The 576,716-nt window shown below is 41.9% G+C and overlaps 4 protein-coding genes across 11 annotated transcripts; 1 reads left to right on the top strand and 3 right to left on the bottom strand.

Annotated features, from left to right (window-relative positions):
* Nucleotides 1–665: 665 nt before the first annotated feature.
* Nucleotides 666–84,945, bottom strand: CUL3 (cullin 3). The gene is made up of 16 exons (XM_060242202.1): nucleotides 84,401–84,945; nucleotides 40,200–40,397; nucleotides 34,994–35,107; nucleotides 29,054–29,214; nucleotides 23,408–23,522; nucleotides 22,665–22,893; nucleotides 21,165–21,310; nucleotides 20,584–20,760; nucleotides 17,028–17,198; nucleotides 15,558–15,665; nucleotides 10,139–10,263; nucleotides 9,471–9,567; nucleotides 8,461–8,595; nucleotides 5,525–5,711; nucleotides 4,467–4,612; nucleotides 666–1,894 (listed from the first exon to the last, which is right to left on the bottom strand). The coding sequence occupies exons 1-16, from the start codon at nucleotides 84,464–84,466 to the stop codon at nucleotides 1,763–1,765; spliced, it is 2,307 nt and encodes a 768-aa protein (XP_060098185.1). The 5' UTR covers nucleotides 84,467–84,945; the 3' UTR covers nucleotides 666–1,762.
* A 31,830-nt stretch (nucleotides 84,946–116,775) lies between these two features.
* Nucleotides 116,776–154,882, top strand: LOC132574081 (guanylate cyclase soluble subunit beta-2-like). Its single transcript, XM_060242203.1, has 16 exons — nucleotides 116,776–117,172; nucleotides 122,173–122,246; nucleotides 124,660–124,754; nucleotides 125,804–125,964; nucleotides 128,481–128,580; nucleotides 131,382–131,602; nucleotides 135,821–135,932; nucleotides 139,026–139,129; nucleotides 140,132–140,348; nucleotides 142,000–142,320; nucleotides 143,677–143,825; nucleotides 145,278–145,424; nucleotides 149,187–149,341; nucleotides 150,873–151,087; nucleotides 151,168–151,290; nucleotides 154,558–154,882. Exons 1-16 carry the CDS (start codon nucleotides 117,170–117,172, stop codon nucleotides 154,707–154,709), a joined length of 2,349 nt encoding a protein of 782 aa, XP_060098186.1. The 5' UTR covers nucleotides 116,776–117,169; the 3' UTR covers nucleotides 154,710–154,882.
* A 6,431-nt stretch (nucleotides 154,883–161,313) lies between these two features.
* Nucleotides 161,314–164,123, bottom strand: CCDC195 (coiled-coil domain containing 195). The gene is made up of 3 exons (XM_060242696.1): nucleotides 163,868–164,123; nucleotides 162,749–163,010; nucleotides 161,314–161,446 (listed from the first exon to the last, which is right to left on the bottom strand). The coding sequence occupies exons 1-3, from the start codon at nucleotides 164,121–164,123 to the stop codon at nucleotides 161,314–161,316; spliced, it is 651 nt and encodes a 216-aa protein (XP_060098679.1).
* Nucleotides 164,124–194,503: 30,380 nt separating this feature from the next.
* Nucleotides 194,504–466,926, bottom strand: DOCK10 (dedicator of cytokinesis 10). Of its 8 annotated transcripts, none has more exons than XM_060242208.1 (57): nucleotides 466,810–466,926; nucleotides 333,925–334,044; nucleotides 322,691–322,780; nucleotides 320,001–320,083; nucleotides 316,506–316,578; nucleotides 316,141–316,260; nucleotides 315,698–315,832; nucleotides 297,286–297,469; nucleotides 296,142–296,227; nucleotides 294,637–294,720; nucleotides 294,196–294,351; nucleotides 288,604–288,822; nucleotides 287,472–287,594; nucleotides 286,665–286,747; nucleotides 283,360–283,482; nucleotides 282,253–282,332; nucleotides 280,287–280,474; nucleotides 279,255–279,320; nucleotides 277,041–277,133; nucleotides 269,343–269,466; nucleotides 269,060–269,181; nucleotides 267,845–267,931; nucleotides 267,375–267,467; nucleotides 264,090–264,208; nucleotides 263,302–263,371; nucleotides 257,386–257,499; nucleotides 256,803–256,874; nucleotides 254,136–254,282; nucleotides 251,684–251,767; nucleotides 248,125–248,221; nucleotides 247,070–247,114; nucleotides 246,455–246,630; nucleotides 246,229–246,345; nucleotides 244,704–244,815; nucleotides 243,868–243,989; nucleotides 243,664–243,778; nucleotides 243,446–243,512; nucleotides 240,236–240,283; nucleotides 239,493–239,594; nucleotides 235,135–235,259; nucleotides 233,652–233,764; nucleotides 228,763–228,900; nucleotides 225,148–225,330; nucleotides 224,246–224,356; nucleotides 223,316–223,531; nucleotides 222,012–222,069; nucleotides 221,568–221,666; nucleotides 218,248–218,354; nucleotides 217,271–217,393; nucleotides 215,555–215,668; nucleotides 201,737–201,883; nucleotides 201,201–201,411; nucleotides 200,339–200,529; nucleotides 199,610–199,710; nucleotides 199,125–199,263; nucleotides 197,365–197,440; nucleotides 194,504–195,121 (listed from the first exon to the last, which is right to left on the bottom strand). In XM_060242208.1, exons 1-57 carry the CDS (start codon nucleotides 466,924–466,926, stop codon nucleotides 195,054–195,056), a joined length of 6,576 nt encoding a protein of 2,191 aa, XP_060098191.1. In that variant the 3' UTR covers nucleotides 194,504–195,053. The 8 variants fall into 8 exon arrangements, with proteins under 8 accessions (XP_060098191.1, XP_060098188.1, XP_060098187.1 ...); XM_060242205.1 differs by lacking the exon at nucleotides 466,810–466,926 and adding an exon at nucleotides 396,938–397,526 and having other exon boundaries at nucleotides 243,868–243,962; XM_060242204.1 differs by lacking the exon at nucleotides 466,810–466,926 and adding an exon at nucleotides 396,938–397,526.
* Between the last annotated feature and the right edge of the window lie 109,790 nt (nucleotides 466,927–576,716).

Consider the following 576,716-nt stretch of genomic DNA (forward strand, 5'->3'; position numbering starts at 1 on the left):
CATTGTGGATGGCTAGATGTACTCAAAGAGAGTTTCAAAGTAGCAGGTTTTTTACAGTGGTCCAACAAATATAAGGCATAGGAGGATTTACATCCCCATTCCCCACAAAAATCAGAAATTTAAACTTCAAACCAATTCAAAATGACAAATTTAAAGACAGGAGTTTTTAAGCTGTGTGCCACAAAGGAAGCAATTAGATACACCCTGCTATATAAAGAATATCTAAGGTGACCCTTTATCAAATTACATGGAAGTTATTCTAGTACCAGCACTATTGTTTATTTACAATAATATCTATAGTCCAGGGGTGGCCAACGGTAACTCTCCAGATGTTTTTTGCTTACAACTCCCATCAGTCCCAGCCAGCATGGCCAATGGCTGGGGCTAATGGGAGTTGTAGGGGGAAAACATCTGGAGAGCTACCACTGGCCACCCCTGCCATAGTCAAATCATAATTACTATTGCATGAATCTGATGAAAAACAAAAATCTACCCTGAATTCCCTGGTTTTATAGCACACAGACTAAAAAAATGCCGGTTTATTTTGGCATATACAGTATAAGAAACCTAGTGCAATGCATAGCTCCTCTAGGGAATAATTTTGCAGCTTCCTGATGAACCACCCTGAGGGAAAAACACATTTGCTGTAAGAACTGGAGATGTCATTAAGATCAAAGTAACAATATTTATTGCATTTTTAGATTGCATTTTAAAACAGTAAATTAATAATAGTGCACAATGGCTTCACTTGAACCTTCTCAAAAGTGGGAAATCAAATAAAAGCCACAAACCCCCACTACCTCAGGAATAGAGTGTAGGCTGATGCACTTCTCCAAGGGACAGAATCTGTTTTAATGAACTGCCATCCCTGTGTTCTGATACATTTGAATTAATGCTCTGTGTACACTAAATCCATTTATTTTAAATTTGTTGTCTACATTGAGTGAAAAATGTCGCTCTGTACAATCCACTATGAGCAGTGAGTACAACAGCAAAAAGTATCATACAGTTTATACACAACTGATTTCCATTTCTCCTATGAAGGAACCAGAGTAAACCTAATCTGTATATAAATTTTGAAAACTCGAGTTACAGAGGGAAGGCCAAATACTACAGCCCATAACTGTGCCCCAAAAATATTCCTGATTGTATTATTAGCTGGAAAATGGGGTGAGAGTGCAGGTGAAGAAGTAAAGCATGCTAAAACCATGTTCTCAGGTCTTCATAAATTTGCCAAATATTTAAATTAAATATGCCTCTAAAGAAATGTCCAAAGCAGAGCAGTAGTACTGAGAATTCGGTCTTACCAGCTCAGCTGTGTTGTTGTTTGTTTTTTGTAACCCAACGTATACAATGCGCAAAGTGCTAAGCAACACTACAGAAAACACATTTACATCAACACTGAAGATCTGGGGAAATGAAATTCCAACAATTTTGTTTTTAATGAGCTGTATTTTCTAAATTTGTTTTTATTTTTTTTCCTGTTTTCATACAGTATTGAAAACAAAAACGCGGCACATTCACATTTTCCCGAGGAACTGTAAGGATGATCTCTACAGGGATAAACGCTGAGAAGCTTGAAGCTCAATCAATCTGATGTTGAAAACTCTCCGAAGGAGCAAAGGCTTGATCTGAATGGTCTAGAACATGTATTGTAATTTAATAGAAGAGATGGTCGTCTTAATATTTAATGATTTAAAAGAACTTCCCAGTTCATGCGAAGAGTATAGTCCAAGAATAAATCATATTTGTGGAACACACTTTATGCTACATAAGTGTATACTTTGCGGTCCTCAGGTGTTCGTGCCAAATATTCTCGCTCAATAAGTCCTTCAATACGCTTTTTAATAACAACTGGACTTGGTAGGAATCGTGCCTTCAGTTGCTGAGTTACCTAGAACATAAGAATGATGATAAAACTGTCAGTAGTTTTAGTGCTGCAAAAATACACAACAGACTGAACACTGAGGCTTTTCTACTCAAGCCAAATGAAGGGGGATATAGTATGCCTCCCCACTTTTTAAATAAAAGCCAAAGATGCCTCAAAACCAAGAAAAGCTCCAAACATTAAAGTACAAGTGACACCCTCCCAAGTTTAGCGATAGTCAATTTACTTCCATGACACATCTGAAATTTTGTTTTCTGGCACTTTTAGATCAAGAGTGTCAAATGTCCAGCCCATGGGCCAGAAGTGGCTCACCCAGGGCTTTAATCAGTCCCATTGGGTTCTTTTCTCCCCCTTCCTGTCCTCACTATTTGAAGCTCCGAGGCTGCCAAATTTCCTTGCTCTTTCTGCCTTGGCTTTGTTGGTTGCAGCAGGAAGAAAAGCTGCAAGGAAAATGTGGAATGGATTTTCCATTAAGGTCTCTGTGCCCAGAGAGACAGGGCTAAAGGACCTTAATGGAAAATCCATTCCATGCTTTCCTTGAAACTTTGTCTGTGCTGCAATGTGTTTCAATGAAGTGGAAATCAGTTTCACTTTCAGTGTTCCTATAGCCAGCTTGAAGCTCATGCTTCCTGGAGTTGTGTCCTTGCAAATAAAGGGTTGATGTTTTGAGCCAGCTTGTCTCTGCTCAGTAGACCTGACCTAGCGAATACTCTATCTGGGAACCCACAGTCAAAGGGGAATATTACAATGGAGAGCCATTGCCAATTTGAGTAGACCTGGGGGGCAGGGAACAGAAGCTTGCAATGCCATTTCATTGTTTCCTCAGGCTCAGAGCATTTTATATTGTTTAGTTTTTGCTATGATCTTTGTGCTTTTTCTTGATGTTTTATTTTAAAAACTGTATTGCCAAATCCCACTATTCCCCCACCTTTCATGTTTTCCCAGACTCAGAGCATTTTATATTTTAGTTTCTGCTGTGATCCTTGTACTACTTTTTTTTATGTTTTGTTTTAAAAAATGCATTGCTAAATTCCACTATTCCCCCACTTTTCCATTTTACAGAAAATATTGCAAGAGTTTTAGAAATGTTTGTATTTTAAGTTGAAAAATAATATCTTTAGTTATGTTTGTGTCCTCTGCTTCCTCACATTACATTTTATGTCACACATGGCCCGACTCCACAAAGTCCCATTTGTGTCGGATCCAGTCCTCCTAATGAGATTGACACCTGTTTCAGATTATTCAGGTGATTAGCATTTAACCAAGTGACATTACCATGGACCAAATACTTTCTAATGACAAATCTAGCTCAGAAATGCCTTCCCAAATTTTATTAATGTAAGAACTAGGATTGTCATGTTCTGACAAAATGTGATCTATTCTCAAGATCACATAAGGAAGACTCAAAAAATGCTCAGCAATGAGTGTAACAGGATGGGCTTGGCAGGCCATTATCTCCATTCTGCTAGATCAGGGGTGGCCAAACTTGCTTAATGTAAGGGCCACAAAGAATAAACATCAGATATTTGAGAGCCACAAGACATGAATGTAAGATGTTAGAGCCGCAAGACGGAAGGAAGATGGGGAGAGGTGGAAAGAAATCACCTTTAACTTTAAATGCATTTTCCAAGCTGCCAGTTGGCTTGGCAAAATGATTTAAAGAGACAAATGCCTTCTCTAAGCCAGCCAACAGGGTGGTGGGGGCTTTGAGAGCCACACAAAACATGTGAAAGAGCCACATGTTGCTTCCGAGGTGCAGCTTGGCCACTCCTGTGCTAGATGGTCACCTGGTGAATTAACACTTAAAGTAGGTGCTACTGAACTGAAAAACCAATTACATTCTATGAGCAGTATGAGACAGGCCAAGGCCCAGAAGTTACTACTGGGAACTAAATGAGCCATTTGGTTACTGATAAGATTTGAAAGTTTCACACACAACTGCAGATTATATTTAGTATGGATCATAAATTCAGCTGACTTTAGTGCTATGCCCATCAGAATTATATGTATTATGAATACTAGGAAATATAGAGGCTTTATCACATTCGTCTTTGTATATGAAGAGGTTTCTGGAGACAGGGAGGGAACTGTTGTTGGGAAACATCTTGTCAGCTGCATACTATCTCAGCTGGAAGGGCTGGATCATGGCAAATTCTTATTCAATGGCTAGTAGCTTTTGCCTTCAAATGAGCCACAATGTCCAGGACTGGCCTAAGACTAGAATATAATCTGTTTGTTAAATGGTTTATTTATCTGGGTGTTTTCTGTTGTAAGCCACTTTGGGTCCCCTTTGAGGAGACAAGCAGGATATACATTTTAAAATAAAAATGTAAATTGTATTTTGCAGAGATTTTAATCTATCATTAAATTCTGAAAAATGTAGACTATAAGCACGTGACAAAAATATATATATTGATATCGGTTAAATTCTCAAGTCCCACAAAGAATCTGCTAAATATGTAAAGAATTGTGTTCCAGACCTCTCCCCTCACATGATTCCAGAAGAAATGATTATACAGGAATGCCAAGCAATCCCAAGCAAACACCATACTCTGCTTCCCCCAGAGAGCCAGTTTACCTCTGCTACTAGAACATTATGCTGCATCTTCTTCCTAGATTTCATTATCCGCACTATAGCAGCCTCTATCTCATGTTTTCTGTCGTCATCTACTTTCTGTCTTGTTTCTTTTCTTTCTGGGTCTGATTCTCCTTGTTTGGCAGCAACTGAAAGAACAGGAGAAAGATCTCCAAAGTTATAAATACCTTTAGAATTATTTTCTTTTTGTTACTTGAAAGTAAGCTAAAGACCTCTTTCTTTAAATTAAATTATCAGAGACTTTTAGATGGGACTATAGCAAAATACAGATAAAGTAAATAAATAAATCTGGAATATTTATTAATATAGTAATCTTAATTTAGAATTTTTAAAGACGGCAAATGTTTCTTGTAGGGCTTGTTGCTTTGGCATACAGTGAAGCAGATTTAGAGGCTGTTTCTTTATCAAACCACAGCTTTGCTTCATATAGGACAGCTCTATTCACTCAACATTATGATATGATAAAGTAAAGGGAAGGATTAACTCAAGGATTATATATACAGGCAACTCAAAAAACCATCCCCATGGAAGTCTAAAATCATAGTATTTTTTTCGTCACTAACTGTTCCTTGCAGTTGCATGTATCTGTTCTATAACTACCTCTTTTGCTAATTTCCATCAATTTAACTCAGTCTTTTTCACTCTCAATCCATCTAATCCACTACAACTCTTTTCACTTTGTAAAAACCCCTCTGTATATCAACAATATCAATATTACTGTTATCAAAGCTTAAATTAATCATCGCTTTTCATAGGGACTAAGGTAAAATCTTTGCATGGATAATGGTTATAAGTGAACACAACATACTCCTGCTGTAGGATGCTATAGATGGAATCCATTCAATGGTTACAAAAGAATAGTGAAACCTCATGTTGCCAGCTGACTTATAGGGAGGCACAATCATCTGGAAACACTTTTTCCATGCAAACAATCCTAAGAATGGGTAGTGGCCAGATAAGACATCAACTACTGTACAAACTCAGCAATTTAGAAGGTAAAATACCTAACCTAGCTGTAATGGCTGCAGATGAAAACAAACCTGTTTGAATCTTGACTCTGTGCAGTTTGGATGTGAACTGGTCATTCACTGTAAATATATGTCCATTTTCTATTTCTTTTGATTTGGGTTCTTTTGTGAGAACCCGCTGTGTTGGTTTTCCACACGCAAGGGATTGTAATGCTCGTACAAGCTCTCTTTCAGGAATATCTGTCTCCTGTTGTATTTCCTACATTACAAATAAGACACTTGTTTATGTGACATAAGAGGTTTAAAAGCAATCTGAACAGCTTTAGCAATTTCTACCCAAACTGGTATATTCTTTGATATTTGAGAAAATTCAGGAAACATTTGGAAGATGAATCAGACTTGTGATGCATGTTTAGAAATGTTATGTATGAAAGTGCTTTATTTCAAATCAGCTTGGTTTCCAGGTTAGATACAAAACAAGGGAAAAGTAGGAAAACATGGCACATTTCTAGAGTTTTGAAAGCAGAATCATGTTTACTTAAAATGCTAAACAGTGACAAAACACCCAAAGGAAATTAAAAAGAAGTTTTATCTCGATATTACAGTTAGTCAGTATCAGGTAATTCATAAATAGTACACAACCCATAAATCAGAATGTTCTTTTAGCATGAATGAATGAATATGTGTGTGTACATGTGTTTGTGTATATTATTTTATCATATTTATATCCCACCTACCCCTGATGGGCTCAGGGCAGCAAACATATTAAAAACAACATATAATTTTAAAACAAAATATACAGTAAAAGGCCATAATATACAAAATTTTCAGTCAATAGAAAATCCAAGATATATATATGCTTTCAGTAGGCCTTGTACTAAAAGCCCTGTAAGCTCTTGAAGGATTGGCAACAAGATGGGTGTGACCTAATATGCGAAGAAGTTCCTATTACAAAATTTGTTGACAGAGAAAGCAACAGAACAAAGCTGCTGGAGTTCTCCTTAATAATATTCTTATCAGCAATATATTCTCATACCCATGGCCCAGCATTATACAACAACTAAGGTTTGATGGAACTACCACCTTTGGTTCCAGTATTAGTATGAACAGAAATAAATGAGAAGCAGATATACAAATGTACAAAAATTCCACATCATCTTGAATTCCATCATATAATTCTACAATTTATGAGTGGACGCACTTATTTAAATGTTAGTATTAGCTGTTGGCAGAATATTAAGAAATTAATTATGCCATTCTAATGCCTCTACAATGAGGATCTCCTAAGCATATTTTGAAAACATAACTCACATAAAGAGGAGTTGTAAAATTCACTTCTCAGACTCAAAGATTGTTTATTTTGCTTAAATACGGGAAATTAGTTGGAAAATAACCAGCTTGGTACCCTTGATACTTCACAATACTTAATTCCATACTGGTCTTAAAATATAAATAATCTCTAAGCAAACCCTAAAGTGATTATGATTAGACTGAAAACAAAGATGCTTGACTAGAGAGACTGGCTATGGCATGTTTCATCATTTAATGGACCGGAAATGAAACATTGCTGTGCTGTTGTATAGAGCCGTGGTGTGGCCTCATTTGGACTACTGTGTGCAGCTCTGGTTGCTGCATCTCAAAAAGGAAATTTTGAAAATATATATTCCATTAAGAGAATATGAATACCAGTGTTATGTATGTTGTATATATGAATACCAGCTGCCTTAGAGGAAAACCGTGGCCTGTATGTCCTATTCGTTGGCCCTCCAGTCAACTTGTTGCCCACTGCTAGACTAGATGGACCACTGGTCTTATCCATCAGGACTCTTCTGATCTTAATGATTACTTAACACAATAAGATGTTCTGATTTTTTCAACTATACACATCACTATGTCCATGACATCTAACAAGTATATACAGCAGGAAGATCTACACTACAGTTATAGCAAAGATTTCTTTCCAGGATATACCACTTTAGCTCATGAGGTAGGGGAACCTCAAACTGACTATAAAGAACAACAACACACCACTAACAGAAGGCTAGAATTAGAATATCTATAAGGACCCCCTCATTTCTTTAAATACAGGGAAGGGTTTTTTTTAACCAGGGAAGCATTAAAATGCAGTCCCCTACCTACAGCATACAAAGAACAGAGTACAGCCCTCAGAATCGGAATAAAATTTGTTCTTATACAAAACAAAGAATTGTTATGATTGCTTTAGTATAGTTATGTGATGGAACTGGAATATCCTTTATTTTAAATTAAGTATGGTAACTGGAAATAACAAATGGATTACATATCCATATAAAGGGGTTCTGGCTCAGCAACAGAGCATCTGCTTGGAACACAAAAGGCCCCAGGTTCAATCCGCAGCATCTCCAGTTAAAAGAACCACGCAGGAGGTGACGTGAAAGATCTCAACCCTAGAGAGCTGCTGCCAGTCAAGGTAGACAATACCGGCCTTGCTAGATGAATGGTCTGATTACATATAAAGCAACTTTATACGTATAAGCCTCCCTTTATCAGTATGGCATCTCTCTGAAAAATAAGCATCTATTTTTCCTTCCATTCCTTTAAATGGCAAATGCAAAATTAGAGAAATGTACACACACAACACAAGCGATGTTACTAATAATATCAAGCAATACAAAGAAAAACACTAATCTCAGTTTTTGGCATATTCAACAGGACAGAAATGATCTCTTGCCTTTAAAAAAGAATTGGAATACACAAAATATTCTTGGGACAAAAATCCAGGTTTACATTTAAGCATTTAGTAAATTCTGGATGCTCAAGCCTTGCAAAAGCAAAGACTGGTGGTCCTGAATGAAGGGCCATAAGAGTCATGGAAGTTCAAGGCATTAACAGCTAAATTCAGGAATGTCCCATTCAATTGCTGAAAAGAATGAATAATTTCCTTCTCCATTAGATGGAGGAAGAGATGAGAGCATATTCAGGAGATAAGACACATTTTTACAGTTACCACAGAAAGCCACAACTCATACCTCAAAAGTGTATTTTTCTCTGTTGTTAAAGAGCATTAGTATTGTCATTTGGAAAGTGGAGACTTGCAATATGTGCTTCCGTGTGTTGGAGCCAGTTACTTGGGCACCTCCTACACCAACTTCTGAGCCATCTTCCTGTTTTAAAAAGTCAAATATCATTCAGGGAACATTATGTTTTGCTCTTAGATTAAGCTTGCCTATGTACTTATAAGCTATAAATTGTTGCCTGACTAATCTACTGTGGTGAGGCTGCACACAATCATTTTCATTTTAAATTATTAATCTCCATTTTCTTCTCCCAAAATTTAATATTTGTTGTCTTTAAAGGCAAATTTGTTCCTATTTGTTTTCAGTGACCCTTTATTACAGTGGTTATTGTACCTATCAAAACATGAATTAGATTTCTGAATAAGGTTATATCAAACCAATTGATTTCAGCATACAAAAAATGAAACTATCAAATCTCAAGCGTGTGATAATAAAATCTTCTGTTATAATAAGGGTTCCCAAAATGAAACTATGGCTAAAGGTACAAATGATATTAACATAGATGTGGAAAGCAAAGGTCCAAAAGAACTCCCAATATTTAGACAGAATGCTATAGGTTACAGCTGCCATCCTCAATGGCAGGAGGGAGGGGGAGATGGTTTGACAACTGTCTTGAACTACAAAAGGGAGATGTCTCGCATAGAACCTCCGGTAGGCTGATACAGGATATACATTTGTATTTATTTTTACTTAATTTATTTCATTTGTACCTTCATCCCCACACCCAGTAGGGATCCAAAATGGCTTACAACATTTCTCCTTCTTTATGCTACAACCCTGTGAAGTAGCTTAGGCTGAGAGTATGCAAAGATAATAAATCTCCCAAAATACAACTCTAATTTAGTAAATAAATGACAAGTATTACTGCAACTAGCTTGTACCAAAAAGATGGTATTCACAATCAAGCCGTTTTTGCATTCAAACAGCCAAAGACACAAAATCTCTGTAGACACACTATTTACCTTTTTAACAGGACCATAGAAGGTGGCATTGAGGTCTGCTGATCCCATGTGATGCTGGAGTGTCAGTTGTCGTCCACTGTGTTTGGCTAAATAAAATCTATAAACAATTCAAGATACAGAAAGACCATTTGATCATTTGTATTTTAAAATATGGATATAATAGCTTTTTACATATCCACATAAAATTTTCATCAGTTTGTCATAGTTAACATTACAAACAAGCAGAACATATATTCAGGTGGGTAACCATGTTGGTCTGAAGCAAAAGAACAAAGTCTTCCAGTGGCACCTTTAAGATCAGCAAAGGCTTCTGAGTATAAGCTTTCAAATGCAGAACAGTTATTCTAGCAGCAACGTATGGGTTAGTGTAAAGCTCAACTCAGTTCTGGTGCCAAAATAATTTTCCCATCAATGTTATAACAATGTCTTAAAAATTCAGAGCTAAGTACAGAATACAGGAACACTTCTTGGGAGGAGTTTCTGCACCAGGACTTTAGAAGTCCTCCTGGAGGCCCCTATGGAAAGGCAAGCTGCTCTTTTGAGGGGAACTGACAATGTCCTGGTCCACCTAAGTACAGTATGGTGACAATCTTTGGACTGTGAGCATATGTTGTATATTTTAAAGCACCCCACCAACCATTCATAGAAACATCGTTGTCCTTCCTTACCTCCTAAATATTTCAAAAGCATGTCTGGGTGCTGGGGGAATGTTGCACTTTGGTGTGGCCGACTGAGTAGGCCAGTAGCCTGTTGTGAGAACCCGCACTGTCAGATCAACACCACCTAATGAGACCTACAGAAAGAAAAGAAAAAGGCATTGAATCTTCTTGTAATTGACTACGAGTTTGTTTTTCTGTTTTTATATACAGGACAGACATGGAAGCCTTATTTTCACTGAAAAGAACAAAGTTCAGTATATGCAGCAGCCCGGGGGGGGGCATCTTCGAGAGGGAATGGGGAGCTGGAAGTTCCATGAATCCACAAAAAAAACCCTCAAAAACACCCCCACCCCCACCCCGCAGAACTGGGTGATGCTGGGAAAGAAAACTGAAGATGTAATATGGATTAAATTATGCAGCATCACAGTGTTGTACCCAACCTCTGTCTTCAAGCCACAGGGGCCCCTCACACCCCCAGGATCAGCAGGATGCAGCAGGAAAGGAAAGTCCTATTTCACAAGCTTCAGTTTGCTTACAGATCATTAGCTACAACCCAGGGTTTCCCAAACTCCCCATGGCCCAGTTATTTTTACACTTCTCCTTCGTGGCCCACTAAAATTTGGGGGTGGAGCCAGGAAATGATGTACAAACATGCTTTAAACTCTTGCAATATTTTGTTTAGGAAAGGTAAAATAGTGGGATTTTGCAATGCAATTTTAAAAATAAAACAAAGAAAAAGCACAAGGATCACACAGCAGAAAACTAATAATATAAAATGCTCTAATCCTGGGAAAACATGAAAAGGAAGGAAGGAAGGAAGGAAGGAAGGAAGGAAGGAAGGAAGGAAGGAAGGAAGGAAGGAAGGAAGGAAGGAAGGAAGGAAGGAAGGAAGGAAGGAAGGAAGGAAGGAAGGAGAGAGGAGAAAGAATGACAGGGAGAGAGACAGCCAGAAAGAAAGGAAGAGAGGGAGACAGCCAGAAAGAAAGAAAGGACTGACAGAAAGAGAGAAAGAGAAAAAAAAGAGGTAGAGAGAGAGAGGAGAAAAGATAGACTGACAGAAAGGGGGGGTGGAAAATAAAGGAAATAGGGTTGCCTTCCGGACATTGAAATTGACCTGGGGGGGGGGAAGGGAGGGAGGAGGCGGGAAGGGGGCAAACTAGGCATTTGGCTTTCCCCCTCCCCCCATGTCGTTCCTAGTTTGTCCCCCCTCCCTTCCCCATCCCAGGTCAATTACAATGTTCGGAAGGGAGCTGCTCAGGGCTGTGTAAAGGGCCCCCCCCATCACCTGATTGTCAAATGAAGCTCACTCAGCCTGGGCAGGCCAGCGGCAGCAGGAACCAACCCCGTCCTGAAAGGGCTCCGTCGCTGTAGCATGTAGAGCCAAGCCTCATTGCCAGCCCGTCCCCCACACAGGATCAGAGGGACACCACGAGGAGGCTCCGGATGCTTCGTCAGGGCCGGGCTAATTCCAAGTGATTTAAATCGCGCGCTGAAGGAAGTGAATGAGGCCAGGCCCTGTCGAAGCAGGTAGGGCATCTGAGCCTCCTCTGATTGCGCAGGTGGAGGAGGGGGGACGGAGCATGGCAGCGCTGGGGAAAGGAAGGGAGGGGACGGACCCTGGCGGTGACAGCGAGCTGAGCCTTGGCGTGTGTGTGTGTGGGGGGGTGACAGAGCAGCTCTTGCGGCTGCTGGGGGCGGCTGCAGCGGGGTTGTCAGAGGGCAGGAAGTGGTGGCCTGGTTGCAACCAGGCCCCAGACCTGGACCGGTCTGCAACCTGGGGTTTGGGAACCCCTGCTACAACCCATAATGCCTTTACGTAAGTCTACAATGCATATGGAAATGTGATGATCTAGAGATTTGGATTTTTTTAAATGCACATGTTACAAGCATATAAACCCTGAAAGAGAGAAACAGCTCTTTTAAACACCAGATCATCTAAGATGCAGCCAAACTCTCAATTAGACTGCCTCACACACACACACACACACAAAAAGCAGGGGTGTGCCACCTGGTGGTGAAAAATTCACCTAGAACATTTAGTTAGAAGTATTCCAGGTCTTACCAAACCAATACTACTACAAATAGTAGAACTGGACCCAATGGCCACAAATCTAATCTATCTTGAATGCAAAATGAGGCAATTTTAAATGACTTACCCCATAAAATACTGAAGTAAACCTGGATGTAATGCATCTGGGGCTATTTCCTCACTTTTTGCTCTAGCTGTAAATGTCTACCCTCCCACTCATTCCCATTGCAGCATTCCCCCCAGGAGCCCAGAAACAAGAGAGGAGAAGAGATTGGATTTATATCCCGCCCTTTACTACCCAAGGAGTCTTAGAGTGGCTTACCATCTCCTTTCCCTTCCCCACCCCACAACAGACACCCTGTGAGGTAGGTGGAACTGAGAGAGCTCTAACAGAAACTGCTAGAGAAGAAGAGCTCTGTGGGAACTTGTGACTGACCCAAGGTCACATCAGCAGGTACATATGGAGGAGTGGGGAATCAAACCTAGTTCTCCCAGATAAGAGTCCACACACTTAATCATACATCAAACTGGCTCTCGAGCTTTGAGAGGGACAGCTACCATTAGCACTATCTAATGAGCTTGACTCATTTTCTCCTTCAGAGATCAAGGCTTCAAATTCTGGGTGTGAGATAACAAGAAAGTCCTCTTTGATTAAGACCTACTAGCTCTACAAAGCAAAAGGAAAAACAGCACAATGATCAAAGCACAATGACTGCAAAATCTATATTGATATATTTTCCTGACTTAACTGCCTCTATTCCCTAATCACTTTGTTGACTAAAGTTGTTTTTTAAGTTTTTCAGGAAAAAGTGGGATACAGAAGGGGAAATGGCGTAGGGAAAATACAAGTTCATCAAAAATTATCAAGTATTATGACTAGTTACCAACAAGTAAAAATCAACTATTAGTAAAATATATGTTTCAAATATAGAAGAATCCTTGTTTTCTTCATATGCTCTCTGTATACACCAATAATGTGGAATACCGTCCTGTTAGAACAGAGCACACTGGCTTTGACTTCTCCTTTCCCTCCCCTTTCATATTTACAACATATAATAATAATAAACTTTTATTTATATCCCGCCCTTCCCGCCGGAGCAGGCTCAGGGCGGCTAACATGACATGGTATACCATGATTTATAAAACAATTTTAAAATACAATTAATACATACAGTTAAAACAGTTACATTAAATTACAGCTAAAATTAAGTTAAGGTGCTATATTCAGTTGACGTATTTCGATGGCGAGATATCGCTTTCAGGGTTCCTCATATGCTTGCAGAAAGAGAGTGGTTTTGCAAGCCCTGCAGAATTGATTAAAGTCCCGCAGGGCTCGCACTTCCTCCGGCAATTGGTTCCACCAGTGGGGGGCCATTACAGAAAAGGCCTGCTCTCTTGTTACTCTTAGTTTGGCCTCTTTTGGTCCAGGGATCCTTAGAAGGCTTTGAGAACTAGATCTTAGTGCTCTCTGGGGAACGTGTGGGGAGAGGCGGTCCCTAAGGTAGGCAGGGCCTCGGCCATATAGGGCTTTAAAGGTGATAACCAGCACCTTATAGCGAACTCGGAATATAATTGGAAGCCAGTGCAGTTCCTTCAGCCCAGGCCGCACATGTTCCCACCGAGGTAGTCCCAGTAGCAGCCTGGCCGCAGCATTCTGCACTAGCTGCAACTTCCGAGTTTGGCACAAGGGCAGCCCCACGTAGAGGGCATTACAGTAGTCTAGTCTCGAGGTGACTATCAAGCAAATATGGAATATCAAGCAAATATGGTATTTCTTCTTTGTTGCCTTAACAGTACTGGTTCACATTCTGACCTCTCACCTTGACCCACTACAGCAGGGGTGGCCAAACTGTGGCTCAGGAGCCACATGTGGCTCTTTCACACATATTGTGTGGCTCTCGAAGCCGCCCGCCCGGTCAGCCAACTTGGAGAAGGAATTGCTCTCTTTTGAATCACTTTTCTAAGCCAAGCAAGCCAGCAACTTGAAGAATGCATTTAAAGTTGCTTTCTTTCCCTCCCCCATATATTTGTTTTGCGTCCTTCCTTCCTGCTTTCAAACATCTGACATTCATGTCTTATAGCTCTCAAACATCTGACGCTTACTCTATGTGGCTCTAACATTAAGCAAGTTTGGCCACCCCGAACTACAGTATTTTCTTCTTTGCCCTTCACAGCTAGTCCTCAGCCTTCCTATCTCTATCCATAACTCTGCCATTAAAACCATTTTTCTCATTGTACATATGCAAAACCCTTCATAATCCCTATAGTGGTTTCATATATGCACTCAGACCTACAACAAATGTCTTGCTCTTACCTTCAAAGTCCTCCATGACTATCCCTTAATCTCTTTTCCAGTGCTGTCAGATGTAGCTGTGCCGATAACCACTGTTCCTCCACCCTGGCTATCCAAAAATGTTCTTAATGAACTTTGCATTTTCCTTCTCCTCCCAATAACTCCTTGCCCAGATTTATGTGTGATGCTGCCCCTTTACTGCCAAAAACACACTTTTCCCCATTTAGATTCTATACCCAGTCCTTCAGTCACCATTCTCCTACTGAAATATAATATCAACTGCACGGAACTAGGGAAGGCTGTCATCTTCTTGTGGGTTCTCCATGAACAACTGATGGACCAATGTGTGAAGCAGGATATTGGGACACCAGGGAGGAAGAAAACCTTCCTCTTCCGACTGGCTTTCGCTGACGAAGAAAGAAATTGCTAATGATTACGTCCATTATAAAAGCACAATTAGCATTAGCACTTTTATCAATTTAATTAAGTGATTTTAAACTTATCAGAATTTTTTAATGTTTAATGTTAATGTAACCTTGTCTTTTGTATAAGGGAAATTGAATGATGTTGTTAGCCGCCCTGAGCCTGCTCCGGCGGGGAGGGCGGGATATAAATAAAATTATCTATCTATCTATCTATCTATCTATCTATCTATCTATCTATCTATCTATCTATCTATCTATCTATCTATCTATCTATCTATCTATCTATCTATCTGATCCAGTAGGATTCATCTTATGTTTTAACTACACATACAGATGGAGGCAGCATTTTAATAGCTACATGTACAACTTGAATTTGCCACTGTTACTTCCTAGAGTAGCAAATGGTAACTCACTCTAGGCAGTTGAGAAATAGTCTACTGCTCATTTAAGTATTGATTACAGCCCTGAGTATTACACACTTTTCCAATATGATAGAACAGTGGCTTAGATTGAGGTAATTACTATAGCAGAAGTTGAAATACTGCTTCATTTAATATTTGGAAGAACCATTTGGAATAAACATTAGAATGATTGAGTAAAATGTAGAAGAGTCATAAGATTCTGCCTTCAGGGGCGGTATGTCTTGTACAGCTAAAATAAAAAAGTATATTCATTTCTTACCCCTGTAGCCTGTAGATGTTGCCTAAATTCATCCATTGTTGTGTTTGAGATGCTCATATCTCTGAACATTCCTTCCAGTTTAGATGTGAATTGACATCCACATTCAGTCTGCAAAAAGATATTTATAATTTTAACTCCATAATTATATACAAATTATGCTAGCCAGGTATCTAAAAATCAAACCATCATGAAGTATAGAGGACTTTAAAAAATTTTCTTCCAGAAGATACTGGTTAAAAAAAAAAGTAATCACAGCCTACCCTAAAGAAATGCTTTGTTTTAGAGATCAACAGGAATCCCAAAATACATGATTCATAATGCAAAGGTATGTCATAATTTTTACCTACCAATTAATTACATCATCAACTTCTCTCTCAGTCAAATTAATTCTCATGCTGCATTGAAGCAAAGATATGAATACATTTTTATACTGACTTTCCTCCATGGAGGAAAAGACAGTACACAAAGTTCTTCCTGTTCTTTTTTTACCCCAAGCCATCTACAAAACAGGCTAGGCCGAGGATGTATGACTGTCCCCATATCAACCAATGAGCTTCATGGTTAAATGGTGATTTAAACCTTGGTCAGTCCGAATCCACTATTCTACTTTGTATACCACACTGGCTCTGTAAAAGAGTAAGAGCTATATTGGAAACCTTACCCCAAACCTGAGTGCCGGCAGGGGATGGTTCTATGACACATAGAGTTTTTACTTGAATGCTAGAGTGTTCCCCACATGACAGGCCTAGTGTGATGACATCACTTCCGGATGATGTCATCACATTGGGCATGTTGGGCACCAATGCAGCTCTTTCGGGGCAGAGATCCCCCCCTCAATAGTTTTAGAGCATTTGTTTGGAGTATTTGCATCCTTGAAATTCCATTTCATATCCAGTTGTACCATCTAAACAATCATATCTATGAAGCTGAGGAAAGAGGAAGAGAAGACAGCTTTGGAGACAAGGTGCTTCTCTCTCCACAGGATGACTTTTTGAGGACCCATAAGGTCATGGACATGCACACCTCATCCACTTCTGGAAACAGGCAACGGAGGTATCTCTTCCCCTCCACCAGTAGGATTCCTCCTTGGAATCCTCTGAATATTGAAGTATGACATTGCCTATATCACTACCTTCTATCCCTTTTCCATTTTTTCCTAGAACAGCTCACAAGATTGGTGGGAAAGTGAATTGCTACTCCAAAACACTGTAGCATTAAGGTTTTCAAAATGGTATGTGAAGATTATCACATTATTCTCAGCTGCAGTGAACAAATATTTAGTATTGAACCTTAAGAGTTTAGAAAAATGGCTATCATTTCTCCAACTTTAAGAAGACTTCATGCTCACTGAGAAATAATAAATTCAACTGCAGTATCATATTGCTGCTGTAACTGCTAGTTGTATGGTCTGAAAAAAACAAACCAATTCCAAGAACAATGGAAAGGACAAGAGTGAAGACCAGACATTACCTTCAACTTAGATATCATATTTTTCTCAGAATCATCTGAAACACTTTTGTTTGTCAGAAGCCTCCTTGCCAAGTGCTGCTTGTAGTATCGTTCAAATACATCTTTTTCTTGCATGAACCGAAACAGAACCATTGCCTTATCCAATATAGTCTCTACTTCTTGTTCTGTTAACTGTAAACAAAAACAAAAGAAGCAACTATATTTCAAACCAGTAATGTCAAGCTGATTACTAGTGTCATGACGAAGAACTAATGCTGACAGCAGCTCTCTATTCTATGTGACAATCACTGCTTACAGTGATTATACCAATTTGTGCTCTGATAAATCCACTGTCTATCAATTTTATTGGATGCTCCAAAATTCTAGAACTTGTGAGGAAGTAAAAGTTCTATTTCCCCCCATTTTTCTGTATGGTTCAAGGCATACAGAAACGTAAGATAGAAAACTTTTTCTCCCAATAAAGTTGATGGGCACAAGATTCAGGATGGACAAAGGAAAGCACTTTTTCACACCCAAAATTAGCTTGTGGAACTTACTGTTATGGGTGGTTTTAAAAAGATTAGACAAATTCATGGAAACAAATGTACAGCTAAATGAAACTTCATCTTCAAAAGCAGCATACTTCTTAATACCAGTTTCTGGAGGACAACAGAGGAGAGGCTTTCACCTCCAGGTCTGCATACTGGTCTTCCAAGATTCTTGGTCAGCCAGTTTAGAGGGGGGGGGGGGGGAGATACTGAAGTAGACAGACCATTGGTTTGATCCACCAGGGCTCTTCCTATGTTCTTAAATGTATGAAGTATAGAAGAGAGACATACATCTTCAAACATGCCCCTAGAGGACATATGCCAGGGACCTGCAACCAACTGCAGCTCCTTAGTTCTCATCTTTTGGGTCTTCTCAAGTATTTGGAGGGGAGTCATCTATACTTCACATGTACTATGGAACATCAAGAAGACCAATGGACATGTAGTGACTCTTAAATGTGAAGCAGCAAAACTAAAGGATGACAAATGATAACCAAGTCAGAGGTACTTAGGTGCTCCACGTGAAAGGCTTTCGAAGAGTCCTGTATTATACAGTAGACTATTCATTCTCTTAATTAAGTATGGTGCAGATTAGATCAACAGACATTAAATGTCTTTCCTGCAAAGGGCTAATTGACATAAACAAGCATCTTGCAGCACCTGAAATACAACTAAGTTTTTATTCTAGCACTTATGACTGTGTGCCAGTTGTGTTTGTGAACACACATGCACATATGGAAGCCTAGTGACAATTCCACTACATGCATCTGATTAAGTGGACTCTAGTTCACAACAGTTTAAATTAGAACAAACATTTGTTATTCTTTATGATTCCGCAAGAGCCTTGGACCATTTTCACACTAGACCTTTAATCCTGGTTTAGCCCTATCCCCAAGCTGACATTCTACACTAGAAGCATAGAATCATAGAGCCACAGAGTTGGTTTCTCTGATTCTAGTGTAGAATATCAGTTTGGGAACAGGGCTAAACCAGGATTAAAAGTCTAGTGTGAAATTGGTCTTGCGATTTTTGCTGCAGGAACTTAACCCTGCTACCTCTTTGGAATTAATTCTCAATCTGGAAGCAACCAAGATGTATTCATTCACTGTGGTTTCTCAGCTTGAGCTTAACTTTGTGTGATGCCAGGAAAGTACTTTCATAGCCTATCATAGGACAGAAAACTGGAACAAACAATGGGCAAACCCAGATGTTTTTAATTTATGTATACCCCACCTTTCTCCCCAGTGAGTATCCAAAGCAGCTTACATTATTATTGTTCTCCTTGCCTCCATTTTATCCTCACAACAACCATGTGAGGTAGGTGAGGCTGAGAGTATGTGACTGGCCCAGGGTCACCCAGCAATCTTCCATGGCAGAATTGGGGATTTGAACAGGTGAAGTTGCAGCTTCATGAATTCATCTAAAGGAACTTCAACTTCTTTAAATGCCTTCTGTTCCCTTATAGCCTATGGCGACAATTATAGTTAATGATCTCTGTAGGCTATATTGGGGAATCTATGTGGGGCTATGCAGGGGTCTGTTTTTTTAGGTAAAGGCACTAAATTTTCAGTGTTGCTTCTAGTGTCTCTACTTAAAAGACCCCCAAATTTCAAAAAGATCGGACCAGATGGTCCAATTCAATAGGTTCCCAAGGAAGGTGTCCCCATCCTCTATTTCCAGTGAAGGGAAAAAAACAGCAAAAAAGCAGGGATTGCCCTGACCTGGATAGCCCAGGCAAGCCCAATTTCATCAGATCTCAGAAACTAAGTAGGGTCAACTCTGGCAAGTACTTGGATTGGAGACCTCCTTGAAGTTCCAGAGCCAGGAGGCAGGGCCAGGCTTTATTAAGCCACCTATCTAAATATCCTCCATGCCCCCAATAGGGTCAATCACCAAAGGCCGCTATGACTTCCACGTGCGCGCACAAACACATAATTTTTAAAGAAGAGCAGGGACTGATGTCAAACCAGAGAATCTCTGCAGCAGAAACTGAAGGGGGTGCATTTCTGCAGGATCAGTGCTACTGTGGTAATGCCAGCTCAACATATCCAAAAAGGAGGGGGTTGCAGGCCTAGCACAGCCAATGCATGTACAGAGTGCTCATCAAAACCAATGCCACTGTGGTAATGCCAGCTCAACAAATCCAAGCACTGGGGGAGTGGGTGTTCCAAGCCCAGCATAACAGTGCATCTACAGAGTGCCAACAAGTACCAGTGCAATGTGCTAGTGCCCAGCAAAACCAAGAGCCTTCCCTTAAATGCTTTCTTTTTTTCCTCCATTGTACATAATAGAGAATAAGGGCATCTTCTTTGGGCACTCTGTACATGCAATGGTACAGCTGCACACTTTGTATAGGCACTGGTTCTACTGGGCACTCTGTACACATGCTGGCTGTGTTGGACTTGCATCTGCCGCATCTTGGATCTGCTGAACTGGCACTGCCACAGTGGAATTGGTTCTGCTGCATACTCTGTACATGCACTGGTTCTGCTGAGCTTTGAAAAATCCCCCCTTCAGTTTCTACTGCAGGGACTCTGACACTGGCCCCTGTTTTTTAGCTTCCCCTCTTCCAACCACTGGAAACAACAAAAGATGGGTGCACCTTCTTTAGGGGCCCACAGAATTGGACTCCTTAGTCCAATCTTCTTGAAACTTGGGAGAATGTGTCAAAGTAGGTCTTTTGAGGAGAGGCACCAGAATCTATGATGAAATTTCGGTGCCTCTAAAAATTTCGGTGCCTAAAAAACACAAGTTCCCCCCCCCAACCCTTAGATACTCCCAGATAGATTTCCCATTGACTATAATGGTCCAAGCAGGGTATAATGGAGCAGGAAAAAGTACGGGATTTCTGAAAAAAAATCTGAATGCCATACCAGTATTAGAATGTATGTATTTTCAGGCATTCCAAATATTTTGATGTCCAATATATCCAAATCCAAAAGATCCTGATGTTTTTGTGCACACCCCTAGTTTAAAGCACCTCACATACATACAGAGATTAATACAGTTTGAGCTGAAATTATACTTACTCCTTTGACACCTTTTTTCAATTTGTCATCTATAAATAATGAGAGATATTCTGGAGATCTAGAGTTGAGGTTGAGGAAATACTCAAAATCTCCTGCAATAGTTTGTTTGAAAAGCCTATCATTGTTGAAAGATTCTTGGAGAAAACGGTCAAACCGACTCTTCAAATCCAGTAAACCCTTGAGCAAAAACAAATAAAACATCTTGTTTTTTTCCCATGGCATGTACAAAGATTATAACATTAACTGACTTTTGCTACATGATCCAGAATCAAAAACTGCTGCATTAGAATAATTCATTTGGCACTAGATAGTTTTTACTTACTAAACAAGAAATGAATAATTATTTTACTGAAAAATCAGTTTGTTTTGAATATTTCCATTAATATAACTCACTGGTCAGTGATCAAACTGTTTGAAACCTTGATCATTTTTAAACACTGCAGGAACACATTACACCCAAATTTTTCTCCTTGTTTGTCTCTGCTGTGAAAAGCTACTAGAACAGCACTGGAAATTCTCTTAATTGTTTTTGGAATACCAAGGGAGGGGTGAAATGAACAGTGTAAGAAGATATTAGCTACCTGAATGTAGTCAACTGGGTTCTTTCCTTCACCCTCTTCAGATACAAGCGCTTTACCTTGTTCCCTAAGGTAGGAGCTCATACACTCGCACATAGTCTTTAAACCATTCGGCACTCTACTGAACAACTTGTACATACAAGCAAGATCTGTAACAGAGAAAGAAATCTACTACTAACACATATTGTCATAAAACTTTGCAGATAAGCAGAATACCAGATTTGTCACATTCCTAATCCCCACTGCAATGTGAAACACATCATGAGATTATACACCCTTCTACTTCTGAGCATAAACTTCTGTACTTTCTTCTGTAACTTCTTTTTAAACAAAAGTATATGATGTTTTAATATATTAGAATATAGTTCTATCAATATATACAGCTCTGCTGCTTATACTGAGAAAGGGATAGAGTATATGCTGAACTCTCTTATTGAAGATCAAATACATTAAATTCATGATAAGAGCTAAATGGAGTATAACTCCAGTGATCACCTTATTCTAGGTAAATGTATATAAGATTAGTACAGTTTGAATCTTCAGCTAAAATCTGACTGCTGTTAAGTAAACTTGATGCTAATAGCCTTCCCCTGGCTAAAATTTCCACAGAAAGGGAGGCAATTATTGCAAATTCTACCACTCCCAGCAGTCCTCTGACCATTCTCCCAGCTGTACCTGGAGGTCCATGTCCCCCGGCAGCTACATTTCATGAGGCATTTGTGTGTGTGTGGCTGCAGCAGGAGGACAGAGGCAAGTAATTCATGATCTGTGGATAAAAATCCTTTCATCTGTGAAATTTTTAGCCAGGGTCCAAGGAAACTTTTTATTATTTAAGTTTGGGGGATGTGCAACTTTTTTGAGTGGAATAGATGGAATGAGATGCAACTGAGTTCAACTAACCTATCAGGCAGGTTATATCTTTAATAACACTACCACCTAGTATTTCTACGCTCAACAGGCTTCACATACTCTGTCTTCAGAATATTTCCCATGGCCTGGAAAGTAGGTTGCAATTTTCTTGTACAGTACAGCCTCTATATTTGAATTGAGTCAGGTTCCATGAAGCCAAATTAGTCACAAAATTGTACTGAAGAACATGCCTTTTACGAAATATGCAGGAAATCTACAGTATGGCATCTCATAGAATCAGGATAAAGCATGCTGAAAGATGATTTCCATATTTTTTTGAGCTGTAATGCATTTCACATGTCAAAATACAGAACTTCTGTAAATCTTCACCAACTGATGAAAAACTCTACTAGAAGTTCTTATTTGAGAAGAGCCAATACAACTGGAATGTCTTACCATGTAATGAACCTGCAGGAGATATCAGAAGCCCAATGAGTCACCAATAATTAGACTCTTGACAGTTTTGGACAGAATGTAGATGGTGAGGGGAGAGGAAAAGCCAAGTGCCATATGCTTTCTATCTCTGCCCATCCTTCAAAACCAAGCTGCACAATGATGCATTACTAAGACTGCAGAGGCATCACCCAAACTTACCTTCAGTTTTCCCATTTTTCAGCATATGAACCAGTCCTGAGTTTTCCATTTCCACTATTGTTTTCATATGCTTGGAAATAAGCTCCCTCTCAACAACTTTTACAATTGGCTCTTCAGTTGATTTATCAAGGCAGTGCATCACACGTTCTATTTCTTCATTAATTCTAGCTTCTACTTTTTTAATATAAACTGAAGCACTATTTTCTGCTAAAAATTTCTGGCTTTCCATCTGTAATAAAATATATACACACAAGATAGTTTTTGTTCATTTATTATATTTATTACTCCTGTTCGTATGATTCATGTAGTTACATGTTAGATAACATAGCTTCTTTTTCAAATCCTGGATTGATGACTGTGAAACTTTAACAAAAAGTCAATCTCTGGATATACAAGAAATTTTTCTTTGAGCAAGAACACAGTTCCTGCTGACTTTGAAACAGGGAGTGTGGCTTAATATGCAAATGAGTTTCTGCTGGGCTTTTCCTTCAAAAAAGCCCAGTGTGAAACAATGGTGATGTCTGGGGGTAAGGCCTAATATGCAAATGAGTTCCTGCTGAGCTTTTTCTATTAAAAAAGCCCTAGGAGGTACTAATATTGTTGTAATCCTTACTGAGCTCGTTGTGTGAAGGTAGGATGCAATTACTTCAGATAAATGAATCTAAGTAAATTATCCTAGCAAAACAATAACAGACTGCAAAGATGTTTGAAACATACAGACATATTTGCAAGCTATAATGTACCTGAAAAAATTCTGCTGACATCTCTAAGAAAGGAGCTTCAAAATCTTCTTCATAGACTGATCTTCCTTCAAGACCTAAAATCATTAACATCTGGCAAGCATTTCTGATGGCTCCCCTGTCAAAATATTAAAACAGATTTAAAGATTAAATTTCTCTTAGAAGAAACAGAATTCCCAAAGACATTCACTAAGAAGTATGATTTGGGGAGGGACGGTGGCTCAGTGGTAGAGCATCTGCTTGGTAAGCAGAAGGTCCCAGGTTCAATCCCTGGCGTCTCCAAAAAATGGTCCAGGCAAATGGGTGTGAAAAACCTCATCTTGAGACCCTGGAGAGCCGCTGCCAGTCTGAGTAGACAATACTGACTTTGATGGACCGAGGGTCTGAGTCAGTAGAAGGCAACTTCATATGTACACTCCCTTCTGTTTACGGGCTCACTTAGTTAAAAAAAATGTGACCAATGTTTTTGTTATATTAATGAACACCTCCATATCTAAGACCTACTTCAAAAGGTTGTTGGGTTTTTTGACTAGTAAAACTACGACTACTAGTTAGTTGGAATTGCCAACTGCTTTGAAAAGTTTCCTTCCATTTTACTTAAATCTAAATAATAAATTAAAAATAGAGTGGTCTCATTAATGACAAGTATCAAAAAAGAACAAAACCAAGATGACTGAGAACACAACATTCTTCATTATTTCCTCAAGACTGAAGAATATACTTCTGTCATTGAATTTAATGCAAATCATGCATGATAAGTAAAATGTATGTATTCTGATATTCATTCATTAGTATGCTAGCCTGAATCAGTAACAGCTCACTGAATCTTCTTATGACTTTCTGCAACAAAAACACCAAAGAAGAATATTTCATTTCTGTTGTTCTGATGCATGGTTAGCATCCTGAATAAGTTTATTTAGCTAGTATCAACCAGTTCTGATAACATGGAAAGTAATTTCTTATGAATATATCTGCCCACACAAATCCAAGGAATCAGAAGCCTAACACTGAAATTAGCAACCCATACTACAATTTGGAAAATAATTACCTATATGGTCAGAAGAACACCATGAAATAAACAAGCAGAAACTTGTTTTTCCACAGATACTCTATGTAAACTCCCAGAACTATGTGCCATATGAACTTCTTAGGTCTCGATTCATTGAGAAGACCTTTTCTACATATACTTTTGGTAAATTAATTAGAGCCGATTCATTAGATTTAATTTTGGTAGAATAGGACTGTCATGCCCTGACCTGGATAGCCCAGGCTATCCCAATCTTGGAAGCTAAGCAGAGCAGGCTCTAATCAGTATTTGGATGGGGAACCACAAAGGAAGGCCAGGGTTGTGACAGAGGCAGACAATGGCAAACCACCCATGAAAGTCTCTTGCCTTGAAAACCCAATGGGGTAACCATAACTCAGTTGTAACTTGAAGCACTTTCCACCACCACCAGAAATGTCATGTATACTTATTTATTTTTAATAGCTCTAAAATATGCCAGTGTAATTTGTGTATGAATCGTATTCCTGTACTTTACATTCTTGCATTTAGTTAGATTAGTTTTAGCTAAAATATGTAGATTATTGGCTGGGAAAATTCCCCTCTGGACCTAGAATATATAAACAACCTTCTGATTTCCCTTTAGAGTTGGAAAAGAATACACTTCTCATTTTTCTTAAAGTCAAAAGGTTGAACCCAGTAAATGCTGAATGATCAAGGAAGCATTTACACCACACAGCATTGTGACTTAGTGGTTTTTGTGCTGTTAAAATTCAGCTGAAGAGACTGCACTGGCTTGCAGGCTCTGAGTATCAGGTGCCAGAAGTCAGGCAAGGCATTCTCTTGGCTGATTTTTATAGCCCTGTACCTAAGGGTCATGTTTGCAGCCAGCATCTCAGAAGCACTCCTGCAACTACTCATCTTTGTTATCAGCAAGCAGCTGGCATCGGGCCAGGAGGCCTGCACTTTGCCATCTTGTCTGCAGCTCTGTTCTCAGCCTCTATCTGTGGCACTCTTAAGGTGTAGGTGATACTGGTGGGCTGGGAATGGCTTACTGAGGTTCACCTGCTGAATGAGACCTGGAAGGTGTCAATGGCTCTATACCAGCTGCTGGCTGTGAATCCTGACAAGTATGCAATTCATTTTCCTGCTGGTCATCTTCTGTTAACTCAAGCCTGGCAACACAGGGCTCCTCTTCTCCTAAGGAATCCTTGCTATCGCTGAGCCCTGGCTGACCCACTACAGAGACATCCTAAGTATCCACTTGTTTGTTATCTGGTAATACCCATTCACAAGGGGGTCACTTAAACAGGCACACTTTAATGTAGATACAGAAATGTATACCACCACTAGTTTTCAAGAGGCAATCTTTTGACAGGGCATTTGCAGAGTGTAATAAATGACTCTGTATACTGACAGGATTCTGCCTGCCAATCTGAATTTGACAACTGTTGTGATTTTCAACAATTAAGAGAACCAATGTAATAACAGGAGCTTGAGTGCTATTAGTTTGATTCAACTCCCTCATCTCCTAAGATTGCTCTAGGGAACTTTCAGCAAGCTATTCTCATTTAGCTTCACCCTCCAACATGTAGATAATATTGACTGACTTTACAACAATCAATCACTGTGAGACAATATGACACCTGGAATGCCCAGAAATGTGCTGATATTATGGCTGAGGTGCAGCTTTCCATATACACAATAAAAAAGGATACAGGTCTGCAGCTAGACATGTTCATACAACCATATCACAATGACCCTCTGGACCGCAACAAATAAACTGAAGTGGATGTTTTGGGGCAGATGGAATTATATATACATCTCTATTCAGGACAGTTAGTCTTCAAATGCATTGATAGGTTACACTCAACAAGCTGAAGTACTGATGGAAGGGGAAAAAAGCCTTAGGAAACTTGGCACAGAGAGTCATCTGTTTGGGATCCAGTTCCAGCTGCAGACTTATGTACTGAGCCCATGAGTGATAGCATACTCCTATATTACATTCTTCAGCAATTTTAGCTCTGCAATATGGCCAATTATGAATTTTTATCACCCAGTCACACTCAGCATCACAGGGCTGCTTAGAAGATACAACAGGCAGACAGAACCATATACACAACTGAGAACACTGGAGGAAGAACAGGATAAAAATGTGACCAACTGCCATTGCACATTTAATTTTTATTACATGAAAAGCAGCAATTTGCCCAACAACAACTAAACCTATTGCCCTTTCACCACACCCCCTCCAGCCTAGAAATAGCAGCTCTCCAGCAGCCCTGGCCACACTTAATGCACAGCAGCCAAGAAGGTCAGAGCGCCTGCTCCGGCTGCAACGCCACTGAGGATGTTCTCCGCAGCTGAGAACGAAACGTCTGGAAGAAAAACTTTCTCCAGTAGAACACGGCACTTGAGCCCGAAAGATTCTACAAACCCTAACAACTAAACTACGCTTCTGGTAAGTCTGAGGCACTTAATCCACACAAACAGTCTTGCTCAGTGTCTTCAGTACAGATATGCAGTCACACCAACAAAAATCCAGTACTTTCTACAACTAACTTCCTCTGTATCTAACCAGACAGAATGAAAAAGTACAATACCTGTCTGGTTATAAATCAGTATGCTTAGTCAATAGCAATCAAATAAGCGCAGTAAAAAGCTTTGTTACCTGGCATTCGTGGGAAATGGGGGCTGCTGGTTCATCCAATATGCTAGATACTCAAGCTTCCTGCTCTGTTCTGCTCCTTACTCAAAGGAATCTGCAATGACTAATCCAACCCCATTGGGAATACCTTGGTGACAAGCCCCCATGACTTTTGGAATCCTTCCCCTTCCCCCAAGCTATGGAGCCATCCCATGTAATGAGCAGAGAAGCAAGCCTGCGGCTCAAGAGTCCTCTGGCAGAGCTGACTCTCAACACCCTGAGATAGGCCAAGGGAAAAAGAAACACCAAAGGATAACACCAGCTGACAACTTCAACTGACAGAAGTCCACCAAGAGACAGCAGAATTTATTATTCTATTTACGAAATTTATATCCCACCATTCTGGCCAATTAGGGCCAGATAATAATTGGCTAATAATTAACAGTGACTAATAATTAACAACAAAGCATTATAAAAGTATAACACAAAACCAATTAAAACATAAACTAAAATACATATATAAAACATAAGACAAATTAAAATGTAGGGTGAGAAGCAGTGGCTTCCACAATGAAGCACTTCCATAGTGGGTTTCCAGCCATCTGATCACCCCGAGTGCCATAGAAATACATGAGTGGTGTGATTGTTCCACTCTGTTTCTGGCACATCCTTCCCCCCCCCCCCCAACCCCACTCTGATGTGAGCTTCAGTGCCCCCATAGAACTAGACAGGAGTGTGTGTGTACTTGTCTGCTTCTGTGCATGCACAGCAGGAATTTTGGAGAGAAAAAAACCCAGCCATGGGTAAATGGTTGCAGTGTGTTAGCAATGTGGATGACCAATCATGGGCCTGCATCGCTATGATGCCAGCACAAAATCAAGCAGCTTTTTAAAAGCTTAGAGCTTACCGCAGCAACCTGCTCATCTGATTGCACCAAAAATGTCTTCACCCTCTGACAGAAGAGGGTCATAGAATGGGGCAGGAGTTCCATGACCAAGGCAGCCTACTCTTGGGAATCAAACTGTTCACCTGGAGATGCAGGAATGCATCATGCATACTTCTACAGATGTGGGATTTGGTGGCTGAGGGGGGTGAGATTGTCTGCTATGTGATGTTTGGTTAACTGAGCATTCAACATAATCAAGTGGCAGGTAACAAAGTTTTGACTGCCTTGGCTGGATCCAACTTTTCTGCTGGCGCAAGAGTTAAGAGAGGCAGTCATGCTTCATTTCCTCTTCATGATTCAGGCTTGCTGGATTCATGTGGCTTTTTGACCATATGGGATCCTTGACATAGCCAGTTCTTTCCCAGAGTTGTGCAAGCAGAAATGCTGATAGGATCTAATCCTATTACATTTTGTCTATGAAATATCTGTTATAATAAAATAGGAAACCTAAATAGGAACTACACAATCTGGGGATATCAAATGTGTGTTCATTTTTTATGCTACTACTACCACTTCCTGAAGGTACACAAATAATAGTTTCTATCACTGGTTCTGCCAGGGAGTTGATTACATTTATTTGGCTTTTTAAGTGACAGTTATTTTTGAATTACTGTACTTTTGCCATGTTGTATTATGTTACTGTTTGATATGTTTTATATCTTATTATTCTTGGAAGACACTTTACATGAAGCAGAAAATAATCATTTTTGAATTAACTGAATAGCAATGCTCTGAAAATTTAGCAATATGGATAAACTGTTCACAACCAAAGGATTGTTGAAACTGGAGAAAAATCTAGTGTCCCAGGATGGGGAGAACAGCACACAGCAGATGCATGCAGTCTTAACTTCATAATCTTTAAAATGGGCAAACTGTAGGCCAGAAAAAAATAAAGTTTTACTTTGACCTGAAAATAGCCAACAAGGAAAACTACCCATATAAAAATCTGTAATGGCAAAAGATATAGATTAAGCACTACAAAATCAATAAGCACAAAGCAGCAACAGGAATTAAAAAAATACAGCAGAGACCGTAACCATTTTGTTGTCTTACCTGTCTACAACCTCTCCTTTTCGCTCCCTTGCAATCATATCCAACAATGTCTGCCGTAGATGATCCCTAATACACCCATAACGTACAACTTGATCTCGAAAGATTATTAATCCCAGATTGTAGACATTCTCCACATTATTTTGCTGAACATATACACGGTCCTAACATTAAAGAGAAAATATAAACAAATTTATATTTCACACAACCACATAGTTTCAAAGATACTCTGAATTAGTGATGGTTGGTGGTTTGGACAGTGGTCCTTTGACATGCCATCTGTGGCTCTTCTGAGCACTGGTCCTCCATTGTGGCACACACTCTCAGACACAGTCAGCAATCCCATCACTTGGTAGGTTTTCTGCATGAAAAGTACTTCCTACTTTGAAACAGCTGCTGCTACAGTGATTTGAGAAGTGATCTGTGGGCCTCATAACAAAAACGGAGGTAAAGGGCTCATCCTCTCCAACAGCTCTTCATTCTTCTCTGCAAACTCTGAACACAGCACCCAGGAAGAGAACATGCAGCCACTACAATGGCAGTCATCTAGAAAAAAAGCGAGCTGGCTACAGGAAAGCGGCAATGATTTTAGTCCCATTTATCCATGGCCAGCTTACTGTCCTCCAGGAGCCTTGTCCCACATTCTGAGAAGTGAAAGAAAGCCCTTCTTCTCACTCCAGATACAAAAGGGCTGGCTAAGGTTCAGTAACGGTGGAGAGAGGAAACTGTACAGCTCCTAATTAAGATGATTATAGTCATATTTTTAATATTAAGTTATATTGTATATTACTATACTGTGTTCAGTGGTGTGGCAGACAGGAAATAAAGTATTAACATGGCTTTTTTGATTGATGGTGTTATGCTAAAAGAACGCAGGATACCTTGATTAATGTACAAGAAGCAATGGCCTCCATAGGTTACCATCTTTCTTGGGTATGAAGCCATAAGCAACTTGGATTGAAGGCTGAGGGGAGATGATTTCTCTTTATGGAGACAAATGGGTAGGATGGAGATGACTATCTGCCCACTTGATAGGAAAAAGCAAGACAGATTGCTATTTGGATATCCTAAGTTAAGGCAATAAAAGTTGAGGACATGCACCCTGGTATGATTGGGGAAAGGTGTGGGGCAGCACAAATGGGAACTCATCCAATTCCAGGACAGGTCACAAAAAAACAGCTCCTGTTTCAAAGTTCCAGTAGCAATTGTGTCTATTCCTCTGAAAGGACAGTCAAGGTAATACCAGAAACTTGTACAACATAGTCTCAGTTTTTTCCCCTTTTCTTAGTTCTATAACACCTCGGTTATGTTCAGATAGTAAATAAAGATCTTTTCCCCTTCTAAATATCTCAGTCTGTGTTCAACAAACTCACTCAGGGCACCAGGCTGCTTGTCCATACAGAGACCCAAAACTCTTGACTGGCTTAAGGTTAGGGAAAAGAGGATGTATGTAGCAGCTCACATGCATACATACAACCTGTATCCATAGCTCAAATTGTGGATAGCAAAAAAAAGGGCAAAGTTTGAGTGGTAAAGTCTACTAGAATAAGACCAGAAGAGAAGGCAAGGAGGAGAAGGGTCTACCTGAATAGGAGCAGAAGGGAGGGCAAGGAGAAAACCCAAACTCTCACTCACACTCAGATTCTTCACTGTACTGTTGGGCAATAAGAGTGCGGAGGAGGATGGCCCATAAGAGATGGAAGTAACAAATTTGGCTCTCCACAAGTCAGAGAGAGAACCACCGGTCTAAAGAGTCTGATGCTTTGACCTGCGTAAACATACTTGGTCTTTTCAGAGATTTTGCTTGGGGGAGGGATCCCCACTCTCCTCCCCAACAAACCTGGCTGAACTATAAATTTAGTAGTTATGTTAAGAGAAATAAAACATAGCAGGAATCACAGTAATTAATCAAGGATAGGAGGGTTTTTTAAAAAGTGAATATATATTTTGTGCAGTGATATAAAACTGAAACTCGATAAACTTATTTTGTGGCAAGTAAAATAAATGTTTTATGAATTATGACTACTGAGGACTACTCTGATTTTTTTGCCTTGATTGTTATGTGTAAGGGAAACACATTCAAGCTTTGACATCTATGCAGCCACTGCCTTATCATTTGAAAGACAGATTCAGGTGAGCAGTTACATTGGCCTCAAGCAGCAGAACTAAGTTTGAGTCCAGCAGCACTCTTCAGATGAACAAACTTTTATTCAAGGTATATGCTTTCATGTGCAAGCACACTTCTTCAGATACAATGAAATGGAAGTTACCAATCCACATATATAAGTAGAGGGTGAGCAGTAAATTAGCATAGAATGTAATGAAGATGTTTAATAGATTCAAGCACCAAACAGGAATAACAGACTTAGTTTACATGGTTACCATTTGTTTGATTTTAATTCCAGGGGGGAAACTGTGAAGGGAATAAATATGTTAAAATTGGAGATTGATGGGTAGATGTATCCTTAATAGTGGAATGCTGAGAGTAATTAACAGTGAAGCTGAAGCTCAGCTACAGACAGGCAACCAATTGTCTCCTGAGATTCGTTGCTCATCTGCAGGGGGGCAGGAGGGTGATTCATGCAATAACCTTAAATGATATCCTGCATCTGAGTGAAATTAGCCAGGTAACAGAAATGTGATCAACATCATGCACGCATTTCTCAATCAAAACTCTCAGAATGTCATTATGCTGCAAATGGTAGGCCCTCTGTTTCTAGGAAAATCTCATGGAGTCTGCCAGGCCACTACAGTTATGCCTAACATTCTTCCCATGTCCTATAACATCAAGACTACAACAGCAGATGAAATATGTCAATGTAAACCAAAACATTACAAATTTCCTAAATGAAAAAAAAATCTGTTCATAGCCACAACATCTGTTCATAGTATTCAAATACTTAAGCAACAGGATTTACTGCATGTTCTTTACATGTAATCTGTTCCCTACATTATGAGCTAGAGTCATGTAGTGGAGTGATATACTTTTGCTAGGCAGAGCTAGGTATATCAACTCACAAAACTCACTGGGTAATCTCGGCCAATGTGTTTTAATACCAAAACACGTTCTAGTGTCCTGACCCCACTGATGACCTCCTGATGGCGTTTGGGTTTTTGGTCACTGTGCAACACAGAGTGTTGGACTGGATGGGCCACTGGCCTGATCCAACATGGCTTCTCTTACGTTCTTATACCAGATGATACACTGAGAATCCCAAGCATTTTTTCTAAAAAGCAGACACTGAGTACCCTAATTTGGACTGTGACTGTAGCACAGAGGAAGGAGGTTTTTTTCCCTCCACACTGTTTTCCTGACCTGGAATGGTCATGCAGGGCTGCCAATTGGTCTTATTAGGTAAATATACATAACCTGACACAGGCAGGTCCAAAGGGCCATTTCAGGTTGGAAAAATAATGTGTGAGGTAAAGACTTAAATACACCTTCCTCTCACAGTCCCAGGTTGAACTGGAATTCCATGCACTGTTGCTTGTGAAGGTAAAATACACAACTGGAAACTCATGCATGGAGCTCTGAGTGCCTCATCCGGTTTAGTCCTTAGTCTTGCCTACCGCACAGGGCTGTTGTAAAGGACAAATGAAGAAATGTGTTGTCTTGAGTTCTTTGGTAGAAAGGAAAGATAAAGATGTAAAATAAATATTAGGTACCACCTGTATTGAGCAGAGAACTCCTTTAAAAAAAACCCCACAAGGTAATGCTAGAACGTTAAATTTGTTTTCCTACATTTAACAATCCGGTTTCTTGGATGACATGTCAAAATACTTGCATAACCTAGCATACCTTCAAAAGAATTGAATAATTCATCAAGGTGGAATATATTTACCCTTTAATCAGAAGAACAGACACACAAATACACATGTTCAGTGACCTCAACTACTGAATGATTCAGCAACACAACTGGGATCTCATCTACAATGTTCCTTACCCCAGTGACAGGAATATATATACAAACCCACTTGAATGTATGGGTAGCAGATTCTGTGGGTATGCCCACAGAGTATTTGGCAGAAAGGCAAGATAAAAATATAATGGATAACAGTTGATAACACGGAACAAGAGATGATATTGTACCCCTAAGGATTCTGAATGGGAGAACAGATAACCCCATCAATCAAATGTAGGGCCTCTTATCAATCACGGAAAGCTCAATGAGATCAGAGATCTAACAGCACTGTAGTTATGAGCATCTGTCACTGACTGACAGTCTTAAAGACAGAGAAGGGGTTGGTCACATCACACACACCCCAATCTCAGTATGTCTTTATTCATCACTGCTCCAAGGAACAGCCATCCTTTTCATCTGCCTCAGTGAAGAAAAACTTCATCCCCTTTAGAGACAAGAACACGTGCTACTTGGCCTTGGTTGCTAGGCAGCACACTTTAGGGACAGAGCTATTTCCCTCCTGGCCAGCACAGAATTTTTTTTTTTTTAGAGCAGCAGTTGGAACAAGAATGCTAGACTTCTACCATCACTATACCATCCCGTCACAGTGCCTTCCTAAAAAATCTTACTGAAATAAGCAAGATTTTTAGGAAGGCACTGGGAAAGGGACGGCACAGTGATAGAGAAATCTCCCCAGTGCTTTGTTCCAACTGCTGCTCAATGTTCTCTTATAAAAACCTGGCAGGGACACAGGTGGCGTATAAATATTTAAATAAATTAAATTTAGAGGACTTTGTTCCTGCTGGTTTTTATGGGACATGTTCCAAGGAAATATCAACATCAAGTGTTACAATGTATTCCTCACTCTAATTATGACAGCCACTTCTGGATGTAGCTCCTGGAAAGCTTAACTGTTTGCAAAAATACTTTGCAAAGCCTGATCAAGGCAAGTCAAGAACACTGTCCACTCCAAGCCAACCACCTGAAATGCCAGTATGAGATGTTTACTCCAAAACAAGATGCACTTCCAAGTACATATACATCAGTCCGCCGTGACACAGCAAGCTAGGATCCCGTCTCCCAAACAGGAAGTCTTACAGACTAACCATTATCCAACATACATCCTTGCTTTTTGCCTCCTGAAAAATTTAACAAAGAAGTTGGTCAATAATTTGGGGAAAGCCTTTTCAAGCAATTTGAATTATAATTATTTGGATAGTCAGAGCTGATGCCTCCCTGACTGGAAAGAAATTTATTCTTAACTATGATTGCTATGCCTCAATTAGTGCACTGTGGTTTACAGAGCTGCTTCCAATACTTAAGAAACAACTGGGGGAAGGCAGAGCTTTTAATCACCCCCCCCCCCTTGAATTTTGCTTTGCAAAATCCCTTTTAGCTTTTGCAGGTTTGTTAATGTTTCAATGTTGTTCTTTTCATTTATGAATGCTAATGGAACTTGAATCTCTACAGTATAGCAGAACGAAACACAAAATGAACTGGAAAGGCAAAATAGAAGGCTCCAATAAGGCAGGATATCATCAGGAGATCTTAAAAATGGTAGATAAAGAGAAGAAATACAAAAGAACATATTCCAGTGATGTAGGGGTAGAAACAAGGACTGCTACTACTGCAACAAAAGAAGTTTCTTCAGTAGATTAACCCTTGGTACATATATTTGGCCTACATCAGTTTTCCAAACACCTTCACCACATGCCTAATGCAATATATTATGCAGCAATGCCACAAAGTGGTTGATATGCACAATTGTTTTCCACTTCTAAGAAGGTAAGAAGCCACTGCCAAAACATAGGTTATTAATTTCTCTCCCACCTTAACTTTCCAATGGCACTTCTTTCACTTGTACCAGTTGAATAAAGAATGGCAGATGCTGACAGAGATACAGACATGAAACACAGTGTATAAAGTTCAAAAATGTCAACACCTCACATTTAATATACTGTCAACATGAAGGAGCCTGAGCTTTTTGTTGACACGGATAATTCTAGCTTTAGAATAAGTTACAATACCAGACATTACCCACCATATACATCAGAATGTCTCTAATCATCACCATAGCTGTCTGATGATCATTCCATGCCTGGTTTAATGTTTGGAGGAAGTTGTTATTTAATGAGTTTAACACATCTTCTCGCACCTGCAACAGAACAAGAAGGCTTCAAGTTAACTTTCTCAATATAGATTTTTAAAAGGTCAGAGTGCTCTGAAGATTCTACTTCAATCATATTGCTATGCTATAGTTTCAACTATGGTTAGAGATTGTTTGCAGAGGTTATCAATAATCTCACATACATATCCCCATAAATTAGATGTCAGGATGCATACCCTGCATCTCACATCCTGACAAAGGTATAGGGTATGCCAAAACCAATTTCCTCAAGTGCCGCCCACCCCCCAGGAAGCAGTGCTTGGGAAAGGGAGGGCCTAAGTGCTTGCCAGAGCGGTGCAGTGGTTAAAGTGTCTGTCCAGGATATGGGAGCCTCAGGTTCAAATCCCCACACTGATGTTTGCCAGGTCATCTTGAGCCAAACACATTCATCCTAGTGAACCTCACAGAGTTGTTCTGAGGATAAATGGAGGCAAGAATGTTGTAAGCCAACTGAGGTTCCCACTGGGGAGAAAAGTAGGGCATAGAAATTGTAAATAAAATAAACACACTGCCAACATTGGCAATGAAGGTGGTTTTTGTAGCATGTGAAAACTTTCACAAGCAATGCCTACAGTTCTGATCAACTCTAGTGTGGAGATGTTTAACAACAGACTGGGCAACTACTTTCCTAACTTGTCAAATAACTCTACCAGGCTATGTTCCTGTACCTATATGCTCCCAGTGGTGAAACAAAAAATGTTTATTTTGCATTTTAACAAGTATACCATTTAAATAAGATATGAAGCATTTTTGGTGTAATTTCAGGCCCTATGGAATTACCTTTGAGCTCAGGTGATACTGCACAGCAACCTTTGCCTGTCCAGTGTAACACTCACAGGAATATGTCAGCACTGCATGTCAGGAAATCCATGTGCACATATAAGAGGCACTACAATGATTTTCCCTGCCTTGAATCCATGGTTTAAACAACTTATACACAATTAATGCAGAGGGAAAGCAGCCCATAAGTAGATCTTTCATTTCTGATGCAGGGGAAGCTTCTCTACTATGAACTGAATGGTTCTGTTCACCCTGACATCCACAAAATGAAATTGAAGAAAACAGTCACTAAATTGGCTGTTTCCCATTCACACTGCTGTCCTTCTCTTTCATTTGAGCATGCCTGCACCCGCCCCCCCATGGGGGTCAGAGTGAGGCTGCGCCGCCTCTTTCGTCTGCCCAGGTCCCGGGTCCTTGGAGTGAGGCTGCTCTCCTCCGAGCCTGGCTAGGAAGTCGGGCTTGGAGGAGATCACACACTGGCATGCAGTCCCACCACTCTCAGCTTCCTGGGTCTGTGATCCAGGAAGCCAAGAGTGGCAAAGTGGTAGGAGGGGGTGCTTGAAAGCACCCTGTAGGCGAGGTGGTGCCTGAGGTGGCCACCTATCTTGCCTATTCCCACGCGCCGGCCATTTGTGCATTATATTTTATATGGCATAGAGCAAAAAGCCTGAGTGTAATCTCTATACAAGGGTCAGCTCTCTACTACTTTACATGCATAGAGGCAGACTAACAAACAGGATAGCTGTTAAACTGTTTCTTGAAATCTAACTTTCGCCCAGTTTTCATGCCTATCTATTATTCACTTAAAAAAAAAACTCTATTGGATATTTCTGCTCCCACTGAGGACCTTGCCTTCTCTCTTGTGTTAGACAGAACCTGTCTGCATTTGCACTGGCAACATACTCTGCCCACTGGGAATTGCACATTTGAGTTGCAATATGGAACTAGAAAGTGGAAGAGAGATTGTTGTTTAAACAGACTGCTGCTTTGTTTGATTTTGCAGAGAGGAAGTGTTTTCCATTTCCTTTCTCATGTTTGAACTCTATGCCTGGATCACCTAAATACAAAAGCACTTCACAACGATCATGGGCCAACATATTAGTCACTAAGTAGCTCCAACTAGGCCTCCGGCTTATTTATGCAATATTTACATAAAGAGAAGGTAGGGGAAGGCAATTTTTTAAAAAATAACTGAAGTCTCACCAACATCAAAATTCAGAAGCTGTCACAGCTTTGAATTTGTGCTCATATCAAATGGAACACTTCTGCACTATTTCCAGTAAGCATCAAATGGTGATAGTCCAGAATACTTGTATTTTTTACTGTTCAGGTAGCCATAGTCACTGTGGTAAACACAGGGATCTTGGGAAGGAGAACAGCAGGTGTCTCTCCTGTGATTCTCACATGAACCAACAATTCAAGATATTACTCCTATTTACCCTTGGATGAATAGGCTGCCCAGAAGAGTCAGTCAAGAGATTTTTTTTTGGGGGGGGGGGGGGATTGGTTGTTTTGTTATTGATGACCAGAGTTCATACCAACAGCATTTTTGGTACAAAAGTTAATAGAAGAAGTCAGACAGGTATCCATAACGTAAAGTCTCTGTTTCTTTACTTTTACGTATGTGGTGATGATTTGCTTTTGCCAAGCACAACTGGCAACTGATGTAGCTACTGCTGAATGTGTCCCATCTCACAGGCCAGCCTCTTATCACAGACATATGAAGATGTTAGCTGTTCTATGCAAGGGAAAAATATTTATTTTTATTTATTTATTTATTTATTTAGTAGGCTTATATTCTGCCCTTTCCCATAACATGCTCAGGCCTTTGGTAGGTAGGATATATAGGTAGGATATATGCAACATGGCATTTTATACAAAGCTCCTCCATATATACTACATGCCACATTCTACCTACTCTTTCTATGGCAAGAACAATTCACAGAACAAACAGTTTAGCAGAATGTACTCTACATTGTATAATAAAGCATATAAAAAAGGAAGGCTACCCTGTTCTTAACACACACCAGATATCAGTCACTCAGTTCCTCAGTCTAAATCAGACTGCAAATAAGAATAATAAAATGCACTTTAGCATGTTAATTTTGCACACACATTTCAAGTTACTCCCTTTGTTTTTGTGGCATTGATAAGCTGGCAGATACAATTATGAACTGAATTACAACTAATCAGCTTGAAAAAGAACAGCTTGTTGCCAAGTGTGCTCACTTTTTAATATATTGACTAAATTTCTTATTTCTTTTTTATTTCAGCAAATAAAAAAAAGATTACTGAAAACCAATACCTGTGCTACAGCATTACAAAAAACCCCAAAACAATACCAACCATATTCTAAGTAGATAGATCCCAGTAAGCAGCCATGTTGGTCTGAAGCAATAGAACAAAGCAGTAGACAAGTGCACCTTTAAGACCAACTAAGTTTTATTCAGAATGTAAGCTTTCGTATGCTCTTAAGCAGACTTCATCAGACGAAGTCTGATTAAGAGCATACGAAAGCTTACATTCTGAATAAAACTTAGTTGGACTTAAAGGTGAACTTTCTTACTGCTTTGTAACCATATTCTAAAAAATGGTTTCTACTACTTAAAATCATACACAGATTATTGTGCAGCATCTGTAAACTGAACCTATGCATTACTATGTATATTGTTACTGCCTTTTTGGACGATTGAGAAGTAAGCCAACATCTTTATACACATATTTTTAATAACTTCCTGTGCATAATATGTATGAATGACCAGTTGACAGAGAAACACTAAGGTAGCACGCCACAGTCAGCATGCCCATTCCAATAAAAAGGTTAAGCAGCAAATACTAAGCACAGAATTCCCAGTCTATTCTAGACTCTCAAATTCCACATTTGATAAATTCTCTATCAATATCATGACAAATTCTGTACAACATAGCTTTTCTGTTGACTTTTTATTTTTTGCACTACCTGAAATTTATTTCCAATGATATTTGTCACATTGGTTATCTCTGGTACTGAAATTTATCTCCAGTACCAGGGATAACCAGTGGGGCAAATACCAAGTTTGTCTCTTTATGCCTAATTCAGTTTTTAATCTACTGAGTTACTCCCTAATATAGCTACAGTCAGCCATAGGACCACTGAGTATGTGCTCTTTATCTAACGTACAGTAACGTTCTTCAGAAAAGTGGAATGAATAGTCACTGTATCTCATCTCAAAAACAAAATGGTGTCAAACCAGACAAACGTCCCATCCAGTCACAAACTGACCATGATAATTTGGAGACAGCAGCAGTGTTGTGTCAACTGAACTTTTGTTCTTCATTTCACTCTCAATTATATCAATACAACATCCTTGTTCAGGTTCCTCGCATGATCAAAAACTTACTGGCAACGAGACTCTATGATCTGACTGTAAGTCGTATTGTTTTATTTATTCATCCTATGCTCCTACTAACACTACAAAATTAGAATGAAAAGGGCAAGTAATTTCAGGATACAGGCTGACATGAAATCTGTACATTAATTTTTAAATATGAATTTGGCCAAAATGTGTCAGCTTACTATGTTGTCATTATTAGCAACAGGGCTTTTTTTTGCAGCAGGAACTTATTTGCATATTAGGCCACATACACCCCAACGTAGCCAATCCTCCAAGAGTTTACAGGGTCTACTACAAGCTCCAGGAGGAATGGCTGCATCAGTGGAGTGTGGCCTAATATGCAAAGGAGTTCCTGCTATAAAAAAGCGCTGATTAGCAACTTTCAATTCCACAAAGACAGCAATGATGTTTCTGTGAACTTAGGCAGATCATGAGAGGGACGGAGGAAGGGCTACATCAGTGCTCAGTTCTTATGGTCCCTTTCCTACAAGCCTAGGGAAATGCTGATTGGCACTTTGGGGTCAGGAAGTATTTTTTTCTCCAGGCCAGTTTGGCCAGGGATCTTGGAGGTTTTTTGCCATCTTCTGGACATGGAACAAGGGCCACTGGACGTGTGTGGGGGAGTATCTATGAATTTTCTGCCTTGTGGTCTAGATGGCCCTGGAGGTTCCTTCCAACTCTATGATTCTATGATTATTAAAGACTCTGTTACAAGCACCTTATAAAATATGTATAATACAGTTTACCCATATATAAAGGAAAGAGTCATGAGAATAGCAATTTAGAATTTTTGCTAACAATGAAAGCACTAGAATTCACACTAACCAAGATTGGGCATATAAATCTATATGAGCAACCACATTACTCAAGTAGGCATCTATTCTTCTGAAGTATTAGCTATGTGCTTTCAACTTTTCTTCAAATACCTTGTTTATGAGATGCTCAGTAACCACTTCTCGTAGTCCAGTGTAGAGTTTCTCTCCATGCTTGTGTAATACCATGGTATATGCATTCCTATACAGTTCCTCAAAACTGAGACCACTGTTGTTCTTACGTTGAATCTCTTGGATAGCATTTTTCAGGAGATCCCAAATGCTGTTTACATATTTTTCATCCATGGTCATCTGGAAAAGCAAAATAATAACAAAACCATAGTTCAGGCGTTATTGATAGTATGGCAGTTATCCAAATTTTCTATCCTTCCGTTTCATCATCTACAATTTGCCAAATTATCAGTAGTTGCTCCTGACAGGTTAAATAGGCCTGACATGTTACTAAGGGAGCAATCTTAAGCAGGTCCACTCAATTGTAAACCCAGCTTAATTCAATAGGCTTATTCTCAAAAAAGTCACATTCATATTGTAAAAATAAATGAATAAATAAATAAAAGCAGAAAAGTGCTAGCCCTTCCCTCCCCCCAAATAACATTGACTGCAACTTCAAGTGGCAATCTGCACATCTGATTGAGCTATCAAAAGTCTATCAATGAGAGGAGTTTAGTACTACTTTTAAAGCATCACTTTCCAAGCCACTCTATAAATTCAGCTGTAATTTACAAATCAGTTAATAAAGACCAAGTTAGATGAGATGCAAAGGATCTGATCATGGGCATCCTGATAACTTGCTTTGTTCGGTTCTAACTGTGAAACAAAAAAGCAAATAATAAACATGAGCAAACTGGCTCAGTTGTACTTGATATAAGTCCATATATTAGATCAGGGGCGTCAAACTCATTTGTTAAGAGGGCTGGATCTGACATACATGAGAACTTTTCGGGCCAAGCCATGTTGGGCCAGGCCATACGTGTACCTATTTCAGATTAGATAGCAGAGATATAAACTTTATAAAGGACACAAATACAATTAAAGGTTTTTTAAAACGTAAAACATGCTTAAAACATTAGCACTCATTGGTCTTAAAGGTGCTTTCTTTGTGTTTCTGCCAAGGGATCCAGCGAACTGGGCAAAGGAAACTCTGGCTCTTTCCTGCCTTCCCCAGGGAACCAGGATGAGGAGGAGCCTCAGCCAATAGAAGGCTTGGCTCAGTAGCTCTGCTATGCAATTGTGATAGTCTGACAAAGCAAGCTCTTCCTCCCCCCTTCCTCACCAAGGGAGAAGCCACAGCCAATGGAGAAAATAGAGGATTGCTCTGTAGCTCCTGTGTGACTGAGGAAGACTTGCAGAACAAGCTGTTACACAGAAGGAAGGGAGAGAGAGGGAGAAGGAAGCAGATGACAGCCAGTTGCTTGGGGGCCTGATCTGGCCCCTGGGCCAGACGTTTGACACCCCTGTGTTAGATCTTGCTCTAATTCTCTGAAACATTTATGTACCACCACAATGCCCTCCTCAACCACAACCACCAGCGCTCCCACATATAGACTATCATAGCAGCTTACTGGTAGCATTAGGTGTTCACTATACATACATTTATATAACTGTATAACAAAAAGGTATAAAACTGAGTCATAAGAGAATCGTTTGTTTTCAGCTTTCTGAAATATGCATATGACCACAGTAATGTCTCAAATATACTTAAAAGAATAATAAAAGCTCTTGCAATTTCACATACTACTGAGAGAGGAAGCCTCTATTTTCAGCTGTTCGGAATATAATAGAAAATTTTGCATTAATAGCAAGCCTTCCATTTAAAAAATTATTTTACAAAATTAACTGCAATAAACAAAAGTATTTCAATACAACCACATTTGGATACTGAAAAAGAATCTGAGATTATTTATATAGAATATAAAATCAAGTTTGTTTTTAAAGGATTTATAATATATAATATTATATGAAGTTAGGCAATACTTAACACATAGATCAGTTAAAAACATAGCTGGAATTTTTATCTAGCTAACTCATATATATATATCCCAATTTCTAGCTGATACCCATATTGACAATCTCCATCTAGCCAGTTATTAGTCCTATCATTCTCTTCCTGTAATATTTGTTCTATACAGTCACAAGTTTCAAAGTTCAGGTTCTGTGTCTTGTTTTGTGTCACAAGCACATCTGCAATAGATGGCTGTCAATTAGTTTCCAGGTTCAATTCAAAGATCTGGTACTGACCTTCAAAGTTCTGAACAATTTAGGGTCAGAATACTTGGAGGATCACTTCCACAAATATAAACCAGATGTTTTGAGATCAGCTTTTAATGCCTCACCTCACATGCTTGCATTAGATGAAGTCAGGTTGGCAAATTATTCAGTTTTTCCTGCTGTGGACCTCAGACTACAGAACTTTCTGCCCCAAAAGGCCTCTTCAATCCTGACCTTCTGAACTCTGGGTTAATAATTTATTCTGGAAGGCTGCTGTTGCTTCTCTTGATGTTTTAGTCTGTACTAGTAGCTTTACCTTGCTGTTGATAGTTGTATTCATCACTGATTCTATCACTGCTAATTACAGTATGTTTCCTGGCTCTAGACACATTTATAAAGCTTAATTTTTTTCTATCTAGCATTACTGCTGTTTTGTAATATTTTACTGGGTGTGTTAAAATATATGGGTATAAGTTAGGGACCTGCAGGGACTTGTGGGGGGCACATGCCCCCCACAATTTCCTCTTTCCTTCCTGTGAAAGCCTCTACACCTTCTCTCCTTCCTACTTCTATCTCACTTTCCTACCCATCATCAGTTCATCTATCTTTATTCCCCCCATTTTCAAGTTTCCTTCCCTCCCTGTTACTGCCAGCCTCTACATGAGAAAACTATGGCCCAGGTGTGTGATGTTAGCCTCTGGGCTGGGCTCAATAATTGGTGGGGTTTCAGGGGGCACTTCATTTCCCTGTAATCCCTTTCCCCTCCTCCTGACAAACCATATAAACTCACATTTCCCTGCTTCCTCTTCTTCCTAGACACCAAACTACATTTTTGCCTCCAATTTTCAGCTATTTACTTCATTTATATCCTGTTTTCTCCACAATGGGGAGTCAAAGCAGCACACATCATTCTCCTCTCCTATGTTTTATCCTCACAGTAAACCCTGGGAGGTAAGTTAGGCTAAAAGTATGTGTTTGCCCTAAGTGACTCTGTGAGCTACCATGGCAGAGTGGGAGTTCAAACCTGATTCCCCCAGATCCTAGTCAAGAATGCTAACCACCACTACACCACTTGGGGAGGTGCTGCTGAAGAGCAACAAGCAGCCAGTCTCGACAAGTCATGCATGCTGCATAGTATCAAGGCACTGTGAGATTACTACTGAGTCTCGCCCCAGCAAGTCCTCTCTCAAAAACCAAAAAAAGCCTGTAAAGGACCCACCCAGTGTTCCCTCTAAACTGAGTTAGTGTGAGCTAGCTCAGTTTTTCAGCCTCCAGCTCACACATTTTTGTCTTAGCTCAGGAAAAATGGCCCCAGAGCAAACTAATTTATGCAGTAGTTCACAACATTAATGCCAATAGCTCAAAAAAGTAGAAATTTTGCTCACAAGACTCCACAACTTAGAGAGAGCATTGGACCCACCCCTCCCCTTGCCTTTTACTAACAGAAACCAAGGTGTGAAGGCTGGTAATATTGTTGTAGATCCCAAGCTATGGCCACTGAGGGAATTCATTTCTTAAAGCTACAGGGGCTGCTGGAGGGGAGGGGGTTGCGCCTCAATGTATATATAATTTTTTCTGCAAACCTGGGGTGTTTTTCAGGTATGTAAAAATGAGCTATCTTGTCTATGTTTCCAATCTCCACATTGAAGTATTCACAGATTTGGCATGTTGAGAACAAGATAAATCGATGTTGTGGAGTATATTAAACAGATTAGTGTTTTACTATTTACTGTTGTAGTTTTTGGCCTAGACAAGCTGCTTTGAAACTTATTTATAACAGAAAGTATTTATAAATAAATACAGAGGTGAATGGTACACTCATGGCTGAACAACAAGGTTCCCAACCTTAAGTACACTTTTAAGTCCATTTCTGCCAGCATTTGTTTTTGCCAGCTCAGTTCCTCTGTGCCAAATAAAGGCACACTATGGTTGTATCATAGTCGTGAATTCTGTAGAAATGTTGGAAAGTCATTATGTATTTATAAGTTATGGTTATTAAAAATATTTTCGGGAGAAGAGTTACGCCCCTCCAAAATTTATTCTACGTCTATAACATGTACTTGTTGCAGTAATTAAGCTCTCATTTAGAAGCTCAAAATCTCTTTCAAGTATGTAGAATGTGGTGTGTCAAAAAAACCAAATACAGCAGTAATTGATGGTCAAGAATTCATAAGAAAATTTTGAAAATTTTGATTTTAAAGATATATCATTTAACAGAAACATACAAATCAATCAATGAGGACAAAAATTATATGTATCACATGGAGAAAGGGAAGGGAATTTATTAAAAACCTCTGGGTGAGCAAGTCAAGGCAGAACTATGCTGTAAACAATGGTAACTCAGTAAACAGAAGAAACACTACAAAAGAAACATGTAAAGTTAATGAATGCGTACCAGCTGCTAGGTCTTTATGCTAGACAGGAGTGTCAAACACCTGGCCTGGGGGCTGAATCAGGCCCCCAGAGAGCTGCTATCAGGCCCCTGAGCAACTGGCTGTCATTTACTTCTTTCTCCCTCTCTCTTGCTTCCTTTTGTGTAACAGTTTGTTTTGCAAGGCTTCCTCAATCACACAGGAGCTACAAAGCAAAACCTCTATTTTCTCCATTGGCTGAGGTTTCTTCCTTGGTGGGGGGGGAGACAGAGCTTGCTTTGCCAGGCTATCATAACTGCACAGCAGAACTACTGAGCCAAGCCTTCTATTGGTTGAGGCTCCTCCTCATCCTGGTCCCCTGGGGAAGGCAGGAAAGAGCCAGAGTTTCCTTTGCGCAGTTCCCTGGATCCCATGGCCTTTGGCAGGGGAGGGTGGGATATAAAAATAAATTTATTAGTAATTATTATTATTATAAATACAAAGAAAGCACCTTTAAGACCAATGAGTGCTAATGTTTTAAGCTTGTTTTAAGTTTTAAAAAATCTTTAATTGTGTTTGTGTCCTTTATAAAGTTTATATCTCTGCTATCTAATCTTAAATAGGTACACATATGGCCCGGCCCAACAAGTTATCATTTATGTCAGATCTGGCCCTCATAACAAATGAGTTTGATACTGCTGTGCTAGACAAAGCATATTTTATTAATATGGAAATAAGCTTCTGAAACCACAGATCTGGCCACTGATTAGCAAGAGGCCACACATAATAAAGCAGAGAAAATACTAGCATGTTGACTGGACATACTAATCTATAAAGAAGGAAAGTATTGAAAATTTAGCATCAGATTGCCTATATCTTTATTAAATGCTGATCTAAACTGAATGAATAATTAAAGTATATATTGGAAGGGCAGGGTTTTTGAGAGGATGGTGGCTTTTAGGAAACATTAGAAAAACGGTAAATGTTACTGGATTAACTAAGAAACAAAAACTTCCAGCAGTTTCTACACTGAGGAAGATGCATTTGATTGTGACAGGACTTTGTGAATTTTTGAAGGAAAACATTACTACCATTTGGCTTCTGTGATCATATTTGTTGCATGCTTTATTTTTTAAGAAGAGGAGGATTCCGGCTAGAATGAAGAGACCAAGACCAGCTTCCCAAATGTGGTTTGAAATGCTTTTTCAGACACTTTCCTTTATGGTTTGGTGTGCATATGTGAAAAACATAAAAGCAGTTTTAAATGCATTTGTACCAACATTTTTAATCTATTGCTGACTATGCTGGAAAGCTGATTTGTATCTGCATTCCAACATTTTTGCCCTTCCTGTTTGTTCAGTTTTTATGTACTACATTTACATTTTGAGTAGCCATCAAGAAATTTTGGTGATATCACTTCCTTTAATTTTCCATATCTGCAAAACAGAAATGATCTATTCAAGTCTTATGTGTGATAACACTAATATCCATGAATGCCCTCAGCTGCAGTAGGAGAAGGTGCCTGGATCTAGAACAGAGCTGCTGGTAAGGTGAGTGAGACTTGATTTGCTTTTCTAAAACTGCTGGGGAGCATTACCTAGGGTTGCTGAGGGAGGTAACTGTGTGTATGCTTGGCGCCTGCTGGAGAGGGGTTTCTGATTGCTTTTGTGTGTCTTTTGTGTAGCTGTTGCTGAGTGAGGAGAGCTTGTTTGCCTGGGGGCAATTGCTGACCTCACCCTCTGCTGTTGCTCTGGCTGTTGAGTCAGAGGTGGGTGGGGGCTTGAGCCTTTAATTTGCAAGGCTCATCCTTGCCAGAGGCGTGAGCCGAAGGGCTCTTGGCCTGTGGCTCTTAGCCTGGGGGTTCTGTAGATAGGTGGGTAGTTACCCACAAGTAGTTCCAAGTGGCAGTTGGCAGTGGGATTTAAAGATAAGTGAAGATAAAGAAAATTTTGAAATGGATTGCAGCAGTATGGCTGGTGAGGGAGCAGAGGCAGTGACTTGTAAACACTGTGGGATGTTTGTATTTCTACCTGAGAGTAGCACAAATTACACTTGCAGTAAGTGTAAATTAGTGGCCCTGCTGGAGGAGAAGATACAGGGACTGGAGGCATGATTGTCCACACTGCAGTGTATAAAGAAAGGTGAGGATTTTCTTGACAAAACGCATGAGGCGCTCTTGAAAGGACAAGAGGAGGGAGAGGAAATGGTATCTCAGCAATTAGAAGAGAACCCAACACAGCAGGAGGGTTCCTGGAAAAATGTAACCCAAAGGAGAAAGACAATCAGATGTTCTGAGCCCCTGCTGCCAGTTTGGTGTAGTGGTTAAGTGTGCGGACTCTTATCTGGGAGAACCAGGTTTGATTCCCCACTCCTCCACTTGCACCTGCTGGCATGGCCTTGGGTCAGCCATAGCTCTGGCAGAGGTTGTCCTTGAAAGGGCAGCTGCTGTGAGAGTCCTCTCAGCCCCACCCACCTCACAGGGTGTCTGTTGTGGGGGAGGGAGATAAAGGAGATTGTGAGCTGCTCTGAGACTCTTGAGTGGAGGGCGGAATATAAATCCAATGTCTTTTTCTCAGCAATAGATTCCAGGATCTCCCCACAGTAACTGATTTTGAACCACTGGAACAAGGCCTACTTCCCCAGCCTCCACGAAGCTTCTCAGGATCCTGTGGATAAGAAGCCTGGAGCTTCTGCTCCCCAATATAGGAAGAGGAAGGTGGTGGTGATTGGAGACTCCTTGCTCAGATGGGTGGAGCCCAAAGTGTGCCGACCGGACTTGTCATCCTGAGAGTTCTGCTATCTGCCAGGAGCACGTATTCAGCATGTGACAGAAAGGACTGGAAGACTTATCAAGCCCATGGATTACTATCCTTTCTTGCTGATCAACGTGGGAACGAATGATACTGCTCATCATAGCCCTGAACGTATTAGAAAAGACTATGTGGCTCTGGGTCAGATGGTGAAGGAGCTGGACATACAGGTTGTGTTTTCGTCAGTGCTTCCTGTTGAAGGCCGTGGCTTAGGACGAGAAAGAAGAATACTTCAAATAAATAACTGGCTATGTCGATGGTGTCATCAGGAAAGATTTGGATTTCTGGACCATGGCTTACGCTTTTGAGATGATGGTCTTCTATTGGGAGAAGGTTTGCACCTTACGGCGGTAGGGAAAAGGGTGCTTGGTATCAACCTTGCTAACCTAATAAGGAGGGCTTTAAACTAAATTGTATGGGGGAGCGAGACAATAATTCAAAGCCTCATATGATGCCAGAAACTGGGGATAAGAACATTAAAGATTTGCAGAGAGTGGCGCATACGCTAGGTAATGTTAACTTGCAGGCTTGTACAGAAACCAAACCCTCAGGATGCATAAAACGTGGATTCCGATGTCTCTACATTAATGCACAGAATATGGGAAACAAACAGGAGGAACTGGAAGTCCTAATAAAGGAAGGAGACTATGACGTAATAGGCCTTACTGAAACGTGGTGGGATGACACTCACAACTGGAATACTAGGATTCAAGGGTACAAAATATTTAAAAGGGACAGGCAAATGAGAAAGGACGGAGGTGTCGCAGTATATGTGAAGGAGGTATATACTTGTGAGGAAATATGTGAATCTGAGCATGGCAGCTCAGTTGAGAGTCTCTGGGTAAAAATAAAAGGAGTAAGAAACAACAGTGATATTATTGTGGGGGTCTGCTACAGACCACCAAGTCAGGCAGAGGACTTGGATGAGAAACTTCTACAGCAGACTGCAAAGTTCACCGAGAGAAGGGATACAGTAATCATGGGAGATTTCAATTACCTGGACATCTGTTGGAAGTCCAACTCTGATAAAAATGAAAAGTCAAATAGATTTGTCTTGCTGACAACTTCCTTTTCCAGAAAGTGAAGAAAGAAACATGGGGATCTGCTATCTTGGATTTGATTCTCATCAACAAGGAATTGGTTGAAGAAGTGCAAACAGTGGGCACCCTGGGCAGTAGTGACCATGTGATTTTGGAATTTACAGTCTTAGGGAAGGGAAAAGCTATATGTAGTCATAGGTTGGACTTCAGAAAGGCAAACTTTGATAAACTTAAAACTATGCTGGGTAAAATCCCATGGTCAGAAATACATAGGAGGAAGGGGGTTCAGGAGGGGTGGGAGTTTCTTAAAAGCGAAATACTGAAAGTGCAATCACAGACGATTCCTATGAGAAGAAAAAATGGAAAAAGCCTAAAGAAGCCGAAGTGGCTCCATAAACAGCTCTCTAAAGACTTGAGAAATAAAAAAGACTCCTTTAGGAATGGGAAAGAGGGCCTTATAACCAAGGATGAATATAAACAAATCACCAGTGCTTGTAGAGAAAAAGTTAGGAAAGCTAAAGCTCAGTATGAGCTTAGGCTGGCCAAAGATGCTAAAAACAACAAAAAAGGGTTCTTTTATGTTCAGAGTAAGAAAAAGAGCAAGGACATGGTAGGTCCATTGCGAGGGCAAGAAAGTGAAATTGTAACAGGTAATGAAGAGAGGGCGGAACTGCTCAATTCCTACTTTTACTCAGTCTTCTCTTCTGAGGGAAACGGTGCTCAACATGGCAAAAACAGAACATATAAGGAGGGTATGAAGTTCCAACTTAGGATCAGTGTTGGGGTAGTACATAAACACCTAGTTTCTTTAAATAAAACTAAGTCTTCAGGGCCAGATGAATTGCATCCGAGGGTTTTAAAAGAGCTTGCAGATGTAATTTCTGAGCCTCTGGCTATTATTCTTGAAAATTCTTGGCGAACAGAAGAGGTGCCGGAAGATTGGAGGTGGGCGAGTGTTGTCTCCATCTTCAAGAAGGGGAAAAAAGAGGATCCGGGTAACTACCGACCCGTCAGCTTGATGTCTATACCTGGAAAAGTTTTAGAACAAATCATCAAACAGTCGGTCCTGGAACATTTAGAAAGAATGGATGTGATTACTAAGAGCCAGATGTTTCTCAAGAACAAGTCATGTCAGACTAACCTGATCTCTTTTTTTGAGAAAGTGACTACCTTGCTGGATCAGAGGAAAGCTGTAGACATCGTTTATCTTGATTTCAGTAAGACTTTTGATAAAGTTCCACATACTATCCTTGTTGACAAGTTGGTAAAATGTGGTTTCGATCCTGTTACCACAGTAACGTTGACAGATTGCACCCAAAGAGTGCTTGTGAATGGTTCCTCATCCTCTTGGAGAGGAGTGACGAGTGGAGTGCCTCAGGGATCTGTCCTGGGACCTGTTTTGTTCAACATCTTTATCAATTATTTGGATGAAGGAATAGAGAGAATGTTTATTAAATCTGCAGATAATACCAAATTGGGAGGGGTTGCAAACACAGAAGACAAAAATAGGATGAACTTGACAGGCTAGAAAACTGGGCTAAAACCAATAAAATGAATTTTAATAGGGATAAATGTAAAGTTCTGCATTTAGGTAGGAAAAATCCAATGCATGGTTATAGAATGGGGGAGACTTGACTTAGCAGTAGTATGTGCGAAAAGGATCTAGGGGTCTTAGTGGATCATATGCTGAACATGAGTCAACAATGTGATGTGGTGGCTAAAAAGGCAAATGCAATTTTGGGCTGTATCAACAGAAGTATAGAGTCCAGATCACATGATGTGATGATATCGCTTTACTCTGCTCTGGTAAGACCTCATATGGAATACTGTGTTCAGTTTTGGGTACCACATTTTAAGAAGGATATAGACAGGCTGGAACGGGTCCAGAGGAGGGCGACGAAGATGGTGAGGGGTCTGGAGACCAAGTCCTATGAGAAAAGGTTGAAGGAGCTGGGGATGTTTAGCCTGGAAAGGAGGTGGCTGAGAGGTGATATGATCACCAACTTCAAGTACTTGAAGGGCTGTCATATAGAGGATGGTGTGGAATTGTTTTCTGTGGCCCCGGAAGGTAGGACCAGAACCAATGGGTTGAAATTAAATCAAAAGAGTTCCCGGCTCAATGTTAGGAAGAACTTCCTGACTGTTAGAGCGATTCCTCAGTGGAACAGGCTTTCTTGGGAGGTGGTGGGCTCTCTTTCCTTGGAGGTTTTTAAACAGAGGCTAGATGGCCATCTGACAGCAAAGAAGATCCTGTGATTTTAGGGGGAGGTGTTTGTGAGTTTCCTGCATGGTGCAGGGGGTTGGACTAGATGACCCTAGAGGTCCCTTCCAATTCTATGATTTTATTATTCTAATGCCAACTTCTATTAAATTTTCTCAGGTGCATTCCAATCATTAATAAAACACTGGCCAGATGTGTACTACTAGATGATCCATAAATTTCAGAAACTGGGCAGGGATTTGGAGTCAGCAAAACAAATATGTGCTGATGAAAAGAAAAAAGAAGTCCACATATTTTGTCTTGGTTCCTGTGATCATATTATGAAACTTATTAATCTAATATATAGTTTCTCAACAGGTAAAGTATTAGGTAATATTAGTTATTAGGTATATTTGTACAAAAAATATCTTCTCTAGAAGTGTAAGTTAAGGATGCCTATTGCCTCCTTTGTTGTTCAGTCTCTAAAAGTTCTTGAACTCAGGGCATTAACGAAAGAAAACCAATGATCAAATATTTTCTGTATGCCAATGATTTGTGCCAATATGGCATGACTATTTACAGCATTCAGCACTAAATCAGATTATAAAATAAAGTTAGGGAAATTCGCACAGTTCAATATGGGTTTGGTGGTAACATGACAAATTCTCAATGAAGTTTCAAGTGAGCAAATTATGTGGGAGTTGTGCTTCAAAAATATAGACAGGCTAGTGATGATAACTGCATCAGTGAAGTAAGTCAACACAATTTTGACACTTTGAGAAATATTAAAACTTAGGGGTGGAAAGAATGGTGACGATAAACATTAAGACCTCTCCAAAATTTCCCCTCCCCAACAACTTATCCTGAATCCTCATGGTTTTGTTGCACTGAACTTAATCTGATAAATGAATTTATATGAATTATAAATACCCTCACATGCATGCTAAAATCATGCACCAAAGGAAGGATCAAATTGGCCCTACAGTTCCAAGCACTGTATTCTGAAGTATATTATTACAATGGTTTACATATGATGGTACTTGCCCCTCCAAGGGTCAGAAAAGCTTACTGGACACACACAGTATTCTGAGTTTAGGATTAATACAGAATGAATCTGGCACCTAGCGTTTCACTTCTGTCATTCTTTGAAGATTCTTTGAAGCTAGACTGTTTGGAAGCTTCCTAATGCGAAGATAAGTAACATGCCCTGCAGTTTTAACTTAGACAAACATATGTTGTTATCTGTGGAGGTAAAGTAGAAAACTCTCTTAGAACAATTTTCTTATATATAAATATGAAGCTATATCAAAAGAATCTCAAGGGACTGCAATGCTTAAATGAAATTGACGGAATTTGAGAAATTGGCAATACTAGAATCTACTCAACAAAGTCTTTAAAAAAAAATGATATGAGAAGAAATGGGACAGAGATCAGAGGTACACAATCTCCAATTCACAACAGAATTAGTTAAGAGAACTAACTAAACACTTACCGAAGAAAGGTAAAGAGGAAATTGCTTAAAATCTGTATGGATGTTATTACAACCCCAACAGAATTCAGAGACTATATGAAAATTTTAACATTGTTTGCACAGTATTCTGTGAGGCTCCCCAATTTGTAGTTGTAACTGCAAAAATGTGAACTATGGAAAGTTATGTCAGTATGTAGCTTTACAAGGGCCAGGAACATAATGAGAAGATTCAGGAACAAAAGTTCCCATTTATGCAACACTAGAACAGCTGGCTATCAACTGAAAGTATGTATCAGTCAGTTTTCATTGAGTTATTCCTGCCAAAGGCTTAGGAAGGGAAAGAAGAATATCACAAATAAGAACATAAGAGAAGCCATGTTGGATCAGGCCAATGGCTCACCCAGTCCAACACTCTGAGTCACAATATATGTCTATGTGTGTGCATGTGTATACATATATATATATATATATATATATACACACACACACACACACACACACACACATATATATATATATATATATATACATACACACACTGTGGCTAATAGCCACTGATGGACCTCTGCTCCATATTTTAATCCAATCCCCTCTTGAAGCTGGCTATGCTTGTAGCCGCCACCACCTCCTGTGGCAGTGAATTCAACATGTTAATCACCCTTTGGGTGAAGAAGTAGTTCCTTTTATCCATTCTAACCTGACTGCTCAGCAATTTCATCGAATGCCCACAAGTTCTTATATTGTGTGAAAGGAAGAAAAGGACTTCTTTCTCTACTTTCTCCATCCCATGCATAGTCTTGTAAACCTCAATCGTGTCACCCCGCAGTCGACGTTTCTCCAAGCTAAAGAGCCTCAAGAGATTTAACCTTTCTTCCTAGGGGAAGTGTTCCAAACCCTTAATCATTCTAGTTGCCCTTTTCTGCACTTCTTCCAATGCTATAATATCTTTTTTGAGGTGCAGTGACCAGAATTGTACACAGTATTCCAAATGAGACCGCACCATCGATTTATACAGGGGCATTATGATACTGGCTGATTTGTTTTCGATTCCCTTCCTAATAATTCCCAGCATGGCGTTGGCCTTTTTATTGCAATCGCACACTGTCTTGACATTTTCAGTGAGTTATCTACCACGACCCCAAGATCTCACTCTTGGTCAGTCTCTGCCAGTTCACACCCCATCAACTTGTATTTGTAGCTGGGATTTTTGGCCCCAATGTGCATTACTTTGCACTTGGCCACACTGAACCTCATCTGCCACATTGACACCGACTCATCCAGCCTCAACAGATCCCTTTGGAGTGCCTCACAATCCTCTCTGGTTCTTACCACCCTGAACAATTTAGTGTCATCTGCAAACTTAGCCACTTCACTGCTTACTCCCAACTCCAAATCATTTATTAACAAGTTAAAGAGCATGGGACCCAGTACTGAGCCCTGCGGCACCCCACTGCTTACTGTCCTCCACTGCAAAGACTGCCCATTTATACTCACTCTCTGCTTCCTATTAATTAGCCAGTTTTTAATCCACAAGAGGACCTGTCCTTTTACTCCATGACTCTCAAGCTTTCTAAGGAGCCTTTGATGAGGAACTTTGATGAGGAACTTTGATGAGGAACTTTGATGAGGAAATCAAAAGCTTTCTGGAAGTCAAGGTAAACAACATCTATTGGGTCTCCTTTGTCCACATGTTTGTTCACCGCCTCAAAGAAATGTAACAGGTTAGTGAGGCAAGATCTTCCCTTACAGAACCCATGCTGAGTCTTCCTCAATAACCCGTGTTCATCAATGTGCCTACTCATTCTGTCCTTGATAATGGTTTCTACCAACTTTCCCGGTATTGAAGTCAGACTGACTGGCCTGTAATTTCCCGGATCTCCTCTGGAACCCTTTTTAAAGATGGGGTGACATTTGCTACCTTCCAGTCCTCAGGAACGGAGGTAGAATTCAATGAAAGATTATATATTTTTGTCAGGAGATCCACAAGTTCAACTTTGAGTTCTTTCAGAACTCTTGGATGTATGCCATCCCAACCTGGTGACTTACTAGTTTTTAATTCATCTATCAGTTGTAGGACTTCCTCTCGTCACCTCAATCTGACTCAGGTCTTTCAACACCCCTTCCAAAATTAGTGGTTCTGGAGTGGGCAAACACTTCCCATCTTCCACAGTGAAGATGGAGGCAAAAAATGCATTCAGCTTCTCAGTCATTTCCCTATCCTACTTCAGTAATCCTTTGACCCCTTGGTCATCCAAGGGCCCCACTGCCTTCCTGGCTGGTTTCCTGCTTCTAATATATTTGAAGAAAATTTTATTGTTGGTCTTTATGTTTTTTGCAATATGCTCTTCATAGTCCCTTTTTGCCTGCCTGATCACAGTCTTGCATTTGATTTGCCACAGCCTGCGTTCCCTTTTATTAATCACACTTGGACTAGCTTTCCACTGCTTAAAGGAGTCCTTCTTACCTTTTACAGCTTCCATGACTTTGTTTGTTAACCATGCAGGCCTTTTCTTATACTTGTTTGTGCCTTTCCTAACTTGTGGTATATATTTTATCTGAGCTTCTAGGATTGTAGTTTTAAATAGCCTCCAAGCTTCCCCAAGGATTTTGACTATATTTACCTTTCCTATCAGTTTCCTCTTCACATGCCTCCTCATCTCAGAGAATTTACCCCTTTTAAAGTTAAATGTGGTTGTGCTGGTCTTTTGGGGCAACTCTCTATTTATACAAACGGTGAAATCAATAATGTTATGGTCACTGCTCCCAAGCGGCGCGATCACTTTTACATCTCTCACCACGTCTTGGGCATTACTTAGGACCAAATCCAGGACTGCCCCACCCATGGTAGGTTCTGAGACCATCTCCTCCATAGCACAGTCATTGAGAGCATCTAGAAACTCAATCTCTTTCTCTCAACCAGAACACATATTGACCCAATCAATCTGCGGGTAGTTAAAATCACCTATTACGAAACAGTTTTTACGTTTAGCTGTTATCTTTAATCCTTCCATCATAATATAATCGTCCTCTATCTTTTGATTTGGTGGGCGATAAACTCCCATAGTTAAATTTCCTTTTGGGCCCTCTATTTCGACCCAAAGCATTTCTAGAAGGGACTCTAATTCTCTGACCTCGGTCTTACTGGACTGTATACCCTCTCTGACATAAAGAGTCACCCCACCTCCAACCCTTCCCTCCCTATCCTTCCGATATAAGTTATATCCAGGAATCACCGCGTCCCACTTATTCTCCTCATTCCACCAAGCTTCTGAAATTCCTACAACGTCTATGTTTTCTCCCAACATTAAACATTCCAACTCACCAATTTTACTTCGAACACTTCTAGCATTTGTATACAAACATATATAATTTCCCAGGCAAGTTAGGCCCACAACTTTCCTCCTGCTGCCTCGAGACTTTGGCAGACAGTCCATACTGTTTGTCACCATCTCAGTGGACAACTCTACGGTAGAAAAGTAACAGCAGACCTTTCATCTCTTTGAGATGAGTCCTCCCGAACCAGAGACGTTTCATCTCCTGTGGTTTCCCCCCAAGATTTAGTTTAAAAACTGCTCTGCCACCTTTTTGTTTTTAAGCACCAGCAGCCTGGTTCCATCTGGGGATGAGTGGAGACAGTCTCTTTTGTACAGCTCCCTCTTGTTCCAGAAAGCATCCCAGTGCCTAAAAACTTAAACCCTTCCTCCCTACACCATCGTCTCATCCACACATTGAGACTTCTAATTTGTGCCTGTCTTTCCATCCCTGCACATGGAACAGGTAGCACATCTGAGAAGGCTACCTTGGAGGTCCTGGCCTTAAGTCTCCCGCCTAGCAGCCTAAATTTTTCCTCCAGGACCTCACGACTGCATTTCCCCACATTGTTGGTGCCAACATGCACCACGACCACTGGCTCCTCCCCAGCACTGTCTATCACCTATCTACTACATGCGTAATGTCCGCTACCTTCGCACCAGGCAGGCAAGTCACCATACGGTCAGTATGTGGTTTTGCCACCCACCTGTCTACTCGCCTAAGGATCGAATCACCAACTACCAAGACCACCCCCCTCTCTTCCTACCTAGGGATGGTTCCTTGGCGCGAAAGGACACCCGCTCACCAACTGCAGAAGAAGTCCCTACTGAGGGCACATTCCCCTTTTCCTCAGCACGGTGCCCTGTTCCCTTTCGACCCTCATGCTCCCTGGCAGCAATGGGGCTGCCATGTTCAGAGTAGGGCTCATGTAATACGTCCCCAAGAGTCTTCTCCGAGTGCTTAACTGACTATCTCTGCTTCTCCAGGTCAATCACCTCGGCCTCAAGTTCATTTTTCATAAAGTCCAAAGGGAAACAAAGGGATCTGCTATCTTGGACTTGATTCTGACCAACAGGGAAGAACTGGTTGACGAGGTGAAAGTAGTGGGCACCCTGGGTAGTGGTGACCATGTAATTTTGGAATTTACAGTCTTGGGGAAGGGAAAAGATGGGACTTCAGGAAAGCAAATTTTGACAAACTTATGCTGGGTAAATTCCATAGCCAGAAATACTTAATTAGAAGGAAGAGTTCAAGAGGGGTGGGATTTCCATAGAAGGAGGGCCTTATAACCAAGGATGAATATAAACAAATAACCAGTGCTTGTAGAGAGAAAGTTAGTAAAGCTAAAGTACAGTATGAACTTAAGCTAGAGAGCGAGCTGCTAAAAACAAAAAAAGGGGTTATTTTCTATGTTCAAAGTAAGAAAAAGAGCAAGGACATGGTAGGCCTATTGAAGGGACGGGAAACTGAAATTGTAACAAGTGATGAAGAGAGGGTAGAACTGCTCAATCCCTTCTTTTCCTCAGTCTTCTCTTGTGAGGGAAATGGCACGCAACATGGCAAAAACAGAACATATGATGAGGGAAGGGATTTGTAGTCTAGAATTGTCATAGGAGTAGTAAATAAACATCTAGTTTATTTAAATGAAATGAAGTTCTCAGGGCCAGATGAATTGCATCCAAGGATACTAAAAGAACTTGCAGACATAGTTTCTGAGCCTCTGTCCATTAGTTTTGAGAATTCCTGGAGAAAAGGTGAGATGCTAGAAGATTGGAGGCAGGCAAATGTTGTCCCCTCTTCTTCAAGAAGGGGAAAAAGGAAAATCCGGGTAACTACTGACCTGTCAGCTTGACATCTATGCCTGGAAAAGTTTTAGAACAAATTATCAGTCAGTCAGTCCTTGAGCATTTAGGAAGGACTGCTGTGATTACTAAAAGCCAATATGGGTTTTTCAAGGACAAGTCATGTCTGACTAACCTTATCTCATTTATTTTTTTTTTTTTGAGAAATGTACTACCCTTGCTGGATCACAGGGAATGCTGTAGACACAGTTTATTTGGATTTCAGTAAGGGTTTTTTTGAGAAGGTTCCACATAATATTCTTGTTGACAAACAATTAAAATGTGGTTTTAATCCTATTACTGGTAGGTGGATCTGTAACTGGCTGACAGATCGCACCCAATGAGTGCTTGGAGAGGAGAGTCAAGTGGAGTGCCTCAAGAATCTGTCCTGGGGCCTGTTTTGCTCAACATCCTTATAAATGATTTGGATGAAGAAATAGAGGGGATTCTTATAAAATTTGCAGATGATACTAAAATAGGAAGGGGTAGCAAATATGGTAGAAGACAGAGTGAGGATATAGGATAATCTTGACAGGCTCGAAAAGTGTGTTAAAAGAAATAAAATGAATTTTAACAGGGATAAATGTACAGTTCTGCATTTAGGTAAGAAAAATCAAGTGCTTAATTATAGGGTGGGGGAGACTTGTCTTGGCAGTAGTATGTGTGAAAAGGATCTAGGAGTCTTAGTGGACCATACACTGAACATGAGTCAGCAGTGTGAGGCGGTAGCTAAAAAGGGAAATGTGATTTTGGGCTGTATCAACAGTATAGTGTTAAGATCGTCCAAAGTGATGGCACCACTTTGCTCTTATTAAACCTCACCTAGAGCAATGCGTTCAGTTTTGGGCACCACAATTTAAGAAGAATATGGACAAGTTGGAACATGTTCAGAGAAAGGCAACAAAGATGGTGAGGGACCTGGAGACCAAGTCCTATGAGAAAAGCTTGAAGGAGCTGGATATGTTTAGCCTGGAGAGGAGATGACTGAGAGGTGATATAATTACCATCTTCAAATACTTGAAAGGACTGTCATGTAGAGGATACTGTGGAGTTGGAGTTGTTTTCAATTGCCCCAGAAAGTTGAACCAGAACCAACAGGTTGAAATTAAATTAAAAGAGTTTTTGACTAAACATTAGGAAGAACTTCTTGACAGAGTGGTTTCTCAGTGGAACAGGCTTCTTTAGGAGATGGTGGGCTCTCCTTCGGAGGTTTTTGAACAAAGGCTAGAGGGCCATCTGACAGCAATGCTGATTCTGTGAATTTAGGCAGTTCATGAGAGGGAAGGCAGGAAGTGTTACATCAGTGCTTCATTCTCATGGCCCTTTACATGCCCAGGGAAATGCTGATTGCCATTTTGGGGCCAAGAAGCAATTTTTTGTCATCTTCTGGTCACTGGGGATAGGGTCAGAGGTATTTGTGAATTTCCTGCATTGTAAAGGGGATTGGATTAGATTACCCTGTAGGTCCCTTCCAACTCTATGATTCTAGGATCAAAAAGTTCTAAGGAATGTATAAGCAGGAAGTATAGAAGGAAACTATAGAAGAAAAACTGGAGACAAGCAAGAATATGCAGATGTCATATGATATGTATTTGTGAAACACTGAAATATGTAATAGGCACAACTTATATTGTTTTTGATGAGCAATTGTTTATGAATAAACAATAAACATCTTAGTTTGTAAAAACTGGTGATTTTTTAAAGAAGTTGATATACATTACTTAATCAACAGATTATTATAATATCACACTTCCTTGCACTGAACATTTATAGTCATTTGTATTGTACATCATGCCTTGGATGTTTGTTTACATTGTTTTTCCAGTTCTGTAAACCCAGTCCTACTGAATTCTTTATTTGCTGTCTGAATTCGTTTACATATTTTGTAATTCATACGGAGTTTCAGTAAGAAAACTGGGCTACAAATGAAGTTAATAAATAAAATATGGTGGGCCTACAGACAGAGCACATGTAATGCTCATGCATATAACACATTGGGATTTTCTGAATTGCTGAACACATCCAACCTACCAGTCAAATGCATTTTGAACATTACAGTTCCTTGCAGACAGGCTAATTTGGGAAAGGGGGAACAAAAGTGGGAAAAATTTTATATTTTTCAAACATTCAGCGGCTGAATGTAATATGTATGCATGAAAATATAACAAGTAAATATTCTGGATGAATTGATCTCTAGTAAGTTAATCAACACAATAAAACTCATAGATCTACTTCCACAAAGGTAATAAAGGGAAAGAAGGTTCCTGAAAACTGCGGAACTTCCTACAACTTTTTGGCCATCAATTAGAGTTGCATTATGCAAATTCTGGAACACCACATTAAATCTCTGAAGAAGCTTCTGAGCTTCACAATGATATTTTAATAACACTGTATAGTAACAAAAATTAGTACATTTTGTGGGATATAAAACTTGAAACACACTTTCGAAGCAGTATGGCCTTGCCCCCTGTGATACAATGTAGTACAACTCTGGAAAGCTTTAACAAAAATGCATGACTGCAAAACAATGTCAGTTGGTTTGACATGAATACTCCACTTGACACCATACAAAAAGCATATGAAGTGGTCTTATACTAAGGCAGACTATTTGTTCACCTTCTCAGTACTATCTACTTCGACTGGCAAGAACTTACCAGCATCACAGAGTAACTGTCTTTCCCACTACTTGCTTCTGAAGTCCCTTTAGCTCGAGGCACCAGGGACTGGATCTCTTGCATGCAAAACATGTGCTCCATCAATGAGCTGTGACTCCTCCCTCAAACAGAAGAACATTCTAGTACCACTACCATTTACAGAGATATAAGACACTTGGTAAAAAAAAAATACCACCACAGCAACTAATATCAGCAAGTTTAAGTGCTATAAGCAGTAGAAAGCTCAGGCTGTATAATGCATCATACCAGTGAACTTCACTGGTAACTTGGGTTAAATTTATTTAGTTTTGTAGGCAGCACATTATTTCCTTTTAAAGTCTAAGATCTGCAAAAAACTGTTACCTCTAATTGTTTTCTTTATAAAGATTTTCTTTAAATTCTTTGAGAGGAATTATTACAAGGCTTTTGGATCATTTTACCAAAACTGCTTCATTAAACATGTATTCACCACTCATATACAAGTTCAAGATTCTAAGATGGTAACCAAGGACCTCCAATAATAGTCTGTGATGTCATTAGAATGTTGACACATCTCTCAACTCAAAGTTGACAAATGGCTGCTTGTGTAAACAGCCTCCATCACAAGGCTTCATCTAATCTCCAGTATTTCAGTGTATGCAAGTGGCTACCATTTTACGTTCCAAGCTTATTATGACCACTCAACCATGAAGCTCATCAAATAGCCTGGTCTATGGAGAAGCTCCAGAACCTTTGTCCAAGCTATGTCACAGGACCATAGAGAAACTAAGAAAGGAAAAGTTATTTTTTGCAAAAGCCTGTATGTGACTCCTGTGACTTAACAAAATCCTAAATTTTCGTAGCCATGGGAAGTGATTAGTTAGCATATAATACTGGAAGGAAGCAAAATGCTTCTTGTGTAAGTGTTCCTTGTATCCAGTCTTTTAATTAAGGGTTGATCTTTTACCACAGTTTTATAGTCTACTTCTAGTTCTGAACTGTTTTAAGCCTCATATTAAGCTGTTCAATGTGTTATGCTCTGGTTAGGGTTTTTAAGTGTTTTTACTGTTTAACGGTATGTGCTATTTTTACTGCCTTTTATTTTGTTAGCTGTCCTGAGCAATTTCACTGGACAATACTTATATTATACATGAATAGATAGAAAATAAATTAGTGACTCAATGAGAAGCATCAAATAAATGGAAACAGTTTAAAAATGTAAAAACAACCAAACATTGCCACTATTTCCCACCACTACACTGTACTAGTTTACTGGCAGAATATCTGCTTTTCATATATGAAATGACTTTAGTTCAGTTCCAGGCAGTTCCAGTTAAAGATGGTCCACTTGTCTCTCTTATAATGCTGCTCCTTAAGGCACCCTCCCCCATTTGATCATTATGCTGAAAATTTTACTTAGCAAACCCATAATTACTTCTATTTTACACACATTCTTCACTAGCAACTTTGCCACACTCAACACATAATTTTCACAACATGAATATACAATATGAATTTAGTGGGATAGAAACGGCCCCAGAATATTAAACTGGCAGAAAAATAAGCATGATTGTTTTAAAAATGAAACAGATGATAAAACTTTTTTTGTGCATCTGCCTCCAATCTAAACTGTGAAAGCACTAAAATATTCTGTATATTTCAATTTAAAGAGCTACTCCACTTCTTGAACTGCCCCTTCTCAATGACAATGCATACCATCAGGCTGTCAGATGTCAATATATTTGACTGTACCAGCAGCCCTATCAGTGACAGTTCAGTGTCATATGCTTCCAACCAGGCTGACCCTTGTCAAACTCCTATCATTATGCATTGTATAAATCCCATAAAGAAGAAACAAGAATTATTAAGGGCTCCAAAGAGTGAGGGCATAATGTACAACTGTTCAGAACAGCCTAAGATAGCAAAACATACCTTTGGACATTAACATTGAGTGTGTAAGTAATTTTTCCTGGAGTCTATGGGCTGGATCTAGACTAAGTTTTCCAATGGAAGAATGGAACTCTCCTGTCTACCCCTCCCACCACAAGTTGTTGATCTCCATGGAATGCTGCTCCTCAGGAGAATAGACACAGAAGAATTAACAGGAAACAGAAAGTGAGTATAAATTGGTAGTTTTGACAGTGGAGGTCAGCTCAGTACTGGTTCCAGTGCTTTTTAACTTGTTAATTAATGATCTGAAGTTGGGAATAAGCAGTAAAGTGGGTAAATTTGTGGATGACACTAAGTTGTTCCAGGTGGTGAGAACCAGGGAGCAGCCTATAGTGGGTATGTGAGTAGTATCAATATGTTAAATGAGGTTCAACCTGGGTAAATGCGAAATAATGCACACTGAAGCCAAAAATCTTAACTATAAATTTACTCTGATGGGATCCGAACTAGCAGAGACTGATCAGGACAGATCTTGGAGTTGTGGTACACAACTCACTGAAAATGTCAATGCGGTGTGTGACAGCAATTAAAAAAGCAAATGCTATGTTGAGAATTATTAGGAAGGGAACTGAAAACAAAACAGCAAGTATTGTAATACCCCTGTATAAATCTGGTGTGACTTCATCTGGAAAACTTTTGTACAGTTCTGGTCACCACACCTCAAAAAAAAGGATATAGTATTGGAAAAAGCGCATAAAAGGGCATCTAAAATGATTAAGAGGATTGAACACTTTCCCGATGAAGAAAAAGAGGTTAGGACTCTTTAGCTTGGAGAAATGATGACTGAGGGGGGACATGATAATGGTTTACAAAATTATGCATGGGATAAAGTAGAGAGACAAGTACTTTTCTCCTTTTCTCACAATAAAAGAACTTGACATTAACCACCAGTAGGTTTAGGACAGATAAAATGAAGTACTTCTTCACCCAAAGAGGTAATTAATTGTGGAATTTACTGCCACAGGAAGTGGGAGCAGCTACAAGCATAGACAGTTTCAAGAGGAGATTAGATAGACATACGGAGCAGAAGTCCATCAGTGGCTATTAACTGTAATATACAGATGGAACACTATGTCTGGGACAGTGATGCACTATATTCTTGGTGTTTGGGAGGCAACAGTGGGAGGGCTTTTGGAGTCTGGTCCCACTGGTGGACCTCCTGATGGCACCTGGATTTTGGCCACTGCATGTCAAAGACTGCTGGACTGGATGGGCCATGGGTCTGATCCAACATAGCTTCTCTTATGCTCTAATGATAAGATCAGCAGGAGAAATGAGAAATGGGTGGAAACAGCCAATTTAGTCTGAATCCAAGCAACTGCCTATTTCAAAATCTGCTTGCATGAATACAATTTGGGTTTCTTTTCTTTCAAATTATTTCAAGCTGTTATGTCAAAGGCTATCCTTTAAGTTTTAAAGGATATTGTAGCCATCACCAAGCTGTTGTTATTTCTCATTAAAAACTGTACTGCCAAATTTTGAAATGAAAAATGATACAAGTACATAATCTCTCCTTAGGCCAGGGGTGGGGAACCTCCATCCCGAGGGCTGTATGTGGCCCTCGGGGATTGCTGGGCCAAACTGTGCCAGGTGGCAACCTCTCTGGGGTCTGGTTGGCCAGCGAGGATTGTGGGACCCAGCCGTGCTGTGCAGCAGCCTCCCCAGGGCCAGGCAGAGATCATACGGCCCAGATGTACTGTGCGGCAGCCTCCCTGGGGCCTGGCTGGCCAGCCAGAATTGCTGCAGGGCCTGGAAAAGTTACTGTCACGGTTATCCCAGATGGTGTGGCCTAATATGCTAAAGAGTGTGTGACCTAATATGCTAATATTAGGGGATGTGGTCTAATATACTACTGAGTTCCTGCTGGACTTTTTCTACAAAAAAGCCCTGGACCTATGCATTTGCCAAGGGTGGCGGGCTGGGTGCGTGTGTGCGCGCCAGATTAGGCTCTCCCCACAAGACTTCAAATAGAAAAAAATTATTTGCATTAATTTTGCTGGACTGAATCATTCTCCCTTGGCCGAGCACTGTTTTTTAAGTTGATAATTTTTATAGCCCGCGAATGATGTTATAAATACCCATATGGCCCTTGGCAGAAAAAAGGTTCCCGACCCCTGCTTAAGGCATTACAGTCACTATGTCTGTATGCTACCACTGGAATGTTTAGTTATATTTCTAAGTGTGTATGCTTAGGACTGTAGGCATCACATTTCTGTTAACAGCAACAGCCAAGTTTAGAAAACCCATGGCAAGGTAAATAAAATGGCTTTTGTTTAAATTTACACTGGCTAGAAACTTTAATGAATTACGATTTTTTAAAAAGAACACATTAAAAATACTCAAAGATTGTCATACTCCAAGTTGTTAATGTCATCTATAGTTCTTTATGTCATCTATAGTTCTTTAATATGCCACTGTTCTAATGTTTAGTTATAGAAGTTTGAGCCACTTGTAATAGAACAGCTGATTCAAGTTTACTTAGGTAAATTATGAAGCAAAGCAGTTAGTGTAACCTGCCATGTGACTAGGATGCATTCTTTCCCACTTTTGCATATTGCTTTGTCAGAACCAAAATAAATGTGGAAAACCTTTTATACAGACTCTATACAGGAGTCAAGTAGATACCTAAAAACAAACTAAAACAGCATGCACAAGCTCCACAGACTTTGGGTTACCTCTTAACTTCCACAAATGGAAGAAGGTCCTGTGAAAAGGTCTTCCCCAGATTAGCATTTCTTTAGCATTTCCTGTATGCCCTGAAAATCCACTGCTGAGAGCTGGGAGATCCTGTTGAGCAAAATGTGGGGGGGGGGGGGGGCAGGAAGAGAGATGTAAAGGACTCCCTCCCCCCATTTTTCATTGGAAAAATTAGGAAATTTTAGAGGTGCTGAAAAAAATTGTAGGTTTTTTTGTTGTATAATACTAAGATGAGTGAAATTTTCTAAAATAGCATAAAGTCCAGCAGTTTTGCAGCTCTCTCATTTTAATAGTGGTGCGTGCAGAATTTTCCTTGTAAAAACCAGGTATTAATATATTTAAATGCCGTAATTATGCTAATGAAACAGTCTTATATTCTAAGTTACAAATGTGTTTTAGTAAAATTAATTTAGGTTTCATAGGAAAGAAAGTCCTGCATTTTAGATTTTCCAAAAATGTTGTTTCCCCCCTTCCTAAAATCTCCCATGATTTCAAAATTTCTGTACATCTCTAATCAGAAACAAGACAGACATACACACACAAACCACATGCATTTCAAGGAATGCATAGCTTAACCCAATTCTTTCTCCTTCCTGCCAACAGCTCCCCCATGACATTTTTTTATGACTGTCCCTCAGTCCTTAGCATTTGAAAGTGTACATTAGGGATGGGCAAAGCTTGTCACAAACCTAAATTTGTCATGAAAATCACCCAGTTCACAGTTCGTGAGCCAAGGGTAGTATGATTGAATCTGCGATGAGCCTTTCACGAACCTCCATTGTTTTCATGGAGGTTCATGTGGTGTCAGCAGTTCATGCAGTTCATGCTGGCACTAATCTGTTAATTGTCAAAGCAAAAGGAGGATGCCCTGAAAACACTAACAGTGACCTCCAATGCTTGATAGATAGTGCTGGCTGCCAACAAGAGAGCTCCCATTCTGCTCCCAGCTCACAAGAGCAGTTTTAACTTTGTAGCAGGCAGTTTAGAAGAAAGAGTTAGAGGCAGAGAGGAAAGAAAACTGGAATTCATTCCTCAGTGTGAAAATAATGGAATTCAGGGTAATTGGTGTTTACTCAGGATTTTTCTTCTGCTCAAGAAGGGCTCAGCCAGTGGGTTCCTCAGCTGAGGATCCACACTCCCCCCACAGTGGGATTTTGGTACTCTCAATTTCTGCCCCCTTTTGCCCTTTGGACACCCAGATCCTCGATTTCCATCCCTCTGGGCACCCCCCTTGGCTTAGCATCATCCGCTGCCCCTGTTGTGCCAGCCCCTCATTTGGTTTTCCAACTCTCCACACACACCCTCCTGTGCAAGACCACCTGTTAGATTTCCCCCCTTCTGCACTTTGGACTCTAGGATCCTTGACTTCCACATCTATGTGCACTCCCCCCCCAAAAAAAAATCGTGTTTAATATCATTAGCTGCCTTTGCTGTGCTTGCCTCTCATCTTGATTTTCCAGCTTTTCAAAAAACAACAACGAAAAGACTCCTAAAGGGTCTCCCTTTTGCACTTTAGACCCTAGGATCCTTGACTTCTATGCCTCTGGGCAACCTCTCCCCCCCCCCCCACACACACGCACACTAGGATTAACATCAACTGTAACCTAAACTGAATATTAATTCTGAGCTATCTTTTATTTCTGAAAAGTAGCAATGCTGGTCTAGTGCAGCAAAACAAGTACTCTTATAGCACTTAAAAAATATCAACATATTATGAAATAAACTTTTGTGGACTATAATCTACAAGTATAACCCTTTTGTACTTATATAATCTGTAAATATAAAAGGATATGTCATAATAAATCCATAAAGACTTACAATGCTCTGTTTTAACTTACAGCTGCCATTTTAACAACCTCCCACTTTCCCAATTTGGCTTCTGAGAAAAATTCCTAGACCTGTTTACTCTTGATTACTACATACATTTACTTGCAAAATATTAGTCTGCTATAAATAACAATGTATTATGACTGCTCAGAATTCCAATGTTTCACAAGTTAACTTTTGAAGATAAACTAATGTTCAAATTAATGCTTTAAATAATTGACATTTGCTTTAGCAATATTTAGCTGGCTAAGTAACTAACCCACAATTGGTTTTTATTAGTCAGAATTAATGTTTATAAATCATTGCACTTGGGATGATTCAAAAGAATTTCAATTTAGTCTGTACATATAAAAAGATTTCTCCATCTCCCTACTGCAAGTATGTCCAAAGAAGATAAAATTTCAGCATAAATTTTAATGCTTTGAGACTAATACAAAATTAAATTAAATGACCTAATACAGTGTAAAACTCTATATGACTGAGCAACTTGTGCCTCAACTATGAACAAAACAGAATGTATATAACAGCCCTCTCACAGCCAATTTTGTCAAGACAAGTAATGTTTCTGCCCGATCAAGTCACTGTCACATCTCAATGCTGAAGCCATCCTGTAACATGAATATTTTTTTTACTTCTCTGCAAGATTCCACTAAAGAAACAAAAACTACTACCAAATCAATAGGTAGAAACCTACACATTTATGCAAATTAGAAGATGACCAGGGAACTATGCATTCGTTCTCTCCTACAGATTCCAATGCTTCTATGAAATTTTACTAATCTCAATCAAAAGTTCTCCAACCTACTGCCTAACTGCCAGAAATACCATCGTAATGGCCACATAAGACTACATATCCTACAACAGAGCAAGGGGAAAAAAGGTTTCAGCTCTATTGACTGCTCCACAAATAAAGATTGTTGTTAAAACTATCACGTTTTAGAAATGTCATGAGCTAGTGTGGGGCACCTAATAATAAAGTACGATATCAACAAAACAAACATTGTATATATATTGATACAGTATTGGAATCTATCACAAGAAACAGAGATGTGGAACAAATTTTTGCATGGAAAATTCTAATTTTCAATCCTCCCCATGAATCTTACTCCCAATCACAGCTGCCCTTTCTGCCCCCCAAAAGGTTTTAACTCATTAATATTAATGCTTATATGGCATTAATGCTTGAAAGCCAAACAAGGCTAGGAAAAGGGCTTCCCTTCTCCCATTCTGCCCCCTACATAGGCTGTGTTGCGATCAGAACTTGCTGGTTGCAATCACTCTGTTTTGCTCTTGGAGAAGCAAAGGCCCAAATGCTTCAAATAACAGTAAAGACTCTCTCATGTGTTATGTATGGGATATATAGGGTGTTTGGTTTTAAAGACAAGTTGTTGTTGTTGTTCAGTCACACAGTCGAGTTCGACTCTTTGCGACCCCATGGACAAAGTCATTCCAGGCCCTCTAAAATCTTATCATTTAAAGATAAGACTGCCTACCAGATAGATTTCTGATCTCATACAACACAGCAGTGTGTTCCCATCAACTCACTGCAGTTCTGTAATACAAAATCATTTAGAACAAAATTGTTAGCTAAGTACTGATTTATACCTAGGGATGAGCATGAACTGGTCAATGAACTAAAGGTTGTCATGGATTTTGGCCTGCTAGAGGTTTGTGAATTGATTTTCATGAACTGAAGAGCAGAAAACATGAGTTTAAATGTTCAGCCATGAATGACAAACCATTCTGCAAAAATGTCCATCCCTATTTACACTTGATTAAACCACACTATGAAATACTATTGTTGCCAACTGGTATAACACCAATTTAGGTACCAGGATAAACAAACTCCTCACCCACAACAATACAACATCTCATCTGAGCATGGACACTGGTACCAGAGATGCAGTAAACCCAAGAGCCAACTTTGCTGCCACTTACACCCAGACAACACACTCACTGGACCTAACAGCATTAACTACACTGTCTCAGGCTCATTCACTTGCTCATCTTCCAACATTATATATTCCATTAAATGCCAACAATGCCCTTCAGTTCTCTACATAGGGCGAACAGGACAAACCCTCCGCCAAAGGATAAATGGACACAAATCTAACATCAGGAATTACAGAACTTAGAAACTGTGGTGGAACACTTTAACCTTCCAAAGCATTCAATGGGTGACCTCAAAGTAGCTGTTTTACTGCAAAGGAACTTCAAGAACAGAATGGAGAGAGAAATTGCTGAATTACAAATTATTATGAAACTTGGAACAAACACCTCCCCAGGACTGAACAGGGATATTGGTTTTTTATCTCATTACGGATGCTAAACCCACTCTCAGAACTTCAAGAACAGAATGGAGAGATCAGAGATCAGAGAATTAGATTCACTTTTAGAAATGCTTTGGGTTGAAATAGAGGGCCCAAAAGGAAATTTAACTATGGGAGTTTGTTATCGCCCACCAAATCAAAAGAGAGAGGACGATTATAATATGATGGAAGGCTTAAAGATAGCGGCTAAACGTAAAAACTGTGTTGTAATAGGTGATTTTAACTACCCGCAGATTGATTGGGTCAATATGTGTTCTGGTCGAGAGAAAGAGATTGAGTTTCTTGATGCTCTCAATGACTGTGCTATGGAGCAGATGGTCTCAGAACCTACCAGGGGTGGGGCGATCCTGGATTTGGTCCTAAGTAATGCCCAAGACTTGGTGAGAGATGTAAAAGTGATTGCGCCGCTTGGGAGCAGTGACCATAATGTTATTGGTTTCACCGTTTGTATAAATAGGGAGTTGTCCAAAAAGACCACCACAACCACGTTTAACTTTAAAAGGGGTAAATACACTGAGATGAGGAGGCATGTGAGGAAGAAACTGAAAGGAAAGGTACATACGGTCGAAACCCTTGGGGAAGCTTGGACGCTATTTAAAACTATAATCCTAGAAGCTCAGATAAAATACATACATACCACAAGTTAGGAAAGGCACAAACAGGCATAAGAAAAGGCCTGCGTGGTTAACAAACAAAGTAATGGAAGCTGTAAAAGGTAAGAAGGACTCCTTTAAGCGGTGGAAAACCAGTCCAAGTGAGATTAGTAAAAGGGAACACAGGCTGTGGCAAATCAAATGCAAGACTGTGATCAGGCAGGCAAAAAGGGACTATGAGGAGCATATTGCAAAAAACATAAAGACCAACAATAAAACTTTCTTCAAATATATTAGAAGTAGGAAACCAGCCAGGGAGGCAGTGGGGCCCTTGGATGACCATGGGGTAAAAGGATTACTGAAGGAGGATAGGGAAATGGCTGAAAAGCTAAATGAATTTTTTGCCTCCGTCTTCACTGTAGAAGACGAGAACTTTTTGCCCGCCCCAGAACCACTAATTTTGGAAGGGGTGTTGAAAGACCTGAGTCAGATTGAGGTGACAAATGAGGAGGTCCTACAACTGATAGACAAATTAAAAACTAATAAGTCACCGGGTCCGGATGGCATACATCCGAGAGTTCTGAAGGAACTCAAAGTTGAACTTGTGGATCTTCTAACAAAAATCTGTAATCTTTCATTGAAATCTGCCTCCATTCCTGAGGACTGGAAGGTAGCAAATGTCACCCCCATCTTTAAAAAAGGTTCCAGAGGAGATCCGGGAAATTACAGGCCAGTCAGTCTGACTTCAATACCGGGAAAGTTGGTAGAAACCATTATCAAGGACAGAATGAGTAGGCACATTGATGAACACGGGTTATTGAGGAAGACTCAGCATGGGTTCTGCAAGGGAAGATCTTGCCTCACTAACCTGTTGCATTTCTTTGAGGGGGTGAACAAACATGTGGACAAAGGAGACCCGATAGATGTTGTTCCAGAAAGCTTTTGATAAAGTTCCTCATCAAAGGCTCCTTAGAAAGCTTGAGAATCATGGAGTAAAAGGACAGGTCCTCTTGTGGATCAAAAACTGGCTGAGTAATAGGAAGCAGAGAGTGAGTATAAATGGGCAGTCTTCGCAGTGGAGGACGGTAAGCAGTGGGGTGCCGCAGGGCTCGGTACTGGGTCCCATGCTCTTTAACTTGTTCATAAATGATTTAGAGTTGGGAGTGAGCAGTGAAGTGGCCAAGTTTGCGGATGACACTAAATTGTTCAGGGTGCTGAGAACCAGAGAGGATTGTGAGGAACTCCGAAGGGATCTGTTGAGGCTGGGTGAGTGGGCGTCAACGTGGCAGATGCGGTTCAATGTGGCCAAGTGCAAAGTAATGCACATTGGGGCCAAGAATCCCAGCTACAAATACAAGTTGATGGGGTGTGAACTGGCAGAGACTGATCAAGAGAGAGATCTTGGGGTCATGATAGATAACTCACTGAAAGTGTCAAGACAGTGTGCGTTTGCAATAAAAAAGGCCAATGCCATGCTGGGAATTATTAGGAAGGGAATTGAAAACAAATCAGCCAGTATCATAATGCCCCTGTATAAATCGATGGTGCGGTCTCATTTGGAGTACTGTGTGCAGTTCTGGTCGCCGCACCTCAAAAAGGATATTATAGCTTTAGAGAAGGTGCAGAGAAGGGCAACTAGAATGATTAAAGGGCTGGAGCACTTTCCCTATGAAGAAAGGTTGAAACGCTTGGGACTCTTTAGCTTGGAGAAACGTCGACTGCGGGGTGACATGATAGAGGTTTACAAGATAATGCATGGAATGGAGAAAGTAGAGAAAGAAGTACTTTTCTCCCTTTCTCACAATACAAGAACTCGTGGGCATTCGATGAAATTGCTGAGCAGACAGGTTAAGACGGATAAAAGGAAGTACTTCTTCACCCAAAGGGTGATTAACATGTGGAATTCACTGCCACAGGAGGTGGTGGCGGCCACAAGTATAGCCACCTTCAAGAGGGGTTTAGATAAAAATATGGAGCACAGGTCCATCAGTGGCTATTAGCCACAGTGTATGTGTGTATATAACATTTTTTGCCACTGTGTGACACAGAGTGTTGGACTTGATGGGCCGTTGGCCTGATCCAACATGGCTTCTCTTATGTTCTTATGAGAGGGGAATTGCTGAATTACAAACTATTATGAACCTTGGAACAAACACCTCCCCAGGACTGAACAGAGATGTTGTTTTGGTTTTTTTTAATCTCATTACATATGCTAAAACCACTTTCACCAAGTAAGGCAATATACCCACAGTATTCCAATGTATTTCTCTTTCAGGATAGTGTATCAGAATAATGCTTTTGTATTGACATATTCAAACAAGGGATATTGGCTGCTTATCACATTACATATATTAAACCCATCTTCTACTATATTTTAATGTATTTTTTTCTTAATGGCAAACTAGAATGATGTATATATTTATGTTACATGTTAAAAGGTAAATTAGTCAGACAGGGAATCTTCTGGGAAAGAAATGCCTTCTTTTTGACCCAGGTTTATTAGCAATAGAATAATTAACAGGCATTCTCACATTCTGACATGTTACTGTTTTATGGTTTCCCACTCTAATTCAACCCAGATCAAAGGTTTTCTGAATTTGTTAATTTTACTATTCTGCTATTGGTTTTTTTAACTTTGTACTACTTGGCATTCCAAACCCCACCAGCTATATGTGGCTCTGCTTACTGCACCTCATTCCTCATCTGAAGAAGTGTGCATGCACACAAAAACTTATGTTCTGAATAAAACTAAGTTTGTCTTAAAGGTGCAATTGACTCCTATTTTGTTCTACTACTTCTGACCAACACGGCTGCCTATTTGGATCTATCTACAGGATAAATATAGTTAGGTTTTCTTGAAACACTTGATCCATTATTTTGATTCCAGTGAGATTCTCTGCTTCTACAACTATTCTATTCATTAACACAGAATACACTCATTCCCAGCAGATACATTCTCATAATTTCCCTGAAAACTGCAACAGACTTCTTAAATTAGTTTGATGCACTGCTGACAGCTCATAAACTGCTCTTATGGTTAGGATATTTACTACTGTTTAACCCCCATATTTATAGTTTTAACAAATTCCTTATTCTGCTATCCTGATGGATAGCAAGAACGGTCCCTCCGGTAGTTATGAGTAAAAATTGGGAAATCGATAATCCCAAATCCTTTCCATAGACTAAATTGACACAACAGCTTTTCCTTTAACCAATTTTAATAACTTTATCATCATTTTAGCTCTATTCTTTCCAAACATTCTTCATGAATGATGGGACATACAGATGATACTATGGTCTTAGGTATTCTTGTTAGCACCAAGCATTAAGTATTCAAAGAATTATTGATCCTGTATAAAACACTATAGCAATCACTACTTACAATGAAATTTTATTAACCACTATTAGCCCACACCTCCTCTCAAATACCCAGTCTCAAGTTAGATTATTAGTTTTTCATTCTTCAGAATACTACTTCATTTTTCCTCAATAAACTTCATTGCTATCTCACTTTTGCTTTTAATTCATCTATATTCTGATGTATCTGTGCTATTGCTTTCAGACTGGTATCATCCACAACATCTGGTATTACAAGTAAATTCTTTCTTAATCAGCATTCAAAAGAAACTGGCATTGCGCATTAACAAAGCTCTGACAACCTAGCAGCACTAAGTAGGCAGCAGCCATGGACGGACCCAGCCAGGACACACAGTTCTGCTGCAGCACTCAGGACCTGGACCAGACAGGAACACACTGCCTACTCTACCACTGCTGAAACTCAATGAAAGTGGACAGTGGAGGAATAGGCAATGCTGGCTTCACAGAAGCACAGGCAGGCAGCACCCATGGCCACACGAAGTAGCACTCTCTGCTTCTCCACCCTCGTGTTTTCATGTGAAAGCAAGCACCAGAACAGCAGGGATTGTTTGTCGGCTAGCTCTCAACTATGGGTGCCACCCATTCATGCAGCTGTTGAGTAGGCAGTGCCTATGGCTGAGAAACATTCCTTGCTGTACCTTCACCTGCTCTCATGCAAGAGAAAGCAGTGGAGCAGCAGGGAGTGTTTCTCATCTGGTTTCTGGCCATCAACACTGCTGACTTGCCAGCAGACCAAGTCAATGGTGCCCATGGACTGGATCTGGAGTCCACTCTTCCACTGCCCGTTCTCACTTGGCAGGGCACAACAGGCTGCAGCCCAGCATGCTTGTTAACCAGGTGCTAGATAACACAGCTTTTACTATATTTACTACTACATGAAGGACATTATTCAAAACTTGGAACAACACAGAAGGCAGAATAACCAACCTTTCCAATTAATTAGCACTTTATGAATAAATTGTGTATTTGTTCTTTAGTACAGGAACACTATGAATGTGTCGTATAGAACCCAAACCTTGAGGGAATCTAGATATCAGCTGAATTTATCTTGTCTTTTAAGTCATTTGCTTTATTAACAATGGAAATCAGGCTAAGGCACACAATTTCCCATAAAGCTACACTGACTGCTGGTATATATTCTATTTTCTGGTGCTTATGTTAGTTGCTCTAATGCAGGGGTGGCCAACGGTAGCTCTCCAGATGGTTTTTTGCCTACAACTCCCATCAGCCCCAGCCAGCATGGCCAATGGCTAGGGCTGATGGGAGTTGTAGGCAAAAAACATCTGGAGAGCTACCGCTGGTCACCCCTGCTCTAATGTAATTATTTGTCAAAAAAAAAAAAAAGGAAATCACTCTAGAGTTCCTAAGCTTCTCTCCTGCCTTTAAAAAATACTGGCACCATTTACTCTTCAGGCTGCAATCCTATGCCTCCTTTGAATCTTTGCCACTCTTAGAAGAGCTGTTTCTTTACCCTGACCTACAGCTTTTGCTTTCCTTTCTCTTGAGGTGAACTATCAGACTCAATCTACTCCAAGTTACCTTTAACATATGTTTAAAATCTAATTGAAGCTTATTACTCATAAGTTACTTCCGGGGGGGGGGGGGTCTAGGTTTTACTTCTTTCACAAAAGGAAGTTTGAAATAGCCTCTACTTGACAGCTTTTCTATGCTACTACAGCAACATGAAGTATGACTGATTAAGTAGTTCTTCCACCTGGTGTCAAGTGGCTCCACAACAGCTACCATAGTAAGGAAAAACTGGAGCTAGCATGGAAATTCTTCAGCAAATGGGAAAGAATTATAAAATAATCACTACTAAATACAGGGGGAAAGGGGAAGCTATGTAGACTGTAGTCTTGTACATTTTCTTTTCCGTTTATGTCTCAACATATCCATGCTAAATCTACAAACTTAGACTTAATAATCAACCTTTCACCACTTCTCTGATGGGTTAAAATTATATTTTTCAGCCATTTTATTAAATATTTATGAGATTTCTCTGCTGCCTCTTTAGAATTTTCCTTTAAGCACTTTACAATTAAAATAATAAATAAGCAAAATAAAACTAAAAGCCATTCTGCTACTCTGTGTTATTTCCCATTCTTCTTACATAAATGCAGTTTGTAAAGGGGAAAGGTATCTATTACTCCCAGTGAAAGTCTGTTGGGTGGCCACGTAATGAATGGGGCATTTCAACACATGCAGAACTCCCTCCACAGAGAAACTCATATTTTGCTTTCCCTGATGATATGTTGGTATCAGGCCAAACAGTCCTCTAGAAGGAAAGGCTGAGCTCCTCATTTAAAGATGTCTGATTTATTTATTTTTTAAAAAAACCTGGTTACTGCTTTTGCTCTTTGTGGTTATTTTACTGATTTTTCTTTCTAAATGCCTTGCTGGTGTTTTGTTTGTGTGTGCACGTGCGCACATTTAGTTATTTAACCCCTGCTGTACAATTATTGCTTTTAACTGGTGACTTGTTTAAGAAGCAATGAGGGCTTTCTATCTGAAAGATGAAATACTAATATTTTCAATAAATTAAAGGGGCTGGAGCCAAGGAATTGAAAGGAACAGATTTTCCTGCCTCTGTTTTCTGCAGACTTCCTCACAACCCCAAAAAGTTAATAATAATAATAATAATAATAATACTTTTTATTTGTATCCCGCCCTCCCCGCCAGGGCAGGCTCAGGGCGGCTCACAACATATGAATATAATAAAATAAAACCATACATAATAAATACAATTACAATTATAAAATCAGCATTAAAACATTAGCAACTTACATTAAAATTAACATTGTGGCGCTATAACTTAGGTCTTTAGTAAAATTCAGTGACCAAAATATGTCCAGCGAGACTTTCTTGACTCGGCATTAGGTGAAGGCTATTTTGAAGAGGTAGGTCTTACAGCCCCTGCGGAATTGGTCTAAACATCGCAGGGCCCATACCTCCTCCGGGAGTTGATTCCACAGCAGTGGGGCTGCAATGGAGTTACAGGATCTTTACAAACAGCATCGTGTGCAGCTGTGGGGGCAACAGCTCAAGTGGAAAACTCTGGAAATCACAGATCCTCCTACTTGTGTGAATGCAACTACCTTCCACTTGAACAAGGGTGGCTTTGAATTCAATCCTCTGCATTCCCATTTTTTTTAAAATGAATATATTTTATAGGGTTTGGGGGGGAAGTAAATCAGTACAGCATATTAACAGTGCAGTTTCAACGGGCTTAAGAGTAACTCTACATAGGACTGTATTATAAGCTTGGCAGAAGTGGTCTGAGTGCATTTTCACTACAGTCAAAACACATTTGTTTTCAGGAGAGAAAATGTGCATTTAATCCACTTCTATAACACTTAAAGCACTACATTTGCCTTCCTAGTCAGAATTGATAAAACATTTAAATATGACATGCTCACTTTGTCGTTCCAACTCTTGCAAGTTGATTGAGAATACATTTTTTCACTAATCTTTGCTCAGCTTTTCTCAGCCACACCTCTTCCCTTCACCACACTCCATAGTAGGAAAACAAAATCCCTAGAATGATTAAACCCACAGAGAGCAAACACAAAGCTGACAATAGTTTCAGGTGGGTGGCCGTGTTGGTCTGAAGCAGCAGAACAAAGTTTGAGTCCAGTGGCACCTTTAAGACAAAAATAGTTGCATTCTGCATATAAGCTTTTCTGTGTACACCTTTTCAAATATCTGAAGAAGTGTATATGCACATGAAAGGTCTTAAAGATGCCAATGGTCACAAAGCTAACAAGTTATTTAGGACTTTTCTATAATCCTGATAAAAGGGGAAAAATCAAGAGAAGCAACAGAATTCAAAGCAAGCTCTTAAAAACAGACTTTAGAGTCAACACCTTTGAATTAAGTAAATAAATAAACCTGGACTTTTCTTTCCCCAGCTAGAATGTACCCCACCACACACAAATAATAATAATACTTTTTACACCAAGAGCAGTATGTAGGTGACAGCAAGACTTCCTCCCTTCCTGTGCCTCGCCTTCCAGGCTCTTTCCTTCAAACCTGACTCTGCTACCAGAAATGAGGTGAGCTGCTGGAAGCCACAGAGCACAGAGGAAAGAGAGTTAAGCTCCTTTCACCTGTTTGTTCCTTTTGGTTCAAAAAGTAGTACACATATTCTTCACTCCACATGTGAATTATTCATACAACAAATCATGTTTAGTTTGGTCCCCCATCAGATCCTCTTTATGCCCTGAACAATCTGATCATATACTTAACGAACAAAAGGCAGTGAAGATGTTAAACACAAGAGCAGAATTTTTTTAAACTGATGGTTTCTTACACATCTAAGCAACAAAATAAGCCTGAAATCTTAACTGTGCTTGCAGTTAGAATTCTTTCGTAAAGTAGCTCGTCAAACTTTGTTTGGGATATATTATTATTAGTGTCATCAATGAACACATTCAAGTGGAGGAAGAGGAGCCTTGTTGGGGGTCTAGCAACTGGGGTTGATTTGAGATCCTTACAGTACAAAAACAGGCTCCAGCAAGCGGTCTCATCTCATTTCAAAAAGGCAGGGTATAAATGAAGTAAATAAATAAACCCGGTATTTTTGTGAGAATAATACAAAAAAAAAGACAAGCTCCTGTTCTAATAGGTCATAATATGAAATCAAAGGGGATGAGGTGAACAGAGAAAGGCGGAAGAACAAACTAAAGATGAATACAAGCAATGCAGAAACAAACACTTCACTTCAGCAAGGGCTAAATGATAATGTATACATCTAAGAAGACACAAACATACATATACAGTTCCTGAGGCTCTAACTACAGTTTGTATCTAATACAACTGGGAGTCTGGCAGCTTGATATGAACTGCAAGTTCTCTGTGAGAACTCAATTTTAAAGCATCACTCACAGATTTAGCTCAAGACTCCAGCCTTGTATCATTTTCTTGAACCACAAATGGTCCCAGTAGTTATTTGCCCCTTGGTGGATGCACATGCAAACAATCAGTGCACAATAGAGCTGTTTTGGGTCAGGAAAATATTGCAGGGGGAAGGCTGCAGTCCACCTACTGACATGTTGTGGCCCCAATCTGAACTGGAACCCTATATAGCTTAGAAATGCATTTCCATATGGAACTTGCAGCTGATTTATTACCAAAAGTGCCCATGGAAATCACCTGTTAAATATAGCATGCAGCTTGGCCTGAGAAACTAGACTTTGACATGGTAATAATAATAATAATAATAAAAATTATTTGTATCCTGCCCTCCCCACCTCAGCAGGCTCAGGGCGGCTAACAACATTTCATAAAAACATACAATAATAGATAAAACCTTTAAATTTAACAATATAAAAACATTAAATTTAACAGCATTAAAAACCAGTCAATACAGTTAAATAACTTGGTCTGACAGTGCTGATGGTACTACATTTTTATCAATATCATATTTTCTTCAAGAAATTTTTTACATGATAAAACAAGGCTGGATTACTCCAGAAATGTCCAAATGATAAAGTGAGTACAGACATGGGGACAAATTACCAAGTTATTAAAAATGAAGTCAAAGATGCCAGCTTACCCTAAAACTATTAAATCTTAGTAAGGCAAATAGGCAGGTCATGCTCTAAAAACACAATTGCAGTGCTTGTTGCTTGTGTGATATATGAACATATGAAGCCGCCTTATACTGAATCAGACCCTTGGTGCGTCAAAGTCAGCACTGTCTACTCAGACTGGCAGCGGCTCTCCGGGGTCTCAACTTTAGGTTTGCCTGGACCCTTTTTTAGTTGGATATGCCAGGGATTGAACCTGGGACCTTCTGCTTACCAAGCAGATACTCTACCACTGAGCCACCGTCCTTCCCCAAATATAGCCACAAAACACCCCAGAGTACTTGTTACCTTCTGCTACATACTGAGATCCTACCCTACTCACCAGAGATAACAGACAAATCTTGAGATTTGTCTGAGTGCAGTCCTATGCAAACTACCTTGCCGGACATTTTCTAAGTAAACATGCACAGTCTCTGTCTGCATGATTTATGAGAAGGCCCATTCTGAATCTCTACAAGTATGCAATGGAATTTTATTCAGGCATTAGCCAGATTAAGCACTAGCTTTTGCTCCCTTCAAATGAGGAAGTATAGAATTATTGGAACTGAAAATGCTAAAAACAGTTAAAAATACTTCAGAATTTTTGTCGTTGGATGCTGACAACCAATTAAAATAAGAGCCTAGAGGGTGTTCTGAATGTGGTACTACACTGATGTTCACAAAGACAAGAGTTGTCACCTATGAGTAGGCCTCTTACATAAAATATTTCCAGACTATTATAAGGCCAATAAGATTGTACTTGTGGACTCCCCTCCCCTCTCCCTTTAATAAACTTTACTGGTTAATAAAGCAGTGATAGAATGTTTTACTAATTGACATATGTTCACAAATATAACATGCAGCACACTTATGTACAAATATCAATTAAAATTTGTTTTAAAAGATATCCAGTGAATTCCATGTCCAATGGAAGACCTAGCTGGGAAAGCCAGATGCTACAATACTGTTCCAGGGGTGGCCAGCGGTAGCTCTGCAGATGTTTTTTGCCTACAACTCCCATCAGCCCCAGCCAGCATGGCCAATGGCTGGGGCTGATGGGAGTTGTAGGTTAAAAAAACATCTGGAGAGCTACCATTGGCCACCCCTGTGTTATACAGTTATCATCCATCCTGCAGACCACTGTGAACATATTGTTTAATACTTAGAAAATGGATTTTGTGCTTCCCCATCCTCTCACTTGGTCAAGTTTCCAAGTATTTTAAGGGAAAAGCTATTTAAATGTATAAACCATTTCAAATATTTTTGCCTTTTGACTTATAGGAACCCCACACAATATATAACTAGATTCCAAGTCCCAACATATGAAATCTGACTACAGCTCTGAGGAATGGACATGGAGACTGTATATTTATTTACAGAATTTATATCCCACCTTTCTGTTCTTGCAAGGGCCACCTAAACAGCTAACAATTTTAAACATACATGATAAAAATCACATTTTAAAAGTATTAAAACAACTTCCAATATACAATACTAAAACTAAAACAGAGTTAAAATAAGTACAAAAACCAAAGCCCCTCCCCAGCACTTAAAAATTTGATTGGAAAGGAGGGATCACTGAGGGAACACCAAGCAAAACAAAAAAGCCTTACCTGATTGCAGAAAACGACACCAAAAGGGGACCGACAAATCTCCCTGGGGTGGGAGTTCCAAGGCTTTGGTGCCTAATGTCAGAAAGTGGAGGCACCCAAAGCAGGGCCTCCAAAGATGACTGCAGTGGTCAGCTGGGTTCATAAGGAGGCACTCAAGCCTTCAGGTATGTTGGTTCCAAACCATATATGGTTTTGAGGTCAGCACCAGTACCTTGAATTGCACCCAGAAACAAACTGAAAGCCAGTGTAGATTGGCCAAGACTGGAATGATATGGTCCCTACGACCCACTTCAGTCATCATTCTGGTTCCAGCATTCTGTAACTGCGATTTCTGAATGCTTTTCAAGGTTAGCCCCACACAGAGCATTCTATAATAAACTAATCTAGATGTAACCAGGGCATGCACCACAACGACTAGAGGCCACAACTGGCTAACCAGTTTTAGCTTGTAAAAGGCACTCCTGGCCACGGCTGCCACCTGCTTATCCAGCAGTAGGCCTTGGTCCAACAACACTCCCAGATTACAAGCCTGTTTCTTCAAGGGGAGTACAACACCATCCAGAAGGGGTGACACTTTAAATCCAGCATCACCCTTCTGTCCACAATAGCACGTCCATCGTGTCAGGATTAAGTTTCAGTTTATAAGCCTGCACCCATTTCAAGATTGCCTGTAGGCACTGGCCCAGAGTTTCCATAGCCTCCCCAGGATCAGCTGAAAGTGTGAAATGGAGCTGTTATGCATGCATTACTGACAACCTAGCCCAAATCTCCAGATGACCTCACCTAGCAGTTTCATGCAGATATTAAAGAGCACACAGAACCCCATAGGCCAAAGACCTGAATAGCTACATATTCTCCAACACCACCTGAAACCTACCTTGCAGGCAGAACCAAAGCTACCATGAAATGGTGTCTCCCAATCCCAGCCCAAAAAGGTGGTCCATAATAATACAATAACTGATGGTATTGAAAGCCAATGAAAAGTCCAGGAAAATCAACAGAGTCTCCTCAGTTCATCTCCCAGCACAAGTCATCCATCAGGACAACGAAGATCGTTTTGGCCTCATAACCAGCCCTAAACCCAGGTTAGAAGGGTTGATAAAGGGTTCTGTCTTATCCAGGAATGTTCTCTGTTCTTATATAATAAATGGCCATATGGCTCTTCCACATTTTGTCTACCTTAAACTACTAGAATCTGCAATGATGCTGGCTAACTTACTGTACTTCCTCTTATGAAGGCCCCTTTTTCAATGGGAGAAAGCAATCCAAGAGAATCTGATCCTTGGGATCAGCAGGAAAGGTGAATGAATCACAGTTTAACAGTTCACTATATAACACTGATATTAATGCACTCTCTTCCTATCTGCACCTAATCCAATGCAGAGGCAATAAATAAGAGGCAGCATAGGTAGGAATCACTGCTGGTGGGAGCTACTATAGAGATATAGCATTCCTCTTCACAGGAACAAAACTAGATTTTTTTAAGTCCCTCCCAACTAGTTAACTTTTCTGAAACTGTGGCATCACCATCATAAAAGACAGTCATACTGCATTTTAACAGACTGAAAACAGACAAAACCAATGGTCTCAGCCTAATTCTTGTCAAACTTCAGAATTCCACAGTAGGCCATCATGCCCATGACTTCTTTCAATGACAGGCATTAAGCTCTTCTGATAGGCACTAACTTTGTAAGCAGATATTGGCTTACAAGTTAACCCTATGCAGAGCTATGCTCAGTTAACTCTGCAAAGGATTTGACTATGTTTTCCAGATATTTACATTCAGCATACTAACTGTGTATTCAAATTGTAAACTCAAAATTGTGCAATCTAAAATTTTAATAGCTACACACATACAGCAGTTTCATTTAACATGAATTTTTTTTTCAAATTATCTCTACCCAGCACTATTACCATATTAAACTAGATCAAACTAGGTGAGGATGCTAAGTTAATCCAGGGCCACATATGTAGAAATGCTGTTTCAACCAGTGAGCTGTTGTTCCTTCTGATGAAGCCAGTTAGAAATCACCTGAGAAATCAGCAAGTTTTAAAAAGCCAAACTTCAGCATGAACCATGTACTAGTTTATAGTCTACTACATAACATATACAGATTTGTTAAGCAGCAAGTGTAGATCACTAGTTAATTACCCTTGTGAAATATGTACTGCATCTATATGTCACTTCAACATTTGACTTGATTTTTCAATGTTATTCTTGATGTACACAGTTCAAACGAACACATGCAAGATGATCAATGATTTAGCATACAGACCCACTACTGGCAATTTCTTCAACCCCAAGTATGGAACTTCTACAACTAAACTGCTTGGGGCTAAAGTGCACCACCATTATATTCTCTCAGAAGCTGTATCAGCCACCAAGAATGAAGGTGTGTCAAAGCATTTCAAAGAGGACTATAAAAGGACTCTCTGAAGAGTGTCATTTGCCAGGTCAGCAACCATATCTGCATGTGGCTTTTGGCCTTGGCAGTCTTGTTTCCACATTCTGCTTCTTTGAAACTGGTGGAGTGAATTGTACCAAGGTCAGATGTGGCCTGAGAATAACCAACCTTAACAGATGGTGAAATAATTTTCAACAGCATGCACAACTATAAGCAAAAGTGTAGCTTCAATTCATCAGCAGTGTAAGGAGTGACAGCTTTACACAGAAGACAGCCCATAGTTTACAATGACTATTTTGGTGAGCCTCACACTACACTGTGCATATATTCTATCTCTAAGAAGGTATATCTGAAAAATCTAATCAACTATTTACTTATTTCTTAAACAATATAAAAAAGGAAATCATTATGACAACTGCTAACAAGAACCAGTTTCACAGGGGAAAAACAATAATACTCTGTTCTGTGAAAGCTGCATGAACATTCTTCACCCACTAACATTTTACATGCCAAAGTGCAAGAAAAAAATGCAGAATGAAAAATGTTTATCCCAACTACCAAGTTTATTTATCTCACAGTATACTTCTCACATGTATTAAAGAATCTGATGCAAGTATCTCATTAACCACATGTTTTAAAAAGCTTTCTGGAGAAATTTTGCTTGCAACAGAATTATTAACCAAATTTTTAAAAACTTTCACTGTAGGTGTTGTTTCCAATGAAATCATTTTCAATACAGTAAGCAATATTGTCATTGTTGATTGTCATCATAATTCAGGAAGCTAATACTGCTTTTAGGTATTTCAAATTTAACCAAACAGTCATATTTAAATATCTACAATGACTCCTAGCACTTGTTTAGAAAGTGTCTGTCTTGAAAGTACACATTCAACTGCTACAGTGCAACTGTGTTTTTGAAGCTGAGTTTCATGAATTTAGATTATGGAAAACTTCCAGCTGACCTGCTGAATCTCAACAATGTTTACTTAGAAATAAACATTACTTCTTTTAATGGGGCTAATTCTGATTAAACAAGACTGAGTGACAAGAATCGTCCAAGTTTGAAAGATGTAGGTTGATCAAATGCTGACAGTGATAGTTCATTCATGTAAACAGGTATAGCGAGTTTCTTTGTGAAGGCAATAATTACTTACCACTAGTTTCCTTAATCAAACATAACAAAATACTTCTGCTGAAGCCTAAAAACGAACAGTGCAACTAAGCATCTCCTTTTAGATATGTATACTGAGGTATGTATAGTCAAGTATTGTGGTTATCAATGACAGATTCAAATACCTATAAAAGAACTTTACATATTGTAAGTCACACTGCTGAGAACTGTCTTTATACTCATTTGCTTTTAACCTCCAGCTGAAATCAACTGTCAGAATCTGGACAGATATAAGGCAATTTGAAATATAAATAATCAGGAAAATTCCTCCCAAATGACAACTTACCCCACAGTGACTATTAAACCCATGGCCTGATGGGAAAAAGGAAGTATCAGTTGCCACTAGAAGGGGTTTGGTCTTGGATGATAAAGTCCCTACAATATTCACTTTTTTTTTACACTAGAGATCCAAAACAAAACCCACAAGTTCAGAAAGGTGAGCCAGCATGTTCAACAACACCATCCCCAGTTTTCAAAGGAAACCCTCTCTAGAATTTAAAGGGTTTTCAAACGCAGTTGAAGTCCTTTCACAAGCAAAACAAACACTGAAGCAGCAGTAGACAGGCCATTGTCAAGGCCTGAGAGAAGCCTAGCTCTCCCCAGATCCCCCCCCCTTGCTGGGGGGGGGAGTAGATGGCGGGTCCTCCAACCTCCCTCTTCCCTTCCTAGGACGAGAGCCCGAGTGCCCCCCTCCTCTTCGCCAGCGGTGACAGTCTCCCTTCCCTCGATGGCGGCCCAACGTCGGTGTGCCAGCCGCCTCCTGAGAGAAAGCCAGTGACAGGCCAGGTCGGGAGAAAGAGAAAAGCAGTTTGCCAGGCCAGGCCGAGGCTCGCCTCATCTCCTCTAGGCCGGGCCGGGCCGGGCCCTGCGACGTAGCCTCTCCTCCCTCACACTCACCGGGAAGGCTCGGATCCGCATCTTGGTGTCCTTCCGGCTACCCGTTCCCTTGCTCAGGTTCGACATCTTCGGGCCCGGCGGGAGCGGAGCCCCCTTCCTGAGGGGCAGGGGAAGGGAGAGGGTAAGGGGTCGGGGAGAAGCCCCCTCTAGGCGGCGTCGACCTTCACTCTCGGCGGCGAGCGAAGAGCCCAGGCGAGGCAGGCCCAGGAGGCGGCACTCTCGCTTCTCAGTCTCGGTGGCGGCAGCAGCAGTGGCTCCCTCAGCCTCCTTCGCCTCCTCCTCCGCCGCCGCGATGGCGGCCAAACATCGCTCAGTGCGCAGGGCCGAGCAAGCCCCCCCTCCCCTCGCACAGAGACACAGACAGATCCGGCGGGGGCGGCAGCGAGAAAGCGAGAGGGGGAGGGAAGAGGAAAGGGAGGAGCGCAGCCGGCAGGGAGGAGGGGTGAGGGGGAGTGGAGTGGAGTGGAAGCGCGGGAGGGGAGGGGGCGCCTCGGGAAACCTCGCGAGAGCGCCGCTGCCTTTTTGCGAGACTAGGAGGCGAAGGAGGGTTTTCTTTCTTTCAGTTGCGTCTCCCGAGGGAGGGGCCGAGCGGGCGAGTTTGTAGTTTAAGGGAAAGGAGGCGAGAGAGAGAGAGAGAGAGCGAGAGCGCTTTGTGGACACGTGATAGCGATGCGGGGGAGGAGGGACTTCGTGCTGTTTGCGTCTTGTGCAGCGTTCCTTTTTAAATTAAATTCGCGTTGGATCCACGTGGGTCTGGGTATGCACGTATTTATAAATAGGCAGTGATTAGGCGAATTGAAAAGTGCTAGTTTATTAAATAAACTAAAAACTTAGATTTAGGCTTTTGAAGTCGCAGTAGCGCTTGGTGTGATCCTCTGATAATGACAAAGTTGATTCGGTAGCGTTCTGGTCAGAGGTTAGGAGTAGGAGGAAGACCCGGAAGTTTGCTTGGTGACCTTGAGTCGGTTAAAGACTCTAAACCTAAACTATATCACAGAGTCTAAAGGGTAAATGGAGGAAACGAGATTAATGTAAGGTACTTTGAGTCCCCATTGGGTATGTATACATGGATTAAATAAACATAGACCTCGCTGCTCATGGCAAACTTCAGAGGTGTTGGCCCGGACTGAAAATGTACTTAGGCTGTAAATGGAAGTTGAGAACATTTATTTTTAGCATCTTGAGTTAAAGATGCCAGCCTCCAGGTGGGACCTGGGGATCCCTGGAATTACAGTTTATCTTCAGATTTCAGATCGATGCCCTCTGAAAAAAATGAATGTTTTGGAAGATGGACTCTGGTATTGTACCCCACTGAGGTCCTTGTCCCCCCCCCCCCCAGGCCCAACCCCAAATCTCCAAGAGGTTCCCATCCTGGATCTGGTAATCCTAATCTCCCATCCCCTGCTGGTAGCAGGGGGACCCAGCAACCTTACCTGAAATAGCTTGCAAACTGATAATATCAACTGATAATGAAGCTCAAGGCTGGACTTTTGAGGCCTAGGTTTCATAGAATCGTAGAGTTGAAAGGGATCTCCAGGGTCATCTAGTCCAACTCCCTGTACGATGCAGGAAACTCAAATACTTCCCCCTAAATTCACATGATCCTCATTGCTGTCAGATGGCCATCTAGCCTCTGTTTAAAAACCTCCAAGGAAGGAGAGCCCACCACCACCTGAGGAAGCCTGTTCCAATGAGGAACCACTCTAACAGGAAGTTCTAGCTAATGTTCAGCCGGAAACTCTTTTGATATAATTTCAACCTGTTGGTTCTGGTCCTACCTTCTGGCGTGTCAGAAAACAATTCCACACCATTCTCTATATGACAGCCCTTCAAGTACTTGAAGATGATGATCATATCACCTCTCAGCTGCCTCCTCTCCAGGCTAAACATGCCCAGTTCCTTCAGCCTTTCTTCATAGGACTTGGTCTCCAGACCCCTCACCATCTTCATCGCCCTCCTCTAGACCCTTTCCAGTTTGTCTATATCCTTCTAAAAACGTGGTGGCCAAAACTGAACACAATGCTCCAGGTGAAGTTTTTCCTGTCTCATCACCAGTGATTTTTCCGTGCCTATCACACCTAATCCAGTTGTGCCTGCCATTGTCATTCACCTGTTACTGCCATTTACCTTATGGTGCCTTTTAGCATTCCACTTTCCAATAATTAGGACAGGTGGATTCACATTCTAGCAGTACCTGAAGAAGTGAGCAGTGACTCATGAAAGCTCTTGCCCTGCAACAAATGTTAGTCTTTAAAGTGTTACTGAACTCTTGCTCTTTTCTACTGCTGCAGACGGACTAACATGGGTCTTGATCTGTCTCCAAGACTGCAGTGTAAATCATGTACCAATTGAAGGTGTGCATTTTGAGAGAATCACGTTACAAGGATTAATAGATTTTTAAACTTGTTTTCAAACTGCCAGTCTTGATGCATGCTTAAGAAATGAGAATACAGCTTGAGGCAATCCCTTCACTGTAAGAGGCTATGTTCAGGTCACGCAAATGGGAGTGAAACTGTAATAAGGAAGGACACTTCGTAAATAACATAATTTGCAAGCTGATGTGAGCATGACTTTCTAAAAGCTCTGAACTCCTGTCAAGAATGTAAACATATGGGAGGCAGAAAGTTTTTAGCCTTCATCAAAGAAGAGCCACTACTTTGTGTCTTCACAGCGTGATCGTTACCTGTAAGAGAAACATACTTAGGACAAAACTACTTGTTTAGGCTTTTAAAGAGCTGGGCTGAGGTTCCCCACAGCCACCCTGCAGATGCAGGGAATAGCTTTTAAAAAATAAAAGGTAACCTAAATGGGCTTTGAAACACCGTTAGACATTTTCCCACACTGAAACAGTGTATGCGGAGGGAGTAATTTCCCCCCTTTGCTGTATCAGGTGGAGTATTCTGTGCACAAGGAGCAAGAGTAATAGGGAAATAATTATCCCCAGTGCTGTTTCCACACAAGACATGTTGGGGTGGGGGGGGGGGAGGCAGGAGCTCTTCCTCCACCTTTGATGGTATTTGGAGCCCATTTGGATTCTCCTTGATTTTTAAAAAGCCATTCCCTCCAGACCCAGCTTTTTGAAAATGCAAATGTGTAGAGGCTCTACTCTGTCCTGAGTAGTGATATTGTAGGTCAAAGCAGATAGTGAAGATCAGAGATCTTTGTCCATCTGGAAAAGGCAAATCATACACACACAGAGCTCCAGTTCAGATAAGAGCTATTATCTCTCAGCTTCTGTAATTGAAAGTGGGCTCCCCAAATGGTTATTAGGATATTAAAAAACAGGAAATGTGAAAAGAAATTGTTTGGATTTGTTACCATTATCTGATCTAGACAATCAAGAGAGGTGTTTTTGTGCAACCCATTTATAATTTAAAGATTAATTAGGAAAGGAAAGGTCCCCTGTGCAAGTACCAGTTGTTTCCGACTCTGGGTTGCTCTCACGTTTTCACGGCAGACTTTTTATGGGGTGGTTTCCCATTGCCTTCTCCAGTCATCTACACTTTCCCCCCAGCAAGCTGGGTACTCATTTTACCGACCTCGGAAGGATGGAAGGCTAAGTCAACCTTGAGCCGGCTACCTGAAAACCAGCTTCCGCCGGGGATCGAACTCAGGTCGTGAGCAGAGCTTAGGACTGCAGTACTGCAGTTTTAATACTCTGCGCCATGGGGCTCTTATTAATTAACCAGCTAATTAACTCAGCACCATCAATAGTATGATACAGACCAGTGATCAAATACAGTTCTTAGTTTGAAGATACTAAATGGCTCGGGGCTAAGATACTTGAGGGACTACTGCCTCCTTGTCCAGACCACCAGCTACTATTTTCCTTGAAAACTCTGTTCTCAGTACTCCTGCCTTGCAAGGTGAAGCAGGTGGCACCCAGAGACAGGGCTTTTTCAGTGGTTGAACTTCACTGATGGAATTCACTTGCCCTCAAGGCTTGTCTGGCACCTATGCTACACTCTTTTAGGTGCAGACCAAAACATTTCTGTTTATCCAGGATTTAATTAAGGGATGATCTTTTAAAATTGCTTTTACAGTCCGCTTGAAGCCTGAGAACTGTTTTATGAGACTTTTTAAATGTTTTGTTGGATTTTTAATGTTGGGTTTTTAACTGTTAATTATAATTATGATTTATGCTTCTTTTATATTTTACTGCATAAGCCATCCTGAGCAGATTCTCTGATCCTGAGCAGATGCTCTGGAGAGATGGCGTAGAAACTTTCTAAATAAATAAATATGTGAGCAAACCAAACTAAAAACCTGCAGTATCAGTTTGCCATATCTTTTTTGACAATAAGAAAGACAGCCCAAGGAAGGAGGGGGACAAGCTTGATTTTTTTAAAAAAAAAAGTTTAGTAGTTTTCTTTTGTAGCTGCAAACACAGTTTTGAAAGTCTAACACTGAAATTCTAAGCAGTGTTATACCCTTTAGCTCATTAACTCCAGTGAACTTAGAAGGGTGTAACTCTGCTCAAGATGGTACTCTTAGACAGCTCAGTAATTATTCGAACAACAAACATTTCATTTGCAGATTTTTCTACATCTGCATTTCTATTCATTGATGTTATGGAGATGTTTTATATACAGAGACTACTTTAAAAGAGGTGAATCTATTATCATGAACACTTGGTATTCACAGCATTTGGAGCTTAGTCATATAGATGGGCTAGAAGACTGAACTTGTTTGCCATCATAAAAAAGTCAGCTTGCAATGCATTTGTATTGCAAGTTATTCAGGCTTGTAAATGTGATCATGCACACTTAATTATAGATGAGATCTTGAATACTGATCAATATAAATCCACTTTAGTTCAAAATACCTTGCTTCCTAATGAGGGCCTAAACCTATATCTAATTCTGAATTAGGCCATGGATTATATGATCATTAGATATACACAATGGAGCTAGGGACAGACAAATTTTCAGAATTTGCTGAAAGATCTGAGATATTTAAAAACTTTCTAAAATGATAGGAATAACATCTATAGCTTTAAGGAGGGTTCCTAGGCAACCACAACAACATTGTGGAGCCTTCCAAGCCTTGGTTTCTGTAAAGCAAAGCTGTGGGGGACAACAGAAGTGGACTGAGTAGGCAAAACAATCCTGGAGAAGGTTGTGCCCTTCTCCCCTGCCATGTCCCTTGGTACAGGTGGACTCACCAGACTCAACATCCATAGTACAACTTTTGCAACTCTGTCAGACTACTGGGGAGAGGCTGCCAAAGGGATACAAGGAAGGAAAGCTGAAAGGGGTGCAGGTGAAGCTAGATTGGCTTCTGTGGGTAGAAAGAAAAGAAGAAATCTGGATAAGGAAAGAGACTGTGCAGGGAAATATCATAGGAGAAGGCATATAAGGGAAAAAGGGATGCCTCTTGTGGGTTCCCCATGAGTCTTCATTTATGCCCCGCCCCCACCTTTCTTTGCCATGAAGGCCCAAAATGCACTGTTGTTCTGTCCTCTATACAACAATTAGGGTCACCAGCTCTGGGTTGGGAATTACCTGTAGATTTTAAGGATAGAGCCTGAGGAAGTCAGGGTTTGGGAAGGAAAGGGACTTCAATGGGCTATAATGCTATAGAGTCCACCTTCCAAAGTGGCCATTTTCTTCTGGTGAACTTATCTCTGTCTCCTGGAGATCAGTTGTAATCCCAGGAGATCTCAAGCCACCACCTGGAGGTTGGCAGCCCTAACAGAACCCTGTGAAGAATGATAGGCTGAAAATGTGATGCTAACCCAAGGTCACCCAGGAAGTTGTTTTGCACTCTGGAGGTTGAACCTGAATATCCCAGCTCATAGTCTGAAAAATGACTACTGCACCACATTGAATGTCCATTAAATCTGATTTTATTTAAATTAATTAGTTTAAACATGCATCATTGGACACAGGGTTGAAGCCTATATTTTTTGGTATGAGTTTATTGAGTTAAACTGTTGTAAAAAACTGAGGAACAGCAAGAAGACTGAAACAAGACTAGCATCCTTGTATTCTACAAGCTAAGATTCCAAGAGCTTCTCTTCTCCTATTCAAAAAGCAATTCAATTCTTCTATTCAAAAAGCAGCACCTGTAGCTTTAAGAAACAAATGACCCCAGTGTCCACAACAGCCTTTGAGCCTTGGTTTCCATCAGTAAAAGGAGAGGGAAGGGGCATGGTCCTTACCAGGGCTGCTTTAGCCTTTGAGGCCTCATTTGGGACAAGCCTGGCTAAGGTGGGGCCTGGAGATCTCCCACTTTTACAACTGATCTCCAGCTGGCAGATATCAGCTCCCCTGGAGAAAATGGCTGCTTTGAAGGGTAGACTCTATAATATGCTGAGGCCCCTCCCCTTCTGTCCAGGGAAAGGCTTAGGAGCCCAAGGTCCACTTTAACTCTCCCTCAATAAAGCTGAGCAACCAAAAAAATAGTTTCTTCACAGTCCATAAAGGGGTACTGCAGTATAGGAAAGAAAAGTGGAGTGTATACTAACAAATCAGGATCCAGTCAGGGCTCAACATGACAGTCACTGACCTGAATCAAAACAAAAGTCTCATGGCACCTCACCAACTAACAACTACAACAGACCAAATCAGCTACTACTCTGCAACTGACCTGTATCTCCTGTCTTCGTGATGGGGCTGTCAACTGATTAAGGGAGAAAGAGTGTTCCTTTGATCAAGGTTTAATAGTAGAAACAGGCAGTCAAAGGTTTTCATGGAAAACAGCTAAATAAGATCCCCTGAAAGTGACTGCAGATCCAACAGTGATATTAAAGGGAAATCCAGAGGGGCCAGTTTAAAATTTGACAACCTTATTTCCTGATAAGATGTCATTAAAAAATGTATGAAGTGACTGGGAAAGGGGAATTACTTACACAGTGATGCCATATAACACATTTCTTTGATGGTACCAGAGGGAGACTGTGGCAGCCATGTCCTTATTTGGGCTCTGTTTTTAGTTAGGCCTTCTATCTAAGGAACAAACTATATGAGATGTTGGGGGATCCATTATTAGCTTCCTCAATTGTAACTTAGTTGCAAAAAAGCCATGAGGCAACCTGATATGGATCAGAGCTTCAGAACTGGGGAAGTAGGAGTTAAAACTCTTCCCTTAGCCTGCTTTACTGCTTGGAAATAGTGCCTTTGTGCCACTTCAAGCCCTGGTTGGAGAAGAGGCATAATTTAGGTAGCTGTCTCTCCCCCCCACCTCAACTGGGGGGCATTTTAGTTAGGGACCTGGCACAGGTGAAATAATTAACCCCTTTTTTATCCAGCACTTGTTCCTGTTGTGGCCCACCACATATTTTTGCAGACAGGTTACACACTGGGGGAACAGATAACTGACCCTTAACATCAAATGTAATTTGGCCCTATTGTGATCTTTTTATTCTGCTAGTCAAAGCTAGTAATAGGATAGACTCAACTTCAGATTCCAAGGCACCTTGGACTTTGAACCAGTCACTGTCTTCAGTCTATTCTACCTCACAGGTCAGGTTGCCAATAGCTGGGACAAAAAATGTTCTGTCCCTTTAATGGAGTCCTAATGGGATGTTATTTGTCAGGTGTCATTATTTACTTCCATGCCCTGAAAAAGGCTGAACTGCCCTTTCTCACATATTAAAGGACAAGCATAGGATGCTTCTGAAGATAAAATGAGAACACAGAAGGAACATTCTGCTTTCCTGAAGTTATTGGCAGAAGAATAGGGAAAAGGCGATGAAAAAAATATAAGAAATAAAGAAAAAGAAATAAACACCCTTCATTTCTGTCAAAATCTTCTGTTTCTTTCCTGAGTTATGACACCCATAGAATGTCCTCTTCTTCACAGGTGTCCAGCTTATTTATTAATTCATATTATATAGCACCAAGTACATACAAAAACCACATATATGTCTCAAGCTGCCTGAACTTCTGTTTTCTTGCTTGCCTAAAAATATTCATGCTGAGATTGTAAAGACAAGGCAATAATTTGTTTCTGTGTACCAAAACAGAGGAAGGTGGTATGAGTGTAAAACAAATGAGGTGTTAATAGATTGTCAGGTTTAAATTGGTGACAGAGTACTTCATGGGGAGAGCTAACCCTCCGAATGAAATTTACATAGAAAGAGGCTTCAACTTGTGAAAGGGTTTCCTAGTGTGAAAATGTATTCGAGTCAACTGTGTTATTCCTTCAGATATTGGCAAATGTGATTGCAGGGCTTTGGAAATACTGAGAGAAAACTGTGGCAAATGTGTTTAGAGGGAACAAGACAAAGAAAGTTAAATTTTATTCAATGGGGCTTGCTCCCAGGTGATGTAGTTGATGTAACTGTTGCCATTCTGTCAGTAAGGAGTTGGGGACTTTGTGTTTGAGTGTAATATTAAGAAATAGCAGAAGAACTTCCTGCAATGCATATTATCTGCCAGAATATCAGATGTTTTGGGCCAGTATCAAGTTTGAAGCATGTGCAACAATGAACCATGACTTAAGGAAACCTTAGTTGGTTGTGATGTCAGAAGACAGACAGGAAACAAACCAGGATTCGTTGAGTGGCTCCTAACTGGGATTTCACACTAAGTTTTTAGGCAGTTTAAGAACAGGTTATAGAGCAGTGCCACCCCTCACAGCTGCCTGACCACAGGGACTACAGTATGGCCTCTTTTTTGGGAGGCAGGTAAAATTGCCTGTAATGGGGGAGGGAATGGCCTGTCCCTTTAAGAGAAACTTAATTTGTGAAAATGGGCAGTTGAAGCTTTCTTGGCAAGGAGATAAATGATATCACCTGGTTCATAATATCCTCTAAGACTCTGTTAAAGATACAGAATCCCCACCACCACCAATTGGCAACTCTAGAGCTGCCGGAAGAGGTGAGGGCCCTGCGGGACCTTGCTCAGTTCCGCAGGGCCTGTAAGACAACCCTCTTCCGGCTGGCCTACAACTAGTCTGGCATAGGAAACTAAGTGTAGCTCTATTAGATTTCTGCTTTGTTTTAATGCTTTGCTTTGCCTTGTTTTAATGTTTTTATATTTTAAATGTCTTAATTGTGTAAATGCCTAAACTTAATTTTGTTATGTTGGATTCCATGCGTTGTGAGCCGCCCTGAGCCACCTTGGTGGGAAGGGCGGGATATAAATCATAAATAAATAAATAAATAAATAAATAAATAAATAGAGGCATGAGAGAGGCAGTAAGCAAATATACTGGGGGCCAGACTTCGCATTTTTGTTATTAATTATGATCAGGGCTTTTTTGGTAGAAAAAAACCAGCAGGAACTCATTTGCATATTAGGCCATACTCCCCTGATGCCAAGCCAGCTGGAACTTCGTTCCTGTGCATTCTGCTAAAAAAAGAGCCCTGTTTATAATAATTACAAAAATGAGGTGTTTGATAATTATGATAATAATGAATAAATTCCCTATCTAAACAGCATATAACAAAAAACCTCCAACATTATTATCTTTTTTGTTCTTGTTTATCTTATTGTTGCAGTCTTTGTTTCTATTGTTCTAACTTTTACAAGGCAGCCATCATTTTCCTAATGGGGGGGGGGCTCTCTGCTTCTTGATTGGTGATAGATTGCACACTGTAGCTACTGGGGTTACATAGATATAAGAGGCATTCCTATCCTGAAGGATGTAGGGCTGGATTTTGGCTTCCTCTCTCTTCTTAATGCTGTCCCTAAATTCCTCTGGTGGTCTACACTTACCTGCTTGCCTGATGCAGCAAATCTACCTCAGGAGCCTCCTGTCTTACCCTCCTTGTGCCACCAAATGTCTTTCCCTTGTCAAGTCTGCTTCTTCCTCATTCTACTGTTCTTTAAGTGGCTGGAATGCTATACTGTTTGGAATCTTTCCTATTAATTGTCCTACAGATTTTAATGCTAACATTGGCTTTTTGCCTAAATTGGGGGGGGGGGGCTTTATTCGGGCTCTCTGAAATATGGCAGTGTGTGTGTCAGTGAATACAGAGAGCCAGTTTGGTGTAGTGGTTAAGTGGGCAGACTCTTATCTCGGAGAACGTTTGATTCCCCACTCCTCCACTTGCAGCTGCTGAAATGGCCTTGGGTCAGCCATAGCTCTGGCAGAGGTTGTCCTTGAAAGGGCAGCTGCTGTGAGAGCCCTCTCCAGCCCCACCCACCTCACAGGGTGTCTGTTGTGGGGGAGGAAGGTAAAAAAGATTGTGAGCCACTCTGAGACTCTTTGGAGTGGAGGGCGGGATATAAATCCAATATCCCATCTGAATTTTCTCCAATTTGGTTGAAAATTCATGAAAGCAAGAACTCAGGAAAAGAGTGATGGTGGTTTTCCATTGAAATCAATGGAAAATAACAACAAAACAGAAGTATGAAAACAAAAGAGCAGTGATGAAACAAAACCCTATGAAACAAACCAATTTGGAATGCTAAGAATCCATGTTTTAAAAATTCAGTTTTGTTAATGAAAAGAGACATGGAATTGTAGGCATGGTTTAACAGCTAGAACTGCATACTTCCTGTAGGGAAAAAATCCTGTTCCTTTATTGGGCTGCTGAAACTTTTCATGACATGGATATAAATAACATCAGGCAGTAAATAAAATCCTATAAATTCTCTGCTCAAGGGACAGGATATTCCCCGTCCTCTGGTCAGTTGGCAATCCTGTTAACTACTTATATAAGCTCTGATTTTCAGTTTGTTATATTGCAATTTTTCTCTGAATTAAAATTGAATTATAAGTCTTATAATAAAGGTCTTTAGTGAGTTATACATATTTAAGGTGTTTGTATGTTGTTAATGGAGACAGAAACAAATAAAAAGCTAAGAAATACATTAAATCAACAAAAATACATTTTTCTAATGGTAATTTCTGAACAGCACATGCTCATCACCTACAGTCAAGGCCAATATAGCTAATTGCCTAGAGGCTGGTCCTTTTATGAGAAGTGTTGCCTTAGGGTAGCAAAGGCAGATAGAATTTAAATATAATGAGTTGTTTGATGAATTCATCTAAATTGAAAACGCCTGGAGTTTGTTTTCTCTTACCTCCAACTTGGCTTGCAACATAATTCTTTTATAGTCCATTTTATCCTCACAGTGACCCTGTTCAGTTGATCAGGTTGAGAAAGGGAGATTGGCCCAAGGTCACTTAACAGGCTTCTGTGGCGAGGCTTCAAACATGGAACACCCAGATCCTAGACCAATACTTTAACCACTATACTATATGACTTTGCATGAAAAAGTGGACTTCAAGCTTGCAAAACTGGATGTTTGTACTATTCAGAGGAGTGCTACTGACCAATGAAAACATTCATTTGGCTCAAAGTGCATACTTAATTGTTTGTAAATCAAGCCTGGTCATTAGACATATAATGTTCAAAGTCTGACTTCCGTCTACTACTTTGAGTCTGAGGGTGCATATGAACTACTTGTATTCAGCACCCCTACATTGTTATGCATATTGTTTTATACTGAGAATTTTTTATCTTTTATATTCTTATCTTTTAATGATATATTATATCTTACTCTGTTTGTTACCCACCCTGAGCCTGCTTTAGTGGGATGAGCAGGATAGAAATACCACAAACAAACAAATAAATAAATGGTCTGTGGTGGAGAAAGAAAAGGTTGGATTCCTGTAGGTTCTCTGAAAACTCTCAGTAGTTTTAAATACTGTTGATCACAATATCTGTGGGACAACTTGGCCAGTGGGGACTTGGGGAGCACAGTTTTGCAGTAGCTCTGGTCATTCCTAGATGGTAGAATGTAAAACATGGTGTTGGGGGACTGCTACTCAATGATTCTGCTTCCACAGGGCTTTGCGCTCTTTCCCTGTGCTATTTAACACCTGCATTAAACCTGTAGGAAAAGTCCTTTGGAATTTTGGAACATACTACCATCCTTATTTAGCTGTTTCTCTCCCCCAACAGATTCCAAAGAAGTAGTGCAAATCATAAACTGTTTCTGGAATCAATGAAGAGTCAGATTTAGTTGAAACTTAATCCAGGCTAGACAGAGATACAGCACTAATGCTTGTTTTGATATATGCCATATTTTGGATTAGAATACATTTTCTGTAAGGAATCAGATTTGTGGGCTGGGATGGTCCTGAGCCTAGGGTTGCTAACAGTTGGCCAAAGGCTAGAAGTTTCTGTTACTAGGAAAGCAGAGCTTGCCTGCTGAATTCTTTCCTATGGCAGATGGCCGTGGCCACAATTAAACATATCCTAGGGGGCAATCATATTCCATGTTATTCAATGGTGCTTACTCTGAGGAGATAGTTCATATTATTGTAGCTATAGCGGCATCCAGGAAAGGATGCTTGGAGAGCAATCCTAAGCAGGACTACTCTGGATCCAGTTTTATTTGATACAGGACAGTGTTCTTAGGGTGGCATGGTTCATGTACTGTACATGGAGTGGCCTCTGAAGAGTGTCCTAAAAACTACTATTGGTACAGAGTACACTGATGAAAATTCTGAAAGAGAGCTATTGCTAAGAATTTATAATTCCAGTGCTGTACCATCTCCACTGGCTTCCAAACTTGTTTGCATTCCTGATGCAAAATGCTAATTAAAGAAATCCCTACATAGCTAGAGGCTATAATATCTGAAGGGCTTCCTCCCCCAATGCAAAACTGAACTTTAATTTTAGATGTTCATCAAGAGTCCTGCTCTTTGTGCCTTCGCTGACAGAAATAAAGCAGGTAGCCATATAAGACAATGACTGATTCCTCACTAGCAGTTGCTCTACCCCTGGGCTTTTGCTTTCACCAGCTCAAGCAATCAATTCCCCACCAGGTGCTGTTTTGATCCGTGGCTCCCTCCAAGTTCCCTCATGGCTTTCAGAACTCTAAAAAAACAAGAGCAGGGAGCCATGAGGGAAAATGGAGGGAGCCACAGGTCAAAATGCGTCTGCGCAGCAACTGGTGGGGAAATTGATCACTTGAGTCATGGAAAGCATAAGAGAACATAAGAGAAGTCACGTTGGATCAGGCCAATGGCTCATCCATTCCAACATTCCATGTCACACAGTGGCCAAAAAACCAGGTGCCATCTGGAGGTCCATCAGGGGCTAGGACACTAGAAGCCCTCCCACTGTTGCCCCCCCCCCAAGAACACAGGAAATTGAAAAAGCACTAGGCTCACAGCCAATTACTGCAAAAAATAAAAAATGAATTTATACACAATAAGCATGAATGAACAACATCAACAATTCATGTGCACAAAATGTTGCAACTTGACAATATTGAATCGAATCAAATCATGCTGCTCCACTGCCCACAGTGAATTCCGTATTTAAAGAGCAATCACTCTATTCCTTCATTCTCTTCGCTTGCGTGGAGAACATGGCGACTGGGTGCACAGTTCCTTGCAACAGATGATAATTTCCAATTGTTGTCCCCAAGGTGAAAACTAGCGCAACGGTGAACCGATTATCAGTCTCTTTCCCACAAATGCTTCATCTGGCACATACACACTGAATGGGACTAAATTTCCAGCGATACAATTGCATTGATTTACTCGAGTCGAATCTACAAAGCTGGCATCTCTGATCACTCAGGAACATAGAGCATCACTGCCCCAGAGAATTCCATCAATACCCTGTGGCTAATAGCCACTGATAGACCTCTGCTCCATATGTTTATTCAATCCCCTCTTGAAGCTGTCTATGCTTGTAGCTGCCACCACTTTCTGTGGCAGTGAATTCCAGAAGCTCAAGAGCAGAGTAACTACTAGTGAGGAATCCTCCAAGGTCTTTTCACCTGTGGCACCTTGACAGTGGAATTCTCCCTGAGAAATTTACCTTGTGCTTTTATGGTTTTATTTTTATGAAATTAAAACATAGTTTTATATTACATTAATTGCCTTGCATGCATTACTGCAGAGAGCTAAAATATGTTAAATATATTATTGCTGTTTATAGGTATTCAGAATTGTAGTGTTCCCTAGGAAAGAATCTATATAACAAATCTTCCCTATTTATTGTCCTGATACATGTAGTGGTAAAAACACTGTAAATGTCAAGTGTGCGAATAAAGGTACTATTCCATCTATAAAAATTCAGAATACTTAAACCGATGGGTACTTGGATTATTGAATTCACTGATGAAGCTTAGTTCTGAATGCACAGGTATAAAATGATGGCACAAGCTTCCTAATTATGTGCTGGACTGTGCCCATCATTTTTATTGGTACATCTTGTCCTGGTTTCATTGACTCACTCTGTCAGAATGAACCAAGCCAGGATGGAGAAAAACAACTTCCATCTTGTTCTGCTAGATCTTGTTCTACCAGGTGTCCAACATACTGTGAACAATTCTGGTGGCCTGCTGCCATTCTTGAAAGGAAGCACTTGAGATCACAAGGTTGCTATAATTATTGCATTATACCATGACACATTTTTGAAACAAGTCTAGCCGGAGAAACTGTGTAACATTGAAACACATGGGTGGAGCTGGGTGTTAGCATGCTAATCACCATGATTACCTATCACAGATGTTTCTGTTTTCATACCATCTATGTCACTGCACAAACACTCAGCTCAGTTACAGCATCCTTGTATACCATTCTCGGGCCAAATTGGAATGTAACTATCAGTCTGTTCTGCCTTGAAGTGCCACCATGTTCCTGGGGAAATGTATAGGGCTGGAACTGAGGAACAGACTCAAATATTGCGCATATTGTGTGGCAGAATGCCAATGATGAATAGAACCAAGAGAAAGAAGGTAGCATAGAGAGGGCAGAAGAGGCACTTCCTGGCTTCAAGCAGGAGGGAGCAGTCAAGAACTTAATTTCTAAGCACAAGTCCTGTTCAAATATGAAAACAGTGACCAAGTATCTCTCTAAACTCTTGTAAATTATCTTGGGAAATATATATACAACCTAGAACAGGTAAATGTAGTCCAGTCTATTCAACTACTTCTATTGCAAAATCCACTATGGCATTTGCCAGCATATTGCAAAGTCCCTAATGGTAGGTTTGTCTATGGCACCATGTCTCATTTGCTCAGAATGCATGCAGAAGAGATCAGTTTGCCAAGACAGGGTGGTGCATATAAACAATCAGACTATCCTAACGTGTCACAGCATAATGTTCCCCTGAAGGACTCATTCATTATTTAATTCCCACCACAATGTTTGGGTTAAAGGATGTTTTTGTGGGGAAATACCCATACAGGAAAACATGTTAGAGCTACAGTCTAATCACTTATTGGGCTATTAGAAGTCTGGATGAACAGGAAGGCTACTTGCAGGAAGAGCAATTCAATAGGGCTACATGAAGTGCAAATCAATTTTAAATAACAGCAATGCTAAACACAGCTAAGCCCTTTGCCAGTTTATGCCAGCACAAGGACTGAGAATTCCAATATGTCAGCACTAAGCTGGGGAATTCCTGGAGATTTGGGAGTCGGTCTGGGGAGAGTGGGGTTTGGGGAGGGGAAGGATCTCAGTGGGGTATAATGCCACACAATTCTCCCCTCCCAAGCAGCCATTTTCTCCAGGGGAACTGACCTCTGTTGTAAGGAGAACTGAGATCAGTTATAACTCTGGGGGATTTCCAGGTCCCAACTGGAGGCTGACAAGCCTAGTAGCATCAGATCATTTTAAATCTGACACTGGCATAGAACTGGGCTGTATTATGCCAAGGGAGGAATAGGGTGCAGTCAGTTTCCTAAGCTACTGCAGCCTAAGTCCCACCCCTAGTACCAGTGTAATGTTAAGCCAGCAACAACACTAATGTAACTGGAAAAATTCCTTAGAGCTTTCAGAATGCCTCTAAACCATGCTCCAACTTAGGATGCCAACTATGCCTGCAGCTCCCCCAAGCAATATATAAACCTCAGCAAGAACACCCACAGGCCAAACAAAAGAATGCATGGCCCAGTGCCCTCTCTGGCCTCCTGTCAAGCACACTTGACACCACTTAGAACCCTTAAAGGTAAGAACATCTCTGGGGGGACACAGGCACAAAAAGGAACCTCCACTCCTTTCTCTAGAGATGCAAGGGCAAGGCATCCCAGACTGGTAAGAAAGGGGAGATCTCCTGTTTCAGGCTGTTAATGTTGAGACTGCTTCTCCATGTCCACTAGGGTGTTACAGACTAACCTGGAGAAAAATGTCCTGTCTCTTGAATAGATGCTTAATACATGGAAATGAGCTGTTGAAGTTTTTCATGACATGAAAGTGAATTATATTCTATTAAGTCTCTATTAAAGAGGGGATATTTTTCTCCAAATCAAATGGCGATCCTGCTTCTTGGTAGGCTTAGAACTCTTGTTCCTGTTAACAACCTAAGTGCTTTTATTGTAGTGATATGGGAGCCAAGAGAAATGCTTTCAGTAAACATACAGTTGTATGTTGGCTTGTTGTTGGACTAGTGTCTGCATCTCTTTGCCCTCACAAAAAGCTGGTTCTTCATTTCCCCTACCCCATGCCAAAGACCTGAAGGGCTGTGGCTCAGTGGTAGAACATCTGCTTGCCATGAAGAAGGTCCCAAGTTCAATCCCCAATTCTCCAGTGGAAAAAAAGGACCAGGCAGTAAGTAATGTGAATGACCTCAGTATGAGACCCTGGAAAGCTTCTGTCAGTCCAAAGAGACAATACTGACTTTGATGGACCCAGGGGTCTGATTCAGTATAAGGCAGCTTCATGTGTGTTCAGGTGTGCAGAAGACTCTGGCACAACAGGTGTTTAAAGAGGCACAAACATACAAGGATATACATGCTGTAAATTACTTTATACCACTAACATTTGAAGGAGGTGGAAATAAAACAGTGTAAATGCTATGAATCTTAAATTCCTTCTAAAATGACACAAGTGAACAAAGCTTGCATGTTCAAAAATCTGTGAAACGGGGGCTGAGGAAAGGAATGGCCCAACTGAGGGAGGGTAACCAAAGCAACTTCAGTCCCTCAGCTGGGAAAACATGACTGGATGATACAAGAAAGAAGGAATGTTTCTGACCATCCATTTCCTGTGGTGGAATGACATTTTTGTTTGCAGAAGATGGTATGGTGATTTTCAGTGATTCGCTTCTCCCCACATTGCCCCTATGCTGTTTCTAAGGGTCCTCTAATCCCAAATCCAAAATTCAGGGGAGGGATTCAGTGGATTGAAGCAGAAAGGGGATGTGTATAAGACAATTCCGACACCACAGACTCCATGGATGGTTAGATACACACCTGTTTGACCTGCAGAATCTCCTTACCTAGTGATTGTGAAACAGGTTGGTGACTTAGTTTCCCTTGTGATAGCACTTTTGTGCTAATTTAATTTAGAATACTATGTTAATTAGGGATATTTCATGGCTCCTGCTAATACTTTCATGTTGCTCTTTGAGCTGCCAGACTCCTATCAAGGTTTAATTTTTCACATTATGCAGAGGAGGTGAGGGAGGCCTTTTATCAATTGCTCTATGAAATCCCGATGGCATACTGCAAGACAGAAAAGAAGCCATGGTTCACTTTACATTCCAGAGATGTGATGATTTTTTTCAACCATTGCAACCCTTTGAACTCCTTTACCTTCTGTCTGGCAATGCCTTGCTTACTTACAGTGTCTGTTTTATTTATGCTCAACTGAATCTGTTTATCAGAAGACCAAGCTGAATTTATTTACTTGTTAAACTTATCAACCACCTTTCCTGGGGAAACCAGGCTCAGGGTGGTATACAACATAGTCATATAAAACATCAATGAAACAATAAAATTTAAATAAAACAATCAAAACATCATAATATGATTCACTACTTATCTTCTTTGACTTCAGATGGCGCTAAAATACTAACAGTGCCACTCTCTCATGGGGAAGGGGGGAATAGGAGTGCCAAGGTGGAACCATAGCTGTCCTCAACCAAATGCCTTGAGGAGAGGGGTTAGGTTATCCTTTCTTAGTCTTCAGTGGAGGAATGTGTAAAAATGCCTCAGAAGACATCAGAACAGAAGGAACAGAGAAGCCATTGAAATCCATAAACATAAACACAATTTCAACAGGAAAGAAGAAAATTTAAAAATGAATAGGGCATGGCTTCCAGTTCTGAAAAACACAAAATGCCCAACAATTTACAACAGCACTACAGCTAAGATTAGAATTTCAATAGCCAATCCATATACAAAAGAACCCCCTCACGTAAGCTCCTCTGTTAGCATGTCACAGCCCAGGAAGGTCGCACAGAATAATGACTCAGCCCTACCCAACCTGCCAGAGTGGATATAAATTACCTGCCTACCAACTTCTTCTCAATTTGACCCAGAGAGAACTCCAGTTTTCTGGGTTACACCTCTGAGGATGCCAATCACAGTTACTGGCGAAACGTCAGGTCTCTCCATGCCAATACCACGGCCACACAGCCCAGAAAATCTACAACAACCAAAAGAAGGAACTGGTTTTCCATGAAGCCCCTCAAGTGTTCTATCTATCATTGTATATGTAGTAAAACTAGCATGTACAAAAGTGTTCAATATTAGAGGAATGCATACATGATGTTGAGGACCATACAAAACTAAAGAAAATGAATTGATCACACTAAAGATTTATATTTAAAAAATGAGTTGACAGGCCAAGGAAACAAAATAAAACGAGTATCTCAATTTTGCCACATATTTATTTAATTCTGAACATGACCTCAGAACGTGGCTCAAATAATCTGCAAAATGGGGCTAGGTCCTGTAACAGAAATTGTTTTGGCAAACCTGAGGGAATAACCAGGTTTACAGAAAAACCTTGAATTAAGAAAAAGAGGAGGATAAAATTTTAAAACTTTAAAAATTGTAAGATCTCACAAAATTATTTCACAAGATCCTAGCAGCCATTTTAGACTGCCTAGACTACTGTGGTCACCTAGATAATCCAAAATAGCTGGTGCAGTTTTCTTTTGAAAGACAAATTGGGAGGGACTGGAAAGCAGGAAAAGCAAGAAGGAAGATTTGGAGTTTGGGGGGGGGGGAGAAAGGGTGGGATGATCGAGCAAAAAGAAGAGAATGAGTTCTGGAGAGTGAGGAAAGGAGAAAGAGCAAAGGCTCAGGGAAGGAAGGAATGAATGAAGTGAACACAGCAGATGGGGAGAACTTGGGAAGGTAGAAGAGAGACAGAAGGACAAAGAGAAAGGAAAAGCTGTGGGAGCTGTGAGGGAAAAGGACCACCTGGGAGGTAAAATTCCTCTCCTGCAAAGTTATATTTAATAGCAATACAAAATAACCAAATATCATAAGAACCAGTTTAAAGAGAAACTAGTTGTAAGTTAAACAAAAATGGCCTTCAAATACCAAGCCAACCATTAAGCATCCTTGAATTGCAAGGACCCTTTGGGGCTTCAAGAGAAATTTGTGAAGCACACAGGAAACCTCTCCAGAATTATGTATTGCATCAGAAGAAATGAGAAGAGTCTCTGCAGTTTTGTAACATCATAACTCCAGTTTAAAAATAAATTAGCTGAGGAAGGAGTGTCTTGGTAGAAGAACAAAGGCTCTGATTTGATTATTGACAGATGAGAAGTGTAATATTTCTGTCACCTGACACTGAAAATGATAAAATATTGTGACTACCATGTTTAAATTGACAGTGAGAAATGATTACTTCATTTTTAAACAAATAGTTATTTCCCTTGGTCTTCTCTGTGTGTGTATGTAGGCGGGTTGGATGCAAAGAACCAAGAGTTTTGTTTTGTTCATGGAACATGTTTTTCCTGCCTTCCCCTATCTTCTGCCATCCCCATGGATTAAGACACAAAGAGGTTCTAAGCTATGTCAAAGTTCAGAAGTTCCACAACCTTACCAGAGAAGTACGGTAATTTGTAATTAAATTACTTAATTAAATTTTTAAAAGTTCAGTGATTTTTAATATCTTTTTAAATTTAGAGGCCTGTCATAATTTGAGAACAGCCCAGTTAAAACAGTTTGGCCCAAGCTCATGAGAGCCTGGGAGCTATGCAGGGTCAACCATGGTCAGTACTTGGATGGAAGACCACCAAGGAATAGTGGGATTGCTACATGAAGGAAGGCAATGGCAAACAACCTATGCTCATACCTTGCCTAGAACACCCATAGAAGGAGCTACCAACAGTTGGCTATGACTCAATGTCAAACTTTTCTTCATGATTTAAAGCCGTTAGCTGTAGTAGTTTGTTTAATTTGTGCATAAACCTCACCCTGTCCCCATGCCACCCATGCAGTAAGGGGGTTTGCTGCAATTGAATCCACAGATATCAGTGACACCCCCCCCACACACACACACATAATCAGAAGTGTCTTTCAAGAGTGTGTGTGTGTGTGATTCACATGGAGAACTTTTAGGTAACTCTCTCAATCACTTCCTGTCCCTCTTCATTCTGGTTAATCTCACTTTTAAGTGCTGACTCAAGTTTTCACTTAAACACCCTTGTGTCTGCAGAAACACATCTGGTGCCCAAAGACAAGCTGTTTTTGCAGCTTTATGTTACAATGACTGGACTTGAAAATCCTCCAGTCATTTCACCCAGAATAATCTCATTAATTTAACTGCCATGAATCCACAGTGAGAGATTTTAGGATAGTAACCATAGCCTGACAAATGACTTTTATTACCATAGCTAAGGGGGGGAAATACTTAAAACAATAATATGAAACCTAAACCTAGCAACAGTGAGCCCGCTTGCAGGGAAGGGTGGGTTAGAAATACAATAAAATAAATAATACTATAGTTGAAAGAATGGTGAGAGAATTGAACAGCTGTTGCAGGTAGCCCTAAAGAAAAGTAACATGAGAAACAACAATCCTGTATCAATTCTGTTTCTGGAGTCTTGCCTGTGAAATTTTTTTTGGGGGGGGGATTTGTAGTGGTGAATCAGCTTTCAGTTCGTGTGATTCTTCTGTAGACTTAACCCAGAGTAGAGAATATATCCCAAAGAGTACTGAAAGAACCAAGTGCACAACTTTAAAATGGGGGGAAAGGCAGCTTTTGAAATTAAAATCAGCAGACCTTATTAAAGCTGCTTTCATGTATCTGGTGTAGTGTGGTGTGATGGTTGGTATGTTGAACTAAGATCTGGAAGACCTGGGTTCAGATCCCCACTCTGCTATGAAGCATAGTTGCACTTTCTCAGTCTAACTTAACTCACAGAGCTGTTGTGAAAATAAAATGGAGGAAAGAAGAACTATATGAGCTACTGTGGGTTCCGACTGGGAAGAAGGAAAAAAACAGGAAAGGTCCCCTGTGCAAGCACCAGTCATTTCTGACTCTGGGGTGACATTGCTTTCACAAAGTTTTCATGGCAGACTTTTTATGGGGTGGATTGCCATTGCCTTCCCCAGTCATCTACACTTTCCCCCCAGCAAGCTGGGTACTCATTTTACCGACCTCAGAAGGATGGAAGGCTGAGTCTACCTCAAGCCGGCTACCTGAAAACCCAGCTTCTGCTGGGGATCGAACTCAGGTCGTGAGCAGAGTTTAGGACTGCAGTACTGCAGCTTTAACACCACGGAGCTCTTCACTGGGAAGAAAGGCACATATAAATGGATTCAATGTGGTTCTGCTTACTGTACCTCATTCCTCGTCTGAAGAAGTGTGCATGCACACGAAAGCTTACGTTCTGAATAAAACTAAGTTGGTCTTAGAGGTGCAATTGGCTCCTATTTTGTCCCTCTAAACTGAGTTAGTGTGACCTAGCTCACAGATTTTTAGCCTCCAGATTTTTGTCTTAGCTCAGGAAGGATGGTCCCAGAGCAAACTAATTTATGCAGTAGCTCACAACTTTAATGCCAGTAGCTCATAAAGTAGAATTTTTGCTCACATGACTGTGCAGCTTAGAGGGAACATTGGTGTGGACAGGCATACTGAGTTGCAATTAGCAGGTCTTTGTGATAAACTGGAAAACCTGTTTTCTCCTGAGTAGAAGAAGAATAAGAATAAGATATTGGATTTATATCCCGCCCTCCACTCCGAAGAGTCTCAGAGCGGCTCACAATCTCCTTTACCTTCCTCCCGCACAACAGACACCCTGTGAGGTGGGTGGGGCTGGAGAGGGCTCTCACAGCAGCTGCCCTTTCAAGGACAACCTCTGCCAGAGCTATGGCGGACCCAAGGTCATGCCAGCAGGTGCAAGTGGAGGAGTGGGGAATCAAACCTGGTTCTCCCAGATAAGAGTCCGCGCACTTAACCACTACACCAAACTGGCTCTCCGAAAGGAAGAGAAAGGGCTGTTTATGTGAACAACTGTCTCCAGATATCTAAAAAGAAAAACATTTATTTCTGTGGTCTTAATAATTGTGATGAGATCTACCTATTTATGCAGCTATTCTGTTTTTGGTGATTTGCAGATAAGGCAGGAGGGTCATTGTCCCAGTGACATATATCTGTTCCTTTGGGTCACTTTGGAGGAGGGCTGCCAACTGCAGATTGGAAATTCCTGGGGATTTGAAGTGGAGCCTTGGGAAGGTGGGATTTGGAGAGGGGAGAGACCTTAGCAGGGTTATAATGCCACACAACAGCCATTTTCTAAAGAGGAACTGATTCCTGTCATCAAGAGATCAGTCATAATTCTTGAAAATCTTCAGGATCCACTTGGAGGATAGCAACAAACCACATAAAGGTATCATAACCAGAATCACTAATAAGATTTCAATGTATTCAAACACCAATAGAATTAAACTTTATCAAAATATTTCAATCATCCATTTCAAGAATAATTTAAAGAAGTCCACTCAACAAATAACCTGTTCAGAAAAGTCCATTCAAAATAGTCCTCACAAATGCCTACAGATGAAAATTGTAGACATAGATTTTGTAATGGGATCCTGTATTCTCATCATTTCAACAGTAGTATCTTTTTATTCCATGTAGCACTCACATTTCACGTTGCACTTGAGATTTCCAGTTGATCAATATTTTGAAGACAGATGGAAAAGTCTGCTGGTCCCAGCTGTCCTGGGAACAAGCAGCCAACTTGAAACACTTGTTACAATGGACTTTCATCAAGGTGGGAACAAACCGCTATACAATGTTCAAAGGATTCCACAAAGCCTCATAACTAACACATTGGCAATCACACTCAAAGTGCATTCATACCCAAATGGGCATTCATACCTGTTTGAAAATTTATGTTTACAGTTTTGGTATGTTGCCATTCATGCTCAAAATCTAATTTCAAGTCAGCTAATTTACAGTGACTTTGTCTATAATGTAAGCAATTGCATGGACCTATGTACTGAGTCTTGCTGTACTATCTATTCATTCATTATATTTTCCCCTGCCTTCCAGAAGTTCAGAGTGGCAGATGTGGTTCCTCATCTGTTCTATCCTCACAACAACCCTGTGAGTAGGTTAAGCTAAGAGTGAGACTGGCTAAAGGTCACTGACTGAGCTTCATCATTGAGAGGGGATTTAAGTGCAAGTCTCCTTCCTACGGTTGCTAACCTCCAGGTGGGGCCTGGAGATCTCTCAGAATTTCAACTCATCTCTCCTGGAGAAAATTGCTGCTTTGGTGGGAGGATTGTGTGCTGTTATATCACACTGAGGTTCTTCCCCTCCTCATATCCCTTTTTTAAAAATAAATAAATTGTGTTTTAAGTAGTCCAGAAGAGTTTATCTTCTATGTTAATTTACTTATGTATGTGTTTGTTTATGCAGCTGAATGAGTTGCTTCCTGTAAGGACATTGGAACAACTTGAAGAATCAGAAAGAAATCTCCAGTGTGATTTTTTTTTTAACTGCTGCAGCTTTAAAGGGTAGTTAGATGAATGTGTTTATCTCTCTGTATGTCAACAATGAGTAATATGGAGGTGAATTTAAGATGTCACACTGGCCAGCTTGAAATTGTCCTGGGAGTTAAATGTGTCCAATAAAGGCCGAGTGGCTGTCAGTACTCCATCTGAACATTTTGCTGGAACTCATTTGGAGGAAATATTGTCTTCCCACTCTGATATTGGGGGCTGCAGATTGAAATATTTAAACTATGCATTACTTGGACAGTTAGGACATTGGGAGCAACTATTACAACGTCACAAAGAGTACTTCCCAGCAACTTGTTTTATTACAGTCACATAAATGCAGGAACAGAAGGTAGGTGTGTGGAAAGAGAAAAACAGGATCTATTTATTTACATCAGGATATGTGAATGCCAGCCTCCAGGTGGGACCTGGAGATCCCTGGAATTATGGCTTATCTCCAGAGTAGAGAGATCACTTCCCTGCAGAAAATGGATACTTCAGAGGGTTGACTCTGTGGCATTGTACCCCATTGATATCTTTATCCACCTCAGATTCCATCCCACTCTAGCAGTTTCCCAACCTGGATCTGACAACTGTAGTTCCCACCCCCTGGTGGCTGGGGGTGGATCTGGCAATGTTGCATGACCAGGACACTTTACAAAGGTCAAGAAGACAAGACCCTGGCTCATGGAACTTTCAATATAAACTTTAACATAAGGTAGACAGCAAAGAATGGGAAAGGGAAGAGAGGAATGATTATCTAATCATTCCAGTGTCACTTGCTTAGCCAGGAAGGAGCAGTTTTGTCAAAGAAAGGCTACGAGAGCTGTAGAAATGACAGCAGACTCACAGCTGCATCTTTGTCCTGTACTTCTCACAGCTATTTGCCCAAGAGCCAATTTGTTGTCCAGTTTTCATTGTTCGAATGTCATTGATTCACAAGGAGAATGAAAGAAAAAGAACAGTCAAACAATACATATTCAACTATTAAAACATTTGATTATGACAGCAGACAATAGTTAATCATGTTAAAAAGAAAATGAATCAGCATCAAATCCTAAAACTGTTTTGCACCACAAGGTAAAAGAAATGTAATAGAAAAAGTAGTATTTTAAAAAAGTTTACAGCACATGACAAAAACAGCAGGGGCCAACTGAAACAGGGCAAGTATTTCAGGCAGCCTCAGTCACTGTGCCATCAATAGGCTTGCAAAAGTTAAGGCGTCAGCCTCTGTCCTTTCCTATTTTCACATCTCTTAAGGCTTCTGGGCTCAGATTGGGGCCTCAATGGATCATCATGACTCTTTATGAAGAAGCAGGGGTTTTGTCCTTAAATGTGAGCAGGGAATCTGAAATGTGAATTATGCGACAGATCTTGCAAAATGTATTTTGTTTACATTAACAAGGGGGCAACCTTGGAACTCAAATGAGGCAAATAATGCATGCTTAGCTGCAGCAGATGAAACTCTAAAGCACACTCATGTGGCTCCACAGTAACGAAATTTGCCAGTTCTGAGTAGGGAAGCTCTTTGCAATCTGGGGGTGGGAGAGTGAGTGGAGGGAAGCATAATTCTATAGAGTTCACCACCCTCCAAAGCAGCCAGTTTCTTCAGGAGAACTGATCACTGCAGTCTGGAGATCATTCTAATTCTGGAAGATCTCTAGGCCTCACCTGTAGGCTGGCAACCTACCTCTGTTAGTTTGGAAAAGGCTGTATCTGTGATGGAAATTTCAAGTACTGAATGCCAGTACCATCCCCCCTCCCCCCCAGGCCTCTTCCAAGTCCTGAGGGAGGAATTGGTGGTAATTAATGCAACCTTATAAATGAGTACTGACATGCTTTTTAAAAAATCAAATAAAGCACAAAAATCAAATACAGTGCTGAGCATTATTTGTTTTGTTAGTGTGACTAGGCAATCAATCAATCTTGCAGTCAAGTTGGGTGCTTGGTTCATAAGGAATACCTTAATGACTGTGTCTTCCTGTTTACAATGCAGATTGGGGTAAAAACAAGACTTAATCCTAGCAGAATGAAATGAAATGAGATACATGCTTATGCAAGAAAAACCATTCGTTGTGCCATGAATAGCTCTCATGATACTGTCTGCCTCTATAAAATGATGATCATGTGACAGTGCAGTGTTCCTCCCATGTGCATTGGCGCCTCTGGAGTAGCATAAATGTAGGGTGTGCTTATTGCATAGTCTGGTTGAAGCAGTGTGGCTGGAGCAACACTGTTTCTAAAAAAACTGTAACAGTTTAAAAATGGTGGCGATGATTTTCTGTCTCTCACATTTCCCCCCCACTCTTCCTCCAAGGAGATCAAGGAGCGCATCTGGTATTCTCTTCACCTGAGCACATGAAGCTGCCTTATTCTGAGCGAGACCTTTGGTCCATCAGGTATTGTCTTAGACTTGCGGTGGCTCTGCAGAGCCTCACGCTGCAATCTTTCACATCACCTGCTGTCTGGTCCTTTCTGCACTTTATATCCACAACAATCCTGTGAAGGATGCTGAGTTGATGGAGCAAGTAGTCCACGATCACCTGGAGCACTTCCTGGCTGAAAAAGAATTTGGTCCTAGTCTTTTCTGGATTTAAACAGACATCCCAGGCATTTCTGCACACCAACTTTCTAATTTTTGCCAAGGCATGTGCAGTTGTGTTTCAATTGTGCTGAAACTTTGGGCTGCATCTGAAGAGCAAAAGGTTAGTTTACTCATGCACTGGTATCTAAGCTTGCCTCCCTTCTGAAAGCAGCCCCTCATTTGACAAAGTGAAAAGCTCCCCTCCCCCCCTGGTTTTGGAGAAATTTCTAACACAGGTCAATGAGTCATGACCTGGGGAAAGAACAGAGGGAAATCCTGGTGCATCCATGGAAGTATTTGCTAAAACACAGAGGACATGCATTCCTCAGGAGCACTTCAAATCAACATGTTTAACTAAGGAAAGAAGGTATTGGGGATCCACGCAAAGATCTGCACAGAACAAAGTTATCATACAATGTCTTCATCATGCACTCAGCTCTCAGTTCAAGCTACATCTGTGTGTGCATTAATCATTATCGTTGCTTCTGATTATGGTAACCCTATGAGTTAATGACCTCCAAGACTTTCTATCATTATCAGTTGCAACTTCTTAAGAATCTTCTTGGCAATAAGAACCCTGAGGTTACATACAAATTAGCAAAATTTGGCTGGCTTGCCATAAGAATAACGAAAACTTTAACAATTCAGTCAGGAAACGGCTAAACAACTTTGCCAATCTGTTTGCTGTAGCTGCCATGTTCCGTTATATTTGTAGTTTTACAACAGTATTTTATGCCTTTTTATGTATGATTTTATGGTCAATCAATTTTAATTTTGTATGATTTTACTGTTTTAAATGCTGGCTTAGGCTGTGAATAAACAAACTATCATTATCAGCCTTGCTCAGGTCTTGCAAACTGAGGGCCATGACTTACTTGACTGAGTCAATCCATCTCATGCGGGATCTTCTTTTTTCCCTGCTGCCTTCAGCCTCTCCTAGCATCATTGTCTTTTTCAGTCTTCTCATAATGTGACTAAAGAATGCCAGTCTAAGTTTCAGCTTCCAAGAGGAAAGGAAAGGTCCCCTGTGCAAGCACCAGTCATTTCCGACTCTGGGGTGACGTTGCTTTCACAACGTTTTCATGGCAGACTTTTTACAGGGTGGTTTGCCATTGCCTTCCCCAGTCATCTACACTTTTCCCCCAGCAAGCTGATCTCGGAAGGATGGAAGGCTGAGTCAACCTCGAGCCGGCTACCTGAAAACCCAGCTACCGCCGGGGATCGAACTCAGGTCGTGAGCAGAGCTTAGGACTGCAGTACTGCAGCTTTAACACTCTGCGCCATGGGGCTGTTAATTCAGGGGGAGTTCAGGCTTAATTTGACCAAGACTTCTTTGTCTTTTTGGTGGTCCACAGTATCTATAGAACTCTCCTCTAACACCACATTTCAAATTAATCAACTTTCTTCATTGTCCAACTTTCACACCCATACATAGTAATCTTTTCTAGCTCCTTCATGGCTGCCCTTCCCAGTCTCAATCTCCTTCTGATTTACTGAATGACATTTAAGTACTGTCTGTTTGGTATCACATAAAGTCTGAGCTGTTGTGAGCAGGATATCCAGTGACCCAATATGGAGCAGTTTCCTTTTAGAGTATCTTACATACCACTAAGGTAGTTAAAGAACAGTGGAGAAAAATATTTGTCCCCATTTTTTGTGGCGAGGAGTTGGGAACCTATGCTAGAGACCTCTGAATGATTGGCATATATTCTGAATTAATTGATCTGGAGTAAAAGTTATCACCTGTTGTCTGTGGTCCAATGCAATCCTAAACAGAGTTGCACTCTCCTAACTCCATTGAAGTCTTAGAAGGATGTATATCCATTTAGGATGGCGCTGCTAACCAATCAAAGCCATAGATTTAATTAATTATAGAATAAAATTAACTGAAATTAGTATAGCATCCAACTAAAATTTGCAAATTAGTATGGTTTGAATTATTACAATAGTACCTTAAATCTTTACAAATTTTTAAATCAAAATCTTTATCTAGTTATTGAAGTATAATAGCCTACCAGTAAAGGTGACAAGTTTAAATGTGTTACAATCTGAGACCAGAAAACTTAAATTATTTATTTATTTATTCCGTAACTTATATCCCGCCCTTCCCACAAGTGGCTCAGGGCGGCTTACAACAAACAATAAAACAATAAAATCGGAACAAAGTTATTACATTTAAAATCAAGCATTTAAAAACCTAAAAACCTTAAAATTTTACATTGAAGCTATACAGTATAATCACAAAAATCTAGAAAGCTACATTAAAATTAAAATTCTTCTATGATCTGATGGGCAGAATTTAAACTAAAACCGAAAAATGGCATCTTCCATTGTAATACACACACAAACACATGGAATATAATTATTTTGCTGAAAATTTGCTGCATCTAACATTTGAAAAGAATGCCCTCTGGTGGTAAAACTGCAGACATTCTTAATCTCCAAACTGCAGACATTATTGCATCAATGTACGGTACCTTATTAATATTCTCTCCTAAAAAAGATCTATTTATTTAAAAAAATATTGAAGATAGCCTAAAATTATTCCAAATTTATTTTTAAGAAACTTCTGATCATGTAGGTTTTGATCCTGTGACAATGCAAATGGCAGTGAAGCAAAACATTTAACACTGTGCTTGTATCCTAACTTCTCAGATGGTCTCAGAATGTATCCCTGCAAACCTGAGATACATGCAGTCTATGCCTCCTTCAGTCATGAATGATATCATATGGCAGATCCTGGGACTGATATTTCTGTGACACTGCAGGCATCAGTACTGCACTCATGGCCGTATCTGTGTGTGTTTGCATTGCACATTATGTGTTTTGGTTGGCCTGTATCTGAAGAACAGCTCCTTTGCAATGCATGCATACCCAGAGTTAACTGTGCATCAGTGCCTGCCCAATGTACACTTGACTTGTGGACTGGCAATCACAAACATACAGCCTCCTGAAAACATGGCAAAAATGTATCAGTGATCTAGTAGACAGTGGACTAATATAATTAAAATGAAATACTAGGAAAGATTCTGAGCCACTACAATGAATGGATGCTTTGCCCATAGCATGTGCATCTCTAACTATCAGCTGTTTTGCTATTATTTTTGCTGTTTGGCCCTCTCTTATACAATGAAATTAATCACTTTAGTTTTTGTCTGATGCAGTAACTAAAAATTGTGTGTAAATGCTTTCCATGCAGAGACCTGGTAATTACAGAGTGCACCCCCAGTTTGGAGAACCTTTTACAGACATAAAAGATGCAAGACATGGCATTAATCTCAACTGCCATACTATATGTACTGTGATATTAATTTTTCCTATTGCAAATGCCATTTACATCAAAGACAGATAGTCTAGCTTTAATCGCAATTAGCCAATTTTTGCTCCTGCCTCATGTTTACATATTTGTGTAACAAAATAATTAAGATTGTCAGCAACAGAATGTAAACAAATCATTTCTGTGAAAAAGAACTTTGATGCCTAATGAATCCTTCAAAGTATGATTAGAAGGATCTATAGAATGTGAGATTAATGTCTTAATTTTTTAAACTTTGAATTGGGAATATGAGGATGTAAGACAAGGACATATTTTGGATGAAAGGAAAATATCTGTAGACAAATTAGGGTAGTTTTTTTTTTTTTTAATTAAGGTTTGTAAGAATCTTGTTTGGTATTTTTTATATAAAGAGTAATCTTCTCCGCCAGATTATTACTGAAATGAAAAGGAGTCTTAAGAAAAATCCATCCCAGTGGGGTGTTAGTTTTGCAGCTTTCTGGTTTGGGCTTTTTTTCTGTTTTTAAGCAAGGCACATTTTATATCATCTGTCAATGAGAAAAAGGAAGACAAAATATAAACTGCACAGTAAAATATGAATTCACAGGAGCCTAAAACCCAAGTTGTGGGTTGATTTGCATATTAATTTGTGCAGTGATTTCTAATCACAAGGATCCCTATCATTCTTCTGCTTATATAAATGTAACTTTCAGTTACTAAAATCTGCGCTTGCCAGCACAGAAAATTAGTAATTTTTAATTTTAAAATTAGCAATTTTTAATTTTTAATGCAATCGGAAGACTATAAGAAACTGGCCTGAATACCAAGATCCCATTGAGCCCTAACCCAGATCAAGATTGTTTAAAAAGATAGTCTAGAGCATTCTCACCCATGGTCAGATCCTGGCCCACTGTTCCTTCCTTTCCCCATAACCTGAGTCCAGTTTTAAAGCACTGAGAAAGAACCATTTTTGTCTTTCAAATCTGGTACCTATGGCCAGTTGTTGAACTCATTGCAATGACTGATAGCCAAGGCTGATTAGATTCCAGTATGCCATGCTTTTTTAACAACTGGGGCTAAGATTCAGGAATAGAGGGATAAACATCAAACAGTGGGTTATGTGGGAAGACTGGGTTTCACTCCACACATGAATGGGAGTTTTGTTCCCACTGTCCTTATTATTACATCCTTGATAACCAATCCTGCAAGTAAGAATCTGACAGACGATAACTGGCAGACATCAGTGTTAAATACATGACAACATGGCACCCACTAATTTGTTTCTTGGGTCCCACTCACTTTTCATGAAGGTAAAATCTAAAGTGTTCCCAATAGAACAGGGAGAAAGGGGGAGCTTCAAGTTACACTCTACCATCTCCCAGATTAATTGATCTCATCCCAGAAAGGTTGCACACTCTTGGTTTGACCCTAGATACTGACTTGCTTTGGGCTCTGGCCTTGCACACATTTTCTGTGGCTGCCTAAGAAGCAAATCCTGTCTTTTCTTTGGAAACTGAAAGCAGAAATCCTCTTCTCCCCAAAGCCAAGAGCCAGTTCCCCACAGTAGCCATTTTATGACTGGTGTCATCACCACAGCAGCTATTTTTGTGATGCTACCAACAACCCTTTCTCCTGATTCTTAAAAGACTTACTGACTTAACAGGGTTTGGGACTCTGACCAAATGAGAACATAATCGAAAACAAGTCAGTTGTAGTGGTTAGAGTGTTGAACTGGGTGAATCAGGTTCAAATCCCCACTGATTTCCTTCATCTTAGCATCCTTCAGAGGATGTAAAGCAGTACATTTATGTCAGTCTCAATGCAACTGGAAGTTGTAGAAATAACTTTATTGGGCGTTTCTGAAGACTGCAATGGGATATGTATCTTACGGGGAGAGGAGCAGAATCTTTATCAGAATACATCCAAAAGTCCCTAGTTCAAATATCACCCCCCCCCCCAAGGGAATGAACAATGGGTCCTTCCAGGGAGGAAACAAGGAATGCCAGGGATTGTGAAGGCCATGTGTACAAAACTCACACAGGACAGGGGTTACAATGAGGAGGGGGACTGGGTGAAATCAAGAGGAACAGCTGGTAGGAGTCAATCTGTTATGTAGTCTTCTGTAACCTACTGTCTCTTTTCTATCCGCGCTTGCACAATAGGGCATATAAGCCTTGCTCTGTTGCCAAGATAGCTGAAATATTTTATGTAGCACCTCTTGAACACTCCAGAAGTACTAAACATATTCTTGTGATTCAGCTTTTATTTTGTTCATGTATCCTGCCTGCTTGGAGATATTCACGGGGTTATATATTACAGAACTGGATGACAAGCTTTGCCTCACTTTTGCAGTCCATCCAAACAATGATTCCACATGGAGATGAAAAGGTGAAACGGATGAATGAATTATTTTGATAAGTTGTAGGTATTTTACTTGCTGGAGAAAACTATTGTGCATTTGACTCACTTGTTGGAGTCGGTCCTACATGGATGCAATTGCTTAGCGACTACTGAATATCAGTGACAGAAATGTGATCCTCTGAGTCAGTTTGCAAACCAATTGCTTAGGCATCTGGCATTCTTCCAAACCTTTCAGGATCTTCAGCAGGAAGTCTTTGGGCAAGTGCACCCAATTTAAGGAGAAATGATCCTCCCATTCCACTGAAAGCGCTGGGAGGTGAGCAAAGAAGTACTGAGGTGTGCTGAGGTTCGTCTGGACTGGACTGCTGCTGAGGAAATGCCATACTTTTTCTTTGGCTAGCGCACAGCTTTCCCTGCAGCGGGGAGCTAACTACCCATTGCGGACTGGCACTTCAGCACCAAAGACCCTCGGACAGCGACCTCTGCTTTCTCGGCGCCTTTCTACCGCTTGCTCGCAGCGGTGCACTCATGCTGGCGCAGAGAGAGGCGCTGTTCCCGCGCCGGCGTAACCAGACTCTTTGGGTCAGATTCTAGGCAGTGAAATGCGATTCCGTGGCAGGCCGATGTCACCTTGCAGCAAACAAGAGCGCCCAGCCATGTAACCGCAGCGGGGTTCTAAGGGCCAGGGAGAATGTGGGCTGTAAACACACCGGCCGGATTGCCAACTCCCCGGGAAGCTGCCGATTCCTTCATGGTTTCAAAGCCCTCCGCCGTCTGCAGGAGGGAGCAGGTCCTCGGATTCCTGTAGCTAGCTTGGTGCCTCCAGCAGGGACAGGATATCAGCAGAGATGGACATGTAGGCACTTTAAGCGAGGCTCCTCCTGACCAAAGGGAAGAAAACGATGCTGCACGATCGCGTTCTTTGATGCGCCAGAATGGTGAGTAAGGATCTCTCCCTCCACACACCCCACCCCCTCTAGCTTCAGGCTTGAAGGGCTTTAAAGCACCGGAGGCTGAAAGGCAAATCGAGTGGTAGGGGGCCCCGGAGTGCCAGCCGATTTTATAAATGCAGGGAGGGGGGAGGAGGTGTACGAGGACAGATCTGCTGCTCTTCCATGAGAGAAAGAAAGGGAAAGAATGACACCTGGCTTCTCAGGCGTTCCCTGTTGTTGTTCCAGAGTGTTCCTCCACAAGAGTCCTGTGAGCACGTCGAAGACTAGCGTGATTCATTTCCAGCACGAACTTTCGAGGACTGGAGCCCGTTTTGTCAGATGCGACGGCGGAGCAGTCCCTCCTAACTGTGGTCACGGGACAGTTTTCTGAGGAACAGCTCCAAACATCGTAGTGCTCTACAAAGGCTACCAAACGATAGCTTATTCAGTTTCGTTGGCTTCTGTAGCAGTCCCACCTTGCTTCCGTGGCCAAGTTAGCCTCCTATCAGATCAGGTCAACAACTCTTGCTGTCGACAGGCAGCCGTGGGTTCCTCCTCCTAATGTAGGAGACTCAGTACTGCAGGGAGCAATAACATCTGCTCACCAGTAAAAGCCAGGGAAAAATGTTTTCTGCTCACCTGAACAGGCAATGACCCAAGGTCTTCATAGCTTCAAACAAAGCAAGAACTATTAGGAAAGGGAAAGACAGAATTTGGCAAGGATAGCATTTTCCATGCCAATCCCAGCTTTATTTTGGTGACTCAGATGAAGCATAGTTCTGTGGAGGGGTCAGAGTAACTAAACCTCCCCACATAGCATTTGCAGTGCAATCCTAAACAGAGACAGTCACAGCCTTCTAAGCATAAGAGAAGCCATGTTGGATCAGGCCAATGGCCCATCCAGTCCAAAACACACAGTGGCCAAAAAACCCAAGTGCCATCAGGAGGTCCACCAATGTCATCAACAGATTTAGGAAGATGCAGCCCTGCTTAGCATTGGTTAATTAGGTTAATGACTGGTGGATGAATCAGGGAGAGAGACCAAAACTGGGCAAGAAACAAATGCTATTTGTTCATTTGCCAAGCTTGCTGATTACTTCAACTCCCTCCCTCTCTCTCAGAGCAGATTTGAAAAAAGGGGCAAGAATTTTTGGACAAATGTGCTGGGCCAAATTGATCTGATAAAGTAGGTGCTTACCTTGGAGAGTTCATGTCAAAATTAACGTGCTGACTTTTGATTATATTAAGCATTTGTGGCGGGGGAGGTACTGAAGTCTGAGAAAATGTGGGTACTGAATATAAAATTAAAAGGAGCCTTGTGAGATCATTTAACAGGATTATTGAAGCATAAGTTTCCCTGGGCTAAAGCCTATTTCATTCGATACACGAATGGAAGCCTTCAACAGCAGAATTATATATACACAACAGAGGAGACAGTTATTAACAATGGTTAAACAGTGAACTGAAAGAGATATCAGTTGTGACATTTTAATGGAAAATATTAATTTTCCATACGGGTGGGCCAGATATTAAGGCCACAGGGGAAAATCCTATTGGGCCAGTGGCCTGCGGGGCACTCCATCCACTAAGGCCACTCCATCCTGGGAGCCACCCCCCATGCTGCGGCCACCCTGTTCCAATGAGATGGACAGACGTGAACCCTCATTGCCATGAGCTGCACAAAAGGAGGCACTTGGCTTAGACTTGTCATGCCCAGCACAGCAAAGGATAAACCACCCTTCAACATGCTGCCAGCCCTACCCTCTCCATGGCTCATCCTTGCAGTATTGAGGGATGCACCTGTCCAGCCTGGCAAGGGAAAGGCTGGGCGTGACCTCACCTCACCCCACCCAGCCCTGTGGTTTGGCCAGGCACATGACACTCAGGCCTGGCCTGGCATGCCTTCCCTCACTCTTGGGGGGTGGAGCAGGGCAAGCTTTCAGGCGCAGCCCCTTTCTAGAACCATTTCTTCCCTTCACAATCCACTCATTTCCCATGAATAGTGTCTAAAGTATGCTATTTCATGAAATACCATAACAGGGTCAAGTAGCCCTGCAGCACTCTGTAAATGGCACCCAGAAGGAATATTTATTTATTTACTTCATTTATATCCTGCCTTTCTCTCAAGGTGGCTTGCATTGCTTTCCACTCCTCCATCTTATTCTCACAACAACCCTGTGAGGCAGGTCAGGCTAAGAGTGTGTGACTGGCCCAAGATCACCAAGCAAGGTTCCATGGCACAAACTGGAATTTGAACTGGGGTCTTTCAGATTCTAATCTGATACTTTAATCACTACACCATGCTGGGGAATATGCTCCTACAGTCCTTAAAATGGCAAATTCCCTCCTTCTGTCTTTAGCGGAATTATTGAGTCTCTTGTTTGTTCAGACTGCTGGATGAACTCTTTACTTTGTATGTCCTGGACCAAAAACATTGGAAACAAATAACAATGCCCATATCCAGAATATATCCTTTTTGAAGGTGCTACTGCATCTGTTGCTAGGTAAACAGATTGTGAAGGAATCATGGAGTCAAGCAGATTGTGGAGGAGTCTTTGCCAGTTCCTTGTTCCCGAGCTGTGGCTATTGATGAAGCGAGCAGACCTGTTCCCAGTTACTCATCTAGATCTGATTACTGATGCTAAAAGCCTTAAGGCTGAATATGCCAGGAAAAGCTGGCAACAATGCACTGCAAGCAAAAGGAATGCTGAGCTTCAGCAACTGTGTGACCGTTGTCATGCCACCCACCTCCCATAATTATTCTTCCTTATCTCCATTCTGGGCCTCTTTCAAGGCTTTGAGCCACCACAGACATGGGGACACAAACACACACATATGGGGTGGGGGTGGGGAAGCCAGTGTATGTTTCAGCTGTGGGGTAAGTGAGAAGACAGCAAGGGTGGGGGGATGAGTAAATGCCAAGGGTTGGGGGTGAGTGGGAAGGCAGCAAGGTTGGGGAGGCTGAGTGAATGTCATGGGTGGTGGGAGTAGTGGAGTGCCAAGGGTGCAGGGGTAGTTGAGAGGAAGAGGTGGGTGGTAAGACACCAAGGGATAAGGAGGAGTGAATGCCTTTACTTGAGTGGGTGCAGGTTTAAAAGCGTACAGAATAAGATCTCCCTGCCCCGCTGAAAGCTACACACACTAAACACACAGGGAACTTTACCCTGCCCACTTCTCTACAATATCTCCAAGTTGGGGGTGGGTTATGGTTACAGATCCCAAAAAATGGCCTCACCAGTGCTGTCTCTAAAAAAGACAGCTATGGAACAGCCCAGGGACAAGCCAGTGACACCAAACTCACAGGGAAACTTCACCTGGCAGGCCCTTCCCCCCAGCCAAGCACTGAGAGTAAGGCAGTCATCTTCCCTATGCTTGCAGCTCCCCACCCAAGCTTCCAAAGTAATGATCTCCTTCCCTGGAGGTTTTTAAACAGAGGGTAGATGGCTAACTGATAGCAATGCAGATCCTGTGAATTTAGGGGGAGGTATTTGTGAATTTCCTGCATTGGACAGAGGGTTGGACTAGATGACCCTGGGGGCCTTTCCAACTCTATGATTCTATGAATCTATATTCTGAATGACAGAAAGACATCTCCAGAAGTCCAACAGGAGCTCCATGACAGCTTGGCAGGCACCCTAGCCACACCACATGAGCAAGGGAAGCATGCCCACGACTCTCACAGTGCTTTCCCCCCACCTAGGCTGAAACACTCAGGTCTGTAGCACACCCATCAACCATGAGGGTCTGAGTTATGCCACTGAAGCCTGGCTCTAGCAGGTCATCACCAGGGGTCTCAGAGCCTCCTTCCCCTGATCTGTTCCTGGGGCTCTCCAAAAGAAGTGGCCAGAGGGAGCAGTGGGTAGAAGAGGCTGTGAAGGAAGAGGAGGAGCCACAGCCCAGCTCTTCTGCCTCAAAGAGCCCAATCAGGGAGAAGCCCCACTATTGATTGTCAATAGTGAACTGGGAGGTCAGCTGTGGTGGGGATGCCAGGTATACAATGGCAGAAGATTTGGCAGAGGTGATGGTGGAGGATTTGGCAGGGTCTCCTGAGCCCACTGACACCAATTCCCTGGAGTACTGGTGACACAAAGCTGTCATCTGGCCCAATCTCTCTTGCATGGCTATGAGCCCATGTAACACCTAAACCCCAGCAGGGAAGAGGTATTCACAGTCTGGAAGAAATAAATGTCCTCTGCTTTTAACAAGTTCCTTGCCTCTCTAACTACCAATGGCCAACAAAGAAGAGGCTATGAGGCTGAGCTGATATATAACCTTCTGATCCCATAGACCAGAATGGGAACTTTGTTATTGGCACCCAGCAGTGCCTGATAAGCTTTGTAGGGCTAGAGAATTCTATCCTCCATTACTTTGAAGTTTTGTAAAAGATTTAATTCAGTGGAAACTGTCCGGAAATGTATCCATTCATGAACCACTACAAACTGCACAAAAGTTCATGAAATGTTCGTGCTGGTTGCCCTTCCATGTAACCATTTTGAAACCATGAACTGTCCAACACTTGTGATGAACTTTAGTTCATGAACTGATTTGTGCCCACCCCTAGTAGGATCCTTTTAATGGTTTTTTGTTGTTGTTGCTTTTGCACTGCTTATTATGCCATGTAAATGCTTATGTTGTGCTTCAGTTCTTTCTGATTGGTTCCAGACTTCTAAACCCTAATACATTGCTTATTGAATCTTTCATTTTGTTGATTGTACTGAATGATGAGGTAATTGTGAGAAAGGTGGGCTGTAAAGAACACAAATAAATAACACTTCATATTTTCAAGTTGATTTACATTTAAATATTTACAATATTACAAATTACAGGAAAATGAGAATTATCACTAGATATCAAAATAATCTGGCAAACATTTGTAGTTATATAGTAAATTGTTTTAACACTCAGTCTTTATTTCATGCAATAAACAGAAATACAAATATGATCCTATGTCCTATAATGAAGTTATATAATCTTTTTTGTTCTTTTTCATACATTTGTTCTTGCAGTATGGCTTCATAAATACCTGCCTGAAGTCTTTGGTGGTTGAAAAATATGGTGAAGAAATATGGGAAAAATTAAGGTAATGGATCTGTAGAAAATTTTATCATAGATTTCTTAGCTGGAAGGCCCTCAAAGGCTTTCTAGCAAAACTTCATACTTCAAGAGAATACAGTGACCAGCATGTAAATCAGCCCTCTTCTGGATCCAATGATGAGACTTAAAAAATCCCATGGTAGTCTGAGAGAAGCCATGGCTCACTGGCAAAGTATTAAAGTGGCCCCTCTCTGTCACATTTAGTCACAACTCAACACTCAGATGAAGCTTCATGGGCCCCTGGGGTGGTCAGGAGCCCTGGAGTTTTGTCCCCCTGGCCCCCGCCCCATGGTCATTAGAGCACTGTTGCATAGTGGTTAGTGTGTCGAACTAAAATATGGGAAACTCGTGTGAATTTACTCTCTGTCATGGACGCTTGCTGGGTGATCTTAGCCAGTCATTCTCTTGACTGTTGCTGTGAGGATAAAATGGAAGATGAGAGAATGATGAGCATAACTTTGGGTCCCCATAGGGTGGGAAATTGGGCTATAAATATCTATTAGCAACCATGGTGACCTTTGTTAGGGCAAAAAGGTGGGATAGACATTTTGTAAATTAAAACAAATAGAAACTAGTTTTGCTTCAAAATTGTGCTAGGAAGAAGAAGAGCTATTGGCCAGGAAGGGAATGGGTGTATAAATACACCTGCAGTGCCCAGGGCTACTAACTGTTGCTAATAGACACCAGTAAAAAGCACTAGGAAAGTGTTCTTGGGTGAAGCAGCACTTTGCAAATATATAGTGTAGCACTGGCTGTAAGGGAAAAAATGGCCATTACAGTGGAATAGTTGACAGAAAGAAGGCATAGACAACAAATCAGATTAGAATCAGAGAATCACAGCCTTTCTAGGTCTACTCCCCCATCATGAGCATCTGGGAACACCCAGTTCTCATTATGACTGAGCCTGATGCAAGTGCCTTTAGGCAAGGAATGCTTCAGCAAAACAGTCTAGAGAGACAGAAGGAATATGATATGCAGAGGAATGAGTTGCCATCACTGGAAATGATCCTAACACAATATGGAGACACACACACAAAGGAGAGAGACTGCCTTGTCAAAAAATGGGATGCAGCTCTGCTCCAATTGCCTTGTTTGCTATGCAGAACAATTTAGAATGGCATCTTGTTGGTTGAAGGCATCTGTGACAGACATGTTACTTTCTGGTGTCATGCCTAAAAAAGGCGTAGAGGAATGAAGCCTTATCACCTTTGGAAATCCAAAGAGAAATCATTAACTGGAACAAGAGCATTATTCTTTTTTCCTCTTGGTCTGTTTTGTTTGCTTCAGAGAAACTGAACAGAGGCATTCCCTAGTCTGTAATGAACTTTAAATAAAGTCCCCATTTTCCAAAAGATGCACCATGCCTACATACTACATTAACCATCAGAAGTTACTTGCATCCTTTATGCAATGAAGGGGCAGACTGCCAGTAGGTGTATGACAGTCAGGCCCATTTAGTGCCCTCTTTCTGAATTCTCTATGTATGACCGCATAATACCAGTTTAATATAATATATGCCCATCTCTAGGGATGGGCATGAACTACATTTTTGCAATTCAGTTCATGGTTCATGGCTAAACCACAAACTGAACCATGAACCCATATGAACTGGGAGGTTGGGTCATGAACTGACCATATGGTTTGTGAGATGTTTGAAATGTAGCCCCCTGCTTTCTGCTGTTTGTGGCTTTTTGTTGGGAGTAGAAAACAGGGGTTTCCAAACAGTTGAGCATCAGGGATCACAGCTCAGCTGTTTCGTTTAAATGTCTCTGAGACATTTAAGCCAAACAGCCAAGCCATTTAAATTGAATAGCTGCTTTTTGTGAAGAGCTAAATGTGTGTGTTGGGGGGGGGGGGGATAAACAGCAGATACTTTCTGCTGTTCACGAACCACCACAAACTGTACCAAAATCTGTGGAAGTTCATGGTGGTTCTTCATTTTGTGAACATTGCTTCTTGAATCACGAATCAGCCAGAATCAGAGGAGGAAAATTCATCTTGTGATTCCTTGCCCCTTTCAAAAACAGGTATCTAAATCAGCCCTTAGCTCAATGGATCCATTGTAAAAGTAGGAATTTCAAGGTGTTGCCCTACCAGCCCCATTTATTCAAGGTCATCATCTATTTTATGAGAGTCATGATAATCTATATTCTCCTACTGAGAGGAAAAAAATCCCTACACTTCTATTTATGATTAGGTATGAAACAATTATTCTTTGAAATATATCTCGCAAAATACTGATTTTAATCACCCAAAAGGGATAGAAATTACTGTGTTGGGTAAAAGCACAGAAGAAGTCCTATCTCAGACAACCACCTACCTAAAGTGAAAAACAGAAGATTGAACCATAGAAATGTGGTGTGTATGACAATGTTGAGAAACATTTATTTCTGTTACAGAGTCCAAACTGGAGTGCAGGATACATTTTTGACGTTTGAAGTTTATAGTGATGAGATCACAATGCAACTAATTGACAAGGCATGCAAAATGTTGGGTATGTATTGTTTGAAATAAATACAATATCTGGACTTTGTGGAACTTTTTGCTGGCCTGGAGGAAAATACAACAAATGCTGCAGTAGAAATCAGCTGGAATTTTACAGCTGACTACAGTGAAACCAAGTCTTATTTTTGGCACCTACATTTAGCTCTTGCATTTAACACCTGTCTTGAAGGATAACATTTCATTTATTTAGTTAGAAGATGTACATCCTACATAAGAGAACATAAGAACATAAGAGAAGCCATGTTGGATCAGGCCAATGGCCCATCCAGTCCAACACTCTGTCACACAGTGGCCAAAAAACCAGGTGCTATTAGGAGGTCCACCAGTGGGGCCAGGATACTAGAAGCCCTCCCACTGTTGCCCCCCAAGCACTAAGAATATAGAGCATCACTTGCCTCAGACAGAGAGTTTCATCTATACCTTGTGGCGAATAAGATATTTTATCCTGGAGTCTGTGACTACTTGTCTCCCCTCCATGATTTGTGATTCTTTTCAGAGAATCAGTTTGGGCTGCAGATTGGTTTAAATCCAAATACTCCCACCTTAAACTTATGTGTCACTTATTTGGATGCTCTTATCGATTTAAATGTTAGAATCCCCTTCTCATTGCAATTAAGTTTGGTGAGCCAGTTTGGTGTAGTGGTTAAGAGTGTGGACTCTTATCTGGGAGAACCGGGTTTGATTCCCCACTCCTCCACTTGCACCTGCTGGCATGGCCTTGGGTCAGCCATAGCTCTGGCAGAGGTTGTCCTTGAAAGGGCAGCTGCTGTGAGAGCCCTCTCCAGCCCCACCCACCTCACAGGGTGTCTGTTGTGGGGGAGGAAGGTAAAGGAGATTGTGAGCCGCTCTGAGACTCTTTGGAGTGGAGGGCGGGATATAAATCCAATATCTTCTTCTTCTTCTTCTAATAGCAAAAGGGCTGGTAGATCAAAATTGCACCTTAAATCAGATTGAATCCAAGATTTGTGGGTAAAACTGAGCTTGTATCACCAAAGCCTGTTAGATCTGTGGTGTTTATATATATTTTCATTTTACCAGATATTCCTCCAGATATGGTTCTGAAACAATTTGGGGAATACTTCTTTGAATTCTGCAAGCGGTCAGGTTATGATCATATGCTGCGAACACTGGGAGGAAATCTCTATGAATTCATAGAAAACCTGGATGCCCTGCACAGCTATCTGAGTCTTTCTTACCAGGCAAGCGAATATAAGCTCTCTTAAACCAGCAGAAATGTTTGTATATTGGATCTGAACAAGTAACACATGCTATAATACTAATTTCTTCAGACTACTATGTTGCTTTCTGTATGGGTTTGAAATAATTGGCCATTGAATTTTTTTACTTTCTGTTGGATTTGAAGCCAGCTGTGATCGGTTCCATATGGAGGTTTTACTCCATGCTCAACCCCAACTGCAGTGGATTGGGAGGGGGCTTCCATACAACATTGTTGTATAGTTCTAGTTGTTGGAAGGACTGTATAATGTCTCTTTGTACCAAGCACACCAGTACTCCAGAGGGGACATCAGACCAAGTAAGGTGAATAGCTCAGTTTGCTCTGTACCCTATCTGTCCTGCTCTTGTCTTTACCCAGTTGCTGCTCTCAGGGACTTCCTTCCTTCTGGTTCTCCTTATCTTCCTGCTTCTTTGTCTAATCTCCATGAGGGAAAGGTGTGCTTTCAGCGTCTCTCTCCACCCTAGCTTAGATAGCTAGAATGCCTGTCACTTTTCCTTATCACAGTATGGAGTTCCTTAACAATAAAGGATGTCTACTTTTTTCTAAAGTAACACACCTTGTGTGAACTTTATTCCTTACAGTAGCATCCTGCTTCTGCTGTGCAGACCAGCTCTAAAGCTGTCACAGCTGCCATTTTATCTTTCATTTCCCCTCTGTGGCAGCATCACACTACAGTGATAGATCTGCTACTGTTGTTATTGGGGTTTTTTTTAATATAAAGAAGCCCACAAAAATCACTTTTTTGAGGCGGGGGGAGAAAGCTAGATGTGAGGGAAAATGAAAGAAAGAAGAGCATTCAGTAGGGCTGTCAACTGTGGGTTGAGGAATTCCTGGAGATTTGGGGGAAGAGCCTGGGGACAGTAGAGTTTGAGAAGTAGAGGGAACTCAGCAGGGGTGTGATGCCATGGCTCCAAAACATCCATTTGTTGCAGGAAACTGATTTTGTAGTCTGGAGATCAATTGTGATTCTGAGATAACTCCAGGCCACACCTAGAGGCTTGCAACCCTAGAGTGGAAGATCTGTGGCCACTGCAAGTGCCTGTACATTCAAGGTGGAAGGAATCGATGGCTTCTTGCCAAAACAAATTGGCCTCCTTAAAAACCTGTCAAAATACATAGAACACAAATTAATTTAATAAAAATTAAGCTAATTAGCAATTTGTCTTTTGTAAAATAACTGATCAGATGATCCCTTCAATTATGACAAAGGGAGTATTTTTGTTCAAACTGGAGCCTAGACTATCCTGCTTTCAGTAAAGTTCTGATTGTCTTGCTCTGAACATCTGTGAGCCCCATCTTCTCAGGCTAGTAGTGCACACATGTGCTTGGTCTTTCAACTGATGACTCTTCGCTATACCTGGATACATTATGAGGTGCAGAAAGACTCTCTTGAGAACTGCCACATTAAGGAAAATTGCTGCTGAGTATATCTATGTAATATTTATGTACCATTCATTCTCTGATTGGCAGACAATCATGACACAAGCACAATCAGGAATGATTGTGTGGAAGAACAAAGCCACATAAGCACATATGTGAACTGACCCCCAAATAGCTTATATTGGTAAGAGTATCTGAGTCTTTCTGTTAAATAAGCCTGCTGTTTAGAGTAATATCAAGACCAAACAAGACTCAGGAGTTGCTGTGTCTATATCCAGAGTGGGGTCTCCAGGTCAGGGCCCTTAAGGTCTACAGTGGAAGCTTGAACCTGAAGAAACACACTGTGCTATTGACCGGGTGGAATTATAATTCTGGCCAGTCTAAATGCTGCCCTTCTATCAGTGGGACTGGTGTTGCACATTGCTGTTGCCTTTTGTGCCTATAAAGGGGTGTAAGATCTCAGCATGTATAGTCTGCAGTAATTCATTCACATAGATCTCAGCCTCTTAAGGGTTTTGGCTTAAGCACTGGAAGACAGAATAGCTATGATGGTCTCAGGTTTTCATATTACTGTCAGGGAGAAGCTCATAGAGACCCTTGTGTATGGTCAGCAGTTCACATTTGTGTCCTGAAGAAATGATGCTCTCTGCATCAATCTGTATTTTGAAGGGATTTTGCAGGGATGAGGCTCAGAGATCACATGGGAAAAATATCTCTGGCCTGTGGGCTGGAAATGCATTTTGCCATATTGTCTGAGTCACTCATAGATACGTTCCTGTAATGAGCACCACCTATTATTTATATGCACATGTACTTGAACACAACTGTGCCTTCCATACAAAGTCAACAACTGTGCCTTCCATACAAAGTAACATGATAGTATGGAATAGCTCTTGCTTGCACAACTTTGGGAGATACATTATTTTCATTTTAAAAAAACAGTGAATATAATATTTAGTACACTTATGTGAATTCTGTAGAGCCCCACAGCCCAGTTTAAATTGAGTTTAATTAAACTTGCAGTTGGCTCTGCTTGCTATTGAGCAATGAACTTTAAAATATGGGGTGTTTGATATTAATATATTCTGTGTTTTTCAGGAAATGAATGCACCATCATTTAGGGTAGAAAAGAATGAAGATGGGTCAATGCATTTGCATTATTACTCAGACAGAAGAGGACTCTGCCATATTGTTCCAGGTATGGTGTTTACTTAAGAGCAATGTTTGAAAGGTACAAATTTTAGTTATCAGATCAGTGAAGGCCCAGAGTTTAACATATTTTCCTCTTACCAGAATTCTTCATTTACTTACTGAATACTTCATTTAAGATAGTCATCATGGGCTCAGCAGGATTTTGCAATTAATCTAACAATCAAACTACATGTTACATTTTTCTGTGCACATTTTTAAGACTCCCTCCCTTTCCCCTACTGTGTGCGATTACTTTTCCAAGGGGAAGAATGGTGTGGGAAGGAAAGACCTCTTTAAGCATGTTCTCCCTTCCCATATTTCCTCCGAAAAATGTCACCCTGAACTGCTTTTACCCCATCTGGGGAAAACTTAAGGTGACCCATATTATTTTCCTGCAGAGATACAAGCAACTCAGAGGTATTTTTTTTTGGGGGGGGAGAGTGGGGAGAGTGGGGGGGAAGGCAGGGAATGAAAGGATTAACACCCCCCCCCAATAATTCTCTTCCTTGAAAAAAATGAAGCCCAGTTACTGCACTTGGTAAAGAATTTTTTTTAAAAAATTAACGTAGAAGAAAGCATATGTAGATTGAATGATTTTTGGCTGAAGCATGTGTCGTCATTGGAAGCTACTCACACTAGTAATGTGGAAAAGAAGCATGAAGACTTACAGTGTAACAGTTTGCAATCTACTTGCACAGCAATGCTGCATCTTGGTAAAGAAGGTGAGCCCAGCTCACAGGGTGGCTATGTTTGCTAATACCCCTGTGACAAATGTAACATCAGACAGGTGAGATGGAACTAAGTGGTGACTGTGTCAGTGCTTTGACACCTCACAGCCTAGTGATGAGATTGCTCATTAGCTCCTGGTATGCCTTTGAAATATGGGTTCCATTGAGCTGCAAACTCACAATTTGGCCACAGTATATAATCTTGTTCACATTAATCATCTCCATTTCAGTCAATCTTAGAGCCACTTAACATGTTTCACTTGTAATAAATAACCTGTTTTAAGTCCTGCTTGGAATCCTGTATGTCTTCATACAGTCATGGTGGCTAAAAGGAACCTCCACATTCAGGGGCAGTTAGCTTTTGAATCCCAGTGTCTGGAGGCAACATCAGGGGAAGGCCTCAGCCCCATGTCATGTTGTTGGCCCTCCAGGGGAATTGATGGGTCACTGTGTGAGACAGAATGTTGGACTGGATGGACCACTGGTTTGGTCCTGCAGGGCTCTTCTTATGTTCTTACGTATAGTCAAGGTATACGAGAGAGGCATGAAGTAAAGTGCCCAACAGCCTGGAGAGCTGTTGCCAGTCAGAGTAGACTTGAAAGATGAATGGTCTGATTCTGTATAAGGCGTCTCTATGTGCAAAGCATAGGTGGCTACAGCAGACCTCTCCAATGTTGTCCAAACCATGAGGGCAGCCATTGGGGCAGAATCTTTAGGATTCTAAATAGCCAGACGAGTACTACCCCATATGTGGTCACATGGTCCCAATGGCTTATCCAGTATCTAATTTAGCCTTAAAAACAACAGCAACAGGGTGGGACTGATGTAGATCAAGGCTGCAGCATTGGGGGAGGGTTTTAAAGAATTTCCTTGAACTATTTCCCTGATCACAACTTTCCTCCCCCCAGAAGAGTTGATCCCTTTCTCAGGGACATGCCCTGGTTCATATAGGCCCCTTCCCCAACAACTGCTTTTTAGTCTCATTTAAACATTTTTTGAGGGGGGTCTGTTGTGGATCCCAGACATCATGTGTAGACTGAACACAGGAACTAACTCCACATTCATTATATTGTAAAGCTCTTCTTGTCATCTTTATGTTGATGGAAGCCTTTCATGAATTTTCATGCCTCGTCAGACCTAGTTGATGCTCTGCACCTGCAGAGATGAGATGTCATTCCCTGCTGTTGGTTCAAGTGAAAGGCTGCCCAGGCAGCAGCAGACATGACTTGGGGGGGGGGGGAGGGGAAACCCTCTTTAATTCTAGCTTCTGCCAGTTTACTTGCTTTGAAATTGTTCTCTTAGTCCTGGGAAATAACAGCCTAAACTGTGTATTTCCAGTTAAACTCTCAGAAGAAGAGAACCAACAGTCCTTCTGATCAAAATCCATTGCTTTGTTTTCACTGGTAGGTCACAAGTAAATATCACAAATTCACTTGGTCTTCAAAAATTCAGAGGTTTTTCTTTTTTGCTTTATTATAACATTGTACTGAGAGAAATAAACATTCCTTTAAGGGAGAAATGACTACAGCATGCAAAAGTCTACGACAGTGAGTTGTTTCCTGATTTGTAATTTGTTGGGAGTTTTTATGACTACATGATCGCAGTTGTGGTACAGCCTTTTCTGTCACAATTTCATTTTGCTGTTATGTGCAGACCAGGTTTTACATAGATAAACTCACCCTGTTAAAATACTATTCTAAAGAGAAATTCATTAAAATACATGGACACTGGGATGTCACAGGGTAAAGACAACGGCTTGGATCCAGTGGAGCATTTTCACCAGCAGAATGTAGCTCTCTTAGCTCCCACTCCCACTGAAGCCTAAAATGTTCTTCCTGGGGGTTCAGTTCTTCCATCGGTGTAAACGCTTCTTTGAATTCAAGCCAATGGCAAAAGGTCTTCACCAAAGATGGCTTACTCAGACATACTTCTGAAGGGACCGTTGCTTCTGTGTTTGTGGCTCAGAGGACCAAAGCATTATGTATGGATTCTGCCATTTAATAGATGTGCATTTTTTTTTATTTTTTTAGGGATGACAATTTAGGGATTGTACAATGTTTGGATTCTTCGTTTGTTTCAGGAATCATCGGTGCAGCTGCCTTGGATTTTTTCAACATTGAGATTTCCATGGAAATAGTAAATCAAACAGAAGAAGAAGAAAGAACAGGGAAAAAAGAACATATTGTATTCCTTGTAACACAAAAGCCTGTATTTTCATACAAGAGGAGAAATAAATTTGCTTCCTCTTCACATTGCCTTTCAAGTTTTGGAAAGCAGACTGAAAAGCAGCTTGATAGAGAGGTACTATGTTAAATTTTTTTAAATGAAAACTTCGGTATGGAAAGCATATTATGTAAAACCAAAACATTTCTGTCTGGCCCAGAGCAGGAGAGCCTGCTAAAATTTCTCCGCTTGCTTATCTTGTCAATTAACAGAAGGTGCTTATTCATTTGCCTGTTTATTTATAGCCCACATTTCTTCTCAGTGGGAATCCAAAGCCACATTGTTCTCCTCTCCTCCATTTTATCCTCGCAACAACCCTTTGAGGTAGGATAGGCTGAGTATGTGTGACTGGCCCTAGGTCACGCAGTGAGTTTCCATGGCAGTGTGGTGCTTCTGCACAGTACTGTGGTGCATTTGTGTATGATCCAGTTTTCCCCTGGCTTTTCTGTAATTTTTGCTAAATCTGCTTTACTATGACATTTTTGGAAAGATTGCAGCAAAGCCAGGGTGGATACTATGTGGAAGGGGAAATCCAGATCCTTTCCAGTCTTGTCCACATTGGTAGCATTTTTTCTGCTTCAGTCCCCCATGGCAGCCGTTCCCTCCCCCATGACATCACAGAGTTTCCCCTATTTCTTTTAAATCAGCTAGATTCAAATCCAGTAGTATTTCAGAAGCCAAGAAGATTTTGGGGGGTAAGAGCATTCATGAGTCAGAGCTCCCTTTCTCAGATACCTGATGAAGGAGTTTGATTCATGAAAGTGTATACCCCAAAAAACTTGTTGGCCTCTAGGTAGAACAGCTAGATTTGGACTCAAATCTAGCTGTTCTACTTCACACCAACACAGCTACCCTCTGAAACTATATTTTAAAAAATCAATTAACATACCACTACAGAAGACTGGAACAGGGAAAGTGTGGGGAACCCCACCATATGGAATCTCTGTTGCCACTGCGCTTTGTTGGCAGCTGCAGTGGCCACAAGGAAACCAGAGAACAGTCATTGCATTTTGTGGCAGAATTCGGAGTCCTATGTCAAGAGTTTTAATAGAGGCAGCTAAAAAGAATTCCTGACTGAGTAGCTGAACTCAGCAACCTGGATGACTTGGCAGAATTTCTCAGGTGCCCAGCTGTGTGGAGATAATCAACTGGATTATGGCAATACTAGGAATAAGGCCTGTTGAGAAAATAAATAGAATGGGCTCTAGAAAGAGGCTGTGGGTAACTGCCCTGACCTTGGGCACTCAGCATCAATTTGCTATGGTGTCACAACATGACAACAATCATGCAGACACTGAAGCTCAGCATTCCTTTTGTCTGCAGTGCACTGTTGTCACCTTCTGCCGTATTTGGCCTTGCAGTGTTTAGCACCAGTGTGTGCTTGTGTTGTGATCTTTATTTTTTTGACCTGGCATGGTTGTCTTATGCAGGAACTCATTTGCATATTAGGACAAACCCCCTGATACCAAGTCAGCTGGAACTGCATTCTTGTGCATTCCTGCTAAAAAAGAAAAGCCCTGAATCTAGGGATGGGACCTCAGACACATACAGTGCCATATCCTCCACTTTCCAAACCAGCCATTTCCTCCTGGGGAACCATAGAGTATGCACCTCAAGGTAGTCATTTTCTGTAGGGGAATTGGTCTGACTACAGCTTTCCATCTCTTCCTCCCTCCCTGCAGCCTCTACCTAGGAAAAGTACAGTCTTTCTCCACAGTGTAAACCAAAGCAGGAGGGAGGCAACCTCAGCAAGTATAATGACACAGAGTCCACACTGCAAAGCAGCCATTTTCTCCAGTGATCTCCGCCATCTAGAGAGCAGTTGTAATTCTGAGTGATCTCCAGCCCTCATCTGGAGATTGACAACAATGGTTCCCCAGGAGGAAATGGCTGGTTTGGAAAGTGGAGGCTATGGCACTGTATGTGTCTGAGGTCCCATCCCTGAGGTCCCATCCCACCCCACTTTCTGCAGGCTCCAACCGTCAAATCTCCAGAAAATTTCCAACCTATCTCCTTCCCAGACAACCATCAACCTACCTTTATCTTTCCGTCTGACTTCAGCTTTCCATCTCCTCCCTCCTCCCTGCAGCCTTACTTGGAAAAGGACAGTCTTTCTCCACAGTGGGGACCAAACTCCAGACAACAGAGCTCTCTCCCCCTAGAGAAAATAACTGCTTTGGAAGGTGGATTCTATGGCATTATATTCAGCTGAGGCCTCTCCCCTCCCCAAACTCTGACTTCCTTTGACTCCCCACAAAACATTGAGGAATTTCTCACCAACCTGGAGCTGGAAACCTTAGTCAGGACTGGCCCCAGTGAGTTCTCCCTCAAAGGCCAAAATAGGCCTGGAAAGGGCCTTCTCCCGCCTTTTACTCTCAGAACCACACTTGGTTGCTTAGCAACTGCCACTGCCTAGCAGCTTCCCCAGTGGCCCAATCCTCATCCAATCTTCATCTATCCTGGAGCTGGAGTGTGGGGTTGCTCTTTGAGCAACAAGCAGATTAGTCAAGGGGAGGGTAAGTGAGTCATCCTCAATATGGCTAGGCAGATAGATAGACAGACAGAAAGGATTAAGGAAAGGCAGAGTGTGCTCTCCTTCTTTGGTAGTGGCTCCTCCCACGAGACTCCAGAGCTTTAGCAACTGTGCTATCCTGGTTAGTGAAACAGGCTTCAGCTTTTCAAGACTCTGAGTTTTCCAAATAGACAAGTTCCTAGGTTTTGACAGGATCTGGCACCATTCGTCTCCCAGATGAATGATTCCTCAAGGCTTTGTTTCTGTTGTCCAGCAGAATGAGGGTAGGAAATACCCATGCTTTGCATCCAATGATCCACTAAACTGTGGCCTAATGTAATACAATACAACTGTGGCCTAATGTAATGTAATAGTAACTTATGCTTTGCATTCCCATTTGTGCTATTTATTTATTCATTTAGAGAGTGTATATGCCCTCCCTCCAGACCTGCTCAGGGGGGCTCACAAGTCAAAACAATAACATGGAATCATAAAAACAAGATCAATATTAAAAACAAGCCATTGAAACCAAGATGGAACAGCACAACTTAAACTCCAATGTGCTAACTGTGTCCCATCAGCCTTGATGGGTTTCAGTCTGAGTAGTGCACTAGGAGGCATTCTTAAAAAACAATAACAAACCTCAGTCTGTTACACATAAATAAATCATGGCAGTTTTAAAGCAATAGCAACAAGAACCAGCCCAAGATTGTAGTGCCCTAGCCCAACTATGATACTGACACCCTCAATCAACAGAAAGAAAACAGAGCTATCTCGAATTAACTTTTAAAATTAAAAATAAAGAACGTAACAAAAAATGCACAAGGTTTTCAAAAGCCCTTCATGTTCCACCATGACATCTACAGAAGGCCACTGTCAACAGTTATGGAGATTCTGGAACCAAGTTAATGCCACACTTCCCTTCAGGCCAGTTGAGGAGCTCCATTAGCCCCTTGGAGAAACTGCATGAGTACACCAACAATTTCAAGTTAAGAGTCCCTGACTTGCAAAATTATTTTTAGAAATCCAAATATATGCATACACTAGGACAGGGATCCCCAGCCTTTTTAAGCTTGTGGGTATCTTTGGAATTCTGAAACACTGTGGTGGGCACAACTACAAAATGGCTGTCACACTTTACCTTCAGCCACATAGTAAAGATCCTTGTGGTGTTGTGGCAGCTGCTGACAAAACAATGTTTTTTTTTAAATTTGCATAGCCAATCAACTCTCTAATGGCCAGTCTGATGCCTTGCTGGGCAAAAGACCCACCTGGCTCTTCCCACTTTCGAAAAACACTTTGTGGGCACCCGAAGAGGAGTTGGTGGGCACCATAGTGCTGGGGGACCCTTCATGGGGAATTGGAGCCCATGAAAAATCTCCATTGATAGAAAGGATATTAAGTGAAGCACAATGTCCTTACCCCACTCCCACTAGCACTCCTTGAAATACTGCTCCTGGAACAGCTTAAGGTGGGAGTTGGTAAATATCACTGCCATGTCAGTGAATCCAAACCATGGGTTACCAAAGTGTCTGAATAAATGTTCATTGTATTCCTAAGCATGAACACTTGGGAAGTAAGATCACTGAGCTCAATGGAGCTTGCCTTTGAGTAACTGCAATTAGAATAATAGTTTTGAAGTGTATTGTAAAGAATTGAAAATACATGTGTCTTTCATTATTATTATTATTATATTCATTTCTTTGGGCAGCTCCTGTGCTTAGCATATTTCTCACTTTTAAAATATTAAACATTTTAGTGACTGTGTTGGGTTTATTCTACAGGATCTTGAAAGAACCATGAATAAGATCAGAGACAAAACCAGTATAGCTTCTACTTGCCCTGTCAAGAAAAGTCACTGGGAAACAATCAGAGGACTTGTGACAATAGGGAAAGGTAAAAAGCAATTTAATTCAAAAAGTATGTGGCATTTAAAATCCTTCCCTTTTCTAGAAAAAGCTACCATTTCACACTGTAGTTAAAGTACAAGGTATAGTATTATTTTGTGGCTAAACACTAAATGTTTATGCTGCATAATTAATAATCTCAAGCTGTTACCTTCAGAATGGTCTGTTGAATCCCAGATGGTTCATTGCCACCAACTACAGAAGGTTCTGTGGACCCTTGTGCTGGTCTAATCCAAGTCTTGGAGATGGCAGACAGGTTCTTTTAGACTATTTTAAGTCAGGAAAGGTCATGTGGCCTGTAGGCCCTCATCGCCTTGGAGACCCATTTTATTGGGCAAATCATTTAATTTACTCCCATGTTATATTGGGTTGTGTCTAGATAGTGTAAAATCACCCATGGGAACCTTTATTTGAGATTTGTGGTGCCTCTTGGTAACTGTACTTTAAGCCAGCCCAGAATTTCACAGAAGTGCCTGCCCAGAGGCCATCTTAGTAACTGGGAAACAAGGGAACTTTCTTTCCTATGAGAGGGGAATAATTCTTATACACAAGCCACACCAGTATTCTGAACAGTCCAGTGTTGGAAAGGCTTCAGTGCTTGACTGATACTTTATATAACCAGGTTCCAATTGTTGTTCTTTGACAGAATAATTTAGCACTTTGAAGAACCAAGTATGCTCCAATATCTGCATAATTTAGGCAGAAGAAAGTTATATTGAGTCCACACTGGAGAGAGTATATAGTCCCTTATTGCTATAATGTCTGTAATGTTCACAGAGCTGTTGAAAAGTCTTCTAATGATCTAATTTCATATGTTGCAAGAACTTTACCCATTCAGCTCCTCAACTAAAATTCCAGCGTAGGCTATAGTCATCTCCCTCCCCTTGTTTGTCTATTACAACCTTCTTCCCAACTTTCCTCTTTCATTCTCATTCTTATAAAAAACTCCCTAACCAATGTGCTGTACTTATACTTAACTTTTACTTTACTTTATTTGATTTATATCCCGCCCTCCTCGCCGAAGCAGGCTCAGGGCGGCTCACAACGTAAAATCAAACAAACAATTAAAATTCCTCAAGGATTACAAAAAATTAAAATTCCATAATTAAACAATCAAAAGCAGTCTGGTGCTATTATCCTTCAAGATAGTTCCAATGGTATTCAGTATTTCTTAAGTTTTCCCTACGGTAGCAATGGCTCAGTGTCAGTTAAATGCCAACTGAAAGAGTGTGGTCTAACAGGCCTTACGTAATTGGGTGAGATCCTGCAAGGCCCTCACTTCCTCCAGCAGTTGATTCCACCAGTAGGGGACTGCTATCGAGAAGACTCTCTCTGGTGGACTTTAATTTGGCCTCCCTCATCCCAGGGATTGCTAATAGATTTTGGAATCCGGATCTAAGTAACCTCTGGGGAACGTGTGGGGAGAGACGGTCCCTAAGGTAGGCAGGTCCTTGGCCATATAGAGCTTTAAAGGTAATAACCATTACCTTGTAGTGAATCCAGTATACCATTGGCAGCCAGTGCAGTTCCCGCAGCCCCAGCTGTTTGTGCTCCCGCTTGGGAAGCCCCAGTAGCAGCCTGGCCACCACGTTTTGCACTAGCTGAAGTTTCTGGGTTTGAGACAGGGGCAGCCCCAAGTAGAGGGCATTACAGTAGTCCAATCTCGAGGTGACCATTGCATGGATCACAGTTGCCAGGTCACTGCGGTCCAGGAAGGGGACCAACTGCCTCACCCACCTGAGATGGAAAAATGCAGATTTAGCAGGGGCTGCTATCTGGACCTCCATTGTCAAGGCACCCCCAAGTTTCTGACCGTATGCGCCATTATTAGAGGGTTCGACTAGTATCTGGGAGACCAGGCTCAGGTCCCCCACTCTGCCATGGAAGATCACTGGGTGACCTTGGGCCAGTCTCTCTCATTCTAATCTACTCACAGTGAAGGGTAAAATGTGGGAGGAGAGTTTTGACATATACCACCCTGAGCTCCTTAGACAGAGAGTGGGATGAAAATGGTTTGACCTTGCTTAACGTTCAAGATCTGACAAGATCAGGTTAGACTGAACTATCCAGGTCAGGGCAAGAAGCTGAGTTTTGCATTGGCCAAGTTTACAGAATAATATAAGAACAAAGTTTTAGTCCAGTGGCACCTTTAAGACCAACAAAGCTTTGTTCGTGCTATAAGCTTTCATGTGCAAGGACACTTTGTCAGCTTATACCGTGAATAAAACGTTGTTGGTCTTAAAGGTGCTACTGGACACAAATTTGGTTCTGCTGCTTCAGACCAATATGGCTACTCTGCCTGAATCTAAAAAAATTAAGATATAATTCTCTCCCATTGATCAGTCAATGTGTCATCCATTCAGTGGCCTCCATTTCCTTCTGCATCAGTCACAAACTCCTTGACATTGCCTTGAAATCTCTTCAAGATCCTTTATCATCCTGTCCTTTAAATCCTTTGATATCCCTTCCCTATCTTCACTCCTCAAATTCTTCCTCTCACACAACATTCTCTTGTTCTCCAATGTGACCCTTCCCATTCTTCCTTGCTGCCCTCTATGCATGGAACTCCTTCTTAAACATACAGCGATCCTCCAATGTTTCATACCTGAAAACAGGGATGTGGTTGTAGCACCTGTATTCTCATGCCAAGCCATCCACCATTACCAATGTTGCATGTTGCTCCAGCTGCTGAAGGTTCTACCTGTTGAATGCTGTGTTCATTGTCTCTACAGTGGTCTCTTCACCACTGTTTAAAAGCCAAGAGAAAGATAGTTATTTGGCTGAAGATATATGTTATCAGTCATTCAAAATATACAAGAATAGCTGTACATTTTTAGTGTCCATGCACATTTACAAGAAAGGGCTTTAGAGACTAGCTGAATCCATTTCTTACTCAGATATTTAACTTCCAGGGATCCCGGAGAGGGAAGTCGAACCCTGGAGAATGCCAATGCTAGGAATTCACACATTCCCTACAAATTAACAGTCAAACTAGGGGCAAATTAAGGACCGTGATGAGTGCTGCTGTTTCCAAGAGTGAATCTTGATGAGATTGTTATTACCAACTTTGTTCATATTGCAGGAAGACTTCTGAAAGGATTTCATCCTGTGTATCCTAAGAAACTTTGGATAGACCAAAAGACATTCTGCAATGGGCTTCCTTTCCATATTGTTTTTGATGAAGAGGTAAGGCAAAATAGTAACAAGTAGATACCCTTTGCATGAGCCAGACTTCAGTTACCTAATGCACCAAGCTGTGTCATGGTTGGCTTGATCCTAGGATAACAAACTTCTTAACTCACTGCTGCCTCTGATTTCTTCAACTACTGAATCAGAAGACTGAAGTAGATTGAAAGGAAAAAGCTGTGATAAAATAAAGGGTTGTTCTAGAGCATACTGAAATGCCGTTGGTTGACAAATATAGCCAATTACATCAGGTTGTTCTCCTTCCAAAAGGGCTGCTATTGGATGTTTAGCTCTCATCTGTTGAACACAGCACCTTCAACCAAATTTGGTAGGTTTTCTAGTGCTACACCTGGAAAAATGAGATCAGTCATTGTTAAGTATGCTTTGATTCCATCTAGATTAGATTACTACAGCGTTTTAGATGGGGATGCTTTTGATGATGGTTGCAACTTGACTTAGTCCAGAAAGTAGTCTTGAGGTTGGTGAACCAAGTGTATTCCTAGAAACATACATATCTTACCAGTCTTGATAGAATATCGCTAGTCTTTAGTTTTTTCCAATGTACAATTTAAAACCCTGGCTCACTTTTTCTGCTAACTATTTTGGACTAAATAGGGACTCCTATCATATTCTGATCTCACTAATCCCTAGCTAGTGTTTTCTTTATGGTTATTGCCTTTTATAAGTAAACAGTGCCTTCTTATTTTCAGTATTTAATATTCAAGACTTATGCAAAAATAGTAGTGGTAATGTTGGATGGCTCAGGCAGTGATTCTTGGCATGGAGATAGGGGTGCTGCAAAGATATTCTTATTGTCACCTGTGAAGTACTGGAGGATCTGCTAAATATTCAGAGAAGGAGTTTCATGCATGGAAGGCAGCAGAGGGCTGAGTTGAGGGATACATTCAGAGTTAAGGTTGTAGCCAATCTATATTCAAAAAGTGTTTATACATCTGAAGTTCTCCTGGTGACTGAGAAAAATGCTCCCATTTTCTTTTTAAGCTCCGAGTGAAGCAAGCTGGAGTCAGCATCCAAAAGATTGTGCCTGGCCTTCAAACTCTGGGCATCCATCTGGATCATTACTTCAGCATCATCCGCCCAGAAGTGAAATTTACCATCTCTAGTGTTCAGAAATTCATCAACAGCCAGTTTGTTTTCCGGACCAAGAGAGAGATGATGCCAGAGTCCTGGAGGCAGCGCCCCATGTTAGAGCTGAGAGGTAGTTTGTTTTCTGAAGAAGTGTTAGGAATTAGAAATGGAACTAACTGAAGACCCATCTGGGTAAATGTGTGTGTGTGTGGCGGGGGAGAGCAAAGGCCTGGTTTCCAAGGTCTATGACCACTTCAGGCTGCAACTTGGGGCTCACCCATCTGAGCACTCCTGTATACAAAACAAACAAACAAAAATCCCTGAACACTGAAAATCCTAAGACTATGCTAAAAAGCTTTCTCCTTGTCATGTAAATATTCTGTGTTCAGGGATTTTTGTTTCCAGGTGGAGCCTGGAGATCTCCTGGAATCACAACCAATCCCCAGACTACAGAGATCTGCTCTCTGATCCCCCCAAGAAAATAGTTATAGCCTTTATGGCATTATATCGTGCTGAGGTCCCTTCTGCCCCAGAACTCCATCCTCCCCACGTTCCAGGAATTTACAACTCAGAGCTGGCAACCCTACTTCCCCCAGTTTACAAAAAAAATTGTGGAGTTTTAATTGATATGGTATAAATAGATTAGAAATTAGTCAAAGAAAGGATTGTGCAAACAATTCACTGCATATAAATAGCTCATAAATGCTTGTACACAGAACAAAACATCAGTCTTTCTGCACCAGAAAACAAGTGCTTCTAGAATATAAATAGGACTTGGGGAAAATCCCAAAACTTGTATATGTTAGTCAAAAGTCATCTTCTTTCTGACAGGCAGGCTAGCTTCAAAGTAAATCTAAAAATCTTCAGGGGGACATAAAAGTCTTCCACTTTCCAAAGGATTGATAGTGTGCAGATTTATGTCATAGAACAATTGAATGCTGTGAATTTGTGGAAATCAGCTCTTTGATAAAGCCATCAGCAAAATGTGGCTGACTTTGTAGCTGCCATTCAGAAAGAAGAAGACTTTGTGGACCAATATATACAAGCACTGGGATTTTCCCCAAGTCCTGTTTATGTTCTAGAAGCACTTGTTTTTGATGCAGAAACACTGATACTTTGTTCTGTGTACATCCATATGTGAGCAATCCGGATACAGCAATTTGTTTGCACAATCCTTTCTTTGACGGATTTCTAATCTATTTATACCGTATGAATTAAAACTCCACAGATTTGTGTAAATGTCATCATATTGCATTGATAAATTATTGTTTGATTTGTGTGTACACAGTGCTATCTTGGTTATTGCTACACACAATGACAATTTTGTCCAAAACAATGAAAATAGATGTATTTTGTGGGCATCTTCCCCAGAGGCAGAAATTATTTTGTATTAAAGAAAAGCACTGTGGGTGGGTGCATCAGATGTGTATCTTTACTTTTACTGTAGATATTCTGAAGATGAACAGTAGCTACAACTACTATTTTAACAGCTGAATTTTCAATAAAGTCCTTGCTGAATGTTTCCCTGCCCCCCCAAAAAAAATCCTCTCCCCCATAAAATCTGAAATGTCACCTTCCATATAACAAGTGATTCATTTGCAGTGTTCATGTTCATGAAGTCAATAGGCTCAGCATGGTGGAATTCTGTTTAGGATGACATGGTTGGTTAAGTGTTCCAGATGGTTCTGAAGTCAATGGACAGTAGGCAGTTTAACACAGATGCATACAAATTACATAAATGTCACAAATGGAGTACATGATGCTGCATTTGTTTGAACCAGGACAGATGATCTGGATGGAGAGTGTTCAATGCATGCTCTACCTTTGCTCCCCTCTCCTGCGCACACTGCATGAGCTGGAGGAGAGGCACATGCACATTGCAGACATTGCGCCCCATGATGTCACCAGGGACTTGATCCTTCTCAATCAGCAGCGGCTGGCAGAGATGGAGCTGTCCAATCAGCTCGAAAGGAAGAAAGAAGAGCTGCGGATCTTGTCCAAGCATTTGGAAGAGGAGAAGAAAAAGACGGAGGCTCTGCTGTATGCCATGCTTCCTAAGCACGTGGCCAACCAACTCAAAGAAGGGAAACGAGTTGAGGCAGGTGAATAACTACAATCTTGGCAATAGGTGGAGAAATGTTCAAGGCTTGATAGGGAGTTAGAGAGTTTGAAGGCCAGAAGTTTGTGAAAAACCAGCTTGAAATTGCTCACTTAAGGATGGGACTTTGGGCCATTGAAGAGTTTTGAGGAGCTAGACTGCCATCCTTTTGCTAACTGACAGCTGGGTGTCGTTTCAGTGTTGTCATTTCATTCAAACTATAGATTTGGGGCACTATACCTCCAAAGTTATGTACTTGGAAATTATGGGTTGGATCCTGAAGGAAAATTACATTAATGGACAGAAGGATTTTTACTGATAACCTCTGAGTTATCTGAGTTATTTCACACTCACCCTTACGCCGCTCTCACGTCCATCTTCTCAGTGCGGCATCCTCCCAATTTCCTACTATTTGCGCTGGGGCTGCAGCAAACATTGCTGTTTTTGTGCAGCAAACAGAAACCACTTAAAACCAGTTTCTGTTTGCTGTGCGAAAACTGCAATGTTTGCTGCAGCACCGACGCAAATAGTGGGAAATCGGGAGGATGCCGCACTGAGAAGACAGATGTGAGAGTGGCATAAGATGAGTGCGAAATTGGCCTGACTCTCCTCTCAAACTGTTCCTGGGAGGTGGTTCCCTGTCCCACAGAAGCAGTATTGTGGAGGCATTTGTGGTTGCAGTATGAGGAGGAGGAGAGAAACTTGGAAAGGGAGGAGGAGGAGAGAGGAGAGAAACTCCTGCTCCTTTGACAGAAATATGTCAGCAGAGATTTACTGTGGGATAAAGGCCCATGTGTGAGAAGTACAACTTTTTTGTGATGAGGAAAGAGATTAGGGGACAGAGAGAGAGATGGAGTGCAGGGTCAATCTCTCTCTCTCTCTCTCTCTCCCCAGGAATATGGTGCAGAATAGCATTGCTTTGCAAGAATGGTTCTTTGTCTCCACTTATACCTTACTTGCATATTTATAAATAAAATAAGTATTACAAAGAGCTTTCTTTCATCCAAGGGAAACAGAACCATGTAGCTTTACCCCTGGAAATTCTCAGCATTCTGAGAAGAGGGGAATTGTGATCAACTGAAGCTCTTCTTTCATTCTTATGTATAGAGTTCAGCATGTTCTTTGGCTTGTCTAACAAAATTGATGGGACTTAAATGTGCTTCACTTTGGAGAAATAAAATAAAGCAAGTCTTGTGATTTAAGAAATAGTGGAAAGGCACCCCAAAAAACATCCTTTATAAATAAAATAGATGTTAGAATATTGAATTAATGCCTTAAGAGCAGAACAGGTTCAAATGTTGGGCGAGCTTTATCTCCTAAAACTAAGACAGGCTTTTAATTTCATCCTTTCTGCTTGCAGGAGAGTTTAAGGAATGTACCATATTATTCAGTGATGTTGTCACCTTCACCAACATTTGTGCCCACTGCGAACCTATTCAGATAGTCCTCATGTTAAACGCCATGTACCTGAGATTTGACAGGCTGACCACAGTACATGATGTCTATAAGGTATGCACTGTGTAACAACAGCAGCCCTTTGTGCAGTGAATGGGGAGGGGAACAGGAATCCTTCTTCAGTACCAGGCCTTGGAATGGAAGTTCATTTGAGGGCTACTTTTGGGGCAGCTCCCCAGAAACGTCTATAAAAGGAAGCAGGAAGAGATTACTGACAGGCTGGTAAACTAACCTTAGCCTGTCCCTCCAACTTGCCTGCAGAGTCTTCTGTTTGTTTGTTTTTTTGCTGATTTCTGGTTTTCTCTAACTCCTGTTAGTTGTACCTTCCCTACCTCCTTGCCTTCTTTTTGTATCTCTCTGTGTTCCTTACACTCTGGCATAGAACCTGACAGCTCTGTGACCAGGGGAGGTACCAATGTTGCAAGAAAATGAAGCAGAAGTGCAAAATGTTATCAAAACTTTTATTTTCTTGTTAAGGATAAAGGTGAGCCCAGTCAAATAATTTAAACATTCTAGTGATTTACAAATTCCAGTCTAGTAACAGTTCAGGCTAAGAAATGAATAGTTCATTCCTAAGTGGAGTTGCACTAGGCCATTTAACTGTAAGAGGGCAAATCAAGGGCTTTGCTTCCTATGTATACCTTTAGCTACAATCAAGGAAAATACAGATCTTTTCAACTGTCATATCAATCAATTTCTGTCTTTTGCTTTGGTCTGTCTATATTATGGGTCCTCTGGGCACTATTGGAATTCTGAGAATATTGACTAGGTGACACCACAAAATGGCTGCCAGGGAAAGAACAAAGGCAGCCACAAAATGGCTGCTGACATGGGGTCTGGGGCAAATCACAAAATATTGGGGAGTTCCAAGAATACTACTATGATAGAGGGAACTGTTTTCGAATGGGTGCTCCTGTGAACACAAAGATGTTGCCACTTGAGAACTTCTGAAGCATCTCCTGCTCCAATGAAGCAGAGGAAACATAGCACTGAGCTGAGCATTACGGGGTCACTTACTTATATAGCTGCCAATAGTGCATTGTGGATTCACGGAAAGGGAAGGCTTTGAATGATGGGAGTGCATAGTCAGATGCATTTAAGTGAGGAATGTTTAGTCTTAAGTATGTGTGTTTTCCCTTTCCTTCTTGCTCATTAGGTTTCATTATTATAAAAATTCTGTTTATTTATTGCTGGTTTTCCATTGTTTTAAGGCTACTCAAAAATTTACAATTTTAACTCTGTTCTATGCTTTTCTGCCATTTTATGTCTTCAGATTAGATTTGCGTCGTATAGTGATTTTCATTATTTTACTATGTTGTTAGCCACTCCATGAACCAGTTTTCTGGTTGCGAGGCAGAATCAAAATGTGCAAAAAAAAGTGAACATATGGATGTTATCGTTATGAACATTAACATGAGCAAGCAAATCTTTAATACTGACACATTTTAATTTCAATGAAGCTCAGAGTTAAAATTCAATCTAGGGTATGTCTGCTTATTCGTGAAGGTGGAAACCATCGGGGATGCCTATATGGTGGTCGGAGGTGTTCCTGTACCTGTATCAACACATGCCGAACGAGTTGCCAACTTTGCTCTGGGAATGATCATTGCAGCAAAAGACATAAAGAATCCAGTTTCAGGAAATCCTATTCAAGTAAGTAGTTGTAAAACACACATTTGCGTTCTGTTTACTGTTTGGGGAAGAAGATATTATAGCCCAAGGTAGAAAATGAAAATGAACATCAGCACTGATTGATTTGTGATTTATATGAGGTGGATTGTAGCTTCTAGTGACATCTTCCAAAATGAACATCTGAAAAAGACCTCATTGGTTATCCTAGTCCAGAATTCATGATAGTCCCATATGCTTGAATGTGTTCACAAAACTCCTTGCCAAGGTATCTTGTTCATTTCAGTGGAAGGGAAAGCTGTGTGCATGGAGTGGAGCTGAACCTCCCATCCAAGTAAATAGTGAGTCCTCCTGATCACACAGAAGCCCTGTCTATGTGTCAAAGTGGGAACAAGGATTTGGTTTGGGAGCAAATTTTGTATTATTGTTCTGTTGATATTTAAGGTATTCTACTGGTCCAGAAGGTACTTATAATACTGCAGTAAACTATTTATTTATTTATTACATTAGTTTTATATCCCGCCCATTCTATGACGACTCAAGGCAGCTTTCTTGTGCTTCCACCAAATTTGAGGCAGAGAGAGAGTGCATGTTTATTTTGTCCAACTAGCCATCTTTGATTTAGTGGGATTTGCAGGTTTTAATAGAAATCACTGCAAAAACCTGTTTAGGAAAGGCAAAAGTGGAATGACTGTAAAGACAGCATTCATCCTATGGTGGTCGAAAAACCACAATCTATCTCTAATCTTCGATGATATATAAAATAATAAATGAATTGTCTGGAATTTACTCAAGAGCAGGGTTTTGTTTGTTTTTTTAGCAGGAACACACAGGAATGCAGTTCCGGATGGCTTAGTGTCAAGAGGTGTGGCTTAGTATGTAACTAAGTTCCTGATGGGCTTTTTCTACAGAAATGCCCTGTGTGAAGCAATGATGATGTCAGGGGGTGTGGTCTAATATGCAAATAAGTTCCTGGTGGGCTTTTTCTACCAAAAAAGCCCTGCTCAAAAGTCTTTCAGTTCAGTAAACCCCATTGTTTTCAGAAGGGATAATTCCCAGAAAATGACTAAATTGTTCAGGGTGGTGAGAACCAGAGAGGATTGTGAGGCACTCCAAAGGGATCTGTTGAGGTTGGGTGAGTGGGCGTCAACGTGGCAGATGAGGTTCAGTGTGACCAAGTGCAAAGTAATGCACATTGGGGCCAAGAATCCCAGCTACAAATCCAAATTGATAGGGTATGAACTGGCAGAGACTGACTGAGAGAGAGATCTTGGGGTCATGGTAGATAACTCACTGAAAATGTCAAGACATTGTGGGATTGCAATAAAAAAGGCCAATGCCATGCTGGGAATTATTAGGAAGGGAATTGAAAACAAATCAGCCAGTATCATAATGCCCCTGCATAAATCGATGGTGCGGTCTCATTTGGAATACTGTGTACAATTCTGGTCACTGCACCTCAAAAAGGATATTATAGCATTGGAAAAAGTGCAGAAAAGGGCAACTAGAATGATTAAAGGTTTGGAACACTTTCCCTATGAAGAAAGGTTAAAACGCTTGGGGCTCTTTAGCTTGGAGAAACGTCAACTGTAGGGTGACAAGATAGAGGTTTAAAAGATTATGCATGGGATGGAGAGGGTAGAGAGAGAAATACTTTTCTCCCTTTCTCACAATACAAGAACTCGTGGGCATTCAATGAAATTGCTGAGCAGTCAGGTTAAAACGGATAAAAGGAAGTATCTCTTCGCCCAAAGGGTGATTAACATGTGGAATTCACTGCCACAGGAGGTGGTGGCGGCTACAAGCATAGCCAGCTTCAATAGGGGATTGGATAAAAATATGGAGCAGAGGTCCATCAGTGGCTATTAGCCACAGTGTGTGTGTGTGTGTGTATGTGTATATATATATATATATATATATATATATATATATATATATATATATATATATATATATATATATATATATATATATATATATATATATATTTGGCCACTGTGTGACACAGAGTGTTGGACTGGATGGGCCATTGGCCTGATCCAACATGGCTTCTCTTATGTTCTTATGTTTGTGGGGCCGAGCCATGAGTATCATAAAATATAATAACAGGTAATGAAGATATAAACTTTATAATGGACACAGACAAACCCAATTAAAGATATTTTTTTTAGACTTAAAATACAAACATGCTTAAAACTCTTCCGATAGTTTAAGTTGGAAAGGTAGGATAGTGGAATTTTGCAAAAGAAATTTTTAAAATAAAATATCAAGAAAAAGCACAAGGTTCTGACTGTGGAAACAATGAAATGCCATTGTAAGCTTCTTCCCCGCCCCCCCAATCTACTCAGATTGGCAAAACCTTTCCAGTATTATATCCCCCTTTGGCTGTGGGTTCCCACATTAGAGTGCTCACTAGATTAGGTCTAGTCAGGAGAGATAAACTGGCTGAAGGCATCAACCCTTGTTTGCAAGGACACAACTCTAGGAAGAATGCCTTTCAGCTAGCTATAGGAAAGCTGAAAATGTAACCATCTCTACTCCATTTGAAACCACTGCAGAATACAGACAAAGCTGCAAGGAAAATGTAGAATGGATCTTAAAATCCATGTTTTCCTTGCAGCAGTCAGCAAAGAAAAGCAGGAAGAGGGACTCAGCCTGCAAGCTTCAAAGGGTGCTTCAAAGAGCCTTTGAAGCTCCCAGGCTGAAACTGAAAGAGACTCAGCCTGGGAGCTTCAAAGAGCCTGGAAACTGTAAGAGCCTGGGAGCTTCAAAGGGTAAGGACAGGAGGGGGAGGAGGAGGGAGAAAAGAGCCCTGCAGGCCTGATCAAAGGCTTGGGTGGGCTGGATCTGGCCCGTGGGCCAGGTGTTTGACACCCCTGCTCTAAATAGATTACATTCTTGCAGGCCTCTTTTGGATAGCATGACAAGTTACCTGTATCAAGTTAGCCTATTGGTCAAACTATATGGTCCACTTAGATGGGTGATGGCTCTCCTGGGTCTGCTACAGAGCCTGTTTTTTTCTATCACCTGCTACCTGACATCTGTTAAGTGAAGATGATAGAAACTGACCCTGGGACCTTTTGCATGTGAAGCATGTACAGTCTAAAGCTTTCTTCTACCAAAAGAACAATGTGAGAAAACAGCCTCTCTGGGCCAAGAAACATGCTGGATGAAACAGACATCATGAGCTTTCATGAGAAATCACAGTGGACCCAAGCCAAGTGCTCCCACAATATTTAAGATGTTACTTAAAAAGGTAAAAGGTAGTCCCCTGTGCAAGCACCAGTTGTTTCTGACTCTGGGGTGACGTTGCTTTCACAACATTTTCACGGCAGACTTTTTAAGGGGGAGTGGTTTGCCATTGTCTTCCCCAGTCATCTAGGCTTTCCCCCCAGCAAGCTGGGTACTCATTTTACTGATCTCAGCAGAATGGAAGGCTAAGTCAACCTTGAGCTGGCTACCTGAACCCAGCTTCCTCTGGGATTGAACTCAGGTTGTGAGCAGAGCTTAGGACTCTGCTTTACCACTCTGCACCATGGGGCTCCTAAGATGTTGCTTAGCAAAGTATTATTTAACAGAATTCACAACACAGAAAATAAACAGAACTCTTGCAGCACTTCAAAGATGAACACATTTTTATTCTAGTAGAAACTTTCATGAACCAGAGCTCATTTATGTCAGATGGAATTATTACTACAGGGATGCTAGTTTAGTTTGTGTTTTAGAAATTATGAAGAGGTTGCACATTAAAAGAAGATTTGGTGTTTGTCTTTGACCCTTGTTCAGATTAGAGTTGGGATTCACACAGGACCTGTCCTTGCTGGGGTTGTTGGTGAAAAAATGCCACGTTACTGTTTATTTGGAGACAGCGTGAATATCGCATCCCGTATGGAGAGCCACGGGGTCCCAAGCAAAATTCACCTCAGTGCCAGTGCACACCAGTGAGTGATTCCACCAACATCTTTTTAAAAAAGCTCTCTAAATACTTGAATTTCTTCCCAAAAACAAAGTTGCTTCCAAGTTAATTAGAAAACAAGTCCTACTGAAACATTTCAGCAGATTAACTTGCATGCATGCAGGGATGATGATCTTGTGTACTTGTATGAAAGAAAGAAACTTTGAAAAGACCAGACGAAGAATAGTACAATCTGATATAAAACATCACTGATACTATCTATAACACTTGTACCCCTTCATTCCACCAAAGATCTCATGGTTGTGTGTATAGTTCTTTTGTCCTTTATTTTATCCTCACAACAGCCCCATAAGGGTGGTTAGGTGGAGAAAAAGTTATTGGCTGAAAGTCACTTTGAAGTTTCATAAGCAGGGATGGGCAGAAACCTAATTTTTGCAGTTTGATTCAGTTCGTGCTTTTGGGCTGAACCATGAACTGAAGCACAAACCTATATGACCTGGTAGGTTGGTTTGTGAACTGACCCGGTTTGTATTGGTTTGTGAGTCATTTAAAGTTGAAACCCCTGCTTTCTGCTCCCTGTGGCTTTTTGCAGGGAGCAGAAAGCAGCTGTTTTTCATGAAGAGCAGAGAGCATTCTGCTTTTTACACACCACCACAAACTGCACCAAAATCCATAGAAGTTCTTGGCAGTTCTTCTGTTCATGAACATTGCTTCGTGAACCACGAACCAACCAAAATTCATGATGAAGTTTAGTTCATAAGCCAATCCATCTCTATTCATAATTATAGGAATTTGATTGAAGAGACACCCCAGCAATAGCCTGACAATCTAATTGTTACATCACAACTCTTACGTAAAATGAAGCACATTAATTGCTCTACTACAGGTAGTAAAGACCTGGTCAGCTTTTCCTGGTTTGTCTTAATACTGGATTCTGGACAGACAGAAGACAGTGTTTCTTCTCAAGCAAATAATTATTTCGTAGAACTTGCTGACACAAGACATGGTAGTAGCCATTAGTATAGACAGCCCTAAAAGCATTCTTGACAAATTAAGGGAAGTTAAGTTATTATTGGTCTTAGCAATCATGTTGAAATGGAACCTCCATTTTAAAGCAGGCTATATGCTTGAATGCCATTTGCCTAGGGAGCAAATGTTAGGTGAGGGCTGCTGCTTTCCAGTTTATCAGTTTCCTGGGATCATTTGACCACTGTGGGAAATGGAATTCTGGACAAAGGAGTGATCCAGCAGTATGCATCTTCTTAATGCTGGTTTGGATACAATCAGGTTTTCAGCTGGTGAGCAAGGAAGGGGGGATCCCTTCCTTGCCTTTTGGCAATCAAAAGGCTCTGATGGAGATGATCAGCAATTACAAAAGTCATGGGGGCTGTAGTAAGGAGAGTAACTGAACAAGATTGAATGAAAACTGATTGGCTCTAACTCACTGTCTCCATTATAGGATTTCCTGTTTGCATTCACAAGAGAACGTTGACATGATAGTTTTCTGCAGAAGCATTTTCATATCCCACTGCTGATACCCTTTTTTCATTTTTCAGTTGCCTAAAGAATAAGAATTTTGAGATGTTGGAAAGAGGAGAAATAGATGTGAAAGGCAAAGGAAAAATGCACACTTACTTTCTGATTCGAAACATGGTTGCGACTGAGAATGAGATCATGGGAAGGCCAACAAAAGCATCTGATCCAAGCCATGAAGCTGCTCAGTCCTTTCAGGAGTGCAAAACTGAGGCATCTCCAAACCCATGCTCACAAGGTAGACTTAGGCAAACAAGCAAATTCTCCCTTTGATAAAGATAGACTTTAAATTACACATAATTTCTTTTCCTTTCCAAGACATTCAGCCAAATCCTGATGAGGAAACGCTTCCTATGATTGCAATGAAGTATGCCGACAGTCCCATAGAAGCACACACCAACCTCAAAGGAAGGAATCAGACAAGACGGAAGGACTTGGCAGGTATTAGGAAGACGGATGATTGTTGGGTGTGGGACCAAGATACACCAATGTCTCCTTGTAAAGAGGGACCTGGCTGATTAGTAAATGAAGGACTTGGCAATGGAAGATAACAACTCTATTATATGCTGCAGCAGCCTGTTTACATCCATGTTATTGGCTCTTGGGTCTCTGTGCATTCAAGATAATGGCTGTGCAGGAAAGAGATAGAAAGAATGGATATTCAGTTTTGAATGAAAAGAATTACTCATTTTGCCTAGCTGGTTCAATCCTTACTGCATTGTAACATATGGCTTTTTTGTTGTTGTTACCATGGATACATAGATTGGAAAGCTGGTACATAGCTTGGAGAGAGATGCTAATTCAAGGATTGTGTAATCAGGTGGATCCTAGACCTTGTGTGGCCTCTGAAATGCAGCATCTGCTTCTTAAACAGGAAAGCAGAAATTTTATTTTCAAAACTGGCTTAATATATTTTGAGAGGGTTTACGTAATGCTGTTGTGCAGTTACGACACAAGCCAATCACTGAAAGCAACCAAGATTTTACTCCCCAGAGAGAAGAGGTGAAGGAGAGAAAGGCCCGCATCATTTTAAGCTGAAAGCAGAGTTCTTAATGCTCTTTGTCTCCAGATCTTCAGCCACAGGCTATCTAAACTCTTAGTCACTTGTGCCATGATCTGCAGATTGCTAAATCTGCAAATCAGGGCCACACAGAAGCAAGAGATTTTTCTGCTCATTTGAGGAATTCCCTAGGTCTGCAGAAAATCTGAAATTAGCCCTCCGGGCTAATTAAGTCTTGCCCGAGGGAGCTCAGATGTCCTTTACGGGACATCATAAATAGATCCCTCTTGGAGGGGCGTTTTCCAACGCCTCTAAAAGAGGCTTTGGTCCGTCCCCTCCTGAAAAAAAGTACAGCAGACCCGGCCGAATTGGCAAATTACCGACCGGTCTCTAATTTACCGTTCTTAGGTAAAATTATAGAGAGGGCAGTGGCGTTGCAGTTGCAGGGCTTTCTGGATGATGCTTCCATTCTAGACCCTTGCCAGTCTGGCTTCCGCCCGGGTCACAGGACGGAGACAGTACTGGTCGCCCTGGTGGATGATCTCCAACGGCATCTGGATTGGGGTGGTGTGGTGGTGCTGATGCTGTTAGACCTGTCGACTGCATTCGATACGGTCGACCATCGGCTACTGACCCGCCGCCTCGCTGATGTGGGGGTTAGGGGGTCAGCCCTACAATGGCTTTCCTCCTTCCTTGAAGATCGGGGACAAAGGGTGGCAATCAGAGGCGAGCTGTCCCAGAGACACACACTGGATTGTGGAGTGCCTCAGGGAGCAGTTCTCTCACCGATGTTATTTAATATCTAAATGCGCGCCCTTGCCCAGATTGCCAGGAGATATGGGCTTGGGTGCCACCAATATGCGGATGACACCCAGCTCTATCTACTAATGGACGGCCGGCCTGACTGCGTCCCAGAGAACTTAGACCGGGCTCTGCAGGCTATGGCAACCTGGTTAAGGCAGAGTGGGCTGAAACTGAATCCAGCGAAGACAGAAGTCCTTTGCCTAGATCAGGGTGCCCGGGGAGGAGAAATACCTCTCCTGGTCTTCGACGGAGCGCCGCTGAAAGCGGCGTGCCGGGTCAGGAGCCTGGAGTTTTACTGGAGCCTTCACTATCAATGGAGGCCCAGATTGCAGCCACTGCCAAGTCAACCTTTTTCCATCTTAGGCGGGCAAAGCAGCTGGCTCCCTTCCTAGAGCGCCAAGATCTGGCAACGGTGATTCATGCAACGGTCACCTCGAGACTAGATTACTGTAATGCCCTCTACATGGGGCTGCCTCTGTACCGAATCCGGAACATATGAACATATGAACATATGAAGCTGCCTTATACTGAATCAGACCTTTGGTCCATCAAAGTCAGTATTGTCTTCTCAGACTGGCAGCGGCTCTCCAGGGTCTCAAGGGAAGCTGCAGCTAGTGCAGAACACGGCGGCTAGATTGCTGTTGGGGCTCCCAATGTGGGGGCACATACAGCCTGGGCTGCGCGAACTGCACTGGCTGCCACTTGTATACCGGATTCGTTACAAAGTGCTGGTTATTACCTTTTAAGACCTATATGGCCGAGGACCTGCCTACCTTAGGGACCGTCTCTCCCCATATGAACCCCAGAGAGCACTGAGGTCAGCCGGGAAAAACCTGCTGAACATTCCCGGGCCGAGAGAGGTGAAGCTGCAAAGCACCCGCAACCGAGATTTCTCTACTATGGCTCCACGCCTATGGAACCAACTTCCAGAGGAAACGCGGGCCCTGCGGGACCTTGAACAGTTCCGCAGGGCCTGCAAGACTACCCTCTTCCGATTGGCCTTCACTGATTAAGAGGGAAACTGCTAAAGAACTCGCCATCGTACACGTAATCATAGCACTAGCATATTTTATTAATTTTATCAATTTTAGAATTTTAATCAGAATTTTAATTAAACTGTCAATGTAGTTTTATTTAATATTTGTATGACCAATGTATGAAATTATGCTGTTAGCCGCCCTGAGCCTGCTCCGGCGGGGAGGGCGGGATATAAATAAAAATTGTTGTTGAAATCTATTAGAAATTATATGAGGGGGGAGCAATTCTCCAAAAAGTGAAGTAGTGTTCTCTGTGCAAGTATAGAGAATGCACTTAACTCCAACGTTCATTCCAGGGGATCCACAGTGGATTGAGTAGCAGCAGTACAACCAGGAAGCCTTGCTGGGCCTGGTGGCAGTGGCTGTGTAGCCTTGGAACCCCACTGGGCTTGGTGGTGACCATGCAGCCCAGGGGCCCCACAGGGCCCAGCAGCAGTGGCTCCACAGCCTGGCGAAGTGGTGAGGAGGAAACCCCCCTGGAAAGTATGAGCCCAAACAACACTGTGGGGTGGGAGGGAAGAAAGCTCTCCTGGAGCAGCTCCAGGTTAACTGCTAAGAGCAGGGAGGGAAGGGAAGAAAGCCTTAGCAAGCCCACCTGGAGCAGCTCTGGGTGAGCTGCTAAGAGCAGAGAGTAGGTGGGGAAGGCAGTGAGCCTGGTGGCTTCAGGGGATCCCCAGGGGTGCACCGAGCCCAGTGAGAAAGTGGGAGGGGAGATGGGGTTCCCCCTCCATGACTATAATGGGCTCCTACTTGTAAATATATATTTTAATTTAATTTGCAGAATTAAAATGGTTTCCCCATATTACAGCTTTTAATGCAAAGCCCGTGGTGTTGAAGAGCACTCACAGAAAGAACTTGTCTTTGCAGGCAAGATTCCTGATGCAGAGACCTATGAAAATCTCCATGGTGACCAGGAGTCAAGTAAAGATCCCTATCATCTTATGCAAGGAAGAAGCAAACCAGCAGCAGAGGAACCCCGGATCAGGAATGTCAGATCCAATTTCTGCAGTTTACTTTAAGTACCTGAATGTTCAAGTTGAATGGTACCAGTATGTCATGTGACGTAATATTTTGCCACTGCCCTTGAAGTTCTGACTTTGCATACACTTTTAAAAACTATGTGATCTAAACTGGATGTTCCTTCAATTTCTTGTGGCAATAATGAAACTGCCTCTGGCGTTTCTTGATCACAGTATTGAATTGTCTTATGTATGTAATGTGACACCTTTCGTTTTGTGAGGCAGAAGGTATTGTACTCTAGGTGTGCCATAATAATTGAAAGTGTTCATTTATTGTATCATGAAGTGTTTCCAAAAAGCAAAAGTGGATACAGGCAGTATAGCAGTGCTCAAGGGGACATTTCATCAGTGCAACATGATGTCTGTGCTGACTGTAGCCACTGGTCTCTTGCACAGCAGTGCTATGGAAAGAGGCAGGCAGGTTCAAAATGGATAAAATGAAATACTTCTTCACAAAACACAAAATCATCTTCATTATGACTCGCTGAGATGGTGGCTATTATGGAACACTTTTATGGGATCTCCTGAAATTACAACTGCTCTTCAGATAACAGAGATTAGTTCCTCTGGAGAAAATGTCTGCTTTGGAGGGTGGACTCTATGGCATTATATCTTGCTGAGCTCCCTTCTCTCCCCAAACCCCATCCTCCATAGGTTCTGTTGGAAATATGTATCTGTTTTGTATGTCCTTTGCAATGTTCTAAAGTTCCAGTCATTATAGGGTTAACACTGTGCCTGATTCCCTGTTGTCTGCATGACCTGGGAAGAAGATACTGACTGCTGTCAATCAAGGTCTAGAAGCGGGAAAACCTGTTTTGTTTGTTTGGTCAGTTAGTCAGGTGACATCCTTTGTTAAGGCAGAGAGTTCAAGAAGAAGGAGGAAGTGGTCTTCCATTAAGCACATGATCTTCTAGTGTAAGCATGTAGTTCTATAGCGTTTGTTATTTTCACCTCCCAGTACCCTTTCCCTGTAGAAATAGATATGTTTTTGCTTTTTCATGTTAAATGCCTCTCAATGATTATTTGATCCAGTGATCCATCACACTGTTTGAGATAAAGAAATAGAATTTCAAACAGAAATCCCTAACAGGTTCCACCCCCGAAATTTCCCTCTCTGGAGTTATCAACCCTACCTATCAATGGCATGATAGCTAAATAGAGACTCAATGCATGGAGGTGAAATATCAGATAATGAAGACAAAAACTCATACCTTCTTTGTGAGCATTCTGAAGCATCTGATGGGCTGATGTTGGAAGCAGACTACTCGACTAGGTGGATGGCCTAGTCTGATCTAGCAAGGCAGTTCTTATGAGCCTCCACCATGGCATTTGTGCGATGCTACAATTACTATGGCTTAGCAACTTTCTAATTCTAGATAGGGTCACTTTTTAGGATTATTTCTTCCCAGCCCCCAGTCTGATAGCAGTACACCTATGTGCACACCCATCCCTACATTAGAGGGGACAGTCCCCAGTGTATGCACATTTAAGGAACTCACAGTGGGAGAAGCAGCTCAGGTCTGAAAGCCACTGTAATCAGGACTGGTTCTCCAGCTTATCTGCCTAAACGATTGCTTGGAGTGGGACAGTTAGGAGGGTGCCAACACATTGCAAGGGTTCAGCTCACTCCTGACTATTGGCATGGCAGCACGGGGCCAGGAGGAGAAGGCTGAACTGTGTTTGGGGGTGGGGCAATAACAAAACACCTTGAACTGGCCCTGGCTGCAATAAACCAGGCTTGCTTCCAGAAAAATACGTTGTTTTCACATTGGCTTAGACCTGTGCATATCAATGTGCCCCAGACTCAAGCTGACACATGTGAAAGTGTCCCATTAAGGGCAAATTAGTTTGGGGTAGATTGCCTCAATTAATTGTTCAAAGCAAGTCTTATTAAGCGAGATCCAAAGTGTTTCTTTGCCCTCTGGTCGGTTATGAATTGCTCTTTGGCAGAACGCCAAGTACAAGTGAAGGGAAGGTGTAGCAGAAAGTAACTCCATCAGCCTCACCAACCTCTCCAGCTAAAAACAAAGCAATTTAAAATTCATTGATTAAATGAGAAGACAGAGTTGCAAGCAGAAGCAAGTTTAATTTTTACAGTAGGCAAGTCTATGCATAAATAAAACTACCCGAACTTACAATTCTCACCAGGTTTCCAATATAATCATCAGTGTAAGAGCAAAGTATGGGTTTGAAAATTTATAAAGCAGCCGGGATCAATGTCCAGGGTGCTATTTGAGCAGGGTGTTCTGCCCCTTGCAGAAAACAGGATCGTGGAGTTTAACCCTGCTGGCTAAAGCCTTTATCTGTATCAGCATCTTCTTTTGGACACTGCTCTAGTAGCAAACCAGCCAAACATGAAGGCAACAATCTTCTGCCAGTGTTTGCCTCCCAGAACTGTGAGGGAGACAATTCTGAGCAGGCTGTTTAGCTGTCATGGCTATTACACTTACTTTCCATGCATTTGTCTGATTTTCCAAATCGCTTTCCCCCAGAATGTCCACCCCCAGGTAGGAAGCTTCCTTCCTTCCTTCCTTCCTTCCTTCCTTCCTTCCTTCCTTCCTTCCTTCCTTCCTTCCTTCCTTCCTTCCTTCCTTCCTTCCTTCCTTCCTTCCTTCCTTCCTTCCTTCCTTCCTTCCCTCCTTCCCTCCTTCCCTCCTTCCCTCCCTCCTTCCCTCCTTCCTTCCCTCCTTCCTTCCCTCCTTCCTTCCCTCCTTCCTTCCTTCCCTCCTTCCCTCCTTCCTTCCTTCCTTCCTTCCTTCCTTCCTTCCCTCCTTCCTTCCTTCCTTCCCTCCTTCCCTCCTCTCCTGCAGATAAGCAAAGGGGCTTACAACATCATGCTTCCCTCCTCCAATCACTCTGTGAGGAAGGTGATGCTCAGAGAGAAGATGACTGGCCCAAAGTCACCCAGTGAACTTCTGTGGCAAAGTGGGGATTCAGACCTGGATGTCCTAGATCCTTGTCTGACAATCTGACATTTTGGAAAGAAAAGCAACTTGCCAATAGTGGTGGTGGGATTTTTTCAAGAGCTGGGAAAGGGTCTGCCAGTCTTTCTGCTGTCTGTCCTCCCTTTAACCTGGAGCCACATGCAGATGCTTTAGTTTTTAAAAGGCCCTGAGGAAGATGGCAAAGAAATCAGGGACACATTTAGTTCTGCCTTGAAAGGGCATTGAATATACTGGTTTCATTCACAGCCATTCAATAGTTTAACTCACCTTCAGTGAAAGTCACTGACTGTAGTGGTTTTCCTCAGTCAGATTTCATACATGCAGGTAAAGAGTTCTTATCTTTATGAATGTCACTGTGAAGGCATTTCATGGTGTATTCTTGGACAATAAATGTTTTATTTGAGCCATCAAATGTACACTTGTATTTTTTTTTTGTGTGTGTAACAACCTACACTCCCCTCTGGCTCAAGGCAGAGCAAGGTGTTTTCTTTACAGTGACAGACAAGGCAGCACAACTCAAAGATAAGCAAAAATATTACTTTATTGAGCTGGCAGGCGGTTTTAAAACAGACTGCTGCAAAGAAAACAACAATGTTATAAAATATAACTAACTAATAAGACTTACATCACACCATAATCACCAGCCAGTAAGCAGGGCGGCTTTTTGCCAAGAAAACAGTAGTAAAAAAAACAGTTTGGGGAACAGTATAAATCCCCCTCAGCTGGCTAATGACAAACCAAAAATGGGCATCCCGGAAGAACCAATCAACCCAATGCAGCTGAGGGTAACAATTTATTAGAAGGAGATTAGAACAGCTCCTTCCAACGTCACACATAACCAAAACACTGCTGCAAGAATAAAAATTACAAGCAAGCAGCCCAGAAATCAAAACCACCATATATAAATCAAAACCACCATATATATATATAATTAGATTTTTAAAATCCACAATACCCTTTAAGAGAGATCTTCATTACAGTGTGGCCTAAAAATGTTGCCATGCTAAACACCAAAGAACCATAAAATATTAACTAACTGCCCTGACTCTGGTATCTGAGGCTAGCCCATCTCATCAGATCTCAAAAGCTAAACTGGGTCAGCCTTGGCTCATATTTGGATGAGAGACCTCCAAAGAATACCACGGGCATGATGCAGTGACAGGCAATGGCAAACCATCTGTGAAACATCTCTTGCCTTGAAAACCCTATATAGTCACCATCACTCAGCTGAGATGTGATGACCCCCCAGAAAAAGTAATAGCTAATTTTTTAGTTCCCCAAGCAGAAATGTTTCCGTAACTTTCAGACATACTGTTATGTCTCCAGTTTATAATAACTGAGCACGTTTTATTCTAAAAGGGATTGGTATCAGGACCTAACACAAAAGATTATTCTTGTATTACCTCAAAGGAGGCCAACTGGGAGGAGATGGTTCCCAGTACTCTGTTCAAAGATGTATCAGAGATCAAAGAAAGTGATCCTTCTCAGACAATGGAAAGGCAAAGGGGCACATCTGTGTGTGAAGAAACCATGGGTTTGCAGTGGGAAAACAAAGTGGGGGAGACATATAGATGTGGGTCGGCAGAACTACCTGGAGGAACTACCTCTTGCTCGACAGATATGGGGTGGCAGACCTGCTGTCCTGGAGAGAGTGCCTCTTTGGCTGTACCTGTATATTTGTATTTAATGCTACAAAGACACCACCAGTCTTTTGTCTCATCCAAAGAAAACCAGCCCAGATAGCACCACTTTCCCTGGAACATCTCACCATTTGGGGAAGTGGCAAAGATGTAGGCCTGCCAGCTCACCTCTTATGGCAGACAACCCCCTGCTGCCACCACCCAGCCCCCCACCATGGCAGAAGGGGGAATGGGGTGGGAGATGTTGTCTATGTGTCAATGTAATTTCTAGCAGAGATTTCACTGACAACCTAGGATTTCACTGATCAACAATAAATTGGCAAAATCCTATAATAGTGATATTATTTTCAGGTTTTACCTGGAATAGATGTCAAAACACATGCAATGTCTTTCCCCCTGCCCGTGCTCTGCTTCCAAAGTCTTGGGGGTGGTGGAGGTTTGCAGGCATGTGTCAGGCAATCCTAGCAACATGTAAATGCTATGAGATAACAACAGCTTACCAATCACCAGCATATTCTTTTATGTGAATTGGGAACTTGCTAGCAGTGTTGGAAAGGGGAGGGAGAAAAGAGCAGGAGACTCTCCTCCTAAAATGTGCTAGAAAGCTGACCTCTTGTTGTAGACATGTAGCTTCCTGGTCACCTAGCCTTGAAACCAGGATGATCTAAGCAGAAATATACTGGCCTTCCCTCTGTACATTCCCTGTTGTGATAGCAGGCATTTTGCTATTGCTCCAATAATCTTTTCCTGCCTCTGCCTTTCAGTCCATTCACAGGATGCAGGAGGCTTGCCAAACATCTCTGATGCCCATCCCATCACCTCTTAGGTTCTCAATAGTATTTTCCCAGAAGCTCTTAGCAGCATCCAGCAGCACTACCCCATTCCTGTCTGCCTCATGATACAAGGCATACACATATATTCACAATATGTGATTAATTGAGTGTGCCTCCCAAACATGCATTGTTCTTATGCAGCATCACATCAGAGGACACAATTTCCATGGGTGCTGGAAATGAAAATCCTCATTCACAGATTGCTGGTTTGTCACTTTTTGTGAGTCTCCTCTTGTGACATTGTTCTGCAGTGAAACAGGCATTTTAGCCAACACAGATATTGCATGAAGTGAGTCAGTCTTGCAAATAACAAGAATAGAATAAAGGGAGATGACAAGTAAATATAAGAAGCCTTTATAAGGTTTACTTTTTGTGTGGAGTTCTCAAGTGACCTAAAGGCTTTGTCTTCTTGTTGCAGTCGTTACAACAGCCTTGCATCGTAGGTCTCTAATGTTGCTATGTTGCAAGTCAAAGGCTGAGTCTAAGAGAGAGCAGCTTACTTAAAGACCTAGTGAATTCATGACAGAGGTGAGACTCTCCAATTTATTTCTCAACCTCTATGGTACATCACCACTATTGTTATATTGAGCACTATTGCTATAGTGAACATAGTGAAAATGAAGCTCTTAAAATCTGTTCTTTTTTGAGAAAGTTATTTGCCAGAGTGTTATTGGATACTGAACAGAAATGGATGCAAACAATCTTTAACTTTTTAAAAGAAGGATGGACAGATTTGATTCAGTATTTTGTTCACGCACATTGCAGCTCCTTAAGCAGACATTCTCTTGTGTTCTTTACAAGCTTCTCTGTTTCTGGCAATGAACAATAAATAAAGATAGAAAAGCTCTCTGGAAAAAACCACAGTGACAACTGTTCTATTAAATGCTGTTTAATGCAGTCCTTGAACTAAGCTGTGGATTTTACAAAAAAAAAAAAAAAAAGTACAGTGAAGAGGCATCTGTTACCACTGAGTTTCAACACTGGCTACACAAGCCTTTGATAGTGTCTGTCACAGGTTTTATTATTTCCTGGCTGAACAGTCAGCCAATGAGTTGACAGGCTGTTTTGCTGATTCTTGGAGGGCGTCCTGCCAAAGCGCTTTTCAGAAATATAATCCTTCAGAGGGCCCTGGCTTAAGGCTAGTTTATCTTCAGAGTCAAGGATGGCCCTTTAAAAATTCACCAGCTCACATGTCCTTTTCAATAATGGGACTTAACTGTTTTGTGTTCTGATTTTGCTGGCATGTGAAAGAACCTTGATTTTCAGAATAGGGGGACATGTCCATCGGTAACAGGAAACTGACGGCCTTTACTTTACCCCTAGAAAAGAAATATGCACAAATAAGTGATAGATTAATTGATTCATTGACTTCAAGGCTGTATTGGCAGCCTTAAGACTGTGGAGGCAGCATACATGATCATTCAACGGTGAAAATAACAGTGTTTTAATGTTGTGACATGAAAACAACAATTTAAAAAGTAGCATCAGCAATAGAACATAAGAATGCAGAAACAAAACAAACAAACAAACAAACAAAAAACCTGTGGGACCTACACAGAATTATTGCTACATTTCATAACAAATTCAGTCTTGCAAAGGTAAATTTCAGCACCATGAACAGCAAATGTCCCTTATTCACACGCAAGGCTCTGAATTTTAGAGAATATTGATCTTGCTCAAGTTTGCAAGATTCTAAGGTTGCCAACCTTCAGATGGGTGAAGACAAACACAAGCCATGACAAAATAACAAGGAATATAAATATAATAATATATAACCTCAATAACCCTTGTGTACAAAATACAAATCCTCAAATTGAAAATTGAAAATTATATATCACAAAGTCCATACGGAAGTCCATTAGTTTTCCATAATACTATACTCAGACCAAAGCCTGAAGAAAAAGGTTTGTTCCATGTGCTCTCCAGTTTTTGCAATACTTATCCTGTAAAGTGCTGAGCCCGTATGGGAAAGGGCAGAATATAAATCAGCCAAATAAATAAATACAGTCCAAATTATCAATAAAGACCAATTGAGATCTTGAGATGTTGTGAACTTCCTGTTTCCTTGCTACCCACAGTAAAGCATGGACCTGGAGAACTGAGCTCCTGACAGTATTCAAGAGCTTTCTTCAATAAAGTACTTGAAATGTGACTGTCCTTTTGGAATGGACCTTTGGTAATGACTCTTCGACAAAGACTTGGGAAACATTTAGTTGACAATACTGTCAGGGGCTCAGTTCTTCAGGTCTATGCTTTTCAGCTAGTATATTAACCCAGGAAACTGTTCTCACTGCTGAGCCAGTGAAAGCATTCCACATGATTATACCCAACTGAGTGCCACAGCTGTGAATCTGGACATTTCAAATGTAATGTGACATCCCTCTCATATTGCACTGGATGTACACATTTTAATATTGCTCAATTGACAGGTGTGGTCAAGAAAATCAGCATGTTTATAGGTATTTTCAGTTCATTCACATGACTGTAGCCAGCAGTTCAAATCAACAGACCTCTGATGCCTGGAACCACCAGCTAGATACACAATGGCAGCCTGAAATATAGATACTCAGGATAAGATTTTTCAAGCTGTATTTATAATTTCAGCATTGAAAGGACCCTACCTGCACTTGTAAACATGATCTTGGAAAGATCTCCTTTTATTTGATGCGCTGCTGGAGAGGCAATCAGATGGGATTTTTGCAAAACCCTTTTCTTCTTTATTGGTTAGTTGCATATCAGTAGGAAACGCTGGCTGTTTGATTATGCCCTTAACTTCAAGGGCTCCCTTGAATGGATTCCTCTTGTCACTTTTATGGTGCTTGTTGCCGGCAAGTGAATGAACAGAGGAGGAGATGGAATAACGCCTGACCGTCATCATGTTACCTGTTCAAAGAACATGACCACATAGATTTTAGATATAAAACATTCTTAAACCTGCTGAAGGCCCCTCCCAACCTCCCTGTGTGCCTCCCCCAGTGCAAGAGTTCATTCAGGGTAAAGCCAAGCACAAGCTTTGCCTGGTTCAATCCCTGATCTTGCTGGTTAAAGGATAGCTGGAGTTGGGAAAGACCTGTCTGAGACCTGCTGACAGAGTGACAGTCTTTCTCTGAATAGCCAGGCCTTCAAGAACCACGCTCTTCACTTCTCCGGCACTACCATGAATGTGATGAAAGGGTTAGGATAATATAGCTAGCTTAATGCTCCCAAACCCTTTTTTCTCTAGGCAAACCCAGCTAGCCATTAAATTTTATTCTAGTCTCAATAAGTCAACAAAGAAGGAATCTCTCTTCCTTAAAAGTGAACCCACTGAGGTTACTGCATGCCTTAACAAGCATTAGCAATACAATACAATCCTTCATTTTTGTTTCTGAGAGAGACAGAGAAGGAGAGAGAGACCTAGACTGTCTTGGAATGAAAGGATATAGAAAACTATATCCATGCTCTTCTATCTCAGAGCTCTCAATACTGGAGCCAATTTGCTGTAGTTAAAACAACACATCAATCAGGGTATCCCAATTATTAGGAACCACATTCTCTAATCCTTTATAATTTATACATCTTTAGCTTGTGGGTTCCCATCACATGCTCTGTTTTTGTCAGACTGAGAATTTGGACTAAGAAATGAGCCACTGTCCAGGCCTAACTAGAGAGTTTGTGGCTTTTGCCTTCAAAGCTCAGCAATGCTCTCCAGACAAAAAGTATACCTGAGCCCCACATCAAACCTCATGGCTGTTCAATACCTTTTTGTTCCTGTAGCAGCAAAGCAGATCCAGCAGAGACATTTCTGCGTAAAGACACAGTAGCCTCTTCACTGGAGTCAGTGAGGCTCCAGGCTTCCTCCTTTCCGGATTCTCCTCTCATCCCTTCTGCTTGCTTTGCTCCCCTTGGCCCATCAAACTGAAGTTCTCCCCGAAGAGCTCTGTTTTCTCTCTCTAGCTTGATGATCTCGGAGCGCATTTCCTGGATGACCTGCATGAGCTGCTTGGTTCCCTCCATCTCCCACCACCTTTCCAGGCTGCCAGCTCTGGCACCGCTTGCTTTAAAGAGAAACCATAAATCCAAGGTGAGGGGCTCATGTGGCACATAAACACATCTGAACAATGGCAGTCCCTCCCCGTACTCAGCATTGTGCTGTCTTTCACCACCAGAAGAGCTTGGATAAACTGTCAAGGCTTTAAGAGCACCTCCATGATTTATTCATTCCAGGTTTCATTTTTCCAAACCGTGCTTTGGTGGTATTTACTTTTGCGCAAAACCATCAGCCCTTGTTGTAAGGCAAAGTGGCACCAAGTGCTATAGCCATGCCAGTCCACTCTGAACTGTGTTCATTCCTGCACTTGTCTCAGGCTTGGGTCCTGGTAGCTAATGCTAGAAACTTGTGTTCTACTTTGAACCTTCTTGTCCAGTTAAGGGCTGATGAGTATTGCAGACTCAGAATTGTTCACAGATGAAGCCAAGGTCTTCTAAAACGAGTCTTTCATCCTTGTTTGCTTCTCTCCTCTGTGTTTTTTTCCTTTAAAAGGTAGCTGACAAAAACTATACCTTAGCAGAACAGAAGGCACTCCCAGAGTGCTACCCAACCATTTCAGCTAAACCACAGGTCATCTAGAGTTATGCCTGAAGGGTAATTCAGGATATATTTCCATCCAGCTCCCACTCTGTTTTGTTTCCAACATTCACCTAAACAAAGTGTGTGCAGTAATATTCTGGGAAGGTAAGGAGAGACAGATCAAGCATGAATCTTGCATTAGAAATGAAAGACAATATCTTGGGCTGCTCCTGTTACCTGGCCCTTAGGAGTGTTTCTGTGCTGCAAAGAAAACATCCTTAAAGAAAACCATTTGCTTTCTTTTCCTGATGTGGTACTAATATTCAAACTCAAATAAACTCTCCCATCGGCATAAAAACTATTCAAAATACTAGGGAGAACTCCTTAGGAACCTGGTTTACTGAGACCTTCAAAAGTTCAGCTTCCTGTTATCACCATCATCTGAGATAAAGTGGGTGGCTTTCTTGGTGGCGGCACCTCTTGTGGCATACCCTCCTCCCCCCAGGGATGTGGCTATTGCTTTGGTGTCACTTGGACTTCTAGTTGCTGTGGTTGAGTTTGGCCACCATTTTAACATCACTCTGAATATTGCTGTTTTGACCAACCACCTGGAGAGAGTTGTACCTGAGAGCACAGCCTAGAAATAATGTATATAATGCTGGTTTGCAAAGCAGCAAATGATACCAAAAATTGTGTTTGTATATTTATGACAAATTTGATTTTCAAACATGACTAATGCATATTTTAGCTGGGATATATTCTAGAAAATGAAATAATGCGGGCAACCTTGCATAACAGCCCTGGAACTGCTGTTGAGCAAACTAATTACTTCAGCTGAGCAAAGGAAAATGATTCTTCTTCTAGGTATTTTTGTTTCTCCATGTGTGGATACAAAACTGTGGGTTTTATCAAAATGAGCTGATTATCAGGGTTAAACAATGGAAATATATTAGATAAATCACCTGTTTTATATTTAAAAATGCTAGTACTGTTGAATTTTAAATAATCATAATAGAGCAGAATATATGTGAACATATTTAGGCCTTTTTAGCTTATAGAAAAAGAAAAGTGGTGTAACTACAAGGACTTGCACAGGGGCATAAGAACATAAGAGAAGCCATGTTGGATCAGGCCAATGGCCCATCCAGTCCAACACTCTGTGTCACACAGTGGCAAAAATTTTTATATATACACACACACTGTGGCTAATAGCCACTGATGGACCTCTGCTCCATATTTTTATCTAAACCCCTCTTGAAGGTGGCTATGCTTGTGGCCGCCACCACCTCCTGTGGCAGTGAATTCCACATGTTAATCACCCTTTGGGTGAAGAAATACTTTCTTTTATCCGTTTTAACCTGTCTGCTCAGCAATTTCATCGAATGCCCACGAGTTCTTGTATTGTGAGAAAGGGAGAAAAGTACTTCTTTCTCTACTTTCTCCATCCCATGAATTATCTTGTAAACCTCTATCATGTCACCCTGCAGTCGACGTTTCTCCAAGCTAAAGAGTCCCAAGCATTTCAACCTTTCTTCATAGGGAAAGTGTTCTTTCCCTTCCCTGAAAGCTCCCACAGTGTCTTTTCTTCTTTCCACCTACCAGCTAACTTACCTTTATCTTCTTCCCCATCCTTCTCCCTTGAAAGGATCTGACTGAAGGGAGAAATGCTATTGTCCAGGAAATCAGAGTTATTAAAGAAAAAGATTAACTCATGCTGTATTTATAGTAAGCACCCAAATTCAGAGGGGGAAAACACACATTGTTTGGGGGAATAAAGTTTTGGTATACCAACAACTCCAATTTGTATTAATGTTCTGGAAGATCACTGTACTGACTCAAATCAGCAATTTCCATATATATCTTTGGCTTGGGAATCTTGTTATACACACGCCTAACAATAGCAGGCAGACAGGTCTGGGTGCATTATGCAGGTCGTAGAAAGTCACTCAGTGATTGCTGCTGGGCCTGATTCCAACAAGTCCACCCTCTGCCTGGTGAGCCAGCTGTGGTGTAGTGGTTAAAAGCAGCAGGCTCTAACCTGGAGAACCAAGCTTGATTCCCCACTCCTCCATATGCAGTCAGCTGGGTGACTTTGGGTCAGTCACAGAGCTCTCTCAGGCCCACCTGCCTCATAGGGTGTCTGTTGTAGGGCCCTGCTTTTGGGGCCTCCGATCCAGTGCCATGGAACTGGCTGGTGGAGGAGCCCTGCCCCAGAAGAGCTCCAGTGCACCCAGAGATGATGTCATCAAGCTAGGCATATCATACAGGGGATGCACTAGCATTTGGGTAAAAACTCTGTGGTGACCATCCCCTGCATGACATTGCCCAACACAGAGATGTCATTTCTGGGGAAAGGAATGGGGTCCCCCATCAGCAATCAGGTAAGATCTGGCACCCCTACTAGCAGTGGCCATAGAGAGGTTATTTTCTTAAAGCTACAGGTAGTGACTTTATTAAGATGGGGTTTATTTTTCAGGTTTTTCTGCAAATCTGTCCCCCCCAGGTCTGTAGAAAGATCTATTTTGTTTGTTCGTGGTTTCAGTGTCTGCATTTAAGTATCCACAGATGAGGCCATGTTCACATATCACATATATCAATGATGGAGTTTTTTTAAATGCTGCTTTTTATGTTCTGCAGTCATTATGCTGTTCCTCTTTAATGACATTTTGTTGTGCTTTTTCATATGGATTATGCTACATTTGAATGCTGCTTTACATAGGCTTCTGTCAAGTTGTTAGTTGATTCACTCTGGTTTTGCATGGAGTTTTTATATCCTTTTTCAGAATGAGCTTGGAGAGGCAGTATGCAAATATTTTCAATAAACAACAGCATAATGAAAACCAGTGTCACAATTCAGGACAGGAAATTCTGTAAGAATGCTCACAGAATCATTGCCACAAGATGGTTAGTATTGTAGAGCGTTTGTCTACATGTCAAAGGGGGAAATCTCACTTTCTCATCAAGTATACACTCATGGAGGAGCTAATAACAGTCTGGGCTCCCTGCTAAGTTACAGATGCAGCATGTTATAGTGCTTAAGGTGTGTCCCAGGTTCAAATCCCTGTTCTGCCCTGCAAACTCACTGAGTGACCCCAGACCAGTTGATCTCTTTCAGCCTACCCTCCCTCCACAGTGAGGATAAAACTGAGGAACAAAGGATGTTGTAGACTATGTTTATTGCAGAATATTGCCTATTTTAGATTTATACTTGAAGTAATGTATGGCCAGGTCTTTAAGAGGTCTTATGTGCCCCCCCCCCTCCCCAGATCTCCGACTGTAGAGATTTTTCTGCAGCACCCAGTTTTGGATGTAATCCTGTCCAGCTTTCTTTTGCAGGAATGAGAGAAGATAGTTAAAGTTTTAAAATTAAGTGTGTAAAGATGTAAGTACATGAAAGAAGTAAAGAAGTTTTGGAAACAAAAAGAAATAATATAATTAGGATTAGAACAAGAATAAGGAAAAGTGGTATGGGGATCGGGTGAAATCAGGTAAAGAAAGGAAATAAGATAAAGAGGAAGGAGTTTAATTATTTGTTGTTAGTATTCAGTTTGATTTGTAGAAGATAATAAGCAAAAATCGAAATGTATTTATATGAGATGTATAATCATGTTGATATATGTACACTTAATAAAATATTAATGAAAAATAAGAGGTCTTATGAAAGGATTACAGACCCACAAAAGATGTGAATGGCTTTTATTCCTGACAGTGTAACTGTTTGACTATCAGCTTTCCCCCCCTTTTAGAGCGTCCAAAAGTCCCTGACTTGCAAACAGAATGGATCTCAAGTGTCATTCTTGCATTTTCATGCTCTCCTCCAAGTTACCTGATGCAGTTTGGGAGTTGCCTGCTGCTTACCCTTCTTGCAGTTGACAGCCTTCCTGCAAACTGAGAGCCAGTTCTCCCGACAACAACATGTCAGGCACATGTGAGGGTCAAGCAAGAGCTGATTCAAAGTCTATGAATCCCTGGGAAAATATCTTATAACACAGACCATGCACCAAGCTTGCAATGCCTGGCCTCAACCAAGCACTGTGTTTCCATTCTTCATGCTATTCTTTAGCTGGCAGCTGGGTACAGCAGCTGGGTACAACAGCACAGGAATGCAGAAGGGGCCAAGTTGTAATTCATAAGCATGTCACACGTTGTCTTGTGTAGGCTATGAAACTGTGGTGATCTGCAAGCAAGCAAACCAAAAGACTGTCTCAAGATAAAATAATATAGTATATAATATAATATAATATAGTTTAGTATAATATTAACACAGGTTTTATTTATTTATTTATGTTAATTTGTAGTCCACCCTTTCCCATGGTGGGCTCAGGGCGGATTCCAACATAGTAAACCGTTAAAACTAACAATAAGCAATCTAACAGATTAAAAAAAAAACACAATTAAACAGTTAAAACAGATTAAAAGGTTAAAATAAACAGTTAAGCCACAGCTCAGAATTAGTTCAAGGCAGCATGGATGGCAGTTCAGTCATGGAAGGTGTGGACATATCACTTAAGGCATACTTTGTCCAAAAGTATCAGCCCGATTTTAGGCAATCAGTGCAGAGAGGCCAATGTAGATGGAATAATAGGATAAGGACGTCCACCCACCTCAGTCATAGGCCTGGTGGAACAGCTCCATCTTACAGGGCCTCCGGAATGGTAACAAATCTGATAGGGCCCGCACCGCCACAGGGAGCTGATTCCACCAGGTTGGGGCCAGGGCCAATAAAGCCCTGGCCCTGGTCAAGGCAAGGTTTACACATAGGGGGAAATACTGAATGGAAAGTTTCTAGTTGATTTGATTATAAATTCATGCTGGATTGATTACTAGGAGAGAGCAGGAAAATATGCTGCATAGGACAGCATCTTCAGGAAATTGGAAACAGGGTCCAAGCACAGCACATGGATTTTATGTGTAGCATGGATAAATTTTACCGCAGCCTATTGTGCTAGAGGCGGCCACAAGCACACTACTATGACATAGTGTGCTCATGACATTTCAGAAATAAAACAGCCTTCCCCCCCTCGCCCCCACGACTCATTGGATGATGCAAGTTGGATGAAGGGTCCTGATATGACAATTGTACCATCTCCAGATAAAAGATTTGGGTTCTGGCAGAAAATATATAATGAATTTCAGAGCTGTGATTTATTTGTATAATAATTAATACATTTTACTCACAGACAATCAATTCCAGTACCTCCAGCAGGTACTAAAGAAGGAATGATATTTAAACCAAAATCACAAGTACCATTTTAAAATGTTACCTACAAAGCCATTCAATGCAGAGTTATATCCGCCTAACACTACGGAATTTAGAAGGCATAGAAAAGTATAACTCTGTTTAGGATGACACTGTAAGTTTCTTATACTTAGTTGGGGGCATGTACTTGATTTTTCTTTGAAATATTTCCAGTCTTTATGAGGAACTTAATTTTTGAAAAGAACACAAGGGTCAAACCCAGAATTGGATTGACCGGAATGAGTCAGAGCCCATGGGCATCTGACAGGCAGGATGTTATTGCCCTCTCAAAGGTAAATTAATCCAATGCAAGTGAAAATGTTATCCAGCGATGGTGACAATTCCATTAAGAGGCTTGGGCCAGATACAATCACCTCACTGATACTGGAGTCTGCAAAGTGAAAAGTCGTGGTGTGTCAGAGACTGGGCCAACAGAACTCTATCCTCAGGTTTCTCATTGGTTTCCCCCCCCCCCCCCAGCAAGAGATCATGTGCTGCTTAAGTGACAACCAGAGAGCTCCCAATTATAGTATCATTTCTGACCTTCTAGGTCACTCTTTCAGCAGCCAGCTTCCATTAGCAGCAGCTGAGCATCCTTGCACTTTGATCTTGGACAAGCCAATGTTGTTTTGTTTTATTCTTTCCCTTCAAGAAGTAATGCCCCCATCTAAAGATACACAGGACAACGCCCAAAGGAATAACATCTGGAACACTAGAAACAGTAATAACTCTAAACAGAAATTAAGCAGACATCAACAATGCGAACAGTTAAAAGACAGTATTACTTTAACAAGGAAGCACCATCTTAATTCCTGGGGAAACAAAGAAATCTCAAGGGATCTCCTGAAACTAAGCAATGAACAATCTTGCAGATCTTCCTAAGGAAGCTACTCTGTAAGAGCCACATGCTGTGCCCAGGACATACTAAACTGGTTCTCTCAAAAAATAACATGGGATCCCCACATCCCTTTGCCCCCTATTGTTGCTAGGAAAGACTGTGGCACGGAAGCAGAGGATGTCTCATGAATGTAGAGCGCGCTATCTAAATGCTTGCTTTCAGCGGCAAGTGACAGCTATGTAGCTTCTGGAATTGCTAAACAGCTGCTTATAGCAATTTGCTATGCCAAGCCAGTTCTGCTTTTCTGAAATTTAGACAGGACAATGCTTTGCTGTTTCAATAACATAGACATTCTTTTGCATACGATCACTCTGCCCCTGGGAATGTATTTACAAATGCTAGGATTTTATTATAGATGTTTGAGCTACACATACAGGTGATAAGGTCAGTGGTGTGAATATATTCAAGGTTTTATTCAAAATACAAACTGAACGAATGATGATAAGCAGCAGTAATTCAGTCACAGGGGTTGATCTGTTATCAAACACCCTTAAATAATATGTTATTTGGCAACTGCACCCCACTCCCATGAGTGGTGAGAACTTACAGGGACTATCACTTTCCCCAGTTGGAGCCCACATTTTTGTAGCATTTGCCTTATTGACAGATATAAATCACAGCTGAAGTTTGAGCCACAGCTGACATCAGATCCCCAGACACAGAACCTTCATCCCCAGAGGGTTCCTCAGCCGTAGTTATCCCTGTCTCTTTGCTGCTTTCCCAATGGGAACAGGCTTGTATAGTTCCCATTGCTGCTGCTGGTAGGTTTCACTGGCCCAGTCCTTTAGCAGTGGCCATCCACTTCCATGCCACCAGTTTTTATTTTTATTGGCAATTAAGTACAGTTGTAATGATATGATAATATGTGTATCAGGTTCTCTGAATTCCCAGCTTTCATTTTTTTTAAAGTAAATCTCTAACCCTTTCCTTGCTATGATATACCTTTTCCCTTATAACTCCACAACAAAAGGAGTTAAAGGCTTACTTTAAAAAAAATAAAGCTGGGATAATACACAGATTGTTATGCCATTATAACAATATTTAATTGCTGATCAACCAAAAGCGTTTCTGGATGCAGGAATGAGGAAATGACCATTTCAGGGACAGGTAATATGGCTGCCATGGGGGCAGGATAAAAAAAAATCTGAATTTTCTGACCCACACTGTAGCCATTCAGGTGTTGTTGTGATCTTTCCCAAAACTTCATAGCAAAGCAGGCTTGGGAAGGACTGTAGAAAAGCTGGAGAAATCCCAGGAGATGAATAAATGCACCATATGAACATATGAAACTGCCTTATACTGAATCAGACCCTCAGTCCATCAAAGTCAGTATTGTCTACTAAGACTGGCAGCGGCTCTCCAGGGTCTCAAGCTGAGGTTCCCCCCCCCCCATTTGCCTGGACCCTTTTTAGTTGCAGAAGCCAGGGATTGAACCTGGGACCTTCTGCTTACCAAGCAGATGCTCTACCACTGAGCCACTGTCCGTCCCATTGATATTGCTATGATGATATGATGCTGTGGGGAAATGGGGGGGGGGGGGGAGCCTTACTTCCCAACAACATCAAATCTGGAGCAAATAACTCATGTGGAAACGGCCTCTCTATTCCTTACCACATCAAAACTGGGCTTTTTAACACAGACACCAGGAGCTTTTAAAATCATATACTTGCCCCCACCAAGCATGTAGAACAAAATGAGTTTCCCTCTTCATTCCAAAAAGTAAAGTGAACTCTACCTCCACAAAAGAGACAGGGAGAACTGTGCATATTGCAACATAACCCTAGTATAAGGTTGCCAGCTTCAGGTTGGTAAACATCTGGAGATTTTGGAAGTGAAGCCTGAGGAGGGCAGGGTTTGGGAGGGGAGGGACTTCAATGGGGTACAATGCCATGGAGCCCACGTTCCAAAGTGGCCATTTTCTCCAGGTGAACTATTTTTTTGTTACCTGGAGTTCAGTTGTAATAGTGGGAAATCTCCAGCCAGCACCCAGAGGTGTCAGAACTTGTAACTTTCCTGTATGCTAAATGTGGGACTGTTAGCCTAACCGACTCCATGTTGGAAAGATGTACTAACCAAGTGCTTTTATCTTTATGCCTACTAACAAAATGCCTTTGCATTTCAAACAAACCCAAGCCACGGAGGGGTGACCGCTAGGCTCTGGGAAGCATCTGCAGGTGTCCTTTGAAGCCGGCTTGCCAGAGCAAAGCAGCAGGGTTCCTTCCTCCGCCTTGGAGATAAGAGGCCTGGGAACAGACAACTGTCTCCCTAAGGTTTTATTGTTTCTGTTACCCCCGTATAAAGAATGCCCCGATAGCCATACTGGTTATCAGAGTCAATTTGCTTCCTCACTGAATGTAGTTCTCAATAAACGCTTCAACTTTTGAAACAAAGGAACGCGTCTTGTCTGAAGTTCTCCAGTTCTGACAAGAGGTTGGCAACTCTACCCTAGTAGCATGAAAGTGCATAAGGGAGAGCAAACCAATAACCTCATGTGGGAAAGGAACTGCTGCATGTGTCTGGGGTTAGGGCAAAGGAGGGAATAGGCTTTTTAATTAGTGGGTGCTATAATTATTTAGCAGCTTTGGTTTAATTGTTCTTATTTTTAAGGAAAATGTTTCATCTAGGGTTGCCATTATAGATGATCTCCAAGCCACAATGATCAGCTCCCCTGGAGGACAGACTCTATGGTATCACATCTCCATTGAGCTTCCTCCTCCCCAAACTCTACCCATCTCTGCTGCAGCCCTCAAGTCTTCAGGAAGCTCCCAAACTGGGGTTGGCAATTCTAATTTAATCTGCTCTAAGCTTAATGGGAAAGCAGTCTGTAAATGCTCAACCATAAACAGAGCTTTGGAAATTTCTGTGTTGGGAACTTGGGAACTACCTGGAGATTTTGGGGGTAGAACCTGAGGAGGCAGGGTTGGAGAAAGGGAGAGACATCTGTGAAGTGTAATACCCTAGACTTGAGTTTCCTAATACTTGCAATGCTTCCTTTCACATTGCCACATTGAAGTGTTGCAAGTATTAGGAGACTGTTTGTCGTTCCTGCCCTGTATCTGAAAATGATTATGTGAAGCTTGAAGAAGCAAATGTGAAACAAGGGCATAAATACAACCTTGTTGCATTTATTGGACTGCTGGCTGCATCCCATAGGAGAATTTTGGACTGGATTGACATCATCTATCCTTTGTGCTTTCGTCTACTCCACCACCGGACTTCCTGGCAAGAAACGGCATTGAATGAATTGCATTAAGAATCATTAGGACTTGTTTTTCTGGTGGTCTTCAAGACTTTCTGTTTGTTCTGTATGAGAGGCTTATTAGGTTCAATATTTGTAATTGTATTCTATATTATATGTATTCTTTAGATTTTTGCTTGTTTGCTTATTTTTGCAAGGCTGGTAATCATGGAAGCTTTGTGCTTTTTTTCTCCTGCTACCCTCTGGAGGTTGGCAACCTGTTCAGAAACAAATTGCTTTGAAATCTTCTTAGCCAATCTCTTCCATGCTTTCTTTCCCTCCCAATTTACCAGACATTTCTATACCTTCTGTCCATCCCCGTTTGCTGTCTAGTATCTTTTTCCAAAGTTTTTTTTAATTAAAAACCCCCTCTTCCTCTTTTCTATCAACCAGCATCCACCTTTCTTTGACAGGGCTATCTGTCACTGCCCAACTGAGTGAAACTGTCTTGACTCTGCAACAGTTTATGGAGGAGGTAAGTTTGGAATAAATAAGAATAAACAATCTCTTCTCTGTTGACTCTTTCCAAATGTGCTATCATTTTTTTAAAATAATGGTGTCTTGGCTGTTGGAAGAATTCAACCAGCTGTTGAAGTCTGTGGTAGGTAATGTAGGAATTTAAGACTGCTAGTAGCACTTAGGCCTGGTGTGTATAGGAAGGGGGGTACTAACTGAACTCTGTCTACCTAGTAAAAATGTTTAGCAGCTGCCTTGGCTCTTCCTGGGGTTACCAACCTCCAGATGTCACCTGGAGTTCTCCTGGAATTATGACTATCTCCAGTCCCCCTGGAAAAAACGACAACTTCTTAGGGTGGACTGTTTGACATTGCATCCCTGCCAAGCACCTCCCTCTCCTCAAACTCTGTCTTCCCAAGGCACTGCCACCAAGTCTCCAGGAATTTCCAAAGCTGGAGCTGGCAAGCATAACTCTCCAAATCTTCCAGCAGGCCAGCAGCTAAATTAGGATTGCCAAATCCAATTCAAGAAATATCTGGGGACTTTGGGGGTGGAGCCACGAGACTTTGGGAATGGAGCTAGAAGCAAGGTTGTGACAAGCATAATTGAACTCCAAAGGGAGTGCTGGCCATCATGCTTCAAGGAACTGCACACCTTTTAAATGCCTTCCTTCCACTATAATGAAGAATAGGGGCACCTTCTTTGGGGGCTTAGAATTGGACCCCCTGGTCCAATCTTTTTGAAACTTGGAGAGCTTTTGAAGAGAGGCATTGGATGCTATGCTGCAAAAAACAGCCCCCCCCCCCGATACCCGCAGTTCAATTTTCCATTATTCCCTATGGGAATTGGTCTGCATAGGGAATAGTGGAGTGTCCAGCAGACATCCCCCGCCCCTGCTTTCTGATGACCCTGAAGCAGGAGGAGCAGCTGCAAACCGGGAGATCCCCTGCCCCCACCTGGGGATTGGCAGCCCTAAGCTAAATCTTGTTCTGGAGTTAATAGGACTGGAAACAGAACAGGAGAAAAATGGAGGGAAAAGACTTTGACTAACGCTCTCCCTTCTGATTCTTTAATGGTTGCTTGACTCAGTAATTACTTTTTACACATTTCAAAAATGCTTGGAAAGCAAATAGGAGAATCATGCCACTTCCCCAAATAGCTGCGGGAGAGAAGTATTTTTCTCAACTGAGCTGAAGCCTCTGGTGCATTCACTGGTACTACCGGGTGAATTTAAACATGTAATTGAAAGTCTGCATCAGTACTGCCTCACTGACGTCTTAAGTGGAGAGCACAGGCATGACAGGGGAATGGGGGCCAGAGTGAAGGCACAGGAGGAGTCTGACAGCAGCGGCCAACCTTGGGCTAACGTGAGCAGCCTCATGAGCAGCATCCAGAGGAGAATCAAGAGGAGGCCATGCACAAACATTCCACTGCCTTCAAAGGATGGAAAAAGAAAAATCACAGCCTGGCTGTGTGTGCCCCGGTGCATGAGAGGAATGAGCAGATAGACACATTGATCTTTTCTGATTAACCTTTAGGTTTTTTTGCAAATTGTTATTTGTTTGAAAAATGTATACCTCACCTCAAATGTTTTTATCTAGGTAGCTAACAGATAAAACCCACAATCTATACAATAATAACCAAGGAGGCATCAGTATTTCAAAACAGAAATTAAATCAAGCCTGTCATTCATAAGAACATAAGAAGAGCCCTGTAAGGATCAGACCAGTGGTTGATCTAGTTCAGCATCCTGTGTCACACAAGGGGCCAAACCAGTTGTCCAGGAGAGCCAACAAACAAGGAGTAGGGGGCTAAGATCATCTCAGTGGCATTCAGAGGTTTGCTGCCTGTGGATATGGAGGTTCCCTTTACTCACTTTAGCTAGTAGCCATTAAGGGACTTGTCTTCCATTTATCTGTCTAATTCCCTCTTCAAATCATCTATGCTTGTGGTCATGACTCCAATGATTGGCAGTGAATTGTGGACAATTTAATCACTCCTTGAGCACTTTAGACCATCACTAAATATAAAATTATACTTTTAAAAAATCTACCAAAAAGTATTGGCTTGCCACCGACAAGACTGTCACAAACCAAAGGAACAACTATCTCAATTAATTAAATTAATGAGGTAGCCTACAACTAGTAAATACATGTCCTTCTGTGATTTGCAAAAACACCAATTGGCAGGGAACTTTATTACCTTTTATAGCTATCCAGACCAAATGGCCAAGCCACACTGTTTTACTATGTGACCACAGCCAGTTTGCACTCTTAAACAAGAAACTGCATGTATTTCAGCCCACAATACCTGATCCCCTTGTCTGATGAAGTGTGCTTAGAGAGAATACGAAACCTTACATTCTGAATAAAACTTGGTTGGTCTTAAAGGTACACTTGACTCCTGCTTTGTTCAACTATCTCAATAGACTTTGCCTTCCTGTTTAGATCTTAATTTTAGGGAAGTCACTGCAGGAAGAACAGGTGGTTCTTTAAGTATCTTGGTTCAAGGCTGTTTTGTGCTTTGAACTTTATCAGCAGTACTAGTTACGTTTCACAAAACTCCATGCATATTTAAACACATTTATTATCATTTCATTCTAGCATGGGGATACTTAAGTAGCTCTTAAAATGTGCCAAACATCAGAAATATCACATTTTCTTCTCTCCATGGTAGCTTTATGCTTTGGAAATTTTCTGCTGCATACTCCTTCACATCAGGACTGGAATGCACATCTTTTCTGATTTTTCTTTAACTTCTGTATATTTGTTCGTATAATTAGGACCTAAAGACATGCACTGGTCCACTGCAAAAAGGAGACCAGCATGCAATGAGCTAGAATCTATTTTTTATTTGTATTTGTATTTCATTTATGCTTGGCTTTCCTTTCCAATGGAAACACAAAAAAACTCTTTGCATTTTTCCTGTCCTCCACTGAATCCTCACAACAACCCTGTGAGGTAGGTCAGGCTAAGGTTGCCAATGCCAAACTAGGAAATTTCTGAAGATTTTTCTTTTTTTTGGGGGGGGGGGTGGAGTTTGGGGAGGGCTGGGAGCTCAGCAGGGATGTGTACACCTTACAAGGCTACCATTTTTGAAAGAAAGAAAGAAAGAAAGAAAGAAAGAAAGAAAGAAAGAAAGAAAGAAAGAAAGAAAGAAAGAAAGAAAGAAAGAAAGAAAGAAAGAAAGAAAGTGGCCTAAAGCCCCCCAGCAAGTTCCAATGCACAGCAGGAATCCAAATGTGACTCTCCCAGATTCTAATCTGACATTGTAACCACTATATCTAAAGCTTGATCCAGCAGTACCTGATCGAAAAATTACCCTGATGGAAGAATACACCCCCCCATCTGTGTTCTGGAATAGTTGTAGAGCACAAATATAATATTTAGTAATAAAGAACATTAGTTGATTCCTGAGGCAACCAGTTTCCCCCGAAGCAGCACACCATATGCTGCTCTCTGATGTTAATGAACAACCATGGCTTCTCCTTGTTTATGGCTGTAATAGCGAGAGCCAAGACATTCTGAAGCACAGTTTATTAAGTTCTTTTGCATTCTCAGCTGAATGGATTATTTAAACAGCACTTCTGACTGAATGGGTAGTAGCACATTGAATAATTTAACAGCTTAATGCACTATCTTTCTGCAGGGACTATTGAAGGATTTTTCAACCTTCAACTTCACTAGAGGGTTGAAAAGAAATTTTGAAGGCTAGAGATTCTTATTGCCCTTCAACAGCACCACTTCCTCAAATTCTGCACCAAGTGAACTTATTAGCTCTGCCCAAAGATATACATGAGCAGCAATGCAGAGTGGATTCTCAAGTTGACAACCTTGGTACTACATGGGCAAATGAAAGCATTTTCTGGTTGGCTTTGACCTAGGCACCTTTCAAACAGCCTTGGTATTCTGTTTTAGTAGTTGGTTGCTAATGGATTTTTTGTCATTTCAGACAGACCTGTTTTAGTAACCAGCTGCTAACAGATTTTATTTACCTGTTCATACAAAGCTGCTTGTGTCTGGCTTGCAAGGTGTGGTTGAGCTGTTTCTGAGGGAAACTGCTTTCTTCCATTTTTGCCTCTGTTGCACTTCTGAATCGCTATGATGTGTTGTTTAAATTGTCCATAGTGCTTCCTACACTGCTGCTCCCCTTTCACAGAACCATTGAGAAGCCTTGACTCCACTATACTGGTCTAGCAGTATGGTGCTCAAATTAGAACGTTAAAAAAAAAGTTTGAGGAAGATTGTGCAGTGAAAAGGGGATGGGGTGGGGGGAAAGCCTCAGAAATGGCTCATTAACCAAAGGAAATTTGCTGTATGAAACTCCCACCCCTGTATCACTTTACTTGAAACTGGGCCAACAATAAGTAACTTCTGGGTTAGAATACTAAAATGAGAACATTTTTTTCAATGAAATGATTTTTTTTCCAAAGGTGGTTTAGTGGGAGCGCTGTTGCGTTTATATCCTACATGTCAGTATAGATTTTTGGTTAAGAAAAGTTTATTCACTCTGTGAAATAATTATTGAATTTAATAGCTTGGAAGCTCCCTTGTTTACCTGCAATAATTGATGAAACACTAGTGCTCTAGGTACTCTGTGCATGTTCAGAAGTACTATTTTTAAAGCATGTTTTTATCATTGGATTGATATGTTTTTAATAAATAATGAAGAGAAACAGTGATAAAATGTTTGCTAACCTTTTTTCTTTCATTTTTTACACATGTCTAGTACCCCATGAGGAAGTTTGCCATGAAACACATACGGTATTGATATTTGGAATAAAAAATTTCTTCCCACTTCACCATTGTCCGCCCCCCCCCCCAATCTCACTGCTTATGTGCTACTGTGCAATACATACCTGTGTGAGCCTCACAGTATGCTGGCACATGAAGGGGTGGCCTTAGTCAATGGGCAACAGGAGCAGGTGCCATGCTGGGGGTGGGTAACCATCCACAGTCCTTCCCTTTCAAAGAAGGGAAGGGGAAAGAAGAGCAAACCCCTGCCATGGATGGCACCTGCCACTGCTGGCTTCCGGTAGCAGTGATGGTTCCTGCCCAACTTGCACTGGGTGAAGGCCACAGTTTGCATGGCTCAGGTAGTGGAGGTGGTGGCAGTGATCCTGGGGCCCCATCCCAGAATGTTGTGCAGGTTCCAGAATCACTAAGACCATCCCAGTGCACATAGCGAGCAGCAACTCCTCTACTCTGGCATTCTTTCTCCTGGTGACTCATTAAAGCTTGAACCTGTATAGTTTCCACAAGTGGTACAAGACCTTTTTATTCAAATTGGCTTGTGCTAGTCTGGGACTATAGTCAAATATGGCATGGAGCAGTGGTTGGAGGGCAGAGAGCAAATTAAAATCCCAGTGTGTCCATAAAGTTCACTAGGGTTATTTGGGACCGGTCATTCTCCCTCAGCATATTCTATTTATTTAGGCAATTTATTATCCTACTTCTCTTCCCACTTGGTATCCAAAGCAACACATAATATAAATAGCTCAAGCAAACAAATTACAATGTAAATACGAAAATAAAATAAATGCAAGGCAACCTCTAGAGCAAAGTCTGAATTTCATGAGCTGCAGGGCAAGATCAGCAGGCCTGAGAAGTTGGATAGGATGCAGCTGACAATGTTCTCCTGAAGTCCCTCCTTCTGCTTCAGATGTTCTCCTGAAGTCCCTCCTCCAGATAAAATGGAGGAGGGGAGAACCACATATGCTATCTTATTTGCATTCCAACCTACCTGCAAAGCCATCAGAGGGTAGTTTGGTGTAGTGGTTAAGTGTGAGAACTCTTACCTGGGAGAACCGGGTTTGATTCCCCACTCCGCCACTTGCACCTGCTAGCATGGCCTTGGGTCAGCCATAGCTCTGGCAGAGGTTGTCCTTGAAAGGGAAGCTGTTGTGAGAGCCCTCTCCAGCCCCACTCACCTCACAGGGTGTCTGTTGTGGGGGAGGAAGATAAAGGAGATTGTGAGCCGCTCTGAGACTCTTCGAAGTGGAGGGCAGGATATAAATCCAATATCTTCTTCTTCTATCCATGTAATGGCAACTCAGGAGTACAAAAGACAGCACCTGTTGAATTTCTGACTGTTTTTAACTTGTCTGGAGTACTTGTAACCTGCACTTCCAATTAATTGATTCTCAAAATACCTAACAATTAAGCAGTCCCTTTCAAAACTGTAGCACACCTCTAAAAGTATTAAAACGTTATATTTGTCTCTACTGCAGACTCAAACCTGCTATTTTTTCTTTCTGAGCCATTCACATACAAAGCCCCTCCCTTCAGCTGGCTGGGGGTGGGGGTCAGCTTTTTCAGGCTCTCTTGAGGGTTCAGAGATTACAGCTGCACATATAACTACCAAAAATGACTTCTTCAAACATAAATCAATGATTTTTAAAGAGAGAACCTAACTATGCCAGCTTCTCTGCCACTTAACTTCCGCCCATCTCCCACAGAACCCCCATGGATCCTGGGCATATTCCAAGGCTCAAGCCTTGTATAAAAGGGCCTTTGCTTAGTTAGGCTTCTCCACTACCATGGAACATGCTGTATTGTCTTGTGGCTGTGTACAACCAGCATGAAGAAAAATGTTGAGCCCCTTTAATAAGAAAAACAGGTTGCTTACCTGTAACTGATGATCTTCGAGTGGTCATCTGTGCAGTCACACACATGGGTCTTGCCGCAGGCAACGGATCCGTACCTCGGAGCTCCAATAGCTCGTTTATAACGTCTTTTGGCGCGCTTTCCTCCCGCCCTGGGGAGCAGGCAGCGACTGCGCATGCCTGGAGCGGGGGGAGAGCGCCCATTCCACTCAGTTTCTTCCAGCCGCCACTGGCAGAGAGACTAGAAAGGTTAAAACAAGAAGTACCAGAAGCCAGCAGCGGGGAAGGCTGGGTGGGCGTGTGTGACTGCACAGATGACCACTCGAAGATCATCAGTTACAGGTAAGCAACCTGTTTATCTTCTTCGTGGTCTCTGTGCAGTCCCACACATGGGTGACTAGCCAGCTAAGTGTCCTGGAGGAGGGTGCTGGAGGAGAAAAAGGTTAGTCACATGGCCCAAAGCAAGATAGTATGATATAGAAACATAAGCGGATGCACTCACCTCCATTTTAGTGAAAGATGGATCTGAGGACCGCTTGGCCGAAGGAGGCGTCACGTCTTGCACGAACGTCCAACGCATAATGGGAGACGAACGTGGAGGGAGAGGACCACGATGCAGCAGCACAGATGTCCTCTAGGGAGACGCCGTGTAAGAAAGCCGAAGACGTCGAGACCGCTCTGGTAGAGTGAGCCTTAAGGCCTTCGGGCAGAGGCTGGTTAGCCAGTTCGTAGCACAGCCTAATGGCGCTAACTACCCATTTAGATAGTCTCTGGGTAGAGATTTTGAGTCCCCTGCAGGGGTTTCCGTATGCCACAAATAGATTAGGGTCCTTACGGAAAGGCCGTGTACGATCAAGGTAGAAGGATAAAGCCCTTCTTGCATCCAGCGAATGCAGGGCCCGTTGTCCGCGATCGGTTGGGTTGGGAAAAAAGGTCGGCAGAGAGGTTGCAGTCGATAGGTGGAACTGGGAGACAACTTTAGGAAGGAACGCAGGGTCCGGTCTGAGGACAACCTTTTCCTTGTGGAAAGTGGTGTAGGGAGGATCGTGGCGGAAGGCGCATAAGTCACTTGCCCGTTTCCCAGAGGTAAGGGCAACAAGCAACGCTGTCTTCCAGGAGAGAAGGCTGAGGTCTATGGTGGCCATAGGTTCGAATGGTGCTTTCATAAGCGAGGAAAGAACTAGGGATAAACTCCAAGTTGGGACAAGGGGTTTAACGGGTGGATTGAGGTGCAACATGCCCTTGAGAAAGGCCTTGGACAAGGAATGAGAAAAAACTGTTTTGCCATCTACCGGGTTGTGGAATGCAGAGATGGCAGACAGATGAACTTTCAAGGATGAGTAACAGAGTCCTGATTTCTGTAGGGAAAGTAAATACTCCAGGATCATATTGAGAGGTACTGATTCTGGAAGTAAATGGTTAGCAGTCGCGAATGAACAGAAGCGTTTCCATTTCCTTTGGTACGAAAGCCTTGTGGAGGGCTTCCTGGCGTTCAGAATAACGTGGGCTACCTCTGCGGAGAGGTGGGAGGTCGAATTCTCCAGGCCGTTAAGGCCAGTACCTGAGGATTGTGGTGCAATATCTGACCGTTGGCTTGGGACAAGAGGTCGCTCACGAGAGGGAGGCGACGGTAGGTGTGATGAGATAACTGGAGAAGTCTCGTGAACCATGGTTGCCGTGGCCACCAAGGGGCTACCAGGATGCAGTCCGTGCCGTCTCGTGTGATCTTCATCAGTACCCGAGTCAGTAGAGGGGTTGGTGGGAAGATGTAGTGGAGAGGGCCCGTCCATCTGTGTAGGAAGGCGTCGTTCTCCCTTCTTGAAAAATAGCGTGGGCATTTTGCATTGTCCCGCGAAGCAAAGGCATCCACCTTGGGTGTTCCGAAGCATCTGAAAATGCGTCGGAGGTAAGTCGGATTGAGGGACCACTCGTGGTCGTCCAGACGAAACCTGCTCAGAGAGTCGGCCAGAACATTGTCGACGCCTGGGAGGTGAACAGCGGTCAAGTGAATGTTGTGCTCCAGACACCATTCCCAGAGCACGATGGCTATACGGCAAAGTCTGAGAGACTTGGTGCCCCCCTGTTTGTTGATGTAATAGACAGTTGCCATGTTGTCCGTTGAGATCTGGACATGGCTCCCGTTGATCAGGGGAAGAAAGGATAAGAGGGCCCTGTGTACGGCAATCAGTTCCAAGCAGTTTATGTGCATGGCCCTCTCGGAGGGGGTCCAAAGGCCTCTGACGGTCTTGTCCTGCAAGTGGGCTCCCCATCCCCACTTTGAGGCATCTGTTGTCACAACAGCTACTGGAGGCGTCGGTAGGAACGGCATGCCCGCGAGGAGATTGCTGGGTACCGTCCACCAGGTAAGGGATGAAAGTGCTCTCTGGGGAACCGTGAGTAAGGTACTCTGCGGTTGCAACAGAGGATGGTAGGCTCTTACAAACCAGAGCTGTAGTTGTCGCATCCGTAGCTTGGCAAAGTGGATGACAGAAGTCGTGGCGGCCATGAGGCCCAGCAGGCGTTGTATTGTGAATGCAGACTGGCAAGGCTGTCGTTGAATTGACCTGGCTAAGGTGATGATGGTGATTGCTCGATCCTCTGGGAGGAAAGCACGGTGAAGAGAGGTGCGTAGGAGAGCCCCTATAAACTTGATATCCTGCGTGGGCTCGAGATGGGATTTGGATGCGTTCACACGAAGGCCCAGGGAATCGAGAAGGGAGAGCGTTGTGCTGATATTGGTCTGCAAACGATGCTGAGTCGGTGCTATGAGAAGCCAGTCGTCTATATATGGGAAGACTGTGATGTCTCGGAGTCTGAGAGCCGCTGCCACCACCGCCATACACTTGGTGAATACCCTTGGCGCGGTGGAGAGGCCGAAGGGCAGAGATACGTACTGAAAGTGGTCTTGCCCCATAGCGAATCTTAAATACTTCCGATGATGGGGCCGGATAGTCACGTGGAAGTAAGCGTCCTGAAGATCTAGGGAAGCCATCCAGGAGTTCCTGGGAATAAGAGGCAGGATAGCATGTAGGGAGATCATTCTGAACTTCCTGCATTCGATGAAATTGTTCAGCTTCCGAAGATCTAGGATAGGGCGCTTTCCTCCATCGCGTTTGGGGACCAGGAAGTATCTTGAGTAGAATCCCGTCCCTCGATGTTGAGGAGGAACGGGTTCTATGGCATTCTTCTGGAGCAAGTCCAGAATTTCCTGCTGCAAGAGAGCAGATGGAGGTGTGGCTATGAAGTGGTGGTGGTGTGGTGGCGAAACGAACTCTATTGCGTAACCTAGACGCACGATGGTGAGGACCCAAGAGTCGGTGGTGATGGAACTCCAGCTCGGGTAGAAAGGGGATAGTCTGGTATGCCTGATGGGAGAGTCAAAGAGACTGCTTGCCTGTCTGAGACTGTTTCTTAGAAGGTTGAGCCCGTGGCCTTTGATGAAAAGGTTGCTTTGGGAGAGGTTTCCTTTTCCAGAAATCTTGAGACTTGGGAGACCGCTGGCGGCGCTGAAAGGATGGCTTCCACGGTCTCTGCCTATTAGGGGGCAGTGAGGTTGGTTGTGTGACGCCAAGTCGTTTGGCTCTTTTGCGGCCGTCGTCGACCGATGCAAGGACCTCGTCCGTGGACGCATGGAACAGCCCCAGACCGTCGAAGGGAAGGTCCTCTATACGCTGCTTGATGTCCGGCTGCAAGTTGGTAGAGCGCAGCCAGGCGTGGCGGCGTAAAGCCACCGAAGTTGCAAAAATTCGAGAGGAACAGGAGACCGCATGGCGGATAGAGTTGATTTGTTGTTTAGTGACACGGGAGAGCTCAGAGACGAGGGACGACACAGCCTTCTGAGATGAGTCAGGCATGGATGCGATATGAGGGGTAATCTGGTTTGCCAAATTGAAGGAGTAAGCCGCAAAATAGGCTAAATAATTGTTCAACTTGGAGTTGGTTGAAGAAAAGCTATAGATTTTCTTAGCCAGAGTGTCCAATTTTCGACCCTCCCTGTCCGGAGGAACGGGGTGGCGAGATTGTTTGGTCTTGGTGGCGGAATGAACAACGACAGAGTTGGGTGCCGGGTGAGATGCGAGGAATTTGCAGTCAGCTACGTGCACCCTATAAAGAGAATCCAGGCGGCGAGAAAGTGTAGGGATCGAAGCCGGTTTCTCCCAAGCTTCCTGGAGGCCTTCAAGGTGTACAGGGAGCATAGGAAGCGTAGAGCTATCAGGAAAATCTGCACGGACTAGGTCGTGGACCACATCCGAAACTTTAGGTGAGTCAGAGGACATAGGGATGTTTAGTGCGGAAGCCATGGTTGTAACAAGATTCAGGTAGGCCTTAGAACTGTCGGATGGTGAAAGCCTAGGAGGCTGGTCCGATGAGGGTGAGGCTGGGGCCTCCTCGGAGTCGGATTGATCAGAAGTGTCTCTATCCGAAGTCGAGGCGGGACGTTGTGGAGACTTGGATCCAACAGGTGAAGGGTCCCGAGGACGCTTGAGTGGCGAAGCTGGTGGTTTGGAAACCGATGCGGATGCTGTTCTGGGAGAATCTCGGTTCCGAGGACCAACGGGGGGCTGCACAGCATGGTGGGAACCAGGTGCAGTCTGGGAGTCGAAAACGTCTCGGGTCCGAAGTGCTGCCGCATCCTCTCGGGTGCGAGGGTTTGGCTCTCCTCGGGGAGAGTAGCAGTGGTGTTGGTAGTCATCGTAGCAATCTGGAGACAGGTGGCGATAATAAGGAGATCGTTGGTCGCGTGAACGGTAGTAGTCGCGGGTTCCGGGTGAATAATAATCCCTGAGTCGAGGTATATAAACATCTCTTGGGAGAGGCTCGGGATCGAAGTCGGAGAAATGCCTATAGCTGTGGCGCGATGGTGAGCGCAGGTACCGATGGTAGCGCGAGTGAAGTCGAGGTGACGGAGACCGAGAAGGAGAGCGGTCTCGTGGGTAGTCACGCTGGTAGTCACCATACCGGGACCGGGAGCGATCACGGCGAAGGTCCTGGTAGTCATGACGACGCGGAGAGTAGTCATGTCGATGCGGAGAGTAGGGACGATCTCGGATCGGAGACCTCGGACGAAGCGGAGACCGCGAACGAGAGCGGGGCCGTGGAGATCCAGGTCGGAGCCGATGAGAGGAAACTTGTGTAGAAGATTCCTTCAACAGTGGTGCTGCAGTGTCTTTAAGCAATGGAGTCGTGATGTCCTTCAGCACTGGCGTTGTGACGTCGAGGAAGGATTCGGGTCCGAGAAGTGGAGCCTCGGTGTCGAGGATATCATTAGGAGGAAGGCTGTGCACCGAGGGTGATCTCGAGCCAATCGGAATCACTTCGATAGAGGGTTGAGTGAGGCGAGGCATTTCCGAGATAACATCGGAAGGAGCCGAGAGTTCGATAGGTAGAATCGGATTCGATTGCGCGGAGGCCGTTTGGGCGGTCGATACGGACGATTGCGCAGCCGTAGCAAAAGCGGAAGTATGCACGGAGGTAGAAGCCGACGGGTCGTGATGCTTTTTAGGCGCCGAAGTGGTCGGGCTGGAAGTTTTCGAGCCCGAGTGGTGTGACTTCGACAGACTCGATTCGCCCTGACGAGTCTGTTTAGGCGCCTTGTGGCCGTCAGAGTGCTTAGAAGACTTTTTATCGGACTTATGCTTCCTAGGTACGATAGGAAGGGCCGAAGTTGCCGAATCTCCCGCTCTCAGTGGGGGAGGCGGCGGATCTGAGGTAGACACTGCGCGGAGAGAGGATTCCATGAGGAAGCTACGAAGGCGAGCTGCTCTGTTCTTGCGCGCCTGCTTGCCGAAGCAAGCACAGTGGTGGCAGTTATCGGTTCTGTGGGATTCCCCCAAGCAAAAAAGGCAGAGTGAATGACCGTCTGAGGACGGAATTTTAGAACCACACTGCCTGCACCTTTTAAAGGTGATTTTCCCTTCCATTCGTTCCGGACAGGGGAAGGAGGGAAGGGAGAGACGAGAAGGGGGGGGGGGGGGTAGAAAGAAAAAAGGCGAAAGCGCAGAATCGGGTTAGCCTCTTTTTTTTTTTTTTTTTGTTTTATATTAATGGGACGAAGAAGGAAAAAACAGAGAGAATAGAGAAGAAAAAAGGAGGAGTAGTACGATACCAAGAGACGAGCCAGAGGAGGAACGCAACGAGGTAGGTGTTGTCCGGGCGGCGGAAGGGAAGAAACTGAGTGGAATGGGCGCTCTCCCCCCGCTCCAGGCATGCGCAGTCGCTGCCTGCTCCCCAGGGCGGGAGGAAAGCGCGCCAAAAGACGTTATAAACGAGCTATTGGAGCTCCGAGGTACGGATCCGTTGCCTGCGGCAAGACCCATGTGTGGGACTGCACAGAGACCACGAAGAAGATCTTCATGTTAATTTTTTTTGCAATTTTTTTGTATTTGCACCTGGAAGTCATAGTGACCTCTGGTGACTGGGAGCTGTTGGCTATTCAGGGAGGTAGCTGAGTAAAGCCTATCTCTGCCTCCTGACTCCTGGTATTCCAAGGAAGGTCTCCCCATCCAAGTATTTGCCAGAGTCAACCCTGCTTAGCTTTTGAGATTGGATAAGATTGGGCTTGTCTTGGCTATCCAGGTCAGGACTTGAGCTTAATTTGATATTGAATATCAGGTGATGCTGTTTATCTGCATGCCATTTATCTGTTTATCTGCATGCCATGAAAAGCTTCAGCTGCCCATTTCCAGATTTTTAGCCTTTACTAAAGAGGCAGAGCATTTTTCTCCAGGCATGTCAGCAACCGTCTACTTGTTATAGCATCTCCAGTGGTCCTTCGGTGCTGAGGTTTTTCTCCCTAGCCAAATGATAATGGCGAGTATCTCCACAGTGATTGTTTTAGACGTGGGGGTGGGCAGTTTTTGTGTGATTCTGGTAGAACTTTAAAACTTTAAATAACCGGGCCTGTGAAAAGTGTGGCACTAACTATGAGTGTGGCTGAATGTTCATTTTCACATCCCTATATTATCCAGATTCCTCCCTTGCACTGAGATCAATGGTTATCTAAAAAAAAAAAAGTCCTAAGTGAATGTTAAGGCACAATTACTCAGCAGCAAATGATTCCTATTAGACATTAAATGCATCCTCCTCTAATTGAAATTTAAAACGTTGCTTGCAGTTTGGTATCACTGAAGATGTGATTAAACATAAAATATGCATAACTTTTAACTCCTTTAGGGGTGTTGGGGATGACACCACTAAGGCATAAATAATTTCTTAACAGAATCAGCACAGTTTCTTCTAACAATATCTTTGGCCTACCTGTAAAAAACCTTTCACTGTGAAAATGGGTGCTTTTTGCTAGCGTGTAGGTGAAAGTAGGAAATCTTTTTCTTCATTCTGTTAGATTTGCCTAGAGAAGGTTGAATTGCATCTGCCTACTACCCTTTGAAGAAGTATTTTATAAATGATCAAAAAGCATTTGGAATAAAGGTGACAGGATACCTCTTGGATTTTGTCTAGAAGTCATTAATTTCTAATTATCACAAGTCTATATCCTAGTGTCCATCCTAGCGTGAAACACACCAGGCAAAGAAGATTGCACATTTCTAATAAAAATCAGTTTTTAGAGCTTTTGAGTGCCTGATTCTTTATAATATCTGGCCGTAGCTCTCAACTGACTTTCATATGTGTGTGTGTACACCCCCCCCCCAGAACCAGTCTGATTTAATGCAGAGATAACACAAGGGGGTTTGAGGCATCCCTTAGACCAGTTGTGACTTTGGCATCCCCATTTGGCAGAGAGAAAAACAAGAAGTATAGAATGAGCATTTTACTTACTGAGTATTCAAAATGAGAAATGTAAAAATAAGAAACACATAAGCTTTTCATAGCCCTCCATGTTCCATCCTCTCACCTTTTTGGTACCCCTCAAGATCTGGCAACCTAGGTTTGCCTTGTGGTTGTGCCAGCCCTGGTTTAGTGGTGGTTGGGAATAGTATAAAAGCTATAAACTTCTAAAGGTTTTTATTGTGTAGACCAGCAAAGCTACCCAGTCAAAAGAATGAATGATCGTAGACCACTCTCAACTGTTGAAGAAATGGCAAAGCAGGGTTATTGAATAATCCAGGAGGTTGAAATGTTACTCCATTGGTTTCTGAATGTTTTCATTTTTAATGTCTGATTTGTGTCCGTTACCCTTAAGCGGTGGTATTCATTTAGTGGCTTGGAGCCCAAATGTAGCTCTTCGACATGCCGTATGGGCTCTTCTGGGTATTGTTCCCCAAAGTGTCACCAGCCCCTATTTCAGGAAAGTGGCCAAAGCTCTTGCCTTGCAGGGCTTGAGGTTGACAGGTGATTCCCACTTTGAAAGAGCTACTCTGAAGGAACAAGTAAGCTTAAGTACAGGTCTCATGGCAGGAATGGAAGTAAATGTGGCTCTTTGGATGGACGGCAATTGTATACATGGCTCTGCAAGTCACAGTGTGACTACTATTGCCCTAGAGATAGTCCAGTGTGGGCTCTGGTGGATCAACACTTATGCTGCAATTAATTTGTTAGTTCTTATGAGGCTAGGGTTGCCAGGTCCAATTCAAGAAATACCTGGGGACTTTGGGGGTGGAGTCAGGAGACTTTGGGAGTGGAGCCAGGAGACATCGGGGTGGAGCCAGGAACAAGGGTGTGACAAGCATAATTGAACTCCAAGGGAGTTCTGGCCATCACATTTAAAGGGACAGTACACCTTTTAAAATGTCTTCCTTCCATAGGAAATAATGAAGGATTGGGGCACCTTCTTTGGGGGCACATAGAATTGGACCCCCTCGTCCAATTGTTTTGAAACTTGGGGGGTACTTTGGGAAGAGGCAATAGATACCCTACTGAAAATTTGGTGCCTCTACCTCAAAAAACAGCTCCCCCAGAGCCCCCGAAACCTCCAGATCAATTTCCCATTATACCCTATGAGAATCGATCTCCACATAGGGAATAATGAAGTGCTCAGCAGACGTTTCCCTCCCCCCCATTTCTGGCGATTCTGAAGAGAGGGATTGGCCTCTCTACTCACGAGTTGCTGCCAACTTCTTCAAAGTAACACAGACACACCATCCCAAGAGGAAGTCTTTCAATCAGAGACTGAAACCTCCGGAGGTAGAAAGGCACATGGTCTTCTGGGGGCGAGGCTTCCCCCTGTCGGCCAGGTGACTGGGGGTAGGAAGGAGCCTGGGAAAGCAGAAGAACCCCTGCTGGGGCCTGGGGATTGGCAAGGCTATATGAGGCTTATAATTTGGCTGAAATCAATTAATTTGGCGAGTCCCCTGGAATTTATGTGTATAGCCTAATCACACCACATTGTGACCAGAGACAGCTAACATGGGTCATGTCAGAGCTATATGAATCTAGCTATACTCTAAGATCATTCTCAAAAGTCTCTAGCAGCTGTTGTACTCCAGAGTAACTACAGGATGCTCTAACCTGTATCGGTTTAGAAAGTCAGAAAATGTTCTAGGGTGAGAAAACTAGGGCATGACTTAGCTTTATGTTTGCATCTGCAGTACGTATCCCGATGTATTTAAACCCTCCTAAGCAGGAAGCCTCATTGCAGGGTATTTCTAGGGCTCCCAGTACAGAGGGCCAGAACACAGCCCAATAAGGGTTCCTGAATAACTGCTCAAGGAAGGCAGAAAAGTGACTATCAGGCTAAGTGTTGCTTTGTTGTTCATTTTTGATTATATGACAAAAAGCTCTCTAGGGAGTGCCTTTTTTGTGCTGTCTCTCATTGTTCTGAAAAAAGAAACAAGTAAAAAAAAAAACAGAATATTTTTTCCCCTTAGCATTTCCATTTCAAAGGAAATGACAGCCTACCATGGCACAAAGTCCATAGTAAAGGAAGCAAAAAACCCCCAACAAAACAAAACTATAATTTCAAACATGGCCTTGTTTGAATGTTAATTTAGGAATAAACTGAGGATGAGAGATAAGACCTGACTCATTAAAGTCTTGCATTAAGTTAATTTCCTGCAATTTAGAAATTATTAATTTAGAAACTGGCCCATTATTGAAAAACCAGCTATGAATTTTAGGGGATTCTTGTTTTGATATTCTTCCTGAGGGGGTACTTGGCATATCGCTTTTCTGACACAGAGATTAATCTCTGTGAAAAGCCCAAACACCCTAATAATCACTTTTGTCCTGATGTCCTTCACTTTTTCATTGGACAAACCATGACAGTCAAAGAAGAGAAGAAAAGACAATGTTGCAGTGGAACCTGATATAACATTTCACTCAGAGTTCCCTACATGTTTCACATACTGCTTTGTCAGGGAACCTAAATAATAACATATAAAACACAGAATTTCTGAGTGAAATACAATAAATATCTTTCTCCCATTGCATCATTTTTTATTCTCTGCACTGACTCTCAGTCTCTTCAGCACAAGGTTAAAATATAGGACAGAGGCCCCTAATGTCAGAATTAGGCTACCTCTTCCCAGACAGTTGATTTTCCATGGTAGGCTGCCACTTGTGGGAAGGGCGGGATATAAATCCCAAATAAATAAATAAATAAAATTTCCTTTGAAATGGAAATGCTACGGGGAAAAATATTCGGGTTTTTTTTACTTGTTTCTTTTTTCAGAAGTGGAATCCTGGCACATCCTTGGCTTAGGTAATACAGCACGATTTTTCTCTTTAATCCAGATGGGAAGGTGGGGATGCGATGTTGGGCCTCTTGCTCCCACTTCTAGGCATTCTGATGCAGAAAGGATCCTTAAAAACTTTTCTCTCAGTTTATTATTTGGGCTGAATATGAAAGATAGCAATCTGGCCCAAAGCCATTTCCTGACTCCAAAGTCAGTTGTTATTTAAGATAACTTCTGCTTGGTTCTGCTTAATTCTACAGAAATGGGTTGGTTCTGGGGAATGCACTGAGTATGCCTGCAGAAAATGTAAATATTTGCTGATACTATCTTTTTAAATACAAATGCGTTTAGGGGCAATGACGACTTATTCACATTTCATTTGGCCATACTGCCACATGAATCATACTAGAAGATGACAGAACATCTCATCAGCTCAAGAATATTGCGGCTCCCAGTACACACAAGACATTAATGTAATGAAAGGCATTTCAAGCTGTAATTACTTGATGGGTTGACTGGCCTGTGGCTTGACCAAATGTGTCACTACATTTTAATCTTCTTCCTAATATGAGGAAAAGCAGCACAGTATGTTGGAAGAGGTATGTGTGTTTTTCAGTTCAGTTTTATAAATGAAACCATCTATCATTTTCTGGCCCTTCAACAGTAGCCCCAAAATGTCTGGAAGAGATTCTGTTTTCAAGGAAATGGCAGGCTGAATGCCAGATACATACAAGTTGCAACCCAAGATACAACCACTTCCCTACTTGGCAGGCAGAAGGAAATTTAATATGCAAACCAAACTATTAAGATTCTTCCAGGCCACCGCAGTGGGCATGAAAATTGTTTGCATTGATTCCCTTTATGATTTATAACAATTGATTCCTTCTATGCCTGATGAGTAAATTTTTTTCATGTGTTTTGACTCAGAAATGTTCTGCTGTGCACAGGAGAGCTGCCGTGGCCCAGTGGTAAAGGTTCAGCCCTTGACATCTCTCGTTAAGGGACTATGGGTAGCAGGTTATGGCAACTAAACAAAATAAGTAGTTCTGATCTAAAAAAAATATATGAGTCACCACACGTGCATTTTTTTATGCTGTCATGTCTCAGCTGACTTATAGTCGCCCCATAGGGTTTTCAAGGCAAGAGATGTTTGCCATTACCAGCCTCTGCGTAGTGCCCCTGGTATTCCTTGGTGGTTTCCCATCCAAATACTAACCAGGGCTGACCCTGACTGTTTAGCTTCTGAGACTGGGCTATCCACATCAGGGAGTGTTGTGCGATATATGTTGTATATTGTACAGACAGATGCTAAAGGCTACAGTGGTACTGCCAGCAGTGGCATCCTGTCAGTTGTCTTCCTGCTTTGAAAGCCATTATAATATGCAAAGGGTTGTGCTGGTGTCCTTGATTTACATGAGATGAAATGCCCCAAACAGGAAGCTGTACAGCTGGTGTCCTCCTCTGGCTCCACTGAGTATGCTTTCCTTGTATACAGGTATACTAAGAGGCAACTGCTGGCATTTCTCTGACATCTGGCCCCATAAGCCCAAATGAATATTGTCTGAGAGTGAGAAATGGGCAGATGGGCTTAGTCACAGAAAGAAAAAATCCTGTATTTTATTCTTAGCATAAAAATAGCACTATCTCAGATAGACTTTGGCCCCATGTTACAGGCCCATAGACAATTTTTTAAAAGCACAAATATGTACTACGCTAGGAAGCTTTTGTGGGTCCTAGAAGATCTTATGGGAAAATGGAAAAAAAGTAGTTCAAAAGGTTCTTTTATAAGCATTGGGTTTTAGAAAGAATCTGTAATTTTTTTTAAAAAAATATTTGCAGTGGTAAGCAGAGCTGTTCCTATTCCTGTGAAGAATTCCATTCAGTTGCTCACACAGCAGAAGCTGATAATACAGCTTGATTTTCATTACAAGCAAACATTTCACTCAACATGATGCATATTGCAGAGGTGAATGATGGAGCAATTTTCCCTAATTACAGCCAGTGAGCTAAAGTAGCCCCATGCATTTGGAGAAGGAGCCAGAGGTACATGATAAAATGGTGCCTTTGTGTTGCTAGCTGGCATCCTCTCTGGCAGAGTTATCCATTCTATTTTAAAGCATATATCATGATGTGAGTAAAATGCACATATGACAATACATAGGATAACAAGGATATAACTGAAGGAAGAGGATTCTATTTATATCTTATAATAGTGTGTCACACCGACTAATTCTATTTGTAGATATTCTGAACTAGTAAAAAGTGTGCATGGCTTTAAAAAAAACCTTATTCACAATGTTTTTTTTGTTTTGTTTTGTTATTTGGTTTTTGTGTGATGATAAAAACAGGATAATTCCCATGAACGCCATATTGAGTTCTTTGAACAAAGGCCTAGTGCAGTTCTGAGCAATGGACAGAGCTGTGTGCACATGCACAATAAAATCTGGAGTTCAACATCAACAGATGAAGGCCATAGAGTAGTAGAGGGGGAGGCATGGACACTCAGTTCAGTTGAGTTCAGTTCCTTTATTGGCTCACATGGGCACTCACTGGCAAGGATATCAGAAATTCTAAATCTGAATCTCTTTGAATCTTTTTGGTTATGTCTGGGCATCCTCTGAAGACAGGCCACAGAAACCACAGTTTTTCTTCCCTGCAACAGCCTGTGATGCTTATGGGCTTAGGGCAACAGCAGATGTCGTCACAATACCTTAGAGAAAGGAACCAATGGCAGGACCAAATTCCAGGGCAACAATGCTTTTTTCTGCAGTGGCAAATAAATACATCAGTGAACTTGGATACCGTAAAGAAAAACAGGTGATTTTTTTACATGTAGACAAATATTTTAATATAGCTGTATCTGAAATGTTATCCACATTTTAGTAATGTAAATTAACTAAAATTTTGTAAAAATGACATATTTTACACATCTTCTATTTACAACTGCAATATACTTCAATGTTATAAAACATCCACTTTTGACCTTTAAAATATAGGTATACTAGGACTCATTATTAGATTATATAACAATTTACAGCAAACATAAGGCTTGCTGTGAAACTAAATGTCCAATGATAATTTCATGTTCAGTCTGGTTGAATAAAGACTGAGCCATAATAAAAACCACAGGAAATGTGCAAATACCAGGAAAGGCAATAACATTTTAAAAAAAACCAAACTGGCAATAAAAATATAACACTGAAAATGTTCAATAAATTAAAGCAACATATCGCACTGAGTTTTTATTTATCCTTCATGGTTTGCCTGCAGTCTAATCCAAAATCTTCTCCAAGTTATCTCCTGGTCTACTCAAAGTCAAGTCTATTCATCAGATGTCAGTATTTGAGGGTCCTGGTGGGGTTGTGATTGTTTTACTGATTGCATGGGAATAAGGTTGTTCCACTCCTTGTTGCTTTGCTGAATCCTCCCTGTACAGGATCTTTGAAAAATAGTGAACACAATATTCAATATAGTCAATTCTAAACTTTATTTCCAAGAATTGTAATAGAAGAAGAAGAGACTGGATTTATGCCTTGCCTTTCATTTGGAGGAGGCAGAGACTGGCTTATGATCTCCTTCCCTTCCTCTCCTCACAGCAGACACCCTATAAGCAATATTCCCTCTAAGCAATGTTCCCTCTGAGCAAAAATTCCATTTTGTGAGCAACTGGCATTAAAGTTGTGAGCTACTGCATAAATTAGTTTGCTCTAGCGCCATTTTTCCTGAGCTGAGACAAAAATGTGTGAGCTGGAGGCTAAAAAGTTGTGAGCTAGCTCACACTAACTCAGCTTAGAGGGAACACTCCCTATAAGGTAAGTGCTCCTGAGAGAACAGTTCTGAGAGAACTGTGATTGACCCAAGGTCACTCAGCTGGCTTCACGTGGAGGAGCTGGGAATCAAACCCAGTTCTCCAGATAAGAGCCTGCTGCTCTTAAGCACTATACCAAACTGGCTCTGACCAAAACCATACTCTGGAGGCTTATCTGCACTGAGTCAGTGCAAATATATATGAACCTGCTACACTGTAATGTGTTTTCATCATATATGTGGTTTTTAGTCATGAGGCAAAACAAGGTATATGTATTTATAACAAATATTCAGTTTGAGCAACTGAACCTGAGAAACTGGGTCACAGTTATCCACAGGGCTGTAGCAAGCAGTGGGGTGTGGGTAGGTGGTGCCCCCTCCCCAGTCTTCGACACTCCCACCCTTGGCCTGAAGAAGCATGACGGTGTACCGCTGAGGCCAGCGGACAGGGTCAGGAGCCTGGGGGTGCTATTGGAGCCGTCCCTAAAGATGGAGGCTCAGATAGCGGCCACTGCCAAGTCCGCGTTTTTTCATCTTAGACGGGCAAGGCAGTTGGCCCCCTTCCTGGCCCCCGACGACCTAGCAACAGTGATCCATGCCACGGTCACCTCGAGGTTGGATTACTGCAATGCCCTCTACATGGGGCTGCCCCTGTGCCGGACCCGGAAATTGCAGCTAGTGCAGAATGCCGCGGCCCGGCTGTTACTGGGCCTCCCAAGGTGGGGGCACATCCAGCCGGGCCTTCGGGCTCTGCACTGGCTTCCAATAATATACCGAGTCCGGTACAAGGTGCTGGTCATCACCTTTAAAGCCCTATATGGCCTGGGACCTGCCTACCTGAGGGACCGTCTCTCCCCACACGTTCCCCAGAGAGCACTGAGGTCTGGCACTCAAAATCTGCTCATCATCCCCGGGCCCAAGGAAGTGCGTCTCAAGGCAACTAGAGACAGGGCCTTTTCCACAATGGCCCCTATGTGGTGGAACCAGCTACCGGAAGAGGCGAGGGCCCTGCGGGACCTTGCTCAGTTCCGCAGGGCCTGTAAGACAGCCCTCTTCCGGTTAGCCTATGCCTGATGAGATAATGTAGCTACCAGATTTTTGTGTTTATACTGTATAGTTTAATGTTTAATTTTAAGGTTTTTAGGTTTTAATTGTCTGATTTTAGAGGTAATAACTTGCTCTGATTTTACTGTTTTATTGTTTTATTGTTGTTGTAAGCCGCCCTGAGCCACTTGTGGGAAGGGCGGGATAGAAGTCACCAAATAAATAAATAAATAAATAAATAAATAAAAATGATTAACCATCCAATGACTGGCAAGTAGAGTAGCCCATCTCGGCGCTGCCCCTGCAGCCAGCAGACCATGGCTTGGTGGTCAGGTCAGGTCATGTGACCTGACTGCTGGTGTCATGTGACCCATAGTGGCTGGGCTAGCACTGGTGCAGTGAGGCACTGCTGCCAAGTCATGGACTGCTCACTGCTGGGGTTGTATTGGGGCAGGTCGTCCAGCTACAATGTTTAAAAGGCCATCCAGCTAACAAGGCCTCTGTTCATGCTGTTTGAGGGTGAGGGGGGAGATGAGCGGCTGCAGGCTGGTTTTTGTTGCCCTTCACTTTTATTTATTTATTGTGATATCAGCGGTGTCATGGCAGTCAAACCTCACTGGTACCCCACCCACCCCACTTTCCTGGCTTTGGGCCTATCCACGAAGCTTCCATGATCCTTAAAAGAAACAACTGCCCTTCAATCTTCTGCTAACAAGAGTAACTTAGAGATTATATCCTAGATAAATGTCCAAAGTCAGTTAGCATGGAATACTAGCAAGTGAGAGAATGGGACAGTAAAAGAACATGTAGACATAAAGAAAACCAACATACCACTTTTGGCTATAGTATTGAGGGAAATGTTAGACAGTGAAGCAGAGAAGTTGTATAAGCATTGACCATGACAGAGCTGCCAGGAAAAGAGAGAAAACATGTTGATGAAGATGTCACTATCAGTGGAGATACAAACAATGCCACAAATGAGAAACATGGAATGGCCTCATGAGAAAACAGGACTGGTTCACAGGTTCACATGACAAAAGCACCACCAGGTTTATTTATTATATCAGTTTGTACAATTAATATATAGCTTGAGTATGTCCCAGGCTGATCACAAGAGCCTATGGGTTTGCTTTGGAGTAGTGAAAGTGCTCTTTCATCACAGGAGGGCTCATTCAATCAACAGATAACTCCCTTCAGATGAACTTAACACATAAGAAATGTATCAGGGCATAGATAACTTAATTTAGAATAAACAACTTAAACCTTTCTAATGACTTCTAGATTAAGTTTTAATAGTTTTTTTTTAAATCCTCGGTTCTTTGGAGTGCTCCTTAGTTCAATGGATTGTATGTACAATGATAAAAGGATATAGCTGGTCTCCATGCAGGAATTTCACCTGCTGTAGTTCAAGCTAACTGAAAGTGCAGGGAAACTATGCCGGCATCACACTTTGAATTGCCTGCACTGATCCTGCTAGGCTCAGCTTTCAATATGGTGCACTGCTGGAGAATCAACAAGGACTCATCTTGTGCTATATGCCTTGCAGGGGCTGAGGACAGGGAGCAGAACTGAGTAAAGACATCTGTTCCCAGACCAAACCATACGGAAATCAAAATAATGATTAATATAATGCAGACTGAAAACTGCAGGAGATATTTTATGACTTAATAATAGTAGCAAGGCTAAAAATCTGAAATGTGCATATTGGAGTGCCAAAGTGCCTATCAGTGGGCCAAAATTTGTGGCTCTGGGTATTGTTATCAACAATATAAGTAATTTTGAACTCATTTAAACTCCAACAGGGAGTTTTTTAAAATGGTAAAGGTAAAAGTAGTCCCCTGTGCAAACACTGAATAAAACATGACTCAAATACTAAAGAAGTCCTTGAATACTTTCCTGATCAGCTCCAATTAAAACAATGCAAAGTAAAAGAAAGATGAAAGAGAGCGATGTATTTGAAGGGCTGTCATACAGAGGACAGAGCAGAGTTGTTTTTTGTTGCTTCAGAAGGTCAGACCAGAACCAACAGATTGAAATTAAATCACAGTTTTTGGCTAAATGTTAGGAAGAGCAAGTACAGCAGCTCCTCAGTAGAGCAGCTTCCTTGGGAGGCAGCGGACTCTCCTTCTGCAGAGGGTTTTAAGCAGGCATAGGCTGCTTAAGACAGTCATCTGACAGCTAGGCAGAATCTGTGAATTTAGGTAGATTGTGAGACGGGAGGGCAGGAAGGACTGAGCCAGCATTTGGCTCTTGTGGCCCTTTCTCACATGCCCAGGGTAATGCCGATTGCCACTTCAGGGTCAGAAAGGAATTTTCCTCCAGGCCAGACTGGCCCAGGGATCTTAGAGGTTTTTCTGCCTCCCTCTGGGCATACAGCAGGGGTTGCTGGGAGAGTGTGTGGGGGTAGATGTGAATTTCCTGCATTGTGCAGGGATTAGACTAGATGAACCCCATGGTCTGTTCCAGTTCTGTGTTTCTAGGATGATCTGCTAGACTTTTCCTGGAGTCACCAAAAACCATGGGTCTATTTGGTATCAGAGAAATGAGAAGGTTAAAAAGTAGGTATGAAAGGTTGAAACAGAAAGTCAAACCTGTTCGTTCATAACTTCAGAGAGTTCATTGAGCATATCCTTGTAATGAGATTTCATTTCTTCCTGATATTCTAACTGGTCCTCCTTGATAAGTCGCTCATTGACTTCAAGGGCTTGTCCACAGGCTTCTGCAAACTGTCTACAGAGCACAGAATATACCAAATCTATAATGTCCAGTCAATGAAGCCAGAAAACAGATTTTTTATCTTATTATGGATTAAATCTGGGTAATCACAATGGAAACACATAGATCCCCTCCTCCCTGTAGGAATAAAAAGTGTGCTTCTGAGAGCCTGGTTCTTTGTCAGAATTTGTCTTAAAGGCAAAGAACATCTCTTTCACCTCCTTACTGAAGAACTAGCAGTGCAATCCTAAGGAGAATCATACTCTTGTACGACCACTGATTTCATTTGCCTTAGAAGAGTGTAAGTCTGCTCAGGACTGTGCTGTTGATGCCTTGCCATCTCTGGAACTAGAAGCCTTACCTGAAGATTTCCTTCAAAAGTTTTACTTGGTTGTCTGGGTATTTCTTAGCATTTGTTTCTTCAAGGAAAGCTCGTGCATATGCCATTGGTCCTGCATTTACCTGGCAGATAAAACAATAGAATGAAGGACAAAGCAAAGGAAGAGCTATGGTTCAGTGGCAGAGCCTATGCCTTGCACACAGAAGGTTCCAAGTTCAGTTCCTGGCATCTCCAGATAGCAGATGCTTGGGAAGCCCATGCTGTGCCTGAGACTGTGGAGCTGCTGCTGTTGACACTAGTCATGGGACCAAAGGTATGAGACAGCTTCATAAATTCATGTGGACATCTCCCAAATCTGAAGATCAGATCTGTTGTGCTGTGAACAGACCTTTTTGAAGCCCACCATCTTTTTTTTAAGTTTGAACAAAGACTTCAGTGTACTTCTGCAATGATGACTGTTTCATCAGCTGAAGATTTTGATACTCCTTGTCCTGCCATGAAGTATGAACTCTGCTGACACACAAGACCCACTTAAGATGGTGAAGGCAAACTGAATGTTTCAGTCTCAGGTTGTAAAGCAGGTGGTGTGTGGTATGCTTAAGGCAGCATATGACCCAGGGTCAGCAATAAGGCACCCTTTCTTACTAGAAGCCTGAATAACTTCTTTCTTTTAAAAGGAGGGAGATTTTGTTTTATATTCTGAGTTGTCAAAATCATTAAATCGCAAGTGGAGGATTAAGCCATATTCACCTTGACACTGACGCTTCCTTGCAGTTTCAGCTGTAGCCTAATCATATCCACTTCTTCCATTGTGCAAAGCTGATTGAGTTCTGAAATCTTTTTAGACATCTCATCAATCGCTACTTCTATGGGATTCAGTTCTGTGCTCACTTGGCTTATGACCTGTATCCTCTTCTTCACATAAGGAAATAAATGGCTGGCTGCACTCAAAAACAGGACATGCTCATTTAAGTAAAATTCCCCTATCATAGCATTCAGTCTATAAAAGAGACAGCATATTAACTTCACACACAAAACTGCAACAAATCTAAAATGTAACCATGGAACAAATCTATAATGAACTTCCTATATATTTTTTCCTGTTCAGAACATGGATAAATTCACATAGACTAAAATACTATATATCTGAGTTTTTCATATTCTTGAAATATTAAGAATTATGTCCTTCCTCTTTTAAAGTCTGGTATTTATAATTCATCAATTCTCTAATGAATTATAAAGCAAATGAAGAAATGTGATTAACCACAAAAGAATCTCAATAATCTTCCCCAAAATGAATGTTCTTTAAAAAGTCTTGAATAATGAATAATTCCCCCTGCTCCCCCCCCCCTCATAATAAAAGCAATAAATAACTTTAGGTCAAGAAAGATGTTCCATGTAAAAAATGTCTAGATAAGAGACTGACATCACAATCTTAAGTGGGCTTACTTAGAAGAAAGTTTAACTGTAGTCAGTGGGGTTTTCTTTTGGGTTAGAGAGTGGAAAAGTGTGCTGTGAGTTCTGAAATGAGCCCTAAAAATAACCTCTGACAATTCCAGAGCAAACTTTCAGTCACTTCTCAGTACACTAAATAATGCAGCAAGACGCATACTTGTCAGGATGGTTCGTCTCTTGCATTGCTCTTCTACCCCTCCGTGCTTCTTTCCCGACAGTGTAAAGGGGGTTTCAAACACAAAGCGGTTGATGTTATGATGCATTTCAAAGTCAGTTTTCCGTTCTTCAGCTTCTTTCTCCTCAAAGAAAGGTGTGACATACGTCACCTGGATATAGGCATACTTTGGATCTAAGTCTTTGGGATTCACCTAGTGTGAATGAAACAAAATCACTTAGAAATTGAATACTGAAAACTACTAAATACTTACTGAAGGGAAAGAAACACAAATGTTTCTGTTTTCTCTGCTGTTGACAGGTGACTTTTACTTGGGTGCTCTATACTGATGACATCACCAAGACACAAATCCCCATGGAATGCCTTTTTTGTTGGCAGTTCCTCAATTCAGTAAAAACAAGGGGGAGGAGAGGGAGTTTCTATCAGATTTTTGTACAGCTTCCATTCATTTCAATGGGGCTCGTGCAAGAGAACTGTTCAAACAGACTGATTTTGGAGTTGGTGTCGCCATCCTATACCTTGTTGGAGTCTTGAATTATTTTCACGTTGTCTGCTCCAAACTTATCTGCATAAAGCTTTAACAATCTCTGGGAAATCTCAGACAGGCCTGTTAATTTGGGCTCTTTGTAGATGTACTCCTTACCCTCCTCCTCTTCAAAGAAGCCCTGACAAAAAAGAAAAGTACAAACCATTGCAATTAGAGTAAACCAAGTACAATAAACTGGTGAAATGTCAAGCTATGTAGTGTGGATGGAGGTGTAACCCATCTGACCACTTAGATAACAACTACTACCACCCTCCCCAAGGCTTTCCTGGATGCTGCAGCTTGCACACAATGAGCAGATGGAATGCGTTAAAACCATACTCTGTATTAGCACACGATGAATCTGAACTTTAACCAGCAGGACACAATCCTAATGTTGACGTAAAACGTCTTTGGACAGTAATGAAAGATTAGTCAGTATGTAATTGCATTTCTCTTTTGTGGGGACACTGCCACCCTGTGGTGAAATCTTGTAGCCAGTGTAAGAGACATTAAAATGAACATAGTTCTGCAAGTCAGAGAGGCAAATGCTGGTAGCTAAGTTTAACGGAGTCAAGCCTGATTTTAAGGGTTAGTTAGTAAGACCCCTGTGGAGTGGGTTGTTCTAATCTTACATGCCAGGGAAGCTGGCACGGATCACCAGTTCCCCTGGTACAACTTTGCTTACCTTAAAGTCACAGATCTAATATACACTGAAACCTGTTTCCCTTGTAAGGATAGGTTGGTGCAAGTGAGGTTTCACCCTTTATCCCTGCCCTGTGGTCTTGCTGGTTGCAGCATATCCTTTCTGGCAGAGTCTGCAGTGTCCCACTAGAGGACCATCCACCCTAGCGTGACTGAGATACAAGCAAGGTGGGAAATGGTGGCTTTGAATCTTGTTCAAAAATTCCTGGGTCTTGAGAAAGATCCCATACAGATCCAAGGACTCAATGCTGCCACCTCTCCTCCACACCCCAGAACTGATTTATTTTTTTCACAGACTTTGCTGAGACTAACTGCAGCCCCCCTCCCCACTTTTTGTTTAGTAACATAAATTCAGATTATTACAACAAAAAATTAGATTATTTTTTTTTTTGGGGGGGGAGGTGCAATTACACAAATGTTATGCTGTAGAAGTCAGTGGTGGTATTGCAGTTTACTCCATCCAGTTAAAATGAAACAATGCAACCCTAAACAGGATTACTGAGTTAAGTCGGGGAAAGATGGAAATAAATGCTCAGGAATAGGATTGCACTGTTAGCTGGCTTTTTCTTAAAGATTACTAATACTTTCAAATGCTTTCTAAAAACAGGAATTCCTGAAAATCGACTATTACCTAGCAGGAGTCAGTTGGGTATTAGTCATTTATTGACTAATTTATTATTTAATGACATTATTATATTATTTATTTATATATTTGATGGGATTTCTATCCTGCTCATCCTGCCAAGCCAGGCTCAGGGCAGGTTATGGACATAAATAAATTACAGTGGCACAATAAAAGCCCAAAACAGAACAGTCACTGACTTGAGTTTCATTGTTTTCAGCAGGACAGTCACAATCTAGAGCATAACTACATGATATTCCTGACATGATTTCGTCAATGCTGGCAGCAAAATGAGGTAGCAGGATTCCGAGATGACAGCATACCATTTGAGACTGTGGGGGGCATGCATGGGGTGTGTGTGTTATATTCTTAACTCTCTCCTGTGTAAAAATCCTTGCAAGTAAAAGGGCCTAGGTAGCCCTCCACATGCCATGCTAGTCTTCCCTTCATGGGGAATTACTAATGTTGTGAGAACTTCAAAAAATGTGAACCCTCACCTGCATTCTCAAGGGTTACAGTCCCTTCTACCAACTCAACACTTCACCATCCCTTTATAATTCTGCTGCATGTGTGGACCAGACATCTGTTGGAGGGTCAAGGCCACTGGATGTGAGCCAGTGGACCAAAGGGGTATAATGTAGCCACAGAATACTGAATGACCATCAAGCCACGCCCCCCCACCCTTCATACAAAACTGCAGACTGCTCCTTATATTTTTGTTATAAAGGTAAAAGGTAGTCCCTTGTGGAAGCACCAGTCATTTCCGACTCTGGGGTGACATCATATTACAACGTTTTCATAGCAGACTTTTTTATGGCGTGGTTTGCCATTGCTTTCCCCAGTCATCTACACTTTTCACCCAGCAAGCTGAGTACTCATTTTACTTACCTCGGAAGGGTGGAAGGCTGAGTCAACCTTGAGCTGGCTACCTGAACCCAGCTTCTGCCAGGATCGAACTAAGGTCATGAGCAGAGTTTGGATTGCAGTACTGCAGTTTACCACTCTGCACCACAGAGCTCTTATTATAGTTCTTATTCTTATTACAGTTCTTACTAAAGCATTTCTGGAATCCCTGTGTGAACCCAGGTGCTGCTGGATCCAGATTTAGCACTCAATTTTTCCATTTCAAAGATGGCAATGGTTCTTATCTCACTCATTATCTGCTGACATTAAACTCTAGTTATACCTTAAGTGATCATGGATAGCTGAGAAGTTATAAAAGCATAAAGGAGATTAAAATTAAAACATTATTTTGCAAGGACTGTGTATATTAGAGACTGTTTGGAAGCTTGCTTGTAAGGAGTCTTACAAAGAATTTACAAATTTGCTCTGTACCTTAGAAAATATGTTCTTATAAAATGCAAAATTGAAATAACGGCTTCATTCATATCTAGATTTTCACATTCTGATGAAAGATCTTTGGCAACCGAAATGCTGCAAGCTGGAGCTGCAAGTAAAGACTCTTTGTATACCTGACAAAGGTAAACCTGATCCCATTAAAATTAAAACAAAAGGATTATTATCTAAAATATATAAAATTTTAATAGAGGGAGGGATGGAATACGACAAAGCTAAAAATATATGAGAGATTTTAATAAAAATCAGTTTCTGCTAAACAATGGACTTATCTATGCAAAGCAAGATAGCATGGGCACAGTCCTTCTTTGTGTGCATTCCTTTACTGAGTGGGCTGGATGAGATTTTGAGAGGCATGCATAAGTTACTCATTCCATGTTATAGGCTGATGTGAAAGTTGCCTGCACATCTGTGCATGCATGCTGAGTGGGCAGGAAAGAAACAAGGTTCTGGTATGCCCTCCAGGGCATTACATTAATACACTGTAGAGAAGTGCTTTGTTGTGTTTTGACTATGCAAAACTGTATACTGAAGCTCAGTTTGTATTAATTTAAAGAAGATTTTTTTTAACGTCTTAAATTATAAACATGACTGGCAAATTGCATTCTGTTTATGTTGTGAAGTTGAAGTGTGAACAACACACGCATATATATCATAGTACACAGGGCTTGTAGCAGGAACTCCTTTGCATATTTGGTCACACACCCCTGATGTAGCCAATCCTCCAAGAGCTTACAGTAGGCCCTGGAAGAAGCGCCCTGTAAACTCTTGGACGATTTATTACATCGGGAAGGTGTGGCCTAATATGCAAAGGAGTTCCTGCAACAAAAAAAGCCCTGGTAGTACTGAAGTAAAATGTAACCAGGCTGAAAAAAAGTAATGCCTCCTTTAACACTATGGTTATGTTCTTGAAAGCAGAGTTATAACTCTGTAAGACTGACAGTGCTAGTTCTAATGGGGATTTTCTCACAGTATGGTCATTTCTTACATATGAGGCAGCAGCTGAAGAAAACATCAGCTCCTCAGGACATGAGAATGGTGGCCCGTATTCCAGGCCAACTTGTCTAATTAACTGAGAGACTTACATGGAAATTGATATTGGTTAAAAAAGTAAATCTTTGGCTTCTTCCGTGGAGGAGATATTTTAAAAAGGTACTTTTAATCAATGAAGTTAAGCCTAAATTCCCCATCCAGAGAGGATAATATATTGTGGGGAAAATAGACACTGAATCCAGAATGGAGAGGGTTTTGTCCGTATTTTGCATAAAGAAATTCCAGTAAATACTACCACAAGATCCTTGTTTACCGGGAAGTCAGTCCCGTTGCATTTGATTAGGCTTACTTTCAAGGAAGGATCTGAATTCATACACATTGAAGCCAAAATTACACCTGGAATTAGCTGTTTCAGGTCATTTTAGGGACATTAGGAAACCAGAGAAGTAACAAAAATTTATCTTGTGAAATTTCAAGAGCATTGCTGTGTTTTAAAGAGATATAGGAATGGAAAGGGAAAGAGAAGACAATGGCTGGGACTGACAGCCGATGGTCAGACAGACCTGGCCTCTACCCATGGCCCTTTAAATTTTAAAAGGAAAAGGACTAAACTGAACCTGGACTTACATGCCAGCACAATCCATACTGAAGGCTTCTCCTTGATGCTGGCACCAGAGATTGCTCCCTCAGCTGAAAAAGGCAGGTGGACTGTGGGACTCCTACATGACCTGGCTGTGGCAGTTGATGCTTCCTCTCCCACCACCAGGGGATTTTTTTTAATTAAAAAAATTGCAATTGAATACCATTTCCAGTATGTCAGCACTGTAATGTGTGTACCAGGTTGACTGGATTCTGAGCTTTCTTTTTTTTTCTTTTTTAAAGCAAGTCTCTAGCTCAGGGGTAGCCAAACTTGCTTTAATGTAAGAGCCACATAGAATAAATGTCAGATGTTTGAGAGAAGGAAGGAAGAAAAAATAGGTTGGGGAGGGAGAGGTGGAAAGAAAGCAACTTTAACTTTAAATGCATTCTCCAAGCTGCCAACTGGCTTGGCGAAGTGATTTAGAGAGAAATGACTTCTCCAAATTGGTCAGTGGGGGAGGGGCTTCAAGAGCCACACAATATGTATGAAAGAGCCATATGTGGCTCCTGAGCCACAGTTTGGCTACCCCTGCTCTAGGTTCTTCAGTTGCAGAGATATGCCCTTTTTAAAATATCTCCTCCACGGAAGAAGCCAGAGATTTACTTTTTAAAAATGAAAGCTGGGAATTCAGAGAACCAGGAGCACATATTGCTATACTGATATATCAATGAAACACTATTCAATGCTGATCAAAAAATAAAATAAACCCCCACTTGTGGGGGAGGGAACAGACACTGTGACAGCCAAGCCTTGAGGGTGTCGAGGAGCCCACCAGCCATTTTCTGGCTGTGGGGCAGGCTCTGCTGCCTCTGATGCTGGTGGAAAGGAGAAGCATCAGGTGGGAACATTGCTGGCATTTAACTCTGGGATGGCTTCTTCTAATTTCTTCATTCCCTCCCTTCTCCTGCTGCCTCAGGGTAAGGAGAGAATGACAAAAATGTCTTGAATGTTTGAAACTTGTCATGAGAGGTACTATCTCCAGAGAAAAGTTCCACTTAACTTTTTTTCTTTTCTCTGGTTTGGTAGCAACTAGTGTCATTTACCCCCCACCCCCACAGATCAAGGACATTTCTCAAGCCTTGCAAATTACCTCACTCAATTCAGCTGGATGCGATTGGGGGGCAGGGAAAGAAAATTTTCCTTGGGGACAACCCAATGATTGGTTGGTCAGGAGGGCTATGACAATTTTTCTAAAAAATACAATCTATGCTGTTAGATCTCAATCTTTTATCCTATTTCACCTCCCCATTCCTGTTTGGGTTACTTGCTTTACCTTGTATAGAAGTAAGCTGCTTGCTAGGAAATGAATTTGTGAAAGCCACGAGAGATGCTGCTAAGACTTCAAGCATAAAGTCCGGGTCTCAAAACCTGTTGAAAGTTCCCAGCGTTAGAGAAGCCAGGCTTAAGTCAACTAGAGCCAGGGCCTTTTCCGTCGCTGCACTTAGTTGGTGGAATGAGTTGCCAGAGGAGGTTAGGGCCCTGAAAGAGCTCCTACAGTTCTGCAGGGCCTATAAAACGGCACTCTTCCACCACCTTTGGTGGAGAGGGCGGGATATAAATAAAATAAATATCTAGACAGCTAGTTTTCTGTGTAGTTAGAACTGCCACTGGAACTGTATTATTTTAAAAATGCTTTAATTTCTTTTAAAAAGCATTATTTTGTTTTAAGGTATGTTTCTGTGAGTTGCCCCACCAGACTCTGGTAGGAAAAATCCTGAACCAGTAACAATGCTTAAAATTCCCCACAAAAAAGAAGATAACAGAAGTTCAGGATTACAACAACCCCAGATCCAGAACTGAAAATATTATAGAAACTTTTACTTCAAAGTATAAAGTATAAATGTAAATGGATTATAACTGTAGTATGATGGAACAGCTCAGGAAAAGCCTTTGTAAGGGTTTAGGATTGCATGTTTATTGCATAGATCATTTTTGCTATTTCTGCATTATCATCTATGTTTATAATCCACTTTCTGTGTTATGCTATGTCATGCTTCAGACAGTTTTTTTTTGCTTGCATACTTAGAAAGAAAAACACTGCCTTGATTCTCAGCAAGAAACGTGGGCTACAAATAAAGTAAATAAAAATTTTGAACTAACCTACCTCACAGGATCATTATGATGTTATCATAAAATAACTGCCTCCACGTGCCACCCAAAGATTCTTGAAAGAAACGGGATACAAATATGATATTTTAGAGTATTCCTACCCCCCATTTGGACCCCCTAGAATAAGCAGGTGACAAATGGAATGGCAAGCTATGAGAAACAGAGGGCTGTCACTGAAAATGGAAGCTCTGTGTCAAACTTCTACTGGCCTCTCCCTAGAAAAATGGTAATATTTACCTTGCCTACTATCCTATCTCTGCTCCTCATCAACCAATTGAATGTGATGAAATCAACGCATGGGATGTTACTAAAAAAAAAAAGGAGTGAGAGAACCTGACACAAGGCTGCCGCTTTTGCAGACAGACCTGCAATATATGCACACTGCTTTCTGACAAACTAATTTCCTTAACTTGGCCTCTGATATATTTCTGTGAAATACCACATACTTTTGAATTCTCTGTAAACTAACCTGTGGCTTAGCTACTTGTTTACACCAACCTCGAGCTCACCGGATAGGATCTAACACTGATGAAAAGGAAGTGTGCTTCTTTTCTCAAGCTCCGGAAGCGGTGACTCATGCTGTACAGCACTGCTGGCAATAAGGCATTTTGAGAAACCAATTAAGAGACATTCAGTTTTTGAGGTCAGGAGCTTTGTGAAAAGCGTACGGTGTTCATGACACCCTCAGGTATACATAATTAAACCTAATTTGCTAAATTTGAATGAAGCATTAAGGCAATAAATACAGAATGTTTTTTTTGCCTATTGTTTCAAGTGGCTTTGTGAATAATGGAATTTAACACAGCATCTCCTTATGAGCCATTCAAATCCTCATTTAGAATTTTGTATTGCAGATGCATTCAAGAACCATGGAATGAGAATCCTCTGTGGATGTTTCAGCAAACCTATTCTAGCTAGGAAGGGTCTGGTTTCAAATAAACACAATTGCAGTTACTATATGCACAATTCTTTCTCTTTTTTGAAGGGATTTTCCTCTTAACTGTTGAGTAACTCTTCAGTAAGGCTCAAGTTTAGAACATAAGTAAACAGGGTTTTACTGCTGGGGAAGCCTGTGGTTTATTTAAAAATATTTTCACTATTCAGGTTTTGGGTGGGAAGGTGGAATAGTGTGGCTTGATCCTGTCAGATCTCAGAAACTATACAGGGTCTGTCTTGATTACTGCTTCAATGGGAAACCTCAAAGGAAGACTCTGAAGAGGAAGGCAATGGCTAACCACTTCTGCTTCTCACTTGCTTTGAAAGCCCCTTGTGGAGGCTGCCAAAGTTGTCTGCAACTTGATGGCACTTTACACCCACCCACCCAGGTTTTGTCATTAATTTCACTAACTGCTGATATTTTCAAGCTTTAGATTGAAGTTAAACATGAAGAGATACAAACCCTTGTATAAACATCTGGGTTATTAAAGATGTTAAGCAGTCACTGATAGTGGGTTGCATCATGTGGCTAAGTCTTTCTTCATCAGAGGGAGCATTTCTCCATTAGGAGAAGATTTGATGGAAGTGATCCTAGGAACAAGTTTAGGAGGAGGAGGAGGTCATAGGACCAAACCTAATATTGGCAATACTAGAGAGTCTGCAAATGTGTAAACTTGGAAATCAGGCAGCATTGTAAACTGATCAGACATAAAGCCTTAGTCAATCCTTTTGTTCTGGGACCAGTTGCCTGCAGGTCAAGGAGCAAAGTTGCTTCTCTCTCTACTTCTAGAAGGGGAAGAAAGAGGATCTGGGAACCCATCAGTTTGACATCTATACTTAGAAAAAAATTAGAACATATAATCAGTCAGTCAGTCCTGGAACATTTAGAAAGGATGCCTGTGATTACTAAGAGCCAGCATGTGTGTCTCAAGAATAAGTCATATCAGAAGACTAACCTTATCTCTTTTTATTTTTAAAGTTACTACATTGCTGGATCCATGCTGTAGACATAGTTTATCTTGATTTCAGTAAGATTTTTGATAAGGTTCCACATACTATTCTTGTTGACAAATTGGTAAAATGTGATTTGGATCTTGGAGAGGAGTGACAAACGGAGTGACTCAAGGATCTGTCCTGAGACCTGTTTTATTTAATATCTTTATAAATGATTCAGTTGAGAGGTGATATGATCACCATCAAGTACTTGAAGGGCTATCATAAAGAGGATGGTGCAGAATTGTTTTATGTGGCCCCAGAAAGTAGGACCAGAAACAATGGGTTGAAATTAAATCGAAAGAGTTTCCGGCTCAATGTTAGGAAGAACTTCCTGACAGAGTGATTCCTCAGTGGAACAGGCTTCCTCGGGAAGTGGTGGGCGCTCCTTCTTTGGAGGTTTTTAAACAGAGGCTGGAAGGCCATCTGACAGCAATGCGGATCCTGTGAATATTGGGGGGGGGGTGATATTTGTGAATTTCCTGTATTGTGCAGGGGGTTGGACTAGATGACCCTGGAGGTCCCTTCCAACTCTATGATACTATGAAGGAATAGAGGGAATGCTTATTAAATTTGCAGTTTACACTAAATTGGGAGGGATTGCAAATACAGTTGAAGACATAAACTGGAAACAGGATGATCTTGACAGGCTAGAAAACTGGGTTAAAACAAATAAAATGAATTTTAACAGGAAAAATGTAAAGCTCTGCATTTAGGTAGGAAAAATCAAATGCATAATTATAGGATGGGGGAGTAGTGTGTGCAAAAAGGATCTAGGGGTCTTAGTGGACCATACACTGAACATGAGTCAGCAGTGTGATGTGGGGGCTAAAAAGGCAACTGCAATTTTGGGCTGTATCAACAGAAGTATAATGTCCAGGTCATGCAAATTGATAGTATAACTTTACTTTGTTCTGGTTAGACCTCACCTAGAGTATTGTGTTCAGTTTTGGGCACCACAATTTAAGAAGGATGTAAACAAGCTGGAATGAGTCCAGAGGGCAATGAAGATGATGAGGCAAGGTTGTTTAGCCTGGGCATGTTTAGCCTGGAGAGAAGATGACTGAAGTACTTGAAGGGCTGTCATATAGGGGAGGTTGCAGAGTTGTTGTCTGTTGCCCCAGAAGGTTGGGCCAGAACCAACGGGTTGAAATTAAATCTAAATATTAGGAAGAATTTCCTGACAGTTACAGCTGCTCCTCAGTGGAACACACTTCCTTGGGAGTTGGTGGGCTCTCCTTCCTTGGAGGTTTTTAAGCAGAGGCTAGATGGCCACCTGACAGCAAGGCTGATTTTGTGAATTTGGCAGATCATGAGAAGGAGGCTGAGAAGAGTTGCATTAATGCTTTGTTCTTGTGGCCCTTTTCTTACACACCCAGGGAAATGCTGACTGACACTTGGGTCAGTTAGCAATTTTTCTCCAGGCCAGTTTGGCAAGGGATCCTGGAGGTTTTTTGCCATCTTCTGGGCATGGAGCAGGGGTCACTGGGGATGTGTGTGGGGGGAGGTACTGTGAAGTTCCTGCATTGTGCAGGGGGTTGGAGTAGATTACCTTGGAGGTCCCTTCCAACTCTGTTATCCTAGCCTTGTTGTTATAGTGTATATGAACAGGCAAGATTTGTGCCCCAACTCTGCCCAAGTATCAACCAAGCACCAGGGCCAGATCTGGGGAGGGGGGAGGCAGAAGGGGGTGATTGCCCCGGGCGCCAACGGAGGAGGGGCGCCAAATTGGGTATGGAGTCCATTGTATTCTATGGGACCATAAGATATAATGGCCCATAAGGGGGCATTATTTTTTAATTTTGTCCTCCCTCAAAAAACATGTAGATCCGGTTTTGCCAAGCACCACCCTAGGTTACCTCAAATAGCTGGGCCAGACTCAAAGAAATCAGTGACATGTTCCCCCTGCTCTGGGTTCCGCACTAGCACTCAGAGTCTGCCCAGGTATCACCATTTAAAAAATTTAAATAGTTTTCAGATTACATTTATATTGCATACTTACTACCTAAACTTTTAAGTTGCATCATTTGTGTGGCTAGCAATCCAAGTGACTGAGCCTTTTATCTACTCTTTCTTTATTCATAACTTGCTACCCTTGGGATATACATCACTATGATTACTTCACTTGCCCAGTCCCATGTTTTGGTATCTCTATCAAAATATCCCTAACTAGACAGAATAATCTCCTGCTTCCTAGAAAGACAAGTGTCTTCCTCCAAGACTCTTGATAGAACTGCTTGTCCTTTAGTAATCATTTTTTTAAGCCAAGGACCTCTGTACTTCCTCAGCCCCCCAACATCTTAGCTTTCCAAGCCATGAATGTTTAGACTTGATTACCTCTGACCTTTCCCTCAACTCTTTATTCAGCATACCTGAAACCTGAATCTTTATCATGTCTTTGGTTCAGTCCTGCCATAATTCTCAGTCCATCCTATATCTTTATACTGGACACTTTTTCTTGCTGTAGTTTTCAGCCCCTTGCTTGCTTTGGTTCACTTCTCTGTAGCTGAAACTTTTCTAGGCATATAGGCAGGGGTGGCCGGATATAGTTTGCTGTCTCCTCCTATGCTGCCACCAGTTGGCTCCAAGACAAGCTGCCAGTGCTATTGGAGCTCTCCTTAATGAACCTGGGTTGCAGCAAGGCAGGTCTGGGAATCAATGATGGGTGCCACATTTGTTGCCTCCTCCCATTCTGTTGTACCATCTGGGAACTAATGGCACGCTGAGGCTCTCTCAGCCTGCAGTGTCCTAAGCAGCTGATTGAAATGCTGAGAAAATGAGCTGAACCCACAATCTTCAATGAACAGAGAAGGGTATAACTTTTCTTAGGATTGCACTGCTTAATTATTAGCAGACAGTTAGCAGTGTCATAACATTTTTTTCTGCAGCACACCAAAACTCACTTTGAAATTATCATTTTACACCATTCTGTGTTTTCATTGGGGAAACCAGAGAAACAAGGATGATTAGCTCAGAGGCAAGTGCAAAAGTGTGAAAGGTCCCTCTTTATGTGAGCAGAGAATTCAATACTCTATCAGAATATTACTACCCACCCCTTCCCCTTCCTGCTTTCAGACTACTTTTGTTCTGATAGTCAGTTCAGGAGGAGAAAGCTCATTGGTTCCTTTTCTTCCCCTCTTCATGTTCACAGAGAAACTAGTGATTGTGGAACTTCCTTTTTCTTCTGACTTTGCATTAATCACAATCAAAGTCTATATGCACATCACATATTTGGATATTCATCCTAGTTTTATTATGACTTGGTTATCACAGGCTTTAGTCACTCTTGATAGAGTCTCAGTCTTAACATTTCTTTCAGGCACTGCATTGAGACAGGCTGGAAAATACAGCCAGCAGTATCGTAAACCAAGGACCAAAAATGTCATATGTGTAAAAGTCCCTGGAATAATTGTAGTATGATTGGGAATAGGGTTAAATACAATATATTAGCTTATCTCTGCAAATGCATAAGACGTAAGCAAGATTGTTTAGTATGGATATCTCTTTATAAGAAACACATGGTCTGAACCAGCTTCCACAAAATGGTAACTGGATTAGGTCCCAAGTATGCAAGCAAGACAGAAACAGATACATTTTTATAACCTCAAGGAAGCAGAATAAAATAATTAGCTTTGCTGGATGCAACACAGCATATGAATAAGTGAAAGCAATGTTATTTCATCACTCACACAGAATACTAAGAAACACTGTAAGTTAAGGTTAACTCAGACCATACAAGGAGCACAACGAGTAAGAAGAATTAAACAAAGCATGCAGAAGAACAGACAACTTACCACAGCCTTGAACAAGATCAAAAGAAGAAAAGAGCAAATTTCAGCATTAAAACCTAATTAGCAGACAGAATGATTCAGATCAATCTGTTCTTTATACACTTTATTTTTTTTACAGATTACAGGGAACTGTGGTGCTATCAAAGCACTTTCAAACAGCATGCTTGCTCTACCAAACTGGAATACAATGGAAGCAAGCAGGAATACATGCCACTCCAGAAAAAGAAAGCAGAAATAGCATGTGGCATAAGACTGCTTTACAACACTCCGCAGAGAATCAGAGGCAAGCCAGAAAACAAAGCAAGAGTCTACAGGAAATGCAACTAGTGAAGGAAAGTGAATTTCAGACCATTTAAAATGAATTGGATTTTAAAAAATCAGTCTTAGTAGAAATGTCTTATGTAATGTATTGTCAAGTTGCTTCTGACTTATGGCTAGCCTATGAATTAATGAGCCCCAAAGTATCCTATTATTAACAGCCTTGCCTAGGTCTTGCAAACTGAAGGCCAAGGCTTCCTTGATTAAGTCAATCCATCTCGTGTTGGGTCTTTCTCTTTTCTTGCTTCCTTCAACTTTTCCTAGCATTATTGTCTTTTTCAGTGAGCCTTGTCTTCTTCTTATGTGTCCAAAGTACAAGAGCCTCAATTTAGCCATTTTTAGTAGTGATAATGAATGGATATCACATATATCTGAGGATGAGTAGCATTACCACAAGGTAAATGTTACATTTACACTGCCTTACTTCCATTTGGGAACCAGTGTGGTGTAGTGGTTAAGAGCAGCAGACTTTAATCTGGAGAGCTGGGTTTGATTCCCTACTCTTCCACATGAAGCCAGCTGGGTGACCTTGGGCCAGTCACAGTTCTCTCAGAACTCTTTCAGCCCCACCAACCTTACAGCATGTCTGTTGTGGGGAGAGGAAGGGCAGGCAACTGTAAGCGGCTCTGAGACTTTTTGGGTAGTGAAAAGAAGGGTATAAAAACCAACTCCTCCTCCTCTTCATTTCCCTTCCTTTGGCTGTCAAAAATATTCCTCTTTATGATACTTCCTTTTAATGAACTCTTGACACCAGTGATGGGGAAAAGTTATGCTCTTCAATGTCTTTACGGAGGAAATGGTAAAGGTGCCAAAAGGGTGGTTACTTGTAAGCTCTCTTTCATCTTGTGGGAACCCTGAGCCATGTTATGAGGTTCTCAACTGGCAGAAAATCCTTGCTGACCAACCACTTTGGCTTTACCATTCAGTTAAAAGAATGGCTTTTCTTTAAATAAGAGTCCTTGTTGAAAAATAAAAGGTGCTTCACAGTTGTTATAGAGTAACCCCCATCCCATAAGTACAGGAAGAAAGTCGCACCTGATTTCATAAGTACACAGGCAACAATTTGTTGTGTAAAGCATTTATGGGTATTTTGACACTGCGTAAGTGCTGCCTCAGTGATTATTTAAACTTACATTTTGCCTAAGTGTCCAAATGTGATCTCTGGTTAGATTGAGAAGACATTTATGTTTAGTAAAGGCTCCAAAACATAGGCACAATTGCCAAATGGACTTGGTTTTTCATTGTGGAATACATTTGCCTAAAAAAAAGATCTCTGGAATTACCTTACAGAAATAGATCTGCATTCTGTTGTATGATTTATAGTTACAACACCATTTAAGAGTCACTCACCTGCCCATAAAATGCCACACGGTAGTAACGTCCAAACAAGCGCTTTTCAGAATTCACCACTTCTGCCACTTTCAGATATGATCTATGGATATCATAGTACAGCTCTGACAGCCTCTGTGATAGCAGAATAAGAGAAAGAACATCTTAAAATGAACATTGTGATCTTTAAGTTACCCTCAAGACTCACCCTACCTGTGCTTAAGGTGATAGAACTGGACCATTTGAGAACTGATTTAAAGCCCTTATACATTTTCTGTCATAAGCAAAATACATGAGTCCTGTGTCAATTATTATCAAAAGAGTATTGAAAATAAGTGTTTTAAGCATGCATTTTGTTTTCCGACATCTGTATCCAATTATCTCAGACCAATAATGAGACAACCCATTTTTCTTTAAAGAATGTATGAAGAACCATCTCCTTCCATATGTCCCTGTGAGCCAACTACAGTAGCCAAGCAGCCATCTATTGACTATCCCACCCCTGTCTACCATCAACCAGAGCCCCAGGCCCTTTCTGTTGCAGCTCCAGCTTTGTGGAGGAGTCTTCTTGACTATCTCCTCATGCTACAAAGCTGGCTTGTTTGCCAGGGCTTTTAAATAGCAAGCCTCTTTTAAGGGTGGAGGGGCAAGAGATTCAGGGTTTGCTATTTCATTTGTGGTTTGAACTGAAAATATTTTAAACTATTATTATAAGCCACCTTGAGCCAAAAGGAAAGGCAGAATATAAATATTCCATCCATCCAGTTCATTTGTGTACTACCATTCCTCCAAGAAACTTAGAGTGGTGTACTTGGTTCTAACTTCCCCACTCACTACTTTTGTGTACATGAAGCTCTCCTTCATGTGCTGCTGTCACTTGAGAGATCCTTCCACATGGTGCAACCCTACCCAAAGGTTGGGGCTAAGTGTGAAGGAACTTACATTGAAGGAACCAGTTGGCTGAGTCTTTCCCTTGCAGTCAGCATCTTTCTGTTCTAATGGGGCAAGTACTCAAGACATATTGTCAGTCAAGGAGTAAGCTTCTAGGCCATCTATCTGTTCCATGAAGAACTAAAAAGGATCACTGAACTCACTTTATCCAGGCTACTTAAAACACCTGTTTTCAAAAACTCACATGAACTTGCCTTGTTTAACTTTATAGTGAAAGCATGTACAATCCTTGTACAGAACACACTTGATTTCTCTTTATGTAATTCTCATGTTCCATTTAAAGTATGTACAGTAATTCACATTCCTGGTTTCTACTGTGAAGTGAACATGTGTTGGCTCTTCCTTACAAATAAATATATATACATTCGCTGTAAAATGTAAACAGGACCAGGGAGTCAGACCATCCATTTACCAAGATCAGTACTGTATTGTCTCCTACTGGCAGTAGGACTCAGATTATTCCCACCATCTGATTCTTTTTAAATGGAAGATTCTGGGGACAGAGCCTGGGACCTTCTATACATGAAGCAGATGTTCTACCACTGAGCCACATCCCCACCTGAACACAAAACCACAACCAGCAACCTTGCTAATAGATAGAGATATAATGATATTTCAGAAACTACGGAAACTTCTTTTCATGGTATTAGTTAACGCCCATAAGCTGCATAAAAAGCTACTTATAATGTAAAAATAAAACATAATAAAAAGTAACCTTGCATGCAGTGTAATTCTGTATAACTTTTCTTGGAATAAATGGCATTTGTTATTTTGAGCTTGCCTTACCTTGAAGTCTCTCTGTTTCTCAAATACTGCAATGATTGGTTTGTTAACTTCAGCAATAAGTTCATATCTCTCAGATTTCCACAGATAGTCAACACATAATTCCAGTTGCTCCACAAGGATGTTCTATAATTCCATAAGAAAAAAGAAAGTGAAACCTATGCTGAATGCAGCTCTTAGTTATGTTAACAAAAGAGAAGCCTTCAAAAGCCTAGTTGGACAAAACACTAAAGCAAACATTTAGTAGATTGTTGCTCCTTGCTTTAAGTACATGGATTATTGGAAGAAATTACATTGCAATGCATTTATTACACTTTCATTCCTGCCTTCCTAACAAGAGTTCAGGGTGCTGTACAAGGTTATTTTCTTCATTTTATTTTTATAACCACCACCCTGTGAGGTTTGTTTGAGGTTGAGTTACTGGCCCAGTGTCTCTTCCTACTTGTAGCCCGCTTGCATGTCTGGGCTCTTGCAGAAGCCTCAGAAATCAGTCCTCTGCTCCCTATTCTTAATCAACCATTCTGCCAGGAATTCTTCTTGGCCAAATACATCAGTCATTCTTGGTGGATTGAACTCCACCCCTCCCCCCCAATTCTCATGGTAAAAAAAAATAAAAATTATTACATAAAACCATTGGCTATTGCAATTTCAATTACAGCAACATACAAGTTAAAAGCAGTCAAGAACTCTAAGATGAATACATCGGATTATCCAATTCTTATGGCTACATTTACTTTGCTAAACCTGTCCAGCCATTTGAATTGCTTTGTCTGCAATGGTGTTAAACGAACAAAAGACTTGTTGACCCTGCAAGCTCATTGTTCTAAGTTTATATCAGAACTAACTGTGGCATCCGAAAGGAAAATACACTTCAGGGTACAATTCTAAGCATACTTCCTGGGTGTAGACCCCACCGAGCACAGTGAAACCCACGTCTGAGAAAACAGAATCAGGAATCTGTAAATGACTGCCTTGCTGACCTCATTGTATGGAGTATCTTGCATCCCAGAGTCTTCTTTCATTGCACCTTCTTCTTTAATATTTGGTGTTATATTGAGGAAGGCTGGCCATCCCATAGAAAATAAGCCTTTGTAAGCAAGAGGAGAGGAATCCTTGAATAAAAACTGCTTGAAGTAATTAATTATTGGAAAAAAGAATGATGTTTGTTATTTGCTGGGCATAATTGCTTTTTCACAGCCTAAAGAATGAGTAGCACAAATGGAACAGCCTAAATTTGCATAGGTGATTATAAATCCCATCCAATTCATTAAACTGCTTGGCAAGGCTGGGGAAAGCTATAATTTGATGTTGCTGGAGAAATAGCATTCTTGCCCAAAAGCATTATTTGAGTCACTCCCCTCGATTCTCAGAATTGTTAGGCTGACATGAAAAGGCATTTATGTTTTGGACTTTTCAAAAATATACAGTGGCACTGGGTTCCTTATAAAGAAAAATCTGCCATCAGAATGAACATTATATGACTATCAAGTACTTTTAGTCTGTAGTTACGAAAATATGAACATCTTTTGTACAATGAATTCATTAGTGATGAGCAAGCTGTCCCTGGACCAATTTGGAATGGTCCTGGCTCAAATAAATTAATTTGGAACTTATTAAAACTGGGTCCAAATTAATTTTAGGCTAGGGTACAACTTGAATCAGGCTTCATTATCTCCCTCCCACCAGGCTGTGCTTCCAATCTTCCCTGCTGCTGCTCCCCTCTTCCAAATTTATCTTTGTGAGGGAGATTAGTAACAGAGGAGCTGCTGATTGTAACCCTATGCCTGAATTTAAGTCCTGGATGCTGCCCATGACCATGGAGAGAAGTGTGGGGAATGCAGTGCCATGCTTCTTGGTAGCAGTGGACAGTCCCCTTGCAAGCTCATGTTACGACACTAGGAAGCATTAAGGAACTATATTTTCCATGCTTTCTAAGTAAATGCTTCTTATAGCAAACTCTAGGCCTTAAGCCTGAGTGAGTCAACTGGGAAGATCGGTCTCAGGTTTAAGGCCTAGACACTGCTATAAGAAGCAGTACCATCAGTCTCCTCCATATCCATAACAGTACTTGCTGAAGTAAATTTAAGAAACAAAAGCTAGAGTCAACGGGCAGCAGGAGGAATTGATGGCACAAAGGGTACAGAGCTATGCCCATTTCAAACTTCCAGGGGGGTCTGACCTAATATGAAAGGAGATTTCAATTGGAAAGCTCCAGCTGTTGACTTCCAACCTTTTAATTATCGCTATTTCAATAAATCAGTATAAATCAATATATTTCACTGTTAATAGCTATAATTCTTCAATACACTTTCTTCCATCTTCCATTTGACAGAAGTTTGCTTACTAAGATACATTTTTTTATCACACATACTGTCTTTGCCCTGTGAATAACTATTCCCTTGCAGATGCACACGCATATCTGAACTATGTCAGTGGTGCATACTGGCTTTTGGAAATACAATATATTGGGACAATGGATATTCACCGAGAAAAGTTATTTATTGTTATGGATCTCCAAATGGACGAATGTTTTAGTCATCCACCTAGTTATGTGGGATGTCTGGAGGCAAAGGCAATGAAAACAGCAATTCAATCAAAAGGTGAGTTCTCTCATATTAATACCAAATTTATACATAAAAGTGGTTATTCACTTTTGGGATTCACAGATGGCATGAAATTAATTATTTTACCCAGGTCCCATCCTTGTGAGATTACTGTGCAAACAAAATGCAGCCCCTCAGAGCAACAAATCAAAATGCATCCACAAGGTAATCCAAGCCAGAAAAAAAATGAACACCCCACCACAGGTAAGGCTGCTATGAGAATCATCCCATTGCTGATTAGGGATGGACACAAACTGGGGAAATGGAAAAATAACCTCCCCTGCTTTGTGAACTGGTTCAGGTTTGTGATCATGGAGGAGGTTCATGGATCTTCCCTCCTTCCTTTCTGCTGGGGGTAGTCCCTGAGGCCAGCAGAATGGGAGGAGGGAAATCTTACTTCTCAGGAGATCTTCCCTCCCTCCTTTCTGCTGACAGTAGCTCCCCAATGCCAGCAGAATGGAAGCGGGGCGGATTTTCCAAAAGCCATTTAAAGAGAATGTTCCCTTTAAATGGCTTTTTCAAGTGGGCACCACACAGGAGTGGAGTCCAAGCAGCGTATTCACCTGGAAGTGGTGAATTCACCCAGCAAATTCACCTGGCTTTAAATGGCTTTCCAGACTCACAAGTGAACTGGAAGGCATTTAAATGCTTTCCTAGTTCAGTTTCTGGGTTGTGCTGCAGCATTTAGATGCATTCTCAGTTCACTTGTGAGTTGCGGTGAGGTGGTGTGGCTTGCAAGAAACCATTTAAAGGGAACTCTTTAAATGTTTTTTGCAAGCTGTGCTGCCATGGTGGTGCAGCTTGGAGAAGGCAACTAAAGACATTTAAAAGTGCCTTCTCTAAGTCCTGCCACCAGTGGCAGAGTGTTCACCAACACAAACCACCTGGGAGGTTCATGGGGGTGGGATTGCATGAACCAAGATTCATAAATCATGAACTAGGCCCAGTTCATGACAAATTTCAGTTTGTAATTCAGTTCATGCCCATTCCTACTGTTGATGCCTTTATGCCTCCTAAAATGCTTCTAAAGAAACACTGGAAAAATATTCAAAAAACCAAATTTAAAAAGTGGTGAGGGGAGTAGTCTCTTGCTATGATCTGCATTTCTCATGTACACCTTCCAGTTATTGGCCTTCTTATTGTTAATTACTGCTAACCACTGGAATTAGCAGTAGTTAGCAAAAGGAATTGCTGTTGTTCTCATATGGTCTGCAGAGTTGGGCATGCTGAGCCAATATGCTGAGCAACCCATCCCAAACTTTATTTCTGGAACATCCCTATGGCTGGATGTGAGCTTCCCCTAACCTCTAAGACTACTAGTCTTGCTTCAGAAGGTTAGTTCTGTATTAAATCCATGTTCTTCTTGAACATTTTGGTTGACATTTATTTAAGAACAGTGTCAACTAGCTAAAATATAAAACTCCAAAAATATGAAGCATTGCCTTGCAGTAAACCTTGTCAGGAAAAGTATACAAGATTTGCAGTGCAAGATCTTTCTATCATTAAAATTCTGATTCAGTCATTAAAAAAAAATAGCAACAGAGATGTGATTTCAGACTTCTTGCTTCCAAAGTACATATGGGTGCACCATGATCCTTTGCCCTGTGGATAAATTCTTAAATATGTATAATGGGAGTAACTTCATTCCTAGAATTATATTGTCTGACCCATAAACAGACAATGGTTAGAACACTCACTTCCTCCAGTGTGAGTTGTTAGTAAGACATTACTATCAGAGAGTTGAGCATCTTCCAGGAGCATACGAGAGGTACAAATCTTTTCCATTTTCCAGTAACCTATGACAGTGTAAGATGTTATTAGCATTCTGCTATTGGTATGTGTTAATACATGCATATTTAATGATGAAACACTAAGAAATGAAATACAAAAGCTCCCCCTCCCCCTCAAAGAGAAATGTTGTGTTAACCTCAATTTTCACATAATATATAATGTCGCTGCATCTAGACACTTACAAGTCACAGCATCTCACATGGAAAAATATTCCAAAAGATTCAAAGCAGCTTAAAGGATAACTACAAAAGAACATCAGTCTCGTCAGAAAGAACTAGGTCAACTGAAGTTTGTGTTCCTGCTTTACTGTTTTCTATATTAGTGATAGCTTCAGAATATGCTTATCTTACCTTTTCTTTTCAGGTATTCAGCAATCAGGGCAGCTATATGGATATAGCACATAGCAGCCTGCAACAAGAAACCATTATTAAGTGTTAATATTGCATTGAACAATTCTTGGTTTATCCTCAGCAGCAGCAGGGTGTGTTTTGCAACAAAAAAAGTTTCACTTGATGGATTTATTAGCATGACATTTTGCAAACCAAGGAATTCATGTTGAGTTCTTTATTCAACTTAAGCGCTTTTTAAAGTTACTCAAAGATTTGCCTAAAAAGGCTAAGAGTATTAGCTAAAGATGAGTATGAGCATTTGGCCTGTAAATAATATATATATATATCAGGTCCTGAAAGTTATTAAAATTACATGGAAAACAAGTGATTTTTTTTAAGATAAAGGAATAATCTATGTGATTTTAACAAATCATTGAAGCAAAAATTAATTCATATCCAGGTCAGACGTTATCTATTTTTGCACAACTTGCGATCCAATGAATCCCAATGCAACTCACAAGCTGGCCCACAAGTGGGTTGATGACCCTCCTATTTGTAACTTGCCCCAGGCTGCAAAATTGGGGGTAGAGTGGGTGGTTTCAGTCACTTGCTAGTCCCCAAACTATGGCTAAAAAATGTTTTTCCAGCTTTTAGACACAAATTGTCCAGATCTGATCTATGGCTACCTTCCATTTATTGTCACGACTGTGCAATGTCATTTCTTACAAAAATTGAACTTCAGCTCCCATGATTTTTGGGTCAGTCCACATTTGCCAGCAAACCTCTTATGATTGGAAGAGCTGGGGTGTTTGCACTTAAGCCCTGCTCATGCAGAAACTATTTCTTGCACGTACACATCACACAGGCAATTACCCAGACTGTTTGACTGTGGTAGCTTAAACAATGCCACTGTTGTTATGGAAACAGTTATGGATTACAGCTGAGTTGCCTTGCTATTGTGTTGCTATGGTGTGATTCTGGCAGGTGAGAAGCAACTCAGAGAAGGGTGACTTGAATTCTTGTCTGGCTCAGTCCATGCTCTTAGTCAAGATTCCAAACAGAATACAGTCCCTAGCATTTTCTTTCTGAGAAATATTAAAGAAAAACTTAGAACACATTCCTGTTTGAGATGCATTATAATGCAGAATATTCTGCTTTTTGGAAGATTGTCATATAATTCTTTTCCAGCTCTATGACTGAGTTTCACACACAAGGCAGATGAGCAGGCACAATTGTCCCATGTTTCTTACTACTCCCCCAACCCCCCCCCCCCTTTTTTTTTGCAGGTCAATCCCTGGTACAAGTTGTTAGCTTTTGAGAGCTACCTCTGATAAGTCTCCATTTCTAGCATGAATTTTGGCCATGCTCTCCAGCCAGGTCCTACGCAGTTCAGGTGTGCTGGCATAGGAATTTGCCAGACTGTATTGTAAATCCACTAGCATCTCAGGATCCTTCTCATGCTCTTTCATCTGAGCTGTAGCCATTAAGACTGTCCTTATGCGTTTGGTCAAGTCTTTCACTTCTGCTGGGAAGTTATTATTCTTTGGGGAAAAAAACCAAACAGATTAATTTTAAAGCCACAGAATCCCTATTATCGTGTTAAATCATGTATCTTAGTCACCACCATGAAGCTGAAATACACAGATTGGCCACAAGTTGTACATAGATGTACACAGTAGTTACTTTAAAATATTTTGCTTGCTGGTTCTCTGCCCATTGGTAGATAGCTGTATGTAGTGACTGCAATGTACAAAATTAAGTTTTGTGCTAACAAATTCTACTTCCCCAGTCATCAGTTTACTCCACAAATAACTGCAATGGCTTCAGTAGAACTACTCATGATACAAAATACCAGTGAGAGCAAAGATCAGTTTCAATGGCATAAAACAGAACTGTTCAGTAGGGCATTATGTCTGTGAAAAATTTTAGCCCATTCCCCCTATCCCAACTCGCCTGCTCATTACGTTTATTATACTAGTTTTACTGCCTTGTTTTCTATTCCAGGTTTACTGCATTATTTGTTACATGAATCACATTTTTTATTGCTTTGTTTCCAATTTTGCTTTCTTCTTCAAATCTCAATGAAAAAATAACACTACAAATGAAGTAAGTAAATCAATAAATGAATTTCAAAATTAAGCCCACTTCTCAAATTTATTCCCCTTGCAAAATTTCTTAGAAGACTGTGGTGGTAACAGAGGATGATATGTCTTGAGATCTATACATATGGAATCATAATACAAAGAATTCCTTACTTTCATTTGCTTGTCTCCATTAGCAAAGTTATTTGTAATAGCAAGTGAATGCTGAAACCGAGAGCCTCCAATTCCCGCATCTGCAATCAGCTGGCTTACAGCCTTGATGAGCTGAAGAAAATGAAGAGCAAAATTTATGTATTTATTTATTCTTTAGATTTCTAGGCTGCCCTTCTCTGCACGCAGGGCTCAGGGCAGCTTAAACGGAATGGTAGCATGGGTAAATCGAATAGAAAAGCAGGTGTTTCTCAGAAGAATCATCACCAATATTGTATTAGACGTGGCTATTAGCCACAGCATATTGTTGGAACTCTCTGTCTGAGGCAGTGATGCTCTGTATTCTTGGTGATTGCGGGGGGCAAAGTGGAAGGGCTTCTAGTCCTACTTGTGAACCTCCTGATGGCACTTGGGTTCTTTTTGGCCACTGTGTGACACAGAATGTGGGACTGGATGGGTCACTGGCCTGATCCAACATGGCTTCTCTTATGTTCTTAGACCAAGAAAAGCAAGAGAGTTGACAGTAGTCCAAGTGGCCCAGACTGGCATGATGTCAGCTCCTGCTACTTCACAGCATGCTGCTTTTGAAAGAAGGGGATTTCAAAAGCAGTCTGTGATCTACCACTGGGGACTAATATTGAAAGAGAAAAACTATCAGTACTGTCACTGAGTATACATTAGATTTAATGTCCCTAAATATACATAAGAACTCTGTTTCTACTCCGATCTGAGTTTCCTGCTTAACTTTGTACACATGTGAACCAGAAATATCCCTTTTGCTGACAAAAGAAAGCTAGAAAACTCAGTATTTTGCTAAGGAATTTGAATTCAGAAGCTGGTGTTGCCTATTCCCAACCAAAAGAGAAAACTGGGAGAGTTTCGATGGTAATCTCAGATTTGCTTACCTGCAAATGGGACCGGACAATTGACTTCTGCTTATTAAATTCAAAGTTTTTTCTCATGAAGAAATATAGCAAAGCAGAAGCTTCCATCTGAGTTGATCGTGACCTGTGATTGCAGCACTTGAGGATCTCATAGCAGAATGACCCACATAAGTCAGCTTGCCCTTGGAAGAAAGCTGGAGGGAACTATGAAAAATGAAATACACAAAAAGATTTGGTGTACCTGTTCTACAAGAGAGTTTTCATATCTCTGAAATACAGTATATATCAGCTTAAGAAGCAAATAGCTGCAATTGAAGGTAAGCTGCAGAATACACCTCCCAGACCAGCTGCATATGTATGGTCCATCGTGATGCCTAAAGAATGTTCTTGCACTGTGATAGTCTAGAGATGCATAGTATAGTGATGCCATTAAAGTGCCTCATCAGGCATGGCCATCTGACTTCAGACTCTGAGTGAAGTGTGGAAACTGATACTTGGCAATATCCTGACAATGTGGATACATATTGGGTTGAACTGAGACTAAATTGTCAATTTCCACTGATCGTCCCACTGTAGACTGTCCCCCACACCCAGCAGAGTTCTCTGTCCCCTACGAACAGCATTTCAAGGGCATCACTGGACTGCAGTGGAAAGGGAGAGGAAGGAAAGTTCCATTCTGCCACTGGAACATTTATTCTGGATTCAATTTATTGTATAATACTTGTATTTGGAGAATCTGGAGAAGCAACTCAATTGACTTGGACAAGGTCATGATGCATTCTGGTTGTCAACTGTTTAAAAAAACTTTTTGTTGCCTGGGATAATGATTCAAATCTGTGTTGTAATTTAATCTTGTTGGCATTCTTCCGTTACTACTAGTACTAATATTAACCTCCTGCTTTTCAGCTCATACAACCTTCCAAGTAACCTTCTGTAGATGTCAAATACTGGAAGAAAACATTGTGCACCAAGGGAGAGCTGGATCATGCACACAAACCCTGTCCTTGTTCCTGAACGAGCATGCTGGCCCTGCCTTCAGCACTGCGCAATCCCTGGAACATGAGCACAGTGAATAAAATGTATGTCTGTAGGCTTCGTCCCCATGATGGGGTGGGGTGGGGGGAGCCATGGGGATGAAAGCATGGAGACCATGCCTTTGTGAGTTCTCCCTGTACACATAGTGGTGTTCATGACCCAGTGATCACACATGGCTGCAAGGGATGTGCATAATGAAATTCCTGAGCTGAAGTGGAAATTGCTGTTTGGATTGATACAGTGATTTCCTGGAATGGTAATATAAATCTGGGGCTGCTGGTATAATGAAACCCACTTTCTTAAAACAATCCATAGTTGGTTTAAAAAATAAAAAGCTTAGGTGCTTTCTAGCAATGCAGCATGTGCTCATTTTTTTCTTTGATTCCACTGATTTCCTGGGCAGTGGCATTCCTCCCTTCCACTCCTATTTCCGCAAGAGGGAAGAACAGAGTGCTCCCAGACAATTACTTTTGGAAGCAAGCTGCAGAGGGCTGCCACTTCCCTTTTCTCCCTCATTTGAGGGGACAGGGTCCTTTCCCCCTCTTCTGGAGGCACCTTGTTCAAGGGCCCACAGAATTGGAACCCTTGGTCCAATTCACTGGAAACTTAAGTAGTCTTGAGTGGACAGGCAATCCTCGCTCTGCTTCAATTCTGGAGTCATTTGGTTGAAAAACAGCCACTCCAATCCCCCTGAAAATCCTCTATAGCAAAACAGCCATTCAGTCCCCCTCCCCCACCATTTCTAGGGGTGGATACTTTTCCCCCCTCTAGAAACATAATGGCTCAGGGGACCTTGTTTGAAGGACAACAGAATTGGAACCCTTGTTCCGATTTACTTGAAACATGGGTGGTCTTGAGTTGACAGGAAGTCTTCATTTTGACGCCATTTGGTTGAATTGAGGCTCCTCTGGATAATATGATGTAATTAAAATATGCATAAAATAAAATAAGGATGTATGCAAAAGCACTGAATAATGACATATTCAGAATAGTTCTAAATCCAAATCTGAATTGAATAGCTCCAGATATTCAGAATAATGCCTAATATTTGGAATTCCACTGACTCCTAGGTCACGTGGAAAGGAAACCTCAGACATCTTGGTCTGGCTTCTTGAGAAAGAAACAGAAATACAGGCCAAACAACCTGACACTAGGGTGGTGGGGTCAAAGAATTCCATGTCCCCTCACCGTTGTTGCCATGGTCTTGCCAAGGGAAAAACGAATAGGATGAGAGCAAAGCCTTTGAGCAATGTCTGTCTGCATTATAGTGAGGTACTGAATGAATGCTGAAGGAAATGAGCAGAAAAACAGCAATAGATTTAGCACAGATGCAACTTACTACAGAGATCAGTAATCCCAGGGATGTGTTAAGAGCATGCATAAGATCCATCCTATCTCTCTGTTTTGATAATGAGAAGGATGAACTGGATTATTATTATTATTTCTTTCTGCACTCCCACACAACTTCACAGACTCCTGGTAGTCTGGCATTTAATTTAAAGCTCTTTCTGCCTGGTTTATCTTATATTTCCCTAGGGCCTAGAGATATATTGCCAGTAGAAGTATGGTATTACATGTTGTGAAAGTATAACATGCTGTTCAGACCATTTACTCTGCTTTGTGTTCAATTCAAGAAATAGACACACTAGGCATCACTATGATTTACAAGAACTGCGGCTCAAAGATGTGGAGAGCAGGACAGAATGATGGAGTGTAGGAGGAATCCACTGTAATTCTGGTACAAGGAAAAGGTGGTCAGCATACACAACAATCCCCAGGAAAAGAGAAGGTTTATTTTTATTTATTTTATTTCATTCAATTTGCAAGGCCGCCTTTCCCTATAAGATGGCTCAGGGTGGCTTACCTCAGAAATAAATACATACATCATTAATTTAAAAATGTAAATGCATTAACACAGTTCTCTAGAAGATAATACTAAATCCTATGGTCAAGACAGCAAGTTTCAGTCAACCTGCTGGGTGGAGGGAATATGGAGAAAAAGGAGAGGGGGAGATAGGAGTATCAGAGTGCCAAACCATTGCTGTCCTCAACCAAATGCCTGGCAGAGCATCTCTGCCTTGCAAGCCCTACGGAAAGGTAACAGATCCTGTAGGATCTATTTAAAATAAATCTGATCCTAGCACTCCTCCCCCAAATCCTTTTCTGTGAATGTTGACACTGAATGCTCTCAGAATATTAAGTGTTCAGCACTAGTATTTAATTGCAGTATTTGGTACTGGACAATATTGTATCAGTTACAAACAACTGGCTACTCTTCTAGTATGTCACTGTACTGACTTGGAGAAGTACTTGATCTTGATTAGAAATTTATATCGGGCAAATAATGCCTTTAAAGTGCAGGGAGCTTTTCTTGAAAATCTGATACTGTTTAATAGTGGCAACATCCTTAATATTTAACACCTGAGGGAAAAAAACCCAGCAATGTGTTCAATTTTTGAATTTTATGAAACTTTTTTTTTCCAGCTCCATTTTGCAGAATACTGAAGTTTTGCCCTTTGGTTACCGGATTCTCCCAACCCATTTCTCACAATGAAGGAATATTTTTTGGCACAAATTAGAAAAAAATATATAGGGACTTACTTTGCTCACAAACAATCTTAGAGCAGCGAAGACATGTTTGAGTGCTGCTGCAGAGTGATTGATTTGCAAAAACAGCAGGTAGGTATCAAATACTTTTTTCATCAGTGTGTTCTGGCAATCAGATTGTTGCAGTTGCTTCTGAAAAATTAGCCAACAAACATCTTTCAGCCTTTTCAAACAAAATCATTTGGTATTTGTGGGGGTTTCATTGATGTCCCCTGCCCAAATAGGAATAGTATATTTCAGCAATATAATGTCAACATGCCGCCTTCAGCTCCACCACCCTTTCAGTGCCATCCTAATTGATTGAACTTCGTTTATAGCTGACCTTTCTCACTGAAATGGAAGATGGATTATAAAATAATAAAAAAAACAATTCAACCAGAAAGCATAAGATATCCCAAAAATGTGATAAGTATAGGAGAACAGAATTGGAAAACAATGCAGATTAAATATTGTCTAAAGTGTGACATACCATTATGGACAATGTGGGATACAAAGGTAGAAGACAATGAAGTAAAATTAAGGTGATACAGACAGTAACAATGCAATAGACCACAATCTTATTCCATTATAAAGGCATCCCCTTGGACTGATCCATTCTAATACAGTTCTAATCCTGTTTATACAAAAACTTTCGTAAGCATTTCTGGCTTGCACATTCTGTGAAATGATAGAAGTGTGAGGGCCTTTTTGACCTCCTCCTCAGACAGGCCATCCACAAGCTGGGAGATACCGCTGAGGTGCATTACACCCTTCTAAGACCACTGAAGACATTTCCTGCTTTATTAAACGGGTCTGCCATATTCTTGTATTGCCATTTATGTCCCTGCTCAAAACACCTACATGATAGTGATTTCCACATGGGTATCTGTTCAGGATTCAATGATGCTGAGAAGCATTTTTCCTCACAGCACATTCATGCAACATCCTAGGTTTTCTCCAGCTTTTCTTTGATCTCTTTCAAACTTGCTTTACTGTGAAGCGTTGGGAAAGACCATAATAAGGCTGGGACGGTTGCTATGTGAGTGGAAATGTTTGACTTTTTCCATCCATGTGACAGTAGATTCCGATTCAGTTTTATTACAGTCCACAACAAGATGTGACAGCCATTTTCCCTGACCATGTCCCTGAGGCAGCTATTTCCTCCCTACTATCACATAGGGGGCATTTTTGTTTTTATAAACTGGCAATTTCATATATTGATATACTGTTATAACAATCCTATATATAAAACCAAGCTCCCTCACTGGTTGGGATTGCACTGCATCAACCTTTGGCCCATCGGATCAAGAGTACTTGCATGCCATTGGTTGAGTTCACTCCTCTCTCCCCCTTGAGTGGCTGTTGCTAGCCAGCCAAGCTGATTCTGTCAGTAAAAGGCAACCAACCTTGGTTCTGGCAGATGCTGGCTCTCCCTGCTCTCCCACTGGCTGAGTTGCCTGTTGCACTGTTTCACAGAGGAGAGAAAGAAACCCTTCCCTTGATTGGCTGAAGGAAGCAGGAGGAGGGAAAGAGCCAGAGAATGCCTTCCCTTGATTGGCTGAGAGCTCTTCCCTCTCCTCCTCTGGAAGGGAAACAGCCAGACATTGGGGGGGAGGGGTGGAATGATGTATTTTGGTAGCAGACCAGATACATAGAGGGAGGGAGGAAGGTAGGGAGGAAAAGCAAGACAGAGATTGAAGTCCTGTGCTTAAGTCTAACAACATTATCAGCGAGAGACTGTTAGTCTGAAAGGTATCACTAAAGGCCTCTGAGGGAGAACTCATTGGGGCCAGTCCTGACTAGGGCTGCCAGTTCCAGGTTGGTGGGAAGTTCCTGGAGATTCTGTCATGGAGTTTGAGGAGGGCATAGGAGTTAGGGCTTCAGAGCAGGGTCTGCCAGACCCCAGTTCTTGCTGTGGAAACTGACTGGGTGATTTCAGACCAGTCACAGACTTTCAGCCTAACCTAACCCACAGGGCTGTTGTGCAGATCATAGGGGCAAGAGGAGAATGAAGTAAGCTGCTTTGGTCCACACCGCCCCCCATGGAGAAAGACTGTCCTTTTCCTATGTAGAGGTTGCAGGGGGGGAGATGTCAGAGAGGCAGATGAAAGGAGATACATTTGCCAACTCCAGGTTAGGAAATTCTGGAGAGGGTGGGTTTGATGAGGGGTGGAACCTCAGACAGTTACAATGCCATACACTCCACCATCCAAACCAGTCATTTCCTCCTGGGGAACCACTGTTGCCAATCTCTGGGTGAGGATTGGAGACCACTCAGAATTACAACTGATCTCCAAATGGCAGGTATCAGCTTCCCTGGAGGTAGGGGGCAGAGTGAATGCCTTTACTTGGGTGGGTGGGAAGACAGCAAGGGGGTGCATTTGCCCAGACCTTCTTTCTAGAGTGTGTTGTGTATTTCTTCACAATAGGCCTTATTCTAGTAAAACTATAAGAGTAAAAAGTTCTATTATTTTCCAGGTTTCATTTTACAAATTAAGTCAATAGCCATCTTCCAGCAATGCTGATTCTGTGAACTTAGGCAGATCATGAGGGCAGGAAGGGTTGCATCAGTGCTTAGTTCTCATGACCTTTCTTACATGCCCAGGGAATGCTGTTACCTACTTCAGGATCCAGAAGCAATTTTTCTCCAAGCCAGTTTGGTCAGGGATCCTGGAGGGTTTTTTTTTTTTTGCCATCTTCTGGGCATGAAGCATGTGTCACTAGGGGTGTGTATGTGTGGTGGGGGGAGGTATTTGTGAATTTCCTGCATTGTACAGCATGAGGTTGGACTAGATGACCCTCTAGGTCCTATCTAACTCTATGATTTAATTTCTTCTGTTTTGGAGATATAAGGAGAAGGATATATTTATGCAACATATCGGTCTAGAGACTTACTTTTTAAATAACAGCTGCGGATCTCGAATAAATAAATAAATAAAAAATAAACCTATTAGAAATTGTTATACTGGTGCATTAATCTAGCAATGTGAATTTGCTAATTAAAACAAATGAAAATGCCTGGAAGAGGGGGGCAAGGAAACTGTGGTGCAAGCTGCTGTGTGGAAGCTGTGCTGTATTGACAGCTGCACTGGAAATTAGGAAACTACACAAGCCTTTTCCTGTTTCTTCTCCACCTTCTTTAATTTCCTGCATTAAAAATCTAGCTTTCCATGTATCTTTTGGCACAAATTTCATAGCCACCCACTGAAAATGAGCCTCATCCACACAACTGAATGCATATTCTTTCTGGGCTTTCCTTCCCTCTTTTTTTCTTGTATTGAATTTAAGATTGCAAATTCCTTATTAATTAATAATAACTGCAGTGAAGGTTTCACATTCTTTTAGACCTTTTAAAAAAGATTTTAGACTTTTTAAAACCACAACTAGTTTACTTTAATCAAGTTTTTAGAATTCAGTTGCCTGATTCCATAAATGCATAAATGGTCTCATAAGTGAATTCACTGTGATCCTTTTGTATATCTTCAAGTCTACTTATATTTCCAAGCTTTCCAGGAATCCCTAGCATTGCCAAGCTTGCTTCACAGGATCCCTGCTGTTAAATGGTAGGGTGAGGACACCTGTGATGACTTTTCTTTTAATGTATGTAATGCTGCCACCAGACATTTAATTCCTAAACAGTTTATTTAACATTCCCAACTGAATTGGACCCTGTGGTCCTGAGAATGAGACTTTATAATTTAATAGGAATAAGGCCTGTTGTGAGGAAAGATACAACAGATATCTCTCCCCCTGGAGAAAATAACTGCTTTGGAGGGTGGACTCTATGGCATTATATTCAGCTAAGGTCTTTCCGCTGCCCAAACTCTGGCTTCCTTAGACTCCATCACAAAATCTCCAGGAATTTCCCACCAACCTGGAGCTGGCAACTGTAGTCAGGACTGGGCCCAATCAGTTCTCCCTCAAAGGTCAAAATAGGTTGGCGAAGGGCCTCCCCCCCACCTTCTACTGAGAGAACTAAGCCTGGTTGCATTTTACAGACAGAAGCAACAGTCTAGCAACAGCTACTGCCCAGTAGCTCATCTGTCCTGAGTCCGACAGTGGGCGGGAGACAGGAGAGTCAGCCAAATGGGAGCCCAGAGCTGGTGACTGATGCATGATGGCCTTTCATGATGTTTCATGGAGTGCACCCCTAGGTTTTGGCTCTCTATCTGGCATTCTACTTTTCTTCTCTAGAATCTTAATGCCTTTCACTGCAGTAGTATGAGATTCTAATCAGAAGAGTGCTTCTGAGGCTCTGCAGACTGTTGACTGACCACAACTGACTATTAACTTCTGTCACTCTGCTGAGATGTAACTGCTGACCTCTCTCTCTCTTCCCCCCCACATATTTCTTAGCTTTGCCCACATTCTGTCCCCAACCAATCACCTCACTCACCCATTTCCCTTCTAACTCCCCTTTCTCTACTGCAACTTACCAACAACTAATGGAACACACACATATAAACTCAAATAATTACAATACCATACCGACACATGTTCAGATGTTGGAAAGGGACACTGGTTACATCTGGTTTGTAAACCACTGTAACAAAAAGGTTTGAATCATAATACTGCTATGAGCTCTGGAGAAACCACAGCAGTTCCCTGGGCAGTTTTATAAGGCCCAGAAGTTCAGTGTAGGAACAAGAAGGCAGATCACCACTGATGAGCAAAAGGATGTCAAAAGCCACAACATAGCAACCAGAGAGAGAGAGAGACACATGGTGTGAGCAGTGCTGGCCTGGCAGCTATGCAAAGATGACTCATAGGTACGACACATTTGGCTCCCCCCTTGTGTGATGTGTCCCACAAATATGCCAGGCATTTATAAAGGAATAGCTTTTCATATACCATGAGTAAAGTAGCTGCATGCAAAGCATTCCAAGATAAGGAAGTCATTATACCTGGTGGTGTTGAGTGAAAAGACACAGCAGGTCCAGAATGGTAAGGCAAACTTCTGTGGCAATGTTGGCTTCAGTATCTACATAATGCACAATATCTGTTTCATTAGAACCACCTAAAACAAAAGAATGCAATGGAAAGGTTACTTTTGAGAAAACGATGGCAAAGTAATTATTTTACCAGTGGTAAGCACCATTAATGAGGTATCAACCATTTCAGAAGGGTTTATACAAAAAAGTTGTCAACCTTGTTTCAGAACTGCTACAATTATTCAGTGGCTAGATAGATAGATAGATAGATAGATAGATAGATAGATAGATAGATAGATAGATAGATAGATAGATAGATAGATAAATTTATTGTCATTGTTCTCAAGAAGATGAGAGCAACGAAATGAGGTGCTCTTCCACAAACATACCAACACATCAACACCCACAAAAGGACATATACATAGACCATTTAAATGCATCTAAAAACACATAACCATTCATAACCCTGCATTTAGCTTAACCACGGCACTTGGATAGAAGCTGCCCTTGAATCTATTTGTCTTTGCCTTCAACACTCTATATCGCCTACCTGACGGTAAAATCTCAAATAGCAAGTGGCCCGGATGTGAAGGGTCCCTTAAGATCATTTGTATCTTCCTTCTACATCCCATATCATACAGATCAATATTCAATATTCAGCAACCTGCAAGGAATTGAGGGGCAGGGATAAATTTCTGAATAGCCTTACAAAGTCCAGGCTTGGAGCCTTCATAGCCCTGATGTGGAATTCACAAGGCTACGGGGAAATTTGATCCAATGGTCCTGATGGGATTGGGAAAGGTGAGCAATTTGTTATTTACTTCCTCTCAAAAACAGTGATAGAATTTCTGTGAGCTGCATAAATCCTTCAAATCAAGCAGATCAATATATTTTGCCAGCGTTCTGTGTTTTGTTGCTAATTAGTTCATTTTATTTAGGTCACTTATACCCTACCTTTCTCCTCAATGAGGAACTGAAGCCTCACAACAACCTAGCAAAACAGACTAGTCTGAGGATGTATAACCACCCAAGGTTATTTGACAAACTTCTATGGCAGAGTGAAGATCTCAGTCTGCATCTCCCAGATCCTCTAACTATTCTACCATACTGTGTCTATTAAGGCACCTCAAACAGGACTCTGGGGAGAGGGTGCATAAGTCCTTTAAATAAACAATTAATATTTTATCCCTTCTGGTTATTGTGTCTACCAAGAAGCTATTACAGGACACTAGTTCCAACCTCTGTTGACCTGTCCTTAGTTCCATATGAACTGCTGATACTGCACTGGGCCTTTCTTCATATCCATGACCTTCAACAATCTGAGAAGCAGGACACAGGAACAAGGCACCTCTTTGTCATGCCTGGACCAAGTTCCAGTGGCAAGTCATCCTCCTTCCAGCTTCTAACTTCTTCCAGCTTTTAACTATGGCCATGAAGAGGGGGACAGGAACCTTACTTGCAATAGTGCTGTCTATCATCTGCAGGAGCTTAGGGTTGGTAAATGGATTTTTCCCTCGTATTATTGGTAACGTTTGAGATCTGTGATGCTTGTGACTCTCACTGCTGGAAGCAGAGTGGATCCTGTGAAAAAAGAAGACAGAGCACTTTGGTAAACTATTATATGCCACGTTTCAATGATTCCTCCAAATCCTCCAGACTTCCTTTTAAGTACTTTGTATGAGGGATTCCCAACCTTGTTCAGCCTGTGGATACTTTTAGAAGTTTTAGAACAGGTAGTGGGAAACCACTATTAGATGGTTATCATGGGTTGGGGGTATGACCAACCTATGACAGGGGAGGGACGGTGGCTCATTGGTAGAGCATCTAAGTAAAAGGTCCCAGGTTCAATACCCAGCATCTCCAACTAAAAAGGGTCCAGGCAAATAGGCGTGAAAAACCTTGAGACCCTGGAGAGTCGCTGCCAGTCTGAGTAGACAATACTGACTTTGATGGAGTGAGGGTCTGATTCAGTATAAGGCAGCTTCAAATGTTCATATATGTTCAAAATGACTGCTGTCAGGGCTGCAATCAATCACAAAACACTCCCCAAAGACACATATGAGATGTTTCTTGGGCTGTCCTGAAGCAACCCCTACTCTGATAAGGTGAAGCAAAAAGTGGAGGAAAGTCAGGATTGGCTCCTTGCTGTGGGAAAGAAATGTTTTATATACAGGCATTAAGTAGATTGGTAGCTGTGTCTCTTTTTGTGTTTACTTTCTATTGCAATGGAGGAATTTAGGTTTAGAAAAAAATGAACTGAGACCACAATTTTATGGGTACAGTTTATCTTTGCAAGTCTCATTGCTGGCATTATATAACAGAGATCAGATCTCTGAGCAATAAAATGAATGATGTCAGCAAACTGCCTAGCATGTTACAATTTTGACTTTTATAAATAAATGACTGAACAAGCAAGAAAACACATGTATTGTTATACATCACTAAATTCACAACTATTTCATTCTTAATATTCAAATGAAAGTTTTTGAAAGGTTAACATCAATCAGAAGAAACATTAACATGTACCGTGATTCAATTAACATACAGCTTTCCCCACTCATTTAATTCACGTCAACGAAGTGTTTGTCTGATAAGGTGTACAATGAAGCGATGGTTAGGAATTAGTGTGAGGTACCCCAGTTGCCATTCCTTTCCTTTGGCGAGACATCATCACACCTGTTCTCCTGTAAATATGCTGCAATACAACGGCCTAGTGAAAGAGCTTCATTCATAGGGGCCCAGCTGTAAAGTGAGATCACTTCTTTTCTTGAACAAGAAGCATCATTTCCCCTCATGCTTCATCTGCACGAGCCACATGTGACAACACAAGGCAAGTATTCGGGTGACTGTTATTTTTCAGTTCCCAAGAAATACGTGCAACAAGAATACAGCACAAACCTTATATTAAAGTCTACACATTGAACAGAATCACAAAAATTAAGTTCATCTGAGGAAGGAAGGTGTCTTTAGGAAAATTGGCAACATCCACCCTCAGAGCATGACCCCTCAGTGTTACCAGTCAACGTGCAGAGAAAGAGAACAAGCATGAGACTACTGGCCCTTCCCACATCTCAGCATCACTGCTATCTCATTAGCACTGTGTCTACATGTAGAGGAAGTGTGCACATATGTGCTCCCTCCCCATGTTCAGGAATGTCTGGAAAGTGGTGTCCCCAGACACAGGAAGAGAATGTACCTGTGTACACTTCCTCCACACATAGGCACAGTGGTGATAAGCCAGTGATAGCATGGTGGGACATAGGGCTTGTGCCCACTCTCCCTCTCCAGTCACTGACTGAATGAGTGGAGGGTTATGTGCTCAGGGCTATTACCGTGAAAATTATACTGCCAAGATCTGATTTCATGATGTCTTTATTATTACTTTAAAACAGCCATCAGAGGTACCAGATTTTATAAGAGCACCAACACTAATGGAGAGAGAGGGACTAACCATTTTGTCCTACTCTGTGTTCCCTGTCTAAGGTTCCTCTGATGTGGACTCACTTAAACCCACTTTGGCTTCTGAAAGCAATATTTTTTAAAAAAGCTTCCATGCACTTGAAGGATAAACAAAATTTTTTAAAAAAATATTGTATCAGGTTTTGAGAAATCCAGATTTAAGTCTCATAAACTGTAAGAGAACAACATATTATCCTGTAGGTATGTGAAGTCTTAAAACAAAAAGTTTGTCTTCAGAAGCCAAAGAGGGTTAAAGAGCCTGTATGAAAGGGATTTAAATGAAAGGGACCCTTGAAGTTGCTGTTATCCCTAGAGATCCCTTACAAACCTAGGACCTATGCAGCCAAAGTTACAAGTAGGTTCCATCTTGACTCAAACTGCAGCATTGTGATAGAATTTTGTACCATAAAATGCTATTTCATCACGAGACAACCCAATGTCTGTGAAAAACTACCACACCTGTTAAATCAATGGCTTGTCATGACCCTCTGGGATTTCCCCAGACTTAGGCCAAAATGAATACTTGTGGGATCATAATTCTATATCCCTTTCAACTCGAGAACATCCCTCAAGCTATCAACATGCCCAGTCAAACTATCAAATCCTTAATCAACAGGATAACTTCATTCCCTGCACTAATAGTGCAGGGAATAACTCAATATAACTCACAATAACTCAAGCATGTTGAAAATTGGGTTCTGCCACTAGCAGAAAAGGGTGTATATGTTCATATAAAGTCTATATAAAGCCCTTTAAGCCAGCATTTTAGATTGAAACAGTTCCATTAAACAGCAATAATGTTCTGTCATCATGCCTCTTGACCATGTTCATTCTTCAGGCTCATACAATGTATGGATCATTCCCTGTCTCTGCAAGTCTTTCACTTTGCCCTGTCCTGTTGCCCCAGAAGTCCTTGCTTTCATCCCAGCTCCTCCACTCCCATCTCCAGCATTCTGGTTTGTTCTTCCTCTCCTGTGCTTGCTTGGAACCCCACTCCACTCCTCCTTGCTTCTTCATTCTGCTGTTGAGCAAATGGCCTCTTCACTCCTTCCTATTCTCCTAGTCTTTCTTGGCTAAATGCCAAAACTTCATGTTGCCTCTCCTCACTCTTCACTTCATGCTTGATTTCTCTCTTACTGACCTTCAACACCCCTTCTCCCCTCCCCCTTCTCTTTTGGGGACACTGCACTGTGTGGGCTCTCTATGGTATAACTGTGGGTACACACATCCAGCTTAATGCATCTGCTTCCTTTTTTTTTACATTTCCAAATTTTGTGTATTCTATTGCACTGCATTTCCCCATTCTCTCCCTCTTGCTCTCTTATCTATTTGTATTCAATAAAGTGCATCTTAGTCTAAAGGTCTCCTCCTTTCATATTCCACAAAATACTGCTTGAAGTTCACACCTGTGTTAGTTCACAGAGTCAGGATTCCACACCAGGTTTAGATGATGCATGTATGAAGATCATGTATGTGTATTCTAGCAGTGTTCCCTGTGTGGTAATGCTGCAGAGCTAAACAGACACTTGGGGAGAGGGGAGGATACCAGAAAGCATCATAAAAGAAAGGTTATCCCCTCTCCCTACAGTGCTGTGTCTCTAGTAACATTTTGAGCAGCGTTTGGTGCTTTATGATCTGCTGTAGATTTACACATAGGGTCCAACTTTGCCACGTCTAAGGAATACTATAGTCAAAGTTTCCTATTCAGCAGCTCTTGGATATGAGCTTAGGGAAACTCACATCAGTACTGCCTGAATTTTTTGGCGGCTGCACTTACATATACATAATAAAATCTACACAATCACTATGCTCATATGGTTTTTGTTAAACTAAATTTAGCTTTTTAAAAAATCCAGAGAAATGGAAGAGGGAATGGGGTTGCTGAAGGAGGAATGGATCTACATTTGGACCCCTTAGGTTGGAACTGAGGACCAAAATAGGCATCATGCAGAAAAGGAAAAGTGTAACCATGCCCATTCCCAACAACAAGGTCAGCAGAGGAAGGGGAGAAGGGGGATTTAACCCTTCAACCTGTACCTAATTTCACTCCTTGACACTCTCTGCCCTCTCCTAATGCCCTCTTTCTTTTTAAAGGAAAGAGGGACCGGGTTTTTAAAACACCCTGTATTTCTCCTTCAAAATTGCTACTCAAAGCATGGGAGAGCCTGTTCAATTAACAGAACCATAGAGAGATTCAAGAGTTACATTCCCTCTACCCTCCCCTTTCTGAATGGAAATAGCACATGTTTGCAATTTGCTTCTTGCAGACAAATGGTGAGCTATGCACTTCTGACACGCCTGCTACAGTCCCAAGTTAAACATCCTTAAATACTTGGTGAAAACAGGACATCTTACCACTGGGGTAGAAGCCCCGATGTCTGACAGGATGAGTTGGAGCCTTTCAAAGTGCCATTTTTCTGGGTGCTTTGGACAAACTTAAACGCAGCAGCAATTTTCCTATGGGGAATAATAAGTGTAAATAATTCTCTCATATCAGAAGCTGAAGCTATGGTGTCTGAGAAAAATAAAAACACATCTGGCAGAACACAATAACAAAACCCAAATCAATTAATACCGTTCCCTTTCATTTTTTGCTGCTGGAAACGCAGCAGACAGAGGAGTTCATTGTTTCAGCATGAAATGAAAAACAAACCATCATAATGTAGCCAAAGAAAAATGCCCCTGGCTGCTGGAACAAAACGATCTCACATTTCTGAGACAGTGGCCAAAATGAATAGCCAAGAAGGTCTCCGGTTCTAATCCCCATAAACTATTCTGGATCCGATTATACTATCAACTAGTGTGTCATGGTAAAATCCAAAATCAAACTGGGAAAAAACAAAAATACATAGTTTCTGAAGTCATTGAATTGGAAGTTTATACACAGGACCCTCTCCTCCCCAAACTTCTCATTTTATGAAATTACTTAACTTCTTAATATTAATGTGGTCATGAATGACTTGGAAGCTATGTGCATTGCAATGGAACACAGCCTTTTCAAAACAGGTTACCTGGATTAAATTTCATGCTTGAATTATAAGCTACATTCAAAAAGCATATTTTAAGTCACATCTGACCACAGACAAGAGCATAATTACCTCACTATGTTTCTTTTTCCTAGATATCTGAAATTCTGAAGGCAAACTCTGAAAGATAAAAAAACAGATTCTCAAATCACTTTGCTATTTCTGCCGAACATTCAGAACTGACAGACATGCAACAAATTCCACAAACCGACTCATGATTACTGTAGTAAAAAAATAAACCTGAGTCAATGACCAGAAACATGTTTCTTCTGAGCTTCACACAAGACCAATAATTCTGTCTCTTGCTATGATGCAGAACATTATATGGAGGAATGGTGGCTCAGTGGTAAAGAACATCTGCTTGGTAAGCAGAAGGTCCCAGGTTCGGTCCCCGGCAACTCCAACTAAAAAGGGTCCAGGGAAATAGGTGTGAAAAACCTCAGCTGGAGACCCTGGAGAGCCGCTGTCAGTCTGAGTAGAGAATACTGACTTTGATGGACCGAGGGTCTGATTCAGTATAAGGTAGCTTCATATATTCATTAGGAGAGATGGTGGCTCAGTGGTAGAGCCTCTGCTTGATAAGCAGAAGGTCCCAGGTTCAATCCCCGGCATCTCCAACTAAAAAGGGTCCAGGCAAACAGGTGTGAAAAACCTCAGCTTGAGACCCTGCAACTTCATTAGTTGAGAGAGCATTTTTGTGGTTGGCATTAATGTGTTTCCTGACCACTCAAATGGCCAGATCTCATTTCTTTAAAACACACTCCTGCTAACACACAGTACCATCACTGTTGACCAGAGTGCTTTGTGGAATTTGGGTGTTCAACAACTACAGTGACACCAACTAAATAATGCTTGTGCTGTTAATGAGCTTTCATTTTTTTGAGCTGAACATCTACACAGACTTTGAATTTCTGTGCCAGTGGAAGCAGACAGGCATGCACACAGAAAGTAAATATTGCTTGTCTTCCAGCTTCAAGCAGAAGAAAAGATAACTACCCCTTGAGATAAATGCTCTGACTGTAACAGAATTCCTGAATAGGACAGAGATTGAGCTGTAATTATTTCCCTATCAATTCTGGGGATATTTTATGCCTAGTCAAATAAACTCCAGCTCACACTTTATATTTAAGTAACTGGCTTTGAATATGGAAAACTGGTCTTAAAAAATATGGCACAGCTGGTGCTGAAAAAGGTGAGGAAGTTGACTGGGGGAACATAAAGGCATTATTGGTTTCACAAAAGGAAGAATCTATTGTACAATGTTAGAGATCTTTTCAGGTCTCTACACAGATCTTTTATTATATGTATGTCAATTTGCTGTTATCCACAGGACTTGTCTAATGTGACATTCCAATCTTCGCTATATTTATTGCCCCACTACGTATGCATCTAGTTAGCCCCTCCTGGCAACCCCCCTCCCTTACATAATGCTGGAAGAAATCTGTTTCAGTGTATCCAAAGGAATCTGTACCTACACTTGATAAGTCCTTCAGCTCTTGCTTATACCCAGAACTGAACTTCATTGGCCTTGGAGGTGCCACTGGACCCAAAGTTGGTTCTCATATGTGTTTGTTAACTCTTGTATTTGTATGCTAATTTACTGCTATTCACAGATCTTACCAACCGCCCCAATCCAATCTCAGTTATAATCATCCAGTTACTTATGCAGCTTGACTCTAGCCCTTCCCAGCAACTAACTCCACCTATACCTATATGTAATGGCTGAAGAACTTTTGTTTCACTGTATCTAAAGAAGCATGCTTACACATGGAAGCTTACACTTTGAATAAAACTTCGTTGGTCTTAAAGGTGCTACTGGACTCAAACTTTGTTCAAACTAAGTGATACAGTCTTTATTCAGAACTAGTTCAGTTTCAGATGCTTACAGAAAAAGATGTTGGAACAATGAACATCAAAATCCAGCCCTGCTGGATCAGACCAGTGGTCCACCTAGCTGAGCATCACACAGTGGCCAACCAGGTCTAACAACAGGCCATAGAGTAGGGGTGTCAAACTCATTTGTTATGAGGGCTGGATTTAACATAAATGAGACCTTGTTGGGCTGGGCCATATGTGTCATAAAATATAATGCCAGATAGCAGAGATACAGACTTTATAAAGACAACAGACAAACACAAAAAAAGATTTTAAAAAAAACCAACTTAAAACATGTTTAAAACATTAGCACTGGTTGTCTTAAAGGTACTTTCATTGTATTTCTCCCACGAGATCCAGGGAACTGGGCAAAGGAAGCATTGGCTCTTTCCTTCCTTCCCCAGGGGACTACGAAGGGCAGAAGCCTCAGCCAATAGGAGGGAGGCTTGGCTCAGCAGCTGTGCTGTATGACTGAAAAAGCCTGGCAAAGCAAGCTCTGCTCCCCTCCCCTTCCTCCTCAAGGGAGGATCCTCAGTCAATAGAAGGAAGAGAGGCTAGGCTCAGTAGCTCTGCTGTGCGATTGAGAGAGCCTGGCAAAGCAAGCTCTGCTTCCCCCTCCCGGTCCTCTCAAGGGAGGAGCCTTGGCCAATTGAGGAAATAGAGGCTTGTTCTGTAGCTCCTGATTGAGCAAGCCTGGCAAAGCAAGCTGTTATGCAGAAAGAAGCAAGAGAGAGGGAGAAGGAAACATACAACAGCCAGTTGCTTGGGGCCTGATAAGAGCCCTCTGGGGACCTGATTTGGCCTCTGGGCTGTATGTTTGACACCCCTGCCATAGAGGCTGAGGTGTTCCCCTTATCTTGGCTTTTGACATTGTTATTCAAAAAGGTTTACTGTCTCTAAATGTGGAGGAGGTTGCTCAGGCTACCTGCACTATGTTTATCAAAAAGGTTTAATACCTCTAAATGTGGAGTTTGCCCAGGCTATCTGCACTAGGTTAATCAATTCTCTCCTGGCCACTGGCAGGAGTTGTGGGGGGTAGGGTTACTAGATGCAGGTTGGGAAACTCTTGGAAACTTGGGGATAGAATCTATGAAGGACAGGTGTCTCAGTGGGGTACCATGCAATTGAGTCCACCCTCCAAAGCATCCATTTTTTCCAGGGGAACTGAGGTGTGTAGTCTGGAGATGACCTGTAATTCCAGGAGATATCAAGGTTCCACCTGGAGGCTGGCATCCCTAGAGATAGCATCTCTTGGGCAGAATGACAGATAATGAAAATAATTTGCCTTTCATGGTTCAAACTTAAATGCAAGTGTGAATCTGCACATACAAATTTTAAAATACATTTCTATTTTGCATTTGTTTTACACTATCGGTTACCCCAGCCCCCCTTAGAAGAACAGCTTACTCTAAAATGTTGAAAAAATCTGTTATCTCTGTGAATGGGGCTCTCTGCCAATAGGAGATCAGTGTATCTGGAAAAAGACACAACAATATGAAGTTATTGTTTACTCATAATGAAAGAGTTTCAAGCAAAAGCTTACTGGAAGCAGTAGAGGATAAATGAAATCTGAAACAAAGTACATGAATCCACTTTAAATGGTGGCTGGATTCCCTTTTTCTTACCCTCTGAAATGGTTTTCATAATATGAAGGAAGCACATCAGGAGACTTCTTGTCTCAGCCTGATCCAGCTTGTCAAAACGAAGAGCTGACCCAATCAGTGACAAGGGTCTCACGATCTGTCAGATTGAAATACAGAGGCTCTTTACTATTGCTGGAGGGATCTTCTGCTTTCAAAAATTGGGTTTGATGGTTCTCACATACACACCTTTTCACAGGTTTCTGTTCCCTCACTGATTTTTTCATTGGTGCTTGGATTAGAGTCGAGACTTGCTAAGGAGCCCCTGGAATCAGCATGGTTTGCTGCAGAAATAGCTACTGATGAAAAGGCTGGAAATAAAAGCCACAACGAACATGCTAAATGATGTTGATGGATACAGAACTAAGCATAAGAATGGGAAACTCAAAACGTTGCTGGTACACTTGGTACTGTTGTTGAGAACACAGCATGGATGAATTAATGACAACGACGACTATGGCTCTCAGCTGACACAGTGATAATTTTTGTTACTGATTGTGTGGCATACACTTCATACATTTTCAGACAGAACTGCCCAAAGGCTACTGAGGTACTATATTATATTTTGAAATAAGAATGTAAATTCAACAGTATTTCTATCCCACAATTTAGACTGGAGGCAGTTAAAGAACAAAACTAGTGTGACCTACTTGAAACAGACTTGCAAATTCAGGTCTTTTTTTTCCTGCACGTGCATATTTGAATGCCCTATGTACCAAATAAGAATCAATTTGAATCCTGCAAAAATGCTGCCGAAATGGGTTCATGTCATATGGTTTGATAATGACTGATGCTTGATATCAGCAGCAAAGGAATTAATATAGTGACAATTATAGAAGTGTTATGTTTGTACATGAAGAATAAGAAGAAAAAAATTCCAGGCATTTTCTGAAAATACAAGAAAGTTTGTTTCCCTGATTTCCATGTAAAATGAGTTAAGGAGACACTCTGTGTGGAGATTAACAAATGGCAAAACCCACAGTGGAGCAACACAGACACACATCTCTGTACAAGAGCTTTCTTACCTGCTATAGAGTTAAGAACATCTTTGGAAAAAGAGGTATCTACAGAGTTTGCATGTTTCATTCCTGCCTGACTCTGCAGTCCTCCAGTGGTGCTCAAATCGTCCCTGGATCCCTGAATTTCAGGGAAATGGAGGAAACACATTAAGTTCTCATCATTTTAACAATCCAAGGGCTACTTCTAAATTACAGCACATTGCTTAGAGTTTGATTTTCCACACTCAGGTGGACTAGATCTCATTAGTTAATGCCAAGAAGGACTCACAATCATCTGTATTTGTATCGCTCTTTGTTTAAGTGCTCAAAGCATTCATGGAAATTATCTTAGTAATGTTTACTAGACGGACATTATTATTCCCATATTATTTCTGGAGCTTAAAGTTGAGATATTCTGGCTCGCAAGTAAGTTCATAGTTGAGTGGAGGTTTGAATCAAGGACTTTTTGGTTTCAACTTTTTTTCTTATCTGATCTTCTCTTCTAAGATCATATTACAACATTTACCCACTAATTTTAAATACCCACTCACAAACTTTAAATACCCACTCACTAACTTTAAATAAGTTGATTTAGGACCAATTCAGATATTCTGCTCTTGATGTGAGAGGATTGCTCTGTAAAGAGTGACTGCATATTTGTATTAAAATAATGTCACATGAGAAACTTAAAACATGTCTAAGAGGACGAGGAGCACTTTTCTCTACCTTACGGAGTGTCAAAACAGCTTACAATTGCATTTCCTGCTTCCCACAGCAGGTACCTTGTGAGGTAGGTGGGGCTGAGAGAGCCCTGAGAGAACTGTGACTGGCCCAGTGTCACCCAGCAGGCTTCATGTGGAGCAGTGGAGAATCAAACCTGGTTCTCCAGATTAGAATCTGCCACATTTATGCACTATACCATGTTGGCGCTTTCAAGCTTTTCATATTAGGCTTGATTTTTGATTTGGAGATGCTTTTGATCATGCAGCCTCTACCACTATTGAGAACTAGTGTAAGCTGAATGTGAGGACTATATCTGTGTTTAAATTTTATGGTAAAGAGAAAAAGAATGAGAGAGGAGGGAGAGGTGGAAGGGGAAGCAGTAGGAGAATAACATGTGGAGGTGAGAGAGGGGAAGAAGTGGGAGCCAGCAGGAATATGGAATTTCCCCACCCCTACAAGTTGTTGGTTGTCTGCTTGTCTATTTGAATAGCATAATACTTTGCCTTGGCAACTAGATCATGCAATTTGTGTTTTTGATTATCTCTAGTTAATCCATAAGAACTAACAGTGGTCAACATATTCTCATACAAGGTCCCCAGAGAAGAGAGATGGTTGCATAACACTTTCATATGAGTGGACTTTGATTAAACATATTCATTGCTGGGGAGAAAAAAAATTTATGGTATTTATTTTTCGTATTTATATCCTGCCCTCCCCGCCGGAGCAGGCTCATCCATTAGAGACAATTCTTGAGGAAGAAATGTTTGTACTACAATCTGTCAAAAACGAAATGTTTGCCCAAAGCATGTGTGGGCATCCACTGGTTTACCTGGTTGGATGTATTTATATTGAAAAGAAACATGTCCTTCATATAGATCCTAGGCATGTTGTCCAAAAGCATGCCATACAGAGGCATATAGAGAGTTGCTATCTGTGCCTGTTTCTCCTGGAAACACAGAAATTCAAAGAGATTGATCACCACTGTGGATAGTTTGGTAGTAGATTTCAAAAGCTTTATTTAGCTTTTGTATAAATATGGTGGAGAGTTTACTTACTGGCTCCGCATATCGATCATCAAACGAATGTTTTGCCATGAGATTTTTTAGTACAGCCAAGGCCATGTGCCTGATATCTTGGTCCTCCTGAAGTGCAAACCCAACCTCCCGAAGAAGTAAGCCAATTAAGAAATGTTTCCGGCAAAACTCATTAGTCACAGTATATTCTGGAACATCTTAAAGAAAACAAGCTACATGGTCATTATACATGTAAAACACACACCATTAATGCTTATTCAAGAAACAGAGATGCTGCAAAAACCTGGATTATTGCTCACTGTTATTTCAAGCAGGAAACCAAGCTTAAGGGGAGTAGCTAATTATGTCTCCATGTCTTCTTACTGTACCAGTTTCACAATGAACTAAACAACTACCACTGAAATTTTTTTTATTTTGTTATACAGTTCATGAGATGCAGATTAGTGGCTGGATTTTTTTTTTTTTTACATAGGCTGGTTACATCGCTAAACTAGATGAGAGAGATCCCAGATTGCCTTTTCCCTTGCCATTATACAACTGATATTGTCCTGATTGGCCATTCACCCCAGTAGCTATTAGTTAGGCATTCACATGCAATTGATGATGATGGGAAACAGAACATAATTTGATTCTTACCTGATGCGTGAAACTGCTGAGTTGTTTCTGATGGTGTTATTGGGTCTTAAATTATTTTAGGGAAATATGGGGAGGGGTGAAGGGAAAGGACAAGAATTATATTTTTGGTAACCAGTTTCATAGAATCATTTATCAGTCTCTTTTGATCACCATTACAAAACAGTGGCATTGGATAATGTTCTTAAGATAATTCCTCTGACTGTTTTTCCTTTTAAAGATGCATATGTGCAGCCAATACTGTCCTTTCATTCTACCAGTCAGATTTAGAGCATGTTGCATTCCAAAGGTATGGGCAGGAATTGTGAATGTGTAGAAACTCCACATCATTAATAAGGTGTGAGTTGATTCTCTGAGTTGCAGGGCCCGCATGAACCAACCAACAGGCATGGAGGATGAAGAAAGTAAAACCACCCATTTCTTCTTTTCTGTCAGTGGAGCTGTGCAGTTCTCACAACTACAGAGTTAACTTTCTTGGGGTTAGAAGAGACTACTAAGGGGTGGAATAAAGCAACCATCCACATTCTTTATCTGGATTGATTGCTGGATGTAGCCCATGCTCTCAAGCCCACATCAAGCAAAAGCGTTTCAGACATTTGACACCAAAGATGAATATTACATACTATTTCCCCCCTCCCCAATTTGTCTTGATAAAACAGGAGATGTGGAAAGATGCTTTAGTTTCTTTTGTCAAAAATTCCAATGCTTATTTGCCATGCTTAAAGATCCACCTTGGAACACTGCCAAGTAACCTATCTCTCTTCTCTTTTTTGCTAGAAATACCCAGCCGAATGACTGCTTGGGAGACTTTCAGTATTCACTGGCAACTGTAGCATGTTCTAGCTTCTCAAGAATATTGCAATACACATCAACATTTCATGATATATTTTTCTTGTTCAAATTATGAATGCTTTATTTATCTCATGAACCTGCTCCTCCTATAATTCATGATAAAAAGTCCATTAAAAAAGCCAAAAACTATGTTTTATTCCTCACTTGTGTTTGTATGCTTTTCCTTTTTTCTAGCGAAAGAATAATAAAGAAAAAAAAATCCTTACCTGGAATGTTTGCAGATCTCATAGGCAAGCACAGAGGAATGAAGTGTTCATGGTTACATACTTCTTGCAGAAAGTCAAATTTATATTGGAACAAAATCTGAAACATTAAATATTGTTTGATGTGAATTCCCTTGTGTAAACATTGATCTCCCCTCCTTGCATCAGGAACATGATAATAACCCAAAGTTGGTTTCTTTCTACCACTTTATTACAGCTACCCAATCCATGGCTACTTTTGGAGTACTTTCTGAATTTCACACTTTCTGGTTTTCAAAGCAACTAAAAGGTATCCTTTGAAGTCACATTTTTAAGGAATAATGCTTCAAGCACTGCTTCCTTCTGGGATTACAGAACAGTACAGGAATGAGAGAAAATATACCTGTTCTGAGATATAACCACTAGTACAGGTTTTGGTGCTTACAGGCTCTGGAGGAAGCTTTGCCATCTCTGGTGAACTGGCTAATCCATTTAGACTAGCCGGCAACTGGCACAACAATGTATTTGTTCACTTGAATCAGTGCTTTCTAATCAGGGGATGTTATTTAGTTGGCTGATCTGGAAGTGTTCTAAAGGACTGCAAGTCTTTTTGAGTCTAGAGTCAGAAAAAAGTGGCCAGATAGACAAAGGCTCTCACTTGGAGTATGTTCAAATGAAATGACGTCTCTACAGCCATTGCTGCTGTTGTTCCTCTTAATATTTAGTAGTGACTAAGCAAGCAATGGGGCAGACATAAACAGGCAGTGCATTACAGAGCATAATGCCTAACAAGCAGGTGTTCAGTCGCCTTGTCAGCGAAGAGGTCTGGGCCTAGTTTTCAACAAAGGCCAAATGACTGGCTGTTACATGTTCTTATCCACTAAATGGTGACAAGACAGCTAATGAAAATATCGTCAGAAACAAACACGATTTTACATATTTCTCTTTTATGTGTGTGTGTGCGTGCACGTGCGTGTGCATGTTCAGAGAAAGAAACTGGCATAGTTGTCTTGGCTTCTGATTGAGCTTACAAGTATTGTAGGAAATAATTTTGAAAAAAGGGTCTGCTTTATCCTGTCAACCATATAATCTTCGGGGATGTAATCTGTTTCACACAGACTGACTAATCTGTGTTTTGTTAGCCATTATCTGAAACTCTTTATAAGGCATTAGCTATGAATGAAACATTTGGTAGCAATTTTCTTTAGAGAATTCTTTAGAGATTTAACATCTTCATGTACAATTATTATGGCTAGAACCACGCGTGCGGCAGACACCCAAATCTTCTGCGGAACTGTTTCGAAGTAGTAGTTTGAGACCATGATTAGCAATAGAAAAAATGGAGGTTGGACAGACAGGGTCCTAATGCCCAGCCTTCCTTGTCCTTTGCAATGCCCAGTCACTTAACACTGTCAAAAGGCAAATTTGAAAGCAGACTCTCAGCTGGTGAGATTTCAGGGAGAAAAATGATGGGGAAGGAAAGGATTAAGCTCTCACTCACTGGTTTCCCCCCTGCAAACTGTAGCCCTCCCAACCAAGGTTTTTCAGTTATTTGGCAGGATTTCAGGTGACAGACCTGGAGCTGTCGACTATATAACTACAGTCAATGGAAGCAACTTTTAATGTGTTCCTCTGTCAAGGGCTCTCCTTTCCAATATAATTCTGAACATAGTATGCAGGTCAATATATACACAAAAAGAGGGCAAAAGAGATTTAAAATCCCTTAAAAGTAAAATATCTCAGTGTTCTGTTACAAGATCTCAAATGCATCAAAAGGAGGTGGTGGGGGGAGATCCAGAAGATTAGAAAGATGGTGGCAGACATTGAAAGTGGGAGTTGAGCACTGGAGATGCTTGGGATGGGAGGGAGCCTGAGAGGTCATGGGCTCTTTCAAAGCATCGATGCTGCTAGTGTTCAGCAGACCTCAAAATCTACTGGAAGGAGCGCAGAAGAGACCTTGAGGAGACAGCTACTCAGTGCCCGCAGTATTCTTTGGCAGCAGCCATTACAGAAAAACAGAATCAAGGCAGTGGAGGTGGCCACAACAAGGAGGCAGGGGTACTGCCTTCTTCCTTTTCTCCACAACAACCAACCCTGTCAGGAAGAGAAGGCAGATGAGTGGCAGCAGTCAGAAAGAGAAGGTGCTGCTGTTGTTTTTTTCCCCTTCCGTCCTCATCTCCCTACTGGAGGTAAGATAAGGAAGTGTGGCAGTCCTTCCTCCATCCTTCCATCCCCATCAGCTAACCCAGTCCCTACTGGAAAAAGGAGATGGCCACAAAGGAGCAGTAGATGGTGATGTTATGTGGCTTCCCCCAACAATTTCCTCCCCTTGTTAAGTTAAACATATAATGTGTGAGAATGTGTGTATGTTAAGTGCTGTAAAGTCACTTCTGACATATGGCAGCCCTATGAATTAATCTCCTCCAAAACATCTTATCATTAACGGCCCTACTCAGGCCTTGCGAACTGAGGCAATCCACCTCATACTGGGTCTTCCTCTTTTCTGGCTGCCTTCAACTTTTCTTAGTATTATTGTCTTTTCCAGTGACTCTTGTCTTCTCATAATGTGACTGATAGTATGATAGCCTGCATTTAGCTTCTAGGGAGAGTTCAGGCTTGATTTGATCTAGAGCCCACTTATTTGTCTTTTTAGTGGTCCACATTATCCGTAGAACCCTCTGCCAACAACACATTTCAACTGGGTCAGATTTCTTTCCTACCTATACAAAATAATGGAGAATATTATACTTAAGAATCTTTCCAACCTCATTCATGGCTGTTCTTTCCAGTCACAATCTTCTGATTTCTTGGTGTACAAAATGGAACATTAAGACCCTGTCTCAAAGTATAATTAGGTCATCTTCGTCTCTGTTTACACCATTATTGTTTTGCATGGCATTATTTCATTTGGCTTTATTATCATCGCATCCTGTTAAGCTTATTTTGATTGTTTTGAGGAGGAGGAAGGGAGAACAGTACAATGTTCCATGTGTCTTGGTGAAAAGATGGAAAATACTGTTACAGTCAGACAGGGGTTGTACATACAGATCAACTGATTTGTGTACATAGGCTATAGTGTATGTCTCGTGGGCATGTCTGAAATGTTCACAGCTGTGGTGAATCCATGTTTTGGTAAAAATTTGGTTTATAAATGGTAAAAACATAGATATAAACCATACGAACACAAGAAAAATCCTACTGAATCAGACCAGTGGTGCTTCTAGTCCAGCATCCTGTCTTGCATAATAACCAACCAGTTTTAGTACAGGGCCAATGAACAGGGAACAGAGGCTGAGACCTTCCCTTGATGTTGCCTTCTGGCACTAGTATTCAGAGATGCACAGATGTTCCATGAATCCATCTCTAATCCCCTTTTAAAGTCACCTGTGCTGGTAGCCTTCACCATATCCACTGGCAGTGAATTCCTCAATTTAATTACTCATTGAGTAAAGAAATATTTTCTTTTGGTTTTGAATCTATTACTAGTATTATGAGACAGGGAGAAAAATCAGCCAACATCAACTCTTTCTTATTAATCCTGAAAGGTACTGTGTTATACACTTTACATTTTTAACTTTCTTACCTTGTGGTCACCTGGTCCAAACATACTTATGTAGCTGTTGACCAACTTGAAGACAAATCCACGATCCATGAATGTGAAACAATGCTAAGACAAAACAAAACTATTTTAATTATATAATCTAAGTAGAGTTTGTAATATAAAATACACAGCACAGAACCAGCATTATCATACTGCGAAAGCATAGATTGGATCTGACATATCTGCTAGGGATGGTATATTCCTCCAAGTGAAAGCAGCCTTCTTGTATGTGAGATGCTGGGTATCTTACATCAGGGAAAGGCTGTTTCCGCTAAAGAAAAGCATCTTCATCATGGGGTCCAGCCCTTTGCGAAGTATATTCTCTGTCTGGGGTCAAATGTTCAAGCCATTGGAATCAACAAGCAAAGTCAAGTTTTATAATCGGCACTATGAAACTGAGAGTATAGGTTCTGCTCAAGTTTTGAGAGTAGACTGCAGGCATCAACTTCAGTTCCCCATATGCAACCAATGAGTAATAACCAATCTCACAAGGCTGTTGTGAGGCCAAGCTGCTTGTGCCCCTCCTCTGTTTAACCATGAAACTATGCAAAGGGTTTTTTGGCTTTTAAAGCTCCATAAAAATAACAGCCTGGTTGCCCAACCTAGCCTGGGCTCATCAGAGTTTGGAAGTTAAGCAGGGTCGTCCATCGTTAAAGGGAGACTGAGGTTGCTATGCAGAGGAGGGCAGTTAAAAGCACCTCTGCTTGCCTCTTGCCTTGAAAACCTGGGGTTGCCATGAATTGTCTGTGACTTGATGGCACACAATTATAAAATGTAATTGGTATAGCTCAACACAAAATTTGTAAAGGTCAAACAAGTTGAATAAACTTGACAATGGTACGATCCCCCTGCTCGATCCTCTGGAGGGCCTCTATGGCTTTCACCTCTTTTAGCGGGTCGCCGTACTGCCGTAGCATCGCCTGGAGGAACTCCGCCACGGTCGTCAGCTCCGGCTTCCTCCCGGTGTACAATCCCACATACCATTTCCTCGCAGCCCCTTTTAGTTTGGAGGCTATGTGGTCTACCCGGCTCGCCTCCGACGGGAAACTCGCTCCCCAGTGGGTCATGAAGTTGTTGCATTGGATGGTAAAGTATTCCACCTCCTCCGCATCCCTGTCGAAGGTGATCTGAAGCTCCCGGTTCCGCGCCCCCTCTCCGGCTCCCGGAGCGCCCGGTGCCGCCGGGCCTGCTGGTGCTGGGCCTGGCCCCGGTGGCAGCCCCGCCGGTTGCCCCGCCGGAGGTCCCGCGGGTTGACCCCCGGGGACCCCTCCCGGTGGCCCGGCGGGACCCCCCATCTCTGGGCGGGGCCGCCGGTTGACCCGGCGCTCCGCCATCGGGTGCCACCGGTTGCCCCGGGCCCCCGGCGGGCGGCGCCGCCGGCTGGCCCGGTGCTCCGTCGGGCGGTCCGGCCGGCGCTCCTCCGCCGGGCGCTCCGGCTCCCTGTAGCGCCCGGATCTGCTCCTGGATGGCGTCCATTTGCCGGTGCATCTCTCCGGCGAGTTGTACACGGCTCTCATGGACCTCATCGTGGATCTCTCTCACCCACTGGAACAGCTCGTTGCGTAGCGCCTGGGCATAATCCTCCCCTCGCGGGATCGGGCCCTCCTCTCTCTCGGGGTCTTGTCCGGTCTCGGCCCCGGTGCCCGTCACCAACGTCTTGTAGCGTTCGTCCGCCGCGTCCATGAGCGTGGTGGACTTTTGCGGGCTCCAACTCCTCGGGGTAAAGATGAAGGTGGAGAAGTGCGCCGGTTCCTTCACCTTGTGCCTCACCACTGTAACTCCGGGCTCGACCGGTCGCTCCCTTGGTGGGGTGCTGGGCTCTCCGTTATCTGGAGCCTTTGCTGCCATTCAGCTAAGTTGCCAGTTTGGATAAGCTCCAAAAGGGATCAGAGTCAAAATGTCAGAACTTGAAGAACTTCAAACGAAACTCATTACTTTGTTGCAAAAGTATAAGACGTTTATTTGAGAACAGTGTTCAGGGAAGGCACAAGTTGACTCTGATAATGGTCTCAGCGATTGATACATTTTTATGCGGTTGAAACAGAAACAATAACACCATTTCCCACACTCTAGGCGACAGTTGTCTGTTCCCAGGGTCCCTTATCTCCATGGAGAAGGAAGGAGCCCTGCTGTGATGCTCTGGCCGGCTAGCTTCAAAGGACACCTGCAGATGTTTTCCAGAGGCTATCTGTCACCCTTCAGTAGTTACAGTTTGTTTGAAATGCAAAAGCCTTTCGTTAGTAGGCCTAGCTACAAGGACATGGGATTAGTAGGCAGTTACAATATGGAGTCAGTTAGGCTAACATTACCAAGCTCAGCATACAAAACAGATACAAGTTCTGACAGTGGGGGCTGAAGGATGCATATCATTTGACCTTAGTAAGGCTAAATAAGGCAAAGGTGGTAAAGGTGCCTTGTGGTAAAGGCAGCTTACCTTCAGAAACCTGCCGACACTGTGGTTTGCATTCTTGGTCTCTTCAAGAGCATTTGAATGTTTCCAAACAACGTGATCTGATAAGACCATAATGAGTGAGTCCAGCTCATTGTGGAATGATTCTGGAAATCTCTGCGTGCGAAGAACCTAAACAGACAACAGGTGATTTCTTTAGAATCAGAATGTAAGACTGACACTATTCCATCTTAAACTCAAGAAAAAAATGAGGCAATCTCCCATAAAACTATACAAATGACAGCAACCCTAATGAAGTTGTTGGGATTAGTGATGTATACTTTCTTCAAGATGGCATCAAGAGAATTTTTTTCATGCAGTTGTAGAACATACAATTCAGAGAATCCCGAATTCCCTTCAACCTACTCATTATTATAAACAGGGCATCACCAGATAAAAACAGAGAGCCACCATGGTATGGTGATTAGAGTACTAGACTATGATATGGCAGATCCAGGTTCAAATCTCCACTCTGCTGTGGAAGTTTGCTGAGTGAATTTGGGCTGATCACACACTCTCATTCTAACTTACCTCACAGGGTTGTTGTGAGAATAAAGTGAGAAAGAGGAAAATGTTTTAAGCCACTTTGGATCCCCACTGGGGAGAAAAGTGGGATAGTCAGTCAGACAGACTTTATTACAGCCCACAAGCCATACAGAAGCAGAAAAAACTCAGTTATTGAATTATCTACATAAATAATTCAGTCAGTTTGGTGTAGTGGTTAAGTGTGCGGACTCTTATCTGGGAGAACCGGGTTTGATTCCCCACTCCTCCACTTGCACCTGCTAGCATGGCCTTGGGTCAGCCATAGCTCTGGCAGAGGTTGTCCTTGAAAGGGCAGCTGCTGTGAGAGCCCTCCCCAGCCCCACCCACCTCACAGGGTGTCTGTTGTGGGGGAGGAAGGTAAAGGAGATTGTGAGCTGCTCTGAGACTCTTCGAAGTGGAGGGCGGGATATAAATCCAGTATCTTCTTCTTCTTCTTCATCTCTACATACTTTATTCAGCATCATATATATATAGCAGTTAAAGCATTTTTAGCTGAGTAAATTATATACAGCACATTAACTCAGTCCATATTTTAATTGCAGAGAACTTAGATACAGATATAGTAGTTTGGTCAATACCTGCTAATAAAATTCTCAGAATCTTCTGCTTAGATAACAAGGTTTTTTTTAAATTGACCAACATAGATTAATGAATCCAAGCATGCCTATAAATAAAATCTGCAGTGAAATAACATGTGAACCAATTATTTAATCAAGTTTTCAAAGCAGGGACAAAATCTACAAGTAAATGGAATGTTTTTATTTCTACCACCAGGGAGAAAAGTGGGGTATGAATGCAGTTAATGAAAATAAATAACAGAGGTAGGCTGTTAACAACCTAAATGGGATTCTGTGAATCTGGCCTTCTGTCCCCCTTTCTATTTCACCCTGCTCCCCAGTGCTGGTCAAAAGTTAGGGGATTTTGTAGACTGATGTAGATACAGAAGGGGAAGTGGCAATGCACACAAGTCCTTCAGCACAAGTGAACTTTTGTTAACAATTGAGAAATCTGCATAGTTCTTATAACTCTATACGTTTGGACGCTCAGTCAAATTAAATGACAGCCCAATGAAACAAGTAGGGCTGAAGTAATCATAACAGTCCAATGAAATAAGTAGGGATGAAGTAATCATGGCCTTGGTTCCAAAAGATAGGCCAAAAATAAAGATCATGTGTATATCCAGGATGTGTCCAATTACTTCTCAGAATGAGGGAAACAGTAGATGGGGCCCTGTTGTCTCCTTTCTCTGCCAGATGTGGATTTGATTTGGCTGGCCAATTCTCTGCATCACCCCCTGCAGCTTATTTTTCAGAGACTCAGTACAGAGTTTTCATTCACAACATGACTATTTGTGGGAACGATTCCCAATTTTCACACCAGAGTAGCCAGTGCTATAGCACATATGAAGCCTGAGGAATCTGAATTTAATTTTGCATGCCTCAGTATAATGCATAGGGAAGGGTTTTTCTAATGCTGTGAAAGCAAACAGAGTAATGCTTCAGAAGGGTAATCTGTTGCAGCAAAAATAGACAGGGAATCTTCTGGCACCTTTAAATACCATCATAATTATATTCCATGGGCTCTAGTCCATGAAAGCCTACGCCGGAATAAAATTGTATTAGTTAAGCGCCATAAGTTTCCAGTTTATTTTTTTCAGTAAAGCTTATAACCTAAATACAGGAAAAGGAAGCTTTTAGGGACAGCAGTTCCACAGGATGCATTTAAATTATCTGAACATGGAATCTTTCAGAAACAGAACCCTCCAGACCAACTGAGAAACTTTCCTGTGTAGCATTATTCAGAAAAAGGTGCTTTTATTATCAAGCAAACCACAAATACTGGCCAGGGAAAAATTGAGGGGAATAGCCTCAAATCTTTTCTAGGGATCACATCTTATATAGCTTTACTTTTAAGGAACTAAGATCGAAAAGCTTTATATCCAGGTTTCTCAATCTTAGTTGCTTAAAAACAAAGCCAAAAAATCCAGTAGAATCTCCAAAAGTATCTTCTCACTGAAGTTGGAAGTCAAGCAAGCCATGATAAAACACTGGCACGATGAAACAGTTATATGTGCTAATTTATACCAGAAATGGCACACTATCTTACCTGTACTTTCTTTGTATCAACCAAGTGCTGAGCCATTGATTTTAAGATGATTGCAAAAAAGAACCAGGAATGCTATTAAATGAATAGAGAGAAATTGTCATGAAAACATGAACCTTTTAATTGACCCTTTTAATAATTTCCCCTTTATAGTTTCTTTTAATCTTAAATAAAAATGACCTCAGTTACTCAAAAAATGACACTGGTACCATATCCAGAAGCAGAACACAGTAAAAGAGAAAACCATTGGTTGAAAGGACAACACATAGCTTTATCCTGGATTTCCAAGAAACATTTTCAAATTTTGAACTTGTATGCAAACCCCCAAGTAGATTCCAGTTTCTGGCAACCCTTGACTCGATGTTCTTCTAATAGACTAAAATATTATACCTTCCTGCTTTTAAATAATAACTTCCCAGTCTAGAGCTCCCACTAATTCAAACTGTCCTATTCATGTAAATAGAGACAGTGACTGTATGCATCTACACACAGAGTACTGGTACATGCGGTAAGGAATAGACAACAGCACAAAACGGGAGCATCACAACACAGCCAATTTGGAAAATGGAGAATGAGAGGGATTCACCTTTAAAACATATTTCACTGTTCTTTGATCATTGGACTTCAAAAGCCCAGTCATATTCTTGGCTAGCTCTTCATGCACGGTCCTCTCTTCAAATGACTTGGTTCTGAATACATACTGATGGGGGGGAAAAGACATGATTTCACTATGCTAAATAAAATGCTGAGAAATGGCTGATAATGACAAACTCAATCTTTGTAGGATCAATATATTATTTCTCTCAGGAGACAACACCAGACAGATTTCAGTAGGAGAAATCCTGTAATGGACTGCATATTAAACGTAAGTTTTAAATAGAACTTTGTGGGCTGATTCCATGTTTACACTATTGTAAGTTAAAAATCACTAGCTGGCTGATTTTCCTGCTTGTGAGAGCAACGGGCTTTGGTTAACATCCTATTCCTTTCTCATCCCCTTACCAGCAAAGTGACACCAAGTATACAAGTGAAAAAAGAAGAGGAATGGTATCAATGTGAGGCCTGGAGATGAGATATACAGCCTGATCAGACAGTCAGGGACAACGCTGGAAGTGCCTGTATCCTGGGTGGGGCTGTTCAGAATATTAGTACTTCAGATTTAAGAGCTGAAAATTTCCTTGGAAACAAGGAAGTCCTTTATACTATTGCTTCATGAAATGTTTCTTCCTTTAGTAACCCTTGTGGGTCTCTGCACTCCTGGTATTTCAGAGTTTCTGTGCACCAGCCTTCCCTGCGAACAGACCTCCAGGTTTCTGCCACATTAAATTAATGTGTGGGAAAATTTTAAAAGTATACTTGTTTACTTTCAAAGCAACAGTGTTACCAAGACAGGGAATGAACATATTAAATATGGCATATAATGTTAGTTTTGTTGAGATTTTCTTTAATATTTCAAGATTTTGGCAACCAGAAAATTTAAAAGCAATTGGTTAAATAATTGATTCAAACAAACTGAACATCTTCCATTTTTTGGTAACTCCACTTGTAAATTTTAAAAATGTGGGATAGTCGTAAGGGTACAGGTTGAGATATGAGGTAATTAATGAACCACACTAAACAATTCTGAGAAAAATGGACTTATTATACTTTTTCTTTTGGGTTCCAAAATATGAAGGAATAAAACCTGCACCAAAAGGATGAGCCAACACTCAAACTAAACTTTTTTAGCTTGAATTACATCAGCTAATGGATAACAGACTTCATCTAAGTAAACATTCCCATTTGCTATCAAAATAGCTAATGGTATGGTTGCCAGCTTCCAGGTGGGAGCCAGATATCCCCTGCTATTACAAGTGATCTCCAGAGATCAGTTCCCCTGAGTAAAAATGGCTGCTTTGGAGGGTGGACTCTGTGGCATTATACCTAGCTGAGGTCCCTGTGCTCCCCAGGCTCCACCCCAAAATCTCCCAACCCTGAACTGGCATTCCTAGCCAATGGTGTGAATTTTCCCTGATCATACCATAATTTACTGGTTTCCTTGTGGAAGCCAAAAGCTTTTTAATAATTAAGAACAACATATTCAAAACATTCCTCATAAAATAGAACAATAACTGAAATATGGAAAGTATACATATACTACATATATTAAAGTGTGATTTTAAGAAAAGTTATGTCTTTCTAAGTCCATTGACTTAGTAGATTCAGAAGCATCTAACTATGCTTAGGATTACACTGAAACATCACTCTTACCAATATGGAATGATCTAAATGGTAATTATCTTGTTTTGCTACAAATTCTAGTTATTATTGAATCCGGAAATGTATGAAATGCAGTGACTGGCTCATTTGGTCTTTTCCTAGATCTTGGCTTCAGTATTGATTAAACAAACAATTCAGCCCAAACCATGCTGAGCAGATTATTCTCAGCATACCATTAGCACCAACTAATGAAGCAATTAAATGTTCTTTGTTATTTACACCTGCGTGCTCATACTCAGGATGTTTGGATGTGCATTGCTGTAGTTCACACAATCCAGCTAAGCCTATAGCTTTCAATAAAATAAGTTCTAGACTTGTTGCAAAGCACTACTACACTTAACCGAACTTGAAACTGTTCATTATTCACTCTCTTTCAACAGCAACTAGATGTTATATTATATGTAGTGCTAGTACAAATATTATAGCACCTTTAAAACCAACAGTTTATTCAAGGTATGAGCTTTCGGGTGCATCCAGTTGGAAAGTGCGTCTCCGGGGGCTTCCTTCTTCTCTGCCCCTCATAATGCCTCAGGACATTCAATAAATTATATGACATCATTACAAACTTGTATTTTCCACTGCCATCCTAAGCAGAGCTGCACCCTTCTAAACTTACTTCAATTGATTTAGGAGAGTGTGGGTGTTTTTACACTGACAGTTTGTGACTATCACCGCAGTGGAAACTCACCTTTTACATTACCTAACGTTCTCACAACTGTTTTGCAGCGTTGGTGCCTGAAGCATCTACATTTGTTTTGGTGAGATGCGTTTTGAAGCTGCTGCTGCAACATTTTTCTCAACACTACTTTTGATCAGGTCTTTACAGGCGTTTCAAACTTGCACTGCAGAAGTTTTCATGCATTTTAAAAGATTCCTCCAAAAGCCACAAGGTGCAGTAATTTGCATGAAAACTGACAGCACTTGAAATTTTTACATATCATTGCTTGCCTCATCTAGTAATTTAAATTTGTATTGTTTTTGCAGTGTTGACACGATCTCCAAGCAATCGTATACATTGAACTAAGCACTGGTATTCCAGCTGCCTTCTGATCAGAGACCCGCCCCCTCCCCCCCAAATTGAAATGCTTCAGTGTAAAAGGAAACTAATTAAAGTGGAACAGTGGCAGGCAATTTGAAGACTCTAAAACTCTGGATCAAACTGAATGTAAAAACACCCTGTAACTCTATTTAGGATGGTGCTTTAAGATTCTTATACTGGCATGGCACTTTCCCATACATTTCTTAAAATTTGGGTTGACACAGCTGCCAAGTATTTCAACCTTCTCTCACTTGAAAATAAATAATCAGAACTAATAATATTTCATGACTGCTGCATGGATTACATTATCCAAAAAACATTTTGAACAGGATTAGAATAATGTGAATTCTTTTTATAGCAGCTGTGGCAAATGTCTATGCAATTATGAGACTGATGTGTAAAAATATTAACAATTAATACTCTAGAGGATCAAAATGGCAAAATAATATTGTTTTTAAACACAAGTATATAAGTATTATAGATCTAATTTTCTAACCAAGTACAATTAGTTTAGACCCTAGTTTAATGTTTTTGCTGGCACATCTGCCCTTCATCATTTGTGATATTTTACTGATGTAGAAATCAGCAAATCTCACCTCTGGAGTGGTATTGCAAGTCTTAGCATTTGTCTACTTTTTAACATTTTTAAACTAAAGCCTTGTAAGTTCACACATGCATGCTATTGCTTGAAGTCTGCCATATCAGATGATGACTTGCATGGATGAAACAGATATCACAGATCAAACACCACAGCCAGAACTTTCATATCCTCTCACATGACCCCAAACATGATGCTTTCTAATGGAGGCAATTGGCACATTCACTTTAAAGTCATCAAGTGGTAAGTCATCGAGCAATGAGTCTTGAGCAATGTACATGCATATGTGAATCAATCTTAAATCCACTCTTTTCACTAGTACAGCCTTCTCTGAACTTTCTTCTAGAAGTCAGTGATTAATTTAATTTCATTTACTTTTCTAATACTGGCACCAATTACTTCCTTATGTCTTTGTTCATGAAGGCAAAGCATTTCTTAATTGATTTTCTGAGGTTATTTGAGGTTTGTTATTTTTAAATATGAGTCACAATATTGCTTTTACTAGGTCTAACCATGTTTTTGTAATAACCCAACACTGGAGATCTGAATAAGTCCAATGTAATTTCTGCTATCCTGCTTCCTACAAGATACCTGATTTGTGTAGGAAACCCAGGGTCAAGAATGTGAGAATTTATTCATAAACTCCACTTACCCTGTTACTGGATAAAGAATAAAGTTAGAGTCCTATGGAACCTTTAAGAAAGCTGCCACTGGATTCCAAGTTTATTCTATTGCTTCAGACCAACATGGCTACCCACCTGGATCTCTTACTAGATAACATCGCATTATTTATTGCATTCTGAAGACTCAGGTTTTTGTTCTACAAGTGGTACATATTTTTTTTAAAAAAAAAACTGAGCTGGAAGGCATCTGCCATATCTTTTAGTCCACTTTCTTACTCTGACAAAGAACATCCTACTCTGAAGGCATTCCTGCTTGTCCAACTTTTTGTTGAAAGAATGAAAGGTTCTGTAATGTCTCTGAACTGTTCTTCCCACTACAAAATCATTATCTCAATGAGTTCTTCCTAATCCATTAAATCCATATCCTTACATATTAGAGCCCTGACCTGGATAGCCCAGGCTATCCAAACCTTGTCAGAAGCTAAACAGCATCAGCCTTGATAGGAAGTCCAGGGTTGCTATGCAGAGGCAAATCACCTCTGAATGTCTCCTGCCTTGAAAGCCCTTCAGACTGGCTGTAAGTTGGCCGCAAAATGACAGCTCTGCCTACCATATGTTAAAAATGTTTCTTGTCATATATATTAACAGTTTCATTGGTGTGCTCAACATTTTTCAGCACCTTATGAATTGTTATCTCTTTTACCAGTGGATCCTGATCACAGTGTGACAGAAAAAAGGCAACCCCCCCCCTGGTTCTGTATTTCTGTTTCACCGCTTTTTGGACTATACATATGGTCATCAAACTGGTTACAGTGAACATACAGTAGAGAGGTACATGATTTGCAGTGGCTTCTTTGCCTTTGAGCTCCAAAAAGTTGCCATAACATCTATATATAGGGACCTCCTAAATGAGCATGCGTGATAAATGCATGATTCCTATGCCCTAAAATGATGGGAGGGAGAGAGTTAAGACGTGTGTGTTATGCAAGATATGCGCATAGGATTCTTCATATGCAAATCCCTTGTAGATGTTACAGCAAACACCTGGAGGCTAGGAGACAGCCTGGTGACATAGCAGGCAGGTATGAACCAACCGTCATGCTGTGCACTCACTGTACCCTGTTTGGTAAATTTTTGCATTGCATTTTGTGCAAGTTCAATAAGTTCTTACAATTTTCCTACATACAAGAGCTTGGATCCGGTGCTGAATTTCCATGGGCAGAAGAACTGTCATCCACAAAGAAAGAAGAACTCGTCTTTTATCTCCTGCTGTAGCCCACAGTGCTCATGAAATACAGTTCTTGGGGGAGGATTCCTTGCCCCTAAAGAGCAGCATTTCAGGGGCTGGCAAGTTCAGACTACAGTAGTAGACGGGGAGGCAAGAAAAGTCATACTGCTTGGGTGGAAATCCTTCTGCTCATGGAAATGCTGCTGGATCCAAGCTACGGATTCTACTTTTTAAGGTCCTTGATGCTGACTTCCTAATCATCCCAAGACATTCAATAACACACCTTGAGTGAAAACTGAATGGAGGAGACGGAACAAGCAGTGCAGATTCACAAAAAAAAAAAGTGCAATAAGTCATGCCAGAAGATTAAAAGTATTTCACATACCATAAGCAGGTACAAAAGTACTGCAATTTGGACAATAAAATGGTTTCCTGAGAAAATAATGAAAAGCTAAGAAAATAGTACAGTATTCAAAGCACAAACATGAAAGAACGCCCATCTTCCCACTTCGGCGGGATATAAATGGAACTAAATAAATAAATAAAATCTTAATTTAAATTTACCACTGAAGTTCACTTGGGCATTTCCAGTATGTGTTAAGCTCCATAGCAAAACTGCCTGATAAATTGTCACAATTAGGTAACTTGGGGAGATAACACACCTATCACAAAACACTCATATGAGATTATGTCAAGGAGAAAACAATGAGTATGTAGCATACTGGACATGATAAAAATAAATTAAATACTCTTACCTTTACATAAGAATTTATGAAATGGTCTAACAGCTCTTCATGAAACTTGGCAACGATATCAGTAAGAACCCTGAAAATCAAAGCAGCTAAGAGATCATGCAGCACGAACCAGAAACACCTATCATATACTGTTTATCAGCTGTATTTGCCCTTCCAAATTTCCCTTTGAAGCATGCAGACATTCAGTGTGAAATACAATTAATTAGGCCACCCCACATGTCTCCTGACAGTCAAGACCCAGGGACAGTTACAACAACACATGAATCAAATTAAAAAATACATTTAAAGCACAGTTAAAAAAAGTAATTAAAATAAAAAACAAAGATTTAAACAATTAACAAAGAATTAAAGCAGTTAGCAAACCTTGAGCCTATTCAAGTTGTCTTATTACCTCTTTTGAATAGTTTTGTCTTGCAGACTCACTCAAGTCCCCAAGAGTAGGAGCCTGTATCAGATGCTATCAATTAATCAACTTCAGATGCCTTATCAATTAATCAATAAACTAATTGATCTACAAGTGTCTTTCACTGGAAGTGCATTTTAGATAAAGCTGTAATATCCTGTCTCCATTTTCCCCACATGTGCCTATTGTGTGATGTGGACTGCCATACCAAAAAATTCCAAAACTTTGTTTGCAAAGCTGATGTAAGGTTCAGACATGTAAAAACAAATATATATTACGATGTCTTTGCTGTTATTGAAGGCAGTGAACAGCATATATCCAACAACAGTAACTGAAATCCATTCCAAATAGAGAATTAGTATTGTAGTAAGTAAATAATGAATACCTGGCCACAGAAGTTGTAACCTCATCGTCTTTATTCTGCACAAGAACCCAGAAGAGCTGGTTCAAGATCACAGGAAGAAAATTTACAATTACATGGATCTTCTCAATTTTTAGCAAATTCTAATTAAGAAAGAAAACACAAAGAAGTACTCATCAAGAGATCTGGCCCTCTACAGTTCGATAACTGTTGCACATCAATAGATTTCACTTAAGCTGAAAAGGCTGTACTGCAGTTTCAAAACAATATTACAGTGCAAAGATGTGAAAGACCTCTACCTGAGACCCTAGAGAGCCACTGTCACTCTAAGCAGACAGTACTGACTTTCATGAGCCAAGAGTTTGATTCAGTGTAAGGCAACTTCATGTGTTCATATAAAAGAACAGCCGCCCTGAGCCTACTTGTGGGGTAGGATGGGGTATGAATCAAATCAAATCAGTGTGATGTGGATACAATGCCAAGTTTGGACCAGGAAAACCTTCATTAGAACTCTTAGTCAGCTGAAAAGCTCACCAAATGGCCTTTAGCCAGGAAAACACTTAGCTTAGCCTATCATATAAGGTTGTTAGAAGGATAGCATGAGTTGACCCTAGGTAAGTCTGTTAGCATATGCTTGCTAGTAAGACTTCAGGCTGGAGTCTAATGCACATGATCTATGACAGTTCATGATCTGTGACAGTTCCTGACAGCTTCCCTTAGAAGGTGCATACCGGTTCTGTCCAGAGTACTTGTGCTTATGCAGAATGACTCAACACTGTGTGCTGCTTGGTGCTTGTATATAGCTATTTGTATATAACTGGGAAGAGCTTGTACAGTGTATCCTCTGCTCTCAAACATGGTGTCTGGCGAAGCACTTTGTCGAAGTGTATACCAGAACAACTACAAACTTGTATATTTGTAAATAAATGTAAATAGTTAGCACAAGTCAGTGTGCTGTATATTCTTAAACCTCACAAATCCAGAGCATACCAGCGATTATGCCAACAAAGTCAAGCTCTTTGAAGGAAGGGATATATATGAAAGAAGTAAGTAAATATGCTTCTCTAAATATACGGCTATTCACTGTCAAGGAGGTTGAGCCTATTCACCCCTATACTGATTACGGGATGGCTGACGAAGCCAACTTTACAAGGTGCAAATGCATTATAATTCCTCGTGGTAGCGCTCATGGCAAAGCAAATTTACTTCTCTGCCACAATACTATCTGGCAGAATTCTTCTGGGTTGTGAGAGGGCTCTTATCTTGAGACACTGAAAATGGAGAACTGGAAAATGTGCAGGCCCACTGTGATGCTTTTGCAATGCATTTTGTGTACAAAATCATTTACATCCACTATGAGAGCTGATTTAATTCAATCTCAGGAGGACAGTCTGATCTTAGTTGTATGTGTGACTTTCAGTTATAAGGTCTAATGAAGTGGTCTTGGAGAAGGCAGTTTATCTAGACATCTGGTCTGGCCAACAGTAGCTCTCCAGATGTTTTTTTTGCCTACAACTCCCATCAGCCCCAGCCATTCGCCATGCTGGTTGGGGCTGATGGGAGTTGTAGGCAAAAATACATCTGGAGAGCTACTGTTGGCCACCCCTGCTTTACATCATTTAGTCTTAGCTAGTCCAAAATGTGATCTTAGTCCAAAATGTGGCAGCTAGGCTCCTGTCAGAAAGATGGTAGAGAGACCATATCACTCCTGTGCAGAAAGATACGTGCTGGCTGCCTGTCTGTTTCCAGAAACAATCCAAAGTTCTGGCTCTTGGTTTTAAGGCCTTTAACAGACTGGGTCGTGAGAAAGCTCTTATCTTGGGACACTGAAAATGGAGAACTGGAGAAAATGGGGAATTGGAACACTGAAATGGAGAACAGGATTAGGGTTGCCAGCTCTGGGCTGGGAAATACTGGAGATTTTGAAGGTAGAGCCTGAGGAAGGTGGGATTTGGGGAGGAAATTGACTTCAACAGTATAATGCCATAGTGTCCACTTTCCAAAAAAGCCATTTTCTCCTGGCAAACTGATCTGTCATCTAGACAGCAGTTGTAATACCAGGAGATCTGCAGCTACCACCGTGATGTTGGCAACAGTAGCCAGGACACTTGAAGGACCACCTCTTCCCATACTGTCCAGCCCAACAGTTAAGATCCTCCTTTTGAGACCTCCTCTCTGTGCCCCAAACATCAAACGTGAAATGGATGGCCACCAGAGATGACACTTTTCCAGTGTAACACATTGCCTTTGGAATACCCTTTTCTTTTAGACTGACTTGGCACCTACCCAACCATCTTCTAGGGATAAGGTCAAAGCCTTGCTTTTTAACCTGGCTTTTAATGAAGGGGCTGATCTTTCTAAATTGTTTGTGATCTGCTTCTAGTCTGCAAACCATTTATGTGAGACGTGGTTTTAAACTGATAAATGGTTTATGGTTTTTTAATGTTTGGGATTTTAAATACTTAATTTAAATGCTTTTAATTCTTTTTTATATTCAAATCATATTTTGCTTCCTAAGCCATCTTAAACAGGTTCTCTGATGAGGTGACAGAAAGTTTTTCTCACTACATAATAAATAAATAACTAGTGACCAATACTCCCTCTAAGTGATGGAGTCTTGTGAGCAAAGCTTCTGCTTCATGAGCTACTGGGAGTAAAGTTGTGAGCAAGCAATTTGGCTACTGCATAAATTAGTTGCTCTGGGGCAATTCAGACAAAAATGTATGAACCAGAGGCTAAAACCCTGTGACCAAGCTCACACTAACTCAGCTTAGAAGAAACACTGCTAGTGATAGCAATATTTTTAACACTGGGTTTTGAAAAAATCCACCAAATGGAATGGCTAGTGTGGAAGGGCAAAGTTAATTATTAGATTTCTATAGCCTGTCTCTTTTTCCTGCAGTTTTTGCTTTTTTCTATAGCTGCCTCAGTTGGAGCAACTGAAACAAAATGTCTATGACTGAATGATTCAGATATAGTTCCAAAATTTTGCTCTCTTAGTGGCTGAACATTTTGCAGATGTTCTTGCCCTAAGTCATAGAAAAATGTTCCGTAAGTACCAATGATCACATACATACATACTTCTTCCTATAAATTACATCAGAAATAGCAGTGTGGATAAAAAAAGATAATTTTAAAGAGGCACTTTGATAATTCTATTGAATTGTGAAATCCAATCTAAACAGACTTTACTATAATTCCTATAAAATATAATGTTTTTTTCCTGGCAGATAAAAGGTATGATATTACTTAGACACGGCCATTTTTTCAATATTGCCATGAGCTTGTAGAATTTTTATCTTCATTTACCTTACAGGAGATGATAAAGCTTGAGGTAGGTGGTTGGGAGAGATCCCTGTTTCTTTTTTGGCACTGCTGGAAAAACCTGTTCAGATACGGATCCTGAAAATAGCAACCAAATGAACTAAACATAGCATGAGCAGTACAAGTTTCTTTTTGCATATGACAGCATACTGGTAACCAATTAATCAGACAAAGAAAATCAGACCAGCTGACACCAGCCACTTCAGCATTAGACTTAAAAACATTATGCCAAATCCTATCTTAAATAGTTTTGTGGTGTTACTTTTGGATCTGTAGATAACGAACATAATGGTCAGATTTTATGTTCCACTCCAGATTTTTAATTTTACCTGTACCTGCTTAAATAATTTCTCTTTTTGCAAAATAGTCAGTGATTCATGCTTAACAACCATTCTGCACATAGTCTTTACACTTTTTCACACTGCCTTTAGATAAAATAAAATAAAGATGCTTACTTGAGTATAAACTGTTGATACAACAAATGAAGACACTTTGAAAAGTGGCTTCCCTCCATCTACCCATTTAATGTCACTTCCACTCTGCTGTAAATACAAAACAAAAAACACCCTCCTTAATTTACAACCAAAAAGAAGATTGAAATTGTTGTTATGGATACTATTTATGTGTTGTCTTTCAGGACACAATGGATATATCAGCAACCTTGCTGTGACCAGGCCAGATTGGAACCTCAGCTGTTGCTGGAACTATCAAGAATTACCAGGAACAGTAGCAGGAAAGTTGTTTTTGGTGAGATCCAGTGGTGCTGTGTGTGAATACTGAAATCCAGTGGATGGGGCCAATTGTGTGAGTTTTTTCCATCCTTATCTAAAAAGTAAATGCCTGATATTTTTTAGTTAAATGATTCCTGCTATTCATGCTGTGAAATCCTGTGTGCATATTTAAAGCCTGGAACAAAAGATGCAGTTGCATTTTGGTGGCACATACTAGGGGCATATACTCAAAATCAAATGTTGTACATATTGGCAGATACTTAGACTGAAAACTTGTCCTGTGTGAGATCACAGTGATGTATAAAACTACAATCAATACGCTTCATGGAAGCAACTTGATGGTTTAGAACTGAGCAGGGGTCGTTTTGTAGAAAAATAGGTGGTGGAGCTCATCCAGGGATTGTTATGCAGCTGCACCTACTATTCAATGGACAAGGTAAGAAGGAGGAGGTGGAACTCTCAGAAAGGTTCAGGAGCTGCGCTTCTGTGAACTCCCACTGAATCAGAGGCCTGGTACTGAGTATATAGAAACCTCATTTTGTGGGCTTTAATCATGGATGGATGGGAACACAAGTTTGGCTTTCTCAGGTAGTCCAAATAAGAGGTAAAATGTTCTATATAAAATGCTGCTGGACAGAAGTAGGCTTACCCCTTGGACCTATCCATCAAAAAAAGAAGGGTGGACAAATTGTGTTTGTGTGGTACACATCTACACATCCAAGTGCTGACTCTTGAAGAAATTATACAGAAGAGGGAGGGGGGCATGTACCTGGGGCTCACTCCCACACGCAATGGTGTTTAGAGGCATGTGTTTTGATGTAGAAAAAACTACCCCTTAGCCAGCTTGTCATATGAGCAACAATCCAATACTGTATGTACATTGTTAAGATTACACATTTTAAGAGTCCTAAAACAGACAGACAGACAGACAGAACATACCTTTCCAGTTGCAGGATCCTGAAGGCTCAGATAACCGGAAGGCAGGCTGGTTGCCACTGGGATGTTATGTTCTTGAGACACGAGCTGGTCATCTTTCAGTAATGGTAGCCAAGCATATCCCACTACACCCCAAAACAGATCCTTTGTGTAAGAACTTTTTAGTTAATGTAAAGCACAAGATGCAACAATGAAAAGAAAGAAAAATCAGGACTCCTTGACATAAAAATGACAATATTTAATGATAGCAGTGGTGCAAGTAACAGGTATTCAAAAGGATAGGTACCTGATGTTTCCAGAGCCTCTTTCCTTTTGGCATTGGCTTTTGCATTTATGTCACAGGTGACATGGTAAAATGAAAACAGAATGTGGTGCTTCTTGTGCAGCTGAGTAGGAAGCTCAATTTTCACCTGCAATATGGACAGTTGCAACCAATTTTAGCTCAAATGATAATAGGGACTTCTGAGTTTGCTTAATTACAATGGATAAATAGACCTGTCTGGAGTTCCCATGTACACATAAAGCTCTGTTAAAGCAAAAAACAAACAAACAAACAAAAGACCACACTCACTTCTGTGTTGGAAAAAGTGTTGTGCATACATTTACAAACTCAGCTTTAGTATCAGATGAAGCTCTTCAGGACAATTTATGTTTAAAAGAAACAGGATAATTCTCACTGGTTTCAATGAAGATAGATTCAGGTGGATAGCCTTGTTGATCTGAAACAGCTTAACACCCTAGAGATTGGAATGTCTAAGCTTCTTTTTCTGTTCTAGTCCTGTGGCATCTTAAAGTCTAACAAAATCTAATCCAGAGAACACTTCTTCAGAAACAATTTCCTTTTTGAGGAAGTTTCAGTTGCTCTCTTCATTCAAAAAATAAATAGCACTCTCTTGTTTTCTGTTTTCATGATAAATGCTTAAAGTGAGAAAAGCTTGAAGTGACAATAAAACCATTTTTATCTTTCTAAGTGATTCATATACTTGAATTCCATTAAAAGAACAACATTATTATTCTGTTGTTTACTAATAAGCACAAAACTGTCAAAATCCACTTGACTAAATTTCTCTCTCTCTCTCTCGGCTTGGCTTCGCGAACGAAGATTTAAGAAGGGTGCAATAGTCCACGTTTGCTGCAGGCTCGCTGGTGGCTGACAAGACCAATGTGGGACAGGCAGGTCCGGCCACAGCGGCTGCAGGGAAAAGTCTGATTTAGGCTTGGTCCTGTAGCAGTGCGATTCTTCCTCAATCTCCTTTTGTCCTCAAGACCAGCTATGCGTGTGTTCTCAAAGGAAGAGACAGCCTGGTGGATGGTGTGCCTCCATGCTTTGCGATCTGAGGCTAGGTCAGACCACTGGTGATGGTTGATGTGACAGGTGCTAAGGGATTTCTTCAAGGAGTCCTTGTACCTCTTCTTTGGTGCCCCTCTATTTCGATGGCCGGTGGAGAGTTCGCCATACAGGGCAATCTTGGGAAGGCGGTGGTTTTCCATCCTAGAAATATGCCCTGCCCAGCGCAGCTGTGTCTTCAAAAGCAGTGCCTCGATGCTGGTAACCTCTGCCCGCTTGAGGACTTCAGTGTTGGTCACAAAGTCACTCCAGTGGATGTTGAGGATGGTGCGAAGGCAGCGCTGATGAAAGCGCTCAAGGAGTCGCAGGTGATGACGGTATAAAACCCACGATTCAGAGCCATAGATGAGGGTTGTCATCACAACCGCTTTGTAAACATTGATCTTTGTGCCTTTTTTCAGATGCTTGTTGCTCCACACTCTTTTGTGCAGTCGGCCAAATGCACGGTTTGCCTTTGCCAGCCTGTTGTCAATCTCCTTGTCGATCTTGGCATCTGAGGAGATGATGCACCCCAGGTAGCTGAACTGCTGGACTGTCTTCAGAACTGATTCACCCACAGTGATGCAGGGAGAGTGATAATCTTCCTGGGGTGCAGGCTGGTGGAGAACTTCTGTCTTCTTCAGACTAACTTCTAGGCCGAATAGCTTGGCAGCCTCTGCAAAGCAGGACGTCATATGCTGCAGAGCTGATACCGAGTGGTAACTTGACTAAATTATGAACAGCAATAAAGCTGTTGCTATGGTAACACACTGGCCAACATTCTTTGCAACTGTCCAGAAGTGGTAGTTAGGAAAAAAGTATGAATTATATTATTGTCTTTTGCCAGCAGATGAAGGGGTTTTTTTTGGCATTTTATAACTGTCCCTCCCTCCCATTTATTGTTGCTTTTGTATGTGAATATATATGTAGTTATGCATGTGTGTGTGTGAGTATATATTTAAACGTTTTTAAAAGGTTTTTTTAATGTTTGGTTGTTCACTACCTTCGGGAACCCAACCTGGGTGGAAAGATGGCATTAAAATGTTTTAAATAAATAAAGGGCAGCCTAATCCAGACATAAGTGGCGTCCGGCCACGGTGTAGCTGCCGCATCGCTAGTAGACTTCCTGAGGACTTCGGCACGCTGGAGTGTGGGGAAGGGAGAGGCGTAGCTTGCAATGAGGGAGACGGTTGCCATGGCAATGCCACTGGCATAGGCACAAGGAAGGCGGAGGCAGCCAGAGGGGAGGGCCAGCCCACTACCCCCATTGGCCAGTCCTGGTGCATGTGCCGCGGCTCATGACAGTCATGCTTTTAGGGAAGCTGATGTTCTAGAAACAGTTAATCTACCAGTTTTAGTTGAAGGAGAAGACAGTTGTTTTTGGAGCACTCCCCAACCCAACTTTTCTGATAGAATAAAAGGCTGGAGCTGCTACTAACTTTCTTTTTGTCAACACTTTATTTGGAAATTGTCCTGCTTTCTATACTCTGCTGGCTTGGTCACACCCATCCATGCTTTAATAAACTCTAGAGAGGACTGCAACACGCCCTTGAAAACAATTCAGAAGTTTCAAAATGCAACCACTCTTCTTCTTATAAGTTTTATCTGCTACATGCATATGACACCAGTTTTGAAGCAGCTGCACCGATGACCTATTTGCATCCAGGTTCATTAAAAGTGCTGATTCTTACTTTAAAGCTATCTATGAATTGGACCCAGGTACAAAGAATTTAGAGACCGTGGCGCAGAGTGGTAAAGCTGCAGTACTGCAGTCAAACTCTCTGCTCATGACCTGAGTTCGATCCCAATGGAAGCTGGGTTCAGGTAGCCAGCTCCAGGTTGACTCAGCCTTCCATCCTTCCAAGGTCAGTAAAATGAGTACCCAGCTTGCTGGGGGGAAAGTGTAGATGACTGGGGAGAGGCAGCCCCAGAGAGGCTGATAGCCATCCCCAACCCGCCCCAAACAGAGAACTGAGCCAATGATGAGCAGACCATCACAGGCAAAGGAGAGACATCCCGCCAACACGGGAAGGGAACAGGAGTGAGGCTGGGCATGCGCGCACGAGAAGCCTGGCGGTGGGGGCGAAACAGGGCCGCACGGGACCACGGAGAAGCCGTCAAACCCCTCACATCCTCCCACTGTCAGAGACTATGCCAATGGCAGGCAGACAAGCAGGAATTACCAAGTGCAGGAGTTCACTGTCATAGACAGTGGCTGGAATGTGTGTCTGGGAGTGAGCAGCCCAGCAGCAGATGCCCCCCCACCCAGAGACTCCGTGTTGCCCTGATGCCCCCTGCCATGTGCACAGAACTCCTCCCCTGGGGGCCGCGGAACTCAGAGTGTGAGTGCATCAGCCATAGAACTCTGAGTCCACTTCATCTGCCCCCCCGCTTAGTGCCCTGTGCACAACAGCCCTGTGGAGTCGGGTAGGCTGTCAGCCCGGGCAGGCTGAGGGGCGGCACTCCCCTCCCCTGTTCAGCCACATGGGGGGGCAGTGTGGCGGCTCATAGACCCCCCCCAACCAAGTCTGCCCACCCTCCCAGGCATTCCCTTGGAGACGTCACTGACAGGGGTGGGGTTGCCCAGGGAATGTGCAGCAGATGCCAAGCAGGAGAGACAACAGAGGGCACAGCTCAGACTTTATTTTTCTGGAACAGAGTGCAACAGTCTCCCTGGCGTGCGCTGGGCAGCCTCGCCATGGGCGGGGCTCCATTCTGAGCGGCGGGCAGAAACAGCTGAGGCAGTGGGAGGGCAGTGGAGCGACACACGTGGAAGCCTCTGTGTTGGAGTCCCACCTGCAAAACAGAGATAGAGATCAAGAGCACCTGCAGGGACGGCGGCTGGAAGAGCAGGCTGCGTTTCAGCTGGGTGATCTCTTAAAGGGACAGTCTCTGACCCACCTCCCTGCAACAAGGCAGCTGCCACACACACACGCCTTGTGCCCTGCCAGGGGTTGGGAACGTGGCAGAGGGCAGACCAAGGGAAGGGAGCAGGTGGCAGCACAGGTGAGCTGTGCTGGAGTCCACTGCCTGGTTCAAGCGCCAGAGATGCTCGCATACCAAGCGGTCGAGAGTGAGGGGAGGGCTGGGTGGGGGCAATGTAACTTACCCAGCCATGGACGACAGTCCTCGCATGCAGAGCCTCCGGGAGCCCAGAACCTGTGGAGACCTGGAAACAAGAGCAGTTAGCCCCAGGGGAGAGACCTCTCTCTCCTCTTTGAAAGTCAAAGATACTGTCAAAGCAACCGTGCGGTGCAAAACCGTCACCAACGTACCTGCCTGTCCCTCACTCTAAGTCTGTATGGCTGGGAGCTCGCCGGCAGAACTTCCCGCCACATGCTCCTCCCCCTAACAACTGAGTTGTGCGAGGCCAGAGTGGAAGTATTTCTAGGAGGGGGGAGACCGCGATTGGGTGCTGGGGAGGGGGCTCGTTACCCTGAAGCGTGAGGGGATTGGTGAAGCATTCATGCCGGTCCCTAAGGGGTTTGTGAGCTTACACAGCGGTGGAGGCGACTTTTGTTTTTGGTTTCAATGAGTGCCTATGGGACATGCCACTGTTTTTGCAGGCATAAAGTTGCGCCTCTCGGGGGGGGGGTGGTGCGTGTCATGGGCCAAAATGCTCAGGAAGCTGCCTAAGCCAACTCCAGCCCCTCCTCTGCCTTAACACCGTGCTCCGCCTCACTTCCGTCCATGCTCGGGCACAGCCCTCAGGTGCCACTGCCCTTAGGCAGAGCAGCAGAGCGGCGCTCAGGTGGTCCCCCACCTACATAACTCCCCCCTGCTGTGGTGGCACCGGTTGTACATTGATGCAAATCCTTCCTGCGCCCATGTAGCAGCTCGTCTGCTCCCCAAAGACTTTCTGCCCCCCCCCCCCGATTGTGCTGTAAAATACTTCAAATCTTTTTAAAGATGTGAATATGCAAGCAAATTGCATTCATGTTGCTGCAGCTTATTTCCAGTCAAACCTACCAGAAATATAGCAAAAATGTACACTGAGCTGTTTCTGCATGATAGCTACAGTTCTCATTCAATAACAGTGAAGTGATTGCTGGCCCCAGTCCATAAATGAGTGTGCAGCAGCAGTAGCACACCAAGGTCCTAAACAGGCTGGGACCAGCGTACCTACAGGACTGCCTCTCCTGGTATGTCCTCCAAAGAGCAATGCACTCAACTATTGACAACTTGCTAGTGATTCCCACCCCCCAGTCCAGCTATCAACAACTAGTGCCATGCCATTCTAGTGATGGCTTATCTGTTCTGCCATTCCCCACTCTTCTTTCCCCCATTGGTATTCAGCTTTATTGATGATATTTATGTTGTTTTAGTTTTATGTGTGTTGACTTGATAGTTTGATAACTGTATAAGACAGTTCCATATGATGTTTTAGATTTTAATTGTTGTTACCTGAGCCTTGCTATGCAGGGTGAGGTGGGCTATAAGTCTAGTGTAATAAATAAATAACTCCACCTACACCAGTTAGATGACTGGCTCTTTACGGGGCTGCAGTTTGTCACTGCATGAGATGACCACTGCAGCACTGTTGGCTGGATGTGGGTACTGAACCATAGGAAATTCCCAATTCAGCAAGAAATTAAAGGCACAGCTTTCACTTTGGGCAAACCAATGGCATATGAAGGGCAGAGCAGTGAGGGTGCTCTACCCTGGGTGTAAGAGATAAGGGTTTTACCCCAGAATTTGGGAATGCAGCACAGAGTTATTTGGGACTAAAAGTTCTTTCCTAATTCTGAGTTTCTGAACTGCCAGGAACGGTTTAATGGGCTACAGGGCTTTGAAAACATGTCTAAGAGGTAACAACAAGTCAGTTTCAAGGCATGGGAGTTGCGCAGAGGAGAAGTATGGCTGTTTGGTTGTGGAGCACTTCCGGGGTCCAAAGCCAAGCTCTTATCTCCTATTAGAACTGTTATCAGGTCCAGTTCTCAAGCTCTTGCCAGGTGGGATTAGAAATGGGATGGTTGCAGTGAACTGGAAAAGTGCAGCCCAGAAGAGTTTTTTCGGGGAACCACAACATTAATATCAGTGTCACTGTTTCTTATTGTATATCTTGCATCCCCCCACCGTTCTCCCTCCCCCAGTCCCTTGCTTGCTCATTTCATACTTAAAATAAACAGGTCTTCTCACCATGAAAACACACACACACACACAAATCCTGCTTCTGATCTGACACAATGTTATACTTCTTATATACATAACTATATATATATATATATATATATATATATATATATATATATATATATTAGAAACAAATTTATTTATTTATGTTAATTTGTATTCCGCCCTTTCCCGCAAATGGGCTCAGGGCGGATAACAACAAAAGTTAAAATAATTAACAACTACAATCTAAAACAATATATAATAAAACAACAGCATATATGTCACGGGCGGCGGTTTCCATTGCCCAGAGATGAAGGAATAATTCATATTATATTAGCACAATGCAAAGGCAGCCTTTTCTTTTCATCTGGATGCAAGTTATCTCTGAGTAAATGTGCTTAGGATCAGAGTTGTAATTCCCCAAGGAAATCTTTCCTTTCTTTCTTGCTTTTTTTTTGTTTTACATGTGGTCAAGTCTTCTTTTTTGAAAAAGAACCTTGAAGCTCTATCCCATGCATGTGTTTTCTTGGAAGTAAATTCTTGGAAGTAATTCTTGGAATTTTTCTTGGAAGTAAAGTAAAAATTCTTGGAAGTTTTCTTGGAAGTAAAGCTCCTCCAAGTAACAGTGCATAAAGTGGTGCCCTTATAGGGCAGGAAGAGTTAAAGTGGTGGGTGGTGTTTCCCTTCCCCTTTCTCGCCTGCTGTATCGAGAGACTTGATGATACACTCTGGGTGTCAAATAGGCACTGAGGCAAACTGGATGTGACATGCCTATCAGTTCTTCACTAGTGTGCTGTTAATTTTCTGTTGTGAATTTCCTCATTTTAGGCTTAGAATGGAAACACTCTAACAATGGAGCAGTGATTTACATATTTTTAATTCCTGGGATATCCCAATGGTTAGCAATAGGAAGAAATGCCTTTTAGTGACATTTTAAACCTTATATAACCGTCTCAAGCAGGCTAATTGAGAGAGTGACGTGCCCCAGGATAACCGGTGAGCATTGTGGATGAGCAGAGAGTCAAACATTTTTCAAAAATTGTGCATATTCTCTTACAAAAGGATGATGCTGATAGTGGCCAGTTAAATTAAATGTTTGCTAATGTCTTGAGGACTTGACCAAACCCAAACCTTTTATTTACTGAAAATATACTGTTTTAATTTACTCTGTCATGGGTATTCAACCACTTCTGACCTTGTGAATGGTTCAACACATGTTTAATACATGAGTTTTAACACCTCGTTGTAATCTGCTAAGAACTGAACAATTTTGGATATGTTCAGAATGTGTGTTCAACTATTTGTTCTGCAATCTGTGCATGTGCTCTATTATATTCAAGATTATATTCAAGATATAATCTGTCAAACAGCAAGAGAATGTAAGCTAATGTACAATGAAACAATCTTGCTTGCTAAATATACTCTTGAGTAAAACAAGTCTTCAGAATTGTAACAACTATTATTGTAAGCCACCTTGAACCAAGAGGAAAGGTGGAATATAAAAGAAACAAGCATTTATGTAGTCACAGAAAGAGTACTGACCTCATCATAGAAATCGGGGTTCTGTGAATGATGTAGTACAGCTGTGTATGCTGCTGATGTAAACAGTGGTCCACCAGGCTTCCCATATATACACTGTTTAGAAAGAATGTGCTTCAACAAATTGGCTACATTTTGTGAATGAAATCTATCATTGGTCTTTAGGTTACAGTTTAGACTCTGCTCTCAGCTTGAATCTTGACAGAACGTATATACAAGGCCTGTCAATATAGGGCTAGAACTTTTTACTGGACGATAGATGATATGAGAGATCAGCCTGGCCATGACCCAATGAACCATGAAACTAATTCTATGAGCACAAGGAGGCTTGCGACTTCTTCTCCAACCAGTGTCCCACATGCAACATGGCAAGCTAGTCTGCAACCGAGGGGAATTTCAATTTCCCAAGGCATGGGGAAGCATTTCCCAACCTGTGGATCCTGACCCAAAAGTGGGTCGCAAAGCCTGTAAAAATGGGTTCTAGGCTTTTGCAGTTTTATCGTGTGTCTTCTTTTTTTAATGTGAGTAACAGTAGGAAACCCAGCCCTAGCCATCATGCACCAGAGCCTGATTGTATTCAATTATTCCTTCTGAACTGGGAGCCAGAGCTGGGCTGTCCCCCTTGGTCTGTTACTTCAAGCATTTTGTAGGAGGTAGCCAGGCCTGGGGCATGCCCAGTGGCCTCTCTAGACCCAGAAGCCTTATGGGGGCATGAACCAGCCTGTGAAGGACCAACAGTGACTGAATAATTTTTGCCTCGTTACTCACCTTCCCCACTCCCAGCTTCCATGCAGCTTCCCAACAGCTGAATAATGTCAAAGGGTCAGCTGCCATTGATCAGTTAGCCGGTGTGCATAGGGTTGCCAATTCCCAGGTGGGGGCAGGGGATCCCACAGTTTGGATCATCGGAAAGTGGGGTGGGGGAGGGAGGGAAATATCTGCCGGGCACTCCATTATTCTTTATGGACAGCGATTCCTATAGGGTATTATGGAGAATTGATCTGCGGGTACCTGGGGCTCTGAAGAGGCTGTTTTTTGAGAAAGAGGCACCAAATTTTCAGCATATTGAAGAAGAAAAAGAAGAAGAAAACCTCAGATTTATACCCTGCCTTCTCTTTGAATCAGAGTCTCAGAGCGGCTTACAATCTCCTTTATCTTCTTTCCCCACAACAGACACCCTGTGAGGTGAGTGGGGCTGAGAGAGTTCTCACAGCAACAGCCCTTTCAAGGACAACCTCTATGAGAGCTACGGCTGACCCAAGGCCATTCTAGCAGGTGCAAGTGGAGGAGTGGGAAATTAAACCTAGTTCTCCCAGATAAGAGTCCATACACTCAACCACAACACCAAACTGGCTCTCCTCACATAAGTGCCTCTCCTCAAAACACCCTCCAAGTTTCAAAAAGACTGGACCAGGGGGTCCAATTCTATGAGCCCCAAAAGAAGGTGTCCTTATCCTTCATTATTTCCAATGGAGGAAAGGCATTTAAAAGGTGTGTAGTCCCTTTAAATGTGACAGCCAGAACTCCCTTTGGAGTTCAAGCATGCTTGAACCTTGCTCCTGGCTCCACCCCCCAAAGTCCCCAGATATTTCTTGAATTGGACCTGGCAACCCTAGGTGTGCGCTTAATATAAGGAACATCTGTCACCCTGCTACGCCTGGTACACGCTGGCCTGGACTCCATTGGAGGATGAGGAGGAGAGGGGCATGATGTTATTTCTACGCCCCCTCCAACAGTAAGAGTATCAAGAACATTTGGACTTGTGAGTTGTTATACCAAAAAGATTGGGAACTACTAGTATGGTGGATGAGGGTTCAAAGGCAAGAATATCACAAATACAAAGCTCAGTATGTTAAAAGGTTGGAGGAATTGTATTCAGCCTGTTCTCCAACTATACTAGCCTGTGTGAATTTGTGAAGGGAGCTGATATGAGACCATACCATACTAGCCAAATTGGGAAGCTGTATTTTATCATATTGTACTCCAGCCCCTTTCCACAATTTAAATTTTTCAGTTAGCAAAGTGACACTGGATAATAAGTTCCAGAGATTACCATTCATAATGGTTATTATGAATGATTGTCATGGAAAGAGCAGTAGAATATATTAGACTGCCCGCATTTTAAAAACAGTTACATCAGAACAGCCCCATTTTCACAGTTTCTAAAGAAATCTCTTTTGAACTAGTACACTGTGAATAGGAATTTTCCATACTCACCTTCACTGGCTTGGCCCCTTCTTCATCTGAACTTTTAAATTCAATACAGACTGTAATATTCCGGGCCTGTAGCAGAAAAGTGCAAATGGAAATCATTGGCTCATAAAACTACATGCTAATTAAAGTTGTGTGAAATATCCTCATTTTATTCCAAATCTTGCACTTTATTGCCAAGTGGATAATGCAGCCCAGTTGTTGCAGGAAGCCAGGGAAGAATTTGGAAATATTTAACTTGGTGTCTGCTGACTTGTATGAATTCCAGAAATCAGACCATCTCACTTAGTCTTTTTTTGTTCAAATTCAACTTATTAATATGAAAACTGGTTCATTTTAAAGATTTGCATCTCCAGTTACATGTTAATACTTAATTTTCATGCCTGATGCATATTTAAATTGCACCAATTTCAACTGGAATTACCCATGTGGATGTGTCCTCCCTTTGCAGTAATCCCAGTGCATTCAATTTAACATGTTTAAAATAAAATATGCTTTTGATCAATCCTGATCCCATTATGCTGTAGCCACTTTTTTCCTTTTTTTCAAAGAGAACATTAATTTTTACAGAAATAAATATAAATTTTAAATTGAGTAAAAATATAGACCTCTAATCTTTAAAATACAGGCATTTAACCTTTAATCTCTGCCACAGAAATCCAAAAATTGAATACTATCAATCACAATTAATTTCACGTAAATGTATATATAACTGGGATGTCAAAGATGAAGTGGGTTCAGAAGAATTCTATAAATACAATAAAACTAAGGGCCTATTCATCTGGAATGGTTATGAATGGCTGATTGTTTGGTGCAAAATAAGCTTTCAATGTGCAATGAAGCAGTTATTTATATCCTGCCCCACTAATGCAGATTCCTGTATAAACAACAACACAAAACAAATAATCAAACATATCCCTTATTCACAGAGATTTGAGTGAAGAGAACAGGTAACACACGCTTCCTATGATTCAAAGTTGGCAGTGGAGCCTCAAATCCATGAAAATCCTTAGACTCTTACCCTGAAGCTGGCCATACCTTATTGAAGCATTTTTGGCTATCATATTTCAGATGTTTGGGATATATATACATTTGGTTCTTATATACTCGATAAGTCTGGGAGTACTTGGTGGAATCTTGGACAAATTCTTCCACTTCTATTGTTGGTTGATGTTCCTTGGTATCATTAAATGGCTTGATTGGAATAAAAGATGATGTTGCACAATCTTTAGAAAGAAAGAAAAGAGAAAGATCCTTAGTCATGAACTTTTAGCAGTTTAAAACTACATTCCCAATCTAGAAATATGCATAATTTAGTTTACAGAACACATCAGAGCTTCTAGCTCTTTTCTCCCCTGCCGCCACCACAATGGTGCTTATTCTTGCTTCTTGACAGGCTGCACTGAATTCAGTTAACCACTGTATGCCATTAAAGGTTTTTGAATTTGAATTTTTGAATTATCCACATTTTATTGATGAAATCATAGAATTTTACATAAAACACAAGGGGGAAAAAGAATAAATCAATCCCTTCACAAAGATGGCTGGGGAAAAATACATCTCCTGGGATAATCATGCACACAGTTACCCTCCTCAGACAGCCTTCTCCTTGTGGTGTCCTCTCTTAGAAATGTCCATATATCAACAGCTGGGTCATGGGCTTTCCTGATGGCTCTGGCATGACCCACCAGAATGGGTGCCCAGGGCAACTTCAAAGGCTGCACTGAGGATGATGTGCAAGACAGTTCTCTTTTAGAGGGCATTTGAGGGAGCTGTGTGCTTCAAAATATGTGCATTGTTTTTATCTGTTAATATCCGTTATCTGTTTTATCTGTTAATAATTGTTTTCTTTTTATCTGGGGTTCTGGAGCCTTGTTGTGACTTGCAGATGAAGTGTGAGCAATCTTCAGGGCAAGGAAATATGGCAGGATAGAAATGTTTTAAATAAATAAAATTAAACAATTGGGCTAGATTCTGTGAATGTACTCTGCAAATGGCAACATTTTCCTCTGGCACAGAAGGCCTCTATTAGTGGAATAAATCCACATCACCAAATCTAAGTAAAACAGTTATTATTAATTCATTAAAATGTTTTGATATATAAAATATGCCTTTTGATATATAACACTGCTGAAGTGGCTTATGCTATAATAAAATCTCTATATACACAACACCTCATCTAATGCCTGTTGCAGGATTTGCAGAGGAGGGAGCTGCTTTAAGAAAGAAATAAAAGTGTGAACACTAAGGTGTGAATGGAGGATGTTGCAGGCGACTAAAGGATATGGCAGTAGTGCGGCCAAGGTAAATCATAATAAAGCAGCTTTTGAGCATTTAGAAAACTTTACATACATTGTTCTAGTAAAGTAGGTCAGTTTTACTATCTCCATATGGCAGACTGGGCGAAGCTGCTCAAGACAGAGAACAGTCACTTTCCTAGTGACTTCATGACTGAGGCAATGATTTGGATTGGTGACTTTAAGGCTCACAAGTATCAGTCTGAACATTTTGGAAGGATACAGGACAACTGTCACAGCACATCATGATAGAAAACTTTCCAAACCCCATGTAAGCAGCAAGAGAGGAAACAGGAGCGATTCATGCATCTCTGCCCCTTGGTTCTAAGTCTTGTGTGAAAGGAGAGATGTGAAGTCTATCCTTGCTTCAGAGAATTCACTTGTCTTCCTAATGCATGTAAGCCTAATGCAAATATGTCTCATTTTTGCCACTTGTATAGAATATATGAAGAAATCTCCTTTTATTTTGTCCGTGTATGGCATATTTTTGACCACATGCAATGATGTAAGGAAGCCTTAGATGCCAAACTGTAATTAGATGCACAGCATACTTATTAACCACTCCCCCCAAAAATCCACTCTCTTGTATAACTACCATAATAACAACTATGGTTCAAAAAGCCACAACTATGTTTTGCAATCCCAGTGTCTCATAATAATACTTAGTAAATATAGCACTTTTTTGCTATTGTAAAATGAAATCATACTTGGGTGTTCCAAAGGTACACAGTCAACAGCAATGTCTAAACTGCCAGGTATGGTCTGTATTTTATTAATCTTCTCTGCTCTGCAAATATAGTAAAAAAGAACTATTTAGAAAGTTAACAGAATAAGAAAGAGAACGGATGGCCTAGAGTCACCATACAAAGTAAAATGTAATTATTATTTATAGCATGAAGCAAATAACAAAGTAAAACATCAATGAAAGCATTGAACTCTAACAAAATATACTTTCACAGTCAAATTTAAGTGGGGTAACTAGAAGAAAAATGGCCTTTGGATAATTTTATTTCAGGAAAATTTTCAGCAGCTTACTATTACGTGGCCACAGAAAATACCTCTGGGCAGAGTCCTCTGCATTCACGTCTCTGACAGACAGAAGGTTGTAGCTTCAGTGGATCACAATGAAAAGAGACATAGAGAGGAATATAATCTTTGCCTAGTTGACATTATTCCTACAGCTGAAAGTCCTTCAGTATAGTTTTAAAATACATCACTAAGACAAGTATTTTTTAGCAGAACAAGTCTTGTTCACATAGAAAAGGGATGATCAGTGAAACATGAGTGCAAGGCGTTTATCATGTCTTCCCTCAGCAACTCTCTGAGATTGTGAAGAGGCACACGTCAATGAGTGAAGGGAAGGCATTTAAAGACCTGTCTTCCATTCCTTTACTGAAGTGTGCTGCTGCTGTGATGCAGCTTAGGGAGGAGATGGAAGGTATTTAAAGAGACCGAAGTCTCTTTAGATGAGTTCCCTTTTGTTGCTGAGGTGTGCTGTCACTGCAGCGCAACTCTGGGAGGGAAGGGCAGGTATATTACCGAATAAATTCGGCAATACCAATTATTTCCTGAATCCTGATATCATACCAACATGGAAATTTGGAAATATCAGTATATACGGTACCAATATTTTTGGGGTTTGATATACCCAACCCCCCTCCCCAAAATCATTTTTTTGTGCGCACACCTAGTGAATACCACTACATATAATATTATTTTAGAATTTATTTCTTATTCACAATTAAAACTATTAAATCAAAGTAGATGATACCACGCCACAGTCTTGCACATGCTTAAAAAAAATCACTCGTTACCTTCTATATTCTGTTATTAATTTCAGTATGTCATCTGTAGAAATTTTGCTACTTTCTTGCCTAAATAAAGGCGAGAACCGGGAATCTCTGTCAATATTTCCCTGATTATCCTTGAAAACTGGCCTGTAAAAGGAAGTGGAAACAATATATTAGATGGCAATTAATCAATCACTACTTAGCTCTTTAATGTAACAGTTCTCAAAGCCATGAGGCCCATGATTTCCTCTCTTCCACTGGGCGTTGACTTCCAATTTCTTCACCAACTCTGGAATTAAATATGAATATACTGGACTTCCTAGAAAATACCCCACTCATTTTTTCTTAAGTTCTGTAGAGAATAAAACTGTGCTTGTTCAAAAACAACACTTTCTCCAGTCTTGCAATGGTGTTTTCTATCCCTCCATATCAAGCTGTGCAGAGAAAGGCCTATTACCAGATTGTTCAGTTTCCCAAACTTTTTAAGTTTCTGAACCCACTTATGTGCAGATTTTAGAGTTTTTAATCTTCCTGCTTACAGAATTCATTTACGTATCTGATGAATTTGGTGGTGGCATGTGTTTTGCCAAAGCACGTTGGATCAGGCAGACATACATATTGCAAGTTCATAAGGTATTTTACAGACTGGGTTCAATACCATTTGTATGAGAATAATAAAAAGGAAGGGAAATGTGGAAAATATTTTGTGGGAGAAAAGAGTTCTCCAAGTACAAATCATATTTGCAAACTCTGGCAGCTGCGGTAGGAACATGAGAATGGAAGACTGACTTGTCACATTGTAATTCTAACACATGTTGTGCTTACAGTCTCTTGGGAAAGCAATGCTGGGCAACACAGGATCAAGCCCTGGAAACAAAAATGTTGTGATGTGAACTATGGCAAGACAGTTCCAGCTGCAAGACTGAAATATTGTCAGATTTTGAGTGAATGACAGAATCTTTTAAAATTACTCTGTGACTTGCTTTAAATTATAAAAAGGGGAAATTTCCATATTAAATGGGAGGAGTGCTACTACAGCCAGAAACGAAAAAAGTGGAAATCACATCAAAAGTCTGAGATTTCTGATTTTTATCACAGTGGGATGTGTGTGTCCAAAGGAAAAATCTATTTTTAGGCTGGCAAGTCTATCAGAGCAAGTTCCACTTTGTTCTACATTGACTGAGTCAAAATTTGTTCACTAAAGGAGACATATATTCAGTCTGATCCTGCGGCTCCCTTCTGCTGAGGACTCTTGCTCAGCTGGAAAGAGTCATTCTTCAACAGAGAAAGATTTCTCCATTACAGCAAGATACTTCCACCTTAGAGCAAGACTTCTTACTTCAGGGGTTGTAGGATCCATCCTTCTGAAACCAAAATATATTGTGGTAGATAATCAACAGTATTGTTTTCTAGTTTGGAAGCAACAAGTGAACTGTTCCACATAGTCTTATCACTCACTACAGAAAAACAGGACCTATTTAGGACCAGTGTGCTTGTAAAGCCACTCCCCATGCTAATGCTACTTGCTGGAGTATTCTATAGTGAGTTTCAAGACAACTGCCACTTCATCACACAGAACAGGTGACAAGTATTCCAGTAAACTCTCAATGCTGTTCCAGGATGAGAAACCAAAAAAAAAAAACCCTGCATATACAGTGAACTTTGTCATGAAGGTAATAATCAGGGATGGGCACAGTATAGCAAAAACCGTTCATGGACACCGCGCCCCCCCCCCCCCCCCCCCCCAGTATTTTCATGGACGTCACCATGGTCCATTTAGTCCATTAATCCACTTTTGGTTCACTTCTGGGTGAACTGGAAACTCACTGCTCAGCAGTCACTCATGCACTGCTGGAGGAGGGTTAAATTTATACAATATATTTGTTTATTTAAACAAGAGGAGAAGGAAGTAAGCAAGAAGTGCAGATTGTACAACTGCTTTGCCAGAGTTGTGTTCCAGAAAATGGGCAGAGGAGAAGGAACTTATCAGTCCCCTTTAAGGCTCACCTCCCTGTCTTGCTTTTACCACCCAAGGTCCTGCCTCCTAGAGAGTGACACACTGATCCAATGACAAAGCCCCTTTTTAATTGAGAGTGTTAGGCAGAACCCACAATGAAACAAGTGAGAGGACACCATGTCTGTAGCAGAAGCACCTTTAAACAAAACAAGTAGTTGCTACCTTTCCAGGGGAGGGAAAAGGGAGCAACGAGCCTTGCCATGTGCAGCAAGCACCCTCCTGTTTCTTTCCTCCCACCACTTTCATCTCCTACAAGTGGAAGGAAAGCTGGTGAAGTCGCCACTCGACTTTCACTTGCATACTGTGCTGCTTTTCAAAAGCCATTTAAAATTTAAGTGGCTTTTGCAAAGTGGCGCACAAGTCAACACCAAGTGGCGACTTCACTCAGGGATTGAAAGGGGGATTCAAAATACCCTACCTTCACTTGCTGAGGTGCACCGTTGCAGCACAGGACTCAGGGAGTGAAGGGGACATTCTAAATGCTCCCCTTTACTCACTGACCCTTCGCTTATGGACCAAATGGCTGAAATTGTACAGGCTAGGCAAACGGTCCACGACCCCCACCCCCAGACCATATTTGGTCCATATTTCAGTCAGTGCCCATCCCTAGTGATAACTAAATTTTTAAACAAGTTAAACATAGTTTGAAAAGAAGCAAGAGTTTCCCAGCAAAGCAACCCACCATCCACAGTTAGTCAATTTTAAAAGAGAGGAGAACTGATGACTGCTCAAGTTAAATGGGAAAAGAAGTGGTGGACAAGTTGCCTTCTTTCATTTTGTGAATAATGTTTCTAGGAAAGACCTGGGCTTGCTACAAATGGCAGCTTGTGGCCTCATTCATACATGTTGCAGCTAAGATAGTAAACCTTGTACCTTTTCAGACTGCATAGCAGAGGCTCACATGACTGAATTTCCCTCTTCAATAAAATAAGTCCTGCACATTACACTAGATGTCTGTGACAAGGGTTGTGGACTAGCCTTCTTCCTTACATACTAGGTTTCAGTGTGTAATGGGGTATTACCTCATTTGAACCTATACCTGTAGCTGCAAATGATACAGAAACAAATTTACAATCTGTCAGACTTTCTTAGAGATAAGATTCTGTCTAATTGCCATTATTTATTCTGCTGCTCCTTTGCTCTTCTGTTTACTCTGGAATTCCCAAAATGATTTTTCAGCTGGAATTCCCACAATAATCCTGGAAATAAAGGCAGAGCTTTTGTACTGCCTTGTAGTTCCAAGTACAAAGCTCTTTCTCTGGCCTTAGATTCTGTAACTGCTGAAAATGGGTATAAATGGGCAACTACCTACCTTACAGACCAAGCAAAGGGCATCCGGTATTTCCCCAATCTGCTGCAGAACTGTTTGTTGGATTTTAATGCTTTCTGAGCCCACTAGGCAGAAAAAGAAAAACTATTAATTCCATGAAGATAATTGCATTATATTACTTTGATCAGCACAGGTCCTGTGACCATTTCATACTATTCTATTGATGTATTACTGACATATTTAATTATTGAAATTAAGGTGTGATATGTATGATATTTAAACCACTTGTGATCCACACACACACCCCCTTCATTCAATTGGATCTTTACAAATAGCTGAAATGGCATTAGCTACTCAGACAGCACAAGACATTTAGTGACCTCCAGATGATCAGTTGCTGTAATGGTTAGAGTGTTGAACTAAGGCAGAAGAGGCTAAGTTCAGACTTCCATTTAGCCATGAAGCCTACTGGGTGACTTGGAGGCAGTGCTTCTCTCTGTATGCATGATCTGCATCACAGGGTTACTGTGAAGATCAGATGAGCATGAGAGAAACATGTATGTCTTTGAAGGAACCAAAATGTGACCCACTATTGTCAACGTTCAAACATTTCTTATTATTCTTCTGCAAACTCCACAGCTTTTACTACATACATGTTACTTTTGCCAAAAGCAATGAAGAATCTTATCATTAACTGCAATCAGAGCATGTACAAAGCAGTATCAGTTATACAAAAGAATCCACATCTGGCTCCATGAAATGGTACTGACATTTGCTATTAGGGTTTTTCACTTGCATGTTGACATATACCTATGATAGAAAAGGCATTGCATCTTTGCATTATATTACCTTATTCGAGTCTGGGTTCCTTATGTAAGGTTCTGCACTAGAGGCAATATTTCCCATCAGCACCTTTTCAATCTTTGCCACCAAAACAATTTCAGAATGGGGGTTACTTATGGAGAAAACTGCCTATAGATATGAGAGAGAAGTTAATAAAAGGATAGCAATACAGACACACCACTAAGTTAAAAAAAGATTCCTGGAGTATTAATTAACAAACTGATTACTGCTAGAGAGATGAGATAAATTACATCAGTCATGTTATGGGCCTGTGATACATATCTAGAGGAGAAATTGTTTCTGCATGAGCCACTCCTCCAGCATTAACTAAAAGGAGCTTTATAACATCTTGAAAACTATCCATTTTGTACAGTGGCATAAACTTCTGTGAACTAAACCAACTTCACCAGATGTATAAAGACAGGTCATCACTGAGTGCAGAAGTACATATAGTTAATGAGAACAAAGCTGTCAATATCAGAGTCAAAAGATTAAAAAATGTAAGAAGTGAAAAGTCTGATATTTTATTATGTAAAATTCAGACACAGTCAAGTCATGACCATTCACATGAAGGAATAATAGGCAGCATTCAAAACTGCTGCTGTGTTCATGCTTTCCCCTTTGTCTGTCTCCTGTCCCTCATCCCTTTAAGCTCTAATTGGCCATGATATCTGACATCAGATGAACTGGAGCTGTGTCCTTCCCACAACAAATCAGGACTCTAAACTGGGATTAAACCAATGTTTAGAACCCCTATCATTAAGGAAGCTCAGAATTATCTCTTGTCAAGTGGAGGCAGCCTATTGAATCTCTGCATGAATCATTGCTGGTTTGCTTCCTTCCAGACAAGTACATAGTATACAGGTACTTGAACTCAAGTTCTCTTCTCTTTTTCTACCATGCTAAAAGTAAAATATTTAACAATTTAATGTGCCTAAATTTTTAATTAAAAATTACACATCTCTTCACATTCAGAAGTCTGGGAAGCCTTTTAAAATTCATGACTCAAGGCTGAATATTTATTACATGAGTATATTCAATATCCATACCATTCTAGTCAGTTAAATTCTTTTATTTATAATTTTGTGTTTCAGTTTCAATAAACAGGTGTATGTATGCCTACGTAGATACAAAGTACCTGTTTTGGATATTTCAACCATTCTTCTGGAAACCCTTTAACCCGTGGTTCATCCTCTTTGGCACCACTGTTCTCAATTGTACCATTTTCTATCAAAGGTGAAGAACTTGGCAACATCTGTCTGACAAGGGTATGGTTTAGATCTACATGGAAATCAGCAGAGATCTTTCTGTTTTCCCTTGTATCAAAAAGAGCCACACTCACAAAGAAAGGCTCGATCTGGAGATAAAAAGCAGAGAAGAGAGAGTAAAATTATCAGGAATATGATGTCATCAATGTAAACAGTACAAGATTTGCTGTTACAAACTAAAATTTTGATACAGAGAAGATAATAAATTGAGGTGAGAAATATGGAGGCAGGGATCAACTGGGGAAAATATGAATTCATTCTTGTTACAGGTGCTGAGGCTTAGTTTCTGTACTAAAAAGAGGTTGTCTCAAATTTGGGTTTTGAGGAGAGATCTGAACAAAGGGAGATGGCTTCCCATAGGTGTTCTGGGAGGTAGATCCAAGCCAAAGGAGTTTAAAACAGGACTGCAAGCTTTAATCAATTTATAACTGGTTAAGTGACTTGCTAAATCTCAGTCCAATGGGGACAATTTGTAACTGATGGGTTAAATTTAATACATTGAACTGACTTAAGGATATTTCTTTTTAAGGATGCTAGTGTAATAGAAACAATAAAGGAAATATTAATAATTACCTTGACTTCCAACAAATGAGTGGTAACTTTTTGGGTTTTTTACATTGAAGGGTACTTCACAAATCCTTCAATATTACAAAAAGAAATCTATGTTGTGGTTTGGTACAGTTCCCCACTGTACTGAACTCCTGTATGGCTGTACTATTCTGTAGTACCATTCTGCTATACTATTTGGTTATGTAACCCTGCTGAACCACCCTGTTGTACTTTATGAAATGTTGTAACTGGTTTTTATTATGATTTTAATTTTATCGTGATTTTATTACTATTTATGTTGTACTCTGCTCTGAGCCCCCAAATGGTGGAATGGGCGAAATAGAAATAAGCTAATAATAATAATAGGTTATGTAAAAATATACAATAATCTGTTTGAAAGACAGATTGTCCCCCCCAGCTTGGGCTGGGACACCGCAGGGAGCCGCCCCCACACCCGTTAGTCTCCCTCCCCGGCCACACGCAACCGGGGGGCTACCCAGGGCAACGCTGGCAGCCCCCACCGCCGAGCCCCAACATACCTCGACAGCATGCAGCAGTGATGCCGCCTGCAACGCTCACTGGCCCACACAGTCAGCGCGCCCATCCCCAGGCGCGGAGAGATTGGCCGCCTCGCAGCATCAGTGGCAGCGAGAGAAGAAAGGTGTGGAAGGAGCTCGACGGGGAGGGAGGGGCCGGCAGACCAAGCTCGACACCCTGACACTCCGCTATGGCCGTGGACACCCCAGCAGCCCCAGAACGCCTCTCCTCGGCGTCCGGGCTTATCAACGGGGGCGGAGCCAGCTGGGGGTGGGACCTGGGGAGAGGGGAGGGGACTCCAGGAGGGATAAAAGGCCTGAGGTCCAAGAGGTCAGGAAGGAAGCTGGCTGATGTTGCAGAGGGACTGCCAACAGAGAGAGACAGGAGCCCAAGCACAGCCAGAGGGGACAAGGAGCCTGAGGTGCGGTAACCCGACTCCCTCCCCCTATTTCTGAGACCTTAAGAGACACCAACGGGAGACCAAAAGGGGGCAGTCGCAGGTAGAGGGGCTACAGCCATGCAGAGGGACCCCGGGGGGCGCCAGGGGCACGATATAGATTGTTAAGAGTCTTACTACAAATACCTTACACAGAACTTTGGAGAGTAAATATTAGATTTTCCAGATCTATATAGGAAAAAAAATTATTGCGGGCGTCAGATATGTCTGCCCATGGTTTATTAGCAATACGCTATTTTAGATGGCATTATAACAGCTTAGATCAGCTCCACATGAGTGATTAATTAAATTTTGATGAGTTCTCTGTAAATTGAGAGAAGAAATTATAGAAAAACAGGGCAGTTTTTGACTTCCAAATCATTTACAGATGGCACTTTTGTGTACTATATTCTTTTGGCAAATGAAAATGAAACTATCCTGTATATAAAGTGACCCACTGTCTCTAGAAATGCAATTAGTTCTTCTACAGCTGTCTTACACTGTCATATGATTACTCAGTCCTGTCTATGCACAAGGGAGCCATATTAGCAACTAACAAGGATTTGTGAACTCCTGAACAACAGATATCTGACAAGGAACACAGAGAAATGTCATTGATGAATTAACGAAACACACTCTGAGCTTATACTTTACAAAATGCAGATTGCAAAGTACATTTTAACACAACAGAGGAAAGTGATTGAAACATTTCTTAAGCAGCAACAGCAGCTGATGCAAGCTTTCCCACCACAAAATGGAAAGGGTGGGCTGTGTCATTCATTCCTAAGGCAAAGCACAGAAAAATATTTGGCACTTGTAGTGGTAGCAGCTGTGAAACATGAACACTTCCCAGTAATGCAAAAGCCCCAGCAAGTCACACTGTCATCACTTTGGATTAGATTTGAAAGAGGTAGGGTCAATGCACATTATCAGAGAGACAACAACTATGCGTATAGCATATTCAAGTATTCAGAGTGCTGCAGTTAATTCTTACAAGGGACCTTTAAGATACATCAGTAATGTTATCTCCTGCTCACTGCAATCATCTTCAGAGGTGCTTCACTTGCCCCCAACATCTGAATTTCTGGTGGCGAAAAGATTTCTATAAGTGAGACATGACTTACTTTCCTTCCCTTTCTTGCTACAGCCCTAAATCCCCCTGAAATGCTGCTCCTAGAAGAAAGAGGGCACTCTGTGGGATTCAATTTCCAGATCTCCCATCAAAGTCTGGTACTGAGGAAGGGGGATTTAACCCTGTCTCCTCATGTTGTGTGTCTAATGGAACTCACACACAAACACATAAAGCTGCCTTATACTGCATCAGATCACTAGTCCCTAAAACTTGGTATTGTCTACTCGGATAGGCAGCAGCTCTCCTGGAGGTCACAGAGGTCTTTCATATCACTTCCAACTCAATCCTTTTAAGTGGAGAAGTTGGGGATTGAACATGGATCCTTCTGTGTGCTAAGCGGATGCTCTTGTACTGAGTCATAGAAGTTGCTACAGTCATGTACCAACTTCAATATGTTGATATACAAGATTTATATCAGGAAACAGTTGCAAGAGGAAAGGGATACATCCCCTTTTCCAGCATCATGGTCTCAATCCAATTAAGTCCCATTCCTAGCATCTACTTTTAATTATAGACACATGGTTCAATTATGAATCTTCACCATCTTGGCTAGATTAGCTGGTAGAAAAACAATTCTGTACTCTCCCAGTTGCAAACCAAATTAAAGCATTGATACTGTAGCTATCTTTTTGCCAGCTCTTCCATCTTGCCAAAAAAGCGCTGCTTGGCTTGCACTGAATAAACATTGCTGATGTCATCTGCTAATGAAGGAAATCAGAGTATTGTCCAATATCTTCCCTGCCATGAAAGCTGAACAGTCAGAATGAAAGTGATACAATCCTGAGCACTTCTGACTATATATGCTTAGGATTGCACTAGAAGTCTCTTAATTCTTCCTTCTAACCATATACGTTGACATATGAGACTCCTGATTGCTTTGTAATTTAATTTTCATCAGATTTTATTGCGTTCATTAGATTCAAAAAGTCCAAACAGAAGAGAAAATAATGCATTATATACTGGATTTCTCCCCCTTATATTATATTATATAACTTTTGTCCAATTATTATATTATATTATATTATATTATATTATATTATATTATATTATATTATATTATATTATATATTTTGTCCGTTTTCATGTGAAGATGGTTACGTTTACTATAAAAATATGGATTGAAATCATGGGCACTGCTACATTTGCAGTATGGGCAATCTTACTTCAATGGATAGCCTGCCCATTCCCAAAGCATTACAACTGATGTAGACACAGATGCCTTCCCCCTAGAGATGCTATTGTCTACATACAAATGAATAACCACACAAGCACACAAACTCCCACTGACAGATTTATTTCCCATTAATCTAAAATCTGAAATGATGAGCTTTTCTACTGATTATGATGGAAGCAATTACTGGCACATACAGAATGAATATTCACTTCTTGTTAAAACCCTGCTCTGCAGTTCAGCAATGCTTCTGGGCCTGCAGCTATTCCTGGATGGTCAGGAGCAGCTTTAACCAGCCATATCCATTCCTGGATCTAGCCACAGCTACTCATGCCCAAGTGATAGTCAGATGAGATTATCATCTCGATGAGGGGCTTCCTCTGAAGTGTTTTCTGAGGCTGAACAGGTTGAGAATGTAGTGTCCAGCAACTGAAAAAAACAAACTCCTATTTTTAACATCCCCCCCCCCCTTTACACTAGTTGCTGGATCTTTGAAATCCTAAAGGGACTGGGACCACAGTTTCTCAAGGAAAGCCTCCTCCCATAGAGGTGGGCAATGCAATAATCTTTAGAAGGTTATTTTCCAAGTGCACCCATTGTCTGAAGTATGGGTAGGTGTCCACAAGAGACAGAGTCTTCATAGCTGACTCTGGGAAGCCCTGACAAAGGAAGACAACCTACTTTTACTGATATTTTATGATTTACTCACATTTACTATCTTTTTTGACAGCATCTTCAATAAGATCTTTGAAAGTTTGGATTCAGTCAGGCATATTGCAAAACCATGAATTATTTCAACTATGGTTAGTTTGTGAAAGCAGGATTTGACTAGCAAATGATCTCTCTGCTCCTAGTTTGCCTGACAAATGCTGGTTTCTTTGCCCTCTTCTCTGCAGGCATCTCAGTGTGTGAGACAGCACAGGGGGGAAAGCCAGGAATAAGACAAGGATGTCACAACCACATAACCATGGTTAGTGCACTGTTCTATGTGTGGATGAGCACACTGTGCTTTAATTAAATCATGGTGTTATGTTATATCCAAAAAAATTAGTCTACCTGCTGAAATATGGAGTTGCTTTGCATGATAGCTGACTTATTCTTGTAATAGATTAAGGTGCTTTGGGGGTCGTTTGCAAATAGGTTGTTGTTTTGTACACTACTGTAGTTTTATACTGTTTTGATGATACTGGAAATCCATCAGAATGGAAAAGATAGTCAACAATGCTTTTAATAAGTAATAATAATCTCTGCTTCAAACATATTTTGCATTGCTAGTCAGTATTGTCAATGTAAATTCTTAGTATTTTCTATTGATCTAAAATATTTCTACAGTGTCTCATACAGCAAGGCTGTCCAAGTGCCCTATAACATAAAATCATCATACATAACTTTCAAGGACAACAGTAAACCCCACAGTAGCAACAGAAGAAGGAGGAGGAAGAAGAGGAGGAGAAGAGGCTACTCTGCTAAATACCAATCAGCTGAGATTTTTACCCTCAGTATAAATAAATAAAAAAGTACCAGAATAGAAACACGAAATGAAACCGTTATTTTGACCAAACTTCTACAAGAAGTGACTTGAGTCTTGGGGAAGCACATAAGTACCTTTTGACATGGATTTTCCCTCTCAAACTTACATTGGTAGCTGGATCATTTTCATTATCGGAAACACATGCTTGGAGATTCAGATTAAGAGATTTGCAGGTTATCATGATCCGCTTTGCTTCTTTCTCCTCAAAAGGTTTGACCAATGATTCTGGACCTGTGATCTCTTTCCTCTGAGGATTCAACACCTGGAATAAAAATATTGATTAATTAACTGAAATTCATAGAAATGTTAAAAAAGGGAAAATAATTAGACTTTTCTGGAATAATATTAAATCAGCTACCCAGTGGTAATCAACAGAATATTTCTATCAGAAATTAATTTTATAAAGAAAGAATGTAGAAGATATATATATATGAGACAGAGAGAGAAGGTGTGAAAGGCATTATTGGCTATCTACTGATCCTACTAATAATTTTTGTTTAATTTCTTTAGCAATTTTAAGGACCAAAACAGATTAAAAGTTACTTACGGCAATATCAGGACTTAGGGAGAAGAGATTTAGTCGTTCCATGTTTCGAGAAGCTTTGACTGTTTCTTCTGTTTCTGTGAGGTACTGGAAAAATAATATCTCATTACTCAGATTATTTCAAGTTATTCAGGCTTCCAGTCTGAAAGCAAGTTTCTCCTAAGCATATGAATGAAGATAAAACTGCATTCCCTCTTTCTGAATGCCACCCCTCAAAACTAGAAATCAAATTTTTCACACTGAAGCTGAACCAGAACATCTAACATACTGGAGTAGTTAAACATACACCTTGAAATGTATATCTGCATGCTTTGATTTGAGAAATGTGCACCCAGTACTTTCCCTTTTAAAATTCTATTACCAAAAAGACTAAAGATTTACTTTATAAAAAAAGAAAGATGGGAAATAGTACATTGTTGAAATAAATTTTCTCTGCAGGGCAAGCTGTTTTGGTGGTTCACGCCAGAATAGACTGTGAACAGCTGCTTGCAGGTCTCTGGCAGAGGTGGCAGCTCTGAGATCGGGGGCATGGGTGGGGCACCAAAGAGTAGCACTTCCAATAATTACAATCCTGGGCAAAAATGTCCAGATGTAAAGTTTGTTTAAGTTTATCTGCACAAATACAAAATAATTAAAGACAGTTTCAGAGGGTAGCCATTCTGGTCCATAGTAGGAGAACTAGATCTGAGTGCAGTAAAACTTTAGAGACCAACAAGATTTTGGGGGTGGAAGCTTTTGAGAGAAAAAGCACCCTCGGTCAGATAAGAAATTACAATTAGATAAATCAATTTTTCTGATCTCCCTCCTAAGCAGATTCTGGCATAAACAGAATCAGACAGTCTCACAGACTCACAAGCTTTGAAAAACCTGAGCCAGGAAGGACACAGCTTGTTAGGTCACTGGAGTTTAAGTATAATTTAATTGTTGTTTTAATTTACCTTATATTGTATAATTTTATTGAACTGTTGTTAGCCGCCCTGAGCCTGCCTAGGCGGGGAGGGCGGGATATAAATAAAATTTATTATTATTATTATTATTAAGTAAGCACATTTACTCTCTCCATCCTCCTTTGCCCTGTTACACCAGAATATTGGCCTTCAGGAACAGAACGGGGATTCCACAGTAACCTGCAACCAGCAAGGCCTGACCTCTGGAAATCTGCAAGAACTTCAGGTGCCCCTGGGTCCTCTATCCTTCACACCACCCACCTCCTCTCCCCTAACCCAATTCTACCCACACAACTTAACCTGTTGGTATCCCAGTATCCCTTCCTAGGTAGATTAGTGATGGGCTGTCCATATTTGCAGTTGCCATGGGGACAGAACACTGTAAGATTTATGAGAGGTACTCCACTATATTGAGTGCTTTGTGGAACCCCATGTCAGTTTCCAGCTGACAATGGAATATCCACAGTACAGTAACAATCAGAAGTCCTTTTGCAGATTCAACCTTCGGTTGCCACTTTGTTACAAATAACACATAGCTTTGTAATAATAACAATCTCTTACTTTAGAAAAATCTGGATGTAAACTGTTCTCTGAAGGATCAGTTTCCTCTTGCGGGCAATCATAATTTACTGACGCATCTTCAGAATCTTAAAACAAAAACATTTTAAGATTAATTCTGTCCAAATACAGCAATATAAATACAGTGATCCATATTCATGGGCTGAACTTTGGGCTTTTACAAGTTGTGTGATATTCTCCACACATAATAGTGATTTCCCATTGTGCAGTTCTGGGGAAAAAAGGGAATGGAGATATTCTCAATCTGAACTCCATATAAACACTGGAATCCCACAGGATATATGGAGAAAGGATATGGGCAGATGGCATATGGAACAAATGCTCCGCTGAAACAGAGGTTGTATGGGTCCAGTCAGTGCCTAGAAGGAAGGCCCAGAAACTCTGTATTCTGCCTTGAGTTCCATGTTGGATGAAAATCATGATAGAAATGCAATTTACATTTTGGGAAAAAATAATTCCTAATAATCTTGGCAAAATCATTCAGAAAAGGGCTGTGATCCTAATTGCAAAATCTCTTCAGCCATGGAGCATCTTTGTTAGCAAGCTGCCAGTTTCTTCTGTTCTACAGATCAGATTAAATGTACTATCCTGCTTCTGGAATGATGACTCAAAAGAATATCATAGCGTTGCAAAAGATTATTATATGGCTGCATTGCATGTTGCCAGAAGATTCCCATATGGTGCCCCCCCCCCAATACAGATTACATGTAGGTTCTTAGGACAGATCTAACTTCATAAAAACCCCTTTATCTTTCTAAGTATGATAGGGCAGGAAACCACATGCTCTATATATACTTAAAAAGTAAAAAGGAAACTGAATGACAGAAGTGCATTTATGAAGACCTGCATTTATCTGGTTATGCAGTATGTATGGATATACTTTACAGGGAGCTGTGGGTTAAGAATACACAACTTCGAAAGCACTTCATGCTAAGCAGTTAGTCTTTGCAGAACAAGGATTTAAAAATACAAGCCATGCTGGATCAGACCAATAGTCCATCTAGTCTAGCATTCTGTCTCACACAGTGGCCACTCAGTTACTCGGTTATCAGTGCTTCAGATGATTTATGCAATGGCTAAAGTCCTTCATTCTACACCTGAAATGATAAAAAAAATTATCTCTCACCAATTTTCAGATCTGTGACGTCTGCACTCTTCCTCTCTTGAATTGACCCTTCTGGATTTATCTGAAGTATCTTGTTGAGAGTAAAAATCCAGTCATCCATATCCTGCTCATTTTCAGCAGCGAGCACAAAGTATGTCAAGTCATTCATCTTCAACTCAAATGCATGTTTCCGAAGTCTGTTATTCTATTGGGTCAAGATTTTTTTTTTTAAAAAAATGTTATGGTGAAGCAATATGAGAAAACCCAAAGTATTAAAAATAGCATTTATTAATTATAGCTGCATAATGCTGCCAAGGATGGCGTCTGACTCTGAAACCCACAATGCTGATACAAGCAATGGAAGCGTTCCAATGTGATGACAGAAAAAACCTGCAGAATGTATCTCAAACACCGTAACTCTTGTAAAGATCAAAACATTGCATAACTATAGTTCAGAATCATAGAATCATAGAGTTGGAAGGGATCTCCAGGGTCATCTAGTCCAACCCCCTACACAACAAAGGGAATTCACAAATACCTCCCCCCACCCCAAGTGACCCCTGCTCCATGCCCAAAAGATGGCAAAAAACTTCCAGGATCCCTTGCCAAACTGGGATGGAGAAAAATTGCTGACTGACCCCAAAGTGGCAATCAGCATTTCCCTGGACATGTAAGAAAGGGCCTTAAGAACAAAGCACTGATGCAACCCTTCCTGTTCTCCTTCCCATGATCTGCCCTCCTTCCCATGTAGGTTTATTAATCTGCTTCCATTGGGGAAGTATCTACTGAGTAAATACAGATTGATCCTATATATGTTTATGTAGAAATATGTCTAATTGATTTTGGTAGGGCTTATGCCCAAATAAATGTGTACAGGATTACAGTCCATTCTTCTGAAGTTAACTCAAAAGTAAAAAAAAAAAAAAAAGGTAAAGGTAGTCCCCTGTGCAAGCACCAGTCATTTTCGACTCTGGGGTGATATTGCCTTCACATTTTCATGGCAGACTTTTTACGGGGTGGTTTGCCATTGCCTTTCCCAGTCATCTACACTTTCCCCCCCAGCAAGCTGGGTACTCATTTTACCGACCTCAGAAGGATGGAAGGCTGAGTCAACCTGGAGCCAGCTACCTGAACCAGCTTCCGCCGGGATCAAACTCAGGTCGTGAGCAGAGGGCTCTGACTGCAGTACTGCAGCTTTACCACTCTGTACCATAGGGCTCTTCACAAACTCAGAAATTAACTCAGAAGTAAGGCCCACTTTATTCTAAAGTATTTACAACATAAGTATGCATGATAGGATGACAGCCATGCAACCTACTTTGATGCATTTGAGTTGGAAGCAAGGTCCACAGAATCAGTTGTGATTACTTCCAAGAAGGTTGGGTAGGATTGCAGACTTAATTACTTCCAACTAGGGATGGGCATGAACTGAACCATGAAGCAAAATTCATCATAAATTTTGCCCTGTTTGTGGTTTGTGAACAGAAGTTTGTGGCAGGTCTACCATCACGAATTCCCAAGAACTGTTAAAGAAGTTTTTGGTGGTTCCTGATTGTTCATGGGTAGAACAGAAAAAAGCTGTAAAAACAACTGATTAGTGGGGAGATGTTCCCTGCTGCTCAGCTGTTTCAGGCTGTACTATTTTAAAGGGACTGCGCAAGAAAATCTGAAAAACAGCTGATAAGATAGGGAACTGTCTCTTCACCAGCAGAGCTGGCGCGTCCGCTAGGCAACATTTGGCAGCTACCTAGGGTGCCGGCTCTTCAGGGGTCGCCGCCACCATCTCCGCCCAGTAGAAGACACTCCCCGCCAGCTGGCTCCCTTTGAAACAGAGGGCGGGAGGGCCACACAGAGTGCACACAGCCCACCGCCGCCACCTCTGCACAGCCGAAGACTCCCTGCTTGTGCTCTGCGGCCCTCCTGTCCCTTGTTTCAAAGGGAGCCAGCTGGGCAGGAGGGCCACGCAGAGCGCTGGTGGGCAGCACGCACAGCCTGCCGCTGCCGCCCAGCCGAAGTTGTTACCTGCCAGCACTCCATTCTGTTCCTTGTTTCAAAGGGAGCCAGACACTCCCTACCAGTGCTCCGTGTGGCCCTCCCGCTCCCTGCTTCAAAGGGGGCGAGGGCCCGCTTTCAGCCTGGGGCACTGGAAAGGCCAGCGCCGAGCCTGTTCACCAGTCAGCTGTTTTGGGCTCTCTTGGGCAATCCCTTTAGATAGGCATGTTAAAAAGGGTTGCACAATGGAGCCCAATACAGCTGATCCTGTGAACAGAAGTCTCCTCAATGCTCAGCTTTGGACTGTCTTGTGCAGCCCCCATGGGCTCAGCTGTATTGGGCTTCCTTGAGTAGCCCCATTTAAAGTGGCTGCACAAGAGAGCCCAAAGCTGGGCTGGTGGGCAGACTTCTCTCTGCAGGCTCAGCTGTATTGGGCTCCCTTGTGCAGTCTCTTTAAATGCACCTTTGTAAAGAAGAAGAAGAAGAATGCAGATTTATACCCTGCCCTTCTCTCTGAATCAGAGTCTCAGAGTGGCTTACAATTTCCTATATCTTCTCCCCCCACAACAGACACCCTGTTGGTAGGTAGGGCTGAGAGAGTTATCACCTTGTTGGTAGGTAGGGCTGAGAGGGTTATCACAGCAGCTGCCCTTTCAAGGACAGCTCCTGTGATAGCTTTGGCTAACTCAAGGTCATTCCAGCAGCTCTAAGTGGAGGAGTGGGGAATCAAACCCGGTTTTCTCAGATAAGAGTCTGCAAACTTAACCACTACACCAAACTGGCTAAAGGGACTGTACAAGAGAGCCCAGAGCTGCTAAAGTTTACAGGGACTGCACAAGACAGCCTGAAAAAGCTGAGTGGTGGAGAGCAAGCTTCTCCCCATAGCTCAGCTATTTTTTGGGCTTGAAAGGGACTGTTTGGTTTACAAACAGACCTTCTGGTTCAGTTTGGGTTTTAGTTCATGGTTTAGTTTGTTCCCAATCTCTCATATTGAAAGTTATCAGTTCCACTGTATTTTATGTATCTGAAGCTGATAGTCATAATGTTGGCATATTCGCTGGTATGCTCTGGATTTGTGAGGCTTAAGAATAGACAGCACACTGACTTGTGCTAACTATTTACATTTATTTACAGATTTACAAATTTATAGTTGGTCTGGTATACACTGGACAAAGTGCTTCGCCAGACAACACGTTTGAGAGCAGAGAATACACTGTACAAGCTTTTCCCAGTTATATACATATAGCTATATACAAGCACCAATCAGCACACAGTGCTGAATCATTCTGCATAAGCACAAGTACTCTGGACAGAACCGGTATGCATCTTCTAAGGGAAGCTGTCAGGAACTGTCACAGATCATGAACTGTCATAGATCATGTGCATTAGACTCCAGCCTGAAGTCTTACTAGCAAGCATATGCTGACACTCCTCCTAAGGCGGTGAGTCCCAGTCTTTGTTTCAGAGTTACAAATTTGTCTACACTTAAACACTTAGTGAACATGTCTGCTACATTTACATCAGAAGAACAGTACTATAACATAATCAAACCTCTATGTACAGTCTCCCTGACATTCTGATAGCGAATGTTAATGTGTCTGCTTCTTGTTTTGACACACTGTATATTTGCCAAATGTTGAGCAGCTGTATTGTCACAAAATACACATATGGGTAAATTGCATGTTCAGGTCTATTAGTAGCTTATATAACCATTCCAGCTGAACAACACAATCACTTAATGCAGAATACTCTGCTTCACAAGTGCTAGTTGAGACGTGTGGTTGTTTCAAAGATTTCCATAACACAAGAGCTCTATGCACATACACAGTATAACCTGTTGTGGACCTTCCATCTTTTCTATCTCCCCAGCTAGAATCACTGTAAGCTGTTACTTGTTGTGCTGAGGTAGTGTCTAGCACTAATTTGTTTGCAGTAGTACCTTTTAGATACCTCAATACCCTTTTTGCAGCAGTCCAATCTTTCATAAAAGGGCATGCACACTTTTGACACAACATATGAACTGCAATGCAGAGATCTGGTCTTGACCAGCATGCTACATACAGTAGGGACCCAATTAATGATTGTTACAATGCCTTGTTTTCAAACTCTTTGTCATCAGGCTCTTTTCCATACCTCGTGGTCATTGGTGTAGTAACAGTTTGCATTTGTAATGTATTCTTCAAGCAGCTTTGTTATTTTATGCTCCTGACTGAGGTCAAAACATCCATTTGTGTTCTTCGTAATGTCTACACCCAAGTATGCTGAATGCTGCCCAAATGTTTAATCTTAAACATGCGTTGAGTTGTTTGTATAAACCATTGCAGCTGCATATCATCATGGAACAGAAAACATATATCATCCACAAAAAGAAACAGATAGCATTTAGTTTTCCCAATGGTTTTGCTAAACATACATGGGTCAGCAATTCCCTGTGTGAACCCAAGATTAGTTATGGCTTTGCTCAGACATTGATTCCACGACGTTTTTGTCAGCAGGCAAATTGGTCAGAGTAAACATTCCATTTTCAGAAAGAGAATCATGTTCTGCTTGCATGACAGTTTGCCAAGCTTGCCTTTCTGACTCAGGGAAAGTTAACACTTCCTGATAACTCTTTGGCTCTCTTACATATACATGATTTACAGTAGTAGTATCAAACCCAAATCTGATTGGAGGTATACCCTTGATACTTCTGGTAGACACTCTAGGCACCTGTTGCTCACTCTGTTCACTCTCAGAGGATTGTTGCCTAGGAGACACTATCTCTTGTTCTACCCTTGGCAAGGTTTCCTCTGATAAGGGGAGCGCGACCTGCGAAGGCAATTCATTAGCATGCACTCTGTGCCAAGTCTGGTCTTCACAAAAATTGGCAGACCTGCTAAAACTCAGTGTTTGATGTTCATTTGCAAACCTGTATGCTTTTATTCCTGTCTGATCGCCTAGAAAGAGAAGCTTTTTGGAGCAAACTCCCCCTTTTAAAGGAACATTCACCCAGGCCTTGGTGCCAAAAATTCTTAAATGTCCCAAACTAGGGTTTTTGTTGTACAACACCTTGTAAGGAATGTTATCTATGGACCTAGTCCAAATCCTGTTGCTTATATAGCATGCAGCCTTCAATGCTTCAGCCCAGTAAGTGATAGATAAACCAACATCAGTAAGCATGGACTGCATCATATCTTGCAAAACTCCCCCCCTTCTTTCAGCCACATCATTCTCCTGCGGTGTTGACACATTTGCCACTCTATGAGTTATACCTTGTGCTTACAACCATCTGTTAAATTCAGAAGACATGAATTCACTTCCCATGTCAGTCTGCAAAGCACATAATTCACCCAATTGTTTCTGTACCTTGTGTGCCCAATATTTTACTGTTGTGAACACCTCAGACTTCTTTTTGAGCACATACACCCATGAGAATCTGGAAAAATCATCAACTAAGATTAGTGCAAACCTCTTATTAGAATGGCTTTTGGGGTAAGGTCCTAATCAACATGTACCCAACAGTTTTGCAGACATTCTATCACTTTTCCTGGCAACCAGGAAAGCTTTTGATTTTGTGCATTTGCACACTTCACAATCAAGAAATTCTTTACATTCCTTCACTCCCTCATGCCCCACAATAGCAAGTGTTTTGCTTATAGTGTTAAAACTGGCACTTTGGAGGAGCAAGTGCACACAATTATCATGAGGTTTGTTGTTAGTTACCACTTGTGTTCCCACAGATAGATTTTCTATAACAAACATTGTTTTGCAACCTTCCCACAGCAGACACCTGGCCACCCTTCATTATTTTGCAAGAGTTGCTGACAAAAGTCACAGTAAAACCAGCTTTGTCCAAAGCAAGCACACTTAGTAAACTGTTTTCAAGAGCAGGAACACACAGCACTTTTTTAAATGTATGTTGAAGTGCTGGGAATGTGACACTTCCCTGACATTGTACAGCGGAGTTCCTGCCATCAGCTTGTCTCACATGTTGTAAAGTTGAGGAATGAATGTCATGAAGCAGGTATTTGTCTCTGCAAAAGTTCTGAGACGCTCCAGAGTCTAAAATCCACAGTCCACATGCAGCAGCCACATCTGTGACCACCAATGTGGCCTGCTGGCTGTGTGAAGAGTTGTGAGGCGGCCCTCCAGGTTTGCCTCTTTTTCCACCCTGGGCACAATCATCTCAGATGCTGTGTAGACCCACAGCAGAAGCATTTACGTAATTTCAGAGCAACTTGAGATGCCTCTCTATGCCTTTTACTCTCTGCTCAGCCGGTATCGCAGCTGGCCTCTTTCACCTCCTCCACTTTGGAACACTGCCATGTCTCTGAGGAACGCAACTCCCTCTGCCTGTTTTCCTCTTCCAGCAGGCGTCCAGTGATGTAAGCCAAGGTTAATCTGTTCGCTTCTGTAGATTCTAGTGAAATCAGCATATTGTAATCCACAGACAGGGAACTGAGACAGGGAACTCCAGTTGCTGGAAGCAGCCAGCCAAAGTGTTTAAATGAGCCCTCACAGACTCCCCTTTCTCATTACAGGCCGATACATGTGACGGGTAATTGCTATCAGAGACCCAGCTGTGCTTTGCATGTACACAGCCTTCAGACTGTCCCACACTTGTTTAGCCTTCGGCTTACCAAATACATGCACAAGCTGGTCGTCTGCCACACTCAAAATGATGGTCGCAAGAGCTTTTTCATCCTTGATGTTGTCTCCAGCAGCTGAAGGGTCTGGGGGAGCACTGACATACAGCCACAGACCTTCGGCTTCAGATAATGTTCCATACGGAGAGCCCACACATTATAATTAGTAGAAGTGAGCTTCTCCACCAGCAGAGCAGTCAGTGCCTGAGCCATGCTGTCATCTCCGTCCGGCAGTTGCTCCTCAGAATCACTCCCATCCTCTGAGCTGTTATCAGGAGCCTGGCTGAGCACGTCTTCCTCCTCAGCTCCAGAAGCGGCAGCTGCGAACATCCACTCAGTCACAGGTCACCACAGCAATTCAGCCTCATTCAGAACCTCCAGAGCATGGCGCGGTGGAAGCGTGCTGGGCCCATAACCCTGTTGGCGTATTCGCTGGTATGCTCTGGATTCGTGAGGCTTTAGAAGACAGCATACTGACTTGTGCTAACTATTTACATTTATTTATAGATTTACAAGTTTATAGTTAGTCTGGTATACACTTGATAAAGTGCTTCGCCAGAAAACATGTTTGAGAGCAGAGAATACACCGTACAAGCTTATCCCAGTTATATACATATAGCTATACATAAGCACCAATCAGCACACAGTGCTGAGTCATTCTGCATAAGCACAAGTACTCTGGACAGAATTGGTATGCACCTGCTAAAGGAAGCAGTCAGGAACTGTCACAGATCATGAATGGTAAGCAGTGGGGTGCTGCAGGGCTCAGTACTGGGTCCCATGCTCTTTAACTTGTTCATAAATGATTTGGAGTTGGGAGTGAGTAGTGATGTGGCCAAGTTTGCAGATGACACTAAATTGTTCAGGGTGGTGAGAACCAGAGAGGATTGTGAGACACTCCAAAGGGATCTGTTGAGGCTGGGTGAGTGGGCATCAATGTGGCAGATGAGGTTCAATGTGGCCAAGTGCAAAGTAATGCACATTGGGGCCAAGAATCCCAGCTACAAATACAAGTTGATGGGGTGTGAACTGGCAGAGACTGACCAAGAGAGAGATCTTGGGGTCATGGTAGATAACTCACTGAAAATGTCAAGACAGTGTGCGATTGCAATAAAAAAGGCCAACGCCATGCTGGGAATTATTAGGAAGGGAACTGAAAACAAATCAGCCAGTATCATAATGCCCCTGTATAAATTGATGGTGTGGTCTCATTTGGAATACTGTGTGCAATTCTGGTCACCGCACCTCAAAAAGGATATTATAGCATTGGGAAAAGTCCAGAAAAGAGCAACTAGAATGATTAAAGGATTGGAACTCTTTCCCTATGAAGAAAGGTTAAAACACTTGGTGCTCTTTAGCTTGGAGAAACGTCGACTGCGGGGTGACATGATAGAGGTTTACAAGATAATGCATGGGATGGAGAAAGTAGAGAAAGAAGTACTTTTCTCCCTTTCTCACAACACAAAAACTCGTGGGCATTCGATTGCTGAGCAGTCAGGTTAAAACGGATAAAAGGAAGTACTTCTTCACCCAGAGGGTGATTAACATGTGGAATTCACTGCCACAGCAGGTGGTGGCGGCTACAAGCATAGACAGCTTCAAGAGGGGGTTAGATAAAAATATGGAGCAGAGGTCCATCAGTGGCTATTAGCCACAGTGTGTGTGTATGTATGTATGTATGTGTGTGTGTGTGTATATATATATATATATATATATATATATATATTTTGGCTACTGTGTGACACAGAGTGTTGGACTGGATGGGCCATTGGCCTGATCCAACATGCCTTCTCTTATGTTCTTAACTGTCATAGATCATGTGCATTAGACTCCAGCCTGAAGTCTTACTAGCAAGCATATGCTGATACATAATGGTCAGAAAGTGTGCACTGCACAATAGGGTAGTATTCCATCTGCAAGGTATTCTGTATTCTGCATATCTGCCTTTTGGGCCATCAGAGCTGTGGTCTTTTCTAATGCTAAAGTGAAGAAGATAGTTCACTCAGCTTGCATAGCCATGATGGAGGCAAAGCTCCAAAAGCAAACAGTACTGTAATATCTGCCAGATCCTTCAGACCACTACTTAAACTGTTATTTAATATTTTAAAGAGACTAATGGATTATTATTCAATACTTAGAGGCATGCAAACCTGTATTTAGAAAGAGTACTGAATTTCATTTCATCTCATCAAGATGCGAAGTAATGTTCAGAACAGAAAATAAGTTTAATGAAAATAGGGTAAAATATGTATCCAAACATAATCCAGACAAACTGTTGAAATCCACTGAAATATAAAAGCCAGCTAGTATTTTAGATGGCTAATGGTACTGCGAGGCCTTTGATTTCTGCTGCTGATTCCATTGAATTCCTTATAAACATTTTTTGTGCCACTCTATAACATACAAATGCTTTCTCTTAAAAAAAATTCAAAAAGGGAGCACACTCTCTTTTAATTTACACTCAGATGAGATTCCTTTGATTCCATTCTATTCTTAAAGAATTTAAAGATGTCTGAACAAAGATTCAGCTATAGACCTTGAGGATACACTTAAAAAATACATTTAAACTTCTATTTCCTGCTCCACAAATTTGTACAGAGTTGAGGGCAGTGCTGACCCCCCCTTCCCTATTCTCTTGTTATTATGTGCTGAGAAACAGTTCAAGACATTGTAGTGTTGGGCAGAAAAATGTTGAATTAGGAGTAGGCAGCTTTTTTGGCCCATATGCCAAAATTCCCATAACATTAACTTCTGAATATGTTAGTGTGCCAATAAACAAAAGGCAGGTGATAAGGAGTGCAAGTTAGTTTCCTCAGCTGGCAACCCCAGGAGCTTCACAGGGGCTGCATTACTTACAGATGATCATGTAACAGGAAGTGACATTACATCATTGCTCAAGGAATTTCCCAAATATTTATGTTTTTTAACACAGAGATCTGGGAAATTCCTAGAGCAACTTGCAATGTTATGATGACATTTCTAGGTATACATCTGGAAGTGGGGCAGCACTGTGTAACATTGCCATACCTCCATTTTGTCTCTAAGCAAGTCACAGTAGAACAGGATTGCCACATACCAGCCTGCAGTAGGAAAGTCACTAGATTCGCACTCCACTAGTGGCGCTCACTTGACCAAGCAATGGGAGGAAAATGGGGGGGGGGGACAATGTTGCCTACACTGTCATGTCACTTTCAGATGGCATCCAGGATACTCTAGGAATTCCTCCTGATTTCTATTGTCTTTACTGCGAGAATCCCCAGAGCAGTGCAGGGGTACGTAACATCATTTCTGGGCTGAAAACCTGACAATGGAACTGTCAGTATCTCAGGGACTCACTTCAGTCCCTTAAGTGAAGAACTGGTCCGGTGTGGTATGCTGCTGTTTGGCTCAGTGCCAGGGAATGTCCACCTCCTGATCTAGATGATATTTTCACTTCCCCATGGGTCCCAGGCTTTATCTCTCTGGTCCTGGTACCCATGTTGGAACATGCCTGCCCAGTACTATCCCATGCGTACAATCTTCTATGTAAGCAATTGTGCATGTTTGTAACTTTATCAATAAAATACAACATTTTATTTCATGCTTCACAATAGGTTACACAAGTCTGCTCCAGATCCTGGACCCTGTCAAAGCAGATCTACTTTTTCACCATGCCTGTGCCTCGTGCCATTTTATGCATCCTATGACTGGCCATCACGTGCAGAGGCTGCTTGCTGTTTTATATGTAGGTGAAAGACTGTGGCTCAGTGGATAACTCTCAGCTTGGCATGCAGAAGGACCCAGGTTCAATCTACAGCTGAAAGGATCAAGTACTAGGTGATGTGTAAGACCTCTGCCCAAAATCCTGCAGAGCTGCTGCCAGACTGAGTAGACAATACTGACACTGATGGACCAATGGTCCGATTCAGTATAAGGCAGTTTTATGTATCATTTGCCAGCTTAGAGGAAGAAATGAGTGTGAAAGTCTATGTGCCAATCATGGCTCATGCCTGTTTTCTGACCTGTCTTCATTCTCTCTCAATTATATTCTGATAACAGGAGTAACTGGTGGAAAACCCCAGTGCACAAACTGCTCTATGCAAGACAGCTGGGTCACGTTTTCAGTTAGGGTTGCCTGCCAGGTCTGCGATGGGGTGGATTCAGGATAGAGGAATGGGGAGGGTACAAGTCCACCCCTTAAAGCAGCCATTTTCTCCATGGGAGCTGATCTCTGCCAGCTGGAGGTCAGTTATAAAAGCGGGAGATCTCCAGACCCCACCTGGAGGCTGGCAACCCTATTTTCAGTTGATGAAAATGGAAGGCAGTGGTTGTGTCTCGTTTAGTTCTTCCACTAACATGATTCAACATTTGCTGGAAAAAGGAAAACTATCTCCTATGCAGTCTCCTCAACAGAAAACTGCACATCTCAGAACATCTACTTTGCATTTCTTTTCTGCATATTGCCCTGAGGCAACTCTGACAGTTTCATTTTTTTCTACATAACCCCAGTGGGGATTCACGAAAATCCCTTTTATATGAGCATGTCCATTCACAGAATAAAGGTTTTCCAACCCACTTTTTGAAGGACATGCATGAACAAACACACACACCAAATATATGCAGAGATTCAAGGGGGTCAAGAAACCCCCAAGTGATTTTCAAAGTGATCTGGCTTACAAGGTTCTTTTTTTTAAGTTGTGACTTAAAAAACAAAAACAGTGCAGCTTCTGTATAAACCCCAAAGGGAAACCCACAGAAGTTCCAGCTTCAGCTGAGGGGGGGAAAAAACCCAGGGCAATCCCCAGGCCCAAAGGAACATCACAAGCCCCAAAGGTTATATTTGGGGAAGTTTCTCAGCTTCTGACTATGCACTTGCTGAGCATAGGGGCAAACTTGTGGAAACTCCTTGGAATCACTGATCAGGACTGAACCCGTACTCTGGATAAGCCCTCCCTTTTAACCCAAGTGACCTGTCAGCAGCCCTGCCCCTGTCCATCACCACAGGGGAAGAGCTTACTCATTTATAGAAGACTGGTCAAGTTCCTGATCAATTGGGTCAGGGACTTTCTTGGTGTTTAGCAACTGGGGAGTAGCTGTGCAGCAGCAGTTTTCTCATCCAATGGCTGGATATCTTCCTTTCCAGGACAGCTTGGGGACTGTACGGCACCCTTTTCAATCAGTTTCAGACAAGTAGCTGTATTGGAATGCAGTAGAAGAATAAAAATCAAATCGAGAAGCCCTTTAAATACCAACAATATTTCCAGGGTTTAAGCTTTTGAGAGTCAAAGCTCCCTTTGTCAGATACAAGTAGCAATAAGGGATCAGGGATCTTTGTTCCTACTTGTATCTGACAAAGGGAGCTTTGACTCTCAAAAGCTTACGCCATGAACATCTTGTTGCTCTCTAATCTTGCTCTTCAGTCAGGGCTGGGGTGTTTGAGCATTCACAGAACCATCAGGGCTGTTTACTATACACCAACACAGCTAAAATGCCAAAGGTGACCCATCATTATAAATATAATATTAAACATAGTAATTTAAATGAGTAACAATATGCAAAATGGCAATTAATAAATCAGTAAAACAGATTATTTCCTTTTCTTAAAAACTACTCACTGCTGTACTGCACACTTCTGCTAAGAAAAAAATAGAATTTGCTTGATAAACTTCTCAGGGGGGAAAGAGTGCATAACAAAGACATCAACAATGACAAGGCCTTGCCCCTTCACTCTCTCTTTATCCAATAAAACTTTGGATAAATAAAGAAGCCTCTATCTGATGATCTGATGACAGATTCTCTTATTTGAACTTTCCCACAAATGGAGATTAACAGAAATAATTTTATTGCAACTGCTGACTAACCTTTCCTTTGTAGGCTGATTACCAGCTGATGTTTCTTCAGTAGGTGCTAAGTAATAAAATTTTGTACACTAACAAGGGTTTTTAAAAAGCAGCTATGAGGGCTTGAAGGTCTAATAATAATAATAAATTTTATTTATATCCCTCCCTCCCCGCCAAGGCAGGCTCAGGACAGCTATGTAAGGGAGGATATCCAGCTATATGATGAGAACACAGCATATAATATCAAATAATACATATCTACTGTGTACAGAACTATATCGAAAATATGATCTGATGCTTTTTAACTGATATTTGTGAAAACCTCAATAAAATGTATTAAATACATATTTTGTTTGTATAAAACTTACTAATTTCTATTAAACATATTACAATCCATTCCATCACCCCACCATACAAAAACAAATGTAATACTAGTTCTCAACAGCTCTCTTTTTATAAATAGTAACAATACTACTGACAGAGTTCATATGTAGAAAATTCATATAAATCTTCAGAATCAAAAACAGCAACTTATAAGTCATCACACAGTTCCAGTTAGTTGCACAAAGCTGAAATCCGGCCATGTAGGCTCTTGATTAAAGTGCATTTGAAGACAGCCTTGCAATATATTTAAATATCGGATGAGCTTCCTAGGTAAATTCTTTTTGTTTCAATTCTTTGTCAGAGAATACATATGCAAGTGACTTACTTGTGGAGCTACTAACAAACAAGACAAAAGATACACAATTTAGGGTTCAAAGCCCATTGCAACTAGAGGATCTTTATAAAACTATGGTAAGAACATGAATTACAAAACCTACCACAAAAATACTTTTAGAATATACACCATCTCACCAATGAGAAGAAAGACTTCTAAAACTCACAAGGGATAGGAAAGGTTCTCAAGAGTTAGGCTGTTGTTTGATACCATTTATAGTACAGCCTTAATATATGATAGCTGGGCTTTGGAATTTGATCAATACAATGAGCCATCTTATAAAGAATTAAACACATATAGCCTCTCTATGAAACACTAAATATTAAAAATCATTTTACACAAAACACGAGAAATCCAATGTCATGTAGGAGAGCTCCCTCTTTCTTCACCTGTGCTCTGCTTAAACATTTGTATATACAACAAATTGTATATACAACAATACAAAACCACTTTAAGTATCCAGTGGTCCTGCCCAAAAGAGAATTAGCCCAAACAGCTCTGCCCATGAAACTTCTCACCACTTGAGGATATGTTTACAGTGCAATCCTAAGAACCCTCTTCTGGGAGGAATACTCATTAAACAGACCTGAGGTGGTTTCTGAGCAGACTTGCTTAGAATTGCTACCATACACACACAAACAAAAGTTGAAAATGCATATCCTAGCAATCTTTGTGAAAACATGGAACAACTGCCACTAATTTGGGCGCTCTCTGTGCTGTGTAGTTACCTTTTGCAAAGTCATTCACATTAGATAACAGAATGCTATCAGTCTTCTTTTTCTGCAGAAAGCACTTGTGCTTCCAGAGCCTTTAAATGCACAAAACTGCAAGAATTCAATATCTACTTACAAGATGCTCTTCAAAGTTTTGGCAGTCACACAAGTTTTTAATACCAAGGCTGCCACTTCTCAAATCTGTAGCCAAACATTTCCTTCTGCAGTCAAGTTAATAGACAAAATATACTTCCTTTCCATTTGTTTCTTTATTACCACTACCACAAGAAAATTGGTCTTCTGACTTAAAACATAGCCATCTCCACATCTAATTAAATTTCAGCATTATAACATACAGAAAGAATGTCAGAAACACCGCATCGTAAAGGTTGGGACAGATACTTCAGCCTTGGTACTTACTGGAATTATCCCTCAGAACCACCCAATTGTTCAGAGGCGGCTCATGCTTAGAGTTTTTACTTTCCTTTATTATAGGGCCTACTTCTCCTTACACTTAAACTGGAGAAAATAGACCAGGTGCTCTTTAAGAACAACAACAAAAAAGCAAAGTACATGAAGCTTGAGATGCTATTCTGAACACACTGAACACATAAAGGGCCGAACACACATGAACACATAAAGCTGCTTTACACTGAATCAGACCATGGGTCCATCAAGATCAGTATTGTCTACTCAGATTGGCCGTGGCTCTCCAGCATCTCAGGTAGAGGTCTACTACCTGATCTTTTTAGCTGAAGATGCTGGGGATTGAGCATGTTAAGCAGATGCTCTACTACTGAGCCACTGCCCATCCCCTAAGAGAGCCAAGAGTAAATCAGGAACATTGCAAAGCTGTCCAGATGTACATGTGAAAAACAATATGGATAATTTTTCTTTATTGATCTGTGTGCTATGACTATCCAGAAGCTAAAGATAATAAGAGAGAAGGATTTGGCTTTTTCATTGGGCAGGAATCAGCAACTGCAACACCCCCAGAAACCCAGCTATTCTTCTGACAATGGAACACATGACCTGGAACATATTATATTTCAGTCCTGTGAACAAGACAATGCTATTTTTGATGGTTTCACATATAGGACAAAATCACAGGCTGAGGGATAATTTTATTTATTTATTTACTAGTTTCATTTATACCCTACTTTCTTACCAATGGGGACCCAAAGAAGCTTACATCTTTTTTCTCTCCTCCATTTTATCCTCAGAATAGTCCTGTGAGGCAGATTGGACTATGTAATGGGCTAAGGTCACCTGATGAGCTTCCATGGAAGAGTGGGGATTCAAACTTGAGTCTCCTAGATCTTACTCCAATGGTATAACCCTGGGTTCCCCAATGTGGCACCCATAAGTGCCATGACATCCTCAGGCACTACTCCAATTGCCTGTCATTTGTTTCAGCTAAGAAGACAGGGCCTTTATGAAAGTGAAACCAATGATTGTTCACTGTCATACAAATAAAGATGATTTTCACTGAGATCCTCCTCAGAGCTCACTGGAGAAGGGTTCTTTGAGAAAGTGAACAAACATGAAGCTGAAGGTGTTCCTATAGGGACTGGCTGGCCAAGAAAGCCCCTTTAAACAGCTAACCATGGGAGCAGTTTGTTCCATGGAGCTCAGCTGTTTAAAGGGGACTTCTTGGGCAGTGAGCCTCAGGGGCTGGCAGCCCAAGAAAGTCTCTTTAAACAGCTGAGTGGCAGCAGAAGGCTCAGCCCTTCAGAGCCAAAAACAGCTGACATAGGAGCAGGCTGTCCAATCTGTTTTGGCAGTTTTTGTGAGGAGGAGAAAGCCCTTCTTTTTGCTCCCCATGAACCCACAAACCTCCACAAACTGCCTTAAAAGTTTGTGGCTGGCTGCAGTTTGCAAAATTCAGTTCAAAATCCATGAACAGGCCAAAATTTGTCACAAATAAAGGTTTGGGAGACAGTTTGTGCCTGTACCTAATTGTAATGCCCCTGTAATTGTAATCTATGGTGTAGCCTCATTCGGAAAACTGTGTACAATTCTGGACACCATATCTCAAAAAGGACATTGCAGAGTTGGAAAAAGTACAGAGAAGGCTAACCAAGATGATTACAGGATTGGAGCACCTTCCCTATGAGGAAAGGCTGAAGAGTCTAGAACTTTTTAGAAAACAGACAACTAAGGAGGGACATGATAGAGGTTAATGAAAGGGGTGGAAAGGGTTGTCAAAGAGAACTTTTTCTCCCTCTCCCAAAATACTAGAACTTGAGGGTATCTGATGAAGCTGATGAGCAGTAGGTTCAGGGGGGACAGAAGGAAATACTGCTTTACACAATGAGTGATTAAAATGTGGAATTTGCTGCCAGAGGATATAGTGATGGCCACAGGAATAAACAGCTTTAGAAGGGGATTAGGTAGATTTTTGGAGAATAAATCCATTACTGGCTACTAGCCACAATGACTGAGGGGAACCTCCACATTCAGAGGTACTAAGCCTCTTAATCACAATGCCAGAAGGCAACATCAGGGGAAGGCCTCGGCCTCAGCCTCTATGTCCTGTTGTTTGCCCTCCAGGGGAACTGGTTGGCCACTGTGTGAGACAGGATGCTGAACTAGATGGACCATTGATCTCATCCAGCAGGGCTCTTTTTACATTGTTATGCTGTAAACAGGAACTACAGATGGACTGTGAGGCAGAGGGGAGCAGCAGGGAAGAGAATGACCCCCTTGGTCCTAGTCTAGCACTCTAGCCAATACACTATTCTGACTTTCATGGGATTAAACATTTTCCTAACAAATGCCTGCCAGTGATCAAAAACAACGGAAAGCTAACACTGAATATCTGATTCTAAATTGGGACCTTGGTGTGTGCATGAGCCAGTCAGGTGGAGCTGGTGAGTGGGTGGGCTAGTGACTGGGTGGCCTGCTGAACTAGGGTGGGGGATGAGATGGGATCCTCATACTTGTCTTACTATAATTGTCCTTAAAAGAAAACTTGTAATGTCGGTGAAATATAAGCTTATTTTCCAAGGCATTTTTACATGCTGCAAAAATGGAATTTCACTTCCAACTTCTTCAGAGTCTGTTTTAGTTAGGTTCTATTTTTAATAAAGAGGAGAGGTAATGCTAGGTGTTATTTATCCATGCTGGAAGAAAGCAATTGTAACCAGCATGCCAGGCAATCAGCCCTCTCACTGAAGTTCCATCTTCTTCAGCAATTAGTTCAATCATCACAAAACTTCTCCATGTTTGCTATAATTGGGCAGCACTTGCAAAAACAGGTGACATTCTAGATTAAAAACCACACCATATAGAAGCCACATGGCAGAAAGTTATAAAGGGACAATTCAACTGACTTAGATGCAGAAGTTAAAGGGACTACAGTGGACTAGAAAGCATTTGCATTTTTGAGCATACTTCCTCTGTTCAGTAAAGATAAATATAGTACAGCTGTAAAACTTGAATCTTAGCCAAGAAGTAGGGTTGGGCAACCACAGCTACACAGTTGAGTGCCTCTCTCACACACACAGGAGCATATTTGCATGTATCTTTCAATGTTGTTCAAAATTTTAAAAGCTGAGCTCCAAGTTGATGTGCGTACAAAGCCCCACATGAGAAAATATATCCCACATTTCTAGGTTTCTACTTTTAAACCTTTTTACTAAGAGTGAAACTAGACATTACAGTGTTTTAATGGCATTTTAGAGAAGAATTCAGCCATTTAAAAATGTTGTGAGGACCTGCAGTGTGGAAGGACCAGGCAATTTTGTACCTCTCTGCACCTTTTCAAGTGCTGAAACAGCCATGGGAGGCATTTCTAAATTCTTCTCTAAAATGGTGTTGGCATCCACAGGTCAGACCCTTGGATGCTGTAACAGCTAGTTTGGCCCAACAAGTTCTGGAGAGCGGATGGAGGAGACATAGGACCTTTCCTTCTGTGGCCTTCTGCCTTCGGAGTTCCCTTCTTAAAGAAACCGATCTAACTGACTCTAGCCCAGATCTTAGAACAGAAAGAATATATATCATTTAGCTCTCCTGTGACTATTTAGCAGCCCCACATAGCTGCTCTGAAGATGTGAAGTGGAACTGGAAAAAGGATGATAAGAAAAGAGGCACCCTTTCCTCCCACAACATTTTCCCAGCATCTCCCCTCTACCTTTAGACCTAACTGTAGCTTTGAGGTGGTGGGTGGAATACAGGATACGAAGAATGGAATGGGAGGAATTACATGCCCCTCTCTTGAGCGAAACTTCCTTGATCTTCAAAGAAATGGTGTGGAGCATCTTACTAGTTTAAAAATACTGGGGGAGGTCCTAATTATGGTTTTCTCATGTCACATCTATTAGGGCCTTAAGCTTCCTTTCTAGGATGTCACTTAGTTCTCTTTATTGCACTGCATACTTGGTCTGATTAGTTGTTTTTAGAACCTGTTGTCTTATAGTTACAATTTTGTTCAGATTACAGTTATGAGTAAAGTTTATTAGCCACTTCAAGAGCCCAATAGGGATAATTAAAAGGGATATACAATTTTTAAATAACACAAATGTAACTTGTTTTAGGAAAACAAATATAAAACAAAAGGCTTACCTGCACTACTCCTGTACAGGAATCCAAAAAGATACAGCCTTTAGGTTCCTTTGATATCTTTTCATCTTTGTAAAAGTTCATTATGTATGAGTTGTCTGACAATTGTGTCAGCTGGAAGTAGCGCTTTTTGAACGACTACAACAATAACAGATATATAGGATTAGCTGTACTGCAAATTGTTGTTTATGATAGTTTTGCTGAAATTATTATTCAGGCAAAATTTTAAATGGAATACTACTGATACCCAATTCCAGGTATCCTTTTCCAGCAGACAATGGTAGTAAACCACTCTAATATCTCTTAATGCACTTCCATTGATTCTATTTGTGACCATAAGCCAATAAATGAAAATGGAAAACTCAGATGTGGTAATTAGTGAGAGAGTGCCAAGGGATGGTTATAAAAAACCTGTAAGTTAAAAAAGGAGCAATCCTTTCCCTTACCCGAACTGTAATGCTGTTGTTCACCGTGCTGTTAAAATTCCCTTTGTAAAGCCAGCCAGACTTGAAAACTCCAGTCCCTCCTCCTCCACCTCCTTTTGAAGATGAATGGGATGTTGTGTCCTGTATGAAATAGCATTACCAATATTGCCTTTACTTGCATTTTGTGAGTTCAAATCAAGATGCACAATATGAATACCAGCATTCTGTTAAAACAGCCTTGGGCCTTTTAATATACAGACCATTCTTCTACTCTGCACACAATGACAGAAGAGCCTCATTTCCATTCAATGTCCATTAAGATTAGAAGAAAATGTGGAAGAAAATGCTAACTCAAGCACTGAGAGAAAACAGCAGAATATGCTTACTTCATCCTTATCAATATCCTCATGATCAATTTCAAAGGAATGTGAAGGCAGTTTCTCTGGTCTGTGTTCAAATCTAAAGAGAAGAACAGTTTAATTCTTATTATCTTCAACTATTTTTTAAAAATCTGCTAGAAATTTTGCTTATTTAACCCCCCTGACAAATATCTAAAAATATATTAGATATGCCACTGCTTGTCATCTTCCATAACAGCTTAAAAAAGGGAGGGGGGGGAAAGTAACCTTAAATTTGCAGAACTTTCTTTGAACATGTTAGTTATACCATTGTATTAAGAACATAAGAAGAATCCTGCTGGATCAGACCAGTGGTCCATCTATTCCAGCATCCTGTCTCACACAGTTCCTCTGGAAGGTCAACAGTGAGGCATAAAGGCCAAGGCCTTCCCCTGATGTTACCTCCTGGCACTAGGTTGATGTTAGTGAACATGGCTAGTATCCACTGATAGACTTATCCTCCATGAATTTATCTAATCTCCATTTAAAGTTATCTATATATGTGGTCATCACAACATATGACAGAGAATTCCACATTTTAATCATTCTCAGTGTAAATAAGTTATTTCCTTTCATCTATCCTGAATTGATTTCCCATCAGCTTAATTGGATGTATCACAGGCCCACACTTGTCTTATACTCTAAATAGTGAAATTAGCGACATCTTTGGATACTTAAATCAGATGACTAGAAATGTGAAGGGGCACAACATATCTTTCTACAAACATGAAAAGGGACCCAGGGTTTGTTGAAAAATGTGAAGTCTAAAGGAAATAACCCAAAAAGGAGTGCATGTAGCTTTAAGCAACAGATTTCTTGGCTAGGCAACCACAGTACTCCAGGCTTCAGATTAAATGAGCATAAAGTCAGGGGGAGAGGACAGGCCCTTTTCAGGCCTATTTTGGCCTTTGAGGGAGGATTCATAGGGGCCAGAGACCTGACTAGGGTTGCCAGCTCCAGGCTGGGAAATTCCTGGAGATTTTCTGATGAAGCCTGAGGAGTGCAGGGTTTGGGGTGGGAAGGGACCTCAGCATGGCATAATGCCACAGAATCCAAAGCAGCCATTGTCTCCAGAGGGACAGCTATCTGGAGTCCAGTTATAATTCTGGGAGATCTCTAGGACCTACCTGGAAGATGGTAACCCTAGGCCGGGCAGCACTCTCAGAGTGACTTGATGCCATCTGACTTGTATAACTCCAGTAGGTCTGGGTGTTTGCTTCTGTTCAACACAGCCACCCTATGAAAGCCAGTGTGGTGCAGCAGTTTCAGAGCAGGGTCTGTGAGACCCATGTTTAGATCCTCATCTTCCTGTAGAAGCTAACTAGGTAATTTTGGGCCAGTCACATACTTTCAGCCTAATCTACATTACAGGGTTGTTGTAAGGATAGAAAGGAGGAAAGGAGAATAATGTACGCTGCTTTGGTCACCACTACGGAAAAAGAACATCATTTTCCTAAGTAGAGGCAGCAGAGTGGGAGGTGATGGAAAGCTGAAGACAGAGGGGCAGATAAAGGTAAACTGGTAGGAAGGAGATAGGGTTACCAACTCCAGAAGGGGGAACTGCTAGAGATTTGTGCAGTGGAGCCTGAGGAGGGTACTGTTTGAAACCAGAGGGACCTCAGACAGGTGCAGTGCCATAGACTCCAAAGCAGCAATTTCCTCCTGGGAAACTGGGATTGCCAATCTCCAGGTGAGGATTGGAGGATTAACTGCTCTCTGGATGGCAGAGATCCGCTACCCTGAAGAAAATGGCTGCTTTGGATGGTGGAGTCTATGGCATTATACTCTCCTGAAGTTTCTTCCTTCCCCAGACCTCACCCTCTCAATGAATCTCCAGAAATTTCCCAACCTAGAGCTGGCAACCCTAGGGTGAATTGATTTCTGTAGTTGTGATTCCTGAAGAGCTGCCACCATTACTGCTGCTGTGGTGGGGAGGGAGGAAGTAGATGGGTGGCTTGGAGAGTGAAGGGGGGCAAAGAGAGTGATGGGGTAGGGGGCAGAAAGAGAGAGGAAATGACAGGCACAGAGGAGAGAGGGAGTAAAAGAACAGATAGTGGGGAGAGAGAAAGAGCGAAAGACAGAGAAACAGGGTGAGAGGGAAGGAAGCAAAAGTGGGGGGATGGAATAGCCACTCCCACATGTTACTTGCAGGTCCCTGCTTGTGCTAGTACTACATGTAACATGAACCAATTTGCAGACACAGCTAACAGCAATTCCTATGGCAAGGGCATCCCTTCTTTTCAGGCATCACAATTATGGAATTTATTTTTGATTGCCCCATTCTCATGTCATATTTAGATAGATAAAAGAGATTCCATATTTTCCATGTTCTCAATTATTCTTCCTTTTAAAAATACATTAACTTCCATTGTACCATCTAAGAAGCTGTGTAGCTTACTTTAAAAGTCATTCAATGATTACAACAACCACCAATTAAAAGCCTTCAAAATGGTTTGACTCATTTCAAAATTATACAAACTTGGCATTATACAAAAATGTCATTTACAGAAATGAAACCTGCCCCCACACACAACATAGCTAGAAAGATGTACACATTTGTCATTCACATCGAGATAAACACACATACATTCATTGCTCTTGCATACTGCATAGAAGTGACAGTATTTCTATCTGCGTAAAAACAATTGCACATTTTTCGATTTCTTACAAGCACAGAAGTAGCCAGAAAAGACTAAGCTAACATCTATACAAAACCCATTCAATTCTTGAACTAACACATGCTCTCTTGATAGCAAAGATGAACAACAGAGTAACTGTGTGTTAAACTGATCTTATTGTACTTGACTTTATGTATATAGCATTTGTTGAAGATCAAAAATAACTCTTACCAGGACTACAAGGATGAGTTCAATTTGTTTAACAACTTGTTTTTAAACCTTATATCTTACTCTTCTTTATCATTACCATTCTAGGTTGCTCAGTGTTTCTTTTATTCAATTTTTTGCCTTGGAATATGTTTAGTGGCTTTGTATGTGTTTTGATGCTCTTATTTTGTTTTAGTTGAAAGTCACCTTAAGCAAGTCCATGGAGAGGTGATGTGTAAGTTTTCCACATAGGAGTCTTATGTTTAAAATGATTCTCAAACATTATTTCAGTAACTCAATGGTCAGTAAGAAAGGCCAATATTGTATTGTAGCTGATGAAAGAGTGTGTTGCCTACATGGAGTGAGGGCTAAACTTACTGCAATTATTCCTAGCCACTAAGCTACACATGCAATGTGATACAGACTGTAGTCTATCAAACACTACTGTTTCTGAATGCCTACTCATTCTAAGGAGATTAATGGAAAATATATGAATCCATTGTAATTGGAATGAATGACAGCTATCGTGGAAATCCTTTGGATGTTGTGCCTGCAAATAATGTTAACAGAGAAGTGCAGCAGAGGAGAGTTAGTTTCCACTGCATCTGTTCATACACACAATATGAAATAATCAGAAAAAAGTCCTTATATTTCTTACCGTGGTAAATGCCTAAAATCTCTTGAGTACTGTTCATATTTGTAGTCCACAATATGCCACTGAGAACTGTAATATTTACAAGCCTAAAACAAAGGAGGAGGGGGTAAGTTAGTTCAATTTATTCATTCTAGTAGGGAAAAATAATACTCTTAACAAGGAACAAGATTTCACATACTGATCAGCCTTTTGAGTATTGTTCTACATGTGTAAATGGCAAGATGTACACAGTGAGCCTGCGTTAACGGTAGCAATACACTGCCAAGTGTCCTAAAGAATGGAATGCCATACATGGTCTCAAATTGATTCTGACATAAAAAAGAGGTTGATAAAGGAGGGGATGGATGCCAGCAGAATCATGGGATCTTTGAAGGCCACCACTTGTTAGACCCTTGCCTGTGCTGGATACTTAACAAAGTTCACATCAGTGAGTCTCTAATATCCGTGATAAATCAGCTGCTGATGCAGGGCACTTTTCCTTGAGCCCTAAAAAGGCAGTCACCCATCCCTAATGAAAAATGATGTGGTCAACTATCACCCAGTTTCTAACATGCCTTTTCAGGGCAAAAAAATAGAAAAAGCAGTTGCAAAGCAGCTCCAGGCCTTCCTGGATAAATCATCTGCCACAAAACCCATTATCTTGTTGCTTCTTTCCTTTTCACTTTCCCAGGACAAGCTACCTGCTTTGGGACATTCTACAACATGGGAAATACTGGGACAATCACAAATTGAGTAAACATTTTTTTTAAAAGGAGAATAGATAATTTTACATGCACACAGTTTTTGATATCTACCTGACCACATTACACCTAAGACCGAAATGAAGTAATGGAACTCCCAGATATCTGAGTGCCCTTTATTAATGCTGATGATGCAAAGAGTATTCTAATTCAGAACCCTGATAGTGCTCAACTACAGGCTCAGGAAAGAAAAAGACTGGATGATGCTTTTACTTACTACATATACATTTGGAAAGTTGAAAGTGGAACATGTGCTTTATTATTCAAGTGAAGCGAGAGTAACAGTTTAAAGCCTTTATTCCAGTGCAGTGTCATTAACCAAATTCCCACTGAAATCATAATTCTATGTCCTTATACCATTACACAGTGGTTCTCATACTTCCTCCTGGCTTCGTGGAAAGGTTTGGCTTGAAGTATATCTTGCCAGTTAGCAAGAATTTCCAGATATAAATGTCACATTTTCCTCTGAAATGTCTTTCCTTTCCAATAAAGGCAGTCAAGCCAATGCTGGCCTTGCTACATTGTTAAGTATCAAGTCTCCCCTTCTTCTGAAGACCACAACTGAGAGCAGGAAATTCAGTCATAGTCAGCCCCTGCTAAATCAGGAAAATATCTGCCTACCAGTTAGCTGAACTACTGCATAAAAGAAAACACAGCAAGAGTTGAACAGGGACACAGAGATCAAATAAAAGGGAGAGTTAATATTTCCATCGGAAGGTCATTGTATGTAATAGTACATTAAAATTTGAAAATTCATGTAATCATGCAATTGTGATTCTAATTATTTTTCATAATTAAGAAATACTTTGTTGTTCTCTTGGAAGAGTACAGCAATGTTCCAAGGGAGAATTAGTGTGACAGTACTGGAGCTCCTCTGTACAATTGTGACTTCCATCTTCAAGCAAAAGCTTTTGTTTTGTCCAGTAAAGGGAAGAGGGAAAGATTATACAGGAGAGGTTGGCCCAGGTGGGACAGGAAGATTGTGCAGCAACCAGGCATTCCAGTCAACCACATCAACTTTCTGGAATGTTCCACCTCTTCTCTGGCTTCCAGTTGTAAAATTTGCTTTGTGAGGCTGATCACTTCAGAGGGAATAAAACATTTTATGGGCTAAAATGGCAATATAAATGATAAACAGTAACAGAGAATTAGCAAGATCAGAAATTGTGAGATTTGAAATAAATTATTTTTCTATGTTAATTTGCCTTGTGGTTTTAAAGCTTGTAGCATATTTTCCTACAAATGTATAAATCTCTAAAAAAGAGAAGCTTCATTTTTAAAAAAAAAGGGGGGGAGGTCCAGCTTGATGTCATAAAAGCCCGCTGAGTGGGCTGGGGTGGGGGACAGCCATGAAATTCAGACTTTCAACTACATCAGGACAATCTATCATTTTTGTTTTGAAGAATGTTCCTCAAGTGGCTGAAACTCATTCAAACAGTTAAGTTTCACTTCTCAAAGATAGCCCGTGTGCTTTTAAATGTCAGTAGTTGCCACAATGCCCAAGGAACAAATGAATCAGGCATTTTTAGAAACTTAAAAGGCACAGAAAGAGCACACTTGAATCTGCAGGCTGTCCACATTCTAAGTTTAGGTGATTATAATTGACAATGCAAAAGGAGTGTGACACATAAAAGCAGAACTATGGTTCCAGAGAGATGTGCACAATAGGACATTTAATTTTAAAAAGGTGTAAGATTATCAAACTGAAAATCTTTTTTGCCTGATTTGTCAATAAGAATAATATCCAGTGCACCAACAACATAAAGGAGGCCTGGAAATCAACACTGATACAGACATTATGCTAGGTTTGTAAAAGAAAAAATTGCAAAGATCATGCTGCTTGTCTCTACAAAAAGTGAAGTGCACTTAAGTTCATGCTGCTGAAAGCTGAAGTGTTTTTTTAAAAAAAAAAAAAAACCCCAAGAATCCAGCAAAGAAACAATATTAACCTACCTCTTTAACAAATAAATGTTCTGCTTTTTGTTCTGCATCTTCTGGGACTGAAGAATACTGTGTTCTTATTATCCAGGGAACTGTAGCTATCTGACAAAAAGAAAAAAGGATAATGGAAAAAAGAGTGAGAATTAAAATGCATGCAAGCAAAACAGCATATGTTTGTAAAAAGGAAAGAACAGAAGATATGTTTGTCCATGTATGTTCATCACAGCAACTGAAGCATCAAGAACACACATACATAAATGAATCATCATATATAAAGTTCCACAGATACAACTGTTATAATACTTGATGAACATTCTGTACCAAATCTTCTCTCATATCTTCAAATACATTGTTTAGTGGACTGGGACGATTACGCAATGAGTTTCCCCACTCCAGCGCATATGGAAGCTTAATATGGGATGGTCCCAACTCATGCATGGGGACACTCAAAATCGGATGGCCCCAACACATACGATGAATTGTACTAAATAGTACTGTACAGAACAGTATTGTACAATCTTTGGGTGTGGGACACTTAACTACTAGAATGCTGATTGCCTTTGAAATGGTAGGGTTGATCCAATGAACCACAAGCCAAAAGAGGTAACAGATCTTTCTCACTCCCTATCCTACAGCTGATCAGACTTTACTGAAAACAAAGGAACTGAACCATGTGGGAATCATGTGAAATTGCTTCCACATTTCCATTGATGAAGTTCAGAGTTTCTGTGAGGTAAGGGCAATTTCACCAAATACTCGGCCCCCCTTCACTGCAGCTCCCTTGCCCGATGGCAAAAAGTAACCACAAACGCAGAGAAGTCAAAGGCCAGGCATAAAGCATTTGGAAAACAGTAATCATTCATCTATGATTACACACACATATATTTCTGAATATATATTTATTTTTATACCACCTTTCTTATTGATACTCAAGCCAAATTGCAGTGTAAGACAATGCATTCAGAAAGCATGAGGCATCCAACAAACAATGCAGCAGGACTAGGAACTCAACACTCAGAAGCAATGCAACAAAAAAAGCATCAGACATGACATATCATAAACAGTGTGTAACCCTGGGGCTCCAGGATTAGAGGTCATAGGACAGCAGCACCCAGAGCTAGAGGTCTCACAGAGGTCTGAGAGGAGCAGAGCAGCTCTGATAGCTGAGACAGCTGGAGAAATTGCTGAGAATTTCTGAGTTTTGAAGGACTTCATTCTAAGGACTTCATTCTAAGGTTTGTGGGGCTGCCTAAAATTCTAAGGTGTGATAGCTGGGGAACTGCTCTTTGTTTGGTTGACTGCTTGTTTGGTTGACTGGCCTAAGGGTGAAAGAGATTAAGAGTGATTGCTGCTAATTGCTGAGGAGTGCCTCTGCTCCACCCTCTTTGCATTTTAAGCTGCGCCTTGCCAAAGGCGCGAGCCAAAGGGCAAGAGCTAAAGGGCTCTCTAAGGGCCAGGAACCCAGATCCCTGATTTCCTTGTTCTCCAAATAAGGTAAGTTCCCAATAAGGTAAGTTGAGGTAAGGTAAGTTGACCCTCCAGAAGGGGAGCCACTTAAACAAACAGCATTTAAAGAGGACTGTATATTTTAATATATATATATATAATGAAGATAGAATGCCAGCAGGGGGTTGGGGGCTTTCCAGTGTTTTGCACTGAGTGTCACATGTATGACTATCTGCCCAAAGGACAGAAGTCTTGGGTGTGTGCTCGATGCAAGGAGCTCCTGGTCCTCAGGGAACGAGTTTGTACCCTTGAGGCCGAGGTGACTGCACTGGAGAAGCACTTGGGGAAGACTCTCGGGGGCGTATTAGATGAGCCCCGCTCTGAACGTAGCAGCCCCTTTGCTGCCAGAGAGCGAGAGGGTCGAGAGGGAACAGGGCACCGTGCTGAGGACAAGGGGAATGCGCCCTCAGAAGGGATCTCTTCTTCGGTTGGTGAGCGGGAATCCTTTCGCACCAAGGAACCATCCCTGAGCAGGGGGAGAGGGGGGGTTTGGTAGTTGGTGATTCGATCCTTAGGCAAGTAGACAGCTGGGTGGCGAAACCGCGTACTGACCGTATGGTGACTTGCCTGCCTGGTGCGAAGGTAGCGGACATTACGCGTGTAGTAGATAGACTGATAGACAGTGCTGGGGAGGAGCCTGTGGTCGTGGTGCATGTTGGCACCAACGATGTGGGGAAATGCAGTCGTGAGGTCCTGGAGGAAAAATTTAGGCTGCTAGGCCAGGACCTCCAAGGTAGCCTTCTCGGAAGTGCTACCTGTTCCACGTGCAGGGCAGGAGAGACAGGCACAAATTAGAAGTCTCAATGTGTGGATGAGACGATGGTGTAAGGAGGAAGGGTTTAAGTTTGTTAGGCACTGGGATGCTTTCTGGAACAAGCCGGAGCTGTACAAAAGAGACGGTCTCCACTTGTCCCCGGATGGAACCAGGCTGCTGGCGCTTAAAATCAAAAAGGTGGCAGAGCAGTTTTTAAACTAAATCTTGGGGGAAAGCCTACAGGAGATGAAATGTCTCTGGTTCGGGAGGACTCGTCTCAAAGAGATGAAGGGTTAGCTGCTATTTTTCTACCGGGTAACAGACCAGAGTTGTCCACTGTGAAGGCGACAAACAATATGGACTGTCTGCCAGAGTCTCGAGGTGGCAGGAGGAAGGTGGCGGGCCTAGCTCGCCTGGGAAATTATAGATGTTTGTATGCAAATGCTAGAAGTGTTCGAAGTAAAATTGGTGAATTGGAATGTTTAGTGTTGGGAGAAAACATAGACATTGTGGGAATTTCAGAAACTTGGTGGAATGAGGAGAATCAGTGGGACACGGTGATTCCTGGATATAAGCTATATCGGAAGGATAGGGAGGGAAGGGTTGGAGGTGGGGTGGCTCTGTATGTCAGAGAGGATATACGGTCCAGTAAGACTGAGGTCAGAGAATTAGATTCACTTTTAGAAATGCTTTGGGTTGAAATAGAGGGCCCAAAAGGAAATTTAACTATGGGAGTTTGTTATCGCCCACCAAATCAAAAGAGAGAGGATGATTATAATATGATGGAAGGCTTAAAGATAGCGGCTAAACGTAAAAACTGTGTTGTAATAGGTGATTTTAGCTACCCGCAGATTGATTGGGTCAATATGTGTTCTGGTCGAGAGAAAGAGATTGAGTTTCTTGATGCTCTCAATGACTGTGCTATGGAGCAGATGGTCTCAGAACCTACCAGGGGTGGGGCGATCCTGGATTTGGTCCTAAGTAATGCCCAAGACTTGGTGAGAGATGTAAAAGTGATTGCGCCGCTTGGGAGCAGTGACCATAATGTTATTGATTTCACCGTTTGTATAAATAGGGAGTTGTCCAAAAAGACCGTCACAACCACGTTTAACTTTAAAAGGGGTAAATACACTGAGATGAGGAGGCATGTGAGGAGGAAACTGAAAGGAAACGTACATACGGTCAAAACCCTTGGGGAAGCTTGGACGCTATTTAAAACTACAATCCTAGAAGCTCAGATAAAATACATACCACAAGTTAGGAAAGGCACAAACAGGCATAAGAAAAGGCCTGCGTGGTTAACAAACAAAGTAATGGAAGCTGTAAAAGGTAAGAAGGACTCCTTTAAGCGGTGGAAAACCAGTCCAAGTGAGATTAGTAAAAGGGAACACAGGCTGTGGCAAATCAAATGCAAGACTGTGATCAGGCAGGCAAAAAGGGACTATGAGGAGCATATTGCAAAAAACATAAAGACCAACAATAAAAATTTCTTCAAATATATTAGAAGTAGGAAACCAGCCAGGGAGGCAGTGGGGCCCTTGGATGACCATGGGGTAAAAGGATTACTGAAGGAGGATAGGGAAATGGCTGAGAAGCTAAATGAATTTTTTGCCTCCGTCTTCACTGTGGAAAATGAGAACTTTTTGCCCGCCCCAGAACCACTAATTTTGGAAGGGGTGTTGAAAGACCTGAGTCAGATTGAGGTGACAAAAGAGGAGGTCCTACAACTGATAGACAAATTAAAAACTAATAAGTCACCAGGTCCGGATGGCATACATCCGAGAGTTCTGAAAGAACTCAAAGTTGAACTTGTGGATCTTCTAACAAAAATCTGTAATCTTTCATTGAAATCTGCCTCCGTTCCTGAGGACTGGAAGGTAGCAAATGTCACCCCCATCTTTAAAAAGGGTTCCAGAGGAGATCCGGGAAATTACAGGCCAGTCAGTCTGACTTCAATACCGGGAAAGTTGGTAGAAACCATTATCAAGGACAGAATGAGTAGGCACATTGATGAACACGGGTTATTGAGGAAGACTCAGCATGGGTTCTGCAAGGGAAGATCTTGCCTCACTAACCTGTTACATTTCTTTGAGGGGGTGAACAAACATGTGGACAAAGGTGACCCGATAGATGTTGTTTACCTTGACTTCCAGAAAACTTTTGATAAAGTTCCTCATCAAAGGCTCCTTAGAAAACTTGAGAGTCATGGAGTAAAAGGACAGGTCCTCTTGTGGATCAAAAACTGGCTTAGTAATAGGAAGCAGAGAGTCAGTATAAATGGGCAGTCTTCGCAGTGGAGGACGGTAAGCAGTGGGGTGCCGCAGGGCTCGGTACTGGGTCCCATGCTCTTTAACTTGTTCATAAATGATTTAGAGTTGGGAGTGAGCAGTGAAGTGGCCAAGTTTGCAGATGACACTAAATTGTTCAGGGTGGTGAGAACCAGAGAGGATTGTGAGGAACTCCAAAGGGATCTGTTGAGGCTGGGTGAGTGGGCGTCAACGTGGCAGATGCGGTTCAATGTGGCCAAGTGCAAAGTAATGCACATTGGGGCCAAGAATCCCAGCTACAAATACAAGTTGATGGGGTGTGAACTGGCAGAGACTGACCAAGAGAGAGATCTTGGGGTCGTGGTAGATAACTCACTGAAAATGTCAAGACAGTGTGCGTCTGCAATAAAAAAGGCCAACGCCATGCTGGGAATTATTAGGAAGGGAATTGAAAACAAATCAGCCAGTATCATAATGCCCCTGTATAAATCGATGGTGCGGTCTCATTTGGAGTACTGTGTGCAGTTCTGGTCGCCGCACCTCAAAAAGGATATTATAGCATTGGAGAAAGTCCAGAGAAGGGCAACTAGAATGATTAAAGGGCTGGAGCACCTTCCCTATGAAGAAAGGTTGAAACGCTTGGGACTCTTTAGCTTGGAGAAACGTCGACTGCGGGGTGACATGATAGAGGTTTACAAGATAATGCATGGGATGGAGAAAGTAGAGAAAGAAGTACTTTTCTCCCTTTCTCACAATACAAGAACTCATGGGCATTCGATGAAATTGCTGAGCAGAAAGGTTAAAACGGATAAAAGGAAGTACTTCTTCACCCAAAGGGTGATTAACATGTGGAATTCACTGCAACAGGAGGTGGTGGCGGCCACAAGTATAGCCACCTTCAAGAGGGGTTTAGATAAAAATATGGAGCACAGGTCCATCAGTGGCTATTAGCCACAGTGTATGTGTGTATATAAAAAATTTTTTGCCACTGTGTGACACAGAGTGTTGGACTTGATGAGCCGTTGGCCTGATCCAACATGGCTTCTCTTATGTTCTTATGTTCTTAGAGGGGCTGCTCCAGCTCTGAAGGCCAAGACAAAGGGCAAACAGGGAAAGCCACATCTGGGGGTTGAGTCACTAGCCCTGAGATGACTGAAGGCAAAAGAATGGCTGGGAACCAGTGCCGTAGGACCTCCAGATGAACTGGTTGGCCACTGTGCAAGATAGGATGCTAGATTAGATAGACCATTGGCAGGGTTCTTAGGACTGGTGGCTGGAGTAGCCACTACTGGGGGAGATGGAATCCTTTAGGGCTATGCCAGGCATGGGATCAGCAGAGAAGAGGTGGCCTCCAACCATAGGGATGTTATAGAAAGCTTTAAAAGGCAGCAAAGTGAAGCCTGATAGAAGGATGGAAGGAGAGGGACCAGAGTGAAGGAAATCCCCATTGGTCTGGAGGAGGAAAGAAAAGAAAATGGGAGTGAAGAGAACTCCATGTCATGAGGGCTGAGGACAGGCTTTTTGTATGTAGACCACAAGTTCTAATTAAAAAAAAAGTTTGAACTCTGCCCTTGGGCATCAAGGCAAGGTTGTAAGAGAGGAAGACTGTGGACTATCACCCCACCCTCAGTATGTTAAGCATATCTCTGCTGCAGGGGCACAGGGGCGTAAATTTGCACACACACTGCAAAACATGAAATTACAAAAGAGGACACAGTGCAGCAAGAGAAATATACATACGAAATAGACTACAAAAATAGCACTTTTTAAATAAAAGTACTGAACAGCCATCTTCAACATACAGAGGTGCTTTCAATCTCCTATTTAAAAAATGTGAAAACAGTGGCTATTGCTCTTGTAGTAGTATTGGGGTCTTTGTTTGGTCCAGGAGGGAAGGAAAGGAAAGCTCCCCTGTGCAAGCACCAGTCGTTTCTGACTGTGGGGTGACGTTGCTTTCACAATGTTTTCACGGAAGACTTTTTACGGGGTGATTTGCCATTGCCTTCCCCAGTCTTTTACACTTCCCCCCCAGCAAGCTGGGTACTCATTTTACCGACCTCAGAAGGATGGAAGGCTGAGTCAACCTTGGGCCGGCTACCTGAATCCAGCTTCTGCCAGAATCAAACTCAGGTCGTGAGCAGAGAGTTCAGACCACAGTATAGCAATACTGCTGCTTTACCACTCTGCACCACGGGGCACGCCCAGGAGGGAAAGACTGCTGTAAATGCAGGAATTTGCTGAAATGAACTCTGTACAATCCCAGGGGCTGATCCCTCATCCTACCTGGCAAACCGTACTAGACAGAAAAGGCAGAGAAAGAAGGGCTTTTCTCCCTTTCACACAATACAAGAACTCATGGGCACTCAATGAAATTAATGAGCAGTAGGTTTAAAATAGAAAAAGGAAGTATTACTTCACCCAAAGAGTGATTAACATCTGGAATTCACTGCCACAGGAAGTGATAGTAGCTACAAGCATAGACAACTGCAAGAGGGATTGGATAAACATATGGAGAAGACATCCATCAGTGGTTATTAGCCACTAGGTATAGGTGGAACGCCAACAGTGGGAGGGCTTCTGGAACTCTGTCCCCACTGTTGGACCTCCTGATAGCATCTAGTTTTTGGTCACTGTATAACAATGAGTGTTGGGCTGGATGGCCATTGGCCTGATCCAGCATGGCTTCTCTTATGTTCTTATTACATTCCTCTAATTGAGTATTTATTTAAAGTGGATTCACATTCCAAAAATGCGAAAGAACTGGGGTTTGAATATTCTTAGTGCCATTCTCTATCATTCTTCAAATAAAGTTACAAAGAACTTCCCTTCTGAGAATTAGCTCTGCTCAGACTATCAAGCCACAAAAATACTTCCTGTTCAGTAGTGCAATGCTGCTTCCTAACTGCTAAGGTGAAATGGCCTGAAAAAAGCTGGGCATTGGATGTGGCATCTATGGAGTACTGTCAGATGTCAGAAAGGAAATGATCTTCACTTAAAAAAGAAATGATCTTCAAAAGGTGGTTATAAACACAAACATAGATTTAGCTATTTATTTAGGCATGTATATACAGCCTCTCTAGATATTTGCTTGATGTGCAGTAAGGTTTTTTTTTTTAAAAAAAAAAACATTTCTATTCTTCATGATGTTATAAAATGATATATTTACTGTTAGTAGAGATTAAACCAGGTTTACATGTTTGAAGATTATTAATTTTTTACCAATAGATGAAGAAGCTCAGTGGACAGAATGCTCAGACAATACGGGGTCTTAGCCTCTTAACTCCCTTTCCCTTTATATGGCTCAGTAATGTGATGGGAGACACTGGGACTTTCTTCCTCTGAAATTCATTCTTACAGTCAAAGCAGTCAACATGAGCATACCACTTTACCTAGCTTCAGATGTATTCTCCATAGGTCATTATTTGTTTTCTTATGTATATATCAAATAGTCAACACGGTCCCATCTATGGATACTTAGATCTGTGGCTGGGGACCATGTATACACAAAAGATGTTTCTACAAAATATCCTAAAACCAAAAGGGTTACAAGAAACCTCAAAACAGAAAAAAGTTGTCTTAGCAAGTGCATACAACTGTTCTCCAGAAAAAGAGGGTGAACAAGAAAGAGAAGGGCAGGAGAGAAGGAGTCAAAACTACCCTCCACCCCCCTCCCAGCCACTGAGGTAGCAAAAATGGAGATGGGCAGGGTCAGTAGTGAAGGATCTGCCAGCCCTCCCTATCACTGAAATGGCAATGCTCTCCCCAGAGGCGCAGGACCCCTTCAATTCCCCTCACGGCTGAAATGGTGATGCTCCTCCCCTAGTTCTAGTCACAGCAGTGACACTAGAGGTGGCAACACTGAAGGCAGGGAGGCATAGGAAGGGGATGCAGGAGTTATTCCTGCCCCTCCCCTGCTGACAAGGCAGTAGCATTGGAGGCAGGAGGTAAGGAGCAGTACAAGCCTGAGCTTCCACAGGAGCAGTCTGGTGAATTGGAAGAGAGGTTGAGATCACCCCTGTGAGCCTTGTGGGTCTCCAGCACTTTTATGTCTTCATGGTGGATCACGTGGATCAACTGAGCAATGATAGTTAGACCCTTTCCCAGTGTAACAATGAAGAACAGTAACATTAATGACTTGGGTGCTCCAGCAATATTTGCAAAGGAACTTCTATTTCTTTAAAACAGATTATCTTTCTAGAAAGAGACCTGTCTGCTACCCTGCGATCTCTTGATTTAAACAAAAGAATGTCTGAAGGGCTTTTGGGGGCTACATGGTTGCCACAATTAAAGACCACCAGTTTCTAAAGTTTGCTGCACATCAGGAAGTGAAGGGTCAACTTTGGCATCTACAACCTACGAGGTCACATACTCATTTACAGCTAAACAAACTCAGCTGTATCATGATGAGCAGGGTTTTTTTGTAGCAGGAACTCCGTTGCATATTAGACCACACACACCTGATGTAGTCAATTCTCCAAGAGCTTACAGGGCTCTTAGTACAGGGCCTACTGTAAGCTCCAGAAGGATTGCCTACATCAGTGGTGTGGGGTCTAATATGCAAAGGAGTTCTTGCTACAAAAAAAGCCCTGATGATTAGAATAAACACGATGTAAAAGTAACATAGCTTTTTATCCCACCAAAATACAATTCTTACCACCTTCTAGATAATGATGACCAAATTGTTTTGTCAGCTCAAATTGGTAATATTTTTCCTATGACAAAGTTGTCATCTTCTGCTTCAACAATCAGAGGGAGACAGGACAATAACAAATTTAAGTTACTTTCATCCCTGCATCCAACTGTGTCATCCAGTATCTACTTTTCCACCACTCTCTCAATCACTGTCCCTCCAAAAAGGTAAGTTTGCCACTAGTCTGTAATTAGCCATCACTTTTAATCTAACAAGGGTTCCTTCAACAGAGGATGAAAAAATTGCCTCCTTCAACAATTTAGGAATAACCCCAAAGACAATGAACTATTAATAATCTTTATAAGCACAATATTATTAGCCAGGATGAACAGAGACCAAGACTACAAGAGGCAGCCTTCACAACACCTAAGATACTATCATCATCATTCAGGGACACCAAATCAAAGATATTAGTAAACAGATTAGATGGTGCAGCAGACAGTTCAGTTACCTGATCGAGTATATAACTGGTGGCTAAGATGGGATTGAACTGAATTTTATTAGAAAAAACCCACACAAACACATTATAGGCTATAGACAATTTCTGTACACTGTGGGATTCCACCATTGGAGTAAATGAATACCTAAAATTACTGCAAATTAATGCAGCTGCAAAAAAGTCTTTCTTCCAACTCAGCCTAGCCTGTAAAATAGCTGCCTACTTTGATGCAGCTGATCTGGTCAATTGGATCCATGTCACAGTAACATCAAGACTAGACTACTGCAATGCACTGTACATTGGTCTCTCCTCAAAATCAGCTTGGAAACTCAAGTTGGTGCAGATTGCTGTGGCCTGGCTATTATTGGGAGCTAGATGGAGCAAGAATATTACTACCATTCTGCAATCATTCCATTGGGTGTCTACCAGTTACTGGGTTTTGAACAGAAAGCCTGCTCTCATGAGTAATGCTATTATGCTAGAGCATAGGGGGAGAAGTGGTCTCACAGATATGAGGGGCCAAGGTCATGAAGGGTTTTGTATGAGATAGCCAACACCAGTATTCCCTCTAAGCTGTGGCGTCTTGTGAGCAAAAATTCTACTTCATGAGCTACTGTCATTGAAGTTGTGAGGTCCTGCATAAACTAGCTTGCTTTGGAGCCAAAACAACGTGTGAGCAGGAGGCTAAAAAACTGTGAGCTAGCTCACACTAACTCAGCTTAGAGGGAACACTGGCCAACACTCTCTGTTGTAGTCCTGCCTTATCAAATGGTCAGCCTGAGAAGGTCAGGAAAACTTTCACTCTCCTGACTTTCTGCAAACTATGCAAAACTGAATTGTTCAAGAGGGCTTTTCTACACATGTAATATGGTTGCATGGTACAAAAAGTTTCATGAATAAATTATTAGGGCCTGTGGTCTATATACTACTGTGTTTAACTTGCTGAAAGTCAGATCCTATTTCTTCCTAATACTTATGTGCTTTGTTTCTATTCTGGTTTTAGATTTCTGGTTGGTTTTACAACCCTAATCCTATTGTATTCTTTATTGAATGTCTCATCCGGTTGATTTTATTGACTCATTCTGTGTAATTCATCTTGAAACCCAGTGAAAGAAGTGGACTATAAATAACTTAGACAAAAATAAATAAAAAAAATAAAGTGTGCCGGATGATATATAGATGATGCAATAGCAATAGCAATAACGTAACATTTTTTTTTTGTCACTACCACTACCACATAGGCTTTAAAACTAGCTGTTTGGCTTCACCGAGTCTCCCACCAATATGCCCACCTCCCCACCTTCTTCAAGGCACCCAGCTTTATAGTAAACTGCAGGGCCAAGTTTCATCATGTGGATGGGATATGACACTGTGGAATAATCTTGCCAATTTCCCTGAGAAGTTTTGTATAACAAGCTTCTGTCACCATATAAGCATGTCCAAATCACAGAGAGCAATCTTGAATCCATCAGGATCCCTTAGTCACTGAAGGTAGACCATTTTAATCATACAATAGGAATGATTGTGGGGTGTGTTGGCAACATGGATTTGGATAAGCCTTGTGTTTATCTAAAGATATCTAGAACTTACAGAAAAGTCATCATCAGGGAACAAGATGAGGTCTTTGAGATGGTCATTCTCAATATTCTTCTCAATTTCTGCAATGACTGTTTCATAATCCAAAGGTTCCAGAAGTTTGGGCTTCTCTTGCTGAAGAAAGAAAGAAAACAAAAAAAACATTAACTCCCCTTCTTCTTTGTTTACTAACAGAGCTGGGATTCATTTTCTAGTACCATTTTACACAGAAGAATGGAGATGAGGGCTGGTGCTTTCAATCACAGCATGATGTGGCAATGCAGAGAAGCAAAGAGGCTGGGCAAAATGTTCATTATCAAACTGATTATTTCCTGATAGTTAGTCTACTCTAAGGGGGATAAAGGCAGGTTGCTTACCTGTAACTGTAGATCTTCGAGTGGTCATCTGTGCATTCACACTCATGGGATAGAGCGCCTGCGCTGATCCCCGAATCGGTACCTAAAAAGCCCGGGATTTTTTCACGCTCGGCACCAGCGGGCATGCGCAGGCGTCTCAATACGCATGCTCACCGGAGCCAGTGCGAGGATCCCGCCAGTTCCTTCCTGACCGCTGGAAGCCCCTACTAGAGGGAGACCATCAACAGTGGGGAAGGAGGGCGGATACTGTGAATGCACAGATGACCACTCGAAGATCTACAGCTACAGGTAAGCAACCTGTCTATCTTCTTTGTGGTCTCTGTGCTTCACACTCATGGGAAATTAGCAAGCAAGGCATACCTGGAGGCGGGAAGATGGTCAACCATCTTCGAACTAGGAGAACCAGTTTGGTGTAGTGGTTAAGTGTGCGGACTCTTATCTGGGAGAACCGGGTTTGATTCCCCACTCCTCCACTTGCACCTGCTGGAATGGCCTTGGGTCAGCCATAGCTCTGGCAGAAGTTGTCCTTGAAAGGGCAGCTGCTGTGAGAGCCCTCTCCAGCCTCACCCACCTCATAGGGTGTTTGTTGTGGGGGAGGAAGGTAAAGGAGATTGTGAGCCGCTCTGAGACTCTTCGGAGTGGAGGGCGGGATATAAATCCAATATCTTCTTCTTCTTCAACCAGAAGAAACAGCTTGCAGCACCGCAGCTCCCAGATGAGTCCTCTGCTGAGCATGCACATCCAAAGCGTAGTGCTTCATGAAAGCATGCGGAGAGGACCAGGTGGCAGCCTTGCAAATGTCCGTCAGGGAAACGCCTTTCAGGAACGCCACTGACGTCGCCATCGCTCTTGTAGAATGTCCACGAATGGGCCCAGGCAACGGCTTCTTTGCCAACAAGTAGCATAGTTTAATAGTCTCAGTGAGCCACTTTGAAAGCTGCTGAGACCAAATTCTGGAACCCAACTTAGGAGCAGCATAAGAAACAAAAAGATGCTGGTCCTTACGAAAACTCCTGGAGCGACTCAAATAAAACAATAAGGCACACTTAACGTCCAAAGCATGCCACCTACGTTCCTCATCCGAAGAAGGTGTAGGATAAAATGTGGGCAACCAAACTTCTAACTTAAGGTGAAACTGGGAAACCACCTTGGGAAGAAAAGAAATATCAGAAGCTAACGACACTCCAGACTCCTGAAAAGCTAGATATGGGTAGTCACAACGCATAGCCATGAGCTCCCCTGCACGGCGTGCCGATGTGATTGCTACCAAAAAAGCAGTCTTCCAAGATAGAAGCTGTAAAGAACATGTGGCCATTGGCTTGAAGGGACGCCAGGTCAACCTGTCCAAAACTAAAGTCAAGTCCCACAGCTGTGGGGGTGACCTCGATAGAGAATGCAACCTGAGCAGACTCTTCAAAAACCTCTTAGAATGAGGGTGTGCAAAAACTGAATGCCCCTCAACTGACTCATGGAACGCAGATATTGCTGCCAAATAAACTTTAACCGACGAAAAGGCAAGGCCAGCATCCACCAGAGATAACAAAAATTAAAAAATCACCGATAGTCCCACTGCAGGATCCACTAAAAACTGAAGAAACGTCCGCCACTTCCTGTCATAGGAAGCACGGGAAGACAACTTCCTGCTGTTTAGGAAGACGTGTTGGACTCTGCTGGAGAACTCACAGGGTCGATGAACCACGCTGTCAGCTTCAGGTGAGGCACGTTGTGATGGAATACATGACCGTCCTGAGCCAACAGAAGGTCCAGTTCCGCTGGAAACTGGTAGAAAACCCCCCTCGCTAGTTGAAGCAAGATCGGGAACCAGTTTTGATGAGGCCACCACGGTGTCACTAGGATGCAGCATGGCCTCTCTCTTGCAATTTTGTTGACAACTCTTGTCAGCAGTGGCAGAGGTAGAAACAGATATAGGAACTGACCTTCCCACGGAAACAACAGACCGTCTCCCAACGACTCTGGATCCATGCCCCCTCTGTAACAAAACAGAGGACACTTCCAGTTCCTGGCTGTGGCAAACACATCCACCCGAGGGTATCCCCCGAGCTGAAATACAGGTTGAAGGAAGCGCCACTGTATCTCCCACTCATGCAGGAATGCTGCACCCCTGCTCAACGAGTCCACCTGCAGATTGAGCACCCCTGGGAGGTGCGCAGACTTCACAGAGATGTCGTGCTCCAGGCACTCCGACCACAGTTCCAGTGCTAGTGCACAGAGCTGTCCCGCCCTGCCTGTTGATATAACACAGGGCAGTAGTGTTGTCTGTTAACAGGGCAACAACCTTCTTCGCCACCATGGGGCAGAAAGACCAAAGGGCAAAATGTACTGCCAACAGTTCCAGGTAATTTATATGACAGTGAGTCAATTGAGAAGGCCAAGGGCCCCCCCCCCCACACACACAGAGTCCATGTGAGCACCCCATCCCCACAAAGACGCATCTGTGGTGATCGTCACTGTTGTCGCAGGTAGGTGGAAGGGAGCTCCCTGACAAATGTTGTCCCTGGATTTCCACCACTTCAGGGTCCTGAGAGTCAAAGGTGGGATTATGAACCTCTTGCGAGGTGAGTCCCGTAAAGGACAAAATTGCCTGAGAAACCACAATTGAAGGCCTCTCATCCTCAATTTCGCAAACAACAGCATGCTTGTAGTCGCCGCCATCAGCCCCAGCATCCACTGCAGCTGTTGCGCCGTGCCCCATTTCCGACTCTGTAAAAGATTGACAAGATTGATGATGTCCATTGCTCTCTGCTGAGGCAGAAAGGTGCAGTGAAGATTTGTGTCCAGCAAAGCTCCTATGAACTGAACTGTCCTTGATGGAGTAAGATGAGATTTTTCCATGTTGACCTGCAGGTGTGAAGACGACGAAGAGTGGTGGTAATATGGCTGGACAGATTTTCTTTCGACTCTGCCACAAGGAGCCAATCGTCAAAGTATGGAAAGTCGACTATCCCTTGAAGCCGGAGATGTGCGCCCACAACACTCATCATCTTGGTGCACCCGAGGTGAAGTGGACAGACTGAACGGAAGGGCTTTGAACTGGAAGTGGTGGGAACCTACTGCAAACCGAAGGAAATGCCTGTACGCAGGATGGATGCTGACGTGGAAGTAGGCATCCTTGAGATCCAATATCGCCATCCAATCCCCTTGATTGATGAGGGGAAGAATTGTCTGCAATGTGGACATTCTGAATTTTTGGTACATGATAAACTTGTTCAGATTCCAAAGGTCCATGATTGGTCTCAGTCCCCCATCCCGTTTGGGAACCAGGAAATAACGAGAGTAGAAACCTCCCTTTCTGGCCTCTACTGGGCCCCGTTCTATGGCTTGTTTCTGTAGGAGGTTGCTCACTTCTGCCAGCAGAGGTGGGGAAGGGGGTGTGGTGATAATCACAGAATGATTCGGAACCTGAACGAAGTCTATTTTGTAGCCTTCTGCGAAGAGCCCACCTGTCTGTAGAGATGGACTCCCAGGCGGAAAGAAATGGATGAAGGCGGATGGTTGATGAAATAGGGACGGTGACGCGTGCTCCCAGAAAGTCAAGGGCCCTGCTTTTGTGGGCGAGCACCCTTAGACTTGCCAGTGGTCTGAGCTGAAGCGTAGCGGTTTCTGTTGTTTCCCCTGTATGGAGACCTACTCTCAGGTTGGGAGGAACGAGATCTCCACTGTTGTTCTGGGGAGAATTTTTGGTATGGCTTCTTGGACAAGGGTTTATGCCACTGTTTCGGTTTAGCAGCCCTAGAAGAAGCCGGGACACCCAGGTTCCTCGAGGTCTTTATGTTCTTGTCCATCTCCTGGAGGACATTGTCAGTGGTAGAGCTAAAGAGACCTTCGCCCTTGAAGGGTAGATCTTCAACGAAGGCCCTAGTGTCCTGCTGAAGAGCTGTCGATCTGAGCCAGGAGTGGCGGTTAAGGCAGACAGCAGATGTGATGGGTTTTGATGACTCATCCACCATGTGCTTTGCTGCAGCCAGTTGTTGCTTGGCTACAGCAAAGCCTTCCTTCTGCAGCTTCCTAGCAGCAGACCTCTTCTCCTCACTCAGGGAAGACAGGAGGAGGGTGAGTTGTTCCCACACAGAGTATTGGTATCTAGCCATGCACGCAGCATAGTTAGATACCTTTACCCCCAATGCTCCAGCAAAATAAAATTTTCTCCCCACGTTGTCCAGCTTCTTGCCCTCCTTGTCTGGTGGGGAGGAGTGAGTCTTACGTGCCTTGGATGAGGATGATACAACCACTGAAGCTCAGGCAGTGCAGACAGGAATCAATGCGGTGTCCCTCGCCCAAAAGAAAGGAGACAGAGGGAGTGACCGTCGGGAGGTGCAATCTTTTCCCCACAGAAATGGTACCTCTTAAAAAAAAAACCCAACGCCTTTCCATAGACGCCCAAAAAAACCCACACAGAGGAATTCTGAGGGGGGAAAAGGGGGAAAACAGAGCCCCGAAGGGCAAAGTCCAACAAGTTTTTTTTTTTAAATAACGCTAACTACCTTAACAACTTGCTATCTAACCACACTAAGAAAACAACAAATGTGCTATATACAACTAGGAGAAACAATCCAAAGATTACTTTACCGACCGGGGACAAGAAAGGAGATCCTCTCAGCGCAGCAGTCAGAAAGGAACTGGAGGGATCCTCGCGCTGGCTCCGGCGAGCACGCGTATTGGGATGCCTGTGCATGCCCGCTGGTGCCGAGCGTGAAAAAATCCCGGGCTTTTTAGGTACTGATTCGGGGATCGGCACAGGCACTCTGTCCCATGAGTGTGAAGCACAGAGACCACGAAGAAGATTCATACTAGCTAGATAAATCAAATCATCCCACACTGTCACATTACTCACTAAGCTCAGGAGCTCCCTCCTCTTGCCATATCAATCACTGGTGGCGCACATGAATAATATTCTGGTTGCAGAACAGCTAATTTGAATTTCACTGTGCACTGATGCATTCCTTTACTCTCATATACTTGGCCACATTATAAATGCTGGTAGTTTGCTAGAAATAAAAGTCTCATTGGTCTGTTTAACTTAGCATTTCACTCGGTCTTCCTCTCAGGATGAACTGTTTAACAGCCAGACCCATGCTTTCATCAGTTGGGAATGGGATAATACCTCTACAAGCCATCTTGAAAGTACTATTGTTGCTCAAGTGATATTAGCATTTTAAAAAGCACTCAGAGGAATCAGACAAAGAAAAAGATAAATTTGCATCTGCTTCAATATACAGCATAAAAATAGAGAGGAGTGAGCTGAACAAATAAAAAAGGATGTTTTCAAATATAAGAATGTATGTCAAATTGACAAAGGAGGAAATTTTCCTGCTTTTGAGAGTCCTGTTATTAAGTCAGGGAGGGAAAAAAGAAACAATTGGAAGAGAAACAAATTAGGAAGAGATGGGGTAGTGAGAGGCCTTCAGGGCAGGGGAACATATTCATTTGAGCTGTAAACAGAGAGCAAGAACATATTAGAAAAATTCTGAGTCTGAAATTGCCATTGTACCTAAGATAAATAATGCTTCTATTCAAGGTAACTCCCCATTCAACTTCTGTGTCACTGCAGAGATCATCATATTCAGTGATACAGAGTTTGTATATGGCTATGTAACATCACTCCATGGGTCAGTAACAACCTAGTGCCTGCACAGGGACTACCCCTTTTATAGTTCACAGACACCATAGTGAAACAGCTACTCCTTATAATTTTCTTAAAAAATGGCAAAAGGCCAGCTCATGGTATGTGTGTGCATAAGTATAGAAATGGTAGGCAAGAAAGGAAATGGCTCTAGATATGGGCAAGGAGGGGCAGAAATCTGCAACTTCTCTTCCAAATATTCCTTAAACTCACTTTGGGAAAGATATTTTATAGCAAAGATTTTATCAAAGCAGGTTGGAAAACTGCAGAGTGGCACCAAGGAAACCTGGAAAGGGATGACCAGATGATTATGTCATGTGGAAACCCTGGAAGAAGCACTGCAATTTCAGAGGCAAGACAGAGAAAGAATCCTGTTTGGAAATGTGCAAAAGCTTGGTAGAGCAATTTTCTAATGCAAAACAAAACCAATGGTTTTGAGGCACAGAATTTAAGCTTAATGTTGTTCGCTTCCTGACCCTAAACAGAATGAGTATGGGGGCTCAGTTACATGGCTTCCAAAAGTTACATGGGGGCTCAGTTGCATGGCTTCCACTTCCAAAACACAGAATTTCCTTGACTTATTGGCCAGGAACTGTAAAGAAGCAGAAGCTAGCCAGTACTACGTTGAGAAATACCTGAAGATTTCTGAGTACAGCTGGAGAGGGCAAAATGCCACAGAATCCATCCTCCAAAGCAGCCATTTTCTCTAGTGGAACTGATCTCAGCCATCTGGAGATCAACTGCAATAGCAGGGGATCTTTAGGTGTCACCTGGATGTTGGCAACCCTAGTTCTAGCTGACTGCTTTCTACTCCTACTCAGACTCTGTCATGTAAGTTCAGAAGGCCCAGCAGGCACGGGAGAAAACAAGAATTCCCTTCAATCAGAGTCTCCCTGCTATTACCACCTTGCTTCAGCCAAACCATCAACAGATGCAATTTGGATGGACTGCCTAGATGTCCTCAGAGCTCTAACACAGTTCTGATGCCTGAGAAGGGATGAACTTGCTGGCATTACCAAGGCATCTTCTACATACATAATCAGATACATGTGTAAATATCCTTTATGTGGAGAAGACTTCCTGCTATTACAGGTACTGTGGAGAAACAAATATAAAAAAATGTCTATTGTGTCAATGTGAGGAATAGTTGTAGAGAAAAATAAATGCTACAACATCCAATAGATATAATTATACCTATAGAGACATTAGTGGATTAAGTTGCTAGTCATATCTGCCATCATTTGGTTGCATCCCAGCTGCTATGTGAGGAGCCATGAGCCAGCAATGAAACATTGCTCCATCAGAGAAAGACTTCCTCCCTCTGAGGAGGGCGACTCATTTATAGTACAAAGATTCAAAAGAACCCATCCATAGGAACTATTTGAAATGGAAATACTCCACCACCTAAAATTTATTACAGCTCAGAACCTGAGAAGAAATGCTAAGAAATGCTTTGATAGAGCAGAAACTCTTATATCAACCTATCCATCTGACTGAAATACATGGGTCAGAAAGGACACAAAGTAGACTTGAGTAATTATTCAATAGATGTTATTTTCAAGAATCTTTAGGGAAACTGATGTTTTCAGAGGGGATGGTAGGTTTGATTAACAAAAAATAATTTAATTAACAAAAATATGTATTTTAATAGGCTCTCATTTTCCAACTGAACTGTCCCCTGAGCTGATTGTTAAGAAGCTCTAAGATCAAGGTTACTGCTGCTGTCCTCCTGGGTATGATACTGCAATCTCAGAAAGCATTTGTAATGAAAATTTGCTCGTATTTTATTACATACTTGAAAGCAACTGGACAGAAAGATGAGCAGAGAAGGAGTACAAAAAAATCTTGGGAGGGTTGTTCTGCCAGTTCAAGAACTAAGAGAAAATGCTTTTTTCCTGAAGCACTCGTTGTTGGCTAGTAGAATTCATTTTTAAAAAAGTTATACAGCATGCTAATCCCCTAGAAAGTCTCATTTTAATCCCTTTCCCCTGTTTATTATTATTATTTGGTTTGTTTGACTCTATTGCTAGTGCTAAAATACTTTCCAGACCCTTCCACTACACTGCCACTGCCATCTTCACAAATTCCTCCTTGGAATGCTTTTCCTTGACCCTTCCATGGTCCCTTCACTGCAAAGACAGAATTGTAAAGAGTCTATTCAAGTCATGAGGAAAGATACTGAGTGAAATATGAGGACCTTCAACTCTGATGTTGTAGCTTCTCTTCCACTAACCATGTCACAGTGGAAAAAAGCCTTTCATGGCTGACACACTAATTATCAAGCACAACCAGCTACAGCTGCAGACTTGGCTCATATTCCCTAGCAATTGAAGTGAGTCAAATGCTTGACTTCCCCATGGGCTGGTTCAGGAATTCTTCCCCAAAGCAACAAAGCCATGTGCTGGACAGATCTAAATTGAATTACATCCAGCCAGTAAACATCACATAATATAACTCTGCACTCTACAGGCTGGCATGAGTTATGTTGTCACAGCAGGGCATGAGAGCTAAGGGAAACTAATCTGTTCCCAGGTCAGCTTCATATTTAAATAGGGTTGGAGTTTTTTTGTAAATCGTCCTTCAGCACTGAACTACATTTACTTTAAAAAAATAATATGCATATTAAACATGTCCTCAGCAATCCCCATCCTCACCAGTCCCAAAACAAAGTTTAAGTCCAGTGGCACCTTTAAAATCAACGAAGTTTTATTCAAGGTATAAGCTTTTGTGTGCAAACAAACTTCTTCAGATACTCTGAAATAGAAGTTACCAGTCCATATATATAGGTAGACGGTAAGTAGCAAATTAGCATACCATAATAAAGGTATTTAACAGATGCAAGGACCAAGCTAGAATAACAAGCTTTTGGGGTTTAATTGTGGGGGGGGGGGGGGAGAGACAGTGAATGACGCTCACCCCCTCTACATATATGCATGGACTGGTAACTTCTATTTCAATGTATCTGAAGAGGTGTGCCTGCACACAAAAGCTTATATCTTGAATAAAACTTTGTTGCCACTGGACTCAAACTTTGTTCTGCCACTTCACACCAATGCAGTTACCAATCTGAGTCTATCACCAATTCCACTACACTTTATCTTCCCTTTCACTATATGAGGGTTCCAGCCTCAGGGCTCAGTATTCAGTTCAGAGTAGTAACTGAATCCTTATGATTTAACTACACAGACATGCCTAGCAACATTCTCTTATCCCATTGATCCAGTTCAGTTTCTTATCACTTTATAGCCCTGTTCACAACACATATACAACTTGCATGTACATACATACACCCACCTGTAAGAAAGAACCAGTAGATGCTCATTTTACAAATGAAACTGGGAATCAGTTGTACATATGTTGAATGTAACATGAAAATTACTCAACAGACATATAAAGAAAAATCAAGTGTACACTGTTCAAAGATTCGTGAGCCTGCAGCATAGCTGCTAGGCTGCGTCGGCTGTTTGCCTCCCTGGGAGGGAGGAGTCAGAGCTCGCCCATTTGGGCACGCAATGTGGGGGGTGGGGCTAGCCGCTTTAACAGCTAGCTCCACCTTTCCCCCCAGCAGTCCTTCGATGATCGGCCCTCCTGCCCGTCCTGTCTGTTATGTAGGCTTCGCTGGTTGCCTCATTTGAGGAGCCGGGTAGGAATTTTGTACGCCTCGGCTGATTGGCTGTTGCTGGGGTGTGTTTTTTGCCTACCCTGCATAGCAGTGCAGTGGATTGTGGAACTGGCTTAGGGAAGCTGCCTTTAAATAGGTGGTCACTTTAGTTGGCAGGTTTTGGGGGTTTAGGACACTTTGCGGCTAGGGGAGGACTGCGAAGCATCCCCCTTTTGGGGAATTTGGGGTCTGGTATAATCAACCTTGGGGTTTGGAGACCCGGGTTTGGAGATTGCAGACTGTCCAGGAGGCTCGGCTAGAGGGTGCCTTTCCGTCGAGACGTGCGTTTGGGTTTGGGCCCTCTGGTGCAGGCCTCCCTGCTGGGCTTGCCTGGAGGGAGCTGAGTCACTCAGCTCTGGCTGGGGGGCTGGGTCTCTCGCCCGTTAATGGCAGGGGAGCGGTCGCGGTGACCCCTAGCCCTGGCCAGGCTGCTGGTGGGGTCCCCTTGCTGTTTTTGCTGTTAATTAATAAAGTGGCCCAAATTTTATTCCAATGCATTGTGTCTGACTCTTCATTCCGACCTTGGGGGGCAATGTATGAACATTCACTGTAACTTATGAATAGTGCTTCTATCTTGCACTATGCAGGGAAACCTTCTGAGTCTTTGGGCACCCTGAATGCTTATTTTTGCAGTGTGCATATGGAAAACTTCTTTTATTAGTTTACAACCAAAATGGATGGTTCCACAGCCATAAAATACCAACGATATAAGAGAGCAACAACTCTATTTCAAGGTTGTTATCAGGATAAAACAGGAATGGGAGATGTGCACTCTAAGCTGCACCCCCCACCCCTTGAGGAAGGGCAGGATATAATGCACAGGATAGATTAGGGAGTGTGGGAACCTTCAAAGCTGTTCCACCTGCACTGTACTTAAATGTGAAAATGCCACTGCTGTGATGTGCTGTCAGTATCCTTTCATACTGCCCTTTAGTTTCAAGCCACTTCTGTTTTCAGTGTTGCCAGTGTGTATTCATGTCTTATGCAGCATACAGATTGTTCAATTCCTCTTCCATAGTGCAATTCAGCTAAAGTTAGGTATGACTAATAACCTATTGAAATTAATGGCACAAGAGAAGTGATACAAGTCCTTTGGCTTTCAAGGGGAACTAGTCACATCTAACTTTAGCCAAAGTGTTTTTGACTTCTTAATACTGTGGTGTGTGTATTCTTACTTGGAATGAGGCTGAGGTGCCTCATTGTCAAAGACAGCTGCTTGTATGAACTACAAGAAGCAGATGTAGGAGCACTGTATTTCAGGGACAGAAAGCAATCAGGACCTGGGCACCTTCTATAATGCTCCAATCCCAGGGCAGCTGAATTAACAAGGTTTCAGGCTCCAGTTCAAGTTGTAATGATCTTATCCTCTGCACTGGCAACAGTACAACAGCTTAGTCCGAGTAGGCCTTTTTTCATGTGGAAATTTGAGCTCGTTGGTTTTGCATTTGTGTTGGAAAATCCTGACAATATTTGCTAGACCTTTTTATTTTTACCACGGGAAAAAAAAGTCATAAAAGCAATATTCTGAAGCACTGCAGTTTGAATTACTGCACTTCTGCCCAGTAATGCTTGCTGGGAGATTTGTAACCGAGCTAAGCTAATTTAAAGCTTTAACAGTCATGGGATTGTCTTTCCTGAATTTAGCTTGTCTGGCTCTCTTGGAAATGGACCAATTAAGCAGTCTCTGAGCCAAGCCTGAATAAGGCAGAATTGGATTTTTATAGTGCTTTTATATATTTGCTAGCTTAAATGAGCAATGGGCTCAGTGAAAATGATTATGTTTCTATAAAAAGAGGCACTCACCAGCACACTCCTACTGTTAACACTTGCTTTCTACAGACCATTGACTCAATATCTATAAATTGAAGCTTCCTATACTTGTCTTCAACAGTCAAGTTATCTTTCCCATGCACCTGGCCCGGGCTATTGCCAGAGCTGGAAGATAATTTTCATTACCATTCACAGCTGGGGGAAACACACACTAACTCCAGTGATATATAGCTCACTGATTGTTAATAATGCTCCACCTCCTACAAATTCTCATTGTTCCACTCTCAGCAGTGGCTCTCCCAGCAATGGGACTAAAAATATCCTCATAATTGATTCCACAGAAACAGACACAGCACATAGCCTGAGGTTTCAAAATTTGACCACGCCAGAAGAATAACATTTAATACAAAGCGCTTGTGCAGAGCACTGGGGCAAAATAGTACATATCTACCATATTCCAACTCCATGCAAAGTAAGCTGTCTGAAGTACTGGGCATCTAAAATCCAGGCTCCAAAGGTATATGTGCACACTGGAGTTTTTCCTCCAACTACCTCTTTCTATGGTTCCTTTGCCAAACCCTCAAACTGATTTTAACATCCTGTCTCCAAAGAAGATTAAAATATAATTTAAAATACAATAACCAGCAAAATATCAGTAAGCACACTCAGCTAGTTGCATGTGCATATGTACTAAATGTTGGACCAGGGCTACTAAGCTGAATAAGAGGCAGGAGCCCAATTACTGATAATCCTCATAGGGTTATGCCTGTGGAATGGGAAAGTTGGAACACTGGAGGAGAGCTCAGAGGGAGAAAGGATAAAGACAAGCTCCTTCCAGGCAGTTTTTTGGAGGGGGCTAGTGGGGCTAGATCTAAACGGACTTTTTCAATCTAATGTCAGTGAATCACAGGTCAGTTTGGTGTAGTGGTTAAGTGAGTGGACTCTTATCTGGGAGAACCGGGTTTGATTCCCCACTCCTCCACTTGCACCTGCTGGAATGGCCTTGGGTCAGCCATAGCTCTGGCAGAGGTTGTCCTTGAAAGGGCAGCTGCTGTGAGAGCCCTCTCAGCCCCACCCACCTCACAGGGTGTCTGTTGTGGGGGGAGAAGATATAGGAGATTGTAAGCCGCTCTGAGTCTCTGATTCAGAGAGAAGGGCGGGGTATAAATCTGCAATTCTTCTTCTTCTTCTTCTTCTGAAGTATTTCTCCCCTGATAGAAGAGGAGTAAGAACCTTATACATTGGTTACTGTACCAATAACAACTAACTTCTCAGGATAGTCAATGCGCTTAGATAGGAGGAACTTTCCATAGGACTGCTCTGTAAAGTTGGTTCCAGACCCGTAGTCTGCAGTAGAACAGCTAGATCCAAGACCAGTAGCCCCTTAGAGACTAACAAGATTTTCAGAGCATAAGCTTTCATGAGTCAAAGTTCCCTTCATTGGATACCAGGTATCTGACAAAGCGAGATTTGACTCTCAAAAAGCTTTTACTCTGAAAATCTTGCTGGTTACTAAAGTGCTACTGGACTCAGATTTAACTGTAAAGAGAGCCAGTTTGGTCTAATGGTTACATGCGCAGACTCTTATGTGGGAGATCTGGGTTTGATACCCCACTCCTCCACATGCAACTGCTGGAGTGACGTTGGGTCAGACATCACTCTGTCAAAGCTGTTCTGAAAAGAACGGTTTCTGTCAGAGCTCTCAGCCCCACCCAACTCACAGGGTGTCTGTTTTGGGAAGGGAAAGAAGATGGTAAGCTGCTCTGAGACTCCTCAGGTAGTGAAGGGCAGGGTATAAACCCAATCTCTTCTTCTTCTTCTAAAGTTGATTTGGGATATAAGAACTATTATCAGAAATTGGCGGCTACCTAAAGTTAAGTATAACTGGGACAGACATCAGCTGTTTCCAGTATACACTAACATGTAATTTATAGATGTGGCAGTGGTAGATACATGTGTCCGCACACACACAAACTATAACATTCTTACCAACATTCCAACCGATTTCCCACTCACCTTACACTGCTCTTACGTTCCTCTTCTCAGCAGAGCTTCCTTCCGATTTCACACTATCTGCCCCGGGGCTGCAAGTAACAGCGTTTTTGCACAGGAAACAGAAACCTCTAAAAACCAGTTTCTGTTTGCTGCACGAAAATGCCGACGTTACTTGCAGCCCTGGGGCAGATAGTGTGAAATCGGAAGGAAGCCCCACTGAGAAGAGGAATGTGAGAGCAGAGTGAGTGGGAAATCAGTTTCCCTCATCTGAAGAAGCAGGTCTTTTTTTTTTTTTAGCAGGAATGCACAGGAACGCAGGGGGTGTGGCCTAATAGGCAAATAAGTTCCTGCTGGGCTTTTTCTACCAGAAAAGCCATGTGAAGAAGTATGCATGCATATGAATGCTTACATTCAGAATAAAACTTTGTTGGTCTTAAAGATGCTACTTGACTCCCACTTTGTTCTAAGATATACCGTAATTTTCAGTCCATTGGACGCTCCGGACCATAAGACGCAGGTGCCTGGCTGGCAGACAAGGGCGAGATCGCTCCCTCCGCCCCCACCGCAAACCCAGCACTTTGCAGGCAGCGATCTTGCTGCTTGTCTCCCAGCCAGGCACACAGGCGCTGGTGTGCTTCCCCCGCGCCTGCGTGCCTGGCTGGAAGACAAGCAGCGAGATCGCTCCCTGCGAAGTGCTGGGTTTGCGGTGGGGGCGGAGAGAGCAATCTCGCCGCTTTTCTCCCAGCCAGGCACGCAGGCACGGAAAAAGCATGCCCCCCCCTCCGCAAACCCAGTGCTTCGCAAGCGCCGGCTGTGGAGGGGGCAGCATGCTTTCTCCCTGCCTGTTTGCATGGCTTCAGCGCTGATGCTTAAAGCAAGCGCTGGGATCGGAGGGCGGAGGGAGCGATCCTGGCGCTTGCTGTAAGCGTCAGAGCTGGAGCCAGGCAGGCGCGGGGAAGCGCCGGGACGGAGGCAGCGGATCACCCCCCCGCCCGAGGAAAGTACGTATGGTACCTTCGCTCCATAAGATGCACACACTTTCCCCCCCACTTTTTTTTTGGGGGGGGAAGTGCGTCTTATGGTGCGAAAAATACGGTAAATAGTTGCCTCCCCTGATTACCCAGAAGACCTTGAGCAAAGTATGACTGGATAACTCAAACTCGTCTCATGAAAACCAAGACAGGCAGTGTCACATACAAGATATTGTCCTTGTGAGCTATTTAATGTTAGTTTGGTTGTTGAAGAAAGAAGACGGAAAGAGTAAGGGGGGAAGCTGGAGAATATCAAAGAGGTTAAGTAAAAAGAAATGACTATTTGACTAAATCTTGGGGAAAAAACAGACTTTTCCACTTCTGACTAACATAGCTGTGCTCCTTACAGGAAATACTTAGGTGAGAGGAGATTCTAAGCTAGAAAACAGGATCCTTTAGAATTAATCAGTTTCATAGCTCTGAGAAGCTGGTCTTTTCACTTGATACATTAATAGTGCCATCCAAAACAGAGTTAGATTATTCTAAGCCGGCTTTACTTCAAATGGGATTTAGATGACTGTAACTCTAATTAGGATGATACATTTAGATTTGGAGTTCAGACTTGGAGCCCTAAGGCTTACAGTGAATGTTGCTTTTAGCACATTAATGGTCATAAGAAAGATGTGAAGCAGCATCTCAGGAAGTCAACTGAGGCTGAGAGACAGTGACTTCTCCACAACAAATGCCTTCATGCATATGTGGATGTACTTTAGATTAATCAGCTGTGGATGATTTATAACACTGTTTGGTGTAGTGGTTAAGTGCATGGACTCTTATCTGGGAGAACCGGGTTTGATTCCCCACTTCTCCACTTGCACCTTCTGGAATGGCCTTGGGTCAGCCATAGCTCTGGCAGAGGTTGTCCCTGAAAAGGCAGCTGCTGTGAGAGCCCTCTCAGCCCCACCCACCTCACAGGGTGTCTGTTGTGGGGGGAGAAGATATAGGAGATTGTAAGCCGTTCTGAGTCTCTGATTCAGAGAGAAGGGTGGAGTATAAATCTGCCATTCTTCTTCTTTTCTTTGCATCTGCTTTATATTTTTTTAGTTGTTGTCTGCCAGTTGCTGTGAGTTGTCTTCACTTAGAAGCAAAAAGCACCCCTGAACCAAGAAATAAAGCAGACATTTTTTCCAATTTCTGTAAAAATAAACCACTTTGAACCCTTTGTGATTCTATTCATGGAGCTGCAGGATTTGCTTATCTTCAAGAAGTCACACTTTCCCTGCATTTTTTTTAATAAATAAAAAAGATTAGGTACTATGTCTCCATTCTCATTTTACTTTTGGGCCCTGATGTTTCCTAGCCCAATGAAAGGCTTTTTCTTGCTAATCTTCTCATCTATTGGACTCTACAACCTCTTTAGCATATAGCAAAATAAATAAATAAATCCCTGCCCTTCCCTGACGGCTGTTATGTATAACACTGGTCTACATTTTTCTACCAGGTTTTCCCAATGTCCACTATCTATGTTATTTGTTAGTTCTGCACTCTGCCATTCTTCCAGTTTGGCTTGGAGGATGCTGACAGTAGGATATAGAAGAAGAAGTGAAGAGATTGGATTTATACCCGCCCTTTACTACCTGAAGGAGTCTCAGAGTGGCTTACAATCTCTTTTCCCTTCCCCTCCTCACAACAGACACTTGTGAGGTAGGTGGAGCTAGGAGAGCTCTCCCAGAACTGCTCTTGAGCAGAAGAGCTTTGTGAGAACTTGTGACTGACTCAAAGTCACATCAGCAGGTACATGTGGAGAAGTGGGGAATCAAACCTGGTTCTCCCAGATAAGAGTCCATGCACTTAACCACTACATCAAACTGGCTCTCTCTATAGACATCTATAGATACATCTCTCTCCATACATTTTTAAAAATTCATTTTTCCTATGACTCTTTGGTCATTCTAAACTGTTGTAATTTGTTTTATTTTCATTGCTAGGTTACAGTTCACCCCTACTCTGTGGACCTAAGCATGTGCACGTTATCTTCTCTAAGCACTGAATCATCCAAAACAGAAGTGCCCCATCTCTTGTTGGCTTTACTCCATACGACAGTTTAAGAAAAGAAAAGAAAAGCTGCAACCTGTTTGATGTTAAACACAAGCTGTCAGGTCTCATTTTGGCTCAAGCATGGCACATCTCTTTCACACAGCTCATTTCAAAGTGCTTAATAAAAATAAGTTCTTCCTCCTAATTTCAGTCTCTAAAACATGCACCACGAGTCCCTATGTCTAACTGGCCTAGCATGACAGTAGGCAACATTTCTGTATATTTTCTAATATCACTGGTTCCAGTGGATACCTCAATGGCTAATTCCTCCCTATATCAACACACCTATTTTTCTGACACCTTTCAACAAGGCAGACAAGTAATAGAACAGTCAATATATCCATCAGAAACTCAATGCTTTGTGATAAACTCCCTTTATCAAAACTCCAGAAGCATATAACCCCAGTTACAGGAGAACAGTTTATCACTCGAGAAGTCCTCCCCTTAAGGAATAATTTCTCTCTTTGAGAGTTTGATGTTCTCCTGCTTCAAGGTTCTTAGAGCCAACCTAGACAAGACATCAGCCCTGGGGTGAACCTGAAATGTCTTTTCAGAGCACTGCAGGGGGGAGAAATCTGATTGCAGAGGAGAGGGAGCAGGGGCTCCTGCCTCTTCCTCCACTCCATTTCTCTCATTCAAAATGGCACCAGGGTGTGTGTGTCAGAAAATAAGCGCAATTCTATGAAGAGTTAAACCCTACTATGTTCATTGACGTTAGCAGGCTTACACATGAAGGTATATTGAATTGAATCAGACTATTAGTTTGTCAAGGTCAGTACTGTCTATTCCGACTGATACCAACTCTCCGTTGTCTCAAGTGGAGGTCTTTCACACCACCTGCTGCCTGGAAATGCCAGGGATTGAACCTGGGACCTTCTGCAGGCAAAGCACTCTTTCACTGAGTCACAGCTAGGCTTGCCATTCCCCTGTTGGGGAAGGGGTAACCCCTGGTTTAGTGGGCTCCTCCAACAGCAATGAGAGCCAGTTTAGTATAGTGGTTAGGACTCTAATCTGCGGGAAATGAGTTTAATTCCCTACTTCTCCACATGCTGCCAGTTGGGTGACATTAGGTTAGTCACAGTTCTCTAAGGGCTGTTCTCTCAAGAGCAGTTCTCGAAGAGCTCTCTGAGCGCCACCTACCTCACAGGTGTTTGTTGTGGGGAGGGGAAGGGAAAGGGAAAGGAGATTGTAAGCTGCTCCGAGACTCTGAGTGAAGGGTAGGGTATAAATCTTCTTCAATGCCATGTGATGTGTCTGTGTCACCCAGAACTATTTTTGAGGGTGATTTTACCACAGAGTTTTGTCCAAAAATCAGAGAGTTGCCCCCAATGTGCCTATATCACTTCTAGGTGATGCAGGCATGGTATGTGATGTCACTTCTGGTGATTTTGGCACATTCTGGCTCCGAAAACATCTCTCCTGCTAGTGACCCAAATGAACCTGGCAACTCTAATATCAGCCCGTTCCTAGAAGGAGGAAGCAGGGGAATACAGGGTGTAACTCTGCTTAGGATTCTCTGCCACATCACTAAAGATCTCATCTACATCCCTAGTCCTTCTTTTAGCTTGTCCAGGGCAGCCTCATTAGCATCGAGGGAACAAACTAAGAGCAGCTGGACAGCACCAGAAATCCCTTCCAAATTCTGCTTAGAAGGCAAGATTAACTGAAAATGTGACACTCAGCATAAAATGCTAGATAACCCCAGTCCCCTCACTGATTTTCCTAACTTTTGTTGTTTAAGGTTTTTAAAAGAGCTATGACATATTCTGTAAGGTTATGCTATATTCATTGTTCTATGTTATGAGGAAAGAAGCTTTATTTCCTAGGTATGCTCATCCAGTTGCTCTATGAAAGTACCTGAGCATGAGTAGCAAGACACACCTGCATTCTCTTCTCATTAATTCTCAAGAACCAGATGTACTCATTCCCTGCACTTTTCATTCATCCAAAATCAAAGCTGCAGTCCTATGCAAAGTGATTATGTGATCATCATAAATAAATGCATCCAAAAAACAGATACCTCACAATACTTGTTTTCTCTCAAGCAAAGGATGCCATGTGCTCACTTTCAGTGCAATTCTAAAAACATTTGCCTGGAATAATCCCTATTCAATAGACTTTATTAAGAGTCTGAGTAGACCTACTTAGGATTGCTCTCTTAGATGCCTGGTTTGCAGTTCAAAACCAGTAGTGTTTTGTGATTTTGCATCTGCACAGTTGTGGCATTCAGCATGACAGTGGCCAAGCAGCCACTGTTAGGAATGCTCACAAATGATGGGATTACTTGCCATGACTCAGATAAAATCAAACATACGTTCAGGGTTGGGTTTTTGGGGTTTTTTGCCAAATCATGTTGGCAAATGCTCAAAACAGTTCCACACAGTAGTATAAGAATGTAGAACATATTTGAGATCCACTCTAGAATACTCAATGATAGTACTCTGCTTTGGGAATCAGGCAGGAAAAACAGACAAGGCGACAATACTGAAAATCATTCACATAACTCTCCTCCACTCCAGCAAAACTGAGACATCCAAGGAAATAGCTTCTTTTGTTCAGTGAAAACATGCAAACACTTACAAGACAATTCAGAACAGTTTTAAGTACTTGATAAAAACAAAGGGATTTTTTAAAGATGATGATGGTAGTGGTGGTGATGATGATGAAGATGATTTCTAGGTCCATTCTGAACTTGGATGGCCCAGGCTAGACCAACCTTGTCACATCTTGGAAGCTAAGCAGGGTTGGCCCTGGTTAGTATTTGGATAAGAGACCTCCAAGGAATCCTAGGGTTGCTATGTAGAGGACGGCTATGGCAAACCTCCTCTATTAAATCTTTTGCCTTGAAAACGCTATGCGGTTGCCATAAGTTGCCTGCAACTTGACATCACAAACATGGCCCACATGCAATTTGCATCCAACTGCAATCTGAACAAAGAAGTAACTGCACTTTATTGATTAGTGCATATTTACTTATAAGTAAGCTCCACTGAATGCATCAAGACTTACTGCCAAATAAATATGCGTATGATCAGAGATATTGAGGAGATACCCAACAACTGTTCAGATTTTGTAGCCATTCATTATTTCAAAGTAGCCAGCTATGAAATTCACTTACCACAATTTACTCAGTTGTAAACTTACCGTTTTGCAAACAGAAGGTTTAAGGAACAGCAGGACAGATGAGGTGAGGACTGGCCATTACAATTATTCAGTGAAAATCAAAAGTTCTTCTGTATATGCCCATTGTTAAGAAAATAATTTTGTAAATGCACCACTTCATTGCAACCTGTAGACTTTGTTTTTCCTTCGAGCTGAAGATTGGAAATTGCAATCCTGAGAACACTTTTCTTGAAGCTTAGCCCCACTGAGTGAAAAGGATCTTACTTCTGAGCAGATACATTTAGGATTGGCTAGCTGGCTCCCTCAGTAATTTTCTTGTTACTATCTTAATCTGACAGTGTTTCTCTTCTGAGCTTCCCTCTGTACTTTACCCAGCCAGTATTCTTAAAATCATGATCTAATGCATGTTCACTCAAAAGTAAACCCAGAGTTCACTGGGACTTATTCCTCAAAAAAGTAAAATTGAAGATTATCAAAACAGCCAGAGAGAAAGATGGGAAGACTAGGTTCATGCATCATGTGGAGAGTGAATGAAAACTGGGAAGTGAATGAAAACTGGAAGTGAATGAAAACTGGAAGTGAATGAAAACTGAAGTATGATTTGATGCACAGAGCTTACATTCCTAAGCAACAACCAGAGATGGTCATGATATCCTTCTCTTTATTCCCTAGATCATTATACTAGAGAAAGGGACACAAGTCAGTTCCACCCCCACTCACAAAGATCAACAATTTATGTTGAATTGCTCAGATTTTATTAGGTCAACTGCCAAGCCTAGCAAAAAATGTGTTTTGTTTTTTGTTGTTGTTGTTGTTGTTGTTGTTTTTTAAATCCCAGCTCTCCAACAGTCAGAGGTTTGAAGACAAAACCCCTGCTGCCTAGTTAAGTTTGACTTTTTAAGGAAGCATTTTAGCCACAGGTTGCATTAGTGTGTTCTTTCCAACATGTACACTTCTGCTGCAGAGTAGTGAGCGCAGAATAGAACTGCTGAGCAATGAGGCTTTATGTGTAAAAGGGCAGCAAGCCTGGAACCCACCCACACATTCTGGCAGTGCTCTTACTAGTACTCGTGCTGTTCATCTTCAGATAAATGATTTTCTGAAAATTCAGCTAGGCTTTGATCCATGAAAAACAAGTATTGTAAAAGTGAGCAAATATAATTTTAAAATGTAGAAGTTTACTTACAATGGTGCTGGGGCTTCTATGAATGGGATAGTCGTGGATTCATGAAAAGGGCCAGGCCTCTGGCCTGCAGCTGTCAGACTGGAGGAAGTGCAGCACAATTACTCATAGTTAAAAGCCACTGTGGTGTGCTGATCCAAACCACTGATTGAGAACTATACATATTTTCCATTTATGAAAGCCGAGGACTTCAGAGTGTCTCTTACTTAAAAAAAATATGGAGGAAACAAAGACAAAATGTACTTTGGCTCTTCAGAGACAAAATGGTTTCTGCTGTCATGAATGCTTTCAAGCAACAGCCTGTTCTGCTCACTATATAACTAGTGAGGGGAAGTAGCCATACATAGGGTTTGGAGTTATGTTACTAGGAAGTGGAGCTAACAAGGTAGAACATAAGAATGGGTAAGAGTTACTCCATGTAAACTCATGTACATCTCAAATAATATACAACATATCCTAGTTGAAACACCAAATATGAGTCCTGTCCCTAACTAGTAGGCTTCCCCCCCCCCACGCCCTGCCTGGGGACCCCTGGATTAGCAGCCTCCTCCCCCGCTCTCCAAAAGTCTGGAAGCGGGAGGCTGGGCAGCTGCAATTGCGGGCGGCTCTTTTGTCTGCAGCGCTACGAGCATCCCCGCTCCCTCCTGCTGCCGCAGCCATGCTGCCGGGCCTGAAGAAGCCGCATCCCCGCTCCCTCCGCTGGGTCTCCCGCAGGCAGGCAAGCAGGCAAGACAGGCCGGCCTTCCCGACCTAGCTGTGTCCGGCTCAGATAGCGAGCGAAGAAGTGGGCCATGGGAGGGGAGGGCAGAGAAACACATCGATTGTGCTCCTCCTGCTGCTTCTGCTCTCTCGCCTCGGCTCTTTATGCAGCCAGCGCTGGCACGCAACAGGGGTTTGTCCCAGGGCGCCCCCCACGGCATGGGCCTGCCAATGCCCCCCACGCACCCACCTGCGCTCTCCTCCCGCCACCCCCCAAGTCCGGGGGCTGGGGCGCACGGCAGCCTGGCTGCTAGCGGTGGTGGCGACGCCCAGTACAGCATGTTAAATAAACCATTTCAGGAGGAGAGGAGCCGAGCGAGGGAGAGAGAAAGCGGGAGCGGGCGGCTGGCTGGCTGAGTGTCTGCACGGGGAGGGACTGGGGGACTCAGAGGCGGGCCGGCGGCAGGTGAGAAAAAAGCACAAGGGGTTGGTGCGTAACCGCTGTGCCACTCTGGCTGTCCATCGACCTTAACCACATGGAGGGGAGAGCGAGAGGCCCCGGGAAATGTGAAAAGTAGGCTTGCCAGGTCTGTGTTGGAAAATACCTGGAGACTTTGGGGGTGGAGCCAGGAGAAAGTGAGGTTTGGGAAGAAGAGGGGCCTCAGCATGGTACAATGTCATCGAGTCCACCCTTCAGAGCAGCCGTTTTCTCCAGGGGAGCTGATCTCTGCCAGCTGGAGGTCAGCTGTGAAAGCAGGAGATCTCCAGGCCCCACCTAGGGACTGGCAACCCTACTAGGTTCCACACCCTAAATCTCCAGGTAGTTCTCAACCCAGAGCTGCCAGATCTGCCAACTTCCCAGAGTTCTTGGGAGGCTGAAGAGGGAGGGGAGAGCCATCTGTTCTTGGAAGAAAAGCATGATTTAAAAGATATATATAAAACGGAGAAGAAATATGGAACGAATCAGAGTGCCTCAAGATGCCTGATGCATTTTAGGTAGGGCTGCCAATCCCCAGGTGGGGGCAGGGGATCCCCCTGTTTGGAGGCCCTCCTCCGCTTCAGGGTCATCAGAAAGTGGGTGGAGGGGAGGTAAATGTCTGCTGGGAACTCATGATTCCCTATGGAGATTTATTCCCATAGAAAATCATGGAGAATTGATCCGCGGGTATCTGGGGCTCTGGGGGGGCTGTTTTTTGGGGTAGAGGCACCAAAGTTTCAGTATAGCATCTAGTGCCTCTCCCCAAAATACCCCCCCCCCAAGTTTCATAACGATTGAACCAAGGGGTCCAATTCTATGAGCCCCCCAAAAAGGTGCCCTTATCCTTCATTATTTCCTATGGAAAGAAGGCATTGAAAAGGTGCACCGTTTCTTTAAATGTGATGGCCAGAACTCCCTTTGGAGTTCAATTATGCTTGTCACAGCCTTGATCTTGGCTCCACCCCTAATGTCTCCTGGCTCCACCCCCAAAGTCCCCAGATATTTCTTGAATTGGACTTGGCAACCCTACTAACTAGGGTTGGGAAATAACTTGAGATTTGGGGGGTGGAGCCTGGGGTAGGGGGGAGGGACCTGATTTGTATAAAATACCATGGAATCCACTCACCAATCACCGCAAGCTCATACAAACAAGGATTATTACAGAAATTATGACCTAACACCCTGCTTGTGCTTATATAAAACTCAAGGACTGATTCTGAGTTATGTATGCATCTTGCAGCGCTCTTAACTTCTTCATTAAAGGTTCTCAGGGCACTAGATCCAATGAGGAAATCTGTTCCAGGAAGAAAAAAGTCCCACTGTAGCACTAACAACAGAAATGTCTCTAGTTATGGGATATTCAGTGAGAAGGCAAATTGCAGAAGAAAAATCAAGAGAATCCATGTATTTTTCTACATGCAAAGCAAGCAATACATTAAGATAACAGAAGGCCTATGTTACTGCTTTTTACTTTAATCCAAGTTGAGAAACAATATTTAGATTACATTGCCTTTCTGTTTCAATAAGCAGATACTCATGCACATGAAAATGAAATAAGAAACACAAATGGAATATGAAAAAGGATTTTTATGCCTCCTGGTTTTTTTAAAAATAAAATGTACTTTAAAAAGTATGTAAACAAATGTAAATTTATCAAAGCAGATTATGCAATTAAAACCATACAATAGATCTAGATGCAGATCTTTTTTGGCCCTGCTACAGTCTTGTAATTACATGTGCATAAAACTAGTGGCTCTAGAACAGGAAACATGCATCAGCCAGCACTGAAACATGCATCCAACCCACAGGTCATTTTGTAGAAAAATAGGTGGCGGAGCTCCTTAGCATGACTCATTAGCATATGCCGCCTCCCCACCCCGCCCTCCAGCCAAAAGCAACCCGATGCAAGAAAGGAGAGCCCTAGGCTGTACTCCTGTGAGCTCCTGTTGAATCTGAGGCCTGATCCAACCAATCCAGTGGGGCCTGATGGGTATCGCAGACCAGCCATGGACATGATCTACATTTGTGTGATTGCACACATTCAAGTTTGCCTCAAGGGTGCTAAGTCAGCTTGTCTGTTTCTTAACAGCATTATCTACAAAACTGCTGTTTACAAATTAAATTACTTATGAGGCCCAAACATACATTGTTCCATAAGATATACAACAACATTACATTGAGTTATTCTGCTTTTGCAGAGGAGCCATGAAAACAGAGGCCTCTAAGATCTCAGATGCTGTGCCAATTACAATGCTTGTGTGGACAAAATAAAATCACATGTGAATATACCTCACATAGCTTTGGCTAAAACAGCAGCACTTCTTGTCTAATTTTACCAAGGTCTTCATCCTAAGAGCTCAAGGCAGCTTTCCTTCATGTTGCTTTACAGCCACTCCTATGAGGCAGGTTAGGCTGAGAAATGGTGACTGACACAAGCAAGATCCACTAACTTAATTTCAAAGCTGGGTGGAGATTCGATTTCTGGTCTCACTGGTCAGTCCAGCACTGTAGCTATTACTACAGATCCATGCTTTAAGCTTGTAAAGACTGATGCTGGGGAAGGAGATAGATGGCGGAGCTATTCTACTTTATGGACATCCATGAGGAAGATCTTGTGAAACAAAAAAAAAAAAATCAGGCCACATGGCCAAATGCTGGGCTTGCAGCTAAGACCAACAAGATTTAATTCTGGGTATAATTTTTTTTGTGCATGCACACAAAAGCTTGTACACAGAATTAAGCTTTGTTGGTCTTAAAGGTGCCACTGGACTCAAACTTTGTTCTGTTGCTTCAGACCAATGCAGCTACTCACCGGAATATATTATTTCCTATTGTTTCTAAGTTATAAATATATAAGCAGCAACTTCCAATATAAATACTGCCGCTACTCATTCACCATGATGTCCAAACCAAAACAATTCAAGGTTAGTAGTTCCTTCTTCCTTTCTGTTGCTCTTTTGTCCCTGGACTGCCAGACAGGCTGACATTTTCACGCACTTTGACAAGATGAAAAACTACTGACAGTTGTGTACCCAACAAGGTGACAACACAAAGATTACTAGAAGTCAAAAGGGACTAAACATTAAGCTCATTTTGTTCATTAAGTTTATGCACTGAAATTATGGTACTTATACAGAAGTGGCACCACCACTGGCTTTTTGGAGCAATTGGAATTCTATTTATTTATTTATTTATTTATTTAGTGGACTTATATCCCGCCCTTCTCACCGAAGTGTCTCAGGGCGGCTCACAACATAGTGATTCATACAATTCGATTTAAAACATTTACAAATACAGTAAAACCATAGTTAATAAAACAAAGATAAGATAAGATAAGATAAAATCAGTGGTCTATAAAAGCATTTTGTTCCATCTAGACCAAGATCAGCTATGAAAACCAGACCAAGTCCTGCTATCTCCCCTATCTCCAGAATATAGGAAACAACAATAAAAAGAGGAAAGGTACATATACATACACAGCTCAATCTGTGGATTTCTCCTTGGTTTACTCGCCTAATCGTCCTCCTCTTCCTCCGTAATTCATTGTGCTCTCTTCTAAACACTTTCCCTCGAAAGCTCATTGTATCAGAAGAAACTCAAGCAGCGAAATAAGTCAATATTAGACAAACATGTTCCTTTAACCTTTTGAATGCAATAGGCTCAGAGAAGTGAAGAAAATTAGCTGAGTTCTGGTAGAGGGAAGTATATCTAAAACTGAACTTATGATGTATCCACAGAAACTGCACAAGACAGAAAAAAAGAACTCAGTTGTAACTCATTACTTCCTGTGAGCAATGTTGGGTTGTTAAGAAGAAAGTGCTTCACACAGCCACTAACAAAATCTTGATGAGAGTGACGTCTAAGAACAATCTACCCAATTTCCCATTGCCCTTTTCATGCCCACATGCAAGGAAATTCAGTTTCAGATTTTTCAAAAAAAATTATCTGATTTGTTTTTTAAAAATCCCCTGTAGTGATTAAGTAGCAAGAAAGGCTTTCTTAAACAGGTAGAAGAAGCTTTATTCAGAAGTCTTAAATACCATGGTTTTGATTAACTCTGATTTAGGGTAATGTGTGACTACAAACTGCCAATAAACGGATTATAAAACATGGTTGTACTTATTTTATTTTAACTCCAGGTGGGCAGCAGTGTTGGTCTGAAGCAGTAGAACAAAGTTTGAATCCAGTGGCTCAAGGTATAAGCTTCTGTGTGCATGCACACTTCCTCAAATATATTGAAATGGAAGGTTACAGTTTGCTGATATATATAGAAGATGAACAGCAAATCAGCACACAACACAATGATGATGTTTTAACAAATACAAAAACTAAACAGGAATAATAGGTTTACGGTATATGCTCACCATTTGTTTGGATTCAATTAGGGGGGACAACACAACTAAATGTCAAAGGAGGAGACTGGTTGTGTGAAAGCATCCTTCTTAATTGTGGGAATGCTAAGATCAACTATCATGACATCTGAATGAAGAAATTCCAGTTTGTTCACTACTATGGTCCTTCTTAGCCTCTTGCACACAGAGAGGAAAATACAGGCTCCAACTGCCCTCAGCTCTTAGTGGTCCTTTCTGTAGATTCACCTTCCCTTTACCTTCTCTCCATGCTCTTCCTTATAACACAGGAAAATGTCAAAAGAGAAAGGAGGGTAACTTTAACTAAAATTGTTTTATTTTGTGTAAAATCATTCTGTACCCTTTAAGGCAGTGGACACCAACATTTTTGGCACCAGGTACCGGTTTTGTGGTAGACAATTTTTCCACAGACCGGGGGATGGGGCGATGCTGGGGTTTTTGCCACCCCCGGCTGCCCCCTACACCCATGCCACATCCCTGCCCCCCATGGGGGTCTTTAAATGGGGGAGAGACTGGAGCTGTTTCTGCCTCCTCCTCCCATTAAAGGCCCTCATCGATCAGCTAAGGTCTATAAATGAGAGGTCGGCTAAGGTTACAGCAGCACCGGCCCTTCTGGTGACCCGGGACCTTGCAAGCGGAGGCAGCCTTGGAGTGAGGCCGTGCTGCCTCTTTAATCCAGGGCTGCTCTGCCTCACTCCATGGCTCGGTTGCTAGCAGGCCATGGACCGGTACTAGTCCACGGCCCGGTGGTTGGGGACCCCTGCTTTAAGGGATGCAATGAAGTAGCTGTACAAAAAGGGAAAGTAGCATGGCTGACAATCAGCAAGATAGAAAGGGGAGGGGAAAGAACTATAAAAAGATAAGATGAGAAGCTAGACAGAAAGATGGAGATAATAGAAGTAGAAGAAGAAATTGGATTTATACCTCGCCCTTCACTCTGAATCTCAGTCTCAGAGTGGCCTACATTTCCCTTTACCTTCTTCCCCCACAACAGACACCTTGCGAAGTAGGTGGGGCTGAGAGAGCTCTTTCGAGAACTGCTCTTCACAGAACAGTTCTGAGAGAACTGTGACTGACTCAAGGCCATTACAGCAGTTGCAAGTGGAGGAGTGGGGAATCAAACCCAGTTCTCCCAGATAAGAGTCTGTGCACTCAACAACTACACTAAAGTGACTCTCACACCAATACTGATAATCCTTAAAAGGAATAGCAAGTTTGACTTGCCCTGGGCTTCCACCCACCATTCCCCTCCCATTTAGTGCAGCTGACAAACAGGAAGTAGGATACAAAGCTAGAAATTGCAAGCAGCCTTATATTGTAAGGGAGCTAACTATAACATCTGGAGATTTTGCTTGGTTACAGCAAAGAATTCAAACAGCAAATTAAATAGAACTAATGAACAAACTGTTCTATTAAGTACAGCTGGTGCATTAACTTGATTAGTGCAGCAAACTTTGGTTTAAACAGTTTATTGTGATGCAGCCAATTCTAGAAGATATCAGACCTTCTCTGTTTACCCTTCTCTGTTTAGTTATGAGTACCCACTGACTGGGCTGGGAAACAGAAAATGCCTGCCTACAGGATATACTCTACTTTACTGCTGACTGGACATAAAAAGTGTCAGCTTCCCCTTTCTCCCCTGCTCTTTGCCCTCCCACTACTTCTGTAGCCTTTATACCAGTCAGTGGACTCAATGATGGAAGTAATAGTATTTTTAAAAATTAAAACAAACCAACAGCTAAAGAAAATGTAAAATACAATGATACATAAAATACATAACTACCCCTTTACAGCCATGGACATAGACATCCTTTATTTGCATAGGGCAAAAAGATCTTTATTACTCAGCGGTGCTAAGTGACACCTCTCCATTTAAAAATAATTTGATATTATTTTTTAGTCCACTTGTCAACCTATGTAACTGTTTTTATATCGTATGAGCTGCTAGTGCCAAAATAAACCGTGTACAGTTCTGAATTTTTAGACTTGTATATTTTAGGTACATTTTGCATTTTTAGGCCTGTGCATTTTAGATACACAGTCATTTGAACAATTTGAAATGTATAAAATACAGCACAGAATTTTTTTTAATTAGTTTTTCTCTTTGGAACATATAACATATTATTTCTTTAAAACATTTATATGCTGCCTTTCTACCCAAATAGAGGTCCCCCAAACAGAGAACAAAACTTGGATTAAACTAAATTTCTGTACTATATATCTTAACAAATTGCTAAAAGGAAAACAGTAACCATTTATTTTTGTAAATCTCATTTGTATACAATTTCTTCATATATTTTGATGAAATAAAGATGGCATTTCCAAATCTATATTTAGTTTATTTACAGTCCACCTTTCTCACTGAAACTCAAGACTGACTATGACTTTAAATGGTGCAAAGCTTTGGAGAGAAAACCTTGGACTTGTAAAACTCCCCCACAAAAAATGTTAGAGTACACAGGGTGAGCCCATTGAAATTAATTTATCATCTCCAGTTCAATAGTATCTTGTTGATAATCTCCTGATAAGAGAATGCTTTGTATACAAACATTATGAAGCTTTTCAAACTTGGTTCTTCCAGATCCTTCCTGAACATTCTAACCACCATTGACTCATTTAGGTTAATATTCACCCATGGACCTATAATTCTTGAATTTGTCTTTTAAAACTATCTAGAGTGGTGATCAGCACTACATCATGCAGCAATTCTGAAACTGAAGCATTACATGGGCCCTTTCCACACTAGGCTTTAATCCTGGTTCAACCCCGTCCCTGACATTCCACACTACCCTCGAGTTCATCTCTGTTTTTATCTTTTTTTTTTTTTCATTTCCACATTACACTAAGTTTATCCAAGTTTCACCCCACAATTGTCCGAGGGTATATGGATGCTGTTTTGCCCAGGATTTTCCTGCAGGGTAAATGAACATGAGTAAAACTCAGAGAAAACCCATGTGGAGGTCCAAGGGTGGAAAGGGCCATGAAGCACTTCCTTTTGTCTGTTCTGAGAAATCCTTCTTTATTGCACTGAAATGACCACCAGCTATAGCTATTTTGCTATAGGAGAAAACACTGGGATGGACTCTAGGACACCACTGGACTGACTCTCCTCCCTTTCTTTAGCGACCCAAGACATCAAGAACCAAAAGTGCTCCAAGCTACACAGTCTCATCCTGGCTTCTATTTGTCCATTACTCTATAGAATGTGATGGAATGCTGGAAGAGTGGGCTGGAATGTGGGAAAGTGGTTATTCTGCAGCTAGGCTAGGCCTTTGATGGCTCTCAGAAGGATAGCTTCAATGTACTCCCACTTAGCAAAGCATGGAAAGGCAAGGATGTCTGGCAATAAAAGAATGGAAAAGAAAGCAGGAGCTCATTGCCAAGCTATGCAGACATTCCCAGTGGCTACCAATGGAGAACCACAACCTTAACAAAGTTGATATTTGTCCTTGTTTATCCCCTATACCACCAACACTGCCTGAGTTCTGAAAGCTTCTCACATGTCACTAAGAAAAGAACTGCCAAGGCAAAACGTCCTTGACAGATTAGAGATTTAACACAGGATCCCTTCAAGTATGCTGAGCTAACATATAGATGTTTCTTTTTCAAGGGGCTGGGAAGAAAACTGAGCATTTTATGTAGGATTATCTTTTTAAGAAAAAACAATTCTAAGGTTTCTGTTCCTTGGTTGACTTTGAGGTACAAATAAAAAAACAAACAAGGAGACCAAAAGATAGAAAGATGAAAAGTTGCCTTGGGCAAGCCTGAGCCAGTGTCACTTAAACTAGCCCATGCTTCTTCAGAATAAAATAACTATAATTATCTATTTGCAAGGCTTTTTTGTAGTAGGATCTCATTTGCATATTAGGCCACACACCCCTGATGTAGCCAATCCTCCAAGACCTTACAGGCCACTTAATACAGGGCCAAGAGGATTGGCTACATCAGGGGTGTGTGACCTAATATGCAAAGGAGTTCCTGCTACAAAAAAAGCTCTGTCTATTTGTTACATTTTAATCTTACCCTACATCTAAGGACATCAGCATGGTGCACATGGTGCTCCCTCCCTCCACTTTATCCACAGCAACCCAGTAAGATAGGTCAGGCTGAAAGAAAGTGACGGTCCCAAGGTCACCCAAATCAGTTTTTTTTTTAAATGAGTAAGGATTTCAACCTAGATCTCTAGTTCAATGTTCTAACAACTACACCAGCTTGCCTACTTAGTATTTACCTTTATTGTGGTTGTACAAAGGAAGGAGGGCTTTTGTATTTTGGTGTCTCCATTACAGCAGGAGGCATTAATTGGACTCAACCTCTAGAAAGGCAATATATACTGCTTCAACTAACAAAGCAAACTGAAACTCTTATGTGATTATTCTCTCCACTTCTTGTTTCAGAAGAGACAAGGAATGCAACAAGCACATCCATTAGCGCAACAAACAAACAAACAACTCCCCCCCCCCTTCCTCACTAGGCAAAGAAAGCCATAAACGTTTAAATGAGCAGCTAAAAAGAGACCATGTGGACACTGGAGGCAGTGGCTGAAAATGAAACTGAGATGCATTTGTCAACAAAGAAGATGTTTCCCATGGAGATACTCTGCTACCTTAGGTATTCAAACTGGGAGCAGATACCAGAAAATTCCAAGATGGGTATCCCCAGTGGAAGCATTCACCCCTCCAAATCTTTTAAAACCTAATCAGAGTTACAGATATGATGATCTGTTGGAAAAAGACAATCAATTGAAAACCAGAGAAGAGCTAGAAAACATGGACATTAAAATGAGTTGGTGGTTGAGAATGCAAGTTGAATCTAGATATGCCAAAGACAAGATGGTAGGCTTTAACACAGAGAAATATCCATTTGACAAAATCTTTCTAGGTCCTCAAGACAAGCTAATCTCTGGACTATATGCATACCTATTACAGATGAAGATGCAAGATGAGGTAGTAAAAGATTTTATGGTCCAAGTGCATGTCTCTGCTTAGGGTTGTACTGATAGTATGGTCAGAAGGAAGACAAAAGTCAAGAAATTATGTGACAGTGCAATGCAGCCAACAATGCACAGAAGGAGCCAGAGGGTGACTATTGAGCAGCAGGTCCAACTACTAGTCAGTTGGAGAAGAGCTTGGAGCAGGAACTAGAAACCTTGGCATGCTCTAGACTGGATCAAGAGAAGAGCCAGTCAAGGTTAAAGAGTGAGGTACTAGCTGAACAGTTCATTGGCCAGCAATAGTTCGTGTTAAGAGAAGAGGGGTTAAATGCAATCTCATTCCATGTTTTTCAGCATTAATAAATGGACATATTGCACCATACTAGCAATTTCAGAAAGCAGCATGAGAGGACAGTTGCCTGTGTGCTTGTAGTATTGGTGCTATACACAAAGTGAGAGTTGCACCTTTGTATGTTTTTGAACAGCAAAGAGGATGCTTCATTAGAACACGAAGCTGCTGGGCTGCTACCTATCATGGCACATTTACCAAGAAGGTATTCATGTGATGCAATGCCAAAAATAAGTATTATACCAGGTATATGAGTAGCACTGGGAGGCACATGAACTTACTTTCTCAGGAAGAGTCTAAAATACGTTCATGAAGACTACCTGGCTAATCTCAAGATTAGAATGAGATCAGCACTATTAAGAAGAAGAAGATGAAGATATTGGATTTATATCCCGCCCTCCACTCCGAAGAGTCTCAGAGCGGCTCACAATCTCCTTTACCTTCCTCCCCCACAACAGACACCCTATGAGGTGGGTGGGGCTGGAGAGGGCTCTCACAGCAGCTGCCCTTTCAGGGACAACCTCTGCCAGAGCTATGGCTGACCCAAGGCCATGCCAGCAGGTGCAAGTGGAGGAGTGAGGAATCAAACCCGGTTCTCCCAGATAAGAGTCCGCACTCTTAACCACTACACCAAACTGGCTCTCCTAATCAAGACACCTGCACTAAGAACTAATCACCATTAGAGCACTTAGTCCAGACGCCCCCAACATGGTGCCTGTGGGCACAGTGACACCTACTGACAATTTTTCTGCTTCCCACAAGGTGTTTATAGAAAGTGAAACAGGCAGGTGGGGCTCTTGTCCAGCAAGGCTTCTGATTGGCCACTGCACTTGCTGTACAGATTTTTAAAATGTTGCTAGGGCAGCAGCTGCCACAACAGCACAGGGATCTTCACTGTATGACTGAACATAAACTGTAGCAGCCATTCTGTGGCTGCCTGCACCTTCTGTGGCAGCCATTTGATGGAATTCATTTTGTGCTTGCACCCACCGAGCTGTATCAAAATTCCAAAGATGTCCATAGACTCAAAAATGTTGGGGACTACTGTCTTAGTCCCAAGTCAGTATGTTTAGTATTGTAGCTTTATGACTCCAGTTAGCTGCCAAATTTGGTTTTTCTTTCAGATTCAGGATTGACCTTATGTGCCCATGTAACTTTTGCCAACCATTAGTCATTAAGACCACTCATTAAGGGACAGGATAATAATAGCTTTCTTCTTCCTTCCACAAGACAGGAAATCATCAAGCAGATGCTGAAGGCCAAAAACTCTTCTTGATTTCTGAGCTTTCAGAGAGAGGATAGTAATTTACATTTCACATTTCATTCACATTTTGTCCACCAAAAGCTTTTCCTGCTGGAAGTGTAGCTTGATCCCACAGATGCTTCTAGGGTCTGAAGTCACATTGTGCTCTTTAAACCTCATATATATATATACCCAGACAGGGTGCTCCTTCAAGCCATAAAATGTGAAATGAAAAGCCTTCCATTGCTTATAATAGACAGCAGACTTGATTCTTAATGGTGGTGTGTTTTTCCTATATCCCCAATAATCCTTCCTCCTTCTCTTCTGCTGTGATAACAGAAGAAGAAGAGTTGGTTTTATGCCCTGTATTTCACTGCCCAAAGCAGTCTTGGAGTGGCATACAATTGCCTTCCCTTCCTCTACCTACTAAAACAGATACCCTGTAGGTAGGGCTGAGAGAGTTCTAAGAAAACTGAGACTGGCCCAAGATCACCCATCTGGTTTCATGTGAAGGAATGGGAAATCAAACCCAGCTCTCCAGATTACAGTCCACCACTCTTAACCACTACACCACACTGGTTCCCGGAATAACTCTTGAAGTGCTTGATCAGCCGTTAGCTAATTAATTTGGTGTTAGCTTGCAAAACAGGCTCAGGAAAAACAGATGTGCCTTTGTTGAAGCATTTCACCCATGATGCATGCATGGGTGTGTTTGGATGCTCAAGTGGGCCCTGGGTGCTACAAGACTGATAACAAAAAAACCCCCACATGAGATTGCACTCCACACTTAACTTCTGCCAACAGGCTAAGCCTTTCCTTCTTCCAACACAGATGCAAGAAATTCTGTCTGAGACATTAAGGAAAGTCCTCTGAACACATTCTAAAGTCTTTCCCAAAAGACTAGTTCTTGGGCAAAAAACTGTGTGGCCATATTTCAGTTGTTGAAGGTAGCTGAGATACCTGTTCTCAATGAAATGGAAGTTTCAGAAAGTTGTTTTTTTGTCCAGCATTTTAGGCACTAAATGTCATCACTGGGGAAATCCAACCCATTGCTATTTAAATCCAGCTTTAACTTTGGTTACCCAAGTTTCACCAGCATACAATGCATAATTCCTGACATGCATTGATCTATGTTTGAAAGCATATGTACTGTGGCTCCAGGAGTTAAGTTTATGAGAGAAAAGTCTGATGAAGGACCAGATCCGAGAAACCATGAGGAACCCCGGGCATACGGTCCCTTACTCTCTCAGTGACAAGTTTTACTGGAAACTGGAGGACTCTATTCAAGTGGCTGGATACAAGTCGGGATAACGGGAAGGGTTTTGCCCCTAAAGAACTATATACAGCAAAAGGTTTGGGGGAGTTTTGAATTTTGTATTATGAGTGGTTATCAGTAATACGTGATGCTTGATATTGATGCATGATTTTGCATATACACTTTATGTGTAAAGGTATTATTCTTATCCGGTGACCGATATTGAGATATTCCCTTGAAAAAATGGCTGCTTTGAATTGTACCATGCTGAGACCCCTCCCCTCCCCAAACCACACCCTTTCCTGGCACCACCCCCAATGTCCCCAGGTATTTTCCAATACCTGGAAGCCCCAGAAATGATTTACAGTACAACCTGAAGAAACTTTCCTATTTGTAACCCTTAAGCAAGACTCTGCACAGACCTAAGAACATAAGAGAAGTCATGTTGGATCAGTCCAATGGCCCATCCAGTCCAACACTCCATGTCACAGTGACCAACAAACCAGGTGCCATCAGGAGGTCTATCAGTGGGACCAGGACACCAGAAGTCCTCCCACTGTGCCCCCCCCCCCCAAAGCACCAAGAATACAGAGCATCACTGCCCCAGACAGAGTGTTCCAACAATACGCTGTGGCTAATAGCTACTAATGGACCTTTGCTCCATATGTTTATCCAATCCCCTCTTGAAGCCGTCTTTGCTGGCAGCCATCACCACTTCATGTGGCATGGCATTCCATGTGTCAATCACCCTTTGGGTGAAGAAGTACTTCCTTTTATCAGTTCTAACCCGACTGCTCAGCAATTTCATTGAATGTCCACAAGTTATCGTATTGTGAGAAAGAGAGAAAAATACTTCTTTCTCTTCCTTCTCTATCCCATGCATAATCTTGTAAACCTCTATCATGTCACCCCTCAGTCAACATTTCTCCAAATTAAAGAGCCCCAAGCATTTTAACCTTTCTTCATAGGAAAAGTGTTTCAACCCTTTAATCATTCTAGTTTCTGCACTTTTTCCAATGCTGTAACATCTTTTTTGAGGTGTGGTGACCAGAATAGTACACAGTATTTCAAATGAGGCCACACCATCGATTTATACAGGGACGTTATGATACAAGCTGATTAGTTTTCAATTCCTTTCCTAAAAATTCCCAGCATGGCATTGGCCTTTTTTATTGCAGTCGCACACTATCTAATTTTCAGTGAGTTATCTACCACAACCCCAAGATCTCTCTCTTGGTCAGTCTCCACCAGTTCACACCTCATCAACTTTTATTTATAGTTAGGATTGTTGGCCCCAATGTGCATTACTTTGCACTTGGCTACGTTGAACCTCATTTTCCACATTGACGCCCACTTGCCCAGTCTCGAAAGATCCCTTTGGAGAGCCTCACAATTCTCTCTAGTTTCACCACCCTGAACAATTTAGTGTCATCTGCAAACTTAGCTACTTCGCTGCTTACTCCCAACTCAAAATTATTTATGAATAAGTTAAAAAGCATCGGACCCAGTACTGAGTCCTGCAGTATCCCACCGCTTGCCACCCTCCACTGCGAAAATTTATACTCACTCTCTGTTTCCTGTTAATTAGCCAGTTTTTGATCCTGCTTAGGATTTCACTGTCAAAAATATAATTTTGAGACATCAGCCCTAGAAGTATTTGTGCATATACTAATTGGTCATCAACAATATACCAGGGATGTTGCAACCTACTGAGAAAAGTTCTGTGACCAAGTACTTTGGAATGCAAAATAGATCAGAGCGGATCACCTATCTTTACAATTCTGTATGAATATCTTTAAGTATTTGAAGGGAAGTCATATTAAGGATGAAGCAGAGTTGTTTTCTGCTTCCCCAGGAGGTCAGACTAGAACTAATGGGTTGAAATTAAATCAGAAAAGTCTCTCAGTAAAATGATGCACAGAATGAGGGAAAGCAGTGTATCTGGATTCTGAATAGTAGGCCACTGGAAGAGACTTGTCCTGGCTCAAAATGTAGATGGCTCTTCGAACTGGTGGCCTTAGGAGGCACAGGGAGTAAAGAAAGTAATAAGAAAGTGAAGGGAAAGAAGTAAAAGGAGTAAAAAAAACTAGTGCCTGATTAATATGGTTTGTTATTCTCCCAGCGTGCCTGACTCGGTTACTTGCTTGTACGAGCTATCATATTTTTATTCCCCAGAAAACCTAAATGTGGTTGAAAGAATAGCATGTATAGCTCTTGTTCAAATAAGACAAGTCTTTATGGATAGTAGGTCCCTACTCATGGCAGAACCAAAATGTATCTGGACTAAACAGGGTAGTCATATGCACAAGATCTGCAAGTAACATGCTTTTCCATGCGTTTCATTATTTCCATCTGGTGAGTCTTACTTTGAAGCTGTGCTGAGTTGTTATAGTAATATTGTACCTATGCATAAGAACTAGGGTTGCCAAGTCCAATTCAAGAAATATCTGGGGGCTTTGGGGTGGAGCCAGGAGACTTTGGGGGTGGAGCCAGGAGACATTGGGGGCGGAGCCAGGAGCAAGGGTGTGACAAGCATAATTGAACAAGGGAGTTCCAGCAATCACATTTAAAGGGACAGCACACCTTTTTAAATGCCTTTCTTCCATAGGAAATAATGAAGGATAGGGGCACCTTCTTTTGGGGCTCACAGAATTGGACCCCCTCATCCAATCGTTTTGAAACTTGGGGGTATTTTGGGGAGAGGCACTAGATGCTATACTGAAAATTTGGTGCCTCTATCTCAAAAAGAAGTCCCCCAGAGCCCCCGATATCTCCAGATCAATTCCCCATTATACCCTATGAGAATCGATCTCCACATAGGGAATAATGAAGTGCTGAGCAGACATTTCCCTCCCCCCCCATTTCTGGTGACTCTGAAGCGAGGGATTGGCATCTCTACTCACGAGTTGCTGCCAGCTTCTTCAAAATAACACAGACACACCATCTCAAGAGGAAGCCTTTCCAATTGGAGACTGGAGGCTCCGGAGGAGGGAATTCACATGGTGGCTGTGGGGGTAGGGTTTCCCCCCGCTGGCCAGCTGACTGGGGGTGGGAAGGAGCCTGGGAAAGCTAAAGAACCCCCGCTGGGACCTGGGGATTGGCAAGCCTAATAAGAACAAATAATCAGAAGGGTCCTTCCCACAAGATGGGTGATTGAAACTCATACGTGTATGAATTGGCAATGATTCATGTAAATATTCTACTTATGTTTGCACTGGAACATGCTAGCTGAGAGCTCTCCAGCTTCAACTTCTGTGGCAAATGAATGACTGAAATATATTTTTTCAGATGGTGATTAAAGAAATTTGCCCAATGAAACTTATGAAGTAATTTTTTTCTGAATGAATTTACAGATGACTGATAGAGACAAAAAGAACAAGCATATACAGCAAGTGTGTCCCATCTACTGAAATAACAGGAAATTTCCCATTTCAGTCATGAGCTCACTGGAAGGGTTCAAACAAGTCACATTCCATCAGCCTCTTAGTTCTACATTTGTTAAATAGGCATGAAAATGGTCCTGCACACATGATTACTGTAATAATGAATGAAACAAAGACTGCTAAACATTATTATGTATTTTAACACTACAGCAAACATCAAAACGTAGAATGAAAAAGAAAGTTAAAAAAACATAACTAATGCAAAAGTTTTCAAAGCTCATTCTATCATATACTACAGATTCATGTAGTCATTTTAGAGCAGAATGTAGCTAAAATGTAGAATGTAGTAGAATGTAGTAAAATCGAAGTTTCGTTTTCACTGGATGCATCTATAAGCTTTTTCTGATTTGCTTTTATAATGATTTTTTTTAAAAAAAAAATATTTTGCTTATAATGCTGTGCCAAGGGATCAATTTTGTTTTCATCAAAGAGAAATTTGAAGGGAGGGAGCAGAAAGAGAGGTTCTGCAAAATTTCAGAATTTCACTCAGTAGATGCTCAGAGGCAAGCAATGTCTTCCCAAACCTTCCTATCCTCCTACTAGAGCATCACCCTGTGGTGTGCAACGTGAGACAACTGCAAGGATTGACATTACAAAATGGTGAGAGAAATGAAAGAGTATCACCTTTTTAAAAAAGAGAAAAGAGAGAATAAAAGGAATCAATAAATTATCAAAAAAGTGAATCTTTTAAAAAGATACTTCCTTCCCCATAACAATGCTGTCCTTTGGATATGTGGGTTCTAGCTCATAAAGGGCTTTCAAAATCATTGTTAACACGTTCAATTGACTCAGAAACAAACTGGCAGCAAATATGTGCCAAGTGGCTACCCTTTGAATAATCAGGGTACCACTTTGTGAACCACCTGAATTTTCTGAGATACCTTCATGGGAAGTTCAATGTAAAGTCCATTGAAGGAGTCCAACCAGAAGGTTACAAAAGTATAGATGAGTGTGGTCACAGCATGACTCTAAAAAACGTGAAAGTTGGTCAACCAGAAGCAAATGGAAGGTACTAGTAGCCACTATAATAACCTGGTTTTCAAATAGCAAGATTGGGCTCATGATCACTCCCTTCCAAAGCTCTTAAGCTGCTCTGCAAATGCCAGCTCCACTCCATGTACCAAAAGTAGATCCATGGCTTTTTTTTTAAACAAGAACGCACAGGAATGCAGTTCTGGCTGGCTTGGCATCAGGGGGTGTGACCTAATATGCAAATGGAATCCTGCTGGGCGTTTTCTACACTTAAGTGTGAAATAATTGTGATTTCAGGGTCTGTGGCCTAATATGCAAATAAGTTCCTGAATAGATCCAGTCCCTCTCATGCATGATCAGGACTTTGGGGGAGGGGGCAGGAAGGCACAGGAATGTAGTTCCAGCTGGCTTGGTATCAGGGGCAGGAGTAGCCCTAGGGCACTTGGCACTCCAGGAAGACTGACTGCCCACTACCCCCCTTTTCAGGGGCACCCCTGGGTCACCTCCTCTCTTCCTCTCTGTGGCACTGCAATGTGGTGCTGCACTCCCCGCCCCTCCCTCCCCGGCGTGTTCAGAAGAGCACCACTAGCCTCCTGCTTACCTGCTTGATGGGCATTGTGTTCTCTTAATAGAGATCAGGAAGAGGCTTTGCTCCCCCTCTTCCTGGCGGCACTGCTCTGAGCGTGCCGGGGAGGGTGGCCTGCCCACCGGCCATCACTGCCTAATTGCTGCTGCTACTGCCATGAGCCGGAAACTGAGGTAAAGCAATTAAGCATTTGTCCTGGGTGCTGGGGGGGGGGAGACCCCAAATTGGCACCCCCATCCCATGCCCTAGGCAAATGCCTGGTTTGTTTAGTGGGCAGGCTGGCCGACTCTGATCAGTGTGTGTGGCCTGATATGCAAATGAGTTCCTGCTGGGCTTTTCTACAAAAATATGAAACAATAGTGACATCTTGCTGGGTTTTTTCTACAAAAATAGCCCTGCATGAGATAACTGCAAGGACTGACATTACAAAACCATGAAAGAGAGAAATGAAAGAGAAAAATGATCACCTATGCTTTATTTGGATTCCACTTCAGCTTGTTTTGCCTCAGTCGGCTGACAACATTGTTAAAGCATTGGTTTTAGGAATCCTTGGAACTGCTCTGCCACACACTCTGCATAGTCCAGCATTATTGATTCAGATCGTCAGCAACTCTCCAAAGCTGCTCTCACAGCCAGGAGGATTCTGGGCTGTACCTCTAACCAGCAACACTGGTATACAGGAAGACAGAACTGATACCTGACCAGCAACTGATTGTTGTTGCTGTTCAGTCACATAGTTGAGTCTGACTCTCTGCGACCACATCAGCAACTGGTACTTGATCTATAAGCCTTATGATGTCTGACACCAAGCTCTTTTCATAGGAGATACCAAGGGATTAACTGAGGGTTCAAGGCAATCCATATTCTCTACTGTGAGTTACGGTCTTACCAATGGTACTACTGAGGAAGGTACTACTGCAGAGGAGGCACAAGCAGCTTTTCTTGATGTCCAGCAATGGGACCCATTATAGCAGCTCAGCATCTTCCTTAAAATGCTTCCTGAATTATACTTGTCATAATAAAACCTTATTCCCATCATACTTTTAAAATTACTTTCTCCTGTGTGGCCACAGTGGCATGATGAAGATTTCCATTTGTCTGCTTTATATGTTTTGGTTATTTTCCCATTTTTTTGTGGGGGAAATATCAGAAAGTCTGTCAGATCTTAAGAGTTCACCAAAATTCTCAGAGGAGGTTTGAACAATGGAGCCCAGAAGCAAGTATTTGGGGGCAGGCGGAAGAAAGAAAAAGCACAATAAAATGTAGAGGCTCCACAGCTCCGCTCTTGTGAGCTCCTGCCCAAAATGAAGTCTGGTTATATGCAACTCAGAAATTTTCTATCCTAATCTTTCTCCACAATCAGTATATGCCGAGTCATTTGAGTTCCCAGAGCTGTTGCTTAAAACTGAACCAGCAATTACTCTTATAAATTGCTGGGCTCTGAAAATGCAGTGTTTTTCATTTTTGCTACTGCTTTCATTGTTCAAACTTTCATCATACCTTATATAGATGAATTCCTGAACACAAAAGACTCTATTAGCAACAGATCAAATGTTACCTTTGTAGTTTTATTAATGCAGCCATATAATTTAAACATAGTGGGACAAGGTGCAAATGTTGAACTTGGTCACAGTCATGATATTATTTATTTTGTTTATTTAATAAGGCTGGAATTTCCATGATAAGTCTGTTTGAAAATGTCTATGAAGTAACAATGGTATTTGCAATTACTAAGGTTCAGAAAGGAACTCATCCCAAAATACAAGATGTTGAGGGGGAAATATCAGCCGAAGTGTATGAGCAATAATATGACACATTTTAACAGAATAACATTTCCAGATATAACAGTGGAAACTTAATTTTCAAAAACTGAAGCAGAGACTCTCAGGGAGGTCTGCTAACTTCTAAAGCCCATATATTACAGGATGTCTCACCCTGTATTATGCCTACCGAAAAGCAAATAATTCAGCTGCTGCAATGGAATGAAACAGTCCAACCATTTCTGAGAATATGAATCATAGAGTTGGAAGGGACCTCTAGGGTCATCTAGTCCAACCCCCTGCACAATGCAAGGAACTCACGAACACTTCTCCCTAAATTCACAGGATCTTCATTGCTGTCAGATGGCCATCTAGCCTCTGTTTAAAAACCTCCAAGGAAGGAGAGCCCACCACCTCCGAGGAAGCCTGTTCCACTGAGGGATCGCTCTAACGGTCAGGAAGTTCTGTTGAGTCGGAAACTCTTTTGATTTAATTTCAACCCATTGGTTCTGGTCCTACATTCCGGGGCCACAGAAAACAATTCCACACCATCCTCTATATGACAGCCCTTCAAGTACTTGAAGATGGTGATCATATCACCTCTCAGCCGCCTCCTCTCCAGGCTAAACATCCCCAGCTCCTTCAACCTTTCCTCATAGGACTTGGTCTCCAGTCCAGACCCCTCACCATCTTTGTCGCCCTCCTCAGGACCTATGCCAGCTTGTCTACAGCCTTCTTAAAATGTGGTGCCCAAAACTGAACACAATACTCCAGGTGAGGTCTTACCAGAGCAGAGTAAAGCGATACCATCACATCATGTGATCTGGACACTATACTTCTGTTGATACAGCCCAAAATTGCATTTGCCTTTTTAGATACCGCACCACACCGTTGACTCATGTTCAGCGTATGATCCTCTAAGACCCCTAGATCCTTTTCGCACATACTACTGCTAAGACAAGTCTCCCTCATCCTATAACCATGCATTGGATTTTTCCTACCTAAATGCAGAACTTTACATTTATCCCTGTCAAAATTCATTTTATTGATTTTAGCCCAGTTTTCCAGCCTGTCAAGATCATCCTGTATCCTGTTTCTGTCTTCTTCTGTGTTTGCAACCCCTCCCAATTTAGTATCAGCTGCAAATTTAATAAGCATTCCCTCTATTCCTTCGTCCAAATCATTTATAAAGATGTTGAACAGTACAGGTCCCAGGACAGATCCTTGAGGCACTCCACTTGTCACTCCTCTCCAAGAGGATGAAGAACCATTCACATGCACTCTTTGGGTGCGATCTGTCAACCAGTTACAGATCCACCTAACGGTAACAGGATTCAAACCACATTTTACCAACTTATCAACAAGGATAGTATGTGGAACTTTATCAAAAGCCTTACTAAAATCATGAAAAGTGAAGTAAGATTACCTTTTCTGAATTAAATCCCCCCACAACTAATTCCTTCATTCAAACTACTGAAAATGAAAAGCCAGATGCTTTTCAAAGTGGCAGATTTCTGGTCTTAAACCAATATACCTAACATTCAGCACACAAATAACTTGGAAGGTTTGCTTAAAACTAAAACAACTGCACTTCCTCTATAGCTATATTAAACCAGTAAGAATCACAAAAGCGACTAATTTTGCATCCAATAGCTGCAGATGATTTCTTAAAGACAGGATGATAACATCCCTGCCATGGGATCTGCCATGCAGAGAATGCATAAATCACTGACAACTGCAGGGCCTACTATCTGTCAGTGGGGTTGCCAACAGGCCAGGATAAAAAATATCCTATCTGTTTAATGGAGGTTTAACGGGATGTAATTTACCTCCACACCACATAAAGCTTCAGCTGCCTATTTCCATATAGTAAGCCTGTATTAAAGGATCAGGACATATTTCTTTAGGCCTGTTGGGAGCCCCCCTGTCAGAGCAATGCTAATGTTTGCTCCCAAAGCTTGGCTCTACATGCCCATCTAGAGAACAATTACAAGCAGATCTACTCAGAAGTAAGGCCTATTTAATTCAATGAGACCTACTATATAATATTATGCTGTTTCTGTCGCATTCATAAGGTTGCCAGCTCCAGCTTGGGAAATTCTTGGAGATACAGGGATGGAGCCTGGGGACAGCAGAGTTTGGGGAGGGAGCTCGCCAGGGATCTGATGCCCACTGAAGCTGCCATTTCCTCCAAGGGAACCAATCTGTGTATTTTGGAAATCAGTTGTAATTCTGTGAGAATTCCAAGCCCCACCTGGAGGTTGGCACAGTCCTTTGCACAATTCACCTTCAGGTGGACTATAAATTAAGTAAATTAATTTTTTTTAAACCAGCACTGAACCCCAAGTGTTTGTCCACACAGTACACTGCTGTAATCCCCTGGTCTATCACATTCAGTATATAAAGTTAAACTCCTTCTACACCCATTGGCTTCAAAGAATTACGTTTGTGACACTGCTTATGATTGCCCTTTTGATTTGTAAAAATATACCCAAACAGTCAGAGGGATACCATATGACAAAAAGTGCTCCTTCCTCTATAAGGTCCTAAAAACCTCAGCACAATCCACAAATCTATGTAGACGGACATAGTGCTAAGTGCTGTATGAGATCAGGTGCATTTAGTGGTTGCACTTAAGACCCATTAGAATTCTTACGTGAAATGCCCTAAAACATGAATGAAAAAAGCTTTGTGGCAGACGTGTTTACTAGATTCTGCATTCTTTTTTAAAAATCAGGTTTACAAAGTGCCATTAGTTTGGTTTCCAAAAATTGCCTTCAGGAAGCAAAAGACAGACATTTACAACCATTACTCCTCCACACTCTCCTCTGTTTTTGTGCCATGAGTATAGGGTATAGGAGGGGAGGTGTAAAAGTGTGCTGTAAGGTAGTGTATTTTGCAAGGATGTTCTGAATGTATTCTCCCCACCACCTTGTAATGACCTGACAGGTGAGGAAATCCGACCTTGACTGTGACACAAAGTGAGAGTTGGGGAGGAGATTCTGCTGATGCCCTCATGCTTGACTGCAGCTGCATTGCCTTATGGCTGACCTGAATCTGACTCAGGTCTGTAGAGATTAAAGACAATAAACCAAAATAATGAATGTAAAGGGCTGGAAAGCAAGTGCCTCTCAGTCTCCCCTTGCTGAGCTGCAACCCAAATCAGCTTTGTCTCAATTGACACAGCTTTTCAAGGATTTGAGGAAAATTCAGAATGAGAACAGTTTACTATTTTCAGGCATACTTATTTGGGTTTCTGTATACACCACTCTAAACTGCTGCCTTATGAGTACCACCAATGTCTGCAACAGTTATAGAAAGGATTTTTATTCATTTATTTAGTCAGGAAAGCCCAGCTCAGACACAACATCTGGTTTATGGAGAGATTTTATACCTAATTTTCCAGTTGAAATGACTGAAGCAAAAGGAGGTCAATTGCCTTGTCCAAAGTCACATGGGTTGTATGCTCTCTCTCTCTCACACACACACACACATGTACACAAACCAGATTCAATTTGCTACTCTCCCCGCTTTATTGCATGATTTCTGAAGTTTCTCAACAAATAATACTACAAATGAATGTACAATCTTTGTATATTAGATTTATACAATCTTTGTATATTAGGTTATGGTTTTAAATGTTGATAGTATGACATTTGTTTATATGTATATTTTATTGCTATTACTATGTTGTACCCCACCCTGAGCCCGTTCATGGAAAGGGTAGGCTAAAAATCAAATAAATAAATCAAAATCAATCAATTTATTTTTAAAAATTCTGCCATGCCTAGCCAGCTGATTAGGACTACGGCATGCATCTGCCTGGAAAGATGCAGTGGTCAAAGGTAACAAGATCTGTGGAGAGATTCATTAAGGTCATACTGCCCCTTCCTCTTTCTCAGCAAAAGGAACTGATAAGGTCAAATAATGGAGTTGTTCATCCAAAACTATGTCTGAACTGGTTCAGATATTGTCTTCCAAGAAACCCTGCATTTGTCTGACCACCACTTGCTTGAGCACCTTACTCCCCCAAAGTATTTTTTTTTAAAAAAATTTCGAAAGCTACATTTCTAGCCCCTTTTCTTGTATATTCACAAAGAAAGGGCTAGGGACCTTTCTTAAAATGAAAGCTGGAATTTCAAAGAACCTGATACATAGGTTGTTCCAGATGGTTGTTAGGTCAGAAGGTGGGAGGGGTGCAGCAAAGAAGGGCTAGATGGAGCTGAGGTGCAGATATACATTACAGATTACACTTCTCATTGGTGGAAAGTGCTGTCATGTCAAAACCAATTTATGACAAACCATAGGGGTTTCAAGGCAAGAGACAAATACAAGTTCAATTGCTTGCCTCTGTGTAGCAACCTTGGACTTCCTTGGTGGTTTTTTATCCAAGTACTAACCAGGACCAACCCTGCCTAGCTTCTGAGATCTCACAACCCTGGGCCATCCAGGTCAGGACACACATCTCACTACAAACACTTTTTTGTTTACTTCTCACTTCTATGCACAGCCCCTAGATCTAATTGAGCTGATTACATTTTGCATTGTGCCCTTGCATTTTGATTCCAACTAGCCCTTCTCTATAACACACCTCCCAACCTATAACACAGATATAAGGGTTGATGGAGCTTGTCAAAGTGAGCTTTGACTCACAAAAGTTTATTCCCTGCAAAATTCTGTTGGTCTCGATAGTGCTACTGGACTCAAATTTTGTTCTGATAACACAGATTGTTGTAACAATATTCAACAGTCAATTTTCAAAAAGAGCCCCCTGATAGTGGCAGGGAAGAAATGGCTGCTGGGTGGGCAGGACTGGGAAAATTTCTCACCCATACAACAACCATCCAGGCTTTGCTGTGAACTTTAGAAAACCTTTGCAGCAAAGCGGGTTTGGAAAAGATTGAAGGGGGGGGGACCTGGGAAACCCCAGAAGGTACATGATTCTTTGGGGAAGCAGGAAAAAACTCACTTCCCAACAGCATCAATACCAGGGCAAATCACCAGCATGGAAATAATCTGAGTGTGGATCTGAATCCAGTTTTTCCTAGTCCACACTATCACAGCATCAATTGGCTTGCTGTTGCATTCTCACCACATCTAAACAAAATGTAAAACAGACTTTTATAATGGTTTGTTTCTAAACATGGCTGATTAGTTCAGTTTTGTTCATATACACACTTTCTGTGCTTTATGCAAACACATCAGCAGATCTGACAAGATTTAGATTAGTATTCAGGAAATGACTCATCTGTTTGTGCTATCTCTTGTGCAAATCAAGATTATTTTCACACTGCTATTCTAATTGTTGTTTAAAGTGGAACCCAGGACCCTATAATGTTTCACATTTATAAACAACCATAGAAATCCAGTGTGTACTGAGGCTGCCAACTCCAGATGGCAAAATTCCTGGAGATTTGGGGATGGAGTTTTGGTAGGATGAGATTCGGAGAAGGGGAAAGAACTCAGTGGGGTATAATACCATAGGGCCCACCCTCCAAAGCAGCCATTTTCTCTAGGGGAATTGATCTCTCTCATCTGGAGATCAGCTGTAATTCCAGATCTCCATGTCCCACCTTGAGCCTAGAAAACCTAGGCAGCAGAGATTTATGCCCACACAGAGCAGACAAGGAGACAGCAATCTGAGCCAGAACTCATCTTGATGGTGCCAGAAAGGCTGAAGCAAACACAAGTTGTACACAATAAAGGTTGTGCCTCACAGTAGGAGCATGCTGCTTAAAATAGTAGCATCCTGGCAAATCTCCCCCTGCAGCATGCAGTATAATTTACATCACTTTGTGATATCATTGTGCTATATGTGCCCATCCCTACTTGACTGGTTCATAGGGTTGCTATCCTCCAGGTGGGGACTGAAATCTCCCTGAATTACAAGTGATCTCCAGATGTCCAAGATCTCCGGATGTCCCTGAAGAAAATGGCTATTTTGGAAGGTAGGCTCCATGGCATTATATTCCACTGCAGTCCCTCCTGTCCCCAAAACCCACTCTCCTCAACTGTCACCCCTAAATTTCCAGGAATTTCCCAACCTGGAGTATGTGTCCCTAGTTATGATTGAAAGGGATATAGAAAACTCACCACAATGATGACAGGCCAGGTTCTACTGTTATGTTACAAACTTGGAAATTAAGGGTTTGACATGGGACCACCATCTCTGACTTGTACTTAGAATTAATTTTTATTTACCAAGAAAAAATGTTATGGGAACCTGTCCAAGGTGGCTTCAAAATAAAACAAAGCATTAAGAGTTATTAACTAAAATCTAGCTACAAAAGGCCAGCCAGGCCGTAAAACAACAGAGAGCTTTAAATGAATTTAACAGTTTCCAGGCTGAAAACACGATAAATGCGGTGTTTTTCATATTAAGAAAGATTAACACCAACGGTAATGCCTACAATGAACTCCCCCCTCCCCTCAACAATGGATAAGTCACACCAGTTTTCTCCTTGAAGAGAGAGCCCAATTTCATTTTGAATCTTAAACTCTTTGGGAGCTTCCAGGGCAGAGTCAAAATTCAAATTTGGCTCTCCTAGAGAGCCAGTCTGGTGTAATGGTTAAGAGTATAGGCTCTAATCTGGGAAAACTGGGTTTGAGTCTTCACTTCTCCATATGCAGCTGATGGTGTGACCTTGGTCAGTCACAAGTTCTCTCAGAGCTGTTCTTGCAAGAACAGTTCCTGAAAGAGCTCTCTCAACCCCACCTACCTCATAGGGTGTCTGGGGAGGGAAAGGGAAAGAAGATTGTAAGCCACTCTGAGATTCCAACTGAAGGGCAGGGTATAAATTCCTTTTCTTCTCTTCTACATCCTGGACTGACACGCTAATCTGTACCACACCATAAGGCTTAGATATAAACTAGGCACAGGCATGAACCAGGAAAATGGTGGTTCATTTCATTTCATGATTCATTTGATTTCTGAATTGATTCATGGTTTGGGAGATGTAAAACTCACAGGAGTCTTCAGCAGGCTCTCCTTTACTCGCCCTCCAAGTTTGGTGAAGATTGGATTTGGAATGTCTGAGAGATAGCCACCCAAAGCAGGTGCCCTCAGGAAAGCTCAGCTTCAGCTCTCACTCTTCTCTCTTCATGCTGCAGAATGGGAGCTATGTGATTGGCTCCCAGAACTACCAATCAAGCCACAGACAACTGCTATGGATGTTTCAAGGCTCCCAAAATTCCACCCCCAGCATTTACTAGGAATTGACTGAATCAGCACCAGTCTGTCTTGGAAAACAAACTGCAAAAACGAAGTAAACAAATCACCCGAACTGGTTTGGAACGAACCGTGAATTGCCGTGATTCATGCACAAATCATGATTTGTGCATCTGTTTGTGCCCATGCCTAATATAAACAAGAAGAGAACCTGTCCATGTGGCATTGAAGAAGCAGAATCTGTAGAACATGTACTGGTTTTGTTGTCATTTCTCTCAGGAAGTCCAGTCTAATGTAATTTTCCCTCTGCTTAATAATTACCTAGGTTGTTCTGATGTCTATATTTTAAGGAAGCTTTTGAGGGATGTAAACCCATAGATCACTATTAGCTGTGCTAAATTTTTCTCAGCAGCCTGTAGAATTCGGTGTGAAATTTTATATATAGATTCTAAATTGTAGAGATATTTAACCAGTGCAGATCTTAAGTTTTTATGTTAAAATTTAGAGATATTTCTGTTATTTTAGACCAATTCTATTCCTAAATGTTTTATTCTTGCTTTTGACTTGTAGTGGTCGTTGGCTGAATAAATTGATTGACTTATATTTGGTATTTATCCAACCATTCCTGCAGTGAGCTCAAGACTGGATGCATCCTCTGTCCTTGGACACCAATTTTACCCTCACAAATATATTGTGCAGTAGTCTAAGAAACAGCGACTGACCCAAAGTCACTATTTGAGCTTCATGGCAAAACTGGGTATGTGGACCAAGTCTTTTAGTCCTATGCTGACATTCTAACCATTAATACAAACAAAATGGATGGTAGTAGTTATTAGACCCTTAACTTTTCATTACCTTAGGCTATATTTATAGGTGAAAATGTCCATTGTTGTTGTTGTTCAGTCACACAGTCGAGTCCGACTCTTTGCGACCCCATGGACAAAGTAATGCCAGGCCCTCCTGTCTTCCATCATCCTCCAAAGTCTGCTCAAATCCATGTTTGTTACATTAGTAACGCTGTCCAGCCATCTCATCTTTTGCCATCCCCTTCTTCTTTTGCCTTCTGTCTTTCCCAGCATCAGGATCTTCTCCAGTGAATGCTCCCTTCTCATTTGGTGGCCAAAGTATTTGAGCTTCAGCTTCAGCATCTGACCTTCTAGGGAACAGTCAGGGTTGATTTCCCTTAGGACTGACTGATTTGATCTTCTTCCATTCCAAGGGACTCTCAAGGTTCTTCTCCAGCACCACATCTTAAAAGCATCTAATTCTTCTGTGCTCAGCCTTCCTTATGGTCCAGCTCTCACAGCCATACATTACTACTGGGAATACCATCGCTTTGACTATACAGACTTTTGTTGGCAGGGTGATGTCTCTACTTTTTATTATACTACCCAGGTTCGCCATAGCTGTCCTCCCAGGGAGCAAACGTCTTTTAATTTCATGGCTACATGGCTGCTATAATTAAGCTTAGCTTCTTCTGGTTTAAAGCAAGAGACAGTCTTGTACATTTGAGATAAGCCATAAAGTTTGAGTTTAGCAATGGTTAGCTAGCAGTGTGTGTGTATGGGGGAGGGGGGGAATCAACATAGTCAAGAAGCCATGAGCTCATGGCTGTTTAAACATGCCAGGCTTCATTCGGGCAATAGATTCTGTACATGGCTGTGGTGAGAAAGCTTTGCACTCTGGCATTTTCTTCTCATAGTTCCTAGCGCCTTGACTTTCAGCCCAAAATTTCAATATAACAACTGATGCATTCCCCCCATCCCCAATATCTACAAATGGGTAACTTTCCCACCAAAATAGTATGGCTACAAGTTTTTAATCTTTTACTTGTCAAATGCAGTAAAGGAGCATGAAAAGCAAGTTAGAGATATTTTATACATTTTAAAACTGCTAGTTCTGTGTCACCTCACTGTTATCTCCTCTCCACCTTAACACACCACATTCTTTCTTTGTTGCCTTTGTCACAGAGTCCTTCCCTTCAATTTGTCAACAAATGTGACTCTGGGTGTTGTATGCCAGTTGAGGCTTAGCCAGTGCTGAGAAGTCTAGAACAATTATGCCCTTTGTTTGGGACATGATGCTTCTTCTAACACAGCTCAAATGTTGTTGGTCTTTTCTGGGCAACAACCCTCCATTGTTAAAATCTACATTTCATTTACAGACCAAAAAACCCCCAGCACAACTAAGAAGGATATGAATCTTCTCTTGCTTACGCCTGTACTATTAGACTGTGCATTAAATGGATTCAATGCATTGGATATTCCAAATAAAATCATTACTAGAAATAAATAAAATAGTTTCTGGCCTTGATCTGTCCATGGGCAGGTCTGGGTTGGAAAATACCTGGAGACTTTGGGGGTGGATCCAGGAGAGGGGGGGTTTAAGGAGGGGGGTTGCTCAGCATGGTACAATTCCATAGAGTCCACCCTTCAAAGCTGCCATTTTCCCGAGGGGAGCTGATCTCTGCCACCTGGAGATCAGTTGTAAAAGTGAGAGATCTCCAGGCCCCACCTGTAGGCTGCCAACCCTAAGACATTATCACAGGGCTTGGAGCGGTGAAGTTCCCCACTGTTTTTTTTCTTCTGCTTAAGGATGTGTAATGAACCCAACAATTAGTTACAGATAATGCCTTTCATTTTATATGTTAGTTGACATCAGAAGCCTGCAGCCAAAGGACTCATACTCATTCAGATCCATGTGATATTAGCCCCCTTCCCACCTGTGGTCCTTACTGCCCTTAGAAATGTCCAGCATTTCATTCCACACATCTCTTGGCTATTGTGCTATTTTGATGCTGTAGCAATTATTCACAACTGGATTTTCCTCTGTGGACAAGTAGGTAGGTTATTGCCACAGTACAACATCCAACAATGTGATAAGGCAGCCAAGTCTCAGTACTGTAATGATAGCAGAAGGTATAATCTGACAGAGTTGTCCCTTCTGCAGTAGTCCAAAAGAAGCAGGCAACCTGATACTCTCCTGGCTCCCAACTTCCCTTGCTTATTCATTTCCTGTCTTCTAACTGCATGCTTCCACTTTAACCCTAGGCCTTGTCTAGGCTTTTGGATTTGCTACAATTTCCCTTGTCCTCTTGTTTCTTCAGTCCTTTACCATTCAGCACTTCTCCATATGTCATGTCTTCAAAATCCTTTATTATCCTGGCTATTGTCTTCAAAATACTCTCCAGTTTAATTAAAGACTATTTGTCTGTTTTCAAATGCCAGGCGTAGTGCAACAGTAGGAAGTGTTAGTATTAGGCTGCAGCTAGAGGACAGACACTAATTTATAAAACAAAATGGTTTCTAAATATAAACCTGTCACAGTGGTCCCTGAGGCATCAGCAGCCTTGCTAAAGCTACAAAACTGCGGTATTTCATGGAATAATTAGTTTGGGAAAATACTAAAAGGTTATATTTACTGCAAACCACATGTTGATAATGTCTAAAAATAGACTGAAGTAGTAAAAAAGCAATTGCTTTGGGAAAAAAGTTTTAAACCTCATGTTCAGGCTGAGCTAAACCTACAAAGTCAGCATCTTTCCCTGCATAAGTGACTAGATTCAAAGTGACACTTCCCTTCCTAAGCACCAGGGATCTGTACCAAAGAAATGTTTAAAAACCCGGGTATTATTGCGTCTGTAGGCTCACATGCATCAATGTCTGGCATGTACTATAATTTTCAGGAATTTTGGAAAACATGTCATTGAGGCCATATCCAAGCAGTTGATCTTTCTGTCCAAACTATCTTACATCATAAAGGGAGGAGGACAAATTTATCCAAGGAAGCATAAAACATGAAGAACAGAGTCTTGGTTTCTGATTATGTTTCAACCAGTGAACCCCCACCCCTCCCCCAGCAGTATTCTTCTGGGATGTGGCTTTTTTGTTGTTGTTGAGGGGGGACAAGAATCTTCCAGCTTGTATATATTTATATTCTCTGTCACGTGTTCATCTATCTCAAATTGCCAATTGGATTTATCAACCTGATTTGGTCAGCTGACCCAAATATAATCAAAATAGTTTAAAACATTAACTTAACAGAAGAAGAACAAAAGTGCTTTAATCATTTACAAGTTTAATATTTACAGTAATTGCAAAAAAGCAGTAATAATAATAATCTTTTTAAAAACTGTACAAAATGGTTGTGACATCTCATATTATCTGAAAAGGCTTCAATAAATGTCAATGAGTCTCTATTATTTTCTCTTCACTTTTATCCAGAAAACTAAGGTTAGCATGCAATTTCATTTGAAAAAGAAAAATAAAGCAAAATAATAGCAACTATTAAAAAAATGAAAGCAGCCCTCAACCTTGCCCTTCCTGAACAATGAAGAAGAAGATGATGATGATATTGGATTTATATCCTGCCCTATACTATGAATCTCAGAGTGGCTTACAATCTCCATTACCTTCCTCGCCCCCAACAGACACCCTGTGAGGTAGATGGGCTGAGAGAGCTCTCACAGCAGCTGCCTTTTCAAGGACAGCTCTCTGATAGCTATGGCTGACCCAAGGCTATTTCAGCAGCTGCAAGTGGAGAAGTGGGTAATCAAACCTGGTTCTCCCAGTTAAGAGTTCCTGCACTTAACCACTACACCAAACTGGCTAAAGAACCACCTAAGGAACTGGAGGGGAAGATGTTACCTACACAGATGCATTTGAAGTTTCATAGAATATTTGACAATATCTGGGGAGAAGCCATGGTTCAGTGGTAACGCATCTGCTCTGTATGCAGAAGTCCCAGGTTCAATCTCTAGCATCTCCAGTTCAAAGGACCAGTGTTGTGCTGCCTGAGACCCTAACCTTGATAGACCAAGGTTCAATATAGAAAAGATTCATGTGTTCATACATGTTCATTTGATGGTGAGCAAATAAAATGCAATCAACAGACTGGCATGCCTACCCTAACAAGGAAACATATACGCAGCCTAGAATGCACTAAGGGCAAGTTCATATATGCATGTCCATCTCTCAGGGATGGCTACATTGGTTCCAAACACAAAGATACATGATGCAATGAACCTAGGTCTTGTGAAGACCTGGATATTCAGTAGTTGACTTGAACTGTCACGTACCTCTCTCTGCTCAGGAGGGCCCTTCTATCAATCTGACACCCATTGGCCATGGGAAAAGAATGGAGGCACCTGGAGTTTGTTTTCTCCCCACTAACAAGAGTCAAATATTCTTGTTCAGAACAAATGGAGGTTTATTTTGTGAGGTCTAAAGATGGGCCATATATAGTGTTCTGCAGAAGAAAGGCAGTATATAAATGTAGTAAATAAATAAAAACATGAAGTAGAGACTTGCATATTCATTAGCAAGTGTAGTGCAGCAGTTAGACCATAAACAGGGATATCATGGGGCAAATCCCTAATCAGAGAGAAAGCTCATTGTGCACTGGTTGGCTGGTCACTCACACGCTCTCTTTTATCTCATGGGATTGTAATGAGATGAACAGTGAAAAAGAGGACAATTGTGTATGCCACCCAGAGCTCCTCCCAGGAAGAAGGCAGGATAAAAATGTGATAGACATGGCCATTGTGGATCAAGCTCTAAAAAGAATCTACTCCTTTTTCCTAATAAACCAAATAACATGTATTTCAATAACAATGTCATCATTCTGCTCATAACCTACATGCAGAGTGCAGCAACTTGTAATGAAGAACTGTGAAGTATGCTAGGCAACCTGTCATAAAGCAGAACTCTTTACAGCCTTTCAACACTTTGTATTTTTAGTCAAACAGCCCCTGTGTGGCCGATAAAAAACACTGATCCATGACTTTCATTTCTAACTGTTTTTCTCTGTCACTTCTTGGGGATGTGAACACAGAGTTTCCACAAGCCTAAAAGCCATTTGGTGGGGTTATGGAATTGCCAGTCCAGCATAGCAACAAATACAGCTTCTTGTCAGCTTTTGCCTCTAAATGCTACGATTACAGTAGCTAAAGCTGCCAGGCTCCACAAAGCAGAGGCAGTTTGAAAGCATTCAACCTGTGACAGCAATGTCAGCAGAGTTTCCCCCACATTTACACCAGGGACATAACAAAGATCAGACATAAGCAGCGATGAGTGTTGATTGCTTGATGTGAAGAACGCTACAGCAGCCAAGCCAGGAACATCAGCAAACTGCTTTGACATTCTGCACTCAAATTTCCAAAGGGACCAGTTAAACTTTAACACACAGCCCCAAGAAAAACAAAGTAAATTCAATTGTAGAATGCCTCTCTGCAATTAAGATATTGAATTCTCAACACAGTCAGATCTATGAATACTTAAATCTGGAGACTAGAGTTATGAATAGCAAGACAGATCTTTCTAAAAACCTGAAAAAATTAACCAGGTTTGCAGAATATCTGAAACCTAATAAACTAAAAGAAAATACATGGGGGGGAGGTAACCCAGGCCCCCCAAGTATTGAGCCCAGATGCTCAATACTGTCTAACAGCAGCCCCCTTGTGAAAGCCAGTGTAGTGTAATAGTTAGAGATTCAGACTATGATCTGGGAGAGCTAGGTTCAAATCCACATTCTGCCATGGAATTTTGTGGGATAACTTTGGGCCAGTCACACACTGTCATCCTAACCTACCTCACTGGGTTGATAATGAAGGAGAAGAGAATGATGAAAGCTCCTATTGTGAAAAAGGTGGACTATAAGTGAAATAAATAGATAATATAGCTGAAGAAGAGGGGCAGATAAAAGGTAGGATGTTAGGTGGGTGGGAAGAAGAGAAGGAAATGGGAAAGTTAGGATATTGGAGGATATCAAAGGTGCCTGGAGGAGGGCAAGAGGCAGTAATTTGGGTAAGTGAATACAGGCATCAGTGTGGTCCCCCTGCAAATCCTTGCAGGTTCCTAACTGGGCCAGTGGCAGGCACCATGCAACTATGTCACAGTTTTCTTGGGTAGAGGCTGCCAGTGGGAGGGAAGGAGGGAAAACTGAAGATGTGGGGTCAGATAAATATAGGCCAGCTGATAAGTGACATGGAAGCAGGAAAGGGAGAGAGGCCATGGGAGCTTTCAGGAAAGGGAAAGAGGAAATAGTGGGGGAGGGAAAATGAGATACCCCCTGCAAGCCCCTGAGGGTCCCCCTCCTGTGCCTTGTATTTTGTTACCAAAGGACAGGGAGAATCTTCAGACTTAATCATAAAAATCAAATTAGAAGTGCAACACCAAAACAGAACAGTACAGGGAAGTTTTTATAAAGCAAATGGTAATAGCATATGTTTTCAACTTCAGTGTGCAATTTAATTAGAGCTGACAGAACACATTTTACACTGGCTTCTCTCTTCTTCAGTGCGCTCTTCATTTCTTGATCTTTCTATTTTATTTCCCAGTTGCTTTCCAAGTGGTTCTTTATTCTACCATTATCTTTTGGTTGGCTAGCTTGCTCATCTAGTACTTTTAACTTTATTGCTATGCTTTTCATTCATAGTCTCTCTTGAAGTGCTTATTTGCCTCCAAAGGCTTGTGCTTAGAGCCAGAATCTTGAGCTTCTGCTTATACTCGCAGTATCTTGAATAACTCCACCAAATTGTAATCTGGAAAGATACACCCAGGGACAAATCCTGAAGGGCTATGGCTCAGTAGCAGACTACATGCTTTGCATGCAGAAGGTCCCCCAATTGATCCCTGCCCTCTCTAGTTAAAAGATTTCAGATAATGAGCATTTTCTATTATTTTTTTTTAAATGCCTGATTCCCTGAAGAATTGCTTATTGCCAGATAGGGACAAACGATACTGTATTGTCCATACTGCGTCTTAGTAGGGTTGCCAAGTCCAATTCAAGAAATATCCGGGGACTTTGGGGGTGGAGCCAGGAGACATTGGGGTGGAGCCAGGAACAAGGGTGTGACAAGCATAATTGAACTCCAAGGGAGTTCTGGCCATCACATTTAAAGGGACAGCACATCTTTTAAAATGCCTTTCTTCCATAGGAAATAATGAAGGATAGGGGCACCATCTTTTGGGGCTCATAGAATTGGACCCACTGGTCCAATCATTTTGAAACTTGGGGGGCATTCTGGGGAGAGGCACTAGATGCTATACTAAAAGTTTGGTGCCTCTACCTCAACATAGCCCCCCCAGAGCCCCCAATACCCACGGATCAATTCCCCATTATTCCCTATAGGAATTGTTCTCCATAGGGAATAATAGAGTGCCCAGTAGACAATCCCCCCCCCCCGCTTTCTAAAGCAGGGGGAGGGCCTCCAAACCAGGGAATCCCCTGCCCCCTCCCTCTCTCTCACACACAAATACTTACTGGGTCTTGTTCCTGCAGAACTTTACTTCATCTGAAAATGAAAGCAAAACAAAGGGAGGGGCCGTTCTCCGAAGCTCTTCCTGTTTCCTGCTTCCTGCTCAGCCTTAAAGGCACATATTTTAAAAATGGACCTGTCTAGCTCTGTAGAAAGTGAATACTGTGTTGTTAAGTGCTGCATTCTAATCAGTTGCCCTGCATCCACTTAAAACGATATAATGTCAGCTAGGTTTGAATGTGGACCCAAAGCCCTTTGATGCATTTAAAGCTAGTTCCAGTTCATGAAATCCTGATTTTGGTTTTTCTTCTTCATCATTGCTGGTTTTCATTTCCACTGCCTAAACATTATCACTGAGTCTGCTGTAGATCTGTATTAAAAATTCACAGGTTTTTTTTTCTTTTCTAGTGAAAACTGACACTTTCTGTGGCGGTACAAATTTCTTTTCCAACGCTCAAATACTTTGGAATAGTCACCTTATTACAATTCAGTTCAACACATTCTTTCCCCTGGCATCTGCTTCTTCAGTGCCACGCTACCCTCCCTTTCTATATCCAGCTGCTACTTCCTCTTTCTAGAACTGTCACATGGGTGACTCACTCACATCCAGGATCTCATAGTGAACATCTAATGTGATGTCAGTGGACACCAGTAAATAAAATTAAAGCACATCTGGTTACGTGATGATAAAAAAACAGCACTTTAAACAAATAGAAACATTTCCACAAGGAGTATCAAAATTACTGTGAAACTGAAGTTAAAACCAGACACAGTTTACTCCATTCTCAAATACTGAGTTTATCCTACCATTTTCTTATCCAAACAGCAGCATGGTATTACACATCACTAAAAAAACAAAAACAAAAAACCCCATATTTTCATCTGTGTTCCCCACATCTTCTGTGTGTGCCTTTTCATTCTGTATTCCCTCATCTGCTGCAACAAACTTTAATCTAATACTTAGCCACATCATGCTTTGTGTGATCTGGCAATGGTAACCCTTTAGAAGTGCCTCTGTTCAGCGCACTCAAGCTTCAGAACAACACACAAGTATGGGGTTTACATTGGCTTTAATAAAGAACCTTGGGCATGCATTTCATGTAGACCACTCTTCCTAGAGGCTTGTTTACTAATATGAGACAACTAGGAAATATAACATCCTTTTGACTGCCAGTGATGGAAAGCTGGAAGCGTAACATTCCATCACCTGACTCAGCCAGGGTTCTCCTCGATCTGCTAGGTGGTGTTGTCATATAAATGAAGTTTACTTGTTACTAGGAAATGCTTAAGAGATCCTCAAATGGCAAAGTGGAGTTGGCATCAGGGTGGTTACTTATTGATTAGAATTTGTTATAGGATGTACACAATGTTGTGGTACTGATCAATTAGCTACACTCATCTGGAACATCTTAGTAATGGGTGCCTTATAAATCAATCAATAATACATCCGCTTCAATAATTAATTATTATTGTGCAATAAAAAAACCTTTGGCGTACACTCAAAGCCAACAAAACTGCAAACAGCATAGGAAGGATCCTTACTTTTAGTTTGCCAAAAAGGCCAAAATCTAGACTAGGGTTGTCAGGTGCCCTCTGGCCTCCAGTGGGGTGGGGGAGTGGGGGAGGGGGTTGCCAGATCCGGGTTGGGAAACTCCTGGAGACTTGGGGATGGAGCCTCAGGAGGACAGGAACTTTAGTGGGGTACAACACCATAGAGTCTATCCTCCAAAGCTGCCATTTGCTCCAGGGGAACTGATCTCTGTAGTCTGGAGATAAACTGTAATTCCAGAGGATCCCAGATACCACCTGGAAGTCAGCATCCCTAATTTAGAGTGTTGGATAAGAAAGTACTAACATTAGAATGGGCTCGAACTGGGATGGAATTTCCTTCTATAATTGGGAACAAAAGGTTTAAAATTGCTTCTTATTTGAAGAAGATGCTGGATATTGTGTGAATGGCACCATCAATAACTCTTAAAGCACATGATATTTTAAAATTTAGGAAGGTAGAAGGGTGATTCTGTGTGTGTGTGCATGGACATGTGTGAATGTGTGTGCACTTGGAAGTCACAGCAATCTCTGGTGACTGACCTCTACTGGGGGCCTGGAGGATATTCAGAGAGGTGGTTATATAAAGCCTGCCCCCTCTTCCAGACTCCTGGTATTCCAAGGAGGTCTCCCAAACCAAGTACTTGCCAGAGTCAATTTTCCTTAGCTTCTAAGATGTGATGAGATCAGGCTTGCCTGGACGTGGCAGATGCGGTTCAATATGGCCATGTGCAAAGTAATGCACATTGGGGCCAAGAATCCCAGCTACAAATACAAGTTGATGGGGTGTGAACTGGCAGAGACTGACCAAGAGAGAGATCTTGGGGTCGTGGTAGATAACTCACTGAAAATGTCAAGACAGTGTGCGTTTGCAATAAAAAAGGCCAACGCCATGCTGGGAATTATTAGGAAGGGAATTGAAAACAAATCAGCCAGTATCATAATGCCCCTGTATAAATCGATGGTGCAGTCTCATTTGGAGTACTGTGTGCATTTCTGGTCGCCGCGCCTCAAAAAGGATATTATAGCATTGGAGAAAGTCCAGAAAAGGGCAAGTAGAATGATTAAAGGGCTGGAACACTTTCCCTATGAAGAAAGGTTGAAACGCTTGGGATTCTTTAGCTTGGAGAAACGTCAACTGCGGGGTAACATGATAGAGGTTTACAAGATAATGCATGGGATGGAGAAAGCAGAGAAAGAAGTACTTTTCTCCCTTTCTCACAATACAAGAACTCGTGGACATTCGATGAAATTGCTGAGCAGACAGGTTAAAACGGATAAAAGGAAGTACTTCTTCACCCAAAGGGTGATTAACACGTGGAATTCACTGGCACAGGAGGTGGTGGCGGCCACAAGCATAGCCATCTTCAAGAGGGGGTTAGATAAAAATATGGAGCAGAGGTCCATCAGTGGCTATTAGCCACAGTATGTATATGTGTGTGTGTGTGTGTGTGTGTATATATATATATATATATATATATATATATATATATATATATATATTTGGCCACTGTGTGACACAGAGTGTTGGACTGGATGGGCCATTGGCCTGATCTAACATGGCTTCTCTTATGTTCTTATCTAAGTCAGGGCAGAGGTGATTCTTAAACACCCAGGCTCCCTCAGCCTATTCAAGGCATTGAATCTAACAGTTTTCTCTATGCAGCTGGCTACCCTGAGACATATGAATTCTGTAGGTGACCCCAAACAGTAAAAGATCACTTAAAGTTTCCAAGGCAGTCTGAAAGAAAAACAAGAAAACACTCTGGTCGCTTGGTGATATTGAAAGACTCTGTTAAGCAGCATTTTATAGAGAAGGGCATCGTCTTAACTCCTGTGGATTTTATTTCAGGTACAAACACTGAAATTCAGAGTAGAAATGCATTATATTGCTCAAGGCTATCCTTTGCCGAAAGAAAATAAGTGGTAGGGCATCTGCTATGCTTGTAGAAGCTCCCAGTTTCAATTCATGTCATCTCCATGGGAAAGGATCAGATAGCAGGTGATAGAAAAGACCTCCACCTGACACTCTGGATAGCTGATCGGAAATTAAACCTGACCAATGCTCAGACTCAATGTAAGGTAGCTTTGTATATGGGATCCAGTGTGGTAGAAGTGAACACATATCCTCTGCCCTGAAAACAAATGCCTTGCAATGGACTCAACATGCACTAAAGTATTATGATCACATTTTAGAATGTAATGACACTGGTGGAATAGAATCATAGAGTTGGAAGGGACCTCCAGGGTCATCTAGTCCAACCCCCTACACAATGCAGGAACTTCACAAATATCCCCCCCACACACACACACACGCATACATCTCCAGTGAACCCTGCTCCATGCCTAGAAGATTGCAAAAACCTCCAGAATCCCTTGCCAAACTGACCTGGAAGCTTGCTGAGTGATTTTGGGTCAGTCACATACTCTCAGTCTAATCTATCTCATAGGGTGGTTGCAGGGATAAAACAGAGTAGAGAAAAACTATGTAAGCTGCTTTGCGTTCCTATTGAGGAGAAAGGTGGGATATAAATAAAGGAAATAAATAAAAGTTTTGCTAACCTTACAAGCTATCCCTCAGAACCTCCATAGTATGATGTCACTTCCTTAAAGGCTCTCAAATACTCAAGCTGCCCTCTCCAAATCATTCTGAAGCAACTTTAAACTGTTTGGTAAATATTGGTGCTGGCTGGAAGACACAATATGCAAAGTTTAATAAGTGGTTCTTTTGTGCGATTTAAAAAAAAACAACAGAAGACACTTTACATATAATGTTATCTTTTTTCATTTGTTTCCCTTCCTTTATCCAAGGACCTCAAAGAGTGCACGTAGAGTTGCCTCATTTATTTTCCTTAAAGTAATGCAGAAGTTTCCAAACCAGGGAGTTTCACAGTAAACCATAGTTTGTTGTCACAAAATGTGTAGGGAAAAAAGCAAGCTATAGCTTGTGGTTTGGATATAATAATGTGGTATAATTTGCCATGAAAACAGATAATTTTAAATACCATGCAGTACACAAGGGAACAAGGGAAGAATCCCCCAGGAAAGTTCAGATAATGATAAACCATAGTTTGTCATTATGTTAAACCATTCCATAGCCTCTCTTATAATTGCCAAACACACCCTTTAAGATGGTGGGGCATTTAATTAAATGATTACACAGATACAACTATAGCCTTTTAAAAGACTAACAGTACATAAGAACATAAAAGAAGCCATGTTGGATCAGGCCAGTGGCCTATCCAGTCCAACACTCTGTCACACAGTGCCCCCCCCCAAAAAAAAACACCAGGTGCCATCGGGAGGTCCACCATTGGAGCTAGGGCACTAGATGCCCTCCCACTGTTCTCCCCGCAAGCACCAAGAATACAGAGCATCACTGCTCCAGGCAGAGAGATCCAACAATCCGCTGTGGCAAATAGCCACTGATGGACCTCTGCTCCATATGTTTATCTAATCCCCACTTGAAGCTGTCTGTACTTATACCTGCCACCACCTCCTGTGGCAGTGAATTCCATGTGTTAATTACTCATTGGGTGAAGAAGTACTTCTTTTATCCATTCTAACCCAACTGCTCAGCAATTTCATTGAGTGCCCACTTGTATTGTGAGAAAGGGAGAAAAGTATTCTTTGTCTACCTTCTCTATCCCATGCATAATCTTGTTACCCCCTCAGTTTATGTTTCTCCAAGTACAATAATAACTATGTTTATTTTGAAGTAATCCTTGTTGTTTTTAATAGCATTTACCTCTAAGTATGTTGCTTATTGTCGCAGCCTGAGAATGCACCCACATGACACTTGTCCATAGAAGAAAACAGGTGTCTTTTCCCCTGGAGCACCCTGCAGGATGCCAGCCACAACCATGCAATCTACATTTGTCTCACCATGGTCTCTGTCAAATGTCTGGGCTGGTGGAGAATCATCTAAAGTCAAAGCATTTCTTGAATATCTCCTACAGGAGTAGAATGTGCTAAAGTTCAGTAAGAAATGTATCAACAAGCCATAAACTCAGAGTGTAAGACTATATATATATATATATATATATATATATATATATATATATATTTCCAGAGATGCTCATATAGATTCAACTATATGAGCATCTCTGAATATTTGAGAGACTTTTTACTAGAATACCATAAAGCTATCTGGACCATATTCAATTATACTTTACCTCCATGTGCAATGACACATAATGTGTAGCCCCTCGGCCCCATCATACCTGGCTTCAGACCTTGTGATAGCTCATGCAATACTTTAGTGCATTTGAAAACAGTGTACAGTTGTCATGGTAACTGAGGCTAAAACATCAAGAAGCAGACAATCACAACTATTCTTATTTTACATCCAAATCAGAAGGATCAGTAATGTGGTCCAGTAATTAAGCTGGAGTAAGTTCTTTGGGGAACGGAGTGGGGGAGGGATCTTATTTCAACACTCTCTTGAGTCTTTTTTTCCTTTTTAAATCTTAGCACAAGCAAAACACCAGGTTCACAGTCACAGCTTTACACTCATAGTGATATCTTTTATTTTCATCCACAGCAAAACAAAAGTAGACCAATTCCTTAGCACTCATTCAAAAGCTAGCAATTACTGCCTACTGCAGAAAAACCTATTAAAAAGAAACCTAGTAAAAAATAAAATCTCCCTCCTTTTTGTACTTGAAAGCAATAAGGAATGGTTTGCTTTCACAATATTGTCAGTAAAGAACTATGAGAAAATAACTGGAAAACACCTTGCTCCGTTGTATGGCTTCAGTTAAAACCACTGAGAAAGAAGTTTTGCTAGCAGATCTTAAAAACAGTGCAAACACTGGCTACACTTTAGAATTCAAAAGTAATATGACAATCTGAGTACAAATTCTGCATCTTGTCACAGTTAGAAAAAAAACCTCAGAAAACAAAATGCAGATGGCAAAACAGAACTTCTTGCACAGCACATAGCCTTTCCCAGTTTCTGCTGCAGAGGAAAGTGAAAATCAGATTCTGTCAGATTATGGACAGAATTTCAATTACAGATCTATGACAGATTCAAGTGTGTTAGCAAATGCTCCTTCCTCCTCTCTCCTTCTCCTGCAGATCAAGAAATCACATTTCATCTCAATAATCCCTGTGACTGTGCTTGCTTGCTTGCTAAAGTATACCGTACCATGATGATGAGAGTTCTGGGTCTGCTCATTTCATCCTCACTATCCAGAGGCAGGATTTCATGTGACAATTCCTCTTGCCGTCGCCTACAAATATGCGGACAGTTCCTCTGTACCACTGAACGAAAGGCTTGAAGCAGAACAATGCTGGCAGCACAGCCCATAGCTGCATCCTGAAGCCTACAAAATAACTTCTATGTTTTTGCTATGTTTGAAATACAGTGTCTCCTTGTCTCTGAAAACAGCCTACAGTGCAGCTGCAGCCAGCTAGCTCTCTCCAATCATTTCCTTGAGCTGCAATCATCTGATCACAACCAAATAGCTGGGATGCAGATATAGGAAAGATTTGATCTACTGAAACTACACATAAACACAGTGTGTTAAGATCCTTTTTCACTGTGGCTGTTTCTGAACACACAGGAGGATAATTTTTCTCCCTTGCCTTTTTCAGTAATCGTCCTCGGAATCCCAAATTCACAAAATAGAAAAGTGTAAAGCAGATGGTCTGATAATGAACTAGTAAATCTAGTTTTACATGCCTGTTACCAATCAGACAGAAGAAAAAAATCAGAAATGACAAGCATAGGGAGAATTAACAGGGATAAATGAAAAGGAATGCTTCTTTATTAACGATGAGGAACTGCTTTCTGCTCTGCTGGTAGCTTTGGAATACAGCCTTCCATTTTCAGCAATGTAGCAAGCCTCCTTAAGCAATCCAAACATAATGAGGCAAGATACATTTTTAAAAATATAGATTTCCCAGCTCAAACTTCAGCTTAGCCTTTAATGAGAAACACCACTGCTGAGCTCTGAAATGCTTTTTCAACAGTAGCATTTTTTTATGTGATCCCACACAGGCGGTTGTTCTCCATAGTAGGACATTTTTTTACATTGGCAAAGGCAGCTTGTCTGTGTCAAGTCTCACTAAAAAAGGCTCACACAAGGAATTAAACCCCAGCTGATTACACACACATAGACAGAGCAAGGCGAGCTTTTATAAATGTTTTATTGATAAAGATCCAGGCAAAAGTAAGCTGGGAGCAGTTAACAACTTATCATTCTAACTGCTGGCAGCAAAGTTATTCAGAAAAAACTAAAGAGGTGCTTAGAAATCACATGACACTGGCTTGGAAGAATACCAAGGTTTAATGGTAGAGTTGTGTGAGGTAGCAGCCCTTTCAGAAGAAGTTGGCACTAAAAATTAAATTGCTCACAAAACTATGAGAACTAAGAATTTTTGCAAATGAATGTTCCTTCTTGCTGTTCTATCCCCAGTTGTTTCCTGGTTTTGCCCCTTTTCTTGTGCCTATCTACCCCCACACAAAGGGGACTGCTGCTTTTTGAAGGCAATGGGAGCTTTGCCATTGACTTTCATGGGGACTTGAGCGAGCCTGTAATCCCTGTTGATGTAATCTTTGCAATGGCTATTTCATGAAATGAATTGTTTAAAACAAGAAAAAAGAAAGAAAAAGGCAAAAGAAGGAGAAGGCTGCTCACACTGTTTCCTTGGACTTTTCTACACGGGGAGTTGATTAAACTTTAATTGCTCTCTAATCTGTCACAACACAGCAGCATTTTAATGAAAATATTTACCAAGGAGATGAAGTGAGCTCTTTCAAAGCACGCTACTCACTCGGTGCCAAATGAGTCTCCTTTGCTTCTACTTCTTAAGAGTAAAACCGAGTGCTTATGCTTATTTATTTATACAATTTATTCTCCCCCCTCCCAGTCCCAAGTATCCAGGGCAGCTTTCACAGGCTCTTAATTAATACTACAAAGCAATCAATACACACAGTGACAAAACCAAAATAGCAACACATATTCATTGTGTGTCCACATGCACACAATCCAGTTGGCAACCCTAACAATACACACACACATACGTGCATTGTTAGGGTTGGGAAATTCCTGAATATTTGGGGGATTTGAGGTTGGGAAGGTCCTCAGCAGGCTATAATGCCATAGATTCCACTCTCCAAAGCAGCCATTTTCTTCAAGGGAACTGATCTCTGTAACCTGGAGATTAGTTGTAATTCCAGGAGATCTCAAGGCTCCATCTGGAGATTGCAATCCTAAAAATACCTTCCTGGAAGTAAGTCTCAATGAATAAAATGAAACTTACTTCTGTGTACTCTCTCTCTCTCACACACACACACATAATCTCTCTGCAAACACACAGATTCAGAGATTTATTTATTTACTACCCTTGTATCTCTCAGTTCTACCCAATAGGGACCCAAAGAAGATTGAGTTTTTCTCTCCTCCTCTATTTTAACCTCACTGCAACCCTGTGTGAGTGTTTAGCCCAAGCTCATCTAGAAACCTTCCTTGGCAGAGTAGGGATTTGAACCTGGGTCTCTCTGATCCTAGTATGACACCCTAACCACTGCATCATGCTGGTTCTGAGAGATGGACAGCACAGGCAGGCTCTGCATTCATTTCTCTTGAGTGCAGTTAGCACCCTTTAGACTATGGTTCTTCTTCCTCAGATTATTTTACAAGAGAACTCACACTGTCATTCCATGGTCTTGCACACAGGCAAATATGTTATTAGAGTAGTCTGAGGCATGGATTTTGCACTAAGTAGTTTCATTTCTTCAAGTGAAATTGCAGCCGCACAGTGGCACAGCTGTGTCATTTCTGTAACCAAACGGGAAATCTTGTTCCCTCTTGCCTGCCTCATTTATATTTCCATTAGTTTCCTATCTGCACATAAAGACGAAACTGACACTTTTGCCATCAACCTGGCAGCTGGGAGATCAAAACTCTTGCCAGAGTTAGTCATAATAGCATTGGTTGGGGCTTGAATAACTTCTTGCAGGGCTTAGGAAGTTTGCTGTTAAATGTATGCAGCTGATGTATGGCCTTGAGCAATGCTCATGCCATACTGAAGTGCTTGGATAGAGAAGATTTGTATGAAGTTTGGTTGTCTTGGTAATAAGGTCCAATTATGCCATGAAAACTAATGCCAAATAATTTTAGACCCCCCCCCCTTTTAATTCCCTTTGAAACCAGGAGATGAAAATTGACATAAAATGAAGGGTACTGGATCAGGTGAGATCCATTCTCTGTAAGTATTGCCATAAGGAAAGTTCAGAGAGAAAACTGCTACAAAGTGCTACAAAATATGTGCTTAGGAAACAGACACAGAATCCTCCAAATAGAAATACCATCCTCAAAAGAAGTGAAAAGTGAACAAAAATTACTCCAAAGCTGAAAGACAATCTCCTCAAAACTGATGCACGGATCAAAGCCAAAGTAAGAGTTTTGGGCTCCAAACCAAGGAAACTACTGCAGTAGATCAGCTATCTTGCAGCAAATGAAAGCGGCTGAAAATACACATCCACCACAATTTATTTGTTTATTTACTTAATTTCCTTTAATTTACTTAAGGTTTCAAGTCAGGCCACACTAAATTATTTTTTATTCAATAGTAGTATCAGTAGTAGTAGTTTTATTTAGAAATCTTTATTTCCAAATTTGAGATTAACCCCATCATAAAAACTTTATTTTTTCTTCCACATAATCACCCCTAAGAAGAATTTTGCCATAATCCTTGTACTGTCCCTCATCCTTTAGTATGGTATAGTCTTAGTTCTATCAGTTGACACAAAATTCCTCAGGATTGGATCCAGCCATTTAGCTCTATATAGATCATACTATGGACAAAACAAGATCATATGATCCAATGTTTCAAGCTCTCCCTGTCCACACCTGCAATACCTGTCCTGGAATGCGATCTTCATATAGTGCCCCCTTAGAATGGCTGATTGGAGCATATTCATCCTGGCTAGGAAAAAAGGCTCAGCTGTAGGCAGGAACTATTAAAAATTTCAAACAGGCTGGCAGGGCAAATGGACATCAGAAACCAACTGAAAACAATGAACAAATCCTGTGCGCTCTAGCGGATGCATTTATCCTATCTATCTCTACCTATTCTATTTAAAACATTTTGATGCCACCTTTCCACCCACTTCATGGCTCCCCAAGATGATGAACATTTCAAACTTTAAAACACACAGAATGCAGTAAGAGTTAGTGAGAGAACACCAAATAAAACAAAAACAGTCTTTACCTGCTAGAAAAATACAACAAGGAGGGAAGGGGGAGAGAGAGGGAGGGGGAGAAATTTCCTTGAGGAGATTCATTAACACTACAGCAAAGGCATTTTCTTGGTTTGTCACCCACCTAGCCTCAGATAGTTGGAGTACATTACGCAGAATCTTTGAAGCTTACCAAATGGTCAGGTAGGCTTATATGTGAGTACACAGCCCTTCAGGTATGTTGACCCCAAGTAATATAGGGCTTTAAAGATCAGTACCAACACCTTGAATTGGGCCCAGAAGCAAATGGGAACCTGTGTAGATGGGAAAAAGCTGGTCCCTATGACCCACTCTGGGAGCTATGACCCGCTCTGGGAAGGAAGGCAGCATGGTGTAGCCTGATCTCATCAGATTTTGGAAGCTAAACAGGGTCAATACTTGGAAGAGAGATCACCAAGGAAGACTCTGCAGATGCGGGCAATGGCAAACTACCTCTGCTTCTCACTTTCCTTGAAAGACTTTTTAAAATGGCCTGATGTGGGGCTGGATCTGAAGAAAGAAGTGGAAAGAAGAAAAGGAGACTGGATTTATACTCCACCTTTCATTCAGAGCAGCTTACAACCTCCTTTCCCTTCCCCTACCCCTGTGAGGCAGGTGGGTCTGAGAGAGCTCTGAAAGAAACTGCTCTTGAGAGAACAGCTCTGTGAGAACTGTGGCTGACCCAAGGACACACCAGCAGCTGCTTATGGGGGAATGGGGAATCAAACCCAGTTCTCCCAGATTAGTTCTCCCACTTAACCACTACACCAAACTGGCTCTCTATGTGTTGAATATCTTTCTTCTGCCATTCCCCTCCAGCTGTCCTTTCTGACCCCAGGGAACTTTACTGCCAAGTTTATGAAACCCATGTGGTCTAGCAGCCATGTAGGTCAGGAGAATACAGTGGGGACAGGGAAGAAAACACAATTTCCTTTGCACCTTTGCCTTTCCCTGCTGCATTCTCTTGACCAACATGGCTATTAATTAGACCAAAAGCCTTCCTGGAGTCAGAAAGAACTGCTATGGGGAAGGGAATGTGGAAGATATCCTGGATCCTTGTATCTGCAAATTACAGGATCCAGTCCCAAAAGTTGATTATGGCACTGAGTGCCTAGAATGTTAAGAGCATGGGGTTCCGGGTTATGTTGTCTTGAGCTCAGCGGGGGTCCGCAGACCATCTCTCCAGCGGCCCCCCTAAATCAGGCGGTTGGAGGGGTGCCACAGACATGGCACCCCCAAGGAGACCCTGAAGGGGTTTTCTTTTGGCATGGGACTTTTGCAAGAAGCCAGGGGCATAGTGGCAGCTGTTCCTGTCCTTCTTGTATGCCCCGAAGCTTCACCGCCATGATCGCTACCACAGCAGTAAGAGGTGAACACCCGACCGCTTGCTTTCTTTTCTCTTAATAAGCTTCTGATGTATTGCTTTCCTACCTCAAGCATGGCAATTCTACTTGGCAACTAAGTTTGCTTTCAATACCACTGGCTAATGGGTCATTTTACATAACAAGCAGGACAGTTCAAAGGAAGGGAAAGAGGTGGATTCCACCCACACACACTTTTCTGTGAATGAGGCTTCAAAAAGATAAAGAACAACTTTGAGCATTGGCAACAATCTGAATTAGACTGAATACAGATACCTAAATCAACCTGGATTATAATTGGGTATGTGTTAAAGAGACTATTATCTGGCTGCAATATGGTCTGAACAAAAACGAGATATATTCTAGAGAGATCTGTCTTTGTCGTCTGATTGCAACTGAAATGGTAACATCCAAAATCACAGCTGGAGGAGATTTGAAGAGGCAGACTAAGTGGGTCTCTGAGCAACTTTTCAACTTGGATTAATAGACTGAGTTTTTTGACAGAGAAAAATGGCATCACCAAGCGAAATGTTTTATAAAAAATATATATTGAGTAGCATAATTTCTCTGCAGCAGGATCTTGGTTCATTAACAGGAGTTGATTAAAAAATCAAATGGGAGCTTTTATGCTGAAAGCTAGCGAAATCTCAAATCTACATGAGCAGAGTGTTAAAGAGATCTGGTGACGTCTGTGGAATTGGAAATGGAGAGTGATCTGCTGGGAAACGAACAAAAGAAAACCAAAATGGAACCTTATGGTGCAGTTAAAAAGGAGGACCGGAAATCGAGACTGATTGAAATTTTTTCGAGAGGAACAAATGGCGTGGAATCCTTCCTACTTTTACCGAGAGGGATGACTGCATTAAGGAGAGAGAAGGTGCATCTCAGCAAAAAAATCGAGATGTGGAAATTTTTCAGGAAGAAGGGTCTTTGAATTGTCTCTATCTCTGTGGGTAGTCGGATATGGAATTCTCAATAAGAACTGACATGCGATCTTAAAAGGCTAAGTGAGATGTTTGGGTTATATTAAGTTGTTTCTCCTAGAGTAATATGGATATTACTAAGAGCTAAAGGATTGAAAAGTTTTGAAAAGAATTTTATGTAAATAGTTAACTTGGATTAATTTTTAAGAAGGCAGACAACATAATTATTTTGTAATCTGGTAAATTCACTTAACAGATAAAGATGTTTGTTTCTTATGCTCATTTTAATGACGATATTGTTAAACTAACAAGCTAGTCTGTATTTTTAATATGGTTGAGTTAAGTAGCAAAAAATCAAGACGTGGAAATCTTTCAGGAAGAAGGGTCTTTGAACTGTTGTTCCCTCTGTGGGTAATCAGATATGGAATTTTTAAAAAGAACTGATGCGATTTTAAAAGGTCAAGTGAGATCTTAAGGACTGAAAAGTTTTGCAAAAAATGTTATATAAATAAATAGTTAATTTGGATCAATTGTTAAGAAGGCAGACAGCACAATTATTTTGTAATCTGGTAGATCTGTTCTTAGTATGTTTGTTTGGAAAAATTGTGTATACTGAGACAGATAAACTATTATTTTATATTTAGCTTGTTATTTTTTTCTCTCTCCATGTTCTATGACATTTTAAATGTTTTTTTTCTTTCTGCTTGAATTAAGTTAGTTAGAAGGATAAAGATATTTGTTTCATATGCTTATTTTAATGACGATACTGTTAAACTAACAAGTTAGTCTGTGCTTTCAATATGGTTAAGCTTAGCCAGCCAGTTCTGTGTTGAAACTGCTCTGACTTTTTTATACTTATATGTGCTGAAGAAGAACTGCTTAGACTTGTATTTTAAGTAATAGTTTAGTAAAAAATCTATAATGAAAGATAAAGATGGTAAAATATAAGGGGAGAAGTTCATACTTGCAGGTAGAAAGAATTGGGTATTTCATTTGGAGGTAGAATTGTAACTGACATATTTGCATTTTCCTTTATTTCTGTTTTTCCCATTTTGTATTCACCCTTTCCCCTCTTTAATGTATCTATGCTTGTGCCTCTTCTTTTTGCAGATAAAAATTATAAAACCAGAATGTTAAAAGCACATGGGACTACTCTCAAGAGAAAAACAGTGAGAGGAAAAATGGTTTTACCTTTGGCTATAGTATTTTAGTTACACAGAAAGAAACAGATCCAGGTGGGCAGCTATGTTGGTCTGAAGCAGCAAAATAGATTTTGATTCCATTGCCACTGGACTCGAAATCTGTTCTATAGAAAGAAATGGTAACTTAGGCTGTTTTTGACAGCCCAAGCTAAGGTGTTAGGGAAATTTTCCACAACTTCTCTTCAGCTCAGTATTCCTTCTGGCTGTAATGTACATGGTCTCATCATTATCGCTTATTCTCAATGTAAACTTTTCATTACATAGTCACTAGGAGAATAATGTCTCAAATTTTTATATGCATACCTAGTTTCAGAAAGATTTTTTTCAAGAGATAACTTTTGGAATAACATCCTAAGGGGCCAAAAAAGCTCCTCCTGCTTTGTAAATTATAATATAATTGTGATACAAGAAAACTACTTTAATGAATGCATCAAAATCAGCAGTCATCTTCCTTCTCTGACTTCCTTTAAACTAGTTCTTTTGGGTAAACAATATCCACACAAAATATACGGTAATCAATGGAACATTGGAAGAGAGCTGATTAGCTGGCAATGATCCATGATGCAATTGGTTGTACCCATTTATCTGGGTCTTTTGCAGAGCAATTTTAAGCTGACCTATGCAGAATTCTAGTTGTGTATTCAGTGGGGCTTACTCAGAGGAAAGTGTTAAACATTCTCGCAGCTTCTCATGGAACAACAGCACTCTCATAACTGGAGAAGATCCAGGGCAGCCATGTTGGTCTGAAGTAACAGAACAAAATTAGAGTCCCAAACCTCGCCCCCTCCTGGATCTACCCTCAAATATCCAGGTATTTTCCAACACAGACCTGGAGACCCTAATTTCCACAAGTAATTAAAGTACTAAATTAGAGGACATCCTCTTCTATAGAGGGACAGTAATTATCCCATTACATCATATGGCTATTACTCAAAACTATTATCATTACTTTAGCAAAGATTTTACTAACAGTATCTCTGTTATTATTCCAGTGTAGCTTCTTTTGATTTGTATTCTTTCCAATCTGATTAGTTACATCTTTTATCTTGAAACAAATATAAATTCAGAGGCATTGCACTTATCCAGTCTATGGTACCAGATCTAAGTGTCACTTAGGCTACAATCCTAAATCTCATTAGGTAAATGCCTTTATGATCTTCTGCCACAGCTTTGTCAAGTTCTCTCAAAGTGAATGGGAAGGATAGCAACACAGCAACAACTAATTAAACAAAAATAAACTTGGGCAGCTGCTAACTTGAGGCCTTAATGCAGATTCAGGGCACAATACTTAAGCCATTCTGGAACCGCATAGGATGACAACTGAAACCAGTGTAATGTGGAGATGCAATGGCATAATTTGGAAATATGTTGATGTAGCACCAACACTGTGCTGAATACTTTGCCAGTACAGTGACCAGAAATGAGAAGTGTCGGTAGCATGCTAAGGAGGGGTGGTACCCAAAGCCTGCTCAGCATGCTCTCTGCCCCTAGCATATATGTAATGTAAAATCCACAGAATATAGGCTTCCCAAACCTCCCGCCCTGGCGGGGGACTCCAGGTTTCATAGCCTCTTCCCCCGCCCCCCCCAAAAACGGAAGCAGGGGGAGGGGGGAAACGGCGCCAAGGAGCATGGCGACCCGCCCCATCTTGGAGCAGGCGACACCGCTGCGCGGCTGCCGCCTCTTCTCCGCTTCACCGTAGCTGCTCTTCCGAGATGGGCTCAGGCTGAGCCCATCTCGGAGGAGCAGCTACAGTGAAGCGGAGAAGAGGCTGCATGGCAGCAGCGCAGCCGCTCCCCTCTCTCCCCCCCCCCCCGCCAGGGACCTGATAAGAAGTCCTGCCTTTGTCCGTCCACCTGGAGGGCCCTTTCGAGGGAGGGAGGGGGTCTCTTTCCATGGGCTTCATTAGAAAACATCCCTATTAGCCATTTCAGACACGCAGGCTTGGCTCTGAGACAGATGAGGCTGCTTCTTTCCTGCCTGCTAGATTCAATCATTGCAACGGTTCTGTGGTCCCACTGGGGAGGCGGGAGGCTTTCTGGAAGCTGGGCCTGTCACCCCTGATGGATCATTGTCACCCATTGGCTGCAAAGGCACATTTCCTGTCCCTGGGCACAGGGCCTGTAATTTGGAAGGGCTGCGAGAGGATGAGATCTCCAGGCTGCCGCGGCAGCAGCGCCTTGGCTGGGAGCTCCATAGGAGGAACAGTTGCCGCAGCACAGCAGCACGTGGGAGGGAAGGAAGGAAGTGGCGACAAGCTGCACCAAGAGGTCCTGGGCTTCCCTTAAAGGATCTGGCAGGGAGGGTCACAGCAGCTGCTCTGGCGAAGCACAGCATGCAAAACACGCATCCGCCTCAGAGGTAAAATCAGAGATTGGGGGCGGCGGGGGGGGGGGACAAGCAGCTCCGCAGCCTGCCCCCCTCAGCCTTGGTGGGTTGGCAGCTGGAAAGAGGCAGGCAGCGAGTGGCAGAGGAGGAGCTCTGAGGGGACCACGCCTGGCCTGCACGACGGGGTGGAGGAAGGCCGTGAGGGCAGCCGAGAGCTGAGTTGCCTCCCGCTCTGCCAGATGGTGTGGACTCCGGCAGGCTTCTTTTCCCCACAGCGATGCCTTCTCTGCTGCCAGCCTCGCTGCTGCCCGCCGCCTATTCTGCCCCTTTGCCGGCAACTGCTTGGTGCACGGTGGGTGGGGATGAGGTTTCTTCAAAGTCTTGGAGGGGGGGGGGAGTTTGCAAAAGGTGTCCCTATCCTTCATGATTTCCTATGGAAGGAAGGAATTGAAAAGGTGTGCGGTCTCTTTAAATGTCATGGCCAGGACCCCCTTTGGAGTTCAATTATGCTTGTCACAGCCTTGATCTTGGCTCCACCCCAATATCTCCTGGCTCCATCCCCAAAGTCTCCTGGCTCCACCCCCAAAGTCCCCAGATATTTCTTGAATTGGACTTGGCAACCCTAACAGAATACCAGACATAAATATAAATACTTCCAATGAAAAAGAACCCCCCCCACACACACACACACACATGCCTCCCAACACAGTTACAACTCAGCTGAGGATACCATGTAGCCCAGGAGTCTCCAACTTTTTTGAGCATGCAGGCATCTTTGAAAATCTGACATTGTGTGGTAGGTGCAAATCTAAAATGGCTGCCAGAGAAGGCAGAATCAACTACAGTATGATTCCCAGAGTTTATCTTCAGTCACACAGTGAGGATTCTCTGTGATGTGGTGGCACTTGCTGACAAAGCAACATTGTTAAAAATCTGCACAGTTAATTAACTCTCCAGTGGCCAATCAGAAACCTTGCTGGGCAAAGCCCCACCTAGTCCCACCCACTGTCCAAAAACACTTGCTGGGTACCAGTAAAGGTGTTGGCAAGTGCCATTGTGCCCATGGCACTATATTGGGGACCTATGCTGCAGCTAATATCAGTTCTAAGCACTATATAAATCCAGACAGGCACTCATATATCAGTTGATAGGGTGTGAGATATTTATTATATACTAGGAATAAGGTCTGTTGAAGAGAAAAATACCACAAGCTCTAGAAAGAGGCTCTGGGCAAGGGTCTCCCATCCTTGCCGCCTTCCCACTCACCCAAGTGAAGCCAGTCATTCCTCCCCATCTCAAGGAGAGCTGATCTCTGCCATCTGGAGAGCAGTTGTGATTCTGAGTGATCCCCAGCCCTCACCTGGAGATTGTGAAACCAGAGAGCTCACGGGTATGAGTAAGGTATATAGAAGAACACTCCGTGAGAGCTTTAACTAATGTATATTGAAAACAATATTTTAAACAATATTTTAAATCACAATATTTCCACATTAATTTGAAATTATTTCACAATACACAATGGGTTTTTTTCATTTGTAGGACTTCCTGAAGTCCAATTCACCAATGCAGGTGTGATTGTAGTTCCCAAACTGGTGTGGCTGCAACTGGACTGCTGCTTCTGTCCACTTTCAGAGAATCCTTCTTCAGGCAGCTCACCAAGGGACACAGTTTCTATTTGGCTCTGCTCTGCTTATCTCCAGGGATCAAGCACGGCTCCACATTTCTCTTTGTCCTTAGACTGAAACTACTATAAAAATTTTATTTGCCAACCAATAACACCACTCAGATGGCAGAAAGTGAGGAGGACCTAAAGAACCTCTTGTTGAGGGTGAAAGAGGAGAGCACAAAAGTAGGCTTAGATATGAACATATGAAGCTGCCTTATACTGAACCAGACCCTTGGTCCATCAAAGTCAGTATTGTCTTCTCAGACTGGCAGCGGCTCTCCAGGGTCTCAAGCTGAGGTTTTTCACATCTATTTGCCTGGACCCTTTTTTGGAGATGCCAGGGATTGAACCTGGGACCTTCTCCCTCCCCCTTTCATTTCTTTAAATTTGGGGCCATGCAGTCCCTTGTGTGCTTGCACAGAAGGCACAACAATGAACTGAGAGATGCTCAGAAAAGTAAGAACTGCCATTATGGACTGGAAAAATGGACAGTCAAGTGCATTTGTGATACTTAATGACAAATCATACTTTACAAAACAGAGTTCCTGAAGACTGAATGAATGGGACTGGCAGTTTTACATATAATATCTACAGTTGATGGTGATAAATGGCTCAGGACCAGTTATGGATTGCTATGGCACCCCATTTGTCTTCTTTCTATTATAAGAAAACCTCAAGTATGATAGACATCAAGTAATTTCAAGTCTACGGGGCTAGAGACAGTTATAAGAACTGACTTGCTTTCACTTTACAAGCGGAAATGTCACACCACATGAACCATTTGGGGAATCATAGTTCAAAAGGAATGGATCACAGGAAAATCAATCCAGCCATGAGTCATTCTGAATCCCTCAAACTATTATAATAAAAATGTGTGCAGAAATAATTCTGGTGTGTCGGGGGGTCAACCCAGGGCTTTTCTTTTGTAGCAGGAACTCCTTTGCATATTAGGCCACACACACCCCTGATGTAGCCAATCCTCCAAGAGCTTACAGGGCTCTTAGTACAGGGCCTACTATTAGCTCCAGGAGGATTAGCTACATCAGGGGTGTGTGTGGCCTAATATGCAAAGGAGTTCCTACTATAAAAAAAGCCCGGGGTCAACCCAATCTGTACTGGGCTAAACCAGAAATATCAACACTTTTCCTTTAATAAGAAGAATACTTTTTGTAACTCAGGTGTCACATCAGAGACCTAGAGAATCACAGTATTTCTCGCAGCGTACTGTCATCATGTCTTTAGCGTATGTACCTCATAGTAAGCAAACAAATGAAAACTGCAAAAAAATTGGTATATGGCACCCTCTAGGGAATAATACTTGAAAAGCAGATCTTTTGCTCTGGAAAGCTTTAAATAAGTAGCTTCTGATTTTGCAGCAACACTTGGTGGATCATTTTTCTTAGCATTAACGAATTAAACTATTTTAAAGTGTGCAATTCCAGACGAGCACTTTTTCCAGCATAAATGTTGGGTGGGGGGATGAGGGAGCACATCAATTCAGTCCTGCCTCCACAAAGAACCAGTTTGGTGTAATGGATAAGTGTGCAGACTCTTATCTGGGGGAACCAGGTTTGATTCCACACTTCTCCACATGCACCTGCTGATGTAACCTTAAGTCAGTCATAAGTTCTTGCAGTTTCTGTCAGAGCTCTCTCAGCTCCACCTAACCTGTCCCACAAGAGCAGTTCCTGTCAGAGCTTTCTCAGCTCCATCTAACCCACAGGGTATCTGTTGTGGGGTAGGGAAAGGAAAGGAGATTGTGTCAGCTGCTCTGATATTCCTTTGGGTAGTGAAGGGCAGGATATAAATCCAATCTCTTCTCTTCACAGCACAGCCAGGATAGAAAGCAATGACTATATACTGCACAAGGCACTAGAGGTGTTGAATGACCAGCTATGATCTTCTTGATGCTAATTTTAAGGACAAGAGTTGGAGGACCTGATGCAGCTTATAGAAGACTAGCCACAATAACAAACTGATTTTCAAACATTAAGGTTAGGTCCATGAGTGATCCCAAATTCCAACCTGCTATGCAAATGTCAGCTCCATTCTAACCACTACCGTAGGATCCAATCCATCAAAAAACCAGCCTTCCAAGCAGACTTTTGTCTGGATTCAGATTCAACTTGTTCTGCCTCAGTCCACAGAACATGGCCTCAAATCACTGGTTCAGAGGCAGGATGAATACGTTGGGGCTTGGATAATCAAATGCCAAGCTGGATGTCATCTGCATATTGATGATACCATGAAGCTACAGACAATCTCATTCAGCGGCCTCACATAAATGTTGAAGGGCATAGGTGAGAGAACCCTGTGGCACTCTACAGGACAAATCCCACCTCTTTGATTCTGATCTTCTGGTGGAAACTCTTTGGCTCAAATCAGCCAGAAAAGACTGAAACCACTGATGAGATTAATGCCTCCTGTCCAGCTTTAAACAAAGATTGCTCACCAGGTATGGAAGACATCTCAATTCCAAACCAGGCCAAAAAGTGGACTGAATTCAGTCAAGGACAGATGTATTTTTCAAGTACTTCACACTCTTATTACCTTCCCCAGAAAAGGTACATTGGAGACTGACTTAACCTTGGCCATCTTATCCTTAGGTTATGAAACTTTTCAAAGCCAGGTTCTAATTATCAGGTACAAGTCCCTGACAAGGAGTTGTTTCAATCATGTGGTTGAGTAACAGCTTATTGATTTTCCTGATGTTATTATCATTGCTGATGAATGGCTAATTGTCCAAAGCATATTCATATATCTACTATCCCATTGTTCTATGTATTCATCTATGCATTTATGCAGATGTATTCATGACTGTACTAACCCCTGCATTACTGTATAAATATTTACTAACCTTTAAATATATTAATTATGTTTTTTATGAATTTATGTAGACTAGGAGTGCTAACATATTGTGGGAAATATTGTGCAACTTATTTTGGGAAACAAGGGCCTAATCTTGTCTTCCTGGAAACGGGAGGGAGGCACCCACTGAAAATGTCTGCAAAGCTGGAATATGACCTTGGAGAAAAGCAACAGTCAGCATTTAATTTAGTGCTAAGATCTAGATGTTATATTATTCAGTTTTTTAAGTGGCGTCGGTATCCTTCTACGATATAGGTTCATGCTAATTAAAAGCCAGCTGGAAGAGAGTGGTTTTGCAGGCCTTGCGGAAGTGGACAAGGTTCCGCCAGGTCCGCACTTCTTCTGGCAGTTGATTCCACCAGTGGGGAGCTGCAATCAAGAAGGCCCTTTCCCTGGTGGCTTTCAATCTGGCCCGGGGATTACCAATAGATTTTGTGAACCAGATTGCAGTACCCTCTGGGGTATATATGGGGAGAGACGGTCCATGATGATGCCAACACAAAGCATATAGTTCAAACAACCCATAATGCAAAGTGATGTCAATCACGTTTTGTCACGAAGAAGAGGAAAAGTAAACAGAAACTGGGACAGTTGGGAATATACCTTAATGACAGCAGCCCCCTATCTACTGCCAGGATTCCTTTAAACAGTAAGACATCTTTTAAATCTGATTATCCCATTACCTCTTAAAGCCATACGGAAGAGATTTCACATATTTTCTTCACAACTAATTTCATAGTTCAATTGTTCTAAACAATGAATATTCTCGAGTCAAGGCTGTCTACCCATTCTACTTAAATTCAAGTCTCTCCTGAACCAAACCTCTAAATGTCATCAGCTTCCAAAAATTACAGTGAAGAAAAATATTATTATTAGTTTCCCCAAACAACCCAACAAAGAAAGTGCTGATTGTAGGCGTTCTACTGAACTGCATGACTTGGAGATTACTTCTATATATCATTCAGTCTTTGAGTTAATACAGATGACCATACTATCCCAATGATAAACTTCCTCATCCCAGGAGGTTATCTACATCATCTTGTTAAGCAGTAACTTTACTACACATTAGGTTACAGACAGATTAAGTAGTAACTTATGCATGGAATTCCCTACATGTGCATTCGATTAGAAGAGATTTTAATGGCTTTCAGAAGTCAGAAAAAATAATTTTGTCTGGGTGATTTTTGTTTATCTATGTATTATGTCCAGTGATTTTAGCTGCTGACATTTTGATTTCTTTCTATATTTATGTTATTTTGTAGTTTAATGTTTTCTAGTTTCCAGATTCAGTCCTGGCCAGTTAAAAGCCTCAGGTAGTAAGAATCTGAAAGACCTCTACCTGGGACAGCCACTGCTAGTCAGACTGTACGGACTTTGATAGACCAAGGATCTGACATAGTATAAGGCAGCTTCATATGTGAACGAGGTCTTGAATAAACAATCAAAACACCCCCCTGCCTCACCCCAGCATGGTCATCTGTAGCATCCTGACAATAAAAAAAGAATGATTCGCACACTTCAGATACAGATGTATGGTAAAATAGTCATCTGTATGTGCTCTGTGTCTGCCGCTAATAGCAGAAACTTAGCTGGTTGCATGGCAACATCTGAGTTCCTATCAGAAACCAGCAGTCTGACAATTCTTTATCTTATGCAGTCATTCTGGAACAGGAGACAGACTCTTGTCATGCCAGCCTGCAAAAGACAGGCTGTTACATAAGTCCAGTACTTCTGACACTTCCTTTGCTTGTTCTTTTTATGACAATCTTTTAGAACTCCTTCATGTCCATCACGAAGTTTCTTTTTTTTTCTTCGCCTAATACACACAAGTCCCCCACAATCTTACTATTCTTATTTATGCATTCTAAACTTTATATCATCTTAACTTATTCTTGTCTGAATTCTGCCTAATTTGTTACCACTGGCTAATATCCCTAAGGATGTCTAAACACTGCCAAGTACATATTACATCCTGCAGCTTGCACAAAAAGCTGTTTTAATATCACCCAAATGTCACTGGAAAAATATAAGATTACATTGCTGATTCAGCTTCAGACCTCTTACTGTCTTCTCTAGAGTTCTGTTACCAACAAACTATTTATCCTGCTGCTCCTGTAATGATCAAATGAAACACTAAGCACATATCAAATAAAAGCACTCAGATTTTATTTTGAACGTGATCAGAAATTGAGCTCTGCATTAACACCTATTCAAGTGATGAACCAAGTCACTAATATTTCAAAATCAAACATCTGGCTTCTGATGTTATCCCTTGTTCAGCATGTATATTTATTTTCTATTATTTTACTCTGGCTTGCTTTTGACTAAGCTCTGAAAAAATCAATAAAAACAAAATTAACGATGCTGCCATGCTTGTGGCATTTACAAATATGTGTTTACAAAAATGCAAAGTTAGCAAGACTAGCATAAACCTGAGTACATCTGTTTTCTACATTTGTAACTTCTTATAGGTCCAGGAAAAACATTTGTTGTGGTTGACATTAAGTAAGCCAGCTACCTGCCTTACACAGGTGTGTCTTTTGTATATGAAGAAGGGAGCAATCAGTCTTGGGGCAGTTATGTCTCATGTTGGCTTCTGCTTGGGGGTCCCACACTGTCATTCATCATCTCACATCCTTTCACTGATGGTTGTGGAGTAGAGTCAGGGGATGCCAGTATCATAATGCCCCTGTATAAATCGATGGTGCGGTCTCATTTGGAGTACTGTGTGCAGTTCTGGTCGCCGCACCTCAAAAAGGATATTATAGCATTGGAGAAAGTCCAGAAAAGGGCAACTAGAATGATTAAAGGGCTGGAGCACTTTCCCTATGAAGAAAGGTTGAAACGCTTGGGACTCTTTAGCTTGGAGAAACGTCGACTGCGGGGTGACATGATAGAGGTTTACAAGATAATGCATGGGATGGAGAAAGTAGAGAAAGAAGTACTTTTCTCCCTTTCTCACAATACAAGAACTCGTGGGCATTCGATGAAATTGCTGAGCAGAAAGGTTAAAACGGATAAAAGGAAGTACTTCTTCACCCAAAGGGTGATTAACATGTGGAATTCACTGCCACAGGAGGTGGTGGCGGCCACAAGTATAGCCACCTTCAAGAGGGGTTTAGATAAAAATATGGAGCACAGGTCCATCAGTGGCTATTAGCCACAGTGTATGTGTGTATATAAAAATTTTTGCCACTGTGTGACACAGAGTGTTGGACTTGATGGGCCGTTGGCCTGATCCAGCATGGCTTCTCTTATGTTCTCTTATGTTCTTATGCCTCTTGGTCTGTGTCAAAAAGAGGAATGATTGGATTCAAACCTGTTTTCCCTTCCTTAGATTTAATATTCCAGTGCTGGTGTTTCTAATGGTTTTTGCTATGGCTTCAGGGAAGTAGCTGGTTAACAGGATTGAGAAAGAATGTTACCCAAGACGTTGACTGACCAAGGCCTCTGGGATTTTCATGTTCTCCATAGCAAAAAATAAAATAAAAAATAGAAATCTATGTCTCTGGAGTGTACTATTAAATATGCAGATTTACTTTCACAACTGACTGAAGTAATTAACCATTTAGGGTTGTGGTCTTGGGGGAGATAGTAAAGTGTTATGCGCAGGTGGGCTTTTTGTATGATCATAAAAGAAGGGTCTTCTTGAGGGGTTATGATGATGAGAGGTATGAAAAACACCTTCAGGGCTAGCATGCCAACTATACTGAAGGGGTTGGTGCCAAGCATTGTTTCAATGGATCATTCAAAGGAAAGAGAGGACAAGTTTAACTGACTAGAGATTTATTGCAAATAATCAGGGAATGAACTGGCAGCGATTATAGTTCCTTTCATTTCCTGACCAGAAGCTGCATTTCCCGGTCCTTACTGACTTACGCAGTCTTTGCTGCAGCTCCCTCTGGTGGTCAGGATAACTATGTATTTCCCCACTGTGGTATATCTGTGCTTTCTATAAGGTTACCAGCTCCAGGTTGGGAAACCCCTGGAGATTTGGGGGTGGAGTCTGGGAAGAACACAGACCTCAGTGGGGTACAGTGCCATATAATTCACCATCCAAAGCATCCGTTTTCTACAGGGGAACTGATCTCTTTAGTCTGGTGATGAGCTGTAATTCCAGGGGATCCCCATGTTCCACCAGGAGGCTGGCATTCCTAACTGTCCAAAGCACACTGTGCACCACTACCCCTCTGCATGTTAACACCATGTAGTTCATATATACAGGGCTTCCGGCTCTTGCATATGGGCTAATCATCCATTAGATACATGAAGCAGAACAAAACCATGTAACTATAAAGTTCCCATTACCTCTTGAGGGACTCTCAATGTCTTAGATTCACAGACCAAATTATAATTAATTTCCTTAAAATGTTTATGTTCTCTAAATTCACCTTATTATCATGCTGGACTTACTATGTATAAAATACAATGCTGTATTCACCTTTGGAAATCAATATTTCTTCTTCGCTGAACCAACTGTGAACAGTGAAGGCATCATATGGGGAGCACATTTCTCAGAATGTTAACCAGAAGCAACAAACAAGTTTCCTGTCAAATTATCTAAACTTAGGAAGCACAGAGTGCTTAAACCTAAGCAATGCTATTCTCCAACATAATATCCCTGTTCTTGCATTTCCAACATATATATAGATCCCAGCCCATTTTGCTGAAAATTAGCAACTGAACCACCAGTCTGTCTCTGACTATTACCAGCCTGTTCTGCAAATTCCTAATGGCATTTGCTGCAATGACCTCTTATTTCTGAACAGTATCACGTCACGACACATGAAAGAGATCACTTTTAAAGCGTTTTGCAGTGCATAAAAAGCACCTGGACACAAAAGACTAAGACGATATTGGATTTATATCCCGCCCTCCACTCCGAAGAGTCTCAGAGCGGCTCACAATCTCCTTTATCTTCCTCCCCCACAACAGACACCCTGTGAGGTGGGTGGGGCTGAGAAGGCTCTCACAGCAACTGCCCTTTCAAGGGCAACTCTGCCAGAGCTATGGCTGACCCAAGGCCATTCCAGCAGGTGCAAGTGGAGGAGCGGGGAATCAAACCCGGTTCTCCCAGATAAGAGTCTGCACACTTAACCACTACACCAAATTGGCTAGAAACTGACTAGAATGTTAGGAAGAAGTCTTGTTAGGACCTCTTGTTATGACATACTATCTTTCAGTGTAGCTGGATCGTGGTGGATAGCAGTAGAAAAGAGCAAGAATCCAGTAGCACAAAATTTGCAGGGTATGCACTTTTGTGAGACACTGCTCACTTCTTCAGATAAAGCAAGAATATGGCTCCCAAACAGATGCCGAGGTTTCGTCAGCTTGCCCCACACACGGATCTTCCCACAGGATTCTTCTGGAGATTTGGATGATTGGCAGGTCGAGGCCGGCAGAGCGATAAGTATCGCTATTGCTCCTATCACTAGAAAATCATACAGAAGGGCAGTGAGCCAGTTTGAGAAGCTTAGGAGCACCGTAGGTTACAGCATGGAATGGCCTCTTCCAGTGGAGCATTTACTCCATTATTGTGTATCATTGCAGCACAGGGGCCTGACGGTTCGATCCATTCGGGGCCGGTTGTCTGCTTTGGCTTTTGCCAGTAAAGCCATTGGGATACAGGAACTAACTAGTGATTTCCGAATTCGTAAGATGCTCGAAGGGTGGGCCAGAGAGGCCGGGGTTAGATCGGATGCAAGGCAGCCAATTTTACCCGTAATTCTTAGGGGTTTATGGTCAGTCTGGGGTCAGGTGTGTTGGTCGGAGTATGAAACACTTCTCTTTCATGCTGCCTCACTGGTGGCATTTTTTGGAGCTCTCCGGGTGAGTGAGCTGGTAGCTCAGTCCAGAGGGGATGTTTCTGGAAGGGCCTTATTGGCCCAAGACATTTGCATTGCTGATGGAGCAGCATATATCACAGTGCGTCATTCTAAGATTGACCAGTTGCAGCGAGGGAACACTATTAGTTTGGGTGCCTGTTCTGAGGGGGGACTGTGTCCTGTAGCAGCTTTAACGCGCTATGTGGCTGCCCGCGGTTCTGGGGCTGGTCTGTTGTTCTGGCATGGGGACAGTAGTCCCCTGACGAAGCATCAGTTTTGGTCTCTGACTATCAAAGCTCTCACCAGGCTTGGCCTGGCGGGGGTTAAGTTTGGCATACATTCTTTCCGCATAGGGGCGGCTTCTACGGTGGCGGCTCTGAGGTACTCCCCACCATCCATTCAGAAGCTTGGTAGGTGGCGTTCCTTGGCCTATAAAGGCTATGTCCGCCCTCTGGCGCTGCAGTAACTGGCATCAGGTTATTGAGGGTGTGGTTATTCACTGTTTTCTTCTTTTCTCAGGTGCTGTTGTCCGTGGGGAGAGACGACACATCCTCATATGCGGGCACAGCTTTGTGTTCTGGGCTGCCCATAAAGCCAGGAGAACTTCGGCCAAATCACAGCTGGGGCTCAGCAAGTAGGCTACCATAGAGTGGTGTGGATAGCGGAGTCTCCGTTGGTCGGGCCTGTTACCCTTGCTTTTTGAAAATGTTCATGTTTTGCTACCACATGTTGTGGTGATACATTTGGGAGGAAACAATCTAGGAGGATTGATTGCGTCCATCCTTCCGATAAGGGAAACAACGCTTTTTTTGAAGACTTAAAACTTGGGCTTCGGGAAGTGCTAGGCATTTAGTGGGCGCAGCTGCCTAAGCAGAGGCTTAGCCTCACGGTGGCTGGGGTTTTTGCCTAACTTCCGTTATGCAGCTCGGTGAGCACCAATAGCACCCCAGTTTGGGGGCACGGGGTCTAGTTAAATCATTCCTGGTCCGTGCGGACTAGTTGAGTGATGAAGCGGACTGCCTCGGGTTTGCAGGGATTGATCTGCCCTGCAGCCGTGTGGATGGGGGCTGAAACTCCAGGGCATAACCTTTGCTAGGCCAGCCGGGTACGAGCCATGCATTTTGGCTATACCTAGGGGCAGGGTGGCTCGCCCGTCATGAAGCAGGGGAGGGGTATTTCATCCCCTGGCCTTGCCATGTTGCCTGTTATGTTGTTAATTTAATAATAAAGTGGCCCTTAGTTACCCAAACCCTTGTGTCCATCTCTTCCTTCTGTCTGTTGGGGCAAAGTGAGTTCATCTGTTCTTACATCCATTCTCCAAGATATAAGGATGGATGGACTCACATTCGAGCTGTATCTAAAAAAGAGAGCAGTAACTCGTAAAAGCTCACACCTTGATACAACTTTTGTTAGTCTTTAAGGCACTACTGGACTCTTGCTCTTTTCTCTTTCAGTGTATAGGGATTCTTTCTTTTCTTTCTTTCTTTTAAAATGTGTGTGAACATTCAGAAACAACCCTTTGGAAACCAGCCCTGATCTCATGCCTAGAGGTAAGCAAATTCTTTGTTTTGCAAGCAAAGACCATGGGTGTACACATGTATGAAAGTAAGGCTCTCTCCATTATATTCATCTGTATGGAGAAATGCCCAAGAGGAAGGCAGGATGCACAATTCTGCTGTTCTCTACAAAAATAGAGCTGTGGGCTACAATACGAAGTACTACAGAAGAACTATAGAAAATAATTCTGAGAGAATACTCTGACTCCTACATTCAGCATGGAAATCACTAATGGCTATTTCACAAATTTCCCACAGAAAAGGCATTTAGAATGGGAGGTTTCACACCCAAAGAGTAGAAAATAGCAAGTCTGACAGGGAGCCATTTAAATTCCCTATTGTGTGCTTCAGTCTAAACACGGAGAATATTTACATAGTCCATGTGATAACTAATGACAGTACCCAAACACTTCATACCATTCAGACTGGTGTACATGGGTTTTTAAACTCTATGGCCGTTTTCCCACTCACGTTTTACTGGCGCCACGACCATCCTGACGCCGGCGAATCTGCCTGGATTTCGCATCAGAAGCTCCGGCGCTCCCAGAAGCGCCGGCTACTTCCGTCGCTAAGCCAGCGCAAACGGAAATCGCAAAGATGCAGGAAAACGTTTGCGCTGGCTTAGCGACGGAAAGCGCCGGCGCTTCTGGGAGCGCCGGCGCTTCTGTTGCGAAATCCAGGCAGATTCGCCGGCGTCAGGATGGTCGTGGCGCCAGTAAAACGTGAGTGGGAAAACGGCCTATGCTTTGCCATGTGGATTCCTCACTGCAGAAGAGGCTACAGATAACACCAGCTGCAACTATACCAACCACAAATAATACCAGCAAAGCATCCTTTAGACTGCAACTTAAATCAGTTTATACTTCTAAAGTGTTTTGAAACTAGTGTTGTTCTAAAAACAGAGAGAACTAAATTAGCTCAGATTAGAGTTAAATGTCTGGGGAGAAAAACACAGATTTAAAAAAAAAACCACAGATTTCTCCTAAAGAGTTTAGATTTGCTAAGAATGTAGGTATTGCATATATTTCAATTTTCACTGTCCCTCTACCATTTCCATTTCCCCTCCTGGGCTTTAAAATGTCTAGACATTTTACATCTCACTCTCAGGTACAGTAAAATGTGCATCAATATAAATGCAAACAATTGCTTAAGTTTTGTGGACAAGCTTTCAGACTGCATGATGAAAAAAGCACACATCACAATAAGCAGTAGAACCAAATAGAATCACATAGTCCCATTTTTTAAATGATTAATTACTTGTGATCAAATCCTGCCCCTTCTTTATTTTTTCCTCCTTACTCCTTCCTTTTTCAATTGCCACCTTTAATTTTTTTTACCAATTGACCTCATTGTAATCTTTTCCCCTTCAGTTTTTTCCCCTTTTCCTAGTTGTAGTGTTATATGTTTAGTAAGCTATCAAAGATGAGACAATGAAAGAGTAAACTATTAAGCTACCACAACTGGCCATCTGTCACTCTATTAAATGGTTATTTACACAAGGAAAAAACATACTTTTTCTGATCCCAAAAAAGTACAAATGTATGGGTTAAGCAGCATTTGCATATCCAAGACTAGGTATGGCACCAGGTAATAGACCAGTTTAAGGGAAGGAAAAGAGCGATTGCTGATTCCCGTTGCAGTTCTAAGCAGATTCATTACTGCTGCTTAAGAACAAAAAGGCAATTATCCAGAACATAGATTTTAAGGATGAAGTTAAACTGGATTCCTCTGAAAGGTAGTTGGATCAGAGCCATTTTTAAGAATGCATTTGTGACTACTCAGAGCTCCCACTGGTCTTCTTATTCTCTAGATCTTGTGGGTTGGGTCCAACAAGATTTTCAGCAGGTGAAAAGGGAAGGAAGGGGCCTTTTTTGACCACCCAAAAGGGTTATGCTGGGGATCCTAGGACTTGTCTAGAAAGAAGCCATGTGGGATGGGAGCTGTACTAAGATGGAAACTGGGTGTTACTGAGCGCAAAAGCTGGTTGGAGGATCTAACCATTTTCCTCCTAGGTACATTTCATGGTCTTGTTTTCTGCTTTGTCTCTTCCCCTCCACTTTAACCAACTCTCAACTGCTTTCAGCATTCTGTACTTCCTAGTGCAGGGTTCCCCAACCTTTTTGACCCTGTAAGCATGTAAGGAATTCTGACACAGCATTGTAAGATCATGGCATTGAAACATTTTTAATGTATTTTATGTTTATTTTTACTCTATGTTTTATGGTTTTAATGCTGAACTACTATGTTGAATCATGCATATGCATGTCTGTGTGAGCCGCCCTGAGCCCACTTCGGCGGGGAGGGCGGAATATAAGTGGAATAAAATAAAATAAATTGTGGCTGCAGTCACAAAATGGCTGCCAAAGGAGGTGGAACCAACCATAAAATGACTGCTACAGTGAAGATCATTATACTGTAATGATAGCCAGTGCCAAAGCAATTTTTTTTAAAAAAAAATTCTGCAATCAAATCTCCAGTGGCCAATCAGAAATCTTGCCAAGCAAAAGCCCCATCTGGCCCCACCCACTTTCTAAAAATACTAGGTGTGTGACAGGAAAAGTGTTGGCGGCCGGGCACCATAGTGCTCATTGCACCATGTTGGAGACACCTGTCCTAGTGTATACTCAGTCCTCATCAGGCTGTTTTCTTTTTTTGTCCCCTTTAATTTCTATTAATTTACAAAACCACATTTCTCTCCCATACATAAGGAAGTCCTCTGAATACGCAGAATCAACCACCTTGTTCATGAGTGGCCCACTTTTACTGCTTTCAAGATTGGTAAGAACCATTCAGTTAACTATTGAATACAGGACTTCAAATAAATAGGATTTGCTCACCCGTTTGATTACAAGCAAACACCCTCTCCTGTTACAGTTTCACAAAATATTTACAGCAGTGTAGAATTATATTCAAAGAAAGAAATGAAAATAGGGCATTGCAAGGACTAAATTATGCCAACTAAGCGGGACAGGAGATCAGCAGTGTGGACATACAATGTTGTTCTGATTTAAACATATGCTGCATTGCTGCCAGACATTTCATCACTAATAATAATAATAATAATAATAATAATAATAATAATAATAATAATAATAATAATAAATTTTTATTTATACCCCGCCCTCCCCGCCAAAGCAGGCTCAGGGCGGCTTACAAAGCATGATATAAAATATCATGGTATAACAATAAAACAAAGTAATACAATCGATAAACAGAGCAATATAAATTATACAATATATAAGTTAACATTAAAATCATTAATCTAAAAACAGTATAATGGTGCTACGGTCGCAGTATATACAAGATGGCTTGATGTTAATTCCAGGTTCATCTTAAAAGGCTAGTTGGAAGAGGGCAGTTTTGCAAGCCCTATGAAACTGATTAAGATCCCATAGGGCCCGCACCTCTTCTGGTAGCTGATTCCACTATTGGGGTGCCTTATAGAGAAGGCCTGCTCCCTGGTTGTTTTTAATTTGGCCTCCTTGGGCCCAGGGATTTCCAAAAGATTTTGTGAGCTGGAACGCAGTGCTCTCTGGGGAACATATGGGGAGAGGCGGTCCCTAAAATAGGCAGGTCCTCGGCCATATAGGGCTTTAAAGGTGATAACCAGCACCTTGTAACGAACTCGGTAGACAATTGGCAGCCAGTGCAGTTCTCGCAGCCTAGGCCGCACATGTTCCCACCGAGGAAGTCCCACTAGCAGTCTGGCCGCTGCATTCTGCACTAGCTGCAGTTTCCAAGTTCAGTACAGGGGCAGCCCCATATAGAGGGCATTACAGTAGTCTAACCTCGAGGTGACCGTCGCATGGATCACTGTTGCCAGGACGCAGCATTCCAGGAAGGGGACCAACTGCCTCGCCCGCCTAAGATGGAAAAAGGCGGATTTGGCAGTGGCTGCTATCTGGGTCTTCATTGTCAAGGAAGACTCCAGCAGCACTCCCAAGCTCCTGACCTCGCGCACTGGTACCAGTGGCACCCGTCAAAAGCTGGAAGGGAGATCCCTCTTTCCGGACTGCCACAACCTAGACAAAGGACCTCTGTCTTCACTGGATTCAATTTCAGCCCGCTCAGCTTAATCCAATCAGCCACGGCTTGCAACGCCTGGTCCAGATTTACAGGGATGTCACCAGTTTGGCCGCCCATCAATAGATAGAGCTGGGTGTCATTAGCATACTGGTGACAACCCAGCCCATATCTCCGGGCAATCTGGGCAAGGGGGCGCATATAGATGTTAAATAACATCGGAGAGAGAACTACCCCCGGGGGCACCCCACAATTAAGTAGGTGCCTCTGGGACAGCTCACTTCCAATCACCACCCTTTGTCCCTGGCCTTCAAGGAAAGAGGAAAGCCACTGTAAGGCTAACCCCTGGATCCCTGCGTCAGCGAGTCAGCAGCTGGTGATCAACCATATCGAACGCTGCCGATAGATCTAACAACAGCAATACCACCACACCGCCTCGATCCAGATGTCGCCAGAGATCATCCATGAGAGCGACCAACACTGTCTCCGTCCCGTGGCCCGGGCGGAAGCTGGACTGAAAAGGATCTAAGGTGGAAGCGTCATCCAGAAAACTCTGCAACTGCAACGCCACAGCCCTCTCAATAACTTTGCCCAAAAAGGGCAAGTTTGAGACCGGCCAGTAATGCGCCAAATCGGCCGGATCTGATGTAGCCTTTTTCAGGAGGGGGCGGACCACTGCCTCTTTCAAAGGGGTTGGAAAAAGACCCTCCAAAAGAGATCTATTTATGATGTCCCGTATATCACTAGTTTCAGCACTTCTGTTTATGATGTCCCGTATATCACTAGTTTCAGCACTTAGACCTCTATTACAGGTTGATCAATAGAGAAAAAGAACTGACAAGAATCAGCTTGCAATACTCATGGGGGGGGCATTCCCCTCCTTTCTTGCCAGGCCCAGAGCATCTTAGAGACTGTACTGCTGATGGCAGTGAGCCAACATGACTTAAGGGTTGTGCTGTGGTTGCCAGGTTCAGCATAGCTCCTGCACTGTGACAGAGGGGCTCGCAGGCTGCACAGCTACCAACGCATAACCCAGTGTAGCCACCAACACCAGGCCCAGTGGGGCTCCTGGGCTGTGTGGCTGCTGCTGCTGGGCCCAGAGGGGCTGCTAGGCTGCATAGGAATATAGACTATCTGATTATTTGTTCCATATTCTCAAAGCACAGATCAGCCATTGTATCCCTTCCCTGTTCCTTTCTCCCCCAAAATAATTTTTTTCATACAGCTCAAATATACTGTTTAACACCCTAGAATGCTGAGAAAAATTTTTACCTGTAAGAACAGCTAAATGGCAACATGTAGCTGATGAAATAGTGGGCAAACTTCCTATTTCACTCTTAAAGCAAGAATGGAGAAGTCTTAAGTTCATGAAGTTATTCTGAAGACAGCTCTCACTCCACAGAACGAAGCTGCAGGGTTTTTCTTGCTGTGGACAGCTTTGTTGCATCACCTTTCAGAGCCTCAACTAGAAATTTTTGTACTATGGAAGACTGACTCCCCCACACACACAGACACTCCCCACAAATTATGCGTATCTGGCAGACAGCAAGCTAACTCCATCTTACCTATACTACCACAGAGACATGCTCAAGTTTAGTTATTCAGTACCCACTTCATGTGATGTAGTGGTGTATGTTAGGTGAATGGAAACACCACTGCAGCTTGACTACATGTTACTCAACAGAGAGGCAGACCCAATTATCTGAAACAGCAGTGCGGGTGGCAGGGACTAGGCTTCTAGGACACTATCCTGGGAGTAAACTCTGTTGAATAACGTGGGACTTACTTCCAGGAAGACCTGCCAAAGATTGCTCCAGCAATCTAGGGTTTAAAAACACAGTTCAATGAATTCTGCCCAAGATGCAAGCCACACATGGCCCACATTGAGTTCCAACTTCTTTAGAAACCTTTTTTTCCAGAATGAATATACAATCTTTTCAGAACTGAAATTTTCTGAAGCAGAAAATGGGATAAGAAGCTCTGAAAGAAATATACATTGGGTGATTACAGACCGGCACTTTGGGCCGACTTAGGCACCTCTGAAATCAACCCAAGAAATCCCTCCAGATGGCAACATCTGCTGCCTGTCCCCATCCCATACTCACTCCGTCCTCCAGGCTCTGCAGAGCAGCTCAAAAAGCTACTACTTTCAAAGTGGTAGCAAATCTTTGAGCCAACCACCAGTCACCTCCTTGCCATCTGAAAGCGGCAGGGCAGATGCGAGGCGACTTGACTGTGTGAAAGTGCCAAGCCACCCCAAGCCACTTCTGCCTTTTTTCCCCATTAAAAACCTGTTGGGAGCACTTGAGTGCATGAGTGCTTGACATGTTGCGAGAAGAAAGAGTGGTCTAGCTTCTGAGGCACCTCCGCTTCTGGAGGAGTCCAGCCACCTGGCAGACAGGATGCAGGTGCTTTGCTGGGGAGCGTGTGGAGGCTTCGGGACAGCTCTTTTTGAACCAGCCCGATTTGGAATGCCTCCCAACTGCCCCAAACTGCCTGTCTTTTATCATCCATTACGTTAACAAGTTTAAATGTATACCGAAAGCTTCCTAACCCCGTGCCAAATCCTAAACTACTTTTGATTGGAGAAAGATTTTCCTCATCCATGTATTTTACTCTGCTCTCATTGTGGAAATTCATTTGGAATACTTAACAAGGATAATTATGCTGACAGTATTATGTGAATAGTGTTAGATGTATGCATGATGCAATGTGAAATGCATTACTCTTTGATGGATTACATTATATTAACAGCAAGTTCTTTCTGGAGCAGCTGATGTTAATTAGATATGTTCAGGCAAGCTGCTGTGTTTCAACATGTTGACTTACTATTTCAGCCTGCAAGCTGCCAGAGGGTTAGGAGTTCCCCTTTTGTAAGCTAAGGAAAGTCCAAGCAAGCTAATGTTAAAAAGTGCTAGCCAGCAGCAGAGGACATAGCAGAGGTCAGCAATCAGGAAGAAGGTGCTTTATGCTTGGCTTGCAGCAAGACATACAAGAAGACAATACTAAATTTCATCTTCTAGGGTGTCAGAGAAAATTTGTCACTACACTTTCTAGGGTTTAAAGACCAAAGGGAGGAAAGTTCTTCCTCTACCAAGAGAGTCAGCAAGAAAAAGGATAGCCAAAGACAGAAATCTATGCTGTGCTATCAAAGAGGTGCTGTAATCCAGAATTTACACACACACACACAAAAAAAGCTTGTGCTCAGTTAGGCTCTGAGAAATAACTGTAAGGCCATTCAGTTTGCCAGGGCTTTTCATGGGGCATAGAGGACAAATAGCCCTTAGGGGAAAGGGATTTATTTCATTCTGTATGGTTTGAATCGTTATTTTTAAAAACACTTTGAACAACAAGGAAAAGTAGGATATAAATCTTGTACTAAATAGAATTTATAAACTATTTCCTTGGCTTAGGCGGAGTGGGCTGAAGTTGAACCCGACGAAGACAGAGGTCCTTTGCGTGGGTCGCGGTGCTCTGGGGAGGGAAATTCCTCTCCCGGTTTTTGACGGTGTACCGCTGAAAGTGGCACACCGAGTCAAGAGCTTGGGGGTCCTACTGGAGCCTTCATTATCAATGGAGGCCCAGATAGCAGCCACTGCCAAGTCGGCGTTTTTTCATCTGAAGCGGGCACAGCAGTTGGCCCCCTTCCTAGAGTGCCGGGACCTAGCAACAGTGATTCATGCAACGGTCACCTCAAGATTGGATTACAGTAATGCCCTCTACATGGGGCTGCCTCTGTGCCGAACCCAGAAGCTGCAGCTGGTGCAGAACGCGGCGGCTAGGTTGTTATTATGGCTCCCGAAGTGGGAGCACATACGGCCGGGCCTACGCGGACTGCACTGGCTGCCAGTTATATACCGGGTTCATTACAAAGCGCTGGTTATTACCTTTAAAGCCCTATATGGCCGAGGACCTGTCTACCTAAGGGACCGTCTCTCCCCATATGAACAACAGAGAGCACTGAGGTCAGCAGAGAAGAACCAGCTGACTATCCCCGGGCCAAAGGAGGCAAAACTCCAAAATACTTGTACACAGGCCTTCTCTATTGTAGCGCCACACCTTTGGAACCAGCTCCCGGAAGAAGTGCGGGCCCTGTGGAGCCTTGAACAGTTCTGCAGGGCCTGCAAGACCATCCTTTTTAAGATGGCCTTTGCTGATTGAATGATCGATGGATTCACTTAAAGTGACTTGCCATCATATTTGCTGATAGAATAGCACCAGAAATGTTGATTTTTAACTTATAACTAGAATGTTTTAAGTAATGTTGTTTTTAATACCCATTGTCTAACTTATTGTATGAAATGCTGTTAGCCGCCCTGAGCCTGCTTTGGTGGGGAGGGCGGGATATAAATAAAATGTTATTATTATTATATTCCTAATTTTCTCTATTAGGAAAATGGTTTTTAGCAGTTTCCGTTTGCCACACAAAAACCACGATGTTTGCTGCAGCTCTGGAGCAGATAGTGGGAAATCCAAAGGACATTGCACGGAGAAGAGGAACGTGGCAGTGGGGTAAGCTGAGTGCGAAATTGGTCTATATTTGATTGCTGTTTCCATCTACAACTGAGTTGTGCTCACTTTTATAAGAGTGTGTTTAAGGTGAATGTTGTCATGTAATTGCTATGCTTCTTTGTGAACTGTTGGAACCCCACTGCACTTACCATATTTATCTGATTCATTTTACATGTGCATTTTTTAAAAAAATCACCGGCATTGATATTCCTTATTCGAACCCTCAACTGAAAAGAATGTCTCATGCTTCAGTGTCAAACTGCCTCTTTAACTACAGTTATCTGAGTAAATTATATTGGACAACACAAAGATGATGAACTAGAATGGGGGGAAGGGTACACAGTTGCTCCAGGTTGAAAGTCTGTCAAATGTTCAAAGAAGAGCTGCAGCCTTCAGAATATGCAGTTTTCTTAAAGCGAACATTTAAGGAATGGTTTTGCGTTTTTCTTCTGAGCAGATTAAGTAACTAGCATATAGCCTGAAAGAAAGCTGACATGCAAGAGTAACATTATTTGCCCCATCCTCCCATGCTGAGGAATTTTTTGCATTATGCTTTGATTGATTTTGTCTACTGTAGTTTGATGTTTTGGTGTCCTCTTCAGCCCACAATCCGAAGTTCTGTTCTTACTAAAGAATCTCACTGAAAACAATATCTTGTAGCCTCCCTGTTATGCAGTGCTGGTAACTATGGCCCAACTGGTGTTATCCACTTTTATCCAACTGATGATAGTCTCACAGAATGATGAGGTCATAGTCAAGAAACTTTTCAGAGACCAGAGAATTAATCAATTGCAGAGGAAAACAGACTCAATGTAGGCTGGGCAGGATATCTGGCATCTGTGAACCCCAAATAAAGACAGACGCGAATGCAACACTAATTGCTACAACTTCAACTTCTAATGCCAATATATGGTGCAAAATATTTTATAAATGATATATAGTAAAATGTTACAGGTCTGTGGCCAATAACCTAGCATGAAACCCATACAGAGCACACAAGGTTACACACACATATACAATAGTGCTAAACAATCAGCCTTAATGTTCTTAAGATACAGGAGTCTCTCAGTCTGCTAATCAATAACAAGCAAAAATATAGTCTTTAAAAGTCTAAAGATGCTATGAAATTCATACATAGAAAAATAAGTCTATATTGACAGTAAATTTCAGATGGGCAACTGCAGAATGTATCAACCAACCTTTGTTCTAAATGACAAGAGGAGGTTTCCAGATGAGCAACTGCTGGGTATATTCACCCAGTCTTTATAAACAGAAGTAATATCAAATGTACAATTAATTGAACTTTTCCTACAGATCAATGGTACAGCCATGGGCACCCACATGGCCCCACAATATGCTAACATCTTTATGGCTGACTTGGAGCAGCGCTTCCTAGACTCCCACCCACTCATACCTACTTTATACATTTGTTACACTGTTACACGTCTTTATGGTCAGGACACATGGTAAAGAAGCCCTGGACACATTCCACCAGGCTTTCAATTACTTTCACCCTACCATCAACCTCACAATGAACCAGTCAATGCAAGAAATACATTTTCTGGACACCATTGTAAAAATAAACAATGGACGCATTGACACCACTTCATACCAGAAACCTACTGACTGACAAACATACCTGCATGCCTCCAGCTACCACCCCAAACATACCAAATGATCCATTGTATACAGCCAGGCTCTATGCTACAGCCGCATTTGCTCCAATCCTGCTGACAGAGATTCTCACCTGAGTGATCTACAACAAACCTTTTTGGAACTAAAGTACCCACCTGATGAAGTCAGGACACAAAACCAGAATGATACCCAGAGAAAACCTGTTACAAGACAGACCCAAAAGAGAAAATAACAGAATACCACTAGTGGTCACACACAACTCTCAACTTAAAACAGTTCAATGTATCATCAACAACTTACAACCTCTATTGGACAGTGTCAGTTTCTCTTTCAAAAGCACTGGGGGTAAACCTTTTCTTGCACACAGATGGCCCTCCAATCTCAAACAACTCCTCATCCACAACAATACAGCATCTCATCTGAGCATGGACACCAGTACCAGAGATTGCAATAAACCCAAGTGCCAACTTTGCTGCAACATACACCCAGACAACGCAATCACTGGACCTAACAACATTAACTATACCATCTCAGGCTCATTCACTTGTTCATCATCCAACATTATATATGCCATTAAATGCCAACAATGCCCTTCAGTTCTCTACATAGGGCAAACAGGACAAACCCTACGCCAAAGGATAAATGGACACAAATCTGACATTAGGAATTACAGAACTAAGAAATCTGTGGGAGAACACTTCAACCTTCCAAAGCATTCAATGGGTGACCTCAAGGTAGCTGTTTACTGCAAAAGAACTTCAAGAACAGAATGGAGAGAGAAACTGCTGAATTACAAATTATTATGAAACTTGGAACAAACACCTCCCCAGGACTGAACAAGGATATTGGGTTTTTATTTCAGTACATATGCTAAACCCACTCTCAGTGAGTATAGCTATACATCCACAGTTTTCCAAAGTATTTCTCTTTTATAATAGTGTATCAGAATAATGTTTTATATTGACATACTCAAATAAGGGATATTGGCTATTTATCTCATTACATATACTTAACCCATTTTCATTTTATGTATTCTTGTTTTCTAATGGCAGACTAGAATGATGTTTATAATGTATAGATTGATGTTGATAAGTGAATTAGGTGGACTACAACTGGGAAATGCATGTCCTTTTGTGATTCACCTAGATTTACAGAAACATCAATTGGCAGAAGACTTTATTACCTTTTATGGCTATCCAGGCCAAACGGCCAAGTCACATTGTGTTATCATGTGACCAGTCTCCACTCTTAATCAATAAACTGCTTGTATTTCAGCCCACAATACCTGATCCCCTTGTCTGATGAAGTGTGCGCAGAGAGCACACGAAAGCTTACATTCTAAATAAAACTTGGTTGGTCTTAAAGGTGAAACTTGACTCCTGCTTTGATTGAAATGATGTTCTTCTTCTTCTAAATGAGCAGTTGTCAAATGAGCATAATGCACCTTCCCGGATATATGGTAGTACTCAAGGAGATGAGCAAGTAAATCAGAGCATGTAGGCTGAGTCCACATTATAGAGTGTTTACTATTCTCATTGGGTTTTGTTTTAAGAACAAGCAGAAAGAGAAGCAAGTTGACAAACTAATTTTAAATGAAACCACAGTATATCAGGGAAGGTGCCTCTCAGGCTAATGAGAGTTTCTTAAGCTTTTCACAATGACTAAAATCTTAATGTTTAGAGGCTTTTGTTCCAGTTTTCCCCCCCGGACACTCCAGGACACTTTCTTTGATTATTTTCTCTGGGTTCCCCCCCCCCACCCCAAAGGCTGGTACACTCTTTCCTGTACCCAAACCTCCTTTCTTGAAATACCAGTACTCGTATTGAGTTTTTAACTGACTTTTAAGGTTTCTAAAGGCAGTTTCTAACCACACCAGACTAAGGATTTCTGTGCTCTTCAGAGCTAACTCCCTATTTGACTGGATAGGGAAACTCTCCTCTCACTAGAAGATCTATCCCCTTTCTATGGCTCAAATAGTAGTCTCCATCTAACTCCCACTCATCCTTGCCAACTATCCCCAGTTCTCCTATCTGTGTTAAACTGCTTTCAGTCAATGCTGAATTCTGAAACTGTCAGTACCTGATTCTTCTCAGCTAGGGCTGAAATCAGACTAAATTCTCCTCAGCATCCAGTTCAGAAACCTTTCTCTGCTCAGTTGATTCTAACCAATAAGATCTCTTGGAACAGCCTGTCACTCAAGGCTCTCTATCTCTGTGAATAATTAACCTTTCACAGTCCTTAATTTGTTTACACAGCCCTTCTAAAAATTTTAAAAGTTCAGTCTGTCACAACTGGAGACAAGGAACTCAGAGAAGCAACTGCCTATTGAGTCAACTGGTTTGGCATGTGAGTTTCAGTCAGAACAGTCTGCATATGCCACTGAAGGCAATCAGATGATCACAGAGTTCATGTGACTCTGACTCTATAGAACTAGGAAAGACTTCAGCTGCACTACCCTGGGAGCATTCAGCAACATCTTTTATGCTGAGAGCAAAGACCTAAGCATCAAAATCCAACAATAACTGCCTGAATTTGAGATTAGTCTTTGCTGTTTTGCATTCAACAGCCCAACCCTGATCTGATTTGATTGGCAATTAACAGGAAAGTGTCCTTGACAAGCTATTTGTCAATGCTCAGCTGAGAAACAAACTTCCCTTGGAATTTGTGTCCTGAGGTAAAGAATGAGTGGTGTTGCAGGAACTGACATCATATAATCATTAATCAGAAAGCCCTGACTCACTACAACTGACAAATTATTCCACAAAAAGTAAGATGGAGCCAGCAAGTGTACCCTTGTTTGGCTTTTATGTAACCCCAGGTGATTTGATTTAAAATGAACCCCAGCGAGAAAAATAACAGAAAGATAATTCAACAGAGCTCCACCCATTTCAGGACATGTGAACAAACATGCACAGCAAGTGACAAGTTTGTTCTCACCAGACCCATGACTCAAATGACCTGAGGAAAGAACTTGAACACAGCCTCAAAAAAATATCATAGATTCATAATACTGTATGCTAGGATGTTGCTGCAATGCAGCAAAAAAAAAAAAAAAATCACAAATTTATTATCCAAATAAATTTCATTAAGAGGAATTAAACTTTGTAATACGAAAGAAAACCTCTCTCTTAACTTGGGGTCTAGATAAGGAACACCTGGAAAACATGTTCAAGTTAAAAAGAATCTGGCATTTGGCAGGTTTGCCTAAGATGTAGAAACATAGATATATTTGCTTTTCAAATCATCCTCATGCCAAGTGAATGCATCTGTTTAGTTCACTGTAAAATTATACTGTTGCACTGTTTCTCTGATAGCTCAGGAGGGACTTTTATAAAGAGAATAGGGTCAGACTTGATGTCTGTGGAATGTTAGGTTGTTTCCATTGTTTTGTTTGCTGTATTCCATCACTTTGTTGCCCTGCTTCTTTTGTCATCCAATTATGTTTACAGTTTGTTGTACTACTATATTATTTTACTGTATGAAGTAAAACTACTCTAATTTTGTAAGCCTGCTTTATTGCATTGTTGATAGTATGCATACTGCTCTAATAGTATTGTTTTTACTCATGTAACCTGCCTTGAGTCTCAAGTGAGAAAGGTAGACTATAAATTGTTTTTAAAAATCAAAGTGTGAGAGAATAAGAGAAAAAAAGCCCCTTTATTTTTATGAAATGATTCAGAAGTTCTTGATTTTAAGAGAATTCCAGATTAGAATAAAAATAAATGCTATATAAAGTCACTAAATAATAGAGAATTATGTAACTTTAATACCTTTTGACAACAATCCATTTTAAGGTAATTTGATAGTAAAAAAAACCCCTTCAATTCAACCAAGTGCTTTGCAAGAACTTTTCCTACCATGTAGGCACTGAATATTCATCCTCCAGAATTAATGCATCATTTTGCTGAAGGTCTGGTAGTCTCGTGTACAACTTTTACCATCTTGTCAGAAAAGATTGTATTCTTGTCTCTTTTTAAACTTCTAATTAAAATGAAGAAAGTTTGTTTAAACCAATTTTGCACTCTTCAACATATCAGGATTGAACACATTTGGCTGTGCTTTACAATAGATACAAATAAATTAGAGAACATCAGTCTTTAACCAAATTTTAAACAAACTGTAAACATAATTGGATGACAAAAGAAGCAGGGCAACAAAGTGATGGAATACAACAAACAAAACAATGGAAAATTGTTTAAAATTTGGTTAAAGACTGATGTTCACTAATTTATTTGTATCTATTGTAAAGCACAGCTGTTTGGGCATTTTCACACATAACAAAAACAGATTCTGATGTGACCTTTCTTCTGTATCAGAAACCAATTTAATAACATATGTAATAATTCAGACTTAAGTGAGATCAAGAGCTTGTTTTGACAATGGGAAAGAAGCTAAGAGACTATATGCTTTTTTTAATATACTAATAAAAGCTTCATATAGACTGAAAATTATCATATTACCAGGGATAAAGTTCTAGCCTGGTTCCTTTCCACTATGTACTATTTTAGGTAAGCAGTTTATTTATTTATTTTAGTATATCTGTATCTCACTTTCCTCCCCCATGGGGACCTAAAGTGGCTAGCAATACACCGGAGAAAGAAAATATAACAAACATGAAAGGGAGGGGGGCTTTTAATTGCCAAGCAGGTTTCATCTCTCGCCACTAATTGATGTTTTGGTCTAGCTCTAGACCAGGAGTGGCCAAAGTGGCTCTGGAGCCACATGTGACTCTTTCACACATATTGTGTGGCTCTGGAAGCCCCCACTGCCCTCAGTCGACATGGAGAAAGCATTTAAAGTTAATGTTGTTTTGTTCCTCCCTCCCCCATCTATTTGCCTTCCTGCCTTCCTTCCTTGAGGCTCTCAAAAGTCTGAAGTTCATGTCTTGCGGATCTCAAACATCTGCCATTTATTCTATGTGGCTCTTATGTTAAGCAAGTTTGGCCACCTCTGCTCTAGACTCTGTCCATCAGGCTAAAAACTGAGGGATAACAGCCTCTGAGCTTGTGCCTCCAGGCACGACCAGTCTTTAAATACCAGCACAAGGAGGTAACTATCAAGATCTTCCCCAGTTCCATTTAAGCAGTGAGTAGTACATTCAGTCTTTCGCCAGCAAACTGAAGTAGCAAACTTCCACACATACTCTACCATATAATTTTGCTCAATATGCTTAAAGGGCCAGTAAACTGTAACCAGTTCCCTCCTGCACAAGCTTGAGTGACTACAAAGGTTGAGCTAGAAAGCACTGGTGCAAATGCAGTTTGTATGAACTGATGCCTTCATGTGGGACCTGATATAGCCACACAAATGGTATGTTTCGCCTAGAGAGGAGATGACTGAGATGTGATATGACAAAGAGTCCAACAGCACCTTTAAGACACAAATAACAAATTGAGTTAATGAGGTGATTATAATTTAGATTCAATTCTGGGAGAAAACAGGCAAATGTTTTAGTGTCTCAGAGTGTTAAGAATGTTCAGAGTGATTATATGATTGTAGTACGCTATAAAGACTGAGTTGAAACTGTTTTTAGATTAATTGATTTTATTGATTTTATTTAGATTTTCAGTTGTGCATCGCCTAGAGCCTGGCATTGGCCAGAATGAGGAAATAATAATAATAATATTTCTTAGCTGTGGTGTTGGTGCTATCTCCTCTGTTGCCAGACCAGAGGAGTGCATTCCAAAATACCATTCTGATTCATTGCATTACACTTACAATCACTATTCTGCTATTTCAAATAAGAAATACACTAAAATAAAGAGGATGTAGAGCCCTTCTTGGTGGGAATACAGACATAAGGGCTGGATTAGGTTAGCATATGTAGTAAGATAAAAAAAACAGTGTCCCCGTTGAGCCCTGGAGAGGTGTTTGTTCCAAATGTTGTAATAATTTATAATTCAGCAGTTTCTTTTTCCATTCTGTTCTTGAAGTTCCTTTGCAGTAAAACAGTTACTTTGAGATCACCCACTGAATGTCCTGGGAGGCTGAAATCCTCACTTACAGATTTCTCAGTTCTGTGATTCCTGGTGTCAGATTTGTGTCCACTTATCCTTCAGTGCAGGTTTTGAACTCTTTGTCCTATGTAGAGAACTGAAAGGTATCATTGGCACTTAATGGCATATACCAGGAGCGGCCAAACATGCTTAACATAAGAGCCAAATAGAGAAAACATAGATGTTTGAGAGCTGCAAAATATGAACATCAGATGTTTGAGAGCTGCAAAATATGAACATCAGATGTTTGAGAGCTGCAAGACATGAATGTTGGATGTTTGAGAGTTGCAAGGAAGGAAAGGTGGAATGAAAGGTGGAAAGAAAGCAAATAGATGGGGGGAAGGAAGAAGTAGAAAGAAAGCAACTTTAACTATAAATGTATTCTCCAAACTGCCAGGTGACCTGGCTTGGAGAAGCGATTTAAAGAGACATATGCCTTCTCCAAGCCGGCTGACGGGGTGGTGGGGGCTTCGAGAGCCACACAATATCTGAGAAAGAGCCACACACGGCCCCCGAGCCACAGTTTGGCCACCCCTGGCATATACAATATTAGAAGATGAGCAAGTGTATGAGCCTGAGGTATTGTAGTTGGTATTGTTAGGTCCAGTGATTGTGTTGTCTGGGTATATGGCAGCAAAGTTGGCATTTGGGTTTACTGCAAGCTCTGGTGCCAGTGTCTATCCTCAAATGAGATGTTGTATTATTGTGGGTGAAGAGTTGTTTGAGATTTGGGGGTTGTCTGTGTCCAAGAAAAGGTTTGCCCCCAAAGAGAGCTGTCATTTGACCTGCTAGACAAGATAGAGAAAATATCACAAGACTCCCTTAGATCTATGCTGGCTTCTGCCAGAGTACCATTGCCTCTGGGCATTGCTGCTGTAGTCAATGGGTCCCTTAGAGTTAGAGTTTTAGTTAGGGTTACAGTAGGAGTTTTGGTTAAGCTAGGGTTCTGGTTATCCTTTGTCTTACTAGAAAAGAGAGAACATCTCAAGGTGCCCTTAGATCAGGGGGTGTCGAACATGCAGCCAAGGGACCGAATCAGGCCCCCGAGCAACTGGTTGTCTGCTTCCTTCTCCCTCTCTCTTACTTCCTTCTGCATCAGAGCTTGCTTTGCCAGGTTTACTCAATAGCACAGGAGCTATAGAGCAAAACCTCTATTTTCTCCATTGGCTGAGGGTCCTCCTTTGGGGAGGAAGGGAAGGTAGGGCTAGTTTGCTTTGCCAGGCTCTCACAATCGTATAACAGAGCTACTGCGCCAAGCCTCTTTTCCTTCTATTGACTGAGGTTCCTCCACTTCCTAGTCCCCTGGGGAAGGAAGAAAAGAGCCAGAGCTTCCTTTGCCCAGTTCCTTGGATCAAATGAGAGATACAAAGAAAGCACCTTTAAGACCAACAAATGCTAATGTTTTAAGCATGTTTTAATTTTTGTTCTTTAAAAAATCTTTACTTTGTCTGTGTCCTTTATTTATTTATTTTTGTTTATATCTCTGCTACCTACACACATGGCCCAGCCTGACATGGCCCAGCCCAACAAGGTCTCATTTATGGCAGATCTGGCCCTCATAAGAAATGAGTTCGACACCCCTATCTTAGATCATTGCTGACCTCAGCTAGAGTACCATTAACTCTGGGCATCATTATAGTCAATGGGTCCCTTAGGGTTAAAGTGACGGTGGAAGGTCCCTTAGGGTTAGAGAAGCTAGGGTTCTGGTTATCCTTTGGCCTGCTAGAGAAGACAAGAGAGAATGTCACAATACTCCATTGATCTATGCTGACTTCTGCCAAAGTACCATTGCCTCTAAATATCATTGTAGCCAAAGGGTCCCATAGGGTTAGAGTTACTGTTGGGGTTATGGTTAAGCTGGAGTTCTGGTTATCCTTTGGCCTGCTAGACAAGGCAGAAAAAAATCACAAGACTTCCTTAGAGCTATGCTGACTTCTGCCAGAATACCATTGCCTCTGGGCATCACTGAAGTCAATGGGTCCCTTAGGGTTAGAGTTAAGAGTTAGGGTTGGAGTTACACTGGAGGTTACAATTAAGCTAGGGTTCTGATTATCCTTTGACTTGACCTTGCGGTTATCCTTTGGCCAAGACAGAGAGAACATTACAAGACTCCCTTGGATCTATCCTGACTTCTGCCAGAGTTCTGTTGAGCATAGATAAGGGCAAGGATTTACAATTGTCAAAAAGCTGTTTCAAAGAGAGGGTATGTAGTAGCAGAGAAGCAGAGACTTTGTAGATGGGACTGTTCAGGAAGTGGGCTGTTGACAAAGTAATCTAATTAGTCAGGTTCCCCCCCCCCCATATCTATTTATCTTATTACTTAGGGTTGTCATCCCCCGCCCCACTCATTGCCTTCCTCTTGAACAGAATTAGATACCATACGTAAGCTAGGACTACTGCTAAAAACTACTCTGCTGAAACCCGCTCTGCTTTTAACTCAAAAGAACTGGAACAAATTACATCTTTCCAAGAAAATTAAGCAGAAAAATTGTGCTCATGATAAAGTTTTGAATGTACAGTTAACATGTTCCTTTTCATTTCCAGATAAACTGCCTCTTTTCACACATCCCATGTCTCTTTTCACACATCCCCTGGGCTAACCACAAAGTGCTACTATTCTTTTTGCCTGTATTGTCATAAAATACAGATCCCTAATTATTTTTATCATACTAGATTAAATGGAGAGGAATTCCACAAACCATCAAGAGTACACAGATTATAATATGCAATATGGATGCAAAAAGAAATCCTTTTGTAAGAAGAAAAAAGAACAAAATTGCAAACAGCTGCCAAACCAACCCATGCTTATGACCGTTTCTAAGTAAACCAAATCAACTGCAACAAACAATGTTTCTTTATGGTCAGATTTAATCATTTTCCTCCACATCCTTTCTGATATAAATTGTCTCCACTTAGATAAGAGTCTGTTTTCCTCCCCACTGGTGCTTGTAAACTAGCTGCATTTATTACACAGTATTATATCTGCATCGTTTAATTTAGGTCAGCATGTCAACACAATGTAAGATCATATTTTCTTCCAAAGTATGAAAAAGCTAACCAAGCTATACTCAGAATCAGCCATAAAGTATCACCTTTTTATTTTAAAAAAAGACTTTCACAAATAAGCTGATGTAGCTGAAGAAGCATTACGCACCAGCAGCAGAATATTATTTTATTTTTACATGCATGTTTGTTCTTTGACTAAAATTATTATTAATAAATGACAAGATGAATACGGCAGCAAATGTTGGAAACAGAGACCTGGGAATACAAATTGGAAGAAGAAGAGCTGGTTTTATACCCTGACCTTCACTACCGAAAAGAGAGCGGCTTATGGTCACCTTTCCTTCCTCTCCCCACAACAACCACCTTGTGAGGTAGATGGGGCTGAGAGAGCTCTGAGAGAACTGTGACTGGCTCAAGGTCACCCAGCAGGCTTCATGTGCAGCAGTGGGGAATCAAGGTCTCAATTAGCCAAGTTCTTATTCCTTAAATAATTAGAAACTGAAGTTAACTGTCCTCTGAATATCAGCTTAATATCAACTGTCCACCAGTGCCAGTTCTCATTCTTCTGGTTTTCCTACTTCTCAGCTATACCACCCAGAAACTTTTCAAGATTCAAGGGGAATGAGGAGAAAGGGCAGCACAGAAGGCTGGCAAGAGCAATGGACTCATTATAAGTTTCTATGATTCCTGTCTGCCATGAAGAATCCTGAGCATGAAGTCTTACTTCTGAAGTACAGAATTACCCATAGAGATGTGTGAGCACTGAGGAGGAACCAAATTTTTCAGCTGTCAGTTCAGGTTCTTTGTGAGCATCTTACCTCAAGGTTGTTCCCTGGATTACTTTTTACATACCCAGATAGTCATTCACAGTGCACATTAACTGTCCCCCTCATTGGTGCTGCCTTATGGTGCTCCACTGACCATTATTTGAATGGAGAACGAAGAACAATCATATATGAACACTGCACTGAATCTTACTAATTAGGTAAGTGATGGTTGTCTATTTGTCTGAATCTGCAGCAATTTGTGCATGCACTTTGTTGCAGAGTCCCACAGGAGTCATAGTTTTCCATCTCTCAGAGTCTTTTAATTACCTGACCTAGCAATGAACCCTGAAGAAAATCTATTTCACCTCCTTTGCAGGTGCAAAAATGGCCACAAGGCAAAAGGCAATAAAATTCTACCACCACAGCTATGGCACAGCCACATAGCTACAAAGCACTGTGCTCTAGTTGGGCATCACAGGTGAGACAATCCAATCCAAAAGATTTTCCATGTGTGACTGCAGCTATCAAAAATTATGTTTGCCATAAAGTTCTCAGCATGCCTAATTATGAACAGATTCTCCTAGCATGTTCAAAAACCATAACTGTAGACAAGAATGATGAGAAATAAAGATACACTACTGACTGTCAGAATTTTCATAAACATACCGTCAGAAGGATCCAGCCAAGAGAACTCCTCTGCTGTGCTTGGACCTTTGCTAGCAGTTTTCCATCTCCCTGCAACTTAGTAAGTTTGGGGAACAGACAGAGATTAGGAAAACTAGCAGCAGAAATCTAGCAAAAGCAGAGAAATTCTATGTCTCCCTGAGCCTGACAACTCTCAGTCCACAGACAGGCACACACCTATATGAATATATATGCCTCCCCATCTAATACTACAGAAGATTTCCAGTGTGCTATTGTAGTGAGAGTAAGACTGGGGGGGGGGGGGGGGGACATGGGTTCAACCCCCAGTCATCCATGAAGCTTTCTGGGTGACGTTGGTCCACACACACTGTAACCTACCTCTTAGGGCTGTTATAAGGCTAAAATAGATTTCAACAGGGCTTTTTTGTAGAAAAAGCTCAGCAGGAACTCATTTGCATATTAGGCCACACACCCCTGATGCCACCATTGTTCCAGCAGGAACTCATTTGTATATTAGGCTACACCCCGTGATGCCAAGCCAGCCAGAATTGTCTTCCTGTGTGTTCCTGCTCAAAAAAGACCTGGATTTCAACCTGTATTCATATCCTAGCAATTTTTTACAGGTAAACAGTATACATTCCTGTTGAGCATTCATTTTGGGGGTTGTGAGATTTAGGCTGTGTGTGTGTGTGTGTGTGTGTGTATAGGCCTGTTTATCGTTGAGCTGTTCTTTATCATTTTGTTTCTTGTATGGCGCTGTGAAAGTTTGACTATAAAGTTGTATAAATGAATATTTATTAAAACCTTTCACTGAAAAAAAACACCATCCTTTAAAAAAAAAGGTTTCTAATCTTTCCCTTGACATTCAAGATTTTAACACGCAGGATTTTTCTCCCCTGGGGAAGCATACTATAGTGTCTGCTGTCTGATGCGTTATATTATACACAAGATACACAATAACTTTCTAGGCAAATTAACTAAAATAGAGAGAATCATTGCAATGAATGTTTTAGTGCTGTAAATTCTGAATTTCCCTCACACCCAATTACTCATTGTAATCACTGAACACAATGATATAGAATACCTGAGAAAACTGAACCATAGCTAGAAATACTGAGAAATGTTTAGCTAACTAGAAGCACTGCAAGGAAACATCACTCACAAATGAGCATCCAAACACTTTTCACTTTCCATTTTGAAAACACCTGTACCCTGAGAAAGATAGGTTGCTTACCTGTAACTGTAGATCTTCAAGTGGTCATCTGTGCATTCACACTCATGGGATAGAGCACCTGCTCCAATCTCCGAATTGGTACCTAAAAAGCCCGGGATTTTTTCACGCTCTGCACCAACGGGCATGCTCAGGCGTCTCAATACGCATGCTCGCCGGCGCTAGCGTGAGGATCCCGCCAGTTCCTTCCTGAATGCTGGAAGCCCCTACTGGAGGGAGACCGTCAGCAGTGGGGAAGGAGGGCGGGTAGTGTGAATGCACGGATGACCACTCGAAGATCTACAGTCACAGGTAAGCAACCTGTCTATCTTCTTCGTGGTCTCTGTGCTTCACACTCATGGGAGATTAGCAAGCAAGACATACCTGGAGGCGGGAAAACGGTCAACCAGAAGAAACAGCTTGCAGCACCGCAGCTCCCAGACAAGTCCTCTGTTGAGCATGCCCGTCCAGCGCGTAGTGCTTCATAAAGGCATGCGGAGAGGACCAGGTGGCAACCTTGCAAACGTCCGTCAGGGAAGCGCCTTTCAGGAACGCCACTGACATCGCCATCGCTCTTGTAGAGTGTCCGCAAATAGGTCCAGGTAACGGCTTCTTAGCCAACAAATAACACAGTTTAATAGTCTCAATGAGCCATTTTGAAAGCTGCTGAGACGAGATTCTGGAACCTAACTTAGGAGCAGCATAAGAAACAAAAAGATGCTGGTCCTTACGAAAACTCTTGGAGCGACTCAAATAAAACAATAAGGCACGCTTAACATCTAAAGCATGCAACCTACATTCCTCATCCGAGGAAAGTGTAGGATAAAACATGGGCAACCAAACTTCTAAGTTAAGGTGGAACTGAGAAACCACCTTGGGGAGAAAGGAAATATCAGGAGCTAAGGACACCCCAGACTCCTGAAAAGCTAAATATGGGTAGTCACAACGCATAGCCGTGAACTCCCCTGCACTGATGTGATGGCTACCAAAAAAGCTGTAACGAGCATGTGGCCATCGGCTCAAAGGGACGCTGAGTCAGCCTGTCCAACACTAGAGTCAAATCCCACAACTCTGGGGGTGATCTCGAAGGAGCCTAGGCAAACCCTTCAAAAATCTCTTAGGATGTGGGTGTGCAAAAACTGAATGCCCCTCCACTGGTTCATGGAATGCAGATACTGCTGTCAGATAAACTTTAATGGAGGAAAAAAGAAGGCCAGCATCCACCAGAGATAACAAAAACTCAAAAATAACCGGCAGTCCCACCCTCTGGGTCGAAACTGTAGGATCAACTAAAAACTGAAGAAACTTCCGCCACTTCCTATCATAAGAAGCGCGGGTAGACAGCTTCTTGCTATTCAGAAAAGTATGTTGGACTCTGCTGGAGAACTCATAGGGTCGATGAACCACACTGTCAGCTTCAGGTGGGGCATGTTGTGATGGAATACATGACCGTCCTGAGCTGACAGAAGATCCGGTTCCGCCGGAAACTGGTAGAAGACCCCCCTCGCCAGTTGGAGCAAGATCGGGAACCAGTTCTGCCGAGGCCACCACAGAGTCACCAGGATGCAGCATGGTCTCTCTCTTGCGATCTTGTTGACCACCCTTGTCAATAGTGGCAGAGGTGGGAACAGATATAGGAACCGACCTTCCCACGGGAACAACAGACCATCTCCCAATGACTCTGGACCCAAGCCCCCTCTGGAGCAGAACAGAGGACACTTCCAGTTCTCGACTGTAGCAAAAACGTCCACCTGAGGATACCCCCAGAGCTGAAACACGGGTTGAAGGAAGCACCACTGTATCTCCCACTCATGCGGAGAAGCCGCACCCCTGCTGAGGGAGTCTGCTTGCAGGTTGAGTGCCCCTGGAAGATGCGCAGCCTTCACAAAGATGTCGTGGTCCAGGCACTCCGACCACAATTCCAGTGCCAGCGCACAGAGCCGTCGAGAAACTGTCCCTCCCTTTCTGTTGATGTAACAAAGGGCAGCGGTATTGTCCGTAAGCAGAGCAACAATCTTCCCCGCCACCATGGGGCGGAAGGATCGAAGAGCAAAATGAACTGCCAGCAGTTCCAGGTAATTTATATGGCAATGAGTCAATTTCAAAGGCCAAGGGCCCCCCCCACACAGAGCGTCCATGTGGGCCCCCCAACCCCATAAAGATGCATCTGTTGTGATCATCACTGTTGGTACAGGTAGGTGGAAGGGAGCTCCCTGACAAATGTTGTCCTTTGATTTCCACCACTGCAGTGTTTGAAGTGCCACAGATGGAATTGCAAACCTCTTTCGAGGTGAGTCCCTTAACGGTCGAAACTGACAAAGAAACCAAAGTTGTAGGCCTCTCATCCTCAGCTTCGCAAAGATCAGCATGCTTGTAGTCACCGCCATCAGCCCCAGCATCCGCTGCAGCTGCTGCGCCATGCCCCACTTTCGACTCTGCAGAAGTTCGACCAGGTTGATAATGTTCATCGCTCTCTGCTGAGGCAGGAAAGCGTGATGAAGGTTCGTATCCAGCAAAGCCCCTATGAACTGAACTGTCCGTGATGGAGTAAGGTGTGATTTCTCCAAATTGACCTGCAGACCCAAGGTGTGAAGAAGACAAAAAGTGGTGGCAATATGGTTTGACAAACTTTCCTTCGACTCCGCCACAAGGAGCCAATTGTCAATGTATGGAAAGACGACTATCCCTTGAAGCCGGAGGTGGGCAGCCACAACACTCATCATCTTCGTGAACACCCGAGGTGCAGTGGACAGGCCGAACGGAAGGGCCTTGAACTGGAAGTGTTGAGAACCTACCGCAAACCGAAGGAAATGTCTGAACGCAGGATGGATGCTGACGTGGAAGTAGGCATCCTTGAGGTCCAGCATTGCCATCCAGTCCCCTTGGCTGATGAGGGGCAGAATTGTTTGCAGAGTGGACATTCTGAACTTCTGGTACAGAATAAACTTGTTCAGATTCCGAAGGTCCATGACTGGTCTCAAACCCCCATCCCGCTTGGGAACCAGGAAGTAACAAGAGTAGAAGCCACCCATCCTGGCCTCCACCAGGACCCGTTCTATGGCATGTTTCTGTAGGAGGTTGCTCACCTCCACCAGCAGAGGTGGGGAAGGGGGTGTGGTGATTACCACAGATTGGTTCGGAATCTGAGCAAAATCTATTTTGTAGCCTTCCGCGATGATGGAAAGCGCCCACCTGTCCATAGAGATGGACTCCCAGGCCGACAGGAATGGGTGGAGGCGGATAAACGAAGAAGAAGTGGGGACGGTGACGCGTGCTACCAGAAAGTCAAAGGCCCTGCTTTTGAGGGCGAGCGCCCTTGGACTTGCCGGTGGTCTGTGCAGAAGCGTAGCGTTTTCTATTGTTCTCCCTGTATAGGGACCTACTCTCAGGTTGGGCAGAGTGAGGTCTCCACTGCTGTTCCGGGGAGAACTTTTGATATGGCTTCTTTGACCAAGGTTTGTTCCACTGTTTTGGTTGCATAGCTCTGGAAGATGCCGGGACACCCAGGTTCCTGGAAGTTGTTATGCTTTTATCCATTTCCTGGAGTACATTGTCAGTGGTCGAGCTGAAGAGGCCTTCATCCTCAAAGGGCAGATCTTCAACGAAGGCCCTGGTGTCTTGCTGGAGGGCCGCTGACCTGAGCCAGAAGTGGCAGCGGAGGCAGACAGCAGAAGTGATGGTTCTTGCTGAGACGTCCACCATATGCTTTGCTGCAGCCAGCTGTTGTTTGGCTACAGCAAAGCCTTCCTTCTGCAACTTCTTTGCAGCAGACCTCTTCTCCTCACTCAGGGAAGACAAGAGGGGGGTAAGTTGTTCCCACACTGAGTATTGGTATCTAGCCATGCATGCAGCATGGTTAGATACCTTAACTCCCAGCGCCCCAGCAGAGTAAAACTTCCTCCCAACGTTGCCCAGCTTCTTTCCCTCCTTGTCTGGTGGAGAGGAGTGCGTCTTGCGGGCCTTTGACGAGGAGGATACGACCACCGAATTGGGCTTTGGATGCGTGAAGAGAAATTCAGCACCAGCCTCTTGGACGCGGTACATGTGGTCCAACCTTCTTGATGACACAGGTGTAGAAGCAGGCTTGACCCAGGGCTCCTTCACCGCCTGTAAGATGACCTTAGTAACAGGAAGGGCAACCGCTGTAGACATATCCCGCTGCATGATGTCGAATACGGCGTCATCTACAACGGGTTGCAGTTGTGTCACCGGGAGAGAGAGGGAGTGCCATCCTCTTCACCAGGTCCCCGTAGGACTTTAGATCCTCTGATGGTGAAATGAGAAGATCCTCAGTGGTATGAGACACTGGCGAAGGTTTCAAAGCCCTGTCCGGATCTTCGGTACCGACCTCGGAGTCCAACGATGAAGACTCTCTCCGCAAAGAATGTTCCAAGAGCACCAGTGTTGACTCTCTGACGGGTGACCGGATCAACACCGACGACCTAGGCTGGACTTCCTCTACCACCACGCCGCGTCTTTCGGGCGGGATGGACATTGATGCTGAGGGACGCCGCCTAGAATGCTGGGAAAGCCTCGACATATGGGATGCCTCGGATTGCTGGTCCCAGTCTGCAAACTCTCGAAGGGGGTACCACTGGTACGGCGGGCATGGATAGGCGTAGGGAGGCCACTGGCGCTGCTCCTACGGTGGAAGCGGTGGGAAGCGGCGAGCTACGGTGGTCGGTTCCATCTCTCTCCGACCTCTTGCCTGATCCAGCGGTGCCAACGGCTTCATCGGTGCCGACACCTCCAACTCCGAGACAGAGTCGCTCTCACTGTGACGCCTCGACCCCGAAGAATGGGAGCGCTAAGTGAGGTCGATCTCTTGCTCCGATGCTGATAGACGCAACTGCTGCGAAGCACTGCCTCTCGACACTGAAGGGCTACAATGTGGGGATGCCAAGATCTTCCTCGGTGGAGCGGTCAACATCAATGTCAAAGCGTCGTGAGAAGGGGAAGGAGTGCGGGATGATCTCTTCTTCCTCTTCTCCTTAGATTTCACCTTCTTCAGTAAGGATGATTGGGTCCCCAAATCATCCCAACGCTTCTTAGCTGGGGTGTCCACTGACCCTTCAGAAGGTCGCTTTGTGGAATGCCCGTGCTCGACTGGTATCTCGGTCCTGATCGGCGATGTATCAGCCGATGTGACCGTCAGGGCTGCAGCCTCTCCCATCGATACCCACAGGCCCGATGCCATCTTTTGAGGACAAAGTGCCGACTCAACCAACGCAGCCAAAAGCCTCACCGCTTGATTCTTGCGAGTTTGTTTGGAAAAACTCAGACAGTGCGAGCAAGAATCCACACAATGTCCCTCGCCCAAACAAAGGAGACAGAGGGAATGGCCGTCGGGGGGGGGGGAGCAATCTTCCTTCCCACAGGAGTGGCACCTCTTAAAAAACCCCATCTTTCCATAGATGCCAAGGAAAAAACCCACCCAGGAAAGTCTCTGAGGGGAAAAATGGGAAACTGGGCCCCAAAGGGCAAGTCCAACAATTTCTTTTTTTTTTACAACACTATCTAACAACTAACTAACTAACTAACTACACTAAGAAAATAACAAACGAGCTATATATAACAAGAAAGGCAATCCTAAAATTACTTTACCGACCGGGGACACGAAAGGAGATCTCAGCACAGCGGTTAGAAAGGAACTGCCGGGATCCTCGCACTGGCGCCAGCAAGCATGCGCACTGGGACGCCTGCGCATGCCCGTTGGTGCCGAGCGCGAAAAAATCCCGGGCTTTTTAGGTACCGATTCAGGGATCGGTGCAGGCGCTCTATCCCATGAGTGTGAAGCACAGAGACCATGAAGAAGATCCTCTTCCAGTGCAAGCCTACCCAGAGAATTACACCCTTGTAACCCTAGTGAATGGCTTAGGCAGGTTCAACTCTGCCTAGAACTGCAATACTAGTGGACTCCTAACATGCAAGAGGCACAGACACTAGCAACTGTAGTACTACTCTCTACACCACTTCTACTACCACATTCTTACCATACTGCACCACTTTTAGATTATTCAGGAGTGTTCTGCAGATGAACAACTTGGGTTTCCATGTGAACAGGACTTTTTTATAGAAAAAAAACAGGAACTAATTTGCATATTAAGCCACATCCCCTGTTATCACCATTGTTTCTCTCAAGGTTTTTTTGTAGAAAAAGTCCAACAGGAATTCATCTGCATATTAGGCTGCAACTGCATTCCTGTGCATTCCTGCTCAAAAAAAGCCCCGTATGTGAAGAAAACTAACTGCAACTGCTCAATAAAATTAAGCATAATTACTCCAATAGTAGAGTGACAACAGTTTTCATACAAGAGCCCAGGCTGGTTCATTTAGCTTCCTGAGAGTATTGAACAAATGAAACTATCAAGAGCAACTCTCAAAACAGGAAATGCTACTTGAGTTTTTATAATGCTTATATATTGGCAATATATTTATTTAGAATATTTACATCCTGCTTTTCTGCCCAATCAGGGCCACCAAGTCACCAATGGTATCTAATATTTGAAACCCAAAACACAGGTGCCTATGCTGCTCAAGCACCAGTTCTTACCATCATGCATTTAGCTATTCTCTCGCCAATGATGTTTAACATCTATATGCATCCCCATGCCCAGATTGCTTGAGGTTTTGGGCTGGGTTGTCACCAATATGTGGATGACACCCAGCTCTATCTGCTGATGTATGGCCAATCAGATTCCACCCCAGATCATATGACTAGGGCTCTAGAAGCTGTGGCTGGATGGTTACGACAAAGCCGGCTGAAGCTCAATCCAGCTAAAACAGAGGTCCTGTACCTGAACCGAGGGGGACTGCAGTTGGGTCCCCGCCTCCCAACCCTGGATGGTGCATCTCTTGTGCCAGCTCAGAAGGTGAAGGGTCTGGGAGTGATACTGGATGCCTCAATTACCATGGAGACCCAGGTCACAGCAGTTGCACGATCTGCCTTATATCATCTTCGGCAGGTCAGACAGCTGGCACTCTATCTGTCCCCCCAGGATTTAGCTACAATGATCCATGCAACGGTCACTTCCAGGCTGGATTACTGTAACTCACTCTATGCAGACTTGACCTTAGGGCTGATCCAGAAACTCCAGCTAGTACTGACATTTAAAGCCTTACACGGCCTGGGACTGACATACTTGAGGAACTGTTTTTCCCCGTACATGCCCTGGAGGTTGTTGCAGTCTGCTACACAACACCTCCTAACCACCCCTGGCCCGAAGGATGTCTGTTTTGCCTCGACCAGGGCCAAGGCCTTCTCGTCTCTGGCCCCTGCCTGGTGGAATCAGCTCCCTGTGGAAATCTGGATCCTACTTGAATTACTATCATTCCACAGAGCCTGTAAGACAGGGCTGTTCCACCAGGCCTTTGGTTGAGGCAGCAGGCATCCTATTCCAGCAACTATTCCATCAGTTGGCCTCCCTTGTTGGGACCTCATGTTTTACAGACTATGGTGCTTTCCTATTTATTATCACCATCATTACGTCTTAGGCCGAAAACTGCTGTATTCTGTGAAATGTGCCCTTTCCGCCTGACAATGCATCTTATTTGTTTTATAGTTTGATTTGCTAATGTTATAGCATTGTTTTAAAATTTAAATGGTAGGTTTTAATTGTTGTTCAGTTCATGTTGTGATCTGCCCTGAGCCCATTATGGAAAAGGGTGGAATATAAGCCTACTAAATAAAATAAATAACCTGCTTTGTGGGGAGACACTGTTTAAATTCCCTGTTCCAGTACAAAGTATGCCAGTCTGTAGCATGGGCCGAAGTAAACAGGCTGGTAGTGTAGGCGTAAAAGAATAGTTTCTGTAGATGTTACTTTTGCATATTATATATGCACTAAAATTTTAAGTAGCTCCTATCTCATCATTTTATGACTTTTCAGCCAGGCACTGAATATTTTAAATCTCTGAATGATATAATTTTATGAAATTCACCTGGCATAATACAGCAGCCTGTTAAATGCTACCACAGTTCTGGGTATTTTTTCTTCCATGTAAAATTCCTCTTGCGAATCTAACTGCGTTCAGTCTGACCAATCCAAATACTCTGTTTCTCATTCCCCTCTGCAAGTAATTTGGCAGTTATTTATCTAATCTCTTTCATATCACATCTAATTGCCATCCAATAGAAAAAATAGGTTTTAATAAGAAAATACAAACATTTTGTGAAGTTTAAACAGTTTTTCACCTACACAAACTGTCCCATTTTTTTAAATGTGAAAAATGCATGCCTTCTTTAAAAACAGCAGAAACATGAAGCAATACGTTTGAAACAACAAGCTCAGTTAATTTTTTATCCAAATAAGGCACTTATGAAAACTGCAAACATTAATCAACTAGTTCCACTGCCATTTACCCACCTGTCCAAGTTCTGATGCATCTTTCTTTGTTCCGTTCCTACTTTTCCATTTCTTTTTAGATCTCTCTTTTCTGGCTATTTCTTTTGTCTTTTCCCCCATGTCTATTATGTTTTAATCCTTTGAGTGAGCTATCTGTTGTTTTTTTCCCTACCTCCTCCTCTGTTGGAGAACAAATTCATCTCTGATGTCAAGCTACTTGGCTATAACTGAGGGAATACTTTGGCCCTTTGTTTTGGTCTGTACAGGGTGAGAACAGCAGCCAGGGAATTTGCAAATATGGCATTCTTGTCTCTGCCCTTTGCTAGTTGACTCTTAATCCACAGCTCCAGTGGTTAAGATATTTAAAAAGAGCACAGAAGAATGGAATAAAACTCAATTCAAATAAAATGCATCTAGCATCCATATGGAAAGCCAAACAGCATACTGTATAAAACTTCCAGACAGCAGAATTTGCTTTCAAAAAACCAAGTGTTTTGAAACTGCATAATTATCTTACTTAGATTACATTTAAAAAGTCAAGAACCACAGCATATATAGCCACAAATTGAAATTAGATATTGTTTTATGATGGCAATAGTCCTGTATGCAAGAAATTAAGCAGACTGTATTTGTAAGCAGCCACTCGTTTGGCAAAAAAGAATCCTTACCTGTTCCCATGGACACTGCATAAAACATTATTACTTTTATTCCAGGTCACAAATCACTAAAGTATGTAAAAATAAATTTTTCATAGTAAAAATAAATCTTTCAATGGACATATATCTGCACAGCAGATTTAATCCACATACTCCAGTTTAAGAATCATAGTTTTTGTGACAGAAGAGCTCATATAATATCACATTTGAATCAAGACTGCATTATCTAATCATAATTTTACACACACCATGGTATTTGTGATGCTTTTCAAGTCAGACAGGAATGACTTTGCTAAAGATTACATGGGCATGTCACACTGGGCCAAGGGTATCATTAGAAATTCCTACAGTCAAGACCCTGATCTGCATTTTGGACAGTGAATTAATAAAATGTGAAAAGTGATTACTTTCTTTGTTTATTAAGATGGACCAGCATTGGTGTAGTGGTTAAGAACAGTGGGCTCTAATCTGGAGAAGCAGGTTTCATTCCCCACTCCTCCATGCCTGCTGGGCAACCTTGGGCCAGTCACAGTGCTCTCTCTCAGAACTCTCTCAGCCCCACCTGCCTCAAAAGGTGCATGTTGTGGGGAGAGGAGGGGAGTGCAATTGTAAGCTGCTTTGAGACCTTAGGGTAGAGAAAAGCAGGGTAAAAAAATCTTTTTTTTTTGTCTTCTTCTATTAACAGAGCAGGGAACCGACAAAATCTTTTAAAGAAGTTTTAGGGTGAGCTCCAGTTCCTACTCTGTTAACAGATACTGAAGCTGGTCATGCTCAGAGGTGTGAGCTTTTTGCGAGAGTCAAATACCACTTCCACTGGAAGATGTCTGTCTGAACCCTAGATCTCTTCAGTCTGACAGAGGCTGGATTCAAAAATCATGTGAATCTGATTTTGAGCCCAAACTGCTGAACCCTGGCTCCTTCACTCTCCCTTCTTGTATAGACCTGAATGAACAAATTCATGTTATCTGTGGCATACAAATACAGGAACAGGTAATCTGTATTAGTTTTCCCCTTACAAACTGGTATTCTAAACCTGAAGCAAACCCTGATTAAGAATCCCCATGTCTGTGTATGTGTGTCCGGGGCAGAGGGGGAGTAACTCCATTTAAGCTAGTGTGGTGTAGTGTAGAATGCTGGACTAGGATCTGGGAGACACAATTCACATCCCCACTCTATCATGGAAACTTGCTGGCCTTATGCCAAGCACACACTCCTGGCCTAACTTGCAGCACAAGGCTGTTGTCAGGATAATATGGAGTCAGCTGTTCTCTTTGTGTCAAAACAAATTTATTAATCAACAACATATTGTTACAGTATTCTAAAAGAAGGTAAATAAAAACATTACATTATAAAAACAATACATCGCACTTTTCACCCCTTCTCCTCTCCCCCCCTTTTCTTGACCCCCGCCGGTGTTACTTAAAATTATTAAAAAAATACAAGGTAATTTTATCAAATCAAGAGTCTCCATTATAAAGTTCTATAATCATATGAAAGAAATAAAAAAAAATAGGTAAAGGTAACTTCTGTAAATCCATCTTTACTTTTTTTCCTCACACCTTTAGTTCTGGAAATTTCTTTATTAGTCCATTATTCCATCACAGTTCAACTATTATCAAAAATCACTAAGTAACCCTTTACCTTCCAATATTTTTCAACATATTTTTGGAATTTCTCCCATTCCTTTCTAAATTTCTCCATATCATAGTCTTTTAAGATTCTTGTAAGTTTGTCGATTTCACTCCAAGAAATAGTTTTTAAAATCCAATCCCATTTTTCTGGTATTTTATCTTGCTTCCATGACTGTGCATATAATGTCCTTGCTGCTGAAAGCAGATACCACACCAATGTGAACAGGAGTCAGCTGTTCTCAATGTTCTGTTCCTTCTAGAGCATTTGCACTCCTCTTCACGCAATTTTGCAGGAAGTTTTTCTTTTTGTTTTGCCTATTGTCAAGGTGTTTCTTTGACAAAAACCATGAAGAGTCTGAACATCCTGTTGGACCCCAGCTTTTTACTGGATAAGCAGGTGTCAGCACTAGCAAAACAAAAAAGGGAGGGTTACCAACTGCATTTGGTCCATAAACTGATTTGTACTGATCTGTGAGCACCCCATTCTGCAAAATCCTCCTCCTCTGCATTCATGGTCTTTGTACTGGGTCTCCTCAGACTTCAGAGCTGGGGTTAGTAGCTGCAAGCCAGGCAATCTCAGACTTCAGAACTGAGATCAGTAGTGCGCCACAGATCCTTCATTCTTTTTCCTAAAGCAGGATTCTACCTGGTGCTGTGCTGCCTCCTTCTTCCCTGGCCTGTTTGTGGAGCCCTCCTTTTATTTCCCCTTCAGGCCTCAATCCCAATTCCTCCATCCTTGAGGAGCCAATCATATATCCTTCCTCACTAGCCCAGTTGCCCCTGCACCTGAGTCTGGTTCAGCCGTGCCGGTTCATTTGCTCCAGGTAGCCCTCCCTAGCCACCTGCTGACTGGTGTCAGGGACTCCTTCTTTTGATATAGACAAGAAGTCTGTGCTTGCCACTGGCATCATCAGCCAGGGCCTTAGCTGTGGTTGTCTGGAATGACCCTCCTCTTTCTTCAGCAGCTCTCAGTTTTGCATCAACTCCTCCTGGGGCCCTTCAGTAGTGGTTCCTCTTCTCCAGGCCATGGAGGTGGTAGGCTCTGTACTGCTAGCCAGTCTGTAGCATCAGAGGCAACACCAAGCCTAGTATGGCTAACTTGGCAAGTCCGGTGCTGGATTTGTGGCCACCTCCTCTTTCCCTCCAGTGGCTGTAGGCCAGGTAAGTTTCCTGGCTTGGGGGGGGGGAGGAGTCCAAGATGCAAGCTCATACCCAAACAGATTTAATTGGGGTTAGCACCCTTGGCTCTTAGTTACCTGAGAGACATTCAGAGTTATAAATGTTAAAAAGAAATAAAGTCAATTTTTTATGCATACCTGAGATGTAACACAAAGTAGGTAGAATCTTGCAGCATCTGTACATGGATAGCTGGTTTACCATGAAATATAGTTGTGATTGTCCAGCCCATGGGCTATCAGTCTTACAGGAGCTGATCTTATCTACGCATTGGCTGATGTCAAAGAAGAAGAAGAAGAAGAAGAAGAAAAGAAGAAGAAGAAGAAGAAGAAGAAGAAGAAGAAGAAGAAGAAGAAGAAGAAGAAGAAGAAGAAGAAGAAGAAGATGATATTGGATTTATATCCCGCCCTCCACTCCAAAGAGTCTCAGAGCGGTTCACAATCTCCTTTACCTTCCTCCCCCACAACAGACACCCTGTGAGGTGGGTGGGGCTGAGAGGTCTCTCACAGCAGCTGCCCTTTCAAGGACAACCTCTGCCAGAGCTCTGGCTGACCCAAGGCCATTCCAGCAGGTGCAAGTGGAGGAGTGGGGAATCAAACCCGGTTCTCCCAGATAAGAGTCCGCACACTTAACCACTACACCAAACTGGCTCTCTTAAAGGAAAGGAAAGGTCCCCTGTGCAAGCACCAGTCATTTCCAACTCTGGGGTGATGTTGTTTTCACAACACGTTTTTATGGCAGACTTTTTACAGAGTGGTTTCCCATTGCCTTCCCCAGTCATCTACACTTTCCCCCCAGCAAGCTGGGTACTAATTTTACTGACCTCGGAAGGATGGAAGGCTGAGTCAACCGCGAGTCGGCTACCTGAAAACCCAGCTTTAAAACTTCACTGTTAAAAGTAGACTATATGTGGAATAATATCTCTATAGAGATTGCAGGGCTTTTTTGTAGCTGGAATTCCTTTGCATTTTATGCCATACACCCCTGATGAAGGCCTAATATGCAAAGGAGCCACACAAATTGCAAAATCGATGCCTCTCTCTCCTTAATGTGGTTTTTGCAAAGAAAAGCCCACGAATATTAGATTTTCTAGATGTCAGGATTTCCCTCTAAGAATCTGTAAGGATTTTTGCAGGAGTAACATTTAGCAATCCTAACAAAACCACAATAATAGATACATCCAGTGATCAATTCTGTAAAAGTTACAATTTATTTCTAATCAAAATATTTCTCCCAAAAGGTTAAGCTCCAACTAGAATTTGCTTTTCTTGCTTACTTCAGGCATATTGATGAGAACAATTGGATCACATGTGAAGTACAACAAGGTTAAGAACAATTCAGGAATCAACAGTCTTTCTACTAGAAACATACAAAAATGGGCAGATGGGTTGTTATACTACAATGCTTAACACCACCTACTGGAAAACGGATCTTCTGCCAACACAAATGGCTCGTGAACATTCTGATAACTTAACTACTTTAACACATTCAACCAAGGATCCTATGCACAGTTACCTTGGAGGAAGTCACATTCAAGAAAGCATGTCTACAACAAGGGTACTTTCACACGCACTACATAATGCACTTTCAATAGGAACATAAGAGAAGCCATGTTGGATCAGGGCAATGGCCCATCCAGTCAAACACTCTGTGTCACACAGTGGCCAAATACACACACACACACTGTGGCTAATAGCCACTGATGGACGTCTGCTCCATATTTTTATCTAACCCCCTCTTGAAGCTGGCTATGCTTGTAGCCGCCACCACCTCCTGTGGCAGTGAATTCCACATGTTAATCACCCTTTGGGTGAAGAAGTACTTCCTTCTATCCGTTTTAACCTGACTGCTCAGCAATTTCATTGCATGCCCATGAGTTCTTGTATTGTGAGAAAGAGAAGAAGAAGATGATGATGATATTGGATTTATATCCCGCCCTCCACTCCAAAGAGTCTCAGAGCGGCTCACAATCTCCTTTACCTTCCTCCCCCACAACAAACACCCTGTGAGGTGGGTGGGGCTGGAGAGGGCTCTCACAGCAGCTGCCCTTTCAAGGACAACCTCTGCCAGAGCAATGGCTGACCCAAGACCATGCTAGCAGGTGCAAGTGGAGGAGTGGGGAATCAAACCCGGTTCTCCCACATAAGAGTCCGCACACTTAACCACTACACCAAATTGGCTCTCTTTCTTCTTTCTCTACTTTCTCCATCCCATGCATAATCTTGTAAACCTCTATCATGTCACCCCGCAGTCAACGTTTCTCCAAGCCCCAAACATTTTAACCTTTCTTCATAGGGAAAGTGTCCCAAACCTTTAATCATTCTAGTTGCCCTTTTCTGCACTTTTTCCAATGCTATAATATCCTTTTTGAGGTGCGGTGACCAGAATTGCACACAGTATTCCAAATGAGACCGCACCATCGATTTATACAGGGGCATTATGATACTGGCTGATTTGTCTTCAATTCCCTTCCTAATAATTCCCAGCATGGCATTGGCCTTTCTTATTGCAATCACACACTGTCTTGACATTTTCAGTGAGTTATCTACCACGATCCCAAGAGCTCTCTCTTGGTCAGTCTCTGCCAGTTCACAACCCATCAACTTGTATTTGTAGCTGGGATTCTTGGCCCCAATGTGCACTATTTTGCAGTTGGCCACATTGAACCTCATCGGCCACGTTGACGCCCACTCACCCAGCCTCGACAGATCCCTTTGGAGTGCCTCATAATCCTTTCTGGTTCTCACCACCCTGAACAATTTAGTGTCATCTGCAAACTTGGCCACTTCACTGCTTACTCCCAACTCCAAATCATTTATGAACAAGTTAAAGAGCATGGGGCCCAGTACTGAGGCCTGCAGCACCCCACTGCTTACCGTCCTCCACTTCAATGACTGTTTGCAAGTGGATTTTGCCATTTCACACAATAAAATCCAGTTGCAAACAGTCACTGAAGTGGACTGAAACTGCATTATTTAGAATGCACGAAAGCATCCCAAAACTGCATGACCATTAAGAGACCATTAGAGGACTTAAGGAAACCATATATTGCAGGGCCAAACTAAATGTGCAGGTTTTTGAAGAGCTGAGTTTTCCCACACCACACAAAAGCTGCCCTGAAAGGCTTTGAAAATAAATAAATAAAGGAGAGCCAATTTGGTCTCTGAATACTACCACAGGGGAGGAAGAACTCCTACCTCCCCTCCAAACCATTTTCTTTTGCCAAAACAGTGCTGGGGGAGGGTATTTCCCCATTTTTGCTGCACCACATTCACCACATATGAAGCTTCCTTTGCTGTATCAGTGCCAGGCAACAGCTTCTGGGGGGAAGGCAGGGAGAAGCACAATGGCAATAGTGCTTGGTGGATAAATACCAGCAATTTAAACTCTTAGTAAGCAACAAAAATAAACATGAATCAACAATAAGACCTATGCTTCTTAAACAAAAGACCTCCCAAACAACAACACCTATTAGGGTTATCAGCCTCCAGGTGGGGCCTGGAGATCTCCCACTTTTACAACTGATCTCCAGCTGGCAGAGATCAGCTCCCCTGGAGAAAATGGATGCTTTGAAGGGTGGACTCTTTAGCATTGTACCCTGCTAAGGCCCCTCCCATCCCCATACTCTGACCTCTCCCAGATCCACCCCCAAAGTCTCCAGGTATTTTTCAACACAGGTTTGACAACCCTAAACACCTTACAGCACTTTGTAATGGCCAGCAGACCCAAAAGGCTCCTGACTTTCTTTGGCAAATCATTCCATAGTACTAGAGCCATGGATGGGCTTAAGCTGTTCTAACTCTCCAAGAGGAATCAATAAAGAGATGCTGATTTGAGAAACAGAGCTGGGACACAGATGCAAAGTCAGAGAGAGATTTTATCGTTGATCTATACTGTAGAGCTGATATAAAGTCAAGTTTTGCAGCGTCAACATAAAGTTTGGTTTAGTAAATACTTGCATACTCAGGTTGCAAATGCTGAGACTATACTATCCCTTTCTTATTTAATCTTACTAACTAATATAAGTTAGGGCTGCCAACCCCCTCAATCCAGGCAGGGAATCTTCTGCCCGGGAGGTTCTCCCTTCGTGTCGCTGGTGCGATGACATCACCCGGAAGTGATGTCATCAAAATGGCGGCACCCATGTGGAGCCACTCTAGGCGTTTCCAGGAAAACTCTATGTTTTTTCTGGACACTCTAGCCATTTGGGAGGTAAAACTCTATGATGCAGTAGGTGTTTTCCTGGAAACGCCTAGAGCAGCCCCACACGGGTGCCGCCATTTTTATGACATCACTTCCAGGCGACGTCATTTAGTCACGTGGCGCGCAGATGACTGTCCTCTTCTGGGGGATGAAGAGGACTTGGCAACCCTAATATAAGTAGAAATTAAAATGTGCAAGAATTGGGTGCATGCAGCTGTGCTGTGCACTGCAATATTTAAAGAATGATCTTTTGAATTTTTTTAAATGTGAAATTAGTCTAGAGGGGCCATGAATTTGATTGCAATAGTGGTATTGGAGCAGGAAGCAATTAACTCTTTCCCATAAGTTGCCTTAGTAATAAACATCTCCTCCAGCTGCTTTCCCACTTCAAGATAAAAAGAAAATGGACAGTCACAAGGGAGATCAAATTTGTTGATCCAGCAGCATCAATTTCAGTAAAAAGGCTATCACAACAATGTTTCTGTGTCTCCCAAAATCATATGTGGGGGGAGGAGGGGAAGAATGCAAAATATTTCCAACATCCTGGTAGCATGGCCTAGTGAATTTACCACTTTTTTAAAAGTCACCAAAGAGCCCACTCCAGAAAAGGCATTCCAAAATCCAAAAGTACTAGATGATTTTCAGATACTTAACCCTAACCAGGCATTCATGGAGGCCTCATCTGTTCTCAGTGATCCAGAAAAAGTCAGGTTTCAGAGTCTCCAGAAACATGTGCCAGAGCTGGCCAGAGCTGCAAAAGTGTCTGAATGATAGTGATGAAGTATCATATAAACACTAGGGCTAGGCAGAGAAGAGTAATTATTTCACTCAGGCAAGATGGCTTTACAGGCCACATAAAACTGTTCCCTTTGTTCATGAAAGTATATAAAAATTAATCCATGCACTATAGGAGAAACACTGTATATTCAAAATTCTACAACAGAAGAAAGGGAGAGTACTTATATTTTCTACTCAGCACATGCCCCATCCATTAAGACTTCAGTCCTGCATTGCAAGAAAAGAGGGGTGTATTTTAAAATAAGTAAAATCCTGCAACACATGAGTCTATTCTAAACTAATTAACTGATGTGAAAGAAAAGGAATAATTTGCCCCTCCAAATTTCAGTCTGATGAATCAGTCAAAACATTGGCTTTTATTTTTAAAAAATGGCATTGATCCTGTAATGGGAAGAAGCACAAACTAGTAGTGCAAATAATCAATTCTTCATCAATCACCTTAAAGTTGATGGAACAATCATATGACAAATGTACTATGAGTGCAATCATCATTTCAGATCATTTGGACTTTCATACATTTGTGTTTTGAGAATTGCTAAATCATGGGTCTCCCAACCACATCCTGTGGCAATGTTGCAGTATCTAATTACACAGTGTGAAACTATCACAGGTTTCTTTGTTCATTTTGAAACTTCCCAACAGACTAATTCCATGCCAGCAATTTCATTCATCAGGAGAAGGAGACAAAGGAAACAGAAAGGAAATCTACTGAGCACTGTCACTGCACAATCTTCATTCACTGTCTACTGAGCATTGTCACTGCACAATCTTCATTCATTGCAGTGAGGCTTGCATACTGAAAGGAGTGAAGAATGCACAGAAATGGTGCTTGTAGGTTGAATTGAGCACAAAATGCCTACATCACTTGCACCTACTTTTCCCGTTCTGTAAGAACTGATGAAAAGCACTGTCATAGAATCATAGAGTTGGTAGAGATCTCCGGGGTCATCTAGTCCAACCCCCATGCACAATGCAGGAAATTCACAAATGCCTCCTCCTATGTCTGCAGTGACACCTGCTCCATGCTCATAAAATGGCCACACACAAAAAAAACAACCTCCTCCAAGATCCCTGGCAAAACTGGCCTGGAGAAAAACTGCTGTCTGACCCCAAACTGGCAAACAGCTTTTCCCTGGGTGTGTAAGAAAGGGCCACAGGAACTAATCACTGATACAACCCTTCCCACCCTTTTTCTCATGAACTGCCTAAGTTCTCAGAATCAGTATTGCTGTCAGGTGGCCATCTAACCCCTGTTTATAAATCTCCATAAAAGGAGAGTCCACCACTTCCACTTAGGAACCACTCTATCAGGAAGTTCTTCCTGATGTTTAGTCAAAAACTCTTTTGATTTAATTTCAATTGTTTGTTGTGCTCCATACCTTCTGGAGCAACAGAAAAAAACTCTGCACCATCATTTATATGACAGCCCTTCAAGAACTTAAAGACAGTTATATCACCTCTCGATCATCTACTCTCCAGGCTAAACATACCCAGTTCCTTCAGCCTTTCCTCATAGTTGCCCATGTTTCAGCTTGTCTATATCCTTCTTAAATTGTGGTGCCCAAAACTGAACACAATATCTAGGTGAGGTCTAACCAGAGCAGAGTAAAACAATACCATCATTTCGCGTGATCTGGACATTATACTTCTGTTGATGCAGCCCAAAATCGCATTGGCTTTTTTTAGCTACCACATCACACTACTGACGCTTGTTCAGTATATGGTCCACTAAGACCCCTAGATACTTTTTGCACATACTACTGTGAAGACAAGTCTCCTCATTCTACAATTATGCATTGAATTTTTACTACCTAAATGCTGAACTTTACATTTGTAAAATTCATTTTATTTGTTTTAGACCAGTTTTCCAGCCCTGTCAAGATCATCCTGCATCTCAACTCTGACCGATTTTGCACTCACTTTACGCCACTCTCACATACGTCTTCTCAGTGCGGCGTCCTCCCGATTTCCCACTATTTGCGCCAGGGCTGCAGAAAACATCGTGCAGCAAATGGAAACTGGTTTTTAGCGGTTTCCATTTGTTGCGCAAAACCCGCGATATTTGCTGCAGCCCCGGAGAAAATAGTGGGAAATCCGGGAGGATGACATGCTGAGAAGATGGATGTGAGAGCAGCGTAAGGGTGAGTGTGAAATCGGTCTATGTCTTTTACTGTATTTGCTACCCCACCCAATTTAGAATCATACAGATTTAATAAGCATCCCCTCTATTACTTCATCCAAATCATTTACAAAGATTAAAACAGGTTCCAGGACAGATCCTTGAGGCACTTCACTTGTCACTCCTCTCCCAGAAGATGAGGGACCATAAGAAGCACTCTTTGGATATGATCTGTCATCCAGTTACTCCATATTACAAATTATGATTTAAGATAGAGTGACTGACCATGTCAAAGGTCACAGAAAGATCTAAACAAATCTTCAAGGACAAACCGTCCCTTTTAGATTTACCAATAGTTTTAGTTGCAGATCTTCTGAGCACATTAGTAGAGCAAAGTGCAATCCCAAGCAGAGCTACATCCTTGTAGAAGCATGCAATGTAATGAGTTTAGAAGAGTGTACATCTTTTAAGGGTTTCCTATGTTGCGCCGTTATGTTCACTGTAGGAGTAATTTATGTGGATAAATAGAAGCAGAAAAATCATAAGGATGCTGAATATCTAAAAACGGCTCCACAGAAATCTTTTCTACATATTAAAAATGTTTCTAAATAAAATTTTTGTTTCAGTATCTGCAATTAAATCTCACTAACCTAAGAAAAGAGCTGACTCCCTTCAAGAAACACAACAATCTTACAGGACAAGTTCATGTGGCAGAAACAATTAATGACAAATGAAGTGGAGAGGGGACAGAAAAAGCTCACACTTCCACTGAAAATGTTAAAATAAGTGCATGTGAAACAAATGCATTTGTTTTAGACATTTTAATTGGTTATGGATATTTCGGAGAGTTAACTTTCCATAGTAGCAATTAATGGATTTGCCTCACCTTTAGCAGTTTGTTTACACTGTGGCCTTAAATTTTATTTGTAGAGGGTTTATTTAAAGGTGACAATCTTTTTGAATCAGTAGTTTTTTGTTTGTATATACAGACATAAACATGGATTGAGAGCTATAGCAGGCCAGTGTTTATGTCCCACCTATTGTAAACTGCCTTGAGTTCCGCAAGAGAAAAGGGCATCTTAATAAATATTTTAAATAAATAAATAAAAAGGGCCACAATGACTCGAACAACAATTTTAAAAACATAATAATATAAGAACAAATAATAGTTCAAAGGATTGAATTTAGAGACAGGTTCATAGACTTTAACGGTGGTGGTACTGGCAGATCCTTCCCACCATCTCCTCCACCCGGCAGTCCCCTCAGGCCTCAAGAAAGTTGACTCTTGGGGCTGCTAGACCTGTGTAGACAAACAGCCATGTGGGTTGTGGGGGCAGCAGCATGGAAAGGGGAAGGGTATAATATCAGGGTTAGGAAGTTCCTGGAAATTTTGGTGGTGGAGCTAGTGTTCAACTCTCAACAGACCCATAACCAACTTATAACTAAATGCTCAGTTCAGCTCAGATCTTATAATCCTTAGATGACTAGGAAAGGAAAGGTCCCCTGTGCAAGCACCAGTCGTTTCCGACTCTGGGGTGACGTTACTTTCACAGCGTTTTCATGGCAGACTTTTTAAAGAGGTGGTTTGCCATTGTCTTCCCCAGTCATCTACACTTTCCCCCCAGCAAGCTGGGTACTCATTTTACCGACCTTGGAAGGATGGAAGGCTGAGTCAGCCTCTAGCCGGCTACCTGAAAACCCAGCTTCCGCCGGGGATCAAATTCAGGTCATGAGCAGAGCTTAGGACTGCAGTACTGCAGCTTTAACCCTCTCCACCATGGGGCTCTTTTAGATGACTAGACAGGAAGGCAAATGGTATTCAGTTTCCAACACACTGTTCAAGAAAGCATGATTCCCAGTCAAAGCCAAGCAGACTATTTAAAAAACAGGGACAGTTAACCACGAATAGCAGGTTAACTTAACAGGACACATAGGATTATCCCAAAATACATGGGCCACAGGTTGTTTAAAGTACTTTAAATTGAAACCCCAAAAGCAGCATGCAGATACTTCAGTTCATCCCAAATAAATAAATGTACATTGAGACTTGAAGAACACTGAAGTTATCTCCTATATAATACAGCATCTTCAATACAATACATATGTATTTCAATTCACATCCTTCTGTCCAACATCTATATTCCTATATTGATGTTTTCATGCCATATCCTTGTCTAATTTTGCAAAAGTTATGATTTCTCCAAAACTCATCTTAACCAAATGTTCATGTAGCGTTAAGACTACAAATCACATGATGCAATGGGATGACAAGCAAAATACTTGTAAGAGAATGGCTAACTATGATACAGTAAAGCAAAATCATATGTGCAACACCACTGGCGGACTCAGATTACACAGAACAACTGAGAAACAAATGAATGCCCTGCATTGCTCAAGCAGCTCTGCATGTCAAGTCACTATGGGAGCATACCTGAAAGCCAAGCAAATCCCAAGCTGGCCAACTCTTTTGCCAGGAAAACCTTTTGCCTCAAGACAAGGAATAGAAGCAATGATTAAACTCCTTCAGAGGCACATTACTACAGTGCTCAGCTTAATGGTAGAATCACAAGTCCTTAGGAAGCCTATATATGTGCATATACATACACACTGCCTTCAGTTTCAGCAAGAAAGGCAGACTATAAATAAGTAAATATATATTTCAGAATATCGGTATTCTATATTACAAAATGAATTTTGTATCATTTTAGCACACCCATGTAATTATACAATCAAATTAAAATCATTTTTGTAAGCAGCTGTTCACGCTGGATAAAAATGTTAATTCTTTTGGCACCAAAAAGAAGGCTGCAATCATACACACTAAATAATGCACTTTCAGTCCATTTTCAATACACTTTCCAGCTGGATTTGACTGTGTGAACTGGCAAAATCCAGTTGGAAAGTGAATTGAAAGTGGATTGAAAGTGCATTATTTATTGTGTGTGATCACAGTCGAAGAGGAGGAGATTGGATTTATACCCCGCCCATCACTTGGCATCTTTGACCCGTTTCCCACTAGCCTTACCTCGCTCTCTCCTCTTTTCAGCAGGGCTTCCATCAGATTTCGCACAAGCTGCCCCAAGGCTGCAACTCGCTTCGCCTGTTTTGCACAGCAAACAAGATCCTCTAAAAACTAGTTTTTGTTTGCCGCATGAAAATGGTGAAGCTAGTTGCAGCCCCGAGGCAGATAGTGTGAAATCCAATGAAAGCCGCATGGAGAAGAGGAGCGTGAGACCGGCATAAGGCTAGTGGGAAATCAGTCTCAGAGTGGCTTACAATCTCATTCCTTTCCTTTCCCCACCCCATGAGGCAGGTGGGGCTGAGAGAGCTTTCATAAAACTGATCTTGAGAGAAAAAGCTCTGTGAGAACTGTGGCTAACTCAAGGTCGCCCAGCAGCTGCAAGTAGAGGAGTGGGGAATCAAACCCATTTCTCGCAGATTAGAGTCCATGCACTTAACCACTACACCAAACTGAACATATGAAGCTGCCTTATACTGAATCAAACCCTTGGTCCATCAAAGTCAGTACTGTCTACTCAGACTGGCAGCGGCTCTCCAGGGTCTCAAGCTGAGATTTTTCACGCCTATTTGCCTGGACCCTTTTATAGTTGGAGATGCTAGGGATTGAACCTGGGACCTTCTGCTTACCAAGCAGATGCTCTACCACTGAGCCATCGTCCGTCCCCTAACTGGCTCTCAAAGACAATGATCAAGACAGGATTCAAAGGAAAATGTTTTGCCACAAGTGTTTTAAAAGTAGGGATGGGCATGAACACAAAAATTCTGGTTAGGTTTAGGGTTCAGGGTGGCACCTGAACTGAACCCTGAACCGATCCAAAACTGCCCTGAACCAGCAAGTTCAGATCCCTCTTTCTTCTGGTGGTAGCTTGGAAGTGAAGGAAGGTGAAACTGATCAGCAAAATGACTTGCAGGCATTTCAACCTAACAACAGGGCAGGTATTCAGGCTGAAATGGCTGGCAGCCATTTCACTGGTCTGTTTTGCTTCCTCCCACTTTGAAACAGACTTGTGAATGGCTCACAGCCATTTAAGCCTAACATTTAAACCTGTAGATACACGCTGCTCAGCTGTTTAAATGGCCTGAACAGCTGAAAAGAACTGGATAAATGTCCAGTAAATGCTTTGCGAAGGTGCCTTCTCCAAACATCGATTTGGGAGTTCCAAACCAGGCCTAGTTCATACCAAATTTTGAGCTGATTCATGTCCATCCCAGTCCAATCATGAACTGATTCATGTCCATCCCTATTTAAGAGTCATATGGCTTCCTGGTCAGTCAATGGTGACTGTAGTGAAAACAGCACATGTACAAAAGCTGCCAATCCAAAGCTGCAAAGCTTCTGATATAATTAATATAGCATTAAAGGCAAATGCAGAACATTTCCCATTTCTTCTGCTAGACAGAAGGTCTTTATTTATTTAGAGCACTCAGATGTACCAATTTCTCTGCAAATGTTGAGCATAATACTGTGCCACACAGAATCAAAATGTTCTCACACCAAATAAGTAACAGGACACATTTTTTAAAAAAAGTTAAAACAAATGAACAGAAACTCTCCATGGAAGTCTGAAAGTGAAGAAAACAAGAACAGAGTAATATTAGTAAGACAGCACAGCACAATGCCAAATGGTGCAATCCTAATATACGTTCTAGATCCTAACTACATCATACCTGTCTCTGAAGAAGTTAGCAGTAACTCACAAACGCTCATAACCAGCCACAAATTTTTGTTAAATCTTTGTTGCTACAGGACTCTTGCTCTTTTCTACTGCCGCAGATAGATTAACATGGCTACCCATCTCGATCTTAAACTAAGTTGGACACTTCTAAACCAGTTGATTTGAATGGATTTATTAAAGTGTAACTATTTACCATGTCATCATAAGAGACCCAAGAAAGAAGCAGAAAGTCTCTGTAGAATCTGGCCAGAAGAGGCTCTCAGTCTCAGCCCCTCCCCTTCTGGAATACAGCGATGGAAACTGGCCTACCCTTAATTTTATGTTTGACTATCTGTTGTGAGCCGCCCTGAGCCACTTTCGTGGGAAGGGCGGGATATAAATCATAAATAAATAAAATAAATAAATAAAAGCTTTGTTATGTCTTGAAACGTAAGCTAATGTACCACGTGGCGATAGCTACAGAGGCGACCAGGGGAAACCCACTGGTCCCCGGATGTAGCTCGCTAGACGCCCCGCCCATCAAGATCTGTGGCGGGAAGTTTAACTGGCCAGGATTGGACTGGTCAGACTGGGGGCAATTCCGGGGAATGTATATAAGCGGGACCCGGCCCGCGTGATCTCTCTCTTGTAATGTACCATCAAATAAAGCATGTTGCCTTTAAACCGGCTTGTCTCCCAGTACATTACAGTGGCGACAAAGGTGGGAACCTAGCCAGGTAACTCCCGAAGAGGGACTTCGCAGAGCTGGCCGGAGACGAAGAAGGCACACCGCTGAGGGAGACGGAAGCACCCGCCGCCACAGCCTCCATGGCTAACGCGGGCGGAATGACGGGTCGTCTCGAAGAGTTCAACCCCACTAAACCGGAGAGGTAGGAGAGCGGGTCGACTGCTACCTTCTAGCAAACATGGTAACGGACGGCAGCCGTAAGAGAGACGTGCTTCTGAGCGTCTGTGGAGAGGCCACATTCAAGATCGCCAAGGGTCTCTCGGCCCCCGCAAGGATCACGGAGAAGACGTACGAGGAGATAGTCCGACTCCTTACTGGGCACTTCTTGCCCCAACCCTCAATCATCGCCCGCCGATTCCTCTTCCACAAGAGGGACCAAGAGGCGGGGGAGGCGGCAGCCGAATACCTGGCCACTCTCCGCCAAATTGCAGGAAACTGTAGCTTCGAGGAGCTAGAGGAGGCCCTGAGGGACCGTTTCGCCTGGGGCCTGAGGGACGAACGACTACAGCAAAAGCTCTTCGGAAAGGAAGAGCTCACCCTCCAGGGCGCCTTCAACGAGGCCACCGCGTTCGAGAGAGCCACTAAAGCTTTCCACAACCCGCAGGCAGAAGCTGTCCACCAGGAGGAGATGGCGCAGAGCCACCTAGGGGAGGAAGCTTATCACAAAATTAGACCAGTTGCATCCTGACCGGGCCACCGACTTCCGAAGTTCTCCCGAGATCAGGGAAGCGGCTAGGGGGTTCTTTCCGGGGGATCCGGTGTACACAAGGAACTATGCAAGCGGCCCCGAGAGGGTAGAGGGCCGGGTGCTGCGCGTGACCGGGTCCCGCCACTACGACGTCTCAACGGAGGGGGGGCCAAATCCTGCGGAGGCATATAGATCAGATGTGCCGCCGCACCTTGCCGGAAGAGCTGGCTGTAGTAAGGAACGAGGATGAACCAACAGCCGCACCCACACTGAGAGCTACCCCGCCCATGCCGACCGCTCCGACTGATCGGGCGGAAGAGCAGCACCGGGGTGGGGCGACCCCCCAGGAGTAGGGGCACCAGAAGGGCAACAGCGGGCGGACATCCCTAGGCCGGCTCTACCCACATGCCGGGAAACCGCCGCCCCGTCCGCCGCAGCAGCTGCCGCCCCGGCAGCCACTCCTACTCCACAAGCAACCCCTAGGTCAACCAGGGAATCCAAGGCCCCTGCTTACTTGCAAGACTATGTGTTCTGAACTGGGGGGGGGGGGAGGAGTGTTATGTCTTGAAACGTAAGCTAATGTACCGCGTGGCGATCGCTAGAGGCGACCAGGGGAAACCCACTGGTCCCCGGATGTAGCTCGCTAGATGCCACGCCCATCAAGATCTGTGGCGGGAAGTTTAACTGGCTAGGATTGGACTGGTCAGACTGGGGCAGTTCCGGGGAATCTATATAAGCGGGACCTGGCCCGTGTGTTCTCTCTTGTAATGTACCATCGAATAAAGCATGTTGCCTTCAAACCAGCTCGTCTCCCAGTACATTACAAGCTTATTGTGAGTCTAATTTACTGACACCCCTTTGACAGTTATACAAATTGAGAGCGTTATAAAAGGCCCACTTGCTTGACCAAATGCAAGCCCGGGGATGAAAGCGGGGCGGTGGGGGGGGGGGGAGAGAGCAACCCTTTAGTAAAAAGTAGAGATATATCCTGAACGCCTTTTCCACAACAGTCAAACCAAAAGTTTTTCTTCCTCCCCAACTGTGTTTCGTGGTTGCGTCCGCAACCCCCATCGCGCCCCTCCTCAGCGCAATCCCAGAGAAAAGATCAGAAGCCTCTCCGGCGCAGCCAGCCAGCACCCTACGGGAGGAGCAGCCCAGAGAGCGGAGTTTGGGCCGGCCGCCTCTTCGCGCCTTTCCCGCGCTGGCCAGAAGAGGCGAACTGAACTCACCCTCTGCTGGAGCCGGCTACAGAGAGCGCCCGCCGCGGCGCTGTGGCGAAACTCCAGCGCCGAGCCCGGGGGTCGCAGCAGACTCCGGGTGAACCTCCGTGTCTTCTCGGCAGCCATCCGCGCGGGCTGCAGTGGCCGGGCAGGGTCGCTCCTCGCAACCTTCGCAGACTCGCCCGGCTGAAGCGAGACGTTTTCAGGAAGCGGAACTTGGGGCTCCCCGCCCCCCCCCCCGTTCTCCCTCCTGCCGGGGAGCTGGAGCCGAAGCGCTGGCTGGCTGGCGGGATATTTGGGGCCCCCAAGTCCTGGGACAGTCCAGTGGGCGCTGCAAGAAGCGCTGGAGCTGCAACAGGCTCTTGTTCCTGCCAGGCGGCCACGCCACCTGGCTTCTCTCCGGCGGACTTGGCTGGGGGAGAGCCCCCGAGTCCCAACAGCCCCACGCAGCAGCCAGCAGACACCGGCGAGGAGGGGGAGTGCCTCGGCTGGGAGGGGCGAACGGGGCTGGGGCTTGTCCGAGGCCCACCAGCCAGGAGAGAACTGCCCGGACCTTCCCCGCTACTTTCCTAGTCTGCCTTTTACTCGATAAGCATGAGACGTCTCGCGCCATGTGCCTTCCTCCTCCTGGAGCCACCCCTCCTCCCGCCGCCGCCGGTCGCTTCTGTCTCTGCAGTAAGAAAGAACTCGGGCAGGCTTCGCTGGTTCGCGCTATTCCGCCCGTCGGTGACATGACTCAAGTTCAGACGGTATCCTGCACGCAAGTTTGGGAGAGAAGAACCATCGCCGCGTCAAGCCCGACCCCGAACCTACTTGTGGCTGATTGTAGGAGACGAACTTGGATGCCCATTACATAGTCCTCTTGATGGAGGTTTCTGCAGGCTCCAGACTATGTCAAAGGCACAGAAGCTTCACAAGTTTTACATATTTAAATAGGTCAGTCATAACTTTGTTTTAGAGCTTGCTGGGAGGAAATCAGCTCATGCACTGTCCCTGGTAACACCCTCCATTTATTCATTTAAAGATGGATAGTATCTGCATTTAGGTGGCATCCCAGGCCTGTGGAGTACACTTGTATAGGGGATGGTCGTATATTCAAAAGAATATGTAGGAACTTCTTGCCACTATCCTGCTTCATTTTGCATACATGTGTTCACCTGAACATCTAAAGATAGTTCAACTTTCAGATCAAATCTGTGGGTGAAAAGTAAGGACAATGCTGCTCCCCTATGTGCACTGAAATAACATCTGCATAAACTAGGGCACAGTTCGCCACTGTGCTGCCATTCCCTTGCCACATGCATAGGTTTTTATGTGCTGCCATTCTCTTGCACACTACCTCCCTCCTTCAGCAGGCTACAGTTTGTAAAGCATTTTGTAAACACTACAGTAAAAAAACTACAGTTTTGTCATAGATAGGAAGCTTGACGTTGGAAACTATACGAGTTTTACCTATGCTATGCAGTCAAGGCCAGTTCACCTGTTATGGAGCTTTCTAAAGATACATGCAACATTAGGCATGCACGTCTGTCATTTTAGTTTAAAAAGAGCCATTACAAAAGATCTTCCAAACCTGACATCTGATGACAATTCATTGCATAGTGGATCAAATGAAGCACAAAGTCTGCTTCAGCATCAGAAAACAAGTCTTCCATTCAATCAACATCATGCACCTGTCAAAAAAAAAGGAGGAGGGCGCTAATGGCAACGGAGAATGTTCAGTTATCTCATGTATCAACAGGAAAGCAAGCAGTCAAAAATAGGGTACTAGGATAAAATTCCACGTTTCTTCAGTTAATTGTGATTTGTACATGGAGTTGCCTGATGACTTGAGTGAAGTTAGGGTCTTTGCACCACTGCATTCAAAATTATTTTTAGAACACCTTATGATCTAAAAGTGCAGACAATCTGAAATGAAAAAAAGGAATGGAGGAAGCAGGTAAAGAAGGCAGTCAAAAGCATGTCACAGTAAAGTGAGCTAATTGATACTTAAGTCCTATGAAAATCAGGGTGATCTTTGCATCCTGATTGGAAGGCCTTGGTCCTCTGGTTGGAAAACTGGACCACATAGCTTTTGTGCACACTTTTTTTCAATAGATAGCCCACTTACCAAGCTATCAACTACCAGAAATAATCACATAGTTGCAGTTACCAGATGTCAACAAAGCTGCATGCAAGTACTTAGGTTGAAGCAAACCCTTTTTTAGAAAAGCATTTAACTACCAATAATGGTAGGGAGAGTCTGTGATCCTGGTGTCCAAATCCCATTTTTAATTAACTGAAGATGAGCAGTCATCTGTTGGTCTGAACACTAGGAAATGAATGCCTACCCTTCTGGCAGCTCAGTGTGTTCTTCATTCTGGCAGGGGCTGCCACTGTTACTGTCTGTCTGAAGCTGGAACAGCCATGAGCTCTCCAGGCTGTTTGAGGAATTGATGAAGTTACCTGTTTACTGAATTTTTTTTTCCAAGATGTACAAACTTTATAAATATTTATATATAAATAATTGTTCCAGGACATTTTCATACAATGAATACACAATAATACCAAATAACCTTGGAAAAAAGCATTTATGTCTAAACATTTCAGCATATAAGTATTTAATGGTAATGGACAGATACATTTCTTGATAAATGGTCAATGTTTGTAATGGCCTGGAGTGATAAAAATGGGATTTGATCTTACGCAGTTTTAATGTTTTGTGGTAGCAACAAAATGCTTGCTTCTGTAGAGCTTTTGAAAAATAAAGAAAATATCAGGTACCTTAATTATACAGTTTATTTTTATGCCATCTGGGATAGAAAGAATACATCACTAGAAGATATTGTATATGCACCCATACTGATGTATCTAACTATTTTTTTAAAAAGTTAAGAAATATAAATATGAAAGTCATACAACTGTAATTCAGTAATATAACCCTAATACAATTCAGGACCCAGTCTATTAAAAAAACCCCAAACTATCAAAAAATCAGACAATTCAAAAACTCAGAAAAGTAGGAAAATCCTTTTTTCATCAATTCAGGACCCAATCCTGGATGAAAAAAATGAATGATTTTCCTACTTTTCGGAGTTTTTCAATAGTAAGAAATCCTTCATAAAGCCCCTAAACCTTCCCTTCCTTTCTTTGATTTTCTAGCTGTTGACTGTCATCATTTGTCTTGCTATGTGTAAAACAGGAGTTGCCAGGATACAGTTATTACTCATTCATGTTTTGCTTAGGGCAGAGGCATCTAACTCATTTGTCATGAGGGCTGGATTTGACATAACTGAGATCTTGTTGGACCGGGCCATGTCAGTTCAGGTTGGGCCATGTTGGTCTGGACTATGTCTGTACCTATTTAAGATTAGGTAGCTGAGATAGAAACTTTATAAAGGATACTTTTGTTGTTGTTCAGTCGCACAGTCGAATCTGACTCTTTGCGACTCCATGAACAAAGTCATGCCAGGCCCTCCATGAACAAAGTCATGCCAGGCCCTCTTCCACCATCCTCCAAAGTCTGCTCAAATTCATGTTTGTTACATCAGTAATGCTGTCCAGCCATCTCATCTTTTGCCGTCCCCTTCTTCTTTTGCCTTCTGTCTTTCCCATCATCAGGATCTTCTCCAGTGAGTGCTCCCTTCTCATTTGGTGGCCAAAGTATTTCCCCTTCAGCATCTGACCTTCCAGGGAACAGTCTGGGCTGATTTCCCTTAGGACTGACTGATTTGATCTTCTTGCAGTCTAAGGGACTCTCAAGAGTCTTCTCCAGCATCACATCTCAAAAGCATCTATTCTTCTGCGCTCGGCCTTCCTTATGGTTCAGCTCTCACAGCCATACATTACTACTGGGAATACCATCGCTTTGACTATACGGACTTTTGTTGGCAGGGTGATGTCTCTACTTTTTATTATACTGCCCAGGTTCACCATAGCTGTCCTCCCAAGGAGCAAACATCTTTTAATTTCATGGCTACAGTCACCATCTGCAGTGATCTTGGATCCCAGAAATGTGAAGTCTGTCACTACTTCCATGTCTTCCCCTTCTATTTGCCAAGGTGTGATGGGGCCAGATGCCATGATCTTAGTTTTAAGGATACAGACAAACACACACACACACACACACACACATATATATATATATATATATATAAAGAAACTTAAAATGTTAGCACTCATTGGACTTAAAGGTGCTTTCTTTGTATTTCTCCCATAGGATCCAGGGAACTGGGCAAAGGAAGCTCCAACTCTTTCCTTCCTTCCCCAGCCAATAGAAAGAAGAGAGGCTTGGCTCAGTAGCTCTGCTGTGCGATTAAGACAGCCTAGAAAAACAAGCTCTGCCTCCTCCCAGCCTTCCTCCCTCAGCCAATGGAGAAAATAGAGGTTTTGCTCTGTAACTCCTGTGCAATTCAGCAAGCCTTGCAAAGCAAGCTGTTATGCAGAAGGAAGCAAGATATAGCGAGGAGGAAGCACATGGCAGCCAGTTGCTCAGGGGCCTGATAGGAGCCCTCCGGCCCCTGGACCACATGTTTGACACCCCTTCATGTATTTTTCTTACACACAGAGAATGTCCATGTAAGGAACAACATGTACCTCAGAATTTGTACATCACCACTTAAGGATAAGAACATTGGTTTCCCAGCAAATGAAGGTATACACATCTTTTCATAGAAGAGGTTATTATTTTTGCACTAGAGAAACCTTATGATAGTTGAACATTAGAAAAACTTTTTTTAAAAAAAGAAATGGCTCTAACTGCAATCCTGAATTAGTTCCTTATAAATCCATTGAAATCCACAGGCTTATAAAGATGTCATTCTTCTTAGGAATAAGTAAATACAAATGTTGGCAAAAAAATCTATCAGGTTTATTTTCTTGGTTTGGATAGATTTTTATTAAATGTATTTATGTGTGGAAAAAAAACCCTCCATTTTCCTTGAAAGTTGGAAACAAAACAGTTCGGAGAAAGTTGACCAAAATAAAATTCCACTGAAAGCGTTTTTTCCTAGGAACAATGGAAACAATTGTCCTTTCCAGCATACCTGCTGGCTCTTTTCTTGAAAGATCTTTCCACAGTTTGAATACTAGAAAAAAAATTGCCCTGTCTAAGGATAATGTATTGCTGTGTGGCACAGAACACTGAAACAACATGTTGCTTTTTGATGTTCCAGATTAGCCCATCTGTGGCCTGCCTTTTCAATATGTTTCTTGCTGAGAAATGATGCACACTCATCTTTCAGATTAAATTAGTTGAACAATATGCTCCAGTTCAGATGGAGCAGACCACTACCAGCTTTGATTGTTGGCAGCTTGTTGCAAATCCAACATAGACTGGGGACTCTGTTACTCCCTTATCTAACAGACTCCTTAATAGACTCCATTGGGGCAACACCACTGGGATATTGTTGCCTCTTCTCCGATATTACTGTATTTTGGGACTTCAGCATACATGCCAGATTAGCCATATTATGACTTCATAACTGATCTGACACCCATTTCAATCAACCTTAGGTCTTACAAATGAGGCAAGTCATTCACCAGATTTGTTCTATAGAGGTCTGGACAGCATTACTGATGTAACTAACATGAATCTGAGCAGACTTCAGAAGATGGTGGAAGACAGGAGGGCCTGGCATGGCTTGGTCCATGGGGTCACAAAGAGTCAGACTTGACTGTGTGACTGAACAACAAAAAGAGGTCTGGAGAAATGTGACCTGCAAATGTGGGTGTGGATGGATAGATAATGATGTTTTTGACATTGTCCTCTTTAATGTATTGTCTGTCTTCCTAAATACTCAGCATCTCTAAATTAAATTTGTTTGGGGGGTTTTAATTGAGGAAAAGTTATGACTGCTTGTCACAACTAGTTAGATCCTACCAAGAGACTCATTTGTAAAGTATGTATGCTGGAAAACCACTCTCGCAACCTGCTACAAATGAGAAAAGAGATTTATTGATAACTGTTCATCAGACATAGATTGATTTCACACTAGGGCTTGTTCTGGGTGGAGAGCCCTTTTGCCCCTGACGCGTCTCTCCGTTTTTCCACAAGCTGCCACAAAGCTGTGAGTTGGTGCGCCGCCTTCCCACAGCAAGCATAAAGTGCTTATAAGAGGATCTTGCTTGCTAAGCAAAGTGGTGCGCCAACTTGCAGCTCCATGGCAGTTTGTGCAAAAATGGAGAGAAGTGCCCAGAGCAAAAGGGCTCTCTCCACCCGGAACAAGCCTAGTGCAAAATCGGTCGTATACTAACTTAGCTCCATGCTTTTTTCATAGGAAGAATGTAACATTATTTGAAAAAAGTTTGAGGCCAGTGGCACCTTTAAGATCAACAAAGTTTAATTCTGGGTATAAGCTTTTGTCTGCATGCACCCTTCTTCAGATACATTGAAACAAGACTTCCTCAACCATTATATACAGATAGGGAGGTTAGTTGCCAGGAAGGGCTAATTAGAGTCAAGATGCTTGAGTAACTGAATGATAAGTATAGCTAAGAATGGATTAAAGCAGTTGGTAAGACCTGTGAATAGCCACAAATTAGCATACAGATAATAAAAGAATAAACATATGTGAGAACAAAGTTTTTTAGTTTATTTAAAAGAAAACCAAGGGTATCATAGGCATAAGAGGTTTATCAAAACAGCTGTTTGTTTTTTAACAAACAAATATATCTATTGGGCCTTTCAAAATAGTGGAAACCATCTGAGAGGATAAGACTATGCCTTATAACGTCTACCTAAAGATGTTTCCCCCTTTGTGCCAGATAAGATTAACCTAAAGACTGAGAAACAAATAAGATCCGATAAAAGAATCTTGATTCCTATCTAGATCTTATCATTTGTAGGCCAATATTACCATTTCATATTGACAAAGTTAAATTTGTCTGCTTCAATCCCAGTGCTAGCAAGCATTCAGACATTGGAGCAAATCCAACATAGATTAGCCACATTCACTTAATATAGATTCTGTATCTAGATTAACCCCCTAAATAAAATCTGGGAATCACCAGTCAATGGGTAGGCAGGGAGGCCAGGTGTATCAGCCTTCTCTTATCTACACTGCCTGTAGATTGTTATATCCAAGGTGGTCCACTGAAAATTCCATCAGTTGTGGAATCTGAGGGGGGAGGGAATTATTCTAATGAATGAGGTTTTCCTTAGTAAAATTGATTTGAGATTGGAATTAGGGCGTAGGTTCTTTATTGTGCACAATTAATTCACAGCATTGGCAAATTTTGAATAAATTTCTGCATACAGATGCCATGAATTTCATGGTGAACATGTTTGATAGTGGAGCATATGTTGTACAGCAGCCGTGATCACCTGTGAATCAGCCACCATGGATGGCTATTGAACAGCTTTGCATCTGTGTAGTAGCTGCAGCGATGGCATTTCATTTCATTGCCTTGTGGGGGGTTTTGCTCCTGCCCAGTAGGCGGGATCAGCTTTACCTGGGATCAAGGATGGTTCAGATCATTAAAAGATATGAAGGGAGAGCTATGTCTCTCATAAGGCTGTGAACAGGCACACATGTGACTGATGTAAATAACATGAATGCCAATTTTTTTTAATTGAGCATTTATAATTGATGGATGAGTGATTAGCTCACTCTGTATACAGTGACAGTGGGAGGGAGAAAGAAGGACTACCATTGCACTCTGGGAGATTCTAACCTATTTTTCCACTTAAAGGAAGGACTGCTCACAGAAGGGAGAGAACGATATTTAGAAATCACCACACATACCCGCACCACTGCAGACTCCCATTTTGTTCTCACATTGTCCACAGGGAGTTACTGGCTCCCCAGTGGCAGAATTGTGGGGGAGAGCATGGCTGGCTGCAACAGCAGAGAAGAGACTGGAAGATTCTCTTCCATAAACACTGCTGTACTTGTGTAATCTGGGTTCCAATCTTGTTTCTTCTTTTAACATAATTTTTAAACCAGTATTTAGAAGAAGAAAAAAAGAACTTGGCTATGCAACCCTGGATCTATCATGGCCCTGAAATTATATCACTGATAGAATCTACGACCCACATTTCTTTGCCAAAACCAGTTGCGGTCTGTTTCAGGGCATTATGTGGCTTGGGCCTATTCCAGAAAATGGAGTTATATTGATTTCTCTTCAACATGAAAATATGTGCAAATATTAAGAAGCCACTTTCTTTTTTGAATTCTCTACAAGGGAGTATTTGTACTTTATAACCAGCCTTTTAAGCACTCACCACTGAGAGTCAACCTGAGGTCAAACTCAGTTTGCTGGCTCACATACAGTAAATTAATGTGGCAGTAGCAGATATAGCATTCAGATTATGCATGGAAGTGAAACTGCTTCATTTTTGATGGAATCCTTGAGCCTTTGGTGAGTATCAGACAGTATTTCCATTACTAAAAGAAGCAACAATAAATTAATAAACAATAAAAGGAAATCATTTCCTTTTAAATGAACAAGCTTACCCATTGTGCATTTATTTATTTAATTGCAATTGCTTCCTATTTTTCTTCTTAGGTACTCAGGATAGCAAATATGGTTTTTACCCCTATCATTTTGTATGAGTGATGTTTGGGAAGAGGGATGCTCTAGAAGGAACTCTGAAAATATTTGAAGAGCAGCTGGAAATCTAAAAACAAAAAGAAAGTCTCCAGTTTCATCAGGTGGCTAAATTTGTTCTACCCTTAAAAAACACTGCAAAAATTAGTGTTCCTTGGTGTTAGCATTTGTATTGTATTCCTGATACTTGCATGGGTGTGTGTTTGATTCTCAAAATGCAATTACAGGGAAGAAAGTTCAATGGAAATTTATGTAATTAGCCTTTGGGCAGCATGGAGAGGCACCTCTTCCCCACTGATTGAAAAGGAACCAGCAACAAGCTGGGGGAGGGAGGATTGTGACTCAGTGGCACAGCATCTGCTTTTCTTGTAGAAAATCTCAGGCTCAGTCCCTGGCAACTCTGATTAAAAGGATCACATAGTAGGTAAAGTGATGGAAGACCCCTACTGGAGGACTCAAATACTTATAATAAGAAAGTTCTTGTCAAGCCAATTGGCAAAGTGCAATTGCTTGCGGAAGGTGCAAATGCTCTGCACAGAAAGGCCTATAGGTATGATCTTCAGGAGGGACGTGTTCTTTCTTCTGTTTGGAAGGAGGCAGTCGGTTAGATAGACCATTGTGTCTCTCTCCTGATTCCCTTTTTTCACTTGTGTGTGAAAAGTAATAAATAGCGAGACACTAAAATAATGACCATTTCCAAGGGTTTCTCAAGTTTAGCAACTATCATACATATATTTTAGGAATCAAAGTGGTATATTAAAGAAAAGCAAGAATTCAGTTTTGGTTTTTGCTAATTATATTCTGGAGGAGGGGAGGCAGCATGGTATAGCCAGAGTCGGCGCTAAGGAGTTGGCAAAGTAGGCCATTTCCTAGGGCGCCATCTAATGGCAGGGGCCCTGCGTTTAGCCCAGTTTTATCAGATCTTGGAAGTGAAGCAGGATCAGTACATGGAAGACTTTGCAGAGGAAGGCAGTGGCAAACCCACTTACCTTGAAAGCCCCATACTGGGATAGCCATAAGTTGGCCATGACTTGACTGCACTTTACACTCAGGCACACACAATTATATTCTGACTGCATATCTGCATCTCCATAAACAACATTTATGCCAGCATTTGTACACACTATCTACAATCTTAAACCAGATATTTCCTTCTGGTTCCATTCAATATGGATTTTAAAATTTGTTTTCTGATCTATAAATAACCTCTCTATGTGTAAACTGCTGTTTGTGTCACATCTCCAGTTCACTCCCTCCATGCTTTGCTTTGCAGAGTCTTGAGATATTATTTGCAGAAAGATACTTTTAGATCATATAATTTGCCAGAACCTTCTACTGATTTCTGTTTAGAGTCTGGACCTTAGTATAAATTTACAAGGCCAAACAGTCAACTGCTGTTGGTTTACTATCTGTTTTCCATCCATCTACTCATTAGTCACATCAGTAAAGGTTTGACTGCAATAACAAAGCCTACACTTTCATTTAAGTGACGCCAGGACTTCCATGGCTTCCTGATACTTCTCTCTTTGCCACCTCTAACTCATCCACTGAGAAGCGGGAAGCAGCAAAATCCTATTGCCTTGACTGCCCCTGATATGTTGTGGATGGAGAAATGAAAGAAAGGGTAGAAACAGGAAGAAGGGACAGACAGCAACAACATAGCGGAGTCTGGAGACGACAGGAAAGATCATTGTAAAGAGGAAGGGAATTGGTCCCTTCAGTGATGATGCACTCCATATCTCTGTTTTAGCTATTATCAGGCTATATGGGGTGGACTATACTGTAGTGTTCCATATTTCTACAGCTTGCTACCTTATTATGTGTTCTCATTTGAGATTACCATGGACAGTGGGGCTACAGCTCAATGACAGATCATACAAAATGTCCCAGGGTTAATCCCTGGCATCTTCAGTTGAAAGGCTGAGGTAGTATACAGTGGGGAATAACTCATTCTAAAAAGTTGCTGTCTATCATAGAAGCCAATTCTGACCTTGACAGAAGAAGAAGGAGCTTGAAGTGTTCCATTCTGTGAAAACTCCATTGCTGTTCTTGTGAATGGCAGGACCTAAAACAAAAAATAGTTTTAAAAGCCTCATTTTTCAGTGGGAAACAGATTCTGATCAAGTAGAAACTTTTCATTTCCTCTGTGATTTTCTGTTTTGTTTAATAAACACTGGGTATCCTATGAAGGGGTGTTTTTTATGAAGTTGAATTTTAAAGTAAAACCTCTCAAGCACAAAAATGGTCTTATTGCTCACAATATTTTCCTAATGGAAGAAATCTGTGGCTTGTAAATAGCTTCCTTCGACTAGCTCTGTCTTTCCCTTGTGCTGTGAATATGTGTGTGTGTAAAATGAATTTTTGTTAGTTTGCATGTATTTCTTTCTCCCTCTAGTGGCTAGCCCCAGTAGCATAAAAGCCTAGAAATCTTGCTAAGGATGCACAGTCGAAATTGTAGGTAGTTGTAAACAAAGAGAGACGCAGAGGCTAAGGTTTCACTCACTCACCTCCCACACAGTCACTATACAGTCACAAACACATACCAAACTGAGGAAGATGCAAAGAGACTGAAGTTGTTAAACCATTATGCCATTTTTCTATGCATAAGAAAAACATGTTGTTGAAGGCTTTCATGGCCAGAGTTCATTAGTTGTTGTAGATTTGGGAATTAAAAGATACTGATTTGGGATTTATAGTCTTTCAGCATCTGTAATTTTATATAAAAACACCAATCAGCAAATTTCTGAGCATGGCAAGAAGGAGCAGGATTTAGCTTCCTTTACCTACATGCTCTATTTTTTAAAAAAACAGAGAAAGGAATATGCAAAACAGGCCTCTTCATCCCCTCTTTGAGAGCCTAACTAAATACTGTAGTCTGAGCTATGGATACCAATACCACTGTAGACCTGAACTTGGCCATTTTAAAATGCTGCAACAGCCCAGTCCTGATTGGGCATGCAACATGGCTGGACCAGCTGATCTTGCTTTCCCCCAATGACTTTTCATGAAAAAGTGCAAGGGGGGGCAAGATTGCCTGGTCCCACCACACTGAGGGCATTGTTAAATAGTCAAATTCAGCTCTAAAAGGGCATCAGCATCCATGAGTCAAACCCATGGGTGGTGTAATGTCTAGTTCAACTGAGAATCCTGGGAAAGAAGTGAAAAATCCACTCACTGCAATTTTTACCTCCTTTTGGCCTCCCACAAGTGCATTTACCTGTATTTACGTACAGGATAAAGGGTATTTTCTCTTATCTGCATGAAGTACATTCCCTTAGATTAGGAGTGTAGTTCTTTTAAGATTTTTTTCTCTTGTGTGTGCATGCAGAAAGCTGTTTCCCATTGAATCTAATGGAAATCTATTAACATTTGACATAAGAATCTGATTGCAGTTTTTGAAACAATATAAACTTTACTCCAAACCCAAGGTGTGTGTTTTTTGTACACTCCTAGATTTCACCGCTTCCTTTCCTATCTATTCCATTAGATATGCAGTTCAGATTGGCAACAAAACAAATATTCCCTATTTCATTTTTTGTATTGCTTTATATTTTTATCAGTCATTTTGGCTCTGTACTTTTTGATGTTAGTTTTATAGGTTAATTTGTATTGTTTATTCATAGTGTATGGTTTTAACCCAGAAATGTATCTCATTTGTATGTATTGTAAGCATGTCAATAAAAAGCTGATTTGCTGATGCACAATTAATGCATATTTGTTATGGAGAAAATTGGTGAGAGGAAACAAAATAGTGTGAAAAAAGCCTCACAGGTTCAAATCACTCAAGGGTGCATCAAAATTTAAATGAGGATTTGCAGATCAAAACAGCAGGAAAGAGAACTCTGAAACCATCTCTCATCCAAGCTGTAATCTGGACTCACCAAAGTTAAAATACGTAAAATAATTAACATGCACACATACACACACACTTTGACAATAAAGCTAGTGAATATAAATAACTTGCTCAAGAAGAGAGAACATTCAAGGTCATTTTCTGGAAGCAGTCACCCCCTCTGTGTGAAAACACTTTTGCATTCAGACACACAGATTGCTAAAAGTACAAACACTCTCCCAATGACAATGATACAGGCTGAAGAAGCTAGATTTCTTACATTTAATGCAATGGAACTTTGCAAAAATTATCCTCTAGACAAAGCTTTTTTTTTTGGGGGGGGGGGGAGGCTGTGTAGGCAGACACCAGATTGTGGGAACAAAAGCTCACATCAGCATCTGTCTGCTTGGCAGAGCGCCCAGGTGCTGTTCTGGCATTGGCTCTGCCTCTTGGTCTGTCATATGATCAGGCTGGTACTCTGTCACTGAAGCACTTTGTCTTCCCCAAAGCCATTTCTTTGACTTTAAAAAAATGCAATCTCCCTTCCCTTTTTAGTGGAACTCTCACATAAACCATGTATCATACTGACATTGTTGAGACAAAACTGTAGCAGAGGAAAATTCTAAAATGCAACTGTTTACCATGAATTGAGTATTCTTTGAACTTCTAGTTATGTTTTTGATTTTGGCATAATATTCAGATTCTGTGTGCAAAATGTGACATTTCATAGAGAATCTCACTGGCTTTGGGTGCTTTGGTCTGAAATGTGAAAATAATGCTGAATTTGAGAATTAATAAAATTAATAAAAACTATATTCAGCATTTATTCAAGAATAGATAACTCAAGGGTGGATTAAAATTCTGGAGGTTTGGGATTTGTCAGTGAATCATTTATTTACTTACTTCATTTATACCCTGCTATGATGGACTGCACTTTTAAGAAGCTTAAAAATAACATACAGACAGCTGAAGGTCTGAGAAGGGTTAATTCTTCACAGAAACAGAGAGCCTTGAGTGACAGGTAGGTCCAAGCAATCTGATTAATTAGCATCAGCTGAGCAGAAAAAGTCTGGAGACACTTGTATGTTTTGAGGACAGGTTAAGTCAAGTACTGACAGTTCAGAATTCAGCCTTGTCCGACAGCAGTGTAACACAGAAAGGAGAACTGGGGAAAGTTGGAAAGGAACAGTGGGTAGTTAGATAGAGATGCCCATTCAGGCCAAGGAAAGGGGATAGATCTTCTAGAGATAAAAGAATTTCCCTACCCAGTCTAACAGGAATTAGCTCTAAAAATTGCAGAGATCTCTAGTCTGGTGTGGTTAGAAACTGCATTTAGAGAAAACTCAGTTTAAAAGTACTGGCATCTCAAGAGAAGGGGTTTGGGTACTGGAAAGAGTGTACCAACCTTCTGGAAACCTTGAGAATACTCAAAGTGTACTAGAGTGTTTGGGAAAATGCTGGAACAGAAGCCTTTCAATATAAATATTTAAGTATTTGTGAACAGCTTAATAAACCCTCGGCCTGAAACATAAGAACTAATATCTGTGCATTACTGATTTTACCTCAGAGTTATCTATATTTAGTTACCTCAGAAAATTTACCCCTGATTTCACCTTACCTTTCCCCTCTGCGTTGAATAACATATTTTGTTAATTTGAAATATAAGAGCTTTTTGAGTGATATTTAACTCCCCATACCTTTCTTCAGGTTCCTGGGTTGAGAAAGCAACCAAGATATTATACTGTGACAGGGTGAGACAGCCAGAATTCTTCAAGGAAGAAGAAAACAGACAACTTGGGCAGCTCAGTCACAAAGAGGTGATAAAATTGGAGGGAGAATCTTGCCTCTGAGGGAAGGAAAAGGATGGGGGCATCATACCTGGTGTCAAGTCGGCTGAATTCAATAACGAGACTTTGGTTGAAACAAAGTTACTAGTTTATTGGAGACAGAACTATAGACCATGATAGAGATTGAAGGACTGGGGTACATAGACATTAACCAAGCATTTAAGGTATAGATCAAAAGGATTCTTGAGGGAGGGGCATACTATGCAGTGTATATTCACATCAGGATGTTACTACTTCGTTCCCAAGCTGAGGCCTTGGCGCCTTCACACTCCCACAGACACCCTGCCTGAGAAGGCTCTACTATCTTGTTCCCATATCACCATTTCAAAGCAGGCTACACAACAAAGGGATGGTGAGGGGGTGAGGGAAGTTAGCTAGCAGCATTCGGTGTTCAGTGTGGCTTTACCCAGAACCCCTTACTTCTGAACCAATGTTAAGATGCAGCTTGACCAAAATACAGCAGACTTGACACCTGGCTTTCTCCCAAGCAGGGACCCAAAGTGGCTTACACTATTCTCTCCATTTATCCTCACAACAACACTGTGATGTGGGTTAGGCTGAGAAAGTATGGCCCAAAGTCACCCAGTGAGCTTCCATGGCATGAGTGAAGATTTGAACCTGAGTCTCCCAGTCCCAGATACTAGTGCAACACTCTTAACCACTATACTACATTAGCTGTCATAAGCAATGAGTACTTGGGATGAGTGGTGATTGTTGGGCTGCAGGGAGCCTGGCAACATCTCCCCTCAAGGCAGAGCTTTTACAACATGGAAGCGGAGAGGGGGAGGTGCAACACCAACAGCAAGCAGTATAAGGTGTGAATAAGATCCCCACGTGCCTTCAGCTTGCCCACTGCTCCTTGGACAGTGGAGGCAGCCTTTCCTGCCCCTTTGTGGAACCAGCCTGAAACAGAAAATATAAGTATGAAGATTGGAAACATAGTAAATCTGTGCAGAATGACAATTAAAAAGAACTTTACACTATAAGATGCTTCACAAATCAAAGCTTGGGTGGGGGAAAACCTTTGCAAGCAAATGTCTATGTGGTTTCACAGAAATTTTGGGGCACAATGCCTTCCGAATGTTGAAAAGTTGCAGCAATGATGCCCAGCAGATACCATGTGAGCTGCACTGCACATGTAAACAGAAAGGTGGTGGCAAACTTTAGGGGTGTTCAAAATAAACTTGGATTTGGGGTAGGGTTGTATGTTGTTTCCAAAACAAGTCAAATTTTTATATTAAAATTAAATTGTATTAAAGATAGAATAGTAATTTCCATTGGTTTCAATGAGAAACACATTGCACTACTAATCTTTTTCTATACTTGCTGCTATGTAGACATGAAAATTCCTTCCATCTTTCTTTTTCTGGGTGAGAGGTTCATGTATCTGGACTCTGCATTTGTTTTTAGTTTTTATTTTAATATAGAAACCAAAATGGTGCTCTAAATCACAGCAAGTGTATTCCTGTTCAAGAGTATTCCTTTCTTCCTGTTCAGATAGTTTGATGAAAAGATGGTATGTATGCAATAGACATTCCTCTTTAAGGCATGAAGTTCCTTTATTTACTTGATTCCTTTAATTCTTTGGGAAGTCATCTTGACTTTTGCTTCCCCAATAGCTGTTTCTTAATGCAGCAGCATCATAGCAAAGTTTAATTTTTTCCTATACCTTTTTGGGCATGTGCATCATGTTTTCACTACCTGCCAATACAATTATTATCCAAATAATAAACTACTACTGTGTTGCTCATGTGGCTGTTTTATTGCATTGTCACTCTATAGTCTCACCCAGAGCTTTTTTGGTAGAAAAAGCCCAGCAGAAACTCATTTGCCTATTAGGCCACATCCCCTGACATCACCATTGTTTCAGACAGAGCTTTTTGTGGAAAAGGCCCAGCAGGAAATCATTTGCATATTAGGCCACACCCCCTGACACCAAACCAGCCGGAACTGCATTCCTGTGCTTTCCTGCTCAAAAAAAGCCCTGGTCTCACCACAGTTATTTTATTCATTTCCCTGAGGTTCAAACCAGAGAAGAAATCAACTGGCCTATCATCAATTAATTTAAAATTACAAGAACAAACACATGAAATTATAAAAACCAATGGGAAGCAAAAAGATGACTCACATTTAGACAGGCAGGATCTTTGGACAGAAAAGGCAGAACAAATAATTGAAATCCTGGAAATTCACTGCAGATCTGATAATCTGCATTTTAGAGGAATCCCAGAGGATTTTGGGAGGTCAAAACTGGGGGAAAGTTTTTGTGATATACTTCAGAATTATTTGAAGATAGAATAAGACTTTCCTGACATTGGCCAGAGTTTTACAGTGAATTCAAAACCGATTTCTTTCAAGGCTTGTTCCAGTTGGAGAGCCCTTTTACTCCTGGGGCTTCTCTCTGTTTTCACACAAGTTGCCCTGGAGCTGCGAGTTGGCATGGTGCTCTTCTGCAGTAAGCAGTATCCTCTTCCAAGCAGTTTCTGCTTGCCGCGGGAGAATGGTGCGCCAATTCATAGCTCCAGGGCAACTTGTGCGAAAATGGAGCGAAGTGCTGGGATCAAAAGGGCTCTCCACTCAGAACAAGCCCTAGTGCGAAACTGGTGCAAGATTTGTATACTGGTTCAATACAGCTGCAAGAAAACACAATATGCAATACTGAAGAACCAAAGGGAATCACCACTCAAGGTTACAGGAAAAAAAGTGCACATCTTTCAGGATTTACCAACAAATATGTTAAAGAAAAAGAAAGACTTAATTATAATGAAGTTTGAAATTTAAAACTAATCCCAAAAGAAATAACTATTATATTTTATAGCTAATACCTTAAAAATATAATGAAGGTAATGAAAGGAAAAATGTTCTCTGTCCTATACATTATGTATTACTTGATTGCCTTTGACAAAGTTAATTATGCTGTATATAAGCCATTTTTTTCTTTTTTCCATTTTCTTTTCTGTTCCCCCGTTTTTCTAAAATAAAAGGTGGGAGGAGCAGAAGAGAAATTGTTCACTTCTGAGTTGATAATGCATTCCACTTGCAATGAGCAGGCCTGGCACTTTCTGCTTTTGAAACATTAGTCCAGACACAAATATGTGGGCCACAGTAGTCCATAGCTATGTGTGCACTATGCCTTCCTTGAGCAAAATTCCTCTTGCATAAATTAGTTTTTTTTATGAGCCCAATTACTGTTTGAGTGTCCAGTGGGTGCTGTGAAATGAATGAACTGCATTAGTTTTAATTCAGTGACAGTGGGTGAAAGATAGCCCTTAAACCATCTCATGACACAGTGCCCTCCTCAGAAATTTTCATTTGATGGATTTAAATATAAATAAGGCCCTCAAGGACAAAGGCTGATGAGTTAAAATGGTTATATTTTTTGTCAGTACTACACCCCACTACATTTTCATATTGCCTTTAGTCTTTCCATCCAGCTTCTAAACCATCCATGGCTGACATAAAAGAAGAGAGAGATGGAGATCACCAAACCTCCAGGAACCCACATGGCCAAGATAGGTGCCCCTGGCACCCAGCATGAGAAGCTGCTGCATATGTGAACAGCAGGAGAGCTTGTCAAGAAAAGTGGAAAGGATTAGGCAGCCTTAGCTACAGAGCTGCATTGCTGTGGCAGTTATAATCAAGTTGCCCGGAGAACCAGATGACTGAATTGCCGTTTTTGCTCCAACTGGGTCTGTACTGAAATCTTGGCATGTTTTCTGCTGGCCTCTAAAGACAAGTGTCATCAACTCCTTTCAGAGATTATTCTCATATGTAGCTGAATGTCATGAAGTGTGTGTGCCAGGGGAGGGGGGAGTTGTGTAGTGAGAACTAAACTTTTGTTTGTTTGGTCACATGGGGTTTACTAAGGAGTGAGGATGTTTCTAAAAATAATTAAATTAAAAATAAGGTTTAAAAAGCAATAGATAATTCTTTCTTTGGCTGTCATGTTTTTCTTCCTGTTCATAGTCATTTTTTCCATATTTTCCAGTTATAAAAATCTCCTGTGTGCATGAAGAAGGAGAGTGGCAAAAGTGTTGGGAGAGAAACACCACATTTGCTACTCATGCAGTGCTGTGGAACAAAACCAGATTCATTCAGGTTTGGCACAGCTATCTTACCACCTGTCACCCCCTCACACAAGAAGGTTGTTGTTATGCCGTTATTGTACACCAGTGTTGCTGCTGTTTTACTGAGTAATTAACAAAAAGAATAGAAAGTGGGAGTGTATTTGGCCCAATAAGCTTGATGGTAGAACAAATGATGGAAGTAGAGAGAGGCAAGACAATGAAGCAGTGGTACATGTAAAAGGCAGGAAATGAGAGCTAGCTGTCTTGTATACAGGGCAAGGCTCACAATTTAATAATTACAATATCTGAACATTTATACTCTTTATTTGTGAGCACCAGTTGGTGGTGATGTTTTATTGGAACTCCTTAATCAGCCCTTAATTATTTGCACCTATTAATGATTTGGTTATAACTTAAGTGGTTTAATTCATAACAGCATTAGGCTGTGGGTGGGGGGGGGGGACTTCAACATAGAGGTCATGGTCCATTTTCAAATGTTAAGCCGTTAGTCTGAAAGTCATGTTCACCTCAAAATACATCTGCATGTGCATATCAAATCAGAGGCCGTTCACAATCTGCTACCATGGTAACTTCAAAGCAATAACTAAATACTTGGAAAACCTAGCTGAACAGCAGACTGTTCAATACAGTTTCAAACTGAAATTCTCCTTTCACTCTGATATGACTCGCACTGAGAGAAGAGAAATCTTCCAGTCCTTTTTCTTTTTAACTAGTCAGAGGTGAGGGCTATAGGATGTTTCACCCTTCCTGGGGTATTAATTTCTCAATTTTTTTAAAAAAGCAGCCTTGAAAATTCATAGTATTGTGTGTATGAGAGATAGTGCTATCAAGTTAACGTTTGACTTTTGTTCATCCTATGAATCAATTACCTCCAGAATATTGCATTGTTAACTGCCTTGCTTAGGGTAATGCAAACCTAGGCTTTCTTGATTGAGTCAATCCATCTTATGTTGGGTCAGCCTCTTTTCCTGCTGTCTTCACCTTTTCCTGATGTAATGTTACAGTTTCCATTTAAAGGGTGAGAGATTGTTTTAGTACAGAAACGTACCTAATTCAAAACAAACAATAGCAGGTGGTGCTTCATCCAGCCCCTCCCCCCCATTATCATGTCCCTCTAAGATGAGTTAGGGCAAGCTAGCTCACAGTTTTTTGGCCTCTGACTCACATATTTTTGTCTTAGCTCAGGAAAACTGGCCCGAGAGCAAACTAATTTATGCAGTAGCTCACAACTTTCAGTGCCAGTAGCTCTTGAAGTAGAATTTTTGCTCACAGGACTTCACAGTTTTGAGGGAATATTGCTCACAGGGTGTCTGTTGTGTGGAGAGGAAGGGAAAAAAGATTGTAAACCACTCTGAGGAGGGGTATAAATCCAATCTCTTATCTTTGCTCTCTTCTTCTTCAAGTACAAAGGCATGTACAAAACCCCAGATTTGGGAGAGGTTTTGGGAGAGGAAGGATTTAGAGTGGAGAAACAGTACAGAAGGGATTCCCTAATCCTCACTTGCCTCACACCACTGTTTGATTGCAGTTCTTTTATCTCTAGCTACTTCTCATCCCTGCCATAGGATTCCAGGTTATGCAAGCGTAAACATGCTGTTTGAGTTGGGGTGGGGTGGGGAGAAAAGTGTCTGACTGCAAGTTTTCCTTCCTCTTTCTTTTTGGATGATTAGTTTGATTAATTAAATAGTTATCATTCTTTTCTTTCCACAGAGGTTAATACCATGGATCTTGAGATCCACTACAGACTCCCTTCCATCCCAGAAAATGATTCTGACTTGAAACTCTTTCACAAGTCCAAAACCAGCTGAAACATCACCTGAAAGCAAATCACATGACTTATCCAGCTCCATGGGCTACCCTCCAAATGACCTGCTGAGGCCCTGATCCAGATCCTACCCATGTGGCTGCTTTTAAGGAAATCTGAAGCACATCAGTCCACACAGATGTTTCTTGGTTTGGCCCTAAATCTGTGAATCTTTTCTTGAGTGTTATTGATTTTGCTCCCATTTCCTAGTACATGTGTCTCTGAGAATTTGCTTTCTATCTGGCCTGCCATCCGAAGGGGCAGCTACAATATTCACCTTTGTTCCTCCAGTCTGCAGTGCTGATTATGAACCAGGAGGTACAAGGAAAATATTTAACCCAGCACCTAGCAGCACGACCAGAGAACAGAATAATTTAAGCCAAGGGTCTCCAGTTTGATTTAGTGGTTAAGTGCGCGGACTCTTATCTGGGATAACTGGGTTTGATTCCCCACTCCTCCACTTGTACCTGCTAGAATGGCCTTGGGTCAGTCATAGCTTTTGTAGGAGTTGTCCTTGAAAAGGCAGCTGCTGTGAGAGCCCTCTCAACCCCACCCACCTCACAAGGTGTCTGTTGTGGGGGGGGGGAGGATATAGGAGATTGTAAGCTGCTCTGAGCCTCTGATTCAGAGAGAAGGGCGGGGTATAAATCTGCAGTCATCTTCTTCTTCTTAAGGGCCCTGAAGAGATTGTAAGAGCATCTTACAATCTCTTTCCATTCCTGTCCCCACAACAGATACCCTGTGGGGTAGGTGGGGCTGAGAGAGCTTTTTTGAGAACTGCTCTTGAGAGAACAGCTCTGAGAGAACTGTGACTGATCCAAGGTCACCCAGCAGCTGCATGTGGAGGAATAGGGACTCAATCCCAGTTCTCCAAGATTAGAGTCCATGTTCCTAACCACTACACTAAACTGGCACTCATAAGTGCCACATTGGAAGAAGAAGAAGAAGAAGAAGAGATGATGATGATGATGATATTGGATTTATAACCTGCCCTATGCTATGTATCTCAGGTTGGTTTCACACTGTGAAACTGACACAATTTTATCCTGTTGTGAAAAAATCCGCTGAAGTTTGAACCATTTCTGAACTATCAGACAGCCCTTGCTGAAGCAGCAGGATCCCAGCAGTGGTGGGTGGTTGCCCATTCACACTGCTATCCTGGCTCAAGCGCGGACCCAATGCAGAAAGAGTTGTCGCTTTTAAAAAGACCCCTGTTTGTGCGCACCATTGGAGAAGTGGACAAATTCACCTCAGAGAGGGGTAAGGGGGGAACCCCCCCCCCCCTGACCTTGCTGGAAACAGCTCAGCACGATCACACAGCTCTTCCACTTATGAGTCACCCTGGGGCATTCAGACAGTAGCCGATTATGCGACCTACATCTGATTTAGGAGGATGATACCAGGAAAATCAGGGTAGGTTTCTGATGCAGATAGGAGGCATCTGGAGATGGGGTGAGAGTGGGTGCAGCTTGGAGGGCAGATGTGCTTGTGTGATCATGCACTTTTAATCGAAATAGGAGATGGGGCCTCTGGAGGATGGAGTGAGTACAGGATCAGGATGGGCGGCAGATGTTTGTGCGTGGAAGGATTTTTTGGGTCGAGTTTAGAGCCGTCTCTGAATTGGCCCAAAGTGCCGGACTGTAATCACCCCAAGTAAAGGGTGGGGTATAAATCCAATCTCCTCCTCTTTCTCCTTCCCTAGTACTCACCAAGTGTTTTTAGAAAGTGGGTGGGGGAAGTTGCCTAGCAGGGCTTCTGATTGCCTGGAGAGATTAAAATAATATTTCAGTAGCAACTGCCACTTCAGTGTTCATTTTATTCTCTCACTGTTTTTTCCCTAGTGTATTTCTGAAGTTACTTGTCTTCTCCCCTGCAGTTGGACTTCCTCTTTGTGAAGGGCACAGGCTTCTATGTATAGAGCTTTACCCCTTGTGACAGCCATTTTGTGGTTGCACCCACCACACTGCGTCAGAATTGCAAAAGTGCCCACAGGCTCAAAAAGATTGGAGACCCCTAACTTAAGCAAACAGAAGCTACGGCGCCTATACAATCATAACCTCTGGATGCCATTAAGCTAAGAATATGATTGGCATACATGCTTTGGAAGGACAGGTTTAACGGCTCAGTCCTCTGTGTAATTCTGCCGGCTGGAAAATATATTTTGCAGGTACCTTATCTGCTTACTCTCTCTCCACAGTTGTTCCCCCTTCTGTGAATTCCAAACCAGATAGCCAGGCAACCAAAACAATAAATAGATCCAGATGGTTCTGAATATTCCTGAGTTTTATTTTCCCTTTTTGGATAAAGTGTAATGGTGATACTAATAAAGTAATTCCTTTAATTCAGGGGTGGGGAACCTTTTTTCTGCCAAGGGCCATATGGATATTTATCACCATTCATGGGCCATACAAAATTATCAATTTAAAAAACAGTGTTCTGCCAAGGGAGAATGATTCAGGCCAGCAAAATTAATGCAAATAATTGTTTTTTCTATTTGAAGTCATGTGGGGAGAGTCTAATCTGACACACACACACACACATGTGCACACCCTGCTTGCCCCCCTATGCAAATGCATAGGTCCAGGGCTTTTTTATAGAAAAAGCCCAGCAGGAACTCAGTAGCATATGAGACCACATTCCCTAATAGTAGCATATTAGGTCACACACTCATTAGCATATTAGGCCACACCATCTGAGATAATCAAGTGCAAACTGAACTGGGACAGTAGCTCAGGACCGGATCTACATTTTTTCAAGGGGGGGGGCGCAAAATTAAAAAATGGCGCCCCCTTTTGGGCCATTCTATCTTATGGTCCCACAAAATACAATAGACTCCATACCTGATTTGGTGCTCCCCCATCAGCGCCCGGGGCAAGCACCCCCTCTGCCCCCTCTAGATCCAGCCCTGCAGTAACTTTTCCAGGCCCTGCAGCAATTCTGGCTGGCCAGCCAGGCCCAGGGGAGGCTGCCACACAGTACATCTGGGCCCTGTGATCCCTGCCTGGCCCTGAGGAGGCTGCTGCACAGTGTGGCTGGGCCCCGTGATCGTCACTGGCCAGCCAGGCCCCACGGAGGCTGCCACATGACTCAGTTCGGCCTAGCAATCCCTGAGGGCCACACCAAGTGACCTCCTCGGGAAGGAGGTTCCTGTTTTAATTATAAAAAAAGGATAGTAGGTAACCATTGATCAGGGCCTCAAAGATTTGTTCCTTCCTTGTCACATTTTTAACAGCCTGATGAAAAGTTCTGAAGAACAAAACAGCTTGTGCACTGTGTTGCCCTGTTTTGATTTGTGTTACTAAAATTGCATTACCAGACTAACTGAATCATCCTCCTAACTGCTGCTTTTTAAAAAAGAAGGAAGACCTGAGCAGGTATCGCCTGTCTGTCATCTGGTTAAGCCCCTACCCTATTTTAAAATAAAAATGTAAAGAAAATGGCTTTTATCAACAATCACTCTACAATGTCATGGAATCTTGTCTACTTGTTAAGAAATCCAATTAAAAATAATTTGAACAGAATAGGGTCAAATCCATATTTAAAAGGTGGAGATAAATCCAGTGGATTTTTTCCCCTAATGGAAAGAGGATTTTTTCCACAATCCACCTCACACAGTAGCCCTGGCTTCCCTTTCATGCTCTTCCTTGGTAGGTCCCCTGGTCCCAAGAAGAAACATGAGCTGTTAAGGATGCAGTGGGTGGGAAGAGTTGAGGAAATCCTCCTCCGTGGAGATTTTCTTTGAGATCCAAGCCAAGGGTTAGATACATCTTGACAGAGTTTAGCTGCTGCATAAATCAAGGACTGGACATGGAGACTGGCACTTGAGGTGGAAAGCCACTGTGGACATGACATTGAGCAGGGCAACAGCATGTGGGGAAAGGATGCATACCTCATGCCCTTCTACTTGTCTGCCGTAAATTCATCCTTACAAAGTTGCTTCCCTTTTTGCAAAAAAGTGAGATGTACTAGGGTTCTGTTAATATATACCAGTTTGCCTCTCAAACTAGATTAGTGATTAACTCCCTGGTTCTAAAAATGTTCCTAACAGAAAGTAGCTTTTAAACTTGAAGTTCTCTGATGCACCAGTAGGTTGCAGTAAAGTGCTAAAATCAGATGGAAATCGTTTTTTGTTGTTCCAAAAGCTGTATATTATTTAACAAAATGGGTAAAAGTAAATAAATGTTGTCATAAATATGTATATGTATCATTGACTTCAATACATTTTAAAGGTTCCATACCATACTGATATAGATATACACAACATCCACCCACTTTTTATTTTATTTTATAGTAAAACGGGAGATCTTAGTGTTATTTCCTAATTGAATGATAGAGAAGTTGGTGTTTCTGAGAAGCTTCATTGCTTACACTTAATAGATGCAAATACACTTAATAGATGCAAACCTCAGTCTAGACCTGCTTGACCAGCAAATGTAAATTTTTGTTTTGCCCCAAACTGCCATTTTTTGGATCCAGTCCATTTATGAGAAATAGATGACAGAAGAGAAAGACATATATCCAGGTAGTATTAATCTACAGACTTGTCCAATGGAAAAGCAAAAGTTGGCAGCAAAAAACTAATTATTACTTTGATAATAACACTAACACGCAGCATTGTTTCCTCCATTGATAATATATTGGCATGTAGGAGTAAGCGGGGTGGGGGAGAGAAAAAAACAACAGTATTTTCATTCAGGCAAAGCTCCCAATAGCTTTTAGTGGGGGTCTCTGAGCCTTTCAATTGTTTCCCCCCCTCTAATTTGGTTGTAAGCAGTAACTTCACAGCTGTGCCTTGGCAATAAACTGCCATATCTATAGGTTCCTATATTTAGATTGCATAGACATGTGTTAGCAGTGACAAAGACATAAAGAACACTGCTTAGCCCCTAGTGAAATTGTACAAAAGAGCTAATGAAGCTTACTCTAATAGGCTTTGCTGAGTGACCAGCTGTATAACTTCATTTGTATTCCACAACAGGAACTCTCATTGTTGAGAAGAACCCCCCCCCCAAAAAAAAAGTATCTAGTTATTTTTCCCTGAGGAGAGGCATAGGAGCACTTGTCACCCATTCCTTCTGGTGGCACATACGGAAAGATTTGTCCTATTAAAAGAGCCTCTTCAATAAACAGACATGTAGATGTGAATCTATAAATATCAAGGCTTCCAGTAGCGTGAGCCTTACTGCACATACTTTATTATTAAGCTGTGAGACCTGGTTTCTTCACACCTTGGCAACTGCTTCTGTTCAAACCATCTAGACAGGGCCATGGGTTGCTATAGCAAAATGAAAACCTGGGATTGTGGTTTTCCAGCCTCTGATAGCTATCATCCAGTGCCCTTACTGGGGTTGTGAAGGATTAGATTTCCAGTGTAACATGCAGAGGATGCTCCTCTGTTGACCAAGGCATAGCAAAAGGCCACATCATTCATACTAAACATGGTCAACTGAAAGGTTTTTTATTGCTTGCCATTAGCATGGGCCAGTTTCATGCACTCTTGTTCTGCAGCCTGAGTATCCATCACCCTAGGCAACCTAGGGTAAGTCCAAAACCTAGCCCATGAGGACCCTGATTCAAACTCTGGAATCTTCAATCTGTTCTTTTTTCATTTCCTTATAAATCATTAGCAATCTAATCCTAAACAGGGTCACATGCTTCTAAGCAGGCCTCAGATTCAGTGGGAGCTCAAGGAGTGCAGCTCCTGAACCTTTCTGAGAGTTCCACCTCCTCCTTCTGAGAGTTCCACCTCCTTGTCCATTGAATAGAATGTGCAGCTGCATAACAATCCCTGGATGAGCTCCACCACCTATTTTTCTACAAAATTACCCCTGCTTCTAAGTTTATAGAAGGGTGTAAAAATCCAAGTGGACCCTATAAACTTAACTCACTATTCCTGTTTTGTCTCCGCATATCTTAAAACATCTCCATCATATAAATCTGCAGTCTTCTTCTTCTAATTTATTTATTTATTTATTTTGTGAATTTATAGTCCACCCTTTCCCAAGATGGGCTCAGGGCAGATTACAACACAATAAAAACAGTTAAAATCACACAATACAACAGTTAAGAAGTAAACAGTTAAAACCATTAAGTAAAAATGAAAAAAGGTGGTGTCAGTAATATAAACATCATTCACAGATTGAGACACAGGATGCAGTGACCACAGGGAGGCCAATTAGATGGTATGAGGATGCCCACCTGCCTCAGCCAAAGGCCTGGCGGAACAGCTCCGTTTTGCAGGCCCTCCAGAATGGTAGAAGTTCCGGTAGGGCCTGAATCTCCTTAGGGAGATGATTCCACCAGGTTGGGGCCTGGGCTGAAAAGGCCCTGGCCCTGATCGAGGCAAGCTGGATGTCCTTTGGGCCAGGGATAGTCAGAAGATGTTGGTTGGCCAATCGTAGAGGCCTCCAGGGCTCGAATGGGTATGTAGGTCCCAGGCTGCGTAAGGCTTAAAAAGTCAATACTAGAACCTTGAAACAGATTCAGTACTCAATTGGTAGCCAGTGCAGACTGCGCAGCAATGGCTGACTGCCTGCCCGTACAGGCAGTTCAGTCAGCAATTGAGCTGCAGCATTCCGCACCTGCTGGAGTTTCTGGATCATTCCCAAGGGCAAGCCTGCGTAGAGCGAGTTACAGTAGTCCAAACTGAAAGTGACCATATTCTTCTTCTTCTCCATCATGTTACATGCTAATATGTTGTTCATATTTGCTGTCTGTAAGTTTGCTGTCTATAAGTTTGAATGGTTATCTTCCATTTCTATGTATCTGAGGAAGTGCATGTGCAAACAAAAGCTCATACCCTGAATAAAACTTTGTTGGTTTTAAAGGTGACATTGGACTCGAACTTTGCTCTATGCTTCAGAATAACATGGCTACCCACCTGGATCCATATTCAGTACAATTACATTTTTCAGATACTCTTATAGTAAAAATCACTATTGCCTTACCAGACATTTTGAATTTGCTGAGTCTGTGAATAGATAGGTAGAGGTGATCCAGTACAAATTACATGTCTGGACTTCCAACAAGCTTCTGACAAAGCTTTTCTTAAGTAAATTTAGTAGCCAAGGGTGCCAGTAAACAGCAGGAAACAAATGTGCTTAATCACAATGTGTAAATGCCCTCAACATACTCCATCTCCACTACCTGAGCATATTTTATTTTTTTTTATTAATTAAAACATTTATTTTTTGTCTTTCCTCTTGGCTCAAGGTAGCTTTGGAAACTGACTGAGGAAAAGCCAATTTAACATGGTCTGGTTTAGCACTGCCAACCTCCAGGTAGTGGTTGGACATCCCCTGGGATTACAACTGAACTCCAGAGATCAGTTCACCTGGAGAAAATGGCCACTCTGTAATTTGCCTGCTTCCCTGCCTTTTTGGAATGCCAGACAACTCCCACTTCTCCATCTGCTGGACTTCCTGGACAGCACACTCACTGCTTACCATCTGGAGTGCCAATAGTTTGCCTCTGTTTGGCAAATGAAAAACGGAACTGCCTGAAACAAAAACAGGAAAAAGCACACCCTTGTTGTTTCATTTCTGAAGATTGTAAGCATGTTGATGGATAGTGAGAGCTGTCCACATCTTACTTTGAACACCAGAAAGTTATGGCATCAGCAGGACAAGTAGCTAGATACATCCTCTGGTTTTTCATCTGCTTCATCTGAACATGTTCTGCTTCACTGATTATTCTACAATGACATTTGACATCAGTATATTGCTCCAGTTCTGTCAACTTTACTGGGAAGATCTGAACAACTTAATGTCTCTCCTCCTTGTAGACTCCTCTCAAAAGATAACCCACAAAGTTGCCAATGTTTGCCTATAGGTGTGTGCGATACACAAGTGGCTGACTGAGTGCTAGTAACTTGCCTGTCTGTTGGAGGAGGGTTTTACTTTTCTTGTCCCTTTCATTGTTTTATGCATGCCACATTGCAGTGTTTTGTTATTTGCTGACTCTTCAGAGCTAATCACGTATAGAAATAAAGTTTCATAATCTACTTATTTCTGCCCTTACAGGGGCCCTCCAAAGCAGGTAACAAATAAAAATAATACATAATAACATTTTAAAACCTTTTAATTACTATCCCCAAAACACACACAATTAAAACAATTAAAACCAGACCTAGAATACATACACAGATACAAGAACAACAATTAAAATTTTGGGCAGGAAGAAGGGATCACCTAAGGAATGCCAAATAAAACAAAAGTCTTCACACAATGGGAGAAGATGGCAACTGAAGGGAACAAAGTCCTAAGCAACAACAGGTCTCTCAACAAGTGTTCTAGAGTTCCACTTCAAAGTCCACAGTTAAGTAGCACAGTCCAGAATCAAAGCCCAAAGTTAGTCCAAGGTCAGATAGCAAGGTCCCAAGAGTTTAAACAAAGCAAGTAACTGGTAAAATCATCAGCAGATTGCAGCCTTATATAGAAAGTTTCTCCACAGATGTTTCTGAGTCCCACTTTAAGCTTCTCACAAGCTCCTCTGCTCCTTTCCTCATGATGGGTACTGGAGCCCAGATCCTGTGGTGACTTATCTGCCTCTCCTAGCATTTCTTTAGGAGGCCTCAAATCGCCAGGCATGCATTCCTGGGCCTGCTCCATTCCTCAGCAATTTCCCTTCATCACCTTTGATCCTAGGGTGCTCTGGGAGCCCATGGTAGGAGACCATGGGCATAGGTCTATTCTAGAGCTCTGTTGGAGGCTGGGGGGGGGGGGGTGCCTGTGGTGACTCATGGTCCCTTCAGAGAGGCATCGGAAAGTCCATCTCACTGAGAGGGTCTGTCAAGGTGGAAGGCCACTAATTGTACTCTGAATCCTTGCCCATCCTGGCAGCTGAAATCATGTAAGGACCACATCAGCAAACCCTTAGCATCTGTTATAAATCAGTCATAAATTCAGGGCACCTTCCTTTGGGCACTTAAAGAGGTGGTTATCTGTCTGGTACTTAAAAAAAATCCTTACAGAAAAATGATGTGGCCAATCAACACCCCTTCCCCCAGGCTCCAACCTGCTGTTTCTTGGCAAAATGATTGAGAGAGCAAAAACAGACCAACTCCAGGTCTTCTTGGATAACACATTTGCTCTAGACCCTTTTCAGGCTGGCTTTAAGCCAAGCTATGGGATAGAGAAGGTTCTGCTAGTTTTAGCTGATGACTTCCATCTGAGTGCAAAGGCCATGCCTCTTTGTTGCTGTTTTTGGACTTATCTGCAGCCTTTGATACAATATGGGTGCGGTCACATTAAAAGTGGGCATGTAGCGCTCAAATTTGAACCACTGAATATTGATTTGATGTTGGGCTGATCAGATGAGCATCCAAGAATGCGACTCATCATGTTGTAGAGTGATCAGACATCCAATGCTATCATGCTCTTTTCTTGGACCGTGCGTGATCAGATGGTGATTCCTGGGGAGGGGAGTGTTTCATTGAACATGTGCCCAACCATTGGGAGGTGGGAAATCAAATGTTGCTTCAGAGGCAGGGGAGAGGGGGAAAGTTCTGGGAATTAATGTTGCTGATTCAAACTAGGGGACTGCCAGGAACTACTTTCCTGGAAATTGGCAGTGACAATGATATCTGGAAATCCTCCACATTGAAAAAAAAGTGGAATAGTGGGATAATGTCCCCTCCCCGTTCCTGTGTTGATTGGAGAAGCAGAAGCGTCACCTCAGATTCCTGGATGATCTGGCCATGTGCATGTCTGCTGAGGCTTTTAAAAAAAGGGGGGGGGGCAGATGGCAGGCGCTAAACATCCAAGAGTATCACATATGAGCTGTCCAAACTGGAAAAACTCAAATGTATGCCACTTCTGTGAAAAAGGGTCAGACTTTCTGCGCTATCAAATTAGCATGGCATTGATCAGGGGCAAGCTGAGATGACCCTGGATGATGCTGGATTGCCAGATGTGGATGTCTGGAGGAACATATTTAATCCATCAGTGGGACGGAGCTGTGTCAACACTAATGGTACATCTGAATGCACCCTCGATTACACAACCTTGTCGAGGCACTTGGAGGCAGAAGCAGATATTAGGGGATGGAAGCTGAACTGGTCTAAATCTTCCTTACTGATCAGACTCAAAGGGTTGCTGTTGGAAATGTTGTCATCAGCATGGGACCTCTCCTGAAAAGTTCTACAGAGAGCAGTCCCATTTCCCGTGCTTTCCAGTCTTTATGGAAAGCATTCATAGCTTTGGGGTTGGATCATTCATAGCTTTGGGGCTGGATGTCATCAATATGCAGATGATACCCACTTCTATATATACTTATCCAAATCCCCTGGTCCTGAATCACTGCCTGACTAAGAGTGAACAAATTGAAACTGAATCCTGAAAAGACAGGGGTAGTGCACGTTGAAAAGATGGAGACTTTGAAGGACTTTGTGCTCCCCACTTTTGATGGAGTTCAGCTGACCCTTGCTGGTTCAGTTGGGGTTATACTGAACCCAGTGTTATTACTGCGAAAGCAAGTTAATGCAGTTGTAAAAAAGGCTTTTGACCAACCCAGCCTAGCCTGAAAGATGCCCCCTTACATTGATACGGCTGATCTGGCCACTTGCATCCATGCCACAATAACGTCAAGACTAGAATACTATAATGCACTGTACGTTGGTCTCACCTCAAAATCAATTTAGAAACTCCAGTTGGTGTAGAATGCTGTTATTGGGAACTAGATGAGGCACACATACTGTATACTCCCATTCTCCAGGCTCTTTACTGGCGGCCCATCAGTCATTGGGCTCAATTTAAGATATTACTTCTCTCTCTTTGCTCTACCACAACATCTCCCTTCATCAGAGCACGGTTTTTGCAGGTGGAAATCTGCTAATGAGCAAAATTCAACAATTGCTGCTCGTATAAATGTCTTCCCTGTGGTGCCCCCCACCTTATAGAATAGCCTGCCTGAAAAGGACAGGAAAGCTCCCACTCTCCTGGCTTTCTGCAAACCATGCAAATCTGAAGCAGTAGGAAAGAGCAAGAGTCCAGTAGTACCTTAAAGACTAACAAAATTCATGGCAGGGTATTAGCTTCTGTGAATACTGCTCACTTCTTCAGATATCCTGCCACAAATTTTGTTAGTCTTTCAGGTGCTACTGGACTCTTTTCTATGGCTACAGACAGACTAACATGACTATCCATCTTGATCTATGCAAAACTGAATTATTCAAGAGTGCTTTTCGATGCAGGCAATAGAGTCAGACTGTTCTAAATGTTTCATAGAGTTACTTGGATAAATTATTAAGGACTGTGGTCTATTGTTTTACCATGTTGGAATCTGCCCTGAACCCACTATGGGAAAGGGCAGACTATAAATACATACATACATACATACATACACACTGGTGTATAGCTTGATGAAACTGGAATTCTATCCCACTATTTCTTTCTTTCTTTCTTTCTTTCTTTCTTTCTTTCTTTCTTTCTTTCTTTCTTTCTTTCTTTCTTTCTTTCTTTCTTTCTTTCTTTCTTTCTTTCTTTCTTTCTTCCTTCCTTCCTTCCTTCCTTCCTTCCTTCCTTCCTTCCTTCCTTCCTGTCTTCCTTTCTTTCTTCCTTTCTTCCTCTAATTTACCGTTTTTAGGTAAAATAATAGAGAGGGCAGTGGCGTCGCAGTTGCAGAGCTTTCTGGATGACGCTTCCATCCTAGACCCTTGCCAGTCTGGCTTTTGCCCGGGTTATGGGACGGAGACAGTACTGGTCGCCCTGGTAGATGATCTCCAACGGCACCTGGATCGGGGCGGTGTGGCGGTGCTGATGCTGTTAGATCTGTTGGCCGCGTTCGACATGGTCGACCATCGGCTACTGACCCGCCGCCTCGCTGATATAGGGGTGAGGGGGTCTGTCTTACAATGGCTCTCCTCCTTCCTCAAGGATCGGGGACAAAGGGTGGCAATTGGGGGTGAGCGGTCCCGGATGCGCACACTGGATTGTGGGGTGCCCCAGGGGGCAGTTCTCTCACCAATGTATTAAATATCTATATGAGCCCTCTTGCCCAGATTGCCAGGAGATATGGACTTGGGTGCATCAATATGCAGATGACACCCAACTCTATCTGCTGATGGACAGCCGGCCTGACTGCATCCCTGAGAATTTAGACCGGGCCTTGCAGGATATGGCAACTTGGTTGAGGAGGAGCGGGCTGAAACTGAATCCAGCGAAGACAGAAGTCCTTTGTCTGGGTCGGGGCGCTCGGGAAGGGGAAATACCTCTTCCGGTCTTTGACGGGGCGCCGCTGAAAGCGGCGCACCGGGTTAGGAGTCTGGGAGTTTTACTGGAGCCTTCATTATCAATGGAGGCCCAGATTGCAGCCACTGCCAAGTCAGCATTTTTCCATCTAAGGCGGGCAAGGCAGTTGGCTCCCTTCCTAGAGTGCCAAGATCTGGCAACGGTACTTCACGCAACGGTCACCTCGAGATTGGATTACTGCAATGCCCTCTACATGGGGCTGCCTCTGTACCGAACCCGGAAGCTGCAGCTGGTGCAGAATGCAGCGGCTAGACTGTTGCTGGGGCTTCCTAAATGGGAGCACATACAGCCTGGACTGCACGAGCTGCACTGGCTGCCAGTTATATACCGGGTTCGTTACAAAGTGCTGGTCATTACCTTTAAAGCCCTATATGGTCAAGGACCTGTCTACCTTAGGGACCGTCTCTCCCCATATGAACCCCAGAGAGCACTGAGGTCAGCCGGAAAAAACTTGTTGACTACTCCCGGACCGAGAGAGGTGAAGCTGCAATGCACCCGTAACCGGGCCTTCTCCTCTGTAGCCCCGAGCCTATGGAACCAACTTCCAGAGGAAATGCGGGCCCTGTGGGATCTTGAACAATTCCGCAGGGCCTGCAAGACCTTCCTCTTTCGACTGGCTTTCACTGACAAAGAAAGAAATTGCTAATGATAACCGCCATCATAAAAGAACAAATAGCATTAGCACTTTTACTAATTTAATTAATTAATTTTAAACGTAATCAGAATTTTAATGTTTAAATGTAATTTGTTTTCTTTGCCTTTCTTTGTATAGTTGGAATTTAAATGATGCTGTTAGCCGCCCTGAGCCTGCTCCGGCGGGGAGGGCGGGATACAAATAAAATTTTCTTTCTTTCTTTCTTTCTTTCTTTCTTTCTTTCTTTCTTTCTTTCTTTCTTTCTTTCTTTCTTTCTTTCTTTCTTTCTTTCTTTCTTTCATTTTAAAGTGGATTTTTATTCCACCCTCCCTACAAACAGGCTCAGGGCGGATTACAACCAATTGCACCAATGTGTCATGTTAATATTTATGCTTTGCTTTAGCTCTGTTTTTAGACTTCTGGTTGGTTCTAGAACCCAAGTTCCTGCTGTATTGTTCATTGAATGTATTGTTCATTGTATTGTATTGTTCATCAAATCCTGTTGATTGTATTGACTCCCTCTGGGTGAGAACTGAGAAAGGTAGACTATAAATAATATAAATAACAAATAATAAATGGGGAGGCACCTGAAGTGGGGCCTCTGAAAATGGCTGTAATACATGGCCAGGTAATTTCATAAGGGTGGGGGCAGTCCTTCGGGTATGTTGGTCTCAAATCATACAGGATGTTGAAGGTCAACACCAGCACCTTGAAGTGTGCCCAGAAATTTGATATGTGCCCAGAAATTTTAAAGTTGATATGTAAATTATGGTTTTATATGTTTTATCGGATTAATTGTTTTATAATGTTGTAAGCTGCCCTGAGTCTGCTTGCAGAGAGGGCGGGATATAAATGAAAAGTAATAAATAAATAAAATAAATAAATAAACTGGGAGATGGACCAAAACTGGAGTGTTATGATCCCTACAACCCATACCAATCAACATTCTGTACCAATTGAAGTCTCCAAGGAGAAACTTCTCAAGGGCAGCCCTATGTAAAGTACACTTCAGTAATCTAATTTAGATGTAACCAGGCCATGCATCATACTGGCCAAATCTTTTCTACCCAAGAAAGGCTGCAGCTGGCTAACCAATCAAAGCTGGTAAAAGGCACGCCTGGCCTTTTCTCATATTCTCATTATACTTTGTCCAGGTCTCTTTATACAGCTAACACAAGTCACCTAGCGATATCCTGTCTGTCTTCTCACAGCAATGGGTATTAGGGTGATTATAATTTCCTACAGTCCCAGCATCTCTAGTCTGTTTACCCCTTACTTGTAGATTGCTCTCTATACAGCGTTGTCAATCTTCATATAGATATAATGTAGATTTTGGCTGATTTAGATATCCTTGGAAAATTTATCTTGAATTCCATTTAATTTCATTTTTCCTCTTCTCATTGTCTGTTGTCACTCAAGTACAACACTCATGGTGTCATGTGTAGAGTAAAATAGGATGATGCGTGAGACATAGGTATTTTTTTTCCCTCTTCTCTGTCTAGACTTCATGAAAGTTCTTTTGGTGTTCTCCGACTATTTATGTGACATGTAAGCTTTGATGCCTTTGAACTTCCTGAAGTTAAATGTCAGACAGTCTGAATTATTATTTATCGGTCCCCTGCAGCAAACAACGGAATGTTTGTATTTGAAAACAGCTCTGTAAAGTCACTCTATTCCGATTGTATAGAAACCCAGGACATTCGAATTTCATTTGAGTTGTTGTCTTACCAATCAATTTTAGTAATCTTTTTGACAGAATTTATCTTGTATTCTGTTTTGTTCAATGATGCCTATGAGGCATTTATGTTACTGGAAAAGGTAACTTCATCTTTCCTCTTGATATACATAAAATAGGTAAATAAACTATATATACATTTACCACAGATTCCAGTCCACTAATTCATTTCTAGAAGAAGAATTGGCTTTTATACCCCACTTTTTTCTACCTTAAGACGTCTCAAAGCAGTTTATAATTCCTTTCCTCAGCTCACAACAGGCACCTTGTGAGGTAGGTGGGACTGAAAGAGTTCTGAGATAACTGTGGCCAAGGTCACCCAGCAGACTTCATGTGGAGGAGTGGGGAATCAAATACAGTTCTCCAAATTAGAGAATGTTGCTCTTAACCATTATACTACCTTGGCTTTCTAGAAGCAAAACCATAACAACTTAGTTTTCTGAAAAGAGTTAAAATGGCAAAGTGGGCTTACTAGCCAAGGATCTGCTAAGATTTCTGCTTTCCTTGAAGTGTAGGAAGATACCTTCCCATAATATGTAAATTGAGCCTTGTAAGTTTTGTATGTGAGCCACTAACAGTGTAATCCTAAGGACATTTTCCTGGGAGCCAGTCCCACTGAATAGATCAGAGGCAAATTATGAGTAGGCGTGATTAGGATGACACTGCAAATGTAATTTTCTGATATGTCGTGTTTTATAAACTAACCTTTTGGGGGGCACATTTTCAAGCCCCTGAGCTTCCTTGTAATGGACATCCAAAAGGTTCATCAATAGATATAACTGCTGGACCTTTGGAAAGTTAAATCTTTGTATTGCTACTCATCTACAGCACTGTCCCATTCTGTGCTGGACTAGAAGTGTGCCTCTGGATGGCAAATAGTAGAGTGGTGTTGTGGAAAGCAGGAAAGGACATTACTGGTTCAAAACCCTGCTCAGATGTTATTTCACTGTATCTCAGCCACAGCACATAGACTCATCCTCCAAGGTCTGCAATGGATGGTAATAATAATACTGAGTACCTGTATAGGTTGTAATGGAAATTAGTTTTAAAAGTATGTGAAGTGCTTTTAGCATTAAGGGAAGTGCAACATAAATGCTGTTTTCAGTATTGGCCTCAATCCGCCTTTAGCCATAGGCAATATGTAGTACATGTAGTAATGGAGGCTAAATTCCAATTTGTATCGAAGATGGATCCATCGACACAGCAATGTGCATGGGCCATAAGTGTGCACAGCACTTCCATCCTGGATGGATAATTATAGGTCACAGTCAACTTACAGTGACTCCATAGGGTTTTCAAGGGAAGGGATCAAGCAAAGGTGGTTTGCCATAGTGTTCCTCTGCAAAGTCTTCTTTGGTGGTTTCCTATCTAAGTACCAACCTTGCTTAGCTTCTGACATCTGTCAAGGTCAGGCTATACTTTCCTATTCCACAACTTGGACAATTATATGCAAAAATGCAAATGCAGAGATGTTGAAAGATCTTATGAATCCCACAGAAAAACAGACTCTGATCTATTAGTTCATATCAGTCCCAGAACTTCAACTGGATTGTGGAATCCAACACCATGTCAGTAATTTATTCTTTGATGCTATGTAGTACTCACAGGTTTGTTTACACATAAGGAGAAACAGAGTGAGTCTTCCTGGAGAAGGTAGATAAGTTTTTGCCCAGGAGACTTCTATGTCACCCGCATGAGTGAGAACTCAATTATTTAGGATGCCTAGTCCACTGTGACCCACTGTCACTTCCCTGAGACATGTAAACAGGTGGGAGACAAGTAGAGGCTAAAAACAAAACAAAATAAAGTGCATGTGAGCTGCTGGTGAGGGTTGGAGTCAATTGTATTGTATGAATGCATTTAGTTCCCAAGAGTGCTTGACACTGAGCAATTATAGTCAGGTAACATTCATAACCATAAAAAATAAAATTTCAAAAGACCCAAAGCACAAATAGTTAAGCAGGAATTAATTATTGAATCAATGAATCCTAAAATTGGGGACCACCTTTTCTCTTGCTTATTTGTTCGCAGCAGATCTGAACATGTTTTGAGCCTAATATCCTTTATCATCAAAATCCCACAACTGGGAATTTGACCAATGAAATGTGAAATGTTGTACGGTACACCAAGGAGCACAGTTGAGGCTATGTGTGCCTTTGAACACAGCCATTCAGTCTTTGTCAAAAATGCTGACATTTTAAATTCCTTTTTTTTAAAAAAAGAAGAGAAAACTGGGCAAAGCCTATGTGTTTCAAAAGATCTTAAAAAATATTATTAGCATAATGGGATTTGTCAAAAGCGCTGCCCCTCCAAATCTGCCTTCATAATCGGATGAGTCATTTCATTTGTTTACTGCATTCCTATTTTCAGACCTTCAAGGGGGGTTTCCAAGCAGTCCTTACCTCAGCAGATGTAATACTCCTCTGATTGCATTGCCATAGCAACCACAGCTGCACCAGACAACCAATGCTCTGTTGATTTCCATGCAACATGTGAGGTCACTGGAGCCCGCAGAATCATCTTTATACCAATCGGAGTCCTTGTTGATTTAATTCGATTTAACATTTGGTTTGACCTAGATCCCAGAAAAAGAACCAAGGCAGAAAAAATAAAAATGTAATGCTTGTCTTAAGAATTGTGGCTGAACCTCAGGAAGCCTGAAGATAGATGTATATGTTTCAGTAGAAAAATTAACTATGAATTAATTGTGATTAAATGATTTTACTATAAACCTGGAAATTCTATAAGTTTTACATTTGAGAAACGTCTGTAAAGGAGAATAACAATTTTTTGTGAACAAAATGAGCTCATCTATTTATATGTACATTATATACATTTTAGATCGGTATATGATGTAGTACACTGACTGGGAGTTTGCTGAGTGGTGTTTAAAAATTAGGTCTATTTAATTTCTGTGCCTCCTCCACTACGAAATATTCTGCATCCTTTTCAATGCCTCTAGTCATGTAAATTAAGCCCAGGCAAGGTCTTCATTTTTATTGCTTTCTTCTAGTGCCAAAGTGCTTTCTTGATGCTAACTAAGCACTTGGGATCACTCTCAGTTGGTGATGTCATCAATTAATGGTGTATTGTTATTCACTTATATTCAACTGCAACATTTAAACCTGCTGTTCACACACTGTAAAGGTGTAAACATTCTGTAATCATAGTTATGGGATTTTTTAAACTGGTTGTCCACTTAGGGAATTTAAAAAGTGATCTTATAATTAAGAAATGGTGGCAGTTTTCATTTTATTAGTACTGAGTAGGTTACTGTGCAATATACTGAGGGTTCCTCTGGACCTCTTTGCCATTCTAGTACATTGTAAAGTACATAAGAACATAAGAGAAGCCATGTTGGATCAGACCAATGGCCCATCCAGTCCAGCACTCTGTGTCACACAGTGGCAAAAAATTTTATATATACACACACACTGTGGCTAATAGCCACTGATGGACCTCTGCTCCATATTTTTATCTAAACCCTTCTTGAAGCTGGCTATGCTTGTAGCCGCCACCACCTCCTGTGTCAGTGAATTCCACATGTTAATCACCCTTTGGGTGAAGAAGTACTTCCTTTTATCCGTTTTAACCTGATTGCTCAGCAATTTCATTGAATGCCTATGAGTTCTTGTATTGTGAGAAAGGGAGAAAAGGACTTCTTTCTCTACTTTCTCCATCCCATGCATAATCTTGTAAACCTCTGTCATGTCACCCCGCAGTCAACGTTTCTCCAAGCTAAAGAGCCCCAAGTGTTTCAACCTTTCTTCATAGGGAAAGTGTCCCAACCCTTTAATCATTCTAGTTGCCCTTTTCTGGACTTTTTCCAATGCTCTAATATCCTTTTTGAGGTGCAGTGACCAGAATTGTACACAGTATTCCAAATGAGACCGCATTAACTAACCACTATAACAGTGAAACAAAATAGGGGAATTCTCCCATCTCTTAAACAAAGGGTGAATGCCTTCTCCTAGATTATTTCTTACATTTTAATCCCATCCACCCTCCAAAGAGGAGAGGGCATGGTAGTTTGTCACCTCCTGTTTTTATCCTCATAAGCCAATGAAGTAGCTTAGACAGTGTCTGGCTGGCCAAAAGGAGGAGGAGGAGAGAAGGAAGAGGGAGAGAAGAAGACTGCAGATTTATACTCATGTGAGGTGGGTGGGGCTGAGAGAAATCTCCCAGAAACTGCCCTTTCAAGGACAGCTCTGTGAGAGCCATGGCTGACCAAAGGCCATTCCAGTAACTGCAAGTAGAGGAGTGGAGAATCAAACCCGGTTCTCCCAGATAAGAGTCCACACACTTAACCACTACACCAAACTGACTGGAAGAGGATAGGGTTTCCAAATCCGACTCAAGAAATATCTGGGGACTTTGGGCGTGGAGACAGGAAAAGGGTGTGGCAAGCACAATTGAACTCCGTAAAGTATTATTACATTTATTATTTATTACATTTGACTTATATCCCGCCCTCTCCACAAGCGGACTCAGGGCGGCTCACAGTATCATATCTACACAGTTAAACCAATAAAATATATAAAACCATAATTTACATTTACATTTTCCAGTTTAAAAACATATTACAATTTTTAAAACCATTATATAGTGCTGAATCCATACATTATAAGCGGCATTAAAAAATTCCAAGCAGTGATCACCGGCATTCTGTGTGATGTCCGGTGGCAGCCGTCTTTTCGTCAAGCATCGAAGGCCTGCTTGAACAACTTGAACAAAGTAGACAAAATGATCACATGAGAGCCAGCTTGGTGTAGTGTAAAGTGGTGGACTCTAATTTGGAGAATGGGGTTTAATTCCTCACTCCTCCATATGAAGCCAGATAGGTGACCTTGGGTCAGTCACTGTTCTTGAAGAGCTCTCTCAGCCCCACCTGCCTCACAGGGTTTCTGTTGTGGGGAGATGAAGAGAAAGGAAATTGTAAACTACTCTGAGACTCCAAGTGAAGGATGGAGTATAAATCCAGTCTTCTTCTCCTCCTCCATGGCACATACCACACCCAGTGATATTTACATGCAATAAAGCAGTGTTTCCCATTTGCAGGGTCATGACCCAGTACCAGGCCATGGAAGCCTCACTATCAGGTCACAAGAAAAGCCAAAGCTAGCCCAGCCCCCAGCAAAGCTAGCCCTGCCCCCAGCAAAGCATGACCTCTGCTCTGCTTCCTTCTTTCCCCTATTTCTCTGTTGTGCATAAAAAAGCTAGCCTTGAAGACTGACACAGGCTGCAAAGCCTGAGTTCTGTTTGGCTTCCTTCCCCCGTCTTTATATTGTGCAGAGAGGAGCTGGGCTGCCGCTCCTTCCTTCTCTCGCCCGCCCAGTGTTTAAGAGAAAAGCTAGAGTTCACCGGCACTTTAGACTCATTCCCCACTCCTCCATATGAAGCCAGATAGGTGATAAAGTGTTTTTCAAGGTATGAGCTTTCATGTGCCTTGCACTATGCTCTTTTGGGGAGATTTCCCCGTGAGGCCTGGACAGCAAAGAAGGGAGTGTGTTTTTTTCAGCCAGGACAGGAGGGGAGTGGGCATTCCAGTAGCTATTTTTTTTACCAAATGACCCCTGGGCAGAATTATTGCTGGCTGGGGTCATCTGATGGTGAGAAAGGCTTTTTTCCCCTTCCTTCCCCCCTTCTTTCTTTCTTTCTTTCCCTGCAAGTGATGCTCTGTTTGTATTCTTGGTTCTGGGAAGGGGGAAGCAACAGTGGAAGGACTTCTAGTGCCCTGCCCTCACTGGCAGACATTCTGATGCTTTTTGGGCATTGTATGATAGAATTTTGGACTGGATAGTCCACTGGCCTGATCCAACATAGCTCCTCTTATGTTCTTTCTTTCCATGTCTTCTTTTCCTCTCCTTCCATTTCATTCTTTCCTTTTCTTGCGTTCCTTCCATTTTTACTGGATGAAACTTTTCTGTTCATCATACTGTTGTTGCAGACATAGGAGCTCTGACAATAAAAAGTTGGCACCCCCAGTTGTAACCAGCTGGCCTTTCTATCAGATTTCTGTGTGGGCGTTTTCGCACTGACCTTCAAGTGGCGCGACCACCCTCTTCACACCGGAGGATCTGCGCGGATTTCGCACAAGAAGCGCCGGAGCACCCAAAAGAGCCGGCGACTTCCGTCGCGAAACCCGCTCAAACGGAAACCGCCAAGAAGCAGGAAAACGTTTGAGAGGCTTTTGCGACGGAAGTCGCCGGCTCTTTTGGGTGCTCTGGCGCTTCTTGTGCGAAATCCGCGCAGATCCTCCGGTGTGAAGAGGGTGGTCGCGCCACTTGAAGGTCAGTGCGAAAACGCCCACACAGAAATCTGATAGAAAGGCCAGCTGGTTACAACTGGGGGTGCCAACTTTTTATTGTCAGAGCTCCTATGTCTGCAACAACAGTATGATGAACAGAAAAGTTTCATCCAGTAAAAATGGAAGGAGAGTGAGTGAGTGAGAGTGAGAGGTGTGGGGCAGAAAGAGATTATTGGAGATTACTGCAGTATATCTCAACAGCACTAGAAATGATGGTACTATGAACTTGGCACCATTTTACTGATCCTGCTTTTAACAGCTGTCTGACACCAAAATTAAACTCCTACTGTAGATATTAAAAATGGATGAAAGAAGTTCACTGGCTAAATATCTGCAAAACAGGTTGCTTTTAAAGACATGGGAAACACAGCCAGTAAAAAGCTGCAGGCCCTTCATAAATATCCTTTTTGGGATAACTACAGAACAGCTTGTATGAACTTCATATAACTGGAAATTAATTCATTAATTGCAGTACAATTCTCTGCTACCTTTCACAGCAATTTCCCAGTGTTTCAGCCAAAGAAAAGTATGAAAAATAGCTGTCAAAAGATTTTCTTGAAACCAAGCAAGCTTGGTTATAGCTTGAGTCAGGGTTCCAGTCGTAGCAGCCGAAGGAAGGGCCTACTAAATGTTTCAGCATATTTTGAGGTAGAGCAGCTGCCAGGGCCCAGTGTGGGTGATATACAGTGCTGTCATTCCTGATGGCAATGGCAACAGCACTCCCAACTGCATACACTGGCCAGTGCTGTTGAGGAAGGGGTGTGTAGGTGGTGCAGGCAAATGAACATTGGCATTAGGAGTGCTTGCAAGCTGGAGAACACACAAACAGATAGGTGCATGCAGGTGTGGGAGTAGAAAGAGAGGACTGCCCACTTTCCACCCCCATTTTGGCTCAGCATGAGTTTCTGAGAGATTTTTCTGAAAATGAAGTTACTTCAGAAGAATAGGCAGGTTTGGGGGAGTACTCTGGAAGTGACATCACAGGAAAAAGTGGAGTTTTGGTTCAGTGTGCCGCAGAAGTGACATCACTTGGCCCTTGACACCACAGGAAATGACATAATTCCTGTCTTCCGGCTCCACCTCCAAAGTCTCTTGGTTCCACCCCCAAATTTTAGTGGGCCATGAAGGAGAAGTGTAAAAATAACCGGGCCACAGGAAAGAAAAGTTTGGGAAACCCTGCAATAAAGTATTATGTGAGATGGATGACCCATAGGACTGCCAAGCCCCTGGTCTGGCCTAAGTTCCTGTTCTCTGATGCAGTTTGGAGCAGCAGCAGTGGGGAAGAATGAAAAATTAAAATAAATGAAGAAAAAACCCCTCATGGCATCACCTGTGCAATGGCATCACTTTCAGGGAACCTCCAGAAGCAATGGTAGTAGCTCTAGGAATTGCCAGAAACTCTGGTAAAATCATAGAATTTCTATAAGCTTAGATCTACTGACATTTGCTTCCAAGTATTTCTGAGAGGTGACATCATCATGCTAGTGATACCCCTTATACCATGTCCCTGCCACACTTTTACTATGAAAGAAAAAACACAATGCACAGCGGAACAGAAGCAGACTTGTATACAAATTCATATTCACAAATATGAGTGCATCTTATGCAACCTATGAAAGGGTCTTGATGTGGTGCTGCGCAGGACTTATAAGCAATGTATGTGTGAATATGATCCAGTAGATCAAGCATCCCATGTTTTATGGAAGCAATCAGCAACAAGTTGTAGGCAAGCCTAAGAACACTTTCCTGTGAGTAATTCCTATTCAATAGATCTGAACTTGATTCTGAGTAGTCTGCTTAGGTTGCTCTCTCTCTCTTTCTCTCTCTCTCTCTCTCTCTCTCTCTCTCTCTCCCTCCACGTGACCTGGCATCTTTACTCACAAATCCCTGAACACTGGCTGTTGAGCCTGATAGACCTGGCTGACTGTGTATAAGCATTCTAAGGTTTGTATTCACCTTACCCTTCCAAAGCTTATTGCTTGACTTATTATAAAGCCATTCACCTAGAGGGCCCTCTGATGTGATTAGTGGAGAGATGTGAATAGAGTTGAGTGTGGAGGAATGACCACACATTCCACTCTTTGTTTAGCATTGTTACTTTAAGAGATTGTTTGGACATGCTGCCAAAAGTCATCCAGGAAAATCTCTCTCAAGAGCCCTTGAAATTGGCTAAGTGGTATGAGCAGCAGACACAAGGGGTGGGGGGTGGGGATCTTTCACAAAAAGGAGTTCTTCAGTGTGATACAGGAAAAAGAACTGACCCTCTCATGCCCAGGTTCCTATATTAGGTTATTTCTAACCAAATACAGAGTCTTGTATGACTCAAGTATATGCCACTGCTGTTTAAAACCGGAAAGCAACACTGTAACATATTTTAAGAGCAGAAGAATTTGTCTAGAGATTCTGTTAAACTTGATTTTTTTTTTAGTTTTTTAATCAAAACAGCACTAAACAGGTCTGTTTAGTAATGCATATATAGCAAAAAGGCACTAATATACATCTCCACTTAGTGGAGGAGGACACAACAGTCACCTCTGTGAAAATAAATGGTGTGCCCAGGTAAAATGTAGCACCAGTGTCTGGACCAGGCTTAAAATCATTTAACAGTTCCACAGCATCATGGTGCATTCATGCACCTCTGGGGCTTTCCTTAGCTTTTCTCCAGTCTTTCTCAAACTGCTTTGTTCTAAAATTTTGGGAAAGATTTCACTGAAGCCAGGGTGGCTGCTGAGTGGGTAAGGAAATTTGGATTTCCTGGCCCACATTGAAGCCATTTTTTTCTGACCTTGTCTCATGGCAGCATTTCCTCCTCCTGTTACCAGGGTACTTTTGCTTTTTTTTTTTTTAAATTGGCACTTGAATATTGTTATATCAGTGTGCCACTCTAACAATAGGTCACCAGGTTCCCTGCATTGTCAGCTTTAATTTTTGAGGTAAATCTCTACTCCTTTCTCTTGTAAAGTTATGTCTTTTTCCTTATTTCTTCACAAATTAAATGGCTACAGAAGGGATGCCACCCTCCAGGTGGGACCTGAGGATTCCCCAGAATTACAGCTCATCTCCAGACTGCAGAGATCAGTTCCCCTGGATAAAATGGATGCTTTGGAGGGTGGATTCTATGGCAATTTACCATACCGAGGTCTCTGTCCTCCCTAGGTGCCACCCCAAAATCTCCAGAAGTTTTCCAACCTAAATCTGGTAACTCAGCCAGTGGCCAGGGGGGACCTGGTAACCTAGGCTACTTACTTGCTTTTCAAAAAGCTAGGAATCCAGAGAACCTGATACACCTGTATTTAGAATTAATGAAACAATAATCTACTGCTGATTTTAAAAAAATACTCTGGTGGACTAGGGGTGGCCACTTCTGGGTGAGTGGGGAAGGGAAACTGTGGGGAAACATGCCATGTGGGAACCCCATTGTCTCTTTGCTTTAACTGCAACTGCACAGCAACAGGGAAACCACAAAATCCTGTCCTTGTGTGGAAGTACCTATATTAACTGTACCTTTCAAGAGGGCCGGCATGTCCATTAGGCAAACATAGGCATGGCCCTGGGGGAGCCAAATTAGATGCCCTCCTCCCGGGGTAGGGTTGCCAATCCCCAGGTGGGGGCAGGGGATCCCCCAGTTTGGAGGCCCTCCTCCCGCTTCAGGGTCGTCAGAAAGTGGGGGGAGGGGAGGGAAATGTCTTCTGGGAACTCTATTATTCCCTATGGAGATTTATTCCCATAGAAAATCATGGAGAATTGATCCGCGGGTATCTGGGGCTCTGGGGGGCCTGTCTTTTGGGGTAGAGGCACCAGATTTTCAGTATAGCATCTAGTGCCTCTCCCCAAAATACCCCCCAAGTTTCAAAAAGATTGGACCAGGGGGTCCAATTCTATGAGCCCCAAAAGAAGGTGCCCCTATCCTTCATTATTTCCTATGGAAGGAAGGAATTGAAATGTGATGGCCAGAACTCCCTTTGGAGTTCTATTATGCTTGTCACAGCCTTGATCTCGGTTCCACCCCTAATGTCTCCTGGCTCCACCCCCAAAGTCTCCTGGCTCCACCCCCAAAGTCCCCAGATATTTCTTGAATTGGACTTGGCAACCCTATCCCGGGGGTGGGTGGGGGGACCAAGCGAGGAAGGGACAGCTGCTGCCCTTCTTGCTCACAGATAAAGGCTCCACTGATCAGCTGATTGGTGGGCCCTTCCTGTACCCTTCCACATGTTTTAAATTGTGCAGGAAGGAGGAGGCAGCAGAGGTGTGTGTCTGGACATGTGTGTGTCCAGAGCTCTGGGTGGTAAGGCAGCTGTGGTGAGGCTGGCTGGGTGCCCGGGGGGGGGGAGATTGGGGGGGCATACTTTGCCCATGGGGTGGGGGACACCTTGCCTGGAGCAGCAGGCATGGCATAGCACCCTAGCGCCAGTGCTGCCTGTCAAGAAATTAAAATGGCAGTAATTAGAAATTCTTTAAACATTCAGAGTCACTTAAAAATAATGACATTTGAACAGAGTAGCAAGATTTGAACAGCATCCAGTTTAAAATGTCTTTTCCTGGCTCCTCAAAGACTGCAGAGTCAGTATCAGGTGATCCTCTGGTGGGTAAACACTGGAGGTGGAGCTTTTCAGTTCTGGCATTATGATATGGAATTCCTTCCCCAGATAGTCTTGCTTGGCACCAGCCTTGCAATCTTTTAGGTGCCAGCAGGGCTTTTTTTTTTCTGGGGGAACATGTTGGAGTGGAGTTCTGAAACCTCTTTGTGGAAACAAAATTCTCAAAAGATGTTTAAACGTTTGTGAGGAGCACTCATGTGTTTCTCCTTCATTTCCCTCTTGAAAGTTCTGGCACCTCCTTTAAAAAAAAAAAAAGCCCTGAGTGCCAGGAAAATACTTTCCCCCTAAAAACAAACAAACCCCGAAACAATCTTGCAAGATTAATTATTTCGCCACCTTTCCAGTGCCTGTCACTCTCAACTCATTTGCATCCCATCCCAACAACGCAGTTGTCAGAGACTTTTGTCATGTTTCTTCCTGGTGCTTAGTCAAGTGCTTTTTTATAGCACTGGTTCTCAGTTCAACATGGCATACTTTCTGTCCTTCCTTGGGATTTTATTACAGCTAAAGAAAGGCTAGCTAACAGAAACATGTAGCCTGCAGTCAAATTGACATTCATCATTCATGCAGAAAAATAAATTAAGTGCAACATTTAGGCTTTCTCTATACGGCTGTTAAGAATCAACAGAAAGAAAGTCAATCCCTTGTTAACTTTTGGCTGCAGAAATTGGATAAATGAGCAAAAAATATGCTGCCTGTATTAACAGAGACTTCTAATTAAGCATGTAGTTAAGAGAACACAAGTATTTAATAGCTTGTGTAAAGAACAGCATTAAGCTTCACCAAATTTCTATCTCATTTGCAAAAATTACATTGCTTTAATGAAAGTGGAAGCTGAATAGAATATATTAATAACATAATAAATTAGGGTAATGAGATTTTTAGCACTGAAAAGTGATCTGGATTTCATCTTTAAAACTATTAGATCATAATTTATCACTGATGTACACTGCAATTTAATTTGGAATTCATATACAAAAGTAACCACTTTTTTCATTGCCAATATCTCAATTTTACCACTTTTGCCTTGTTAAAATATTAATTCTTCACCAAAATATTCATATATCTTCCTAAATAGTGGCAAGGGCAGTTGTGCACCCCCACAGAGAATTGTAGGCACCAGTCATTGGGAGTGTAGGAAAAGGAAGGGTTGCCTCAAGGAATGTAGCCAGTGAGAGAACTGACAATGGAAGGCTATTTCAACCTGTTTCCTCCCCATTGGCTACACTTGTCTGTCCTCTCCCTCCCTGTGGCAACAGTGCAGGATTATCAAAGATTTCAGGTTTTCACGGCTGGTAACATCATTAGGGTTTGTAGAATCTTTCGGGATCAAGTGCCGTGTTCTACCGGAGAAAGTGTTCCTTCCAGACGTTTCGTTCTCAGCTGCGGAGAACATCCTCAGTGGCGTTGCAGCGGAGCAGGCGCTCAGACCTTCTTGGCTGCTGTGCATTGAGTGGGGAGTGTAGGATTAGCAGGTCACTTTGGGCACCAAGTTGGAATTTTGGGGATCTTTATCTAACTGACCTGCCTGCTTCACATATGTTGTTTTGGGGCTGGGTTATAAAATCAGCCTGACCTTGAGGGGTTGGTGAAATCCTAAAGGGTTGGTAGGAATTTTTCAGTTAAGTGTTTGTTGTTTGGCAAGCACCTTGTGGGAAAATATGGAAAAGCATCCAAACCAGCAACTGATTCTGGCACAGTCCCAGAGGGCTGGAAAGGGTTAAAATCTTAGTACTCTGCATCAGTGCTTAAACCTTTGTACTGAACAGTGTGTCAAGAAAGAGTTGATGGGCAACAGTCAAAGAGTAATTAATATGTGGAATTCAATGCCATAGGAAGTGGTGATGACTACAAGCATAGATAGCTTCAAGAGGGGATTAGACTAAATATGGAGCAGAGGTCCAGCAGTGACTATTAGCAACAAAGTTTAGATGGAACACTGTATTTGTGGCAGGGATGCTCTGTATTCTTGTTGCTTGGGTGGCAACAGTGGGAGGGTTTCTGGATTTCTGACCTTGCTGGTAGACTTCTTGATGGCACCTAGTTTTTGGCCACTGTGTGATACCATTTGCAGAGTCGTGACCCGATACCGGGCCATGGAAGCCTCACTACTGGGTCACAAGAAAAGCCAAAGCTAGCCCTGCCCCAGCAAAGCATGACCTCTGCTCTGCTTCCTTCCTTCTCCCATCTCTCTGTTGTGCAGAGAAAAGCTAGCCTTGACGGTTGCAAAGCCTGCGCTCCATTTGGCTTCCTTCCTTCTCCTGTATCTCTGTTGTGTATAAAAACCTAGCCTTGAAGACTGATACAGGCTGCAAAGCCTGAGCTCTGTTTGGCTTCCTTCTTTCCCACATCTCTATGTTGTGCTGAGAGGAGCTGGGCTGCCTCTCCTTCCTTCTGCTGCCCTCCCAGTGTTTAAGAGAAAAGCTAGAGTTCACTGGCACTTTAGACTCATGAAGTGTTTTTCAAGGTATGAGCTTTCATGTGCCTTGCAGTATGCTCTTTTGGGGAGATTTCCCTGTGAGGCCTGGATGGCAAAGAAGGGAGTGTGTTTTTTTCAGCCAGGACGGGAGGGGAATGGGCATTCCAGTAGCTATTTTTTTTACCAAACGACCCCTGGGCAGAATTATTGCTGGCTGGGGTCATCTGATGGTGAGAAAGGCTTTTTCCCCCTTCCCTTCCCTCCTCCCCCCTCTTTCTTTCTTTCTTTCCCTGCAAGTGATGCTCTGTCTGTATTCTTGGTTCTGGGAGGGGGGGAAGCAACAGTGGGAGGACTTCTAGTGCCCTACCCTCACTGGTGGACATTCTGGTGCTTTTTGGGCATTATATGAGAGAATTTTGGACTGGATAGTCCACTGGCCTGATCCAACATAGCTCCTCTTATGTTCTTTCTTTCCATGCCTTCTTTTTCTTCTCCTTATTTGCACAGGTTGGACTGCAATTAAGAAACCCTTGTTTAAGAGCCCCGTGGCGCAGAATGTTAAAGCTTCAGTACTGCAGTCCTAAGCTCTGTTCATGACCTGGGTTTGATCCCCAGTGGAAGCTGGGTTTTCAGGTAGCCAGCTCGAGGTTGACTCAGCCTTCCATCCTTCTGAGGTCGGTAAAATGAGTATCCAGCTTGCTGGGGGGGAAGCGTAGATGACTGAGGAAGGCAATGGCAAACCACCCCGTAAAAAGTCTGCCATGAAAACGTTGTGAAAGCAACATCACCCCAGGGTTGGAAATGACTGGTGCTTGCACAGGGGACCTTTCCTTTTCCTTTCCTGTTTAACCTATGCATTATGCCTGGTGTCTTAATTTTGGAATATGGGTGCCATAAGAATGTAAACAAAGTTCCTGATTGTTTGATAGTCTGGTAAGATCAAAATATTTTCAGACCTATCTTATGGACTCATAAGTTCTAAGGACTTATGCTCAATGACAAGGTTATATCCAGAGATTCCCCTTCTGCTAAGTAAGGAGTCACCCTCTCACCGAGAAAGCCACCCTTCACCAGAAAAGAGCTCTTCACTCAGCAGGACCAAACACATTGTGTTTTGAACAACAGTAGTCTCCAGGACTACCCCCTTTTAGAGCCATCTATGCTTGTGGCCATCAGTAACTCCACTGGCCATGAATTCCACAGTTATCCATAATTATCTCCTTTTGTCTGTCCAGAAGCTATTTCCCAACAATTTCACAGGGCTCTTCCAGCTCTAGCATTATGGGACAGGGAGAAAAACCTCCCTCTGTCCACTTTTTCCAACCTATATATAATTTAGAAACTTCTGTCAAGTCTCCCCTCGTAACCATCATTCTTTCTAGACTGAAAATTCCCAGATTCTCCAGTCTTTCCTCATAGGAGAGGAAGTGGTCCAACCTCCTAAAAATCTTGGTTGCTCTCCTTCATATTTTTTCCAGTTCTGCAATTTTTTTTTCAGATAAAGTGACCAGAACTAATTTCTAAATGAAGCTGTACCATAACTTTATAGAAGGGCATTACAATATTGGCCATTTTATTTTCAGGCCTTTTCTCTACTAATTCCTAGCATGGAGTTTGCCATTTTCAGTGCTGCCTTGATAAATTAGGGCAAGGATGGATAACTGGCTGGCTCAGTGCTGAGGGCTTTTTACTGCTCGCCTTGCTCTCCCCATGTGTTAGCTGCCAGGTGAGAGGATCCACAAAGCATGCAGGCCTTCCATTCAAGACCTCATTAGCCAGATGAGGGAAGACCCAGGGCTGAAATGGCAATTAAAATCTCATGGGGAAGCAATGATGTCACTTCCCAGAAGGTGGTAGTAATTAATAGAGCATTTCCTGTAGCAGGACCCTTTGAAGAATTCACCATCCCAAAGTTCAGTACACGGAAGTAGAATGCTTGTTTTAGTTCTGAATGTGCCATTTAGAACAGAAACAGGTGATAAATAACTCCGCAGGTAAGTGAAATGTTACTTGTGCATGCTGTTCCAGGAAGGGATGATTTTGTTGTGTGAGTTGTTTTTTCTGTTTTGGCTGCTCATTAGCCTAGTGCAGGGGTGGTCAATGGTAGCTCTCCAGATGTTTGTTGCCTACAACTCCCATCAGCCCCAGCCATTGGCCATGCTGGCTGGGGCTGATGAGAGTTGTAGGCAAAAACATCTGGAGAGCTACCATTGACCACCCCTGGCCTAATGTTCTGTCAGAATAGTGTAGAAAATTCAAACAATTAATTTCAAGTAAACAGTCAATTCACAAAATCTTAATCAAAATGTTTAAGTAAAACCAATGTGTATTAAAATGCAAGAAGGATAAATCAATACACCTCAATGTCTGCGGGAATCACTAGCCCGAGTCCTCGCAGCTTGTCTAAAAAGAAAGATCTTTTATTTTCTAAAAAAGAAAAAGAAAGAGGTAACCAGAAGGATTTCTTTTAGGAGGACCGACAATGGAAAATACCTGGATACTGGTAGCTAGCTTCCTCCTGAACTTCAGAAGGGATGGACGCCTGCAATAGAACCTTTCCAGATGAGCTCAAGGCTCAGGGACAGGGGGAAAGAGTTGGAGGATTTCTTTCAGATACCCATGGCCCAAAAGATTTGTTGCTTTAATGACTGAGGGGGTCAAACTGTATGTTATGCCAGAAGATCCATGACTGATTGAGCATGAAGGGTGCTATTAACTACATGTTATGTTAGGAGGTCCAGTGGCATGGGACCATTAATCCTTTCTCATTTGCTGCTTTTCCAGTCTAAACTGCTCCTCAACTGCTTTTTCCTTCACTGGTAAAAATACAGATGCCTATATCATATTTGCAGTTTTCTTTACATGGCACAAATTATAGCTGTGAAAACAGTGGAGTGTTTTCTACTGGAAAAATGGCATGGGAAAAATACGTCAACAGACCCCCATGCTCTAGCATTATGGGACAGGGCCACCTATTTATTAAGATTTATAGTCTATTTTTCCTGCGAGTGGGCTCAGGGTGGATTACATCAATATGTTAAAACAGTAAAAACAAGTACAATAAATATCAGATAATAAAACAGTCGAACATTTAAATTAACAGTATTGCAATCATGGGTTGGATTGTGCTGGTTGTAGTATTAATGCCTAATCTGGGAATTGCTGGATCATAACCGAGTGATGTAATTGTTGATGGTGTCCTAGTATCCAGGGTTGCAACAGGGAGGCCAACTGGTAGACACCCACAGCTTCAACCACAGGCCTGGCAGAACAGCTTTGTTTTACAGGCCCTTCAGACCTGTAACAAGTCCTGAAAGCCAGTTTGGCGTAGTGGTTAAGTGTGCTGACTCTTATCTGGGAGAATCAGGTTTGATTCTCCATTCCTCCACTTACAGCTGCTGGAATGGTCTTGGATTAGCCATAGCTATCGTAGGAGTTGTCCTTGAAAGGGCAGCTGCTGTGAGAGCCCTCTCAGCCCCACCCATCTCACAGGGTGTCTGTTGTGGCGGGGCGGGGGGGAGAATATAGGAGATTGTAAGCTGCTCTGAGTCTTTGATTCAGTGAGAAGGGCAGGGTATAAATCTGCAGTCTTCTTCTTCTGAAGGGCCCTGATGTCAGCCAGAATCATGTTCCACCAGACTGGGTCTAGGGCACAGAAAGCCCTGACCCTGGTTGAGGCTAAGTGAACATCTCTTGGGCCGGGGACAACCAGTAGGTGATGTTTTGCAGAGTGCAATACTCTCTGGGGCATATACAGGGAGAGGTGGTCCCTCAGATATGTTGGTCCCAGGCCACATAGGGTTTTCAAGATCATTACTAACACCTGGAAGTGAATCCCGTACTTGACCGGTAGTCAGTACAACTGGCAGAGCACTGGCTGTACACGCATCCACATGAGCATCACAGTCAGCAGGTCCACTGCTACATTTTGCACCATCTGGAGTTTCAGGATCAACCTCAAGAGCAAGTCCACATAGAGCGAGTTGCTGTAATCCAGTCTGGAAGTGACCATTGAATGTCTCTGGTCCTATTAATAGTCTCCTCTCTACAACTATGCTTAGTGAATGTAGTAAACCCTGACCTAGATAGCCAGGTGAGTTCAGTCTCATCAGATCTCAGAAGCTAAGCAGGGTTAACCATGGTTAGTCCATGAATGAGAGACCACCTAAAAAGTCAAGGTTGCTATGCAAAAGCAGCCAGTGGCAAACTACTTCTGTTAGCCTCTTGAGAGCCCTATGAAATTACCATACGTTGGTTGTCACTTGATCACATGTTCTGTCAGCAAAGGTGGGGGATCAGTCAGGGAACGTCTAATATAACATGCCATTTTGCCCTGAACTGAGCCTGAAAATTAATATCTGAACAGAACTGCTTATTGGGGACTGATGTCCCCAAGCACAACGCTTCCATCCTTGCCCTGTAATTTGTAGAATAAGGCTGCTTTGGAAGAACCTTTCAAATCCAATTATCATGAACATTTGGAAGATGGAGGCAATCCAAGATTGCAGTATTTGTGAATGTATCATCTAGGGGTGGACATGAACTTGCTCATGAACTAAAGTTTGTGATGAATTTTGGACGGTTCATGCTTTGTGAAGACAAGCTCATGGCAGATCAGCTGGCACGAACTTTCAGTGAACTTTGAAGCTGTTTGTGGAGGTTTGTGCCAGTTCGTGAATGGATACATTTCCAGACAAACTGTCTCTGCTCAATCAAAATGTTTACAAAACTTCAAAGCAACAACTCAGATGGCATGTAGGGGAGCACCCTGGGGGAGGTCCCTGATGACTTTGGTGTCTCTAGGTTGCACAGGATTTATTCTATACACTCTTGAACCTCCTGAACCTGTGCCTGTCAAAATGACCATATGACCTTTTTGATGGGTGCAGGTTCACGAGGTTCAGGAGAATATAGAACAGATCCTGTTCAAGCTAGAGACACCAAACTTGCAGGGGATTTCTGGTTGAGTCTCCTCTACTTGGCTTCCAATTCTGGTGAGGATTGGATTTACGGGGTCCAATTTATGGCCCCTCAAAGAAGATGCCTTCAGGAAAGTGCTTTCTGGGGAAATGACAGGTGGCCATTTTTCTGTGTGTGTCTGGAAAATAATTGACTAGTCCCATGCAACGCTGACCTTTTCCACTGTTCTGAAAATTGCAGGAAAAGCTGTACATCCAACAGCTGTTCTTCAAAAGGCCAGAGGGAAAAAATCCCAGACACTTTGAGAAATTCATCTGACCTACATATTTATTTCAATAAATGACATGAAATATCAGCTCCACATTTACCAACTTTCAATTTCCTCGCCCCTCATTTCCAAAGTAAATAGACCATATAATGTAACATGGAATGTTTACACTGAAACCAATTTGTTATTCTTTAATATTTCTGCACATATCATTTGTGACGTATAGAGCTCTGAAGACAGATGGACCAGCAGATGGACCTTGGAAAAAGATTGGTTAAAATGGCAATGATAAACTAACAACATGAAATGCAAAAGAGTGAAGGGACACTCTTTGGGGAAGCTTCTCTGCAGACATGGCTTTGGGTTCTACAAAACTGTGCTTTCAAGTAGCTTGATACATGATGCATCTGACAAACTGGACTCTAGCTCACAAAAGTCTATGTCACATTATGTTTCATAGTCTGAGAGTTAACATGATATAGTGGTTAGAGAGTGTCAGATTATTATCTGAGAGACCCAGGTTTGAATCCCCACTTTGACTTGAAAGCTTGTTGTCTGGCCTTGAATCAGTCACACACTCTCAGCCTAATTTACATCACAGATTTAAAAAAGGGAACAATGTAAGACACTTTGAGTCTTACATGGACAATTCATTGGGGAGAAAGGCAGAGCATAAACAAAGTAAATACGTTAGGTTTGTCTTTAAGGACTAATTCTTAATCACTATGACTGCAAAAAGATTGACCTGGTTACCTCACTGTAATTTCACACATTATGTGGTTAGGGATGCCAATTTTGGGTTGGAGTCTAGGCAAGACAGGATTTAGGCAAAGGAGGAACCTTAATGGGGTATAATTCCATAGAGCAGGGGTGGCCAACAGTAGCTCTCCAGATGTTTTTTTGCCTACAACTCCCATCAGCCCCAGCCATTGGCCAGGCTGGCTGGGGCTGATGGGAGTTGTAGGCAAAAAACATCTGGAGAGCTACTGTTGGCCACCCCGGCCATAGAGTGTACCATCCAAAGCAGCCATTTTCTTCAGAGAACTGACTTCTGTCATCTGGAGATCCATTGTAATTCTGGGAGCTCTTTAGGCTCCTTCTGGAAGTTGGCAAACCTACTAGTAATGTTACTTTGGTAGTCCTTTGATGATATTATTTTCATTTTAAGATGTTTTATTTATTCTTAAGAAAAAAACAGAAGAGTAAAGTATGAGGTAATGGCTCCAATCAATTTGTACCCAGGGAGCAAAAGACCATGGAGCATGTGCAGTTAAAAAAAGCAGCTCCTGTATTACAAACTGCAGGGGCACACCTTTGGATCAGTAGCAGGATGGAGAAGCTCTGCAGCCCCAAGTTTGACTTGGGGCAACTGCTAATTTTTTACAGTCCCAAACCAAAGGCTAGAGCAGCAAGCACTTAGCAACAACAGAAGGAGTCACTGTAATGGATAAAGTGACAAGAAAAGCTCTTGCATAAGCTCTTCATGCTTTGGATTTCCTTCCCTTCACTTTAGGGGCCACTGCTGGTAGGATTTAAGTTTGTTCAGAAGGATGCTACAGATATTGTATTTACAAATGTTATGTTCATAACATTTATGTTTCAGTCATACACAGAATCATAGAGTTGGAAGGGACCTCCAGGGTCATCTAGTCCAACCCCCTGCACAATGCAGGAAACTCACAAATACTTCCCCATAAATTAACAAGATCCTCATTGCTGTCAGATGGCCATCTAGCCTCTGTTTAAAACCTCCAAGGAAGGAGAGCCCACCACCTCCTGAGGAAGTCTGTTCCACTGAGGAGCATGATCGTAAGTAGTTGTATTTCTAGTTTATAACACATTATCTTGAAAACACTGGTGGGTATTTTAGTTATGATAACTCTAATGAAACTACATGCTTGGACACAGAATACCTTTGACTACAAGTTGGGAAGTAACATGGGGGTGGGTGTCTTGGCCTCTATATTCTTCTGCAAAGCTTTCAGGGGCATCTGGGTGGTTACTGTAGGAAACAGGATGAAACATTGCTCTGATCTGTCAAGGTGACTCTTGTGTTGTGTCTGTATTTCAGCAAAGGCATGAGGACAGCAAATGAGCTCAAAGGAGCCTTTAACAGTGAGCAACTAAAGAAGGTTGCTCTGTCATGAAACTGAGACATTTTGGTTTGATGCCACCCCTGCTGGGTACAGGCAACACAGGCATCCCATGTCAGGAACAGAAATAGGGAGTGGCAAGAGGCTTGATAGGATGCTGACAAGAGGAATTAGCCAGAGCTGCCATCCTAAAAAATGCTGCACTGGCTAGGGCTGGTCTTATTCTGGCCCTTAATTTTAAGCAAAATCTTTGCATAAGTTCATAGCGAATCAAGAATCAATTATACATAAAAGTAAATCAAGCTAAACATATTACAATCTAGGCTATTTCTGACCTTGAATCTAACATATGTGATTATGTCTCTGTAATCACCTTCTTTACCTTTCAATATAATTGCTTTATCACTAATTGCTAGCATGTTTAATTCTTTTAAAAACATCTGTGTGTCAACTTTGTCCTTTTCTTCTGTGACAACTGGGAAGTTTTCAGATACTGTACAGGAAAAAAGTGCCCCCTTTTTATTTCTATTTTTTGCTATTGTATTTTAAAATAAGTTTAAAGCAGTCAGTCTCAGTATTTTAGTATGCTCCTCCATCTTTCACCTGTCTTGCACAGTGTGCTATTTACAGTTGGGAGTGCTGATGCAACAGCAATGTCCTTGTGCAAAGAGATGGGACATCCCCGCCCCCTCCCCCCCGCTGCCATGATTAGGACCCTTTCTTCTGATCCTTTGCTCTGCTGCAGCAATCCAGAAAAGGCATATGATTGGGCTCCATGCAGAGATGCCACAAATCTCATGACAAACAGGCTTGGCAAAGTAACATACCATGCTTGACCACCATGATCACTAGTGAACCAAGCCTCAGATCTGTTCACCTCACCACTGACTACCTCAAGTAGCTACTGAACAGCATTACAGCTGCACAGGAACTATAATGTGCCATTTCCTTCTCCCTTTGCAAGCAGCTTTAAAGTCTGTGCGGTAGATGAAATCCATTGTTCTCCCCCATTGTCAGACTTCTGATGTTACCACACCAGAGGGGCCACCCCCTGCCACTGGAGCTGCTCTTGGAGATGGCAAAGCAGCCCAAGAACCCCTGGCAGCAAACAGAGGAATGCACTTTATCCCCACAGGCTGGCAGGACACCGGCTTGGGGAGCTATAAAGGCCAGCAAGCTCCCAGGAGCTGGCAAAGAAACTGCCAATGAGAGGGTGCTCCTCCCAGGCCAGCAACAGAGGTCTGATGACAGGCAAGGAGACAGTTCCTTCCCCCTCCACTGAGGAATAACACCCAGCCCCATGGCAAAATGAGGAGTCTGCCCTGGCTATTTCAAGAGATACAGGAGAGGACTCCTGTGTCTTCAAGGCAAGAGCTGGTTGCCAAAACACAGGGCCAAGTGAGAGTGAAGAAATAAGGGAGGAGGGAGCAGGAAGGAATAAATGTTAGTACTTACTTTGCACCAAGACTGAAGCCATGGCAGAGAAAAGAAGATGCCAAGTTCTGCAACACCCCTACACACCAAGGGAGACAAACATACACAGGAGACATGGGGGTTGAGCCAGGGGGAGATGGCTTAAAAGGGGAATTGGGGAATTCAATAGGAGAAGGGAAGAGCAAGGATAGGCAAGGGGATTCCACTCCTGGTCAAGAGTCCATGCCAGAGAGAGAGGAAGGACAGAGACCAGGAGTAAGCTACATGGGTGAAGTAACCCAACACTCCCAAAACTCTCAGCATCCCTGGGACCATGGCCAAAAGTTGGAGTGCTGGGAAGAAGGAGGACAAGACTCACACCCATGATCACAGATGGCTGAGTCCAGTAATTACATGATGTAGGGAGGGGCATTACAACTCCCATAAGGCTGTATGAAAATACACATGCATGAAAAGCCTTGATGACAACATGGACTTGAATATCAAACAGTAACTCCCTCCTTCTGTTCAAAGGTGTTTTTATTAATAATAACTGGCTGACTGATTAATTTGTTCAGTGTTCAGTTACAGTTGACTATTCACCAGTGAACAGTGAACAGCAGTGAATAGCAATGCCAAGGCTGCGAGGGAGAAGGAAAACTGGGGTTCCCACTGGGTTGTGCACCAAGGCACATGTGTACTGCAGTGTACAATGCTCTTTATGTGTTAGAGTTGAAAACTAACCTGGCAAACAGGACTGAACAGTTGAAAAATTAGCTCCATACTCACAACTGGTGAGCAGAATGTGAGCCAAACTGGTAGGTGTTTGTGCTGTCTTAGTTCCATCCACAACATGAAGTGTCCAGGGTTTTTTCCATGTGATTTTACTGTTAAAAAAGGAGAAAGGAACCACTTCTTAAATAACTACAGCAGAGCTGGAGTATTTCAGCCTGGCTGGCTCCTGAAAGTAATCCTTTTAAAGACATTGCAATGCTTAGTGGCACACTGACTATTCAGATTAGATGGAGCAGAGAAAAAAATAAGTGAGCAGTGACTCACAAAAGCTTATACATTGCCACAAATTTTATTAGTCTTTAAGGTGCCACTGGACTGCTGCTTTTTTTCTGCTGCGACACACAGACCAACATGATTACCTGTCTTGATCTAATCTACAGAGAAAAAAGCTTTAATCCGACCTTATGGGATACTCGGGTTACCAAGACCCCACTGGCCTGCAACCACTGGTAAATTTGGCGCTGGGAGGAAGAATGATAGTAAAGCCATTGTGCCACAATGTCAACTCTGGCCAAAAAACTGGAAGTGACAAAGTGGCAGTTTAGGAATTATATAATTTTGCCATAGAAATCTGTGGGCTTCCCAGAGCCTTCACTTCAACTCTTTCACCAGTTGCCATTCAAGGGCTGGCCACCCTAGATGCCACATATTCATTATGATTTCCCACATTTTAAAAAAACCTGACTTTCCTGGTCCCCTATGTTCTTCATAGAGTCACCGTCTTTCCGTCATAGAGTGACCTTTCTATATACTAAGAACAATCTTACTGGAATTCTGATTCCTAAACAAGGAGCTAAGTGCTCCATGGACATCCCACTCCCCCTGGAGAAATGTTGATCCTTGTCTTCCTGTTAGTGCCATACTGGGCAAGCATCTAGTCTTTGATTGAGTCTATGTCAGGGGTGGCCAACGGTAGCTCTCCAGATGTTTTTTGCCTACAACTCCCATCAGCCCCAGCCAGCATGGCCAATGGCCGGGGCTGATGGGAGATGTAGACAAAAATATCTGGATAGCTACCGCTGGCCACCCCTGGTCTATGTGAACCTTCAGCAGGAAAATGAACCCCATCAGAGCCCAAAGATGGGCAGCAGCCAACTATGAAGATCCCTTCCTAGAAAACTTGGGGCTCACTTATTTCCTGGCTACTTAGCAGTGGTGGACTGCTGACAATGGCAATTGTGCCATCACACAAGAAGTATGAGCCTGGTCAATAGGATTAAAGAAAAAAATCAGGAAATTTGTAAATGAACTAAGAACCAGTTTAGTTTAGACAGGTTAGGGAATGATTTGTTGCTTGTATTTGTCTAATGACCTTGGGAAAGATAGTGTGTTTGTTTTTTTCTGGCCAACCCCCATTGCTTTAATTTATTAAGTGTACACTATGGGTGTGCATATGGTTTGGCTGAATCAAATACAACCTCGAATAACAGCTGATTCAGCTGTATTCAGCGCTGTATACAGCCAAATCAGATTCTGATTTAGCTGCCAATCTGATTTAGCTGCCGAATACAACAGTCCTGAATATTGCCAAATCTATTTGGCAGCTATTTGGCTCTATTATACCCCATGGGCCACTGAAGTCAATGGTAAAACATAGGGGATAATGTATGGGGGACAGAGAAGGGGGTTTGAGGGAGAGTCACCAAATTTTCAGTGTAGCTGCAGGACTCTCTCCATCAGAAAACCCCCAGATTCCAAAAAGATTGGACCAGGGGTTTCCATCCTATGGGACCCCAAAGTGGTTCCCCCCTTCCTCATTGTTTCCTGTGATGGGAGAAACTTGCACACAGGCAGCAGTCATTAAGAAACAGATTGGAACAGGAGATTGCAGGGGTTTCATTGCCTTGAGTTTTGTAATGCGTGTAAACATTGTAAATCAGCAATCCCCTGCTCCATTTTTTTTGAACTTTTGGTATACCCAGGCCGCAAGAGCCCTGGGTGCAGTTGCTGGGCAGATTGTGCCACTGGGCTAGTCACTATTAGGTTGGCACAGAGCTCTAATGCTTAGCACTAGTGCATTCAAGCATACCCTCCCTCCAGTTTGTAATTCAGAGATATTCTCAGATTTGAGCTAAGGTCCTGTGTATGGCACTGGCACAGCCACAGTGGTACTTGTTTTGCTGGGCACATAGCACTATTATGCTCCTTGCAACCATGCATCCTCACCACAGTTGACTTTCCGCTGCAGAGTGCTGCCTGTATTTGCAAGGGTTTTTTTGCAGGGTGGAAACTTGGCAACCCTATAAAATAGAGATAAAACAATGCAGGCCAACTAGACAGACCGACCGACAAATGGTAGGTAGATAGATAGATAGATAGATAGATAGATAGATAGATAGATAGATAGATAGATAGATAGATAGATAGATAGATAGATAGATAGATATCCCCTTCCTTAGGTGAGATAAAGTGAATAAATGCAATAGGTTAACTGAAACAAAAGGCTTTGGACCATATACACAGGGGTGGCCAACAATAGTTCTCCAGATGTTTTTTGCCTACAACTCCCATCAGCCCCAGCCACTGGCCATGCTGGCTGGGGCTGATGGGAGTTGTATGCAAAAAACATCTGGAGAGCTACCTTTGGCCACCCCTGATATACAGGATGTCATAGCTCTCATGCAAAAGATTAAGATTAGCTGAGTAGTTTAATTGCAGATTTACAAGAGGTGTATAAGCCATCAGTATCTGCTAGGTGGGTGCTGCTCTTTTGTGCCTTGCCTGATAGTCTTCTTTTCACATCTCTCTGATGTTTAATAACATCTCTCAGATTTTATGAGAACTTTCAGCTGTTCCCTTAAAAATAACATCTGCTGCCTTGCTGTTGCCTACATTCACTTACAGGATTAAACAGAGGATAATTCCATGGAGATGTCCTCATTTGCATTTAGCTTTACTTAGTCAAAAGGGAACTCTGGAAGTTTTGCAAAAAGCCTCCTAGACGACTGCCACTTATGCACTCTCAAAGAACATGGAAATAATATGAAAACAAACTAATGACAATCATTTGACTAAAGGAAGAGAGCTGTGTTTGAAATAAAAATGGAATTATTCTTTTCCTAACTCGGCATCTACTGTGACACCCATGAAACACAAAGGAATTTGGGCTCAAGCCCAGCTTTGGTAAATTCACCCCAAACATTGACCCAGTGCAGGAGCATCAGTTGCCTGCTTCGGCGGGGAGGGCAGGATATAAATAAAATAAATAAATAAATAGGCTATGGCCACTACCCATTGTCAAGTAGTCATGACATGCAAAATTGCTATGTGGCTCAGGTATGAGAAGAGAGGGGATCATGTTGGTGGCAGTTCTGGCCCTTTCTCCAAGGTTATGTTATTAATCAGTGACAACCCCTTACTGGATTAGTACATATCTAAGGATAGTATGGAAGCCCTGATGCTGCAGCATTGTTGGAGTAAATATGTTTCTAATCACTGTCTGTTAGGATTACCATGTTTTCAACTAACTTCTATAGTTATGTCTGTAACAGAAGTTTAATTATACAAATTATTCAAGAAGGGGAAAATCAATATGAGGAACTGAGTTGTGGCCAACAGTGTTGTAAATGAAGTATATTGTAGGTATGTGCAAACCAGTGCAGATTGGAGCAAAAATCCCTGTCTCTTAAGTATATGTGGGTGGGGTCTGAACTGGCAGTGACTGATAGAGAATGAGATCTTGGGTGGGGGGTGTAGTGGATAGATCAATGCAAGCATTGACTCTGTGTAGCAGTGAAAACATTGACTCTGTGTAACAGTGAAAAAAGCCATGCTGAAGATTATTATGATTGAATTGGAAATAAATTTGTAATGTCCTTGAATTGAATCCATGATGTGGCTTCCTTTGGATGAGTGCATACAGTTCTGATCACCATATCTCAGAAAAAAGACACTGCAGACATGAAAAAGGAAGAAGAAGAGATTGAATTTATACCCTGCCCTTCACCACTTGAAGGAATCTCAGAGCAGTTTATAATCTCCTTTCCCTTCCCCTCCCCACAACAGACACCCTGTGAGGTAGGTGGAGCTGAGAAAACTCTAACAGAAACTGCTGTTGAGAGTAACAGTTCTGAAAGAACTTGTGACTGACTCAAGGTCACATCAGCAGGTGCACATGGAGGAGTGGGGAATCTGTTTTCCCAGATAATAGTCTGCTCACTTATTACACCAAAGAGCAGAGGACAACAAAAGGTGATGGAAAGGTTTGGAGCATCTATCCTATGAACCTGAGACTTCTCAGTTAAGAAAAAAAGGTAATTGATGAGGAATGTGATAGACACTTACATTATGCTTGGGTTAGAAAATGTGAATACAGAGAGCTTTTTCAGTCTTTCTCACAGTACTGTGAAGCTGATGGGCAATGGGTCCAGGACTGACAAAAGGAGATATTCTTTACTCAAAGAGTAATTAAATTGCAGAATTCACTGCCAGTGGATATAGTAATGACCAGTAGCACAGATGACTTTAAGAATGGATTAAACAGATTCATGAAGAAGAGATCCCTCGTTAACTAAGATAACTATGGGGAACCTCCATATCTTTGAATCCAGTGCTAGGAAGCAACATCAGGGGAAAACTTTGGGTTTTGTGTCCTGTTTGTGGTCCTATTGTGGAGGACAGGATGGACCACTCTCTGGTCCACAGGGCATCTCTTATGTTCTTTACAGGTGACCATGTTTAGGTGAAAAATTTCACCTACAGATTCTCTGTCTTTAAAAGACAGAAGTGGTGATCAGCCTGAGTTCTTATCTTTGTCAGCAAACCCACTGCCTCAGTGGGAGACTGCAGGGAATTCCAGGTGAACTCTTCTAAGCTTTTTAAAGACGGAAGGGGCAGGAAGAAGTGATAAATAAGGTTGTTCCTACTGGGTTTTTGATGTTGTTGTTGCAACCTAGCAGTCCTGCACCTGAATGATTTAGAAGATTTCTGTGCCTTTAGAAACAATGTTAAGAGGCTTCCCCTATAATTATGTACTTGACTGCAAAGAGGAGTCATTTAAAAGGATTTGATTTCCCTAAATAATGAGAAATTTATGAGTTATTGCATCTGGCAGTTCAACAATGCATAAGCATTGGGCTCCTGCCCGTTTTCAGAGTTATTTTTATTCACTTAAGAACAGAAGCTGATGAGCATTCATTGACTTAATCCAGATGATTTTTAAAAAACCAAACAAATGAGCATCTCAGTTGGCCTGCATCAGTTTACACTTATTTTGCCAACTTGTTTCTTGTGAAAAGCTCCAGCACTATTTTTTTTCTAAGCCACCTAAGAGCCAAACTAACCCGGATACTCCTTTTTCGTCACCACAGGCATTTTAGACTGTCTTAATGTTCATTTTCATTCCCTGATATTACTGGACTTCCCCACCCCTGGTGTTCATTTATTTATTTATGTTTTTATTTATATCCCGCCCTTCCCACTGAAGTGGCTCAGACAACTTACATCCCCATGCTGTTCCAGTCTTTCCTCCCTGCCCCCGCTTTTCCTAACCTAGTTTTTCCTGTACTCCCCCCCCCCCCACCTGCATTGTGGAATGAATTTTCAAGATAGCCTTTTGCTTTTAATCTGATTTTCCACACCTCATTGATTGCTCCCCAAAACCTCCCAGAAAGGGCAGGGCTTTTTTTTGGGGGGGGGGGGGGTTGTTGATCTTTTAAAAAATATTTCCATGCCAGCACTGAAATGTTTCAGTGCTGGAGGGCATGTGCATCAAAACAGTCAGTCTTCCTGCTCTGCTTATAGAGGAGGCTGACTTAGTCAATTTTCAAGGCAATTGAGGGGTGGGAGAGGGGAGATTTCTGTTACTCCGGTTCCTTAAAAACAGGCTCTTGAGATGCTTACCAGAACAATGCAGCGAGCAACTGAAGAAAATATACATATTAATCAAAGGAGGGGGTTGGGGGGGTTGGCGGGGAGGGAAAGAGGGAGAAGAGACCAATATTCTGGCTACTTTGGATGCCTTGGATCCCATCACCACCCCTCACTTTACACCAGAGTAGCTGTACTTAAGCCAATGGGGCTACTCTTGTGTAAGGGGATTGTACCCTGCCCAAGTGTTTGATGCCGACAGCTTCATCAAGTGACACCACTTAACTCCACAGTAAGGCCCAGGGAAGGGAACCAGAGAGAGCAGGGCACTTTCACAGAGTGTCTCCCCCAAGAAAGGGGACAGGTACTGGACACAAGGGCAGGCTTGTCCTGGAAGTACCCCTCTCTATGCATGCATACTCAAGTGTAAGCTCCACTGAGTTCATTGGGAGTAAGATCACTTGAGCACTGAGATGGACAATTTTGTCATGTAGAGGAGAGAGGTGTTAAAAAGGGATCCACTTCGAGTGTCAAATACACTAGCTGTATATCTGATGCAAATCAGGTAAAGGAATTCAACATTTTGGGGGAGGAGCCAATCAGAGAGACTGCTCAAACACAGGGAAGGAGATAACCAATAAGAGGTGAGACCCATACACCAGGAATGACCCTCAGTGGTGCGATAGGTGGGGAATGTACATTAACACAGACTATGCAGCCCCCTTCAGGCTGTTTAAATGGTGCAATGCTTTAGTGCCTGCACAACTCTGCCCAGAAAATCAGTTCTCAAAGTGAATGTGAACAGACTGAACCATGACAAGAAAACAACAACAACAACAAAAGTAAGTGTGAACTGAACACAGTGATAGCGCAATCATTGGAACCATCATGACATCCACAAAAACCTGAAAGGTGGCTGCTGTCTAGGAAATGCCAAAGTCAAGAGTTGTACAGGAGGTTGCATTCTCCTTGTTAAGGAAGTGTTAAAGGCCCTGGCCATGATCCCTAGAACTCTATGGCATCCCTTTGCCTCCTGCCAAATCTCTTTTGAAACTGAGAAGACTATCAAAAGCAGTCAGCTGCATGGCATGGATAGGGAGTAGGATTACCAACTGCCTAGAGGGGGTGGGGATGATTTAGTTCTTAGCTAGAAGTTTCATGGGATGTTATTTACCAGGTGATGTTATTTACCTCCATGTTCCAGAAAGCTTCAGCTGCCCGTTCACACACATTAAGCCAGGGACAGAGCATTTTTCATCAGGCCTGTTGGCTACAGTAAGAGAGGACTGCCACTCAAAGAAAAAACTCCAAAGTCTCTCTAGTAATTTGTCCAAACTAGATCTTTTTTAATATATATATATATATATATCCTTACCATTCCAATTTTTATAGAGTAACTCTGGCTGTTTTTGTTGTTTTGTTTCTGGCACTGCACCTGTGTCTTTAACAGGAGCAGGATGAGCAGAAATTCAACAGTTCAACTTTGCCAAGCGTGGAAGTCCTGAAACAGGAAAAAAACAAATCAGTTGCTCATTCAGTAGCCTTTAAAGCTGACCGTTCCCCTCCCTGCCACTGGTAACCATGCAGCTATATGGTCAGTTGTGTGGCCAATCAAAAAAACAAGATGATGTCTTGGAGTTAAAGAAAATTAGTAAACTGGAGTATGTTGTATAGTAAATGAAACAAGAGTTTTTTGTGAGATGTTCCTAAAGAAATGGATATGCTTGTTGAATAAATGCACGTTTTAAGTGGATTTTTGTTCTTTGGGAATCTGCTTCACCTGGACCAGAATGGAACCTGCAAAAAGAGATGGACTATGGGAGGTAGAATGTATTGTCTGGTTCATTGAGTTTTAAACTGCTGAATAAAAAGCTCACTAATATAATTCTTTTATTGCAATGAAAAGGTGGATTACAAATATATTTTATTAAGCAACTACGCAAACACAGTTCTTGCATCCCCTAGAGGTTTCTTCAGATTTCTAGCCTGCTGTCTTGATTATAAGTGGAATTTGCATCCGTACTCTGGCTTAGGCTGAAAATGAGTACTAAGACATCAGGATCAATAAGGTATGAAATCACATATATTTTATTATGAGGAATTAGGAGTTCTGCAGTTCACATGAAATTCTGTGATCAGGCCAGAATTCTTTATTTGAATTACATGTTTGCATCAATGTATTTAGGGATCACACATTAAAAGCACAACTTTTGTTCCAGTATTCTTCTGTCAGATAATGGAAAAGAAGCTAATAAAAGGCTAGGTGGTACTAGATGAATGGTGGGAGCCCTGTTACATGAAGAGGTAATTAATGCTATCCTAATGCTTCATGACTCACAGAAGCCCCAACCATTCAAACCCTCAAGTGCCATCAGAAGGTCCACCAGTGAGGCTAGAAGCCCTTCCACTGTGCCCCCTCCAAGCACAAGAATACAGAGCATCACTGCCCCAGACAGAGAGTTTCAACAATAAGCTGTGACTAACAGCCACTGATGGACCTCTGCTCCATATGCTTATCCATTCCCCTCTTGAAGCTGTCTATGCTTGTAGCCGCCACCACCTCCTGTGGTAGTGAATTCCACATGTAAATCACCCTTTGGGTGAAGAAGTACTTCCTTTTATCCGTTCTAACCTGACTGCTCAGCAATTTCATTGAATACCCACAAGTTCTTGTATTGTGAGAAAGGGAGAAAAGTACTTCTTTCTCTACTTTCTCCATCCCATCTTGTAAACCTCTGTCATGTCACCCCACAGTTGACGTTTCTCCAAGCTAAAGAGCCCCAAGCGTTTTAACCTTTCTTCAAAGGGAAAGTGTTTCATTTAATCATTCTAGTTGCCCTTTTCTGCACTTTTTCCAATGCTATAATATCTTTTTTGAGGTGTGGTGGCCAGAATTGTACACAGTACTCCAAATGAGGCTGCACCATCAATTTATACAAGGGCATTATGATACTGGCTGATTTGTTTTCAATTCCCGTCCTAATAATTCCCAGCATGGCGTTGGCCTTTTTTATTGCAATCACACACTGTCTTGACATTTTCAGTGAGTTATCTACCATGACCCCAAGATCTCTCTCTTGGTCAATCTCTGCCAGTTCACACCCCATCAACTTGTGTTTATAGCTAGGATTCTTGGCCCCAATGTGCATTACTTTGCACTTGGCCACATTGAACCTCATCTGCCATGTTGACGCCCACTCACCCAGCCTCAACAGATCCCTTTGGAGTGCCTCACAATCCTCTCTAGCAACCTGAACAATCTAAATTGTTCAGGGTGGTGTTTTCACCACCCTGAACAATTTAGTGTCATCTGTAAAATTAGCCACTTCACTGCTTACTCCCAACTCCAAATCATTAATGAACAAGTTAAAGAGCATGGGACCCAGTACTGAGCCCTGTGGCACCCCACTGCTTACCATCTTCCACTGCGAACTGCCCATTTATACTCACTCTTAGCTTCCTATTAATTAGTCAGTTTTTGATCCACAAGAGGACTTGTCCTTTTCAAGTGCTTTCTCCTCTTAAAGGACATGGGACAGAATCTTGATCATTCTCAGTTGTGAGAAATTTTGGAATACAAGAACAGTTTCTCAGTCTCCCATTTGATTTTTGTCTACATCTCATCAAACATACATTACAGGAGATTGTTTATCTGTTTCTTTCATCTCCCACTTAATTGTCAAGATTCAGTTGTTGTTTAGTAATGGAACATTTTCCTATGATAACCAAATCATGGTTAAGCATGTACAAATCCTGGCATAAACTGCTGTTCAATGAATAACAGATGTTCCTTTCATTAGGGCTGCTAGGCATTTGAGTCCTAAGGTGCCATTCCATTGGCAGTGCAGCAGCACATTGAGGGAGCAGCTTTTCTATCTATGGGGGAGGGATCTGCAGTGAAAGGGAGGAAGCCTTCTCCTACCAAAACTCCATTCTGCTTAGGATCCAAGCTGCTGTTTGGACATGATATTTCAAATGATTGGATAACAGAACATCTTCAATCCCCACTCCTGATACCTGCTACATTATAAAATTGGATCCCTCCACAGGGCCCAATCAGAAGGCAGAGAGAACTGGGTATAAGTAAGTATGCTGTGATTTCGAATTACCCTCATAGTATCCAGGAGGTGAGTCATTCCTTACTTGACAGAGCTCTTCACCTTGCCTCTCCAGCAAGGGTTAATAGGAACAAAGCAGAGCAGGTATCTGGTGGAAGAAGCCTTTTTTCCCTCTTCCCCACCTTCAACTGAGGCCAATTCTAGAACCAATCCATCTTTGTAAAGAGCCACATATTTTTAGAATGCTGCTTTATTATAGCTGTTCCCAACATAGCTGTGGTTGCTAGGATATGAATCTCTCCAAGGCATAATTTAAAAGACAGCAAGCGCACCTTGGTAAAATACTAAATGACAAGCTCCATTTGAGTGAACAAAAAACTAAATTCCACGTCTAGTGACATGGCAGAATAGTTGGCAAAAGAGTACCCCTGGGCAGTGTGAAGGTGGCACATTTTTCAGCTGAGCTTAGGCTACCCTGTGACATGTTGGACAGCTACAAGTTGTGGCCCATGAAACCAAAGGCATCTCCCTATCAAGGAATGGCTCTTCCTCAGAAGCCTGAGAAAGCTCTTGTTTGTTGCCTAGGGATGGGTACAAACCAGCTGATGAACAAAAGTTCATAATAGCAAAGCAATGTTCTGAAGAACTGCCACAAACCTCCAGGAATTTTGGTGCAGTGGTGATTTGTGAAGAGTAGAAAGCAGGGTTTTAAACCCCCACTGAAAAACAGTGAGTGGCAGGGAGCTTCATGCCACTCAGCTGTATGGTTTAAATAGCTTAGAGTAATTTAAACCCCTGCTTTCTCTCCCCACAAAAGCTGCATAGAGCAGAAATCAGGGGTTTAAACTTTAAATGGATCATGAACCAATATGAACCAGTATGGTTTAAAAACCAACTTCCCAGTTCATATCAGGTCATGGTTCAATTCACCTTGCCTCTCCAACCATGAACCACAAACCAAACTGGAAAAAAAAATGCATTTCATGCCCATCCCTAATGTTGCCACCTTGAGACTCAAAAAACAAAAGAGGTGTCAAGCTCATGATAGGCTGGATGAGAAGGGTTGACAGCAGCTTGTACAAGAACAACAACAACAAATTTTATTTGTATCCCGCCCTCCCCGCCGGAGCAGGCTCAGGGCGGCTAACAACATGGTTCAGAGTTAAATTATACAAGTAAATAAAACTACATTAAACATTATCAGCATTTAGTTAAAATCTGGTTAAGCTTTAAAATTAAATTAGTTAATTTTTAAAAGTGCTAGTGCTATGTTTACTTTTTCTGATGGCGGTTTCCTTCGCAATTTCCATTTTCATCAGGGAAGGCCAGTCTGAAGAGGAAGGTCTTGCAGGCCCTGCGGAACTGTTCTAGGTCCCGCAGGGCCCGCATTTCCTCTGGAAGTTGGTTCCATAGGCTCGGGGCTATAGAGGAGAAGGCCCGGTTACGGGTGCTTTGCAGCTTCACCTCTCTCGGTCCTGAATGCCTGATAAAACACTGTGGAAGTTTTTCACACTTGTTCTCAGATATTATGGACTGCACAACCATTTTCTCCCTATCTGAAAAAGAAAGCAGCTGTCCCAGTGACTGGATTGCATACACCAGCTAAATGCTCTTACAGACATGAAGCAACATGAACCCAGGACACAAACATGGATGAAAATGTACACAGAAGGCTAGAAATAGGGCTGATTTTAGGTAGTTTGCTATTGCATTGGCCGGTGCCACACAGCATTGATTTTGCTCTGATTCACCTGATACCAGTGTGGGGCTGGGAGGCAATGACAGGTATAAGCTATCAACTCCTCCATGCCATTACTGGCTAGCAGAAAGCTGAGTCACAGCTCTAAGTGCCTCAGGGATGCACCTTCCACCTAGGTAATGGCAATCCAGGTCCAGGAGGCAACAATAAGTTTACACAGTGCTCATTTGCCTCTTCCAGTTTGCTGCTGAATGCAAGCTGAACCCCAGCAATACGTCAGCTCCATAGGACCTTGCTTCAGACTCAGCCAATGAAGGCAAATTAAGCCACAGTGGGATGTCTGCATCTCAAGGACTTGCATCAAACCGAGCCACCAGTGGAAGATACAAGCTACACCCATTTCCTCCTCCGTCACTAGTGTTGACTGGGAACTAGTTGAGCTCCATAGGTATGGTCACTCTTTCCCTATGGTGTCACGCCTGCAGTTGCTTGGGGTCAGAACCACCCTTAGGTCTGACAGAGATGAAAACAAACCCCAAAGTCCCAAACACACAGTATCAAGCTTTCCCAACTTTTCCCTTTGCATGTAGTATCCATTTGCTGCTAAAAAGATGGTGCGCAGTTAACGTAAAGTCTCTGGCTTTTTGGAACCCTTAAAACAAGACATTTAGACCTTGTTGATTCTTAGCAATCTAATCAGATACTGGTTATGGTTTGTGCTAATCTTCCTAAGTTAAGGAAAGACTTTGTACATTAAAACATATAGCAGTGTGCAGAAGATGAGAGTCATCATTTTGGGAATTGCGAGCACCATTGTATGAATACATGAACCTGCTTTAAAGTGACTCAAACCACAAGTCTATCTATTTCTGTATTGACTATGGCAACTATAGTAGTCCAGGGCCTCGGAGAAAGATCTTTCCCAGCACCTGTACCTTGAGGGGTTTTTTTTTTAACCTGGTGATGTCAGAAATCACAAGTAGAAATTATTAACGGTGTATTAGAAGGCAGACTGATAAAGGGAGCTTTGACTCTCATAGAATCATAGAGTTGGAAGGGACCTCCAGGGTCATCTAGTCCAACCCCCTGCACAATGCAGGAAACTCACAAATACCTCCCCCTACACTCCCAGTGACCCCTGCTCCATGCCCAGAAGATGGCAAAAAACAAAACAAAAAAACCCTTCCAGGATCCCGGGCCAAACTGGAAAGAAAGAAAATAGCTTTCTGACACCAAGGTGGTGATCAGCATTTTCCTGGGTGTGTAAGACCTAAGCACTGATGCAACTCTTCCTGCCCTTCCTCTTATGATCTACCTAAGTCATTCTGTATGAAAAGCATGTTCTTGGCTTTTCAACCATGTGCCCTCCCCAACAGCATATCAGTGCTGTGTTCAGAAGCAAACTGAGATGATACAGGCTTGAGTAGATAACTGTAGGACGCAGAGGACTCTGCTGGAATCAGGATGCTAATATGAAGCCCATGATCCCTGCTGAGAGAGTTTATGCTGCTTTTCACTAGCAACCCACTGCTTTCTATTTTACACCATACAAATGCATTCCAAAGCAAAGGGACAGACTAATAAGACTAAGATCAGTCCTAAATTTTAAATCTGTAGTGTCACTTGTGAATGTTGTAAATGTAGGACAGAAAGCATATGTAAGCTTTTAAAAAAAAATCAACTAGACCTAAGCTTTTTATAAAAAACAAACAAATCACATGTATACTCTAATCAGTGTAATGTTAAATTAGGATTACAGTTTGAGGTGGGGGAAAGCAGCAATTTATTTTAAAAAATGGCAGATTTCTCTCCACACACACGGCCCTGTGTCTAATTGAGCTCCAGGAAATATATGTTTGCTGAAATGAAAGAGTCTTAAAGTGCATTTGGCTGGATAATACGTAGGGACAGCCTAAATCTATTCCAGTAATTTCTGGCCTTTGTCTTTAGTAAAACGTGGGCTTAACTCAGTTTAGTGCTCTCAGAACAGAAAAATTGCCTGGGAGTATTACCACCTATTGGGATGAATGAGGCTGTCCTGTTCTTCTAGTGAAGTGTGTAGCTAGTGCCTCTGTGAACATGTGCCAGAAGTATTCAAGGAAGAAGAGTAACAAGTGACTGGAAACAAAGGTCTAAGAGTCACTGCAGTCTTAAATGCAGTACTTGGAAGTGCTGCCACTTGCATTCATGGTGCGTGCTCAAAGCCTCAGCTTAAGTGGGATCCTGCTTTTTATCTTCAAGAGTAACATTCAAGTTTCCAAGTAGAAAATCTACTCAGGAAATTGATTTGTTTCCTACTTAAAAGAAATAGCAGAGCCTTTTGAAAGCTGAATCCTATGTGACTTGAATGATTTAAACCCCGTGTTTTGACCCAAATATTTTATCATGTTCTTTAAAGAAGTTAAATGCTTTACTTATTCAGTATGTTCAAAAATACCAAGCACTATATGGGACTTCTTCCTGGACTTTCCTGTTTCCTGTATTTGCAAAGCTCAAGGGGGTTAAAGTTACATGACCTCCATCAACATGCAAGTGAGTAAAGACAGGTAAAGATGTTCTACAGTTAATGATCACCATCTAAATAGCTTTGCATTTCACATTTAGATATAGATACCAAGAGAGACAAGGATAATCAAAGCATTAGTCACCTTCCCAATTTCAAGGAGACTTGTTAAAATTTCATTTAATGAGCCAATTACCTTCAAACACTGTATGCTATGTTTAAAGTATTTTCCCATGCAGTGTGTGTATCTGTGTGTCTGTGTGCTCTGCTTATACAAGCAATCTCTTTTGAGATACCTTGAGGAAATAGCCAGAGGCAAATATTATATTTGCATGCCTTACAGTTTAACTGTAAAAATATGTCACCTGTACCAAGTTCATTGAAAGTGGATTCCTAGCAAATATGCTTACAATGGCTAACTCACAGAGTTTAAACTGGCTCTGTTCAAAGCATTCTGATTGTCTCAGTGGATGCTATTTTGTGGAAATGTAATACATGAACTAGAGCAGCCACAACAACCAGACAACAATCTCTATAATAGCAGCTTTGCCAAAAATGACAGATATCTCCATTGCATGACTGTTGATAGAATGGTTGCTACACTGGTGTACTCAATCCCTATCCCTGAGGGAATGTCAGTGCAGTCATGTTGCCCAGGGCCCATGTGAAATATATATTGTGAGTAATGCATAAACATTCAACTGTTCTAGCATGCTTTACCTCTTATTCCCTCTTTTTATGTTATGTTAGCAATGTCTGAGATGCTGCAGAGTGGCTCTTTGCTGTTACTCAGGAAATTTAAAAAAAAAGATTTGACCCACCTGGGAGGAGTCAGTAGATGGCATCTCCAGGAAACTGAGGCAGCATTGGTGTAGCGGAAAGCTGTAACATGGGCTCCTTGCTTATGGGGACAGGCATTGGCTCAATGATAGAGGACCTACTTGCATATAGAAAGTTTGGTTTACAAACTCTGGCTTCTGTAACTACAAGAATCAGGTAGCAAGTGATGTGAAAGACTTCCATAAGATACACTGAAGAAATGCTATTCAGAACAGATCATGATAATCTTGATATAACAGTGGTCAAGGCAGTTTTATGTGTCCTCCCATATGACTTGCAGCTTCTCAGTGGGAAACTGCCAGAGAGCCAGTATGTGGTATAGTTGTTAGATTGTTCGAATGAGGATATGGGACGCCCAGGCTCAGTGTTCCCTCTAAACTGAATTAGTGTGAGCTAGCTCACAGTTTTTTTAGCCTCCAGCTCACACATTTTTGTCTTAGCTCAGAAAAAATGGCCCCAGAGCAAACTAATCTTTGCAGTAGTTCACAACTTTAATACCAGTAGTTCACAAAGCAGAATTTTTGTTCTCAAGACTCCACAGTTTAGAGAGAGTATTCTGGCAGGTTCTAAGCTTCTCTCAGCCATGGAAGCTTACTAGAACCAGTAATTCTCCATCATCTTAATGTAACTCACGAGGTGGCAGTTGTGAAGATAAAATAGAGGAAGGGAGAACAATATTGTAAGCTGCTTTGTGTTCCCACTGGGAGAAAAAGAAAGGTATAATTAAGCACTAGAGAAGGTGGCATATTATAGCCCAATCCTGTCAGATCTTGGAAACTATTCAGGATCAGTACTTGGAAGGGAGACATCAAGGGAGGCAATGGAAAACTACCTGTGCTTTTCACATGCCTTGCTGTGGTTGCCATTAGGAATGGGCATGAACTGGCTCACAAACTAAAGATGAATTTTGGCCAGTTCATGGTCTGTGAAGTAAAGTTCATGGCAAGTCAACTGTCAGGAACTTTCCACAAAGTTTCAAGCTGTTCATGGTGATTTGTGAACAGCTATGTTTCTGGACAGTCTCTGCTCAATCTAAATGTTTCTCAAACTTCAAAGCAACATAACTTGGAGAACATTTCCCTAGAAAGCACATTTCTGGGGGCACTTCTTTGGGGAGCATAACTTGGACTCTGTAATTCCAATTCTCACCAAACTTAGAGGGCAGCTAGAGAAGAGTCAGCTGCAGATCATTTAGCTCCTAAAAGTTCATAATGATCTATGGTTTGCAAAGGGGAAATGCCACAACTACAAACTGAACTGCATTTTCCCAGTTCATGCCTATCCCTAGTCACCATAATGGCAACTTGATGGCACTTTACACACACAACTATCTACATCAATAAAGGATTCCAGTGTAAAGAAAGAAAGGATCTCTAGGTTATTTCTAGGAATCTTTGAAGGAATAAGATTCTAAAATGTAACCATTGTGAGTTCACACCTGAGGTTTAAAAAGATTGCTAAATCTGGGGATTCAGAAACCATGTGGCAAGAGGACTTAAAATGTAAGATTGTGTCTGGGAAGGCAAAATTTACTGCAGAAATTTGGACATAACTCAGAGAATTAAAAAACCCAATGTGGGGGATTTCATCGCTGAGGAAACAGTCAAAGGGAAACCCCCACACTGATTATTCACATAGACTTTGCTACTTAAACCAGCAATAAAGGCACACTTAAATCCTTCTCCATAGCTATCCATCAGACACGCTTACATCCCATACAGAGCTACATCAGAAAGTCAATATTTTTTTAAAAGTCTTTATGGAAAATTCCAGGCTGTGATTTTTCTTTCTGTGTATATATACTTACTAGTTAACACTTGCTGCTAGACTGTCTTGACAGAAGTGAAATTATGCACCCAAGATAGTAAGCAAGGTAACTCTACAGAGAGAAAGGCATTCATCATACTGAGATTTTGGGCTTTTTGTTGAGAAATGCATGTTTAAGGTTCAAATCTCGTACACAATTCCAAGGCTAACACTCAGCTGTAGGTACAGTGAGATAAGAAGTTGGCACATATGGCAAAATAAGATGCTCCCCCCACATACTCCTTCAATGCTGAAGATGCTGGATCCAATTTTATAACAAAACCAACAAACAATTAATTAGGATTGTAGCCTATAGGTTTTGATTGATGTATCTCTTGCACTGATACGCCCCCCCCCCCCCCAATTTGAACTGCATATTCCATGCCGGTGGCACAGTGCCTACTACCTATTTAAAAGCAAACATGTCCCCTCATCTATAAAACCACATTGTTATCTGCGTGGTTCTTTCTTGCATGTCAGACTATTCAAAACAGCCTATGACAAGAAAATGGTTTCTGTCCCCACCCCCAAGTCTGCTTTCTTCCCTTATGGCTTTTTAGAAATTTGTTCTACTGTTTTACCTCCATCCAAAGAGCAACGATGTCACGGATGAAGATATGGCTTAAGAAATTTACTTCATCAAATGTGAGTCAGCTTAAAAGGTCCCCGCTCCTTTGGAATATAATATACTCTTTTCCATTTTGCAGATTTATTTCTACATGCTAAAATTATTTTCAAAAGTGACTGTCAGTTTGAAAAATTAGCCTTACTTACTGTGCTTTTTGTACTAGGAAGGAGAGCTGACGGATGCCTCATCAGCAAGTATCCTGGGTTTTTCTCATTAAATCCTGGAATTCACATCACAGCAGATGAAAGGATTAAATGGCTTAGACTCTTGAATTCCACCCCCACCCCCAAGTTACCGTTAACTAACAGAACTATTTAATGATTCTTAGAAAGCTTGAGATTTCTATATTTTTGAAGAAGATGGACATAATTTAATATAAAAGGCATGACAAATCTTTCAGTTTTTTAATAGATAATTTCTTTTAAAATCTCTATACCCTGCCTTTCTGAAAGGCTCGTGGCAACAACAAAATTTAAAACAAAAAATTAAGCAATGAAAAAACCTCATGCCACAATATTTTTGGTAAGAAATCTCACACTGTTACCAAAGAAGAAGCACGTTGAAACACTGTATCCTCTGGTATAAACCTATTCACCTATCACTTGCTGTTCTATCCTCACAGCTAATTGGGTCTCAATTGTCACACAATTGCTCTGGAATGGGAGGGACTGTGGCTCAGTAGTACAGCATCTGCTTGGCATGCAGACAGTCTCAGGTTTAATCTCTGGCATTGTCTTCTCAGGCTGGTAGTGGCTTTCCAGGTTCTCAGGCTAGAGGTGATGCAAAAGACCTCTAGCCTGAGACCCTGGAGAGCCTCTGCCAGTTTGAATAAACAATACTGACATTGATGGACCAAGGTTCTAATTCAATATAAGGCAGCTTCATGTATTTGTTTTGTTTTTTTTAAATCAACAAATTCCTACAAAAATTCATCTGAATGCCCTCTGAAATCATAAGTTTTACTGGGTTCACAAAATGCTCATAAGAAAGCACAAATTCTAGCACATGAACAATAAAGCGACCTTTATACTGAATCAGACCATTGGTCCGCCAAGGACAGTATTTAGTCAGACTAGCAATAGCTCTCCAAGTTCTCAGGCAGAGGTTTTCCTCATTTTCCTAATATGATCTTTTTAACTGGAATGATTTCTGGGATTGAACCTGGGGCCTTCTGCATGCCAAACAGATGCTCTACCACTGAACCACAACTCCTTCCATTACAGAGCAATTGTGCCACAATGGAGATCAGTCTAATTAGCTGTGATGAGGGAACAGTCAGTAAGGTGTGATAGGTGAACAGGTTTATACCAAGAGACATGGTGCTTCAAGGTGCTGGCATTGACCTTTAAAATCCCTTATGGTTTTGGAACTAACAAACTTGAAAGACCACCTGCTCCCTTACCTGACCAATATAGTCATCTTCAGGAGTCCTGCTTGGGGTGGCCCCGCCTTCTGATCAGGCTGGTAGCTACCTGGGAGAGAGCCTTCTCAGTTGTGGGACCAAAACTCTGGAATTCTCTCCCCAGGGAGGCTCCTTTCTCCACTTCTGTTGGCATCTTCTGCTAACAGGTGAAGGCTTTTTGGTTGCATTTGGTGTTCCTCAATGATTCCTGCTTCCTGCACAATGTTTCAATTGTTTTTATTTTTGTATGTGCATTCTAGTTCTATTTGTAGCTGCTTTAATGAGTATTTTGTTAGTTTTAATAGGTTTTAGACTGTGGTGTTGTTATGTATTAATTTGTTAGTCTGTAGTGCTTTTTGAGGGCAAAAAAGCAGGGCATAAATATTGTAAATAAATCTGTGAGCTCCAGCTTCTGAAGGATCATGAAGGTAGAAACCCAGGGGGAAAACCCCCTGAAGTCAGTGCATTTGTTTCAGTACATTTGTAAAATGGTGAGACTGGCTCACTCTGTGAGCATATGGCATGCCACACTATGCACCAGTTGAAACTTCTGAGTTGTTTTCAAGGGTAGCAAGCCCTTTGTAGACCATGTTATAGTAATCCAACCTAGATGTTATAGTGATATGGATCACCAGGGCCAGATCAGTTTCTTGACCAAGTTAACTGAAACAAACAAACAAATGTCTTGCCACTTCCTCAAATTGTCTCAAAAAAAAATTACAGGATCCCAAAGTACCCCTGGCTTGTTTTGTTTTTACCTGCAGTGACAAAGAAAATGCAGCCTCTAAACATGAAAACTGAGGCACAGTCCTTAACAGACACACACCCTTCTTAATCTATGGGGTGTAGCTCTGCTTTAGATTGACCTACAAGTCTGTTGTAGAACCAATATTGTATCTGGTTTTTCCTCTTCTAGAGTTAATAGCAATTTATATCAATATTGAGCCAGTGTGATATGGTAGTTAGAGTTTAGGACTACTAGGATCTGGGAAACTCAGGTTTCCATCTCCATTCTGCCATGGAAGCTCACTGAGTGACCTTGGGCCAGTCACACACTCTCAGCCTCATTTACTTCACAGGGTTGTTGTAAAGCTAAAATGAAGGAGAGGAGAACCATGTAAGTTGCTTTAAATCCCTCACTGGGGAGAAAGGCAAGGTCCAAATGAAATAAATGTAAACAAATTTATACATCTTTATGCTTGTAAATAAATACATAAATATATTTTGGAGACCGATGGAGACACGGCTTGGGAGCATACTGATGCTCTGAGCCCAGATCAAAATTGGGTCCTCCTTGTGGCTTCTATTTGAACTTAAATTACACCTTGGGCAGGGCTTTTTTTGAGCAGGAACTCAACCGGCTGGCTTGGTGTCAGGGTGTGTGGCCTAATATGTAAATGAGTTCCTGCTGGGCTTTTTCTACAAAGAAAGTCCTGACCTTGGGCAATTCAGTCATGTGTCTCCAACACCATATGTAGCTTGAGCCTGAGAAACCCAGTTGGCATGGACAGACACACTCTTTCAAAAGTCTGAGAAGGCTCTTTGGGGCAAAGCCTATAATATGAATATGTATACACTAGATCATCATGTTTTATCCTACATTCTAATATTTTCTGACATTCCATGAACATAGCGGTCACACTTGTCTGAGAAAGAAAACTATAATAAAATAGCATAGTGTTGACATTTTTTTTGGTGTCCTAATTGCTGCAGATTAGAAACTATGTGTTCAAGTAATTAATGCAAAGTAGTTGCTCCTTTGCACACTGTTGGGATCTCTGACATTCTTTTTGATCTGCCCTGCTTGGTGCAGTGTAAGCTGATCATCTGTGTGCAAGGGAATGTGACAGCCTCCAGCCTACTCAATCAGCCCATGACAAAGCATTCCACAGAATCTAACGCAAGCACCTTGCGCCAGTAACTAAACTATCTGAGAAAGTTCTAAGCTGTTCACTGCTAGAATCTGCAACTGCTACAGATGATATATTTGTCATGCATTTCACATGTGGTTTGGAAGATCAGGAATACAATGTCTGAAATTGGACTTATATCTCCTCATACAGCAGAGCTCAGCTAATTAATATACTTTTATTTTGAAATGTAAGTCTTTAAAGCTGATGTGCTCCTCCTGTTTGTCAGAGACAGGCATGTCTCCTTGATTTTATTAAAAAATAATAATAATTAGCAAGTACACAATGCATTGGTTGCCTGCAGCAAGGCTATCTCCCTTGCAGCTTTCTGCAGGCATCCTACTCAAGGCTATTGTGAAGGTTGTGCTAATAAAAACAAAAAAAACCCCTCCTACTTTTGTTTTGTAAATGCACAAATGTTCACATCTGAATTCTGAACTGCTCCTTGGTCTGGAGCCCAGGAGCTTGTCTTGGCAAAACTCATTTGTTGAAAGTGGCAGAGGTGAAGTGGCCAGTCTCTTATTCATGTAGCTCAGGATGTCCCTGTCTGGGGACTTTGAAAGGGTATATAAAATGACTGAGAATCAGCAGCAACTTCCCAGGAGAGAAGATTAAAGAGGTAATTTAGGGGGAGAAATGGACAATTAGCAGTAGAGTCTGCATGGATGGGTGAACGTGAATTTCTCCAGCCTGAATTTGGAAACCAAATTACTTTGGAGACAGTTTGGAATGGAAACATCTCTCCCCCCGCCCCCCACAAGAGATCCCTAATCTCTCCTGTGCCTTCTTGCTGAGCCTCCAGCCCTCTCCCCAGCATCTCTTCTCCTCATCTCACTTCTACCCAGTCTTTCTGGGGCTGCTAGCAGCTCTTCTCTTCTGTAGTTCTGGCATTTGATGGTGACAGTGATGGTATTAAAGACAGGAAGGCAAAGCTGCCACTTTGTTCCCTCACAACTCTCTTGACAGATTGATTCCAGCTGTGCAAGCAAAGTTGGTGGGGGGAATGATTTCAGATTTTTCTTCCCTGTTGTTTTAACCTGGAAATCCCCTTCTGATTTTGCTTCTCCCTTGAATGAATTAAATCCACTATTATTTCATTTCATGCCATTTTCTCTTTCCTTGTATTGATTTTTCCCTGCAAGTGTTTTTTGTAAGTCAAATTCACCTGATAATTATATTATTAGCCAATACCCATATAAATCATAACTGGGTGTGTAAATGCAGTATAAACTATTATGAGACCACATAACATGCATGCAATACAAACATAAAGCAGAGAAAATTGTTTTTAAAAAGAACTATATAAAAAAGAAACCAGCAGGCAGAGAACATTTGCTTATCTCTAGTGGGATGGAGAATTCAGCATCTTTCTTTTCTCTGATTCTCTGGCATCCTGAACGTTCCTACAACAGTGTCACAGACTATCATATGTCCAGCAGACTATCATATGTCCCACAGACTATCATCCCACAGACTATGTCCAGCAGAGTAACTACTTTTTTTCCCCTTATCCTAGTGTCTTCTCCCTTCCTACACTTCATTCTTGCCTTGACATCAACCATCTCTGGGATGGAATGGGTACAGATGTTGGCTTAGGTGGAGACAGGAGAATTTCTGTTCCTCTCAGTATACTCTCTAAAGATGCCAAGGCCCATGTTTGAGTAAGAATGGACTCTGGTTTTGTTCCAGAAGGCATTGCAGTCCAGCTCTGTCTGTGTCTCATGAACACCCTGTAACTAGCCAAACTGTACCTTCCAGATTGTTTGTATTCCTTAAGAATAGAGTATAACAGCACCAAATGCAAACTGTTACAGACTAAGGACAGGCCAGCTGATGCTATCCAAATGATGTTTGATCTGTTTGATCTGTCCCACAGTTGCGTATGGTCTATCATGATGTTTGATCTGTCCCACAGTTGCGTATGGTCTATCATGATGTTAGGGTCTACGTATTGTTGCTGCTGGTATGACATTCTTCATGACACTCACTTTGGAAATGCTTAGTAATGAAAGGAGATAAAAAATGTTAATTTTAGATGCAGGGTGTTGATTTTTCTGACTGTCAGTTGGACCCTCTATTTTGGCATCCAAGAGATCTCTTATTATTGATCAATACATGTATACCGTTTTGACATTCACACTGAACTATTTGGTTATCTTGATATGTAGCTGAATAAAGCAGAACACTGTGCAAGCTTTTGCATTATGGTTTTAAACAGGGCTTTTTTTGTAGAAAAAGCCCAGCAGGAACTCCTTTGCATATTAGGCCACAACCCCTGACACCAAGCCTGCTGGAACTACATTCCTGTGTGTTCCTGCTAAAAAAAAAGTCCTGGTTTTAAAGATTCAATAAATTTCTAAGGTAAAGTCACTGCCTTGGTTCTCTCTCTCTGTGAGATCTCTCTTGCCAGTCTCAATCCAGCCCATAGAAATGGAGTGGAAGTTCTAGGGAATTTCCTGGACCTGGAAATTTCCCATCACTTTGTCTTCTAAACAGCAAAAGCAAGTGGGGTGGCAATGGGAGAGAAGACCTAAACTCCAGTTCAGACTGAAACTGCAGAAGAATACATGGTTGTCATAAATGTGAACACTATAAGGCACAGTGGTTCACATTCTGGGCCTAAAGAACAGGAACTTTGGTGGTGTCACTAGTAATGAAGCTGCAAATTTAACCATGGATGCATTTGATTGTCCAGCTTACTGCATTTGAATGTGCCAATGAGATGGGAGTTGGTCTCCTGATCCATTTGTTTCATGCCAAACAGCCACAATTGCTTGCCAAACTGGTTTGCATCAGGTTTTCCACAAAACCAAGCACATGAAATGCTGCCAATTCAAATTGATCGGTAGCCAGTAGTAGTGTCACAAGGACAACTTTGAAGAACACCACAGGGTAGGACTTCATTGAAACACTGTATTTATTGATGACTGATTTGTATGATTTGTGAGTGATCTAATGGTCCGCTTAAACAAGTGCCTGTTAAGAGGAGCATTTATGCAGCAAGGTGGGAGGGGTGATTGGGCTTTGTGCATGAAAAGCCAATTGCATGATACCACATAGGAAGGGATGTGATGGAGTGCAATTAAACAACCTGTCAAACACTGTTGAACAGATCAATAAACTATCAAACTATTGAAAAATCTTGTCCTTGAGTGCACCTAATCACTAGATGAAAGGTGCTGTTCCTGCCCCCATATAAATGGCTTTTTAATAGGATTAGACAAATTAAAGGAAGAAAAATCTGTTTGTTATGATAAGTGGAAGTAGCCATTCCACCCAATGGAACCTTTGATTAGCAGATGTAAGGGGACACGTAAGGCTTTTTTTGTGGCAGGAACTCCTTTGTATATTAGGCCACACACCACTAATGTAGCCAATCCTCCTGGAGCTTACAGTAGCTCTGTACTAAGAGCCCTATAAACTCTTAGAAGCTACATCAGGGGCATGTGGCCTAATATTCCAAGGAGTTTCTGCTACAAAAATAACCCCCTGGGAACATGCAACAGGAAATGGTTGTTTCTGTCTTGTGATCTCCCCAGAGCTATCAAGTTGTACAATGCTGGAAAGACAGTGCTAGAGGCGAAGCCTTTGGTCTGATGTAACTAGACAGGCATCAAAGAGTGTAAATTCACACACATTCAGTGATGGCTTTCTGGGTCTTTGCTATTGGCAATTTGCTTCAGCTCCTTACATTCATGTCTTGCCACTGTACATTCTTCCTTGCCATGGTGGTAGAAAGTGCTATCAAATTGCAGCTGACTTATGGTGACTCATGGGGTTTTCAGTGAGCAGAGATGAACAGAGGTTGTTTGCCATTGCCTGCCTCTACATACAAATCCCAGGCTACCTTGGTGGTCCCCCATCCAAGTATTAAACTAGGGCTTACTCTGCTTAGCTTCCAAGATCTGACCAGTTCAGGCTTACTTGGGCCATCCAAGTCAGGCCTTTGTTGCCATATGATAATGAGTATTAACTCTTGACAGAGAGCTCATCAGGAATTTGTGAGAGTAGTTGGCAAATTCCATTGAGCTGAATCTCCCCCTCTGGGAACACTATTTATTTTATTTATTATAAGATTATATCACATTTTTCTCCCCCTAAAGGGATTTAAGGCAGCCATGTGCTCTCAGTAGCCCAACCAGGACGCAATTTCTCCATTTCCCTCTGCTTGCATTCCAAGGGCAATGGCCATGCTTATTCCTGAAGCTGTCTTATACTGAATCAAACTTTCAGTCCATCAAAATCAGTATTATCTAGTCAGACTGGCAGAGCTCTCCAGGGTCTCAAGCTGAGGTTTTTCATGCCTATTTGCCTGGACCCTTTTTAGTTGGAGATGTCAGAAATTGAACCTGGAACCTTCTGCTTACCAAGCAGATGCTCTACCACTGAGCCACCGTCCAGTTCTTTCAATGTCTGTGGGGGGAGCACTTTTAAATCTAAAAGCTAGTATTCTTCTTCATCCCTAGGGAGTTTTCTGAGGATGAGAAGTCTCATGTTGTCTGTGTTCCTTATTATAGGCACTTGACCACGAAGTTTGCTATTCAAGTGAATGGTTTTGCATAGCTTCTCTACATTATGACTAAGACTTTATATTCCATCCTTTGAACTTTTGTAGAGGTCTCAATTCTGAACAACTTTGGACATTTTCATCTGATCCGTAACCCTGGTTCATCACTGGAATGGCCCAGAAAATAGCATTTGAAATCAGCAAGAGCCAAGTAAAGTCAACCTAAGGGCATTCAAAACATACACAGAAGAGTGAAGTAGGACTAAACCTCTGAATCCCAGAGCCAGGAGGCAATATCAAGGGAAGGCCTTGGCCTCTATGCCCTGTTGTTGGCCATCCAGAGGAACTATTTGGTCATGGACCAATGGTCTGATCCAGCAGGGCTCTTATGTTCATATGATTTCCCTGCCTTCTCCTTATTCAGCAACTCACCAAGCCTCCTGAATTTCTGCTCCTAAGGGATAGCACGGAGGACAAAGTGGGAGACTAAAGTGATAATTGGTAAAGAATTCCTTCTCCTTTACCAATACAAAGTACTGTTGCTCTGCATAAGTGCTGCTAAGGTATGGCCCTTTGGATTCAGAATGGCCCTTTGCATTCAGTGAAAGACTAACCCCATTGTGAATATGGCATTTGCAGGGATAAATATCCCCCAGATTCTTTCTTCCTTAGGTAAGCATGAAGAATGTTCATGCAACCTGAATGCAATGTACCAAAACTTTTGCAGAAGTCCAAAATCTGCTTCTTCTGTTCTTCTGCCTTCATGGAAAAGTTCATAAAATTGCCAAAATGTTTATGGTCAATGTGCTCTTGGATCTTGCTACTGAACTCCACCATCCATATACTGTTCTATAAATAGACAAATAATGCAGGCAGTTCCAAGACTCTTGCTTTCACATGAGGAAAAAAATGCAGCTGTTTCACTTGAAAATGAATATCAGGCTATAGAGTCTGGTGACTCTTCTGTTGATGCTTGCAGGTGGGGATGACCATGGTGCTCTGAGGGGTGGGGAGAGAAACACAATTTCTTATGAAAAATATTACAGAAGACAGTGCATGGACCAATTTAATTGCTATAGAACTCAGCTTTAGGGCAGAAATGGCATAGTACAAATATCCCATAATGAAACTGATGTGCAAACTGTGCACAGAATGAAAGTCTTTATGAAATAAGTCACTCCACTAAATACATATTTCTTGTACAACAAAGCACTCTTTGGAAATCAATAGTGCAGTCATTCTTGTAATTTCTGAAGGAATTTGCATAGTAAAATGTTACAGGATGTCATAAAACCACCAATGAAGTAAGATAAGGGAAGAAAATGAAGTACACTGTGTGCATACACTCCGTCTTTTGTAATCCCAACCATTTGCCAAATGATTTCCCCCCCTATATACAGCTTCTTGATATTGCAAGATCACTTTTAAGTTTACAGAAGGGACAAAATAAAATTTCAAAAGAAGCAGGAGAGGAACCCAGATATGCCCTCTGTGGAGAGAAATTTGGCAGGAGCTTTGCAGTACCATGAAGAAAACCCCAGAGGAAAAGAGATGGCATTTGGATACAAATACATTGCACTCCTGCTAGTCCAAACTGTTGTTTATTTACTTTTTTGTATTTCTTTTTATAACCCCCATAGCTCCCAAAACAGTTTGCAAAAATCCTCTTGATAAAATCACATTAAAGACAAGAATCAGTAACAGAAACAATATCATTTTGTTGTGTGCCAGGATCTCTCAAGCAATATTCTTGTTTTGCCCTAGTCCTCAGTTCACTTCCCTCAGTCCACCTTACAGTACTTCCTTGCTGAGGAGTTCTGCACATGACTGTAGGTGAGAAACAGGAACTCAGTCAGCTATTAATCGCTGGGTGATCCTGGACCAGTCACCCACTCTCCAACTAACTTACCTCACAAAGAGTTGTGAAGATAAAATGGAGCTCAATGTAAGTGATTTTGAGTTGTCATTGGGGAGCAAACTGGGATAAAAATGAAGTAAACAAATTGTACTTCCCTAATTCTGAAATCAGCCATTCTACAAAACACAGCATCAACCAGGAACCCTTTCATCAAGCCTAGAAACAGCTCTGGCTGAGAGCTTTCTTTTTTGTACCTGTCAGCTTCAACTACTGACTCCAGAGGAGAAAGTAGTCAGCCAGGCACTCTGACATTGCATCTGGATTCTGCTTTAGCTGAGAACTTCCTTCCTCCCAGCTACCAACTGGTATCAGAGAGACCAGAGGAAAAGAGGTAACAGACAGGTTCTCTTTGAGAGAGTCTCCAGACAGTGAAATGGCATTTTAATGGCTTTATTTTTGTATTTAATTGCTGCTAGCTTTGACCTGGATAGCCCAGGCTAGCTTGATCAAGTCAGATCTTGGAAACTAAGTAGGGTCAGTATTTGAATGGGAGACCACCAAGGAAATCCAGGGTCACTATGCAGCTCCAAGACAATGGCAAACTCCCTCTCAATGTCTCTTGCCTTGAAGGGTTGCCATATGTTGGTTGCGACTTGATGCGGGGGGGGGGGAGCCATTTAAGGGGTTAAAAATGCACACAAATAAATAAAGAAGAAGAGAAGAGATTGAATTTATACCCCACCCTTCACTCAAAGGTTTATGATCTCCTTTCATTTCCCCTCTCCACATAAGGTTGCCAAGTCCTACCTTGGCTGTGCCAGGAGACTTCATCTGTGCACGCAGAGTGCTTGCATTCCGTAATGACATCATTCAGAAGTGGCATCATTACACAGGGCATGTTACACCAGGGATGCTCTAGGATTCAAATTAAAACTCTATTTGAATCCTAGAGTTAGTACCATATAGTTTTACCCAGAATGCTATAGCATTCCTGGTGTCATGTGCCCTGGCAGTCTGCTCCATGTCCCCGGAGGGAGCTTGGCAACCAAAGAGAGTAACGTGGAAATTGGAGCAGGTGAGAAGCCCTAAGGCATCCATGTCAAACCAGCCTCAATTATAGAAAATTCAAATATTTTATATAACAAATTCATTTATAAGATAATACAATGGTGTGCAAAGTGCAAATATAAACCACACCTGAATGCAAAGTCCATTTACTTGTAATTGACAGTCTATCCTTTGAAACTGGAGCTCTGGGATGTGGTAAGGTGAGCTGTGTGAATAGAGTCCAGTGCTCCAAGTCTTCTTTTAATCATAGCCAGTGTATGAGTTGGAAGCAGCAAGGCACAAGATTGCAACAGGGATGTGCATAATGCCCTGTTTCACACGAGGCTTCTATGAGCTTCAAAAAACTTTTAAATAGTTCATATGGGAGACCAATGCTCCAACCATTCTGCAGACAAACAACAGCCAATAGTTTTTGATCCCAGAGGGAGCTTGGCAATCCTATCCCCACAACAGACACTCTGTGAGGTAGCTGTGGCTGAGAGAGCCCTTGAATGAACAGCTCTGAGAGAACTGTGACTGACCCAGCAGCTGCATGTGGAGGAATGGGGAAATCAAACCCAGTTCTCCAGATTACAGTCCAAGCACTTAACCACTACATCAAACTGGGTCTCATGGGCTGAGAACAGATGGGCATTCTGGGGCAGCTGGGAAGCGTCTCGAATTGGGACGGCTCAAAAAGAGCCATCCTGGAGCCTCCAGACGGTCCCTGGCGATGCGGCCCCATCCCGTCCATGAGGCGGCTGGGCACTTCTACACGGGAAGGCACCCTAGAAGCTGAATTCACTTTTCCCCCCCTTGTGGGGCAAGAGCTCGTGCTCACAAGCGCACCAGCACTCTGATTGGTTCCCTAAAAAAAAAAAAACCTGGAACAGCTTGGGGTGGCTTGGCAGTTCCAGACCACCAAGTCGCTTCACTTGCGCCCTTCTCCATCCAGACGGCTCAAATATTCACTATCACTTTGGAAGTGGTAGCTTTTTGAGCTGGTCAAAGGAGCCTGGAGGACGGGGTGAGGATGGCTGGCAGATGTTGCCATCTGTAGAGATTTTTTGGGTTGACTTCAGAGGCGTCTCTGAGTCAACCCAAAGTGCCGGTCTGTAAGCAGCCATGGGGTATGAAGAAGCTTATGTTACAAAAGGTGCAAATGGGCATACAACAGTTGTGTGATGTGTTTTGAGACCATTTTTTTAAAAAAACATAGTGATCTGTAACATATAAGTCAAACATACTGTTTCTCTGCAGAAGCATTTGATTATTGCTCTTGGCATATTTTCCTTAAATATGCTTGGAATTCCACTGTTGGTTACCCCCTACCCCAGCAGCCTGGAGCACTGAGTATGAATCTATGTTCACAGGTACCATACTAAGCCTCATTAAACATTTTAAAATCCATTGACTTCAATGAATTTTGAAGAGCATAACTTTCCTTAGAACTGCATTGTAAGCACTGTAAGTAATCAGTCACTACTGGTGATGCCTTCAGTCTGAGGAGTAAATACCTTTTGACGGGGAAGAGCAATCCGTGAGAAATTCATCTCAGTTGCTGGGTGGGCAGTGTTAATGTATTTCCTGTTGAAATCCATGGAATTAAAAAAGAATTATCATAATGAATAACATTCCTAGCCAATATAACTCAAACAAAGGGTTTTTTTGGGGGGAGGACCCTCAAAACAAAAACTTCATTTTTGGTAGACATCTGTAGTAGTCCCCACCCCCTGGACTTTAATAGCCTTTATTAGCAAGATGACTGACTGGTTCAGTCCCAAGGGAGAACAGTGGCAATAAAGTCAACTGGTCGCACATTCATGACTATTAACTGTCAGATTAAAGGTTTTCCCATGCTAGCCCCTAAATATGAGATTAAACTTCAAAGAAAAAGAAATCATGTGTCAGATGAGCAGCCCATTTCATTATCTGGCTGAAGGAATGTTATTACTTTCCAGCAGTAAAATAGTATTTAATTACATTGGCATATCTCAGCCAGAAATATTATTAGGATATGTACAAGCCAAATGCTGGCACACTATTTCTGGACTGTATATAATCCTTGTATATAATATGAATGCAATTCATGAACAAAATAGCTTTCAAACCAACACATTTTCCAGTCTACATATTCTTTTCCTGGAGAGAAGCCTATAGAAAAGAGCAATGATAGAGATTTTTTTTAAGCCTACATTTCTGATTTAAATTCAAATATTTAAAAAGTACTTGACAAAAAAGAAAGTGATGTGCAAGGAACAGTAAATATCAACCTACAAAAGTTTGATTTAAGTAAAACAACTGAGGTGGGGAGGACCTTATTTTAATGCCACTTCAGTAATGGAATAAGCTATTGAATGTATATCCTTGGGGCATGCCTAATGGAAAATTGAACAGTTTTAGGTTGGGGCAGCTTTTGCAGTAGGCTGTCTCTTGCATTGCCTTGGGCAGAGAATCTGACCAATATGACCCACTTGATTTATTCTAAAGCCGTGGTTATATATATAACTTTGATTCACTTTTAGGATGTTGCCATTCCATAAAAGGCAGGTGGAGAAAAACACACAGATCTGGAATATCTGTGAAATGTCTTGCACATCAAGCTTGAGAGTGAGTAACTCTGCTTAGGAAGACACTAGAGGTTTCCACCCAAGTTTGCCATAGTGAATGGAAAGTTGTCATTTTAACTCATTCTTCCTAGTTATTTTTTGCTCAGATTCATAGGTAAAATATGCAGGGACCAATAACTGAGGCTAATTTTGGGGGCACCTCCTTTAAAAATGACATGTTTCAGTGGAGAAGCACATGCTTCGCATAGAGAAACTCTCAGATTCAGTCCCTGGCATCTCCATTTTGAAAATACCTGAGATGCAGAGTAGACAACCATGTGCTAGGGCAGGGGTGGCCAACGGTAGCTCTCCAGATGTTTTTGGCTACAACTCCCATCAGCCCCACCCAGCATGGCCAATGGCTGGGGCTGATGGGAGTTGTAGGCAAAAAAACATCTGGAGAGCTACCGTTGGCCACTCCTGTGCTAGGGGATTGAGTTCTGGGTCATATGATGCGCCTATGAGGTGGCTAACAACAGATTAGAAGAACTGTAAAGCAATCACAAATGCACACATAAATTCTTATTAAAATAACCAATAACCATCTATCAGATACCTAGAAATATTTATTATTTATTTATTTATTTATTTATTACTTTCCATTTATATCCCGCCCTCTCTGCAAGCGGATTCAGGTCCCTCCTAGCAACCAATAGGTGATGAGGGGTCCTAGCAGGAGGGAGGCCTAGGCAATGCTGCTGCTGATGTGCTGTGCCATCAGAGCAACATTCTGGTATTTGGGTAAAAATGACTTTTACCAGCTATGGTAAAAACAGCATCTACCAAATACTATGGTATCTCATTGACATTTCTGATATGATGATGTCACTTCCAGTGGATGTCAGAACTGATGTCACCACATTGCTGGTGATGTAATCTGGGCCTCATTCTCTCCTGATAAGTCTACCTGCCAGCCAACTGATCAACATTGTGACTTGACAGCAAAAAAGACAATGGAGTAACATCAGATACCAGGCCTTTGGTTCTAGAGGACATGATCTCAACCATTAGCTAGCTATGGTAACTAGTCATCGAGGCTATGGATTTTCCAAGGGTATTATGCAACCCTTCCAAAAACTAGGTCAGCCTTGCAGATGTTATATTAATGATATACTAGCCATGAGTTAGAAGTTTACTGCTTTCCACCAACTGATTATCTTTGCTGCTCCCCCTTTGCCTGTCCTTTCCTCTCTCTTGTCCTCTCTCTATGTAATGCCTTGTACCAGCTTCTCAATTACTGCAATTTTTTTGCTTTGGAAACTTATGCTTGGTAAGCCCTACTGACCTAATAGCTACCCTTAAGCCTGGATCACAAGATAGTTTACTGCTCTGATTGCAGGTCAGATTTCTGACATGCCATGACCTCTATTGCTGTCCTTTCCAAAACCTATGGGTGTGAAATTGTAGAAGAAAAAGACCTCAGATGCACATCAGATAACTGTCAGGTATGTTTGCCTTTGTATATTTAATCTGTGTTCCCCAAGGACATTCTTCCCTTTTCTTCTCTATTTTTTTTTAAAAACCATGCAATGGAGATGATCAAAACCTTCATTTTAAAATCCCTAAACCTGTATATGAAAGGCAACATCAAGCAATAAATCATTAGTGTGAATGCACTTTGTTTAAGAAGCACAACAGTTCTACATAGTGGTATGGATTAAGAACCAGAAAAGTCTGTTATGGAATTTGTGAAGCATTTATTTTATGTGATTGAACTATGACCTTGTGCCATAAACAGACGTTAATGGACAGTTTGTTATGCTCTTGGGAAACTGTCTTGTTAGCACCTCGTTAATGTGCTTTTATTGAGCATCATTTTGTGGGGACTAAAGCATTAGAGTTCCTCATTGGGAGTGCACATTCTGAGCCACTAACAAGACAGTTTGCAAGAGGCAGGGGCACTAGGCATTAACCTCTTTGCATGGGGAAAAAGCCTAGGAGATCAGCAATGGCTTGTGAACTGGGTGAGCAGATGGTATAAATTGTGCTCCAGATTAAAAAAGAACAATGAAAGAAAAGAAAGTTGAACTAGTGAGGGCTGAAATGCAAATTCTAAGCCAGTATTGTGTGGTCTTGAGGATCTTCCCAACTACAAAATAAAATCCACTACATGTTTTAAACTGAAATCAGTCCATGCTAGATTTAAGTGACTGAATGACTGTCATTTTGAGACTGAATCCAGATAAAAATCACTACCACCAACTCACTTTTCATTTTGTTAACCATGACTTTGTATCAATAACTTTAGGGAGGGGCTGGGGCTCAATAGTAGAGCACCTGCTTTTATGCACAGGGTCCCAGGATTAATCTAATTTAATGTCCATTTAACATGTTCCAGCTGTTAAGCAAGATCTTTTTTGAAACGGACTGTTAGTCTGACATGTTATAAGGGAGCTTCATGTGACCTGCATTGTAGCTGCTACTCATTGCATTTTATGCGAAGCGGATCATCACTTCTTAGAGATGATTGGCCAGAGACAATGGTACCTTGGAGATCACTCAGTGGAGGGCAGTGAAATGAGGAGAAGGTCCAGAGCATTCTTTGGATTCCATGTGTGTCAGTTCCTGAATAGTCAATGTCATATGACTGGTGTTTGGTCTGTTGCTCCTGCATGCACATTCAATATCACCTGTAGTGTGGTTTCTATGGGAACAGAAACAGATCTCTAGTGTTCTAGTTCTCTTCCCTTTAATTAGTTATTTATTCCCCCCCCCACACTGCATATCATTTCACTTTTTAAAGGACTGATTTTCTGATGGATCCGATATGCATGGCCATGTGCTGTCCCTTTTTCATCCATTAAACTGTACGGTACTTCCCCTCTTTGAAGAACAGGTGCTTGTCATTTCCCTTAAATCATCCTGTGCTTTTAATGTCAGTTTTAATTCTGCAGAGCTGCAAATGACTCAATTGTCACAGAAGACGGACTTTGCTGTGATATCACTGGCACATGATTTATTTCCACAAGGCATATTAAAAAAACCTATTTGAAAATAATAAAATTCAAATGCAGCAGTGAATATAGCAAAAAAAAAAAATTAATTTGTGCGAGAAGGCTGGGACCAGATAATAGCTGGCATTAAAAGAAATATTGATAAAATGGGTCAGTGCTTTTCCCATTTGTAAAAGACAATGTGCTTAAATCAGTATGAAAATGGAAAAGGATGAAAAAAAGTACTAAGCTGCAGGCAATATATGATTCTCAGGATGTTTGGCAGGTGAAATGAGTGAGTCTTAAGCTGTGTAGCAAAATCATATGTGCTATTAGCTCCCCTGTAGATCACGTGGAACAAGCACTGAGATAGGTAATAGAAGGGTTGAGACCCAATGGGGAAAGGTAGGAGCAAGACAAAGCTCACATGGATGGATGGAATAGGTGTAGCATAGCAGTAGTTTATCTGTTTTGCATACAGGAGTATCTGCTTTGCATACAGGAGTATAGTTATTTCTAGTTGAAATGATGGATCTTAATAGGTTCTGAGAATAATGTTTGAATAAGAATCCCTAAACAGTACTGAGCTAGATGGACCTGTTTTTTTTGTAAGGGACCTTCATAGACAACCCTGCTCAGCATGACAATCTGTAAACTGGGAGAATCACTTATCAACAGTTTCATAATTCTGTCATTGTGATGATGATGATGATGATGATGATGAAGATGATGATGATGATGATTGATTCACTTATTGATTGATTGATTGACACAGTCAGATTTTTTTACTGTTAGATGGTATTCTGCAATTCGAGATCTAGCCAAGTTCATGGGAATTGCAGATGTACCACCACAGGATTCTTGCTGTTCCAAGCAATGCTGTCTTCTGAGCTTGGTGTTATTTGTTCAATGCCTAGAATGTCCAGGTGTTTCTTGAGACTTCTAGGCACTGCTCCAAGGGCTCCAATGACAGCTAATACAATGGTCACCTTCTTCTCCCAGAGACACTCTCACTTTATTATCATGATCTTCTTCTGCTCTTCTTTCTATTCTGCTGGGATTGCAGAGTGTCAATGATCGAAACCCTATTTCTCTCTCCCCGCCCCCCCCCCCCACTTGTGATATCAGGCGTGTTATGCTTTAGGTGTTTATCTGTTTGCTATAAGAAGTCTCAAAGAGTCTGGTTCGTGCTTCCATTAATTTCTGCTGATGGTAAGCCACATTTCTTGCAGATTCCAGTGCAACATAGCTGCAACTTTACTGATGTTCTTTATAGTCAGTCTGGGCAATTTTCTTGCAGTTACTGACTATGTGGTTAACTGTTTCATCCTTTGTATTACAAAGTTGACATTTGCTGTTATCACTTGTCTTTAAGCCTTGGCTTTCTTACTTTTCTGCTCTTGTGCAACTAGAATGAGTTCTCCCATGCCTTTCTTTAAGTGTCCATTTTGGAGCCACTTCCAAGTGTTTTTATTATCAACTTTATATTTTTCAAGTATTGTCCACACAAGTGCTCTTGCTTTGAGTTGTCAAAGTGAGTTTAGATTGCAATCTTTCTGTAATCTTCTTTGGTTTCTGTAACCTGAGATAAGTCTGCCTTATATATTTCAACTAGAAGTTTGTGTTTATTGATGTAGTCATTCAGTGCTGGTTTTTCTTCTTTGGGATTCAGTTTGGTGTAGTGGTTAAGTGCGCAGACTCTTATCTGGGAAAACCGAGTTTAATTCCTCACTCTTCCACTTTCAGTTGCTGGAATTGCCTTGGGTTAGCCATAGCTCTCGCAGAGCTGCCGCTTCTCGCAGAGAGCGGTGTGATATATACAACAGTGAGCCCCAGTAAGGAAGTGAGCCAGACACCTGCAGCTAGTGCTAAAACAGTGTATTTACAGATTATATACAACGTGTCTACTAGTGCAGTAATATACATCAACCTTAGGATCAAAGTGCTCCGCCAGCATGTGACTCCTCAAAGAGACCTGTGCACTGGTAGTGCAGTCCATATATAGTTCCATCAGCCAATCCTGGCAGTCCATGGTCATGCTGACTCAGCAGGTACTTTCCACTTGTCCTTTACCGGCTAGAACCGGCTTGTAGATAAGGTCACTGTGACCTAGCCAGCCAGCTAGATCACTTGCTGTCATGTTGTAGCTGTCAAACTGTGTAAAGGCAGACTTAATACTAACACTCTCTCTGCATCACCTATCTCACAGGGTGTCTGTTGTGTGGGGGAGGAAGGTGAAAGAGATTATAGACCGCTCTGAGACTTTGAGATGCAGAGTGAAGGGTTGGATATAAATCCATCATCATTGTCATCGTCATCATTGTCCTCGTCCTCCTCATCGTGAGCCTCCTCCTCTTCTTCCTCCTCCTCCTCTTCCTCCATCTGCTTGCTTAACTTTCAAGAGGCCTCTTCCACCAAATTTTCTTGGTAATTAGAGATGATCAATATCACTTTGAGGATGTAGTGAGTGATGCATCATTGTTATCTTGCAAATTTTGCAATCTATTGCTTCTGATTCTGCTTGTTTCCAGTTGATAATGCTAGCTATGTATCTTAGAACTAGACTGCACATGTATTAATTGCCCTTACCATGTACCCTCCATGCATTTTTTCACAATATCTTTTTAACTTTTTGGTAATACTCCTTGACTATATTTTTTTCTTAAAAAGGGTGTTAAATCCAGGTTTTCATATTGTTGTTTGGCATCTTGATTTCTTCTTGTTCAACGATATTTCTTCTGTTCAGTGCTAACGCTGCACACTTCTCAAATTACTGTATCTTTGGTGAAGAGTAGAACTACATTGAGTAAAGAACCCATCTCTGATTTTTACTTTCTATACTTAAGTCATCCATATACCATAAATATGGAATATTTGGACCTGTCTTTCGAAGCTGGTATCCTAGGCCTGTGCTGTTGAGAATGATTCGGAATGGCATTAAGGCAATGACAAAAAATGGTGATAGTGAGTCTCCTTGGAAAATTTGATCCAATTTCTTCTCCATTCACTACCAACCTGATGTTATATGGCTGTTTTCATAAAAGTTATTACAGTTTTGCTGATGCCTATTGTTTCTAGGGTTTTCAAGATCCATGTATGAAGGAGTGAATCAGATGCCTTCTTGTAATTAATCCAAACAAAATTTGGGTTGGTTTTCTGCTTTTTACAACTTTGTAAGGCCATTTTATCAATCAGTGGCTCTGATCACACATGCTAAATAATGCAGTTTTTATCTACTTTCAATGCACTTTCCAATTCTTTTCTCACCTGCTAGTTGTGGTGGGAGAGGATGGGAAAATGTTATTGTTTACATCACAAGTCATGGACAGACTCTGACATTAGATTTGCAGCTGTTTGGAAACCAACCTTAACACTGATGAAGTCCTCCAAGTGCAGGCTTGTTGGGATCTTTAAAAATACATGATGAAGAGCAAGCATGTGGTTTCCTTATGTGAAATAAATTACCAGATGCCAGCACTTTGGTATGGCTTATATGTCAAAGATCTTTTAAGAACTAGTCAATAGTTAACGTTTGTAATTATTATTGTAATGTCATATTTGAAGCATTCTGTCCTGGTGGTTTATATTTTCCCTTCCCCATGTTCTTTCGCCAGGCAGAAGGTAACTTAAAAGTATTCCCTTGGATGCATTAAGGTACAGTGCAATTCCTTCTGCTCCAGTTACTGAAAAAAATCAGAGCACTGGAAATAACAGAATTTAGAAATCCTACGAAATACACAGTTCATTCAGCTCTAGTAATCTAGGTTGCTTTTCTAATTTCATGATCGTGAGAAGGCTGTCTAAAGCCCAAACTAAAAAGAATTCTTCAAAATTAAACCAGAATTGATAATGTTTCACTTGAGGGCTTGTTCCAGCAAATGTGTATCTCAAGACTGTTGCTTTTTTGACCCCATTGTGATACTGACAACTAGTCTTCTCAGTATTACTAAAACAGTGTGAAAATATGATTCGTTTTGGGCAATATGGAGAACCCACTAGTTCATCCCAGAGTGAAAAATTTTAATATGTCATTGTCAATGAGGCCTAAGCTATCTATTTTATAACTACTTCATGCCATGCTCTACTGACTGTGAGATAAAAGCTGAGATATCTGCTGGCAACCAACCTAAAGATGGTCCAATGTCAGCACATGGAGGGGGTCTGCAACTTAATTGTGGAAATGCTCAATATTATCCAGAAATGCAAAAGAACTACAGAGGCATTCTTTACCTTTTTTAATTAGCTTATTTTCTTCCATATTGCTCTTATTGGTGTTTTGTTTAACAGATTTTCAGCTTTTGCTACAGCTGGGCAACAGTCCATAAACTGAAGATGTCTTGTATCAGAACATGTAGCCGTGGAAAAAATAATTTGGAGTCAGGTAGATGAAGAGCTGCAAGATTCTGAATCAGACAGAGTGCCAGATGGAAGAACTGGTGAAAAACAAAATTACTCTTCCATGGAGCACCAAATGGAAAGTGCCATGGTGAGCATGGAAAAGGCCTTCACAGTTTGTCTCGCATATTCAGTGTGCCTACATCCAGCAACTACAAGTAGCTGCAGTGAAAGGAAAGGAAAATGGTGAGGTGGGCCTCTGACTTTTCAGCCACCATCCATTCATTACCCTGCTCCATGTCCAGAAGATGGCAAAGCAAAACCCTCCAGGATCCCTGGCCAAACTGGCTTGGAGAAAATTGTTCTCAAGATGTTTTGCTGGTACAAGATGAACAGAGGAACCATGGAAAAGATCAGCAAAAGAAAGGCCACAATGGTGATTAGTCAGCACTAAACATTAGAAAACAATAATAATTATACCACAATGTGTCTATTTTTTATTTTAGTAATAACTTCTAGAATTAAGAACACTCTTCCAAATTAACAATAAGTGAAAATCTGCAAGGGATAACAAGAGACCTTCATATGACATTTAAATCAGTACACAAAGTACTTCAAAGTCCAAAAGTACAGTCCAGAGTAGTATCCAAGACAAAGGTTCTGGATTTTTCAACTCTGTTTTGGATATTCTTCCTCAGGTAAAGACTGTTCATAATGTTACACAAGATCAATAAGTGTATTCTTTTCTGCTGTTAGGTCCTTTATCACCAGAAACACTCTTCCATAGTGTCACAACAATATATTTGTGAGGCGCTTCCACTCCAGTTCCTTCCTATGGACTCAATCCTGCACGTCAATTAGTTGTAGATTTTAACTTACTGTTAGATTGGAAGAGTGTTTTAATTTTAGAAGCTATTACAAATATAAAAATAGACACATGGTTGTATAATATTCTTTATTGATCCCAATGTTTAGTACTGACTAATCATGGTTGTTGGATTCCTGTTGCTGGTACAAGCACCACTGATTTCTTATGGTTCTGGGATGAGCAGGCAGGCAGTCCCTCCACCACAGCTACATGATAGCAACCTCAGTAGCATGGGATCATCTATTACTTCTCTCTCTTGCCCACAGAGTATTGGCTGGGGTGAAGTTCCATTTCATCATCAGAAAGCAGTTTGGTGTAGTGGTTAAGTGTGCGGACTCTTATCTGGGAGAACTGGGTTTGATTCCCCACTCCTCCACTTGCACCTTCTGGAATGGCCTTGGGTCAGCCATAGCTCTGGCAGAGATTGTCCTTGAAAGGGCAGCTGCTGTGAGAGCCCTCTCAGACCCACCCACCTCACAAGGTATCTGTTGTGGGGGAGGAAGATAAAGGAGATTGTGAGCCACTCTGAGACTCTGAGATTCGGAATGGAGGGCGGGGTATAAATCCAATATCATCTTTCTTGCATTGATTCTTGTACATAGTTTCCAGGCGTTTGCAAAGTTCTTGTTGTTCTTTTCTTTTGTTCCATTTTGAACATTTGGTTTGTTTTCATTCATTATTATTACATCCATTCTTTTTGCTGGTTGGTTTTAATGGGAAACACAGCTCAGTAGGATATGCACATAAGGTTCAATTTTTCATTTTTTTTCTGTTTGGGATGAGATTTTCTGACATTGTACTCCTCAGCCACAGTGTCCTCAACTTTAACTTTCAGGATTTCTCTTCAGACAGTGTGTCATCTTGGTCATAACTTAGATAGTATCTATTGCAATATTAATTCTTTACCCCAAGTATCAGCAGTTAATTAAGATAGTGACAGAAAACAGGTTAGTATCCTCCACCTTCACATCATCAGTAGTGAAAACCATTCCAAAGGACAGGAGAAGTTTTTTGTACCTTCCAGTGTTACTGGAATATTTTGTAATATTTCTGCCTACAAACAAGAAAAGTCAGACAGAAAACAATTTAAAAACTCACCTTGATTTTTATACATTTTTTATTGAACAGTCTGTGAATTGTACAAGAAATGAAGCTCAAAAGCTCCTTTGAGACATATAACTCTTATAAAGCAATTTCATTTCCAATGGCAAGTGAGCTGTCACAAGTGAATTGTTCTTTGGTCACTCTTGGGAGGTTCACCACCTGTTCGTATTCTCTCTCCAAAGACCAAAGGAGCTTGCAGAGTAAATATAAAATCCTCATTCAAGTCAATTGGTGCCTGCAGCCAATCTCAAACTGTGAGATCATCAGCTCTGATAAACTAAGCAGGCTGCGGCTAGGTCAAAACTTGGTTAGGTAAGCAGCTACAGAATTTCAGCTGCTTTGGGAAATGATGAAGGAAGTCAGATGGGGCCACTTCATAAATTTAGAAAGGAACCAATGCCTTACTCTACTGTTGGCAAGGCTAGAATATCACTTGAGGCCTAGCTAACAATGGAAACAGAGAAACTTAAATAAGTATGTCAGTTCCATACACTGGAACACAGAGACATTTCTATCACAATTACCATACTGATCTACTTGAGCAACATTACAGTGATATTCTAATTATAAATGAGACCCTGATCCTAAAGAAAGGCACCATGCTTCAGAGGCACCATGGGGATGTGAAGCTACTGGTCCAATTCAATCAATATTATCATTGATAGCAATGACTATCCTTGCTGGCTTGGTATCCAGTCTGGAGAATGTGGAGTTATCAACCAGGGGAAGGATGACCACAGAACTGCTGCAATGTGCACAAGTGAAACATCTCAAAAGGGATCTCTGTAATTGCATGGATCATTGCCGGTCAATGTCCATTGTTTATATGGAGGCAACAGTTAATGCAACCTGCATCTCTACAGAACCCCTCTTGGGTTAGGATCTGTCCAAAACTATGCCAGCTGTGCATATGGTCATGTAGGGGTCCATCCAAGGCCAGCTGATTGGGTGTGTAAGGGCTTCTCCATTTATTTACATCATTTACTTATAGCAGGAAGGTTATTTTCAATGTGTGTTGCACATTACTAATGCAGTGAATGGAGAAGCTCATGTTTGCTAATGCTTTGTGTGTATATCCAAATTCCAGTTGGCTTTTGGGTTGGAGATTGTTATGGTAGGGTGCCTCTTATTCATTACAGCTTGTTTAGGTTCAGGTTAATAGAAATGTAATGGTCACACATTTATAACCTTTGGGATTATTTGTTTCTTTGAACCCAATGGATAGGGTGCAGGCTATAGTAACATAACCCTGCAGTACAGTTGGCCAGTATTCACTCACTGACAAGCTAAAATGCAATGCTGGCATGCTGGTTCTTTTGGCAAAGGTTTTTAACGATCATAAATCACAATTCTTGAAATTCACTAACTGACTTGTTCAATCAGAATTACTAGAGAATTTCCGCAACAGATAGAAAGCTGAAAATTGGTAAATACATTGTCTAAAATACCCTTATTGGTACAACAGTCTGAAAGGGGGATATTTTTAAATCTGTTAGTTGAAATGAAGTAAAAGCCAGTACATAACATCTACAAAAACTAAATCTTGGGGGAAACTAAATCTTGGGGGAAAGCCGACAGGAGATGAAATGTCTCTGGTTCGGGAGGACTCATCTCAAAGAGATGAAGGGTTAGCTGCTATTTTTCTACCAGGTAATGGACCAGAGTTGTCCACTGTGAAGGTGACAAACAATAAGGACTGTCTGCCAGAGTCTCGAGGCGGCAGGAGGAAGGTGGCGGGCCTAGCTCGCCTGGGAAATTATAGATGTTTGTATGCAAATGCTAGAAGTGTTCGAAGTAAAATTGGTGAATTGGAATGTTTAGTGTTGGGAGAAAACATAGACATTGTGGGAATTTCAGAAACTTGGTGGAATGAGAAGAATCAGTGGGACACGGTGATTCCTGGATATAAGCTATATCGGAAGGATAGGGAGGGAAGGGTTGGAGGTGGGGTGGCTCTGTATGTCAGAGAGGATATACGGTCCAGTAAGACTGAGATCAGAGAATTAGATTCACTTTTAGAAATGCTTTGGGTTGAAATAGAGGGCCCCAAAGGAAATTTAACTATGGGAGTTTGCTATCGCCCATCAAATCAAAAGAGAGAGGACGATTATAATATGATGGAAGGCTTAAAGATAGCAGCTAAACATAAAAACTGTGTTGTAATAGGTGATTTTAATTACCCGCAGATTGACTGGGTCAATATGTGTTCTGGTCGAGAGAAAGAGATTGAGTTTCTTGATGCTCTCAATGACTGTGCTATGGAGCAGATGGTCTCAGAACCTACCAGGGGTGGGGCGATCCTGGATTTGGTCCTAAGTAATGCCCAAGACTTGGTGAGAGATGTAAAAGTGATTGCGCCACTTGGGAGCAGTGACCATAATGTTATTGATTTCACCATTTGTATAAATAGGGAGTTGTCCAAAAAGACCGCCACAACCATGTTTAACTTTAAAAGGGGTAAATACACTGAGATGAGGAGGCATGTGAGGAGGAAACTGAAAGGAAAGGTACATACGGTCAAAACCCTTGGGGAAGCTTGGATGCTATTTAAAACTATAATCCTAGAAGCTCAGATAAAATACATACCACAAGTTAGGAAAGGCACAAACAGGCATAAGAAAAGGCCTGCGTGGTTAACAAACAAAGTAATGGAAGCTGTAAAAGGTAAGAAGGACTCCTTTAAGCGGTGGAAAACCAGTCCAAGTGAGATTAGTAAAAGGGAACACAGGCTGTGGCAAATCAAATGCAAGACTGTGATCAGGCAGGCAAAAAGGGACTATGAGGAGCATATTGCAAAAAACATAAAGACCAACAATAAAAATTTCTTCAAATATATTAGAAGTAGGAAACCAGCCAGGGAGGCAGTGGGGCCCTTGGATGACCATGGGGTAAAAGGATTACTGAAGGAGGATAGGGAAATGGCTGAGAAGCTAAATGAATTTTTTGCCTCCGTCTTCACTGTGGAAGATGAGAACTTTTTGCCCGCCCCAGAACCACTAATTTTGGAAGGGGTATTGAAAGACCTGAGTCAGATTGAGGTGACAAAAGAGGAGGTCCTACAACTGATAGACAAATTAAAAACTAATAAGTCACCGGGTCCGGATGGCATACATCCGAGAGTTCTGAAAGAACTCAAAGTTGAACTTGTGGATCTTCTAACAAAAATCTGTAATCTTTCATTGAAATCTGCCTCCGTTCCTGAGGACTGGAAGGTAGCAAATGTCATCCCCATCTTTAAAAAAGGTTCCAGAGGAGACCCGGGAAATTACAGGCCAGTCAGTCTGACTTCAATACCGGGAAAGTTGGTAGAAACCATTATCAAGGACAGAATGAGTAGGCACATTGATGAACACAGGTTATTGAGGAAGACTCAGCATGGGTTCTGCAAGAGAAGATCTTTCCTCACTAACCTGTTACATTTCTTTGAGGGGGTGAACAAACATGTGGACAAAGGAGACCCAATAGATGTTGTTTACCTTGACTTCCAGAAAGCTTTTGATAAAGTTCCTCATCAAAGGCTCCTTAGAAAGCTTGAGAGTCATGGAGTAAAAGGACAGGTCCTCTTGTGGATCAAAAACTGGCTGAGTAATAGGAAGCAGAGAGTGAGTATAAATGGGCAGTCTTCGCAGTGGAGGACGGTAAGCAGTGGGGTGCCGCAGGGCTCGATACTGGGTCCCATGCTCTTTAACTTGTTCATAAATGATTTAGAGTTGGGAGTGAGCAGTGAGGTGGCCAAGTTTGCGGATGACACTAAATTGTTCAGGGTGGTGAGAACCAGAGAGGATTGTGAGGAACTCCAAAGGGATCTGTTGAGGCTGGGTGAGTGGGCGTCAACGTGGCAGATGCGGTTCAATGTGGCCAAGTGCAAAGTAATGCACATTGGGGCCAAGAATCCCAGCTACAAATACAAGTTGATGGGGTGTGAACTGGCAGAGACTGACCAAGAGAGAGATCTTGGGGTTGTGGTAGATAACTCACTGAAAATGTCAAGACAGTGTGCGTTTGCAATAAAAAAGGCCAACGCCATGCTGGGAATTATTAGGAAGGGAATTGAAAACAAATCAGCCAGTATCATAATGCCCCTGTATAAATCGATGGTCTCATTTGGAGTACTGTGTGCAGTTCTGGTCGCCGCACCTCAAAAAGGATATTATAGCATTGGAGAAAGTCCAGAGAACGGCAACTAGAATGATTAAAGGGCTGGAGCACTTTCCCTATGAAGAAAGGTTGAAACGCTTGGGACTCTTTAGCTTGGAGAAACGTCGACTGCGGGGTGACATGATAGAGGTTTACAAGATAATGCATGGGATGGAGAAAGTAGAGAAAGAAGTACTTTTCTCCCTTTCTCACAATACAAGAACTCGTGGGCATTCGATGAAATTGCTGAGCAGACAGGTTAAAACGGATAAAAGGAAGTACTTCTTCACCCAAAGGGTGATTAACATGTGGAATTCACTGCCACAGGAGGTGGTGGCTGCCACAAGTATAGCCACCTTCAAGAAGGGTTTAGATAAAAATATGGAGCACAGGTCCATCAGTGGCTATTAGCCACAGTGTATGTGTGTATATAAAATTTTTTGCCACTGTGTGACACAGAGTGTTGGACTTGATGGGCCGTTGGCCTGATCAAACATGGCTTCTCTTATGTTCTTATGATCTTATGTACAATGTTTTACATATAGTTGATCCATAGATGTAGCACATATCATTCACAGTGGATAATTGGATTATTTTACAGGTCATAAATCACAGGAAGGTTTATTCATGTAAAAATTCTGGATGTCCAGCATATATCCCATGCTTAGGTTTACTGGACACGACAGCATATTTTTCATTGCAAAATTAGATATTTGATTTCCAGAGTCTGAAATATTAGTGTTCAAACGAACAAATTTACATCAATATATTGATTTATAAACCCCTGGTTCTGCTTTTCCATGTGATTGCTGTCTGAGTGCATGCCTTGGACTACAAAGTACTTTTAAAAACATTCCTTTGAACTGAACATATTAACAGTCTTGCAGGCAAGAGAAACATTTGAAGCTTTGTTGAATTTAATCCAGTTTCCCTGGGTGGCATTGCAATTGCTTTGATTCCTGATTCCAACATGTGTGAATGTGTGAGACAAACTGTGAAGCCTTTTACCATGCTCACCATGGCACTTCCTATTTGGAACTCTGTGAAGGAGCAATTCTGCTTTTCACCAATTATTCTGCTTTTCACCAATTATGGTGTTCTGTTTCTCATTCAAACTCTATAACCTTTCATTCACCTTACTCAAGCTACATGTCTTCATAGATGGCTTATTCAGAGTAAGGGCTGCCTAATGCCAGGTTACAGAGAAAGGCAAACATCTTTTAATCATATAGCAATAAGATCCATAGTGTTTAAAAAAACTCAATGGAAATGTTGCCTCTGGACATCCCCAAAGCTTAGACTGGTGCTTTCTAGAAATGAACCAAAAGATTTCCTAATTATGCTTTGTAACAGAAGGCTATTAGTCATCTCTTATTGTACTTTTTGTATTTGCTGAAAAGCACTGGAAAATGTAAATTTTAGTTATGAGTTGTGAAAGTATCCCATTCATGAAAAATAGGGATGTGCATTTGGATATATCTGGTCTGAATACATATCCAAAATAAAACCTTATCAGTATTGTCTTGATACATTTGGGTCTCTGGGTAGAATCCAGGATTTTCCTTAATACCAGGAATATTTAGAATTAGCCATGACTATTGGGAGACAGCATTTGAAAGCTCCCAGCATGTGTTTTTTTCTTCTTTTCTTCCCATGCTTGGTATTGGCTTGCTGTGTTGGTTTTGTGCTGTCCTTTTAAATTGTTTCTTTTTTTGGTCTTGTGTCTTGCAACATTATATCCTTTGTGTGAGTTGGTTTGTGTCAAATCTGTGGTTTGCAGTGGATTCTCAGAGTTGATATTGCTGTTGATTCTTGGGTAGTACCTTGGCACAGATTCTCTGATTTTACATTTGTTAGACTTGAAAATACATTCTTATTCTGTTTGGCTTGGATGATCCTCTGGTTTGACATTGGTTAGATTCTCAGGTTGCACATTTGTTATGTTAGGCAACCCACAGTGTCCTGTGGTTCTGCTAAGATTCCCCGGTTATGCATTGGTTCTTTGGGGTTATTGGTCCTGTCTGCTTTGAGAGGCTTTGGCCAGGGGTTGCTTTGTTTGCTATTGTGTCTCTGCCTATTCTTTGCCCTGAAGAAAGCACAGAATTTCCACCCACAACTCCAAAGCAAGCAATGAGAATGGCTGGGGCACCTTCCTCAGGGGCTGAGATCCAATCCACATGAAATATGAGGCATCAGCAGCTCCACTGCAATTTTGGTTCAATGTGGTCAAAAAACAGTTTCTCCAGATGTCTGGAAAGAGTCCTCATAGGGAGTAATGGAGCTGAGTAATACCAAAATTCCCCCCCTCCACACCCCCCCCCCCGATTGGAATACCAAATCAGTATTTGGAACCTGGAAAACCAGGAATACTGGATTTTTCTAGCTCTCTGATATCTGGATATGAAATATACCATTTTTTGAGCTGCTCATCTCTGATGAAAAATAGGTCCCTTCACATATGAGGCTTCCTTTCTTCCAAATGTGTTGGAAAGACTACCCTACATAATCATATCCAAGCATGGTGGTTTATTCATGTCTGCACTTTTGCAGCATGAGTTCCCATCACATGGCCTGTTCCATTTAGTACTTTTCTCTATGCTCTCATGATCTGTGGCAGCCCACTCCTGGGCTTTACTGCAACATTTTGGCATAAGTTATCATTAATGGAGGTGAACTCTATTACCTCTTTATTTTCTTTCCCAAGAGCAGGAAACACTGATCTTTTAGCGCACTGTGAGATTGTTTTTATAATTCTTTGAATAGGCCACAGACTGTATTTTTGCTTAAGCTTTTTTGGGGGGGGCGGGGGGGAGGGAAGGGACTATCTCAGGTCCATTATGTGCAAGAAAGCAAAAGAAATATCTTAACAAATGAATGGCATATGCATGTACCTACAGAAACCTACGACTCCTTGAGCGCTTTCATCAGCGCTGCCTTCGCACCATCCTCAACATCCACTGGAGTGACTTTGTGACCAACACTGAAGTCCTCAAGCGGGCAGAGGTTACCAGCATCGAGGCACTGCTGTTGAAGACGCAGCTGCGCTGGGCAGGGCATATTTCTAGGATGGAAAACCACCGCCTTCCCAAGATTGCCCTGTATGGCGAACTCTCCACCGGCCATCGAAATAGAGGGGCACCAAAGAAGAGGTACAAGGACTCCTTGAAGAAATCCCTTAGCACCTGTCACATCAACCATCACCAGTGGTCTGACCTAGCCTCAGATCGCAAAGCATGGAGGCACACCATCCACCAGGCTGTCTCTTCCTTTGAGAACGCACGCATAGCTGGTCTTGAGGACAAAAGGAGATTGAGGAAGAATCGCACTGCTACAGGACCAACCCTAAATCAGACTTTTCCCTGCAGCCGTTGTGGCCGGACCTGCCTGTCCCACATTGGTCTTGTCAGCCACCAGCGAGCCTGCAGCAAACGTGGACTATTGCACCCTTCTTAAATCTTCGTTCGCGAAGCCAAGCCGAGAGAGAGAGAGAGAGAACTAACAGATTTTAAAACATATTTTAGGCATGATGACTTGTGTCGCTTTCTGCTATTTCAGAGATGCCTCAAGCTGATGTCATAGGTAGTCTTGGTTATGATTACCAAGAAATAAACTTTGTGGCCTTACAAGTGCTACTGGACTCAAACTTTGTTCTTGAATAACATAGTTGCCACTGGAATTTGCCTCTGCTTAGAGCAGTAATGATCAGAATGATGTTGTGAATTTGGAAGTATTTGGCAATTATTTTCTTCAAAATAAAATGCTTGGCTTCATTTCAGCTGCCCAATGCTAATAATATGGAGGAATTATGATGCATCAGGCAATCAGAGGCTGATGGAAAACTACCCATTTTTCAGCCTGAAAGAACAAATTCATGGGGAGAAATTTAAATAGTGGTTCTCTTTTCTGAGGGTACTAAGGAAGTCTCATTCAAGTATAATGATCAAAAGAAGCATTTAGAGCTAAACACATTAAGGAGAATGGGCAGAGATGAAATTGTTGTAAATTACCTCTCATCCTTAAGGTTCATAGCAACTTCTAGGTCAGCTATTTTTCTATTTTCTGCAGAAATAGAAATGCTTTAATTAAGGAAGATTTATGTTTTGTGAGATAGTTTCTTAAAATGGTAGGCTTAAATGTTAGCTTGTAGGGCTATTTTATTGAAAAGCTTGAGACTGAAAGAGCACATTAACCTCACTACAGAAAATCAGATCTAAAGATCTGGAAGAGGGGAGAATAACAGCAGATTTACCTATCTGTCTCAGTATCCTAAATCAGAAGCTGGATCTTCTGGGATCAGAGGCCTTCACTCAGGAAATTTAATCTGTCCTTATGATGGTTACTAAATGTAAAGTTTTCATGGATCCAGTTCACTATTCAGAGTTTTCATGGATCCAGTTTACAGTTATAAATATTTGCCTGTTGGACCCAGAGACCTGCTGTCATGGGTGCAGGCAGGCAGGATTCCAAAGCCAATCCAAGGTCAAAGTCCAGGAAGTCAAGCAGGAGCCAAGTCACCAATGCAGAATCACAAACAGAATGCAGAAATCAGAAGTCAATGTCCAAAAGCCAAAAGGTCACGGTGCCAAGGAAATCAAGCAGGTCAGGATCAGGAATCAGGAAGGAGCGTGGATGCAAGCCAGAGAATAGACATTGCTTTCACAAGGTTACCAGGTCCTGGGTGGGAACTATATGGGAGTCTCAATCAGCCTGCTCCCTGGGTGGCAATGACTCTGCTAGAACTCAGGGCTGAGAGATCTGAAGCATCGGCGTGCCTCATGTCTTTGCTCTGAAAGTTCTTTCTGGAGCCTGCTTTGAACTCTTGAGATGGGAGAAGGAGAGCTTGGAGGAGATTGATCATCAACAGCTGACACTGGTGCCTGGAGAGTGATTGATGGGCCAGCTGCTGTTTGTTCAGCTTCCAGGTCTGTTAACCCTTCCAGCTCCTCCTCGTTAGGGCTCATGACACCTGCAATACTAGGCACAAGTATGAAGAGAGCTTATCTTTTTATGGACAAATCTCTTGGATTCAGAGTTTAGTGAACATTAGGCATGAGCAAGGACAAATAGGTCTAGGAAAAATAGGTAGGAATGTTTGCATGAGCAGGAAAATGATGTGGGGTGATGCTTTACCTCTCGACGATGGAAGGAGGATGATTCTTCAGCAAAGACAGGAAGGGAAGGGGGAGCAAGAGATGACCAGAATCATTTACAATAATGGGCCCAAAACTGATCAGGAATTGGGGGTGACTCTGGCAGCAAGGTAAGGAACACACCTGAGTGGTCCAAAAGCTGGTCTTTTCTAGCCAATTTCATATCCTGAGGCAGAGTCTTGTGATGAGCCAAGTCTACCCAGAAATGGTTCCCAGGAAATAGAACAAAATTATTTGATGGAAGATGATGGTCCATGAGGTGCAGACTATCTTTTACACAAAGAAATTGGAGTGATCAGTCCGGGGCTGTATGTCCATTATTGTAACACCTCAGAAGGGGACAATGGGAAACAAAAGAGAGTAGACGAGTTGCATGATATAGCTGATGACTGGTAATCTTCTTCAATGATGTTCTATTGAGCTGGAAGTTAGTCTTGAAAAGCAACAGAAAGATTCTTTTATTCAGAGAAGATGATATTACAGGAGTCCATTGTTGACAGCTATGCCTTCGCATCTGCATTTCCAAAGTGTTGGCAGGACTCTGGAATAGAATGTGTGCAGAAGAAACTTTCTCTGCATGGCAGTTTGCAGGGAGAGTGTTGTCTTCTAGGAACATGGCTTCTCTCAGGGCTGCTTCTGGTGTTGTCTTCTTGAAGACAGGGGTGCAGTTGCTGTTCTACAGAGCTGAGCAGCTTGCTGGTGAAGTACAGTCCAGTGTTCTCTTGATGTTGCCAGCACAGGCAGTCCACACACTGGCAGGCCCAGACATAAAAACAAGCTGAGATCTGGCCTGGTTCACTGCTGTTTAGTCTATAAGAAACAAATGTCCATGGCAAGGTTGGCATAGCAGCCAAATGACTATAGTCCAAAATAGTTCAGAGTAGTGAGACAGGGAGTGCACAACTAACAACATGCCCTGAGTATAGCTATATGGTTCCATTCTTCTCCCATCATCCTAGCTTCATTCTTCAAATCTTCATGAAATCTATATGCTGGACAGGCTTGTAGGTTATTTGCCTCTCCATCTCTTTTATACTAGAATATGTTAAATACTAGTAGAAATTGGGATTTGTAGATCCATTATTTTGTGTGCATGTGTGTGTGTGCTCTTCTCACATTGTATTTTGTTCGCTAATTCCCTGTACTGCTAGTTTTCTCAATAAATGTTCAACTTAAACATATGCTTATTTATTTTTGAGAATTTGCATTGCCCACATCCAAGATCCTGGAATATACCTGATAGAAAATAATAATTACCGAGGATACATGTGTGTATGATTTAGGGGAAATGATGCTATAGTTGGGGGACAGTTCTGTGTAGGTCATTTCAGTGATACAGAAGAGACAGCCTATACATTTTCTAAACTAAGAAAAAAGAAAGAATTTTTTATGAGAATGAATAAGCCTGCTGATAAGAATTTATTTGATTGCCTGCTGTTGGTGGCAGTACTGAGTCATACAGGACAGGTGGCTGGAGGAATCCCCCAAATGAACAGCCTTGTATAAAACTAAAAGGCCTCTGGGTATTCCTCTAATTTCCAGACCATCAATATATGAAGTAGACTACTGGTAACAGCGGGTGAAAAAAAATTCAGAAATCCCCAGCTGAAAACCCAAGAGGACTCTAAAAGGCCTTTAAAAAGTTCCACTTCATTAACACTCCTATTTAATTACATTGGTTTTTATAAACATATTAGGAATTCTGCTTTAATGCTGCAAGTGGAGATTCTGGGAAAATGCCATTGAAGGAGATGATAAAAAAAATAAATAACTTTTCCTTTTTTGTTGTTTATACTTAACACAATAACTAGCTTATAATTATAGTGAGAGAGCCCAGGCATGCTTTATGCACTTATTTCCTGATGCAATTTGTTTTTAGAGCTGTGATGATGATGATGAAAAGTAATTTGGGCTTAATATCAGTAGAAGAGACACAACAGAGAAAAAGTCATTACCGAGACTGGAATGAATACAAAATAAAGCCATGTTGGGAGAAGCAAATTATTGTTTACTTGATTGTATGGATCATTGGCTTTTGATATTAAAGTGACACACTTATACAAAAGAAGTATTTGCAGAAAAAAGTTTATATGCAATTTTAAAAAGCAAAAGCGATAGATAGATGATAGATAGATAGATAGATAGATAGATAGATAGATAGATAGATAGATAGATAGATAGATAGATAGATAGATAGATAGATAGATAGATAGATAGATGAGAGAGAGAGAGAGAGAGGGAGAGAGAGAACTCTTAAAAGTAGTCAAAGAATTCCAAATACTTCAAATGTCGCAGTAGTTATATTGCCTTGTACTGCTGGGAGTGGCAGTACAGTATGAGGTCAGTAATGCAAATACCTCATGTCCTCCTCACCATTAAGTTTAGATTAGTCATTTTAAATGTAATTATAGCTTAAGGCATCTAAAGCCATACTTGGACATCATAATGTTCCCTTGTTTCTCTCTGCATCATCACTGAAGTTAAGTGCCAGCAGGTCTGTAAACTGGCCACCTACCTGGACTTTGTCATTGACAAGGTGAACCCAGCACACCGTGTTATAGGCAAGGAAAACAAATTCACAGTTTCATGTCTAAAACAATTTTATTGGTAACATATGGTAATAAATCTATATCTTACATCTTTTTTAAAAAGTCTTTTATCTACCCCATATATTACTTTCTACCCACTCCTCCCCGTTACTTGACCCCCGCTGGTGTTATTTACTTAAAATGCAAATATTTAAAGGTACCCTTAACTATTAAAACAAAAAATTATATTCCTCTTCTTTTTAAAACTTAATCATTATCAAAGATTGTCCAATGTCCTTTTATTTTCCACTCTTTTTCTACATATCTTCTAAACTTTTTCCATTCCGTCTTAAAAACTTCCAAATCATAGTCTCTTAATATTCTTGTTAATTTGTCCATTTCACTCCATGTCATAACTTTTATAATCCAATCCCATTTCTCTGGTATTTTTTCTTGCTTCCACAACTGCGCATACAATGTCCTAGCGGCTGAGAGCAAGTACCAGATTAAAGTTCTATCTTCTTTTGGAAATTTTTTTCATTTGTAGTCCCAACAGAAAAGTCTCTGCAACTTTGTTAAACTCATATCCCAAGATCTTAGAAATCTCTTGCTGAATCATCTGCCAAAACATTTTAGCTCTTTCCCAAGTCCACCAC

Source organism: Heteronotia binoei, chromosome 6 (assembly GCF_032191835.1).
Source record: "Heteronotia binoei isolate CCM8104 ecotype False Entrance Well chromosome 6, APGP_CSIRO_Hbin_v1, whole genome shotgun sequence".
Taxonomy (NCBI): Eukaryota; Metazoa; Chordata; class Lepidosauria; order Squamata; family Gekkonidae; genus Heteronotia; species Heteronotia binoei.

Excerpts from the sequence above, each read along its gene's own strand:
- LOC132574081 (XM_060242203.1), top strand. Across the intron at positions 140,349-141,999 it reads CCCCATGTTAGAGCTGAGAG|GACAGATGATCTGGATGGAG; the intron begins GTAGTTTGTTTT and ends TGTTTGAACCAG. Across the intron at positions 149,342-150,872 it reads CTCAGTGCCAGTGCACACCA|TTGCCTAAAGAATAAGAATT; the intron begins GTGAGTGATTCC and ends TTCATTTTTCAG.
- CCDC195 (XM_060242696.1), bottom strand. The coding sequence starts at position 164,123 with ATGGAGGGAACCAAGCAGCTCATGCAGGTCATCCAGGAAATGCGCTCC. Across the intron at positions 163,011-163,867 it reads GCTGCTACAGGAACAAAAAG|GTAACATGATGACGGTCAGG; the intron begins GTATTGAACAGC and ends TTCTTTGAACAG. Across the intron at positions 161,447-162,748 it reads GATCATGTTTACAAGTGCAG|GGGTAAAGTAAAGGCCGTCA; the intron begins GTAGGGTCCTTT and ends TTTCTTTTCTAG.
- DOCK10 (XM_060242204.1), bottom strand. The coding sequence starts at position 397,099 with ATGGGCTGTGCTGCCAGCATTGTTCTGCTTCAAGCCTTTCGTTCAGTG. Across the intron at positions 269,182-269,342 it reads AGAGGCTCTGGAAACATCAG|TGGGATATGCTTGGCTACCA; the intron begins GTACCTATCCTT and ends TTTGGGGTGTAG. Across the intron at positions 218,355-221,567 it reads AACAACTCACACTGGAGGAA|GCTTATTTTCTATGGGATGG; the intron begins GTGAGTGTTCTA and ends TTGCTTACAAAG.
- CUL3 (XM_060242202.1), bottom strand. The coding sequence starts at position 84,466 with ATGTCGAACCTGAGCAAGGGAACGGGTAGCCGGAAGGACACCAAGATG. Across the intron at positions 23,523-29,053 it reads AAAGGAGAGGTTGTAGACAG|GGGAGCCATCAGAAATGCTT; the intron begins GTAAGACAACAA and ends ATATTTTGACAG. Across the intron at positions 5,712-8,460 it reads GAGAAAAATACACTTTTGAG|GAAATACAACAGGAGACAGA; the intron begins GTATGAGTTGTG and ends TTTGTAATGTAG.